Source organism: Rhodamnia argentea, chromosome 5, assembly GCF_020921035.1.
Source record: "Rhodamnia argentea isolate NSW1041297 chromosome 5, ASM2092103v1, whole genome shotgun sequence".
Classification (NCBI taxonomy): Eukaryota; Viridiplantae; Streptophyta; class Magnoliopsida; order Myrtales; family Myrtaceae; genus Rhodamnia; species Rhodamnia argentea.
The window spans coordinates 1,216,646-1,754,992 of record NC_063154.1 but is presented as its reverse complement, the minus strand read 5'-3'; the positions used below and the strand labels follow the sequence as shown (position 1 = coordinate 1,754,992).

General features: G+C 40.8%; 74 protein-coding genes, 3 long non-coding RNA genes, 2 other non-coding genes and 2 pseudogenes across 205 annotated transcripts in view; 38 read left to right on the top strand and 43 right to left on the bottom strand.

The window, feature by feature from the left end:
* LOC115743650 (uncharacterized aarF domain-containing protein kinase At5g05200, chloroplastic) overlaps positions 1-3,176 on the top strand; it is a 5,369-nt gene extending 2,193 nt beyond the window's left edge. For both annotated transcript variants that reach the window (XM_030678525.2, XM_030678523.2), the window contains exons 6-11: positions 106-261; positions 405-670; positions 779-876; positions 1,926-2,104; positions 2,397-2,513; positions 2,742-3,176. In XM_030678525.2, coding sequence (XP_030534385.1) covers positions 106-261; positions 405-670; positions 779-876; positions 1,926-2,104; positions 2,397-2,513; positions 2,742-2,921 — 996 coding nt within the window. In that variant the 3' untranslated portion in view covers positions 2,922-3,176. The remainder of the gene's footprint in view (positions 1-105; positions 262-404; positions 671-778; positions 877-1,925; positions 2,105-2,396; positions 2,514-2,741) is intronic.
* Positions 3,177-3,448: 272 nt separating this feature from the next.
* Positions 3,449-8,915, bottom strand: LOC115743824. Its single transcript, XM_048278964.1, has 6 exons — positions 7,960-8,915; positions 6,154-6,321; positions 4,453-6,072; positions 4,270-4,338; positions 4,024-4,170; positions 3,449-3,555 (listed from the first exon to the last, which is right to left on the bottom strand). The coding sequence occupies exons 2-6, from the start codon at positions 6,272-6,274 to the stop codon at positions 3,449-3,451; spliced, it is 2,064 nt and encodes a 687-aa protein (XP_048134921.1). The 5' UTR covers positions 6,275-6,321; positions 7,960-8,915.
* Positions 8,916-10,079: 1,164 nt separating this feature from the next.
* On the bottom strand, positions 10,080-14,178 carry LOC115743728 (protein NETWORKED 4B). 3 transcript variants are annotated; one of them, XM_030678653.2, is made up of 3 exons: positions 14,047-14,178; positions 12,378-12,477; positions 10,080-11,816 (listed from the first exon to the last, which is right to left on the bottom strand). In XM_030678653.2, exons 2-3 carry the CDS (start codon positions 12,469-12,471, stop codon positions 10,243-10,245), a joined length of 1,668 nt encoding a protein of 555 aa, XP_030534513.1. In that variant the 5' UTR covers positions 12,472-12,477; positions 14,047-14,178; the 3' UTR covers positions 10,080-10,242. The 3 variants fall into 3 exon arrangements, with proteins under 3 accessions (XP_030534513.1, XP_048134402.1, XP_048134403.1); XM_048278445.1 differs by having other exon boundaries at positions 12,378-12,505; positions 14,047-14,062; XM_048278446.1 differs by lacking the exon at positions 14,047-14,178 and adding an exon at positions 13,756-14,040 and having other exon boundaries at positions 12,378-12,479.
* A 4,837-nt stretch (positions 14,179-19,015) lies between these two features.
* LOC115743611 (methylesterase 17) lies at positions 19,016-21,417 on the top strand. 2 transcript variants are annotated; one of them, XM_030678462.2, is made up of 4 exons: positions 19,020-19,457; positions 19,605-19,745; positions 20,767-20,901; positions 20,985-21,417. In XM_030678462.2, exons 1-4 carry the CDS (start codon positions 19,191-19,193, stop codon positions 21,261-21,263), a joined length of 822 nt encoding a protein of 273 aa, XP_030534322.1. In that variant the 5' UTR covers positions 19,020-19,190; the 3' UTR covers positions 21,264-21,417. The 2 variants fall into 2 exon arrangements, with proteins under 2 accessions (XP_048134387.1, XP_030534322.1); XM_048278430.1 differs by lacking the exon at positions 19,605-19,745 and having other exon boundaries at positions 19,016-19,457.
* Positions 19,774-42,882, bottom strand: LOC115743614. Its single transcript, XR_007198285.1, has 3 exons — positions 42,751-42,882; positions 29,954-29,956; positions 19,774-19,793 (listed from the first exon to the last, which is right to left on the bottom strand). It is a non-coding gene; the product is annotated as an uncharacterized LOC115743614 (long non-coding RNA).
* On the top strand, positions 21,895-21,968 carry TRNAI-AAU. The gene has a single exon. It is a non-coding gene; the product is annotated as a tRNA-Ile (tRNA).
* On the bottom strand, positions 22,603-26,315 carry LOC115743610. Its single transcript, XM_030678460.2, has 3 exons — positions 25,417-26,315; positions 24,102-24,374; positions 22,603-23,229 (listed from the first exon to the last, which is right to left on the bottom strand). Exons 1-3 carry the CDS (start codon positions 26,080-26,082, stop codon positions 22,960-22,962), a joined length of 1,209 nt encoding a protein of 402 aa, XP_030534320.2. The 5' UTR covers positions 26,083-26,315; the 3' UTR covers positions 22,603-22,959.
* LOC115743612 (cytochrome b-c1 complex subunit 8) lies at positions 27,161-29,643 on the bottom strand. Its single transcript, XM_030678463.2, has 2 exons — positions 29,382-29,643; positions 27,161-27,517 (listed from the first exon to the last, which is right to left on the bottom strand). Exons 1-2 carry the CDS (start codon positions 29,549-29,551, stop codon positions 27,469-27,471), a joined length of 219 nt encoding a protein of 72 aa, XP_030534323.1. The 5' UTR covers positions 29,552-29,643; the 3' UTR covers positions 27,161-27,468.
* On the top strand, positions 31,729-36,533 carry LOC115743609 (RING finger and transmembrane domain-containing protein 2). Of its 3 annotated transcripts, none has more exons than XM_030678459.2 (10): positions 31,729-31,747; positions 31,881-31,978; positions 32,151-32,732; positions 33,508-33,584; positions 33,678-33,846; positions 34,199-34,287; positions 34,389-34,553; positions 34,698-34,775; positions 35,196-35,299; positions 35,999-36,533. In XM_030678459.2, exons 3-10 carry the CDS (start codon positions 32,180-32,182, stop codon positions 36,102-36,104), a joined length of 1,341 nt encoding a protein of 446 aa, XP_030534319.1. In that variant the 5' UTR covers positions 31,729-31,747; positions 31,881-31,978; positions 32,151-32,179; the 3' UTR covers positions 36,105-36,533. The 3 variants fall into 3 exon arrangements, with proteins under 3 accessions (XP_030534319.1, XP_030534318.1, XP_030534317.1); XM_030678458.2 differs by having other exon boundaries at positions 31,730-31,747; positions 32,101-32,732; XM_030678457.2 differs by lacking the exon at positions 31,729-31,747 and having other exon boundaries at positions 31,761-31,978.
* Positions 42,364-45,004, top strand: LOC115743613. Its single transcript, XR_007198284.1, has 2 exons — positions 42,364-44,465; positions 44,574-45,004. It is a non-coding gene; the product is annotated as an uncharacterized LOC115743613 (long non-coding RNA).
* Positions 45,005-48,470: 3,466 nt separating this feature from the next.
* Positions 48,471-51,118, bottom strand: LOC115743773 (quinone oxidoreductase-like protein 2 homolog). The gene is made up of 6 exons (XM_030678724.2): positions 50,629-51,118; positions 50,407-50,515; positions 50,179-50,270; positions 49,794-50,052; positions 48,816-48,959; positions 48,471-48,738 (listed from the first exon to the last, which is right to left on the bottom strand). The coding sequence occupies exons 1-6, from the start codon at positions 50,991-50,993 to the stop codon at positions 48,643-48,645; spliced, it is 1,065 nt and encodes a 354-aa protein (XP_030534584.2). The 5' UTR covers positions 50,994-51,118; the 3' UTR covers positions 48,471-48,642.
* A 2,145-nt stretch (positions 51,119-53,263) lies between these two features.
* LOC115743697 lies at positions 53,264-57,178 on the top strand. 2 transcript variants are annotated; one of them, XM_048278684.1, is made up of 6 exons: positions 53,264-53,748; positions 54,080-54,548; positions 54,845-55,184; positions 55,606-55,704; positions 55,837-55,957; positions 56,374-56,591. In XM_048278684.1, exons 1-6 carry the CDS (start codon positions 53,529-53,531, stop codon positions 56,376-56,378), a joined length of 1,254 nt encoding a protein of 417 aa, XP_048134641.1. In that variant the 5' UTR covers positions 53,264-53,528; the 3' UTR covers positions 56,379-56,591. The 2 variants fall into 2 exon arrangements, with proteins under 2 accessions (XP_048134641.1, XP_030534460.1); XM_030678600.2 differs by lacking the exon at positions 56,374-56,591 and adding an exon at positions 56,637-57,178 and having other exon boundaries at positions 53,266-53,748.
* LOC115743698 (protein SRC2 homolog) lies at positions 57,128-58,608 on the bottom strand. 2 transcript variants are annotated; one of them, XM_030678603.2, is made up of 3 exons: positions 58,041-58,608; positions 57,341-57,839; positions 57,128-57,253 (listed from the first exon to the last, which is right to left on the bottom strand). In XM_030678603.2, coding segments are annotated over exons 1-3 (957 nt in total). In that variant the 5' UTR covers positions 58,498-58,608; the 3' UTR covers positions 57,128-57,252. The 2 variants fall into 2 exon arrangements, with proteins under 2 accessions (XP_030534463.1, XP_030534462.1); XM_030678602.2 differs by having other exon boundaries at positions 57,253-57,839.
* A 135-nt stretch (positions 58,609-58,743) lies between these two features.
* Positions 58,744-61,725, bottom strand: LOC115743699. The gene is made up of 4 exons (XM_030678604.2): positions 61,141-61,725; positions 60,094-60,152; positions 59,699-59,755; positions 58,744-59,216 (listed from the first exon to the last, which is right to left on the bottom strand). The coding sequence occupies exons 1-4, from the start codon at positions 61,639-61,641 to the stop codon at positions 59,063-59,065; spliced, it is 771 nt and encodes a 256-aa protein (XP_030534464.1). The 5' UTR covers positions 61,642-61,725; the 3' UTR covers positions 58,744-59,062.
* Positions 61,726-63,284: 1,559 nt separating this feature from the next.
* On the top strand, positions 63,285-67,329 carry LOC115743763. Of its 4 annotated transcripts, none has more exons than XM_030678708.2 (8): positions 63,285-63,912; positions 64,671-64,818; positions 64,906-65,056; positions 65,265-65,390; positions 65,566-65,646; positions 65,783-65,975; positions 66,060-66,330; positions 66,857-67,329. In XM_030678708.2, the coding sequence occupies exons 1-8, from the start codon at positions 63,706-63,708 to the stop codon at positions 67,117-67,119; spliced, it is 1,440 nt and encodes a 479-aa protein (XP_030534568.1). In that variant the 5' UTR covers positions 63,285-63,705; the 3' UTR covers positions 67,120-67,329. The 4 variants fall into 4 exon arrangements, with proteins under 4 accessions (XP_030534568.1, XP_030534567.1, XP_048135199.1 ...); XM_030678707.2 differs by having other exon boundaries at positions 63,286-63,912; positions 66,854-67,329; XM_048279242.1 differs by lacking the exon at positions 66,857-67,329 and adding an exon at positions 66,415-66,452 and having other exon boundaries at positions 63,286-63,912.
* A 2,513-nt stretch (positions 67,330-69,842) lies between these two features.
* On the top strand, positions 69,843-75,955 carry LOC115743829. Of its 9 annotated transcripts, XM_048278516.1 has the most exons (11): positions 69,843-69,966; positions 70,198-70,335; positions 70,701-70,760; positions 70,877-70,964; positions 71,746-71,931; positions 72,037-72,148; positions 72,244-72,278; positions 72,392-72,544; positions 72,642-75,082; positions 75,349-75,411; positions 75,548-75,955. In XM_048278516.1, exons 4-11 carry the CDS (start codon positions 70,894-70,896, stop codon positions 75,613-75,615), a joined length of 3,129 nt encoding a protein of 1,042 aa, XP_048134473.1. In that variant the 5' UTR covers positions 69,843-69,966; positions 70,198-70,335; positions 70,701-70,760; positions 70,877-70,893; the 3' UTR covers positions 75,616-75,955. The 9 variants fall into 9 exon arrangements, with proteins under 9 accessions (XP_048134473.1, XP_048134475.1, XP_030534666.1 ...); XM_030678806.2 differs by lacking the exon at positions 70,198-70,335 and having other exon boundaries at positions 69,867-69,966; XM_048278515.1 differs by lacking the exons at positions 69,843-69,966; positions 70,198-70,335 and adding an exon at positions 70,372-70,390.
* A 642-nt stretch (positions 75,956-76,597) lies between these two features.
* Positions 76,598-81,453, bottom strand: LOC115743831 (histone-lysine N-methyltransferase, H3 lysine-9 specific SUVH3-like). Of its 6 annotated transcripts, none has more exons than XM_030678811.2 (4): positions 81,169-81,453; positions 78,505-80,883; positions 78,144-78,286; positions 76,598-76,983 (listed from the first exon to the last, which is right to left on the bottom strand). In XM_030678811.2, the coding sequence occupies exon 2, from the start codon at positions 80,615-80,617 to the stop codon at positions 78,563-78,565; it is 2,055 nt and encodes a 684-aa protein (XP_030534671.1). In that variant the 5' UTR covers positions 80,618-80,883; positions 81,169-81,453; the 3' UTR covers positions 76,598-76,983; positions 78,144-78,286; positions 78,505-78,562. The 6 variants fall into 6 exon arrangements, with proteins under 6 accessions (XP_030534671.1, XP_048134646.1, XP_048134649.1 ...); XM_048278689.1 differs by having other exon boundaries at positions 78,505-80,781; XM_048278692.1 differs by having other exon boundaries at positions 76,598-76,980; positions 78,505-80,781.
* A 484-nt stretch (positions 81,454-81,937) lies between these two features.
* On the bottom strand, positions 81,938-87,220 carry LOC115743751 (CO(2)-response secreted protease-like). 3 transcript variants are annotated; one of them, XM_030678683.2, is made up of 11 exons: positions 87,090-87,220; positions 86,573-86,673; positions 86,373-86,470; positions 85,956-86,108; positions 85,344-85,455; positions 84,620-85,160; positions 84,400-84,500; positions 83,649-83,891; positions 83,073-83,187; positions 82,758-82,971; positions 81,938-82,635 (listed from the first exon to the last, which is right to left on the bottom strand). In XM_030678683.2, exons 2-11 carry the CDS (start codon positions 86,656-86,658, stop codon positions 82,085-82,087), a joined length of 2,214 nt encoding a protein of 737 aa, XP_030534543.1. In that variant the 5' UTR covers positions 86,659-86,673; positions 87,090-87,220; the 3' UTR covers positions 81,938-82,084. The 3 variants fall into 3 exon arrangements, with proteins under 3 accessions (XP_030534543.1, XP_030534541.1, XP_030534542.1); XM_030678681.2 differs by lacking the exon at positions 87,090-87,220 and adding an exon at positions 86,831-87,054 and having other exon boundaries at positions 86,573-86,685; XM_030678682.2 differs by lacking the exon at positions 87,090-87,220 and adding an exon at positions 86,831-87,053.
* Positions 87,221-89,554: 2,334 nt separating this feature from the next.
* Positions 89,555-93,212, bottom strand: LOC115743756 (protein NCA1). The gene is made up of 8 exons (XM_030678693.2): positions 93,049-93,212; positions 92,469-92,795; positions 92,004-92,235; positions 91,752-91,897; positions 91,009-91,096; positions 90,749-90,895; positions 90,121-90,270; positions 89,555-90,044 (listed from the first exon to the last, which is right to left on the bottom strand). The coding sequence occupies exons 2-8, from the start codon at positions 92,744-92,746 to the stop codon at positions 89,988-89,990; spliced, it is 1,098 nt and encodes a 365-aa protein (XP_030534553.2). The 5' UTR covers positions 92,747-92,795; positions 93,049-93,212; the 3' UTR covers positions 89,555-89,987.
* Positions 90,502-116,702, bottom strand: LOC115743750 (exportin-7). Of its 5 annotated transcripts, XR_004015734.2 has the most exons (30): positions 116,280-116,700; positions 115,319-115,570; positions 115,045-115,205; positions 114,163-114,228; positions 113,690-113,807; positions 113,483-113,592; positions 113,309-113,404; positions 112,419-112,542; positions 112,236-112,303; positions 111,545-111,631; positions 111,317-111,469; positions 111,137-111,232; positions 110,908-110,967; positions 110,710-110,828; positions 110,405-110,492; positions 109,575-109,679; positions 109,390-109,494; positions 109,254-109,306; positions 109,092-109,155; positions 108,854-108,988; positions 107,943-108,055; positions 107,767-107,860; positions 107,077-107,296; positions 105,994-106,124; positions 105,483-105,629; positions 105,025-105,153; positions 104,659-104,757; positions 104,182-104,220; positions 103,132-103,462; positions 102,877-103,073 (listed from the first exon to the last, which is right to left on the bottom strand). XR_004015734.2 is itself a non-coding variant. In XM_030678679.2 (29 exons), the coding sequence occupies exons 2-29, from the start codon at positions 115,557-115,559 to the stop codon at positions 103,325-103,327; spliced, it is 3,159 nt and encodes a 1,052-aa protein (XP_030534539.1). In that variant the 5' UTR covers positions 115,560-115,570; positions 116,280-116,700; the 3' UTR covers positions 102,877-103,324. The 5 variants fall into 5 exon arrangements, 4 of the variants coding, with proteins under 4 accessions (XP_048135325.1, XP_030534539.1, XP_030534540.1 ...); XM_030678679.2 differs by having other exon boundaries at positions 102,877-103,462; XM_030678680.2 differs by having other exon boundaries at positions 102,877-103,462; positions 109,390-109,491.
* LOC115743752 (pentatricopeptide repeat-containing protein At2g19280) lies at positions 95,353-99,411 on the top strand. 5 transcript variants are annotated; one of them, XM_048279371.1, is made up of 4 exons: positions 95,353-95,498; positions 95,817-98,384; positions 98,593-98,712; positions 98,838-99,411. In XM_048279371.1, the coding sequence occupies exon 2, from the start codon at positions 96,090-96,092 to the stop codon at positions 98,283-98,285; it is 2,196 nt and encodes a 731-aa protein (XP_048135328.1). In that variant the 5' UTR covers positions 95,353-95,498; positions 95,817-96,089; the 3' UTR covers positions 98,286-98,384; positions 98,593-98,712; positions 98,838-99,411. The 5 variants fall into 5 exon arrangements, with proteins under 5 accessions (XP_048135328.1, XP_048135329.1, XP_048135330.1 ...); XM_048279372.1 differs by lacking the exon at positions 95,353-95,498 and having other exon boundaries at positions 95,617-98,384; positions 98,838-99,003; positions 99,178-99,411; XM_048279373.1 differs by lacking the exon at positions 95,353-95,498 and having other exon boundaries at positions 95,617-98,384; positions 98,838-99,084; positions 99,178-99,411.
* A 6,334-nt stretch (positions 116,703-123,036) lies between the features above and the next one.
* Positions 123,037-128,302, top strand: LOC115743755 (transcription factor MYB33-like). Of its 3 annotated transcripts, none has more exons than XM_048278443.1 (5): positions 123,037-123,059; positions 123,771-123,947; positions 124,597-125,022; positions 126,351-127,365; positions 127,661-128,302. In XM_048278443.1, exons 3-5 carry the CDS (start codon positions 124,660-124,662, stop codon positions 127,960-127,962), a joined length of 1,680 nt encoding a protein of 559 aa, XP_048134400.1. In that variant the 5' UTR covers positions 123,037-123,059; positions 123,771-123,947; positions 124,597-124,659; the 3' UTR covers positions 127,963-128,302. The 3 variants fall into 3 exon arrangements, with proteins under 3 accessions (XP_048134400.1, XP_048134401.1, XP_030534552.1); XM_048278444.1 differs by lacking the exon at positions 123,037-123,059 and adding an exon at positions 123,144-123,503 and having other exon boundaries at positions 124,601-125,022; XM_030678692.2 differs by lacking the exon at positions 123,037-123,059 and adding an exon at positions 123,146-123,503.
* An 11,212-nt stretch (positions 128,303-139,514) lies between these two features.
* Positions 139,515-148,662, bottom strand: LOC115743754 (PTI1-like tyrosine-protein kinase 1). Of its 3 annotated transcripts, XM_030678687.2 has the most exons (10): positions 146,654-148,662; positions 146,492-146,519; positions 146,377-146,458; positions 144,762-144,859; positions 143,950-144,170; positions 142,678-143,289; positions 142,369-142,517; positions 141,765-141,986; positions 141,205-141,354; positions 139,515-140,283 (listed from the first exon to the last, which is right to left on the bottom strand). In XM_030678687.2, the coding sequence occupies exons 1-10, from the start codon at positions 146,829-146,831 to the stop codon at positions 139,963-139,965; spliced, it is 2,061 nt and encodes a 686-aa protein (XP_030534547.2). In that variant the 5' UTR covers positions 146,832-148,662; the 3' UTR covers positions 139,515-139,962. The 3 variants fall into 3 exon arrangements, with proteins under 3 accessions (XP_030534547.2, XP_030534546.2, XP_048134398.1); XM_030678686.2 differs by having other exon boundaries at positions 146,377-146,519; XM_048278441.1 differs by having other exon boundaries at positions 146,492-146,771.
* Positions 148,663-148,881: 219 nt separating this feature from the next.
* On the bottom strand, positions 148,882-152,769 carry LOC115743653 (dnaJ homolog subfamily C member 2). Of its 2 annotated transcripts, none has more exons than XM_030678529.2 (2): positions 152,637-152,769; positions 148,882-151,395 (listed from the first exon to the last, which is right to left on the bottom strand). In XM_030678529.2, the coding sequence occupies exon 2, from the start codon at positions 151,289-151,291 to the stop codon at positions 149,348-149,350; it is 1,944 nt and encodes a 647-aa protein (XP_030534389.1). In that variant the 5' UTR covers positions 151,292-151,395; positions 152,637-152,769; the 3' UTR covers positions 148,882-149,347. The 2 variants fall into 2 exon arrangements, with proteins under 2 accessions (XP_030534389.1, XP_048134399.1); XM_048278442.1 differs by lacking the exon at positions 152,637-152,769 and adding an exon at positions 151,501-152,250.
* A 749-nt stretch (positions 152,770-153,518) lies between these two features.
* On the top strand, positions 153,519-157,412 carry LOC115743656. Its single transcript, XM_030678534.2, has 8 exons — positions 153,519-153,625; positions 153,706-153,822; positions 154,364-154,458; positions 155,718-155,813; positions 156,456-156,509; positions 156,575-156,640; positions 156,859-156,937; positions 157,059-157,412. The coding sequence occupies exons 1-8, from the start codon at positions 153,572-153,574 to the stop codon at positions 157,134-157,136; spliced, it is 639 nt and encodes a 212-aa protein (XP_030534394.1). The 5' UTR covers positions 153,519-153,571; the 3' UTR covers positions 157,137-157,412.
* Positions 157,413-157,474: 62 nt separating this feature from the next.
* On the bottom strand, positions 157,475-161,056 carry LOC115743654 (SAC3 family protein C). Of its 6 annotated transcripts, none has more exons than XM_048278609.1 (9): positions 160,594-161,056; positions 160,061-160,161; positions 159,701-159,922; positions 159,176-159,406; positions 158,998-159,083; positions 158,785-158,881; positions 158,390-158,482; positions 158,127-158,281; positions 157,475-157,913 (listed from the first exon to the last, which is right to left on the bottom strand). In XM_048278609.1, exons 1-9 carry the CDS (start codon positions 160,964-160,966, stop codon positions 157,904-157,906), a joined length of 1,368 nt encoding a protein of 455 aa, XP_048134566.1. In that variant the 5' UTR covers positions 160,967-161,056; the 3' UTR covers positions 157,475-157,903. The 6 variants fall into 6 exon arrangements, with proteins under 6 accessions (XP_048134566.1, XP_048134565.1, XP_048134563.1 ...); XM_048278608.1 differs by having other exon boundaries at positions 157,475-157,979; positions 158,127-158,274; XM_048278606.1 differs by having other exon boundaries at positions 158,127-158,274.
* A 3,257-nt stretch (positions 161,057-164,313) lies between these two features.
* LOC115743825 (transcription termination factor MTERF2, chloroplastic-like) lies at positions 164,314-168,449 on the top strand. Its single transcript, XM_048278610.1, has 2 exons — positions 164,314-164,364; positions 166,905-168,449. The coding sequence occupies exon 2, from the start codon at positions 167,125-167,127 to the stop codon at positions 168,013-168,015; it is 891 nt and encodes a 296-aa protein (XP_048134567.1). The 5' UTR covers positions 164,314-164,364; positions 166,905-167,124; the 3' UTR covers positions 168,016-168,449.
* Positions 164,436-165,548, top strand: LOC125315056. The gene has a single exon (XM_048278963.1). The coding sequence runs from the start codon at positions 164,436-164,438 to the stop codon at positions 165,546-165,548; it is 1,113 nt and encodes a 370-aa protein (XP_048134920.1).
* Positions 168,450-174,365: 5,916 nt separating the features above from the next.
* On the bottom strand, positions 174,366-177,310 carry LOC115743649 (nascent polypeptide-associated complex subunit alpha-like protein 1). 2 transcript variants are annotated; one of them, XM_030678521.2, is made up of 4 exons: positions 177,152-177,310; positions 175,879-175,960; positions 175,041-175,168; positions 174,366-174,950 (listed from the first exon to the last, which is right to left on the bottom strand). In XM_030678521.2, the coding sequence occupies exons 1-4, from the start codon at positions 177,209-177,211 to the stop codon at positions 174,618-174,620; spliced, it is 603 nt and encodes a 200-aa protein (XP_030534381.1). In that variant the 5' UTR covers positions 177,212-177,310; the 3' UTR covers positions 174,366-174,617. The 2 variants fall into 2 exon arrangements, with proteins under 2 accessions (XP_030534381.1, XP_030534382.1); XM_030678522.2 differs by having other exon boundaries at positions 175,041-175,162.
* Positions 177,311-177,483: 173 nt separating this feature from the next.
* On the top strand, positions 177,484-179,767 carry LOC115743648. 2 transcript variants are annotated; one of them, XM_048278628.1, is made up of 3 exons: positions 177,484-177,731; positions 178,456-178,815; positions 178,912-179,767. In XM_048278628.1, the coding sequence occupies exons 2-3, from the start codon at positions 178,462-178,464 to the stop codon at positions 179,473-179,475; spliced, it is 918 nt and encodes a 305-aa protein (XP_048134585.1). In that variant the 5' UTR covers positions 177,484-177,731; positions 178,456-178,461; the 3' UTR covers positions 179,476-179,767. The 2 variants fall into 2 exon arrangements, with proteins under 2 accessions (XP_048134585.1, XP_030534379.1); XM_030678519.2 differs by having other exon boundaries at positions 177,488-177,731; positions 178,460-178,815.
* A 372-nt stretch (positions 179,768-180,139) lies between these two features.
* Positions 180,140-183,087, bottom strand: LOC115743647 (pentatricopeptide repeat-containing protein At1g11290, chloroplastic). Its single transcript, XM_030678518.2, has one exon. The coding sequence runs from the start codon at positions 182,883-182,885 to the stop codon at positions 180,435-180,437; it is 2,451 nt and encodes an 816-aa protein (XP_030534378.1). The 5' UTR covers positions 182,886-183,087; the 3' UTR covers positions 180,140-180,434.
* A 2,502-nt stretch (positions 183,088-185,589) lies between these two features.
* On the bottom strand, positions 185,590-188,632 carry LOC115743720. The gene is made up of 2 exons (XM_030678641.2): positions 188,513-188,632; positions 185,590-187,632 (listed from the first exon to the last, which is right to left on the bottom strand). Exon 2 carries the CDS (start codon positions 187,601-187,603, stop codon positions 185,735-185,737), a length of 1,869 nt encoding a protein of 622 aa, XP_030534501.1. The 5' UTR covers positions 187,604-187,632; positions 188,513-188,632; the 3' UTR covers positions 185,590-185,734.
* Positions 188,633-189,507: 875 nt separating this feature from the next.
* LOC115743790 (putative KHG/KDPG aldolase) lies at positions 189,508-193,595 on the bottom strand. Of its 5 annotated transcripts, XM_030678757.2 has the most exons (11): positions 193,372-193,595; positions 193,227-193,281; positions 192,613-192,648; positions 192,480-192,524; positions 192,041-192,124; positions 191,807-191,872; positions 191,568-191,606; positions 191,037-191,136; positions 190,447-190,597; positions 189,993-190,097; positions 189,508-189,743 (listed from the first exon to the last, which is right to left on the bottom strand). In XM_030678757.2, exons 1-10 carry the CDS (start codon positions 193,569-193,571, stop codon positions 190,076-190,078), a joined length of 798 nt encoding a protein of 265 aa, XP_030534617.1. In that variant the 5' UTR covers positions 193,572-193,595; the 3' UTR covers positions 189,508-189,743; positions 189,993-190,075. The 5 variants fall into 5 exon arrangements, with proteins under 5 accessions (XP_030534617.1, XP_048135523.1, XP_048135524.1 ...); XM_048279566.1 differs by having other exon boundaries at positions 193,227-193,595; XM_048279567.1 differs by lacking the exon at positions 191,807-191,872 and having other exon boundaries at positions 193,227-193,595.
* A 2,206-nt stretch (positions 193,596-195,801) lies between these two features.
* On the bottom strand, positions 195,802-203,067 carry LOC115743827 (mediator of RNA polymerase II transcription subunit 15a-like). Of its 3 annotated transcripts, none has more exons than XM_048279555.1 (12): positions 202,702-203,067; positions 202,223-202,334; positions 201,776-201,896; positions 200,706-201,406; positions 200,393-200,609; positions 200,200-200,300; positions 199,607-199,681; positions 198,421-199,473; positions 197,960-198,304; positions 196,716-196,916; positions 196,545-196,633; positions 195,802-196,350 (listed from the first exon to the last, which is right to left on the bottom strand). In XM_048279555.1, exons 1-12 carry the CDS (start codon positions 202,815-202,817, stop codon positions 196,152-196,154), a joined length of 3,330 nt encoding a protein of 1,109 aa, XP_048135512.1. In that variant the 5' UTR covers positions 202,818-203,067; the 3' UTR covers positions 195,802-196,151. The 3 variants fall into 3 exon arrangements, with proteins under 3 accessions (XP_048135512.1, XP_030534662.1, XP_048135513.1); XM_030678802.2 differs by having other exon boundaries at positions 200,200-200,270; XM_048279556.1 differs by having other exon boundaries at positions 200,393-200,606.
* A 3,669-nt stretch (positions 203,068-206,736) lies between these two features.
* On the top strand, positions 206,737-211,048 carry LOC115743747 (dr1-associated corepressor). Its single transcript, XM_030678677.2, has 6 exons — positions 206,737-207,094; positions 208,825-208,897; positions 208,984-209,077; positions 209,812-209,940; positions 210,027-210,084; positions 210,186-211,048. The coding sequence occupies exons 1-6, from the start codon at positions 207,062-207,064 to the stop codon at positions 210,669-210,671; spliced, it is 873 nt and encodes a 290-aa protein (XP_030534537.2). The 5' UTR covers positions 206,737-207,061; the 3' UTR covers positions 210,672-211,048.
* A 497-nt stretch (positions 211,049-211,545) lies between these two features.
* On the bottom strand, positions 211,546-219,738 carry LOC125315055 (annotated as a pseudogene).
* A 5,025-nt stretch (positions 219,739-224,763) lies between these two features.
* Positions 224,764-227,511, bottom strand: LOC115743786 (WAT1-related protein At5g07050). The gene is made up of 7 exons (XM_030678752.2): positions 227,185-227,511; positions 227,019-227,081; positions 226,784-226,900; positions 226,411-226,660; positions 225,774-225,935; positions 225,522-225,673; positions 224,764-225,284 (listed from the first exon to the last, which is right to left on the bottom strand). The coding sequence occupies exons 1-7, from the start codon at positions 227,376-227,378 to the stop codon at positions 224,999-225,001; spliced, it is 1,224 nt and encodes a 407-aa protein (XP_030534612.1). The 5' UTR covers positions 227,379-227,511; the 3' UTR covers positions 224,764-224,998.
* Positions 227,512-243,576: 16,065 nt separating this feature from the next.
* LOC115743797 (probable carboxylesterase 15) lies at positions 243,577-244,753 on the top strand. The gene has a single exon (XM_030678764.2). The coding sequence runs from the start codon at positions 243,611-243,613 to the stop codon at positions 244,622-244,624; it is 1,014 nt and encodes a 337-aa protein (XP_030534624.1). The 5' UTR covers positions 243,577-243,610; the 3' UTR covers positions 244,625-244,753.
* Positions 244,754-249,462: 4,709 nt separating this feature from the next.
* On the top strand, positions 249,463-253,251 carry LOC115743777 (probable choline kinase 2). Of its 8 annotated transcripts, none has more exons than XM_048279338.1 (9): positions 249,463-249,611; positions 249,727-249,802; positions 250,033-250,455; positions 251,109-251,230; positions 251,436-251,628; positions 251,936-252,053; positions 252,151-252,198; positions 252,516-252,616; positions 252,850-253,251. In XM_048279338.1, exons 3-9 carry the CDS (start codon positions 250,111-250,113, stop codon positions 252,979-252,981), a joined length of 1,059 nt encoding a protein of 352 aa, XP_048135295.1. In that variant the 5' UTR covers positions 249,463-249,611; positions 249,727-249,802; positions 250,033-250,110; the 3' UTR covers positions 252,982-253,251. The 8 variants fall into 8 exon arrangements, with proteins under 8 accessions (XP_048135295.1, XP_048135294.1, XP_030534596.1 ...); XM_048279337.1 differs by having other exon boundaries at positions 249,727-249,805; XM_030678736.2 differs by lacking the exon at positions 249,727-249,802 and having other exon boundaries at positions 249,474-249,611.
* A 1,268-nt stretch (positions 253,252-254,519) lies between these two features.
* Positions 254,520-256,902, top strand: LOC115743778 (protein MAINTENANCE OF PSII UNDER HIGH LIGHT 1). Its single transcript, XM_030678740.1, has 3 exons — positions 254,520-254,873; positions 255,622-255,756; positions 256,383-256,902. The coding sequence occupies exons 1-3, from the start codon at positions 254,535-254,537 to the stop codon at positions 256,728-256,730; spliced, it is 822 nt and encodes a 273-aa protein (XP_030534600.1). The 5' UTR covers positions 254,520-254,534; the 3' UTR covers positions 256,731-256,902.
* Positions 256,903-258,265: 1,363 nt separating this feature from the next.
* Positions 258,266-266,025, top strand: LOC115743774. Of its 9 annotated transcripts, XM_048278493.1 has the most exons (15): positions 258,266-258,413; positions 258,513-258,581; positions 258,673-258,843; positions 258,950-259,735; positions 259,877-259,955; positions 260,037-260,107; positions 260,582-261,116; positions 261,240-261,623; positions 261,709-262,007; positions 262,638-262,744; positions 263,508-263,658; positions 264,388-264,540; positions 264,811-264,975; positions 265,348-265,440; positions 265,652-266,025. In XM_048278493.1, exons 1-13 carry the CDS (start codon positions 258,375-258,377, stop codon positions 264,907-264,909), a joined length of 2,943 nt encoding a protein of 980 aa, XP_048134450.1. In that variant the 5' UTR covers positions 258,266-258,374; the 3' UTR covers positions 264,910-264,975; positions 265,348-265,440; positions 265,652-266,025. The 9 variants fall into 9 exon arrangements, with proteins under 9 accessions (XP_048134450.1, XP_048134449.1, XP_048134445.1 ...); XM_048278492.1 differs by having other exon boundaries at positions 260,582-261,623; positions 264,823-264,975; XM_048278488.1 differs by having other exon boundaries at positions 260,582-261,623; positions 265,348-265,409.
* Positions 266,026-266,100: 75 nt separating this feature from the next.
* Positions 266,101-267,378, bottom strand: LOC115743779 (protein MIZU-KUSSEI 1). Its single transcript, XM_030678741.2, has one exon. It carries the CDS (start codon positions 267,209-267,211, stop codon positions 266,366-266,368), a length of 846 nt encoding a protein of 281 aa, XP_030534601.2. The 5' UTR covers positions 267,212-267,378; the 3' UTR covers positions 266,101-266,365.
* Positions 267,379-267,570: 192 nt separating this feature from the next.
* LOC115743776 (pentatricopeptide repeat-containing protein At4g28010-like) lies at positions 267,571-271,904 on the bottom strand. Of its 4 annotated transcripts, XR_007198302.1 has the most exons (5): positions 269,549-271,903; positions 269,126-269,139; positions 268,992-269,069; positions 268,118-268,550; positions 267,571-268,029 (listed from the first exon to the last, which is right to left on the bottom strand). XR_007198302.1 is itself a non-coding variant. In XM_048278496.1 (2 exons), exon 1 carries the CDS (start codon positions 271,765-271,767, stop codon positions 269,596-269,598), a length of 2,172 nt encoding a protein of 723 aa, XP_048134453.1. In that variant the 5' UTR covers positions 271,768-271,904; the 3' UTR covers positions 269,070-269,139; positions 269,576-269,595. The 4 variants fall into 4 exon arrangements, 1 of the variants encoding a protein (XP_048134453.1); XR_007198301.1 differs by having other exon boundaries at positions 267,571-268,550; positions 268,992-269,055; positions 269,112-269,139; positions 269,549-271,904; XR_007198300.1 differs by having other exon boundaries at positions 267,571-268,550.
* Positions 271,905-272,042: 138 nt separating this feature from the next.
* On the top strand, positions 272,043-274,563 carry LOC115743780 (cilia- and flagella-associated protein 20). Of its 4 annotated transcripts, none has more exons than XM_048278499.1 (6): positions 272,043-272,087; positions 272,410-272,485; positions 272,584-272,615; positions 272,739-272,980; positions 273,869-274,105; positions 274,198-274,563. In XM_048278499.1, exons 2-6 carry the CDS (start codon positions 272,433-272,435, stop codon positions 274,207-274,209), a joined length of 576 nt encoding a protein of 191 aa, XP_048134456.1. In that variant the 5' UTR covers positions 272,043-272,087; positions 272,410-272,432; the 3' UTR covers positions 274,210-274,563. The 4 variants fall into 4 exon arrangements, with proteins under 4 accessions (XP_048134456.1, XP_048134455.1, XP_048134454.1 ...); XM_048278498.1 differs by having other exon boundaries at positions 272,059-272,274; XM_048278497.1 differs by having other exon boundaries at positions 272,059-272,281.
* A 2,053-nt stretch (positions 274,564-276,616) lies between these two features.
* LOC115743775 (retinoblastoma-related protein) lies at positions 276,617-283,266 on the top strand. Of its 3 annotated transcripts, none has more exons than XM_048279080.1 (19): positions 276,617-276,845; positions 276,959-277,071; positions 277,180-277,284; positions 277,371-277,513; positions 277,621-277,717; positions 277,865-277,911; positions 278,410-278,608; positions 278,832-278,898; positions 279,056-279,235; positions 279,342-279,535; positions 279,610-280,486; positions 280,708-280,870; positions 280,977-281,049; positions 281,493-281,669; positions 281,784-281,903; positions 281,982-282,126; positions 282,215-282,327; positions 282,453-282,649; positions 282,726-283,266. In XM_048279080.1, the coding sequence occupies exons 2-19, from the start codon at positions 276,973-276,975 to the stop codon at positions 282,877-282,879; spliced, it is 3,150 nt and encodes a 1,049-aa protein (XP_048135037.1). In that variant the 5' UTR covers positions 276,617-276,845; positions 276,959-276,972; the 3' UTR covers positions 282,880-283,266. The 3 variants fall into 3 exon arrangements, with proteins under 3 accessions (XP_048135037.1, XP_030534586.1, XP_048135036.1); XM_030678726.2 differs by having other exon boundaries at positions 276,942-277,071; positions 282,534-282,649; XM_048279079.1 differs by having other exon boundaries at positions 276,942-277,071.
* A 572-nt stretch (positions 283,267-283,838) lies between these two features.
* LOC115743770 (3'-5' exoribonuclease 1-like) lies at positions 283,839-288,260 on the bottom strand. Of its 2 annotated transcripts, none has more exons than XM_048279180.1 (4): positions 287,929-288,260; positions 286,607-287,175; positions 284,566-284,741; positions 283,839-284,480 (listed from the first exon to the last, which is right to left on the bottom strand). In XM_048279180.1, the coding sequence occupies exons 1-4, from the start codon at positions 287,945-287,947 to the stop codon at positions 284,042-284,044; spliced, it is 1,203 nt and encodes a 400-aa protein (XP_048135137.1). In that variant the 5' UTR covers positions 287,948-288,260; the 3' UTR covers positions 283,839-284,041. The 2 variants fall into 2 exon arrangements, with proteins under 2 accessions (XP_048135137.1, XP_048135138.1); XM_048279181.1 differs by having other exon boundaries at positions 286,607-287,172.
* Positions 288,261-291,570: 3,310 nt separating this feature from the next.
* LOC115742223 (DNA-directed RNA polymerase I subunit 2) lies at positions 291,571-307,979 on the top strand. Its single transcript, XM_030676370.2, is given in 27 exon segments — positions 291,571-291,781; positions 292,162-292,244; positions 292,345-292,464; positions 294,182-294,258; positions 294,797-294,860; positions 295,103-295,173; positions 295,997-296,074; positions 296,163-296,208; positions 297,278-297,458; positions 297,536-297,588; positions 297,684-297,757; positions 297,852-297,969; positions 298,667-298,754; positions 299,187-299,302; positions 301,049-301,176; positions 301,296-301,375; positions 301,893-302,134; positions 302,231-302,395; positions 302,467-302,631; positions 302,761-302,835; positions 303,129-303,232; positions 303,328-303,403; positions 304,370-304,498; positions 304,591-304,731; positions 305,755-305,967; positions 306,148-306,402; positions 307,135-307,979. Coding segments are annotated over 27 exon segments (3,522 nt in total). The 5' UTR covers positions 291,571-291,615; the 3' UTR covers positions 307,549-307,979.
* A 2,163-nt stretch (positions 307,980-310,142) lies between these two features.
* Positions 310,143-314,691, top strand: LOC115742225 (probable protein arginine N-methyltransferase 3). Of its 2 annotated transcripts, XR_004015539.2 has the most exons (8): positions 310,143-310,528; positions 310,844-311,440; positions 311,660-311,757; positions 312,596-312,674; positions 312,838-313,098; positions 313,187-313,354; positions 313,867-314,424; positions 314,536-314,691. XR_004015539.2 is itself a non-coding variant. In XM_030676372.2 (7 exons), the coding sequence occupies exons 1-7, from the start codon at positions 310,223-310,225 to the stop codon at positions 314,311-314,313; spliced, it is 1,956 nt and encodes a 651-aa protein (XP_030532232.1). In that variant the 5' UTR covers positions 310,144-310,222; the 3' UTR covers positions 314,314-314,559. The 2 variants fall into 2 exon arrangements, 1 of the variants encoding a protein (XP_030532232.1); XM_030676372.2 differs by having other exon boundaries at positions 310,144-310,528; positions 313,867-314,559.
* An 846-nt stretch (positions 314,692-315,537) lies between these two features.
* On the top strand, positions 315,538-318,451 carry LOC115742226 (peptidyl-prolyl cis-trans isomerase CYP22). The gene is made up of 7 exons (XM_030676373.2): positions 315,538-315,725; positions 315,859-315,882; positions 316,687-316,774; positions 317,268-317,360; positions 317,751-317,783; positions 318,000-318,056; positions 318,179-318,451. The coding sequence occupies exons 1-7, from the start codon at positions 315,562-315,564 to the stop codon at positions 318,287-318,289; spliced, it is 570 nt and encodes a 189-aa protein (XP_030532233.1). The 5' UTR covers positions 315,538-315,561; the 3' UTR covers positions 318,290-318,451.
* Positions 318,452-319,486: 1,035 nt separating this feature from the next.
* On the top strand, positions 319,487-321,788 carry LOC115742236 (NADH dehydrogenase [ubiquinone] 1 alpha subcomplex subunit 6). The gene is made up of 2 exons (XM_030676396.2): positions 319,487-319,849; positions 321,371-321,788. Exons 1-2 carry the CDS (start codon positions 319,637-319,639, stop codon positions 321,554-321,556), a joined length of 399 nt encoding a protein of 132 aa, XP_030532256.1. The 5' UTR covers positions 319,487-319,636; the 3' UTR covers positions 321,557-321,788.
* A 1,360-nt stretch (positions 321,789-323,148) lies between these two features.
* On the bottom strand, positions 323,149-329,520 carry LOC115742234 (transcription factor TGA2). Of its 3 annotated transcripts, none has more exons than XM_030676393.2 (10): positions 329,163-329,520; positions 327,966-328,244; positions 327,481-327,680; positions 327,183-327,257; positions 327,028-327,087; positions 326,854-326,931; positions 326,699-326,750; positions 325,451-325,722; positions 324,384-324,632; positions 323,149-323,653 (listed from the first exon to the last, which is right to left on the bottom strand). In XM_030676393.2, the coding sequence occupies exons 3-10, from the start codon at positions 327,541-327,543 to the stop codon at positions 323,507-323,509; spliced, it is 996 nt and encodes a 331-aa protein (XP_030532253.1). In that variant the 5' UTR covers positions 327,544-327,680; positions 327,966-328,244; positions 329,163-329,520; the 3' UTR covers positions 323,149-323,506. The 3 variants fall into 3 exon arrangements, with proteins under 3 accessions (XP_030532253.1, XP_030532252.1, XP_048135140.1); XM_030676392.2 differs by lacking the exon at positions 329,163-329,520 and adding an exon at positions 328,944-329,067; XM_048279183.1 differs by lacking the exon at positions 327,481-327,680.
* Positions 329,521-332,945: 3,425 nt separating this feature from the next.
* LOC115742235 lies at positions 332,946-333,717 on the top strand. Its single transcript, XM_030676395.2, has one exon. The coding sequence runs from the start codon at positions 333,026-333,028 to the stop codon at positions 333,536-333,538; it is 513 nt and encodes a 170-aa protein (XP_030532255.1). The 5' UTR covers positions 332,946-333,025; the 3' UTR covers positions 333,539-333,717.
* Positions 333,718-336,539: 2,822 nt separating this feature from the next.
* Positions 336,540-350,518, top strand: LOC115742253 (E3 ubiquitin-protein ligase KEG). 2 transcript variants are annotated; one of them, XM_030676420.2, is made up of 16 exons: positions 336,540-337,437; positions 338,858-339,217; positions 339,312-339,542; positions 339,685-339,810; positions 339,891-340,227; positions 340,313-340,470; positions 341,459-341,616; positions 341,806-341,924; positions 342,065-342,199; positions 346,055-346,179; positions 346,386-346,490; positions 346,575-346,808; positions 347,578-347,911; positions 348,038-348,226; positions 348,302-348,607; positions 348,907-350,518. In XM_030676420.2, exons 1-16 carry the CDS (start codon positions 336,713-336,715, stop codon positions 350,140-350,142), a joined length of 4,878 nt encoding a protein of 1,625 aa, XP_030532280.1. In that variant the 5' UTR covers positions 336,540-336,712; the 3' UTR covers positions 350,143-350,518. The 2 variants fall into 2 exon arrangements, with proteins under 2 accessions (XP_030532280.1, XP_030532279.1); XM_030676419.2 differs by having other exon boundaries at positions 336,568-337,437; positions 341,809-341,924.
* Positions 350,519-351,624: 1,106 nt separating this feature from the next.
* LOC115742360 (nudix hydrolase 16, mitochondrial) lies at positions 351,625-356,675 on the bottom strand. 3 transcript variants are annotated; one of them, XM_030676596.2, is made up of 5 exons: positions 356,214-356,675; positions 355,348-355,449; positions 354,331-354,445; positions 352,885-352,968; positions 351,625-352,124 (listed from the first exon to the last, which is right to left on the bottom strand). In XM_030676596.2, exons 1-5 carry the CDS (start codon positions 356,282-356,284, stop codon positions 351,867-351,869), a joined length of 630 nt encoding a protein of 209 aa, XP_030532456.1. In that variant the 5' UTR covers positions 356,285-356,675; the 3' UTR covers positions 351,625-351,866. The 3 variants fall into 3 exon arrangements, with proteins under 3 accessions (XP_030532456.1, XP_030532457.1, XP_048135561.1); XM_030676597.2 differs by lacking the exon at positions 355,348-355,449 and having other exon boundaries at positions 356,214-356,635; XM_048279604.1 differs by lacking the exons at positions 355,348-355,449; positions 356,214-356,675 and adding an exon at positions 355,742-356,135.
* An 8,305-nt stretch (positions 356,676-364,980) lies between these two features.
* On the bottom strand, positions 364,981-384,914 carry LOC115742186 (thioredoxin-like protein CITRX, chloroplastic). 3 transcript variants are annotated; one of them, XR_007198306.1, is made up of 5 exons: positions 366,948-367,259; positions 366,521-366,643; positions 365,995-366,075; positions 365,772-365,868; positions 364,981-365,612 (listed from the first exon to the last, which is right to left on the bottom strand). XR_007198306.1 is itself a non-coding variant. In XM_030676323.2 (5 exons), exons 2-5 carry the CDS (start codon positions 367,185-367,187, stop codon positions 365,496-365,498), a joined length of 561 nt encoding a protein of 186 aa, XP_030532183.1. In that variant the 5' UTR covers positions 367,188-367,196; positions 384,869-384,914; the 3' UTR covers positions 364,981-365,495. The 3 variants fall into 3 exon arrangements, 2 of the variants coding, with proteins under 2 accessions (XP_030532183.1, XP_048134466.1); XM_030676323.2 differs by lacking the exon at positions 365,772-365,868 and adding an exon at positions 384,869-384,914 and having other exon boundaries at positions 366,948-367,196; XM_048278509.1 differs by lacking the exon at positions 365,772-365,868 and having other exon boundaries at positions 366,948-367,252.
* LOC115742182 (trihelix transcription factor ASIL2) lies at positions 368,478-370,141 on the bottom strand. Its single transcript, XM_030676316.2, has 2 exons — positions 369,373-370,141; positions 368,478-369,044 (listed from the first exon to the last, which is right to left on the bottom strand). The coding sequence occupies exons 1-2, from the start codon at positions 369,964-369,966 to the stop codon at positions 368,640-368,642; spliced, it is 999 nt and encodes a 332-aa protein (XP_030532176.1). The 5' UTR covers positions 369,967-370,141; the 3' UTR covers positions 368,478-368,639.
* TRNAN-GUU lies at positions 372,115-372,188 on the bottom strand. Its single transcript has one exon. It is a non-coding gene; the product is annotated as a tRNA-Asn (tRNA).
* LOC115742183 (U-box domain-containing protein 11) lies at positions 375,601-376,834 on the bottom strand. The gene has a single exon (XM_030676317.2). It carries the CDS (start codon positions 376,789-376,791, stop codon positions 375,811-375,813), a length of 981 nt encoding a protein of 326 aa, XP_030532177.1. The 5' UTR covers positions 376,792-376,834; the 3' UTR covers positions 375,601-375,810.
* LOC115742177 (aspartyl protease AED3-like) lies at positions 379,973-382,201 on the bottom strand. The gene is made up of 3 exons (XM_030676308.2): positions 381,667-382,201; positions 380,786-381,260; positions 379,973-380,591 (listed from the first exon to the last, which is right to left on the bottom strand). The coding sequence occupies exons 1-3, from the start codon at positions 382,144-382,146 to the stop codon at positions 380,233-380,235; spliced, it is 1,314 nt and encodes a 437-aa protein (XP_030532168.1). The 5' UTR covers positions 382,147-382,201; the 3' UTR covers positions 379,973-380,232.
* A 1,663-nt stretch (positions 384,915-386,577) lies between the features above and the next one.
* LOC115742179 (hydroxyproline O-arabinosyltransferase RDN2) lies at positions 386,578-391,383 on the bottom strand. 4 transcript variants are annotated; one of them, XM_048279165.1, is made up of 10 exons: positions 391,244-391,383; positions 390,655-390,743; positions 389,617-390,176; positions 388,938-389,005; positions 388,608-388,809; positions 388,291-388,388; positions 388,092-388,161; positions 387,898-387,969; positions 387,589-387,702; positions 387,256-387,345 (listed from the first exon to the last, which is right to left on the bottom strand). In XM_048279165.1, exons 3-10 carry the CDS (start codon positions 390,034-390,036, stop codon positions 387,271-387,273), a joined length of 1,119 nt encoding a protein of 372 aa, XP_048135122.1. In that variant the 5' UTR covers positions 390,037-390,176; positions 390,655-390,743; positions 391,244-391,383; the 3' UTR covers positions 387,256-387,270. The 4 variants fall into 4 exon arrangements, with proteins under 4 accessions (XP_030532171.1, XP_048135122.1, XP_048135121.1 ...); XM_048279164.1 differs by lacking the exon at positions 391,244-391,383 and adding an exon at positions 390,872-391,229; XM_048279166.1 differs by lacking the exon at positions 391,244-391,383 and adding an exon at positions 391,106-391,202.
* A 3,812-nt stretch (positions 391,384-395,195) lies between these two features.
* On the top strand, positions 395,196-401,944 carry LOC115742185 (NAD(P)H:quinone oxidoreductase-like). 3 transcript variants are annotated; one of them, XM_048279296.1, is made up of 5 exons: positions 395,196-395,357; positions 399,080-399,245; positions 399,344-399,538; positions 400,187-400,490; positions 401,429-401,944. In XM_048279296.1, exons 2-5 carry the CDS (start codon positions 399,158-399,160, stop codon positions 401,529-401,531), a joined length of 690 nt encoding a protein of 229 aa, XP_048135253.1. In that variant the 5' UTR covers positions 395,196-395,357; positions 399,080-399,157; the 3' UTR covers positions 401,532-401,944. The 3 variants fall into 3 exon arrangements, with proteins under 3 accessions (XP_048135253.1, XP_048135254.1, XP_030532181.1); XM_048279297.1 differs by having other exon boundaries at positions 399,077-399,245; XM_030676321.2 differs by lacking the exon at positions 401,429-401,944 and adding an exon at positions 400,538-400,734 and having other exon boundaries at positions 395,198-395,357; positions 400,187-400,504.
* Positions 395,465-396,200, top strand: LOC115742196 (annotated as a pseudogene).
* LOC125315122 lies at positions 396,653-401,170 on the bottom strand. The gene is made up of 3 exons (XR_007198493.1): positions 401,036-401,170; positions 397,566-397,572; positions 396,653-396,681 (listed from the first exon to the last, which is right to left on the bottom strand). It is a non-coding gene; the product is annotated as an uncharacterized LOC125315122 (long non-coding RNA).
* A 3,838-nt stretch (positions 401,945-405,782) lies between the features above and the next one.
* LOC115742173 (phosphatidylinositol 4-phosphate 5-kinase 6-like) lies at positions 405,783-411,948 on the top strand. The gene is made up of 8 exons (XM_030676300.2): positions 405,783-407,332; positions 407,880-408,047; positions 408,423-408,588; positions 408,997-409,113; positions 409,205-409,398; positions 409,771-409,916; positions 410,011-410,086; positions 410,519-411,948. Exons 1-8 carry the CDS (start codon positions 406,194-406,196, stop codon positions 410,805-410,807), a joined length of 2,295 nt encoding a protein of 764 aa, XP_030532160.1. The 5' UTR covers positions 405,783-406,193; the 3' UTR covers positions 410,808-411,948.
* A 666-nt stretch (positions 411,949-412,614) lies between these two features.
* On the bottom strand, positions 412,615-416,961 carry LOC115742180 (protein LATERAL ROOT PRIMORDIUM 1). Of its 2 annotated transcripts, none has more exons than XM_030676314.2 (3): positions 415,816-416,961; positions 415,124-415,423; positions 412,615-412,913 (listed from the first exon to the last, which is right to left on the bottom strand). In XM_030676314.2, the coding sequence occupies exons 1-3, from the start codon at positions 416,573-416,575 to the stop codon at positions 412,894-412,896; spliced, it is 1,080 nt and encodes a 359-aa protein (XP_030532174.1). In that variant the 5' UTR covers positions 416,576-416,961; the 3' UTR covers positions 412,615-412,893. The 2 variants fall into 2 exon arrangements, with proteins under 2 accessions (XP_030532174.1, XP_030532175.1); XM_030676315.2 differs by lacking the exon at positions 412,615-412,913 and adding an exon at positions 412,923-413,401.
* A 5,535-nt stretch (positions 416,962-422,496) lies between these two features.
* Positions 422,497-427,721, bottom strand: LOC115742178. 3 transcript variants are annotated; one of them, XM_030676309.2, is made up of 9 exons: positions 427,345-427,718; positions 426,376-426,660; positions 425,700-425,759; positions 425,385-425,594; positions 424,517-424,635; positions 424,223-424,320; positions 423,398-423,522; positions 422,891-423,101; positions 422,497-422,858 (listed from the first exon to the last, which is right to left on the bottom strand). In XM_030676309.2, exons 1-8 carry the CDS (start codon positions 427,579-427,581, stop codon positions 422,940-422,942), a joined length of 1,296 nt encoding a protein of 431 aa, XP_030532169.1. In that variant the 5' UTR covers positions 427,582-427,718; the 3' UTR covers positions 422,497-422,858; positions 422,891-422,939. The 3 variants fall into 3 exon arrangements, with proteins under 3 accessions (XP_030532169.1, XP_048135158.1, XP_048135159.1); XM_048279201.1 differs by having other exon boundaries at positions 422,497-423,101; positions 427,345-427,717; XM_048279202.1 differs by lacking the exons at positions 422,497-422,858; positions 422,891-423,101 and adding an exon at positions 423,770-423,839 and having other exon boundaries at positions 427,345-427,721.
* A 400-nt stretch (positions 427,722-428,121) lies between these two features.
* Positions 428,122-435,587, bottom strand: LOC115742176 (protein LONG AFTER FAR-RED 3). Of its 5 annotated transcripts, none has more exons than XM_030676303.2 (15): positions 435,419-435,587; positions 435,139-435,308; positions 434,761-434,862; positions 433,679-433,751; positions 432,991-433,097; positions 432,770-432,893; positions 431,952-432,146; positions 431,394-431,479; positions 430,703-430,810; positions 430,389-430,497; positions 430,221-430,339; positions 430,009-430,083; positions 429,585-429,716; positions 429,382-429,497; positions 428,122-428,648 (listed from the first exon to the last, which is right to left on the bottom strand). In XM_030676303.2, the coding sequence occupies exons 1-15, from the start codon at positions 435,495-435,497 to the stop codon at positions 428,474-428,476; spliced, it is 1,770 nt and encodes a 589-aa protein (XP_030532163.1). In that variant the 5' UTR covers positions 435,498-435,587; the 3' UTR covers positions 428,122-428,473. The 5 variants fall into 5 exon arrangements, with proteins under 5 accessions (XP_030532163.1, XP_030532164.1, XP_048134392.1 ...); XM_030676304.2 differs by having other exon boundaries at positions 430,221-430,319; positions 430,402-430,497; XM_048278435.1 differs by having other exon boundaries at positions 428,510-429,118.
* Positions 435,588-437,639: 2,052 nt separating this feature from the next.
* On the top strand, positions 437,640-439,939 carry LOC115742184 (two-component response regulator ORR9-like). Of its 2 annotated transcripts, none has more exons than XM_030676320.2 (5): positions 437,640-438,595; positions 438,715-438,821; positions 438,916-438,993; positions 439,405-439,471; positions 439,574-439,707. In XM_030676320.2, the coding sequence occupies exons 1-5, from the start codon at positions 438,295-438,297 to the stop codon at positions 439,654-439,656; spliced, it is 636 nt and encodes a 211-aa protein (XP_030532180.1). In that variant the 5' UTR covers positions 437,640-438,294; the 3' UTR covers positions 439,657-439,707. The 2 variants fall into 2 exon arrangements, with proteins under 2 accessions (XP_030532180.1, XP_030532179.1); XM_030676319.2 differs by having other exon boundaries at positions 437,666-438,595; positions 439,405-439,475; positions 439,574-439,939.
* A 213-nt stretch (positions 439,940-440,152) lies between these two features.
* LOC115742187 (immediate early response 3-interacting protein 1-like) lies at positions 440,153-441,930 on the bottom strand. Of its 2 annotated transcripts, XM_048278437.1 has the most exons (3): positions 441,769-441,927; positions 441,103-441,284; positions 440,153-441,004 (listed from the first exon to the last, which is right to left on the bottom strand). In XM_048278437.1, exon 3 carries the CDS (start codon positions 440,999-441,001, stop codon positions 440,768-440,770), a length of 234 nt encoding a protein of 77 aa, XP_048134394.1. In that variant the 5' UTR covers positions 441,002-441,004; positions 441,103-441,284; positions 441,769-441,927; the 3' UTR covers positions 440,153-440,767. The 2 variants fall into 2 exon arrangements, with proteins under 2 accessions (XP_048134394.1, XP_030532184.1); XM_030676324.2 differs by lacking the exon at positions 441,103-441,284 and having other exon boundaries at positions 441,769-441,930.
* Positions 441,931-442,827: 897 nt separating this feature from the next.
* Positions 442,828-450,797, bottom strand: LOC115742174 (flowering time control protein FY). Of its 2 annotated transcripts, none has more exons than XM_030676301.2 (18): positions 450,398-450,797; positions 449,791-449,882; positions 449,450-449,518; positions 449,251-449,355; positions 448,940-449,035; positions 448,766-448,848; positions 448,522-448,593; positions 448,348-448,445; positions 447,163-447,222; positions 447,023-447,083; positions 446,855-446,942; positions 446,644-446,707; positions 446,391-446,469; positions 445,423-445,512; positions 444,948-445,036; positions 444,267-444,736; positions 443,837-444,085; positions 442,828-443,163 (listed from the first exon to the last, which is right to left on the bottom strand). In XM_030676301.2, exons 1-18 carry the CDS (start codon positions 450,591-450,593, stop codon positions 443,092-443,094), a joined length of 2,133 nt encoding a protein of 710 aa, XP_030532161.1. In that variant the 5' UTR covers positions 450,594-450,797; the 3' UTR covers positions 442,828-443,091. The 2 variants fall into 2 exon arrangements, with proteins under 2 accessions (XP_030532161.1, XP_030532162.1); XM_030676302.2 differs by having other exon boundaries at positions 444,267-444,733; positions 450,398-450,796.
* Positions 450,798-451,916: 1,119 nt separating this feature from the next.
* Positions 451,917-454,633, top strand: LOC115742171 (protein SENSITIVITY TO RED LIGHT REDUCED 1). The gene is made up of 2 exons (XM_030676297.2): positions 451,917-452,251; positions 453,741-454,633. Exon 2 carries the CDS (start codon positions 453,773-453,775, stop codon positions 454,577-454,579), a length of 807 nt encoding a protein of 268 aa, XP_030532157.1. The 5' UTR covers positions 451,917-452,251; positions 453,741-453,772; the 3' UTR covers positions 454,580-454,633.
* An 808-nt stretch (positions 454,634-455,441) lies between these two features.
* LOC115742172 (uncharacterized protein At5g39865-like) lies at positions 455,442-456,573 on the top strand. Its single transcript, XM_030676299.2, has one exon. It carries the CDS (start codon positions 455,783-455,785, stop codon positions 456,566-456,568), a length of 786 nt encoding a protein of 261 aa, XP_030532159.1. The 5' UTR covers positions 455,442-455,782; the 3' UTR covers positions 456,569-456,573.
* Positions 456,574-459,189: 2,616 nt separating this feature from the next.
* Positions 459,190-462,807, top strand: LOC115742169 (uridine 5'-monophosphate synthase). The gene is made up of 7 exons (XM_030676292.2): positions 459,190-459,763; positions 459,948-460,423; positions 460,828-460,911; positions 461,204-461,286; positions 461,366-461,453; positions 461,549-461,803; positions 462,466-462,807. The coding sequence occupies exons 1-7, from the start codon at positions 459,205-459,207 to the stop codon at positions 462,592-462,594; spliced, it is 1,674 nt and encodes a 557-aa protein (XP_030532152.2). The 5' UTR covers positions 459,190-459,204; the 3' UTR covers positions 462,595-462,807.
* Positions 462,808-463,808: 1,001 nt separating this feature from the next.
* Positions 463,809-467,343, bottom strand: LOC115742170 (E3 ubiquitin-protein ligase DIS1). 2 transcript variants are annotated; one of them, XM_030676295.2, is made up of 5 exons: positions 466,984-467,343; positions 466,588-466,695; positions 465,599-465,831; positions 464,957-465,343; positions 463,809-464,346 (listed from the first exon to the last, which is right to left on the bottom strand). In XM_030676295.2, exons 3-5 carry the CDS (start codon positions 465,806-465,808, stop codon positions 464,026-464,028), a joined length of 918 nt encoding a protein of 305 aa, XP_030532155.1. In that variant the 5' UTR covers positions 465,809-465,831; positions 466,588-466,695; positions 466,984-467,343; the 3' UTR covers positions 463,809-464,025. The 2 variants fall into 2 exon arrangements, with proteins under 2 accessions (XP_030532155.1, XP_030532154.1); XM_030676294.2 differs by having other exon boundaries at positions 465,599-465,839; positions 466,984-467,341.
* Positions 467,344-470,207: 2,864 nt separating this feature from the next.
* On the top strand, positions 470,208-477,772 carry LOC115742318 (translation initiation factor eIF-2B subunit beta). 5 transcript variants are annotated; one of them, XM_030676541.2, is made up of 11 exons: positions 470,208-470,293; positions 471,845-471,924; positions 472,018-472,172; positions 472,833-473,120; positions 473,416-473,545; positions 474,561-474,668; positions 474,750-474,852; positions 474,939-475,064; positions 475,389-475,582; positions 475,950-476,068; positions 477,320-477,772. In XM_030676541.2, exons 2-10 carry the CDS (start codon positions 471,872-471,874, stop codon positions 476,056-476,058), a joined length of 1,266 nt encoding a protein of 421 aa, XP_030532401.1. In that variant the 5' UTR covers positions 470,208-470,293; positions 471,845-471,871; the 3' UTR covers positions 476,059-476,068; positions 477,320-477,772. The 5 variants fall into 5 exon arrangements, 3 of the variants coding, with proteins under 3 accessions (XP_030532401.1, XP_030532400.1, XP_048135136.1); XM_030676540.2 differs by having other exon boundaries at positions 470,213-470,297; positions 471,817-471,924; XR_004015547.2 differs by having other exon boundaries at positions 470,244-470,297; positions 471,817-471,924; positions 475,477-475,582.
* A 720-nt stretch (positions 477,773-478,492) lies between these two features.
* Positions 478,493-483,021, bottom strand: LOC115742221 (F-box protein SKIP5). The gene is made up of 5 exons (XM_030676369.2): positions 482,759-483,021; positions 480,785-480,929; positions 480,629-480,707; positions 479,839-479,897; positions 478,493-478,991 (listed from the first exon to the last, which is right to left on the bottom strand). Exons 1-5 carry the CDS (start codon positions 482,910-482,912, stop codon positions 478,640-478,642), a joined length of 789 nt encoding a protein of 262 aa, XP_030532229.1. The 5' UTR covers positions 482,913-483,021; the 3' UTR covers positions 478,493-478,639.
* A 2,675-nt stretch (positions 483,022-485,696) lies between these two features.
* Positions 485,697-491,034, bottom strand: LOC115742219 (protein LNK2-like). Of its 8 annotated transcripts, none has more exons than XM_030676364.2 (10): positions 490,677-490,873; positions 489,990-490,083; positions 489,585-489,921; positions 489,359-489,485; positions 488,664-488,952; positions 488,489-488,578; positions 487,458-488,159; positions 487,227-487,381; positions 486,094-486,471; positions 485,697-485,996 (listed from the first exon to the last, which is right to left on the bottom strand). In XM_030676364.2, the coding sequence occupies exons 2-9, from the start codon at positions 490,023-490,025 to the stop codon at positions 486,096-486,098; spliced, it is 2,112 nt and encodes a 703-aa protein (XP_030532224.1). In that variant the 5' UTR covers positions 490,026-490,083; positions 490,677-490,873; the 3' UTR covers positions 485,697-485,996; positions 486,094-486,095. The 8 variants fall into 8 exon arrangements, 7 of the variants coding, with proteins under 7 accessions (XP_030532224.1, XP_048134557.1, XP_048134555.1 ...); XM_048278600.1 differs by having other exon boundaries at positions 489,359-489,482; XM_048278598.1 differs by lacking the exon at positions 489,990-490,083 and adding an exon at positions 490,883-491,034 and having other exon boundaries at positions 489,359-489,921; positions 490,677-490,783.
* Positions 491,035-495,366: 4,332 nt separating this feature from the next.
* LOC115742218 (CSC1-like protein At3g54510) lies at positions 495,367-503,108 on the top strand. 12 transcript variants are annotated; one of them, XR_007198487.1, is made up of 11 exons: positions 495,367-495,744; positions 495,830-495,970; positions 496,433-496,496; positions 496,684-496,896; positions 497,510-497,704; positions 498,711-499,009; positions 499,778-500,057; positions 500,500-500,778; positions 501,649-501,882; positions 502,735-502,928; positions 503,021-503,108. XR_007198487.1 is itself a non-coding variant. In XM_030676363.2 (11 exons), exons 1-10 carry the CDS (start codon positions 495,461-495,463, stop codon positions 502,926-502,928), a joined length of 2,157 nt encoding a protein of 718 aa, XP_030532223.1. In that variant the 5' UTR covers positions 495,367-495,460; the 3' UTR covers positions 503,021-503,108. The 12 variants fall into 12 exon arrangements, 10 of the variants coding, with proteins under 10 accessions (XP_030532223.1, XP_048135239.1, XP_048135241.1 ...); XR_007198488.1 differs by having other exon boundaries at positions 502,994-503,027; XM_030676363.2 differs by having other exon boundaries at positions 502,761-502,928.
* A 261-nt stretch (positions 503,109-503,369) lies between these two features.
* On the bottom strand, positions 503,370-506,829 carry LOC115742255 (annexin D3). The gene is made up of 6 exons (XM_030676424.2): positions 506,442-506,829; positions 505,794-505,939; positions 505,355-505,582; positions 504,588-504,800; positions 504,400-504,489; positions 503,370-503,879 (listed from the first exon to the last, which is right to left on the bottom strand). Exons 1-6 carry the CDS (start codon positions 506,725-506,727, stop codon positions 503,676-503,678), a joined length of 1,167 nt encoding a protein of 388 aa, XP_030532284.1. The 5' UTR covers positions 506,728-506,829; the 3' UTR covers positions 503,370-503,675.
* A 6,006-nt stretch (positions 506,830-512,835) lies between these two features.
* Positions 512,836-514,954, top strand: LOC115742256 (annexin D4). Of its 2 annotated transcripts, none has more exons than XM_030676426.2 (6): positions 512,836-512,983; positions 513,145-513,317; positions 513,736-513,954; positions 514,039-514,257; positions 514,374-514,445; positions 514,526-514,954. In XM_030676426.2, exons 1-6 carry the CDS (start codon positions 512,938-512,940, stop codon positions 514,733-514,735), a joined length of 939 nt encoding a protein of 312 aa, XP_030532286.1. In that variant the 5' UTR covers positions 512,836-512,937; the 3' UTR covers positions 514,736-514,954. The 2 variants fall into 2 exon arrangements, with proteins under 2 accessions (XP_030532286.1, XP_048135228.1); XM_048279271.1 differs by having other exon boundaries at positions 512,874-512,992; positions 513,052-513,317.
* A 7,445-nt stretch (positions 514,955-522,399) lies between these two features.
* Positions 522,400-526,554, top strand: LOC115742254 (U-box domain-containing protein 44-like). Of its 4 annotated transcripts, none has more exons than XM_030676423.2 (4): positions 522,400-522,719; positions 523,040-523,795; positions 523,901-524,201; positions 524,743-526,554. In XM_030676423.2, exons 2-4 carry the CDS (start codon positions 523,046-523,048, stop codon positions 526,203-526,205), a joined length of 2,514 nt encoding a protein of 837 aa, XP_030532283.1. In that variant the 5' UTR covers positions 522,400-522,719; positions 523,040-523,045; the 3' UTR covers positions 526,206-526,554. The 4 variants fall into 4 exon arrangements, with proteins under 4 accessions (XP_030532283.1, XP_048134853.1, XP_048134852.1 ...); XM_048278896.1 differs by having other exon boundaries at positions 522,400-523,795; positions 524,743-526,234; positions 526,265-526,554; XM_048278895.1 differs by having other exon boundaries at positions 522,400-523,795; positions 524,743-526,248; positions 526,279-526,554.
* Positions 526,555-538,347: the final 11,793 nt, after the last annotated feature.

Sequence of the window (538,347 nt, the reverse complement as noted above, 5' to 3'; positions counted from 1 at the left end):
GGACTACTCTCTCTTAATTTTCAACATTTGACCATTGCACAAAATTTGCATCATATGACTAATCATAGGTGTGGTTAGAAATGATACAATGGTTGTTACACGTAGGTTCACAGTGCAAAGCTCAAAGGCTCTAGGGAGGATGTAGTTATAAAGGTTTTGAAACCGGGAATAGAGGATGTACTGGTGGCTGACATGAACTTCGTGTATGTTGTGGCACGCATACTGGAGTTTCTAAATCCGGAACTCAGCCGTACATCTCTGGTATTACCTAGACTTACTTTTGAGATTTTGGAACTTAGGACTTCAATATTGCCTATGATATAAACTTGCTAAACAGTGGCTGATTTTTGTTCTCAGATATTCTGCTGCATTTTTGGCCTGATTACTGTATCTTCATTCAGTAGGTGGGTGTTGTAAAAGACATTCGTGAATCAATGCTAGAAGAAGTAGACTTCTATAAGGAGGCTGCAAATATTGAAAGCTTCAGGAGATATTTGGAAGTAATGGGGCTCACTAGACAGGCTACAGCACCGAAAGTTTACGAATATTGCAGCAGCAAACGGGTTTTGACAATGGAGAGGCTCTATGGTGTTCCTCTTACCGATCTTGATTCCATCAGTTCCCTTGTTCCTAGTCCTGAAAACAGTCTTATAACTGCGCTTAATGTGTGGTGCGACTATTGTCTGAAAACTCATGTGTACCTGTTGTTACATCTTTTTTTGATGCACGAAATACTGTGTGATGTTTGATTTGGTATTTCTGTTGCAATATTTTGTAGGTTTGGGAGTCTGCTTGCCTGTGAGACCTTCCATGCAGATGTGCATGCGGGCAATCTTTGGTTGTTGCGGGACGGTCGTATTGGATTTCTTGATTTTGGTACGCATCTTCTTGTTTGTTTCTGCTGACATTTTATCTTCAATCCTTTGGCAACAAAGTCTGTGAGTACACATTTCTGTGAGTCGGTAGTTTATCTGTCATGCGCACCACGTAATGAAACTCCAGCGACTTTTGGTCTGGCAGTCTAGTTGATAATGCCAAGCTGTTAGATGGAAGAACATCATCTAGTTTTTCTGAGTTGCCACCTAGTGTTCCACTTTTTAAACATAGTCCTCTTTTGCTTCACTGTTCTTGATTAATCCCTCATACTTTCCCAAATGAGGATGTTGACCTGCTGAGATAGCAGTGTTGTCGCCTTGCTTTTTGCATGTCTACCAGCTAAACATTATGTACATGATTCATCAGGTGCATTTGATACGAGAGCAGTTTTGCATCAATGCTAGCAACTTAGATTGTGAAAAGTCCTGTTTGCAGGACATTTCCTGGGAAGTATGATGTCAGAAGCAAAAATTTCGTGCAACACCATAGTAATGTTGCCCATTGCCATGAGTTGAAATGACTCTTCCAGGTTTCCCCATTATTCGTTAAAGGACGAAGTAAAGTATATAAGTAAAGAATGAATTTGAGTATGTAAACAGTGCCTGCCTGTTTGACTAAATCTAAGCTTCTTATTCTTTTGCGTATGTTCTTTTCTCAGATGTGTCCCTGAAGCACACCACAGAGTATAAGCTGGATTTTAGTCTGGGACATTGACATTTGACTTTTTATTTGCCATGTCGGTGTAAATTATCCTAATAGCTTGCGATCATGATTTCAAATAAGACAGCTAACTTTTCCAGTTATTTTATTGTTCTCCATTAGAACAACGTGAAGCCAAGTAATGTATACTTGGGTAGATATCATGGACATATATGGTTTTGTCATGTGTACTGTTGTGAAAAAGGTTAATGGCTGTCTCTGTAACTCTTATATAAGGCAGAGGTTGACTGTGAGAGAACTATCCTGGTGCCTGCCTGTCTGTGTAACTTCAACTGGGCGATGCCCGGTCATGTAATTGTTATGTTATCTAAGTCCTATTAAATTGGCAGGAATTGTTGGACGCATATCTCCAAAGACATGGGCAGCTATGGAAGTGTTTCTAACATCAATAGCTACTGAAGAATATGAGTCAATGGCATCTGCTTTGATGGAAATGGGAGCCACAAACAAAGACATTGACTCACAGGCATTCGCCAAGGACTTGGAAAAGATATTTTCATCAATTCAGGCAAGAGATTCAACTTCATAGATTTGCTCCAGTTTACTTATAAATTTCAGAAACAGAGAACTATTGTTTCTTTGGACCATCTCAAATATGAAAAACAAAGAAGGTTCTCTCATCACATTTCTAGCATTGAAATTTAAAGTCGGTAGTCCGCTGTAATAGAATGTGGTTTACTGTCAAAAGCGATATCAGATTGTTGCTGTCATCTGCACAAGAAAGTTACAGTCGCTTGTGTCATCAGACCACCTTTTCTAGTTCTTTTTGAAGACAAACTTATTCAGTTTATACGTTGCAGGATTTAGATACAGAACTCATAATCGCAACAGCTCGGGAAAGATCAACAAATGCCACTGCTGTCTCAGCAAATCTGGTTGTTGATGAGAGGCAGATGAATGCACTCTTTCTTGATGTGGTAATGGTTTCATTTCAAGTGTCATTGAAAAAAAAAAAGCATTATAAATAGGTGTGGACATCATCATAATTGGCCGCAATTCGTTATTGGGATGTGCTGCTAAATCTTAAATGTTAAATGGGAACAGGTTAATGGTATTTAACAAGTATACTTTGAGACCTATTTTGGATCTTATTTGATGGCACTCGAACAAAGCAACTGAACTGACAAATAATTTCTGCGTCACAGGTGCGGGTTAGTGAATCATACGGGCTAAGATTTCCTCGGGAATTTGCACTGCTCATGAAGCAGCTTCTTTATTTTGACCGTTATACGCGTTTGTTGGCACCTGACCTCAACATGCTGCAAGACCAGAGGATCTCCATCGTCTCCAATCGCAGAAGCAACTACAGAGACCGTTTTAATTAATTCTGGGTGTAGCTGCATGACATGAGAAAGCTTTTGTTTTCGTATTTCGTCCTTACTATATTCAGTATAAAGCAGTAAACCGGATTTTTCACTTCTTGCTCGAAGCAATACTCCGAAAAGCTAGACTTCTGTGCTGTTCTGTCTCCAGCTGTGCTCCTCATGTATATTACTCTTCTTTTTTGGGGCTGGATCTGGGGGTAAAACATTCTCTGTTACTTTGTAGTACTTGCTTAATGATATGTCTTCATTTGGTAAGTATGAATGGCTGGACGTGGTTATTTTCCATGATGGGAAGCCAGTTGCCTGATCTGCAACTGAGTTTTTAGCATTCCTTGGCTCATCCTACCGGGTACGGATTGTATGTATGCTTTTAATTTCTCTTCTGTTGGATCAAGGGCATGATCAATCGATCAAATCGTTTATTTATGATCTTGAGAATGCACCACTGGAGTGGTGTAGCTGTGATCAGACAGAACCCTCTTGATGCATGCATGAGATCGAGAAAGCTAGTATCCTCCCAGATTCATTCATATGCCAGCATAAGAATCCTTTTCAACTAGCACGGAAAATACAGGGGCTTGAGCCAAAGAAAGTATTCTCAGAAGAGAAAATCCATCAACTCCGGGCCAGTACTCTGAAAGAAATACAAAGAATAGAGAAGACGAAGCCCTCTCACTGGTGCATAATTCAAATGCGTCGTCGTGAACATAAAATTCGTGTTTCTATCGCTTCTTTGAATCACACGAGACTACTAAATACATCAGCATCTGCACTCCTGAGAAGAGGAATGCTTCAACCTTCAAGAATGAAGTCCTGCTAGTAACTTGAATATGGAGAAGTACCTGTTGAACGCCGTGTTACAGACCAATATGATGCACGACGTCCAATAAATTTGCAATATTGACGGACCCCAATCTCATAACCAGAAGGACAAAGAGCATGTAGTGACCTCAGCTAGTCAGCTGGCATCTCTCACATTCTCATATAAACCCCACTTGAGGAGATGACATAACAGGTGACAAACACTCCGTACTTTCTAAAAAGTCATAAATGCCTGCCAAGAAACTGCATTTTGAGAAACTGCATTTAGCTTAGGATTTACTCAGGGTGGAAGGGCTCGCCCTGCTGGCTGACGGCCTTGATCCTGTCATCAGCTGACTAACTGAAGAGTAGCCCATTAGCTGATGAAGTGCTGAACTGGTTTTGCCAGGAACTTCCTCGGTCTCTGAGGGCATTGCACACATACTCTCTGCAGAAGTTTCAAAAGAAGAAACATGAGAACAAACCTTTCCGTAGTGCCCTTTAACTCGTGAGAGGACACACGACTGTGCCGATGAAGCAGGATTACCTTCTCGATCCATTGCATGTGGTGTATACCGAATTAGGTGTGTTCCTTTCTGGATCGAGAACTCCAACACCGTCGAGCAAGAACCACACCTTAGCCGATGACATCTTCTTCTTGAAAGGACAAAATCCGCAGGTACCAGCAGCAGTACCGAGCAATGGTAACAAAGTATAAACGGGGCCCCACCTGCGATAGGCCGGAAGTGTCTCTTGGAAGATTGACGCTCCTTTCTTGAATGCTTAAACTTGATTTCGCGATCACACATGGGGACTGCGTACTGCCTGGAGCTCAATGGAGAGGAGGCATATTGACTACACATGCTGCGGCTTGAGCGAACTCTATAGAGTCCTTTATCACGATTGGCGAGTGGAGGCAAGTGTACAGAGTAATGCCTGTCATGCGGGGAGAGACCGGTATAGGAGTAGTCAGATTTTCTACTGTTTTCCATGGTTTTCGATGAGAAATGTTTCCCCAAATAACTATACTGCTGGGACACTCTTTCATTTCTCATTCCATGGAGATTGTATGTTCTCTTTAGTTGATCCTCCAGTTCAAGAACCTTCCTCAACAGTTCCATCTCATCCTGAGAAGGGAACTCAGGCTTCTCTGGTACATGACAGCTTGAGCTGCGAACCAGATATTTGTGCACCTTGCTCAGGGGAGCCCCATAGTCATAAGTACGGTGATCCCTCAGAAAGTTTGGTGCTCTGCTGGGCTCTAATCCCTCTGATTTTGTTCTAGTTCGGCACAGAGCAGGAAGACCATGTCTTGCAGGTCTCATTGTTTCACCTCGATCCTGCCTGCTAATTCGAATTGGGTCAGTCCCTCCATCTGAATTATGGTAAAATGACTTAGAACTCCTTAGGGGATGCTTCGTCCTAGAATTAGGATACGTCTTGTGATTCTCCAGGAACTTCTGCGTAGCTTCCCGTTCTTCAGAAATGACAAAATTCGCTGCTTTCCTTAGGGGATGCTTCGTTCTAAAATCAGGGTCCGTCTTGTGATTCTCCAGGAACTTCTGCCTAGCGACCTGTTCTTCAGAAACGGCAAAATTCGCTTCTTTCTTTAGGGGACACTTCATTCTAAAATCAGGGTCTGTCTTGTGATTCTCCAGGAACTTTTTCCTAGTGACCTGTTCTTCAGAAATGGCAAAATTTGCTTCTTTTGTACAATGAGCATACCCACTAATGCATTGATTCTCAACATGAGTAGGAGATTGGTAAACATGATCATTCAATCCTATGGCTGATGTGGAGATAGGTACTTCTCCAGGTTCACCTCTCAGCATCGAGCTTGGGTGACCATATTTTCCACTTGCAGAGATTGGAGTATCCCTCAGATTTACGATGTCATGTGAAATGCTCTTATCAGGTTGCTCTGGCAGTTCATCAGATATTGAGCTCTCTCCACTTACGTTTAAATTTGGCCCTGGAGTCTCGACAAGCAAAGTCTGTCCAATATCAAGAGAAGCAAGCTCAATCGAAGACCGAACATCCCTTGATCCTCCATGTCCTTCTTCATTGCACTCACCAGATACATCTTGCCTGCTTCGGTCATTTTTAGGTCCGTTGGATGAGAACGACTCCCGAGGCTGGTCAGGTTCAGCATTGCTATTGTCAGACATGCAACGGTTGTCCACATTGCTCTGATCAGGCATACGGAGAGTCGAGCAAGGAAGAACTGTTCCATGTCCTGATTCTTTTGAACCGTTTTCCACTGAAGTCGATACAGGTTTATTCTTCTGAGCATCAGCTGCTTCGAGGAGTTCCGATACTGCACTCCCAGCTTCATTTCTGCGACTTTTTGCTGCTTGCATGGAAAAACAATTAGGTTTAAATGCTAAACCAAATTATCAAACACAGTCACCAAAGTGATCAGGTAATTTACCTCGAAGGACAGCGCTGCATCCACCACATTGGTACACAGAAATATCTAGCGGCTCTGGAAGAAGCTGCCGACATTTTGGGCACTTGACTAGCCGAACTTTACGAGTCATTCCAGTGGTCATGTTTCTCCCAACAAACTGGCTAGATTAACCCAAAAATTGATATTTTCCTAGCACGACGGAAAGCAAAAGAAGAGAAAAGTGAGATTCTACTAGGATTGGCATCATGGTGTTAACCCTTAACTAGACAACAGATGAGCGTGGCCATTAAAGAGCGAGTTGAAATTGTATGGCACAAAAAACAAGATGTTCCCATCACTAGAACAAGAAAACGAAAGTCCATCAAATTTATGGATTCATGATGTGCAGAGCCATTCCTAGATATGCATACGAGCTGTGGGGGTGATAACAGTTAAGCTGATATATGGTGCCCTTGTGATTAGGAAGGATCAAGACAATCGAGACAATGTCATTGTTAGAAACAATTCCACTCTCACACCATGGCAAAAGTCCGTCTAGCTCACAGTTTGCTTCTTCTGAAAACTACTGCTAATATTTTTCTGGAACCAAACAAGAACCCATGAAAATGCCAGAATTAATTTACAGAAGACATCATGTTAGAGGATTATTCTCATCTAGGATTGAACTCCAATCTGTATCATTCCTATTGCCATTGTCACCAGTCTATCAAAAACTTGATATGAATCTGGTGTGGCATGTCACAGAACACATTGACAATACCGTTGCACTGTTAGCAGTTATGCTTGCATGGGTTGAATCACTCCACAGCGGGCTTGGAATAATAGAATCCTTACCCCTTCTGCACAGTCATCTCGCTCTGCAATTACATTATGCATTTCCCAACAACAAATTTGGATATTGCAACGTGCCAAAATGACCACATTATGGCCAATGATTCAGTTATTTTTCCTTCTCTCCCCTAAAATCCAACATTTGTAAGAGTACCTGCTAGAATTGATAAAGGATGCCAACAAAAAGGCCCAGGAAAATAAGAACAGAACAGAGATGACTTGAAACAGACGTTCTACAATTGCAATTTGCAGCCTCTAATATGATGCTAACTGCATAAAGAGAGATATGTGACCAAAAAATTGGCTATTACTGACAATTCAAGCCACAGCAGTTTCAAAGCAGAGAAGAAATTTTCTAAAAATCTGCTTATTAAACAGGAAAATCAAGGCAGACAAATCAAACTCTCAAGCCAACACAAATACAATGAAATGGATACATTTCAATCCATTACCTTGGGACCTCATTTTGAAACAAACACTCGGGGAAAAGAGGAAAATAGAAGAAACGGCCACTCCAGACAGTTGTTCAGTTTTCAAAGCAACCGAATCGACAGAAAGTCACTGCGTGCATAGAACTGACATTATGAAAAGCAAGGATCATCTACAAATTATGACCGAACATTTATCGGGATTGAAGAGAACAACAGCAAAATGAAGTACTTTACAAAAAAAAAAAAAAAAAAAAAACAGCAAAATGAAGAAGAAAATGTCATGTCAACCCGTGATTCCGAGACAAATACAAAATGAGATCGAGTTAATGCACAAATCTAGATGGAGCTAGAAGACCCAACCGGCTTGGATGGAACACCACAAACTCCGCAAGACAAGAAGTGCATGAGACAGAACTATTGTTCTACCGCACGTAGAAATGGCCCAAGGAAAATTCTGTTGATACCCGAATTCGAAAAGAAACATATAACCTTCTATTTTTCATGTCCACTTCATGCATCTTTATCTTTAATTTTCTTTTTTGTTGGGGGGTGAAGAACGACTAACCTTGGGAAGATGATAAAGGAAGTATCTTCTTTCTTTGCTTGAGAAGTTTATGACTTTGCTCGGTGTTCATTATGACATTCTCCCCTCCTCTTCTTTTGCAGATGCTTCGTCCTCGTTCTTGCTTTCAAGGGAATAAAGAGTGCCGAGCCTCCGTAGTTTTCGAGCTTTTTCAGTCAGGAAAGCTCTCTCTCTCTCTCTAGAAGGAGGATGTAAACTGGAGTGAGGCGAGGCCTGACGGGTTGTCTGTCAGGGGCAGTAAAGCGAGCAACCCGACTATTTAAAGCCAAACTGGGGTGACGACCGACGGGTCACTGCTTACCTTTGACTGGTCTCTCACTGTTCATCTTCCTCTTGAACGGTTTTCTTGCAGACAAATCACCAGTCCATTAACGGCTTGATTAACTGCCTTGACGTATTAAGCTGCAAACCCACGACAGGATTCTCGTGAACTCGTGTCCTTTCTTATAAATCTCAAAGCTTGTGGATCTCGCATCTCGTCGCTCTATTTTCATGAATCCTACATTTGTTGACTGGTTCTTGATGACGTAACACTTGCGTTACCGTGAAGGGCCGGTAGTGGACTAACGGGTGAAAAGAAATTTATAAGTTAATGTGCAGGAATCCACATCATATGTATGTCATTGAGCATAAAAGATGAAACTTTTGTTGGAAAAAACATCTTAGTATGGAAGAGGAATTTGCAGTTAGCCATTCACTTGCATCTCTGTATGTCTTTGAGCAAAAAGATAACGGTCCACAAAACATAACATGGGCTTATGTTAGAAAATAAGTGAATTATTCTGTAGGTTATGTGTCAAGTGCTGAAGAATCGAATTGCCCCCACACCGAGGAAACATGTACAGGTCAAATGATGCTCGAGGAGATTTCACCAACCCCAACTGGACCAACTCAAATCTGAAATCAAGAAAAGGCATACAAGGACTTTATTCAAACAAATGTTCTTGAGTCCAGACACCAATTGACTCTCTACCCACCTGAGATTCCCTTTCTCAAACCAGCTTAATTTATTCATAATTCAGAGGAAGACATCTAACAAGACCTAGTCAATCTTGAAACTTCCCACTGAGACCAACTGCCGCGGGATTTACGGATAGCTTCCAGTGAAGTTTCTTCGAAGCGAGACTGTGTGAAGAGCAAGACTTTGACTTTGCTCCTTTCTGGAGCGACTAAACAAGGTTTCACACAAGCTATCGAGTGCTTCAGACCATCACCTTTTGAAGTCAAACTCACCAAATTATGTCCAGAACAGTTTTACTCGGTCCACTCTTCATCAAGACAACTTATGAGTTATGAGTAACCCAATTTTTATTAAATTTTTCTAAACTATCTTTTGTATTGATTGGACATGAGTAAGTCCCCCTCCACACGCATTCTAGTGTTTCTTTCCTTTGATGCTCAAAGCAATGAAAGCCGACACGATCTTATTTTATTCCGTCCTGAGCTCAAGAACTTTGACCCTGGCTCCTTGCCGTGTAGAGGACTCTCAAAGTGAAGGCTCAGGATTCATATTGTCAAAAACTGAGTCCATGTTTCTGCGTGTTAGATCGGATAGAGAACATTTGTACTTAAAAGAAGTCATAGTCTGGTTTTGGATTGAACGTCTTTAGAAGGTGAAATGGGGCAACGGTGCGATGAAATCACAGAAGGGAAACGAAGGACGCCAAGCCCCAAGATGGACTCGGATGGACAGGGCACTCAAAACCATATCATCTTGAGGAAATGAGAGACAATCATACAAATTGCATATTGATGCCAGGTTGTCCTCCAATGTTCAAAAAAAAAAAAACAAATACAGTAGATAGTGTATGATTCACGTCTTCCTATGTACTCAATGCCCTGGAGGGACACTAACATTGGACAGCATTAGCATGGGCTCATGTGATACTTCTGTAATGATGACTCATGACCAGATCCTCCGCATGTTGCGTTTCCTCAATGCTCAGCTTAACCAGGATTTTATTTTTCGACCTGAAAAAAAAACCTACCTAGGATTTTGAGGTCTCTCGAAATAATGCTGCAAATTTCATTAGCTGCCCCAACTTTGGCAGCCCAACTACTAAAAAAAAAACCAGCCCATGAATGGCCTACTGGACTTCATATGATAAAAATCAAAGCTTTAGCACTTTTCCACAGAGAAAGACGACTTCAAGTTCAAACTACGGATTGTCACCAAAAGAATACAACATACACAGATCATACCAGGGACCTTGTAATTTCACGGGAAACTAAAATGATATTAAGGCATATGCGAAGCAAATCAACTTATGAGGCTTGGACCGCACGTCGTTTGTGTCCAAGAAAAGCTTGACGAAGTTCCTGATATCCGCTCCTGTAATGCTCCAATGAAAAGCAAAGCTGCCGTATGGCCTCCCTTTTCTTCTCAGCTCCATCCGATATCACTACTTTCTGACTATTCACCTCATTCTCTAGCTGCTCCATTCTCGATTGCAATTCCCCCACAAGCTTCTGTGCCCGCGCAGAACCCAAGATCAGTTCCTTTTGTTCCTTTTGCAAATTGCACATGTGCTTCTCCATTTGCTGCATCTGATCATTCTTAGCGGTTGCCTCAGCGTACAAGTTTTGAATCTGAGCAACCAACCCATCTCTCTCTGCCACCAGCATGTCATATTTCAGTTTGAGTCCGTCAAGGTCTATGTTCAACTCTTCCACTCGGCTATCTTTACTAGCAAGTGATTCCTTCAAGTGACGGATATCGACTTGCATATCATTCTTTTCAGTATCATGCACTTCTTTCATTGCATTCATTTCATTTTCACGAAGCCTCAAATTCTCTTCCAACAATTTGCCCCTACATTCCCACTCCTTTAATCCTGCCTCAAATCTTTGTTGGCTTTCTTTGCAAGTAGCTATTTGTAACAGCAATTGTTCTTTCTCAGTGAACAACTTTTGGTGCGACTCAGATAGTGCAGCTCTTAAATCCATGATCACAAGATCACGATCAGAAACATCAGATTTGTACCCAGAAACCAATTCCTGCAGTTCCAACACCTGCCTTCTCTCAGAGTCATACTCAGCCGTTAGCAATGCCGTATCTTCATTTGATTTCTGAATCTTTCCTTGAGCTACTTCAAGCTCTTTCATCAACATTTCAGCCTTTTGGCTGGAGTCTGAAATACGATTTTGAAGTTCAGCAATCCAGTTCTCCAGTTGCAAAGCTCGAACATTTAAATCTTCAATGCTGGCATCTCTGGCTCTGATCTCGTCGTGGGCAGCTTGAAGCTTAACCTGCAAATGACCAGCAACTGTTTGGCCCTTCTCCAGGGCACTATTCAATCTGGCTATTTCATTTTCTGATTGCTGGAGCTTTTGGTTCAAAAGACTTAGCTCTTCCTCATAACGGATGTTTCTAGCAACCAGTTCCTTGTAGCTTGCGTGTGCTTTTATTTTCCTTACAATATCCGTACTGAGCTCACCGTTCTCCTGTTGCTGTCCGATGCCATTCATCTGTGTAACCTTGCTGCAGTAGGTACTCTCAGAGCAGTTGATAGATTCTGATTCAGAGTCCGAGGAAAACGAAGATGACTCGTAATGTTCCTTTGAGATGTCAATGCTGCCATCACCAGAGCTAAAAGATGCACCTGTACCAGGAGTCAATTGGGGAGAGCCCTGTCCCAATCCGGATCTCAGAGGTTCTGGATTATGCCTCTCCGACTCCAACTGATCACAGTGTTTGGCTAATGCATGATACACTTTGTAAATTTCCTCAACTAGAGCAATCAGCTGGGGCCTTTTTGGATCATATATATCAACCCCATTAGCCGAACCACTGCCTTCATCTATGAGTTTCATAATTTCTTTGAAATTGTGGTTCATATCTGTGGGCCACAAAATTTGTCCATACTGTCACGATGCATGATCCAGCCAACAAAATTGTGCAAGCATGTATTTTTCAAATATTGACATTTCCACCAAGTTTTGGCAAAGATGGACTTCACAAATCAAATAAGAGTCGCTCGCAGTCTTATATCTTTTCGGATTTAATTAGTACGAGGATTTTAAAGTTTTTTTATTTTATTTTAAGTAGGATGTTATGCTTCCCTATTGCAATATGTTCCTCATTTATTTTGCTAGTATTTGCTTCGGGATTGTGCAATGCAATTTTTCTCTTAGGTGTGCTGCTTAGGATGCTATGCATGTGAAGCCTAAAGATTTGATCCTCGTGGTGCTACATCAATGCAATTGACTTTCAATAATCAAAAGAAAGAAAAAAAAATTACCAGTTTGGAGAAAGTGAACTGTGAAGGGAGATACATCTCTATTAATAAAGGTTGCTGAGTTAAACATAAATCTTTTCTCTAATGGGAAAAGAAGGTATATGATAATTAAGGATCTACAGTGAATAGTAAACAAGGAGCTACTTGATCTTGGACGCTTACACTGAAGATTTTCTGAAAGCCATGGGGACTTCAAAGAACTAAAGTGTGTATCCAACCAACTTGATTGCAGCTTATCTGAGCCTGTTCTCTCCATATCAACCTGGTGACATCAAATAGTATAATGATGCCTATGACAACATGAGCAATACTTCAAGAACATGAAATCTCAAGGTTTCTCCCTTAATGGATTTACCTTTACTATCAGGAAATATTGAAAGAAAAATCATGATGTAAGATAGATCATTTTAAAAGGAACAACACCTAGCCATCCTTGATATCTATAGACGAATAATACGAAAATATCACCAAAACAAGTAAGCTAAAGCAATAAAGCAGAAAAAAGCGATCACTCAAATTGAAGTGATTTAAAGCAAGGAGGTACTCCAGTAATCAGCTAGTGGGAACATTGTTTTTACCTTTGCCACTTTCGTAATCAGAAACTAACAATAATTGTGCAGATGATGAACGCCATTTCATAGGTTTTAAATTTGGTGGTTTATAGCTTCTGTAATGTGGCATTCACAGATTTAATCAGCTGTTATCTGACATGGTTTAGGTATATGTCACTAGTTCATCACTTAATTAACTAATGCAAAAAGCATAGATCTTGCTGCAGATGCATGCTAGCAGTCATCAAGAACAGCTAACATATAGACACCATATTTTAGTGTTAAAAAAAGCAAATAAGAAATCCAAAAAGGGATAGCTGAGTAATATTTCCACCGCTATTTTTGTCCTTCATATCACCATACTTTTTGATGCCACAAAAGTAAACTTTTCATACTAGGAAAAACTTACAAACACTGGAAACTGCAAGAACTGTGAAAAGGTTAGAACCACCAATTACCATCTAAATTGGTAATGCGGTACTTGAAATATTGTGGGGAACAGGCCAATGGCAATTAATTTTAGAAATTTCCAATGAAATCATTCACACAATACGACCATTTTACATACATTCAATGCCCTTCTTGATGAAGATTATGGGCTTTTGTTGGGACTATTGCGGCGAAGGTTGGCTAAACAACTCCTTTTCCTTTATGACAAAAGCAACCTCTATATGAGTCATGCTTGAGCTGGCAAATTAGAGGTAGGCATTCCACATGCACAACATGCCCACAGAAAACTTAGGAAGAGTCAAACTATGGCTAAAACAGACAACAGATCCATCTCCACCCAACCCCCGCGTTTTTTATGCAAGACATTCATGTAAAAGAAAATAAGTAGTACACTACGGTTAGCAGTAACCTTCAAGTATGTCAACTTCTCTATCTCCCAAAGTGGTTCTGTTTTACCCAAAGTAAGGACACCCAGCTCAATTATCCTGTCCAGACAAAGGCAAAGGGCAAAGCACGCGCGCACAAAGAAACGCTCCCCTACACACAGCATTTCACTCGGCCAACTTCTCCGTATCGCGCGCGCAGTACAAAGACGCGCATTCTAGTACCGAATGAAGGGCATAGACAACCGTCATCAATGATCTCAATTTTTTTTTGGAAAAAGAGAACGCACAGCCTGCCGCAGAACGAGATCCCGAAGGCGAGTTGAGGCAAAGAGGCCATGATTCGAGCAGGCAACAAATGCAGCGCCTAGCGTTATAGATCTACGAGGCAAAAGCTGCAAACAGGAGCACAAGCGGCGTTTTTTAGGAGAGCCCGAGTTCACTTACCTTCTGAGAACTCGAATTGAAGGCGGAATTGAACTGATGGAACACGCAGAGAGAGAGAGAGGAACCAGACAGAGAGAGAGTATGTGGAGACAAAGAGAAAGAGGCGTGCGAGGGAAAGACGCCCGAATTTGGGCGGGACCTTCTTGTTAGCCCGCCTTTTTGGGTCCGAATTATTTTTCCCCCATTTCCCCAAAATACCCCTCCACCATCTTTTCCCTCTTAAATTCCAAATTTTGAATTCCCAGATATATTTGACCCAAGAAAAATATCCAGCTACTAGTCTTGAGTCAAGACTCTTGATTAGCTGACACGTGTATTCATCCAACAATATTTCTTTTTGAAATTTGGGAAGACGGTGGTAGAATCTCAACCGCAAGTGTTACGAATGATAAAAAATATATATCAACTGTGGCGAGATCCACCTTTGATCTTATGTCCAGCATTCCACCATGATACTGCCACGTTGTCCCGCTAGAGAGATCATTTTCTTTTTTGAGTTGTACGATCTCCGAATCAAAAGATACTATGGCTTTATAACAATGCAATAATCACTCGAATGCCATATCAACCGCCTTTGCCCTTCCGTTTGCTAAAATCACATAGAGGGCAAGACGCATCAATGGCAATTTTTGCATTAATGACATTTTTTACGCATTCAAAACTTTATCCAAATGAATTCGTAGTAATGTCATGACCCTGTTTATTCAATTACTTATTCATAACGTTGTGTCCTTTGATCTTGCGGCCTCCGATCGGCTCGATAATTTAACTCCGTCAAAAACTTAGGGACGCAAAAAATAACTCTTTCGGGAGTGTCGATCTTCGCGTGCTTATTAACTTCCTTCAACACGTTCCGAAATCCCCCTTCATTTCCTCGGAATCCATAAGACAAGAAAAATCAAGTCGAGCAAACACGACCCTATCCCAATCGGGCCAGGCTATATAAGAAAACACAGTGATCTTTTCAATGCACTAATCTCTCTTTCAGAACGCGAATCGATGCAGTAGAAATTAAAAGTTTTCCTATGCAGTGCCCTCAATCAATCTTTCGAGGGCTATTGTCAACAATAACCGGTTTGAATTTCGTCCAATGTTAGGATCTGACACCAGTACTGCCCCGTGACTCCCGGCTTCCAAATCAACTCGAGCTCGTTAAGGTGATGCGTAGGATCACTTAGTCATGTCTAGAAACACTAGGCTCCTTTTCGACCCCACCAATCCACAGAAAGTCCTAGAGACAGACAACCTCACATCACGAATTAGCCAATCCAAACATTTAACGGCCCACCAAATTCAATAATTTTAAAGGCTCGTGATGCACGAATCTTATGCCTTTTGTGGCAAGTGGAACTTCAATTTCCAATAGCAATCCCGCTAACGTTTGGACGCACAAGAGAGTCTGTAACTTGCAAGGATAAGATGACCCCCAAAAAATTGTCCAGAATGCGTTTGTTCTTGGCTTAGCTTCAATCAGAGAAAAAAAAACAGGTCGAGAATTACTCCTCGGATGACAGAATTTGTCTTTAATTTTACGAAGGGGAAAAACCCGTATTTGCTGAGGTGACCTGGAGTGTGTTTGTTTCTCCAAAAACTTCACGGTTAAAAAATATATATTTTAGAGTAAAATGGTTAGTTTTCATTTGTTTGATGATCTAAGGTTCGATTTGCTTCGTAGAGAAATGAACAATTTGGAAAAAAAGAGTTTCTTAAATAAATAAATTAAAAGAAATTAGTTTTATCGTACGTGAAAATATTTAGACGTAATTTGTTGCCGACAATGAAATATTTCCATCGACTAAATACTTTGAGAAATACGATCAATTGATTTTAGGGTGATATCTCCTAAGGTGTTTTAGAGTGCAATTGTTTTGATAAAAATTTCACAATAAAAGAAAATATATCCCGTGAAAATTACATTTAGAAAAACGGTTAGTTTTCATTTGTTTGGTGATTTAGGCTCCGTCTCTTTCGCAAAAAATGAACAATTTAAAAAATGGTTTCCTAAAATCGATCGCTTGTATCACTTAAGAAATTAATTTTATCGTCCATGAAATCGCTTAGACATAAATTGTGGTCGATAATGAAAACTTTTTCATTGACTTGTTATTTTGAGTGATATGAACGATTAAATTTTTGTGGAAATATTTTTCAGATTGTTCATTTTTTTGCAAAACAAATAAAGCCTTTGGCAAAAGTCATTTTCTTCTTGCTAGAAGGGGAATTCATTTTTTCCAAATTTAAGCTTGTTGTTTTTCGGTCAATGCAAAATATTTTTTCATAGATCGATCAGTTATCTACCGTCTAAAAACCAAAAAAGTCGTAAAATAATTTTTCGAAAATAGTTTCTCCTCAGTCAATGCAAAACATTTTTTTTTAGATCGATCAGTTATCTATCGTCCAAATATCGAAAAATCGTAAAATAATTTTTAGAAAATAGTTCCCCGTAGAACGAGATTGGGAAATGGAAGCATTCCATCATCCGTCGGGCAATGTTGACCGTGGGCCGGCGGCGGCGGTACACCACTTCTTAAGCTAGCGCGGCACTCAATGTTCGATTTCGCGACGTTGGGCTCTATCGGTGGATTCTAATTGGTTCGGAAATCTCCAAAGTCAAAGTCAACGCCACCGCACATGAAACCTCACTGGACAGTCCAAGCCCTCTGTTCAAATTTGGCTCGCTTATTTAACTCCCTTCCAATCAAAGTCTGTCCACGATAGTCAAATGGAAATATTTCTGACTCGTCCCCCCTGCCAAATTGCATTCGCAGGAGTCGAAAATCTCAATCTCTATCGGCAGCCAGCCCAATCATTACGAATAAAGCTTGCATCCTTTGAATTTGCTGTGAATTATGAGATAGGGACGGTTGAATTTTTTAGGCGGGAGGTCAGAATGGAATTGGTCTAGTCAATCACTCGATCGACCTAGGTGCCTTTTATCAGATTGTAACTACGTGTCGCGAATCCATCTTCTCGTTTTGAGAAGGACACCGGGAGTGCTAGGACTCTTGTTGATCCGAAACTTCAAATTTTCATTCCTCTGCATTAATTGGTAATCCACCGTGAAAGTTCCTTCTACGCCACATTATTGCCAACTCTGTAATGGGACGAGTCGGATCTAATTATTTGATTTTCAAGTAGGGTTGCAAGAGCACTTAATTGACAAGATTACGTCTCTGTAATAGGACGGTTTGTAAGAATACTCGATTGAAAAAGTTATGTCAGTTGATGGACTTGATCGATAAATTAAAAATTGAACGGTTTAATCCGCATAAAAATGCGTCAAAACGGACCTTTAGGCGGTATACTCTACAAACTTGTTTCGAGAAAAACGAAAAAATTCAGTATGGTAAAGAGAAGTGATAGAGACGAAAATTAATATATATATTGTGAAGGGTGCCAGCTGAATCCAATTGGAATGAAACCAAAGTAAATTGTCAAGTGCTAGGCTGGCCGTGGTCCTGGTCATGCTTTTTACAGACAATGACGTCATCAGAGCCAGCTGTCTGACTTTTCACCGCTTTTTCGTACATACGATGCGATACGATGAAAGACATGCCAAAAGCCAAAACAGAATGACTGTTTCCTTGCAACCCACGTGGAGCTTTTGCCCTTTTAATTTCTCCTTCTTTTTTTCTCGCGATTTTCGATTTTTTCATTTAAACCCGAATTGCGAATGCAGTAATAATTAGTTCATTGATCACGATGGAGCACCCAATTATGGGTCAAGAAATTTTCTCAAACTTGTATACATTTTTTACCAAAATAATTACTCATACCGTTATTTCATTTCCGATTCATTCATGTTACCTTTGAATTTATGCTACTGAATATAGTATCTCTATCGAATTATTCTTGTTTAACGACGGATCGTTATTAGTGACTATGAATTACGATGAACTTATTAAAACACGGAGCTCCAAAAGAATTACTTAATTTATTAGAATTACTGATAAAAAATTTGTCAACCTCACTGATGATATTGGCAAGAAAAAAGGATCTCATTCTTCTCTGGTCAAAAGGTTTTAATAAAAACATAAACAAGAGATTATTTACGCAATGGACTAATTATCTATTTAAAATAGAATGGCATGGATAGAGCTTCAGCCTGCAATTCCAAACGTAGAAACAAACAGAAAGAGTAAAAAAAAAGGAAAAATTAAAATTTGCAACCCCCGACAAACTCTTTATTGAATTAATACATCTTAACTTACGAAGAAAAATACAAACAACTTGCTGCTGGATTTGAGGACAGATCTCCATTTCTTAATAGGGATTTTGAGAAATCGATAGTGTAACAATATAACAATACAATCTCAACCGTAAGTATTATGGATAGCAAAAAAATATTTAGTGAACATGGCGGGATCCACCTCTAATCTTATGTATATCATTTTATCGTACTTCATACTGGCATGATTGTAGGAACATTTCCGATATATATCCCGTGTAAGGTATGTACGATACTTTATTAAATTTTTTTCTTTTTTGCTAGACACAAGTTGACATGATTAATCTATTTCGATTTTTGCCGGATATTATTAAATTAAGGAAAATAGGAAGTTACAATATTCACCGATATCTAGAAAGGTCACGCATTTTAAAAAGTTAATTTTTGAATTTTTAAGACACGTCTAATATGACTTTTTGTTTGGGCCTGTCATTTAGTAAGACTCGAGAAGGGTTCAGCTGTCATCTAATGAGACTAAACAAGGAAAGCTATGTTTAAACTTCTTCGGTTTCGACCCCTAAAAAAGGGAAAAAGAAAACCTCCTTCGGTTTATGATTAATCTAGTGGTGCGCGCGCGCACGTGAAGTTCCGTGGACCCGATGCGTCTTTCCGCCACGTGTGGCTTTGACTTTCGAAGTCGACTAATCATGCGTCCATCATAAGGAGTGCCCCTTCTAGAAAAATGGTTTTATCTGTGCTGACCCTTCATGGATACACTATGGCTGGCACTTTGGCTCATGACTGGATAAAGGAAAAGTCGTGGATGGAGGTCATGACATGCTCGTTGCCTCATTGGAGAGTCACGACACCAATATGACTCCACTCCAGCTACGCATGTGAATTAAAAGAGCTTGCAGAGGCCGGCCATTCTCTGTCAAGAAGAGAGAGAGAGAGAGAGAGAGAGAGGGGATTGTGAATGGGGGAGGAAGTGAGGATGGCGGAGACAGCAGCAGCAACAGCATCAGAAAAGCCAGCCCACTTTGTGCTGGTGCACGGGATTGGAGGGGGAGCGTGGTGCTGGTACAAGATAAGGTCCCTCATGGAGAGCTCCGGCTACGCCGTCTCTTGCCTCGACCTCACCAGCGCCGGCGTCGACCCCACCGACCCCAACACCGTCCTCACCTTCGACGAGTACAACAAGCCGTTGCTGGACTTCCTGTCGACCTTACCGGAAGATGAACAGGTTCTTATCCTATACTACTCGGTGTAGTCCATATATGATCATGTGCGGGTTATCACAAGAAACCAATTCTTGGTGGGTATTGGTGGGTGAGAGTTGATCTTTGGCTGATAATCTAAGACGTGAATTTCGGACATTGGTGGGTGACAGGTGATCTTGGTGGGTCACAGTGCAGGAGGGCTGAGTGTAACTCAGGCTTCAGGCAAATTCCCAGGAAAAATCAGGGCTGCTGTTTATGTGGCCGCCACAATGCTCAAGAATGGTGTCCGCACAGATCAAGACGTTAAAGATGTAAACTTTCTCTTCTCAATCATTCATCCTCTCTCTCTCTCTCTCTCTCTCCATGGTTGCTTTATAACCTGCAAGTTTATGTGTTATGCCAATCTACAGTTGATGCTGGGTGAAATTTAGACACAGTGGAGCGAGTACATAGACCTTCAAAGCAGCAAATTTTAAGTGTTATGCCAATGAATTTTCCCTTGTCTTCAGTGATCTGTTTTCCCGAGGCTGTCCTCTTGTTAGGTCCCTAGATCAGATCATCCACTGTGCAGCACAATTCCATGAAGGTTGGAGATTGAAGATTGTCATGACTGGTCAAGCTCTTTTTATTTACCCAATAACGTGATTTTCTGTTCACCAAAGTTACCATGCTTTCCTGAGCTCACAATGAAGATGCCTTGGAACAGTGGAAGCTGATTTGCAGGACCCAGCAAAAAATGAAACAAAATCCAACAAAAGCATTCAGATTTTGATCCTGGGTTTCTTATAAGTTATAGCTGTCTTCCATTCTTCTAATGAATTAACTAAAAAGTTTCCTTTTTTAATTTTGCCGGAAAATCTGCACTAGAAACGCGCGACTTGGCTCCTCTCGTCAGAGTCAAGTCAGCATCAATGATCAGTCATCAACTGTTGAAGATAACAATGAAGGAAAACCAAAATCCACCAGAACTTCCAGTAGCCGAAGAAACTCAGTGCCCCTTTCAATCTCCAACCAGACAAAGATGCATCATATGATATGTCTGGTCTCTCCTCAATTATAACTACCCCCGTGTTTTGTCTCCTTCCCCATTCTCTCTCTCATCCACTAACCAAACACCATTGTCTTTTCCCTCTTCTCCTTTTCTTTTGTCCTTTTTTTGGGTGGGTGAAAATTGCATTGTCCATCTTCTTGTCAAATGTGTAGTGGAACTGGCGCGATAAGGATAAGGAGTTAGTTCCCAAGCACTGTTTTCCGTTCTGAGTGGACATTAATGGAAGTTCAATGTGGCGGTTGAAAGTTGAATTGATTAAGGGTGATGTCAACCCTTGACAGGGAGTGCCAGATCTATCAGGATTTGGGGACGTGCACGATCTGACATTTGGGCTCGGACCCGATAAACCCCCAACAAGTACAACAATGAAGCAGGAATTTCAGCGCAGTATCATCTATCAGATGAGCCCTCTCGAGGTAACCGACTCCTCTGTCATGTTTCGACTAACCGCAATGATTGGTACATCGAATCGACTCGATCTTTACTGCGACTGTTGCAGGACTCGACGCTGGCCGCGATGCTGTTGAAGCCGGGACCGGTCACGGCGCTGATGACGGCGAAGTTCCCCGAGGAGGAGGCGGAGGGAGTGGAGAGAGTGAGGCGTGTGTACATAAAGACGGCGCAGGACCGCGTGGTGAAGCCGGAGCAGCAGGACTCGATGATCGCGAGGTGGCCGCCCGGTGAGGTGTTCACGTTGGATAGCGACCACAGCCCGTTCTTCTCCGTCCCGTTCTTGCTCTTTGGATTGCTCGTCAAGGTGGCCGCTTCTTGTGGATGAACGAATGAATAATATTTGGTTTCTTGATTTTGGCTGGACCATGTCTGCGTCCTCGTGTTATTTCGTAGCGATTTGTTCTGCAATTACTGTTCTTGAATAACAAGAAGTACATGTAATAATGAAAGATCTGGAATCTCTAATGTGGGTTTAATTATGCTTCAACCCTTTTACTTTAAACAAATATAGGGATCCGCATAATTATCCAAAAAGTTATAAACTTTCTAAATTTTTATCACTTCAGTCTTAAACTTTTTAATTATATCCATGTAGTCCTAAACCTTTTGTAGATTTGCCAATTCAATCCAAAAACTTTCGATCGTGTCAATTTTTTTTGGTCGAATTTAATTGTATCAATTTAGTCATAAATATTTTAATGATTTTTCGATTTAATCCTAAGACTTTTGATAATTTGTCAATATTGTCCTTTCGATTAAATTGATTTAGGATTAAATTGATACGATTGAAAGGTTTATGATTAAATTGACAATTTTCAAAAAGTTTATGACTTTTTGAACAATTGGGGTCCGTGTATGCTGCTACTTCAGTCGAACTGGCTCGCGAAAGTTTTAATTTTTGGAATAGAAGTGACGGAATTTATATCTTAAATTGTTCTGCTTAGTAGACATCAACTGGCCTATTAGCTCAGTTGGTTAGAGCGTCGTGCTAATAACGCGAAGGTCGCAGGTTCGAGACCTGCATGGGCCATTGTTCTCTAATTTTTTTTGTTTCTTTTTGGCCTTTCTTTTATATGTATAGTATAGATCACTTGACTTTGGTCATCCAGGTCTCTTGTTTCACTTAGCTCACTTTCGTTCAATTCATCATTTATCACTTGGCTCGCTTTCGTTCCATTCATAATTTATCATTCATGGGATGATTTATGAGTTTTTAATCAATCTCCGGGGTTGGCGGCTCCTCTGTGGTAATTGTCGATTTCACCTACTTCTTTTCGATTTCCAAAAGATTACGGTCGTGCTCTTGAGCCCCTCCACGATCTCCTAATACGAAAATGACGGCCTCCTCTGTGGTAATTCACGACTTTTGGCCTACTTTCTTTTCGATTTACCATTTCGATTTCCAAACGATTACAGCGGCTTCAACCCCGGATAAATCCTAACAAGAGATGACTTCGCAACCAGAGATATAGCGTCCCGACTCATGTGAATCTGTAGTCCAATTGGTTCGAAGCATTCATCTAAGATTGCAGTTGTGTCCACTTCAAGCTAAACTAAAGTATCGCCAGGTTTACTGTGAAAAACAGAGTGATTCCATAAATGAAGTGCTTCTTCCGGGAAATCCTGCATGCTGGGAGCATGCCGAGGTGCCAAAGGGAGGTGCAAATAGCAAAAGAAATTTCACTGACCAGGTTAATCATAGCTGAAAACCTGACTGTTGAACATCACGACGAAAGTTCGAAATTTGAGTTTCAGAAAATTTCAGTTTCGAGAAACAGTATCTCATTTCTCCCTATCCATGTCAGTCGAACCAATGTTACCTTACAAGAGAAGCGAGAATGCCGAAGCGATAAGATGATTATTTCCCACGGATAGCTTCACCGCTCAAAAGAAATGAAAGAACTCATCCAAGAACACATGAAAGGGCGACTACACTGCCTCAGGCCTCCGGTGCAATACAATGCTTCAGGCCTCCCGTGCGGTCCCACTGTATATGTCAACGAGAAAGTGTTTATGAACACTCACTCTTGGCCAGCCTTCTCAAGCTTTTCGATTTCTTCGCGATGCTTCTTCTCTGCCTCCTGGAGTTCTCTTTCAGCATCCTCCTCTTCCTCAATTTCATCAAGATGATCAAATTCCTTGGTTGCCGCCATTGCTTTTAGAACTGGATCTCTCAGTTCAGATATCAAACCACCACCAACCTTGTATTCTTCTTCATCACCAATTACAAATAACCGCTGATCGGGTCCTGATGACATCGGAACATCGACGGCCAACAACTTAACATCATACTGCAAATAAGCATGAGGCATACGTCAGTTAGCATGACTTGACTGCTATTTTATTTCCTCACAAATCTTAAGGAGATAAAGAATCTCAATTACTCATACTAAAATAATCATTTTTTTTTTTTTTGGTAAGGATACTAAAATAATCATTTATCTTCACACAAAATGGAAAAATGGAAATTAGACTGCTTCTCAGCAACAGAGACATTTTCTGCTCCAGATGAAAACGGAAAAAATAAAGACATGGAAGTTGTTAGTCTATTCCTCGATGCATACAAGTTTTTAACTATCCAGAACCCCTTAAATGAGAGTGACTGGAAACTTGATCTCCTAGCCTAGTCAGATCCCACAATGTCTCAAATGGCTCCACCCTACTGAGAAGCTGGGAACCGAAAGTGCTGAGAGCAACACAGTTGCACAAATTTGACTACCACATTTCTTTTGTCGGTCGGACAATTTGCATACTTCATTGACAAGCCATGCATCACGATCGAAACTTGAATTGGGCAAGCATGGTAGCATCAGGCCCCCTTTCTTCTCTAGTACATTACTGTGTAATTTTAGTTATGAAAGCTCATTTTCCTTGAGCAACAGGATTCATCCTTGCCTCATGAATAAAGAAAAATAAAACAAAAGAGTAAGCGAAAGAGGTTTTCAAAACAGAGACTTGGTAATAATCACTCTTTGACAGGGCAAATAACATAAGCTTTCGAGAAAAACTCCGACAAAAACAAGCTTTCTACGTGAAGCAGACAGGTCTAATTAACAGCAAGATGATGTCAAATGCCGACAAATAACAGGAATGGAAAGTAAACTCAAGCTAACATTTGAATCTATGCTCAACCAATTGGAGGCCAGAGGATATAATGGCAAACCTGGCCCTTTTTCTTTTTCACTTCAACGCTGACTAGGCCCTTTCTTTCAGAACCTCGTATGGGGAATAAGAGAAAACACCTCTTGCCTCTGAGCCTGGGTTTGAACTTTTTGAATGTAACACCGCTACCAGACATCACATAAGCTCTTAAATCTGATCCAGTGAGAGGGGCCCCCATTACCTCAAGAATTCCAGCATGTGTATTCAGCTTCCTCATGGCCATTCTATATATTCTATCTGGATTAATTGTCAATCTTGACCGCAAATAGAGGCCCTTAAAGACAAAAGTCAAAAGTCATAATCAGCAAAACGGGACAAGATTAACTGCAGTGGCATAATCTGCCAAAATTTCGTGATTGCAGGAAGGAGGGGTTTTCTCATTTAGACTTTGACAAAACCCATGATGCAAGATCAAAGAACGCTTGGAATATATCCTATTCTAGGCAACCAAGACAGACATTAATTACTTTAAGGTTTTATGACCTGGGAGTGATTGGTGATGATATTTTCGATTGATCATAATCGTAAAAGGAGATAGCACACACTGTCTATGGAATAATGGGGCCCAGAACTACATAGTTATTAGCTTGTTACAAGTCCATCAATATCCCAAACTAGGTTTGCTGATGATACTATGTTCTGTTCAAACGACAGTTGCCTGCTTCACACAACAAATTCAGATAATCACAACTTGGCAAGCCTGCCTAGCCTACATCTTTAGCTGCATAACTGGAAGAAGTTCATTAGGCCAATAGTGCTACTCATAGCCTCAAGATTATGTCTAGAACCCATAAAAAACTGTACAAAGAAGTCGCCTTGGAGAATTGAGAACTTGACAGTATTCCACTTACGGCCACTTCCCATTTACTTACCTAAAAGCCTGACCAGCGGCAGAACATGCATTGTAGCAGAATGCCACATTGCAAATGAAGCTGCTCACTTAAAAAGAGATTTGTCCAAAGAGAATCGACAAACTGCGGCAGATCATAGTCATCAGGAAATCCAAGGCCTTTGCCTTGCTTAAAACAATTGTAGGTTGGACAATCAATCTTATGCTCCAATACCAATTGGGAAATGGTAAGCATTTAATGGTGACATACCCATCCAAATGCATTCCTCCTAACCGTAGAGTCTCGCTCTTATCATGGCCTTTACAGACGGACAACAGACTAAAATCAAGAGTGCTGCAGTCACCGAGACTTAAATGCTGAGCACAGGCATTCAATCATTCCCAGTACAATTTTACACCTTTCTAGCCAATAGGAATGACTGTATTACACAGACAAATGAACAAAGTAGGAAATTCACGAACTCACAGCAAAGGCGACAATAGCGGAGGAAAGGGCGAGGAACCCATACTTTGCCAACCCCTCAGAGATCCCAACGAAAGCATTAGCAATCCCAAACATGATCCTCCACAACAAGGCGCACACTAACACAGCTACAGCACCCACGAGGAACAAATAATTGCTCCTCAAAAACGACTCTACTTGCAACCCAAGGGCCTCCCGGTATTTACTAAACGTAGAAAGAACCGACATTGCTGGCTTCTCGAAAACCTTCTTCGCAAAACCCCCATTCCCCGAGCTTTTGAATGAGAAATGCCTGACCCCATAACAATTCAATCTCAACTGACCGAGTTCAGCCGGCGAGGAACTCTTGGACAAAGCTTGGCCCGTCCTATGATAAACGTGAGCTGCCCTTGAAGGAGCGACTATCTCAGACGCGGCGAAATTACCAAATGCTCTAGATTGGCACGAATTTTGCGCGTAGCAGGAGGCTGAGCTCGACGAATTGGAGAAAGGAATCGAGCGAGTGAGAGAAGAAGAGGAAGAGAAGCGGGCGAAAGGATCAAAGGTTGAAGTAGCGAAGTGGGAGGAGGAATGAGCGTTGCTGGGGCACGATTTCGGTAGGTGAAGTTGATGGTGGCGGCGATGCAATCTCAGAAAGCCTTGGATTAATCGCGAGGAGGGTTGTGACATCGTAGTAGGATCGTACGAATCGGAGCCCGAACGCTTCGATACAGAATTGAAGGACGCGAATTTTGCCAGGAACTTGCAGGATCGAGAAAAAGGTAGCGATGCAGAGGGAAGAGCTCCCACAGGGCAGCTAGAACGTAGGCGATGGTTTAGATGCAGGACGGTGCAGTCAGCGGTTGAAGATGATGATGGCCATTCTTTGATGTCGTCTTCTCCGATTCAATTTACACCTAGGGCCTGAAGAGGCCCAAGTTTGAATTCTGAAGCCTCAAAAATGAGCTACCGCTCTCTGTACTGTTCTTCGTCTGCCCAAAGCAAGCATCTTTCCATCTCGAGAGAGAGAGAAGAATTCATCTTCTTAGTTAGATAAGACCGGGGTTAACCGTATCCGGAGTCAGCCCAGACTTAACCAAACTTGAGATCTATCGGTCCAAATCGATTTTCAATTTTTGAAATTGAAATTTAAAACCTCACCCTACATGCTCTAAAACCTAAAATTTAGGTTGTAAAAAATTTTAAGATTTTCTCAAGTTCTACATGTATTCTTAATTAAATGATCGCAGTGAATTATCATCATATATATATATATATATATATATATATATATATATATATATATCCTATTCTCGGGCTCTCCGGCTCCCATTCTACCTTGAAACCACACTCAACCCTACGTAAGACATGATGTGTTAAAAAGTTCAAAATGTGTGCGCCCAAGCGACAGAGAGAAGCTCATTAACCATGAAATGAGGAGTCCGATTCCTCAAACTAGTGCGCGCCTTGATCTCGTGCGATCTGTTTACATGGAAAGATCGGTACCCCGCCAGAAGTCAATCGACAAATATGACGAAGAAATGAGACCACAAATAGGTCGGAAATCAGCAGACTCCAAAGTTGCATTTATGGTGTGAAAGCTCGAATCCCATGGCTCCTCGAATGGTTAATCCAAGTTACATGGACGGTTGAATTAGAACTGCCACAAGGGCACGGCAACCGCAAATTCCCTAGTTCAAACATGACGGGAAACTGAGAACAGATAGCCTTATAAGTGAACATGAGTGAAAACAAAATTGGAGAACTAAATCCAGAAACAACTGTACCCAAAATATATTCGTTCCAGCTATTTTGACTCCTTCAAGCAATCGTCCAGGTTTGACAAAAGAAATGAAAACTACAGCATCAGTGGAGTCATCTCAAAAGGATTGAAATCCAGTCCAGGTTTTCTCCAGAAATTTTCCATCTCTTGCACTCAGGAGACAACGAGAAAATTATTCAGAATAGCTCCAAAAAAGAAAACTTGAAACGTTATTTCAAAATCCCCAGCTCCAATTTTGCATCTCAAGAAGACAATCCTGAAGTCCTCTCAACCACGAGCTCCACGAATGTATGTCAATACCTATGTTCCAATTTCTCCTTTTCCTGGTAGTTTTGGACATAGCTGCATCAATTGTCAAAAAATTGGAGAAGACAAGTGAGAACAAATGAACATTACTATCCACCGACTGAAAAATGCCGTGATAAAACTGACAGAACACCCATGCAAGCTTAAAAGAAAAATGAGGATAGTACCACAGCAATACAGATAGCATGAGCAATAAAACTAACAGAGGACCCATTGCTGGAAGAAAACACATTTGCACACAAACATATGAGACAAAAGACACATATTCCCAATGTCTACAAGCATCTCAAACAGACCTGCCTACTTATATTGAGAATTGGGAGATGCATATGAGACGAGATGTTGCCAATTCTTTCTTGTAACTCCAAAGTTCATCATCCATACATGAGTAAGGAAAAGCCCATTGACCTTCGGACTAATCAATTAGTCATGCTAGTGGCTATTTTTCAAACTTAAGCTACAAAAACCCATGAAGCCAAATTTCTTATCAAGCGTCGACATGGATAAAGGCCTGAAATTTTGGAGGACTATCGATGCTTGGAAACAACTATATTCCCCCCAAAACACCAGTCAGCATAAGAGAATAAGCTCGAGTTTGCAACACGGGGGAGAGCAACAATTAATCACATGAATCCTCAAACCTTGTGATCATTTGGGTTCTACATCTAAGTTGCGGAGCTCTCACATCATTGATCCATTACTTCCATCAGTTGCTCACAGTCAAAATGGAGTTTACACACTAATCAGGTATAAAGAGCTTAGGCAGTCAGCACTACTCGTCAACTGAAAAAGCTCAGGGCCAACCATTAAAGTCCCTCTTCATTTTGTTTAAGTCTGCAAATTTTCTCGATTTCCTCTGTAGTGAATTGACGTCAGTTGACACAACTGCACCAGAAAATTCATGAGCTTTCATCACGTGCTTCTCAAAGATATTGCATTTGTAACTACCACCAAACTCAACGAGCACGTCAACTTCTGAATCCCCTCTCATCGACGTCTAATCTGAGAGAGAAAAATTTCATGTCCTCCACGTGTTGTAGATAGCTGAAACTTTGGCATCACAGCAATCACCCAACACCAGCGCTGGCCCCTCCTATATTTTCCAGTAATTGCGATACTCATCTTTCAAAAGTAACACAATCCTTGACTGTTCAAAAAGCATTCACTTTCAATCTTCACAGACTAAAAAAGCTTTCAATCTCTCAAATAACTTTGACTATTAGTCCAAGCAAAATCTTGCATAAGCCCCAGTGTTAACAGAATCGAGAATGAGGTTTTCATTCTGTGCATGCCAGATCATGAATTAGTAACCACATCCAATCTCCAAAAAAATTCCAATTGTTTCGAACTTTCTATTTTTGGAATGAAATATTTATGGAATCCCCATGAATAGGATCAAACCTTATTCCATGGTATTCACATGAGATTGCTCTTTGTTATTCTCAACTAAGCCCCCGAGAGGGCTTAGTTGACCCATGACTTATGTCTCATCTTTCGTTTCTTTTTTATTTGTTTCGAGAAAGATATTTGCAGCTCTCGAGGCAAGGAGCCATGACATATATGTTTGAAATTGAAAAAGTACTGTCTCGTTGAAAGGTTCTATACATACACATCTGTCCTTTCTCATCACATTTCTTTAGACAAGACTCCGTTTTTTCCTCCAACAATTTTACCCTAAAACGAGATCAAACAAAACATCATCACGGACTCAACCACACAATCTATCCCGCAAGCACGCAAGAACCAAACCAACCCTCAGAACACACCATCGCCACAAGAGTAGGCTCGCGTCGCCCCATCGAGAACAAATGGTGAATCGCAAATCCTAATAACACTACTTGAATCCAACTTCATTCTCAATTAAACATATACGCATACACGAAAGGGGGAGAGAAGGTACGCGTAGGTGCCGACGAGAGGGGTGAGGAGGAGAGTGGCGCTGATCCAGTTCTCGGAGATCTTGTGGTGGATCTTGTTGGGCAGATCCTTCCACAGCCCCGTCATTATCTTCTGCTGGAACGGCGACAGCGCGTACACCACCGCCTTCATCCTCACCGGCTGTTTCCCCATTTCTCCTTCTCTTCTCTTCTTCTCCTCTCTCACGATCACTCTTTATCTCCGTCTCTCTTTGCCCTAATTTCACAGTCTCTCTGGAACCATGTAGATTGTGGCGATAGCCAAAGTCCCAGTGGTCAACAACTAGCACCAACGACTTCTCGTTTAAGGGGCGCCAAATACGACTTCGTTTCGTCCGCAAATGGAGGTGGTAATTGGGCCGAACCCGGCATGGCCCAATGAACACCGCGTTTAGGCGTTCATCTCGGCCCAAAACCAAGCCCAGTCAACCGATTGGCCTGCCCATAATTTTGCTTAAGGCCTTAATCCAAATCCCCCCACCTGTGTATTTCTTTTTAAATATCTCGAAAACGCGGATATTTCGATAATCACTGAAAAAGGAAAACCACGCTTTACAGCCTGGTTGGAAAGGATGGTCTTGTTCTGAAACTATTCTTGAGTTTAGGGCACTCTGAGCCTCCTCTTATGATGGCAAAGTTATCAAAAAAGCTGTAAACCTATCGTGCCTGTGTCAATTCAGCCTTCAACTTTTTAATTTTACTAATTGAGTCATAAACCTTTTGATAATTTGCTAATATAGCCTTCTATAGGTCAATTTTGGCAAACAATTGTTGAAGCGCATGCCAACAGTCCCGCCTATGTGGCACGACCGGCGCTAACATGATAATTTTTAAAAAATATGATTTTTTCTATTAAAAAAATATGATTTTTTATGTAAAAAAATTAATATTCTTTTTATATTTTTTTTACCAAGTTCGGCAAGGGTCGATGCTCACTAGCCATTGGGGAGGGCCGCTTAGAAGGGAAAAAGAAGAAGAAAAGGTAAGGGAAAAAAACAAAAATGAAAAATATATACAAAATCACAAAAGAAATTCAAAAATATCCGTATCGGCATTGATCGTGTTAAGTAGGATAATCGGTGTCCAGGTAAACCGGTCAAAATGATTATTTTGATAAATTGTCGAAAGATTTATAACCGAATTGATACTCGTACAATAAATTTAGTATTTTTTTTTTTTTTTGAAGATCTCTCTCACGACCTATCTCTAAAAAGATTATACAAGGTTGGTAGGTAATCATGCATTTCTACCTCAATCTCACCGTGATTCCGAGTGAAGTCTCATCATTTCCACCCACGTGATTGGCAAATAGAGATGGGGAGACATGGAGCCACGTCAACCTCCCAACAATCATGTGACGCGGACGGTGGGAATGGCAGACGTGCGTGCAGCTTCCGTTGCACTCCAAAGTCAACACGAGAGGAGTGTGGATAAAGCCTGCCCAGGCTTAAGCTTAAGCTCTTCTGCCCACTCGCACTTTTATTAATTAACTGCACAGAATCCAATTTCCCTTTGAAATTATTACTAGCGGAGATAGGTATGTATTGATAATTCTCGCATGTCATGCGACGCGACGCCAATTACTCCAACGACATGAAAAAAGTGGGTCATTGTATCATTTTCCGTGCAATTTGAGGTAAAAATCATATATTTCAATGAACCCGGCATACTTCACGCTCTTCCGATCAAAAATCGGGATGAATCAAAGAAAAATATCGAATTGGTGGTTACTTCTTTACATTGAAGGAGGAAATTGGAGGTTTTTTTTTTTTTTTTTGGGCGTGGACATTGATTGGCGAACGCAATTACTATGATTGAAGTCGTCTGTGGATCATTATCGAGTCAGCACTTAGCACATCCTTGGTAAGTAAGCATTTGAGATCACATGCTTTGTTTAATGTCTTTGTCAGATGAGATGACACATGAGAACTCATTATTCTAATTCTGTCTCAAAAAGAGGACCACAAAGAAGATCAATTATAAATTTTTTCAATTGTTTTAAATTGATTTTTTAATAATTGATCAATTGTAATTTCGACCCAAAAAAAAGAAGAAGATCAATTATAATATGCCGAATAACAAAATTCGCGATTTCTTTAGAAAGAAATCAATCAACCACCTCGTGATTTTCCACAATTAAATTCGTTAATTACTTTCCGACCAAAAAAAAATTCGTTAATTACTTGATAAATCCACGTGTGCACTTCATGGGTTTTGACTTTCCATTTACCCAATGCAAAGACAGAGAAACGGACAACTCGGGAGGATGCAAAAGAACTGATTAGGCGCTAGTTGTCTCGATTAAGCGAAATCTTGGGGCATCATTCGTTATAATGGCCAAGTTCTCTTGGTGGGATTTATTTCTTTGATCTTACTTCTCCCGAAAGTTCCCCCTTTTTCGACATTTCCCTGTCAAGATTCATTCTTGAGGGCCTTGATTTAACGTCTCGTTATTAAAAAAAGTTCCCTTTCACACATCTCAGTTCTCTGTTCCGCGAGAGACGGACAAATTTGCGATCTTTGGGATCAGGGTTTTGCGTTTCCTGAGTTCATCCATCTTCTTTCTTCTTCCGCATTCAATGTAAGTTCATGGGTTTTCATTGTTGCTCTGAATGTTTCTCCCCTTGTTTTAAGCTGTGCAATGTGATTGCTTTGCTGATACCAATCCCATTTTCTTGAATTCTCGCTTTATCGTCCTTCAAGTTCAAGCCTGCAGAGAGTCTTGCCCCCATTTGAAATTTTTCATATTTCAGAAGAAGGGTTGTTGCAAATTGGCAAAAGGATGGAAACCCCTAGTGATTCTGATGTGTACGGTGATACTTCATCCACTACTAGTGGCAACGGCAACCCTGCTGCAAGGTTTGGCGTGCAGTTCCCGTCTCTCAGCTTATTTCAGTCGCCATTATCAGTTATACTGGAGTACTCGGGTATCATCCCTTCCACACCCACTGCGCCCGAGTCGGAGAGTCCGGTTCTCGGCGCGAGTGCCGGTCACATTCTGGCGGAATCACCTTATCCTGATGTCAGAAATGGTAGCGGTGGCGAGGAGGTATCGATTCGGATTATCGGCTCTAGTGAGGCGGGGAGTGGAGTTAATAGGGAGAACAGTGGAGGGCAAATTGGGTGTGACGACCCGATGGACATTGCTGCGGAGAGTGATGATTTATTGTTGGAGGCTGCTTCTACTTCTTCAGTGAATGTCATGGATTCAGCTGATAGTTCTAGGGATTCTAGTTACCAGAGATATGATTTGCAGCGCGTTGGGAGATGGATTGAGCAGATACTCCCATTCTCATTGCTCTTGTTGGTTGTGTTCATTCGTCAGCATTTGCAAGGTACTCAAATCAGATATTTCTTCAGAATATCTCCTTTGTTTTTTATGACAGTGTTGCTCATGTTATTGCTGTTTGACGGCGATAGGTTCAGGGGATTTGACCATAAAGTGATGCAACCATTTGTAGTAATCGTTGGATATTTCATTCTTCAAATACAAGCACAAGGAGAAGATTTATGGGTTACAATACTAGAACCGTTTGTGATTTTTGTTATGTTAGTAATGCATGACGTCCCTGGCATTGTGTCTAGATTGTCTAGTCACTTTTCAATGAGGGCCGTCATGTTATGAGAAGGACAGACCTAATGCTAAGGGGCTAGATCAGGTCTTTTTCTTTGTTTTTCTTTTTTTTTTTTAGGGGGGATGTGTGGTGGTGTTGGGGCGAGGGGCGGCGTTGTGGTGTTTCATTAATTGAAATCTGTTTGGTTCGGGTAGAGAACGGTGCCTCATTTGATATGGCAGAAACACTCCAACCACTTATTGGAAGTACTTCATTCATGCCGTGAGTGATCAACATTTGGCTGGCTACTTGGGGTGCCTGGAAATAAATTACTCTCTTTTGGCAGAGTGTGAATGTCTAGATTGCTAGAATTAGGGTTGACTTATCGTGATGGAGGTTGCAGCTAAAGCTAAGAACTCCTTCGTTTATATGGCTAGGCCACTCTGTTAATCTTTCTTGTGATAAGATATCGAATATATGACTATGAGTTTCTGTCATATATGATATTAGTTGGATCCTTGCCATTTTTCAATGGATGTTTATGGATTACATGCAGGCTTCTTTGTGACAATATGGATTGCAGCTGTCATGTTTAAGTCGAATGATATTCTTCGGAAGCAGACTGCCCTAAAGGTACTTTATCGTTCTGCAGCATCTACACCTAGTTCAAGTGCATTTTCTCAAGACAATTATGTGGAAGCACTTAACAAATGATTGTTTCTGCAGGGAGAGAGGAAAAATTATGTTCTCGTGAGCATTTCTGTTATTTTTATAGTCTATGTGGTTGGTGTTTACTGGTGGTATCGAAATGATGGTGTGTTATATCCATTGCTCATGCTTCCTCCAAAGGCAATACCACCCTTCTGGCAAGCTATCTTCATGATCCTCCTCAATGGTAAGTATACGTATATTTAGACCTTAATTAAATGCTTGTTGATTGCTTAAACCTCCACATTAGCATCATATTATCCGATGGTAAATTTGCGGTGATTTGGTTTTGGTCCTGAAATTGCACCATCTTTTGTATCCTCCCAATTTTGGCCAACTTCTTTTTCGGTTTGGCTGAGGTCTTTCCATTCCTGTGATATAAGGACCTGGCTCGAGTCTCACATATCAGTCTTTGTTATAATACTTAACATCTGCCATTACACTGCAGTCTTTCCTACTAATGTCAAATGCTAGAAACACTTTATCTGGATCTCTACCTTTGAGGTATTGGTAATATGACTGGCTTATGATGCTTGCAGATATAATGGTGAGGCAGGCAGCTATGTCTGTCAAGTCTTTGCTGCTTGTTTATTACAAGAATAGCAGGGGTCATAATTTTCGTCGTCAGGTGATACACCTTTTTCCTCATTCGAGTATTCCTTTATAATGTAGCATCACAAGTGGCTTTGTCTTGTGTATCCCTCTCATCGATGATGGATATTTTTCAAGGGTCAAATGCTGACGCTGGTTGAATATACAATGCTGCTGTACCGAGCATTGTTGCCAGCTCCTATTTGGTATCGATTTTTCTTGAACAAAGATTATGGGAGCCTATTTTCATCTTTGACAACTGGTTTGTACTTGACATTCAAGCTAACATCTGTTGTTGAGAAGGTCTGGAATTCTATTCACTTATCTATATTCTCGCATGCCTGCTCGTTTCTATTTTCCAATGGTTCTAGAAATTCTCCCTTATTTTTTTCTAGCTTCAACAAGTTCTTGTCAGCTTCTTGCCAACTATATTCAGTTGCTGTTCAGGTCCGGTCATTCTCTGCCGCGGTTAAGGCATTATCACACAAGGAAGTGCATTATGGATCTCATGCCACAAAAGAGCAGGTGTGGGATTAATTGAAATCTACCATGTCCATGTTAATAAGCTGAAGAAGAGATTAAATAGAGCGCTTGAGTAGCATCAATGCAGTGGAGCTCTGTCGAATTTTGTGGTTGTTAACTATTGGAAAGGCAATAGTGTTCTGGATACATTTGTCATTTCACATTGTAGAAAGATGATCTTGTTGGTACAGGACATCGGTGAATGTCCCCCAAATTTCCGTTCACTTAGAAATTTTGATCTATTTGGCATGGAAAAGGAGCTTAATAAGGTCTTTGTTCCACTTTGCTTCATAAAAAATCATCGGATTTTAGCTAGATTTCTCAGTCTGCCTCCCTTTATATATAATCATCTAAGTAAATGATGTATATCTTTCTTTGTGAAGTTATCTGATGAAGTTGAAATGGTCATTCCTATTACTGCAGGTCAATGCTGCTGGAGACCTGTGTGCTATATGTCAGGAGAAGATGCACGCTCCAATATTGTTGCAGTGTAAACACATCTTTTGTGAGGAATGTGTTTCGGAATGGTCAGTAGATTGCTTCACTTTTCTAACTCATGCTGTCAATATTTTATATCATAATTGATCTGGCAGTTTGCTTGATGTGGGTTCAGTAGGGTTTCTCCTTCATTGGTAATTTTGTGAGAACTGGCTGATAAGTGATGAGCTAGATATTAGTGTAAATGGCGGAGTGACTACACAGTTCTTTTTTCCGCTTTTAGCATGTGCGATTGGTGAAAACGCCAATATTTATCATTTGCTTGGGCATAAATCCGTTACTTTGTCTACCCTTGTCTTACTATTTCCCAAACACATTTTCCTTTCCAGTAACTTGTTACTTTTAGCAGAAGTTTCTCTAGAAAGGAAAAAGAGCTAAAGGAAGAAATCTTGCCGGATCTGGCTCCCATTTAAGAAAATTTTGAAGTTCCAATCTTGTGCTTAACTGTTGTTTCTGGGATGCTTCTCCTGTAAACCCCACTCATAATACCTGGGAAAGGATAAATTGGGGGCATGCTGTATACATACTGTTACTTTGCACGCTTTTTCACCACGTTACACTCGTTGAGTACATGCGGTAGTTCTAAGAACTCTTTCGGTTGATGCTTAAACTTTTGTTGCCAGGCCATCTTTTCCCGAGCTCCCACAGCTGATTGTGAATCACTATCCTTTTGTTGCTTGTGCTATCTACTTTCCCTCTTTAACAAGGTTGGAATCGATTCTTTGCAGGTTTGAGAGAGAAAGGACTTGCCCTCTATGCAGGGCTCTGGTTAGACCGGCAGATTTGCAGTCATTTGGGGATGGATCAACGAGTCTATTCTTCCAGTTATTTTGAAATGATTCTTCGAGACAGCGGTTCTGCATTGAGCTCATGCCATTTGTACACAGAGTAAATATGCCTTCCCCAAAAAATCTCATCATTTGCCCTAGAAGAGTAAGCCATCTGGAAGTTAGTAGCTAGGCATCACACCACTTTATGAGTCGTATCGAGTTTAACTTTTCTAGGGAACTTCTCGATTACTGGGAACACTTGGAATCAGAATGAATGTCCTTCCTGTAGAGATCTGTAGTTGAGAAATTCAAGAGTATATTTATCTTGCCTTGCTAAGCGTGTTGTATTTCCAGATGCCTTATTTAGTGGGGCTTAAGTTGGGAGAGTTCTTTGATGAATTCATTATCCGGGCTATGAAGAAACAATATGTAACCTAATTGGCCCTCTTATTCATTGATGGTTCGAGATGTAAAGTAAACTAGCCCTGTTGTTCATCTTCCACGTTCACCCTTCCTTTGCCGACTCCTTTTTTATTCTATTTTATAATGATTTGAAAAACATGCTCCTAAATGCATCTAGGCAGAATGATCAAAGGAATCGGCTTATTAACGAGTCCAAGTAACTTTTTTGAATGGACAAATGTATCAAAGCAAACATGCAATAGATGCGCAAACGATAACAAGCATCTCAGTCCAATCTGGGAGTCTTTTCTTCATCTCCATCTTCCTCCTCCTCCTGTCTTTATCTGTTTTCAACAAGTTTTAAGAATTTGACAACGTCATTGGCCTAAAAGATAGAGAAAGAATCTGTACAGACACGGTTGGGTCAGCTTCAGAAAACTATCTTGGGCAGAGACAAGGCCTCTGTTTGTTTTTTGCCCTCACTCACTGAACTAGGTGATCCAGCAAGAGTCTTTCACGTGCTTCATACCAGAAAAACGAGAGAACCCATCAAAGGGGTTGCAAGAAAGTTGAGGGTTTTCACTTTTTATTCTGATGAGATTTGTATATCTTGTGGGTGTGTTTGAAAGGGATAATTGCAGTGTAGTGATAAAGCGAAACATATGGGGGTGTTTGGTGAAAATTCAGCGACGGAAAAGCCAGAAGGGACCACATATCACGACCCCATCTGATATGCTCTTGTGGTCCATCCATCTTGCATAGTGGTTGCTCTCTCTCTCTCTCTCCCCCGGCCGTCCACGGTGGTGGTGGAGGTGGAAGGCGCAGGCAGTGGTCAAACGTGGGTTTTCAAGTGCCCATTTAAAACGGAAAGTGGCTCTGGCTGGGTTCTGTGAACCAGTAAAAATTTCTGCGTACTTCACACTAAGCTCGACAGTGGAAGCCAGGACTCTTTCTCTGGTGTTCTTGTTTTGGTCCCTGGCTATATAGTTTTGCGTGCTGTGAGTTGACTTTGTGATGTTGACATGCTCGTCTGGAGAGCACAAGATCGCAATTCATACTCAAAATCTTATACGTTGGAGCTTGGATTCTCAAACTTTCATCTAAATTATCTGATGGTCACGCATCCATAGTATGGATTTCGAGATGCATCGAGTCGAGTTCGGAGCGGTCCCAGCTCCCGACCATCTTAAATGGATCATTCACATATCCTAGAGCTCAATCTTGTGCATAAAAGCCCACTAGAAGGAGGACTTTTTTCAGCTCCCATACAATCATGAGAAAGATTGAAGCGGGTAGTTTGCCGACCACCTACTACTACTCTTGTTTTGGGACTAACGCAAGTCGTAGTTTACTGACTATGGTGTTGGCTTCTGTCGCTGGTTGTCACTTTTGTCATGGATTAACCCTATTTTTTTCCTCGTTCGTACAAGGTAGGTAAAATGCATCCAATCTTCGACCCGTTTGGTGAAATTTACAGGACACTTGTGTACTTTTTTTTTAATGAGAGATGCAGTGTAGATGGGAAGTACGCTGGTTGCTGGCACAGCTAGTAAAACCATTTCGTGTCAAGGCAACGTTCATATTTTCCATTGATAGAAATATCGAATATCGATCCTATCAACAATGCAATAAAGTAATGAAAATTCGCACAACGCAAGAATTTACGTGGTTCGGCGACGGAGATGTTCCGCCTACCTACGTCCACGAGGAGATGAGATCTGTTTCACTAATAACGTAGAAAAGTACGCAGACGCTCTTTCTCACACCCTCTCTATCTTAGAGACCTGTTTCGCCCTAAATATATATAGCGAAACCCTACATGGCACAAATTACAAAATTGCCCACATAGCCTAAAATATTTAATTTTCTCATAGAAATCCTTCTATAATCGAACATAAAACGCCTCCGGCGGCTCGGGCGCGCTGCCCCCGCGACCCCCCCGGACTCCCGCCCGCTCACCGAGGAGCGGAACCCCCGTGTTGTCCGGTTGCGGGGAGCCTTTCGGAATCGCCTCATAATCTCTTAGATAACGTAATACAAGACATTAACCTCAACAAGAAAAGCAAGAGGATTTCGCTCTTTGGTAAGCGGGCGTGCGTCTGGAGGAGCCATCCCGATGGGGTCTGAAGAGGCATGCCACCCCGCCCCCTCCCCACCCCCCTCCCCGCCGCGGAAGCCAGATTGCTTTATAGTTTAAATTCATATTTTATCGCTAATTTAGGTTTGGATTCATAATTGAGTGATGTAACAAAAAGGTACGATGTGCTAACTATAGTAAAATTATTTGCTGGATGTAGCTTTAGTTTAAGAATGAACGAGAATAAACTCTGTATCTCGATTTTCTCTTTCTGACTTTTATGTTCTATTCCGTTGTGGCTGTGCCTCGAATCATAATGTCTCGAAAATGGGTCCAATCCAACATAGGGTCCTATGAAGGTGTCATGTGGTTGGATTCGACAGGGTGTCGGGGACTCACATGGACAGGGTATCTATCCACCTCCAAGACCAAGGTACCATTGCTGCAATACATGAGTGGTGGCCACACCCACATGCATTCATGGAGGCCCTCTTTGTTCTTTGGGATGTAGATTTGTCATTTAAGAATATGTTAGTCTTACGCTATTTGAATGTGAATATTGAGTGCAAAACGATAAAATTATTTGGACTCTTACATGAACTATTCAAAAAATAAAATAAAATTGAACAATGAATAAAATCGGATAAGTCTTACGCGATGAACCCTCGGTTGCCGTTGTGCTCAAAGAGCGATTTCAATACTTTCGAGCTTATGTTCACTAACAAAATGATTGCGAGCTCCCACGATTTCGAAGGTTAGTTTATGATGCTAAAATGTCGAGAAATAGCAAGAATAATGAAAATTGTGATTGGCTCTTTCCGTGGATGTGCATGTAAATAAATATTTTTGGAGAAGCAGGACAAAGGGTAGCTCCACTTGTCCTTCTCATACAAGTGCTTTGAAACTTCTCTTTTCCTTTTTAAATGGACATTATCTGATCCACACATATTGATACTATGCTTATAATTAGCGGACACTGTAGGATAAGGTTGTAAGATAGAACATACATGAAAATGTCCCCTACTCCCTTTTTTATGAACAGACGTGTCAAGCTAATTCACCAATAGCTCTTCTATATATGGATGACATTGATTTTGTCTTCTGTTAAGAAGGCTTAGACGTGAAGTCTTAGACTTTTCACACTTTTGGCCAATTCAGTCATAAACTTTTTAATTTTGTTAATTGAGTTCTAAATATTTTCACGTTTTGCCAATTGAGTCCATCCGATGAATTTTGACCCGAAAATCACTAATGTGGACATTGGTCGTCCTACGTGACACGATTGATACTAACGTAGACTATTTTTATCAATATTTCAATGATTTTTTGTTCTTTTTTTTTGTTTTTACCTTGAAATGGCGGGCGAGGCCAGCCTCAGCCAAATTTGGGCCAACCTGCCTCCCCCGTGGCCAGCAAGGTCTTGACAACCCTTGCCCAGTGGCCAGCAAGGCCCCAGCAACCCTCGCCAGCCACAGTAAAAAAAACATAGAAACGAATAGAAAATAAAAAAAAAGATTACTAAAACATTATAAAAAATTATCCATAGCGTCGATCGTACCACGTAGGACGGCCGGCATTTACGTCACCGATTTCCGGCAAAAATTGGCTTGATGGATCAATTGACCAGAGTACAAAAGGTTCAAGAATTTTTGAACGATTTTCTCTGTTGTTGGATATAAGAATGGACCGACATTGATAATATTAAAAAGAAATGGAGATATGAATGTTAATGCCGGCACCGATGGAATGATGAGAAGCTTTATACAAGGTTACTGTTGGCTGACATAATACTGAGCTAATCATGATTTAAGCCGTTCTCTTTTCAAGAATCTTCACTAGGAGCTTTATAATATATTATTGATGTGGCAATTATCTAATGTTTAAGCATTTCACAACCACGCAAATGTTTATACTTTTACAATTTTTTGCAAGTTCCATCTTGTCATGAATGAAATTTAAATTTTCTAATGCTGATGTATGTTCGTGGGTTAATATCACGAAAAATCCCAAACTAGTAAATATGTAACAAATTTATCTCAAACTATTTTTTTTATAAGATAGATTGAGCATTTGAAAAATTAAATTTACCCCAAACTATCTTTTTGGATGCTATTTTGAACTCCATCCTAGGATCTAAAGATTAACTAGTTCATTTTTTTTTTTGTCAAAAAACTAGTTCATATTTCATATGCAGTAAATATGAAGAAATCCACCGACCATAATACAAAATTACACGACAACATGTCCATCATTGACGAGGTTATTGTACAATAATTATACTTAAATTATTAAGTGACCTGCGAATGACGAATTTAATGATAAGAATACCTGTAAAGATTTTATGGACTTTTGTTTCAACGGCAGAGAAATTCATCATCCGTCTTAAGGAGTTATTTCCACGTGTAGGATCGAAATAGCGCTAGATGTATTTCTCTTCCAATAACTCGATTTATTCTACCAATACGTAATTCTTCCTTTCAAGATAGCACGTGCAAAACACACTTGCTGTGGGTAGCAAAAGAAAAATACTCTGCTTCGTCGAAATTTGTCTCGCGAGGAATATCTTTCACCGAAAGTTGTTCTTTGACTTTTAATTAAGAAAGACAAGGTCCCAGAGCCAATTCTAGACAGGAAGCATTACAGGTAAACGAACAACAATCAATTCGATTAGAACATGAGAAAGCACAAATGCAAATTGTGCTAGAATTTAATCGGCGACATGATTTGGTGATAAAAGATCGATAAAGTAACCAGACATTAACAAACTCAGCCCGAGAACATGATAATACTATCTCGGAATTTAATCAATGGCACGATACTCGGGATAGAGGTGTATGCCGAGATTTAATTGACGACGCGAATCTGAAAATTACAACTACGAAAGATAAAGTATGATGCATGAAAGTAAGGATAAAGTAAATCTCACTTGATTTATATTGGGAGTATTCGAAAAGTACGATGTGGCTATTTAAAGCGCACAATTGACAGTTATCGATGAAGGTTGCAAATGAAAGTTACAAAAAGTTACAAACGGTTACATCGATAGTTACTTCGACTCCACTACGTTGATGGTTTCTTTGACTCCACTACGTTGACGGTTTCTTGGCTTCACTTTGTTGACGGTTGAATATGAGATTTTCAACTCCACTTTTTGTCGATTCCTTCAAGTTATGGATTTGTCACGTCGTGGACAATTTTATTTATACATGACCAATTTCTACTCTTATCGGCTAAGTCTATCACATGTTGATAATAACAAAAAATCGATCAATTTTTGGTGTAAAAAGACACTAACATTATAATGATTTTTTTGGTAAGGCTCCGCTTGCTTTGCGTAAAATGAATAATTTGAAATTTAGTTTCCTGAAATCAAGCAGCGCGAACGGGACGCACTTTGGAAGAATCGATCTTCACTCGTATCGATTGAAGTAATTAGTTAATGAAAAATATTATCACTACCGAATACACTTCATATCAATAATTTCCATACACAACGAATATATTTTTTTCGTTCATACATTTTTGTAAATAATATAAGTGATTATTTTGAGAAAGATCTTTTTTTTAATTATTCGTTTGTCGTGAAATAAATGGAGCTTAGGTTTTGAATGAGCTTTCACTTATTTAAATTGGCCACTTGCATCACTATAGTCTACCTCTCACTAACTTAGGGTTTTTCCATGTTAAATATTTAAAGCAATATAAGTATCGAAGCTGAAAGAAAAGCATGCGATGGTCAAAGCCAAAGTGAACCCCACATCTCATTCATTCCGCTTCTGCGTAAAACCTCTCTATCTTTTTTATTTATTTATAAATTTGTTTTCTTCTTCCGATCTCTCTCATCATCTCTCTATTTCTTGAACCCAGTACGAAAGGGGAGAGCAAGAACCCTCATGTCCTCACGTTTCTCTTCTTGCATCAGCCCCTTCTTCTCCGAAATCTCCTGAAGAAAGCAACAAAACCCTCTCTCTCTCTCTCTCTCTCTCTCTCTCTCTCTCTCTCTCATGTCCATATACATAAACAGAACTGTGTTAGATTGTGAAGATCTTGAGTCACTTTCCTGTCTCTGACTCTCATGATGACAATGACCTCTCTCTTCTTTTTCGCATAATACCATACTTCCCTTGGTTTTAGTCATTGCTTTGATCATTTATTGTCTACTCTTGTTTAGTTTTTTCCCTGCGTACTTCCGTTTTTTCTTCCATCTTTTTGTTGTTTTTCGTTTGCTCACTCAAGTAGCTATGCGTGATGGGTTTGTGCTTATGGACATGAATACCAAGAACAAAAATCTCTCCCTATGAAAAATTGCTGGAAAAGATCATATTTAGACATGGTGAGTGTAGGGTTTTCTTTTTATTTCATGCTTTCTTCTGCTTCAGAAAGTTATTCAGCTACTGTATCTCTTGGGTAATTAGTGAACTGCCAATTCAAGTGATTATATTGGATTTTTGTTCCAATTAGTAGCTGCAGATCCTTGTTCACGCGATTAATGTTTTCAGTGTTATCTGCTGCTGTTTCATGTGGTGGTTGTGGGACGTGGTGGGACTTATTGTCCCGTCTTCCTTCTTCAAGGAGAGGAAAAGATTAGCTTCTTGAGATTGAAAGATTTAACTGTAGGAAAATCCGAATGCTCCACTGTGCAGTGCAAATATACGCACATATAGATACGAGATTGTACCTGCGGTTAGCTCATGATCTTAGGGTCAGTTGGTCTTTACTGTGAAAACTTTTTTTTGTTCCTTTTCCAAGACTACTTCTTTGATCCGTTCTTTATATAATAATTTCTTATGAATGAGATCTTTATCTGAATCATTCTTGAATGATAATTTCTTTCTGTCTCCTCAAGATTTTACACAGTTACCATTAATCATCGGTTTGAGTTCAGTTTATCTCAACAGTTGGGTGTATTAGCAGGAGGGTTCTTTCGTGAAGGTAGGATTTTTCCTATCTGTTTGTCTTCGGAAATCTTTCCCCCTTTCGGTCCAGTAAGAAAAAATGTTAAATGTTGTCTTGCGCCAAATGATGAATCCAATGGAATATTCCTAGGTCTTGAATCGGGAGTTCCAAGTACGTGGTGGGTTTTCATTTTCTTGGATATATTGTCATTGAAGGGTTCGTAGAGATTCTTGAGTATGATTGATGGGGAGACTCTTTTTGCTGATCACGAGCATTCATTGTTAGTCAGATTGTGCAGTGTGTCCTTACCCTCTTGCCTTGAACACTGACTCTCTGTTTGATGCTTCTCCATGTTACCTGATGGTGCTAATGCATGCGCGGATGTGGATATATTTTACTCGGAGTGAAACTTGTGCTTGCTATATAGATGCACATACGTTTGCAGGCTTGGGACAAAAGCGAAACACAGGCAAAATCTGAGTGATGTTGGCTTCAAAGAGATGGTGTGAGAGAGAGAGCTTTCTTCAGTCCACTCATGGATGGAACAAAGGGGGTTGAAATAGCTGCCGACTCATTCATTCAATCACTCAGTAGAGAAAATGGGGCAAATTAGTTTGTGCTTTTACTGGTGACTGTGTGAATGATGCGGGAGATACTTTGCACCCCTCTTTTTCTGTGCTTGGACTGAAGGGAGCTCCTTCTCTCTCTTCTCTCTGCTATTGTGTGTGTGAGTAGGTGTGGCCAAATTGAGAAGCCTAGTGCCGTCTCTGTTACCATTGTTGGAAGTTTCTTTCCTTGAGAATCGATGTAGTTGTTGCATGCAATGTGGACTCAGAATGTCAGGTTAGAAACTTTTGAAAGTGATGACCGGTCCACGAGGACGGAGGACCGGTACGCAAGGACGGAGGGAATGGACCGTAGCTATAGGCAATGGCCGGTGGAGGCAGCTGATGGCCAATATCAAGTGACCTGTGGAGATGGGGATGGCTTGCCCTTTAGATGATGCCTTCAGGCTTCAATCATTTCAGCTTGCCTTTTCTCAATGTACAGGTGCACTGTAGCCTTTGTTACGTCAGTTACCTCTTTACTCATCTTCCGATATGTGAGAGCTGTCATGTGTTTGTTTCAATGTTTTGTCCTTCTCTGCAACACTTCTAGATTGGGTCGGCCTCAAAATGCACGCTGAAGCAAAGGAGGGAAAAGAACTGGCGAGCCAATGTGCCCCGTGGGAGTTCCCGTGCTTTTGATGACTAAGAGCCAGAAGGACAAAATTGCACAAAGAAGCTCTTCTTTCCGATGTTTCCTTCGCAAAGTTTGTTGCTAAAACATTGCTTTTAAGCATCAACTCTTGGCGAGTAAACGGATTAATCTGTCTTCGTCGTGAATTTGCACGAAGTGATTACCTCCTGTGATTACTGACTATGAGAACTGAGGAGTCTCAGATGTAGCTTCCTATCATTTCATGTGGGTTATTTTCTGCTTGGGAAAGAATGGTATTACTGGGACACCATGACCCTCTTTTTATCTTTTCTTGGCGAAGCAAAGAAACTGGAAAGGATTACTAAACCAAACGTTGAACTTTCCAACCTCCTCCTGTTTGTCATTTGCAAAATGGATCAACACTGTATCCATGGTGTAACTTGGAGCTAAGCTAACTTAATGCACAGCCTGCTGTATCACCCTTCTTTTTCCTGTCGTTTGCTACCATTAAAGCCTACTTGATGTTGGAACTTGGAGCTATCTAAGCTAAAGCCTAAATGCGGCACTCCCACTAATTAATCTGTCTTCCTTCTTTTGATGGCTACCAGATTGGCGGAAACTCCTCAGCCTCAGATCCCTTCTTCACTTCACAGAACCCCCTCCTTTCCCACCTCGGAAAGAGGAAGAAATCCATCTTTTTATTGCCTTTAGACAGTGACGAGGTCCACCCAGCCAAGCTGGGGTCTCTCGACGCTCTTCTTTCAAAAGGGTATTTGTTTAAATTGTTCCCCCTGTCGAAAAAAGAACGGTCTGATTCTGTTCAGACATTGCTCGAACAGCCTTCAAAAAAAAAAAAAAAACTTTAAAAAGGACCAGTTGCTCCAGTTGGTTGTACGAAGTACAGATAAAGCTCATTGCTTTTGAGGCTTTTAGACCTCAGCATCGCTTGTGTGCATCGAGATATGAAGTACACACGAGCCCATTTTTATAATCGTAGCACAGCATCTGAAGCTGTGCCTCTTAGGGGTCTCTGGTCCTTCTGCTAAGGTCCAAAATGGGGAAGGAGGATGTGTTTCCATGACTTTGTAATACTGTTCAATTGGTTTTTATAACTTAAAAAAATCAAATTTTTTTTTTCTGTTTGCTATTGATTTTTTCTGGGACAGGTGAGACTAATGAGGTGCTCCTTGTTATTTTTCAGACTAATTAACTTTTGGGGTCATGTGATATTGCCAAATATGGTGAGGGGACCTCCTCATTCTATGTTCCTGTTTTGGATATACATTAGGACAGTAATAATTTGGAACAGGCTGTAACTAATTTTTCCCTTTTACTTATGCTTTTTTTTTTTTTTTGGATTTTGTAAACAATTATAGCAGTAGATCAGAACAAGTTGAGTGGGTTGATCTTTGAAGGGGCATACATTGGTTTATAAGAAAATTGTATGTGTCTTGATTACTCATGGTGCACATTTTAGGAGGACTAAGCATTATCCAATATTTGATGCAAAATTGTTTAGAGGTGCGGTTCATTTTTATGGATAGAATTTCAAGGGTCGTTTTCTTCTGAGCTTAGATGATGATTTCGCGTTCGAATGTGGTCTCCTAATGTATGATTGAAAAGCACTATGTGTTTAATTTATGGTCAAATTATCCGTTGTCGCTTAGTTTTATCTAACAATAAGTCTTTCATAATTCGTGCAATTTTATTGGGAAAATTCCATATATTATTGTTTCGGAGAAGGAACTGGCCGAAGGGCATTTTCGTCTTTTACTTTTTAATTTTTAATTTTTTTTGCTTTCCTTTTCTTTTTTCTTTTCATTTTCTTTTTATTATTTATTTTTCCTTTTCCTCTCCCCTCCCCCAGCCATTGCCAGCCTCATACAAGGGCCGCCTGTCCAGCAATGGCTCGAGGAGGGAAGAGAGAAAAAATAAAAGAAAAGGAAAGGAAAAAAAATAGAAAAAAAACAAAAAAGGTAATCGATGAGAATGCCCTTAGCCAGGGCTTTTTTTGAAAGAAAAATCAACATAAATTGTCCCTAAACTTTGGCTCAATATGCAGTGTGGGCCTTGAGTTTTTAATTTAACCAATATGATTATTGAACTTTAGTCAAATGTGCAATGTGTTCCCCGAACTTTCAATTTGTTCAATGTAGTCCTTAAAATTTTGAAACATATTCAACTTAATCCATGAACTATAAGAAAATATCCAACGATGTCCCCGAATTTGAATTAATAGAATGAATACATTGAACATCTTTCTATAGTTCAAGAAATAAGTTGAACATGCTCAAAAAGTTCAGGGACCATATTAGTCGAATTAAGAGTTCACATATCGCATTGCACATTGTGTCAAAGTTTGAAGATCATTTATGTCATTATTCCTCTTTGAAATAATGAAGGTACTTCATGCTCTTATTTGAAATGAAGTCTACTTCGGGCTCTTAGTTGAAACCCGAATTTTCCCTTGAAGGATTAGAGTGTAATTTCGTGTTTGGCCTCTTGGATTAGAGTGTACCTAAAACTTAGTATTTCTTCGGTGGATTCCTCGAGTGATGAATTATAGGCCGTGTATCTTGGGCTGGATTTCTAGAGCGATATAAGTCTATCCTGCATTTTTGCTTCTCAATCTCCGATCACTCCGGTATCGCTTATGGTCTCAACATTGCTATTGTTGCATCCTTTTCTTCTTTTAGTTGGGGTGAGTACCCTCAGAAATGTTGGAACTTACGAACATGCGAAACGACTTTGAGTTTTGGATTTAGTTGGTCGGACCGTTTTCATGTTGTTGTGTCGAGCTATCGGAATGATGTATTCGTGCATTCTTTTCAAGATGAAATCTCTGCATCAATCCTTACATAAGGCGATAAAAAGGTTTATTTTCTCTTTTTTTTTTTATAAGTGTATTGGAAGTCCCAAAATTTGTCTCGGAAGTGCAATTGAACTCTAAAACTTATAACTTAAAAACTTGATTGCCCTTTTTAAAAGTTTTAGAACTCAATTAAACTTTCATAGCAAGTTTTAGAACTTAAATTTACTTTGTGAAATTTCTAGATTCAATTGCGCTTTCATAATAAATTTTAGGACTTCAATGCGTTCATCCCTATTTTTCTATGATCGATTATGTTCTCATAAATTGTTGTCTTTTTTCACATAGAATGAGACTTTGAATTGAAGTCCTCCATACGTTTTTCAAAATATTAGTTAAAAAGGAAATAATTTGGAGTCTCGGGGCGTATTACTCAGTCCTATTGGTGGACATAGCATCCACCCCACATCCGCTGGACAATTGGTCCACTCGGGGTCGACACTTTTCGAAGTGCGAATATCTATTTCGATACGACTCGATTCTTCGATTGAAATAATGGTAAACAATTTTATTAGTGAGAACAAGGGGGATACCGTGCTCTGTTAGTAACTCGAAAACCTGGGATGGTAAGGCAAATCACGTGCGACTTGAATTCTTGATCGACCATTGTCAAACCGATACACATTTGGTATCCATGGCTTCTCGAGACGACGTAAGCGAGCCTAACTTTCACCTTGTTCGGTTTTCTCCATTGGACCGTGCCGAATGAATGCCTAAAGCATGCAGTTCGACCATGTTTGAACCTCGTCGTAAGCCTTTTGGGCCGGGAAAAAAATGCCCATGATTAGCCCAAATTTGGGTTTGATCTCCACTTAAACATCTATGTTGATTGCTACTTTGGTGTCCTTTTGCCTTTGGACGGATTGACTAAGACAGAACATGATGATAATCCCCTCAAAACGCGTCGAAGCTCCGGCAAGTTTTAAAGCGAATCGTTATCGTGTTATGAGGGTGACATTCAGGATATCTAATGAACAGAGGGATAGTGAGCTTTGACACAGTAATTCTCCTTGGTATGAAATTCGGTTAGGTGAATTACAGGAGCCAAACATGGGACAAATATAGAGTACAGACGCAGACACTAGTCTTATCTTGAAGAGCTGTATAAGTATTATTCTGAAGTACTATTCTTCATCCCTGCATTACCTCAGTGTCATGTCAAATTTTAGATCTGGTTCTCCCTGGACCATCACAAATGACCATCACCTTCCCGATCACTTTCCGGTCTTTGATAGCAGCGAACGCGAGGTTGGCCTGTCAAACACGAAGAGATTTCATTGAAGTTCCCTACAGTGATAACAATGATGATGAGAGTCTGGGGTTCTCCTAACCTCTGACAGGGCGAAAGCATGAGAAATCTGGACGGTGATCAAGCCTTTTGCCAGCCAGGAGAGTAACTCCCTAAGGGAATCTTCGAGAATGCGGGGTCGATGGATTCTATAGCTGCCCCAATACAGTCCATGCACCGTCCAGTTCTGGATCAAAGCAGACGAGTTAAATTAAACCAGAAGGAAATATACTGAAAAGAAGCACACCGTGATTTGATTTGGAAGGGAAAATACAGGGGAAGGCTAAACTACTATTGCTTAATGGGTTATTGAAAATATCCACATCAGCTTCTTGAATGATTGCCCAGTTTCTTCTCAAACTGGTCTTCAAATCGAAATTCACCAGTTTCCTCAATGGACATGTATTGGCTCATTTGCTTGGTGAGCTAATATTTGCGCTCTCTCATTTCACTGTTTACAAGAAAGCAAGACAATCTAACATAAAGGAATCTCTTTTCCCGCATCCCGGCCATTGTAGCACGTGTGTCGCCCAGGGCACAAGGGGCAATCTAACATAAAAGAATCGCTTTTCCTGCCTCTCACAGACACCACATAGTATCGTGAGCAACAGTCTAGGACAAATCAGCACTGTACCCGAGTCCTTCTTAAAGATAACATCCCTATGAAAAAGAAAAGCTATTGCCACACCACATATAATTGTTCCAAGCCATCTCCATCACAACATAACTCAATCACCAGAGCACTTTATTCCTTCAATTCTGATTATCTAAGATAGGGAGCCTCGTTTCAGTTGAAAATCAATCATGTCCACGAGTAACTGAATTCAGGCCATGAGTGAGACATAAACTATTAACAATTTTTCAGCAAGCCATTTAGTCAATACTTCCAAACCCACATGTCTCCTCACCTCTCGCTCGAAGTTTCCAGTGAAAAGTTAAGACAACCATCTTGAGTAAATAGAGAAATGAGAAGAAAACAAGATAGTCTGACTGCAAAGACGAAATGTTCCAACTGGGGTACCTTCACAAGAGCAATATTAGCCGGTATCAACGGGATCTCACCACTAGCAAATCCTATTACCAAAATTTGCGCTCCCCAGTTGAGAAGCTTCATGGATTCTTTTGTAAGCTTGCCTCCAACTGGATCATACAATACATCAACTCCTTTAAGCTTCTTTGCCTTGAGGAACTCCTTGACACTTGAAATGACATTCTCATTGCTCAAGTCTACTACATGATCGACACCCATGGACTTCAAAAAACGCACCTTTTCAGCTCCCCTACAAGTTTCACAGGTGCAGTGGATGCCACTTTCATTACTTTCCAGGATAGCAGCAAATTTGCTTCGATCGACGAATACCAATCTACAAGGAGGCAAGAGCATATATTTTGAAAATGGTCAATACCTGGCAACGGCAATAACAACGGCTCCACAAACCTTTCCGATTTGCACCGCTGCAGTTCCAACACCCCCAGCTGCGCCGAGAACAAGCAAGACCTACATTTTGATCATTCACAACCGGCATTAACTAAACGGGACACATGTAGCCGAAATCACCTGAAGCGAAAGATGCGGAACTAAATCCAATGAGTACCAAAAAGTACTTGAAGATAATCAGCCATAGAATATATACCTGACCGGACGTCAACTGAGCTCTGTGAACAAGAGCAACATGTGAAGTTCCAAATGCAACGGGAATGGCACCAGCTGCCACAAGATCGCATCCTTCTGGAACACGAAACCTTCAACAGACAAATCACGCCTTTATCACTCAAAACAACGAAAAATTCCAGGCCAAAGCAACCCCACAAAACGTAACCAGCAAAAATAACAAGATAGTGAGAAAAATCCGCACAATTCCGACTCCTCGGCAACAATGAACTGAGCGAACGACCCAAGAGCAACAACGGAACAAACTTTATCACCGACTCTGAAATTGGAAACCCTAGAGCCGATCGCTTCGACAACGCCCGAGTAGTCGGAGCCGGGAATGAAAGGGAGAGGGGGCTTTTCCTGGTATGTTCCGAGTATCTGCAAATAATTGGCGTAGTTCAAGCTCGTTGCTTTTACTCTCACGAGAACTGAACTGGGTGTTTTCAATTCTGGGATCGGGTGTTTTGGGTCCAGGACAATTGGGGGGGAGCCATCATCGTTTTCGATCGAAGATGGTACCGGCGAGAGAGTAGGATCGCCCAGTTTCTTGCATACCAAAGCATCCATAGCCGGCTTGAGCGACGGAAAATAATCAGATTGTTCACACTACACTCTTGGTCGGGACTGTACGGACGGGCACTGATTTACAAGAGAGAACTGAGAGAGAGAGAGAGAGAGAGAGAGAGAGAGAAGAAGCAACGGCAGATGATAGAGGAATTTCAATAGCCTTCGAATGTGGAATCTGTCAAAGCTCTAGTTCGTCTTCTGAATACGAAAGGCCAAGTGGGTTTAAAGAGAGAGAGAGAGAGAGAGAGAGAATTTTAGATAAGAGTCTGGACGTTATTTCAAGTAAGGACATCAAACATTACTTTTATTTTAAATAAAAACTTGACCGAAAGTATTTTTTTTCATTTTCTTCTTTTGGGCCTCGCCCTACCTAGGCGAGGGTCGGCATGGCGGCCCTCGTCGCCATAGCCCTTGCCGGCCAGAGGAGGTCGACCCTCACCAAATCTAGGTGAGGGTCACCTCGCACTACCCTCGCTGGCCGAAATAAAGAAAATAAAAGAAAAAAGAAAAAAATGTCGTAAATGTCATTGGTCGAAATAAAGATGGCGCTTCAAATTTTTATTTGAAATAAGATCTATTTTAGGTCTTTATTTAAAAAAATGAGAACACTTCAAATCTTTGCTTAAAATTTCCTCCAAAATCAGGAACTTTTCGTAAAGAGTTTATAAGTAGCACCTTGAAAAGGTTGACTAAGTTACATTGTCTTTTCTTAACTTTTTTTTTTAGAAAATGAAATTCACTGTTCCCAAAGGTGAGTTTTACTTTTTCTTTTATAAGTTTTATTTTGTGATTTAACTTTAGTGCGAAATACTTTAGATATTTGTATGTTGGGATTTTAAAATATATATTTTATTTTTAAATTTCAAGGGGAGAATTAGAAATAAAAGTGATATATGGCAATGCTCACGTTATCATCCAGAGGAATGAATAGGTGATTTCACATAATTTAAGAAATCAATGCGGAAATTAAACAAAAAAGTACGAAACTTAGTTTAGACGATGATCGCTAATAAGATGCTTTCAGAATCAGCATAGTGCACAATTCAATCTATCACAAAATAATAACAAGAAGTTTAAGGGTTAGAGAATTTGCATAGAGAGTTTATGGCGATTCGATTTTATTCAAGTTTACATCAACTTATTCACGATGGCAGCCAATCGACCGGATTCCGATTACAACAGTTGTGACGACACTTGAGTTAATAGACTTCCCGTATAGCACTCTCTCACTAAATGAACCTTTAAGTATTACAATGTTAAATTAAAAGAATATGAAGGATGTGAAGCTCTTTTGGTCTTAAAATTTAATACTCTACTCTCTTATTGTACGTTCTTCAACCTTGAGGTTTTCTTTTATACTTATCAATCTCTAACTACTCGTTGTAAGATTTCTAGATAATCAATCCTCAAACTTCCCGTTTGAGCAATATTGTATATAAAAGATTTCGTAGTCGTTGAAGTTTAACTAAAGGAAAGAATCTCTCGTCAAATCAAATCGCCCATATAATTATGATCTTGGATTTTCATAAATAGACTTTTTCATTAGACGAGTCATCATCGTCTCGCTTAATCCAAATCCTTGATTGATCTTCATGATCGAAAATTTCCAAGAACGAATTCCGCTTGATTTGCTAGTCGTGGTAACGATGTAATATGCAAATTAAATTATTTTGAATATATTTCTTGATAATCTGGTTATTGCACACGAAATACTCTCTCGGAGCTTGAACTACGTAACAACATCCGAGCTTCACGGAGCGTCCGAGTCCTTCAAAACACCATCCGAGTATTTTTCGTCAGATTGTACACTTGAATGTACATTAGGACAATATGAAAAACAAGTATCTCATTGCATTAAAAAATATAAATTATTTTGTCAATTTCAAAATCAATTATGGGTTTTTCTCAACAATATATAAAAATTTTCTGTTTCTCCAAAAAGCCATTTCCTTATCTAAACTTGTAAAAAATTAGCACCTATGGCGACACTTCTATTATATAAATCAATTTTTTATGAGACGTAAATTTTTTCACTTATGAAGAGATTTTTTTTTTACCTTTAGAGCAAAAAAATATTGCAGAAGTAACAAAATAAAATTACATAATCAAATAAATTTTTGCTTTAGAAGTGTTGCAATGGGTGCCCTTCTCACTCAATTAAGAGAATTATCATACGAATTTTAGTGTAGATGGTTATTGGTTACCTCGTCCATTTTTCTACAACTCTCTCTCTCTCTCTCTCGTTGGGCAACTCTTGGCGACGAACAGCACAAATATTACAGTCACTCTTATCTTCTTTATTTTTCACCCAGTAGAAAGTAAGGACATCCGTTTAGCAGACGTTGCTGGTTCAAGCTGAAGCGTGGCGGAGAGTTTCACACGATTCAATGTTATCTTCCGAACAGAGGGAACAAGGCATCTGTAAAGGTCAAGAATTTCCCATTCTTTGGCCAATCAAGGTCAAGAATTGCTCGGCCTAATAGGTATCCGTCTTCCACTCAAAATACTACGTCTTTGCAGCTCCTGCATCATCATATGGCTCAAAGAACACTAGCCCATGTGAGTGGGAAGGTGTTTCGGGGTCAAAGTTTCAATCTTTTACGAGGTGATGGTTCTTCGACAATCAAGGGTGAGAACAAGATCAGCAAAAGGTTCCTTTCGTGGCAACATGCGAAATCACACTCAAGTTCGCATCTTAAGCTTGTAGCTCTTGCTTCTACTTCTTCAGTGAGTGGCTCAGGTGCAGAATACTCAGGTAATCCATCCGCAGTCTCTGTGCTTTTGAGTCGATTTTGTATTTTCTTGGGTGGATTTGGGTAAATCAGTGTCCTTTGGTTTCCTGTTCTGTGTTGTAACCATAATTAGTTGGTAATATAGCACAAGGCACACCATTGAATGTTCGTTGGAGTGTCCATGAGTTTCAGAATAACAAATTTGAACAGCAAGCTTCGGTTTCTTTTTTTATTACGTTGTTGTAGATTCAACAGGAACAGTGAATGAAGCATGGAAATTGATTGGTTTATTTTAGTGGTCGCCCAGATGAGTGGCAAGCTATGAGAGTGACTCTTTACGACATGATAATGCAGAGGGATTGTTGGATGTGAGGAAGAAGGAAAAGAAGAAGACAGTTGCTGGCGTAGATCAAGATGAGCTGTTGGACCCGGCACTCCTTGCGGATCCCGACAGTCGTTTTTGCGAGTTTAAAGGGGTCCACATACACCACAAGGTTTATGATGTGGCATCGCAAGCAGGTGACTCTTTGGAAACGGCAAGTCATGCACAACTGCCTCATATTCCTATGATTTTGTTGCATGGGTTTGGAGCTTCTGTCTTCTCCTGGAATAGGGTTATGAAGCGTTTGGCTGGGTTAACTGGTTCCAGAATTGTCGCTTTCGATAGACCGGCTTTTGGATTGACATCGAGGGTTAAATCTGTTGAGCTTTCATCTACAAGAAAGGACGAGAATCCTCTAAATCCGTACTCCATGGCATTTTCAGTCCTAGCCACTTTGTATTTCATTAACTTCATCGCATCAGATAGAGCAATTTTGGTGGGGTAGGTAATGTGTTTCTCTTTATACTTGTACATCATTTGTTGCCTAGCCACCTCTCTTTTGAATTGCATGTGGCCATTGAACTGGCCAATTTCCAGGAATTAGAGAAAAGGAAAGGTGCTTGGTTATGAGCACGGCTCTCAACTAGGTTTTCAAAATATATAGTTTCCCCCTCCCTGGAAATAGCCCACACAACCATGGCAGCCAAAGATTGCCAGAGAATTTTCCTCTATTTTGTTGAGTCTTTTGCTAAGTGTTGGTATTAGACAGCTAACTTTAGAAGTAAATTGTTATTCAGGCATTCCGCTGGTTCCCTTGTCGCAGTCAATACATACTTTGAGGCTCCAGAACGTGTTGCTGCGCTAATTCTTGTAGCACCTGCTATTCTTGCACCATATTTTTCACGTAGAGGCGACAAAGGTAGTGATCTAGGAAGAGAGAACAAGAATGAAGATAAATCATCCAGTTTGGATGCTGCAGGAAACCCATTCTTGAGAATCTTCAGGTTCTTGTCACAGACCATTAATTACATCTCGAAGGGGCTGGTGCAAATGGTGAAGGGGATGGGAGGCATGCTTTCCACTCTATATAAGAAGCTGCTGTCGACTTTCCTGCGCTCTGCTTTTGCTATTATGCTGGTAAAATTTCTTTCTAGACTCGCTTCGGATAAGTAAATCTTTTCAGAGTTTTAATTTCATATTGTTTCGTGTTATTCATTTTGTTGTATTCTGTGGCACAAATTTCGGCAGTAATGGCTTGTTGCATTTTCTCTATTTTCCATGGAGATGTTACCTCGTGTTTTTCTTGTAGCTTGGCAAAGATTAATAGTAATACCTATTTAAGCGACTGGGTCATGGGCTCAACAGCGACTTGGGTTATTGCCCTGCTCATTTCTTCTAACATTGGGTGTGGAATGTGGTGTGAATCTTCTGATTTAAATATGTTAAAAACTCATTGCTGGACAGTAAGTGGTAACCACACTATGGTAGATAGTATAAATGGATCCCTAGCTGTAGAATTTCTGCTATACTAATGTTGATGTCTTTTCGTGGTTTTCAGGTAAGGATGGTAATTGATAAATTTGGTGTAGCTGCCATTAGAAATGCATGGCATGATCCAAACAAAATCAACGAACATGTCCTGCATGGATATACAAAGGTACTCGGTCATGTCATGATAAATCTGTTCTTCTTTATATTGTGTTGGAGGGCAAGGGGACTAAGAGTGCTTTGTCCAACTAACTTCTTCCGCTTTAAGAGACTGCATCTTAATGATAAAACCACATTTCAGCCATTAAGGAGTAAGTATTGGGACGGAGCTCTCCTGGAGTACACCACTGCAATGCTTTTGGATGCCGACTCTGAATCAAAACCCCCACTTGCAGAAAGACTGCATGAAATCTCTTGTCCAGGTAACAACGCAAACCTTATATTTTATGTGTATTCTTGAGAGAATACTTTTTAATAAGGCCACTTGGCCAGAAATAGGGAGGAGATAGGACTGGGAGGTGAGGACACCTTAGGGAGACCAACTGGTCACAATTGGTGCCTACTCTAGTAGTGGATTGGCCATGCCATGTTCCGGACATCAATTATCTCGAGGGGAACCAAAGTTTCAGTAAAGATAAACTAGATTGTTCGCTAGTCACGCCAAATGTAATCGGAGCGAAAATCATCACCTTCTAAACCTTCTCATTGGCTCTACAAGTCGGGGACTGATAAAAATCTTCTTTTCCATCACAGCCAAGGCCATCCATACTCCCTTTCTACTGTTATATCTAATTCTTCAAAAGGTTTTGTTTTCCGCCGATACTTCCATCTCCACAGGGTTAAACTGCACAAACATTGAATCTTCATTCTAAATAAGCTACTTTGCACATTTGAAAAAGAATGACCAATCCCACTGTTGTAGTCATGTCATCTCCTTTATTGCCAAACTAAGGCAGGAAAATTGCTGGTCTAGATTTTCGGTATTGAAGAAGAGAAAGAAATTGAAAAGAAAGAACTTCTACTAGGGTGTCTATTACCAAGTAGCCTAGGAATGATAGATTCATGGACTCGATTCTAATGTCTTTGCCTCTTCTGATGCAGTTTTAATTGTCACGGGTGACAATGACCGGCTTGTTCCATCCTGGAATGCCGAGAGACTTTCACACGTCATACCAGGATCATGTCTTGAAGTAATTAAGCAATGTGGACACCTACCCCATGAGGAAAAGGTAGAAGAGTTTGTTTCTGCTGTCGAGAAGTTTCTGCAAAGGGCTTTCGGGGATTTGGAGGAGCAACAGATTCTGCAAGCTGTATCTTAGTACTCTTATAGTTGCAGAAAACCATTCGTCCTCCTGCTTCAAGCGGATATCATGGATCAACTGAGAAAGAGTTGGACTTCTAAACGCTGAAGGAGTTTTGTGTTACCGCCTAAGTCGCTTTCACATTCTAGAATCCAGATGATGGCCAATTATTTTGGAATATTTAGGTCAGTGAAACGAGAAAATTATTTGTTGCTATTGCAGAACTTGACATGCATTATTTTTACAATTTTTGGGAGCTTAGTACTATGTGTCAATCTGTAAAATACCTGTCGCAAAATCTTGTAAATGACATTGCTATGCTGTACGATGAGCTGTGCTTGAGGTCTTTCTTGTACAATCTCTGCTCGAGTGTCCGACAGGGTTTGACGCAATTAAACTTACGCAAGACTGGCAAATCATTGAATGGTCTAGCTATGCAGATTCATCCATACAGTTGGAACAAGAAAAATTACAATTTCAATGCCATGAGGTGATCATTTTATGTAGTGAAAAATATGCTGTTTCATCAGAAAGGGGGGATCCATTGACACAGTAAGACTAGCATCCTGTAAGCCTCTAGGAACATCAAATCCTGACATGAAGTCTTCACCAAAAATGGCAGCACCAGCTGCGAGTGCTCCTGCGCCTAATCCCATTCCAAACCCCTGTCCTCTGCCTTGTCCACCTTCTGCTCCGGATGGAGACATGTTCATATGAGACCCTGGCAGATTTTCTGTCCTCGGAAGAAAGGTGGGTATGAAACCAACATTTGAAGGTGGCGGTGGAGTTGTTCTAATTGGATAATTACTCGGTCCAGCTACGGATGGGTTGTGATAGTTACCCTCTATTGGCGTTGAATGATTTTCTGGGGCGTTTGTCTGCGGATGATTTTCTCGACTTTGTCGAACTATGGGCAGTCGCGTTGGGAAGGCTTGAGCCAACGTATCTTCATGTGTCACGGTTATGTGATTCCCACGATCCATGAGCATGAGTCCTCCATTGCCTACAAAATCACACTGATGAAGTAACATAACTTGGTTGATTCCCACCAGAAGAAATTGAATTTAAATGAAAAGGGGCAAATCAGTAGCAAATGAGGAGGAATATATTCTTTACAAGACTCAGAGCTTGTTCGGATAGAATGATCAGAAATAAGAAAAAACTTATTTTGGCCATATTTTCAATGAAAAACCATGTGAAGAACCTGTGTGATTATGAGACTCTGCCCCTTCTTCTGATATGCGAACAGAAATATCGACAAACCCCTGTGGTTTGCTGGAATTTCCCTTTCTTAGCTGATAACTCCCCATTTCTTCAATTGTTGTTGCCCTGGTAACATCAGAATTCTTTGCATGCTTTGCCAGAAACTCTCTGAGGACAATAGTAGCTGTTCCCTGGAGCCTTTCTCGGAGGAAAATAGGCTCTCTGCTGTAAACTTCTACATGGAGTGCCAGGTCCTGGAATTCCGAGTTAGAGACGTTGACCAATGTGGCGAACTTTGTCTTCCAAATGGGGTTCGCATTCCCAGAAGGGTCAATTTTGGTGCAATACTTGTTCTTCGGATCGATCCAACCGACGGCAAACCATTGGAGCTTCAAGAGCGATGGTCGTTTGAGTCCCCGAGCAGAAACTAATCCTATTTCGATCCAGATCTTCCCCATGCTAAGTTTGGGAAGGAATTCGAGGTGGTGAGAGTGATATTACCTTGTCTTGTGGGAGGTTTTCGGAATAAAGTTGATATGGAGATAGGAAAGGCAAAGGGTGCTTTGCATCGGATGCAAGAATACTTAGCTTTAGAATATCAGGGAATTCTTACACGTAAACAACATTATGAGGGGAGATCTTTCAGATGCTGCCTCTGCAATTTTTAAGTCTTAACCCGAAGCATAGCTTGTAAGTAAAGGCTCTTTTGATCAGCCAGAAAAACAATACTAAAAGCATCCTTAAAAAAGGAAATGTAATAAATACATTGTCCCTATTAACTTGAGTTGATTTTATAAACAGAACAAAAGGACCATAGCCCGGATGCATCGGTTTTTACACAATCTCTGCATCTAGAATTCAACTATGTACATGCAACTCCTTCACTGCGCAACAGCTTAACTGAAACAAACATCCATTATGACTTAGGCAATAGAATCTCACTTCTGCTTTAAAAGAGTTGACAAAAAACTCCAAAAGTCGCCAGCAGCGGTGAGTTTGTTAGTTCAATGAGTTGGTAGATGTTCAGGAAGCAGTGCGATCTTTAGGTGTTGGGACCAGCAAAAGGTTATGACCAGCGCGCTTGACCACTCCATGGCCATCGGATACAGTTCTCGTATACATCATTGTCGTGGAGCCCAAAATGTCATCTCCAAATCCACATGCTTCAAAAAGTGGCCTTGAACAAAAGTATATGTCAGATATAAAAAAAAGTACATGAGAAAATTTGACTGGCTGCCTTGTCATGTACAAGTACAAGTATATGCACATAGAGAATGCTGAGTGCAACACTTCTCTTTCAGCTAAAAAAATGAGCAAACCAATTGAATTCGGAATGAAGTGGAAACCCCAGTACTTAACTCACAAATAGTCTTTCTATTATATATATGCACAGAAGAGAGATATTAATGGGATCTTTAAATGTCTCGCTGACTAGTGATATTACGCGTCATGTGCAAGTTATTAGATCATAATTTAAGCAAGCATTACAGAGAGGAAACCTAACACAAGTCATGCAAGTTGCTCAAATAATTGGGGACATAAGCAAGGAAGGAACCCAGCAGTCAGCACCATCCCAAAAGATTCAGAAAACTTTCCTGTCAGTTTCTGGTAAAATCAATTGCATAATTTACACATAAGTTTCAGGGACAGCAGTTTTACCTCTCGTTTTCTGAACAAAGAGCTGCTATGTCATATATGTCTCTACTTGTGAGGATCCTGCATTAACAAGGGTTCGATGAAAATACCAGAAATCCTTACTGAGAGAACGGAGAAGGTGTTCATGTACTTGATAAAGGTGCCCGTAGACGTATTTCTAACCAAGGGAAAGTTTAGATTGTTTGTTTTATTAAGGGACAAATCCGTAAATATTTCTAATTATAATCCCCGATAATGAGAGGAGTAATTACTGTAACAGATTAGGAAGAAAGATGCCAACCGAATCAATCAAGGAAGTTGCAGAATTAAAGTTAACTGAGAATTGCCAGAGTGGGTGTGTAAAGGGATTCACTAACCATCTTACTCTGTAACGATCAGAACTTAATCAACTAACAGACCTTACAATTCTTTTGACAATCATCTGGCCAATTCCCATTCCTCGAAGCGAAGGAATAACCTGGGAGGCACTGAGGCACGATTACATTACTATATGCATATAAACAATAAATAGTCATTCCAAACAAACTAAAAGCAATATTTATTATGTGAATATCCAGCAAGATAGACTCAAAGGGTACAAAACACAGCCAACATATAAGTACAACATCCTAAATAGCCCTAGTAGCTCCACAATCTTCTTGCTTCCATTAACCAGTTTTTACAACAAAGTTACTTTTACATCAAACTGAATCATTGCCTTCGCAAAAGTTTTTGACTAGGCAATTCCCCAACAGCCCGGGCTGACTGTAAGCACTGCACCCAGCATGAGTGATATAGGCAAGTGACTCTGATACCAATTGGATGTGGTCGGAGGGCCAAAAGATAGCAAAAAGAACAGAAAACGAGGTATGAATTGAGGCTGTCAAAGATAATATATTGTAGGGCTTATAGAAGCCAACCATGTTTATATAATCAACAAAAACTAATGACGAAGGTACCTCAAGGCCTATTTATACTTGGGATGCATTTGTACCACAATATCAACTCTTGACCTAAAATAATAACTTCTGATCTCAGCCACCGGAGCTCGTTTAGAAAGTTAAATGACTACCACATGACCACTTATTAATCCTAATAGCCTAAGTAAAGACTAAAACTAGAGCTAGGATTATGATCCTGCATCATTCTCTCCAGTTGGAAACAGTCAAACTCAAATGTGAATACTTCTTCATCTCTTTTCCAAAAACCATTTAGCTTCCATACTTGATTTACCCAATCGTTTCAATGTCATCTTTCCTAGTTAGCATCATTTCTCCGACTGGAGTAAATTCGAGGAAAGATGGAGTTGGATTCGAACAGTGTGACAAAATTACGACTTCCATAACCACGCAAAGATATTAAAACATTAAGCTTCGTATACATTCTTCCAGAGAAATATTAAAAAGCTTGACATGCATATCTCGCACGAAAAACAACAGCAGAAGACCAGAGGATTCACATAATACCATGAGGTCGTAGATGGACGCAGTCAACCCCAAATCCGAAACAGCCCGGCCAAATCCCACCAACCGGCCATCCGAGGGATGGACTCTCGGCAACATCTTATTCACCAAACCTCCAATCCCCACCACAGCGCTCTGCTCCACGTCCGACGTCAAGTCCTCGTCCCTGCAAAAGACGGACACGACAACGGAGCTGTGAGCAAGCGCGACGCGAAGCTTGCGGAGCCCGACGACGTCGTCCTCTCGGCCTTGCCGGTCGGGACCCAAGTTGGGGAACCGGTGGCACGAGAGGTTGCAGGCGGCGTAGAGGTCTCTGAGGGCGCTGGGGTCGACGTGGCCGGGCCTCGTGGAGATGTAAATCGGGACCGACGACGGGCCTGTTGATGGCGGCAGCTGCAGTTTGTGCGGATTGCGGGTGTTGGGTCTCTTCGCCCACCTCAATTCCATGGTTTTGGAGAAGATGGGGTGATGGTTCATCTGCTTCGAAGAGGCCACGGACGCCATTTTTGCCGGTGCGAACCTCCTCCTTTTCTCTCCGTCGCATTTACACAGGGAATGTGTTCGCCATCATTCGCTGTCACTCTTCATGGGATTGTGTCGGCTTTCTGGGTTAATCGTGTCCAAGCAATCGCGGCGCTCTGCAATGGCACTGGGGAATTTTTTTTGGAAAAACCGATAAAATCAAATGCTGGAAAAATGAAAATGTTAATCACGTTCAATTATATCCGTGTCTCTGCCATGAACATTAAGATTTAAAAAGTATTACTATTCTTTAAGACAAAATAAAATAAATGGTCAACTTTGATCCAACGTGTAACGTAACTTCTGAACTTTTTAATTTAATCAATATGGTCCATTGACTTTTAGAATATATTCAACTTTGTTCAGGAACTTGAATTAATGAAAGAATTATATTGAACATCTTCCTATAATTCAAGGATTAAGTTGAATATGTTTCAAAAGTTCAAGGACAATATCAATTAAATTAAAAGTTCAGGAACCACATTACACATTGGGTAAAAGTTAATGGACTAAATTGATCAAATTAAAAGTTCAGGAATTACGTTGCATATAAGATCAAAGTTCAAGGACTATTTGTGTCGTTATCTCATTCTTCGATTACAGTTAATCTAGTAATTTGCACGAATTCCCCATGACATTTATTGGCAAAATTATGATGGTGAAATTATCTTACGGAGTTCTTGTGTAATATATTAACGAAGGAGACCTGAATATAAATTTTTTAATGTAAGATGTTTAAGATCTAGTTGACAATTATCTCTATTATGCATGTTATTATTATTTTGTCTGTTTTTGTGGAGTCATAATTCGTAACACGTAACAAAAGAGTTTCGTAATATTTTTTTTCATAGTAAAAACTCGAAGTCTCGAAATCACTCATACTCCTGGCTTTTTGTATAAAACAATTTTGTCCATTACAATCTAGCATACTCCCCATGTAATAATACCTTAATACAAAAGGCATGACAAATCGTGTGCATTTGTTTCATGGCATTATGTGATTAGGTCGATCTATAAGGCTATGTATGGAAGAGAGGAAAAAAAATGCTTTGATTTTTTAAATATTTCCTCTTCCCACTCTCGCAAAATTTTAAAAGATTGCAAAATTTCATCTCGAAAATTTCCGTTCCCCTCATTTTTCTCTCGTTTTCTAAAAAAAAAAAAAAGAACATCAAGTGTCGTGTTGACAATTTTTCGTGCATATTAGTGTGAAAAATTCATATGTCACGACATTGGAAATAACGTCGTGTGCTACACATATCAGTAAAGTATTTTGTTGAAATTAAAAAGGAGGATGTTAAACTTCTTCGACAAGTTCTATCGTCGATTCATTCATTAAACGATCAGATTAAATTTAGAAAACTGATGTTATTGATTCACGTAAACTATTGGATTTGCAGTGTGAATTTTATTGATTGACCCCCCCCCAAGGAAAAAAAACCACAAACAACCAAAAAAAAAAAAAAAAGGACATACACCACAAGAATAAAGTGGAGTACATCATTGGATTTTGTCGGTATTTGTGTTTTCGAAGAAATCGTTTTTGTCTTGGGCTGGACTCTGGGCTTCGGTTGGAGGCTGCGAAAAAAAGCCTGAAGCTTCCCGTTCTCCATCGGAGTCCGGCGTCCTCCTTCCCTTTCCTCGAGTTGGCAAATTTTGAAACCAGATCGGAAACGAGACGAGACGAACATCCCACTCTCTATTGCAGAGAGAGAGAGAGAGAGAGAGCCACAACCCACGGAGTGAATTTTTCTCCCCTCTCGACTCGCTCGCGCACAGCGGAGGTGGGTCGAACTCGAACTCACTCCCCTGTTGGAAACCGTATTCTTCATCCCCATCCGGCGGGGCTTGGTCGGTTCGTTGGTTGGGGGTGAGGGCGGAATAGCGTTGAGTGGAGCGCGGAAGCTGTGGCGAGCGCGTGATGAAAATTGAGAAGAGGGGAAGAGCGGAATAGATGGTCGTGTCGATCTCTGTAGTTTAGAAGTGTAAGCTTTTGCGCTTGTGCGCTTGTGCGTGAGAGAGAGAGAGAGAGAGAGAGAGAGAAATATGGAGGGGAAGCGAATATCTGCAAGTCCGAGGCCCTGCAGTGGAAGAAGAGTGCTGGCTTCGAAGAAGAGGCCGAGATGGTGGTGCGGCGGGGATGGGTTCGTGAACAGCGTCAAGAAGCTTCAGAGACGCGAAATCAGTTCTAAGCGTGACCGCGCTTTCTCGATGACCGACGCCCAGGAGCGGTTCAGAAACATTCGGTTGCAGGTGTAGTGCCAAGGGCTCTTGTTATCTTCGGTATTTTTTTTTTTTTACTTGCTAGGTCTTTATTGAGTGGGGTGGGAGCCTGTCTGGATGAAGATTTGGAGACGCTGTTCGTGCTTGTTTTTCTTTTAAGGTGGACTGCGAGTTCCGTAGCATTTAGGCTTGATCCATTAAGTTAACTTGTGGGATTGTGTGGACATCAATCAGAAATTTGGTTTCTGGGCAAGAGTGATTGTCAACAATTTTACAACTTGTATGGGAGGGCATTGAAGTTGTTATGATGAATGCCTAAAATTTTAAAACGTGGATGGTGCGGAATGAATCACTAACCACGATTCCTTTGATCTTTAGTCGAGAAAAGGCAATGTTTAGGGAGATATAGATGTTATCTGTGCAAAATATTCGTTTTTTTTTTGTTTATGTGGGATTGACACTTGGATGGGTGCTTTTGCCTCATTCAGGCTTTTTCACGTAATGCTTATATTGTTCCCCTGATCATTGATATAATAAGGAGATGAAAATTTAGTTTCTGAATAAAAATTATGCCAAAAGTTTGAAAATATATCTGCTGGCATTACTTGAGTTGCATATGCAGAGTCAGACAGGAGAGCTGCCTCTCTTGTTTAAATCTAGGATGGGATTTCAACTCAAAGATGACAAATGTTTCGTCTTTTGAGATTGATGAAAGCCTTTCTATGTGGATGTTTTGCATATGCTGATTGTGGTTTTCTGATTTGAATGATCGTGGGACTTATTCACAGGAGGAATATGATACCCATGACCCAAAGGGTCATTGTTCCATGGTCTTGACGTTTCTGAGAAAGAGGTCAAAGATTATTGAGATTGTAGCAGCACGCGATGTTATATTTGCCCTTGCTCAATCTGGTGTTTGTGCAGCTTTTAGTCGAGGTAGTAATCATGGTTTTCTTGCTTTCTTTACCAAAACCATGGATGTTCTACCAGTTTTGTGATTTATGACTCTTTATTGGAATGCAGAGACAAATCAAAGGATCTGCTTTTTAAATGTCAGTCATGGTGAAGTTATTCGAAGTTTGTTCTATAACAAGAACAACGACTCACTTATCACAGTTTCAGTTTATGCATCTGACAACTTCAGTTCCCTAAAATGCAGAAGCACGAGGATTGAGTAAGTCAATTTCTCCATCGCCAAATTTTTATACAACACCACCTTCTCTTGTAGAGTGAAAAAAACTTATAGAACCACATAAAAGCCATAATGAAGGAGTCACAAGGCTAGAAAGGAACACCATTCTCAATTCTGGAAAAGGACATCTTGTGCAGTATCTTCTTCTCCCACAACTGCGTTGTCATCAATTCTGATTGTTGATGTCTAGGTACATAAGGAGGGGAAAACCCGATGCTGGCTTTGCGCTTTTTGAATCTGAATCGCTGAAATGGCCTGGTTTTGTGGAGTTCGATGATGTGAATGGGAAAGTACTTACGTACTCTGCCCAAGACAGGTAAAAAACAAGATCAGGTCCATAATTGGAGTTATTTGCGCTCTGGAAATTTGGTTATTCATTTCTCTTTGTTCATCTTGTTTATGACTTATGCTTGCATGTAGTGGAGGGAGAACTTACCGAGAATTCAGTAATTTTGTTTCATCTTTTTATGACCTCCTCTTCTCTCCTGCAGTATATACAAGGTATTTGACCTAAAGAATTACACGATGTTGTACTCCATATCTGATAAAAATGTTAAAGAAATCAAGATAAGGTACTTTATTTTTTGCTGCATCATGTTTCGTCACATTTTTATCCTCATTGAAACTGTTACTTAAGAACTTCTCCCTTATCTTGTTGCCTCTTATGATCACACACTTATGTTGTTTTTTTTTTTTAATTTCTAATAGCCCGGGAATCATGTTGTTGATATTTACAAAAGCTAGCAGTCATGTTCCTCTTAAGATTCTTTCCATAGAGGATGGTACTGTTCTCAAGTCATTCAATCATCTCCTTCATCGAAGTAAGAAGGTTGATTTTATTGAACAATTCAATGAGAAGCTTCTAGTCAAGCAAGAAAACGAGAATCTCCAGATTCTCGATGTAAGTATCCCTCTTGATATTCTGTTGAGGCATGTCTTGATATGGACCGATGAAGTCCAGCTGCTGATTGCTATAATGTTGCAGGTTCGCAACTTTGAGCTAACAGAAGTTAGCAGATCTGAATTCATGACACCGTCAGCATTTATTTTCCTCTATGAAAATCAGTTATTCCTGACTTTTAGAAATCGAACTGTTGCTGTGTGGAACTTCCGTGGAGAGCTTGTAACATCATTTGAAGATCACCTCTTGTGGCATCCAGATTGCAATACCAACAACATATACATCACTAGTGATCAGGACCTTATCATTTCTTACTGCAAGGCTGACTCTGTTGATCCCTTATCCGAAGGAAATGGTAACTCCCATTACTTTGCTTTCTTTGGGTTCATTAGTTTACATGGGAGTCATTACCTTTTTCCACCATTTCGTGTGCCAGCAGCCTGGTACGGATGTTGGCCCTGACGTAAGTAGTCATTTCTGTCTTTCCAATACCGAGAACTCTGTCACCCTACTAGCCCTTAAAAGAAGTGATTAAAACAAAGCTATCGAAAGAATGGGAAGTTTCATCTGATGGAGTTCTTGTGCATGGTATGTCGGTACTAACTTTTTTAATTGTTGGAGGATGTGGATTGAACCCATCAGAGGCAGAATAGTCTTTTTTCTATATATAGGTGCACTTGCCTCTTGAATTTGACATAAGCAGGCTGCATCATCTAATTCTTTGCTCTTTCATAGGAGGTCAAAGGATAGCTGGACTGTATTTTTTTTTCTTTCTCGCTGAATCATATTCAGATGTGTATTCTCTGGCTATATTTTTTGGTTGGAGCATGTTCTCGCAGATATTAGTGTCCCGTTACAGTTATTACTGGTTTTTGCAGCAGGATCCATCAATGTAAGTAACATATTGACAGGGAAATGCCTTGCTAAAGTGAAAGCAAGCAACAGTGTCCCTGTCGAGGATGAATGTAGTTGTAGCAGTGAATGTAGTGGTGATTGCCGTTCCAAGAAGCGTGCCCGTGCCTCCACAATTAGGAGTACAGTTGCAGAAGCCTTGGAAGACATCACTGCACTCTTCTATGATGAAGAGCGAAACGAAATTTATACAGGCAATAGGCATGGCCTTGTACATGTATGGTCTAACTGATTGTTCTCGATTTTTTAGATTTCATTTCATTGTAATTCTCCCGGATGTGAGTAATGATCTGGGAGAAGCCTTCGCACGATTACCCTTTTAAGTGTGTTATTAGTTCTTGTACCTGTCAAGTTTGAGCTTCTTAAGGCTGTATTTTAGAGTGCTGATGTAGTAGTGACTGGTACCTCTTCTCTAATTTCCCTTGTTTCAGAATTTGTCTTCCTTCTCTCTCCTGGTTGTTACTTTTTGTCCTACTCGTTGGATTCATGGTTGTCTTTGTTCGTATGGAAACGGTGCAAAGCTGCTTCTTCCTGCGGGATGACTTCGAAGCTGCTAATAGCTTTGAAATGATGCCATCGCTTTAAAACTTAGACGATACTTACAGATGAAATTGGCAGGAAACGAATTAACAATGAATTTTCCACAGGCTTGCTAATTCTAGTTAAATTTATGGGGCCCTGTTCAATCAAACTGAGACTGCTTTCTTGGTTCACATGGTGGGTCATGTGAAGAAGCTTTTACATAATCGTATCTTTTATCTTTTCCTGGATCAGCTTCAAGTGGCTTGAAGCTGCTAATATTATATTGGCCCATTGAAGTGTTCTGGCTTGAGGGAAGAGTTGTTATGCTAGGGGGGGTGTGGGAGAATGTTTGGTCGGCAAATCTGAAGGAATATGGATCGCCAAACTTTTGTTTGTTCTTTCACAGTTGGCGTGTGAGAGGTGGAAGAAGAAAGCGATTCCTCGGCAGTTCACATGCATTACAAGGCTCGCAAAAATGTGATGATGGAGCCATCACAGGTATGATGCTTTACGGTTTTCCAACATCTCTCTCTCTCTCTCTCTGCTTGCCAGTTTGCATTTGGGACCAAAGCTGACATAAATGCCTTTGAGCATTTGCCCTACCCTCGTCTTTTTCATACTTTTCACGTGTAGTGGGAATTTGGTGGGGGAGAACTATTAACAATTTTTTTTAAAAATTTATTATAAATGTGCGTTAAACCTTTTTTTTTTTTTTTGTCAATTCAGCGCTACACTTTTTACATTTGTGCTAATCCACTCGATCCGATCAAATTTGGTCGGCCGAGGTGACGTGGACTTTTTAAATAATATTTAAATAATTTATTTCCTTTTTTCTTATCTTTTCTTTAGTTTTTTTTTTTTTGGATTTAAGGCCTGCAAAGGCCGGGACTTCCTCGCCCGGATCAAGCGAGGGTTGCGACAGCCTTGCCCAGTGCTGGCAATGGCATTGCAGCCCTCGCTTGGTTTGGGCGAGCAAGAGCTTTGCAGTCCACACCAGGCGAGGGCCGCAACACCTTATGGCAAAATGTTCGCGAGTAAATTGACACAATTGTAATAGATATATAACTTTTTCGATATTTTTCCCGATTTTGGAGGCCTTTCAATCTAATGACCCAAGTATTGATGTCTAACCGTGAAGTACTCATCCACTCCAAATTCCCATTTGAAGTGGTAATCCAAACTTTTGCAGGTCTCTTCATTGGGCAGATTGAACGACACCATGTAAAAGCTTCCAGCCAAGAAAGAAGCAGAGAAATTTTTCTGGGGACTTACCTTTCCTTCTTCTCTCTTTTCATAGGCCTTTTGCAAGCCAGGCCCAGAAGAAATTAATGGGTGGGTTTTCAGAGGAGAAATCTGACACAAGGGGGTTCGTGTCTTGATGCGACCCAGATACGAACACGACAGGAGCCAAGTCAAATGAAAGGTGTGTGGGGTCTTGCAATAATTAACCTTTGTTGTAAGGCTAGCTACGAGTTAAAGTTTCATCATATTTTTGCGCGTCTATGTTCTTTTTGGGGCTAATTTTCTTGGGGGGCTCCGCTAAGTTTACCCCGGGAATTATAATTATCTCTCGTATCAATCTCTTGGTGCATTTTCAATGGGTAAAAAACATCCACACTTGTCTTTACAAAAATACGTGGCATGCGATGTATCGATAATGCCGAGAAACATGATCGAATTTTATATCCGAACAGCTTTTGAAAGGCGAGGCGAGCAAGAAGGGTCCATGATTAAGGAGGAAAAATTTAACTTCCTCTAAAGTACTTACGAAAAAGACGGATTAACTCACTAATTTTGTAAGTTATGTGGGGACATACTTCCCACAAATCAGTGGCAACAGCCCAAGATTCCCTTAATGGAGATTTATATTGTCAGTCAATCAAATTATCATAATCAACAATAGATTAGTCATAATATTCAATTCGCTTCCCTCTAAAAGTTTAAGAATTTGAATCCTATGGTTGTAGAGGTGGATCTCTCAAACAAAACAATTTATTTTTAAAGAAGCTGGACACAACGGTAATTTCACATTAAGCCCCTCTCAACAAGGGAAATGGATCCCCTAACATTGGGGATCCATGTTAGGTGTAACATAATTTTCCATGTAACATAATTTCCCATTGCAATATAATTAATGACTAATCGGAAAAAGATGAAATTTACGATAAAAAAAAAAGGGAAAAAAAAATCTAATGAAAAAGACGAGAGGACCACATGTGGACAAGCGCATTTTGGGACATCGCTTCAAAGAGGATCGCGTGTAGCGCACGCGCCAATTAGACGTGTGGCCGTGTCCCTTTCCTAATTCTCTCGTACAAGAACCGACCCAAAAAAAAAAAAAAGGGAAAAAAGTTCTCCTACAAAGAATCATGGTAAGTTGGGAACGCAATCATCGCGCTATTGTCCGCGCTTTATATTTTCGTTTTCCATTTTTTTTATAAAAAAAATCCGAGTGTATTTAGCTTCTTGCTTCTCTGGAGCTTACTCTGCTTTCTTTCTTGTCTTAGCCTTGCCCACTCTCTCAGATTTGCTCGGCGTTATTATTAAATCCATTCAGGTACAGTGCAATCTCGTCCTCGCACGAATCCCATCATCCTATTTTTCTGTCTTTGGGTTAAAGGTTGAAGTTTGAATTTTTTTCTTTTTTCTCCCCTTCCTCTTTGTATTTTGCATTGTGGGTCTTTGAGTGAGCTTTGCCAGACCCTGCATTTTGGGGTTCTTGGTTATGTGCTCAAGGTGGGGGGCACTGGCATTTCTTTGCAAAAGCTTGCGATTGCATCTTTGTTAGATTTGAAGTCCTCTTGACGTGTTGGGTCGCTGTAGTTGTTTATCACGAGTGGTGTCGGTGCCGGTCGCTTTTCCTTCTTGCTCTGCTAGATCTGAACTAAACCCAGTTCATCCCAGTTGCGATTGAGACAAATCAGTTGTGAGTATATGGTTACAGTGCCTGAAATGAGTGCATCTGTTTGCGAGCTCCAGTGGAATTGAGCTTGCTGCAATGAATTTTGCTTGGGGTTGATTTAGTTTCTCCCTTGGTTGTTTTTGATTTTTTTCTTTTCTAAATTGGATTTGTGGGCTGCAAAGTTGTCCCTCAAGGACAAGTACGTGTCAATGTTTGGAGGGTATAACGTGTAAGTAGCGGCACCAAACATGGATTTATATAATAGAAGGTCTGGCAGATTTTGCATTCATCAGTATGCTGCTATTGCTTGATTGTCGCATACTTGACACTAGGCCTTGCTTTTCTCATTCGATTTGACACTTGAAGTTTCTGGTTCATCTCAACTGCACGTGGTTGACTGAATTCCAAACAAATTACCCTTTTGGAACCACTGGGCTTTATCATTCCAGGTTTTGGGCTTTCCATGGTCTCTCCATGCTTGCAGTTCTTTTAGTTATATCATACACGACAATGTTGGATGTATCCGTACAGTTTTCTTCTCCTTGACATTATTCCTTCCTTTCAGGTGCCTAAGTTTCTGAGATGGGGGGTGATATAGACTCAGATGCCATTTTGGAATATGCTTCATTTCAGATTTCATCCGGGCAGGAGAGGTTAGTCTGGGTTCTTTTTGCAAGATTTACAGTGGGGAGGTTTGGCAGAGAGTTGCCCATCCTAGTGACAATGTAGAAGTAAAAAGAGTTCCCCATGCGTGTGACTGTTTTTTGCAATAAATTAGTTATTCATATGCTAGAATGAATCAGTTCAGTCCTTGATGACGCCGGCGTCATGAACTTGAGTGTCCTTTGCTAATATTTGGCCTGCTCTTTATCAGTGACAAAATAAGAAACTGGCCTTGTTTCATCTGTTAACACCGACCATCCTGGATATCTTACGGAGAATTTTCATCTCAAAAAGTTTTTAACTAAGGAATTAATTACCTCAACTGCCAGCTTTCGAGGTTATATTTTTCTGACCTTTATATCGATAAAATCAAAGTGGGTGTGGCTAATTGGGATGCTTATTGCTGTTCTTATGTTTTTTAATAAGTAGTCTGCTACTGCCTTCTTCTGGTTAAGAACTTGGCTAATTGCTGGTATATTGCTGAATCTCTTTTCACATAAAGGTTAACAGAAATCTATTGCTAGCTTTATTGATCGCTGCCTCTAAATGTTTGGATTTCTCTTCATTCAAATCTAAGAGCGAATCTCCTGCAGCCAGAAGTTCTATAATCCTGTTTTTTGCTTCTTTTTTTGCTCACTCTCTTGCCTTCCATCTTGCTGGTGTTGCTATTAGTCGATATGTTGGCATCTGAATTCTCTTTTTTTGGGTGCTTGTTGAGAACTTTCTTGTTACTGTATGTACTCGCCTGAAAAAGTTTTGGGGATTTCCCAGGTTTGAAGCATACGGTTGTATTCATAACAAGGTGGAAAAGTTGGCAACTGGAGGTTTGGATCAATTACTTCCCTACATACCTGCTCTGAGAGACTTGTACACGGAAGGCTCCAACTGTAACTTTAAAATACAGCTTCCAGACAACCTTTCTGGGTCAAGTTGGTTCACAAAATCTACTTTGAACAAGTACACATCTTTTGATTACTTTGATTTTTTTGGTATTAATCTTGGTTGAGACAAGGTGTCAATTTCCTAGAATCTTAACATACAAAAGTTTGATTTCTGTCCCAGTTTTCTGCATATTGTTGGTTCACGAAGTCTTGCGACCATAACCAAACCGATAAGAGATGAGATGTCTCAACTGGAGGAAGCTAGAAAGTTTCAAGTTTCTTTGTTCCCCCAAGTAAATATTACGTGTCTCCAGTGTCCTACAATTTTTCTTTTCCTAAACTAAGTTATGCTTCAAACGAGTAGTTAACAAGTTTTTCCTCCTAACAGCCTGGAATAGACGCTGAATCAGCAGATGCTTCGAGGTTGACTCTTGTTCGTTGGTGTAATTTGGTTTCAATGTCATTTTGCTGCACATACCTTAAGGCCTGTGCCTACGACTATTGTACCTTGCTCATTTTTGTTGTGTTGAAATCAGGAATGAACTGTTGCGAGCTATGGATCTGAGGCTCATGGTGTTGAGAGGGGAGTTAGCTGCAGCGTTTGGTCAAGTTGCAGGTGACACCTACTCTGTTGAAGAGATGAACAATATAGCAGATTTCTCTCAACTTCTTGGAGCAGCAGAATTGGAGTAAGTTAGCCATGCAATTCAAGGGCCTTTTATCTTCCCAGGTTCTCCTTTCTCTGAATTATTTCTTGATAGTAAATTAAGTGGAAACTCATTGCAGGAATGCCTTGCATAGGATTCTAGAAACAAGCAAAAACAGCCAGTTTGTTGATTCCGAGGACAATTCCTCAATCAAACGTGATTCAAAGGATGTGGAATTTGCTAGGAAGGAGAGGAGTAATTTGATATCAAAGGCAGTAAACACAGAAGTGCCTGTACAGTACAATGTTTCACCGGCGAAAGTTGCACAGGTTGAGCGAGAGAGCTCAACAGGAAGTGAGGATTCTTCGGACTCTAATGATGAAGATCAAACATCTGCAGAAAGAAGTCGAAGTATGTTAAGATCTGCATCACGTAGAAGGTCAGCATCTCCAATGCGCAGGGTTCAAATAGGGAGAGGTGGGTCCCGTAGGGCTGCTGCCCTAACAATCAAGAGCCTCAATTATTTTCCAGCTAGAGAGAGGACCGTTGCTAATGACATTGATGAAGAGGGATCTGAGCAACCTAATAAAAAACCAGAAAATGATCTACGAATGAGTGTTCAGGATCGAATCAATCTTTTTGAAAGTAAGCAAAGGGATCAGGCTGTGGAGATTGAGAAAAGGAGGTCATTAGTTAACATATCTATAGGTGCAAATAAATCTGTTTTGAGGCGATGGAGTGCTGGTGTGGGAGGCTCTTCCTCGTTCCAACACGAGTCAGAGATTAATCCGGATATTACTCCAGTATGTTCAGGCGATACCGTGGAAGAGGTTACGAAGGATTCAGCAGAAGTGACTGTGGAAGTGAATGTAATGTCTGAAAGTCAACCTGTTGTTGAGACCGATGAAGATGTAAGATTGGAAAAATGGGAAAGTGGGGGCTCTCCTCCGGTAGATAATATCTCAGACAGTAGAGCAGTCCAAGGAGAAGAAAATAATGATAGGTCAATATCCTCGGCTGAATGGAATCGGCAGAAAGAAGAGGAGTTGAACCAGATGATGCTAAAAATGATGAAAAGTAAGAATGCTTCTAATAAAGCCGAACTCAGTGGAAGTCAAGAACTTCCTGTTGAGCAGCGAGGAGGGTTCTATGATCAGTATAGACAGAAGAGGGATGAGAGGCTTCGAGGAGAGAATGCTGGAAAACGAGAGGAAAAACAAGCACAATTTAGAGCCATGCAACGAACTCTAAATGAGAGGAAAGCTGAAATGGCCACTGCAAATACAAATGATAGCAGCAAAAAGACTTCCTCAAAGAAGCCCCAGAAGCCACTCAATACGGCATCTCAACCTGCAAAAGTTAAGAAAGAAACCCCAAATCCTTCCGTAACCAAGAAGACTTCCCCGAAAACATCTCTTGTACCTAGGACGCGTAAATCATGGCCATCAACTCCAACAATGAGAACCACGGGAACATCACCAGCTAAGACTTCTGGTCCCCTATCTTCTACAGGCGCTGCACCAACTCGTCGAAAACCTCAGCCAGCGGGTCCTACGCCATCGCTCTCTCGCCCAAAACCCAAGTCAGAAAAACCCTCTACACAACAAAAGAATGTCAGAGAAGCCCAATCAAATAAGCAGAGGATCATGAAGAGTGTGGATGATAAGAAGCTGCAACCAGTGACTAAAGTGACCAGAACTGGGAAAAGTAAAGCTGTGACCGCTTCTTTAGATGGCTCTGGTGCAGTTTCAGCTAAGCCTAGCTTTTATAACAAGGTAACCAAGAAAAGCAGTGTGGTGCCCTTGGAATCAAAGCCTCTCCGAAAGAGCTCTGGAATTGGTCATGGTGTTTCTCCTTTGGCAAAGAAAAAACCCGCTGAGCTCGAGAAAGCAGTGACTGGTTGTGGAAATTCGAGCGAAGAACAAAAGAATGAGCAAATTGGTGTCGTTTCTGACCTGATGAGTCAGCATGAAGTGGTAGATGGCGCATCAGTGGTTGTAGCTGATGCTACTGTGGAGCCAGAAACACAGGAAAGTAGCACTCAGGAGTGTGATGAAGCTGAGAAAAAGGATCAAGTTGTTCACGAGGGTGGATATGGTTCAAAAAACATTACAGAACCTTTAGATGTCCGAACTGAAGAAGAATCGACCATCTCTCCCATGGCGTGGGTAGAAATTGAAGAGCATCAGGATCCCCCAAGTCTATGTGATGACCCTGTCTCTGAAGTACTATCTCATGCCAGTAATTTACCAATTGGATCATCAAGTCCACGTGTACGCCATTCTTTATCACAGATGCTGCAAGAAGAAAGTAGTGAACCTGACATTTGCGAGTGGGGTAATGCCGAAAATCCTCCTTCAATGATATACCAGAAAGATGCTCCTAAAGGATTGAAGAGACTATTGAAATTTGCTCGAAAGAACAAGGGCGATGGAAACACATCTGGTTGGTCTAGCCCATCCATGTATTCTGAGGGAGAGGATGATATGGATGACCCCAAAGTTTCTAGCAAGAGGAGCACTGAAAATCTACTGAAGGCACTTCATGCAAAGAATCTTGTTGCTAATGAACAACTCTCTGGTGAATTGCCTCTTGACTTTATGACTTTGCTTCTTTTCTGCCAGTTGTTCGATTTAATTTCTTCTGGTCCTTTCTTCATCATACTTAACATTCTTGTAATGGCTTTAGTCATCTGTGTTGAGCTGGGACTTGTAGACCACGATATCCCTGCTTCTATTCTCTCTAAAACTTCTTTTTGATTGCTGACATCATTTTATCAGAAAAATTACTGCATAGCGGGTTATCACGATCTCGTAGTCCTCATTTCTGGAATTCTTTTGACACAGCTCATTTGGGTGGTCATAAGTTTCATGACAGTCACGTTTCAGCTGGAGCTTCTACAACGAAAGGTGGGTCATTGTGCTTGGCGAGTTTCTCGATATCTTTGTTGCAAATCTTTTTATTGATATTACCCTATCTGCTTCTCCTGAAGTCGGGAATTGGTGTGGTGTAGACCCTAATTAATTGCGCGCTTCTCTTTTTCAGCATCGAGGTCATTCTTCTCTCTTTCAGCATTTAGAGGCAGCAAACCAAGCGAGACCAAGTTCCGATAACCCCCGAGGACAGCTGAACCTCGGCTCCTTACACAGCTGCATCCTCTTTCAACCCCTAGGCACACAGGATAGGTCTAGAGTTGTATAATCCATCCGATCTCTCGGTTTTTATTTGCTTCCGGCTCTCGTTTTCAATAGGTTTGAGCCCTCCCCTCCTCACATGCATCTGGGCGGGTGGGTTTTGTCGGTGAAGGTTTGTGTAAATTCAACCAGAAAAGAAAAAAGAATGGTTACAATTATCAACAACTAAGCCTTACAATGTCAGACCATCCATTCATTCTAAAAACTGTTGAATCATCATGATAGTGTATCTTATTCAAATTCTGAGATTCTCTTCCAATGTTGTTGATGCTTCATCTACTTTGCAAGTTCTGATGGAGTGCTTGTATCTTACATGGACTCTCCTCTTTCATCTGTATCATAAACGTGCAGCAAAAACTAAAAACTAAGAGATGGCGTGGAACTCTCTCTCTCTCTCTCTCTCTCTCTCTTGGCAAGGAGGACCAGTCTCATAATCTGTCCCAGGCTGGCCAATCGGATTTTCTAAAAAGTAACTCAGATTAAGGGTGTTTGTTTCGCGTAAACTTTATGATAAAAGAAAATATTTTTCACGTTATTTTCAAAGAAAATTATTAATTTTCAGTTATTGAGTAATATGTTAAAAAGGCGCGTATTTAGATCTCATCTGAAATAATGTGTATCGAAGAAAATTATTCTCTATTTAGAAACGGATTTTTTTTTTTAATTTCAACTGTGGCGATTTTCTTTGACAAGTCAATAATTTTTCTTTGGGACTGTTATCCTTACCTATCAGAGGCGGTAGTTGTCTTAATTTGATGAAAGATATCTGAAATCACATCGTATTGGTCCTCCAAGGTCAAAATTCAATGTTTTTTTGGTCCCTTATGTGATGTTTTCATGCTGAATAGTCAGTGCCAATCTTTTGGTAGTAAAACTTAAATCAACCGTAAAACCCGGCAAGAACCGGAAAATTTTCACCCCCTTCATCTATTTCATTCCAAGTTCAAATACTAGGAATCTGTAATTCATACCAAACGTCAACCAGCTCCAGGAGCCTTTGTCGAACGCAAAATTTCGGAGGCGGATGCTACAAGGGGAACCAAGCTTAGTTGTACAAAAGGCCATTAATAGGACATACACAATACCTAAGTCAATACCCTTTACCCGCAAATTCGAAAAGCAAAAGGATACTTCCAAAAGGATTCCATCAAGTCCAGTCGAAGACGAGGTTATATCAGCAGCGGATGCTACAAAATGACGCCTGATCGGCGTACCATCTGTCGCTTCCAAAAGGTGCTATGCAGAGCAACCAAGTTCCCAACGGGAGTTCTTTACTCAAAATTGCTGCTACAAACATGAAAAGAAAAGTCAATATGAAGAGCTCAACAACGTGAGCAATTAAGACAGAATACCCAGAGGAGAAAAACACAGCGAGAGCAAAGTAACAATCTGATTCCCAGATTTTCTTTCGTTTTTGAAGAATGACGGTAAACCAGGTTCTTGGAAAATTGCTTAGTAGTAGGAGGACCATACCACAACCAGGATGAAGCACTTTCGGATAAATCGATACCACAAGAAGATTTTTCAGAACCTCTACAATAACTATGTTCAAGAAGCAGCATCTTTCTGTCGTGTGTTCGAACTAGCTTACTTCCTGTCCCATAAGACAGAAAATTACAGCTAATGTTTTGAAGGAAAATCCAATTACACAAATGTTCACTCCTATGCAAATACGTCCAAGCAGAGACATGTACACTATTGAAGATGCATGTAAAAGGATCATCTTGACTAAGAAAGGTCCAAATGAGTGATTTGCACACCAAACAGATTGAAAGATGCACCAAAACGAATGCATGTAGACATCTTGTATCATGCATCAACGAGAGTTGGACAGAATCCAACATTAACAAGAAGCTGAAGCATGCACACTACTACACGAGACATAAATTATAGGCATATCGATATAATCTTACAAAATCCACTTGCCAATAAACAATCTGTGATCTGCCTTTAAAGGTTTAAAATTGATAAAAGAGGAAAATACAAGAATTTCCTCAAAGACTCTAATTAAATTCCACACTAATAAAGAAGAGGACTATACTCATCACACAAAACATCTAGAATAAAAGATCTAAATTCAAAACACACAAGTGCAGAGGGAGGGAGGGAGGGAGGGAGAGAAACGAAACTCATTATTTTTTCTAAGCGACAAAATTTTTCGAGGAAAAGATGATTACTCAAGTACACAGGAAGTCCAACAACAAAAACGTACAAAGCCAGAAAACATAAAAGAGAAGCGAAAAAATGAAAATTGAGAAAACCTATCGAGGGAAAAGGGGAGTACATTATCCAAATATACAGAAAGCACAGCCCAGAAAATGCAGGACAAAGCCCGAAAACACCAAAGAGAAGCTAAAAAATCTAAACCACGTTCCAGTGCAATGAAAATGAAACTTCAAATCCTCCATCCTTTTATTCAGCAAAATTTTATCCCAAACCTGATTAACCTTTGCGACAGGAGACCGAAGTGTACATCTCCTTAAGAACAAGAGACCGAACATCATTCATCACTTTTGCTTGTCTAAGCAGCAGTCCAAAAACAATTTGGTGGGATGGCTGTTAGAACATGTATGTTGAAGATTAGTTTTGGCTGCTATAAAGGAAAATGAAACATCTCATGTTTATTAGTACTGTCTCCGACAAGCCACACAAATAGCATATTGAGAGGGTTTTTGATGTGTAAGCCACAAGATCCTTAACAAATGGGTATCTTATTGAACACTACATGCCATGAACAGAGACAATAAAGTAGTATTTGCATCGTCACAAAAAGCTTGGTGTCAGTCACAGTGTGAAAAGAATACCAACCTTATAGCTTAGACCATCCATCGCAACATCATGCTCATCCGCTTTCCAGTATAGAGAACTATAACACAAAATAACCACGGCATTTTGATGTTTCACAGAGGCATTTCTTTTTCCTCAAATTTAAGCCATTATCACCTTCTTGAGGCAGAATTCCATAATCATAAGTCAACTCCGTCATCGGAGGAATATGTCTAACTGCAAAAAAGGCAATGTGAAGGAAAGACTCATTGTTTTCTTCATAAATAACTGGTTGCCAAAAGACATTTGGGTTGCAACTATGATTCATGAAACGAGCCACATTTCCAGAGTCCTTGGCAGTCATAATTACTGGAGAAGGAATATCAGCATCCTCTGAAGCGCCATTTGTAGCCTCTTCTCCTAGCAATTCAGGTTCATAATTCCACTTGAATGGTTCGCCGCTACGGCTTGAGTCAAAGATATATTCATCATTATCACCTTCCTGCAGCTTTTTCTTTAGTCTGTCTTTGTCGATGACTTCACCAGCATATTCGCATATAAAAGCACCAGCTCGAATAGGATCATATGAACGTAGGCCCCAACCCCTATCCTTCGTCTTGAACACCTCCAGACGTACTTTCAAACCACTCTGCGAGACTCGAATTTTGCAGTTAGGCCCGCATGGACAGGAAGGGCCACATTCATACACAAGCTGCTTTCGGCTCACCAGAACCCCAATGCTAGTATAGGGAAGATCGCCACTATTTTTCCTGATGCATGCACAGTTAAGATCACCAGGAGCGCATCCCTTACGACAGCTGCATCCATAAGAGGACTGCACTATTGCAAATGTTTTGGAGTACTTTGGAGTAGAACAATAAGTAAAGTAAGCAGGTCCTTTTTCATCGTCAATATCATTAACAAGCGAAACAGCAATTGTCTCAGCCCCAGAAGTCAAGTCCGGAAGTATAAGTCCAGGACGGGACGAGACATTTTCCTTCCACTTTTCAATTGATTTCCAAATAGCAAAGGCTTCGGGCTGCCCCGGTGCCCTCACAAGCTTGTATTTAAAAGTATTTGCACCAGATTTTCCTTTCTCCATCCACGATTCTTGTATAACATAAAGGCCATCATACACATAGATCTTTGCGTTCGGATTGACTACATCTCTGATACCCCGAGTAACTCTGACCTCATTGGCTCGACGCATGCTTCTTTCCAAAGCAAGATTACCCCTTTCAAGTTTCTGGTCACCAACAGGCTTATCTCGGGTCATGGCGCCACCTTGGCCACTGTAGATCAAAACATCCTTGTCTTCTGCATCATCATCGTAATATCCAGATGACACGATGCTTACAGCTAGTGGTTCTTCATCCAAAGAACCTTTGCCACCTATCCAGTCAATTCCTCCCATAGACTGAGAATGCAGACCCACCATACACAACTCCATCCGAAAAAAGAAAATGTCCCCAATTTCAACCCCAGGGACAACCCCAATTCTCTTCCTTAAGTTTGTCCTAAATCCTTTGGTCATCATAATATTGGCAGCCCTCAAGTCCGACCTCCTTGCTAATCCACTAGGAACTTCCTTGGCATCCTCCAACTGGCTAAGCCTCCTACGAAGCCCGTCAAATGTGATTAGTACACAATCAACCACGTCCCTGCTCCCATCATCTCGTTGCACTTGACTGATCGGAACAACATAATTTGAGGAGATAGCCAGATTAAGTTGAAATTTGCCCCTCTTTTCCTTCTTCTGGGAAGAAGTAGACCCACGTGTCCGATAAGAACCGCGCTTTTTACTATTGGAAGGCCCAGCTTCTTTCCCCTCTACATCTCCCGATTGATCTACATCTCCATTTGCCATCTCAGGGGTTCTAAAAGAACGAATCGGCGCCGGAGCAGCCGGAGGAGTCCACATTGGGGGTTCCTCTGGCTGGTTTACTTCAGGTATCTCAGACGGTGGTGGCATGCTAAAAGGGTAAACTGGGGAAAAACCCGGAGGAAAAGGACCACTGGGAGATGGACACAAAAAGGGTGGCGCTTCATTGGCATTCGGGAAGATGGGTTTTAGACTTCGCAGAGGCTTGACATCCAAAACCCTTGACTTATCGAAATCTGGCGGAAAAGCATTGAAACCTGAACCTCCTTGCATTTACAAACTCTGGGGAGGTTAATACTGCACAGAAAGCTGATGTATTACCACCACAACAACAACACAACGCCTGAAAGTTTATTCGGAACAAGCAGTTTCCCTCACAACAACTCCCGGAATCCACCTCGATGACCTTTATACATGATATGGTACATTCTCCTTCCCTGAAACTCAATAATACAGCAGCTTACGGGAGAATCTTGCAAATCTGACAAACCCAACCTTCTTAACCAGGGCAAAGTCGCAGAGTCACCCAGAAACCATTACTGACAAAAATTAACAAACAAAAGAAGCTTAAAATATTTCGTTCACACGAATTCTTAACGGCGTGAAAAGACATGCAGCACAAGCTCAATCCCAAGTATCGAATCAAGCAGCGATTTTCAAAGGAAATGAGGGTTCTAAAATCCCACCGCTTCAAACTTCAAAGCCAGAAAGAATTTCTAGACCTACACCCAAAAAGACCTCATTTTTCTCTCGCTGGACTTCAGAATTACGCATTTCAAGGGGGGAAAGAAGAGAGATGAGAGCGATAAAGATAAAAACTCTACCTTTCTGGCCGGTTGACTCCATGCTAGGGCTTCGAAGGCTAGAACAGCCAAGGACCGATGGTCCAAACCAGTAAGACCTCCTGAACCCAGTTATCTCCCCGGCGAGCGACTTCAGAAAAATTCAAACCCTGGTGTCATTTTCCCCGTGGGACTGTCTCTGGGTTTTAGTTCTTGCTTGCCTCAACAAGGTCACGGAGCCGCTTTTATAGCTGCCATCTATCCACATCCCCTGTATCTCTCTCTCTCTCCCCATTTTTCGTTTTGTTTGTCCAAAAAGTGTGACTTTTTTAGGACATCACAAAACGGTCTTATTTTCCCTCATCTCTTTCGGCAATATATTTCGTCGAAATTCACATTTTTTTTACCTGAAGGTCGCATTTGTTTCTCTGTCTTACGTATTGGAATCCCATTGTCATAAAGGAGAATCCATCCTTAAATTCTTCTCAATATATGGCGCTTCAAAAATAGTCAAATGGTTTCGACCAAAAAAAGTCAAATGACCATTCTTGATTTACGTCTTAATTGCTCACTTTGATGGGTACTGATCTGTGAATTGACCCACTGCAATTACTCTCCTCCAGCCGGTATTAGAAAAAGGTTTGATCTTTCGCATCCGGGTAATCGTTAGTGGCAATTGATTAATGCCCATATGTGTTGAAGTCTTAAAAATCATAGCTTTATGGCATTGATTAGCATTGATTAGTGATATCTAATCATTCAGCAGAGATATCACAAATGGGATTGTGGCCTGTGGAGTCCTCATCATGAATAATAGTGAATATCAGATTTTCTAATCCATTTCTAAGGAACGTTAGGGTATACAAAGGGCGATAACTTTTACTGGTTAATTTTCTAGATGAACAAAAAAAAAAAAAATCCGTCATCATCAAGAGAACCACTCCAAATGTCCACGACATCACTTGACATTGACGGCGAAAACTGTACGGACGGAGTGTCTGCCGTCGGACCAAGTTAAGGACCCGAAATTGTAGCCACCAGGAGCTTCCTTCCCATCAAACGAGACATTGTAAGAGACCCTCCTCGCATTTTGCCTGAAATCAATCTTACTTGGGTTGACTTTCACTGTTAGTCCCATGGGACTGTCCACACTGGCAACGTATGTTGAATTCACAGGCCCGACATTTGTGACTGTTCTTGCGACCACTCTTGCCGATCCGTGCCTGTTGAGATTGCTTATGGAGATGGATGGATAGTTGACATCGGATATGAGCTCGCCGACTGAGTTTTCGGGGCAGCGGAATTTGAAGCTGGCCATAGAGCTAACGTTCTTTTGTGAGTAGCCAATGTAGCAGAGGAACATGAGGTAGTCTTTTGTGGTGGTCTCGAATACTAATCCCGGGTGAAGAGCTCGGTAAGGACTAATTTCTCCGGCTCCGGTTTCATGCGGGCTCGCGAGGCTTCTTGAACTGTTCTTCAGTGGCTTACCCTCGTTGTTGACAAAGGTCGCTGAAGACATCAAGCAATGGCAACACGTCAATGACAATTGCTAAACGAATTGCATCCCGTGTAGGATGAATCGTGATGTATTTCGACTACGAGGATCTTCGGACTATTTATCCATGGCATACCTGTTGTCATGAGTGCTGATTTGATCATTGAAGAACTCCATCCCCTGTGAACTGACTTGATTATCGCAGCCGCTCCTGTGACGTGAGGACATGCCATTGAAGTACCGGATTTTATGCTAAATTTAGAAGGCTTCTTGCCAAATGGAACACTCCCAGGATCATTCTTCGGAATGTCTGCGGCTAAAATGGCTACTCCCGGTGCCATTATGTCAGGCTGCAAATGCGATGGGTTGAAAGAAAATGTCATGCAAACATCAGGAATGTGTGTGAATACCGGCATACATATCTGATGTGCATATCAGAAAAAGAAAAAACCTTAAGGATGTTTTCTGTTAAGTCTCCAGGACCTCTTGATGAGAAACTTGCGACAGTTGGTGCTGGTCTTTGGTCAGAAACTGTGGTTGTCTCAAGAATGTTTGCAGTAGGATATCTGTAGTAAAGGAGCAAAAGTGGAGGACCAGAGTTCCTGTGTAAGTTATAGCATACTTGGTCTAGCATGGGACAAAAACAACCAACTGATGAACTCTTCCATCAATTGCTGAGAAAAAAAGAAGGGGAACTCTTCAATCAATCGGAATCATTCGATCATCGCTAAGGATGGATTACCAGTACAGTGGAAAATAAGGATGAGCGACTGCATAATGTCAAACACCTAGAACAGGAACATGAATTAAACTAAAGAATCATTTCGCTAATTCAATCATGAAATGGCGCAGACAGACAGAACAGCATCCCATGACAGAATGAGTGAAAACTTCATCAGATGAATAAATTCCTGCTATGGACAATGACAATTAGATCATCTGGACTATTGCAGAGATAGTTGGAACAATTTTTTTTTTTTGCCTTATATGCAGCATATATTGCAAGGACATCGTAAGATATGCTCACTTGGCAGAACTGATGTACTTTAGAATCTTGTAACCAGCAACATGGTCAACCTGTGTGAATGGAAAAACACCTGAATCGAAAGGAACTCCATTTTGATTCTCGCTAATCAGAATCATCCCTTTGGCTTTGGCATCTTCCACAACTAGCGTTTTTATTCTTGTAGACCCCATGGGATCGGTGTCAATGCAAATGACAATTTTTCCAGCAACTTTGGTTCGATCTATTGATCCTGGTAAGCAGTTCCTGCTCAATAATAAAAATGAAATGACATTATCCCTGGAAAACACCCACGTGAAGTTATGCATTTCATAAAAGTGCCATCTTGGTTTTTTCTTTGGTACTGCAAATTATGAAATATTTCTGAACCTCTACCCCAGATAACTGAACAAGCAATGCCATTATGTATGCGAAGTAATCAGTAATACATAAACATCATGGACTCTTCTTTGGTCTTGGTTGATTCAACATAATGCTATCTTTACTTTGTGTTGAGGTGCTAGACAATAGGTACGATATTTGGCACTCAGTATATTTAAAATAGATGCTTGCTTAAAGAACAAAATACTGCCATAAGACTGGAGGGAGCTTACCAACAAGAAAAGTGAAAAAAAGGGGAATTTTCTAGCTTGTATAAAGCTGAAGAGAAATATGTCTGTAAGGAAGATCTTCATTAAAACCTTTGGAGTGAACTCTTACATAAGCTGCCATCACATATCTACATGCTAAAGTTCGAAGGATGAGGTATCACTACCTTGCTTCATCTGCAGGTGTAAAATTAGCTGCAGCATTCTTAGCAGACACAAGTGGATACTTCTTTGAGCGAGTGAGGTTCGAAAGATTGATAGCGGATCCCTGCAAGACAGATTTTCAGAAAATGGCTAACCTGCGCCGTAACTACGAGCTCAAAAGTTCAAAAAAGAAACTCCCACATCGGTTAAAAAAAGGCGAGAGATTTTGGTCAAGAAAGTTACCTTAAATGTTCTCCCATTGCCAAGAACCACTGCAGATTGAAGATCCCTATCAATGCTAGAAGCTGCAGCGGTGAAAATCCAAGGAGCTGTATTCACAACAGTGTAAGAGTCAGGCCCATCATTCCCACCAGAGCAAACCACCAAAACTCCCATCTGTTCCGCATGAAATGCACCGATAGCAATAGGATCATGCAGATAATCAGCCTGAAATATTGAGCTCGACCCAATTGAAATAGAGATGATATCGACTCCATCTTTAATTGCATCATCCATGGCCTTGAGGATGACCGAGCCAGAGCAACCCTCTTCGGTGCAGGCCTTGTAGCTCGCAATCCTGGTGGATGGCAAACCGCCCCTCGCCGTTCCTTTGGCTAAGCCATAATAACTTGCATTGGCCACTAGCGAACCACCTGCTGTGGAGGCTGTGTGTGTTCCGTGGCCAACCGAGTCCCTTGGTGACCCGGAGGCTTTAGTTGATTCGGCACCAGTGCCATTAGAGATGCTTGATTGGATGCCATAGTATCTTGCACCTATTAGCTTTCTGCACTTGTGCTCACAATGACAAACTTCGATCGATCAAAACAAACCCAAATGCAGCAACGACAGAACAATTGTGGGTTTGAAGGCTTTGTGGAATTTAATAGTCCTATCTCACTGCTAAACTTAAACTTTTCTTTTGGTGTATTCCTTGTGAAAGAAAGTTAGGACAAGGATGATTAATTACCTGTTGCAATTGGATTTCTTGAAATCTGATGCTTCCATGCAAGTTCCCTTCCATCTTTGAGGGACTTCATCAACCCCCTCATCGCTGAAACTCGGAGACTCCGGCCATATTCCTGCAGCAACATATGACATGTCGGGCTCATTTCAACAGCATCTATACGGAGGCATGGGAATGGAAGATAAGGTTTGGCAACATGACAGTCATCCGACCAATTGTCAGCTTGTAAATGGATAGAATAGTCTCTATGGCGGGCTGTCATGGTATGAATGAGACTACAAATTTTCCCTTCTATGAGTCAATCTATCTTATGTGACCAGCCTCTGGTTTTCTTCTGAAAACATGATAGGAACTGTCCATGTGTTCTCCAAGAAGCCCTGGGTATTATCTGTCATTGGACATTCATTGTAGAAAGTGAACTCAGAGATGAGCTATCTCTATACGAACGTTAAAATTCTCCAAGGCATTACACGCATTGCATTGATTGATCCCTAAACTAAAGTCTCATCCAAATTTTAGTGCCTCAAAGGTTTTACTATTTATGCTCTGCTACCAAAGCAAATAATGGAATCCATGACATTATTCAGCATAGGATATTTAAGATAGATTAATTACCTGTGTCAATAATTCCAATTATGACATCATTGGATGGATGATGATATTGGCTTCTTGCTTGTTCACTTGACCCCACTTCCAAGAAATCCCAAGAACGTGTGGTATGAAGTTGAAGCACAGGATCAGGAAACACTGACAGCACCTTGTCGTGGCCTACTTTTACAGAGTCCAAAAGTTCCATTAGAAATGAGCATGTTAGGTGATGATTTCTGTCTAAAAATGATGTAATTGAATAGCCATTAAGTGCGTGTGAAAGTTGATGATCATCCCATAACCACCCATGATCGACTATGATATGCTCATAGAAATGGCACCACAGTCCACAGACACTCCACACCTAGCATCTGTAGACAAAATGTTATGTGCTAGATGGTAACAGCAGTATGACCAAGTATTCATGAACCTAACACTCATTACCAGATAATCTAGATGCTTCACTCTCGGTGAGCATGGCTGAGAACCCTCTAAATGCATGGAAATAATGGTGGAGTAGAGACATTTGCTGGCTCTCTTGCCTGACCAAATCAAAGAGAAAAGGGGATAAATTAGACAACAATAAGAAAGAATATCAAATGAGGAATAATTAGTTGAGACGAAGATGGTCAAAATATAGAAACCTTGAGCTGATGGAGGATAGAAGTTGCAGATGAGATAATTCTGCAGCTTCAACATCTTCTCTGTCTCCGTTTGATGAACTTCCCATGTACACAACATAAGGCTTCAAGTTCACAAAAAAAAAAAAAACAATAAGAAGTCGGAATTTTCATTTTTGTATGCAACAAGGAAGAGTTAGTTCCAGCAAAAAGGATTCAATTTTGGACAAGTTCTTTTAATTATACAGAACATATTGTATACATGTAAGCACTTGCACTCACTTGTGGAATTGGGTTTGAGGATGTGGCGGAAGAGATGAAGAGCCAGGGAAGAGAAAGGAAAATGAAGGATTCAAGAAGAAGAAGGAGAGAGGCCATTGATGAGAGAGATCAAAGGATGCATTCACAAGCAGAGCAAGTGATGATGAAGGCAAAAGCTCCATGAGAGACTATGCATTTAAATACACTTGCATTGGATCATGGGCAATAACATAATCAGATAAAAAAGAATATATGGTTGAGTGTGAACTAAGTTGCCCACCTGAAGAAAGTAGAACCATGACACTGAACATGAGAAGGAAGTGGAAAAAGCACACAACTTGGGTAATTAAATTCCACCATTGGTTCTTCTTCTCAGAGACTCTCTGTTTCTCAAACTCTCTGTTCTGATCCAAAGTGCAAGAATTGGAAGAACATGTGTTATGACTTTGGTCTTTTTTGACTGATTTTGTCACATTAAGATCTCTCTCTCTCTCTCTCTCTCTCCTCCTGCGCTGGCAAGCAATTATCTTGGTGTGACCCACCAAGCAATAATTTTTTGTTTGGGCATGCCAAACGGTTGTGTCTGTCGGTTGATGCTCTTCATTAAGGCGTAACAAACACTTAATTCTAACACATGATTATCAGAACCTGGAGGAAAACAGTGGCAGGCAAATTGTCTCTCTTTTGGGAAAAAAAGAAGAGATGAAGTCTCACCCTCCTAAGAACATACTGCATGACTCAACTCAATAGTACGCGAACTTAAACAACCGTTTTAAGAGAAATTACATATGATGCATGCGCTGAAAAGTCACTGTAGATAGCTTACTGTTCCTAAACCGTGATCCACTATAGTTCTACTTCTACCCAGTAGCAATTTATAACTTTGAAATTTCAAAGGTACATAAACACAACTATAATAGGAAAAATTATCCAAAAAGTCCTAAACTTATTGCATTTTACTGATTGAGACATAAACTTTTCATGTTTGCAAAATTGAGTCCATCCGACAAATTTTGACCAGAAATTGGTGAAATGTGTAAAAGGTTTGGATAGAATATAGCACATTACATGTTCGATATGTTAAAAATGAATAAAGTACAAAAGTTGCACGGATCCATTATTAATAAGCCTTTCTAGAAATAAATATGCTTTTACAGTGTTGTTCTGTCTGTGTAAGAATGCAATATCATGCCGGACTAGGCAAGAGAGTAGCAAAGCGAAAACTAGTTTGCTTTTTGTTTTGGCATGTGTTCTCTCTCTCTCTCTCTCTCTCTCTCTCTCTCCGACAGGCAGAATGGACAAAAATCAAGAGCATCCCCTTCTCCTTCGGTCTTAATCTTGAGACTTCCATATTAGGATTGTACTTGTGTTTTCCCTCAGGAGTAATTGCAGCTGTGGAAGATAAGCCATGAGAAGTGGTGTGTCATGGCTTCAACCTTTCGCTTTGGCTCGAGCTTGGGTGAAAGAAAATTGGGAGTTTCGACAAATAATTTTCCAGGATCTCTCTCAAACTTTTAAGAGAAACATTGACTAATAGTATTTTACCCATAGATGTATTTAAACATGCGGACGCAACTAAAAGAAGTGGAAAAGCTATGCAACACGAAAGTGTAGTTGCGACGAGCCCCGAAAGGAAGTCGAAAAGAGATGCTATTTGAAGTGGTGCATCGTTCATGGCACAAACAAAGGGATACACATTTCTTGCGGTGTAAGCAATGGGCATGCCCTAGTGCTTCTTTTTGGAAAAGACGAGGGAGATAAGATGACGGGAAGCTTCACTAGGCAAAAGGTGCAAAATTCTCTCCTTTTCTTCTTTAGCCTAACCCCATATGACAAACACAGAGAACATTGTCTTCTCCTTCACGTTCTTGATTTCCCTACTTATACAATTTGGATGCTTTTCCTTTCCTTTTCTCTTTCATCTCCTGCCTTGGGTCGTTTTCCATCTTCTCTCGTCTACTGTGGAGTACACACCACACAGTAGCTTTGTTATCAGTTTGGTGTTTTCTCCTTTCTTGAGCTCGTGATACCGACTTATCGGTGCATTTTAAGCTTCATTTCCATTTGTGCAAGTCGAGCAATGACACTACACCTTCTTAGACTTCATTTGCTTTACCACCCAGAACTTTGGGTTGATGGTTTAGCTCACTCCCATTTGTCACATCAGTTGTACTTTTAAGTCCTAAAATGGGGATAAGAGAGTGAAACTCACTTCAGATCCTTTTACCCACAATGCCCCCAAATTAAAGATTGCTTTTTCTTGGCCATCAGATTGAATGTTGCTGGAACTTGGTTCCCATCATGACGACTCTTCATAAGCTGTCGCGATGTTGTTCCCCTGACCAGTGCGTTTTACTTCCTCGCCTCCTTTTTCACCGAGACAGATTCGATCTAGAAAGCAGATGGACAGTGCAATTAAAGACAAGCTACCGAGAATAAGGCTGAATTACAAGATTGATTTACTGAGTTACGTAGAGGAGTCTAGAATGATATATAAACAAGCGGGTTAAGCACCCATTAAGAATCTGCCCCATCGCTTTAACGAAACGAGTTTATAGACTAATTTTAGTACCTCCAGCGTCGTTCAAACCAAAGAAGCCACTTACAAGAGTCATTTAAGACATTGCTTCCTTTACGTAGAACCAAATTCTATCTAAAAGTACCCGCATTTTCAGCTTCACTGAGATTTCTACAACGTCCTCTTGCCTTCAGATTAGAATATCGGAAAAGGAAAGGCTCGCGATAGAGAAGAACAGAACTCTACATTCAACTTGTCGACGTCACTTGACATCTACTTTAAAGCTTCAGGTGCAAAAACCCCAGGAGCCACTTATTGACTGAAGAGAGAGGCTACAAGAGCATTACATATTGGGACTTCAAGGCAGAAAGCTACTAAACCATGAGAACGGACTGATACAAGAACAAGAGGGAAACAGATTAGCCACCACAGCTTCATTCAGCGGTCACTCGCACATTGCAAAGCATGTCAATGCATTTCTGCCTCTGACAATACCCATCACTTAATCCTGCAGGACTATCTTCTTTGGTTACATCAGAGATGCACTTCCAACTCTTGCAGTTTCTCATGAAACTGATTTTATTATTCGATACGGAAGGCCAGGAATATACAGTAGCAGAGGAAGGTAGACAAACGTCTGAAACCTGGCCTGAGCGAGTTTTATTTAGGTTCTTTCTCCGCCAGCTGGTTTTGCAGAAACTCCAGCACCGATTGCCGCTGTTTAGGGTGCTAAAATTGTCAAAAAGAGCTTCAGTAGCAAAAATAGAAACCAAGCCAAGAAAGTTCATCTTACACGCTGTTCGAGACCAATATCTTCAGATTTCAGTGCCAATGATTCCAACAGCTTTATGCCTTCTTGAAATCCTTGAATGGCAATATCTTCATTTCCAAGGCTCCTGTCAACATCCGCCACTTTCGCCAGAGAAACAGCCACATCTAGAATCTGTTGACAGACGGATAAATGTAAACATAAAGGTCCCGGTACTGACAGTCAATTAACCTCATTGGTTCATGCAGTGAACCCATTGCAATTGTAAAGTCAGTTTATCTGACCAAGTTTGCTATAACTACGGCTAGGTCCAAGTTTATCTGACCAAGTTTCCTATTTAAATAGCAGTGCAACTACAACTAACTTGCAACACCAAGAATACTTGCTGACCACGTCTTTGTGAGACCGTCAAGCGTGATTTTTATTACGTTCTGTTTTCTAACTTATGTCTGTCATTTTAAGTCCATCCTAGGAGAGATCATATGGATAGCAAACAAATAAATATTCACAACAAGTGATGATAGATTCATTGCATCAAATAGAAGATATCCTAGAACTTCATGATGAAGGCATTGCTGCAAATAGAAGATCTACTAGAAGTTCATGATGAAGGATAAGAACTGCACGCACACAAGCAGCAAAAAGAGCGAACCTGCGAAGGAACATCTGGACTATGCTTTGCAGCATCTCGACGAACATTCAAGGATCGCTCATAATAAGATCTTGCAGCTTGCAGGTCTCCATCATAATACTTAAGATCGCCAATTTTATTAAGGGAAACAGAAAGTGTATGTGTAATCTGCATGGAAGCAAGGTTGACGCAGAGAGAGAGAGAGAGAGAGAGAGAGAGAGAGAGAGAGTGTGTTATTGAATATAAAGTCGGCGCAGATCAACTAAACACAATGCAATTACCTCCACATCATCTGCTGGCAATTTTTGTAAAAACCCGACACTTTCCTCAAAATAAGTGACTGCAGAAGCAGCATCTCCTATTGCTCGACTGCAACAGACATGTGACATTGACAATCAATTTCTATCATCTAATATGTCTCAATGATTGACGTATTTCAATTTCCTAACGCAAAAGGAAAATGCAAAGAAACTTTAATCAACTCCACATTTCATAAGATTTTATATCTTTGACAGCAAGGCATCAATATCGATTAAAAAGCAGCCAGTAACTACAAATTTAGGAGCCATAGCCCCAGTCTCAAGTCTCAACCACCTTACAACTGAACACTAACTCTAGCATAAAATGCAACAAAGATCTACAACCAAAACCCTAACTAATTAATGTACCAAAAAAATTATCTCAATTGACCTATCATTTGTACATAAGAACTCCATCCATAATGAGAGAAGCCTTTTCCAGGTTACACACAGGAATGAGTTTACTGCCTGCTAAAAGCAGGCTTTTCTAAAAGTCTTTCTTTTAGGTTAAGCTATCAATACATCAGATTTTGCAATTTCTACGAGAAGTTCAATTGCTAACAATCCATTATGACACTTAATGTTTAAACATGGGAGCAAACTAGAAAAGTCCAATTGCTAACTCTCCATCATGATACTAGTTGAAACATGGGACAAACTAGATATATGATTGTTTGGAGAGAGAGAGAGAGAGAGAGAGAGAGAGAGAGAGAGAGAGAGAGAACCAGCAGTCCCCAAGCATGCCGAGGACAGCACCCAGCTGAGAACACAATTCTGATGTGCTGCCCATTTTTGCTACCTGATCTCTAATATCCTCAGCACAAAGAGTGAGTCTTGACTTAGCACTTGCCACATTTTGAGCACGAAATGCCTACACATGTGGGAGAATAACTTAAGAGCATAGATTGTCAAACAGAAGATGTGATACCACAAAGCATAAGGTCCCAATGATTAGAAATCCGATTCTATAAACCCACCCGCATGGCTTGTTGAACCAAGAAATCACCTCTTTCCAAAGATACGTCCTCATATATCACCGTCTTCTTCTCGCTAAGTTCCTCTCTATCGGCATTCTCAACGTGGGACCTCTTAATTCTACCATGCCCTTCGATAAAACGGTCAACCGTGCTCTGCAGATTCGAGTTGGCTTCAGTGCTCTCAATATCAGCTCCACAGAGTGGGCAGTCCGTAAATCGCAATATACATGCCCTAGATTCAACAACCAAGTAAAATGATCGTAAGGTCCACAAAGCCTATAGAGAATAATTCAGACAAGCACCACTGGATAAATAACAGATATGCATTCGACTGAGCTAACCCAACCCAATCTCCCCACGTCACCCAAGCAATGACTCGTATGGACACTTCCTTGGGAAGATTACTAGAGGCACAATTAACATCATTGTAATAACACGAACAGAATGACATTCATAGCTCCTCACTTGCAGAAGACATGAGAGCAGGGCACGCATTTGGTGCAATCGAACAGAAGGGCTTGACAAAGCATGCAACTGAGAGGGCCAAGCTTGAACGTCTGCGAGTCGTATCCGAGGGGGCACTTGGGAGAGACGCTCCCGGGATCCGTCTGCGACTGCGAGTCGTAGCCGAAGGGGCACTTGGGAGGGATGCTCGCGGAATCCGCGCCAGGCTCCTTCTGGTGCTTCCTGGACGACGCGTCCTCGGGACGCGAAGCTTTCACAAACGGGCAGACCGGCGTCATCTGAAGGCTTCCGCTCTAAGGTCGTACCTCAACAAATAGCAACACGAACCTGCAACTCCCCGCGAGAGACGAAACAATCCATCAGCGACCATCGATTCCTCGCCGTACCGACGATCAATAAAACAAAGCGGATCCCGAAATTGATCGGCAATTCCGATTCCGGGACCGGTGGCCTTAACCAAAGATCAATAGAATCTACGGATGCAACAATTTCAGCGGATATTCCATCATTCCCAACGCAACCCTCAACCAAAACAAGTGTCGCGAGAGAGAGAGAGAGAGACAGAGAGAGAGAGAGAGACCTGGGAAACTTCCGGCGGCGTTTCTGCTGCTGCGGCTGCTGCTTCTTCTTCTTCTTCCTCTATGTCAAATTTCGCTGCATCCGGCGAGATCGTCACGGGAATATGAATGGCAGAAAGCTCAGTTGTCCCCAGTCACCACCACTTGCCTGATTCCCCACTTTGATTTTGTATTATCGGGTTTCTATTTTCTATTTTCTTTATTTATTTGACTTCGTATTAGGAGATTAATACTAATTACGTACCTAATAATATTCGCTGAACGGTATAATTTTGGATCTTAGAAAGTATTAAAAAATAATTTTTATGTTGTGGGATTTTGCATTCCGTTTTGTTTTTTATATGATTCGGAAGGTTTCGAGTATTCTTTAATTTGAAAATAAACAATGGATATGCTTTTAAATTTTGTGATCTGGGACACGAGAGCGACAAGGGGACAATGATTTACAATTGGATGTCGAAAGATTAAATTCCTTTGTGCTTTAAAAAAATATGACTATAAAGCCTCCAGACATCTTTTGTCCTATAATAGATAAAATACATCATATTTTGATTTTGGTATATATCTAGTTAAGATAAATGGGATTAGCTCGGATAAAAATATCTTAAGAGAGAATGAGATAGATCCATATTGAATTTCTTAAAGGAGCAGACACAAGAAGAATCGAGTTTTTTCACAATCACGGCATCTCTTCGCGTCGGGCCACCTCTCCATCTCTTCGGGCCGTTTCTTCGACGGTGGCGGCCTTTAAGTGTGACCGCCTTTTCGCCATGCATAGTCGCTTCTCCGGCAGTGGCAACTGTTAAGTGTGACCGCTTTTTTGACGACGTTAGGGTGGGGTCTTTGGCAACAAAGCTAGATATATCCACGATCTTGTTCTTTAATCGATAGTTTGGCATGATAAGAGACCATGTCCCTAATTCTTTAATCACTTGAACCTTTTCAGCATTCGAAAAGGGTCTTGATATGTTATGAAGAATTCAAGGTTGATCATTAACTTTCAAGATAGCTCGCTTGAAAAACATATATAATTGCATCTTCAACTTGTAAATGGAATAAGCAAGACTGACTGGTCATTCTCAAAGGATTCCATCCAAATCAAAACCCTAGTTCTATTGGGTCTCCTTGATCTCTGCTCAATAATAATTCACTCATCAGAATTTATTGCTTTCGCTTAATAATTTCTACAGCGTTATGATATTTTAGCAAAATAGAGTCGATCTCAACTACACCTTGCCTCTATTTATCCGACTTTATATTCGAAATTCACCAAACAAGAAATAGAACATGACAAAATCTTTGAATTATTTATTATATTCTATACAATTTTATCTTGATTAGAAATTCGGACCACGAAACGCAGCCCAATATAAGATAATGTTGACTTTGATTACTAGGGGTGTGCAACCGGACCGGGTTTACCCGGAACCCGGATTGGCCCACCCAAAAAATAGGGTCGGGAATCGGTTCTTGCTCAAACCGGTCAGGGTTTCGGTTCCAATTTTTGGGAACCGGTTAAAACCGGTCCGGTTCCCGGTTCTAGGTGAAGACCCACTCGGACCGGTTTTAGAACCGGTTTTTAGTTACTTAAAAAAAAAAAAAAAAAAACCTAATGTAGTGTCCAAATAACTATGATTTTGGTTTTATGCTCGTGGTGTTTGAGTTTTTCTGGTGCTGGTTCATGCGCGCTTAATGTGGTGTCTTTTAACATGTTATTTGGATCATGCAATTTTAGTTCTTTTTTAATGGGTACAACGAAAATTGAAGTGTGATAGAAAGACTTGCACTATGTTAATTCAATGTTTTGGAGGATCATTGTTGCTTTTGGTGGATTGCAACTTTTATTTTTTATATCGGGGTTTGTTGCTTTTGGTGGATCATATTATTATTTATTATTATTTTTTGGATTATTGCTTTTGATTTATTATAATTTTTGTGGCTCATTTCATCAATGTTCATATTATTTTGACGAAAAAAAAAGGAAAACAGGTTCTCGGGTAGACCCCGAAACCGGACTGAAAAATAGGGTCGGTTCCAAAACAGGTTCCAAGATAAATAGGGTCGGTTCTCGGGCCCAAAAACTGGGAACCGGTTATAACAGGGTTGGTTTTAGGGTCTAGGTCTAGACCCGGCCCACCCGGCCCATGCTCACCCCTATTGATTACTGTAAATTTACTGCTCGCAAACGGTCGAAATAAAATTAGGCCCGGCTTGTTTGGCCTTTAGCCCGGCCCAAGATCGACCCGTTTTGGAAACTCGGAGCGCCTCCATGTTTTTTGTACACCTGAAGGAGAACCGAAAAGCCGTTAATTCTCTCTCTCTGTCTCTCTCTAGCTCTTCGACATTCTCCTGCTGTCGAAATTTCTGAGTCTGATCTTGATTTTGAACTGAGTTTAAGACTCTTAAAGCCCTAGCAGTTGCACCGGCTGCGCTCCGGCGTGTTGCACAGGTGGTAAGAGTTCAATCTCGGTGCCTTTTTTTTTTTTTTATAATAATTTTTGTTTGCCCTTTCGTTTTTGTTCATTCGTTGCGAGTATTTCAATCTATGTGCTCTTTGTGCTTCCGTTTTCCGCTCGTTTCGGCACATCTGCGATGCGATAGGGGACGAGGAGTTGGAGGTGGAAACTTGTTATGTACAATGATGAAATATTTTTCTTTTTTCTTTTTTTTTTGTGGAAAAGACTATTACGTTGTCGCAGTATTGGCACTAATATTCGGATAAGCATAAGTCGGAAGGGCTTAGTAACTTTTTTTCTTTTGCTTTGTGTAGGATTTCGCGGTAGTCCTTAATTCATGAAGTTGGCAGATCAAGCGGTTTGTTTGTGGCCATAATGGAGATAAAGGGTTTGTGGATCCTAAATCAAGTAGTTTGGAGGTGTGCTTACTGGGGTTTTCAGTTGACTAGGAATATATATATGGGTAAATTCCCATGCTTTTGGATTAGTACTTTGAGCTTCAAACGTGGCCGGTTATGTGAGAATTAAGTGACATGGAAATTGCAATGTTTGGAGCCATGTTACATCTATAGGTAGAATGAGAAGATATGGTAGCAGTTTCCTGTGAAGTCGGCGATGGCTTTCTCGTACAAGTTCATGTCCCTAGTAATGTTCTATTGGTTATGAGGGCTTCTTTTTCTCTCGTTTATCACTGCTCTGCCAAACTCAAGCTGATATTGGTGAGTAATAAGATTTCTAGACCTTTTTCATCTGGGAATTCAGCAGCTGTGTGCTTTAGTATGCTCGATGATGAAACCTCCAATTCTTACGATGGAGAAGTTCTACCAAAAAGAGGGTGCATTTCAGCTGTCAGTATTGATGATATGGTGTCTCATCATGGTGATCGTTGCTCTTCTGAGGAGATTCCCTTGTTTTTGGAAAATCAGAAGTCAGAGGAAGTTGAGATGGAAAGCATGAAACCGTTAGACACAAACTGCCAATGGATTCAAGGTTGTGAGAAGTTGTACTGGGCTAAATCGAATCAGATTAATATGTTCCGGGGCTTGGACAAGCTCTTTGATGAGAATTCAGAAGCTGCTATTGCTCTAGGATTAAAAAATGGGATCCAAGCTACTTGTAAAGTGATACATATTCTTGCCTCAAGGAATATGAATCATTTAGTGGTTCGTCTTATCTTGTATCTTGTACGGACATATCATTGTCACAAGGACTCCTCCACTCTGTTGCTAGATACTTTTCTTGATACCTGTAAGGAAAGAAGAGTACTAAAAACTGTACATAGTATGTTCGTTGATTCTTACATTAAGGAAGACATGCTAAATATTGCCCTTGAAGCATCGTTTAAAGGAAGACTGCTTAAAATTTTTCCTTCAGCTGCCGTCTGTAATTCTTTATTGCAGGCACTATTGCGATCCAACCAATCAGACCTGGCTTGGGAATTTTTGGAGGAAATGCAAAGTCAAGGAATAGGTATGAATGCCTCTGTTATCAGTTTGTTTATCAAGGACTACTGTATCAAGGGTGACATAAGAAGTGCTTGGAAGTTGGTCACAGAGATGAAAAATTGTGGGATCAAAGCTGATGTGGTTGCATATTCTATCATAGTTCACCATCTCTGCAGGATGTCCTGGTTAAAGGAAGCAACATGTTTATTGTTTAAGCTATTGGGGATGGGTTTCTTCCTGGATTCTGTTGTAATTAATTCAGTCATTGATGGCTATTGTAAGGTGGGAAATCTAGGAAAAGCAATTTGTATTTTAAGCATGTGCGGCCTTCCCCTTGACAATTTCTTGTATAATAGTTTTCTCACAAAGTTATGCAGAGATCATGACTTGTCGATTGCTTCAAAATATTTTCTCGAGATGCCTGAGGTAGGCTTACGTCCAGATTGTTATAATTATACTACCATGATCCAAGGCTATTGTAAAGCTGGAGATACAAAGAGAGCTTTACAGTACTTCGGGAAAATGTTGAAAAGTGGTAATAGACCATCCACAACTACATATGCGGTGCTCATTGATGGGAGTTGCCAAATAGAGGACATGGAAATGGCAGAGCACATGTTTCAAATAATGATAAAAGATGGTTTACTGCCTGATGTTGTCGTTTGCAACACTTTAATGCATGCCTATGGGAAGCAAGGCCGCTTGCATAAGGTTTTTAAGCTTTTGGGCTTGATGACAACTGTTAATATTTCTCCTGATATCATCACATACAATACTATCATTCACAGCCTAATGAGGAATGGGTTGATGACTGAGGCGAGAGATATTTTAGATGAACTTGTCCAAAGGGGCTTCTCTCCGGATGTTGTGACATTCACTAGTGTGATAGATGGGTTCTCAAAAAGGGGGCATTTTGTGGAAGCTTTTCTCATGTGGTCCTCCATGAGCAAAGTAGCTGTGCAGCCTGACATTATAACCTGCAGTGCTCTTCTCAGTGGTTATTGTAGGGCACGTAGAATGGAAGAAGCAAATGCACTATTCCGTAGGATGCTTGATGCTGGACTGAGACCTGACGTGATTCTGTACAATACTCTCATTCATGGATTTTGTAAGATTGGATGCATGGAAGATGCATGCTACTTGGTCGATCTGATGGTGCAGGGTGATATTTATCCAAACAATGTTACACGCAGGGCACTTGTCCTTGGCTTTGAAAAGATGAAGTTCAGAAATCCTGCAGAAACTGCAGACTTTAAGCTGCAAGAAATACTAGTGAAAAATGGCATTCACATAGGTGTCGATGCGTACTTATCTATGGCACATCGACCGGACAGGTGAGGCACTGTAATTGCTTGGGAGATGCCCTGGCATGTGTCTGACTACTTAACTTCTAATTGTGCACGCTGTAGTTGCTTTGGAGATGCCCCTGCATATTGTGTATGATCTCTTTAACTTTAATTGTACCATTTAAATATTCGTCATATGTTTACCTTCTGAAAGAATATGATATTAAAAATTTTTGGCTTGTGGGTCATATGTTTACCTTCTGAAAGAAAAAGATATTGAATTTTCGGTTTGTTGGTTACTTGGTCCATGTGGCCGTATTGGAGTTACTAAGTATACAAGTGTTATTTTCTTACATCAGATGTGTGTACTGGAAGATCTGACCACTCAAGATGGTCCATCGTCTAACTTTATGGGGATCAGTGAGCTTGGAGATGGGCATCTCTCAAAATCAGTGAAGGGAGTCACTTGCACTTACAAGGTAAATGAGTAGAAAGTTTTTCAGAGAATAAAGTTCACAACGCGTGATAAAGGGGCCTTTCAACAAAAGGCTAGTAAAACTTCTAATTGCTTTCAACCGATGACATTATTGGATAAACATATCAGCGATGCAGGTTGCTACCTTCAGGAGATTGAGCTGCCACAACTCTGAACTATGGCGGACAGATGTGTTTTCTTGTCTTAATGCTATACGGCCATCGGTGGGATATAGAAGAAGTCCACTAGTCGTCCGCAGCCATCTGCATTATGCCAAATTTGCACGGAAACTAAGGTAAGAGCATTCTTCTGGAAGCTTGGTTATACGGGCTAGCTTTGCTGGGTCATCAATGATATGCACTTACAGCCAGATGAGGTGGTCCCTAGTTCACCGATGACGAAGGATCAATTTCAACAACATAAAGAGGGTCAATGTTCTTTTCTGAGTCACCTTTTCCATGACTTGCAGGCCCCTTATGCGAGTTTTCGTGGGTGATCAAATTTGAGGTGATGGCCGTAATCCTTTGGAACCTTCCGTCTGCATGCTTTAATAGCAGCTTCTTCTCGAACAGCGTATTTTAACTCTAAACCAAGACCAACAGCGGCAATTTTGGGGAAATGATGGATTCAGAAGTTGTTAGGAGTGGCTTCCAGTTGCGCGGATCCTGCTTGGCCTGTTAGTTATCAGCTCCTTTCTGGGCTGAGTTACCGCATAAGCAAGGAATTCTTATGCTACGAAAGATTGATTTAGGTGGAAGGTAGGGAACCCGCCGTTGGAAATATTGATTCCGGTTCCGATTCATTCCGGTTCCTTTTTTAATTTTAATTTTTGAAATAATAAATAATAAAATGAACATAATAAATTATAAAATATAATCAAATTGTACATTGTAATAAAATGTGAGGAAAAAAAAAAAAGAGGAGGAATGAGCTTGAACTTAATGAATTATCATTAAGCGCTTACATATCTTTTTGGGTAGAAGAATCAAAGTTCATGTAGTTTTTTTACCTTTGATAACCCCAACTTACCTCATCGTCAATCGTCGCTACCCGTTGTGGTACCCGTGGCGGTGGTATATCCAATATCATCGCTAAAAAATTCGTGTTCTCGATCCAGCTCTTGGTGTCGAAATTTCGCTCTCGTCCAATTGTCGACACAAGTTTGAGCTTCCACGGACTCCGAACTTAATCTTGAACGACGAGAGTCCAAAACTAATCCTCCAACGCTAAATGTTTGTTCAACCGCAACCATTGAAGAAGAGGTTGCTAATATCCGACGAGCGATGAGGGCGAGAACCTGGTAATCGATTTGGTGACTCTGCCACTACTTTAGGATTTTGAAATCTATACTATGTTCTGCATCACGAAACTCAAATTGAGTGGTTAAATATTTTTCTAATTCAGAAATACTACATGTTGCCTATTTTTGTTTTTTTTTGCATACTCTTGAGCATATTATACCCTCTACTAAGTGAATTACCACCTTCACTACGTGAGGCAGTGGATTGTAAAGATCCGGAATCACTTAAATCATATCTACTACAAAATTCTCCATATAATACTACTATAGATTCTTTAACATCTCCTAGTATATTTGAAATATCTATTGAATCTTCCAACTATAAACAATCATGATAATACACATTCAAATAATCTAGTAAACCATCTAATTTCATACGTGGATAAAAAACAATATCAACTAAATAGACAAGAGGAATTTACAAATAATAATGCAATCATTTTTCTCGCATTACTAAAATAGTTCGAGTTAATTCAGTATCATTTTCATATTCACTAAAAACACTACCAATATTAACGCACTCTATTAAAAATAAATGCATAGTAGGATAATAAATACCAGATAAAGTCTTAGTAACATCATTAAAAATTAGCAAAAAATTTAAAAAAATTTTGTAAACGTCCCAATGTTGCGGAAGTAAAGTAATTTCGGGAATATTTTGTGAAATAAACATATATAATAAATCTTTATAATCAAAATTTTGCCGAAACAACTCGTACGTAGAATTCCAACGAGTCGGAATATCTTTTGGAAATCTTCTTGCCCTTCTCATATGTTGTTTACAAAATTTTTCCCATGATTTCATAAAATGGGGACGACTCCATAAAAATTTAATTGCACCATTTATTGGGGCGAGAGAAGTGTTAAGAGTTCGCAAACCATCTTGTACACATAAATTTAAAACATGGCAAGCACATCTAATGTGAAAAAATTGTCCGCCAAAAGTAGGTTTGCAAATATTTCTAATTCGGGAATAGAAGCGGTATTTGCGGCGGCATTATCAAAACCAATTGAAAATACTTTATTTATCAAATTTTATTCTTCTAAAACTTGCCTAATTATTCTATAAATATTATGAGCTGAATGTCTTTAATTAAAAACTCGGAATGCAATAAGTCTTTTTTGAATGGTCCAATCATCACCTATCCAATGACACGTGACACCCATATAAGAATGAATTTGTCAAGAATCACTCCAAATATCGCTACCTATATGCACACGTTCATTGAATTCCGCAAAAAATTTTGCTAAAGATTTTTTTCCTTTTTTATAAAGATGAAAAAGTTCGCGTTTAAGAGTGTTTTTTGGAATAATTGGTGCTTGCAGAACCAACGCAAGATTTATCAAATATTTCATATTAAAATTTTCACCAGTATTAAACGGAGCATGATCAAGGGCAACATATTCAGCTAATGTTTGTTTATAAAGTGCATCAGTGTAACGGAATATAGGATGAGGATTAGAAGTGGCGTACCCGGAAACTTGTTGCGTATTGTTGATCTCCGCTTATGTTGGATGTTTTTTCGTTAGATGCCAACGGAATGTTCCGTAGCCGTCTCCTTTCGTAAATTTATATGTTTGCGAACAATATTTACATTTTATATTATACTTATTTTTGTCTTCATCACGTACCTTGTCGAAGTGTAGCCACAAGTCGGATGTATTATCTCGGCCCTTCCGTTCCGGCTCATTTGCCGTTGACGTTTCTTTAACATCGGTGGGAGGATGAAGATTTTCTTGTGTTGGGATGTGCTCGACGTTCGGAATCGGGACATAGTTGATATTATCATCGTTGTCTTCCCAACATGCATACTCACGATGATCATATTCGGGAATGGGATACCTCGGAATCTCCCATAGTCATCTTGCCCTTGTCGGCATTTCCGCTTCTACTTGCCATTTTTGAGATAATTGATCGGAAATCTGATTGAGAGAATTGAGTTGGGATTGAAAGAATTGAGCGAATTGAGAGGATTTAAGAGAATTTGATAGAATTGTTGAGAGGATTTGTGAGAAAAATAAAAGGGAGATGATAGGTATTTATAGGCAAAAATACCTCGGCTCAATTATTTGATAGAATTTTTTTTTTTTAAGGCAACGGCCAATTTGGCCGTTGTGGCTTTTGGGGGGGGAGAGGGCCCGCAGGGGGGCCCGGCCGTGAGGCAAAGAGCCCAACGGCTCTTTGCCCCACTGACAACTTCTTTTTAAAAAAAAATACAGGTCGGAACCGTGGGCCAGGTCAACGGGCCGATTTCGGGCCCACGGTTCCAAATGGCCATCTCTAGTGGAAGGACTGACGACTTAATTTTTCCTTTTCAGCTACGATGAGCGACTTCTTGATATGGTTTGCACATTCTTTTTGTAATTAGCGACGACTACAATAATTACATTTTCGTGCCATTATTAAAAAAAATTAGCAAATTCCCCATCTATTTACTTCATTTCGACCATCATGGATGACCATGAGATCGTTTTCGTTGATACTTGTCGTCTCCATGGGTGATGGCAACGTTTCCTAGATTCCATGAGCTAGATCCAGCATCTCCTGCAAAAATAGCTAATCATCTCCCACCGACTGGCAAAAAATTTCCTCTCATTGCTTAACTGATTGGAGAGTTACGCACTTGCACACGCGGAATTCGTCCAGTCGCATCAGGGATTTCATTCTACCCAGAATACCTGCCTGACTTTTTACTAGCTCATGCGGAAGGCACCGAATTGCCGGTTTCTGGTATTTCGCCTCCTAAAATATGAAGGCAGAGGAAGATCTCTGTGCCATGGTGTGACGATCGGCATTCATCAAAATCCTGGAATGAGACTGAGCATATGGGGTTAACTACGGCCAGATGGACAGAGCAAAAAAACCAATTGAAGTAATACTACCACCTTTTTCCCCCTTTCCTTCCTTCTTCCCCCTTCTTTTATACACAAGTACAAAGAATATTCAGGTTATTTTACAAAAACCCTTAAAAATCTATGAATCACAGGTGGACAAAATTTACACCTTCAATTCTAAAAGAATACATCTCCCAAGGGAATCCTAAGCAGCTATACCAAACCCACCACTTAAGAAGATCATATAGAAGAAAAAGTCATCCTGAAACCCAGCAAGCATCCATCTACAAACGAAAGGACCACAAACTACTGTACAGAGAAACCCACAATCCATCCATACAGAATCTCTCCCCTTTTTGCCAAGTTTTTGCAATATCCGATGCTTTGTGTCTGCCAACAGGGTCAAAGGACCACACCCAAAAAATCCATGTGCACGGCCAAAAGAGCACCGTTGGATCCATCGTCACAAGAACATGCCACATTACTTGACCCGAAATTCGTGCCTGAAAACAGTTAGGTTCTGAGTGAACTTATCCCTGTTCTTCGAATCTAGGCTTCGAGTGACATCCGCCATCAGTTTGTCAAAACATAGCGAAAGCCTTTGATGCTGATCCACCGGCTGTTCACATCACACAAACACGTAACTATCAGAAAACATGAAACAGGATTTCAAAGCTCATCAATTGAAACCGACAAGCACATGCAGAGATGGGACTTTCATTGGCTGCAAATCTGACAGACCTTCAGCAATTCTTCATCTACTACTAAATAAACTACTTTATGAAGATTTCTCAAGTGTTTTATGTTTACATGAATGCTTGTGAAACCTAGGTGCAACATTTTATGCCAGAAATCAGGTATGCTTACAGAAGAATCACTCCTTTAGATACAAAACAATTGGCACAATGGAAACCATCAACTATTTGTATTCGCAAACCAAACGCCATTTGTTGCAAAATGGGATCATTGCCATAAACACAAATCAATCAAAAGGGGCTTTGTAGTTATAAAAACCAAATTAGTCCTTTTCATTTGTGCTTTCAATTCAACTAAATGTTGTCTCCATTACCCAGCATCCCTCCGACAACTATTGCTCCAATATTCCATAATTTCTCATAATGCAGGCAACAAAGGATACTCCCAACCTACCAATCCAATCATATTCCTAATTGCCAGTTATCCTGGTTTACTACTTTAGGCTAATGATGAGCAGACATTAACCCAAGGTACAGTCTGATTGTAGACACTTGTCCGTTTTCCTTGAAAATAACTAAACTTTGACCTTCCTACTTGCATACAGAGATATCTAGCATATAATATAACAAAATTTTAACTTACTTGTGATGCCAAAATCTGAGCCTTCAAATCCGAGAATATCTGCAAAGACGTGAAAAGTCTCAGCTAAACATCAGTGCCACGAACATATCCAACTTGCATAAGCGAATTCCAAACGGAAATGACAATACTTATCTAACATGAGAAAAAGATAAGAACCCATGTCATCTAACTCTAAATACAAGTAAAAATGGAGCTCTACTTATACTCCATGACTTGCCAGTACCCCTTCCGACAAAAAATTGCAGGAAATGACAATGATTGACTTAAATACTTGAACCCACAGAGGGAAATATGGGATGCTCGAAAATGATACAAAATGCGTTACGCAATGGCATGGACTTGATATGCAATTATCATGCAGGTGTAATACATTACACTACAAACATTACATTACCAAGGAAAACATTCATCATTAATAAACAAGTTTAGAAAAGAAAAGCAACTGTAAACCAGTAGGCAAAGCTAATAAAATCTGACCTGCTCACTGATGAGGATCAAGCTGAGCATTGGTCTGCTAAGACTCCATTGGTTTCCACAATCCTCGAATAAAACGATCTCAAACAGAGTCTTTAATATCTATAAAGGAGAACATAAAAGTCTGAGTGCACATTTCAATTTGAGCTCATGAATAAACAAGAAATAGATCTTCCCTAAACTAAATGTCAAACAAAAGACAAATTTACGCATGTCATAGCCCTTGAATTTTAATTGCAGGAAATAAGTCCTAATTTTTCTTTTTATATCATTGTCATTCTTATTTCGCAGAAGTCATTACCAAGAAGCTACCGCACTGGGGATACTTAGCAAAATCAATATATAGAAAAAAGTGGATAGCTTTCTTACTTCTGGAAACAAGGTTGGGCAATCTGCAATACGTCGAGCAAGATTTATTGCAGCAGGTGAATTGGGTGCCTCACCCATCGTGATGTTGTTGAAGTAGAATGCCGCCAAATTATCAACAGCAGATGCACACTGAAATGGAAAAACAAAATTAACGTGTTACCTGTACAATACAGAAAAAGTGGTGGCACTTAACCCGAAATAAGACAGGCATCAAATAACTTTTTCTGGTAATACAAAAGCTTATGTCGGACCTTCTTCATGAAAGCTCCATAATACTACTCTCTGGGATATATATGTCCACAATGGCGGTAATTATATATCATGTTCTGAGATATTCCTTATCCAACAGGCCAAGACAACTCACAGTTCCAGAGCTATTTTTATGCATTCTCACTTTTTGATTTAACACCTTGATATATACCCCCTTAAAATGAAGAGAGGATCAACCAATTACGCACCTGAGATGAGATATTTGTATCCAACCCTTTAAGACCCGATTCAAGTGAACCAACAATATGCATGAAGGTACTTGTGTCGAGATTCAGAATAATAACTATGTGGCTGCTGAATAGAACCTCTAGGAATGCAAAGTAGGCTCTTGTTAACTGCAAATGAGAAAAAGACATGAGTTATTTGTGTGGTGGCATGGCCCGTCAAACAAGCCAAAAAGAATAATGAATACAATTGACCACTAATGATTCAATGCAAACTACTTCTTCATTAGAAATGTCTTCAATTCTGCACCATAAACATAACAACATGATGCTCTTTCTTTTTCCGGATAAATACTCTAAAATTACAGAAACATATTCCTATAAACGGCATTACTACAATCATCCCAGACCAGAAATAAAAGGTATCTCAATATGGTGGTTTGGGCAGAATTTGATCGCACATAGAAAGATATGGTGATTGAATAGCTATTGTTAGCAAAGCTGTCCATATCAGAGGAACCCATGTCTCACATACCTTCCTATATGCTAAGATATCAGCCAGAGGAATTGAAAGTGTCATCTTCAAGGCTATATCAAGTGCATCTGAGAGTGCCCTATCACCATAAAGCTCGAACACACCAAAGTTGACGTAATTGCCGGCTAGAGCTGCAATCAACATGCATATGTTTACAGGCGATTATAACATGTTGAGGAAGTGACTGACAAGTAATCAATCATCCTGAATATTGGCGATAGATAAGAGGATCCTACATCAAATTGCAGAATAGCAAAGTAATATGGATGTGACAGCAAAGAAAGGAGGGAGTTAAACCATTTCAACACTCACACTCAGGTAAGCAAAAGCTGCACCCACAAGAAAGGTGCTAACATAGCGACTTTATAGGCAGTGAACAAGCAACAAGTAAATTGCAACATCGACTCAAACAGATTTTTCCCATTGCCCAGATGGTGACTCCAGTAAAGTTGTCAGCATTAAACAAGTGAAAGAAACAATGTTTGCTTAATGGTAGTATATATTTTTGGAAATTAAGTACGCATTAAAACAACGAACTTTATTGAAAATATCAAAGCACTCTGCTGTGAGAAAAATTCAGACGTGCTACATAAAAATATTTGTTGTTTCTTTTTTCCTTAATGTGCTAGGCACAATCAGCTGCTTGGTAGAACAGAAACCTGACGTTGGCCCAAAAGTCTACTACTCAACTCACTGAAGTGAGTGGGAGTATTCAACAAAGGTAGAATTTTTGTCACCACTTCTGTTCATTATACCTAGCTGCCAGCAAAATATGGAGGACAAGGGCCCTCTCAGAAGGCTAAAAGTGGATAGAGTCAAGACCATTCCATTGTGGCTAACAACCTATCCTCTCCCGCTATACATACTCTTCTAATTCTTCCATTATTAGGTTATATCGGTGCTGCAAATTCAAAGAAAACATGTGCTGAACTAAATGGGCCATTTGAAACTATCCATTCAAAGAGAAACAAACAAGAACATGCTTATAATCAATGGAAAAAGGTAAAAAATTCACAATAGCACCTAATCAAGCATGCATCTCGTTAGAATCACCGATATAAGCTGCTTCTTTAGTGCTCTTACCTCTAGACAGAATAGTGAAAGAAATCCAAATCCCCTTGTATTTGAAAGCGTATATATCAGCAGCATTTGGGAGAGACAATATTCTTGACCCATAGGCTACAATCAATTTACTGACTTCACGGAAAAGAAGTATTCCGTTGGGTGAAGATGAATCAAACGTAAGACGCTGGGCTTTGTTCAACACAAACTCAGCCATGAATTTCAACATTGGGGTAGTAACCTGCATTTTTCAACAATAACATGACTATCACTTGCAAAATATTCAAGGCAAGAACCTATGAGTATCAGCCAGAGCATACAAAAATAAGACAAATGATTAACCAAACAATAATCAGGACAAACAAATATTTTCTTCAAAAACTAATGACCAGCGGACTGCATCCAGAAAGGACAAATTTACAGGCCAACAGGCATTCAAATGGTGGTTGAAGTTTGGGGGGTTGAGGCATAGGTTACCAGTCTGGTATTCACATCCTAGCAAGAGCAATAAGAATAAAAACACGACCACAGGCAAACTGACATAAGGAAAAATTCAAGGACAAAATATTTGAAGTGCATATAATCATTTAAAGGAACATTTCAGAAACTAACAAACATAAGTGCATGCTTCAAGTGCTCAACTGGAAAAGAGCGCGTGTATGCATGTATCCAGTTCTCTGCATGAAACAAAATTAACCACCTAAAACATACCTCTGGCGTATCAGACCAAAGAGAGATGCCTTTCAAAAGAAGGGGCATATGAGCTGGATATAGCCAATCGAAAAGAAGCCCATAAGTTCTCCGACTGCAAGACCAAGTACATTCATTATCACAGCTTATACTTTAACACTGTCAAGCACGTTCAAACATAATATCAAATCACATGCCTATTTGTAGCCATTGCAATTCCTCTCAGATCCCTCATTAACCCAATCAATGCATACTTTACAGCATCTGTACGAAACATCGAGTCAGGTGTTGATTCCAAGCTTATGAAAACCTGAAACACAAAAAAAACAAATTGGTATGAAAATCAGATCGAAACGCTACACCCATATGGCATGGGGACTTTGACTAGAGGCATATAAGGTGTGCTGTTATTACCGAGTGAAACCATCAAATGAAAGAGTGCCTACCATATCAATCTTTAGCACTTATTTAACATTTAATAGAAAGGGTCAAATTAACAAGTGCCCCGAGTCTGGCCAAAAAGAAAGCCAGTGCCCTTGGGGCACACATCTAGTATGCTTGATTTGATATAATTCCATTTTCAAATCAGTGACTGCACGTAACAGTATATCGAGCAAACAAAATAGGGATCCGCCTCAAATCCAATCGATTTCTCCATTGTTCCGGAGAGTTGTAAGGGAAGTAAAACTGAGACTGCATTCGCTTTCCTCTCAGATTAAACTGAGAGCCCGATCCCCATTGGAGGACAAAGGAAAGGCCATTAAGGATTATGACATTCCACCCCCTCCACCTAAAATCAAGTTGCAGTATGGGAACGCTCATACCATGAGGGGGGAAAAAAAACAAAGCTGAAGCACCAAGTAATGTCGACCAAGTGTATTGCTAACTGTAAAATTTCCTTAATTTGAACCTTAACAAATGCCCATGGGCACTCATTGACAAAATCCTATCAAAATGCGTTGACACAAGCATTTCACATTAACGGGAGCAAATGCATCCCAAATGAAGGGGGAAAAAACCACGAGAATGGAAAGGAATTGTTAAATTATTGATTAGTAAGACCCTTCAAATGTTACCAAATGAATCACCATAGAAGCAAAAGGCTTACTTGCAATAGGGGCTCCATCGATGATTTAAATTTCAAGGGGCTATCCTCCAGGAAAATTAGCCAGCCAATAATATAATAGAACGTCGTCCTACTGCGCGAGCATCTGTATTCCTCCAAAAATGGGAAGTGTTCCCTCTGCATTCATAAGCATGGGGCAAAAAAAGCAGATTAAAATTTGCAAATCACCTGCAAGGGTAGGGAAAATAAAGAAGCAGGAAATTTATAAAACTAGAATTACCGTGTGATTTGCAATTATGAATTTAACAGAGTCCAACTTCAAAAGGAGCTTTCCAGTCATGTAGCTACAAAAATTTAAAGGCAATAAAAAATATGTTAAAATTGTAAAGGACACAAAAACAACCATACTGCTCGAGTTGAAGAGACTTATCGAATGACTCACCCCGAAGCCAGCTCCAAAAACAAACTTAAGGTGTGATCAATGACTTCTTCGCTCTAAAATGGAAATAGAAATAAAGAATCAACAGAGAAACAATAACCATAAATATCGCAAAAGAACAAGATGAAATAAACTTTACCTCAGTGTAGCATTTAAGATTTGTAGCGATCTTGCTCATAATCACATTCAAAAGTAACAAATGATCATGAATTCCAAGAAGCTCAGACAACCGGGCGTATAACTGCTGCAACAGAACAACAAGAAATTGTAAGGCTATGAATGAGAATAGACAAAGAAATCTCATGAACATATCAGCATAATTACTTTTGAAGAATGCATAGCCTGATCACCAACATAAGACTTTCTGAAGTGCTGAAAGAAGGTAAGTAATGCTCGATCGAGCCTTTGCTTGCTCATTTGACCATATCTCTGTGACAAGGAAGGACAAAGGTATTATTAATGCAAATAGAGACCTGCAGAACTGCTCATCAACTAACAAGCAATATCTACAAACGGAGGGATAGAAACAGAAGGAATGGAATCTCTTTGCAATTCAATCTCGACCAACTAGCAATAGCCACTTAAATGCTCAAAAAAAGTCCCAAACGCTTCACTTAAGACATTCATCGAAAGTAGGAAAATTTGTTGTTAAACAAAACAACCTTATATGCAAAAAAATATACCCAGAAGAGGAAAATAAAAGGCTACAACTCAGTAACCCAAAGGGGAAAACTGATCAGATAAGAGGAGCATAAGGACTAGGACCATTTTTCGCCATGACGCCCCTCCATATACCTGAAGAGCCTTAAGAATCTAGCTTATTTATGTGAGGGAAATGGGAAGGATGCAAAGCCACAACAAATCTCACAAGGGTATCTTGACCATTCAACTTCATAAACCAAAACACACAGTTAAGTGTCCCGTCCTCCTCTAAAAGTTCATAAATAATCACCTTAACGACAGTTTGAAGCCACTAAAAGTGAGCAAAAACCGTGAAAAAAAAAAAATCTCATATCAAACTTCAAAACAATATACCAAGAATTTCCCTGAAACTGAAATTGTCCACAATATATACTTATCCATAGCCAAATGAACCCTCAATGTCTCATTTCAGAATAAAATTCTTAATTTGAAATGTATAATAGACAAATTACCTGACTGTGCGACCCAGTGTCGGTCACATTGATTAACTGCAGAACACGAGCAGAAAGTTCTGCATCAAGCACTTCTTGCGACTCCATACTGCACCAAAATGATGTCAAAAGTTAATTATAGCAACATTCAACATCTATATGCGCCTCACTTTCATGAATGGAGCGGTCCTCATATGGTGCCCCCAAATAAAACATTCATGGGTCCATTCATTAAGAGCGACACGGAGATTAACTAATCAGAGAGAAGAACCATCAATGCATTGGGTTTAAGAAGTCTACAAATGAAAAAAGAATAGAAATGTTACCTACAACCAATGCATTGCTTTATTTTGACTATAGCGGCAATTATATGGACAATCCAAGCCAGTTTAGCTTCAAGAATGGACAGATCACTACTGTCACCTGCTGATAATCGTGCTCTCTCCTACAGAGAAAAAATTGATTGCATATTGGACCCATTTCAACGAATTCAGGAAAAATATGCCAACACAATAGAGATATACTGTGTATGTTTGCAGAATAGGCTCCATCGTTTGTATTATGTACAAACTACTGCTCTCATACTGCAACACAAGATAAAAGAGAGATTCCATAAGACAATATCTAGGCAATTCAACCAAAATCCACTATATAATAGGTTGGCTCTTTTGAATTTTCAAAACAAAAAACAACCAGTAACAGTATAATCGAAAACAAATAGAAATAAATAAACAATGAGACAGATATCAGAACCTGAAATCTACAGAGATAAGGGAAGCAGTCAAGCTGATCCTGAAGAAGTTCAACATTGTCCAACGGATTCTCTGAGGGATCATCTGGAAATCCAGCCTGTGCAGCGCATTTAGAAGTCATTAAATAATACCTTTTGATAAGCAACAAAAGCAACACATAGTCACCGCAACAATAAGCAACCTGTATGGAATCAAACCGTGAAGTAATAAAACCTTCAGTGATCTTAGGTACAAACTCATCCAGCAAGCATGGTGCATCACCCTTCAAGTAGGGTACAGATGTCACCAATCTTGACCACAATCCCAGAAGGTAGTATACACTGCTGCTAGCCCACTGATGAAAAGGCAATTATTAGTATGCGGACAATAGGGATCCTAATGTGAAAAATGGAACAAGGCATCAGCAAACCTGCCAAGATTGCAAGGACTTCAAAGTGAACTCCGCTACCAACCGTATCCAGTCACCATAGCCTTCCACATTGACAAGTTCTGACAACTACATTAGATTTTCAAGAACTCAAATGAACACGACCGGTTGTTCCACATGCGTAACAGTATCACAAGTTAAAATTAGATAATGGGGAGGAAAAAAAACACGAGCACTTCAAATATACACGAGAACATAGGAAAAGGGTGCCTGCACATGAAATAACAAAAAAAAAAAATCGTATAATTCGCACTATTCAAGAAAACTGACCTTATTATCAGGGTAGATTCACAATTGTATGAAATAATTAATGAATTACAATAAAGGAAAACAAACAGCATGAAGCCACAGTTGTTTTGGGTTCTGTTTTTCTGGTTGGGACCCTTCATATTCCAGTCACCTTGAGTCCAGTTAGCATTATCTGGGTTTGACTTAGCTTTTTCAAGTTCCAGTCAATTAAGTTTCAAAAGGTTGATTCACTGTTCAATAAATGGATATGGAAAAAGGATCAAAGAAAAAGCAACAAAAATACAAGCAAATACGTCAATGCTAAGAGCATAAATCCATACGCCAATCAAGTCTAGACACGTTCATAACACATGCTCATACTCAAACTTGAAATGGTGAAGTACGGATAGCACCACAGTAAAGCAGCAGCCAACATGTACAATACCTGATAATTTACTCTAAAGCGCCCGAGAAGTCGACAAAACTCATGGTAATTGTCATGATCAGCAAGACCTAACACCAGATCGACAAAATTTCTCCATAGTAGTTAGCGATGTCCATTGTAATAAACTTCATCATGCACATGCAATATTTAGACAAATTATCGACCCAAGAAAGCAAATCCTACCTTGTCCTGTTTGCAAAATTTCTTTAGTTCCAGTCATCAGATGCGCCAAGAACTTGGAACGAGCAGCATCATTAGTAAACAGAGAACGTCTTACCGAAGCTAAGCGCACCAAGCATTCAAGTGCCTGCAGAACATAAGCAGAAACTTCTGATCAATTAGAAGTTTTCAGCAAGCTCATTGATAGAAGCACAATACTACATAGATATGGAAGAAATCAACCATCGAGATGATTCACTTCCTAAAAATGCAACCAAAATGACAGGGCGCTTTCATCATGCCAGTTATGGAGAAAACGCAGATAAATAATCCGATATGCTGGCAAAACACAACCACACACCCTGACGCAGCATAAAGTCATTATCCGCGACCCCTTCTTACTTCCACCTACCAATTACTATTCAACTCAACACAAATTCAACAGATAAAATCTACTTAAGGAGTAAAATACGATAGATACTCTACCCTCGAAAATATGCAACAAAAAAGTTTAAGTTCAAGCAAACCATCACAAAGACTGTATTCCTAGTTGTTAAATCTGAAAGAGTGGTAAAATACTACTGTCGATAACTGTCCGTATGCAAAATTTTGGTGAAATATTGACTTAACCTGAGTATCTATTGTCAAGCCAAATATGGTGATTAATCGACCGATTAATAAATTAATTAAAGAGAACACTCCAAAAAAGATCTTTACCGGTCTTAGTGCACTTATCGGAACACAATACTTCCCAAGACAGAGAGTGTGATGGGACAATCAATGCACTTATGGCTAACAGCTAACTTAATCTACATCTACAAATGCTAACAAAAATGAAGCAACTAAATTTCAAGCTACAAGGCAAGATAGCAGTGACACGGCAAGCAATACGAACAATGAATTGAAAACCATACCTCTTTTGAAAGAGGAGCATTTCCAATAGCATAATACTCAAAAAAGATCTGGAGCGTAGAAGGATCCTCCAAAACCATCCTCCAAGATGATGGAATCTATAGTCATAATATTATGTTAAGACTATTCAACACGAGTATTTGATTATAAAAAAAAATAAAATTACAAAGCCATACCTGAACCGTACCAAACTCTTCTGAACTTTCATCAATAGAGGTCCCCACAAAATCAAATGACAAACACTTAAGAGTGAGCGAGAGTGCTAGCTCTTGTAGACGACTCGCCGCTGCACGTACAGCATTGAATCAAACAGATTATGAAGCAGGATACAACACTAAAAGGTCCAAAAAGTATTTTTCTAATTAATTCCTATGTCCGCTTACCATCATTTTTCAGTTGATGCAGAGATGTCAACGATATCTGGAATATCTGGGAAAGTGATTGATCCCTAAAGGAGCAAGCAACCCTTCTGTGGTGCGTTGATGGCAGGCCTACATTAGACTGCACAACCACGAAATGAAGAAATCTCTAAGAAATTCAAAAGAAACAAAAGGAACCATCACTATATTTCCTACAAGAGAAGTTACGAGGGCAATCTCAAAAAGATTTCATCACTTTTCTCCTCTTCACAAAGAACCTTACGGCCAAACCAACAATATTTCATATCTCGCTGAGAAAAATCAGTGAAGGTACTCAACACTTGTACTTCTGTTGACTCCTCCTTTAGATAAACTTAATATCAGGTGCTTATGAAATTGACCACTGTCAAATTGTCACAGAATAAGAAATAATTCTTGCACCAAATATTAAGACAGTGTTCAAGAAAAATAGAGAGAAGGCAGGAAAACATCCCAACCTGGTTCATTTCTGAAACAAGTTGATTCAATATCTTCAAACCAATTGCATAATGATCAGATGTTGCCTGTTGACAAATAGAATATCAGAAAGGAATACCATCACGACAAAATATACTTAGCAGTTATAATAACAAGAAAGTGGAGCCAGCTCCATCCAATCCCGAGGACTATGTCTAGAGCAAGACCCGTCAAAGCGAAAATCGCACCTATCTCGCTGGTGTTTCTGTAAGAAAGTGCGCACGTTACAAATGGGATTGTGTTTTAGAAAAGTTCTTACATATCTCATTCAATGTGGATATCAACTCTCACTAGTAGATAAAAACAGTGGAACAACCCTCCTTTATAATCAAAGGTAACGATTTGAATAGATGAATCTTATAATAAATGAGTCTACCATCAATTACAAGGCCAGTCCTAAAGAATGATTCGCAATTAAAAGAAATTAAGTATATTTTTTCCCTAATTAAAAGAACGAGCAGAACATGTCTTTATCTGCAATTAGGTGATTCCTCCACTATATAGTCACAAACACCAGTTTGCAATATCTTTACCAAAAAAAAAAAAACACCAGTTTGCAATAGGGCAGTATCAATAATTACTAGGGATCGAAAGGTCGCAGGACCATAAGCAGAGGAATCACAAAATAATCGCGATATTTAGGTGACATGACATTTACCCAAGTTAGACATCCACGTCACAGCTGTCATTATCCTTCCTTCGCAAATAGATTAGTTCAAGGACACTAATCCAACATAGAGACACAAGGTTTATTACCCGTAGAATGCAACAATAAATGTGCATGTACAACTGGCAGCAAAGTATAAAATGTGCATTTGTACATGAATAACAACTGAGAGTGCTCGGTGAATAGTAATATCGACCTGGCTCAAAAAGTTAGTTGCTTCTTTCACCACATCTCGAAATCTGTCATCGTCAAACCACCCAAACTTCGTTATACGGCACAAGAGTTGAATCAATGATGCCGTCACAAAAGGCTGTAGTTTTGGACCTCTGGTTGCGAGATAATTAATTAGGTAGTTTCCTATAAAGAAAACCAACAGATTTAGTTAAGGAGACAAATACAAAAAAGGAAGGGAAAAAAAAAAGAATGCAGACATAACAACCAAAATAGACTGTTGGAGTCTAGAAGATTACGAATATCAAGACGCAGCTGTAGAGCAAGAGTATGCTCGGTGACTTGCTTTAATAAGCTCGAACTAGCGAGCATCAACGCGTAGGGAGTCAACGCATTGTCGAGGATATACTGGCACTGTGAGATGTAATCTGTGTTAACCGAAAAGCATTTCAGAGTGTTCTCGGCATGCGCCCGTTCAGCTGAGTCCTGCGAATTGTACAACCTCTCACACAGCGCCTCTAGTTGCGCCAAGCTCTCCATGATAACTAAATCTGATTCCAAAAAACAAATGCCAAATTATTAGAAGACAGCCAATGTCAACGATAAGCGGGGGACCGAAATCCACGCGCAAGTAACGCGCTTGAAAGTAACAGAATTCCAGCAAACACTACCCCAATTAGTTCTCTTTCAAAAGTGGAAAAAGAAAAAAAGGCGAAACCATTTTGCTTCTTGAGTTGGCTTGTTGTCCCTGCCAAAACTAGGACACCATTTCCACGTTAGAGTACCATTCGGGAGTTTAGAGTTTTAAGCTTTGTTAACTTGAATGAGGAGAAAACTCTCCGGGGAACATTGTCACTGAAAACCATTTTTAATCACTAATGTCAATATTTGGTCCAAACGAACTTAATTAAACCACATAAATGGATCGATCAGCCACCAGCATACTACTTCCGACGTTTGCCAAAAGATTGCTCAAACCCGCACTTCACGAAACCAACACCGCAGTGATCATCGGCCAACAAACCGCAGATTGTAGGTGCTTTGTCTAAAATCGCGAGGCTTACTTCCGAGACTGACAACGCGATGGATCACGCACAGTATCGGTGGCAATGCGCATCGCAAGAAGGACAAAACTCCGGAGAATGCGATTCAGAGAGCCCGACTTACGCACTCAAGCCCCGTCCAAATCACGCCACACCGAAGTTACGACAGACGGCACAGAATCAAGCCAAATCCCAAAGAGGCTCAGGAAAACAATACCGCTATCGGCGATTGATTTATCAGTAGTCCGGGATCATTTTCCTCCTCTGATACGGAACGCCGGGGCGGATCTGAGATCCAGAGACTCGCGCCACTGTCGATTGAGAACGAGCGCGGTCGAACCTTTCTCCTCGCTTTCTTGCTCGCCTCGATCGAAATGGAGAAACTGAACACACAACGTGAAAGTCTCGCAGCGAGCGACGGGGAGAGAGGGAGGGAGACAGAGAGTGGACGGTCGGAGTTTCTCTTGGCTTCTTACAATAGAGAGCGAGAGAAGGGGGAGAGGGAGCGCTTTTATGCGATGGTAATTTGTGGTGTGATCAAGCGTACGGGTAGAATTTGTCTGAGTCGCGTCGTGACCGTCCGATGGGGGGGTCCGCGAGGGAATCTAGGGCACGCGTTAGCGTTGGTTTTAGAGAATCTATTGTTTGTCACGCTCACGTCTCCCTTTTGTTGCGTGCCATTGTTTCGCGGCTATATTAACTGATCGCTCTTGTTTAATCAGTCCCGGGTCCAAAACATCGGACGGTCCAAATTGCTTTGGCCCATTCGGATCGTTTGGTCGCTCGAAGGCAGCAGTATTTCCGTACATGCTCGCTATTTATTTTCGCAAATTTTCGAGACTTTTTTTAGGAAAAATGACACAAATAATCTCTCAACATTTACCTAATGTGCATTATAATCTCTAAACTTTTAATTTGTTTAATGTGGTCCATGAACTATAGTCTAATATGCAGATATGATCCTTGAACTTTTAAATTGTGTAATGTGGCCCTAGACTTTCAATATGTTCAATTAATCACGGAACTATAATAATATGTTCAATCTTCTCCTTAATTTATATTTGATAAAGGAAAATATTGAACGTTACTAGGTTGAAGATGCACCAAAAGTCCGAAGACCGTATTGAACAAATTAAAATTTCAAGGACCACATTGCACATTATGCTAAAGTTTTAGTATCATATTCAACGAATTAAAAGTTTCGAAATCACATTACATATCAAGCCAAATTTAATGGATCATTCATGTCATTATTCATTGCTTTTAATATTTTCAGCCTACGTTACGTGTAAGTCGCATTTTTGTGAACGTTAGATAATGTGAAATGACTCATTGAAGGTCAACCGATTATGTGGGAAGTACCTAATAATTTCTCGGTAAATATGGAATTTCAAAGATATAGCCAATAGTTTTTTACCATGGTAAATTGATTAATGACCGTCGATAGATAGATTAATATATAGATACATGGATAGATAGATAGAGATACGCACGTACCTTTAGTTTTGAAAATCGAGTCTCACGTAGGTGGTTTTAGTTAGATTTAAAAACAATTACTTCGACCAAAAAAAAAAACAATTACAGTTTTCGAAAAATAAAATGCAGTTTGATAGGTAAGAGTGGAAATGCCGTTTCGAAGACAATAATAAGATAGGTTTACTGTCTAGCTTGTGATTTTTTTTGCTAAAAATAAATGATTTGAAAAATATTTTCCTAAAAAAATTCTTTATATTTGCTTACAAAAAATGAATGAACCAAAATATTTCCATTGTTAATAAAAATGATTAAACGTAAATTGTTATTGATGATGACAATATTCTTATCGATTAATCATTTTAAGTGAGACAAGAGATTGGTTTTGGGAAAATATTTTTTGAGTCATATATTTTTTATAAAACAAAAGAAGAAATCTTACATGTTCGGTAATTTCAAATTATTTGAGGAACAATGGTCGCACATCAAGGCAAAGCTTGATTCTTTTGTCTCACTTTCAAACTCGTAAAACTATCCTAGAGGTCCTATATATCATATGGGTGTGGTAATCTAGAAAAAAAAATCTTATCTACATTGGAACTCAAAATAATATTTTTTTAATTCGATCATGCCCCTATTGGCTTGTTTGTTAGGCTTTGTGTTTGTTTCGTGAAAAAAAAATGATTTGAAAATATTTTCTGAAAATAATGGCTGGTATCGTTTGAAAAAATTAAGCAAAGATTTGTTTTTACATTATGACCAATTTATATTTAAATTTTTTTGTGAACGATGAAAAAACTTTTGTTTTTATTCGACTCCGTTGATTTCGCATCTAAGAAAATGTTTTCTGAATTTTCCGACATTCAATCCACAAAAAATAAAACGAGTCAAAGAAGACATTTTTCACTCATAAAAAACACCTTCAAAAGTGATTTGAAAATAGTTTTATCTTTTTTTAGAAGAAGAAAATATTTTCCCTCATCTTTCCTTCCTCCACTCCTTCACATTCTTTTTAGTTTTAGTTATTATTATTTATTATTATTTTTTAAATCAATTTTTTATCATTTATCTTTTTTTAATTCTTTTATTTTATTCTCCCTTCTTCTTCGGCCAGTCACAAGCGAGTGAGGCTCAAGAAGAAGAAGGGAAAATAAAATGTAAAAAGGAAAAATAAATAAAAATAAAATTTATTAAAAACAGTGCATGGAAAAAAATCAAATATGATTTTCCATATTGAACAACGAAAAATATTTTCCTGGTCATTTTCAAATTTTGGCCGAACATCGGAAAATATTGACATTTTATTGAAAAATGACTTCCTGAAAAATATTTTTAAGAAACATCCAATTTTTTCGCGAAATGAATATAGCCTTTCTTTTTTTAAGCAATAAAAGTAATCATTCAAAAAAGTATTTTTTAAATTATTTATTTTTCGCGAAATAAATTGATCTAACATGCTTTAAGCAAGGAACGGCACCATAATGATTATCAGATATTTTCTTAAGACAATTTTGAATGAATTATCGCGCTTGTAAAATTTCACCTTTTAATTAAAATCTCACGAGACTCACTTGTCTTTTTCTTTTTCAATTCGAAAGACCTCACTTGTAATTTTTAGAAATGAAAACATAAAAAAAGTCCACTTGGCATAGAATTTTCCAGTTTTAGCGAAAAATTTTCATTAAAAGATATTTTTAATCTCACGAGACTCACTTGTCTTTTTCTTTTTCAATTCGAAAGACCTCACTTGTAATTTTTCGAAATGAAAACATAAAAAAAGTCCACTTGGCATAGAATTTTCCAGTTTTAGCAGAAAATTTTCATTAAAAGATATTTTACGGAAAACGCTATGTGCGCCAAAGTTAGAGGTGAGCATGGTTCCAGGGTAGAACCGAGAACCTGGAATTGGAACCCGTAGGATCCTGTCTGGTTCCAGGTTCCAAGGTATGCGGGATAGGTTCCAGGTTCCAAAAATTGAAGAACCTGTCATAACGGGTAGGTTCCGGGTTCCACTACCTAGAACCTGGAACCTAGATTTTGAAATAAATTTATCATTTTTCTTTGTATATATTTTTGTACGATCCTATAATGTTCTATGGCATCCGATGAACTGGAGCCAAACAAATTTTTAGGTTTCAAGTTCCAAAAAATGATAAGCGTGCTCCAATGGATTGGTTTCGGGTTCTTAATATAACATGTACGGAATCTAAAATTACTCACCTCTACTTTCTCTTAGATGTCACATCATTCACTCTCATTTTGCTTAACTAAAAATGAAAAAAGAAAATAAAATAAAAGAAATTGATAGGTTATCGGGTACCCTGGAACCGACCCTATAACCTGTGATGGGGTAGGTTCCGGGTTCCAAAAAATGAGGAACCTATTCTGACTAGTAGGTTTCGGGTTCCAAGTGGAACCCGCAATGAACCCGGAATTGCTTACCCCTAGTCAAAGCCGGCCAATTTTACCAACTTAGCACGCAAGATCGTAGACCATTTCGGTTTACGGTGATTAGCGATCACGTTCGCGCTAGCATTGCAAATGCGAAGAGGACCAAGAAACGGCGGGCAACGGAGTCGTCGAAGCACGATGCCTTGACCGCGGAGGACCTCGCCGGGCGCCTCGGCCGGAGCTTCCCCAAGTACCGGCGGATCAAGCGGTGGCGGTCCGCAAAGCCCTAGAGTCGTCCGCGAGAAGAGGAAACGATCACGAAAGAGAGCAACGATTGGAACCGCGGTCCGAGGACGAACGGAGCGATGACAAACCGAGCAAGAGATTCGGGTCCAAGAGGAAGAGGTCGGGGGAGGAGGCGACTGTGGGACAATTGGGGCCGTCCATTGGCGCAACCGACGATGGAGGGACGCGATTGATTGCGGAAAGGGGAGCCGGAGTTTTGACTCGATGGAGCCGATGCTCCGAGCGAGCGAGCGAGCTGCGGCGACCCTAAACGTCACGAACTGGAGCAAAGACGAACGAGATTATAATCGAGCGGAGAGAGGCCCAAAAGAGTTGATGATGCCGGCGGCTGTTGAGTTTCGCTCCTGATTGGGCCCATATCCAGTTGGGCCCCGAACTTGTCGAGTCCGCGTAGCTAATGAAGGGCCCAATCGAACCTCGAGCTGCGTGTGTGGTTTCTTTCCTCATTTCGTGCCTCCGAGCTCCACATTCGATTTTCGATTCGTCTCTTTTCTCGAAGAAAGAACAAAGCCCCTCGGACCAAAACAAAAAAAAAAAACAAATCAATACGTCATGTCGACAAATAATTCCTCCCAATAAAAAAAAAGAATAAATAAATAAAAAAGCAGAAAAAAAAGACGGCAGGACACGTAAGCCTTTTCGTCTCGTCTCCGAAGTCGCTGACATCATGTGCCCGCAATCGGGCCCTTCTTTTTTTTCCCACTAGAGAATTAGGGGAAAAGAAAATGAGAATGATACGTATGGGCTTTCAATTCTCGTCACGCGAGAAACCTTCCCTCCAAACTTCGCTTCGTCTTTTTTTGTCTTTTTGTCACGATTTTCACGCACGCGTTCTCCAAATCATCTCTTTCTGGTGTGAACGCCCGGCGACCACCAAAAACTTTCCCGTCCCTTTCCTTTCCCCCCCTTTTCTCGCTCTGCGAGGTTGGGCAGCCTCCTTTTTCTGGCCGCAAGGTCGTCACTTTCCGGGCAAAATAACATGATAATATACAAAGAGTGGCGTCAGCAATATTTCAGGTCAATTACAATTGTGGGGGGAGGTGGTGATCTGTGCTTATCCGGCGTTCGGCTGTCAACTTGCTCGAAAAGGTCAAAAAGAACGGGGAGGGGGAGAAGATTTCCCCGAAACTCTCTTTGATCAGCCAGCCAATCTGGAGATTTGCCTTTATTGATACGAAACTAGAACATGCTTTTTTAGCAAATGGAGAGTTTTGGTCAGCTCGCTGCGCATCGTGCGAAGGGAATCCCCTTCCCCTAGAAATCCCCAATTCTGAGGGTTCTCATCACTTGCATGACCCATCACCCACACCCCTCCTCGGCAAAGTTTCCGCTGTCTTCTCTTCAATGTTCAATCTTCGTGCCTATCGAATTGTCCGAAACAGAGGCATTCGTGAAGCGGGATCTAAGGCTGGGATCCAAATTGATGAGTATAGCGCCCCCCTTCCCAGATGAGGAAACAAAATGGGGGACGAAGCGAGTTCGGAAAGACGGAGAATTTGATGAAAAGGAACAGAAAATTTTTTGCCAAGAAGGGGTAATGATTTGCAGGGATAAGCGGATGACCTCACGCGCTCTGCTCAAGTTGAGGAAAGAGGGATTATTCGCAATGTCTTTTGTCTGACCTGAAGAAAAGACACAGAGATGGTCCTAAGGCTTACATGGTTTTTGGTGGCTTTTGCTAAAATTGGGATGGTTTGATGAATTCGTGTTTTAGGGCATGAGCCCACAAGAAAGCAGCTCTTGAATTTGTCCAATGGTGATGTTGGGTAGGGACCACGGCCACTTCTAGTGATGTGTTTGACAATTAATTTTGTCGTGTAAATTAGAAATTTGGCGCATTTCAAATGAGGTCTCGTGAGTGTCTAATTGTCACGATTAATGATCAAATCCAACAAAGCGTCCCCGGAATAATTTATGAGTAGCCATGTTCCTAGAAACGGGAAAAAAATATTTATTTTGACCGAGCAAGATCCGTATGTGAAAATATTATCGTTTCGAAGAAATCCTTATAGAGCTTTATTTTTTAAAACAATGAAGGTGGCCCGTTTGGCTTGACTTTCATTTTGAGCGAATTTCAATTTTCAATCATCGATCTTAAGGAAAGATCTAGATAATTTAAAAACCCCAAAAAAAATTATGGAAAATACGGAAATCTAAAAATAAAAATGGAAAAAATGAGATAAATGCCATGATAAAAAAAAAAAAAAAAAAGCACCTCGTTCATTCCATCAAAGGCCCAAAAGCAAAGTGCCCCGCCCAAAGAAGCCCAAAATCCGGGAAATCAGGAAATATCCTCTCTCTCTCTCTCTCTCTCTCCATGTGCAGGGAGATGATCCCGCGTGCCCAATCATCATCCCGGCCGCATGCACGTTAGCCCCGGACTCACGCGCCACGCGGCGCGTGTAACCGCGCGCCCCGCTCGCAAAATCGCAGAAGTACGCACGCCCCTCGCCCCCGGACTTTTGTATGATCTCCTTGACTTTTGGTCAAAGCGATTTTCGATTTTCACTTTTCATTTTTCCAATCATTACTATTTCCCTCTTGAATTTGACTGCCCTTAGCCATTCGAATGCGAGAGAGAGAGAGCGAGGGGGGTGTTCAAGCTCATGCCTCTTTTAAAGGTCCACGAAAATGGAGGAAATCATTCTCCCTCCTTCTCTCTCTCTCTCTCTCTCTCTCTCTCTTCTGTGAAGAGCATCTGCATCGGTCGATCATGGCGTCTCTGAGGTGAAGAATCTTGGAGAGCAAAGGGGACGAAGGCGACGGATGAAGAAGTAAGCTCTGAGTCTCCTCTTCCTGTCCAGTGTGTCCATGGCGATGATGTATGGTAATGGTCTTTTTTTTTTTTTCGTGAACACGAAGCTCGATTGGGGAAGGAGGAAGAGAAAAAGAAGAAGAAGAAGAAGAAAAGAGAACAGAAAAAAAAAAGGAGAATTTAAATAAAAAAAAAGGAAAAAGAAAAATAAAAAAGCTGTTGCCTTCTCCGCTTTTGTCTCCCCTGAATTTTCTCTGGTTTTGCCATTTCTCCACTCAATCGATTTCGTTCCTCCGCCCGCCTCTTTCTCCTTCCTCTCTTTCCCTGAAAAATCTTCCCTCTCTCTCTCTCTCTCTCTCTCTCTCTCTAGAAAGCAAAAGTCGCTTTCTCTCTCTCTCTCCCCCTCTCCCTGTAGCTCTCATATGTGAATTTTTGTGTGTGCGTGTGCGTGTTTGGATCGCGATGTTCTGTACTTCCTAGGGGAGGGTCCGCGGCGTCCTGGGCTCCCATATCGAGGTCAGACTTAGGGTTTCTTTTCTTTTATTTTTTTGGGTTCTCTGCTCTCGTGTTCTTTCCATTCTTGTTTTGAGGTGCGGGGGGTTTTCTGCATTTTCGGATCTGCGGACTGCATTGCTGTGATTGTGTTGTCGCGATGAAGAAGCCTCTCTTCGCCGTTTTCCCGTGAGAGTTGATGATTCGGAACAAGTTTCAGCAGCGGAGCTTCTGTGTTTTTTTCTTTTTTTTTTTCTGTTGATTTGATGATTTTCTCTTTTTGGGTTTCAGGTGTTCCGTGCATAGCTATTCTTGGGCGACTTAGCTCGATTCGAGACCTTGAGCCCGGAAATTGCCAATTGGCGGTGGATTGATTGGTCAGAGAAAGCAGTTTCCCTTTTGCCGATTCGGAAATCTTGCATCTGCTCTGTCGTGGCCAGATTCAGGCGTGCAATACCTTCGCGTTAGGTTGGCGTGCATCTCTCTTTTTGCGGCTTTGGATCTGATTTGTAGAAGATGGTTAAAGTTTGCTAGAATTGTCGTCCCTTCAGATTGTTTAGTCTTGCTAAGAAAGACCCTGTCGTATCTAGTAATGTCTTGATTGAAGTTTGTGCAGTTTTAGCGTGTAATAATTGTTGGGAATTCTCTGCAGTAGATGGCCTTGTGATTCTAAGGTTGGTGAGCGAAATGAATTCTGCTTTAGTGTATCTCAAAGCACTGGACGGTGTTTATTTACTTCCATGCTTTTTTCCTTTGGATGATACTTTGTTGAACATAGAGATTATTAATTCCTCATGACCCCAATCTTCTTGTTGGACTTCAGTCTCAGAAGATGACTTGTCTTATAATTAATGTTTTAATTAGCATTTTATGAAAGGTTGCTTCTACTTTTTCTTTAATAATTGTTTTCTCTGTTAGATGTTTGACGCTTTGTCTTTAGGGCCTTTCTCCAATTTTGATTGACGTCTCTTCTCTTTGTGGGCTTTTATCTTGTTTCGCCAAGGGGGAACTCTTAAAATATCGTCATCAATTTGAATGGTGTTCTTGGAGGATTGAAATTCTCCCTAGCTACCCTGTTGTATTTAACATGCTCTGTTACAAATTCGTTTTCTGGCAGTCGGATTGTCACTGCCCTGTTGCACTTCTGGAAAGGATAGCTGTGCAAATACAGTTGAAAGATATGAGCCACGCAACATTTGAGAGTGATGATGGGGTACTCTCCCAGGATCAGATTGGCTCCCCTTTGATGGATAAAGGTAAGAGTGGAGGAAGTGCAGATGGCGGATCAGTTCTGAAGAAAGGTCCATGGACGTCTGCCGAAGATGCTATTTTGGTGGACTATGTCAAGAAGCATGGGGAGGGAAATTGGAATGCTGTTCAAAAGTTCTCAGGGCTTTCTCGTTGCGGCAAGAGTTGCCGGTTGCGATGGGCAAATCACTTGCGGCCAAACTTGAAGAAAGGAGCATTTTCTGCGGAGGAAGAAAGACTCATTGTGGAACTCCATGCAAAAATGGGAAACAAATGGGCTCGCATGGCTGCACATGTAATTGCTTGACTTCCTTATCTACATATTGAAGGAGGAGCTTTCTCTTGTTTGCTTCCTGCACAGTTTACCTGGGGAAATTAAAATATAAGGATTTTCTATCATATCTGCATTGCATGAGATATGTGATATATTGTTAGCGGATTAGATTGCATTTGACGTATGTCTCTTTTGTCTAATATTCCTTTGGTTTAGATGAGAAGTATCCCATGTAGCTTCTTGCATGGTTGAAATTGCCAGTGTTGGCATGCAATGAATTTGAAAGCCTTTTTTGAATATACATATGTTTAATATGGCAGATCACTGGAGAGTAATAATTTGCTTCCAGTCTGAAAAAGTTTATATTGAATCTCTGAAGTCGGTCGGTTTTCTATTATGTTTAACGTCCCTTTTATATGTTTTACTTAAGGTTTCTGAAAACTATGAAACAGTCATTTTGGAACTCTACTCCTTGATGTGAAGATATTGCAGTCCCCGAAAAAACTAGTTTACCCCTAAACAGACTATCATAGTCCCATGAGTTTCAACACAGTTAATTGGCAACCATCAGTGCTCTAATACTTCATTTATCGAGACGGTGTGGTGTCAGATGAGTATATATTGGTTGGTTGCTCTTTGTAATAATTGTCTGTGGTGAGCTTCAGGTTGCAAGACCTCTGGACCTTTCAGTTATACATGGAGTCAATTTAGCATTTGTAATTCACTAATATAAGTACCGGTAGTGATGCTTTGCTGAATCTGTTTTTTTGAACTAAAAAATAATAGCCAGCTCTCCTGTTACTTTCTGCTGCAAATTACCGGTGGCATTCTTGCACTATGAGCAGCATTATTGTATGTCTATCCATGCCGGGATGCAATTTGCCCCCAGTCATATCTCTTTCTTTTTTGTTTGGCTGGATGAGTGCGTTATAAAATAAGAAGAATTCACAAAAGAAATGTGAATTACCTTAACTCCTTATGCATGCTTTAGAAAAACAAAAAGGCGATGCGGAGGGCACCTTTATCAGTACACTGGACAGCAAAAGAGCGCCTTTTGATGACAATTACTCTACTGGCCTACAGCCTTGTGTGGACCTAGGGTACATTAAGGATTTGCAACACTTGTCTTTTTCTTCTTTTTTTTCTTGTTCCTTTCATGACTTGAAATGTGAAAGTGATCATTTTGATTGTGCATGACTGCACGTTGCCTTCAATTCCTTTTCCTTCTTGCACTTGTTAGTGTCAGTTCCTGTTCTTTCACCAATATTGTCCTACTATACATCTTTCTATGTGGATAGTTCAAGATACTGACGTTTTTCATTTTTTCCATTGCTCTTGGCATCTCTTAGCTGCCTGGCCGTACAGATAACGAGATAAAGAACTATTGGAACACGCGAATCAAGAGACGTCAACGTGCTGGCTTACCACTTTATCCTTCTGAGTTGTGCGTGCAAGCGCTGCAGGATGGTCAACAAGGTCAGACATTTTGCAGAATGACCAACGGGAATAAAGGCCATCATGACATCTTGCAGAGCGGTGGCTATGAGATTCCGGATGTTGTTTTTGACAGTTTAAAGGTCAACCACGGTGTCTTACCTTATGTTCCTGAAATTTCCGACATTTCTGCGACCAGCTTGCTGATGAAAGGTCTTGCTTCTTCTCAATATGGTGGTTTAGTGCCGCCAACAATGCCTCGTCACAAACGTCTTCGTCAATCAGCATCCTTTTACCCTGGCTATGCTGGTATTTTCAAAGATGCGTTCCCCTCGATGCATCAATTTGAGGATGATTCCCGTGAGAAACTTTCTCGATCTATTGTCCATCCTTTTCAGATGGATCATGATCCAGATAAGAACCCACTGTCCTTTGGTGTGGTTCAAGGTAGCCATTCCTTTTCAAATGGCAATTCCTCTACTTCTGAGCCCTCTTATGAGGCTTTGAAGTTGGAGCTCCCTTCACTCCAATATTCTGAAACTGATTTGGGTAGCTGGGACACTTCTTCGTCCCCTCCTACTTTACTTGAATCAGTGGACAATTTTATCCTGTCTCCGGCTAGAACTGGAAAGGCTGATTCAGAGTGTCTCTCTCCTCGTAATAGTGGGCTGCTGGATGCTTTAGTTTACGAGTCAAAGACTATGAGCAGTGCCAAAAATAATTCACCTGAAAAAAGTTCAAATTCATCTGCTTTGACGCCTGGTGATATAAGCAGTTCCACCTTGGATATTTGCAAGTCTGAATGGGAAGAGTATGGTGACCCCATCTCTCCACTGGGCCATTCTGCAAGTTCAGTTTTCAACAGTTGCACTCCTATGAGCACTAGTGGAAGCTCACTGGATGAACAACCGCATCCTGATACCTTAACTGGTGAGAATATCTTCAAATGGTTTTTTTGTTTTCCTGGTTGCAAATATTTTTGTTCTTTTAGGAATCTGATTCAATGGATGTAGCAATCTAGTTGATCTTCATTACTTAAAACATCCTTGAGTTTAATGGCTCCTGATTAAAGCAGGCTGCAAATATCTTCAATTCCTTTTTCTTTCTTTGCGCTTTTCTGTGCCTTCTACCTTTTTTCTCTAGTCTCCCAAATTTTCCTTTTTTAAGGCCGGATACATATGGATTCCGCGTTAAGCATTTAACAATTGTTTTGGTTGTTCTGCAGCATTCAATATGCCGGAACCTTTGAACCAGTTTCAGTCTCCTGATAGCAAGCATGAAATCCCTGCCCGTTGCGACGTGATGCGGCCTGATGCTTTGCTTGCTTCAGATTGGTTTGGACTTGGTTCTGGATCTCTGAAGGATCAATCTGCCATTTCTGATTCCATGGTGTCGCTTCTCGGAGATGATCTTTGCAACGACTACAAACAAAGCATCGGAACTTGTACTTCAGATCAAGGATGGAGGCTTAATTCGTGTGCCTGGAACAACATGCCTTCTGCGTGTCAAATGCCTGAACTTCCGTAGAATTTGCTAGGCCGAAATTCCCCGAGGTCTGAACCGACTTCTGTTCTTGTCGATAATTTGTCTAGTCAATCCTAGTCGCACACAGAACACACGAAGGCCACCATGAGACCAAATTGGAATCCGGCTGTGGTTTTCTTAGTTCTCTTGCTCTTTAAGACATCTGGTATTTGGAATTTGCCCTGTGTGAAACTTTGAACTACAGAGGCACTTAGGTATGTGTTGACCTTGTCCCTCTATAATTGTTTGAATAACCGAATATCCTTGTATTGGATGCCTTTTTTTTTTGGGGGTCGGACTGCATTGGATGCTTGACGCAGTCTAAGATAGTTCGCATTATTTTCCTTCAGGTTTTCTGATCCTATAATTATTTGGTATTTCCCCATTTTTTTAAAAGGAAAAATCTTTTAAAGTGTCTTGCAATCTGCTGTGATATATCCTGCTTTTTATCCATCATTTTTTCAAAACCTCCGATTAGGATATAGTATTCTCACATTGAACACGAGTTAAAAGTAAACGCTAAAGAATTGGGTTAATAGTATTATGAAAAATTTCAAATTGATACACGTCATAAATTTATTTCAAAATAATTATTTTATCGCAAAAATTTTTAAATCGGGTGATAAATTTATTTTTTGTTAGTTTTTGTTAAATTAAATTAATATCATGAAAAATTTTAAATTGATACACCTATGATAAATGGAGAACAAAAATTACAAATTATTATACCCGTTAGCTACAATCTGTCATCAAATTTAATAATTTGACGATAAAATTTAACGAAAAGTAGCGAAAGGTAAATTTGCTGTAGATTCATCAATTTAGGATTTTTGATGGTAAAAAATTAATTTGGGATGAATTTATCATTTATGTATTAATTTGGGATTTTCATAATATTAACCCTAAAAGAGATTAGGCAAAAAAAGGAAGACGGCCACAAAGGAATAAAAACAACAATCCATGTCCTTTTCCAATCTAATCACCATTTAGGATGACAAAATTAATCGACTCCTCTTTTTCGTTTTTGGTGAAATAATAGGGAAATTGTCAAAAAAAATTTAAAATTATTATACTTTTATCAATTCAACCCTAAACTTTGCAGTCTATTTGATCAATTTTGGCCACCTGGCGTTGCTAGAATTTTTTTTAATAATATTTAATATTTTTTCAATCATTTATTTTTTTTTGTTCTTCTTCCTTAGGCCATGGCTTCCTCACGCCATGGTTGGAGCAGAGGATCGATGAGCCACTGGCATCGGTGCCTAGCCATGGCCTGAGGAAGGAGGAGACCAAAAAAATAAAAATCAAAAATCAAAAAAATATTATTAAAAATTGCTTCTACAGCTTCACGTCGGCGTCGGCCACCCAAAGTTGGCATGATGGAATAAATTGGCACAAATACAAAAGGTTTGTGACTGAATTGGCTCAAAAGAAAAGTTCAGGACCGAATTAGCATAAATGCAATACGTTAGGAATGAATTAACAAAATTAAAAGGTTCAAGACGGGATTGGTAAAAGTGTAATAAATTTAGGACTTTTTTAACCATTTTTCTTTAAATAATGTCAGCCCCTTTTCCGAAATTAGGAATTTCATATTTTCACGCGAAATGCCCTGAGTTCCTTTGCCTACTTCCCGTGAGCTCTGTTCGAGCGAGCAATCTTCCCAAGTTCTTCGTCGTCGTCGAGGTCGGAGAGAGAGAGATTTCGGGGGAATACATCGTCATCTTCGATTTTCTCTTTTGCCTATGACTGTTGTCAATCTTCTCCTCGGTTTGAACTAGACTAGCATGAAAGTGGTCGAGAAATTTCCGAGGAGAACACAGTGCTATTTGATTGAAGTCAATGGGAAGCATTTTTTGGGTCAAAGACATCGATGTGTTTTGGCCTTCGCAAGATTAGTTTGTAACAATTATTGTGGCCCGCATGATGTTATTAACAATAGTTTAATAATTATGTACATGCAATAAAGTTAAATATATTGGTTACGAAAAGATACCTTGAAAATGTGTGATTCTGAAGTGTTTTGATGAAAGACACCTCTTGGATAACGTTTCTTTTTAAAAGGAAGTCTAGTTTTCTCTCTAACCCTAACGAACGGACTTAACGACATTAATGATATAACAACGTATGGTTGTTTCTCTCCATCAGAAATAACTTGAAAGAATAGAGCGTTAAGGGAGAGAAATCAAGTCTTCATCATCTTTGTCTTCTGCACCGATCGTTTTTGAAGAATCACTATGGATAAAGGCACATATTTATCATTATTGATTGTGAAAATCAAGAAGATCGAAGATCCATCAATGATTGAATCTCCGTGTATAGATTTTACTACTTAATGCTTATAGTTTGTCTCGGAGCATGGTTTAGGATTTCATGATTTTCTGATAATATTCGTATATGAAGTTTCTGTGCGTATGAATTAAGGCTCGATGAATTTTCTTGTCTTTCATGAAATTTCGGGGATTTTATGAATGAATTGAAATTCGGATCAATTCTGGCCTTGAAAGAAAAGCATTTATTCTTGCCAAATTACCACCACCTATCACCAGAGGCGGATTAAGTGGGGAAAGTTTCGGTGATTAAGGTTTATGTCCGATTGATTTTTTGCTTGATCCCAATAAAAATTTTGGCCATTTTCTCCTATTCAAGGACCTGTGTGGTCGTGTGGATGAGATTACCAAAATCTATATTTTAATTTGGCCTAACCTAGGTTTTCGGAGGGGATAAAGGGACGAAAGTCATGGCGGAATTTGGCAAAAGAGCGGGCTGTTCATGCGACGAGGATTATTGCGTGAAGAAGAAGACGCGCGTGGGACCCACGTGCCTCGTAGGCACGTGGACACATGCGCCTTACTCTGACCAAAATGAACAGGCGTAGGGGTGTGCAATCGGACCGGATTTACCCAAAACTAGGATTGGATCACCCGAAAAATAGGGTCGGAAATCGGTTCTCGCTCAAACCGGTTCCAATTTTTTGGAACCAGTTGAAATCAGTCCGGTTCCCGGTTCTAGGTAAAGACCCACCAAGACCGATTTTAGCTACTGTTTAAAAAAAAAACTATCTCGCTTCTTTTGTCAACCTTGTAAGTTTTAAAGTGGGCTTCGAGTCTTTTGACTTACAAGACAAAAAGAAGATATTATTAGCGGATTTTGGTGGTAGTGCGAAAGGAAGAATTGCACTTATTAATTCAGCGTTTTGTAGAATCATTATTTCTTTTGGTAGATTGTAATTTCTATTATTATATTTTGGATTGTTGCTTTTGGGGGATAATGAGCTTTATTATTCACATTTTACTTTGGATCATTTCATCGATATACTTATTATTTTGATGGAAAAAATGAAATCAGAAAAAGAAACAAAAAGAAAACAGTCTCTTGGGTAGACCCCGAAACTGGATCGAAAAATAAGGTCGGTTCCAAAACAAGTTCTAGGATAAACAGGGTCGATTCTCGATTCCAAAAATTGGGAACCATTTATAATATGGTCGGTTTCGGGGTCTAGGTCTAGGCCTAGGCCTATCCACCAGGCCCATGCTCACTCTTAAATAGGCATGTGTGGAAGGAATTTTTTTATGATATTTACCATTATTTAATTTTGGCCATGCCCATGAATTTACAGTTTTGCCCCTCACCGCTCAAATTAGAGCTTTGCCCCTATTTTGTCCTTTGCGACAAAAATCACTATTTAGCCCTTGACTCATAAATTTACCATTTTGCCTTTGAATCCTGAATTTACCGTTTTGCCCTTGCGCACATGAATTTAATACATCTTGGGAAATTAATTATTTGTTAGTCACCAAAGTGGCCGAACCTTAAGTTTCTTGAATTTTTAAAATTTATAGTATTTTATTCAATTATCCATGATTATTTGATGTTATGATTGAAATTGATACGGTAAATATCATTATTGGTATCATGGATTTATTGAAGTTCATTCATTATAAGGACTTCGAGATAATTCATGAATGTAATGGTGAGTAATTCATATGTCTTACTAGATTTAGTTGTATATCCAAAAATAGCAAATAAATTTTAATGAGATATGTTCGTAAATGTCAAATAAAAGTTATTAACATCATTATGGTTTAATAGAAGTTGATATATCATAGGATTTTCAAATGAAAACTATGATATACATGTAATGTTTAATTTAAATCTGATTGTGATATTCTCAAAGCATTAAAGTATGGGCATTTCCTTACATGCTTGCAGTTTCTGTACCTGTTTCTCTTCATTCGCACGCTTCGTCTGTTCCATTATTTAATGGAATGAATTTCTCTGATTGGAGTGAGCAAGTCCAATTTCACTTAGATGTCCTGGATCTTAATTTGGCACTTCAAGTTGAGAAATAAGCTGCTATTACCGATGAAAGTAGCGATGATGAAATGTCTTTTCATAAAACTTGGGAAAGATCGAACAAACTAAGCTTAATGTTCATGCGAATGATAGTAGCGAACAATTTAAAGACCACTCTTCCCAAAGTCGACGGTGCGAAGGAATTTATGAAGTTTATGGAAGAACGCTCTCAAACAAATGATAAGTCACTCGTTGGTATATCAATGAGTACTTTGACCACCATGAAATATGATGGTTCACGTACCATGCATGAACATGTACTTGAGATGATAAATCTCGCAGCAAAGTTAAAGAATTTGGGAATGAATGTGGATGAATACTTTTTAGTTCAGTTTATATTGAATTCCTTACCTTGTGAACAATATGGGCCATTTCGGATGAATTACAACATTATAAAAAATAAGTGGAATGTAAATGAATTAGCCAAGATGCTTATTCAAGAGGAAACATGGATAAAGAACCAAAAGGTTCATTCCGTTCATCTTTTAAGTCATCAAGAACCCGAAAAGAGTTCCAAGTGAAAATGTGGGAAAGGTAGAAAGAACAAGAATAAGGGATTACATATCTTGAATGACTCTTTTAAGGCTTCTCAAATCCATAAGAAGTAACACAATCTTATTAAGTGTCACTTTTATAATAAAAGTGGACACTTGAAGAATGATTGTTTAAAACGTAAAGTTTGGTTCGAAAATAAAGGTAAGCTTTATGCTTTAGTATGTTTGTGCTTTAGTATGTTTTGAATCAAACTTTACTGAAGCTCCTCATAATACTTGGTAGATTGATTCAGGTGCTACCATCCATATTTCCAATACGACGCATGGATTCCTTACGATCCAAGTCTTAAAGCCAAATGAGAACTATGTTTACACGGGAAATAGAAACAAAGCTCTATTTAAAGGCATTGACACTTATCATTTAGCCTTAGATACTAAACATTATTTGGATTTGTTTTGAACCCTTTATGTACCTATATTCTCCCGCAATTTAATTTATTTGCTAAAATTTGATGTAACGAGGTTTTTTTTTAAAGTTTGGTTGTGGATCTTTCAGTTTGTTTAAGAATGAGAATCTTATTAGAACTGGAACTTTATGTGATGGTCTCTACAAGTTTAAATTTGATAATGCATTTGTTAAGACCATAATGACTTTGTATCATAATGTCGGTACTAAATGCAGTTTAATTGTTGAGAATTCTACTTCCTTGTGACATAAACGTTTGGGTCACATATCCAAAGAAAGGATGCAATGATTAGTGAATAATGAAATTATTTCAAATTTGAATTTTACTGATCTTGGAATGCGTATTGATTGTATTAATAGTAAGCAAACAAAACACACTAAGAAAGACGCCACAAGAAGCACATAGTTTTTTGAAATTATACACACCGATATATGTAATTATTTTGACGTTTCATCTTTTGGTGGAGAAAGTTATCTTATCATCTTTATTGATGATTTTTCACATTACGGTTATGTTTATCTATTGCATGGTAAATCTCAATCAGTAAATGCACGTGAGGTGTATATTAAAAAAATTGAGAGACAATTAGATAAAAATGTGAAAATAGTAAAATCAGATAAAGGTGGTGAATACTGTGGAAAGTATGATGAATCAAGACAATGTTCGAGTCCATTTGCTAAATTCCTTAAAAGACATGGTATTTGTGCTCCAATACACAATGCCAGATACACCACAACAAAATGGCGTAGCAGAAAGGCATAATTGTGCTCTAATGAAAATGGTTAGGAGTATGGTGGGTTATTCATCTTTACCCTTATCTATGTGGATGTATACATTAAAGACTTCTATGTACTTATTGAACATGGATCATAGTAAGGCAGTTCCAAATACTCCATTTGCACTGTGGACGGGTAGGAAACCTAGTTTACAACATTTACATATCCGAGATTGTCCAACAGAAGTACTTATTTACAATTCACATGAAAATAAATTGAATTTTAGAATGACCAATGGTTATTTCACTGATTATGTAGAAAAATCCAAGGGATATAGATTTTACTGTTATAATCATAGTACGAGAATTGTAGAATATGTAAATGCTAGGTTCATTGAGAATAGCAACGTTAGTGGAAGTAAAAGAATGTGTGATGCTTGCATTCAAGAAGTTAGGGTGGAGGTTCCATTACCCAAAACTTCTAAAGTTGTTCATGATATTATTGTTCAACTAAACAATAATCAAGAACAACAAATAAATGATTAATCACTCCATAATGAACACGTCAACAATGAACCCACAGTAGTTGAGCTACCAAAAATAACATTAAGAAGATCTCAAAGGGACAAGAAGTCAGTTATTTCTGATAACTATGTGATTTATGTACAAGAGTCAGAAATTAACTTAGGAATTGGTAACGATCTAGGTTCATTTTCACAGGGCATGAAATGTAGCGATTTTAAAAAGTGATTTATGTCGCGACCTTAAAATCAGGTTTCTAGGCTAATGGATTATTAGGTCAATTATTCAACTAACCTAACTCGGACTCTCCCAAGTCCATACCAAATCGCAACTTAACATGCAAATATTTGAATTGGAGTCGCCACTAATCGTTTTTTGGTAGGTCGATTAGAAACCTAAGTAAATTAGCGGGAGAACTAAATTACTTCTACGAACCGTAGATTCTAAGTCCGGGGACTTGATTACGCTAGATTACTCTAACGCCCTTTCGGTACCATTTTATTTCATGAAAAATTTTTATCGTGCAACATTAATTGATTTTAACCTAAGTCACTAACAAAGGTTATCATGCGATTGCACAATCAATTAATTGAACATTCATAAGTCAAGGTAACTGCAGAATGCATACGCCAAGACAAATTGTTCTCACTTTTAAATTTTTTTCTTTTTAATGTGATAAAAAGTAACCTATATGCAATGCATGAATTTAACCTAGGATGCAAATGAATTAAATGGAAGGAAATCCTAAGCATGCATATGAAATTAATTTAACTACATGACTAACCTGGATGACATGCAATAAAATGTAACTAATGTACAAATGATGTTACGGTCTAATTAAAATGACTGCATGACTTACGAATTAATTGAAGACCTAAACATGCAAATTCTATATGATCTAAACCTAGCATGCAAATGACATGGCAAGCTTGTTTTATTTTTCTGTATTTTCGGATTAATGAACAACCCTAAATAAAAATATGCCTAAAGATAATTATCTTACATATTTTAAGGTTCGGGTTTGCCTAATCCCTAACATATTAAAGATAAATTATTTTAGACATGAAAATCAATGCAAATATGCATGTTCTATCCTAGAATGCAAATCTAAATTAACTTGTTCTAAAATTAGATTAACGTGCAAATATCTACATGATTTTAATGCAATTTTTATCTAAAATGCAATGCAATATCTTTTAGAATTTTAAATATCACGCAAGAGCATATTCATTCTAAAGATATTATGCCAATCAAATCAATTAAGAAAGTGGATATCTCAACCGATTTTTGAAAACATTCGCAAATATCTGAATCCAATCTTTAATCCGTAATCTTACGGTTAACGATTGAATTCAAATCCTTGCGCGTGGCAAGTTGCGGATTAGGAAATTTTCCTAATCGATCACATTTTGAAAGATATGCACGAGAATATTCCACATGATAGTCACAACATTCACAGAGATATATTCGGAATTCAAATAATTTAAATAAAGTAACAGATTTCACCAATATTCCAAGTATAAGATTTGTTACCTAATTTGATGAATGCGATTGCCAAATTTGAACAAATTCTCGATGAATCAAGGATCGCCTCGGAACCAGCGAACTCACGATGGTCGACGTCGGTTCACGATCTGTGATGGTGCTTGCGGGCTGACCGTGATCAGGATCGGCTTCAAAGTGTGGCACTATGAAGAAATAAAACGTAGCGAAGGACCTTATGAAACACTGAAGAAAGCTGCAGAATATTGACCAAAAGCAAACGTGAATGTATTTTGCTTTTTTTTTTTTCGTGTGCAAATCCTGCAGCAATAAAACAAGTCTCCACTGATGGCTCCTTGGTTTTTGTCTCCTTGTTGTAATTGTGGTCCTTCACAGTTCGCACGCACGCCCTCACCAGAATCGTTGGTCAAACCTGCTGAAAATTGAATGATCACCTGAGATGCTTCTCCTCAGGGGCGACCGTGACTTGACTGAAGAAGATTGGTGCAATCACAGAGACAGATGGTAATAGCTTGCGGTTCTGTTCCGCAAAACTGAAGCACCAGTGACAGCACGAGCAGGGGCGACGTCAGGGCTACAACAGGCGGTGTCCGGGGCGGGGACTGGTCGCCGGAGGGAGGCCACTAACGGTGGCTGTAACGGGGAGTCAAGGATGGATCCCCGAAGCCTCTCCTTTGCTTTTCTCACGTTCTCTCTCTCAATCTCACATGTGGCTCCCCCGAACCAAGCCCCTCTCTCTGCACAATAACACCCTCTCCTCCCACTTCTGTAAAGCGTTCCTTTATAGGCTAGAGAACCTAACAAACCAAATCACCTTTTTCCGATTTTTTTGCCTTGATCAATTATCTCATTCGAATGTTTATATCCTCTGAAGATTCTGGACAACCACCTCTAACAATCATTTCAAATTTCAGTTGTGGGTTTGAGCCGATTTTCATCGCCAAGAGCTTAGAACCATCATTTTAAATTTATCCGCCACCGGTTCGATCGAAACGTGATGCCTAAAATAAACCATTTTATATGAAGAATGATTTAAATATTTTTCTAAGGACTAAGGGTAGTCCTTAATTTTTATGCAAAAATTCATGACTAAAAAGAATAACCAAAATTTAGGTGTCAACAATTTAATGCCATGAAAGAAGAGTTAAAATATGTGGATCAAAATCGAGTCCGGGATATTGTTGAATTGTTTAAAGAATGTGAAAAGGTCGGGTGTAAATGAGTCTTTACGACCAAACGCGACTCAAAAGGTGATATTGAACAGTATAAAGCTAGATTTATTGCTAAAGATTTTCCTCAAAGAGAAGGCATTGATTATAATAAGACTTTTTCATCTGTTTCTAAGAAAGACTCATTTAGAATCATTTTGATTTTGGTGGCTCATTACGATTTAGAGTTTCACCAAATGGATGTAAAAACTACATTTCTTAAAGGTAATTTAGAGGAAGATGTTTATATGGATCAACCCGAAAGCTTTTTAGTTAAAGAAAAGGAACGCATGGTATGTAAATTAAAGAAGTTAATATATAGACTTAAACATGTTTCCCAATAATGGTATCTCAAGATCAATGATATCAGAACCTCTTTTGGGTTTAAGGAAAACACCATTGATCGGTGTATACATATGAAGATTAGTGGGAGCAAGTTTAACTTTCTATTTCTGCATGTTGATGACATTTTGCTTGTTGCTAATGATCTTGGTTTGTTATATAAAACCAAGAAATTTCTCCCCAAGAATTTTGAAATGAAAGATATAAGTGAGGTAACGTATGTGATAGAGATAAAAACATTCCGTAATAGATTACAAGGATTGTTAGGGTTATCTTAGAAAGCCTATATTAATAAAATTCTAGAGAGATTCAATATGGATAAATATTTAGCAGGAATAGTTCCCATTCGTAAAGGGGACAAATTTAGCCTTATGCAATGTCCGAAAAGTGAATTGGAACGAGAACAAATGAAAAGTATTTCTTATGCATATGTTATTAGGAGCTTAATGTATGATCAAACTTACACCATACTAGACATCAGCTTTACCATCGGAATGTTGGGTAGGTATTAAAGTAATCTAGAATTGGATTACTGGAAAGCTGCAAAGAGAGTTCTCAGATACTTGTAAGGAACAAAAGATTACATGCTTACTTATAAATATCCAATCATCTTGAGGTGATTGGATGTTCGGATTCAGACTTAGCCGGATGCGCCGATACAAGGAAATCGACGTTTTGTTATTTGTTCCTTTTGGCTGGAGGTGCAATTTCATGAAAAAGTGCAAAGTCGTTAGTCATTACTGCACCACTATGGAGGCCGAGTTCGTGGCATGCTTTGAGGCCACTATTTATGGATTATGGCTACGGAACTTTATTTCAGAGCTTATGATTGTCGACAGTATTGCGGGTTACTGAAAATTTACTGTAATAATTTTGCAGCAGTTTCCTTCTCTAAAAACGATAAGTATTCTAAGGGTGCTAAGCATATAGAAATCAAATACTTGTCCGTCAAAGAAGAAGTTCAGAAATAGAGAGTATCAATTGAGCATATTAGTATCAATCTTATAATTGCGGATTCATTAACAAAAGGATTGCCGCCCAAAATATTTGATGAACATGTTGAAATGATGGACATTATTAGACGTCGCTAATGATATTGTATTATGACTCTATTTATTTTATGTATTTGATATTCTTAGCTCATTTATGTGCGTTTCTGATATATCCTATTTTCTACTTAGTATACATGATGGAAGTAGATGAATGTTTCATAGGATAGTCTCTAACATAGACATTATAGTTGGACCATTGCCATATTTCTTATTTATACATCATGATTAGTAGAAAGCTACAGTTGTAGTATATAGAAGGAACTGTGTCGATTAATGACATACAATCGCTATGACTCGCATTAGTCCTCTTTACTTTATTGTGATTATTTTGTGATAGCTAATTATAAGAAAATTTTTAGCATGTTATTATTGTGCATATTATAGTCTTTATTAAACTATGAAAGGAAAGCTCATATGGGCCAAGTGGGAGAATGCGTGGCCCACATGATGTTATTAATAATGGTTTAATAATTATTTACATGCAATAAAGTTAAATATATTGGTTACGAAAAAATATCCTGAAAATGTGTAATTCTGAAGTGCTTTGATAGAATGCACCTCTTGTATAATGTTTCTTTTTAAAAGAAAGTCGGGTCCTATCTCCAACCCTAACGAGCAGATGTAACGACGTTAATAACATAATAATGTATGGTTGTTTCTCTCCATCAGAAACAACATGAAAGGACAAAGGGTTAAGGGAGAGAAATCAAGTCTTCATCGTCTTTGTCTTCTGCATCGATCGTTCTTGAAGAATCCGCTATGGACAAAGGTTTTTTTTTTTGGTGAAGCGCTATAGACAAAGGTTCGTCTTCATTGATCGTGAAAATCATGAAGATAATCCGTTAATGATTGAATCTCTGCATATAGATTTTACTGTTTAATGCTTACACAGTTCGATCTTTCTCCTTCCGTTCGATCTTTAGTTCTCACTGGCCTATATGCTACATTCGCCGTTCAAGATCCCAAAATGCGCGGGCAAGATAAAACCCCGAATGAGCCGAGTGGCGGAAGCTTTACGTTGATGAAGAACGACAACAAGAAGCACGGAGCTTTAAGGTTTTACATCCTCTGAAGGGGGTGTGAATTCTTCTTCAGATCGGACCTGAAATGCATCTTTTTTTCTTCCCTCATCCCTAAGGAACGAAGCACACATTCCCGTCTGCTTACTGTGTGGGTCTATCACCTTTGGAGGTGCAATGAATGATGCTGCAAATGATGCTTTTTGTTCCACTCTAGTGAAATTTTCCTCCGAAGATTGTCCTCGGGAAAAAGGAACACAGTTTGGTCAAAGGTTACGGGTGGGCATCAAGCCAGATGAAGGGATCCAACATCCTATAGTGATGACTAATGATTAGAAGATTCTGCATTGGTGTCCCCAAATATTTCTCCGCTCGTTGTGCTGGTCGTTTCGCCACTAGCTGCGCTCTGTGCACCACTTGAGGAAGTTCCAGAAGATGTGGGTTTCATGGAACGTGATGGTGGGAGCCTTCCACTCGCATAACCCATGCCATGTGCCGGTGCTTTGTCCCCATTGAAGCTTCTATCGTCGGATGGAGATTCAGTGGAGTCTGGCATGCTACTGACTGAATCTGATTGTGCTGGGGAGAAGTCTCTGATGCAGCCAACTGACTTGCCTTCCATTATGTAAGTCAATGCATCAACTACCTGCATTTGTTTTGGCGGAAGACTGATGAATCCCTCCTATGTGACTTATGATGGCAAGATATTCTTAATAAATCAGCAAGAAGCAGATTCTTGATCAAGCCTTAGTGTTTAAACGTCCCCCGATCAACTTCGCCTACTTCTTGAAAATCTGCATAATCTAGTCTTATGCCCCTTTCATTTCTCTTTGCATTTTCAGGAACATACAGATTCGCTCAAGTCCAACATTAACTACTTAAGTTACATGTGGCTACGATAAACCTTGTAAGCAAGCGGTGTGGGATAATGTTAACGCCCCTCTCATGTTCAAACTCGAATGAAACAAATGAAAAATGGATTTGGAGTCAATTAATGGGGAATAAGATGACCAAGAATTTAAAGTTAAATTGGGATATGCAATGGGTCATGAAGAGTTCAAAATTAGCTCCGATTATATATTAACATGTCGGACCCGAATTTTTAAACTGATAATTGAAGTGAAGCTACATGTATCTCAAGCCATGATAATCCCGTAAGTAAGAGATGCAGGATTAATTTAATAGAAACTAATTATGAGGAAGGAGTTGTTCTGCTATTAAGTTAGAACGAAAGAATTTTACCTAAGACACTGCACATTCCATGGAAATCCAGACCAGATAATCTAGGACGAAGAAACCGAGTATAGGACAAAACTGCTATGAGATTTTTAGAGTGCCAACTGGTTGTGTCGTGGGGTTCATACATTTGGATCCACGTCTTAGCTTTGTCAGTACGTTTTCTTTTAGCTTAGGAGATGTCTGACAGAGAACTACAGATGGCTAGGATTGTGAAAGTGCAATACCATCTGCATCCAATTTTAAAGGTCCAGATAGCATGCAAATTGTATGTGTTTTGAATTTTACTGTTGCTAATCTTGCAAGATATTAGTGAAATTGAAAGACTGACCGCATCCATGGTCATCCTCTTTTGAGGATCCTTGCTGAGACATTTTTCTGCTACTCGAACCATCCAAAACAGTTGGTAGACGTCATGGGACTCCCCAATCCTGCCATCAATAAGATCTGGATAGTTTCGTTCTTTTAATAGCGGTCGTGCCTGCAAAATGTGATAAACTGTCAGTAGAGGAACCTTGTATGCAGAAGAAAGGATTAAGTTGCACAAACAGGGGAAAAAAAATGGAGAGCAAGTTAGACTGCGTTAAGTCTGATCTTTTCAGTAATGTGCCATTGTTTGCAGTCCAAAACAAATGAACTGAAAACAGGAAGTAAACTTTTGTTCTTTTATGAAAACAAATCACCCTCTAGCAGCTCCGTACCTTTATGCTTGATAGGGGGCCTTCTTTCTTGATGTTTTATCAAAAAATTACATCAAAGGGATATTTTTAAAGAAAGTGTTTCTGGACTGCCTTACCTGGGGAACTTAATCACCCTACATTTGCTGACAGATATTGAAGTACATGTAGCCAACAGAAAATTATATATTGAAGCGCATAATGAAGCCAATACCCATCCTACAAGACTTTTTCCTTCAAGAGATTTATCTGTGGTCTTCCGTCCTGTTATCAGCTGCAACAGAATGACCCCAAAGGAGTACACGTCCGTCTTGGTGGAAACTTTCCCACATTCTGCATATTCGGGGGCTAAGTATCCTAGACTTCCAACAACTCTTGTCTCAGAGCTGTATTCCGAGTCTTCATGTCGAGTTTTTGCAAGACCAAAATCTCCTAGCTAATACACGTAGAAGTCATTAGTCAAACTTCAGTTTGGCAGAATAGTTCTGTACCAGGTTAATAGATTGAGTTGAGTGTTGTATTAGTCTAGCCAGATTTGTTATGGCGCTTTTCATGAAAGTTTTAGTCAGATGCTAAACTTGTAAAGAACATTTTTACTGACAAAAAATAGGTTCTACCCGTCCTAGATAAAGGATGTTTTTATGTCCATTTCCTATTATAAGATTTCCAACTTATTTGTTACAGTATCATCATATTTTTTGGAACTAATTTCTTACTTTTGAAGAGTTTGAGGACAACTTGGAAAACAACTTAATAACGGTTTACTAAGACATGTGAGATGAATATTTGAAGGTCCGAGGATTTCCTGTAGTATTTACCAGTGATACAAAATCATGCGTCACTAGGATGTTGTTTGGTCTCATATCTCTGTGGATGATGTTCTTCTCATGAAGATATTGCAAACCTTTTGCGGCTCCCAAGGCTATTCTCACCCTTTTGTCCCAAGTAAGGATTCTGCGAGAGTGTACTGCACCATGAAAACATATCTTCGTTATTAGTTTTATCTGCGTATCATATTCAGGAAAAACCCCGTTCAACTCTTCGTGTGAGGAAAATTATTACGCTTTGGAAATAGAATAGTGCAACAATCAGAAAAATCAGGCGCCTTCAACACGTTAGATACTTACTGGACAGATGCTGATCCAGAGAACCATTGCAGACATACTCATATACAAGCAATCGTTGATTCCCTTCTGAACATGATCCTAACAGCATGACCAAATTTTCGTGCCTGGCTGTACTGAGTATGTTAACTTCAGATTTGAATTCCTTCTCCCCTTGAAAACTGGCACTTTTATGTTGCTTAACAGCAATTTTCAGCCCATTCAGCTTTCCTCTATAGACAGAACCAAAGCCACCTTCCGAGAGGAAGTTCTTTGGAGAGAATCCTTCTGTGGCAGCTTGGAGCTCTGCATAAGTGAAGTCTCTCTTCCATCCGACTTTTGGACGTCTATTCTTGCAAAATGAGCATATGGGGTTTTTAAACTGCTCATCTTGTTGACGATCTTCCATGCGATCACTGTTCTTGTTGCTGGGATGTATCTGTGAATCTTCCAGACTGAATCCACTACCTGGATTTGTCTTATCTTCCTCTTGCACGTCTGCAGCAAGTAAAGGGGATTGCTCTCCGGCAGTTTCATGTTCTGTGTTTGTGGTAGTCTCCTCGTCGCGGAAGTACAGTGGGGAGCCCTGGTCCTCAGTAAAACTAGAAGTCGAGGCTTCAGTGTTGCCCAGTCTAACTGTAGGAATGATAAGCTGCTCACTTGATGAAGATTTAGGGATCTCAAATGTTCTGGGAGGATGCCATGGGGGTTCTGCCCCAGCACCATCGCCTTCTGTTTTGTAATTTTTCTGCAGACTGACAGAACCTGAGACATCACGGAATAGATTTAGGCGCAGTCTTCATTTCAGAATAATTTTTGATAGTGTTGCTTGAACATTATTTCATAGATATGACGCTATGATTCCCCCCCGTATACAAGCATATTGAGCTTGCCTATATCTGATTCTTATGGGGGAGAAGTCTTGATTATAGGATATGTCTCCAACACTACAGTAATGTCTTTCTACTTTCTTCTTTCAGCCACCAATCAGATGTTGCATTCTAAATCCTTGAACTTGGAAGACTGCTGACTATTTATTCATCAACTCATCGCACAATGTTGACTTTGTCTTTCATGTCTGTAGAATCAATCCATGCAACTGTCTAAGACAGTTCTAGAAGAGAAGGTGAGAAAATTCCTATTGGACCGCAGTTCCTCACTTTGGTGCAAAGGTAACCATTGGAGCTGATCGAAGCTTGTATGAGGCTCAGATTGAATCTTCAAAGAAGTGCATGTGTTGTTGACAGGAATTCAAAGGTGTTCGCACAAGATACAAGAGGGCAATATATTACTTACTCCTGGGAGAAAATTCATCCTCTGTGCCGCTGGGTAGCATTTCATAATATGTGACATGACCTGGAGAGCTTCTACTCTCACCAGTGCTTTTACTGGTGGACATTTTACTGTTTACACTGGCTTTTTGCCCTTTCAACTTTTCAATGCGGTTATTGCTTGTTACCCTTGCTATTCCACATGAAAGATTTTCCATGAGGTACTTCTTATCCTTCTTCAAGTGCCTGCATCAAGGAAGTGACAAAATATATAGCAGTCTAAACTTTTCTTTTTGGGCTGTTGTGTTTTTGACGCTCAAATTTTCCCCTGACTGGTATAAAACAGGAACAAAAATCACTTGTTTGCATTATGGACTTTAAAATGCATATAGACCAAACCGTCACTTGACTGGCATGCTTTGCTTTTACTCCATAGAAATAGAGGTCTTCCGTTACTCGAGTAAAAATCCCTAGACAAATAGTCATTCATCTTGCTCTTCATGGATGCTTTCTAAGATGAAGGTAATACGCAAAACCTGTGCAGCAATTTAGTAATTTTATGGCCTGTGAATTAGATATGAGATTTTGACCCAAAAAAAAAAAAAAGTAGATATGAGAGATTTAGTAATTTTATGGCCTGTGAATTAGATATGAGATTTTGACCAAAAAAAAAAATAGCAGATATGAGAGAGAGAGAGAGAGTACTGTCTGTTTATTGGACTTTTTCCACTTTCTATTGCGTTCTCATCTTAATTCTGGGGGCAACATATGTAGAAAGAGTTCATTATACAGAGTACTTGCGGAAGGTTTCAAGATAACATGATAGTGTAGCTGAACCTGTCAAGTATCACCCATGTTGCCTTAAAACTCTTGGCAGCCTTTACAGCAACAACTTTAGTCGAAGCTCCAGCTTTCACATCTATTAGGAAGTCGATCTGAGATTTCATAAAGAAAAGTTTGTTTTGTTACCCTATAGTTCAAAAGGATAAAGTGTTGCCGTCAATTTTCCTAAGTACTTTACCGTAGCAGCTAAGTAAGTTAGTTCATTGTTATGCTACAAAAGAAGAATTCACATGCATATAGAAGTACTCGTGAATATCATTGTGCAACTAATCTAGCAACATGCTATTTCCTTCATGTCATCAGCCAGATATCGATGGTCATGTCTCCTAAGATATATGTACCATTTACAGAAAACTGAACAGAGCTGCTTCTGGTTATGTGCGCAGTCAAATTTTCAGATTAGTTCAAATGTGAGAATGAGAGGCAAGTTAGTTAAATTTGTTTCCTCAGTTCCTTCTGAGAGAAAAAAGAATGGAGTTCATCTTTGCATTAGCTAGCAAATATGTTGAGGTTGTTTTTGGGGTCTCTCACAGATTGACATATATTCTGTACGCAGGTAGTGCAGCAAAGAAAATTCCGCAGGATATCGAAATGACACGTGTAATTCATTCTGAGACTGTTTGTGTAGAGTTATCTTACCCTTGTGGTGATTATGACACAAACCATTTACACAGCATATTCAATACTATTTAGGACCTTCTTAAAGCTTATTTATCAAGTGACTAGTATAATCTGAATACAAGTTTATAATAGCCAAGTAGCTTGTGGATGCGTCTAAACTAAATTTGTTGTACTTATAGTATATGATTGAGAAGCTACAGGAATGGTAAGCTTACTGCTACATTATGTAAGGGTCGCTAATTGGCATGTAAAAACTAGATCATTTTATTACCCAATCCAGCAATGCAACTTCTGTTTTCTGCAGGTTTTTTGTGATAGCATTCTCAGAAAGCTTTGGTTTAGCTCACTAGAACTTCTTCATTACGGAGATTGTGTCGCATCCATTTGATATTTTTAAACTATCAAGCCACATATGTACCAATTAATAACAATAAATTGCGAAAATAATTAATTAATGAATTATTGTATGGTGAAAATTGATGTTTTTAAACAAATGCCTCCTGGACACTGCTCTGGTCATTAGGTTAGCAGCTTTTAGTGCACTTCCTAATTTCAGGGAACATTGGTTGCATCTTAACAGCATAGTTGGAATGAAAAGTAATCTAAACTGTCGGCATGATCATCTTAATCTCAAAGCTGAGATGTGCTACTTCCCAGCTAGAAGTGCATGAACTACTTGTTTGCTGGATAGAAGAGTAAGTGCATGAACTACTTGTTTGTTGGATAGAAGAGTAACTCCTATGAAAGGAATCTATCTTCATACGACAGATAAAGGTTGAAAAATGAAGGGAAAGCCTTATGTGAGAATATCAGAATGGTAAAGGCGCATCGTAGTCGTGGAAGCACAGTTATCATCATAGCATCATTCTCTAGTGCTTATCTCTTTCTGATCCTCCACACTAGAGTTTTTGTGGGGTTAAGTGTGCTGGCCATGGAAAAAGATCTTAAAAGAAGCAGCATGTGTAAAGCCTGACTTTTGGTATATTACCTCTGCATTCTTGTACTCTTGATATAGCTTCTCAAGTTCCTTATTATTCATGTACTCTTCCTTCTTTCGTGCAACTTCTTCCCTTACGGTCTTATGATTTGCTCCAAATATGGACCTTGAATCCACTTTGCTCTTGTAGCCCACTAGATATACGAAGAGGAGAGCGGCAAGAGATTGAAGAAGTCAGCAAACAAAAACTGGTCAAGTGGTGAATTATGCTGTCATTCCTCTTCTGTGCACGCGTTTCCTGAGTGAGAACAAAAGTATGAAATCTTACGCAGTTTTCCAGCCTTTGATAACGTACTAGGATTAATAACCTGGTGGAGAACTCCAAGAAGCATGAGCGTATCTCCAGGCTGAAGTGGTAAGCCTGGAAGGGCCCATTTGATTGCACTCAGGCTGACATCTTTCGAGGCATCCACGATCACCACCACCCTTTGAACTTCAAAGGACATATTTTTTGTGTGTTGCTGCTTTCACAGAGCTAGAAGTGACTATTGCAAACAAAAAAGAACACAAACAGGTAGAAAGCTCAAAATCAATAGTAATCCAACTAGTTGTTTTGAAAAACTGCTTGAAAAGTTCCCGTGAGATGGCTTTTCAGACATTTGTGATGATCCTTTAGCAGAAATTTTGAAAACAGTCGCATTTGAATTTTTGCATAGTTGGCTCAAACATTTGTTGCATGAGACTAGAATCATCAAGAAGATGGGCAACAGAAGACTGAAATTGATATATTGACAAGGATCTCAGAAGCAGGTTCCTTGTCGATCTTGTGTGGATCTTGATTACAGAAGTTTGAAAGCAGTCGAGACATAGGATGGTGGTGATTCTGAAGAAGGATCTCTAGGGATGGCCTGAGTGCATATTCGGATATTCTAGGTGTGGCCCTGGGGGTTTCTTCACGTTATAAGACAGAACATAAGTACAGCTTCCTTATGTTGATAATTCCTAGGATTGAATGAGTATCTTAATTGAATTTTTCTTTTAAACAGATCGGTGGCCTCGTCACAGGTAAATGAATTGTTTGATAACTACAAAGCTGAAAACTTTTTTCCTCGTGGGCAACCCAACCATATGCTATTGCTCGATTGCTTGCCGGAAGGGTGGATGATCGTGATAAAGCAAATGTCGAGCTGTGTTGCGGTTTGATGGGTCAGCATTTTTTGTCCTCATCATATGATTTATACGAGGACGGGTTCCTTATGAAGATGTTTATCAATGAATAAGTTTAGTCTGTTTGAGAATCAATTCTAAAACCCCGTTTAGATACATCCTTCCTTGGAGATTGATTCACACAAGGACCACAAAATGGCTTCCTCTTCGCTGTCGGAGGATGCCAGGACAAGATATTTCAAGAAGTGAGTTGTTTTCAATGGTTTGAAACTGTGAAGTGGCATCCTGAAATACTTTTGAGCGTTTTCTTTCCTCTGCATATTAAAGGGACAGGCACCAACAAATGCCAAAAGGTTGCATCCCCTGGCACATCCTTCAAGAAACACGGCCGCTCGACATTGCAACCCGTTACCTCTGACACAAAAAGACATCGATGAATATTCACTGTAACCCTCACTGAGCAGGAATTTTCATTAGGCTTGGTCTGTCTACAGTGTTTCCACATAGAGGGGCAGATTGGACTTTCACTTGGTGGGTACGTGTACAGGACAACCAGTCGTTGAATCAGCAAAGACATTGCGACTTTAGATACATCGCCCGAATTGGTAATCTCTATGCTTGACACTTCCAATTCAATACTAGGAACCTGTTTTGCGAGAAATATTTATTCGTGGGGATCGCCATCGCATGGATACCCATTAAGGATCCTGACAAATTCGTGCCTGGCTGGAAAGAAATGCTGCTGATGAGACTCCTTACAAGAACGGATTAGCTTATGAAGGACAGAGGGGTCGTCGTTTCATTTAATTGCACGAGCAATTCTTTCTTTGTCTTAACTATTTGTTTAGTAGCAGTTATGGATCACAGATTCGAAGAGCCACATCTGATGCGCCATTACGAAGGGCCCGACCCAGAGCAGACAATATGGCTTACTCGTTCTTGGATTCCTCTTATTCAATGCTGTTTACGTTTGGTTAGGAGAAGCGACTAATAGTCATATCTAGCTCCTCCTTTCCACAGAAAGAATTCAGGTTCAACCGGCGAACGCTGCTACAGTCCGATTCACTCAACTGAATGTCAAAAACCATGGAAAAAAAAGACAGTAATTTGACATTCAGGAAGAATTGAACGCATCATAGTTCTCTAAACTTCATCAGAAAAATGCGACATTGAGCCCAGGCACCAGAGATTGCTGGCCCCAAGCTATGTGAGGTTCACATCAATGCTCAAGCCCAACCCCCCGGAAAATGCCCGCAGAGAAAGTATTGGTCAAATAACTCCACTTCCACAGAGAGATTAGCGGCGAGCTCTTGCTCCAACAAAAAAGAAATGCAGCATCTCTATTCCAGGCGACATCACATTGACCGGAACATCCCAATAGAATCGGCGTTTCGCAGAAGTAAAATGGAAATGGTTAACTACAAAATGACGGTACAAAAATTTATCGGACGAGCAAAAGAAGAAGCCAGCATCGCTATAAACTCAAAAGGCATCTGCATCTGCTTCAAAACCTCGCAGTAGACCGAATAATTCCATAATGCTCATAGCCTGCCAACTGACTTCACCTGGAGTCCCTTATCAGAGTGTATGCTAATAATTGACTGACGGAAGTACATAATTATCAAGAAGCTTCTATAAACTAGGGCCATAGAAAACTTCCATGCACAGAGCCCCTCTGTACTGATATTGCCTATAAGGTATGTCAAAAATGATTCCTCAGGAAAAAATGCTCTTCTCGCGTGGGACAAGGATTTCAGAAATAATTCCCGCCATGAGAAGAGAAGAATATGACCTCACAGGGCACATCCAGAGATGGACAATCCACTTCTATAACTCCGGAAGGGGATGCGGCACATTATACCGTGCTTTTCTTGCTTCTGAAGTTCTCCTTCAGCAATGCAAATTTTTTCTTGCATTGGTTCACAGTCTTCCCAGGAACTGCAGCTGCAACTCGCTCCCACCTCTGATTGGTTTCCTTAGGGAAAGTCTTTAGTGCCTGTACTAGTGCCCTTTCTTGAACAGCAGACCAAACATCTTGTTCCGAACCTGAAGCATTGCCGTTTTCAGAGACAAAATCATCGGGATTCTGGTTATTCACAAGGTTTCTCGAAGATGCTTCTCCATTGTCCATCTTGACAGTAGGGCTTTCAGTTGTGTGGGTAACTGTTACTCCTACTTCTTCTCTAGTTGTAAGTGGAGATACAATTGACTGCGCTGGTTTCCTTTTCTCAAGAAATGAATCAAAAGCTTTGGAAGCATCCGGCTTTTGGAGAAGCACCGTTTTCGTTGCCTTCAGAATTTCTTCCACTGATCTTCCAGTACCTATGTACTCTGATATGACCTCCCACCTATGAGATGTTCCTTTGGGATACTTTTGCATTCCTTTCTTCAAGAGCTCGATCTCTTCTTTTCCCCAAGGTTTCTCCTTTTTCTCAAAGTTGCTTAATGAGACGCTGCCATTCACCTCCATAGAACTATTCCGTTGCTCATTCTTCTTATCGCCTTGTTTTTTATCCTCCAAGTCAGGATTGCCCCCTTGCGCATTTCTGAGAACTTCTGCACGTTCTAAGCCTTCTCTGCCTTCCATCTGATCACATAAGCTCCTCAGCGCCTCAATATCAAGGGACATACAAAGTGTTTCCACATCATCTTCAGAAAGACCAAGCAAATGCTGGGATATGATAGGAGCCGAAATTGTACGAAGGCGTGTCCTCTCTTTGCGTAAAAGCTTCTTTTCTCTCTCTTTCACCTTCTTCTGCTGTAACACAGCTTCAGCAGCCCGCTTTTCATCCTCCTCTTTCCGGCGTTTCTCTTCTTCAGCAACTCTGGCAGCTTCTTCCTCCTGCAACTTCTTTGCCATATACTTGGCCTCTTTTTTCCTCTGCCTCTCTGCTCTCTGCTCCTCCTTTCTCCTCAGTATCCTTGGATCTCTCTTGTAGGCATTATCAACAAGAGTACGTACCCGTGCATATTCTTCCTTTCGAGCTTTTTCTGAGAGCTTTGCATTCTGCCTCTCCATCCACCTCCTATGGTCACGAGATTCTGCTTGCTCAAGATCGAACTCGTCAGCATGGGGAAACTCTCTCCAGCTTCTAAAAGAGTACCAAAAGTCATAGAAATTGTCCACCTCCTTAATTGGTGTATTATCATCACCTAATGATGGGACTTGCCGGTTAACTGACCATCGACCATTCCTCATGAAAGCAGGAGAAAATACCTTAAAGAAGTCCTGCGGAGCACAATCAGTAGGTATTTCATCATCAAACTCATCTGTAGAATCATAGATTCTCCTCTTCACAGGATCAATCAAAACCTCATACGCTTCTTGGATGGCCTTGAAGTGGCTTTCAATTTCATCCTTCTTAGCTTGTTTTCCAGCTTCAGTTTCCTCAGCTAGAAGCAGTGCGGCCTGTTTGTCAGGGTGATACTTCAGTGCCGTCTCTCTGTAACTTTTCTTAATTTGATCTTCTGTTGCAAGATACCTCAGATGGCTCAAACCCAACAAAGCATAATGATCTTGCTGCTTGCTCCCCGAACCAGCTTTCTTTTTACCTTTGCTGCTATATGAATCAAATGATGGCATGCTCGTCTGCTCTTTATCCCCGACAACTGTCTGATCAGAAGCATCCACATCTTCCTCCTCACAACCGAGGAGCTTCATAGCAGCAGCATGGAAGGCGTGTCCAGCAGGTTCAAATTTTAAAGCCTTCACAGGAAGGCAATTTGAAGCCACAAAAATTGGCTGTCCGCCAATAATCTCGTCTGAGTAGGAAATGAGCCTGCTTGTTTGAATCGCCATTTGGCTGGATATGAGATGGCAAAAACCGTGGACAGAAGTTGTGAGGATTGATATCCCCAAGCAGATCTGTTCAGGTTTATGCTCTAGTCCTCCAACAATTCAAACTGCATTTGCAATCAAAAACTACATCAATATTGTTCAAATAGAAGCATCAAATAATAAAGAATTAAACCAAGATTCTAAATCGAGGATAGGCTAAGCCAACACACCCATGAAATGCAAACATTATTTCTTTCTGATTGATGAACAAAATCATTAACAAGGAGCAACGGGGTATGGCCCCATACAAAGAATGGCTTCAGGTAGAAGCCACACATACACAAAATTATGCAGCAAGGATTTTATTTAACAGTTAGACCAAAATAGATGTATAAAATTGATCTTCCTGCTATACCAAAAGTGAAAAGCACACAACCAACAAGCTTTAAAGGGATCCCAAGAGAATGTAGAAAAGCAAAATCATCGTAAGCCCTTCAAATATTAATCGGAATTAATCTCAGAAACTAGGTCAAAATAGCAATCTAACCATTACGTCCAGAAGAGGGGACAGGATTATTATTTCGCTAATCACAAAGTGGAATAAAGGTTACCACTCTTTAGTTCTGAATAATGAAAAAAAATTAAAAAATCAACACTTCACTGGAGTTTAGCAATTGTGAATTGCAGTAATTGTGGTAGGCCAGCTGGCCGATACCTAATTGTATTGCTTCCACTCTGCGCAATTACTCAGTGAATCTAGAAGCACGTCTACAAGTTCGTGCAAACTTGCAAGCGTAACGCCTAATGACATGCGATCTTAGACACTCACAATTAAGAAGTTGAAAGGGTGAAATTGCTGGAAAGACCGGTAGAACAAAGAAACAAAAGTTAGAGAGCTGAAGAAATCCGCAGAGCCCACATCCCTCACTCGACACATGCACACGGCACTCGATATAGGCCACGCCGCGAGGCAGACCACCCCCTCCAGAGGAAAATTAACATTCAAATTCACCAAAAGCAACCATCAGGAGAATCCCCAAAGAGCAGCCAAAACGGAAAATAACAAAAGGGCACTACGCAGATTCCTGGAATGGCACAGCCACTGAACTTACTTCAGCCCCAACTCTTAACAATCACTGCGCACAACACGACTTAGCAAAAAGCAAACCCACCGCCATACGAATCCGCCTTATCACACCCAAAGCCTTCCCCTAAACGACGATGGCAGCTACTTCAATAACAGGCGAAACCGTACACGACAAAGGAAGCAAATACGAACCGAACACTAAGCCAAGAAGAGATACATCCAGACAAACCCACCACAAAAGCAAACCATGCATCGAATTCAGCTAGCGTAGCGGCGTACCTTCCAGCTAGGGTTTCTACAAGCTCATAGAGGGAAAAAGAGAGAGAGAGAAAGAGAGGGGGGGGAGAAGGAAAGGAAGCGAAGCGAGGGACGCATGCGATTCGAAGGATCAAATTGCAATTTTCGTTTAGGATTTGGCCCAACCCGTTCTCAAAACCCAATAACTGTGGATCCGGGTAAATCATACTGTTGACCCGCTTTTTTTTTTCCTTCTTTTCTAATTTTAAATAATCATTTTGATATTGATTAACGTGCCTAAAATAGGTTGGACTTATTTCAATTTCATGGAATTCCCCATATAGCCAAAAATAAAAATACTTACTAAAATTTTTTCAATTTGTGTCTATTTCGACCTATGAAATTTATCGTGTATGTAATAAACCGTCCAAGATCTCATTTTGTCCCAATTTGACTAGGATTGATATGTAAGGTTTGTATATACGCGATGTGAAGTATTCCTTTCACTAATTTCACCATGTCCAGTGCAATAAATTGAACAATTTATCACATGTGAGTTAGAAAAAAAAAAACATAATTACACGAGGAAAACAAGCCACTTATTAGACCATGCATCTTTCTACAGAGATAATACGTACCAAAAAATAAGTCGATCATTTGAATTTTTTTTTTTAAAATGATCATTCGCATCGCTTTAAAAAATAAATGAAAGAATAATATTTTCACCGTTAACAAAAATATCACAACAAAAATATTTAAATATATGATTGATTAATTATGTCAAACGAAATGATCGATTAATTTTAAATAAATATTCTAGAAATATTTTTTTTTTCCGAAGGAGTCTTAATTGTGTCTAATATAATCTTTATGCGTTACGGAAAAAATAATAAATGACTGAATCTCCTTTGGATTTACATATTTACATATCTGTCCACTCTTCCATAGTTTACGAATCTCTCTCTCTCTCTCCTCAAATGCTTCTCCTGCACAGAACCTCCTTCCTCTGCCTCGGCCTTCCCAAACCTCAGGTACTTCTTTCTCTATTGCCGGAATATCCTCATCGGTGATCGTAAATCGTGGTTCGTAACTCGATGTCGATGTCGATTAGTTCATCTTCGCAAGCGCTCCAAGGGATTCCGCAAGCGTTCGCTCGGATAAGGCGAAGGTTCTCCCCTTCGGTCGGTGCCGGTACCGACGGCTCTGCTCAGTTAACGGCGACGGCAATGTGAGTCCTGCTTTTGCTAGTAATGTTTTTCGATCTCGCGGAATGAGCACGAGTCGTGACTGACGTTGTGGTTCGCCGATGATGACACGATGATTGGCGAGGATTGGTTGGCCGTCTTTGAGGTCAATTTCGGTTAGGACATCCGTGGCACTAGGAGGATTGTGTTTTTGTAGTCTGCAGTCTGCACAGTCTTTTCATTGACCGGAAGTCAAGTCCTGTGCGGAGGACAGGCAGAAATGCTGGAACATCTGTTGCGGTCGCACGTGATTATGGCATGGAAAGGTGAGAGAACAAGCATTGATGGACGAGCAGATGAAAGATGCGCAGGATGAAGGAGACTGCTGAATTTTCTCGTTGAGGCATTGGTTTGAGTGATAGAGAACAATTTTCGAGTAGGAAAGCTGCACCTGACTATCATAGTTGTGATTATCGAAATATTGTTTGTTGTTAACCGATGAGATGTAATCTATTAGCTTTTATCGAAATATTTCTTTGGGAAATATGAGTCTATCATGTTCTCAGATACTCTTCTTCATTTCAGGCTTACAGTCCATCAGAGGCAGAAAGTAGCTGCCCCAATGAAGAAGGCATTGACCACAGTGGAAGACGCGAGGGCGGACCCCTGGCGTCGAATGAGTAATTACTGCCTCACTTATGATTTCGGAAATACGAGTCTATCATGTAGATCTGCTCTATGATAAACAAAATACGAGTCTATCTGAAACTGGCTATGTAAGAGCTACTACTTAACTGTTCAATTCAAGGAGGAACAGGAACCAAAGGATCACGACCTTTCAATGTTTGTTTATACTGGTGGGCGCTAGTTGTCAAAATTGCACTCGGGTTTAATAAAGACAATGCATTAGTTGTTCATTTCAACTGAACAGGATGAAACTTCCTCTCATCCTCGGGATTCCCTATACGGTAGTTCAATTGATTACTTTTAGTGATTTCATCTCATTAGTCGATGCTGCTGGACAGAACGACTCGTCTCATGTGATGTGGGAATAATACTAGCTCTTTCTTGGTTCGCGTGACATTGTTTTATTTTAGTATCGAAGATGTTGGACCACTTCAGATACGACAGAACAAATCGATATTGATATGGAACACAAGGTCCAATGAGTTTCTTTGCACTGCTTTATATGGATTTGCTCTTCTAAGGATGAGAATAAGTTTGGGAGTTTCTCTTAATGCACCTGGCTTTCAGATGCTATGGCTATCTTATTCCGCCAATGGGTGGGTCTGGGAGAGAGAGCAGAGCGTGGTTGACATGACGGACGGTATTGTGAAGTGAATAAATTATATTTTCCTTAATGGGACGGGATTTTCTCAACATGTCGTTGATGGCTTGCATGAGAATCTTATTGCAATGACAGTACTAGTGCTATTGTTATCTTTATCTAGTTTCAACGCACTCCTGTAAACACAAAAGCATATTATGATGACATCATACGAGTTCTAGATCGTTTGAGCCTTGATGTGTAAAAAGTGGATTCTGCTGGATTTCAGAAAGTCTGGATGGTCTGGATCCTTTTATTTAAGGTTTTTAAAATAGGATTGCATTTTTCTTGCTCGAGAAACGCTGGTGACAATGGCCAAACAAATAAGAAAAGAAAAGAAATGCCGGTAATGATCTTTCAGGGTTAATTAAACACTACTCTTTTGAACACTACTCCTTAAGCTTTATGTTTCGTTCTTCAAGCCTCTCAACAAGTCATGCTTACAGTTTGGTCTCTTTGTTGTTCTAGCCTTCACTAATTTCACCTTCCCAAAATGTTGATTTTCTTGGAAATCATCTCTATTCTTTAGCATGTGTAGTTTTACCTTTTCTTTCGAAATGTTCCTAGCATTTTCTTGAGTGCATAGTTTAATCTTCTTTCTTTTTTGGGTAGGACACTGAAGAAATTGAAGAGATATGGAATAGCTGGGATATTGTCCTATGGGTTGTTGAACACTGCTTACTACCTTTCAACATTTCTTCTGGTCTGGTGAGTGATGGACTTACATGTGGCATAATTGCTTGTCTTTTAGTCAGCACTGGAATCAGCACGTCTTGATATTAAATCCTTAAACATGAGGATTTTCCTTTAGGGGAGTGTAATTGCAGACATATAGTTAGTGGTGTAAAGTAAGTTAGTTTGTTTGAGCATCTAGCTTTTAATTTCCTGCATATGCATTGATAGATGAAACATAAAAGATGCGGGTTCACTCTACTTTGAAGGAGTATTTTACTTCACCAATGTCCGTTGATTTTTACTTTCATATATGAGAACTGTTAGCATCTTTACAAGCAACAACTTTTATCTGGATTTAATTCAATTGGAAACACCACTTAAATATACTAATTGAGAAGAAAAAGGCAAATAATATGTAAAGGTTGTTGAATGTCAGTACGGATGCAAAGATCTGTGTTCACAATATGGGTGCTGGTGCATGGTATGACACCTAATCACCTACTGTAATGACTTCTGCTAGTTCGTTGAACCTATCTTGCTGTGCATCTTTCCTCGGCGGAGAATAAGATTTAAATTAATATTTATTATGCATTCGTGACAACATTGAGACGATCCAATTTTCTTATGATCTAAATACATGATAGATATCATATGCTAATCTAAACAGTTCTACAGGTTTTACTTTGCACCGGCACCAGGAAGAATGGGCTACCTTGCTGCGGTTGAAAGGTATGCATCCTTTTGGTCATTTGGTGAGGATTAATATGGGATGTCACCATGTAAGGAACTTGCAGATTCATCAAGGTAATGGCCATGGTTTGGGCTGGAAGCCAAGTCACAAAGCTTATAAGAGCCGGAGGGTAAGCTGCTAGATTAGTATATTCTTTTATCTAACTAATCCTTATATGCTGGCAAGGTATACTAGACCTCAGCAAGACAAATCAACTTTGCGAATGATGATTCCCTGGGATTGTTTCTAAGCTTAATGATTATATGAGCGGTCTGTCTGTTGGCATTGTCCATTCTCATTCACTCCTGCAAGATATTAGTGAACATTGTTCAGTTGCTTCTCGTGCAGGGCCCTCGCTCTTGCGCCTTTTGTAGACAGAGGATTGTCCTGGTTTACTACAACATACAAATTTGAATCTCAGGAGAAGGTAGCTGAAACTTGAGTTCTCTGAACTCTGGCCATTTGTTTTCACAATTCTCCCGGTTCAACCGAAGTTTACTTCATTCATTCAGAGTTATGCACATGTTTGTCTTCAAAATTGTTTACAGGCATTCTTGGCAATCGTGGGTTTTTGCTTTGGCCTGGCCGTCTTGCTGTTTTTGGCTGTGACACTGATCTCAGCGTGATAATGCATTCTTTTTGTTGGGGACATGGTCGGTTTGTGGTCGAAGTTTCTTGTGATGGGGGAAGCGTTGCCAATCTCATGTTTGTACTGCAACTATATCCCAAGATGGTCCATAGTTCAAATGCAGCTTTAAGATAGAGCCCTCCCAAAGACCATGCAATTCATCGATTTGGATTGGATGCAGCCGGACTGATGCTTGTGTCCTGATGAAATTGAGAAGCGTAATTGGCTTCTTTTGCAAATGTTAAAGCTCAGAATTGTGCCACCAGCTCTTTCATTTTTCCGTTGACATCATAAGCCAACTGATGATGCATAGACACTTTCTGTTAATTCCCACGGTAACCAAGACAAGGAAGACTAATCCGTTATTAGCACAGTACGGAGATACATAAAGTCGAACTCTTGGGGCAGTCATGTACTTCACAAACGTACAGCTGACAGATGTGACACAAACATATCGAAGATTCAGATCAAACCATTTTTCTAAAGTGCCTATAGTTACAGCAACAATTTGAAAGGTAGGTAGCTTCTTGCTTTATTCTAGTAGACTCGGAGATGAACTGAGGATTGTCAGTCAGCCAAAAGGGTACCCTGGAGTACACCCTAGAGCTGAATCAATTTTAAGAGCTCTTTGGGATGGCAAGCGATGAGAACAGGTGAGATGGATACTGACTTTTGCCTCTCAGGCTGGATCTTTGTCACCTGAAGGCTGAAGATATCAAATGGTCATAGAAGATCCCACGCTTTTGAATTTGTCTTGCCAGCAATTTAGAGAGTCCTGAAAGAGCGAGTTCGCCCTAGATGAATGATCAATGTTCAGACTTTCTCTTCAGCTTCTCTCCCCCTAAAATAAGATAGACCCCAACGTGATGATCAGCAACAGAATTTAGACTCTATCAAAACTACGACACATTAACTTGCTGATAAAATCTCCCTAGAGAGAAGAAACGAACCTAAAAATTTGTCAAATTCCAAGATTTAATAAATTCACCTGCAAATATTTTCGAAACCTGAAAAGCCATACTTCCCATGTCCTGCCTTTGGATGATTGAAGGCCGGCTGTTTGGTGGGTAAAACCTTATTTCCCTGCTCGTCCAAGGAGGTCTCAAGGCCACATGCGATGCAGAATGACTCCACCTCTGATTCCTAGGGAAGTAAAAATTCTTCAATAAATTCATGGCGGAGAAAAAATCAGATAAAACAGACTCAGGGAGAGTTCATTAGTTAGTCAATCTATAAACAAGGAGGTCATACCTCCATCATCAGGAGATTAGACAGATGCGCTATGGGGTATGGATGAAGCTTGTAGCCACCATTATTAATGAGTAAAACAGCCAGAGCTCGAACCTTTCATAGTAAGCAAATTCATTACCAAAAAAAACGTTCAAAGGGGTTCAGTGACAAAATACTAGAAATAAATTTACACAACAGATCATAATCCAAACACAATTCATTCACTACTAAAGACAACTGCTTTGCAAAACAGGTCAATTCGAAAAATTCTGATGGTGAGCAAGAAAAGATGATGCCCATGACCTCTCCCTACGTTAAACAAGGGAATGAAGGACTCATATGGTAGGCCGGTTTTAGTTTATATGACTTCAATACCCAAAAAAGAGGCCATAAGAGAAACAGTATAGTTGAACCACCTTATCTATATAAGGTTCGAGGGCACAATACTGTAGATAGGAGGCCTCAGCTGCTATGGTACTAAAGAAGCACTTATAATTGTCCGTCCTGAAGTATCTGCCAAGTGGAAATTATTTCTGCAAGCTCAGCTTATGCTATTTACACAAAAAAACATCATGCAAAGCAGTGTTCAACAAATAATGAGGTTCCAAGATAGATAGGAAATAAAATACCTCAAAATTCTTCTGGCAAAAGTCATTTCTTTAGACTTGATAACAGGTGTAGGCACACGACGGAACCACAGAGAAAGTCTCTCACCCTGTCAGTGAAGGAGGAAGTGGCTCTTACTCATCCAGGGCCCAAAAATATGAAGAATTAACAGTATAAGACAAAATCAACTTATATTCAAACCTCTGGAAGGCTTTCGGAATTTAGACAAAGCAGCACATAAAGTGAGCGATACTCTGGTTCGTTCTTGTGCATAGAGTTATGATCTCGATTCAGATCATAAAGATTGTATAAAGATGTCAACACCTTTGCTAGCTGCTCCATATTGAGGTGATGCAATGAAGAGATATTGAAACTGTTGGGTCCACTGCTACTGAGTCTAAGCTTGTGGTGAGAAATGACATGAAAATTAACCTGCAAGAACATAAAGACAGACAGACAGACAGGGAACCATGTCATTCTAAAGTAAAACCCAGAAAGCTTTAGATTGTCAATTGCAAGAGGAATCATATCGCCGCATCATCTTTCCATTCGATTAGATACCAGCATCTTGACTGTGCCTAGTAAAATTCTTATGTGTTTAAAAGTTTAGTTTTGTTCAACTTTCATGTTCTCCAAGTAAATGCTTGAAACATGAGTCAATCGGATGGTTTACAGCCCCAGGAAGAATCAGGGAAATGTGCAGAAGTCTCACCAAGAGGGCCGTACCATTTTCTCATACATATGAATCGCTCTCTTGTCAAGAATATCCTGCATGCTCAGGTCTTGTCTTATGGAACGTGTTCTGTCAAATATGAAGTCATGAACTGTTTCAAAAGGCTCTGGTGTAGAATTCATCAAGTTCATAAGGTAGTCTAGAGTGCTTCCCAGCACTGAGAGAGGTCGAATATCCGATAACTGCACATGCCTCGTGGATATTGTTCTGCAAAACTAGAGACATTGAAGCAAGGCAATTTCACCATTTAAGTCACATAAGTTCTATGTCTGGGGAAATTTCCGGAACAGTTCTTTAGTATTTTTCAAAGAAGTTACAACCTTCGCTGGAAGTAAAAGCGAAGCAAAGTTTACCTTTTTGACAGCAAGTTCGGGAGATGTTTTAGCCGGATTACCATGCAACCTCTCAAACACAGCTAAATCGCGTAACCGTTCACGCTGGGCCATCTCCCCCACTGCAATATGTGACAAAGATATCGCAGGAAATACAACACAATGCTGAATAGCTATACACCTAACATAGGAATCTGAACCCCAGACAAGGGTAAGGCATTCACACAGCTATCCTCAGCTCCCCTGCACTTGTGCAAGAGATTTCATGACTGGGACCATTTAAAAGGCACCTCAAAACTCCACTTGAGTAACTTGAATTGGACTAAACACGCCATGCCGTTGAAAACTGCGACCAAACGTTTTTCGCCGACCAAGTCATTTGGCCTAAATGTAGTAGCAGAAGGCAGCAATCTTCCGATCCTAAATATCGTATCTCATCTGACGACTTTGATGCTAAGGGACCACAGCACTGATTTAGCCCGACCCATCATGCAATTCCTAAAGAGAGTGCGACACAGCAATAAAAGATCACCAAAAGCAGAGAGTTTTACAACTACCAGGGCACATGTAAGGGCAAGTCCCAACCGCGGACGCGAATTCACGAGAGTCTCGCGCATTCTCTCCATCTTGATGATGCTGGTGCTGTTCTTGCTGCTCCCGAATGCCCATTGAGCTTCTAGTGCCGGCCGCAGAGGCACGCTCATCGATCGATCTCGCGAGACTTCGAGGCTCGTCCCAGGTCGTCGCGTCTCCGGAATCGAGGCCCGAATCTTCCCGATGACGCGCTCGAGCATCGCCACTAGCCCTGTTAGGAGGTCGATAGCGCGACTTGCGGTTGGATGAGTGGCTTGAAGAAGACGAAGAAGAAGAAGACAATGGGTTGCGACGAGGGTTTTGCTGCTGCTGGTTCTTCTGCCTTCTCTCCATGGTCTACGAGAGAATTTCTCCCTCGATCGGGGATTGAATTGAAACATCAACCAACAAGAAAGGGGGGCTTCCACAAAAACAAGTCCACTTCGGACATTGCACTTCCTCATTTTTCAAATCAAGATGCTTCATTTCTAAATTTGATTAATTGGAGCTTATATATTCATCATCGTCGGAGCCAGCAAGAACATGACATGAATTCCCCCGCCCTTTTTTAATATTTTTTTTTTACTTATAACGAGCACCTGAGTAATGTATGAGCCTAGAATTTGAGAAAGCAAGAGCATGTAACAACAATTGGAGAAATGAAATTTCTCGATTCAAATACCACATTTGATCTTTTCGCGTTAAAACTCTTTTCATTCCTGACGATAACGTAACCCCCAATAAATCAGATTGAAAAAAAAATGCAAATTCAAGAATTTGATTAAACGAATAAAAAATTTTGAGGCTTAATAGATGAAAATGTGCAAATTTAGGGATAAAAAAAATGGAATTCTACTTAAATTATCTTCTCAAAAAAGCATCGATTCTCGGACAATTTAATATCTATTTAATTGTTATCAATAGGCATACATATCAATTAACATGATAAGTACAACTAACATGCACGACAAATGATGGCAACATTCATACTTACGAGGTCGAGTATTCTTGATGTGCAAGGTGTCTTCTTTCTCGATCTCTATCATCACCGATGCCGATTTTCTTGCAGAATTCAATCTCTCTCTCTCTCTCTCTCACACGCACACAAAAAACTTTGAAGAGGACTTGGTTTAAGGTTTTTTTCACTCTATTGCAACGATTGGACTCCATCCTCTATCGATGTAGCTGTCGTGACAACGATGTTGGCCTTGAGAAATTCATCTTAAGGATGAAGGGGATCATGCTCGTCATTATCAACTTGCTTAGATCAAGATCGCCTTCGATCTAGTTGGTCCTTGAGAACGACGACCCCGCTTTCTCAAGCGAGCCTTCATGAGCACAATCCATGTGATGATCTACTTTCACAAACTCAAGTTTGGTTGCAAACATGCAAACATAGAGACTCCCAATCTTTTCTTTCTTCTCTACTAAGATGCAGATAATGTAACCTATAAATCATCTTTCAAATTTCTCCTTCTCCATAGACAAAAATCCTATTTTTGTCCCATACCAAACAAAATGGGAAAAGAAGGTTAGTTGAATTTTACGTAGAGCAATGATTTCACAAATTGAACGAGTGTGATTGTACTCGATCTCCGGTCCAAAGATCTATATAAGTATTTCTCTAAATTGAGAATAGAATTTAAGGTTTTATTTATTTTGAGAAAAATAAATTATAAAAAAATATTTTTATTGTTTACGAAAATATATAGATATAAATTATTATAGATAATAAAATATTTTTATTAATTAATTATTTCAAGCTATTGGTAATTTTTTTAAAAATATTTTAAAGTGATCTGAAGCTCCGACAGTTGCCCACCCACAGGAAGGAAAAAGCTCGGCGACATGGAAAATCAGAGGAATCGGATCATCACCTTCATCTTCTTCCCCGTAATGCGATTCCCAGTAACTTGAATCCTGAAGCTAACCCATTTGAATCTGGAATTTTGATTCCCACAATGTTCAGCTTTTTCAATGGAAACCTCTACTCCGTCTTCCCCAAACGCCTTTCCGTAACACGGTCTACACTTCTCAAAGCTCCATATTCGTCGCCGTCGTCGTCTTCGTCGTCATTGCTTGATCGCCTCGTGGAATCGCTTGGTCTTCCCTTAGAATCCGCTGTTTCGATCTGTAAGAAGCTCAAAGTCGACAGAACGGTCCCAGACGACATTGAAAGCGCCGGTTCCGTGCTTGGGTTCTTGAAATCCTGTGGCTACGACGGAGCACGGCTCGCGAAATTGGTCACGAAACGGCCGTCGCTTCTCCTATCGAATGTGGAGCCGACTCTGACGCCGCAGATGCAGTTCCTCCGCGAGAGTGGAGTATCGGATTCAGTCTTGCTCAGCGCGATGGATGTGAACCCCGCAGTCTTCAACAAAAAGCGTGGATTCGTTCTTGAAACCGCAGATTGATTTCCCCAAGAAGTATCTCGGGGAGCTCGGATGCGTTCGATACCGCCATCAGGCGCAATGTGCGGCTCTCGACTGCTAATCACAGGCGTAATCTGGGACCGAACATCAAGCTCTTGATGAGCCAAGGGGGTAAGCATCGACGAAATCTCGCTGTTGATGATTCGGCAACCGAGAGCTCTGATGCACAAGGTCGATACTCGATAGGACAGCTTCCGTTGTCGAATCTGTGAAAAAGGTCAGGGTTGGAGCCTGTGTCGATGAAGTTTGTAAAACGCTGCGAGAGTGATGTTGTCGATGAAGGAGTCGACGTGGCATAACAAGGTGGAATTTTTTAAGAGCTTTGGGCTGGTGTCTAGATGATATCGTGTCTATGTTCAGACGATATCCCCGTTTCTTGACTGCTTCGGAGAGCACTTATACAAACTCGAAGCTTACTACTGACATAGGATAAATCTTACGTGACATATAACGGGAATTTGCTGACGCGTGTATAGATGTATTGACTTGGTTTGAACATCGATCCATCCCTTTTTAATTTCAAAGGCGTACTCTAAAATGGGTTAAAATTTTTGTTTTTTTTTTGGTTCCAAAAAATAATTCAAATTGGAAAGCTATCAAATGTTATATGTTGTGGCAAGTAATAACATGGGTCTATAAAGAAGTAAAGTTTGTGAATGCTATGTTTACTTCTGTTAAAGTGAAAATATATCAAAAAATCCAAAACTATATTCACCTTGACAAATTTGTCCCGTAACTTTTTTTTAATTTTTTTGTGACATAAATCATTTCATAAGTCGATTGCAACACATTTGCCCTAAACTTTTTTGTTCTGACATGAACAAATTCAAACTCGTACCTTGCGTCAAATTCATCCTCTGTCGAGATTTCAATAGATGATTTTTCACCCAAAACGACATCGTTTTTTTATTTCTCTCAAGTCATGTGAGCGTCGAGTTAACACGGTTCGCCTTTTGTCGTCCATATATAGGTAGATTTCGAAGGGTGCTCATGATGAAACCTAGACGGACGGTACACGTGCCGGGTACAAAATATTGGAAATTCTTTGATGTCATAAGAAAGTATAGAATAAATTTGCTGTTATAATTTGAAATGTTTGGTGGATTTTGCCCTTTTTAAAAAGAAAGGACGAGGAGAGAGAGAGAGAGAGCGCGCGCGCGCTTCAACGGATACGCATTGGCGAAACGGAAACCCTAAAACACAGAATCCCAATCTGCCTTTTCCACAAAGCAGAAGAGCCGGCGGCCATGAAACATCAGATGTCCGAATCGCATTAGCAGAGGAACAATCACTTCTCAGTTCTCACGGTCGCGGACTGAGGTAAGTTCGACCTCCATTTCGCACGAACCCTTGAGCGATTTTCGCGCATCGCACCGGCTTCTGCCCCCGAAATGTTCAAAGTTTCCGCTAAAAATCTCTTCTTGCTCTCCCTAAAGCGCTTCCTGGGAACATCGGCCGCGTTGTCTTGTTCGTCGTCGTCGTCGCTGCCGCTGATTGATTGTCTTGTGAAGTCGCTTGGTCTTCCTTTGGAATCCGCCCTTTCCGTCTCCCAGAAACTCGGTGCCCGCCGAAACGGCGTCGAAAGAGCCGATTCCGTGATCAAGTTCCTGCGTTCCTGCGGATTCGGCAAAGCGCAGATAGTGAAATTGGTCATTAACGGGCCGTCGCTCCTCCTGTCGAATGTGGAATCGAATCTCAAGCCAAAATTAGAGTATTTCCGTGATGAGATCGGAGTGTCGGATTCGGTCTTGCTCGGCGCAATTGCTGGGAACAGTAGGTTTTTTGGTAGAAGCTTGGATTCGTACTATAAGCCACAGATTGATTTCCTTAAGAAGTATCTGACGACCTCCAATGCGTTGGATATTGCGATTAAGCGCTGTTCCTGGCTTTTAACTGTAGACCGCAAGTATTTATTGGAACCTAATATCGATCTCCTGATGAAGGAGGGAGTGAGATTTGATGATGTAGGGATTCTGATGCTGTATCAACCTAGGACATTAGTGACAAAGGTTGAGAAGATGGCTTCTGCTGTTAAAGCCGTCAAGCGTCTCGGGATGGAACCATCCTCGGCGAAATTCATACACTGTCTCAGGGTGATGTTGTCGATGAATGAGTCGACTTGGCATAAGAAGGTCGACAATTTCAAGAGTTTGGGTTGGTCGCAAGAGGAGTGCTGGTCCATGTTTGTGCGTCGCCCGTCCTGTTTGGCTCTTTCCGAAGAGAAGATTAGGAGGACAGTTGATTTTTATTTGAACACCGCATCGATAGCTCGGGAGGTTATCTTCGGTAAGCCTTTGCTTCTTCAGTTTTCAGTCGACAAAAGGCTTCGTCCAAGGCATGGTGTGATTACAGTTCTGCGGTCCAAGGGCCTCCTTAAAAAGCAAAATTCCATTGTAAAGCCGTTCCAACTATCTGAGAAGATGTTCTTGGAGAAATACGTGATGAAGCACCTGGAACGAGTTCCGCATCTGATGGAGATGTACAGGGCCTCCACCGCCGCATGAAAGAGTCATCTGGTCTAGAAAATCAAGGACTTCAATTTATCGCCTCCACAGGAGCTGATTGTCGAGGTGGAAGTCCTGTCTAGTTTGATCGGAAGCTTGGTGGAATGTTTGCATCAAAGCAGGAGGAGATCTGCGATTTTACTCACGGCGTCTATTGGGCGATTCCCCCCGCCTGTTAGAATCGCCATAATTTGACGCATTCAGATAATGGTGTAACCCCTTGGAAACATTGTTATTGCAGGTAAGAACAGGGTTTCTAGAAGGCGGTATGATTAATTGCTCTGCTCTCCGCTGTTGATGAATTGCTCTGCATCTGAACCTGCTAAAAGCATCATTCTCTGGACGCTCTTGTCATGCAGGTAATGCTTGTGAATGAGAATCATGGCAGTCTCCGGACGATGTCCTGTCTTGAGGACAGGATGTAAGAGCTCCATTTACTTTGGTTAGATTCAAGGAGAAACTCTGTCGTTATGACGTTTCTTGCAAAGCAGCGGCTCGCCCTAAGGGGAATCCCATCGCGTTTGGTGCATCGCTGGGTATCGTGCATGATTTACGTTCAACAATGGCCATCATTCTCTGCAGTCACAAATGCACAATCCACCAAGACCTTCACTGTCACCGTCCACAGTCGAAGAAGAAGTCGATCGCATGTCCGTTCTTTCTTTTCAAAGTTCAATTAGCCATCCCCGATAATGCTCAGGGCCGCTGCGCCCTCCTCCGCCATGACTCGCCTCATATATAATTAATAGCCAAGATACTCGTTTCCGACTTTCCTATGCTACTTACTTTTCCTGCATGCGATTTCGACCATCCAATCTTAGGTATTGTACGAGTCGGTCTGGGATCGGAGGTTCTTTGGCATCAAGGCTCTGCTTGTGGAGGAGTTTAGCAAAACGGGAAAAAGAAGATTTAGTTTTCTCTCCGATTTTTTCACAACTCAATGAAATCAGTGATAAAGTTTGGCAAAAAAACACATGAAATAGTGACAAATTATATATATATAGAGCTAGTGAAATCGACACACAATTTTTGACCTTAAAAGAAAAAATCAGAACAAATTTTTCGAAATTCGAAAAGAGCAACGGCTATTGACATGACGAAAAATTCACGTTTTTGGCGAAACCCTAGAACAGAACCCGACCTCCTCCTCCTTCCAGAGAGAAAGCAGAAGAGACTCGAAAAGCAGGGGAGGAGGCGGCAATCCCTTCTCACGGCCGCCGACTGAGGTGATTTCAAGTTTCCATCCTCTCGAAACCGAGAACCCTTTTCGCATTGTACCCATCACCGTGCTTCGATCCCTTCTGAGATTCCACAGATGTTCAGAGTTTCAGCTAAAAATCTCTTCTTGTTCGCCCAAAAGCGCTTTCTTGAAACGTCGGCCGCGCTCCTTAAACCTCCGAAATCGCCGTCGCCGTCTTCCTCATCGTCAGTGGTTGATTGTCTCGTGAAATCGCTTGATCTCCCTTTGGCGTCCGCTGTTTCAATCTCTCGGGAGCTCGGTGCCCGCCAGAATGTCGTCGAAAAGGCCGATTCCGTGCTTAGGTTATTGCGTTCCTGCGGATTCGGCAAAGCGCAGATGGCTAAATTGGTCACTAATGGACCGTGGCTCCTGCTGTCGAATGTGGAATCGAATCTCAAGCCCAAATTGGAGTATTTCCGTGGAATCGGATTATCGGAATCAGTCTTGTTCACTGCAATAGCTGGGAACAGTAAGTTCTTTAGTAGAAGCTTGAATTCGTACTATAAACCGCAGATTGATTTCCTCAAGCAGTTTCTGATGACCTCCAATGCGTTGGATATTGCGATTAAGCGCTGTTCCTGGCTTTTAACTGTTGACCGCAAGTATTCTCTGGAACCTAATATCGATCTCTTGATAAGGGAGGGAGTGAGAGTTGATGATGTAGGGGTTCTGATGCTGTATCAACCTAGGACATTAGTGATGAAGGTTGAGAAGATGGCTTCTGTTGTTAAAGCTGTCAAAGGTCTTGGAATGGAACCGTCCTCTGCGAAATTCATACACGGTGTCAGGGTGATGTCGTCCATGAATGAGTTGACTTGGCATAAGAAGGTCGAGAATTTCAAGAGTTTGGGTTGGTCTCAAGAGGATTTCTTGTCCATGTTTGTGCGTTGCCCACACTGTTTGGCTCTTTCTGAAAAGAAGATTAGGAGGGCAGTGGATTTTTATGTGAACACAGCATCTGTAGCCCGAGAGGTTATAGTCAGTCAGCCTCTACTTCTTCAGTTTTCAGTTGACAAAAGGCTTCTGCCAAGGCATAGTGTGATTACAGTTCTGTCGTCCAAGGGCCTTCTTAAAAAGGGCAAACCTGTAACGCCGTTTAGACTACCTGAGAAGTTGTTCGTGAAGAGATACATCTTGAAGCATGTGGAACGAGTTCCGCATCTGATGGAGATATACAGGGGCTCTGCCACTCCACAAAAGTGCTCCATAGAAAATCAGGGGTCTTAAATTGATCGCCTCCCATGAGTTCAGGGTCGTGTTTGGCAATCCTGTCTATCTGATTGGAAGCCTGATTGAATGTTCAAATCACAGCGGGAGGGGACTTGAGACTTCTGATATACTTGCAGCATCTATTGGGTGATTCTCCTGCCTGTTGATTCATCATAATTTGGCGCAATCAGATATTGAAACGCTATGCAAACATTAGTTTGCACGTAAGAACAGAGTTTCGAGAAAGGCGGTACGATTAACTGCTCTCTGCTGTTAAATTGCGCACTGAATCTGAATCTGCTGACGTCATGCTCTGGACACTCTTGTCATGCCGGCATGTTTGATGTTTGATGAGACTTATAGCAGCCTCGGGACGATGTCCTGTCTAAGGACTAGATGTAAGAACTCCAATTATTTCGGTTGGTTCAACGAAAAACTGTCATTATGAGGTATCTTTTGCAATGCAGTCTCTCGCCCTTGAAAGGGGAATCCCTTTGCGTTCAGCTCATTGTTCTTTTTGGGAATTCATGCTTTTTGGCAACAAAGCCAACATTCTCTGCAGTCACAAATTCACAATTCCTAAAACCTTTAAGCTGCGTTGGGTCGTCCAAATAAAAGTCAGGTAGGATATAGTTATCCTATCCTGTGTTAGGTAGCTATAGAGGATAGGATAAAGTCTGATATAGAAGGGATATAGATAGGATAAAAAATTCCTAGGGAGAGGGGTGGGATAGATCGGGATAGGATTTCTCTTGTTCAACTATTTTTAAGAAAGCCCTACATTCTCCTTTTCCTTCTCCATCATTCACACGCACGACTCTCTCACATCGTAGTCGAAATGTCTTCTTCTCCGTAGCTCTAATCGGACGAATTCAAGTTCCATATCCGGCGAGGAGCCATAGGCGATTTTGCTTCCTCGCAAAGTTGCGTCTCTCTCTCCCTCTTTCTCTCTCCTCTCGTTTCTTTTTTGCTTGCGAATTCTTGTCTATGTTGGAGTCTTGTTGTTCGGTTCTTGGTGAATCGAAACATGCCATCGTTTTTCTTGTGGTTGCCCAGTCAATTGAGAAATCAGTGTGTCTCGTCTCATCTCGTCTCGTCTGTCTTATTACTTTGCGTACAAACACATCTTACAATTACTTGCTGTTATTAAGCTTCATATATCTAGCTATTTTTATACCAAAAAATTTCTATAACGATTGAGATCACTTCATACAAGAAGAAAATTTCTACAACAATTGAGATCACTTCGTACAAGATCAATGCTAGCCAGAAAGAATTAGTCTGAGCAAACAATCTACTTCCTTTTGGCCATAGAGTAAACAATCTACTTAGCTTGAGGCAGATCTTGAATTTGGAATCTAGGATAGTCTTAGAGAGAGACGGGTGGAGTTTGTTTAATTACATTTGAGGATCTGACATTTAATTAATAATCTATTGGTAGTTCCTGATGGGGCCTTCTTATGGTTAGAGAGTTGATGATTTATGCACTCATGATTTCTGTGGTACATTGCAGTTCATCCATGTTAAGTTATTGATGATCTACTACTTCTAGAAAAGTAAGGAATTGTAGGAATGTCAGGTTTGCTAAAATAAAAGGGTTGCTTTATGATGACCCGAGGTCCATGATTAAGTCAAGATAACTGCACCTTTACAAATAGGATGACTGGAATGTTCTACTCTGCTTAGCTTTAATGTGCGAACTTCATGCATTGAGTTGCTCTTTTACTGTTAAAACCTGCAATGTTGGTTTAATGTAATCGAAGTCGTTGTTATTTTTTCATCTTTTGAATGATGAACCAAGGGGTACCCACCCCTGTGCTAAAATTGCAACACTTATACGTAAAACAGATTGCATTTAATATTCCAACGGACTAGAAGTATAAAATTGGTCTTCCTGCTATACCAAAAGAGAAAGATGTGTGAAATAGCATTTTAAAGTTGCTTCAATGATTGTTAGCTACCTAAACATGTGGTGCTGCAGGCTCTCTCTTGGCTTTTGGTTCTTGATTCACCCTTAAATGTTTATGCTCTCAATGTGTCTCTATTGTATTTGCCCTTTCTATTTGGTATGGCGAAATTCTTTTGATATATAGCTTGTAGAAATTTGATTTAAATTTGTTCGATTCGTGTTCATGCCTACTGTCCATGTCCATTCGTTATTCAAACAACAATCACCAAAGCTTGTTTTTGTTTAGGAATGGAAAGTAGAGATTTTAGTCAAACTCAATGGAAGGGGAACAAAGAGAGACCGACGTGTATGGATGGTTGATGAAGAAAATGCGCTTCTAGATGGTCTTGAAGAACTAGTTGCGCGAGGAGTGAAAGATGATAACGGCTTCAAAGAGTGGTTACATGATTCTGTTAGAGAAATGGTTTGAAGAAATGCTCCCTAATTCTGGCATCAATAATCTTCACATAGAGTCGAACAATTTCTTGTGAACTTCTTGTGGTTTGAGAACATTCATCTATTTCTTCGATTCAAGGAGAAGATAGGAAGATATTTGTGGAACTACTACTTCAAGAGATGATGGATGGGAAAGACTGATGATTTGTTTTCTAAATGGGTAACTTAGTGTGAAGTTTGGAGCTTGGTTTATAGTTTGTGTGGTATTAAGTGAGTTAGGCAGGGTTGGAGCAATGAGTCACAGTACACTTGTGCGAGTTGGAAAGGGAAAGTTGTACCTAATTTTGTCTATAAGTAATTGCTATGTTGCCTTTGTTGTTTTATGAAAATGACAACGTTGAACAAATGTTCTTTTTGCTATATCTCGGAATCATATATGTTATGAATGTGCTATTTTTTGTGAAGTTTAGAGCATTTTTTTATAGTTGTTGTGGTGTTTAAAGAATTAAGTAGGGTTGCTATTTCTTGGAATAATAATGTCAATATTTTTCGTGGACGGTACGTAGGGGCATATATGTTATTTATATGGATATCCAATTTCTACCAAACAATGGATGTGATAGGATATAAAGATATCTCACTTTAAATTCGTAGTCCACCAAACAGTAATTATAATATGACAAAATTTCCGGATTTCTTATCCTATCCTATTCAGTCTTATTCTAACTAAAAATCTGGGCAACCAAACGCAGCCAGTATCACCGGTAGAAGAAGAAATTCATCCCTTCCTTTTCAAAATCTAATTGGCCACCAAAGATAATGCGAGAAGCCTTCCAATATGGACGATACTCAAGGCTTCCCCAATGACTCACTGTATATCGAATAGCCAAGATACTCGGTTCCAACTTCCCTAGGATACTAATATATGCCATGTCAACAATCGCATCTCTCCTGGTATGTAGATATCGAGCTTGTTGCACGGACTAGGATTGGAGGTTATTTGGCCTCCATAATGTCTGCTGGGGAGATTAGCAAAACGGGAAAAAGAAGAAATGTCTAACCAAAAGAGCGAGTAGCAACCGAAGCATGACCAGGACTGGGAAATGCTCTTGGTCAAAGTGAGTCTGATTGCAGTTGCACAGACACCATTGCACCTGTTGATCAAAACATCCAGGTATTAGATTGTAACAACAGATGGTGGAAATCTAAATGAATTTCTCGATGTACTGCATCAGAAATTGAAACACGAAAGAACCCGATTGTGAAGATTAAACTCTGCCCAGTTTCTTGCTTGCAGCTTTGTTTAGGCAAAAAATAAGGGTATGTGCCCCAAATTCAGTTGCTTGGTGATGAACAAACAAACAGAGAGTTTCGGTGACATGTGCTTCTCGTTTCCATAAAATCTCAATGAGATGCAAATAACACTGAGCAATACTGTATCTTTAGTTTTTGGTCAAGGCGGGTTGCAAGCCCACTGATATAGTCAATGCGTTCTCATGCAAATGCTTCTATTTTTATGTCACCTGCTTAAATTGCATGGTCGATCTATCTATATCAATTAGCTGTTCATCTGAATGTTACAACGAGGTATAAAGAGAACTTTAGAACGGAGTCGCATTGATTTCTCGCAGATCAATGAATTTGAGTTTTCTCAAGCTCGGAGCAAAGTTTATAAGAAAGGACAATAGTGTAATGTGATTCCAATGGCAAGGCACTACTCAAATCACCATCTTATGAATGATAGGAGCAATCAAATTCAAGTTTTTTGGGCATCATAAATTCATGTTTTTGGCAAACCCAAGAACAGAATTCTGACTCGGAAAGCAGAGGAGGCAATCACGTCTCATGGTCTCCGGCTAAGGTAAATTCAATTCCCATCTGCTTGAATCCCAGAACCCTTTTCACATTGCACCAGTCACCGTCCTCCGATCCATTCTGATCCTGCAAATGTTCTGAGTTTCAGCTAAAAATCTCTTCTTGTTTGCCCAAAAGTGCTTTCTCAAAACATCGGCCACGCTCCTTAAACCTCTGAAATCGCCGTCGCCGTCGCCGTCTTCCTCATTGTCATTGGTTGATTGTCTAGTGAAATCACTTGATCTTCCTTTGGAGTCTGCTGTTTCTATTTCTCAGAAATTCGGTGCCTGCCAAAATGCTGTTGAAAAGGCCAATTCCGTGCTGACTTTGGAGTATTTCCATGAAATTGGATTTATCGAAATCAGTCTTGCTCAGTGCAATAGATGGGAACAGTAAGTTCTTTCTCAGAAGCTAGCCGCAGATTGATTTCCTCAAGAAGTATCTGTGGACCTCCAATGCGTTGGATATTACAATTTAGCGCTGTGCCTGGCTTTTAACTGTTGTTAGCAAAGTATCTTTCGGAACCTTATGGATCTCTTGATAAGGGAGGGAATGAGATTTGATGTAGTGGTTCTGATGCTGTATCAGCCTAGGACATTAGTGATGAAGGCTGAGAAGATGGCTTCTACTGTTGAATCCATCAAAGGTCTTGGAATGGAACCATCCTCTGCAAGTTTTATACAAGATGTCGGTGAGGTTGTCGATGAATGAGTCAACTTGGAACAAGAAGGTAGAGAATTTCCGTAGTTTGGGTTGGTCTCAAGAGGATTTCTTGTCCATGTTTGTGCGTCGCCCACGCTGTTTGGCTCTTTCTGAAAGAAGATTAGGACGACAGTGGATTTTTATCTGAACACACAGCATCTGTAGCCCTAGAGATTATAGTCAGCCAGCCTCTACTTCTTCAGTTTTCTGTTGACAGAATGCTGCGGCCAAGGCATGGTGCGATTACATTTTTGTGAAGACATGCAGGGCCTCTGCCCCTGCAGAAAAGAGTATTCAATAGAGGATCAGGGTCCTTAACTTGATCTTTTCTACAGGAGCTGATTTTCGTGCTCCTGTCTATTTGATCGGATGTTCGCATCAAAGCCGGAGGCAACTCAAAGCTCCCCATGCAATTGTATCCGAATTTTTGCCATAGAGATTGAATTGGAAGACGCATGGATCTGTCGTAAGCCGTGGGCCAGACTTTGAGGACAGTTTTCAGCATCCATCACCTCCATCTCGCTCCTATGGTGGGTGCTAAGCTAGATTTAGCAAAACATGTCATGCTATGAAATCTAGTTGAATGGGCAAGTGAGGATTGATGTGTCCATCATGTGATTCTGCATCAGGAATCTTCAAGGGCGAAGTTGCAAAGGTTGAAGGTTACATATTAACTCTGGATGTGCAAAAAATCTGTGCCCAATTACGGCCTGCGGATTGTTTAGCAAAAGATATGGGATGTGCGCCGGTTCAGTTGTTTAGTCAGGGAAGCAACAAATTTTCGGTGTCCTGCAGTCCGCGCCGGTTCGAACCATTTCCCTAGACAAGTTTTAGGAAGATTTCTCAGCGTATCTAACATTTCTCATCAGTCAGAACATGATGTCTGATTGCAATCTCATTTGGAAGACAAATAGGATGTCATTAATTATGAAGCTTTTGACGCCTTTGAGATCTGAGATAGGTGGCATATCAATCAATTAATCAATTATTCGTGTTAGTTACTAGGAGTATAATAGTAGTTAGAATTAAGTCGCACAAAACTGAATACCTTTTCTTCATCGCGATTTCTCCTCAGGTCAGTTCGCTTGATTTTCTCAAATTATGTGACAAATTAGAGCCTGGAGTCGAGTTGATAAACAATGAGATGAACATGGCGCTCCTCGAACTCAATATGCAGTTAATGCCAAGAACCGATCGAATGGAAGAACATGGGCTGGAACCGGGGAGATCGATGTTTTGGCACGATACTCAGGTCTTGGCTTCAGCCTCTTCAATGCAGAGTATTTGATTGTGAGAGCTCAGAATGTAGTTTTGTTTGAAATTGTGCGAACTGCGAACTAGAAATGGAAGTATGTAATTAGAAACCCCGAGCTTCTTATGCATAGAAGGGCTTCATCCAACATGATAATGATAATTCTCTGGTTTCTCAAGCTGAGTTCTTGGAAAAGCAAATCATGAAAGACATGTCTAACCAAAAGAAATAGAAGAATGACCGAAGCAAGACCCGAACAAGCAATTTTTTTAGGTCGAAGTGAGTCGATTAAATTAACAAACACCATTAACCTTTTGATCAAAACATCCACATATAAGATTGTTACAACAGATGGAGGAACTTTATATGATTGGTTGAGAAAAAGGATGGCTTGAGAGACAAGATCTGAAAACCCATGAAGGAACGGAGAGGCTACTAAATCCAACTTGACCAAACAAAACTTAATTCTCAGTTGGTGAGCTCCATGATGGCGGTAACGATATCTCCATCCGCAGCTTTGAGTGCCTTTACGGCCCTCGACCTCGAGACTCCTGCCTGCGTCATCACTAACTCGATGTCCTTGGGTTCCACATCTGTCTCATCCACTTCTTCATCATCCTGAGTCACAGCCGATGACTCGGGCTTGGAGATGACATGACTGAGATCAGGGGCCTTGAACTGCTCAGCTGCTTGAGACTGCAACTGTGAGCTCAAGTCCTCAATCTTCGCTTCCCCAAAAATGACATATGTGTCTGATGTGGGGCTTTTGAAAACATCTGGCTTGGAGATGACAAACAAGATCTAGCAACACGGGGAAGACTGTATCAGCAAGTAAAATTCTTAACAGGCAGTGAGAATAAATAGAGCTATGAAAAGGGGAAGGGTACTCACATTCTTGCTCTTTTTTACAGTGACACGACTGACGCCAGGAATGGGTTTCATTCCAAGCTTCAGCATAGCTTTTCGACTCTTTTTTTCGCTCCTGCTTTGTTTTGACCTACCAGTACCATCTCCTTGTCCTGAGGAAAATATGGCAAATTCACATTGCAGCAGGACTAAACTATCTTGAAATCTTCTGAAACCCAAGTTATAGTTATATGGTTCTGTCCTGTGCATTACTCTTAAGAGCTCTAGACTCTTAGTGCTGTGTATTATTGTAGATTCTCCTGAAGCACAAGAGACAACCAACAACTCTATGGTTGTGTCACTAAATATATTATGCGAACGACAGCAGTAACCCAACCACATTGAGCACGGCCAATATATTAGGAAAAATGACGCTAGAACACATAATAAAACTACAACCTTTACAACCTTTTTGAAAGTCTGGAGTCACCTCAGGGAAATAAAAGAAAAAAACAGCAACATCCAGAGATTCAACTCTCTGAAGACACCTGATCAGACACCTTGTAATTGCAAACACTGTATTAAACTCATAAACCAACCATGCATCTTAAATTTCTGGAAGAAAAATTAAACTATGTTTTCGGCCTGAAACCACATTGCTCAGATTCTCATATCCATAGTGAACGCCAAACATATTTACTGAAAACAATCACATCCACATCATTTACAGTTTCACAAAGTAACGAACCAATGAATTCACCAATTTCTTGCAAGAAAGAGAAGAAGATCAGTGATCAGTAAACCAAACAAAAGTTTGCAAGAAACAGAAAAAATTAAGGGAAAAGCAATCAGGCTTTGCTTAAGATTTCCGTAGTAAATGTACCCTCTATTTCATCATCATCTTTATCGTCATCCTCATCCTCATCGTCCTCATCCTCATCATCTTCAATGACAGGTTCATCAGACTTCAAGAGGAAAAAGATGCAGAGAAATCATTAGGAGAACACAAGTAGTCAGAATAAGGTAATGAACAGCTGCAGAACCATACTGGAACCAACTATTGCCTTTCTATAAAGGGTGTCATTAAAGAATGGAATAAGTCAAGATGGCCATTGCATCATTTGTCTAAGAATGAAAATGTAACTTTCCAATGGGGGCTAGAGGAGGGACATAGATAAACATTGGGTAACAGAGACACACAGGTTCCATTTCTAGACATAATTCGTTTTAAAAAAAGCATCGTTATCGTCAATTTTGATTTTCTAGTTGATCTGTACGTGATAGTATTCCTTTTAATACCATGACTGAGTGGATGAAATTGTAATCTGTCCATCGCAGAGCAGATTTCCCTCAAATTATTATTCATTATTTGTAGGGTTGACTTGTAATTTTGGATCTGCACATTCAAATCATACTGCGGCAATAAAATCTTCACCATGGACATATGCATTTACAACTTCCAGCAAGCAGATTAGAGCTCATAAAATCAGACTAGGTAAACTTCTGATCTTTAATATTATTGAGTCCAGTGAATGGAAGTCTCCATGACCACATTCCTCTGGATAAGAAACGTCCAGATGACCATACTGCAACTATTGCGTTCATTCCACAATTATCCCTTAACCCTTACCAGAAAATACAACTAATCAGACAATTTCAAGATTTTCACCAGCTGTGACTAATTCGACTGACACATGACGACGATTAAGTTAGAGAAGCCCAAAATATACACAATCATGATGATGTCCACAAACCTTCGTGCAAATTAGGCATTTCCAGAAACTGCCCGTCAGTGGATCAGATGCATTCCAGGTAATCACTTTTATTCACGGGAAAAAAAGCAAACACGAATAAAATTCAGCAGCAATAACACGTAAAGATTCAAGTTTGGCGTCCAAAGGAGCTCCAGTTCCCATTAAAAAAGTTGAAGCTTGAACAATACAATCCCTATAGAAAACAGATAATTTAGGGTAAAGTTGAACCCGTTGCTCAAGCGGCGAGACCAATGAGATGGCTCCAATCCAACTAATCTAATAAAGGAACCATGACAACTCGCACGCATACCCAACCAGACCCCACCGGACAAGGTAACCAAACCTGGATCGTATGAAGTATGTGAAGCAGCTCGAGATAATAAACAGTTAAGAGGAACTCACGTCGATCTTTTGCTGCTCCAGATGAGCTGCAAGAAGCTCCTCCTGTGTCTGAGCAGTCATGATTTCAGCCGAGCGAGAGATAAAGAGAGAGTACTCGTAAAAACCCTAAAACCTCGACGAAGGCGAAGGCGAAGGCGAAGGAACAAGCCTTTTAAGCAGCAGACAGCATGCGCCGATCATGGGCCCTCCATTGGGCCTGGGTATGCTGTTGGAAGGAGCCCATCCACGAAACTGGGCCCATTAAGTCAGCAGCTACGTGGCAACTCCTGATAGGGCGTCATGGGAGATCCAGTGACCGTCAGTTCAGGTTAGCAGTCTTTCTTTCTTTTTCTCTCCCTCTTCGCTTTTGGTCTTCCCTTCGAGAAAGTGTGCGGCGAGAAAATTTCTCGTTTCATTTTCCCGAGAAAAACCGGAAACCCTAATTCACACCCGCAATGAACTTTCACGACTTCCCCCTTCGACGTCCGTCCTGACGCTGTCGCTTTGTTTCGTCGAGATCCGACGCATTCTTCAACGGCAACCCGACCGGCGGTTGATTTCTGCCGGCATTGAATCTGACATTTGATAGTGATCTTCACAGGCATTGACCTCTTTCTGTTGTCCCTTTTCTTACTCGTATTGAACATTCGTATCTTTTACTTCTATTTTTGTGATTAATCGCTTTTGCAGCGATACGAAGTTGAGGTCGATTGGGATTTTGCTTCGGTATTTGTGTTTTGTATCTTGTGCATTGATCCAATGTTTTGAAATGGTCAATGCCAATTTCTAGTTTCTTGCTCATTGGAGGTTGAGATAGTGCATTTGGGTCTCTTGATGAATGGATTAAGATCACTTTGTCAGTAGCTACTGCTGAAAGAATCTATTTCACTGAGCTAATGTGTTATGATCCCGAAAGTGCATCCAGTTAACTGTCTTTGCCGTTATTTGAATGTTCTCAGCTTAATTTGCCTGGTGCGGAGATGCTTTTTGTAGAGGTACTGGAAATTATTATGCACGATAAGTGCAATGATACTGAATTGTTTTCTGATTATATTCATCAAGCTTCTTATGTTTTCGCTTCAGTTGTTCGACGCCTCATTGCTTGTCATTCATCATTGTCTCTCTTAAATAGCCCGGTATCTTCAAAGCCATGCTGAACAGCAGAGCATGAACCTTCTGCTATATGTTGAGTTATGTGATGAAATGATGGTACTAGTCTATGAATCGCTATAAGGATGTTGTGTTTGGCATGTTTTTTCTTTTAATTACTGCTGCTTCACCTAGGAAAAGATCGTCGAAGTTCTAATCCTGGTCCTTCGGTGTCAGCAGGTATGGACCAATATGACTTGCACGCTCAGAGAAGGGAAATGAAGCACAAGGGAAGAAATGTTGTATGGTCCATTGCAATGGACAAATGTCTGATTGAAGCTCTTGCTGTTCAGGCAAGAAATGGGAATAAAATCGACAAGTGCTTCAATGAGAACGCCTATACTGCTGCTTGCGTTGCTGTGAACTCTCATTTTAATTTGAACTTGAATAACCAAAAAGTAATTAATCGCCTCAAGACAATTAAGAAAAGGTACAAAGTGATGAGAGACTTGCTCAGCCAAGATGGGTTCATATGGAATCCGAACACGAAGATGATTGAGTGCGATGATGATGATCTTTGGAAAAGATACATTGCAGTAAGTTGTTGTTTGATAGGCAATGAATTTTCATTTCTTCTGGTTGACTACTGTTTTTGTTTATTGGTTTATGATATACCTCAGTGAATTGACTAGGCACACCCGGATGCAAGAGTATTTCGAGGAAAGCAGATTGAGATGTATGATGAACTAAAAATTGTTTGTGGGAACTATCAAGCTCCTAGTCGTTGGGCTAAGATGAAGGAAGAAAGCTATGCGAGTGACTTGAAGAATTGTGAAGAAGATTCTCCCTCATTTCTTTCACCAAGTTCAGAAGAACCTAGTGAGACAGATGGAACAGAGTCATACACGGAATCTCCGGCATATGTGCAAGATGGTAATCCCGACCCTCCTCCTTTTGCGCAGCCTCTCAGAAAGCATCCAAAACGAGCTCGGAGCTCAGAGACAGTTGAAGAGGCATTGCTGACAGTTGCGTCAAGCATTCAGCGCTTGGCTGATGCAATGGATCGAAACAAAAATGCAATTGATGCGTCAGAACTGTTGCAGGCTGTGATGGAGATTGATGGGTTGGAAGAAGGGAAACAGATGTATGCCTTTGAGCATTTAAATGCTGATCCTATCAAAGCTCGAGCCTTCATGGCGTATAATGGTCGTATGCGAAAGATCTATTTATGTAGACAATTTTGGTGCTGGAAGTGATACCAACCATTACCCTTGCATTATTGTTCAGAGTTCATGGGACGAAAAAGCCTACTGGATTTTCTTTTTCTATGTGGCCGAAAGCCTTCTGGAACTTCATGAATCTGAATTTAGCGTGCTTGGTGGAGATTGTATAGTAATTAGGTGAACTAGTGGATGAACATGTGTAAAAATGCACGTTTTGCTTGGCCTCTGCAGCCTATTTTCTTTGTGAAGGTCGCAGTAGGTGTAGATATCCTTTTTGTGTTTCTTTTACAAGTTTGTATGAGGTTTTCTGCTCCTTTCTTCCGAATATCACATCTCTCTTTGCACTTTCTTTGCGCTGTCCAGTACATTTGTCACTTACAATGATTCAGATTTGAGTAAGCCCGTTCCTTCTTTCCTATGGCCAAACAAAATGGAATTGTTATATCCAAATTCAAAGCTCTTTGCACTTCTCATGTGTTACCCAAATTACATGGATGAGATTAATGCGCCCTTTTAGAAAGAACATAAATAGCAGAAGAAATTTTCTTGCAGTAGTTTAAACAGAGGAAATAAGAAGAAATGAGTGAATTTATGCGGCGCATGTAGAATAAAGCTAAATGTGAGGGTTTTTTTTTTTGGTCGGAAAAAGCTTGATATGAGTTTATTGAGGTACAAATGTACATATTTCGTACGAATGTGACCAAAAGGGACAAGAACACAGTATAAGTCATTAAGTGAATATGTGATCAGGGCTATATCCATTGGAGTGATTGTACAAACTACAAAATAGGGATACTGCTGTTTTCCCTTTACTCTCCAAATCTGCAATGTGTTTTTCAGACAGCATCCTGCCATCTGACCATGGAAGCTGATAAGGTCCCCTGACATTTCAGTAAAACCTAATGTATCAGCAAAAAAATTGCAAGACTTCCTCACTAACTTGCAGCGACACTTCCAAATTCCCAACTATCGACTCATCCTAAATACAAGTTTCACCAGTAATCTCCACAAGAGCATGTTCCACTCTTGAAGTGGTGAAACCGTTGCATATCACGCACGATTATTTCTCGTCCTGTCACAAGGGAAATGTATTTTGTTGCATTGTGGCAATCCCCACAGACTCTCAAGTTCTTGCGGATGTGTATCGTGGTGCCGGGGCTGGTATTTAGAAGCCCAAATGCAATAGCCAGCCTCTCACTGTGGCTGTTGAGCAGCTGCTCCTTCACATCATCCTCCACATCGTGGATAGAATGGGTGTCAGGCACATAACCAGCAGCTTTAATCTCATCAATAAGAGTTTCAAGAAATGCATAGATCCTTTTGGACTGAGGATGATCTGTGCTTCCAGAATAGAAACTATGGACCTCATTTCTCAACTCCACTAAACTACAACCAGGAGTCTTTTGAAGCCCTTCCTTCTCCATGACTTTTCTCACCTCGGCCACTTTACTCCACATTGAGGCTGTGGCATATATATTAGCAAGCAGTACATGGTATCCGCCCTCTTGTGGGTTCAATTCAAACAGCTTATTTGCTGCTTTCTCTCCCAGCTCAACATTTTTATGAATCTTGCAGGCACCCAAAATTGCCCCGAAGACGGTAATTCCAGGTTCGATAGGCATGTTTTGGATAAAATCCCAAGCTTTTTTGAGATGACCAGCTCGACCAAGAAGGTCAACCACGGAGCCATAGTGATCCATTGTAGGTTCTATGCCATAGTCTTGCTTCATGCTGTCGAAGTAACGGAGACCCTCATCGACCAAACCTGAATGGCTGCAAGCAGAAAGGATGCAAAGGAAAGTTATATCATTTGGCTTGACGGTCCCCTTCTGCATTGCTTTGAACAGTTCCACAGCAGACTGTCCAAGCCCATGTGTACCGTATCCGTCTATCATAGCATTCCAGGTTATGACATGCCGGTCTTCCATCATGTCAAAGAGCTTTCTGGCAGTATCAACAGCTCCACATTTTGCATACATGTCAACTAGAGCAGTCATCACGTAAATGTTCTTGTCCATGCAAGATCTTATGACCAGTCCATGAATCCACTTTGCTTGCCGCGTCACGGATAATTCCGCAAGAGCAGGAATTACACTCACCATTGTGAACGTATCTGGTTGTACATTTTGAGAATGCATTCGGCAAAAGTGATTCAGAGCCTCTCTCACATGCCCGTTCTGTGCGAAACCTAATATCATTGCATTCCAGGAGACAAGGGTTTTTTCCCGTAAGTTGTTAAATATTGCTGCAGCAAGATCTACTCTCTTACATTTGGAATACATGGAAATCAAAGAATTCATCACGGAAACATTAGAGTCAAGTTTCAGCCTAGTCAACAACTTGTGCACAAACATCCCTCGCTCAAGATTACCCAAATCAGCACAAGCATGGAGTGCTCCCATTACAGTTACATTTGTTGGCTCCACCCGTTCATCCAACATCTTTTCAAAAATAGCAATTGCTTCCTCAGGATTTTCATTTTCTACATAACCATCAATCATAGAATTCCAAGTAACCACAGTCCTCTTCTCAATCCTATCGAAAATTACACGAGCAATCCTCACCGACTTGCACTTAGAGTACATATCCAACAAAGCAGTCGAAACATTCACCAAACATTCAAATCCAGCTCTCACAGCATAACCGTGTATCGATTTGCCGATCCTCAGGGACCCAACATCAGCAACAGCAGGCAAAATCGTGACCAAGGTGATGGAGTCAGGCCTCTGTCCTTCCTCCTGCATGTGCAAAACCAACTCAAGCGCAGAAGCCGCCCAGCAATTCTGAGCATAACCAGAAATTATCGTATTCCAGGAGACCAAGTCCTTATGGGGCAATCTGTCAAACATCTTGTATGCTTCCCCGATCTGCCTACACTTGGCATACATATTCACTACCCCAGTCATGGCAAACACATTGGAGGCGAACCCATTAGCCACCAGCTGTCCATGAATCTCCTTCCCTCTCCTAAGGTCCGCAGTGTCCCCGCAAACTTTCAACAGGTAAGTGAAGTTATACACAATGGGCTTCGCATCATCATGCTTCATCCTACAAAAGAAAGACAATGCCTCGTCTAAAGACGAGTTCTTTGCGTACCCTTTGAGCAGGGTGTGATAGAGCACGTCGAGCTTTTCCTCGATGGGCTCGAAAACGCGAGCCGCGTCGGCCACGCTACCGTAGTTGCAGAACAAGCTGATGAGCTTGGTTTGGAAGAGGGGTTCGTTGCAGAGGCCGTTCTTGATGATAAGAGGGATGATTTGGCGGAGCTCTTTCATGGAAGTGCAGAGCTCGAGGAGGATGGCTGCTGGATGCTTGTAGACATGAGAAGGAATGTGGATTCTTTGGGACAAGGTGTGGTGGACAGGAGGTGGCGATGGCTTCTGCGAGATACGAGTGGCACTAATGTTGGCGAAGGCGACGGTGGGGGTGAGCATGGAGCTCATCTCTCTCTCTCTACATTCCTGAAATGCTCCGGAGAAACTAGAGCGGAAGAGAAACTTGTTTTAATCTGGACAATCAATGACAGCAATTGCCATTTCTTGCTTGCGTTCTTGTCATCGCGCGGGCAAAGCACAGGTAGACTCGTGGACTTAAAATCAAAACTCAGACAAAAATCTTGCTTCGTTTGACTTCTCGCATAACCACATGAAGTCATCCCATAACCACATGAAGTAATCCCAACATGTTGGTTTTACGCAGGACTATTACATCGCAACGATTCTACTTCGAAAAAGTAATTTCGATTAAAATAATTTTTTTTTATTTTTATTTTCTGGATGAGTTTTAAAAAATCAAAACGTATTTGATAACTACACAAAATATCTGTACCTAAAACAGAAACGCATTTGGTAACCGCATAAAATTTCTGTTTCAGAAACAATTTCTCTTCTCAATTTTTATCATATAAGTCAAATAATTACGTAATTGCTTTGTAAAATTTTATCATACATTTCGAATTAATTGAAGATTAATTCATATTGATTCTCTTATATAACATATTGCATATAACTTTTTTTTTTTGTGTTATTCCTTCATAGAATCATTTTAAGCTTAAAAAATGAGAGACCATGTTGAGTTAACGTGTGATTTAACTAATTATTTATCTTTTAGTTCTCACTTGTTCAAATAGATTTTAAGCTCTCATAAGTAATTTTAGTGTGGTACAATGATCCGTTGTTGAATGTAGCTACAAATAATGAATATGTCAATTACAATATAGAACTTATATAGGGATGTTAATTATATGTGTTCTTAGCCTGTTTAATCCTTACATTTAAAATGCAAAAAAAAATTATTTCTGAAAAGTGATTTTTTTTTTTTCCGGAACCGACTTTTTTTATTCTTATTTTTGCTCCAAAACTATTTCCGGGAACAAAATCAGAATCATTTATATTACCAAACACATTTCTCATCATTTTTTGTTCTAGAGAATAGAATCGGAAAATCAGAATCGTTACCATGCAGACCCTTATGAACCCATAAATAGTTTGAATTAGCCTTGATTTATAGGTGAGATGCGCTCATCTACGTGGATGATGATCAACTTTTGCACGAGACCACTTTCATTATATCAACTATTTCGCTGTAATTTGCCTCGAGGACAAAATATTTTCATCAAAATTAATTTCAATTCCTTTTATAAGAGAAGGTAGATTATGGCAACTCCGGACATAAAATATCATTTGTACACAAGGAAAATAGATAAGTCGAGATATCTGGAAATTAAGCTACTATATAAGAAATGAAAGATGATCGAAAGGTAACATGTTTTGTTTGTTTGTGCGCGAAGGCTTCAAACACACCAATGCTAGTATGTATGTTATTCACAACGTAATTGCCTATATAAGCAGCTTTTCAACAGTTTTGACCATGCTTTCAAATCTTCGAAATTTCTAGCCCCATACCTTGAAGTTGCCATGATTTCTCACCCACAGATGGTTAGTCCTTAAAATGGCGTCTTGATCCTCCACTTCTGCTCGTCAACACTTTGAATCTCGTCTGAGTCAGACTTCCGCTACCCGTCGTGCTTCATTGTCTTATCCACAAGCAATTTTAGATTCAGGTATCCCCAGACATGAATTCAACACTCATCAAAGGATTAACTTTAAGTCGGTCTCTCACTCGACTATATATCAACTCCGCTTGATCGGTATCTTTGTCGATCAGTTTTATCACGATAATTGTCAAATCAGACGCTATCAGACATTGATAGTTCATCATGGTTATCGATAAACATAAATATCGCCAAGGATTCTTATGGCTGATATGGCCACCAATAAGAGTTCGCGAGTCCACTGCCTAGTGCCTTCTCCACAGCCATTCCTCCTTTAAGTCAGGTGTCCATTAGAACCAACATCACGTCGTTTTACAGGACTTGGTTAATTTTTTTGTGCAAACACCAACATGATTGAAAATCCATCGTTAGATGAACGAGAACCCTCTGCCGTCAGATTACTCGATCATTGAATAGGCCACGACAAGTTCTCCTGATTCTTCAAAGTCAATCCATCATATGCTACGTTCATGTAGCGTCTAGCTTGGGAAGTTTTCCGATCATTGCTGGATGCAAATTCAATGCCATGAGTTGTTTAGACATGGCATTCGTGCGTATGCAAGTAGTAGATTCCTGTGGCCGCTTTGAGTTGCTCTCCTTAGTTTCAGTGAATTATCTATCTAGACATTCATATACTACGAAAAAGAATTTCCGACGAACTGTTTTCATCGATCCAGATTACAGTTAAGAGTCGCAAACCCGGACACATTATTAGGCTTGGGCACATACCATAATGCAAACAAAATGCACGTATCTGTATCTGCAGTTCTATCTTTGTGCAACTAAAATGAATTGACCTTCGATTAGTTAGTTAAGATATCTATGTCTTGTTTTTCGTATTTTCCCATATAATGGAGGGGTCTAGCCTCGAGTCTATCTTATAAACTGAGTTTCACTCATCTAAAGCATTGGATCCATGGAAAATCACAGTTAACTCACTCAATTCTGACTATTCACACAGCAAATACTCAATACTCATCACACAGCTGGTCCAATTGATCAACATGTATCAACAGCCCTTCCCAACCTCATAGGCTACCGACCATGATCATCGCCACTACCATCAATTTACGAAGTTAATGGATGCAAAGAGGAAATAAATACTAAGGCCAGATATCACTAGAGGCAATTTTAATAGGGAAACCAGAAACAAACACACACCAACTCGTCCATCCAACCCACCACCAGGGCTTTTGTTCCACTATTCTATTTTTCTTCTCCCATATCCTAGACCAAGACCTAGGGAGATGGAGAGGTTACAAATTGCCTGGGCAAGCTAAAGATGTCTTTTCCTGCAAAGGGAGAGGTCCACTCACATGAACCACCTGGTGAAGCGTCTGTAGCGTGGACTCTGTTGGCAGCTCCAAGCATCATCGTGGAATTGTTCCTCAACATTGATGAGAGGTGTAGCCACACTCCACTCGACTTGGACTGCGCCAAATTGGCGTCCAGGGTCCAATCTATTCTGGTATAATCGAACTCAGGCATTGCACCGCTGATATTCCAATCCACCTGAGAGGATGAGCCCAATGTTCCTGTTGACCTCCAAGTAGAAAATAGTCCAAGAGACGATGAAGGAATTGTGTGTGAAGCTGCAGAGGTGCCCATTTTGTTCCAAGAAGATACAGGATTAGATGGAACAGCATTAGGAGGAGATCTGCCCATTGTGTTGCATGAGCCACCAAACTCAGCCATCGTGTCCAATGCACCAAGCATTGATGGACTCTCCTTGTATACGGGTTGATGGTAGAATTGTTCCAACCCTTGATTTTCTAGGCCAAGGCTTCCCAATCTCTGAGCATGGAGCAACTTCATGTTTGACCTTAGGATCTCAGCACGAGAAACATCACTTGGATGGTAACCAGTTGATACTGAAGGTGAGGAACCTACGCTCGAGACAACAGATGACCTGGGTATCATGGACTGGGGACGCTGCATCACTATTACAGGTTCCCTATATGCTGCGTTTTGAATTAGTTTCTCTGCAGCAACACCATGATGAACATCAGACTTCATTACTGTAGGCGAAACCTGTGTCCGCATTGCGATACTTGATGAAGGTGAAAAGCTTAATCCTGAAGGAGGCCATCTCTTCTCCGCTAGTGATGTTTGCTGGTTTGTCTTTGAAGATTGCAACTTGGAAGTGCCAAGCTCTAAGTCAGTTGGTGTGATGGGAACTGCCTTAGTATAGTTCAAATCTCGTTCATTCCTTCCCTGCAACGTCGTCGTAGTAGCTATATGCTTCTCCCGCGGTCTGACTAGGGTTTGTGGGGAAGGTATAACTTCGGATGTTGTTGGTGTAACTTGTGAATCCTGTTTCTGTGCCCTCAAAGACTCTTCTGCCTTCACCAGATCACCTTCACAAGCAACCACTGCCCTTTCTACCTCCTGCTTAGAGCACTTGTATTTCACCTCCAGTTCTGTAATCCGAGCAATCTCTTCACTTATGTCAATCTTCAAGTTACCTCTGCCACTGTCATTACCCTTGTCAAGAGCTTCCTCTTCATTCCTATCAAATAGCCAGGATATTGAATCCTCCAGCCTGCCTTCGTTCATCATAAGAGCTAAGGTTGCCCGCTCTGAAGAGAATCCCATGCTCACAAGTTGCTGAGAAAGTGCTTCCAATTTTCTTGACATTAAGTAGCCACTGCAACGCTCATGCAATTCTTGTGCTCTCCTCTCTCTCTGCCTCTGGTGTTTCTTTTCATTCTTCAAGCGAATCTTCTCTCGCCTATCGTTGTCAGGACCAGGTGCCATTTCCCGCTGAGGAGTGGAACCTGACTTATCTTTGAGGTCTTCTGACTCACCAGACCAGCTACCATTGTTAGAGATTGAATCATACTCTGAAACGGTTCCATGCGGACTGCTTGAGTGCTCATCTGTGTCATCTATATTTTGAAATCGGCCATTACTCTGTGAAGGCGGTGGAGAATCAAATGGTGAGGTCTCCAGCAAATGGAATGTGCCAGAGACTGGATTGTAAGCACTCGCAGAACTGCCATTCCCTCCATTTGAAGACCCAGAAGTCTTAGATGCAACCTTTTGTTCATTTCCAGCCCTTGAAGAGGACTTATTCTTGGACTTCGACTTGGACTTTGCCGGAGACATATTTGCAGATACACAATACGCTGTTCCTCCTGCAAAAATACACAGCAGCAACTTTATTTAGTGCTACAATCCTCAAAAAGAAAGGCATGAAAGAAATAAGAAGATACATACGAAAGCATACCAACAAAGACTAGAAGACGATTGTGAAAAAAAAAGGGTGTTTAGCAGGAGAAAAGCTTTCGCATACGTCATACTTATAAAAGAAACAACGACAAAACCAATGATTAGGCACTAGAAAGTCCTGTAAATGGGGATGCCCCCAACTCTGCATGTGCAACGATACATGAATGGTATAGGTAAGACATCTCCGAAACAACAGAGCAACCGTTCATGCTTGATAATACAATTATATACGAGAATGAATCACCCAGAGAAAATGAACTTCAATGAATTCATCCAAACAGCGAAGTTTCTCAATGCCAGAAAAAAAAAAGAAAAAATCGTTGCAAGCTGCTCTATCATCAAGCTGCTTCTACAACACCCTTTAAACCATTCCAACCATCAAACCAGAAAACTCCAGAAACAACATCAAGAAAATAAAATCACAGACAAACGAGCAAAACCCAGTAAAACTATCCACCGAAAGAGACAAACTCCTAAACCGAATCAAATCGAGGCAATCCACCCTACAAACGCATGCACGAAGGCATGTCCATGCGCATATCAACAAAGAACACAACCGAGACATCCCAAACACCATAGATCAGAACCCGGCGCGCACAGATACAGGAAAACCAGTCCCACCGCAATGCGATCCCGCAGAACTCGTCCTCCTCATTTCCTCCATCAAGAGCGGAATTCGACAAAAAGCAAGGAATCCCAATCGCGCTCGAACAACGATCCGGCGACGAAATCAAAAGAGAGAGCGATGAGAATCAAACAGACGCGATCGGGAGATCAGACGCTGACCTGAAAACGGAAAGATCGATGGACGATTGGGGGCAAGCGTTGGCTGTCGCTGTCGCTGTCGCGCTCTCTCTCTCTCTCTCTCTCTCTCTCTCTGTCTCTCGTGGGGCTATGCTTGAGCTTATGCTCTGGCGTATTTTATTGTTCTTCTCCTCGCTGTGGGTTTTTCGATTTTCGGTGCTAATTTTGTCTGACGCTGAATTTTTTTTTTTCCCATTTTCGTCTTAATTTTTTTTATTTTACTATTTTTCTCGTGTGTCTTTAATTAAGGCCGTGTTAATTAATTAATTAAAAAGCGGGATTACGCCATTTTTTTTTTCTTTTGGTCAGAGGATTACGCCATTAGCCTTGCGGACATGAGGTCATAATTAGGTTGGATTTAATTGTGAGGTTTAGGAATCCACCCATTTTGGGTTTGTTGGTATGTTCTACGATTTGCCTAAATTTAGGATCTGGGCCTCGACAGAGAGCCGATTTTTTTTCTTTTAAGGTTTTGTGCCGATAATGACGGGGATTTGAGCGGATCCAGGGGTCGTAAAGACATGCCTTTTCTTTTTTCTTTTTTTGTGGTCGAACGTTAGGACGTGTCGGCACCCCGAGATTCACCGACTTTGAGACTTAATTATGATTTATTAGACTTGGGCCGAGCCTTAGGCTCGTCAATGGGCCCGTTTTAAGAATGTTCGGACGGGCCTTGTTCGAGCCCATGCTTTGGGTCGACCGGACCACCGGAAGTGGGTAGCGTAAGTTGACAGATCGAGCACCCGACAACACGAAGTCGAATTCGATAAATTACACCATCAGTTTCGGATTTCCCTGTTACGTACATGAGTAATCAATTTCGTTTATATCCGTTATAGAGTAACACAAGGAATTATCTGGAAATGGTACACCCACAAATGCTAACTACTCAGTCAGTCGTCGATGATCGGCGATCTGGTGCCCGATTCTATCGCTACAGTATGAACCACAGACGGAATGTTTACACCTCCACAACCCAGAGCTCCAGCAATCGGAGCATCGTGTTCCACAAATGGAATTTGCCCAAGATGCGCATTTCTTAAAAACTGGCCGATTGGGAAAGCATTTGAATGCCACTTGAGTCATCCTTAGGACAACCATCGATTGATTGTAACGAGTGACTGTACAAAATTGCATCACAGTCACAAGAGATCGATCACCGAACGACCACTCTGTCCAGCAAGAAAATGCACTCCACCGACGCAAGGTGCACCTGCAAATTTAAGAATATTACTAAGCATTTCAATCTCACTAGGAAGGGAACAATCCACTCGCATGGACAGAAACCTTACACCCTAAAATAAGTAAATAGAAAAACTACTTCCAAGATAAACACCAGAAGGTCAAGGGTCAGTATGCAGCGTTTTCAGGGAAAAAAAGAAAAAAAAAGTATCAATTTCCTAAAACAATATCATGGAAATCCAAGGTTCATCTTTAGTGAAAAACAACGAGGCAGCTGTACCTGAAATTTCAGTGCCCATCAGGCATATGAACATTCCTCAAGTCCTTCATACCCCTAGAGGTGATGCATAGGCAACAAACTTCCTATTCCAAGCATCTTTTCCTCCTGTAATTATCCAATCAGTTATAAGACACCAGATGAAACAAGAGAGAGAAAAACAAACATGTCCAGGATTCGTTCATAACTCACAAGCCAGATGATCATGCTTTTATGTGCATGTAAGCAAAAATCAGTAGGTTAGGACTAAAGGAATTTGTGTGATCTGATGGAACAAAATCCTAACAAAGTCCATAAAAAACATTTCAAATGTGCAGACCCAACCACTACATTGGTACACCACACAAACTCTAGCATAATGAAAGGTTTCATCATGCAGTTCAAAGCACAATCTCCAACCACCTTCTAGTTAATCTTCCAGATGGAACCCCTAAACTTATCAACAAAAGAGACTCACCGATCGACAGCTTCCCTGCCCTGCAAGGCTGCAATGTGAGCAAATTTAGATATTTCACTGAGATTGCATTGAGCCATTGCGCTTTTAGAGAATATGGCATCTGAGAGGACAACTGCGGATGCTCCTTTAGCAATGTATTCCCCAGCTAACCCTGAACCGAGGAATTAATTATTCCATCAGTGAAAGGTGGACTACCGGAGGCTGCTCCAACGATTGAATAAAAAACTCTCGCCGGAAGCTGAGAATGTAGCTTTAAAAGATTTGGCCTATGTTGGACTGAATATTGCGACGGTAACTGCTGATCCACATAAGGTTATGCAAAAGGTTCGTTAGGGAGAGAGAGAGAGATCCCATAGATTTTAGGTGTAAACAGTTGGCATCTGTTTCTCATAATGATGGTTAGGAAAAAAATGAGAATCATTCGAGAAATGCTGCAGCTATTTAAAATTATCTCATGCATGGAAAGACAAAAGTTAAGTACACAGGACTAACAGTCATCCATGGCCTGCCTAGTAATGGCATATGATCTTCAAGCGTCTTATGGAAACCATTAACAGTTTTAACCAAAGGACGTAGTTCAAGAAACAAACCTCTTGGAATGCCTTGAGAAGCAACCATGCGAATGTGAGGAAAAGGCTTCTTAAGTGCTGATATGTAGTGAGTTCCACCTAATGTTGAAACAGGGTATACCTATAAGAAAACATAATTCGAGAAAACATAGGAATCACAAGTTGATTCCGGAAACATGTTCAGGATTTACATAAACAAAGTAGAATCGTTCGTCTGAAAATAATAATTAAAAGAAGTGCTGAAGAAAGACATGGCTCTCTGAAAGATATCAAAACCCCATAATTTTGTTTTTCCCTATCAGCAGGAATGACACAGATTAGTAAAGAACAAATATACTGAGATGCATGCAGAAGAGGCTTCCCTATTACATGATGATTGGAAAGTTTCATGACTAAGTATAAGGTACAACGGATTTCTGCCAAACGCTACTCAATCAAGGGCACAGAGAGATACTCATTTGAAGGAAATATGTAATTACTTACATAAGTAATGAAAATGGTGTCAAAGAATGATACACAAATTGGTGCGACATAGGAGGACTGCATGCCTACCTTCACAATCTTGGCACCAGCATCATATGCAGACAATATCTGCGAAAGATGTAGAATGTAACTAAAGACACTCGATGTTGATTAAAATGTTCTGAAGTTTCAGCAAAGAAATGCTATAATACTCAGACAAGAGAAATTAGGCACTGATGGTTGCAGAAACAAGCTTTATACCATATCATTCACCACATGAATGACATTAAAAGGAACGTTCTACTCGGAAAAAAAAAAAAAAACCTTACTTCTGTGGGGGTCATCACTCCAGGGATGTATAGGACTCCACAATCTTGTGAGTCAGACAAAATGTCCTTGCGACCAGAAAAAGGATCAGAGTAAACATAGGAGCAATGCTGGAAGGCAGATGTACTATATAAGTTTTCTTTCAGGGAGCAGAAACTTGAAATAGGCTTCAAAACCTTGTAGACCATCACACTGGTTAAAAAATTAAAATATGCCTCCAGTACTGTAGCAGATACCTTAACCATTGCAGGACTCATCAGGAACTTGGCTCCGGCAACTATTGCATTTTGAGCATCCTCAGCATTCAAAATGGTCCCAACCTGACCAAAATTATCAGATTTAGAACACCCAAGAAAGTATCTGATACAAAGCACCAATTTTTGCATCCATGTATAAGCAACACTCATTAATCAGGAGAGTTTTCGAGAAGACCCACACGTTGAACTAACCAACCACAAAGTCCATTGTGACAGTAAATGTCAACTAGAGAATTGTTAAAAAAAAATAGAAAAAAAATAGAGTTAGAGAAGCCCAATGAATGCAAAAGCTATGTCAACTACTCTATATCAAAAGCTATGCCTGCATGCCCAAACCAACTTTTCACATGTGATGCACGAATGTTCACACAGAACAGAAGCAAAGGCACGCAAGGTCTAGAAAAGGTAGGCGAGTTACTCCGAGGGTTGCTGTAGGGTGATCTTCGATCAGCCAACGCAAAACCTGTGCACAATGAAAGATAAAGTTTTAACTCTCCAGTAAGTCGTCCAGAAAAACTGAAACCTTGCAGAAAAATGAGAATCCAGACAACCTCAAACACACCAGGGGTGGACCTGACTACTTCCAGCTGCAAAATACAACGAAAGCACGTTAAAAACCACGAGCATAAGTCATGTGCTATGACTACAAGCAGACAATGTCTACCCTATTCTCCAATGAGCACTTCATTTTTTTATGAGTTGTCAATTTTATAGTTCAAAATTTCAAATTTGGGAGTATTCAACCCCACTCAACAATGAGCAATTCTTTGCCAATATTATGCAAAAGCTAGCTAATGGAGCAAGAGAAAACATACCCGATCCTCTCAACTATCAGTAATCACTTCAGGATAGCTCCAATTAAGAGTAATTCATTGACCGCTCTCTCTTCCTCACTCTACCCATGCATCCGTATATATCAGTCTATAAAATTTAGCAATGGCTAGTGATGTCGACTGAACCACGTCATTCACACGAGTCATGATGCAATTTAGAGAATTCAGTTCACAGTCTTAGCAGGAAACCTCAGCCTGTCAGCAACAAAAGCAAAAAGAACTCCGCACGAAAATTCCCAACAAAAGGCTTAAAAGTAAAACTAGCTAGCATATGATAGACTCTAACAACAACTTCGTTCAAGCTCATGAGAGGTCGCGGGCAGAGAACTCACAACCGTAATGCCAGCTCCAAGCGCAGCGCAGGCAGCTTCAAATGCCAGCTCCGGACTATCAATCACACATTCACACCGGCTCCGAGTAAGATTCAAAAACACATTGAGCAAAATCGTGCCGATCGAGAGAGAGAGAGAGAGAGACCTATTGGCGCGAAGGCAAGCGATGATGCCGGAGTTCTCGATGCCCGAAATGGTTTGTTGAACAGGAGATAGAGACGATCGAGCGGTGCAGGCACAAAGCCTGTGTCGTCGAGAAGGAGGGGGAAGCGTCAGCGGTGGCTGCGGCGGCGAGAGCAAAGGCGGTCTTCGCCACAAGCAGTAGCTCGCGCTAGGAAGGGCCATATCCAAATAGCCAGATTTTTCTCCTCTAAAATTTGCACGCTATACAAATATATGAAAAAATTCCAAATCTTTTTCTCAAATAAGAATTCGAGGTGAATCTTATTTTCTTTTTAAAAAATAGCCTGATATGGCATATCAATTTCAAATAAGAATGGCACCATGTAATCTTTAAAAAGCCTCATTTTAAGAGCATTTTCTTCATTTATTTTTTAAATTTTTTCCCTTTTTTCTGCTTTTGAAAATGTTTAAAATGATGAAAGTTTAGAAAGGAAAAAAAAAAACTACAAGCAAGGAACCCTTCCGTCTGTGGCCATCGTCCCATCTTGCCGATTCGATCATCATGCATTATGTCGCTATCTATCCATAGTTTTATATGCCTACCCACCTCCCCTAGCTCGTGGGGCATCGGCAATGGCCCGCAACCAGCAACCACACCGACCAATGGCAAGGGCTAGACCTTGCTATAACCGAGAGAGGGTTGTGACCCCGGTTCGGGTCCGGAGCGAAGGCCGACGACCCTCGCGTAGATTTGGAAGAGGGTCATGGCCTCTCTTGGTTCTAGAGAGGGCCGACCTCCATAGGTCGAAGGGACCGCCCTCTCACTTGTATTTTTTTCTTTTTATCTTTTTTTATCTTAAAAAAAAGAAAAAAAGAAAAGATAAAGCTAAAAAAAAAAACAACAAAAAAGTAAATGATAAAAACATCCTTAAAGTCAAGTCCTTTTTTAAGATTACATGTCACTTCAAATGATATTTACTTTTTTGAAATAATATATATTTTAGGTTTTTATTTGAGAAATTAATTGTACTTCGGACCCTTATTTAAAAAATTTTCCAAACATGCTTATACATATATTTACTTCTTAAGTTGTTTAAGATTCTATAAAAATATGTTATTTTAATCCGCGGTGTTCGTAATTTGCCCACATCCTTTATTTATTTCCTTATGGGCAAATGTAGAGTTATTTTAATTTATGATCTCACTCCATGAATTTTCTCACGACATTCTTCACGTATACACCTGAACACAAAGATAATAATCTGTATTATATATAAATAAGTGTCTTGATTTCAAGGTCGCGTCGTTAATTAGATGAATGAAAATTTTAATTCCACATAGAGTCTAAGATATTTGTTTAGAATATGGATGGAAGTGTCTTAATTTCAGAATCATAATGTTAATTAAATAAATTGAAACTCTAATGCCATGACTTTTCGTGATTTGCTAAGCTTAGACTTGCGATTGCTTGGAGATTCGGTGAGCGAGTTAGGCTGCGTATGGTAACGTTTATGTTTCTGGGAGCATATTTGGAACATAAACATTTTTTTGTGTTTCTGTTTCCGACTACCATTTTCGGGAACAAAAACGCGTTTGGCAAGTACAAAAAAAAAATACTTTTTTCATCAAAAGGAATGATCTGCAACCGTCAGACGGCCACACCGGCGACCGGCGACCGGCGATCTGTGGGCGGCGACCGGCAGCAAGCAACGGCGGCCACTTCGGTTCCTCACCAACGATGGTGCACGGTGGTGGCTTGCACGAGCTCGCCCTCGAGTTGTTTCTAAAAAGTGTTCAAAAATCCAGAAACAAGTTTTTTTTGTTTCTTTTTTTGGCTTCAAAAGTGTTTCTTTTTTCAAAAGTGGAACATTTTTCAACCATACGTGTTTCTGTTCCGAAAGTGTTCCGAGAACACTTTTGAAACAGAAACACTTTCCAACGAGTGTTATCATACAGGCCCTTAATGCCATCGACCCATGGTTAACATTCTCTAAGGAGTCAATAGATCAAAAAAAGGAAAAAAGCCACCAAAAAGCCTTAAATTGTACTGCCATGACACAATTATCCTCAACTTTTCTTTTTATGATATCAAAAACTCAAAACTATAGCCAAAATGACACATTTACCTGAATCTTTTTCTTAAACTTATACCTAAACAACACATTTATCCAAAAAAAATTCTTAAACTCGTACCTATACGACACATTTACCCTCCGTATTGATTTTTTAGCCAAAACAACATCGCCTTTATTATTGTTTGCTTTCTAACGTCCATATAGGTAGATTTTTAACGGTGCTCATTGAAATAATTTTAACAGAGGGTAAATGTGTCATACAAGTACAAATTTGACATTTTTTATGTTGCAAAAAAAGTTTAGGATCACAATGGGCATAATTTAGAGTTTTTTATGGCATTTGCCCTGAAAAAAGGATTAACACAACTACAAATAATCACTACTTTCTACTGAAGTCAACTAATCTTAACTGAGACCCGCTTCAACTTCAAGCTCCCCATCCAAAAACCAACACTTGAACAGTCACACCAAGCAAATCCCAAAAATATGCAATTCAAAAGCAAAATCTAGAGCAGAAGCACAGAAAGTACAGAGGAATTATTGATGATAGATATCAGTGCTCAACTGCTCATGCTCTTAAAAAGAAAATGGCAACATTCAAAATGCTCGGCTGATGATCAAAATCTCAACCTAAGTTGTGTAACTCAATGGTCTTGATTGAAGAAAAACTGTAATTGGTCGTGTCGATTAGAAATAACAGCGCTATTAAATAGCACTAGGCTCAAAATTAGGAGCATTGTTCCCAAGCTCCATATTTGGAGCTGAAGCTGCCGCCGCCGCTCTGCCTTGCAAAATCCAAAATGACAGCTCGAACACTCTCTTCCCAACTCAGCGCTATCCCTCTGAGCGACATGGGTTGTGCAAGCATTCTGAGAGCACGGCCGAGCCTTGATTTTGCCTTAGCTGAAAGATCTTCAGCCTCTTTACTGCAAAAGGGAAAAATTGCAAGAAGAAATTCAGACATTAAGCAAAGGTTATTGTAAGTACTAAAGAGACCAACAACCAGCAACAAAGATATACAATATCCGACTTGAACTGGCGGTTCTTAAAAATTCAAAAGAATGGGATCATTAACCACCCCTAATTATGTCCTACAAAATCTCACACGATAAACTCTCACCTGACATCAACTGGAAGCTTGTCCAGAAGTATGGGAGAGCAGTTTGGATAGTTCATAGGCAGAAGCAACCACAAAGGCTGAATCAGTGACTGCACAACAATCAGAGAGAGAAATTGGTATGAACTTCAGAAAAGCAGGTATATTCGACGAAATCCCATACAAACATCTCACCGTTTTCAAGGAGGTGGTTTGTGATCTTTGAATTGGACTTATCCCCACCCCGGTGAAAGAGCACTTAACTATAGTTCCTTCACCTACTTTAGTAAAAGAAGAAGCTGCATGAGAATCAACTTCTTCATCACTAATATCGACCACTGTGAGTATAAGTTGCTGGTTAATCTGCTTTATTTCTCCGCAGAGGTCGTAATTAGCCTGCAAAAATGCGTATCATTCTGCTCAATAGACTAGCATCATGTAATAAAAGCCAACTGGCTCAGTATGGACATAGCAACTCTTTCTAGATTATGAAAAAGATAATCACTTAAAAATCCACTGGCTAATCCCATTTACTGGAAAAGGTCCAGGTGGCTGTAGTGTTTAGAAGTGTGGTCGTCTGGGAGATGACTGCACCAGTTTACTTTTAACACTTGCTATGTTTTCTTTTTATCCAAAAAGAAAACTTGCTTCACCCATCATGAGTATTCATTTACATTTCAGCAAACCAAATACAAGAAAAGAAAGGGCACTCCGAAAGGCATAAGGCAGCAGGCAAGAAAAGTCTGAGAAGGAAAGACATGTGAAGTTAGCCCAGTACATAAGGGTCCTTTCAAACATCAGTACTGTAAAGATTATTAAACATGGACATGTCACATGGAGACTGTTGGAATAAATAAATATTAAACCACGCATTTTTGTAACAGCTTAAGCTTTTAGAGCAGTTGGCTGTGGTCCCATAAAATCTTTCATGGTATCAGAGCTTAAGCTTTTGGAATAAATAAATATTAAACCACACCTTCTTCTAACAGCTTAAGCTTTTAGAGCAGTTGGTTGTAGTTCCCTAAAATCTTTCGGAGACAACAATTAGAGAGAGACAAATGAAGGGGCAGACTAAACACCCCGGGGAATGGAGCAAGACGTTCGACTTAGAAACCCAGCGGTTCAAGTATCAAACACAAGGCCTACTGGATTTAATCTTTTATATTGAAGAGACATAAATTGGTCCTAGCAGCACTACCGGATTGACTTGAAATAAAAACTGTTGACCAGAATTTTGAGAAAACAGTATCCAGGACAACTGAAAAATTGTTCTCTGCCAAGTGCACTCAAGAAATGTAAGTTAATGTAAGAAAGATAGCCAGTAAACAGCAATACCAAATACAACAGGTTTTGTTACACACCAAAACTAGGCTTAACCTAGACAAATGACTATAATGCACCAAAAAGTTATGGCTTTTATGTCAAAGAAATATCAGAACCTCATATCTCGGCCTTTTGATACTAGATGATGCCGTTGACTCTATATCGGAAATTTCTGAACCAGTCCTTTGCGCAAAACTATCATTCATACTTCCTGGAGATGACACCAGGTTCAGAGGCATCGCCCAAACATGGCGTTTCAATTTCCTTGTGCCACTTATTTCATCTTGCAAATTGGATATTTGTGATTGCAAATGGCACTTCAATGTTGCAGCCAAGTCCTCACCAACCGCATTCCTTGAACCACTTCCTTGTCCAGTCCCAGCTAGACAATCGCCTCCTCTGGCCACTGACATAATGTCACTTACGGCAGATTGAAAAGCTTCATGTGAAACTGAGTTCACCTGAAACAAAGACAGCAGGAACAACTTACACCTACAATTTATTCAAGGGGCAAATCTCCATCGTGATATAGCGTAGTATGTAGTAAAAGCATTTGAAAGAAATCAGCCAGACCAACCGCTCTAATTAGACGCTCAACAGGCTCTTCAGTAACACTTGATTTTCCAGAAGAAGTTTTTGCCGATTTCCATGGAGCCCCATCTGGACTACTTAATTCAGCAAGCAGCGGTGAGACTGAAATTCCTGGAGTCCCAATAGAAACTGGTGGTGTTGATGCCGGTGCATCATCTGTTTGCAGCTGTCCAATATTTCCACCATTGGATAGTGATGAGAGACCTGAAATAGATTTCTTGGTCTCCGCTGGCATTGGCGAGAAGCCCAAAGGAGTAGCAGGGGATGGAACTATAAAAGGTGAGTCTGCATATTGTAAAAAAGTTCCAGTTTTTGTGGAAGCCATCAACAGCTTTTGCCTATCAATGTCTGGAGAAGGGTGCTCTGAGATTTGAATGGAAGCCGCTGGGAGAAGCTGCTGTGAAGATTTAGGCAATGAAGTTCCCGATTTCAATTGTTGATCTAAATGAGTAGACCGATATCCAGATAAACGATGTTGCTGAGAGATAGATCCTGGTCCGACACTTCTCATCTTTGAGTCATTTGGATCGCCCATTTGATGAGGCTGTGACATCTGATAAGTCTGCAAGCATGCAGGTAGCTGCTGTGAAATCTGTTGTTTCTGCATCAGCTGTGGCTGCACCTGGCATTCTTGAAATTGTTGTTTAAGTTGCTGATTTTGCAGCATCCGTCGCTCCTGATGTTGATTCAGATAATTAAACTGAAGCATGTTTGGGTTGCACTGAAAATTAACAGTGGTTTCTGACATATCTATTCCAGGTGACAGGACAGGAGGAAACTGAGCTGGGGATTGTTCAGGCGGCATGGACTGCATATGAGGTGAGGGTGGGGGGACTTGTGGTTGCTGCAGCGGAATTAGCCTCCCAGTTCTACTTACATTGATGATATTCACAATGCTCTCCTCGTATGAACTCAAATTATCCTTCATACTGGGTGAGATTTTGCTTTTGGGAACTCGCAGAAAAGAAATGACTTGAGCCACCATTTTCTTATACCTTTGATATTGCCCCGAGTTGGGTGACTGGGGAATAGAACCATTCTGGGAAGATACAAATACAACTTGTAAAGAGAAGAACTGTGCAGGCTTAACCTCGTACTTGCATGTTTTCTTAAAATGAGTACTCTAAATATGACAATGTTCGTTCCTATACTTAAGTACTGAGGACACACACCTGCTGCAGTATCATAGAAACTCTGCTGTATATTTCCTCTAATTCAGATAAATACAGCCTCTTCATGTCATTAATCTGCGATCCAGAAGAAGCTAGTCAATATAATTAAGGCAGTTTCAAAGAAACGCACACAAGAGTGCTTTCTCCTCATTTTAGTCTGTCCATCCTAAGAAGCCAAAATACTGAAAGTTCGCCATTCAGATTTGATAAGTGGTACAAGTTACATGGCCATTTTACAGTAATAAGTAGAAGAAACATTTAACAGTGTTCTATGGAATTACAACAAGAGAAAATCCAGGAAACAGCAATCTCTCTAATTAGCTCTCAACATGTGACTCATCAGATCCTATGACATCACTGAATAATCAGAAAAACCACCAGTCTTTTGGTCCTCCTGGTTTTCAAGGTGACATCTCACAAGCCCATGCATCTACTCATTTTTTCGCAATTCACAATGGTCCACCACTGCTGCTTATCATACTAGAAAATTCCTACAATCCATAACTTAGTAACACGGTGAAGACCGAAGGGCATGACTGCAGCCATCCAATTTGGTCAAATTATGCTCAACAGATTAAATCACATTGAACTACCTTTTGAAAAGATTCCTCTTGCCAATTGCCAGCACAAGCAGTATCTGTTTGAGAGATGGAATCAAGAGATTCTGCAAAATTGAAGGCAAAACTCTTCATATCTGAAATCCAAACTAGAGGATGTAGATATTCATTTACAACAGGTGCACTACAAACAAGGCTAGGATGATTCACACAATGGTAAATAACATACTCGATGTTCCTGGAAGGGGCACTTGTGATGGGAATGACTGCATTTGTTGATTTGTCATACTCTGGTGCTGCATTGATGATCTTGACGCTTGTAAATTTCTCTGCATTCCAGAATGGTAGGAACCAGATGGTAAATAATTGGGAGGCTCTTGCATACACCCCTGTTTGCTAGAGCACCCATATTGAGTCCGCACAAATTGTTGCTGCACTTGCTGCTGCTGCAATCCAGAGACATCAACGTGAGCCCTCAACTTCAGTTTATTTTCATTGGAGAGAATGTCTTTTTGCGCTACCAAAGAATGTTGCTGCCTCACCTGGTTTGGAATGTCATTCTGCAGTTGCTGCTGCATATTCATCAGGCTGCTATGCTGGTTGATGAAGTTATTTTGTGGCATATTCAATACAGTGGCCTGTTGTCCTATATTCTGCTGTTGTGGAGGCACTGGGTAGGCACTTGTATGTTGTGTTTGATGTTGGAGCCTGGCAACTGATTCTTGATGTTGCTGAAGCACTGATTGTTTTGATTGCTGAGTATAGGAAAGTTGACTTTGATGAAGGCTAGACAGAGGAGATGACTGCATAACAATTTGCTGTGTGATAGGGCATGTCTGCAGAACAGATTGCTGAGGAGGCTGAGATCGAGTGGCCGGTGACAAATTATGAAAGTTTTGCTTCATGGCCTGACGCTGCAACTGCTGGTTGTAAAGATGCTGCTGTGGATTTTGAGATTGATGCTGTTCAGGTCCACGAATCTGCCTCTGAGGATTACAAAACATGCTTGAGGAGATATCTCTTCCCTTCATACCCATCTGTGGCTTGTCTGAGAACACCCGGATGTGCTGCATGTTGGAGTTCAGTCCACCCGCACTTGGTGTGGAATTCCAGTTCGAGTTGCCAGGAGGGGGCATGGATGATAAATTGGGAGGACATTGTGTCCTATGTTGTGCTTGAGACTGATTAACTGCCGCTTGATTGGGATTTGATTGACTTTGATTTTGAATTTGGGTCCAGGCACCTACAAAGGACATGAAATTGATGAAATGACAAAAACCATGAAAGCATCCAGTACAAAATCTTGTGCAATGGTTAAAAGAAAATCAAGACATAGAAAAACATGAAATTGCGAGTAGGTAAAAATCATGCATCTTGATTTCATCACATGCTGGCGAAAGAATTTGGACTAGACTGCCTTGGTCATTATTTAGATGTCAAATACATCTGCATTGTATATTCACCTCCCTCATCCACCTCAAGGCAGAACCGACACAGAGACAGAGCATGCAGTGAAAGAGGTCTACTGAGATTAGTACTCGGCCCAAATGTATGTTCTCAATAATTCTACTCTACTTGGGTCAAATGATCGTCGACAGCCTTAAATTCGTACCTGGATCTGAAGGCATATTGCTTGTCCCACTGGTGTTGGCCAGCAATGAATTGGCTCCTTTATTTTGCTGACATCTCTCAATCTGTAGCATCTTTAGAGATACCCTCCGTACATAATCTTGCTGAAAGGAAAATGAAGGAGATGCTCAACATGACGATAGCCAAAGCCTTAAACCATGCTATAACTTTGCAAGAAAATTTCCTCATTTTCTCCCAATACCACTGATGCATAATTACTCAAATGCATGACTTACTTCAATCCAAGCAGCGGATGTATATGAAATAAAGCTGTAAATCCAGCAGCCAAGATGCAATGACCAGACTCCATAACTATAAACATGTGTCCGCCAAGAGAGCATGTTCTTGTCTTGATATTGCTTCTAAATCATGCAATCTTATGGAACCGGCACACCTGTCAACCTAGAAAAAGAAAAGACTATTCACGTACCTGACTTGAGGCGGCAGTATATAGCCTATCCTCCAACTGCATTGCGACCTTCTGTGCTTCGGGAAGACCCTCTTGCCCGCGAAGAGGAACGCACTTGATCAGGTTCTCCATGCTTCACGTTAAAACCATATATTCGTGAGAGATTGAAGCTGTTGGACATGAATCGCGAACACGAAGCAATCCACATGAAGAAAAATCTAGCAGCCTTGAGGAGGGCAGGCGAGAAATCACTAAAAAGCAATCTTTTTCCTGAAGGCAACATAGTCAGGACACCGAAAACATAGCCACCGTGCCTAGGTACATGATCTTCCCAAAATATTCACCCATCAAAATCGTCACCATGCCCGCAACTTGTTAGTTCGACCTCGATGTGCCTCTGCTTTAGACATTCTTAGTGAAGAAAACAGACGTCGGAATCCCCCTCCTCCCCCCCCGCCCCCCAAAAAAAAAAAAACAAATACGCGATAAAGAGAACTCACAAGTTGTTGACGACCCGTTTGCGGGATTCCGGCGGCCAACTCTGCCTCCACTCGCCGCCTTCGACGGCAGGAGCGCCGCCCTGCGCCTTAGCCACCGGGTTGTTATTGCTTTCCATCGATTATCCGATCCTTGTTCTCACCAATCCATTGATGGTTTCCGACGATCGGCAACAATCAGCCGAGAGAATTCAACGACACCGCCAGGACTCTTACGTAGGGCGATGGGGAGAGCAATGCGAGGTGGAGCCACGCTCTAGAGTCCTCAATTATGGATTACTTGGAGAAGAAGGAGTTGCAGGACATGGAAGCAGTTTAACGAGGTCTTCTTGGTGAATTGCGCCATCGTCACCTTATAAACTCCTAAGATTTGCTTTGGTTACGTGCTTCACAGTATTCCCGATACGCCTATTTATTTGAAGGATTCTAACCCTCTTCGAATTTGTGGATAATTGCATTAAAAGTCCTAAACTTTTTGCGAAATTGTGACCGAATCCTAAAATTTTTAAAAATTACAATCAAAATCTTAAAACTTATCAAGTTAATTCAATTAAATGCTTCTGTTTATTCCGTCCAACCAAAGAAAAATGCTGATATGTCTTGTTTTATTAATTTCTTAAGGCACGCGGTGGCAACGTGGCTTCCACCAAGCGCCACGTCAAAAAAATATTAAAAAGCTTAAAAGAAATATACACTAAACTAGATTTAAAAAATGAAGAAGCTGAAAGTAAAAAAATAAAAAATAACTACAGAAAAGAAACACAAAACTAAGGCTTGGTTGATGACTACCTTCGGTAAAGGTTGCCTGGCCTCATTGGTGGCCGGCGAGGGTCGTTGGAAGCTATTTCTTACTATAAATAGATTTTTTTTCTATTCTCTTGACGAGTTTTTAAGTAGAGAAACGTGTTTGATAATGACATAAAATTTATGTTCCCAACATAGAAATTTATTCGATAACAGCATAAAATTTCTACGATTGCCGGCAAATTATGGCCAACAGATTGGAGTGCAACAGATGGTGACTAGCGGCGATCGGTGGATCGCAGACGACAATAGGGATGCGGAAGAGAAGAAGATCCCATGCGAGAGAGAGCGAGCAATATAAAGAATTCTTATTTCTATTTCAAACATAATTGTGGACTAAAAATTATCAAATATCGTTATCAAACGAATTTATATTTCAAATATGATCATGAAAACAGAAAAATTTAAAAAAAAATAGAGAAATAAAATAATTATCACGTGCGGCCTTGACAAAATTTGCTGGTCGAGGTTTCCCAAGAGCAAGCCCCTTGTCACTTTTCATTGGTGGACCAACGTTTGTAAATGCGGCAGAAGTGGAGGTCGCTGGGTTCCAATCTCTTGGCTATAACCTATCCTTTTATAAATTGTTTTTATTTGTCTTTTAACTTGCATAGTGTTCTGGCAAAATAAACTCTTATCTTTTATTTACATTTTTCTCAAGTACATGAATAATTAATATACCTATATTTATATTTAATTAGACTATTGCATTTTGCACATGAATTAGTATTTAACAATAAATCTACCCCGAAGAAAAGTATCCGTATGCTATTATTTAGTCTTTCGAGTATCGGTGCCCTATCGACCATTCGACATATATTAATATAATAGGAAAACATCATCAGATTTCAAATTTTTGGCCCGATTTCTCGCACTCCATGCTACATAATTATTTCTTGTAATTATATCGAAATTCTTTTCATTTATCAATAACAACAAAAACACATACCTTTTTGTCTATCTTTGATTTCTTAATCTTCGGAGAGGAGGAAAATTAACAAAGATAGAGAAAGATCTTTGGGTTTATATTAAATTTTTGCATTATTCTCAAAAATATTTTAGATTTCCTATAATCTCAAAAAAGGATATCCATCCATGAAAAATAGGAAAAAAATATTATGAAGCTATTCGATATATTACAATATTTTTTTTTTTTTGGGTCCAAAATATATTACAATATTAAGCGCAACTAATTGATGGGCTTTAAAATGGTCGTGAGGCCCGTGAGAAGGTTGCGCTGTGCAAAAGCCCACAAGGAAACCTATTGGTACCCAAAAAAACGCGACAAATCGGTACTTAATTAGAAAAAATGTAGGTGGCACCGTAGAATCGGTACGTTACACTGACAATTACACGGAGCAAATAAGTCGACACTTTAAATTGTCAAAAGGATAAGAAGAACAATTACTGAAGCCAGTCTAGGAATTTAGGGATAATGTGCACAAAAGTAATTGCAATTGATGGTTATGCTTTGTACTATGCTATATATAGTCAAAGACGACTTATTGTAAAGGACCAATCAATCATCGATAAAAAAAAACTCATCTTTTGCTCTACAGTTTATCTTACTTTCCTTTACGTATTATCCCACTTTACATTTATCGTCCAATTTATCGTTTACCATTTACTTGACTTCCTATCCGGAGTCATCAGAAGAACCTGTTTAAATAATAAATCCGAAGGCTCTATGCTTTTTAATGAAAGGTCTTTCGTCAGAGACATTTCCAGTGAAGCACCGTTCCATTTTGTCCATGTATACTCAACGTAAGAGTATTTTCCTGTCTCTTCAAATAAATACATATTAAATAAAATTGACATGTGATGCACTTTCTTAATCATAAATATAATTTGTTATAGGCAATTTTGTGCAAGACTGAAGAAGCTTCGCCCAAAAAAGAGAGAAGGAAACGAAGGTTCTGTCTCTTTTGGAAAAAATGAAGCGATGGTTTGTATCGTTTAAAGTAAGACATAATTCCCTACAAATCTCATGACTTTAAAGCTAGTCCCAAATCAGTCCCTAACTATGTTTTGTCTTAGAAAAAATCCCAAACTTTAGGTCTAGTCCAGAAATTATCGTGCAATTTTATTTACCTCAAAAAAAAAATAACAAACTCTAGGTCTAGTTCCAAATCTACTATAAAATCTTTTTTTTTTTTTGTCTAAAGAGAAAAATCATCAATTTTTACTCTAATATCAAATATGCTCCTGTTAGCCTTCTGTCTTTGGAAAAAATGAATGATTTAAAAAAATATTTTCTTGAAAGTGATGGTTTGTATCGTTTAAAGTAAGGCATAATTTCCTAAAAAAATCACAACTTTAAGTCCAGTTTCAAATCTATCCCGAACTATTTTTTGTCTTGGAAAGAATCCCAATGTTTAGTTCTAATCCCAAATTTATCCTGAAATTTTATTTATTTAAAAAAATAAACTTTAGGTACAGCCCTAAATCTATCATGAATTCTTCTTCTTCTTCTTTTTGCCTAAGAGAAAAATCATCAAATTTTACTCTAATCTCAAATCTGCCCCTATTACCCCTCTGTCAAAAAATTGCCGTTAGTCGTCCCTAATTTTCATATTTTAGAACAGTTTCGTTTTGGAGAATTTCGATTTTTTTTGTGGAGTTGTTATCCTCGTAGAAATGCCACGTTGGTCAATACCTATCACCCAATTACTTTTATTATGTGAATTTTCTATCGACGTACCACCATGAGATAGATTTGATAATAGATTGAAAGTTTATAATTTTTTTTAGATAAACAAAAATAGGGACAGATTTGGGATTGTACCTAAAATTTGGGGATTCTTTTTAAACAAAAAATAGTTCGGGGCATATTTAGATTTAGAACTAAAGCTAGAGGCTTATTATGTGACGAAAAAAAAAAGGGATAGATTTAGGATTGAACATGGTTCGGTTATTCCTATTTTGAATTTTTTTAGGAAATTAGGCCTTTAAAGTAATTCATCAATTGAAAGTACTAATTAGATTTAGATATCTTTTTTATTTATTTTTACAAGCCGAAGCCGCACGATTCATTTTAATGAGCAAGATATGGTGCATGAGAATACAAGAAGACCACCAATCAGAAAACACCACGTGGACATTTCCTCGCCAACCCCCTTCCTCAGTGTCTGTCACGCTCACCGCCAGCATTTCACTGTCTCGGGCGTTCACTATATCACGGCCCGTCAGGGAATCACCAACACCTATTTTCATTTCCTCTTTTTATTTTTTCTTGTCTCCCTGATTAAATAATTTATTTAAAAAAGTCGTTTTCTTCAATTTCGTACGGACGGATATCCCGTCGAAGCACGTCTCGGCTTCGATCTTCGTTTCCGATTTCGGGGAAGTTCTTGTTCGTTTTCACTTTCGGATCTGTGTTTCGTGTTCGTTGATTCTGCGTGAAGCATGATGGTTTCGCGATTGTCGTGACGTTTTGCGTTCGAGAGCTCGATCTGCTTTCTCTCTCTAGATTTGCTCTTTTTTTCCCACCTCTGTGAAAAAGAAAGCGGCGGAGGGAGGAAAAGGGGGAGGTTTCGTTTGATGCTGCGGTTCTGACGCCATGAGGAAGAAGCTCGACACGCGATTTCCAGCTGTAAGTTCTCTTTTTCGATCTCTCTCCCATTTGATCTGGTTCATGCGAGTGAATTAGAGGATTTTGAGCTGAAATTCATAGGAAGACGTGATCTGTCTGAAAATCCGATAGGGGGGATTGAGTCTTGGGTGATGTTTTTTTTTTGTTGGTCTTTTTGTGAATATGTGGGAGCTAGGTCAAAATTAGTTGCTGGAGTTTGTTTTTTCCTAGATCGATGATCTGAAAACCATCCGCAGTTGACTTTTGTGATTTTTTTCTTTGTCTAAATTGCGGGGCTATGGCCATTTGATGTCAATTTGTCCTGAATATTGCTTTTAGGACAATTTCAGGGATAGGGTCAGGATTTTATACTTCAATTAGGAGGGTGGCTCGTTTTTTCCTGGATTCCTGGTTAGAGGTGCTGTTTTTGGCCGATCTCCTCTTTTCTTTATTTGAAGGTTTTGCCCGAGCAATTTTGAACCTCAGCTAATTTTGGGGTACTCACCACAATTCACGAAATTGTCCCTTTATAATCCATATGCTGAAATGGGGAGTTCCTAATATTGGGACATTGCATGTCCGTTAATCGCCGTGATTAGAGCTTAAAATTCAAATTCTTGAGCCCCAACATGATATACTTAATCGGATCACTTGATCTTTTATCATGGAGTTAAGCTTTCCCATCCTCCTTCAGTTGCTTTTTAATCATTGGCAGCTAGCCTTGCTAACATTGTGCCTTAAAACTCGAGAAAGAACTGGGGAGAAATCATAAAACTGGAAGGGAAATGTGAAAGGAGGAGACAACCCATTTTTTGACAGCAATAGTTGGTCATTAATCTCTGAGATCAATAATTTTCAATAGTGTGACTTTTGGGATAATCCAGAAGGAGGATGTGAAGTTGCAGAGATCCCGATTAAAGAATACTATATTTGAGATCGATTGGCAAGATTATAAGGCTCTAAGAAAGACCAGCATGCAAGTTGTCTGTTTCATTTAGTTTCCTAACAAGCGCATAGATGGCTGGAGGTGCTCAAGATTGGTGATGTGTTTGTCTACTTCTTTAAATCGCTTAACGCAGTCCTTGTTCTTTCTTTCTTTTTCTAATTTGGAGCCTTACGACTGCCGTTTCCTACTTTACTTAAGGTTAATTGACCATTAACCTTCCACGTGATTTGGTTCTTTTCGCATCTAATGTTAGCATGGTACGTCAGTGCATATGAACAGTTGTATTTCTAGTTGTCTATTTATGTGGAATATGAAAAGCAAAATGAAATAGAGAAAAGGAGTTTTTCTCAGTGAAATTATCTTTTTGAGCTCTTGATTCTTCCTGAGGAACTTGGGGCCTCAATCAGAGTTCTGAGGCTGAAATGCTTTCATGTTGTTGTAATAGTTAACTTTTATGCATACAAGCTTGGCACAAGCATTAAAAACTCTGGAGCTCTTCACCAAAATATGTGTTCATGTGTTAGAAGAGAGTGTGATCAGGTGATCAGGTCAATGTAGCTGGGAAAGAAGAGTTAAGATGTTTAAGTAACATGTGTTAATTCATTTTAAATTTGGTTTGGTGTACTCGACTTGGGGATCAGTTTCTGCCCATGTTGGAGTATTTGATGAGAAAGTATTTCTAACCTTGATATTTTGGAGGTCTTCAAGCGCAGGAACATGATGTGAAAATGATGAATTTTGCCTTTTTTTGGGTTAATATTTCCTTCTTGTGGTTTGTTTGAGTTTTTTAATTATAATGTTGCAGGCAAGGATCAAGAAGATAATGCAAGCAGATGAAGATGTAGGGAAAATTGCATTAGCAGTTCCTGTTCTAGTCTGTAAGTACAGAAGCGCACATGCTATTCACTCTGCTGTCTTTGCCAGATCTCTCTGGTGCTTACGGTTGTCCTGGATGTTGTTGCAGCAAAAGCATTAGAATTATTTTTGCAAGACCTTTGTGACCGTACATACGAAATAACTCTTCAAAGGGGAGCAAAGACTATGAATTCACTGCATTTGTAAGTCAAACTAGACTTAATATTTTCCTTGGATATTTTATGGTGCTTTTGGACACTTGTGCAAATAATTGGAAATTTTGAACTATTTCCTTTTCAGTTTCTCGACACACATCCACTCATCTCTCTCCAGAAATTCTCATCAGCTTTAACTTCATTACATTTCATTGTGGATGCTTGTCCTTGTGATGCTTTCATCCGTATGCGCACACATGGCAGTAAATCATGCATTATGTTATCAATGCTAATGAGGGCCAATGACTTTCCCTTTTATGTTGACTTTTGACCTTACAGATGGTTTACTCTCAATCTTTTTCTCTTGTCTTCTTTGCCACCGTGATCTTTAGTTCTTGTGAGACAAAGCAGCCTTTTCTATTATGAATGTTTACTGTTCTGTGCAACTCTTCTATGGATGGCTTAAGGCAATTTGGTAAACTAAAGTTGATTTATTTGAGTGATGACCATCAATCAAGCATAAGCGTCCTGAAATGCAATTATCACGTGCACTTAGAAGTGCGAATGTGAAGGACAATCAGATTGATGGTTTAGATGATCGTTGCCTCTTCTAGATAATACGCTTCATCTCTTCCCTGTTATTGGTATGGATGATCTGCTTTTGATTTCCCTCTTAAAAAGTAACCAAATCATCCTCTCTCATCATTCCCCCCGAAAAATAAAATTTCTTGTTTCTTTTAGAGCAGAGCTGGATCTGATGGAACTAATTCGATTTTCTGCAGAAAGCATTGTGTGCAAAGCTATAACGTGTTTGATTTCCTGAGGGACATCGTCAGCAGGGTTCCTGACTATGGTCATGGTCATGGTCATTCAGATGCTGTCTCTGATGATAGAACAGTGTCCAGAAGAAGGTTGGAATATCGTTTCCCTCCATTTTTCGAGCGTTCGTATAGGTTAGCTAATAATAATAGGATACTATATTGTTTTGGTAACCCAGGAAGGCCACCATCGACGATGGTAACGACACTGATGAAGAAGCCAAGAAGAGCAGGATGGTAATGCCCTTTTCTTTCACTGGGATCGCTCTACCTCTCACTTCTTGGATAATTTGGAAATGTTTTAAACGGGGGAGCTGTTTCTACTCTTTGAACTGCAGCTTGAGATGGGCCATAGCCATACTGGCAGCAGTGGCAGAGGAAGAGGCCGAGGCCGAGGAAGAGGCCGTGGGCGTGGTGGCCGAGCCACTGAGAGGGAGACTCCACACCATGAAACCGAATCATCTGAGCCGACCACATCTCTGCAGCCTCTCAACAAGAACATTGCCAATCAAGGAACAATCTTGGATCCCAGCTCTGAGCCAAAGAAAACTACTGAGGAAACTGTCACAGCCACTGAGGGTTCCAAGCTCGAGGCGCATGGTTTTGATCTGAACACTCAAGTTACTGAGAACGAGGGCACCCCAGCCAAAGTTCCAGCAGCTGGTGTTTCATCTGAGGAACCTAATGCTGATGAGGCCAAACACGAAGAATATCCAGGGTGGTCACTCTCCGAGGTGGACAAGATGGCCATTGACCCTCTTCAATTGGCAAATCTTGGTGGCCGCATTGATGAGGATGATGAAGACTACGATGAGGAGGGCTAAAACCAGGAGCCTCATGTAGACACTCGAGATGTGTCGGATAGCTGGAAGACAATGGGTAGAGTCCTGGAGGAGCAGAGGAGGTCCAAATCATCACCAGACAAGCGGTATGCATTGTGGAAGATTGTACCCTGTTTGGTGCTCCCCGGAAAGAGTTTGGTTCCCTCTCTGCATTTGGTTTCATATCGCATCTGAATTTTACCATATTGTAAGCTAACATCATCATTCTCCAAGAATGTCGTCCTTTGCCCTTAGATTTTCTCAGGGAATGTAGTCTCAGAATGTTAGAAGAGTCCGCTTCTGCTCTTTCGGTCATCCATTGTTGTAGTAAAAAATTGGTAATCTTAATTAAGCAAGAGTTAGGAAGGCTTCTCTTTGCATTTTGCCCGGTTTCTCTTTGTTTATGGATCGGACTTAGTTCATGTTCTCCGGCGAGCTTCTTGAGTCTTGGTGTGCTCTCAAGGTTCTGATCTCGTCCCATCCGGAAGGAAAAGAACAGACTGAACAGCATTGAAAGACAGATGTCTGCTTAATCAGTGAGGCGAAACAATCAGCACTTTTTTGTCCTACGGTTCCTTCTTGTGATATTCCTATTAGCGAAATAATTCACTGTCGTCCTTATTGTGAAAAAAGAGGGGGAAATTATAAAAAGTAATGAGGGAGAATGGAAGTCCTAGGACAGATATCCTTCCTAGGCACCATAATTCCATGTGATGAGGACCTTCATAGGCAAAGCCCATGCATCGTTTGAACTAACTTTTCCATTATGTCGAGCCCAAAAAACCTTAGAAATTCACCAAGCCAAAGCAAACTTATTAGATAATAAACTTACAGATTACATAATAAACCACCACAAAGGTAAAAAGAGAAGTAAAATTTACACAAATATTATATATACACACACATACACGCGCTTGTACAACTCTACAGCCAACCCTGGAGTAGGAACTGCTTCAAGAGGAGTCCTCGTGTATGGAACGAATCCCGGGTTCTCGCCCATGTCAATCTGTTCTGTCCTCACCCCGACGGCCGGAGCTCAAAAAAAGTGTAGGAGATGGCCCAACATCGACATCACTAAGATTATTCCTAATTGAGCTCCAGGGCAAACCCGTCTCCCCGCTCCGAATGGCAAAAGCCGAAAGCTGTGGCCCTTCATGTCCACATCCTCCTTCGTAAACCTCTCGGATTGGAACTCCAGCGGCCTTTCCCAAACGGTCGGCTCGCGGGATATGGCCCATTTGTTTAGGTGCACGTTCGAGCCCTTCAGAATGTCATGGCCGCTGATCTTCACATGGACATTGGCCCGGTGGGGCAGCACCAGGGGCGTCGGCGGGTGTAGCTGGAGGGCCTCTTTGGCGATGCAATGAAGATAGGGTAGGTTTTTTTTTTTTTCTTCTTCTTTTTCCAAGATAGGGTGGGTTGGGGAGGTGAGATCCCCGTCATGACGCGGGCAGGTCCAATTACGCGATCCAATTCTTCCTGGGCCTTCTATTGGGCCCTCGGGTTCCTAGTGAACGGCCATGGCCCACTCGACTGATACTGCCATGGTGTCCCATGCCGCCAGTGATCATGTCCTGTCCCAATGGACTTTCTCAAGGTCAAGATTTTTATTCATCCACTTGATATTGGGAAGATAGGTTCGTTGAACTTGAGAATTCACTCATTGGAATGGGATAAGTAATAAACAAAATGAGATTGGATACGGTTGGATGGCGCCAATGAAATCGAGTGCTCGTTACCATTTCTTATTGAATTCACCGACCAACTTGCTATCGAACATTTTTTTTGGATTCGACAATTTTTGCAAAAAAATTCAATATATTTCACTTCTTTATTATGAGAATCAATCCTACTACTTCAGATCCTACAGTTTCAACACACTTGGAAAAAAAAAAAAGGGACGTATCGCTCAAATCATTGGTCCGGTACTAGATGTGGCCTTTCTCCCGGGCAAGATGCATAATATTTATAACGTTGTAGTAGCTAAAAGTTGAGATACTCTCTGTCCAAATCGTCCAACTTCAATCCCAAACAACAATTGGTAGATGTAAGGTTTTGATCGTACCTAGAGGAGGCCAATAATGGTGTCCTCCATCAAGTCATAACTTCCTTGGAGAGTAAGGGCACACATGGCAATACTTCTATTTCAAAAATCAACTTCTGGCAAGAAGTTGATTTTTCTATTTATGTTCTAAAAGTTAATTTTTGAACAGAAAAATTCGTTTGGCAATAGTTGAAAATTTCTGTTTCTGAAACACTATTAACATAAAATTTTCTATGAAAAATTATTGTCGTCGGCTGAAAAATTTATACTTCATTTTTAAAATTTTAAAATTTCTTTAAAAAATAATTTTTACTATCAAAAAATATTATTTATATTTTACTCCGACAGTTGGTGGTAGAATGCAATGGCGGGTGACGCGGTGGTCGACAGTTGGTGGTAGAATGCGACGGCCGGTGACGCAGTGGTCAACGGTTGGCCGCGGGTGGCGATGGGCGGAGGTCGACGGTGACCGGTGGTTGGGTGTAGGATGCGGTCGGTGGGTGGCGGCGGTGGCCGATGGAGGTCTGCGGTGGGTAGTGACGAGCGATGGTCGGTGGTGGTCAAGGGCAACGGTTGGCGGTGGTCGGTAGTTGGTAGCAGGGGACAATGGGTGGCGGTGGTCGTGAGTGGCAATGATCAACAATGGGAGGCGGCGGAAGTCAACGGAAGTAGGAGTGGTTGAAAAGAGGGTAAGGGCATGATGACAAGATGGTGTAGTGAGAAGTACTCCTTGAGTTTTTTTTTTTTTTCCAAGAAATATTTCTTGAGTTGAGAAGCAATTTTTTTTTTTTTAACTTCTCAAATTGGAGGAAAAATAACTTTAGAAATGAAAATTAACTTTCGAAGTAGAAATTTCTTTCAAAAGTAACGAATTTGTGTTTCAGAAATTACATTACCAAATGGATTTCTGCTCCAGAAGTACTTATGAAACAAAAATCTACTTCCGTAAATATTACTATGCGCACTCTAAGCAACGCATCCACATAGTGCTGCTTGGCTCCACCGTTTTCAGGGTCTTTCCCATGGGTTTAACACCCACGGTTTGCCGTGGTGTCGTTCTTTGATTCCGATTAGTGAAATCTCGTAATTAATCATGATTGGTCCAACCCAAGTCAAATTATTAGGACGTTTTGCCTTTTAATAAATTCGTGATTTTTTTTCTTGACTGGGCCCGTCAAAACTTTGTCGGCCTTAGTCCAGCCCGACACTTCGGCTCTTGTGAATTGGGCCCAATCAATTTCGGCCCATTTACAGTCCGAAGTGATTCGCCTAGCTTTGATATTGGAGAACTGGGAAATGCCCGGTTAAAGCAATGTTAGGACTTAGGAGGAGGGACGATTTATGACGGTGCGAATCATCAGGATTTTAATAAGATGCACATCTTAGCATATTTCCAATTAATTGGAGCAAGTTATTCAAAAAATCCTCAACCTATTGTACGGCACGGTCAATTCAAGGAAAAATTAACAAAAAAGTCTTAAATCTATTGTAATTGTATCAATTCAAGCCTATTTTTTTTTTTATCAACTACGTCCTAAACCTTTTGCAATTGTGCTGATTCAATCAACTTTGCCAGTCGGCACTAACATGGACAACTTTTAATAATATTTTAATATTTTAATTTGTTCCTTACTTTTTTCTCATTCCTGTTTTTTTTTTCCCTTCCTATTGCTACCGTGGCCGGTGAGGCTGTTTGGGGGCTGTGAAGCGCTTGCCGTAGGAAGGAAAAAAAAGGAGGAAAAAAAATAAGGAATAAAAAGTACATTTTATTAAAATATTATTAAGAATTATCCATGTTAGCGGCGGTCGGCAAAGTGGACCGAATTGACACAATTGCAAAATGTTTAAGGCTTAGTTAGCAAAAAAAAAAATTAAGACTAAATTGACACAATTACAATAGGTTTAGGACTCTTTTTGGTAATTTTTTCATCAATTCAGTCCTCTACCTTTGATGATCTTTCAATGTAATTCTTCTAGATAATTATCCAAATAATATATTTAGGACTAAATTAATAAATTTTTAAAAAGCTTATGACTAAATTAACATAATTGAAAAGCTTATGATTAAATTGGCACAATCTAGGATTGAATTGGTTTACGACTTTTTAAAACAATTATCCCCAATTAATTACGTAGTTCTCTTAGACATATCTTTGTCAGTCCTCCGGGAATTGTTGAAGCATGAACTTGAACATCTTATGAGCTTCTGAAATGGGGAAGAATACTAAGAATTCCTTGCCTCCTGTCTTCAAAGTACTTAAATATTCATCCCCCTTCTTTATTCCCCTTTTATCAACTTAGTAGTTTTCAATCACATTGATCCCGTGGCACGACATGATTAAAAACAAAAAAAATGTCTTCTGCCAAATCGAGATTCGAAACATCACGAATGTTTGTGCAACTTGAATGTCTTGTTAGATAAAGTTTGCTTGGATTCGAAGGTAAAGGGCATTGGTATCCGATTGTACAAATTCGATTTTTGTATGACATTTTATGTTCCCATTGTGGATTTGGAAGTGAGTAAGTTCAACTTTTGTTAGTGCACGGAGCATATAAGGCATAGGGAAGATTGCTCAGGACAATTTCGAAAAATTTCAGAATTCTTTTAAAGGCAAAATATCTCTTGGGAAGGAGAAAATAATTTTGTCTAATCACGACAGTTGCAAGTCATCGTCATTCACGATCAATGATTACTAACTTGTCTTAAATTAAATTAAATAGAGAATATTCACAGATTTTTAAGTTTTAAGTTTTAAGGTTTTTATTTTATTTTATTTTATTTTATATTCTTTATGTGGGGTTGGTGCGCTTGGTCAGAGGCCATAATATGAAAGCACTATTGGATGTACACCTCAAGCTTCCAGATTAACCCGAGGCATAATCTCGATTTACTGAACATTACCAAATTAGGGCACGCATGGCAATATTTTTGCTCTAGAAATCAATTTATGCCGAAAGTTGCTTTTTCTACATTTTGAGAGAAGTAAACAAAATTTACAACTTCAAGTGGCTCAAAAACTACTTCTAGAGCAGAAAAAAAATGCTTCATAAGAAGAAAATTGAAGTTACGTAACCAAATAAATTTCTATTCCAGAAATTGCGTCACCAAATGAATTTCTGCTCCGGAAGCACTTGTCGAGCAGAACTTCTACTCCATGAATATTGTCATGCGGGCCCTTAAGTTTCGTCACTAAAGTTGGCATATTTGCAATGTTGGGTGAATCTCCAAAAGCAGAGAATCCTCTGCTAGACAATTACATAAGCAGGAGGTACAGATGTAGATGCTCTTTGGTGGGATATATGCAATGTCGTGTGAATAGAATAAATGGTATAGATGTATAGCGGAAGCGATCTTTCCTTATTTAGATCTCGTGCTACCTCGCAATCAGCTTATCCATTAAGTAAAGAATCATCTTTCTCTCTCTTTATATGGTGTAGAAAGATCGATGTTCATTAGATAACAGATCCCCTTATACATTCACGCAAGGATTATGATTCTTGAATCAATTACCGACTCATTATAGGGTAATGAAGGGAAAGTTGTCAAATCAGTCCTAAACCTATCGAACGGACGCTGGTTCAGTAATGAACTTTCCATTTTTGCCAATTCAGTTCTAATCATCTGCTCAAAATTTCAATGTAGTCCTTCCCGCCAATTCTCGTCGAAAATCGTCGACGCATCGACGTACAACAAAGGACAGCCGGCGATGATGACAGACCGCCACAAGATAGCGAAGCATCTTAGTTGTCACATACATAGGAAATCACTGGATAATCAAGAGCATCTATGCTTACTTGGTGAGTATATAAATGTCCCCAAGAGATGTGACAAGTGCTGGGGAAAAACAGAGGCAAAGTGGTGGGGAAACTAAAGACAATGTGGGGAATCGTTGTTGCAGAGTCTAGCAAGATAACACTCCTACACATATTTTATATAACATGTGGTATGATTACTAATCAAATCCGTATAGTGGTGTCCATGCAGATACGAACTTGCCTCTTCTTCAAGTGGGCTTAATATGCTGTGGGGATGATGACTTCATGAATGAGACAGGCCACTACAGAAATTGGGATTCCTACTTGGCCCAATTGGATTCACCGGAAGAGACAATTTAGTGAATTCTATGTCGAAGTTTTGCTCTAAGGAAAATAGAAAAGTCGAGTTACGAAGAGTTTGGTTATCTTTTGGATGAGGCATGGAATGGAACTAAATTTCGGTTTCGAATTGGTCGAGAAACATTGACTGATCCGAGGATGTATCGTCATATTTGGTTCGACTGATTTAGCATCGATGAATTGTCTCTAATTCGAAAACATATTGTATGCAAGGTAAATACCAAATCTACCATCCACAACAACCATTTTCGATTTTTCTCCTTTTTTCTAAGAACTTGGTTTCGAGGTTTTTCCCTTTTCCAAAAGTAAAAAAAAAAAGATACGAAATTAAAATATATTTATTTATTTTGTTGCATTTTCTGTGAGTCTAAAGTCGACAAATTGGAGTGTGAAATTCTAGGCGGCCGGTACGAATGTTAGGCCACTTAGGGATTTTCTATTGAGGGATTATTCTTCAATTTAAGGAATGAGAATACATGAGATATTCGGAGCATTCACATTCCTTTCCTAAAGTTTGGCAATCACGAATATAAGATTTTAACCTTAGTTCGATAGGTTGTACTCGGAGCAGAGATTTGATTTGTTTATCCTATTCGATGTTTGGTGGTATCATAGGTGGGGACACATTTCAATATACTTTGGATACGGTTTGGATATAGATACTCCACTCGGCGGACGATGAGTCCGAATAGGATCTCTTCGGTCTAGACAACATAAGAAGAAAAAATAAGAAAACGTTAAGGCTCCGTCTCCTTATTGCAAAGCAATTTTCAGGAAAATGTTTTTCGAATTATTCAGCTTTTGGTTCATGGAAAATAAAATGAGTTCAGGAAAATATTTTCCATCAATGGAAAAAACACCTTTAAAAGTGGGAAAAATGATTTCCTCTTTTTGAATAGAGGAAATCATTTTCTGTGGTGACCAATCTCTCTCTTCTCTCTATCTACTTGCTCCGAATTTTCTAATAATTTTTCTTTTTATCTGTCTTTTTTTTCTCCATCTGTCGTCGGGCCTCGGCGACGGCCAGCAGCCCGGTGATCGGTCACAGATGTGGTTCGGCAAGCTCTGAGCTTGCTCGTGGCCGTCGCCGACCGACGGTAATAGAGGAAGGAGGAAAAAGAAAAGGAAAGAAAAGAAACGAAATGAGAAAAATTAAAAATTAAAAAATTCGAATAAGAAACCATTAAAAGGAATGCACGGAAAAAAATCAAATCCGATTTTCCACAATAAAACGACGGAATATAATTTTCAGTTCATTTTCAAGTTTTCGCTAAACACCGAAAAATATTGTTATTTTCCTGAAAAATGACTACCTGAAAAATATTTTTCAGACATATCACATTTTTTTGCAAAACCAACAAAGCCTTAGAAGATGTAACCGAGTCCATATCATATGCATAGGCAAAGTTGTCCAAAAAGTCCTGTCTATTGCGTTGTTGTTAATTTAGTCATAAAATTTTGGAATGTATTTACTAGAAGTGTTAAAATTTATCACGAAAGTGTAATTGATTCCTAAAACTTGCAAAAAGTGCAATCTTGTCCTGAAACTTGTTTAATTAGTATAATCAAGTCCTTTTGTTAACTCCATCAAATTTGACAAGCGAAAAATGCTTAATTGACATTTTTTAATAATTTTTCTATCTTACGTAGCGATGATGTGGCTAAAACGACGTCGTTTTGATGTAACTCTAATTTTTAATATATATATATTTTATTTTATAAAAATGGGGTAAATTAAAAAAAAAAAAACCAAGATCATAACAACGGCAAGGGTTGGTTGGCGATGGTGGGAAAAGGTCGGTGGGGGTTGTTGGGCTCGGGCCACGGGTCGGCGGGCCCTCACCCAGCTCTAGCTTCGACCCCAGTCCTAAATTTCACAACCCTAGCACAATCCTCTCGATCACATTTTGGCCTCTATCATTACCAAAGTACCTAGGCTCAAAATCGGAGTTAGCAACCTTACCAGGGAAATTTCTTGTCGATCTCGCGGCTATTGAAACATAATTTTGAAAGCAGGTCGCAATAGCGGCTCAAAGGTGGTGGCCACTTGTTAAGCCACGGAGCGGAGTGTGATTTGTCACAGCTTCTTCGCTAGGTAGAGCTAGTATTTCGAGGATTGGTCGTGCGGAGAAATTGGCAAAAACACCACCGCTCGAGAGCGTGACGTCGCGGTGGTTTTGAAGAGGCAAAGAGCAAGTGGAGAGAGCTCTTGCCAGAGTTAGAGGCCACAACCCTTGCCCAAATTTGACATATTTTAACAATTTTTCTATCCTACATAGTGATGACGTGGCTAAAACGACGTTGTTTTGATGTAACTCTAATTTTTAATATATATATATTTTATTTTATTTAGAAAAATGGGGTAAATTTTAAAAAAAAAACATAACCAAGATCATAATAACGGCAAGGGTTGGCCGGCGATGGTGGGAAAAGGTCGGTGGGGGTTGTCGGGCCCAGGCCATGGGTCGGCGGGCCCTCACCCAGCTCTAGCTTCGACCCTAGTCCTAAATTTCACAACCCTAACACAATCCTCTCGATCACATTTTGGCCTCTATCATTACCAAAGTACCTAGGCTCAAAATCGGAGTCAGCGACCTTACCAGGGAAATTTCTCATCGATCTCACCGCTGTTGAAACATAATTTTGAAAGCAGGTCGCGATAGCGGCTCAAAGGTGGCGGCCACTTGTTAAGCCACGGAGCGGAGTGCGACTTGTCACGCCTTCTTCGCTAGGTAGAGCTAGTGTTTCGAGGATTGGTCGTGCGAAGAAACCGGCAAAAACACCACCACTCGAGAACGTGACGTCGTGGTGGTCTTGAAGAGGCAAAAAGCAGGTGGAGAGAGCTCTTGCCAGAGTTGGAGGCCACAACCCTCGCCCAGATTTGGACGAGGGCCTACTGGCCCTCGCCATTGATTAGAGAGGGTCGCCAAGCCATGGCCAGGGCCCAGCGACCCTCATCGACCCTTTCCCCGCCATTGCTAGCCCTTTCGGGCGGTGCTGGGATGATGGCGGCGAGGGCTAGCCCTCGTTGCTGTTCCGATTTGGGTTATGTTTTTTCATTTACCTTATTTTTCAAATCAATCTAAATAAAAGTTATATTAAGAATCAGATTTGGACGAAGGCAACGTCATTTTAATTACGTCATCGCCACATAGGAGAGAGAAAATAGTAAAAAAAATCATGTCAGCATTTTTCTTTACTTGAATTGAATGAAATTAATGGAAGGACTTGATTGCATCAATTCGATAAGTTTTAGGACTCGATTGCACATTTTGTAAGTTTTGGGACTCAATTGCACTTTTGTGATAAGTTTTAGTACTTCAAGTGAACATATCCCTAAACCTTTTAATTGTGCTAATAAAGCCTTAAATATTTTCACATTTTACTAATTGAGTCTATCCGGCTAATTGTAGCTGAAAATCTCTGACGCAGACGTTAGTCATCCTACGTGACACGATCTATGTCGATATGGAAAATTTTTAATATTTTTTTTAATATTTTTATTTTATGTTGTTATTTATTTATTTTATCATATATGGTCGTCCTAGCCCTCGCCGAGATCCAGGCAAGGGCATTGTGGCTCTCGATTCCCCCATCAGCAACAGCTTGTAAAAAATAAAAGAATAAAAATATTTTAAAAATTATCGACATCAACGCCGATCGTATCACGTGGACAGTTGATGTCCACGCCAATGATTTCCGGCCGAAATTAGCTAGATGGACTCAATTGACAAAATATGAAAAGGTTTATGATTCAATTGGCACAATTAAAAGGTATAAGAAGAAATCAACAAAAGTGCAATAGGTTTAGAACTTTTTAGACTATTTTCCCCTTCTGCACATATAGCATAACTTGTATGTATAATTGGTAGAACTCTACTGTTCTTTATCTCAAATATAATTTTTTGTTTTCTATGCTGGTAAATTTCAATAAGTATCGCTATCGGTAAGTGACGAAAACCGATTGGGAATTTAGGTAGCAAGATAGTAACTTATCAGTACTTTTATGAAAAAAGAATTTTTTTTATGTTGCCATAAAATTTCAAGATTGTTTTTTTTTTTTAGCTTTTTAAGTCAAGGGTTTTACTGTTTTGCCCTTTCATATTTCGAGTTTGAGAAAAGAAAATCGCATGCGTCATAACAACCGTATGACGCTTATTTCTGTACCATAACTTTTTCTTTTTATCATTTGAATGCTACATAAAAAAAAAATTAATCACTTAAGTGCATCATACGACTTATTCCGACGTTCATATTATTACGTGGCTTTTCTTAAAGAATGTTTGGGTTTGATGTGGCATTTGAAAAAACACATCGAACTCCGACGTGGACAAAGGACGAGATGACGTGGCACTTGGGCCTGAGACGACGCGGCTTCATATGATAAAAAGAAGATATTCGGTGGACGTGACAAAACAGAGAAAGATAAGACATTCGACGGAGGCTCCGTCATCCACCAATGTCCAAATTCTACTGGGGGTGTTGTGCGTCGAAATCCTTCGATAGGGCTTTCTTGGTTATGGGTTCTGGGCCCAAAATGACTATAGCCTAAAAGGGGTTGCTAACGCGAGAATCTTTTATCGAACTTAATCCGTTCGTTTTCCGAAAAGGAGTTCCGAGTCGATTTTGGACAGAGAGTGTCAAATGCAGTAGATGTCTTTATTAACACAAAATGCGTGTTACGTACTCTCAATAACTTCGACAACGTGCAATAGTTGAGGCGTGTAGCAAGCTTCGATACGACTACGGAATTAAATTGGCAAGGTCGGACAGAAATGGAGGACACAATGCTGGAATTCAATCAACAGCACTGGACGGGGGATTGTAAGACACAATATCGGAATTGAATCGACGGTACTGAACAAGATAGACGAAGGGTACAACACCAGAATTGAATCGACGGTGCTGAACCTAGTGAGCGGACGTCGGAACCTAATCGACGACACCTGACTCTAGATATGAAACTCGCCAGAATTGAATCGACGACGGGAATCTGGAAATCTACGGCTAGACTAGGCTAAAGGCTAAGAGCTAGTTGAAAAGATAAGTGTTTTGTGTTTGTTGTGTGTCTTTTGTGTCTTGCTACTATGAGATATTTATAGGCAGACTCTTTGGTAACCGCAGAGCGGTTTCTTCCTTTGACCCCACGCTTTATCCTTTTCCATAAGCCACGTGGATGATTCTTTCGACGGTTTCCTGGTCTTCGCGCCTTTTCTTTTTACCTCGTGGGGATTACCGCCAATCTTTTGGTAACCGCTCCGATCGTGGCTCTTCTCCGCGCGCTTTTCTTGTTCTAGAAGAAAATGGCGCCAGAATTTATCCCGACACGTGGCACCTTTTTGATCGGTACGTACCTTGCCTCGGTGTTCTTTCCTATAGTTGATTGTCGCCTCCTCACGTGCTTGTCATGAGCCTTCTTGGATTATTTTTAGGTGTCAACAGGGGGCTTGACCATTTTTTTTTATCTGGCTTCCACTGTCGTTGAGGCGACCGGAGCAAAGTCTCTCTTTTGTGCGCCACCTTCATTCACCATGGTCTGAAAACCAAGGATCGTTGCGCCATTTTCGATCACCAGATATCCATGGAACCTTCTTTCAGAATTCAATCTTGTCCAAGCTGTTCTCGTTGGACTTCCGAATTCACAATCGCGATAGTGTTTACCTTCGTCTTGACCAAATCGAGACAACTTTGAGTCGTTTCTCCGTTCTGTCTCTCTATCATAAATTTCAACACTAAATTTTTCCCCGACTCCTTGGTTGCGAGGGTAGGGTCGAAGGAAATAGAAAAAGTACACTAGAAGTGTCATAACTTGTGTACGACGTTCACTTGAGTGCCATAACTTTCAAAACGTTCAATTAAGTGTCATAATTTTCAAAAATCGTTCACTTGAGTGCTACAGTAACTTTTCCGACATGCCACGTCAGCAATCCGGCGTGCTACGGTAACTTTTCCGGCGTGCCACGTCGCCTTTTCCGGCGTCCAAGTCAACATGGCACTCAAGTGAAAGATTTTTGAAAGTTATGGCACTTAAGTGAACGTTTTGAAAGTTATGGCACTTAAGTGAACGCCATACAAAAGTTATGGTACTTCTAATATACTTTTCCCGAAGGGGGAAAAAATGACCGTTTTGCTGACTTTACTTTGTCGGCGAGCCACGTCGAACTTTTTGTATTAAATTTCAGCACTAAATTTGAAAGTTAGGACCGGACCGCTCGAATTTAAAAAAAAAAATAACCATAATGTTTATTGTTTAGGGTTTGCTTCATTCTTTTGCTGTTTTTGTGATTGCCTTCTTCTATTACTGAGAAGGGAAAAATCTCGACAGATAATCAAATCTCGTCTAAAAAGCTAAAACCAGAGTAAAGAAATAGCGATGAATCCTAAAAAAGGAAAAGATGCTCTTTGTCCCGGGTACGTGCAGAAATTTGTCATGTCATTGGTTCCTTGGAACCGACCAAGAACCGAGTAGGACCGACGGTCCGGTCCGGTTCCCCATTCTCGGGGTGGACGGTCCGGTCCCGGTTCCGAAAATGGGAACTGGGACCACCGGTTCGGTTTCCGATTCTTAAGGGGAACCGGACCGGATCGGGAACCGATCACTCCTAGTGCTAGGGACTTGGGCCGGCTAGTCTCGATGGATCCAGGCTCGACCTCGAGATAGTCCGGCATAGCTGTCGAGGACCCAGGCACGGGTGCTTTGTCTCTCGTACTCCAAGCATCGATGGCTAGTCGTATTTTGAAAAATAATTTATAATTTTTTTATAAAAAAAATCAATTTCCTGAGTTTAGCATATATTTACCGATGACTATGAAAAGACTTTATGTTGACTCATTTTTCTAGGTGATTCAAATGCCAAAAATTGAAAAAGATGTTCCTAATAGAAAATCTTCCGCAAAACAAACGAAAGCCAGCTGTCCACTCTATTTACTAAATCGATCTTAGAATTTTTCTCTCTTCGACCTCCGACGGTGGTTCCCCAATGTGCAAAGAGTGAGAAGGCGGCAATCTTCTCCGAAACAAAGAGAGATATGCGACTATATATAACAAATAACGTGAGGTTGACCATAATGCAACAGATTTAAGTGCTTGTAAATGGCTAGTGATTACTATATAACCCTAGTTCTTGTGTTGATTATAGGGGCCCCATCCTCTTTAAACATTATTATTCATGTGGGGATCTTCCAATCGAGACGATCAAATATCTCTCCTATATATGGGATCCATCCCATGGCATGAAGGCACAAAGTCCAAATAGCAACAAATTTGAATTCTATCATACCATTCTGCCATTGCTATGTTTCTTATTATCATCTCAAGTTTTAGATATACTCGAACACTTAGATTTCAAGAGACTTCGAATCTAGTAAAGAAAATAAAGATCAAACATATCCGAACCTGACAGTGAGTTATCATTTCTTCCCAAAGCATCACCTTTCATTTCTCCCTTAAAGAAAAAACCAATCAGTACTGCCAAATCTGCATCCCCTAAGAACAGGACAAGCGAAGAGTGATTCACTCATCAGCATCCACTTCGTCCCCAATGCTCAACCTAGATTTGCTAGTGGAATCCAAATGGTATCTCCCCTTACGTCACATCTCTCTCTCTCTCTACTCAATCCCTATCTCTTTTGCTGCTGAGAGAGAGAGAGAGAGAGAGAGAGAGAGAGAGAGAGAGAGAGAGATTCTTGCATTCTGCTGTTTTTAAGGGGTAATATTGATGGAGCGAATATGAAGGCATCAGATGCAAATTTTAAGATTCTATTCCGACAGCGCAGCCCAACAAAGAACTACGGTTGCACGAACATTTCTGCTGATTGAAGGTCAACCACTTAACGCATACAGATCCCTCGTTGGGAATCTGACTCAGACAGTCAGAAAACCTGACGGTGACGGGTACAAGACATGATATTCCAAAGAAACACCGAGGCCAAATTGGGGGGGAAAAGAGATTCTGGGATTCTCTCAAATCTTCATTAGTACAAGTACTCTAGGAACATCTTCAGCTTATATGTTCATCGTCACATTCCATTCCAGCATCAGAAAATTAAAGAGGAACAAAAGAGAAAAATAAGGAGAATAAAAGGAAAAAAAAAAAGTTGGGGGAAAAAGAAGAGGAGAAAATGGGGGTTGAAAGGACAAAAAAGCCCGGAACCCTCCCAAAGAAGGTCACTATTCCTTGGGCATCATTTGGGGAGCTTTCATGGGCATGGTGATAACAACAGCAGAGAGCTTGATGGCCTCGGCTTTCTGCGGCTCCACGCCGTTCATTTCGATGTCGTCTCCGAGGTCGTTTTTCGGGGCTCCGGGGACCACATGATTCCCCTTTTCTAGAACTCCCTTCACCACCTCCGGTATGATCTCCAGTTGCTTCAACCTCTCCTCCGCTTGCTTCTCCTTGTGTTTGCCCCACAGGACGGAGTAGAGCCCGATAACTATCAGAGCTGCTCCAAGCACCCTGCACCCCAATACAAAACATAAAAGAAAGATTAGTGGGTTGTGCTCATCATACTTTAATACGACGTCAATTATCAATTATTGTACTCATACAACTGCAAAGTTGTGTCCTTTACGCAACTTATAAAAGTGAGTTCGTGCGCAAATTCTTCCTTTAATACTGAATAAGTATCAGCTAATCATCTGTTATTACATAGGACAAGGTTTCCAAGCAATTAAGGATTCAACGACTAATTACCCTCCAAGGTAAATCTTCTCTGCAAGGATGAAAGAGCCCATGATGGCGACGATGATCATCATCAAGGGGCTAAAAGCGGTTGCGAAGACCGGCCCTCGTTTCTTGATCACCAGGCCTTGCACATAGTATGAAATGCTTGATGTCACAACTCCCTGAATACACAGAAACCCAAATTAAAAGTTAGTCAATTCTTTTTTTTTTCTCCTTATGCGGCACGCTCATATGCGCTTGATCTGGAGAGAGGATTATTACAGCATAGGCGGCAGCGAGGAGGTTCATGTCCCAGCCGACCTTCCAGACACCAGATCGGTGCTCCATGACGAACGTCACTGCGATCGCTTGTAGAGTTCCCACAAAGCACACCATCGACGTGAGCGAGAGCTGGTGGTTCCTGTATGTCTCCAAGGCTTTGGTCTGTCGATTAAAAATGGTTACAGAAAATTGTTATTCTTGCCGTGCGAAGCATATAGAAGAACTAACTAGTGGATAGCCAATGATCATATGAAAAAATCATTAGTTAGAACAATGACTTTCATTTTTACGTGGACTCGATGGAGAGATCATTATCACAGATTAATTCGATAGATTCAGCAAATCACATTCGAAAAGAGCAGGTAAGTTTCACGTCGAGATAGCGAATTATTCCCCACTTTCGTTATCTAAATGTCGGAGAGTGTGCATTTTCTTGGCTCATGTTTTAAAGTACCCACTTGATGATAAACTTGCCAAGTAGACTATTGTACACATAGAAGTCGTGTCCTTCCTTCGGGCGGGTCTTAGTATTTCTTGATTGTGTGATTGATATGGTCCAGAAAAGTGAGTTGCTAGGTTTGCCACGTGGTAAATGACTTGCTTTTACTTAATTATCGGAAGTAGTTCATCAACTTACTTGGAGGACGAAGAGAGAAGCCCATGCCAGAGTGGCGATGATGAGGAGGATGGAGCCGAGGAACCAGTCCTTGTCGGAGGTGCCGCCGCCGCCGCCAGAGGTGGCAGATTGCTGGGGGTGCACATGCGGCCAGACCATCTCGATGAGCGGACCCTTGTACAGCGTCATCAGCATGGCCCCTCCTACGGTCACCACCGTCCCTATGATTTTCGCTTGGCACTTCACTCTCTTCAAATCGATCTTTTCCATCCTAATCAATGCCAAATTAAAGAAGGGGAAAAAAAATGAGCTTTAATTACTCTAAGAAGCTATGTACGTACGTCTTTTGCTAAAGTTGATAAAAACATATCACTGCTTGTAATTTTCAAATTACCTGAAAATGACAGCCATCACGAACGTCATGGCGGGAAGCATATTGCTCATGGCGCACGAGAAAGTTGGAGAAGTGAGCTTCAGCCCGGCGTAGTAGAAGTTTTGATCGATCACGGGTCTATTAATTAGACATAAACCATGATTATTACATCACATTTTTTTTTAAGTGCATCATCGGACTTTACGACATTAGATGTAGAGTGTCTGGGATTATTACGACAAGAAAGGGGCCTCACCCAAGTAGTGCCAGGACGAATATTTGCATGAAAACAGGGAACGTGATCTTGGGTTGCTTCCTCCTGCAACACGCAATGTGGAAAGAAGATTTAGGCAATTCGAATAGAGAGGAGGAGGAAGAATCATCGCCACGCACGCACGTCGGCTCGAGATAACGTGTCAAACCTCTCGAAGATGAGGGCGAAGGGGGCGATGACTGCGGTGGCGAAGGCATGGCGGTAGACAACGAGCACGTAGTGGCTCATGCCGTGGTTGAGGGAGACCTTGGTGATGATGTTCATGCCGGCGTATCCGAACTGCAAGGAGATCATGGCGAAGTAGGGTTTGGAGCTCTCTAGGAACTTGTTTAGCTTGTCCATGGTGGAGCCTTTCCTTTCCTTTTCTTTCTTCCCGCCCCTCTCTTGTGAAATTACAGATACGAGAAGAAGATAGAGAGAGAGAGAAAGCAGGGAAGTGTGAAGGGGTGCAAAGAGATAGAGAGAGAGGGTGTGATCTGAGTCGCTCCCTAAGGAAGAAGGAAGGACGAGATGGGTTATTTATATAAGTTTTTGGGAGGGGAAGGTGGTGGTGCTGGGACTTGTATTGTGGAATCTGATGGAATATTTTAATTTTCTTTTTCTTTTTTTTTCTTTGTTTCTTGAAAAAAGAAAGGAGGGAAAAAAAGCGAAAGAAGAAATTCTTGTTATCCATTCGGACTCCGTTTATTTCCCGAAAAATGAACCATCCCGAAAACATTTTCTTGAAAATATCGCTTGAAATAATCAGTCAATTGAAGAATGCTTTCATCGTCGATGCCAAATTATATCGAAAAATTTTCGTGAATGATGAAAATATTTTTGTTCATTCATTTTCTCATAAGGGAGACGAGCAGTTTTTTTAGGGAAAAAAATTTTCAAATCGTTCATTTTTCGTGAGACCAATAAAGCCGGATAAAGGCTTATATTATTTTCCTTTGAGAGAGAAAGGGAGAGAGATTGAAATTGCATGGCTAAAGATAGAAGAGGGAGGTATGAGGTTAGTGGGATGCAGCTTACGCCACTCCCCATTTGCTCGGTGACTCGGATCTTCAACAACTCGAATACTCCACGCGTAGTCCACCTCTCTCTCTCCCTCTCCCTTTCCCTGTCTACACATGTGCAATTGGGATGGCTGGACCGCCACGCCACGTCAGCGAATTCCCGTGAATTTTCACCAGATGAACTACATTGGAATCTCGCTCAGAAGTCTAAGATTAAATTGGCAAAAATTAAAAAGTTTAGGACTGAATTGGTAGTTAGGACTTATAGGATAATTTTCCCCTTCGATTCTACAAGGGTCGTACAGTTCAGAACACCTACTATACTACGTGTACGACAACATATGCGTGCGTATATATGTACGCACGTTTGCATATACATGACAAATAAATTTTCCTTAATGAAGACGAGATTGTTAATTAATTAATTTACTTGGTGCTCCTTCTAGAGAGCTGACATTTCATGCAGGAAGGGATTGAAAGTTAATGTAAGAATATTCCTAACGAGTTTTCCTTTGCAAGAAAGCATCGTGCGGGTGTGACAGTGTTAGCCTTTAGACAGCAAGAATATACGGCTTCGAGAGAAAGAGTCGTTCACGTACTCAGTGCATTTCATCTTAATTAGTTTAGAATTAACACAAGTTTAATGTCACATGCACAATTAATTTCAAAAACGATTCTATTCACCACCCGCCACCCTAATGCATTTCAATCATTCCTAAGGATGAGGGGGAATTGTCCAAAAAAATCATAAACCAATTCACCAATTTAGTCATAAGCTTTTTAACTATATCAATTGAGCCTTAAATATTTTCATGTTTTACCAATTGAGTCCACCCGGTCAATTTTGGCTGGAAATCGCTAACGTGGAGGCGAGCCTTCCTACGTGGCTCTATCGACGCCGATGTGGATTATTTTTAATAATAATTCAATATCTTTTCAAATACATTTTTTTATTATTTATTTTTTCTTTTCTATGCTTTTTTTTTTTTTTACAATTGTGGCTTGCGACCACGACCCTCGCTGGCCACGGGCAAGGGCCTTTGTGCCTCGCATGTTGGCCTATGAGGGCCACGACGCACTTGCCCGGGCTGGGCGAGGGTTATGAAGCCCTCGCCTAGATTTGGGCAACGCCCTCACCTATGGCCAATGAGAGCCGCAACGCCCTTGCCCCGACCACTGGCCACAATTGCAAAATAAAAAACAAAGTCAAGAAAAGAAAAATGAAAAATGAAAAAAATATAAAATATGTAAATATTATCGAAATTTGTCCACGTCGGCATCGGTCATGCCACGTAAAACAACCGACTTCCACTTAGCGATCCGGCCGGATGAGCTTAATTGACAAAACATGAAAATGTTTAGAATTGAATTGGCAAAAAATGCAATAACTTTAGGACTTTTGGACAATTTTCTCCTCAAAAACCTTTAAAGGGTCGAAGCTCTCACAAATAATTTTAAAATTAGACGCACCGGACTCTGTTAAAGAGCTTATCATATGGGTGGTTCATGTCTAATTATAGGGCTGATTAGGGTTTGAAAGATACATGCGTGCATCGACGAAAATCGAAATCGGAACTTGTTTTACTCGTGACGGAAAGAATAAACACTCGTATTAGGTGGCTCGTGGCCTCGCGAGAGCGACGATGCCTCATTAAGTTGGTAAGCACTATCCATGTCTAATTAGATTTAGTGCTAATCTAAGTGTGTTATTGTTGACTTTGCTTATACGATTGTTAGGGTCAAATATCCCCCATGAGACTCCTTAAGTGTAATCGTTAAACGTCAACCTCAATAACCTTCTCATATCGGCACCCCTTACTCAAACGAGTCAAATAGATGTTGTTGGACTTTTTTCCTCCTCCTAATTCTTACAACGTTTTTTGTTTTTTTTTTAAAGTCTACAACTCTTACAATTCAAATTTTATCTAACATAAGATACGCAAAACCTTTCGAATTGCATAAATATTTATATCGACATGTAAAATCATGCTTATTTTTCAAAGCGATATCCATTTTCCGTATTCCGAAAAGGTAATGGATCCTAACGAGAATTTCCATTTTTGAGGATGTCAAGCGAAAAATGGGTTTGGAAAAGATTCGACAAGCAGAACTCACACGACAACATGGACAGGGTTTTGTTTTTGGTTAAGTTTGATTGACATGTTTTTTTAATTATTTTCTGAAAGTTTTAGGGTGATTTTCTCTTTTTGAATTTATAGAGAAAGGCCTTTTCCAAAAGGCGGAGACGCCAGAAACGAATGAAATCGGGCGGGGGTTGGTCCTTAATGCTAATCACACGCAACTCCAAATTAGCTCACACGAGTCGTCACGTCAAAAATGCAAAATCCCGCAGCAGAGGGAGGGTTTCCCGGTTCTTTCAATCGCTTCTAGGGGTGACCCATTTTAGATCCGATTTAGATTTCACCTGGAATCTTTATGTCGGAATCGGTTCTCCGATTTTCAGGGACCCGAGATTTATCATGTTACAAATTTCAGGATTTAAGCCAGATTTCACTTATATTTTTAATTAAACAGTTGCAGTGAATCATCGCCTATAATGACCACTATTTGCTGCTACAATTCACAGATCACAACTCATATTTAGACATGCGAAATGTATGAAACATAAACAAAAAAAAAGTCTCGGTCAAAGATATCAGCATAAATAAAAGTTCAGGCTAATGGTTCCAGACTACACATTCATCATTAGACAACATTGACTACCGTAGGATCGCGGAAAGACATCGAATAAGAAAAACATAAAAACTTGTTGTGGAATCTGAAATATGCCCGTCGTGAACCGGTTTGTCAATTTTTTTAACCCGAAACTTACCCGCATACCGTAAAACCTAAAATTAAATCGGTTCTCGATTTTGCCATGAAACCATGTTCACCCCTAATCTCTTTAATTCCAAAATTAAAACATATTACAAAAAAGAAGATAAAAAATTTACAAAAAAAAAAAAAGGAAGGAAAGAGAAAGAAATATCAGAAAAGACACTTTGCATCAGACCATGACTTCTGGCGTGTACCACTCTTGTCTTTGCAATAGTTTGGTCGAAAATGTCAATCTACCAGACACGAAATCGACCACCAACCATGCGAGGCTGGCTCGATTATGTCATGACAATCTTGTATGGAGACATTACTGTGCCAAATGTTATTGTTTTTCCAAGTGAGTATTTGCTCATTGATTGATGAGGGAAAAGCTAGACCACCACGACATTAAAAGGTGCCAAAGGTGGATAGAATTTCGCCATTTTGCGTCACAGTAAATTTCATTCCACCGCAAACTTTCGTTATCAAATTCCATACGAGCTGTGCGTGGAGATAAAAGCCCGGAGCAATTTCGAGCCGGATGGATGGTTCACTCAATCAATTCAATCCTAAACGACTTCACTGGCGAGAAAATGAAAAAGAAGAATGAGCGAGCTCAAATGATTAGCCAAGGTCAACAAGCTAACCCATCGTAAGCATGGGGTAATCTAAGACATCACTGAGCAGCAACACGAGAAAAATTTAACCTCAGTAGTACGAACTCGAGAGTTCCTTGTATCATTATAGACAAACTTTGACGGGTCGAGTTAAAGTATCACACAGCCATATAACAATTTAAATTTTCAAAACAATTGGTAGAGATTTAACAAAATCTTTCATGATATCAGAGTAGGAGGTTACGAATTCAAATTTTTCCAGCCCCTGTTTACCTCCTCTACTTATATTTAAATATTCAAATCGCGCATTCATCCAGCAGCTTAAACTTCAAAAGCGGTCGGCACAAAGAAATCCTTCGGGGTCGATCATTATTTGATAAAGTAGATTAGATAAGACTAAATAATTAGCTAGCTAGTTAGTTTTTATGAAATTTTCTTCCTGTGGTTACCAAAAAGTTTCAAAAGTGTGGGGAAAAAGAGAGAAAAACAAAAGTGATGGGACTGAAAGTAGGAAATGCGGAGAGAAGGGGGAGAGTAGAAATGACCCGCACGCTTTGTATGGCTATGTTGGAACCCCCCGGCAAAGGCGGTTCTCCACAAGGGCAATGGCAAAAGGCTGTTCTGCTTCCTTCGTGTCTCTTCTTTGTTTCTTCTTATTCTTCCGTCTTTCATTCATTTTAGGTTGGACCCTTTTCTCGTAAATCTCTCGTGTTTAGTTTGATTTTTCTCTAATTAAACGAAGCTTCTCGTAAAAAAAACTTTATTGTCTACCATGTTTCTAATTATTACTAAGAAGGGTTTTTCAGCTAATGAACTTATGCTCGGTTTTTTTTGTCACAGAACTTTTCCGCCCCGGATTTTTAGGGTAGAAGCAATTGGAGTAAAACCCCGACCTTCCGACCCTTACTTCATTGTGGAACTGCTGCAGTTTCCTTGCTAGGGTTTGTGAAAGAGACATTTCTTTCTGACAGCAACTTTGGTGCGAAACATGGAGCATGGGGACACAATGAGAGATACTAACAATTCGAGTGGTTAAATAAACTAAGTAATATCGGGCATCGTATCATCCAGCACCAACCTTCTCAATTGTCCAACCCATCTTCCACTAAGCTGATGCATTGCCCTTTGTGAAGAAACCCTAGAAATGCGCAGAGATCTATTCGAGGTGTATTTTCCATCATGTCTGGAGAACAGGTTTCTTGATTGTGTGGAATACTTGTTGGGGAGTAGTTTATACTCCCCATCGATAGAAAAACACGAAAGATGCGGAGTGCTAATTGCAGTAGAATCATCTGCTGGATGCAGCCTTAATTTAAAGGTGAGTCAAGATAAATCTTATGTCTCGATTTTCTTTTCTTATTTTTATGCTTTACTTCATTCGTGATTTGTGCGCCGAATCTTAACAATATTCAGGCCCCTACCAAGTAATATCACCTCTATTTTCCTTAATTAGGAAAAAATATAATCAGAAAATATCTGCTGAATAGTCATTTTGTGATAGAATATTCTTCTCCCAAATTAGTGGAAGTAGAACAAGATGTTGTAACGGAAACGCAGCAGGTGAATTACAAGAAATGGTCACTGAGTGGGCTTTTATCGACTCATACTTTTGCGGGTGCCCTTTGCTGATTAAGAGCAAAGATGATTGCTACATGAAACGTATGACAAATGTACCCTTCCACCCTATTTTGGTCGGGCCTGAGATTAATTATTCTTGTGAATTTTCAGGCGGGCTTTCCCGTCGCCGTGAAAAAAGAAGAATTTCGTGTGACTACCTGAAGATCAATTCGCAGGCACCGCGATGCATCGACCGTGTCTTACTCATTTGAGTTTCCTAGTCGTTAATTGTTTTGGTAGGACAACATTTTCGCACAAGCCGGTCGAACTTAAACACCCTGATGATTAGTTTGGTAATACAACATTTTAGCAAATCGGCCCTCGAATCAACGCCTCTACCATTTCTAAAAGTGTTTGATGATGAATTAGAAAACGGTCAATAATTAGAAACTTCGTAATCACGCTTTGTGTCCACCCTATCGATCTGCATGGGTTCATGCATGAAAACGTCCACTTCATTTAGGTGTGACAACAATAAAAAATAGACCGCAATCAAAGAAAAGATGCAAACGATGACAATCGAAGCGAACGAAGGGCATTCCATTAACCAATCTTTTTTCTTCCGCTTTCCCCTTTCCCTTAGGAGTGATAATTATAAAATTGCTAACCAGATTGTCGTATCCATCCATCAACTTTTAGTCTTTTGCCACTTTTCTCTAAGCCATTCTGTGAGAGCCCCCTTAAAGGAAAACCACCATTTTCTTATCAGTCAGAAAGCTTGCGCCGCGCCCTATGTAAAAGATCATCTCTTAGATAGCTAGCTAGCAAAAGGCGGTTTCATTTCTCACGTTTCCTTCATCTCCGACACTTGCCCTTCATCCTTAAAGAGCAGGAGAGGGTGTTGCGGTGTGGTTCACACTCCCCATTGACATCCATAGGAAAGCATAGGGGCTCCGCTCCCCGGCAAGCAGGCGGGTGGAGGTCTCAAGGAGGTAGCGCCTCCTGGACACCAGAGAGTTTTATAGCTTAAGCGCGTATTTTATTAGTAGTTTGAACTTGGACCGATAAATAGTTACTGCTATGTATACTATTTTCGCCGGTAAGATGGGAGGTGCTAACTATAGGAAGATCCCATGTTGGATATAACCCTGTGAACCAGGATGAACCTTATGTCTCGATTTTCTTTTTGGCTTTTATGCTCTATTTCTTTGTGGTTGTGCGCCGAATCATAACAGATTTTTTTTTTTGGGTGGGGGGGAGGGGGGGAAGAGAGAGAGAGAGAGAGAAGGAAGAAGGCAAATCTTTTGTGCTCTTTGGTGTCATTCCTTTAAGCAAAGCGAGGGCACAAAACAATTTTTTGTGCTGTGCTTTGTCTAGTATAAGAGCCCCTTTCTTGACCGGAAAGTGTCGTTCTATTATTGAATCCCTTCACGAACATCACATTCACGTTAAAAGTTTCTGGTCAAAGATTCAGTTTTTCTGCTACTCCAACATATGAATCTTTTCGTGCAATCAAGGGCTCTCCATTCCCTCGCTTTAGAGCTTTTCCTCTGTACCCTCCTTGGCCTATTAAACAACTTCACAATTGCACATTGGTCTGTGCTAGCTAGTGGAGAAGACAAACGAAATATCGCATGCAAGTATATTGGGGTTTCATATCTCTTTCAATGTGCAATAATTTTGGTTCGTACCTTGTTGTCTAATCTTCCTATTACATAACAAGTTTCATGTCAAACTGGACAAGCTAATGGTCATAAAGGCCCGGCTTTTGTCTTAAGAATAGGGGGTTAGTGGCCTAAAGCTTGATGCCATGATCTGCAAAGTGACACTTTTACTTAGATATTACACTGAATATCCAAAAAGAATGCTGCTATATATCAATTAACAAGCAAGTGTGCACGGAGGCTCTTGGCCGCATATACAATTTCCGACTAATGTATCAACTTACAGAAATTTATACAAAAGTAGGTTTATTTGTTTCTGAAAATCGGCAATGGTAGAGTCACAGGAGTGTTTGATCTATCTGCAGATATGTCTTCTCTCGAATTAGTATATGCGACTTCTCTATAACTTACAACCTTCAGATGATTCTATGTCAAGACAAAGTATACTCACCATTGCATTCACTAACAGCTAAAGTCTTCAGAATCAACAGTTGGGCACTTACCTTTTACATGATTTAGTTTTCCTTCAAACAAAGTTGGATTTGATTGTTAATTTGGGAGACCCGGATTGGTTACATTGAGACACCATAGCAGCAGCACTTCTTGTCCACTTCTCTCTTTACGGCCTTGTTTGGTTCAGCATTTGGCCAAGGGATTTTGAAAAAATGTAAGTACCTTTGGTTAAAGGCCTTTTTTCAAAATGCAAGTAGTGTTTGGTAAAGTGTATTTTAAAAACACATTTGGAAAGCAACTTTGACGTAAATGTTGTTTGATAAAAAATAAACTTTGTAAAATATCTTTTCTTTTTAAAAAAAAGGCGGTTAGCAACTGATGGCGGCGGCGGCGATCATCAACCGGCGGCCAATGGGCGATGGTAGTGGGTAGAGACGACAAGCGAATGTGACAAAATTAAAATAATAAAAAAAAGCAAATGTGACAAAGGTACTTTGGGCTAAAGGACTTTGGAGAGCATTTGTGATGTAATTGCATCTCTCCAAAGTGAGCCAAAAAATAAATCAAATACCATTTGCATTGGGGTTTGGCCAGGGACTTTAGAACTCCAATGCTCATTTGCAATGCTGAACCAAACAGGGCCTACATGTCCAAGAACCTGAAAGCTTCAAACTTTGTGGACAGGTTTAATTGACATATACATGTTACACCCATCATATCAGGAAAGCCTTAGCCTTTGCTCGACCGTTTCACTTTAGATTAGCCTTTCAGGCTTCCCTCACAGCGATCTTCAGCAGACCAAGCTTGGTAAATCCGGGATAATGTACTAAAAATCTAAGACCACATACATGGAGCCCCACCATCAACTTTAGGGTTTTCAAGTTAACGAGATAGCAAGAAAAGAAGTGATGTCACACCTAGGAGCTCTCGTCTTCGGCGATTTCTACAGATTAAATGTCATCCAAGCTTTTTCGCTGCTCGCGTAGTGGAAGCACGGTGTGCCTCAAACCAATTCCAATAAGCTAGTGATTTGACAGCTAATCGAGCGGGCGATTAATATACTCACTCACAAATGCACGAACTAAGTGTGTAAACAGTCATACATGTTAATTGATGCGTATCTAAATGACCACCACAAGTTTTAAAATGGGTAGAGAGAGAGAGAGTTTCAAACTTAGAGAAGTTGATAGTGGATCAATTTTTCAACCTTCTGGTATCCCTAATCAGGACATAACCTTCTCAATAAAGTAAGTGAAACCTTACCCTAAACCAGGCCAATAACTTGGTTGAAATTTTGACAGTCAGAAGCACCAACTCTCTCTCTCTCTCTCTCTCTCTCATATTGCTAGTTAGAAACTTTTTGAAGGACTAGAAAATGCTGGCCATTAGAATCTCCAGCTTCCATTGGGTAAAAATCCTTCGATGTCAGCAACAGCATGCTTGCTCTTCTCTTGTTCTCTGCGAGCCACAACCTTAAGATGCTACTGTACTGCACGTTTAGCCAATGAACAACAGACAAGGGAAAAAAAGCACTTCCCCATAAACTAATCCTCAATGGGATCGCGTGGTCAGCCTCATCAGGCATGATGACTAAGGGTTTTGGATTAAGACACCCATGGAAAAAAAAAGCTACTTCGTTTTCTAACCTTCACCTCAAAAGATGAACTCGCCAATAACCAGAGGTGTCTTGTAGAAAATCGCGTCACAGATGACCAACCCTTTAACCAGAAAATGAAATTTGTAAAGATGATCATCATGATGCATATGCGGCAACCAAACGTTTTTGCGCTCTCTTTTTGGTGGTCGCCACGCAAAGCCGCCTCAACATCTTCTGTTTTCTGCATTGGCCACGGATCTGTAATCATCAAGGATGAATGAATTCTATCTGGTTGACTTAGGGTACACGAAGTTTGTATGAGAGCCTTCGTTATTTTTGCGTACGAGAAAGTTGTGTCGTGTAATAAGTCGAGAGACCGAGAGGGGAGTGGACTTTTTACCCAACACCAAACGTCAAGGCTTTGTTTTTATCTTCCTCATCGTGCTCGGGCGCGGACTGTAGCAAATTACCACGCCTGATTAGATTTTTCGCTTTTTTTTTTTGTGCAGGACATGGTTATGGTGTTTGATTGAGTCAATATCTCCTTTGAAACTTATAGTCGTCCGAGTACTTGATTAATAACTTTCCCTAATAGCATTTAACTGATGATAATCCATCATGAAATGAGGCCAAGGGAACTAGCAACGGATATGGAGAAAATTAATTTTTTCTTTTTCTTCGTCTCACTCCCCTCTTCTATGTACATGTGTGTGTGATACTCACAGGGATCGAACCTCCGACCGGATACTCCTAGGCCCCACTCCTTAATTCCTTTGGTAGTAGTAGGAGTGAGTGGTTCCAGGTTCCTTGCAGATTCCACTTGAAACCCGGAACCTACCCATCGGAACAGGTTCCTCATTTTTTCTAACTTGGAACCTACCCATCATATCTTGGAACCCGAAACTTACCCCGTCACGGGTTCTAGAGTAGGTTTCAGGATACCCAAGAACTTATCAATTTCTTTTATTTTATTTTCTTTTTTCATTTTTAGTTAAGCAAAATGAGAGTGAATGCTACAACATCTAAGAAAAAGTAGAGGTGAGTGGTTTTAAGTTTCTTACAGGTTACATTTAGAACTTGAAACCAATACATTGGAACACGTTTATCATTTTTTTGAACCCGAAATCTAAAAATTTGTTTGGCTCCAAATTATACACTCATCATTGGATGCCATAGAACATTGTAGGATCGTGCAAAAACATATATCAAGAAAAATATAAAAATTTATTTCAAGATCTAGAGTTCGGGTTCCAAGTTTCGGGTTCTAGGTAGTGGAACCCGGAACCTACCTGTTAAAACAGGTTTCTCAATTTTTGGAACCCGGAACCCTGAACCTACCCCGCATACTTTGGAACTTGGAACCAGACCGGATCCTACGGGTTCCGATTCCAGGTTCTCGATTATACTCTGAAACCATACTCATCCCTAGTCAGTAGGGTGGTTGCATGAGGCATTGGAGTTACCACAATTCGATGGGCTCATTTATGCTCAATTGAATTTTTTTTTATTTTTCGTTTTGAGCATTTCAAAAGTACAGACATTTACAGACTAGGCCCATTCAGCAAATGGACTATGCGATATCTGTCATCGGGCTGAGACAAACCCATTAGGGCCCTACTTGCTAGGGTCCAAAGCACTTAATCGACAGATTTTTGTCTACTATTTGCTTGGGCTCCATCATTTGGGGTCGAGTTGGAGTTGGGACCGACGATGTACGGTTCATTTTCTTCTAAACCTCATATAAGGTTTCCTAAAATATGATGTCCCCTCCTACCAAGTTCCTAACACATGGCTTGATAGGAGGAATTAGGAGAGATTGGTAAATTTGAATGGAGGGATTTGTGTTCAAATATGCAAACTTTTTTTTACAATTGTCAAGGGGGTTGTTGCTCAAGTGGTAAGTGTGTTCATCCTCTTCGCTCAGGGCGAGACTTGAAGCTTGGGTTCGAATAACCACAATTGCGCATTCTTGGGGCCACCTCCAGTAGCACAGAGCTATGTGCTTGTGATAATGACCCGACGTATGGAGGGACAGCTACTGGAGCTACGTGCTTGTGATAATGACTCGACGTATGGAGGGACAGGAGAGCTGTCGTACCGAAAGAGATTAGTCGAGTTTTCAAAGAGTCTATAATATTGCAGGAAGGTCCCCGCTACTTCTCAATAAATTTCATGTGTTTAGGAAAGAGAGACTCGTTTCGAATGCATGACTCTTCCATGCACCGCACCGAAGCTTGTGAGCCCTATGCGAAGCAAGAGGGCCGAAAATTCCGGAAAAGTGAAATGGAGAGGACTCTTCTCATCTATCCTTTAGTTTAGATGGAAATAAAGTCAATTTTTTTTTTTTCAAACCGGTTCTCTTCTTTCCTCTCGTGATTATCTAAATCATATTTCCTTCTAATCACTCGAATCAAACATGATTATGAATGGACAAGTATCTCACGAGGTTTGTGTCCATTGAACTCTCCTTTCTCTGAAACACGACTTACCAAAAGCGGAAGATCATAGTCCTCAGACCGTGCCACGAATAATTCATGCTTACTTAGGTATCGCAAGCACAAAACACGCCGTCCACTTTTCCTTTTTGCTATTGCACTTTCTGTCGTCTAGCTTCGAGGAGCGTGGCTCGCATTTAGGTATGGCAACGCACAACACGCCCTCGACTTTTCATTTTTTTTTTTATCGCACTTTATGTCGTCCTGTTTCGAGGTGCATGACTTGCGTGTTCTGGTCTCCGGAAGCACACATTTCACCGTAAATATTTTCCTCTAAAATAACCAACTTTCATTTTCCGGATAGATCGATAAGTCGAGTCACAAGAATCTATCAAAATTGACCGAACTGATTGAATTGACACAAATAAAAAAATTAAGACTGAATTGACACAATTACGATAAATTTATGATATGTCTTGGTAATTTCAGCATCCCATGTGAGGTTTTTTTTCATACAGGACTCCCATAGCAAATCAAAAGGACTTTCTCGTGCATGTTTGTAAGCTAGCTATAAAACTATAAGGACAAAACTGGCAGTGGGCGGGTCTGAACCCCTCGATGTTGACCCTTGATCACTAATTTCCTGGCCAGATTTTTGTCCTCCGATGTCTCGCCCGTCACGTTCATTATGCCTTGGACAGAGCATGCGAATCGAACCGGAATCAAATGTGTCCCCACTTGTTCGATTTCAGTATTAAACGGTCGTTCCCATTTCGATCATGCTCGATATCTCACACGTCACATTCATCATGCCCTTGAGAAAGCACGTGAATCAAATTGGAATCAGACATGTCCCCACTCGTTCGATTCTGGGATTAAACGGTCGGTCCGATTTCGATCACGCTCGATTTAGTGAGTGGGGAGATGCTAAACATGACCTCAATGAGCGTCTTTTTCTTAATCGAGAGCATCCTCGCCGTAGCCCACAACTAAACCCATATCCTCGATAGTTAAACGTATGACGAGGATTACAGCCCGAAGGTTGCCCGAACGAAAACGACGGCTAGGTCACGTACACTCCCTCGCCACGTGGTTGGTAATAGACAATCGCCATCAATCCTGTCGGCGACACTAATTGCTTTTTGGTTTTTGGATAAGAGAAATATGAATTGCTTTGAATGTGTCAAAGAGAGCGCACTTAGAAAGGAATGAGCAGAGAAAAAGCTTCAAGGGGAAGAGCAATAATAGGACGACCGAGGCGAGATGTATCATTCGTTCTTCGCTTGGATGGGATGGAACATCGTGATGAGACACTATTACGTGCAGCGGCGACGGTCGACAGTGATGGCGGCGGTTGGCTGTGGCAGCGGCGGTGGTCAGCGGCCAGCGTTGGCGGTGGTCGGCGGCGGGTGGCGCCAGCGGCGGCAGTGGCGGCGGCGGGGGGTGGGCGGTAGCCGGCGACCGCAGCGGCTGCGGGCGACGGTCGCAGCAATGGTGGTCGGCAGAGGTGGGTGTGGTCCAAGAAGTGATTCTCAAGCCGAGAAGTTAAAATTTTTTATTTCTTGAAATTGGCCAAAAATCCTATCAGAAGTGAAAAATCTAAATTTTTACCAAACGGATTTTTACTTCGATCAAATTTTTATCAAATATATTTCTCTATTAGATGAGTTACTGGCAGAGAAATAGAATTTTTGAAGTGATTTCATGAAGGCCCTTACTGTCCATTAATGCATCAAGCAAGTCATTAATGCATCTACCAAGTCACATCGCTAGAACGGCACCAACTGAGAACAGACGTTGCAACTCCCGCGAAACGACGGGGCGTCGAAGCAGTTGAAGCCGCCTTCCACTGTTGGGCCACTTTCCTCGCACCCCTCGCCCTTTTTCCTCTTTTGACTTCCCGTTGCAAATGCTTTCTTCCTCCTCTGCTTCTCTTCCTATTATTTTATGTTCCGAACTACCGTTGGGCAGGGAACCTCGTCCTTGATCGGCAAGAGCTCCGCCGCCCTAATCCAGTGGCCGTCGTGATCAGCGAGGGTTGTCGCGACCCTCGTCAGACTTGATGAAAAACAGAGTAAAGAAAGGAAAGAAAAATTAAAAAAAATGCACACATCAGCACCGATCATCCTACGTGGCACCACCGATATTCAAGTTAGCGATTTTCAATTAAAATTAGCTTCTAGATTGATTCAATTAGCAACATTGAAAAGTTTATGATTAAATTAGCCAGAAATGCAATAGATAATTTTTCTCATGTAAAATTGACGGAGTACGTTTGCTACGCTTCTTAGTTATCGCGCGCAAATCAGTTAGAATTGTCTCGAGTTTGAGCTCGAAATGAAGATTCGAATTTCGAAGATAAATATGTCTTGATCGTGAAAGTTATCTTAAAGATAACGGATATTATCTTTTCGGTGATATCTCAAAGTTGGATATTCCGGACGTTTGAATGCATAGCAAAGAAATTTGGGGCTGATAATTATCTTTGCTATAGTGGAGTTGCCAGACAAAGAAAGGAAAAGTAATAAAAGACGAACAGGCAAAAGTCCAAATCGACTTTTGACCGAATCAAGTGGAAATCTTATCCACTATCAAGTTGGTGACTTTATTTCTCCTCTTGGCAGTATATATTCGAATTATGGGGCTGCTTGCGTGAGAGTATACTCTAGTATTGAAGTGCCTGGTTACGTGAGTGCTTGGGGACGCGTTGAAGCGTCGTTTCTGGACGAGTGCTTGGCAAAGGATTTCTTCGTGAGAATTACATCAAGAATTCAAGTATCGAAGTCGATTAATTCTTATGATTAGATTTGTATAATTTCTTTACGAGATTGGGATATTATTTTGCTAGAAATTAGAAGTTAAATACTGTGTGCGTTCTTGGATATAATTTGGGTTGAAAAATACCGAGAGTGTTTGAGTTATTCGAGTTTGGTCCGTAATATCCGTGTATCGCTTGTTCTATATTGGAATTCGTTACTACTCTCTTCGTGGACATCCGGTGTCCGATCTATTTTCTTATTCCGTCTATTTATTATTCGATTGCTTGTTTCGTGCAACAAAATCGACTAATAACTCAAGGATTCGAATCACGAGATTTCGCGGAAACTAATCGACAAAAACGGTAGATAATCGTAAGTACAGTGGCGCTTTTAACAAACCATACGCTTATTTATTTTCCCAGAAGAACTAGGAACTCCGAGGTAGAAGACTCCTCTACCCCGACTTGACTTATGACTTTCGCCGGTGTCCGTGAATTTTCTCCAGCATTGCCTCGTACTCGAAGTGAACTTCCCAATGAACGAAACCTTAAAAAATAATCGAGTGCGAACTTGTTGCGTGGGCTGTGTCTTATTCCAAAGTTGACTAGCCGGAAGACCCGGTTGGAGGAAATTGTGGTTTGATCGAGGTTGAGGACAGATTAGCAAGCAGAAGGCGATTAGACACCTACTAATCTGTCTTCTCCCCTTTGTCGAATATAATCTTGTTCGGATCGCCTTCGCATTAGGGGGCCACCAATTCAAATGATTAATACAAAAATGACTAAATTAATCCCAATCTCCCATGTCCGGATGCCTTCGTTCTGACAGCCCGCGTGAGTCAGTTCACCAAACTCGCAAAGCTTATTGTCCACTTGGTGACCCGGGGGATGCGTGATCATAATCAGTTTGGCCGACAAAGCATATTACAGGCAGGCGAAGACAATTACAGAGTCATCAGACGAACAAAAAATTGAAAAGACTTGGTAGAGACTCTCTAACACGACAAGTCTTACAACTTTAACTTTTCCAAAGCAACCACGTCAACTCTGAGAAATTTTCTCGCTTTTTGACGAGTTCATGTTCTTGGTCGAGATTTGGATCCTTATAAGAGTTCTATAAAGGGGGGCGACGTTCGAAGAAAAAACCGAGAGTCGGGAGAAGTGTAAATTTCCCAAGTATTCTACTGTATTCTCTAAAATGTTGTTCTAAATCTTTTTCCTTCGGGCCTAGTGATGTCCCAAGGACAGAACTACAAATTTAGATTTGATAAAATGAGTCAGTTCGGCAAGCTATGTTTAGAAAGCTTCTCTGAACACGAGACTCAGACAAAGATTAACGATATTTAAAGACTAATATGCAGTCTCGTTGAAGGATCGAGGGAAAGAGACCGCGTGCCGGGAAAGTATACCTGTCTCGAATCTTCCTTAGACTTCCGTTTAATTATTCAAAGTCTTCCAATTAGTGGGAGACAACTTCCAATTAAGAAATGACTGTGAAATTTCACCTTCTAATAAATTTTTTTAAATGGGAAATGGAAAAATAGAAAATGAATATGAACTTTCCCCTCACATGGCCGTTTCGAAACCGCCATTATAAATGGCCAAAGAACTGAAAGAGGAACTCACTGGGAACAGCCCACTACCTACATCACATAGTGGTTCCTAGCTAAACACTATGGTTCAACAAACGACGATCGTGGACGAGGTCCCCGGCTGGCTCCGAGTCTATGAGGACGGCTCCGTCGACCGGACGTGGACCGGGCCACCGGAGGCCAAGTTCATGGCCGAGCCCGTGCCTCCCCATGAGGAATTCATCGCCGGGGTTGCCGTCCGTGACATCGTGACTGACAAGAAGTCTGGCCGCCGGGTCCGCATCTACCTCCCGGAGGACGTCCTGGAGGCCGATTCCGCCAAGCTCCCCGTCTTCCTCCACTTCCACGGCGGCGGCTTCTGCATCAGCCAGGCCGACTGGTTCATGTACTACAACACCTACGCCAAGCTGGTCGCCTCGGCCCGGGTCATATGCGTCTCGGCCTACCTGAGGCTGGCCCCGGAGCACCGGCTGCCTGCGGCCATGGAAGACGGCTACGCGGCCCTCGAGTGGCTCAGCTCGGTGGCTAGGGGCGAATCCCACGAGCCATGGCTCGAGGAGCGTGCGGATTTTACTAGGGTTTTCCTCATTGGAGACAGTTCGGGAGGCAATGTGGTGCACGAGGTGGCTCGCAGAGCCGGGGAGGCGGAGGGCTTGGGGCCAGTGAGATTGGCCGGGGCGATCCCGATCCACCCGGGGTTTGTGCGGTCGGAGCGGAGCCGGTCCGAGCTGGAGCAACCCGAGACACCGTTCCTGAATAGGGCCATGTTGGACAAGTTCCTAAGCCTCGGGCTGCCCATGGGTTCGACCAAGGACCACCCAATTACATGCCCGATGGGGCCGGGGGCGGCGCCGATGGAGGGGCTGAGGTTGCCGCCGTTGCTGCTCTGCGTGGCGGAGAAGGACCTGGTGGTGGACACAGAGATGGAGTACTACGAGGCGATGAAGGCGGCGAACAAGGAGGTGGAGTTGCTGGTGAGCCGAGGGATGACTCATAGCTTTTATCTGAACAAGATGGCCACGGACACGGACCCCGACACGGCCGCCGAGACCGACCGGCTCATCGCAGGCATCACCGAGTTCATCAAGAAGCACTGAGTGGGAATCGAAACCCCACAAAAAAAAGAAGACGACAGGAATATGATGAAAAGACAAGGTTTTATGGGCAATGTCGCGCATTTATCTTTTTATTTTCCCCGTTCCTCCGTTTGCTGCAATTTAGAAAAATAAATAAAATTGAACTGTGTTTGCCGCGAGTGCAGTGTAAGACTTTTCCTGAAGAGCAATCAAGATCACAGACTTTAAACTAAACACCGGGGACGAATCGAAAGCCACAAACAGTTATCGACTTCTTTTGTTTGATTGCTAAGAGTGATCTAATTCGCACAATCTTGTGAGATGACCGCCAAACTGTTTTGATAGCTCTAATTTTCTGGCTTGAAATATTATAATACGGTATGGTCCAATTTATTTCGCTATTCATAGAGTTCCATCAATTAAAAAAGATGCTAGGGATAAGGACATCGCAAATGTCATAACTTTTGTACGGCGCTCACTCAAGTGTCTTAATTTTTTTTTTTCGCTCACTTGAGTACCATAACTTTAAAAAATTGACCACTTAGGGCGCGCATGGTAACACTTCTCTACGAGAAATCAACTCCTAATTAGAAGTTGATTTCTCTACTTCTTCTCAAAAGTCGAAGTTGATTTTTCTACTTCTGCTCCAGATTGACTTCTTATCAGAAAAATTGGTTTGGTAACGGTTGAAAATTTCTACTTTTGAAACATTATTAACAAAATCTTCGACGGCGACGGTCGACGGCCGATAGGCTGTCGGGGCCTGCGGCGGTGGTGGTCGGCAGCGGCAGTGGTGGTGGTGGTCCGTGGCGGCGGTGGTCCGTGGCGGCGGTGGTCGGCAGTGGTTGGAGGCGGCGGTTGTCAGAAGGTGGCAGCGGTGGTGGCAATGGCGGTGGTCGGGCGGCGAGGGGGGGTGGCCGGCGACGGCGGTTGGCGACCACGGCAGGTAGAGACAGTGGTCGGCGGCCGCGGTAGGTGGCGAAGGTGGTAGGTGGCAGTGGGTGGGCGATGGTTGGTGGCCGGTGATCGCAGCGGCCGTGGTCGGCGACCGGCGGTGGCAGCAACGGTGGTCGGCGGAGGCGGGTGTGGTCCAAGAAGTGATTCTAGAGCCGAGAGTTAAAAGTTTTTACTTCTCAAAATTGACCAAAAATCCTATCAGAAGTGAAAAATCTTACCATAAGTTAAAAATCCTGCTATAAGTCAATTTTTTTACCAAATGATTTCTACTTCGATCAGGTTTTTATCAAACGCATTTCTCCGGCGCAGAAATGGAATTTCTGAAGTGTTTTCATGAGGGCCCTTAAGTGCCATCCCTTACGTGCTCATCGGAAAAGCCGACATGGATGTCGGAAAAGTCGACGTGGCACCGGCAAAACGATTTTTTTGAATATTTTAATGTACAAGTGGAATTTTTCATAAATTTTTATTTATTTTGCAATTTTTTTTTTATTCTCGCTTGGTGTTTGTTGCTTTGGCCGGCGAGGGTTACCAACGAGCAGCGACCCTTGCCGGCCACCACCGACCAGCCTAGGGGTGAGGGCCGACTCGCCCTGGGCCGGTGAGGCCGCGACGACTTTGGGTGATGGCCGTCGAGGCTTCGGCGGCCGCAGGCCAAGGCGCGAAGGCCCTCACCATATATTTATCTCTCTCTCTAAAGCACTCACACATGCTCTCTCTAGAAAGCTCTCTCTCTCTCTTGTCGTTCCATCAATCGATTGATCCCTCCTCGGGCTCCTCTGTCCTCATCTCTCATGGATCTATCCAGCTCCTCGACTTCAACTTTGATCTCTTCGAGTCCCGAACCCAATCCCTAATCTAGCCCCATTCGGCGCTTTTCCTCCACCTGCTCGCTTCCAGCTTCTGGGAAAGTTCATATATATATATATATATATATATATATATAGAGGGGGGTGGGAGGGGGAGGAATCGGAGGGGAAATGAAAGTGCCTTGTTGCTCCGTATGCCAAACGCTCTACAACGAGTAGAGGTGGCAAAATGGGTCTAGAACCCATATTCAACCCATATTTGATGATGGTGGGTCAAAAATGGGTTAGCTTATGTGCTTTAGTGGGTCATAAATGGGTTACTTAAAAATCTAATAGGTTCTAAATGGGTTTGAAATGAGTCATAAACAGGTTAGGCATAAATGAGTTAGGTAAGACAACTAGAGAATCATAAATAATTTTTTATGAATATTTTTAAAAAAAAATATATGATTTTTTAATATTTTATTACTTTGTTATAAAATTAATTTTTTCTTTTCTTTTTTTTCCTTTCTTTTCTTTCTATTTTCCTTTTTCTCCTACCTTGGCCGCCACTGGTTGACGACGGCCACAAGCTAGCCTAGGGCAAGCTCGGCTTGCTAAGATTTGGCGAGCCTCAAGATCGGCCGAGCTCGGGAGAGCCTCGAGGCTCGGCCGATCGAGGTGAGCTCGAGCTCTCCCCGTGCGAACGAGCCTAGGTGAGCTCGGGGCTCATCGGGATCCGGCCTCGAGTTCGCTAGTCGGGATAGGGGGAGCCTAGTTTGATTAAATATCATTTTTAGCAATATCATTTTTTTATATCAAATTATAAAAAAAAAACAAGCATTGTATGATTTGGTTAAATATAGAATGTTTAAGAAATACGGGTCGGGTATGGGTCATTGAATTTGTATTGGATGAATATGGGTCAAAACGGGTTAAATGAGTCAATATGGATCGGACCATATTCGACCCGACCCAAACCCGACCCAACCCACCCATTTGACACCTCTAACAACGAGGAAGACCGAGTGCCTTTGCTCCTCCAATGCGGCCATGGGTTCCGCAAGGACCGCCTCTCCAGGATATTCGCCGCATCCCCCGACAACACTCTCCCTTGCCCCCGCTGCTGCCATGTCTCCTCCGTCGGCAACTCCGTCTCTTCCCTCCGTAAGAACTACGCCGTCCTCACCCTAATCCACTCCAATTCCACGTCGCCGGCAAACTTCGACATCGATTCCACCTACGACGAGGCTAATGCCGATGGGGAAGTGGACGGCGAGGACTAGTGGGTTGGGGAAAAAGGCCACAAAAAGAAAAAGAAAAAAATGCTAGAAAATATTACAAACTTTTAAAAAAATCCATGTGTCATTAAAAAGTAATAATAATAATAATAATAATAATAATAATAATAGTAAGCGATTTGTCGGAAGTGGCACTCAAGTGAATGATTTTCCTCCAATATGACACTTAAATGAACAAAAAAAAAATTATGACACTCAAGTGAGCGTCGTACAACTTGTGGTGCACTTACTCCAAAGATGTTCTTACGCGTGAAAAAGCAGCACTCCACTCGTGTAAATCGAGGGGGGCGTCTGTCCATTCGTCTGCTGCGGATGCTCCCACTAAGCTTGAGGAACCAACATTTTGTCGCGAGGCTCATCCCATCTCATCCCATCCTTGTCCCCCGGGATCGACCGAAAGGCAGGCAGTGGTTGAATTACGTTGTCTTCCTCGAGTCTGTCTAGGCGGATGGGACCGGGGACTGCTCCTGCTTGCTCTTTATCTTGGCCATGGCCGCTCGGAGTTGGAGACGATCAGTCATCCCCTTCCGTTCATCCATTAGAGTAGAGAAATGGAATTGGAGAGTATTCGGGTTTAACTCATCTTAACTCTCCATCATTCGCTGGCCCGACCCAAAGAAACCAATCTAGTTTCTCATATTTGTATTGCATTACATGGATAAGGATATAAATAGAATCTGAAATTTGATATAGTGTGTGACGTGATTCGCGAAATTTTAATTTATTCGATATAATTTATATATGTTATTTCAATGTACAAGACTGTCCATAAACTTTTGTTTAATGTTCAATCTAATCCCTGAATTATATGAATTTGCTCAATATTGTTAATGAACTAGAATTGCAATATTGAACATTTTCATCATAGTTTAGGAACTAAGTTAAATATGTAATAAAATTCCTAGGATTACATTGAGCAAATTTACGCTTTGGAGATGACATTGCATATTGAGTTAAAATTCATAAACTATCCTGAATAATTAAAGGAAAAATCTCAAATAAGAACCTAAAGTGCCATTGTTTTTTCAAATAAGGGCTTAAAGTATCTTTATATCTCAAACAAGAATATGAAGTGGTCGGGACAGTCTCAAGGATATTTTTGTTATTTACTTTTTGGATTTTTTTTTCTTTCTCTATTTTCTCTTTTCTTATTGTCAACTCACGGTCATCGACCGCTAGCGATATCTTGAGAGGTCCGGGCAAAGGCCACCCTAGCCTAGCCCGGATCCGGCAAGGGCCGACGTCACTTGTGATGAGGGTTGCCTTACTCAATCTGGCGAGGGCGACCCTAGTCAAGGCGTGACCATCCCTCGTCGCCCTTAGCATGACCATCCCTCGTTGCCCTCGCCTAAGGCAAGGATATTCTCTTTGCCACAAGTAAGGCTGGTCTCCTCGCTTGTGGCTAGCAAGGGCCAGCCCTCTGGGAGCATCAGCAATGACTGGTAGTAGCCCAGTGGCGTAAAGAAAAGAAAAAAATGCAAAAAAATTAAAGGATAAAAATGCCCTTTATTACTATGAATGTTAAGCCCTTATTTGAGACAATCATAGTCACTCGAAGTTTTTATTTGAAATAAAATTTACTTTAAGTTCTTATTTGAGATAATAAGGTCATTTTAAATTCGACATAATTCATGCTTTTATTTGAGATTTTTCTCGAAGTAAAAGTTTAGGAATCGCGTCGTGCCTTATCATCCCTACGTTACGACACGTTTTGGCTAAGTGTATACCCACGTGTGCGATTTTGGCTTCTCCTCTCCTCGCAATTGGAACGCCATCCTTCCTGATTCGGGCCGGGTCGGGTCGGTCCGCGTAACTTTTACTCTCCATCGTTCTCGTCCGTCGCTTGCTACGCCACCATTTCCGTCGTCTCGTGCCGATCTTCTGTTGATTTCCCAATTGCTGTCGCTTCCATTCCTGGAAGACACCTCTCTGCCTTCATCTATAATTTTGATCGTCGTTCTGGTAAGCATCTTCATTGTGCTGCCTCCAACTTTTTTTTTTTTTTTCTCTGCTCTGATTGCATGAGAGCCCTAATCGCCGTCTCTGACCTTTTCCATCTCCGTCGTCTCCGGTTGAGGTCGACTTTGGCAGCAAGCACGGCAAGCCCAAAGCCTTGAGAGGAGAGAAGTGAACCTCCAAAATCTCGATCTCAGGTGGTTGTGCACCCTCCCACCTCCTCTCTCTCGCGAATTATGGTGTCGTTCCTTTCGGAAATTTGCGCTAGGATCATTCTTGCATGTTATTGTTTCGCGCATGTTTGTCATTTGTGTCGAACTAAATGCTGGGCCAAAAGAAATGCACTTTGACGTTGTCGGATATCATGCCAATCATCTGCTTTTGACGGCCTACGTCTTACGGTGTTCGCGATATGCTTAATTTGTAGTTTCCTCGGTGATCGATTTGCGGATTGCAGTTAGCTCAATTGGTTATCTTGTGGGGAAACGATTGTCAGACTTTTCCCATGATTGCTTCTGAATATCCCATGGACAGCAAAGATCACTTACCTTTGGAAGCAAAGAGGATGTTACGGTCGTTGGCTTCCGAGTGGGATGATGTGCTCGACTCAAATGCATTACAGGTGATCCCACTTAAGGGTGCCATGACAAATCAAGTCTTCCAAATAAAGTGGCCGACCAATGGAGTGGCGCGAAAGGTCCTAGTTAGGATTTACGGTGAGGGTGTAGAAGTGTTCTTTGACAGGGACAACGAGATCCGGACTTTTGAGTTTATGTCTAAGCATGGGCAGGGGCCTCGTCTGTTGGGTAGGTTCTCTAATGGGCGAGTTGAAGAGTTCATCCATGCACGGGTAATTCTCTTCCCTATTTTGGTGGATTCTTGGGCATTCAATTTAGGAAGGGACGCATTATCATGGTCCTTAGAGACTTAAGACGATGTTGAGGTAGCTAGTTATGGGATTGAGGATTTGGAGTTTTGATGCACTGATATGGGATCTTTCATAGATGGATATAAGAAGTGCGTAAACTGTTATTGGAGAATCAACATGTCAGTTATATGTTAAGGTCAGATATTTCTGTTAGCTTTTAGATTCTTCGCTGGTGTTTCCGTAACATAATTATTGAAAATTATTTAGATTGTTACACAGATTAAGATACTTGGGGTCGTGTGCAAAACACGAAATACCTTTATTCCTCAAAGGACATGTCATGGGAAAAATTTGAGTCCCGGATTTCTCTGCTCAGGCGTCACTTTTTTTTTTAACCATCATGTTGATGAATGATTCTCGAACAGTAATAATATTCTTAAAATCATAAGAAGATCTGGTTGGTTCCATGTTATTCATTAGCGTGACAAAAGTTTTTCTTGTGTCACTAGGTTTGTAAATGGTACTCTTTGCCAAGTTGATATCAAGAGAACGTGGACAGAAAAAGCTTCTTGATCTTATTATTTGTATATAACAGCAAGAATTAAAAACTAAGCTTCTAAATCTGTGGATTACAGACACTTTCAGCTCCTGATCTGCGTGACTCTGAAATTTCTGCTCGTATAGCAGCTAAAATGAGGGAGTTCCATTCTCTGGATATGCCCGGTCCAAAGAATGCTGTTCTCTGGTATAGACTAAGGTACTCGTTTCTCTTGTTGCCTAAAAGAGGTGTTCACTTCTTTTCTTGTAACTCGTGTCTTTGGGGAAGAGGAAGTATGACTAATTTATGTGTCTCACTCATATGTGACTTCTATTTCAAGACCTAGCTAGAATAAATTCTGCCTTTGATATCAAGAATGTCAATGGAAAGAAAGTAATCATCCATGCTTTTGTTAATGTTCCAGAAAGTGGCTAAAGACGGCCAAGGATATGGCTACTTCAGGAGAAGCAGAGGCTGTAAACTTGGATGCCGTTGAGGATGAAATTCTTTTGCTGCAAAGGAAGCTGGCAGGGGAGGAACATATGGGATTTTGCCACAACGATTTACAGTATGGTAACATAATGATGGATGAAGACACTAAAGCAATAACCATTATTGTAAGATATTCGCTGCATCCTTCTTTCTATTCATTTCAATGCCGTTATGTAAGTCTGTGTTGTGAATACTGAAGTGTCAATGCAGATGGATAGGCATCACGCTAGTGCGGATTATACATAGAAAAATATCTTGTGTCTCATCTTTGTGTTTTCAATTCCACTGCAACATTGCTCGTTTTCATACAATTAAGAAAATTTCCTTAGAATAAGTTCTTCTTGTTCAATTCCCATATGGAAGCTCAACAGATAAGAAACCTCTGATAAGATCTATTGTTCCCATTTTTCTCCATCTCTCTCACCTCGTCAGGACTATGAATATTCCAGTTATAATCCCATTGCCTTCGATATTGCGAATCATTTCTGTGAGATGGCTGCTGACTATCATTCCGAGACTCCTCATATTTTGGACTATGGAAAATATCCCGGTGAGCAGTTTTTGTTTTTATGTTCTCTGCTGTTGCTTCCTTGGTCATTATCTATCTCAAGTAGAAATGCTTTCTCTAAAACTATGATGATTTACAGATTTACAGGAGCGCCGAAGATTTATACACGTATATTTGAGTCATTCAGGTACTATTCTTTAAACTTTCTCTTCACGGATTGTTGCTCTAGGCTTGTGGAAAAAGCATGTTAATTTGCATAGCACTTTCTGGTTTTCCTCCATTTGATTTTCTGTGCATATCTTGTTGACTCTTTTTAGGGCACAGTGAACTAGCTCTTCAACATTTGGTTAAACCAGTTAATTGACTTATAATCTCTTTCCGCTTGTATGGGACAAGATGCAAAGTAGGAATCTTAAGATCATCTGGAGTTAATGTTTATCATGTTTTCTATTGAACATGCTGAATTAATCTTTTAGACTTTGATGTTCGTAAAACTTTGTGCAGGTGATGTACAAAGTGATGCTGAGGTAGAGCAGCTGCTCCAAGATGTTGAGAAGTATAAGCTGGCAAGTCATCTATTTTGGGGCTTGTGGGGAATAATATCGGTAGGTACTTCAATGTTAGCCCTGATTACATCACAAACTTTGTGGCTCAGTGGTGTGAATGGCTGTGCCAGTGAGACAGAGCATGGTCCTTATTAATGCGAAAGCCCTTGTATTTGACACGTGAAAACTAGAGTTTTGACTGTTGATGGCTGCTCTTGAAGCTTACTCAATATGCATGTAGGGCTCTTCTTTCTCATTACAACTATTTCCTGGCCCTCCTCTTTGCTTTTCAGGAGCATGTGAATGAAATCGACTTTGACTATATGGGATATGCAAGGCAGAGGTTTGAACAGTATTGGTCGACTAGACCCGTTTTGTTGAGCTCACATGGAACTTCTCCCTCTGATGGTGTGAGAGACAGCTAAACGCACCCTCAAGTTCTAAAATTTGCTAATTTTGTTTGCAGTATTGTACATACAAAACCATGTAAAAGTACACTGTCCCAGGTTTCTGCACAGAAGACATCATTAGATGAGGTTTATTAGGAAAAAAAGGAAATAAAATAACATAGTTAGGTGAGGATTTTGCCTGTAATAAAAATGTCAATCTCTTGGGTAGCATTAGATTTGAACTAATAATGTAGGCATTATCTTTTGATTGTGCATTTTCGTGGTTATTGTGCAGTTTTGGTTTTAGCAGCTCTGTCTCTCTTTTTGCACTTACTTTGTGAAGAAGTCTTATTGTCAACCGTGGAGGGCATTTAATTTCCCATTTTCTTGGTTGCTTTGCTGTGGTTCGACCTCCATACATTCAGGTTTGTAACTAACATATACCTTGCTTCTCAGTTCATGGGCAAGAACAAATTCGTTTATCTCGTCACTTTGCTTTCGCTATTGAAGTAAGATAAATCCATTGAGAACTCCTTTCTGGCCATGGAGATATGGAATTTTATAGTTAGTGTTCGGTCGTTTCAGTTGCCTCTGTAAAAACAAAACGAAGCGAGGGTTTGTCTGAGCACATTCGCTCTCACATTAAATTTCAGAAGCTGATTTTGTTCAACGGCCCGACAGATGCTTGTGAAAACATATTTTATAAGCTTGCCGGGTTCAACGGTAAGTTTCCAACCATAACAAACATATCATCATTTCTTTAAAAAATGATTTGTTTGTATTTCTTATAAAAATGAATGAACGAAAAATTTCATCGATGTTTGAAAACATTTTCTATTTACAAGTTATTTTAAGAGATAAAAGTTGTTATTTCTTTAAAATATATTTTTAAAATTATTTATTATTCATGAAACAAACGAATTCTAGGCAATTTTTTTATTTCCAACAAATTTACCATTCTCTAATCTACGACAGTTTGGACCCCCCCCAAAAAAAAAAAAAAAAAAAATCTACGCCAGTCTACCAATCCAAAAACGATCCTTTTTCCTTTCGTTTTATTAAGTTTTTTAAAGAATGAGTAAAAAGTAAAACACATTTGATTAAAAAAATTAGTGGCCACTTGATTTTCAGAGAACTTGCCGGCGATGCAACGACGACTTTATTAAATTATAAATTTTCTAATAGTTTGTAGAGTACCCGATTTCTTAATCTTTCTTCCAAAACTTTTGTTTGCTTTTCTTGCGGTCGTCTTAGACTCTTACATGAGGCTTACCGATTATTATATAAGCGACTCACTAATATGTTTTACCGATTGAATTACAAAGTGATTTTGGATGAGCACCTCTCATTTACATTATTTATCAAAATTTACTATTTTTTTAATCTTATTCATCGACTTTTTCTTGTCGTTTCAACCTATGATTTGTGTTATATACCTAAGCCGGGACAATACAAATCTATGTGAACCTATGTCTGCTGGAGACATTGTGAACATGGCCTGCTAAAAATCTGTTGAATCCAGCAACGCAGATGTTGCCACGTAACCCCCGCAATATCCACTCGAACGTCGAGCGAACCACGGACACAGCATGCTGCTCTCTGTGCCTCTGGTGAAATCCAATCAGTCGAGCTTCAGAAGCGAAGCAGGAAAAATCTTGCGACCCTCGGACCTGAGCCAGCCCCACAAGAAGCTTAAGCGGGCATTTTTCCTGCGAATTTGTGGTCGGGAACGTGAAATCATGGCGTGCGCATCGCAAGCTCTGATGAACACGCTGATATCCGCGAACGGTTGCGCGTTCAACCCTTCGCCGAGGTTTTTCTCCGGCAGGTGTCAACCGCTGACGAAGCGAGAACCCAAGCCCTCAGCCGTCCGAGCTTCCTCCGATGATGCCGACTGCAATGTCGAAGAGTGTGCTCCTGATAAGGAGGCAAGTGTCCCTCGATTTCTCTGGCTCTCTGGAGTCTCGTGCTTAATTTGGAGGGAACAGAAAAGAGAAATGGAACAACTTTTGAGGTTTTACGGCATGTCTCTTGTGGGTGTTTATTTTCGTGTGTGGACATGGAATTTCTTCGTTTATGCCACGTGGGTCTTGCGTTTGGTCTTCAATTGGTTACGTAGTATGCTAATATCATTCGGTGTTCTGGGTTTGATTTAGCTCAAGAACTATGTCTCAACTTGAGATTGTGAATCGTGATGATGATGATGGGGAATGAACTTCTTGCTGTAGTCTTGTTCCTTTTGATACGGTGCACCTCCTGTGGACATTTCATGCTCAGAACACAGATTTCTTTGGTATTAGTTCCATAGCTTGATTTGTGGGCATCAGAAGCTTGTCTGCCTATGGTTATTCAAGCTGGACTCCCTAATTTCAAGCCAAAGAGATGAGACGATGTTCATGGCATGGCGTCTTTTCTTTTCTGCTTGATTGTTTTTGAATATAAGTTGCTATTTTGCGAATAAGGCAATTTCTTGTTAATGGAATAGTCATAGATGGATATAAATCCTTTTGGCTGTTTATGATTGTGTCAAGCTGAAGAATATGAATTTGCTTTAAGATACAACTTTTGATGTCTGTGGCATGTGGCTCTCGTCGTAGTTCATGTAAGAAGTTTCGACTGTTCATGGTTTTATATAGATGGAGAATGGGAATAAGTCTTCTGGATGGAAATGAACAGGTAGGGAAAGTGAGCATGGAATGGTTAGCAGGAGACAAGACCAAAGTGGCCGGCACTTTTCCTCCAAAGAAGAAAGGTTGGACCGGATATGTTGAGAAGGACACTGCTGGTCAAACCAACATATACTCAGTCGAGGTGTGAATGATTGATTGGTTTACTAATTTTGCACTTTGTCTCTCCTTTCCTTTCACCCCTTAATGTTCCTCTGGCATAGCGCAAGAATTGGAATATGCTAAGCCCAAAACCTAGTTAAACAAATCAGTCAATGGGATTTCGATCTATGATGATCTGTTCCATGCTTCTCATTTTTTCTCTCTCTCTTACCAACTTCTTGACATTTAAGTGCCATTGAGTGACATCCATCTGGTCACTGGTATTCTACTTCTCCTGTTTGAACCGTTTTTGAAATGAACGTTATGAAACAAAGTCTGTTCCATTTCTTTTGCAGAGCAAATTTAAACCTATAAGAACCAGATAAACACAACCAGCTGTGATTCCCTGAGATTATTTATCATGTCTAGTTTCTCGGACCATTAGTAAAGATGTAGGTTCTTCTCCAAATTTTGAATTATGCAAAAGATTATTAGCATCCTAAGCTAGAGCCCCGCCTATTCTCTTATCGCCACCTCCTTCAACTTCGATTCATACTTGCCTATTCTTTCTGTTTCTTTGTTTGGTAATTTTCTTTCCGTTCTGCCTTATGTCGCCTGTTTAGGTGAATAACTGAACTTCTCTCTCTCCATGTCTTTGTAATGCATCAGCCTGCAATTTACATAGCGGAAAGTGCGATAAGCTCGGGAACTGCAGGTTCATCTGCCGATGGAGCTGAAAACACGGTAGCAGTTGCTGCGGGTCTCGCTCTCATTTCCATAGCCGCCGCTTCGGCAGTACTCCTCCAGGTCAGCAAGAACGAACCCCAGGTGCCAACGGCCGTGTACTCCGGGCCAGCTCTAAGTTACTACATCGACAAATTCAGACCGCCAGAAATCATCCAAGCGTCGGTGCCAAGCCAAATCGAATCTGCGGTAGCGACACAACCAGAAATGTCTGCCCCGGAAGTTTCGCAGATTCAAGCTGCTTCTAGTGATCAGCCCGAGGCCACATCGTGAATGTGAGAATCGGAGTTTCTTGGGAGAACTCTAAGCTCTGTTTTGTTGAGGGCTCTTCTTTTATACTGTAAATGCAACTCGGTTTATTCAAAAAGGAAAGGGCAAGTAATGTTTTCTTACTGCAAGTATTCTACTGAGTAGATGTGTAGTTGAAACCAGTCGGCCGGTTCTTTTATTCACCTGCTGCATGTAAGCACCGTCGTCTTCACCCTCGAACAATGTCAGCCCACGAGAGATCTACATGATATAGACGAAATGTGAATCAGGTGCATGTGAATAATTCTCCTTCGAGATCTAAATGACTTTGATAAATTGCACTATAAGCATTGACTACCCATGTTCTCAAAAGGTATGTGCCGTTCTGTTTGCCTGCCCTTTCGTACTACTTAGTTAAAATCTTGAAGGTTTGAAAAGTTCATACACTATTCTACTTGTCACTATTGGAATATTTTGAAATGTTTTACAGGTTTCGGTAATTTTAAGCCAAAATGCGAGGTTTCCCAAATGTAGGAAAGAAATGAAGAGTCAAAAGTAGAGATAAGTTCACTGGAAGTCATAAAACTCGTGCGAAAGTGTAATTGAGTCCTAAACTTTTTAAAAAATGCAATCAAGTCTTAAAATTTGTCAAATTGACTTAGTTGAATCCTTATATTAACTCCATCCAATTAGGCGACGGAAAATGCTAACGTAGCAATTTTCAAATTAATTTCTCTCTCCTAGGTGGCTTTTTAAAATTATTTTCTTTTCTTATGTGGCATTTTTATTATTTTCTTCTACAAATTTGTTCAAAGTAGATTAAAAATTATAAAAGGCTAACAAACCCAAAATTGGAAGGAAAAGAAAAAAAAAAACGGAGAACAGCAGAGGCCCGGTGGGCGCCCCCCCACCCACCACTTCTCATAGCCGGCCCTCGGCAAGGATGGGCGGCTCGCTCGGGCCGGCGAGGCCTACCTACGTTTGCCTCACCCGGACCTGGGCTATGCCTGCTACCCTCGCCCAAGGCTAGCGACTTCTACCGGCCCCTGCAGTGATAAGGAGGAATGGCAGCGGCGGCGACAACACCCACGAGTCCCCTACCATTCTCTTTCTCTCTCTTATTTTCATTTTTTTTCTAAATAAAATTTTACCATTTTATATATTTATTTACCTAATTTAAATAAAATTTAATGCATGAAATAATAATGAAAAAGACATGTAAGAAAATAAAGCAATTTAAAAAAGCCACATATGAGAGGGAAAATAATTATGCTACATCAGCATTTTCTATCAGACGAATTGACAAGTTTTAAGATTTGATTTCACCAATTTAATTGCATTTTTTAAAAGTTTTAAAGTTGTTTGGAATGGTTATTTATACATTTGGCTCTTGCATTTTCAAATTTAGGGACCAGACTTTTTAAATTTTTATTTTTCTATACGAAATATCTGAAATTTTCATAACATATAAATCTGTCCCCGTGCATTCACATATAAATCGGGCCTCATCAAGATACGCAAGAAAGCTGAATAATTTTTCGGTTGACTTTTTAATTTGTCGCGGGGAAATCAAATTGTGGTCAATACGAATTCCTGCTTGGCGCCAAGTCTCTCTCTCTCTCTCGTTACTGCTTTTGCTTCTCTCCTCCAAACAGTCGCCGCAGCTCGATGGCAAGTCTAGGGTTTCGCCATCCTCAGTTCTCCGAGGTAGCTTGTCTCTCCTCTGATTTCGTCCTTTTCTTTGTGCAGATTCTTCCATTCGTTACGATTTGATCGGTCGATCGTTCCTTTCGATTTCGATTGCAGGATCTTGCTTGGTTACCGGATTGGCTGCAGCAAAGTCAATCGGAGTATCCCGTGGCGCAACCGTTAGAGGTCTGTTTCATGATTAGAGCAGCCCTAGTTTTTTCGTTTCCGCTAGTTCCTCGATCAATCACGAAATTAGTTGAAGCGTTCTTTTAAGCAGAGCGCGGCCCTTTCCCGAGAAAATGTCGGTGAAGACAAGCGTTTGGAATTATCGTCAAAGGACGGCGGCGGATACACCGGCTGCCGTTTGTTCTTGTCAGGGGAAGATGGGTCGCCATTCTTGTCGGGGGAAGATGGTTCGCCAACGAGCTATGCTCAGTCTCCTGGAAAAGTAAGTTCGCTCATTCTTTAACTATTTAGAAGTAAAACTTTGGTCGCAGTGAAGCCTCCAAGTATATATAAGGTTTTTCACATAATGTATGTTTTCTACCTTGCAGGTGCTTCATTTTCACCTACGTTTCTCGTACAACAGTGGCTCACAGTCACAGTGTACCAAAAGCCAAGAATCTAACGCATCTCTGGCAGGGCTTCAGTCTTCAAAAGGTGCGCAGATTCAACGAGTTGAAATTGCATCTCAACCTGTTGAGAAGGTTAGAGCAAGGGTGTATGGAGAGAACTTGAGAAGACACCTCAAAGATGCAGATGTTAATGCGGCAGTTGAGCTCTCAATTGCTGCATCCGAAGCTATGGCTATACATGAATTGGTAGAGTGTGAATCAGCTTTAAAATCTATACCTGCAGCAGCTGTTGTGGAGGTTGCTCTTCGGGTGAAGGAAGCACGCTTAAAGGGATCGGAAGAGGTGTCTGATTCTGTGATCAAGAGGACTGAAGAGGATTTAGACTTCGATGATATTGCTATGTTAGATGCTTTTGAAGATGTAGGGCTGTCTTCCATTGACTATAATGAACAAGGTATTAGTGATTTTGACATTTCTCAAGTCAAAGAAACTCCATCATCTCAAATTCCTTGTGACAACGGTTCCCCAACAGAGGAGACAAGAATTGATTTCAATAAGATGAATGCACAGAGTCATGCTCATGATGTTTTAGGTCTTGATAAACAACCAGAAAGTGAGTCTTTATTAGGATACTCCCCATATGAGTGCAGAAAAAGCACTTTTGGTGATAAAGATTGGGGTTCACCCAACTTCAATGTGGCAAGTCATGTTGACATGCTGCATCAGCCAGCTCTGAAAGAATCATTTGTTTTGACTGTGGAGAAGGTAAGGGTGTCATTTATCTCCCTCTGTTTTACTCATGCTAACTTCTGAAACCTTCAATTATCATCTTTAAAGAGAATAAAGAGATGGTTCAACCTTCTAATTGGTATCGCTAGATAACCGAAATGCTATTCCATGTGGAAGGTTGGTTCTGATATGGTGGAGAATGCATTATGTGAACGACAAGCGGAATCATTTGTCCACAATATCTCTCAGTGTCCTGGTAACATTGGCGAGCTAGTATCTCCTCTTTCCATGACCCTCTAGCCTCATCTTAAACTTACTTATGTTGCTGTACCTGCAGTGGAATATAGACAAGTATATCTAACTGAAGAAAGATTCCAGAGCCGTTGGTTAGGTGGTTGGGCCACGAAGGTATTATAAATTTTCCTGTTCACCGGGCTTTTGATAGGATATCCATGCAGTCTGTACTCTGTCACTGCTTGATCACCTCTGAAATGACCAAAGGTTGTGTCAATGTTCGTTGCCACAACAGGAATGTGGTGTTTGTGCTCCTTTGTGACCTTACTGATTTGAAGAAACATATTTTTCCTTTCTTACTAGTGCTTCTCAAACCTTTCATTCCCTGTGAAAGTAATAGCCTTATGCTATGGCCGCCTTAGCTTCCAGTCCTTCAGTAACTCTCTAGTGATGATGTCCATATTCAATCATCTACTTTGAAAGTTTTCAACAGATATTAACGTTTGTTTCTTTCCCTGGGTGATATTGTTCTGTATCTTTGTTGTTCTTATCATACTAGTTCTTGGTTCTGTAAAATTTTCCAGTCAGTTTTCTGATATGGTGCCTTTTCTCCTTTGTTTGTTGCCTTGTCCAAAAAATTTTTATAAGGACATAGAAGTTCCTGTGGAGTTGAAAGAGAAAAGCACAAGAACTAGAAGCATTGCCAAGTTTTTTGTTCACGAGACAAGCTTTCTCTCAGAATCAGCAGATACTGCGCCTGATGAAAATTCTGTTGTGCAAATTGGAATCAGTACCCAGAAAGCTCCACAGTTAAAGATGGCTTTTGAAGGTTCATGTGACGAAGTCAACGAGGGCATAACTTTCTCTCAAGAAATTGTGAGGTCTTCAAGTTTATTGTCAGCAGATCCTCTTTGTTCCTTTGTTCCTTGCAGTATTTCCACAGAAAACCATGGATTACATCAAGAACCCAGTCAGAATTGCATTGAGATTGATGGTGAGAAATTCATTGACTTGGCTTCAGAACTTGGGTCGGCAAACCCCAATGAAACCTCCGACCCAAAATCTAAGGCTGACAATCAGAATGCAGGAGTCACCTCTGAACCAAAAGAAGGTTTTCAGAAGTCAGCAAGAAGACGGCTATCCTCTTTAAAGAATTATAGTGTAATCTTATCAAGCAATGAAGCCAAGTTGGAGAATGGACATGGGCGCTGTAATTTATTGCTATTCTCGAAATGCAAGAGGGAAATCACATCCTCATACCCTGATACTAATTTCACTCAAAAATATAATTGGCGAAATTCTGTAGGACTGAAATCACCAAAATCCGGATATGATATCCCTGCTATGGTTTGTGGTGAGGAACCTGTTCCAGTCACTAAACATCCAGCTGAAAAAGTGGCATTCCATAGGAGTATTTCTGTTCAACCAGCAAAGAATGCAGCAGCATTGCAGGTTCATTTGCTGGGGAAAAGAAAGTTGCTTCTGCTATCAGATGATAAAAAATGGCGACATAACATGGATTCCCATCGACTTGCAGGGGATTGTTTGCAAAAAATACCACTAAATGCTGCTAATATTCGCCAGGACAAAAATAATCATGTATCTGGTAGAAAACGTGTAAGTTTCTCATCAGAAGTTCATTTGCAGCTTCAGGTGGATAAGAGTACACGCGGATCCTTGCACCAAAATTGTAAGACCTAGATGAGCATTTTAAGTTCTTTCTATTCACCGCTTTGATTAATCTTTGGGGCATCTAATGAGTTCATGTTTGTCAGCACCAACTGGCTCAACCACAGGATCATGGAAGAGGTTGAGATACTGCAAGTCTCAGTTAGAATGTCGACGTCAAGGTGCAAAACATCGCACTAGTTTCATGGCTGAGCAGCCACTAATTTTTCACAAGATGGAATTCTTCCTTACTGGGTTTTCAACCCGCAAAGAAAAGGAAATTGAAAGGTTGATTCAGAAACATGGAGGCGAGGTTCTCCTGGATATTCCGCCCGTGAATTTAAGGGGGAAGGGAAGTTCAATGGTTCTATCCGAGCAGCGACCTTTCGTCATATCTCCGAGAAAGGTATTTTTCTCCAAGAATTAACGTGGCTAAATCTAACTCTTTATTTTTTAGAGGGGTAACCACGTTGCAAGTGTCTGTTAGTTAGCAAAGGCTGTTGGTTAGCCATTTAATATGATTATTTGGATGCTTACGTGGATAAATTATTTTCTAAGTTTGCAAAAAGTTTTCTTGTCAAGTGTCATTTATGCGTGTATTTTGTTAATTGATTTGATTTGAGGTGTAGATTTTGAATCTACATCAATGTTTTTTTTAACATGTAAAGCCACATCTCACTTGAAGATAAGCCGAAGCATACAGGAAGTATACATTCTCTTTGTTTATTTAAGGGGCACTTAATTTACAATACAAGGATCATTATTCATTCTGCAATATTATTTTGTGACAAATTATATTTCTGTCTGCAATTCTGTTGAGAAAAACTTAATTGTGCACTAATTTTACATCAAGTAAATTCCTTCACCCAATTCTCTATTCAATTCATCCCTATCCCTCTTCGGGTTGATATGCTTGCTATATAGTCTAAAACTAGATGATGCCTTTTGATGCTGTGAATTTAAGCAGAGCTCTGGCTTGGTGGAAGTATGTCTGACATGATATTATAATACTAAAACAAATTCTTGTTTTTCCCAGTTGAAGACGGCCAAGTTCTTGTATGGATGCGCAATTCGGGCCTTTATTCTTAAAGTCGCTTGGATTACCGAATCAATCAGTGCGGGTTCTCTCGTGTTACCTGATAAGTAAGTTGCTCATTTAGCACAGTGAATGGCACTAATTCACCTGTCTTTCTCTATTCTATGTGTTAGTGGGAGAGTTAGAGCAACTGTACACATTTTCATGTGCTTGCTATCACAACAGCAATGACCAAGCATTTTCCCACCAAACTTAGTTGTCTTTGTGGATCTTTTAAGTCGTCTTCACAATATCCAAGTGCTCAATCTTTCTTCAAAACAATTCCCTTGTCTTTTTAAGGCTTTTCTACTGGAGATGAGGAGATTCTAATGCTTTATCGAAATCTCTCTCATTCGTCATAAATGATTAAGATCAGCTGCTCCTTTCAGTTTTGGAGATTACATCAATGTTACTTTTTCTTTGTAGATCGTCATCTTTGACTGATAATTTTAAGCCTTATACATCACCAAATCTGCTCCTTTCTTTTCCACGAACAATTTCAAAAACTTTGTTCAATTAAGTTATAACTTTTATGAGTGGCAACTTTTTGTATTTCTTCAACTTGTAAACTAATAAACAATTGTCTCGTGTGCTCTTGACCCCCCTCGTTTCCTTACCCAAAAAAAACAATTATCTCGTGTGCCATTACTAAATAGAATTAATCTGAATTAAGGATGCCGGAGGATAGTACAACCAAAAAGAATTCTTTGTCATCAGTTGCCCGCTCTTCCCTACCTTGTTTAGTGTGGCTTTATTTTCCAATTAGCCCATTAATCATCTTATTCGGAATGATTGAATTGGAGACATTTCTGTCAACTCTTTTTTTCACAGATATATGATCGTCTCAAATCAAGTCGATGCAATGTTTATCCCTATCGGAAAGTCATTGCCACACTCTAACAGCGGATCTATCTTTGGGCAAGTAGGGATAATGTTACATGGAAAGAAAAGTTTCTGTAACAAATTTTCTGAAGTAATCAAGGTAACGTACTTCTCTGTTTACAAGTAAATTTGATGTTAAAAGCTCAGATATCTTGGGTTGTTACATATCAAAATTTTATGTCTCTCTCATTAAATAAGAGAGAAGAAGACGTGTTTTGGCTTGCTCCTGTCTTTAAATTGGCAAAGAAAATCATTAAGAGAGATGAAATTTTCTAGGGTTTGGACAGGCCACCAGCCTTTATGTACTCGCATGCGGAAGTATACTTAGCTTCTGAAGACAGATCAACTAAGCCTATCTTTCACACCATGAGAGGTCCTGTCATGTATCCTGTGTCTTAATCAGTACTGTTAGCCAAAATGTACTAGATAAGTATGTTACAGTACAATTCTAAAGCATCAAGAAATTTCAGCCAGCTTGTGAAGTATGAATTTTAATCTACTCTACCAAGTCCCATACACCTAAAATGCTGGATCCCTTTAACCTTCCTAAGGGTTACTTATATATTAATCACTGTGAAGCTAACAAGGGCTTTCGAAGCATGCTCACGTAAAGATGGCACCTTCCTTCCACGACTCCTCTCTTTTTGTGGTACAGAATGATTAGGATGCTAGCATTGACACCTTTACAAGGGATAGTTGTGCTTTTCCTAAATTGCAGCTGACTTCATGTAGTGTTGCTGCATGAGCTTCCTTAACGCTTGGTAATACTCTGATTTTTCGTGTTCTGAATGATGAGTTGTGAGTTTGACTGTGCCCTCGTGTTGTGCAGCGAGGAGGTGGGGTGGCATACAAGACCCTCCAACAGTTGGTCCATTGTCTTCATCATGGGAAGGTATCCATGGGAATTATCGTGACAGAATACGAGAGTAGGCCATCTCGTCACTTAAGGCAGTGTGCTTTGGAGAGAAAGATACCGATATTGGTTAGCATTCTCTTTGTAATCAGCTCTTTGATTCTGGTTTCTTGTGTATATCCTTAGGGTGCTTAGAGGTTGATCATTCTCACTTCCAGTATCTAAAAAGTAAAGATAGCCTCCTCGTACGGGTGTATGGCTGCATACTGCGAGGCTGAGTATTTATTCAAAACAATACTCCATTCTGGACATCCAGTAATTACACTCTCGCAAGATCTGTATACTGGATATTTCCATTTATTTCTTTTTTCCTGTTTCGGGCTCTCACATTGACACTAGCTCTTAATGCAGACAATGAGCTGGATAATAGAGAGTTTATATGCAGGGAAGATGCTTTCTGTCTTAGAACAACACCAAAACCTAGGTTTTTGGAGGTGACAAAACTGCTTATTTAATTGAGTGGGCCAAGGAAAATGATGTTTGTCGTCTTTGGCAGACAATAAGGTAATTTAGTACGTGTAGGTCCTAATCTTTTGACACTTAAAGTTATTACATGTTCCATCTCATGCTTCTTTCAGTTGTTTACAGTGTGGTGTAAATAGAAGAGTGAGTTTTGTGTGAAGTTATAAAATGTCATGTCCTTTCATAAAATTTAGCTTCTTAAAGAAGCTAGTGGCTTCTGTGGTTGCAATATGCGACAGTTATAAATGAAATGCTCAAGCCAGAGTTGCCAGTGTGCTTTCTCTTGGGAAATAAATGTTGATATAATATTCTGGAGCTAAAGATCATTTTCTGTTGAGGGTGCAATTATTTATCTCCTATTTGTTTTTCAATACCATTTGAAGGCATCTTTATATGTTATTGGTTCATTTGCAGATGGATTGCATACCGGCACAAGACTGATCCAGACTTTACAAAGTTCCCCTCGTGCTTGCATGGTATTTCCATCCAACCCGGTGACTTTTGTTGGTAAATTACTTTTCAAACCACTCGAAGTATGAACTGGTTCAAACTTTTCCCTCTGCCAATTGCTTTGGGTTCTTGAATTCAGCTATATGTGAATCCAGCGGAGCACTGGGTACTTCGTTAATAGTGACATAGTCAGATGCGCAAAACATGGTTGCGACTGACATCGAATGAGTTGGTGTTTTGCCGCTAATTGCTCTTCGATGAAACGCAGATACTGCAGATCGTACGTGTAATCTACCAGATGGTGTGGATCACTTTCTATTGATGAGAGGCTTAGCCATTCAGTCCTAAGCATTAGCGGGGTTGGACTCCTGTTCATGTTTGAAAAAGAGGAACAATTGCAGGTCCTTTTTCACCGCGATGCTCTTCCGCTCGTTCAAGCACCTTCTGAAAAGAAACGGCTAAGGGATGTTCACTGGATCACTACTCTTTCTGATTCTGGAATAGAATAACTCGAATACTCAGCCGCTTGTAATTCTGGAAGATGACCCAAACTAACTATTCGTTTGGCTTTACATTGCTAGCAATAAGTGACACGTCTCTCATGTAAACGAGTTAGTTCTTATCCGATAATTATACAGAGAATTGAAAATAAATGGGAGGCAATTAACAATGATTGAGCAACCTACTAGTCGAGTAATGTATGTTTGTTGATAAATTTTTAGTTTCATCAAAATGGCTAGTCAGGCTTCGGAACGTAGAGACTGGCTCAAATCTTATATAAATTTCACAAGCAGACGTATCGGACTGGAAATGATAGAACAGTAAAAAACTACACGATGCTTTGCAGTTACTTCTGCCTCCCCTTTGCTCTATACAATTAATGTTGGCCATGTATCTATCACGACTTACACCAAACTGACAAAAAAAAGAAGAAGAAGAAGACTTTCCATCTATTTCAAGGTCCATAGTCTCTGGCGAGTACTTATATCCTGACAAAGAAGATGCTAAGTTCTGGTCCATTATTGCCATCCGGGTTCATCATGTAAAATGTTTCAGAATCCTTAGAACCGACCACTCGCTCAAATTGTGCTCTCATGTAGGTCAGATCGCCATCTGGGGGATCCGAGACCTCGGTCGGAAGCACCCCAGCTCCCATTGAAACCGCATGCAATGTCTGCATGACGCTTAGATCATCTTCGGATGGCTCCCTCTTCACAGCATAACCTACCTTCCGGCCGTTGCAATACATTGTCCATATTGGCTCGTGGATTAGCTTTGTCTTACCAGATGGTTGTTTTTCGCACTCTAATGCTATCCTCGTGAGACCCGTTCCCATATCCTGAAGAAGCTTCCCTGTTGGTATTGCAAGCTCGAGTACGAGGATTGGAATGCTCCTTGGGTTATCTTGGATGGCAAGATTAATCCGCGTCTTCCGGTGCCCGAAAAGGGTACCAGTCATGCGTGTCCCTCCATTGACGTGTGCCTCAGGTGCACGGCTTCCGTGAAGAGAAACTGGGATTTTACACGTGGGGTTGATGATTGGAAATGACTTGAACACCGAACGCAAGCGGCGGAAGATCTTGGAAGATTTTGAGCGGCTTTTCTTGTTTGATGGTTGCTCAAGGGATATAGGAGGTGATCTAATGGGTGATATGTGGTCAGAAAAGGGTGAGACTATTCGAGGCGCAGCAGGGACCATTCGTGGTGAGCGAGTCGGTGGTGGCGACGGCATAGATAATGGTTCGGGGGATTGTGGTTGCGGTGATTCGATAATGGGATTTCTTGTATTAGGAGACAGGGCAGACGGGCGGGCGGTTCCGATTGCCATTGTGGCTCTTGGAGGTTTGTATGAGTTGGCTGGATGGAGTATATGAAGAGCGAAGAGTGTGGGACGCACGTCTGAACTTGGGAAGACACGTTGCTTGGTTTCATGGAGGGGATGTCAGTTTGTTGTTCACCGTTGACTTGTATCCAGGACTTTAGTTGCTGACACTTTTTGGGAACCCAAAATATTGCCTATGAGAACTTATTCACTTTTATCACTTTGATTCCTTAAATCTTACTAGATGAAAAAAACAAATAACAGGTTTTAACACCCTTTTCTGTCTGCCCATGATAAAAGTGCATACTTCAGTGCATTACCAGATGCACAAGCATCCGCAATGAGGAGAAAGAGAGAGATTGGCATAGGTAGGTGAACATCCAGTGCAATGAATCTTAAAAGAGTACTTCTGGGTATATTACATCAAAGAAAGAAGCATAAAGCAATTATGAGTGATGACCGTTCAAGAGAGACAAATTCATACATGAGGAGGTGTGTCAGCCTAGCTCTACTCTCTGGTGGGCCCAACATTCTCGACGAGAAGCGCAAAGATATCCGGGAGTTTCGTTCTATACAATAAGCCTGTGACTCTATCCATGAAACACGGAAGATGAAGCAGAAGCGCAGCCGGATCCTCCTAAATCTTTTCATTCTGGGACCTGCTTGTGCACCAATCAATGTCCAAATGATTTCAGCTTTACCAGCTGCATCAATTAAGTCTCCAACCATCTCAACAAGGTCAATTTGAGAGTATACAGAAGATATCAAAGCACAGCACCTACACTTGGACGTTTGTTGTTGCCGCACATCTATGGGATATAGGACTATCCAAACATCCAACAGGTAACATCCCATAAAAACACATAACAAAGCACAACTTCCTATTATCAACATTCTAAAATCACAACATACCTGTCACAATGCTCTTGTTCAAGTTCTGCTAAAAGAACTGAAAGGCGCAGATTTCCAGAACCCTAAAGCTAGCATGCTGCCCCGTCCAGCTTAAGTCGATGAATTAGTGCGTTGGCACATAGGCATGTACATAAATGAGGATGAAGTCCATCCCAGTTGGGACTTTCTGGAGGGTGTACTAACATTAAGACATTTATCAAGAACAATCTAAAGGACCAATCTTGAAGTGTGTATGGGATTCATGACTATACAATCTGACACTTATCCAAGAAATCCGGACAAGCGTTTCAACTGTCCCGTACAGCCCCCACTGAGAATACGACCAAAGACTGGGACCTCTTCAATATGCAGGGATACTATGGCCAATTAGAATCCCTTTCCAGAAGAATTTAGCAGCGGATGCAGCAAGATGAAAGCTATTCTCAAAACAGTTCTGCAGAAGAAATTGCCCACCAATAGTTAGAAGAAAGCCAGAAGCATACAACACATGTCATTAAGATCCTCACAATGCAATATGAATGTGCACAATCTTACTAAACTCTCTTGGAATAAGAATTCCATAATTGTCAGTGGGAATCTATTTTATCTTTTAAAAGCAGACAATATTTCGACATAACAATGATTCAATGAGGTGAAAAAGAGACACCAGCCTGGGCCAACCATAGTAGATATGTTCTTCACACTAACTGATGGCATTAACTCCTATTAACTTGTGGCAAAGGTGAATGAACGAAAAGGCAAGCAACAATTCATTTTCTTTACTATAGTTATTTATATATTTTTCTATAGCACCAATTCCTATGATCATGGGAGAGTGAAGAATGTCCTAAAAACCCACATGACCTTGATCTAAATATCCCAACCAGAACCTCACCTGAGAACCTTTTTCAAACCTGCTCCATCATATCAATATTGATCAACCCATATGTGCTTTAGGCCTCCTCTTCATGAACTCCATCATATCAAGATTGATCAACCCATATGTGCTTTAGGCTTCCTCTTCATGAACAACAAAGATTCTCCTGGCCAAGTATAAAACATGTTATCAGCTCATAGAGATGTATGGAAGGTGCTCGTGTGCCCACAATGGCAGACATGCAGGCCATGTGCCATTGCCTTTTCTTTCTCAACTATTGAAAAAATAAAACTGCTCTGGTAGAAAAGAAAATAAAAAGACTTTGCATTGTATTGAAAAAAGCTTATGACAGACATGCAGGAGATGTAATGGATTTTGATAACTGACAAACATGATGCGGAACTAAATTCAAATCATTGATCTCCAATAAAATTTCAGTTAATTTGATGAGTGTCTTCAAATTCAGATTAAGAAATTCTTTATCCTTACAAAAGAGGTGAGAGACGAAAGAGGCATTCCTCTTAATTACTATAATGCATAAAAAAGCTTATAAGAACCTTTAAAAAAAAAATTACGTAGGAGAGAATATGGGAGCGACTTACAGAATGAGTGAGCCAAAGAGTTATACAATGCTTATTTGAAGATCAGGGTGAGACTTGCCAAATTTGGACAAAAGTTCTGTGCATGTCATGCCCGCACTTGATTTTGATTCGGAAAAATCTGGTAGATCAAGGATGTCAAGATCACCGGAATTCTGACATAGGCAAGAAACAATGGTAGCTATAATTTTTTTGTCAAGAACAACATCCCGATCAGACATCTGATGCAGCAAACTTATGACTCCTTTGGCGTCACCATTTGAACTAAAGCCTTTCAACAAGGAATCATACACAACACAATCAGGTGCATAGCCTACAGAGATCATCCTATCATAGATATCTTTCGCTTCATCCAACAGTCCAGCTTTTGACAACCTGTTTATCAGCGTAGAAAAGGTGAAGATATCAGGAGCCAAGCCCAGGTTAAGCATTTCTTTGAGTAAATCTTTGGCAGCTTGAAAGTCTCTTGCTTTGAAGGTTCCATTGATCATAGTATTGAATGTGACCAGATCTGGTTCACCATTTTCTATTATTTCTTTAAATAAAGCCCTCGCTTGCTCCAACTGATCCTCTTTGCACAGAAGACCCAGCAAGGTATTACAGTCAGACAAGGTAGGACCAGGCTTGCCAGCTCTCATTTTGTTGAATAGCCCCTTTGCCATGCTCACCATGCCTCCTTTGCAAAATGCATTTATCATGATGCTATAAGTGCTTGGATTTGGCACAAGTCCCAACTCAATGATTCTTTTCCAGACTTCCATAGCCTGCTTTATATTTCCTTTACTTAGATACCCACCGAGCAAAGTGTTAAGAGTAATTATATTACCAAAACCCCCCCTTGCAACCATCTTCTTATAAATGTTCTCGGCCTCAGCTACACGTCTTTCTTTGCAAAGTCCGTGCATTAACATGTTGAATGTCATGATATCCGGCTTGGCATAGTCCTTGTCTTTCACCATAAGATTGAAAAGATGCAATGCCTCATCAACCCTGCCCTTATTGCAAAGTCCCATCAGCAGCGAATTATAGGTATGCACATCGGGCTTTTCACCTTTCATTCTCATAGTTTCAAAAACTTCAAAAGCCTCTCTAATCAGACCTTCCTTGCACATTCCATAAATTACGACATTATATGTAACGGAACTAGGTTGTTGACCTTTTTTCACCATTAAATCAAACATCTCCAAAGCCTTTTTCACTTTCCCTTCTTTGAAAAGGCCATCAATCAAACTGGTATAAACAAAAACATCAGGAAAATTCCCACGTTCTGCCATAGCATCTAATACATTTATGGCTTCTTCCCACTTACCCATCTTAGAAAGACCGTGCACTAAACAACCGAAAGTGACGACATTTGGAGAAATCCCTTTTTCCAACATCTCGTAGAAAAGTTCACTTCCTCGATCAAACTTCCCCACTTGAATGAATCCATTCATAAGAGCTCCATATACAAAAACATCTGCATCCAGGCCATTCTCCCTCATATCCACCATTATCTTCAATGCCTCTTCCGGTCTACCTTCCTTGCAAAGACCATCCATCAGAGTGGCGTACGTCACCGCATTCGGGCAACAGTTCAACCTCTTCATCTCAACCAACAAAAACCGAGCTTCTTCAACTTTCTTGGCCTTGCACAGTCCATTCACAAGTGTATTATAACTGTAAGCATCCAGCTTCACACCATTCCTTTCCATTCTGCGAAACAACTCCACTGCGTCCTGGACCTCGCCTTTTTTACACAGTCCATTCAATATAACATTCATAACAAACACATTCATGTTATACCCACGCTTCAGAACCAACCCCACCACCCCGCACGCAAGCCCCAACCTACCTGCATCTACAAAAGACTCTACCACACCTCTCAGCGTCTTAAAATATGGAGAAATATTAAAATTCGCCATCTTCGCGTACACCGCCAACACTAAATCGTAGTTCTTGGACTTTACCAGGGCATCGACGAGGTAGCTGCAGGTCGAGCTGGAAGGAGGCGAACCTGAATCGATTGCGTGGTGGAGGAGCGAGGCGGCCTCCGCAAATCGGGCATTGGGACTCTCGCAGAGTGATCTCAATTGAGGTTCTATGTCGTTTTGAGGAGCAATTGGCGGCGCCGACGAGAAGAGCCTCCAACAAACGCGCCCGAGCTCAGATTGATGGTTGAGTCTGAACGGAGAAGTAGAAAGTGATGTGGTCATTGCATGAAGTATATAGTAGTTTGGTTGACGCACGGAATGAAGGTCACTGTGCTGTTGAGGGCGGAGTATTCATATAGAATTCCTGAAGGAGGTCGGAACAGATGGAAAAACCAAGTGCAGAGGAAGAAGAAGAAGAAGAGTCTTGGGCCGTGCTGATTTCTGGGCCTGAGAATTCCTCCATTGGACAGGTCCACACGAGCATTTTTCCAGTCAATTTGGGCTGAACTTCCATTGAACCTAGCCCAATAGAGCTCGCGAGCTTCACAGGTTACTTCCGCCTGCGAGTTCGTGAGATTTCTGGGCAGAGGAAGAAGAAACAGGTACGTGTGGTATACGAAGCTCAACTGCGATTAAGCTTTTGTGTTCCGGTTCCGTAGTCGGTGCTCGTAGCGAGGCAATCTCGCCCAAATCAGCTACCGTTCAACTGGATATTCCGATTTGATAGCGATCTGTACTGGCAAATCCCACGACAAAGCTTGCAATTTTCTTTGACGAAACAGTTTTCTCGTGAGAAGTCCGTCGATTCTTCGCTTCATGCGTCGTTGAGATCAGAAGACGACGCCAGCTTGAATTTCTTGCCCTAACCTCGGGAACTTGTCTTTCGGATTCTGATTGTGTCGTGTTTGTCCAATGTGTTGACAGGTTCTTGCAATTCTCACCGCGAAATGTTCAAGAACACTTTCCAATCCGGGTTCTTATCCATATTATACAGCCTCGGGTACTTTTTTTCGGCTTTGGCGTCTTGATTTCTCAGTCTTTCGTTGCATTTTTTCTTGCTCCTGTACTTAAGCTGTTCCCAATCTTTGGTTTCTGCAGGAGCAAGCCCTTACAGATTTGGGACAAAGAAGGTAAAGTGGTTTCTGCTTTGCTAAGCGGATAGTGTTCTGATGCTGCTTGTATGTTCAGTTTGTGTCTTGGCATGTCCTTTCTTGGGTAGATCATGGATGATTCTATTATGCCAATTTTTGCAGTTGTTAATGGTCATGTAAAACGACTACAAGATGAAGACATTCAGTCAAATGTCCTTGAGATTGTCGGCTCGAATATTCAATCCGCGTACATCACATGCCCTCCAGATCCAGCTGCAACACTTGGTATTAAACTGCCATTCTTGGTGGTGATTGTGAAGAATCTGAAGAAGTACTTTACCTTTGAGATTCAAGTGCTGGACGACAAGAACGTCAGGCGGCGCTTCCGTGCTTCTAATTTTCAAGTGTGTAAGTTTGCCCATATTGCTATGCTGATACTTTGGTTTGCACAAGTTGTTGATTGATTTTAGTGGCCCTATAAGTGGAATAGTTAGGCACATCAGGCGATAGGGTCATAGCAGTCCTTTGGTTTTGAGAGAGATGCCATATCTGGAATCTAAAAATTAATGGTTCTGCTGTTTGAATTGGTTCCACAATAGTTCTAATCACAATACTCGAGGAAAAGGGTCTTGCAAAAACATAATCATGTATCCTAAAACCTTAGGTTGTGTTGTTATGCACATGTGGTGAGGGATCTCTAAGTTGTCAGTAGTTTTGAGCCTCCTGTTCAGGATCGTGTATCATATGAGCTCTAGAACCCATGGTTGGCTTGATGCCTTTTGATTTCTGAAACTGAGGGATTTTGTCGATATATTATCAGTTGAGATCGGGGAAGTTGATTTGATATTCATTTATCTACTGAATCAGCTGAACAAGAAGTGGCTGACTGAGCTGTTGTGGCCTGAAGCCCATTGTCCCCACGCTAATTGGAAATTGTGAAGAAACCTGACGCTAGTCATGTATTAAAATAGATGCAGATTTTTTTTCACCTTGATGGTATTCTAGGTGCACTGTACCTTTGGTTTCTGATTGTATCCTTCTATTGATGTTGATGTACTTATCTTTCAGATGCAGTCATTGATACTCGCAGTATGTACTCATTAATTAAAACCCTACCTGATAATTTGTTGCTCGTCATTCAGTAACCCTCTTTCCTGCATTGAGCTGATAGTTATATGCACTTGAAGAATTGGCATTGTATGCAATAACCTGCTCTCCTCCATTGAGTTTTGTATCAGTTATGTGCGCTAGAGGATCGGCGCTGCATGTGACCTTTTGTTCTTGAATTGCAGGCTGTGACTCGAGTAAAGCCATATATTTGTACCATGCCATTGAAGATGGATGAAGGATGGAATCAGATCCAGTTGAATCTTGCTGATCTCACCAGAAGAGCATACGGAACCAACTATGTTGAGACATTGAGAGTGCAGGTACATGCAAACTGCCGTATAAGAAGAATCTATTTCTCGGACCGCCTTTACTCTGAAGAGGAACTTCCACCGGAATTTAAACTCTATCTTCCCATGCAGGTGAGATCGCCTTGGTCTAACATACCTGACACTTGAATGCCTTCTATTTCCCTGTTATCTCATTGGTTAATTCTTAGTACTCTTTCCTGTTGCAGAAAAGTTGAGGAACTTTGGGAGAAAAATTCCAGATCAATTACTCATGACACAGGCAGAGACCCCTCAAATCATGTCACTAGAGATATGGGTTTTAGCTTGATGGGATGTGGTCAAAAGCTTGAGCTTCTATAAGCGTATTCAATGTAGTAGTTACGGATGTCTTTTTCCCTCCTGCCAACAGTTAGGATTATGGATTTTCATTCTTATGTTTAGGCTTATTGGAGCAGTTATTTTGCACCAATATATGATGATGATATAGAGTGCTCCTACCAGACTCTCTGGCCTATGCTCTTGATATTTTCCGCAGGCATCATGCCACTTTGGTGTTAAGTTCGCATTGAGGTCTCCGATTGTTGATATAGCAAAGATCTACCGGTCTAATCATCTCTTAGACTTAAAAAAGATGCTGCTACATTGGATTTGCTTCTTGAGGACCTGAGAGATCGGTTTGCTTTGGTAATTTTCTTAGAACACTTTGTTGATTGGTTTGCTAATATTACATTAGAATGCTATGTAATGAGCTCTAAATGCATATGCTGCTCGCCGGTTGCGAGGTCCCTCGCCACTAAATTTCTTACTGCAAAACCCTGATTGGAGTGGATTCCTATCCTACCAGATAGCAAAACTCTTGGAATGAATCTGTGTGTTATTTGTCAACAGGAAATTGTACCTGATATGGAGCAGCACTGTGTCAAAGGGTTTCAACCAATTGTGGGTACTCGTACTTCATTGAGCATCTTAACAGATTCTTGTTCAGAATTGTAAAAGGTAGCTTGTACTGCCAAAAACTTTTTACTCGTTTGAATCCGATTCTGGACAGGAGTCCACTAATACGATTCAAAGTGATGTTAGGTCAAGGCCTCGCTCTTGTCTTGTCTACTTGCGCTCTTGGTTGGGAATTATACTTGGGTCGCCATAATTGCACCCCTACCAAGCTTCCCAGAGTACATTGCATAGTCAAAAGAACTGTGGAATTTACTCGAAACACAACCACCCTATTGCTGACCAATCAAACTCGAGGTGTTTGTATGACCATCATTGGCAATATCACACTCCAAACATTGAGCTTTGGCTTTTGCGCCTTAGGACCAGAAGTGGGACTGAGCATTATGGACTGACCAAATCGAGAACCGCCCGGATCAAATGGGACTTGACTTGCTTGTTTGGTCTCGGTTCCTGGTTTTATAAAATTTGAACTTGTTACGGTCCATCGGTCCTCGGTTCCAAGGGAGACCGGATCGAATAATATAATTTTGTTAAAAAAATTCTAAATGTAAACCTAAATCTAAGATGCTTATGATGATTAGTATGACTTCTAGGTTTAGCGACAAGACGATGCAATCAATGAGCGGTGGTCCGGTGAATATGTCATTAACGAGAAAAGTTTAACGACGGATCACCAAAAAAAAAAAATAATGTGACTCGTCCAATATTTGAAACGCTTGGGACTGGAACCGATTAACCCCGATCAGAAGGAGGTTCCTCGTGCGATATCCCGAATCTTACCATGCTGCGAGTAACTTGGACACAAGATTTTAGATCTCTCGATAGCCCAATGTCCTAGTCATACCACATAGTTATGTGAAGAATCCTACCAAACTGTCCATGAATTTTGAGAATTAAGCGGGAGGCTTGAAGACCCTATTGCATTCCGCCCTTGGAGGAATACAAATTATATATCCTAATCAACCAACTTTCTATCGAGGAGTGTGATTATTCATGCGCCGAACCGAGCGGTAAGGTTTTGGGCTAGATCCAGGCTATTGTGTCCACTCTGATAATAAAACCAAGAGCTTGGGACTAAACGGGCCAGGTCCGGATCTAGCCTAAAAGACCACTCTGAAGTCCTAACGACATACTCCCTCTCTCTTCTATCCGAATCATGATTTACATAGAATTGTGGTAACTACGAAAGTTAAAATGGTACATTTCTTGCTCAATATTTTATTCTCACGCGAGATATTTTTACCACATTGATTTGGATAAATTAATTCAAAATAACTCTTGCAAATATTTTTCTGCTCTCGAGCGAGTTATTTTTTTTTATTTGGTCAAATCCTGAAGCGAGTTTAGAAGAGGCGGAAACCTAGCTAAAAGCCTAAAACGGGCCACACGCCCACGGCCCGGATAACCCCGCTATTCCGGGCCCCACATCCAGGCGAGGACCCTCTTTGACAGCCCGCCGTCACGGATGGGGCGACGCCGTCTAGCTACCGTAACGGCAGATTCCCCCTCCGAAGCGAATCCAGTAACGCCGAGGATTTTGGCGGTAAAACAACCTAACCGTGACGACGCGTCCCCGCCCCATTGGCTGGCCCATGTATGTGGGCATGACACCCATGTATGGCCATGCATGCATGCATTGCCTGCTGTTTCTTTTTTCCCGCGCATAAGGACGCAAAAGAGGGGTTTTTTTCTTCTTTTTTCCTTTAAGTTTCCGCTAAAGGGAGTCAGCTGAAAAAGGAAAAAAAGGAGAGGAGATTACTCGTTTCGGAGTGAGGGAAACGCAGATAAGACGATTGAGCTTCTTCGTGAAATCTTCTATTTGCTTCGCATTTGGTGGATTGATTCGGCTGGCAGTGGCAGCTCGGCTCGATTAGGGTTTTTGGCTGGTCAGATCCGCAGACAGATCTCCCTTTTTCTAGTGAGTGCGTGCGTGCGTGTGTGGATTTTGTTCTATTGAGATTGTAGTTTTCGAGTTTGATTTGCAAAGGTAACGCCGGCCCGTGCAATCTCCTAGGGTTTGGATGAGTCCAGTCGCCTCAAACACTATGGAGGAGACGAAGCCTGATATTCCAGCTCCCGTCACTCCCTGCAACGATGGCGCTCAAACCGATTCCGCCGAAATGCGCTTTTTGGAATTTTGCAAGGTCCTCGTGCGACGGAACCCTAGTCCTTTATCTGGCTTTCTTTCGCTGCGATTAAAATTGTAGGTGTCGTCGGAATTGCTCTGTGGGCTAACTGTGATTTTGTAGCAGAGTAAATTGGGTTCGGATGAGAGAAATTGCGCAGAATCTTTGAAGCTGCTGAAAAAAACCAAACATTTGCTGCTGACGAATGCGTCCATTATTGGTAGTGGAACGGTATGCATCACCGTTTCCCAGATAACTTGAGTTTCTTTTCATTGTCCAAAGTCCCAGCTTGTGGTGATCTGTGATCTCGTTATCAGGTGGAAGAAGCAGAACGTTATTGGTTCGCTTTTGTATTGTACACTGTTAGAAGGTTAAGTGAGAGAAAAGCAGAGGATGAGCAAAAAGGATCTGACGAGAACGAGTTCACTTTGGGCCAGATATTGAGAGTTACGGAACTTAAGTATGTTATACCTGGACCATTTATTTTGGCTGGTCCAAAGAGTTTGTTATGTCATTTTCTTGGGTGGTGTACTTTTTGCCTCTCCTAATTATCTGTGGGTTTACCAGCATCATCGATTTTTTCAAAGAGCTTCCGCAATTTGTTATCAAGGCTGGGCCAATCGTAAGTGGCATATACGGTGCTAACTGGGAGAGCAGGCTAGAGGTAATGATTATCATTTATGGCATGCTTGTATGGAAAGGCTTTTTTAAGAGTTAGAGCCCTGGACAGACGATTTTTTTTTCTTGTGTCGATTTTCCCCTAGCCTCCTTGACGGACTAAGCTTCAATTTTTGATTCTTTTGTCTATCAGGCCAGAGAGATGCAGACAAACTTTGTGCATTTATGCATTTTGAGCAAGTGAGTACCTTTTACGTCACTAGTGATTGGAAAAAGGAGTATCTCTCATGTTACTAAAGACTAGTGAAGAAATAAAGCGAGGAGAGCATATTAAACTTTCCTTGCTGTTTGTTTGTCGAGAATGAAATGAAGGGAAATTGACTAAACCATGGGTAATGTTTTGTTTATAAAGTGGGATTCAAATGATATTCTAGGTAGGGGTGCAAGGAAAAGAAATTTCCCTCCATCCCCTTCTCTTCTTTTTACTTCAATCAATCAAATGCGTATCATCTGATGTAAACCCAGCGCCACTTCCTGTCCTCTTCTATTATTTAGATCGATTATAGCATTTGATTATCCAGTGTACATGTTCCATCAAAAGTTACAAGTATCGAGCGTGCAAACGCCTTAATGTAGTGGCAGTTGCATTGTGTTTCTTAAATGATGCTTCAACGCATCTGCTTTTCTATTGTGGACATGTTTTATAGACAAGTGTTTTCTTCATCTTTGTTTTGCAAGGTACTACAAACGTGTATATGGCGAATTCTTCCTTATAAAAGATGGAAATGATAATACGAAGTCCGCCGTTTCAAGCACTTCTAACCCAGTGACTATGTACCAACGTTTTGGTTGGTTGCTGTTTTTGGCGCTTCGAATACATGCCTTTAGCCGATTTAAGGACCTTGTTTCTAGCACAAATGGTTTGGTCTCTATACTGGTCAGTTACATTCCTGGACTACTTTGTTGAACTTAACAATTTTCCTAAGGTGTTTGCAGTCACTCAATAACCATGTCAAACGTGCGGTTTTCTCCTCTGAAACATGGCTATTAAAAGGACAAAAAGAACGGATATGCACTTTTGGCATGTTGTATTGGTTTTTAAGACTTATTTTTGGTACTATGAATATATAATGATCAGTTTTCAAATGATTTTTTTACAGGCTATTCTGATAATACATCTTCCTACCCGCTTCAGAAATTTCAGTATTTCTGACTCGTCACGATTAGGTGATCATCTTGCTCTTTTGATTATCAATTCTTGAAAACTCGTCCACAGTCGGGCTTTGAGAACGTTTATCCTCATATTTCTTTCAGCTGGTCCTTCTTTTCCCTGCTAACTCGAACCTGGCTTTTGTCCTGATTGATCAATTTCACTGTCATTCAGTTAAGAGAAGTGAGAAGGGGGTTGACCTAATTGGATCACTCTGTCATATTTATGACACCTCAGAAGATGAGATCAAGAGAACACTGGAAAAAACCAATAACGTGATAGCAAAAATTTTGGGGAGAACTCCGCGCCCAGCTTCAGAGTGCAAAGCGGAGAATCTGGAGAATATTGACACAGGTCAAATGATGTCTTGTATATAAATGCTGAACTCAGTGTAAATGCGCATAATAATGTAACAGCGCATGTACATTGGTTGTTGAGATTCTCTTCCTCTTAAATGCAGATGGTCTGATCTACTTTGAGGATCTCATGGAGGAAGCATCGTTGTCATCCGTTTTAAGTGCTTTAGAAAAAGATTATGAAGATGCAACTCGTAACAAGAATGAATTGGACGAGAGGGTGTTTATAAATGACGAGGACAGCTTGCTTGGATCAGGAAGCTTGTCTGGGGGCGCCATTAATCTGCCTGGTGCCAAGGTTTGCCTTTTCATGCTATCTAGTTGATTAACACTTCTAGCAATCGTGTAACCATATTGTCTATTTTCATGTAGAGGAAATATGACTCATTTGCCTCCCCTGCAAAGACTATTACAAGACCACTCTCTCCCAGCCGCTCTCCTGCATCTCACGTCAATGGTATAATTGGTGGTGGTAATTTGAGGCTCACTGCTACTCCGGTGAGCACTGCTATGACAACTGCCAAGTGGCTTCGGACTTTTGTGTCTCCACTCCCATCAAAACCTTCAATGGACCTACAGAGATTTCTAGCATCATGCGATAGGGATGTGAGCAGTGACGTGATACGTAGGGCCCTTATAATTTTGGAGGCTATCTTTCCAAACAGTGCTATCGGCGAGCGCACTGTAACTGGAGGCCTGCAAAGTGCTAATCTCATGGACAATATGTGGGCTGAGCAACGAAGGCTGGAAGCCCTTAAGCTGTACTATCGGGTTCTAGAAGCTATGTGTAGAGCAGAGGCACAAGTTTTACATTCGAATAATTTGACCTCTTTATTAACAAATGAGAGGTTTCATAGATGTATGCTTGCATGTTCCGCTGAGTTGGTTCTTGCAACGCATAAGACTGTGACGATGTTGTTTCCTGCAGTGCTAGAGCGAACTGGTATTACAGCTTTTGATCTTAGTAAGGTGATAGAGAGTTTTATTAGACATGAGGAAACTCTTCCAAGAGAATTAAGAAGGCATCTAAATACATTAGAAGAGCGACTTCTAGAGAGCATGGTGTGGGAGAGAGGTTCCTCAATGTACAATTCCTTGGTAGTGGCAAGACCGGCTTTCTCTCCAGAGATAAATCGGCTAGGCTTGTTACCAGAACCAATGCCATCTTTGGATGCCATTGCCATGCATATTAACTTTTCTTCCAGTGGGTTGCCTCAGTCACCGCTGCAAAAGCATGAGACTTCTCCTGGTAAGTCTTTCTTTTTAGGGTTCCCTTACCTTTATGAATTCTACACTTGTCTTTTAAGCATCAGTTTGAATGTGTGAACTTTCCTGATTTTATGGGTGTATCAGAATCCACCAACTGTCACCAATACAATATATGGATTCTTCGTATTTGCTTCGCTTTGAATGTTTAGATGCAATGATGTTCATGATTCGCCCAACTCAATATCACACGTTGTTGTTCAGGTCAGAACGGGGATATCAGGTCTCCCAAGAGAGTTTGTACAGACTACCGGAGCGTATTAGTTGAAAGAAACTCATTCACTTCACCAGTAAAAGATCGACTTTTAGCCTTAAGCAATATCAAGTCAAAGTTACCACCACCTCCACTTCAGTCTGCGTTTGCCAGGTACTCTCAATGTAGAATCACGGGGCTGTACATAATTAAAGCTTGGTTTTGCTCTACATTACATCTTTTCTGTTCTAAAAGTTCTCTGTGTTTCACTATATTGCAGTCCAACTCGACCACATCCAGGAGGTGGAGGGGAAACTTGTGCGGAAACCGGGATCAACATATTCTTTAGCAAGGTACTGGAAAGCGTCTAGAATGGACCCGCTTTCCAAATGGCTCCTAGAGAATCTGAAAAGTCATTGCAACTATCCTTCTACATGAAAAGGAAAACTTGTTTATAAGTGAATATAATGGATCTTGCACCCTTGTTTCTCTTTCCTTCCTTTTCCTTCTCTGCTTGGATTTATATTTTCTAGCGACACGGCATATCGGGGCTTCACTAAGAGTTTTTATGCCATGTGAGATATTAATAGAGCAACGCAACGTGACAACGTCTTTCCAATCATCCTAATTCTGAACGCAAAGACTATACTGAGGGATCTCATCTCAAGAGATTAATTTTAGTTAGTTCCATGTCTGGTTGTGTTGCAATAATAAAGATATGTCCTAGTTTGGCTTTTACAGTTACTGTCATTTATTGTGTTTTTAATTTTTTTTCCATACTTGTGGGATTGTCCAGATTACTAAGCTCGCCGCTGTCAGAATTAATGCCATGCTTGAAAGGCTACAACTCTCTCAGCAGATAAAGGAAAGCGTTTACTGCTTATTTCAGCAAATACTCAGTCAGCGAACTAATCTCTTCTTTAATCGGCATATTGATCAAATAATACTCTGCTGTTTCTACGGTGTTGCAAAGGTTTGGACTCAGGAATTTTGTCTGGTTTCCTGCGACAATTCAGAGCATTTAAATTTTCTCTTCCTTGTTACTAATTCATGCCCCTTTTTTTCTCTTTCCCTTTTTGGCCTGAAGATCTCTCAAACAAACCTGACCTTTAGGGAGATCATTCACAACTATAGGAAGCAACCCCAGTGCAAGCCCCAAGTGTTCCGCAGTGTGTTTGTTGATTGGTCATCAGCCCGGCGTAATGGGGTATGTTGAATAAATATTACTCTCTTAGGCATCAGTTTTCTAGACATTGCCTTAACGTGTTGAATATTTTGCCAACAGAAAACGGGGAATGAGCATGTGGATATTATCACTTTCTACAATGAAATATTCATTCCTTCTGTGAAGCCACTGCTCGTTGAACTTGGGCCTGCTGGAGCAAATAATAGAACAAACTGGGCTTCTGAAGTTGGCAATAAAAATGATGGTATGCTTTTGACTTACATATTACTTGTAAATCAGTCTTCACACAAGCCTTAGTCTGATTCTCTGTTGCTATAACTCTTACTAATCAGCTCAATGCCCCGGGTCACCTAAGATATCTCCTTTTCCAACACTCCCGGATATGTCCCCTAAGAAAGTATCTGCATCCCACAATGTCTACGTATCTCCACTGAGATCATCTAAGGTGCTCATCTTCTCTCTTGCAGTTTCTTTTTCTTCTTTGCCACAACTCTTCTTCTGTTTTTTTCAAAAATTTTACCATGAAATTCCTTATGTAATATACATTGCTGACATCGTTATGCATGATTTGATTTAACATTTTTACATGGACAGGTACTGCGGTTGTATTTTTTTCTTCTAATTGGTCTGCTTTGTCTTGATTGTGTGCAGATGGATGCTTCAATTTCTCATAGCTCGAAAAGCTATTATGCTTGTGTAGGAGAGAGCACCCATGCCTATCAAAGCCCTTCCAAAGATCTTGTTGCCATCAACAGCCGCCTGAATGGGTAGGTTCCGATTCCATTGTGAGCCCCGGTATATTTGTTTGGGTGGTTAACTTGCCTACTTTTCACCCTATTGCAGTACCCGAAAAGTGAGAGGCACACTTAATTTCGATGACGTTGATGCTGGCCTTGTTAGTGACTCTATGGTGGCTAACAGCCTCTACCTTCAGAATGGGAGCAGTATGTCTTCATCAACTGCTAAGTTATCTGAGAAACCAGAATCTCAAAGCTAAATGATTCCTAGTCCCATTCCCATGCATGTAAATTCCAGTTCTCTCGTTCCCCTCAACTAGCTTAATCAGGAAGTGGAAGCGTGCAGTGTGTTATATGTATAATAGCTGCCCTTTCCTCAACTTCTGTCCATGAGATTGCTGCTAGAAAGTTACTTTAGTAGTTTAGTTTAATAAAATCTCATAACCTTCACAGGGTAAAATTATAGCCTATCTTTTCTTACTCATAACAGATCAATCTATTTTCCCGTGGTACTTTTTCTTGTTAAAAATCACAGCTATTGTGTTTGATGCTTCGTGATTTAGAGTAGATGGCATATAAAACTTGGATGGGCCAATTAGGAACATGGTGCAGTTTCATCATTTAACTTTGGCACTGAATTGATTCTATCTTTGAGGAGCAATGGATTGTTTTCTGGACATTGAAGTGAACGATCCCGAGGCTGAAGAGCCTGCAGATTTACTAGCTCTGCTATGCAGGATAATTGTCATTAAATTTCGAGTACCTGGAGATCACTTGTTCATTTCTAGAATTGCTGTCAGAAAATGATCAGTTTGCCAAAGAGAATTAACTTGGACAGTTTACGGACCCCTTATAAGTTTTAGATTAGTTAGTTTAATGGTGCACATGCGATGTGTCGTATCGGGCCTTTTGAGGGTACGACAGCGATTTGAGTTCTCTAGGTAATATTGCCGGGCGTAAAAATCTCTTGTTAAAAAAGCTTTGCATTCTTTCATATTCGACGTGAAGATGTATGTGGCAGATCTTGATTTAAAAAGACTGCACAAGACAAAGGAAGTTAAGCCCTCACCTACATACGTCGCTCTAGATATCTGCCAAGCAATGTAACAGAGCAAAGAGGACCGGCAGCAAAATATTTCCAATCTCCATCATGCTAGTGACGAAATAATTAAATCAGCTGCTCGAAGAACTTTATGGATTTCATAAGTCAACAAGATGTCAGCTTTACAGATGGCAGTCTTACAATTGCAGTGTGCCAACGAACTCAATTAGATTTTCTTTCAATCAAGTTTTAAAAGAAAAAAGAAACTATCATAAAGTCATCCAACTAATTTAAATGGAAGCTCCCAATGCAGTTCCTACCTAATGTTATATGGAGCACCTAAGAAAGCTGAAGATGTCAATCAGGAAAGTTACATCCAGTCAAGTAGCGACCCATTGAAAATAACAGCATCCGCAACCTCTCGCAGCAGCCCAATTGCCACACCAAAAGAAGAAGCTCCTGCGCTTTGTACTTGGGTTCTGAACAAAGCCTACACCGCTCTTGATTCCACAGAAACAACAAGGATTATACTGCGATTGAGGTTCCCGCAGATTCTTCTTTGTGTGTGGCTGATGGGGAGGCATCGAGTGCTGCGATATCAGAGTACAGTCATTGTCATACAATGTCAGCGAGTTGGTGATGGAAAGTCTGGTTCCCCTGCGCAAAAGAACAATGAGCAAGCTAGCTGTGTTTTTTGCATCATCTAAACCACAATGAGCACGACCGTGCCAGGTCAAGCCAGCCACCTCAACTGCTTCCCTAAGATTACATCTTAGACCTCCGAAAACTTCACGGAATGGGACTTTTAGGTTAATCCATCTAGTGGAAGGAAGAGAAAGAAAAGGTCAGAGTCAAGCATCGAAGGATCTAAGTCTGCACACCTAGCTACATATCATCACCTCACCTGTTGAAATAAGAAGGCTTTCGAATTTTCTTGTACCGACACTCAGACTCCAACATCACACGGCAATCCCAGTTGGACCAGGTAACAACAGCAAAATTTGTGTTCTTTATTCCCTTCTTTTCAAGCCATTTGTCATGACTAAGAAGAGCCTCACTCAGGGTAACACCTCGATCTACCTAGAATCACGAAAGAAAACTCACGAAAGAAAACAAAATGAATTTAGAGGCCATTATAATAAACAGGAAATTGATATGAGAAAGAAGAAGCCATAATCCATAAGGATGACTGGAATGAGGGAACTCTCTGCAAACATGGGCTGTTTTGGTAAATGTGCATGGCAAGCACCGAAAGACAATTCACTCGCCACTTTGGCATGGATTTGATGAATCATCAAAACTATATGTAAGGTTCTACACTGCCCATTAAATTTTAGCTTTATCTAATTATCTAAGTATAGACGGAGTAGCTTGAAATCCTTCATCATTTTCGACCCAAAAAAAAAAAAATCCTTCATCATCCTACGTACCCTGTCTTTACACTTTTTCCAACATCTTATAGCAGAAGATATGACAGCCAGACATGCACTGGCAACTCTTGATACTTTCAGCTCCACTATCAAGTATTAATTTGATCTAAAATGCTCCCTTACAGACCAATCCATTTCATGAGACAAATAAATAAACTAAAATCTATGTGGCATCAGACAACACCCATCAACTTGCACAAGAATCCAGAACTGGCGGCATCCCCCATAACCAGCTCATACTGAATAGATCAATCTTCCTCATGAAAATGTATAAGCTCCAACACACTATGTGCCAATCATCAGAAAATACCTACCATTAGATGCTCTTCTCAGAAGTACAATTTGCAGAACATCCATGCACTAACCAACCAAGAATATAGCAGATAGAGAACTCTACGTCCTATTTCCTATTTGCAACAGCAGAAATTCTACATGCTTACGATATATTAAGACGGAGACATACAGAAGACAAAGTGGTGAATGCTCTTCTTGACTAAGTAGCAAGACTAACTCCAAGCTCTTTGAATATTGGTGCAAATAGACATGGAGAAAGGCAACACAGTTTCATCCATCATTGCAGCACTTTGTCCATCGCATCATAATCTGATACATGTTCCCCCATATAAGGCATGCATAGTAACCTTCCTCTTAATTGCTATTAGAGTTGAAAGTACGTAAAAAGACATCCACAGCCAACTGAAAATAAAAACTTCAAATGATTCTCCTACAGGAAAATTTAAAAGCTCGTAAAAAAGAAGCTACTCCTGGTGAACCATACTAATATCTACTGGGTAGAGTTAAAACACAGTCAGTCTTGACAGGTTCCAAGATCAACCAACAGAAGCCTCCCTGCTAAATTAGAACGAAAAGGTCAGGGTATCTGGAAACAGATGACACCCCTCATGGTAATACTTTTTTGCCATACAAACTGTCGCATAATCAGAATCGAAAAAATTTCTTCCATGCCAAGGAGAAGGTGAGTCAACGCAAAAACAAGATGAGAAGAGCCTGCACTGAGAGCTGAATCCTTATCTCGCACTAAGACAGTATTTAGAAGCAAAGTTAGTCAATACTAACATCAATCCTCACAACTCTCCGACATTTTGCCTCTGCTCCAATTTCACAAGTAATGCATAAGAGAAAGATGACCTTTCCTACTCCCTCTATAAGACTGATCATGGGAAGCTGCAGAAGAGTTCGAAGAACAGTCTTTCCTTTTTCACTAGGCAATCACGGGGTTATAAGATCTTCACACTCGAGAATATAAATTAAGTTTCTCTATAACCTGAGCTAACATGGTAGAAAATATGAACAATGAACAGCAGAAAATCCAGCTTTCCCAGACAAAAGGAAGAAAGAGGACAAAAATTGGAATATGGAATTGACAAAATCTGGTCTGCAGCAATGGAAGAATAACCTATGTCCTCATCTATACCATTTTAAAACCATTAACATTGTACTACGATAAGAATGGGCATAAAATAATCGGGAAAATGAAATTAGATTGACACAAACCTGAGATTGCTGGATACCAGTCAAATCTTTGCAAAAATCACTCAGATGCTGATTGCATGTTGGTCGAACATAGGTTTGGAAGCATGCTTCCAATTTACCAGTCATGCTACTCACTATAACAGACGGGAATTCAATAATCTCCTGAGGATGGGGATTCTTTTCCTTGTCACAGGTTGCCTCGAAATCTATGACCACAAAATACCGAAAGCCTTGGAACTGGTACTCAGGGAAGTAACCTTGAGCAAGCATATCTGGTGGACCACCATGAAAGCCATTCCCCTCATGGAAAGAGAAAAAGCGACCCTCAAAAGAATTCATTTGGTACGGCACCATCTGATGAGAGTTGGGATACCGCCAGCCAAAATAGTGAGGATAATTAGGTCCATTGGGATGTTCACTTCTGCTAATTGACAAAACTTTCTTTGCAACATCCCCATCGAACAGACCACTAATTCCATCCTTAAGCTTGGATACACTGGAGAGTGTGTTGCCATTGTCCTGAAGGTTGTAAAGGAATTCATTGCTAGAAAAACGTCCAGACGAGGCCACGAAATTCCTTTGAGCATCTTCTGTAAACCCAAATGAAAAGGCAAAATAAATCAGAAAATTGCACATGGTTCCTTTTTTACTTACCAACAAAACAGATCTATATGTTTGTAGTTACGAAAGAGTTGTGTCAAATGATGTTACTGTGTAGAAAGGAATTCTTGAGTGGAAGAATAGAAGGAAACCTCCTAAAGCGCAGAAAACTAGGTACCAGACTCCCTAAGATGTCTAATATAACAAAAACAAGCACATCTTGATTGGCACTGCACTTTTGTCACTGTAAGCAACACTTGCACTGCTCTTTCTTGGACCGGGTGATGATTCAAGTGTTGATGAATTTCACAATTCCAGACAAGACAGCACCAAACCAAGCAATTTCATCGCTGCCTATAAGCAAGAATGAGGTTATCGACAATACTTAAATTATCACCCAGTCCAAGAAAATCAGGCACGTTGCCCAGTAAACATCGCATTGACCTGTCCTCGATATCAAATCAACTCGTCAGAATTATTCACATCAATCCCAACTTTGTTTCCCAGCAAAGCGCTCGGTTTTAATGAATAAAACAGTTCCCCAACACAACACTGGATATCATGACTACAAGCAAAGCCAGCAATGACTTTAAATCAATCACATTCCTCCATCCCGCTAAACTTCCCCAGTTGGCACGTGAACGTCAACTCGCGCCGAACAAAAAACAATGCCGTTCGATCGCCACTCAAAGTTCTGAGAAGAAAAATTAAGGATCTTGCAGAGAGAGAGAGAGAGAGCGCACCTCTGTAATCAAAGTCCATCGCGGTCTCGTGCTTGATTGTTGTGGTCCACAACCAAATACATTAGATCTTCCTCCGAAGACTGTTCCAACCTGCTCCTGCAAATCAAACAGTCTCTGCTCAAATCGCTCTATTCTCTCTCACTCGTACGTCAATTCCACCGATGATTAACGCGCGAAAGCTTCGAACTTTAACCTGGTGCGACTGCGATTCAAGGATTGAAAAGGTGAGCGAATTAGAGAGAGAGAGTGGGTTTTATATAGATGATTACATCGTTGACACGCAGAAACGGCGACCCGCTCGCAGAGAATGAACGAGAGCAAATTTGTTTCCTTTTTGGCGCTGCTGTCGCGAGAGAGGAAAGTAGAGAGAGAAAGATTGGGGCCCACGGCAAGCAAGTGAGAGAGAGTTGTGTCTGGTTTTGTCTATTTGGGGTTTTTTTCCAATTTAATTTTTTTTAAATATTTACGAAATCATTTTTTAAAAAAAAGTATTTACGAGTTTGGACTTCGCTCGGCAGTTGGGCTGCCGAGCAGCCCGTTTGGGTCCACCCCCTGCTGCCAAGCGAGGTTTTTTCTTTAATTTATTTTTTTAAGTGTTTTAATTATTTATATTTATAATATTTAGTTTATTTCGTATTTTTTTAACATGTTTATATTTATTTTATTTATAAATTTTTTCTTGTGAAGCTTATCTTTATAACATAATTAGTAATAATTAATGTAAAAATTTATTAAGATCTATAATTAATAAATAATGTTGTAATTATGTAATTAATTTTAAAATATTTATAAAATAAAATTTGTAAGATATATGAAAAAAAATGAGATTTTCATGATATATTCATATATTTGACGATGACAAATCCAATCGGAAGGCGAAATGGTGATGTGTCAAGAATCGACGGATCGGGTCGACAACATTGGATCGGGCTCAAATTCGGTCGGTTGAAGCGAAACGGCATCCTAATCAATATTCACCGCTAATGGAATGAACAATGAATTTTTGCGATTCGAGATCGTCTAGATGGGTTTTCCTATTTTTTTAGTATTTTCGGGATTTATTAAAGAGAAATGTTTGTAATTTTGGATTTTGATATTTAAAATCCTACTAGGGCTAGGTTTTGGGTTAACACCCTATAAAATGTGTTATTATAACATTTTTGAGGACGATGATTATTATTGAATTTTGAGATTTTTCTCTTTAATAAATCTCGAAAATATTTAAAAAATAGGAAAACCCGTCTAGACGATCTCAAATCGCAAAAATCCATCGTTCACCCTCGCCAACGGAGATGAATATTATTTAGGACGCCGTTTCACTTCAATCGACCGAATTTGAGCCCGATCCAATGTCATCGACCCGATCCGCCGGTTCTTGACACATCACCATTTCGCCTTCCGAATGGATTTCTGTCTGTTCAATATATGAATATATCATGAAAATGTCATTTTTTTTATATATCTTACGAATTTTATTTTATGAATATTTTAAATTAATTACATAATTACAACATTATTTATTAATTATAGATCTTAATAAATTTTTACATTAATTATTGCTAATTATGTTATAAAGATAAGCTTCACAAGAAAAAATTTATAAATAAAATAAATATAAACATGTTAAAAAAATACGAAATAAACTAAATATTATAAATATAAAGAATTAAAACACTTAAAAAAATGAAATTTATAATTAAAAAAAAACCCCGCTCGGCGGATGGGGCGGGCGGGCCCAGCACAGCCTGCTCGGCAGCTCAACCGCCGAGCGAGGCCCAAACTCGTAAATACTTTTTTTTTAAAAATAATTTCGTAAATATTTTTTTAAAAAAAATTAATTTTGAAAAAAACCCTCTATTTGGTGGACACGTGTTCAACGTGGAGTGGCTCTCTTCGTTTGTTGTTTTCTGATTCTTTTTTGTGTAATGTGCGGCGGTCCTTGGCTGGATGTAGCCGCCGGCTCGAGATTTTTTTTTTCTCTTTTTTATTGGTGGCGATGTTGATCCTTGTTTTCCTTTTTCTTTGCATATATTTTTTTAAATTTTAATTAAGTGCTTGATAATTATTTTAAAATCTCTAAAGATTTTTTTCTTTTGTCGAAAAGATCTTTGAACATGACAAAATAGGAAATAAATCGTAAGATGTGATTCTCTGATGATTTTCCTTCCTCTTTTTGAAAAAAACGAAGGTTAGATTTCGTTACTAATAAATAAGTGAATACTTTTGAATAGCTCTGATTTGGTTCCCCTCTTCCTTTTGAGGGAATAAAGTTTAACCCATCGTATGACTTGTGTGGATCGTCTTTTGGGTTATTCTTTTTTATAAAGGAAATAGCTCTATTTCAATTTTTTATTTGAAATTTTCTCAAGTATTAATGACTTATCAAAGTGTGTAATCGTGTGGTATGATAGTGAGATAGACAACGTAAATTAAAAATGATAAGTATTTATGCATAGATTATAAGGGAAAAAATTAAGCTCGTTTAATATAAGATGGATTTAGCTTACCAAGAAAAGAGAGAATATTAAATTTTAAACATACATCAAGATTCAGTCAATCGTGACTTAAGAGGAATTTAGTTTACCTATGAGTTGCAAACTTGTTCTTCATTCAAAACTTTGCTACCAAGCTTGAGTTGCATGTGCAAAGAATTGACATTTAAAAATACCCCTCAAATGCGAGCTACAAATTTAAAAGGAATCTTTTCTTTTCTTTTTTCATGATTTATTTTCAATTGAAATATTTTGTTTCAATTATTTTTCATGATTTATTTGTATGCTAAACACAAGGTCGGCTAAGACTAAATGACGGTCTTTGAACCTGTCTAGTTCAAGATTTGGAAGAAACTTCGAGACTCTAAAGTTTATAGGCCAAATGCAAATAACGTTCAGTTTGTTTTTTTGTTCAACTTTTGGGAAATGCAATTGTATTTCCAAAGTAGCTCCAGAGGTACTTTAGAAAGCTACATTTCATAAGGCAACTGTAATTTTTTTTTCCTTTCGATTTTGCCCTCACTCAACTTTCATAATTTGAAAATCTTAAATTTGTCGGCAAAGGATACGTGGTGAAGGCTTTGCGAGCAGCCAATGAGCAGCCACTAGCATTGCTTGAAGTCGCGCGCGACCATAGGTAGTGTCGTCTAGGTTCTTGGCAAGCGACCTCGGTGGTGTCAAGCTTGGGTGCCACCCAACCTCGGGCGAGGTCGGCCGGCACCTAGATATGACTGATAGCAATTGGCCGAAGGCTATATTTGGTTGTCGGCGGTTGGTCGGTGCCAATGATTTTATTTTATTTTTTGAAAAAAAAAATAGTAAAAGTCATTTACAAAGTGTAGTTTTTACCAAATGACTTTTACGTCAAAATTGCTTTTCAATGTATTTTTAAAATACACTTTACCAAATACTATTTATATTTCAAAAATCTTTTTTAACCTAAAAATATTTATATTTTTCTAAATACATCTCTCAAAAGCCGAAACACACAGGCCCTGCAATTTAAAGTCTCTTTAGGGGTTGCAAAGGGACGACAACTTTTTCGACCCGACCCGACCCGAATTATAGTCCGAGCCCAGGAAAACGACGCCCTTTGGACATCTCCTGCAAAAACCTCCCATAAACCCTACAATACAACTCCCCAGACAGAAACACGTTCTTGCTTCTCAGCGCGACACAGAGCGAGCGAGCGAGCATGGGAGCGACGAAGCCCGATGCGGCCGAGTACGAGGCGTTGCGAGAGCTGGTCAGGCACCACATAGAGTCGTTCGACCACCTCGTGGAGCACGGTTTGGGGACTATGCTTTCTAACATCAAGCCCGTCCAAATTGTCGATCCCTTCTCCAAGAAGACGCTTAGAAATATCCTTATTATCTGTTCGAATTGCTGCCTCGCTTCGTTCGGGTAACCCTGGAGGCAGAGAAAAATCTGGAAAAGATGGCCTTTTGCCTCACCAGTTCTTACGAAATCACGATAGAAATTGAAAGTGCTCTTTTTTTGTTTTCTTCACCCATTTATTGTTGTTATTAGCTTAGAATATCGTTCTTGCTGCATGGAATTGATATCCTATTTTGACCTCTGTGGGAGCAATTCTTCGTCCCATTTTTTAAGTTTTCTGTCTCTTGTTCAAGTTTTGGAACGGTAAGGCAATCCCTTTTTCTCTCGCCTGCAATTGGTGCGCGCATCCAATTCAATTATGTTATACAAAGCATAGAAGTTTCATCCTTGACAAGTTAATCACTCTCGTTTGAGCGTCATGAGGTATATCAACCTAAAAAGGAGGGCATTTTGAGGACGAATCGCGATAATCTGTTACCGTACGAAGTAAGACTGCTGCAGTTGATTCGAGTCCCGCTTGATTTGATTTTATCCTTGTGCCAATGGTTGGGTCGACTTAGGCTTATTTGTTTCGCATCTCAAATAGTGTAGGCAAGCTAAAATTTCCTACTCAGGGAAGTTCATGGTTGACCTCTGTTTTCAATACGACAATGGACCTGCCGTACGCGAGAAATTTAATTTCGGGCATCTTCCGATAATGTTAAAGGTTAGTCTTTATTTCGTTCCCAATACCATTATTTGGTTGTTCGGTTCACTATAGTCTTTTCCTTTATGTTCACGAGCTGTTTATGCCGCATATTTCGGTCGACTTTTGCAGAGTGAATTTATTGGTTTCTTATTAGTATTTAGTAGTGGGTCTGTTTTGGGTTTTCTGTTGCGTCAGTTTGTCATCCTGGTCCTATCAAGATTCTTCTTATCCTAAGCTTCCTTCATTTTTCTTTTTCTTTTTTCACTGACTGGAGTCCTTTTTATACTCCCAACATTGTTTCAAAGCCATGAATAGTTCTCTAAAGGTAACACGATTTCAGAAGGGCTTTCCTCTGTTAATTTCTTCCTGGTGCTACTTTGCTGAAATAAGATTTCCAACACAAGAAATTAAGTGGCAATTATGCCACCTGCTGCTATAACAATGGGATTTTACTCATCCAGTAGCACTTTGTTTCCGCCACCAGACAGATTAAATCTCCCAAAGTTAAGTTTCCTTCTTTATACGATTCTGCCTTACTTAAGAGCAGTTGTTGAACCAGAGAGTCTGCTCTCTATATGAATGGAGGTTTCACAGTTAGATGATTTGAAGCTAATTCAGCAACGACAGTCTGAATTACCTTTTTTGCTTATTTGGGCTTGCACTTACTTTTCTTGCACAGTCTAGATTATTTCAATATGTGTCCTTAATATTGTGATTAAGTGATTGATATTTTTCTCCTCTCTAAATTGTGAGGCGGCTTGCATGCAATTTTTCCCTTATAGAATTCTATCTAATAAATTGGTGAACCAGCATTTCCCTAATCTTGCTTCATGCTAAGCTCCACATTGAAGTTGTGCCATAATTTCCTATTTTTCATGTCTTTTATCCTGCTTTTGTGACTTTTGACCCTCCGGTGTTGTATTAGAGGCAGGCAATGGTTCAACTTATCCGCGTTACCATGCAATGTAATCTAGGATATACCAGTGTATGGTGAACACTACTCAGTGTAATAATGACTGTACAATCTCTTTAGATATGTCTTATAGCCATTATGCCAACATGTTGTTCTTAATCTAAGTATCTCCAATGCTACCGTTCAAATTGGCACTTGTCATGTTGCTGTGTCTGTTGTATATTGGATGTTATTTTTCTTTAGCTTGTACAATCTTGCTTTTATTTTGAATCTCAGTGAGAATGCTTTGAATTATGGATAAATAGGTGTATTGTTATAAAATCCAATCCAACGGCTTAAGCTTACATGTGGGGGAAGATCACGTTAATATAAAAAGCACTTAGGATCCATTGTCAAGCGATGTGGGATAATATTTCAACATCCCCACTCACGTGCAAGCCGAATTACGAGCGGCACGTAGAATTTTGACTACGCACATTCGTGAAAGGGATAGCACGGGCTCTGATATCATATAAAGTCCAACCCATAAGTTTAAGCTTATAGGTGGAGGGAGACCACTTAAATATAAAGGGCACTTAGGACCCACTGTCAAGCGATGTGGGATAATACTTCAACATGTATACTTTCCATTCTGAAAAAGTAACAGACTATATACATGTTAAGGGAGATGAAGAAGATCGGCATCGGTAGATGGTGATTGAATTAATCTGCCTTTCTTCGAGTTGATTGAAGTGGCTTCTGATTTCGAAATGATTACGAAAGATCCATACTGCCATGGTTGCTAAGTAATGGTCAAAGATTCATTATTCAATTTTGCTGCAGTCAAAGAGGTGCCACTTGAGAGGCGCTGATCCGCAAAAGTTGGTTTCTTGCAAAGAGGAGTCTTCTGAGATGGGTGGGTAAGTTATTTTCTTTCTGTATCTTTTTAACTAATGATATGGAGCATCAATATTTGCTGTATAGGTTTGGAGCATTGCATATCCACTGGATAGATTTTATGCTATTTTCTTTTGCTTTATTGAAAATGGAGATTCATTTGTTTATGCTACTGTCTTTTGCTTTATTTAAAACAGAGATTAATTATCATTTATTGACAAGCTCTTCTTTTTCTTCCCCTTGACAAGCTCTTCTTTTGCTTTTTATTGGAAAGGCGTCTCTACACACATGCACACCTGAAGTAACTGTCGTTATTTAGTGTGATTGTAGAAGCTGCACATCTCTTTAGTTGTTTTGTATAGTGGGTGTGCCGCCATTTCTTTAATATTGTGCTTGTGATTATGCATGGTCTTCTCGAGCAGAATCATTTATATTCATCATTGAATAACTAATTTAGCACAGACTGAAATAAGAAATTCTCCTTGTCGAAAGCAGCAAGTATTGTCGAGATGCTTATGCTTAGTCATTCTATCAAATTTTGACAAATTTATTCTTTTGAAGCTATTTCATCTTGAATGGGCTAGAGAGAGTGGTTCGTCTTCTGATATTGCCAAAGCGGAACTATGTAAGCACGTTCCTTTGCCAATTGCTGTTCATCTGCACTAGCACTCCTTATTACATACTATATTTTGGTTGGGGATTGGACACAAATGGAACTCTGCAAGCTTTCATTGTTTACCTTTTTCTTTTCGTAAAGTTCGTTTTACCCATCTTTTAGCTTTCGGTCTACTTATAAACTCAAAATTTTTCATTTCCATTGACTGTTTATTTTATTGTGATAATATCTGAGTCCAATTTATATTTCAGCCGATGAGCATGGTGCGGAATTCATTTCGTGACCGACGTGAAGGATATACAGACAAAGCAGTAGTAATAAGGTTTCATTTTTGTACACCGTGCATGAAGTTGCTATTAGTCATTAAAGTAGTACATTTAGTTGTACAGAATTGCATACAAATTTTCTGCTGTTTGACTCTAAAAGCAAGGGTTTAACAATAATACGGGATGCCATGGCATGGCAATTGGTAACTATCAGTGCAATAGGCTGTTATGTTGGAGAATCGCTGTTAAATGCCTTTACAGGTTTTTAGGCAATGATTAACCATTTTGCCGAATAAGTGTTGTTTAAATCACGTATGTTCTTAGTAAATTTTATAAGCAGATTACCTGTAACTCGTGTTGGCAAGTCAAGATTCTTATTGTTTTTCCTATGGAATTGAAGATGCCATAAGTTCTGACTTCTCTAATGTTCTAGAAAGCCTAGTTCTCTTGTCCCATTGATCAAGTGTGATCTTTCATATGGCGATTAAAAATGTAACTTGGTTTGCTATATTGGCCAGCGTGCTGTAAGCAAATATATTACGACTTTATGTAGGGTCCGATTTCGTAAACCTTTTGCTTTCTCTCTCAAATATGGTGGCTATTTTAGGAATATCGCTATGATTTGGGACTATTGTGGAAAAGTGATGTTAGAGGAGGGTTGTGTGAATGACTACTTAGCACAATTTTTTGCCTGTTGAATTTATGCCCAAATTTGAGTTGAGAAAACTAAGTCTTTTGTTTAATCATTAGCAAAATTTGTGTAGTCGAAAGTGGTTTTGCGTTTGCAAATTCTGTCTTCTATTGTGATCTTGCAGCTGTCTAGGATTAATTCACCCAGGTGATTGTGGTGTTTCCAATTCTGATTTAATCCCTTTTCAGGTGTGTGAGAGAGGACCAGTCTTCTGTGACAGTTAAACTATATTACCTTCAAAATGGTAGTGCGAGAATTGGATTTTGGTAAGATATTCTGATTCTTTAACTGGTGAATTAAACCTTTGCTTTTGATATGAGATTTTAACTGGTTGCTCTAAATGACTTTTTGCAGGATTCAGTCTAGAGAGTATTTGCTTCCTGTTGGCGTTGTTTTGAAGGTGCTGTAATTGTTAACTTCCAATAAGAATGTTTTTTCCCCGTTTTATCATCTTTGTTGTTTGTGGGATGTTGCAAATGGATAGCTGATGCTTCTTTACTTCCTCGTTGGTTCATGAAATTTATCTCTTTATTGTTAGTTGCAAATGATTTATATATACAGTGGCAGTCTCATTCATATCATGTGCGATGGTGAATTGACCTGTCAAGCTTTGTCCTAGATCTTTCGTCTTGTTTATGAGTGTTGGCACCTCCTCTGGAAATTCTGCAATCCAGATGCATCTAAACAAGGAAGTGTTACTCCTTGCACGATCGTTGTGTGCATGTCTTATATGTAGGAATTCCAATGAGTGCAATTCCTCTTCACTCTGGATGTTAGAAGCTTTTCCTCCTTATCTGCTGCATGAAGAGTGAACATTTGTATGGACCTTACAACTTAGTTGATAGCCTTTCACTTTTAGATTCTTATTTAGGCGGCAGTCAGGTGCTCAGCTTCCTTCCTTCCCTTGTCTGTCTAATTTCATGGAAGGAGTTTTCATTTACTTCCTCCTGTTTACGTTATTGCCTTTCATTTAATTATAGCGAATCTTGTTCAGTGCCTAAAAAATCTGGTTGAAGTTTGATGGAAGATTTTCTTGCACGGTTCCTCCTGTGTACTTTCTCAATGCTTCCAATAACTTATAACAGATCTTATTTAGCCGCCTCAAATTCTCTTTGAATACCTGTATCTGCTATGAACTTGTGGAGTGATCACTGGTTGCCAGAAATTTCCCCCGTCATGAATCATTAGGTCTTGGATCAGAGCCATGGATGGTTTCTTCTGCCATCAAGTTTTTATTAACCCGTCTCTCTTTGCCCTTATTTGATGGTTGTGGAACAAGGGTTTGGAGACTGTAGGACAATGCTGTAGTGGAGGTCATTTTTCTGCTTTAAAGAAGATATTATGCAAATTAATACTTTTGCCTCCACTCTGGCTGGCCTGCTATATATGTTCATCTATGTCCTTTCCTCTATCTTTGCTGTACTTCTCCTCATGTTATTGCTAATTGAGATCTTGACTATTATCAACAGGCACTTATTGACACCAATGATCATGAAATTTATGCTAGTTTGACAAGTTGCTATAGTGAGAAATATGAGAGGGGGAGGGGTGTTGTGGGTACTCAACTTGTGAGTGAAAGGGCTAAGATTATAGTTGACGAACTTCGAGATCTGGCTCTTTTTACACGACACCAATGTCTGCAACATATCGGTACTCTTTAACATTTTTCACTGTTCCTTTTGCTTAAGTATCTCTTGTATGACTAACAAAGTTTTTTCCTTATATAGGAGAGCATTTCCAACCTGTTATGGAGGGTCTAGAGAATGAAAGTTACATCTCTGTAAGTTTTATCGCATGCATTGCTTTATTAAATTGTTATTCTTTTTGTGTCTTTAATGATGGAGTTCTTGCCTTCATTTCTCTCTTCCTTCACAGGTTGCAGATGCTGTTCTTTGGGACTACATTTTTGTCCACCTTAAAAACAACTATGACAAGTTCAATCTTCTCATGTTAGCTTCCTTCCAACTTACCTCGTTGTAAAGAAGTGGCAGCATGATATTCATTCTAATAGCTATCCTCTGATTGTCTGTATTCTTCATCCAGCTTTATGGTGCAGAAACTTTTTTCTCTCATCGACCAGACTTCAGTTCCAGATAACCCAGATTCTTTGCAAAATCAGGAAGTTTTACTGCCTGGTCACCTGATTACAATTTATTTGAAGGTACAAGAATTGTATCTTCTTGATATTTTTTCCTTTTTGTTACTTTAATACACATTACCGAAGGATGATTAAAACTTGGACCAGATAAATGGGAAATTACATATGTTTATGTTCTACTTAATGTTAATTTTTTATGAACGGGGATTGTGGATCATGGTTTCTGCCATAAGCGAGCTTAATACCAGTCTGGTCATTGATGCAGATCACCTTGGTCAAAACCCACTTTCAATAGGTTTTGACTATGGGTAGACCTGTGAACTCTCAGCTCAACTCTCAGCTCAGTTAAGGGTTCCGACTATCTTTGGCCCAATATGTCCCCTGCTTTCAGGGTTTGGGCCTAGTGTCACTTTACAGTGACCCTTGTCGTGTTTGCTATTTCATGAAAAAAAAAAGGTTAATCAGCTTGCTGCTAAGAGGTTTTGAAATTGCGGCCTTTTGGTCTTTAGCGTGTATGCGAAGCAAGAAACCAACAGGTGGCTGTTTTAACAAAAGTAAGGTGCTATGTAGCATTTTAGTGGTCGAATTATTGATCTGCATTTCGGCCCCCTGATCCACTTAAAATCTTGCTAAATGTAGAATTTTTTAGCCTCCACTCTGGATATATGATTGGACTGATTATAATATCTCAGTACTTAATGTGCTTTCTCAACGCAGCTGAAGCTCAATACATTTCATTGCTTGTTTGTCACTTCTCCAGGACAAACTAGAAGATTGGCTACAAAAGGCAAAAAGGCTTCTTCAAGACGAGATGAAGAACAAAGGCAAAAACTTTGATTTCTCTAGCTGTATGTTATTGTACTCTCCTTTCTCTCTCTCTCTCTCTCTCTCTCTCTCTCTCTCTCAAATTTGTGTTTCTTCCAAGGCCCTTACTGTTGTTGGAATGAACCAATTTTCCCTGGGAATATTCTCTTCAGAGCGCTATTGATTGTGTTAATTGTTGAAAAAGTTATTATTACCTTCAGTTGTTACTTTTAATCTTTTCTCAAGATGTTAGCCCCTCCCCCTGCTATTCAACTGGGTTGGAGTTATTGTTGTAATGACTGATGGAATCATGTGTTGGTTGATCTTTTCTGGCTTCAGTATCTAAGAAAGAGAGATTTTTCTGGTTCATAACTGCCGTTAACATGCTAAAGTTTGTTATGTCTGGCTTGTTTATCCTACCTCTTTGGTTTATTTTAGAGTTTTTGATGAGTGCTTTTTGACATGTGATCATGTAGTGGCACATGTTAAGAAGGTCATGGACAAAAATCCCGGAAGGCAGATTGGTTCAGCCATAGAAAATATGTTAAAAACTGGAAGGCTCGTTACACAATCAGGTCTGGATTTGCAGCAGGTGTGTATAACTTCTAGCACTACAGTGCATTCTTGTAATACAAATGATCTCACAGTTCTCGTCAGTGCCTTCTCTTTGATGATATTTCATGCAAGCAAAATACTGAGGGAGGTGAAGTGTATCTTCTTATCAAACTACGGGGTTAATTGTTGAAGCACTTTTTATGACTCGTGTCTTGGTATGGACTTGAATCAATCGGAAGCTACATGAGACTTTCAACTTCTTTCTGCTCTTTAAATGAGTGCCTTTCCTTCCATATTTTTGTGCTTCTTACTGTTGGGTGAGATGGAACAGCAGTAATTTCATGGTCTTTTTGTGTATTGTCTTCTTTTAACTAGAGTGAGAACTTATTGCATGTTCCTTGTTGTTTTTAAGGATGGGTGCTACTGCTTCTAGAGTTCTATGATGGTTCCCGTGAATACACTGGAAGCATAATAGGTTCACTATGGCTGATTAGAAATAGGAAAGCTGACTTCCGAGTTCTATCTTAACGATTAGTCACAAAGGAAAGTAAGCTTTGGCATGAAGACCCCCATTATTTGAAAATTGATCTTCCACAACCATGAGGGTACGATACCCTTCGTACTTGGGCAAGCTAGCCAGTCGGAAGCTAACTGAAGTGAAGAAAGTGTGAGAATGAAGAGCATCTAATTCAATGTGTTAAGCTGGAAAAGCATGTTTGGGGGCTACTCCAGCTTCTGCCTCTTAACCTTTTAGATATGATAAGACTTCATTCTTCTTAGGTTTCCAGAAGAGAAGTTGTCAACCTCATCATTAAAGAGAGAACATGTTTATTTTGGAAAATGTTTTTCATTTGACTCTTCATACCTGAAAGGGTCTCTTTTTGCTTAGGACATGTTACCATTTTGTAGGAGATAACACGAGCTGTCAGAAGTCTCGGTTTCTACTTGACAATGATTTTTTTCTTTTGTTTCTGCGCTTGGCAACCTACCTGAATCTTCCAGTCATTGCTAGGGGTTGCAATACCAATCAAGGAAACTGCCTTCGACTATAATCCAACATGGGCTTCTTGACTGCAAACCAAATCTAGGAATCTGTTGCACGTTGCAGTGCACGCCTTGCTTGAGTATCTCCTCCTCTGAAGAGAAACTGTGAGGATTTGCAAGACACTTGCTTAGGTTTCTTCAAATGTTGATAAGTGCTGGGGACTGGTTAGGCAAACTATTGGCTTTGATATCATTGTTAACTCAACACTTCATTGAAAACCCAAGAGAGTGCCCAAACACAACCCTGGTAACATACTTATTGAATTCGGTTTGATCTAAAGCTTAAATAATGAGTTCTAGGCCGATTAAACATATATGTTTACTCTAGTCATCTTATGTAAGTGACTATCCATCTCACACATCCAACTAACACACTCCTTTTTCCGTACTTGGGGGGATTAATTTTCTTTTCCTTTTAGTCCTTAAGAACTGTTTCTAGATGTTGACATATTTTTTAGCTTTCGTTGTATGTGCTCTCTTACTAGTCTGAGAATTTGGAGGCGATTACCTTCTGCAGAAATTTCTAGCATGGGGCAATTTGTTATTATCTTAAGGTTGTAAAATGTGAAAATAGGTAAGAAATAATATAAGGATTTGTCCTTGATCGGCATCTTGTTACTAACCTTATCACTTTATTTCCAACGTCAATTTACTTAACCTTGTCTAATATTCTTGTGATGTTTTAGCTATGTCATAGTGGAGCTTGACTAATGTTTGTATCCTGGATCTGCTTTATTAGAGGGCCGGCTATACAGTTCAAGCGGAGAGGCTAAACTTCCTGCGTTTTCTTTCACATTTTCGGGCTGTACATAGGGGTGCATCCTTTGCGGGGTTGCGGACAACGAGTGTTCGAAAGTTGTTACCTGAGTATGTGTTGTTTGGTAATCAGTTTGACCGTGTCTTAACTTTATGCTCTTCTTCCTGATTCTGACTGCTCTTGCCATGCCCTCTCCCTTTCCCCCTCTTCATCTTTTGGCATTTTGCAGATCTTGGGGTTTTCTTTGCCCTGTACACACTCCTGATGGGGAACCTTGTGGTTTGCTTAACCATATGACTTGCACCTGTAGTAAGTTAACATACCTTTTCAGATTGCTATTAAGAATTTCATTATTCCATAAATGGTTTGAATTTTATCATTTCTTATGACAAAATTTTCTGGCCTTGTGTTTTGAAAGCTGTTATAGTGTCTGGAAGACTAGCTTTCAGAACAAGTTATTAATATTCGGTTTTCTTAACAAATTGACATTAACCAGTTTTTCAAACAAGTGCCTTTAGCAACCACAGTCATCACCAGGAACGTGGTGCGGCCCCATAGTGGTCCACCTTTGACCAATTTCCAAGACGTATTGGGTTCAATTTATTAGTTCCTCCTTCCCCATCTTACTTGTAAAATCTTAAAAAGAAAAAAGAAGTTGCTGAGAGCCTACATTTCTGTTTTTTTCGCTTTTAAAACAAAAGAAGTGCTTTTGTACGCTTCCAACTAGCATATAAAGGGCCGAGTTCCATATAGTTCTGTAACTGTTTTCTTTGACTAATTTATTTTTCATATGATGGCAACAAGCATTGTATCTTCCTTTTTTCAGGGATCACATCGTTTTTTGATTCAAAAGGAGAAGTTCGAGATTTTTTCAAGATAGGAACTTCAATTCTAAATGTTCTGATTAAAGTTGGAATGACACCTTCACTCCCCAAAATCTTTCAAGCTGGCCCTCCTGAAGTTCTCTCTGTCCTACTAGATGGGCGGGTTGTGGGCTCTATTCCCTCTGCTGAAGTTGAAAAGGCTGTTTCTTATTTGCGTAGATTAAAGCTGTCAACTACTTCAGGGGTTCGTGTTTCATCAAATCTTTCTGCTTTTGTAGTTTCCAACTGCATCACTGTTCCAGTTTTTTGTTTGTCCTCATTGTTGTGCACGAAATTGCAGATTCCCGATGATCTGGAGGTAGGATATGTTCCTTTGAGCTTTGGTGGCGCCTATCCTGGTCTTTATCTATTCACAAACCCTTCAAGATTTGTGCGCCCAGTTAGAAATATATCTGCTCCTGTAGATGAAGGCCAAAACATTGAACTCATTGGTCCATTTGAGCAGGTTATTTCAGGATGAATCTTTTGTTGGATTTTCTTAGGTGGTCGTATTTAATCAGTTTATGCAATTTTTAGGTGTTTATGGAAATTAGATGCCCTGATGGTGGAGATGGGGGAAGAAGAAAGGAATTTCCTGCTACTCATGAAGAGATTCATCCAACTGGAATGCTCAGTGTGGTCGCTAACCTCACACCATGGTCAGATCATAATCAGAGCCCACGAAACATGTACCAGTGTCAGGTTTTTATTATTTCTCCACTTATTTTCAGAAGTTTCTTTAAATTCTCTCAAGACCCGAAGATGGTCAGTGGGACCCTTAAGTAAATCTTGCTCATATTCCATTGTTTCTTTTGTTGATTGTAATCTAAGATGGCAAAACAAACAATGGCTTTCTCTTCATAAGCCATTCACTTCCGTGCGGACCAAAAATTGTATCATCTTCAGGTATATATCTGATTCTTCAAATTTTTTCAATGGTTGTTTGTACTGAACTTGGTAAATGGCTCATCTGTTCAGAATTTCTGCATGCTAAGTTGTTGATTGGCATCCATGACCAACGGCCATTGCCTTTTATACTTATTGAGTGCATGAACTTGTTTGAGTCTGATCTGGAAGTCAGCACGTGCAGCTAATTTGTTGTTATAATCAATCAATAAAATTTTAGTTTGCATCTGTGGGTGCTGCTTGTGTTATTTCTCTTAGTATAGTTTCTCAACCTGTACCTTGGGACTCTGCAGACTCCTCAAACGCCCATAGTACGAACAGGTGCATATACAAAGTATTGCATAGACGAGTATCCAACTGGGACAAATGCAATTGTTGCTGTGCTGGCTTATTCAGGGTAATGCTTGGAATTAACTCTGTAAAATTCAAGGTGATAGATATATCTGCTACTTTTTTTTTCGCCCTTGAATATTAACTATGTGATACTATCAGGTATGATATGGAGGATGCTATGATTCTTAACAAGTCATCTGTAGAACGTGGAATGTTCCATGGACAAATATACCAGGTTTTTCTCTTTCTGCTTGAGCCATTTTCAGAAGAACAGGCTCCTGCGATTGCTCTTGCTGCTTCTCCCCTGTTTAGCATGTGAGCACATGTATATACCCTGTATAACAGTTGGCAAATTTTCTTTCTCCACGAGCTTTTGAGATGGAGAAAAGCTTTTCCATGTGGAGTGGGTCCATTCAACCTTTGTTATATGTGGGCAAGTTTGTTAGTTGGTTTGACCTGTGAAGGAAACACGTCTATGAAAGCTCATCAGCATGTGTGTCAAATTAAGCAAAATGTCTCAATTCATGTTAACCGTTGATGCAAAAGATCCAAAGAGTAAACTCATCTAAAACTTTACTAAATGGTTAGCTGGCCGTCAGCATCAAATGACTCAATCCCCTGAAATGCTGTACTACTCTTTCACAACATCTAAAAGATGTCAAAATCAATTCCATGGTATCTTGTAAAAAAGCAAGTCATCAGACCTTTGATAGCCATGGCCACTGAATTAGTTCCCATCACAGCAGATTTGAAAGTACACAAGAGTAATTAGATGGAAGTCATGGTAGAGTAACATGTAAGACATGGTCAAGTATAATCTAGTAACCTAAACAGTTCTTGGACACCCTTTCCATCTAAAATATCAGGTTATTGGTGCGATTGCATGTGATTACTGTGTTTGAAGTATTTTAATGTTGATGAAGCACTTGGTTATTTTGAAATACTTTAAAGTGTTTAATTTTGCTGGTGGTAGCTGGATAAGTTGCCTTATAAACGTGCCGGGTTTTGGTCTTTTTCTCTACTTCTGTATATGAGTGGTCCCATGGATTTGTTTCTTCCTTTTTTAGGATGGTCATGTTTGAGACATTGCTAAATGCATGCAATTTGTTACAATCTCTTCAACTGGATTTAAGCATTTCATATTTTTTTTTGGGACTTTATGGGCTGGTTGTTGTTTGAACTGATTGTGATTTTGCTACAGACAGAGACCATCGACTTATCTGAGCAAAGCAGCAAATCTGATCGAGCACAGAGGATTTTTAGGCGAAGTAACACTGATAAATCAGTTCACCATTGGATTGATTCCGATGGACTTCCACACATCGGTCAGGTTGACTATCTATTTCACGCTGTCGTTACTCTTTTCCTCCACCGAATTCTGTTTCTTACATAGTGATAAACTCTTTGACATTTCTCTTTTAGATGATACATCCAAACGAGCCATATTGCAGTATATATAATGAGGTCACAAATACTACCAAAAACCAACTGCACAAGGGGTCGGAATCTGTGATAGTCGATTATGTGGCTGTTGATGTGAAAAACAAGAAAAGTCTTCAAAAGGTCAGTGGACATGAACAAATTTTTTGAGTATTTTCTTCCCCGTTGATTTCCCCGGCTAAACAGATGAACTGTCATACTTTCTACTGGAGTTGATCTTTTGGAAGGCGCTGGAGGTAGTGCTAGAGATCCCATGAGGGGTGCCCAAGATATTGGAATATTTCAATTTCCTTTTCTCTCTATCCCAACCTCGTAGATCTGGGAATTCAGTCTCTATCTGGAGAGAGCCCTATCAGTGTAGATTAGCGGTTCTTATTATTGCTGCCATGTGTAGTTCTCTTGGTGTAGCAGTGTGCATAATCTTTCTACCTACCTGAAATGTGTAACCATGTCTTTTGCTTGCTGACTGACTTGAAGGAGTTATGACCATTACCGCACAAAATGTCAGCAGACACACGCCAGTTCCTGTTATACATTAGTCTGTGGCAGGTTCTGACTTAACGCGAAGTTGGTTTTAGAATTGGAGAATATGTTGTGATTGTTTTTAAACATTACAGGTCATTGTGGAGATAAAGATAGGGGACTACAAAAATTCAAATAAAGGAAAAGAGGACTTTTAATGTGATTTTGTTTGATATTCTGAAAGATGGCTGTCTGAGTACTGAGTGTGTACCTTATATTTCAATTAGAGATAGAGCGTCCAGGAGTTTTGGAACTGTTCTCTTTTGTTACGGGCTCTCATGTTTATGTTGGTATTTCGTGGATATTGAGGCCTACTTGGATTTTAAAATTTTCATTTGATATTTGGAGTCGGATTGGTTTTTTCGCAGGGTAGAGTTGCGCACGCATATGGTGTATGCCAGTGAATAGGCTTGTTGTGAAATAGCTAGTCCTTTTGAAGGTTCTTCTTTGTGCATTGACATCTTTACATTTAGCTGCATCCCCTGATAATGCTTTTGCAATGCAGCATGAATTGTGGTTGCTTGTTATCTCTGTTTCTCCCCTTTTTCCCCTTAACAAACTTTTGGATGTGAAGCGTGGGATGGTCTTTCATTTTACCTTTTCTTCTTATCCCCTTCTGAGCAGGCAAATATACGTTTTCGGCATCCAAGGAATCCTGTAATTGGTGACAAATTTAGCAGTAGGCACGGGCAGAAAGGTGTTTGCTCACAGTTGTGGCCAGATGTGGATATGCCTTTTTCAGGAATAACAGGAATGCGTCCAGACTTGATAATCAACCCCCATGCATTTCCTTCCAGGATGACAATTGCTATGCTTCTAGAGTCGATTGCTGCCAAGGTACCACTAATGGTAGAACAGCTTAGATGGACTTTATAATGAATTCAATATTTTGCCTTCATGGTTGAACTGAAGTAGTCGCTTTGTTGCTATATTTTATTGCTTAGTAGTAGGGTTAAGGTTCGAGATATGTATAAATATACCTACACAACTTAGAGAATTCAGTAATTTGTCTGGCAGGTGGGCAGCTTAGATGGTGAATTTGTCGATGCAACTCCATTTGCTAGCTCTGCTAAGAAAACTAATGGAGAAGAGAAATCTGAATCTGAAAATCTTGTTGATCAAATTGGGACCAGATTAAGGAAGAAAGGGTTCAATTACCATGGGCTGGAAGTGCTATACAGTGGTGTCTATGGAACGGAACTCACGTGTGAGATATTTATTGGGCCTGTGTATTATCAACGACTAAGGCACATGGTCTCGGACAAGTTTCAGGTAAGTATCTCTTTCTGTTCCTTCCGTGTCATGGGTGATTTCTTGACACAATTACTTTATTGAAGGACGCTGACATGGAAACCTGTAAAATTTCCCCCAAAACCTTTCTTTTCCTTTTCGTTTTTATATTTTGGAGGAGAGTCGGGTTTTCGGAGGGAAAAAAAGGGGGAGGCGGGGGGGGAGAAGTTACTCGCATAGTTGCGTTACAGAATAAATTTTTCATCCATATTGGCGTACGCACGTGAAATTAGGATTTTTTCCCAATTAAATATGTAAGGCATAACCAATTCATGTTAACCTTTTAGAACCACGGCTCTGAAGACAGCACATCTTTTGCTCACCGCCTTTTTTTCTATCTTTTTTTTTTTTTTGGGGGGTGTTAGGTGGGGGGTTGGGGATGAGAGAAGAAGTGCATCCAAATTTTTGAAAATCCTCATTGATATGTTAAGGAAAACGTCTTGTTGACCATGACATGAAATAGTGTGCATTTAGATTACCAAAAACTTTGTACTTTGGATCCATGAAATGCAACTCTTGATCCATGAATGTGCTTATTTGGAGCACAAATCTGTTTGAAAGAGTCGCTAAATCAGAATTTAAGTCCAATCATCATGTTATCATCTAGAGCTGCCATTCATATCCATGCGCAACTGTGATAGCAAGGATTACTACTAATGTTTCTTTTTTCCCCTTTTGGGGCTAAATGAAAGGATTTCTACTCTTAATTTGTAGGTTCGCTCCACTGGAACGGTAGACCAGATCACACGTCAGCCCATCAAAGGAAGAAAGCGAGGTGGAGGCATCCGATTTGGGGAGATGGAACGAGATTCCATGCTTGCACACGGGGCAGCGTATTTATTGCACGATAGGTTACACACGTGTTCTGATTACCATATTGCTGACGTATGCTCCCTTTGTGGGAGCATGCTCACTACGGAGTTTGTGCAGCCGCAAAGACGTGTGGGCAGGGAGATTGGAGGGCTCCCGCCTCTTAGGGCTCCTAAAAAGGTCACCTGTCACTCGTGCCAGACAAGCAGAGGAATGGAAACCGTCGCGATGCCTTATGTTTTCAGATATTTGGCTGCTGAGCTAGCAGCTATGAGCATCAAAATGACCTTGCATTTAAGCAATGGAGCAGGAGCCTGATTCCTGTGGCCATCCTTTCAAGGCGTCCACCCATTTTTGAACTAGGGTGAAGAGTGTGCGTCATGGGTATCATAGGAGGCTGGTGCCATGATGGTTGAGCGGGTTCCGTTCGCATCCATTTGATTCAATGGACGAAATGATCTCTCTCGTCAACAACAGGAGCACGGCGAGCCTAAATCTATCAGCACAACAGCCTCCACGGAGAACAGTCGAAAGTGGAGGCGGAATATAACTCGTTATTAATGTAAGAATGAACTTTCTAGGGTCTGCCAGTGATTTGTTGTTATCGTTGTGAAAGCTTGCCTCATAGAGAAAGACATTCGCGAGCGATCCTCTCAAGTAGCAAGTCTTCATTTTATGGTTTACTGTTCTTTGTAATTTCTGGCAGAGGAGTTGGGTTTTGCAATAGAATTTCGCAATCCAATTTAACATGTCTTATTTGTCGCCTCTCATAAATCGCGACCGACCAAAGCTTGCGTAGAACGTCAGGTGCGACTCAACCAAAAATCGAAAAGAGAAATTAGTATTTCTTTGTGAAAAATCGTTTCACAAATATTTGAACAACGGCTATGATGAAATGGGTTCACGTGTGAAAAACGCATGGAGGTCCATACGATATTGTGAAAAGATTTGACAGATTGTTAAATTTAGCCTCTAGATTATGTGGAGATGAACCATATTTGTATATTAGGCCAAAGTTGAAGAATTGATTAAGTTAAAAGTATTTGTACTGCATTGAATATTGAATCGAATTTCACCATCTGTCCGTATTATTATCCCAAATAAATGGAAAATTATTATAAGTATTAATTCAATTCTAAATCTTTTTTTATCAATTGAATCCTAAACATTTAAATTTGTGTCAATTCAGTTCATTCGATTGATTTTGGTCGAAAATTGCTAACGTGGATGCCGACCGGTGCTAATGTGGCCAATTTCTAATAATTTTTTTATTTTATTTCTTTTGTTTTTGTTTTTTGGCTAAGGGCCGGCCTAGCTCTCCCGCCTAGGGTGAGGGCCGCGATGTCCGTGCCTGCTATGGGCGTCATGACCCTCACCCAAACTCGGAGAGGGCCACAACGCCCTTGCCAAGTGCAACCCAAGGCCGAGGCGCCCTTGCTTTGGCCAACAAGAGTTGACCGGCGACCATAGTCGGCCCCTAGCCAAAAAAGAAAACAAATTTAAAAAAATTCTAAAACATTATTAAAAACTATTTACGTCAACACCGATCATGCCACGTAGGATAATTGGAGTCCACACCAGCAATTTTCAGCCAAAATTTGCACAAACAAAAAAAGTTTAGGACTCAATTAGTAAAAAATAATAATTTGAGACTGAATTGACATAGTTGTAATTGATTTAAAACTTTATTGGTAATTTCCTCCTAAATATAAAGTTAGAGTTTTAGATAAAAATAATGCAAAAATTTTATTTGCATTAAGATGACTATATAAATATCAATCACAATCCATCTAGAAGATATTCAGAATATTCTAAAGAGCATGCTATTTTCACTATCTATGCGACTAAATCCACTCCATTTTCACCAAAAAGACATAAATGTCATCATAAATTTCTTGGAAAAATTTAAAGTTATGCCCCAAATCTATTTACTTTCCCTTTTTTTTTTAAGTTTTTCTACTTATGTGTAGGATCTACTCATTGTAAATGAGAATTTCCCATATTTAGTTCTTGTTTATAGTGCGTATTTCATGTACAATAAAAGCATTATTTTCTTTCATTGTTATATTTTATTTTCTATAAAAATTAGTCTATTGAAAAGAGAAATTTTCACGGGGCTTAGTTCTTTTCTACGTTATTGAGCAAATTTATAAATAAATTATCTGGCATAATCTAGAAATAATTTAACATAGACAGTTTTTAACAGAGTCATTTATAGAAAAAAATTCACTTTTGTTGTGCATATCCCCATCAATCCCCTTCTTATTAGTTTTTTTTAACATGCTTATATATACGATGAGATGATTAGATGAAGCAATCAATAAAACCCTCTTGAAGATTTTCCAAAATCAAATCATAAATTACACTATCCATCGCGAAACTTTAAAAGATCAAATTTAATCAAAACAAAACATTGCATAGAAATAAGAATTTTTTTTCCTTAAAATGCTAGTGAAATCTCATTTTGAATCGACAAAATTGAATTTAATCCCTAAAGTGTTCACGAAACAATATCAAAATGTTTCAGTGTGTATAATGTTTTTATTGTATTTTTAAAACGTTTTACATGTTATGTGTAAAAATATCTCCCCGATATTAAGGAAAAAAACAAATTGAAAAAGACAATTTGTTCGATATAATATCCTAGACTAATCAAATTACAAAAAATAAATAGCTTTTGAGACAAGAGGCACAAAGAATTTTTCTTTTGTTCCTTAGTTTTCGCGAGATACTTTCATCCGTAATATAAAAATGATGTAAGAATATTTAAGAATTTTGTGAAAAAAAAAACCATTAATACGCTAAAAAATAAAAACAAAAAGAAGAATGACACCCTCACCTTAAATTGTAATTGAATGGATTTAGCCTGGTCTTTTAGTGGAAGTGGGGTGCATTTAAATATTCAAAACATTTATAACGGTTTTTTAGGGTTTTACGCATAGAAGAGGGTTTTAGAGTTCAGACCACTCCCTCTTCGTTCCACCGCAACGACATGGCCTCAAGCCCTGACCAAGAACCCGCGAACTTGGAGCGATATGAATCCGTGGAAGATTCGGAGGACGACGAAGAAGGAGGAGAAGAGCTCGGTGGTTGGACAACCGATGTTGAAGACGAAGACGACGACGAAGAGTCCAACTCGAGTTTTCTCTGCTTGTTCTGCGAGACTATGTACGGCTCGTGCGCTTCCCTGTTCGATCACTGCTCTTCGGCCCACCACTTCGATTTCCATGGCATAAGGAAGGCCTTGGGTCTGGACTTCTACGGCTCGGTCAAGCTTGTCAACTACGTTCGCTCTCAGGTCAGTTAAGATTAGCCCGGGAATTATCATTTGCGAGGTCGAGATATAGCGACGAATTCCCTTTTCAAGTTTCTATTGTATCATTTGAGGAAGTCGCAATTGTGTCGTTTACTTTTATTTGTATATTAGCTTTATTGAATTTGCGTGTGGTTCATGTTGCGTGTATTAGGTTGACGATTCTTGAGGGAAGCTTCAGTTTAATTTTGTTCATCTTTGGTAATTGCAAGTTTCTAGGTCCAATTACTGATTTTAGACAGCTTGGCAGATAAAATTTGAGGTCTGAGGCATTCTTCTCTCTGTTTCATTTCCTGATAGGTGGCTAAAAATCGGTGCTGGTGCTGTGGGTTGGAATGCATCTCGAATCAAGATTTACTGAATCACTCACATGAGGCAAATTCTTTGGAAGATATTAAACTTCATATAGACGACGACAAATATCTCAATCCTTTCCTTCAAGAGGATCCGCTCTTGTACAGCTTTGACGAAGATGAAGTGGGAGAAGATGACTCTTCTACGTTAGTCGACAAAGAGGAACTTTTGAAGGACTTGGGGGAACTTCTTGAGCGTTTCTCCTTGAACTTTGAGTTGTCTGTTGACAAGGCTGCATCGATTTCTGAACCTACAAAGGAAGGTGGACGTCGAGATGTTGCATCAACTTCCAACAGTAAAACAGAGATAGCTGGTTCTATGAATTCCGGTAACCCCTCGAATGGGGCAACTTTTCTGCAGAAGGAAACGGGAGGTGATCTGAATTTAAGAGCAGAAGTCGGATCTTCCAATGGGATGTATGAAGATGGGCAAGGAGGAAATTGTTTGAAAAGGCGCACTGCAAACATTGTCAGGACTGTGAATGAGAACTATTTTGGGGCTTACAGCTCATTCGGCATTCACAGGGAGATGATAAGTGACAAGGTAATATGGTTTTTCTTTCTAATCTCGGTCTGGTAAAGCTTAACAATCTGTCAAAAGAGTTGGATTTTTATTCCGGCTTATTTTTCCAGAGAAAGGTTTCATTGGGAAACAGGTGGTTTTTTTTCTTTTGTGCCATTTTTTCCCATTAAGCCAGGAAGTTTTTACTTGATTTAATGTTTCTGCTCTGAAAATTTTACTTGATGTTCCCTGCATATGCAGGTGAGAATGGACGCGTATAGCCAAGCTATCCTGAGGAATCCTTCTCTCTTGAGTGGTGCTGTCGTAATGGATGTAGGATGTGGAACTGGCATTCTAAGGTTAGTTGGCGTATCTTTTTACGAGATTCGGCTCCTTATAGATATGCATTTATCCATAAACAATTATCTTTACTATGGTGTTTGATATAAGTCAGGGACATAAATGAGCTTTCTTCTATTAGAAAAAATCATGTGTTGCTCTTTGCTGTTCATTTTTTCTGTCTGCTTAAATTATAATTCCTATTTTGGAGATGCTAGTGTTTGGTACTTCTTCTCAATCCACCACAATTCCAAAATGGAAAGGCTGTTCTCCTTGCATCCTTGTGTGGATGTCAGTACCTTCGTCAGCGATATTGTGATGGTCATACATAGAAGGCTCGGGCAGAATAGTCCATACTTGTATAGTTCATGCTGTCATTATTAGTTGTTCATCTTTTATTTTAAGCGCCAGTACGTTCAGTGTAAGATTACAGATATCTCAATATCTTTGTTGTGGTTAGATCGGCTCTCTTGGGTTATTACATTAGTCATGTTTCCTCTTGACTAATGTTTAGCAATTGGGTGCACAGCTCACTCAGTTCATTTTACATAAAAGTTTTCTCCTTCCACTGCTGTTTGCATCCGGTTTTGAGCTCTCAGGTCCCCTCTCCCAAAGCTTTTCATATCCATCTTCTAGCAAGCCATTAAGATGCCTGCGTTTAAACTATCTGTAAGCCACCTGGTGTTGCTTGCTCGAAGCCACCTGGTGTTCCTTGCTTCAATCGTATTATCTATTCATATGAGTCAATTTCAAGTGTCCTTAGTTTGAGAAATTTGGAATTTATCCCTCGCTTATGATGACCTCATATTAGTAACGTGCACCACCATGCTTACTTTCCAAATTTTTCTTCATCGTTAGCTTATTTGCTGCTCAAGCTGGGGCCTCAAAAGTGATTGCAGTTGAAGCCAGTGAGAAGATGGCTGGTGTAGCTAATCAGGTAAAGTTTCTCCTGTCAGTGGATCTCTTGTTGATTTTCGTGCCTCACAAATTAGTTTTGCGGAACACTTTTTCATCTCCCTTGTTTTTTTTTTTTTTTTGGTAAATTTTTTCATCTCCCTTGTTGAATTCTCCACGTTCTCCATACTGCTTGATCATTGCAGATTGCAAAAGACAATGGCCTCTGGCGGAGTGGGAGACCAGATGGATGTGATGATAGTTGCAAAGGGGTCGTGGAAGTTGTTCATAGCATGGTTGAAGAGCTTGATAAATCCATACAAATCCAACCTCATTCCGTGGATGTGCTAATTAGTGAGTGGATGGGATATTGCTTGCTATACGAGTCCATGTTAAACTCAGTCCTTTATGCACGGGATCGATGGCTGAAGCCAGGAGGTGCCATACTCCCTGACACTGCCACTATTGTAAGTAGTTTTTTTTTTTTTAATCTTAAATCTTTATGCTGATATTTGCTGCTACAGAGTAATGAAATTGTCTCCCGTTTCTTTCCAGTTTGCTGCAGGATTTGGGAAAGGTGCGACGAGTATTCCTTTTTGGGAAGATGTCTACGGCTTCAGTATGTCTTGCATTGGCAAGGAAATTGTCGAAGATGCTGCTCGATATCCTATAGTTGATGTTGTGAATGATGGTGATCTAGTCACTGATGCAGTTGTTCTTCAGGTTAGTGGTGGATTCCTTATGTTTGTTTATAAGGATAGGTTAACAGCAGTTTCCAGTCAATTTTAATATTACTGCATGGAGGGAAAGTGGGGTCCCTATTTTTGCTCATCCGCTTGTGTGATTTATTCGTGGTCTGTCTCACTAATTCAATGGCAATTGCTTGATAAGCATGCTGATGGAGTTAGCTGTCCACAGATTGTGTTCATGTTTCATTTAACCCCGCCCAACAAAGCTAAATAGTCTCCTTATCTCTTGAGTCGCAGCCATGCTGCTATCTGGGCTGGGATTGGATTTCTTTTAGTTGGTGTCCTCTCTCTCTCTCTTCCCCTCTTCTTCTCCCTCTCATGTCTTCTGATACTACTTCAAATGAAAATCTGGTGATGAAAAGTCTTTTAGGGTGTCTTAGTTGCTTGCATCCAAACAAAGTGTTGCAGCTGATGGACTGTTTTCTGTCTTCCCTCAACTTATGATTGATCTGTGGCTTTGCCATGGTGGTTTTTATTTTGCTTCAGGCTTTCGACCTTGTTACAATGAAGCCCGATGAAGTGGATTTTACATCAAATATCGAGATAGCACCAAAATTAGCTGGTCTAGCAGACAAAGAAGGCAAACCAACCTGGTGCTATGGAGTTGTTTTGTGGTTTGAGACTGGGTTTACCAGCAGGTTTTGCAAGGATTTCCCTGCCGTATTATCCACATCCCCATCTACCCCTAAAACTCATTGGTCACAGACAATCTTGACATTTCGTGAACCCATTGCAATGTCATCGAAGAGGCCCCGTGCTGACGGGCTTGCTCCAGTCGGTTCCGATGCCCGTCCTGCTCACAAAATTCGCTTAAGAATAAGCATAGCACGTGCTCCAGAGCATCGCAGCATCGACATATCCCTGGAGGCTGTTGGTATTGACCTGGATGGTAGGAAGAGAAGTTGGCCAGTGCAAATATTCAATCTATGTTAGCAATTGAATGTGCTGATGATGTCCATGATTCGCTAGCCGGTGTCCTCTCTTCTTGAAGCCCGGGCAGCTTAAAATTTTGTCTTTATATTATGAAACTCTAAGATTATTTTTGTTCTTATGCTAATTGGCTGAAAAGAGAGTTGTTCATTGGAAAAATGTGAACGCCTTTCTATACACGGGCATAAGAGACCTTGTCAATATGGAAATTTTAAATTTTACCAGCTTATATTGACTCGATGTTAATCATTCCGGTTAATATTGGTCGCTTAACCACAAATATGGGTTGTTAACTTATTAGTAAAACTATATATTTGTAAAATAGTGTGTGATTTTATGATTTTGTGGATATTTTCAGTAGCTTGATATTGGCAATCCTGATAAATTTTGGCGGTTATTTGTCAAATCCACGGTGAAGTAGACATTGATTAATCCAAGAGTAAGCTGGAAACTTTGCGGTGAAACTAATCGAGTGCAGAATTTTACGCGAAATCTTTCAATTTATTGGTCATATATAAGTTTGTCTCATTTAGAACATAGTCGATTAAAACTCATGATGATGTCAATAATCTCATTATAATTAAGCTAAACTTCCGGTCTGCCACCTTACATTTCTGAAAAAGGACTCGGCCGTTTAGTCCGATTGAGTGGGATCAATAAAATGAAGGGACAATAACGTAAATAGTCATCGAACTTTAGCTTAATATACAATGTGATAACTTTAACTTTATTTAATGGGGTCCTTGAATTCTAACCCAATATGTAATGCCGTTCAAGAACTTATAATCTATTTGATATGGTCTATGGACTTGTGGTACATATTCAATTTAGTTTATGTACTGTATGAAAACGTTTTATGTTGTCATTATGATAATTCAAGCTCAAAGATAACATTGAACATTTTCATATAATCTAGGCATTAAATTAAAAATGTATAAAAAATTTAAGAATTACATCGAATAAATTAAAAATATTATATATTGAGCTAAAATTCAGGATCAGCCCACGTTAGGCCTACGTTCAGAGGCCATACGTGTCATTTATCCTGAAATGAATATCCGGGCCGGCGGTTCAGTGCCCGGTTCATTACAATGGACCGCTTAACAGATCTTTCTCGAGGGTCGATTTCTGCCTGATTTGTGATTACGCCATTCGAAACAGAGAGAGAAGTGAAGTATCAGCTGAGGCAGAGCGAGGAGAACTCGAACGCACAGAGAGAGAGAGAGAGAGAGAGAGAGAGATAGCGACAGAATGGCGATGGGAGGGAACGGAGGGGGAGTGGAGTGGCACTTGCGGCCTCCGAACCCGAAGAATCCGGTCGTGTTCTTCGACATAACCATCGGCACCATCCCCGCCGGTCGAATCAAGATGGAGCTCTTCGCCGATATCGCCCCCAAAACTGCCGAAAACTTCAGGTCGCTCTCTCTCTCGCTCTCTATATTTGATGTTTCTTCTTCTTCTACTTCTTCTTCTTCTTTTTTTTTTTACTTTCCCTTTTCAAACTCTAGGTTTGGTTGATTAAACGAGTTGGTGTTGTGATTTTTCCAGGCAATTCTGCACCGGGGAGTACAGGTAATTGGACAAACTCGAACTAATTCATCACTTTCTTACGATAGAAGAAAATCATAAGCAATGGTGTAGTTTGCCGATGCCTTGTACGTAGTTCGCGTTCCATATATTGAATCGGCCTTAGAAGAGTTTCGGGTTGTCCATTTTGGTCCATTATGAGAGCCAGAGTGCGCAAGTTTTCTTTAGGCTTTAGTCTCCCGCAGTTGACAAGTCTTACTGCATGCTATGCGTGTCCTCAGTTGGCTTCCTGGATTGGGTGGTCGTTAACTTGTCCTGGGTTCTTCATTCTTCTGGCTTGCGACCCGTGACGCAAAGTGAATCAACTTCTTTTGCAAATTAGCCCCTTATTTCTGGGCACACGTTTTTTTATTAGCTCAAAGCCTTATGAATTTGGTGTCTTGGCCAGGTCTAGTGACCCGTTCCCCTAATGTATTGCTCTGGTAGGCGCCATTATCGGTTTTAGTTAGGTGGAGATGCATTGTCTTGATCATTATGGGTCAGCCGATTATCATCTGTCTCATGTGACTTTATTGTTGTACTTGCCAGACCATGTTTGTCTTATAATTTTGTATTATTTGACTGCTAGTTCAATATCGTCATTCGATGGTCATCTTTTTCAGCACTGGCTCAAGATCTTTGCGAATCATCTGTGTGTTTCTTTGGATGGCAAACTTGAAAGTGCTGTGTTTAGGGCACATGTACAGTTTGTTGGTGGTTTATTTATTTGCTGATGGAAGGATCATGTATTTGTGCAACTGGCCTTGTACTTATTGGTTATCTCCGTGTCTTGTGGTTTAAAATTGGCAGAAAAGCTGGTCTTCCTGTTGGGTATAAGGGGTGCCAATTCCATAGGGTTATCAAGGATTTCATGATTCAAGCCGGTGACTTTTTGAAGGTAGACCTGATAAGTCCTGAAAATATGTTTTAATCTTCAACCTTCGGTTTGACCGATTGAACTGCTTTGCCAAGATTTATGAGACTTGTTCCTGGATCGCCTTTTTTCCTTAGCTTCCTTTTAATATTCCCAGCTCAAGATCACTAATAAAGACCAGCAGCATGGTATGGTATTTGGGTGCATTTGTGTGTGTGGACATGCATAGGCATATTACTCTGAGCATCAAGGAGATGGCAGAAGAGAGAGTATCCTCAAATTCTTCTTTTGATATATTCCTGTAATTGCTACATGTAGAACGATGTTTAAATTTATATTAGTTATCACTTTGGAGTAGTCCCTTACTGCCATTTTGAGCTTCAGAGGATCCTTGTTATATTTGAATGTATTTCTTCTAACCTGTGATAATGAAACATAAACCTCTTTACCATTTGCAACGAGGGTGGAAATTTTCTTTCCTGTATAATCCTTTGAAAGCCAATGTGTTACTTTGCAGGGTGATGGAAGCGGATGCGTTTCCATATATGGGCACAAGTTTGATGACGAAAATTTTATCGCCAAGCACACCGGTCCTGGTTTATTATCAATGGTATATCCATGGCTTTAACAATTGTCAAGTTGTGTTATTGATTTTTTTTTTAATAAAAGATCCCATGCATTTCTATTTAGTTTTAGGTGTTTTGCCATTTTAAGCAGATTATGTGTTTGGAATTTCAATCTTGTTGGATATCCCTGAAACTTTTTCTTCTGCTGCCTAATCTGAGAAGTTCAGCTCATTAAGTTGCGAGCTAATTATCTGTTACAGCTTAACATCTAGATCTAACATTTTGAGAATTGTGGTGGTGTCTCTTTGAGTTGCAGTGATCTTCTTTCAATATGAGTCTCTTTCGTAATCCATACATTAGGTTCTCAAGTTCTGTGTCAGTAAATTCGGTAGTCCTTTGACATGGTGGTAACAGCAAATTTACTTCTTTCTCAGGCCAACAGCGGACCCAACACTAATGGATGTCAGGTAAACCTCCTCTCTCTCTCTCTCTCTCTCTCTCTCGAGTGCACATGCCAACTTGGACAACCTCTCTTGGTAGTCTATATTACTGGTCTGTGTCGTATCAATTTGCACGCGTTTTCAATGGTTATCAGGGCATTAGATAATTTACGATAGCAGCTTCAGCTTATCTTAGCTTTGTGTGCACTGGAAATCATCTTTGACATTTACGTGTTGCTGCAGTTTTTCATAACCTGTGCAAAGTGTGATTGGCTCGATAACAAGCACGTCGTCTTTGGGGTATGACCGCAAAAACCAGCCTTAGTTCTCTTTTATTTCTTTTCCTTGCCAACTTTTGAGTTATGCAAAGAGGATGCTTTTGTTGGAAGGATTCTGAATCATAAATGTCTTTGGTCATGTAGAGAGTGCTCGGCGATGGTCTTTTGGTAGTGAGGAAGATCGAGAATGTAGCTACAGGACCCAACAACAGGCCTAAACTGGCCTGCGTTATTGCTGAATGTGGGGAAATGTGAATCTCCCAGATTCAGTATGGTCCATTGTGCATTATTACCTATTTAAAAGAAGGGTCTCTTTATCGTATTCCGCACTTGCCTTTGGAGCAGAATGCTTGTTTTCCTCTGTGATATTCCTGGAATCCTGGTGGATTTAAGAATGGACTGAAGATTTCATCCTTACCTTCACCCCCCGCGGTCCTCTCTCTCTCTCTCTCTCTCTCTCTCTCTCTCTCGCTCTCTCTCCATTGAGTGACTGGTTAAGACTATAAAAGGCTAAGGAAAGAATACTACCCTTTAAAAGGCCTACAAACTTAGTTTTCCTATGGAGTTTGTAAGAAATATTAGCCGCACTAAGGAAGACATGATGCTTAAAAATAGCGAAAGATGAATGGAGAGGTAAGCAGGAGGTGACTTAAAGAATGAGACTACTCTCTCTCCTGGGTTGAATATTGGGTCGAGCCGCTGTTAGGCCGCTTTAGTGGAGAGCCACGACCAAAATACAATTGAAGTTTCCAATTTTTCGCTATACAATACTATAAGGAACGTAAACCATATTTATATTTGAAGAATTTGAAGTTTCAGATAGTGCAAAATGTGATTTACCTTTGAATATGAAAAAAAAATAGAGAGAGTAGATTTTAAGATTATGTAATTAGGTGGATAGGGATAGACCCTATATAGTACCGGCACACGACATGATGATACGTCATTCTTAAAAAAATAAAGAATTTTGACATGTTGGGACGCGTTGAATATTAAATGTATATTTTTATATATAAATGATAAATTATATCGATGGTGAGTGTTTTATTTTTCTGTTATATCACGATTTTTTTTTTTTTTTTGCTTGTTGAGTATATTAATTTTGAGGTGGCTGAGTATATGACAAGTATATATATTTTTTATATATTTACATTTTGATTTCAAATTGATTAAAAATGTTTAAAATTGATCCGTGCATGTCAAAATGGCGTGTCAAGATGCTAGATTCGTGCTAATGTATTTGGAGCGCTGACTACAAGTTAATCCTATGTCGAAGAGTATCGGTGTGGGCAAGATACGTAGATCAACAAAGAGCGCTAGTGCTTCATAGTATAGAAGATAGAACTCCCTCTATTAAAAAGTCCGATGCCGGTCGAACCCAAAACATCCGATTCAAAATGCCTAGCCATAACGCTAGTCCAAACCCGGTTCGATCCGAGGACTAAGCCAAGTCGGCAGTCGGGTAAGTGGTGGCGCCTCCATCTGTTGTCTTCTGCTGCTTGGGGAAGAAACTGAAGCTGTCAGGTTGATTAGAGCGAGCCAGATTTCGACTCAGTGAGCTCGGCGGAGAGAGGAGAAAGTTGCAGGAGAGCCTACTCAGGTATGGCTTTTACGTTGAGGAGCGTGAAGGTCCCGCCAAATTCGGCGAGCCTGGAGGAGGCGAAGCAACGTGTGTTCGATTTCTTCAGGGCGGCCTGCCGATCCATCCCCACCATCATGGACATCTACAACCTCGACGACGTCGTCAATAAATCCGATCTTCGTTCCGCCATCTCCGCCCAGATTCGCAAGAACTCTCACGTCACTAACCCTAAGGTTCTCTCTCTCTCTCTCTCTCTCTCTCTCTCTCCGATCGTGAATTCTCATCGCCCTCTCGTTGCTCGTATGTGGCTCCATTGTGTTTGCGGTCACTAGGTCGGGGTGGTGAATGGTGAATTGAAATGTCGCGTATGTGTTGTTTCGGTTAATTGGGCATAGGTTACGGCGAAGAATAGAGTTAGGGGTGTGTTCTGGAACCTGTTGAAATGGGCTTTCGTAAATTATTTTTGGTGGCGTTAGTTTCATTCCTACCTTTACCATTTGGCACTGGTGTCCAGTTGCGTTTCAACTCTCTGCCGCTAGTCCAATTGCTCATAGATCCTGTGTTTTTCAAGCACGGATGATATTGAATTTCGAGTTGCTAGTAGTTTAATAAGCTTTTGCTCATTTTTTCCTATTAAGGCATGTAGAGTCTGCCTCTCACAGGGATTTTGTCGATATATGATACCGTTCTACATGTACAAGCCCCTGTTCCAATTTCAGCCTAAATGCTGTTGCAGAATCCTGCGCCTTGCAAGTATTTCATTTATCTTAGTGATTATGGTATGGTGTTGTATAATTGGTCAGGTGTACGTATCTAATTAGCTGGTATAGTTACCTTATGCATGGATGGGTATGATATATAGCGGGCAATGGTACCTCTTCATGTGATTCTGGTCGTTCCTGATTGGATGAATGTAGAAATTAATTTTGAAGTGTCAATTAGGAGCACATATCAGATTTAATGGTGAATGTTGAAGCCATAATTTCGAATTTCCAGAAAATGGCTGTCATGAACAAGTCTTTTCAGCTGATTACTTCGGTGCCTGTTGATGTGAAGCATGTGGTGAATGGATGCTTCTTTATTGTCTAATCACTCTTAGGAATTGTATTACGAAGTGCATCCAGTCCTTTCTTGGCTTCTAATGAAGTTATAGGAAGGAGGAGAATTCTTAGTCTTCAATACTTTTAAACGAAGTATACTTGTTCACAGCATTATTTTTGTGAAAAATCTACATCAAGACAGGAAGTGACTGATGCTGTAAATTAAGGTAGCATGCAAATTAAGTGCTGCTTGCTGAGTAGACATATAGTTGGCTATTCACTAATTTGTTCATTCTGATTTTTCATCTTCGATGATGCCGTTGATGCTCACCCTTCTTATGTGTATCAAATGATTTTGGATGACGGTTGATTCATGAGGACTTAGGCTGCAAATTAGAAAACCAAAAGTATTGTCTTTTTGAGAGTAGATCAAGAATGGACTTTATTGCTCGCAGACTAACAGCGCTAGCAATAAAACCAGTAGACTGAAAAAAAAGATCAATGTCGACTTTTACCTCTTGATATAAAAGTCGATCATTTTTACCTGTTGCTTCCAATTCAGCTACAATAATTGGCTAAGAAAAATGGTGCATGTTTTGGAATAGCAATGTCAAAGCTGGATTTAAGCTTCTGGTTGAGCAGGTTGCATATGAAATACCTCATATTGCATAGTGGTGACAGAGTCGCTAGCTTTCTGATAGTAATAAGCTGCAGGTGATTGATATGCTTCTCTTCAAGGGGATGGAAGAACTCAATAACGTTACAGAGCATGCTAAGCAGAGGCACCACATCATTGGCCAGTATGTGGTGGGACGTCAAGGGCTTGTGCAGGATTCAGGCACAAAGGAGAAGGGCTTGTCAGATTTCCTGAAAAGTTTTTATAAAAGCAACTACTTCTGAGCTTTCATCATGGGTATGTCTCGCCAAAGATTGTGATTTCAGGTGCAAACTTTTCGAATAAAACTTGTACTTGCAGTTGCTCTTCTACCTTGGGGGTAATCCCTCTTTTCAGCTGAAAACTCGTTTGCCTTCATGTGTACTTTATTCTTTCAGTTCTATTCTTAGTCAGTTGCTTGAATATGGGAATCATATCAACTCCAGACATGCTGGACTACAACCGAGTAGGGCATTCTGGCATATTTATGTGTTGCAGTTTTGCTAGGAGAAGCTTGTCAATTAGAGCTCAATATTACCGATCAAAAATTGTTTTCTGAGTCTTGAATTAGGAAAATCAGGGAAATGAGGCAATTCTGCTTTAAGTCTCTGGGAACGGGACTGTCAGTGGATTTGTTTGACACGTACAAATCGATACATCGAGTAATTGTTTGAGCATTGAAGGATCTTCTTAGAGCCGTAGTCCTAGATGCTTTCTCCCGCGGTTTCTACTTTCGGATGACTTCTCATCGAACTTGCCCTTTAGTAGCCAAAACTTACGAAATAATCTTGTCTTTCTACGTCATACATAGAATGTAAAGTGAAGAGCAAATTGATTGTTGTTAATGAAAAACTCGATATTTTTGAGTGGTTGCTTAATAAATCTTCTATTTTCTTTTCTTGTAGCGCATACTCATTTTTAACAGTCGTATCCCTATTTTCTTCCTGAAAACCGTCAACATCCATCTTCAATTTTGGATGAGCATAACGCGTAAAAGCAAAAATCCTAAAGTAGAGGTTAGCTCCTCTCCAACTTCTGCGGGGGGGTTCGCTTTTTGAGTGAAATTTAATATGAAATACGATGAGAATAGTTGTGAAATTACGGGGTTAACAATTTGCTAATTACAAGTAAAAGTCATGTTCAAAAGGTTTAGAGAAAATTCCCAATATCCCCTTCGCGTTGCACCCACACGCCACTTTGTGTCCTTCAATCTGTCCTTAAAACTCTTACATAAACAAAAGTTACAAAACCCTCGTTCGCATCTTACACAGAGTGGAATAGTGGCGAGAGCATTCCAAAAGAAAAATGGCAATTTTATGTTCCGTTGATTTCGCAGAAAATAATTTTTAGAAAAATTATTTTCGAATTATTTTCGCATTTGATTCGTGAAAAATAAGATAGTATAAGAAAACATTTTTCACCCATAGAAAAAATCCCTTCAAAAGTGGAAAAAATGTTTTCCTCTTTTTGAGAAGAGAAAAATATTTTCCTTATTTTTCTTTCTTCCTCTCTTTCATATTTTCTTTTTTTATAATTACCTTTTTACTTTCTTTTCATTTTTTATTTATTTTTGAAAAATGAGAACCTGAAGTTTTTACGAGGAGCAGACTAGAAAATTAAAGAGGATATTTGGTGCTTCTCTAAAATTGCAAGGCGCCCTGGATAGGTGGCTAGGAGGAAAACAGGTCATGCTCGACACATCAGGAAAACTTGCTGCTTTATTCTATGTTCTCCGAGCCATACTGATCGGTCCAGAAGAGTGTATTCCACATATCGCGCCTTGCCGGGTACCCACAAGTCCTCATCAACAAATTTGTGATGATTAGAAACTAGTTTCGGATCAACAGAATCATTCCAAGTGCTTCCTCTAACAATCTTACCAATTCACTCCAGAAACTTCAACAGTAGTTGCACCAATTATTAGATGACTAATGAACAGGAGTGCCTACTCCATTAGCAGTATCCTCAATGATAACAATCCAATCCCAACCTATGATAGCTTAACATACCATCAACCAATCCTCTGTGATTTCGTGTCTAAGAAAGAAAAAAAAAACAATTATAACCAAAAGAAAGAAAAATAGATACTGAAGCAAAGTAGAAATCAGCCAGTTCTAGATCCGAAACTACATCAAAACTGATAGCTTCCTACAGATCACCAATGTACATGTCAGCCTGCATAGACCGTGAGCTCTTCATTCTCTTGGACGGGCAAGCCAGAGGGAACTAAGGGCCCGAAGTCGGGAGAAATAATCATGAATTGCGAGGAGCGCGCGAGCTGACTGACGAGTCGTTAATAAGCGATTCATTTGTTGTAGCGTCTGTTGTCGCAGGTTATCAGCCTGGTGGCGGCAATCGGAAAGAATTAAGTTCCGATTCAGAATAAAGCACAAAGCACAGACAAACAATAACCCGATGACAATGTTGCAGGAAATACTTGGCAGCACGAGATACTATAATCAGTTTCAGGGGCTCCCAGGATGTTACCTTAGACCTTGTCACCCGCTCATTCTAAGGATCATAATAGCCCGCAATTTAATTGAATAGTATGTATCATAAAAAGGCAAAGTTATACAACAAGTTTACGAGGTTTGTCATTACAATCAATTTTTGCATGCTTTGCTAGCAGGAAACATGAGATACGGTTAACAGTTGATTCCCTCTAGATATCTACAGCAGGATCTAATGGCTGGCTCTACTAAAAAAGTGCTCATATGTCTTATAAGCAGCCCTTATCAGATCATACTGCTATTAGAGAAAAATTCAGAAAATTCGGTTTGACATCTATTATGAGCTATATGAACATCCCCAAAATGTTTAGACATCAATTAGACAGCAAGCTACCTAGAAATGCTAGACATTGGAAATTGACATGCGGTCAAAGATGAAATGTTCTTTCCGTCGATCGATGGAAAATTAATTTTGAAAAGCCAGGAATAATATTTTCTCGAGTTTGTCACCAGAGGGAATGTTTATAGACACAGCCCTAGCACCCAAAAGAAAAACCCAATCCACGTTTGTTGAAATTCAATACTAGTATCCAAAGAGATCAGTAGATTGATGTTATACTACCTGGCGGATAAACCCATCAAGCGTCCCTAGCTTTCCCATAGCCATGGCCATTTGACCCATGTAATTTGCCACATTGCCAGATGAACCTGAAGAGCCCAGAGAACCGCTGCACAATGTCTCAGCAAGAGATTGTTGCAATGCTTCCATCCCTTGAGACAACGCATCTTCTGCCTGCTGGGACGATTGCTGCAAGTTTCCGATACCCGTCAGCTGCTGCTCTGTCAGTGGCTCCAACTGGTTCACAAGAAGCTGCGCAAACAAAGCCATCAAGATAATTATGCGGTGTTGTTGGGGTTGGGGTGGGGGTTTTGGGGGGCAAAGGTTGAACATGCAAAACAATTATGCAAGAACATGCAATTGCATTATTCATATCAACCCACATGCTGGAAGTTAACAAACTATTGTCTGACCAAGGAAACAAAAAAGTTACTGCACAAGGCAGCTTAAGTTCTAGTCTTGCTTTCACTTGAGGGAGAATAGCGTAGCGTGCATAGGTGTATAAAGCACTGAGGGTGTGATTGGCAGATGCGCTTCATTCACAACAGATAGACAATTGTCTCTTTTACCAAGTTTGCAGATGCGTGGTTATTGTATTCCAAGAGTGAGAAAGGTGAGACAAGGGCAAGTCACGTCATGTGTGAGTGGAGTAGTGAACGAATTAATATAGGGTGGTGATTTCCCACCATGGAAGTTACTCAAGACAGATTGACTATCTTTAATTTCATCTCGAGCAATATACAAGCAGAAAATTTACCACATGTGGGACCTCTTATTCCTGTCAACTTGACGACTCTCAACTATATCCTAACTATGGTTCTCCACTTAATAGTTGTATATTTGGCTGTGAGTGGTCAGAAAAGAGTTGGCATTATCAGCAAGGAACCGATTTCCCCGCAAAACAACGATATCAAAACTAATGATGTCATAATTTGATCACAAAAGGGCAATGGAATGGGCATTATGCTGGAGTGCCGTGTCTGAAAACGTCACAACTTCGAGCATTTACAAACTGAGTAACCAGAATATATTTTAGAATCACCCCAATGAGGAAAAGAAAAGGCCCTTACCTTGAGGAGCTCTGATGGACGAAAACCACCAAGCCACATAAAACATCTCTCAGCTGGTGTTTTCCACATTCCCGACAAGAGATGGAAAACATCATTCTTGGCTGCATTACTCTTCAGCCTGAAGATTTCATCATAATGTGCCATGATACCATCAACAATGATACGGAGCTCCCCATCACCTGCATGGGCAGTCACCGCTGACCTCAGCTCATTGATTTGCCGGTTTTGCTCTTCTAACCACCGCGCATATTCTACGTCAAATGTCATGGCCCCTGCAAACAATGCAGAAAAAAAAAAAAGATCACGAATTATAGATTAACTTAACTAATATAAAAGGTATACACTAACCCAAACTAAAAGCATTCCAATTTGGAACTGTTATGGAACATGCACCTGTTTTATGGCTGGAGCAATTTGACAACTCATAAGGAGGTCAATTCAAGTGACAGAGACAAAGCATGCAAATGACCAAAATGCAACATCTAGAAAAGGTTAGTACATTTTTCTCAAATTTCTGTAGAACAACTCGACCTTCTCCTCAGATCATCAGAAGAGAAGCCTTCAACATATACTCCCCACTTACCAACCAATGTTCACAAAGCTGTTCGTTACCTTTGCAACTCTTCGGCGCCCACCCACCCACCACTACTACCAACCACTTTGCATAGCAAAATCCTTGTTGCTGCAAACCTGATACCTACACAATCATCTCTTCGGCATCCACCCACCGACCACTATTACCAGCGAATAACTGATCCACTGCCCTTTCCACCAAATAGAATGGCATAAGGTCTCGTGAACTCTGACCATGACTTTTCCTTAAAATTCTCATACCATTAAATCAGTCGAACAAATCATTTGACACGGTGCATAAGCATTACATCCAACTTCTAAGTGTAATCCACCGAGGATATTTCAACTATATGTTATCCTTTTCTGTCTTACATCATCCCTTCACTGTTCCTCTGTTGCTAAATGCATACTTTTACTACTTGAAATTGTTGGAAGGACGCGACAGTCTCATATCAAGGCAAAAAAGTTGTTGGTCCTGCCATATTCACTAACGTTCATAGGAGGAATTGACCAGTATTAGGTTTTACAGGCATTAGCAACTCAGAGTAACCCAAATGTATCTGATCTGCATACTGTTCTCAATTAGCTTGCAAAGCAGAACGGTGCTTGTTAACTAGTATCCATAAGCTAGCTATGGAAAAACTGCATCTAAATGACACGTGGATAGAAGAATACCATTTCCACCGGCTGAGTGAGCTTGGTCTCCTGAGCTTGATATGAATATCCCCTAGAGGAAGAAATATTAAGTCACATTTCAAATGTACAGATGACTTTTACGGAAGTGTCTGAACTGAAGATATCTGCTAACTTGGAAAGCAAGCAAATGTTACCTGTTGTCTTGCTCGCTGGAGTTCTTGCTCTAATTGAGTTAGCTTCAAGCGGCTACTCTCCAGTTGTTGGACATATGCCTAAGAGATAGGTAAAAGAAAAGCCTTTGGTGAACAAATAGAAGAGGTGTAAACAGACAGACACATACCATGATGGATGATAATCTGCGAACATACTTTTTTCCTTAATCGGCTTTTTCTTGCCGCCTCGCGGTTTTGAGCAAGCCTGCGAAGAGTCTGCATGTCGATTTGGTCCAAGAATCAAAGACTTCATTAGCTGGCTAAAACAACAAATTAATCTCATATGCTCAAACCAAATTATGCCGTATGACCTTTTGATCGGTCTTGTCCTTTGATCTATCACTGGAATCATAGGCAACCATAGCTGTAGATTTACCCCTGTCAAACTGCACTATGGACAGTTACATGTTATATCTCCGTATATACTGGACAACACCAGGACCATCTCCAAAGCAATGAGCACTCTTCATGAGACATGTTAAATATACACAAGCATAGACTGGAAACATATAAGAACTATGTATAGTTTCTTTACAATCAGAACAGCCAATTTTTTACAATTAAACTTGTACGAAGAAGAAATGATGCAGAGAGTGAAAAGAGAGTCACCCTCTCATTCTTCTCATCTGTGTCGTCGGTTGAGATGTCGGTTCTCGGACTTGCATCAGCCATTTGGATTTTTATGATTGTTCTGAATACTCTACACTAATACTGGTCTCCACGCAAGATTTAGGGGCCAATCCTTTTTGAGCGGTATCCTCCAAGATGTCAACAGAGTCCTTGCACGCCTATTGTTAATGGATGTCTGACTGTTTACACCATAACAGCATATATTAGGAGAAATAAAGGAATCAACATGATACTTTCTTATCGCCTTTGGTTTGAATTAAGGTCTTGACACTTCAAAGGTTGCATCACACTGCAGTTATGGCAAAATTAGAGAGACAGAGACAGAGAGAGACAGAGAGAGACAGAGAGAGAGAGTATTCCAGCGCTATAGATCAGGACACAAGATATTTGGCATATAAGGGACATCTACGTGAGGAGATCAAAATATGCTCGTAAATTCACCAATACGTGAACAGCCGACTCACCAATAAGAGAAACGCAAAAATCGAGATGGATTCTAGATCACTGATTGCAGATCAAGGTCAGCATCCCACTCACTTCAGGCATTCTCATTCGCTTCACCGAACTTCGATGTTTCACAACCCCCGATTTTATGTCACTTTCTCATTGCTCGGAATAATGTAAAATTTATCAGCTCAATGTGAGGTCAGGATTCTTATTATGGAGAGGACCCAAAATTTGCCTCACAACAACTTCAAAATTGCGAGCCGATTCTTTCACTGTGGAGCTGTGCCCTTCTTTAACTGCTTCAAGCAAATGAGAATTTAATGATCAGAAGGGTGACAAATAAGGACATTTTATGAAACAAAAACCTATTGCGATTAGATACATAAAAGAACAAATAGATAATAGACTTGTCAGCACCAGAGCAGATGCCAATTTAAGCACACATCTCAAGAGAAAATTCTCCGAGAATAAACATACACACCAACCATCCATTACAACGACATAAAACAGGAACTCTTTTATAAAATTTCATGGCGCCTGATTCAAATATGTCAACAGTAACTGATAGCCGACAAACAACTAGAGCACAAGTAGTCCCCACATGTATTACATTGTTTTGATAGACATCTTTACACTTCAAACAAGTCGCGAGTGATATGTATTTCCATCACAATTGCAGAGCACTAACATGTAATTCATCGGAAATCTCTCTCTGAGACAACTCACAGCCACAACCCAAGACCCTAGGGCTTAAAAGAGTCCGGTTGGGACTTCATAGACGAGGTTAAGGAAATAGGATACAAGCTCCCACATCATGTGAATAAATGATAATCTCATCACAAAGTATTTCGAAACACATATACAGAGAAAATTGAGGCGGCTCGACAAGAAGCAGAAGCCAAATCAAAGGACGACCCATGAAAAAAACAAAGTACGCTTTGCCAGGTGCATAACTTTGAGGATCACGCCTTTGTGTAGGCAAAGATGGACCATACCTTAATCTAACACGGAGCAACTGCAGCTGAACTAAGAAGAAGATCCATGAATTGCCCAGATAGAACATAATTTCGAGTATGTAAAATCCATTTCCCAGAATCCACGAAATGATGTTAATGCTGACTCGCAAGATTTTTGAATGAGCAGAGCCGAACTGGGGACGAAGCAACGAGATTCAAGAACAGATCTCCAACTCGTGGAGTCACGAATGCTCTTACCCTCTTGCGAGAATTCGATACTTGAAAAACCCCAGAAGTCAAAATCAACCGGAAGAACAAGCAAAGTCGGATCAGAGTCCAAGTCCTTTGACTTGGCCAAGAAATTATTTATAAACTCCCTCTACAAGATGAGATTTTGAGCGAAAACCCACATGGGAAATTGATGTGAGAAGAAAGATGGAGTGATGATTTGTGTCGTATTAAGTGAGCGAGCGAAATTGGAGGAAAGGGGGGGAAAGGGGGAGTGACGCTTGGCTCAACTCTACCCAATCTCCCAGGCGTTCACTTTCTTTCGTTGTTTCTTCCTCCGCTTTTTCCAAAGACAAGCGAATTTTCTTTCCGTTTTCCTTTGTTTTTCTTGTTTACTGTTTCAGTTTAGTGCTTTGACAACTCGTGTTTGTTTTCTTGTGTGCTTATTTTAATTTCCTGTTGGCAGTGCCCGATATTCAGAGGATTCAGACAGCCTTTGCCACCTGCAAGAATCCAAAAAATGGCATCATCCACCGTTCATTTTTTTCATCTCAACCACTAAATCTTCTCTCTCTCTCTCTCTCTCTCTCCGTTTATAACTTGCTGTTGCTGCTAAGAAGCAACGACATGAATATCTCAAATTTTAAAGAAAGAAAGTACATGCACAGAAGTAGTAATTCCGACAAAATAGGAAAGAAAAGGGGCAACTTGATATTGATTTTCGTCGTTAATAACACTTACCACTTAACACGTTTTGTGTCCTTGACATGTTTTTTTTTTTTTCCATCAAATCAGAATTCAATGCTAAAGTTTAAACAATTTTTTGCATTTTCCAACCATATTCCGTATTCAACCAAAAAAAAAATTACATTCGGTAGACAACATTGAAGAAAGCTAATGTAATTGAACTTACCGTCCTTAAAAGAAAGAAAGAGAGAGAGAAGGAAACAATCATATTTTTCAATTAAAAATGTAATGGTGCGTTATCGATACCTATATAGGTCAAACTTTAATGTCGCTACGTATTTGTTAATATAAAGCGATTGTAGACAATGCATCATTTATCACAAGTGTTGGATGTGAATCGGATTTCTTTAAACTTAATCAAGATTTATAGTCCATTTTACGGAAAGAAAGATCTATACATAGATTTTCAATAACGTTAATTAGGCGAATCCTCCCTCCATAAAGTCAATTCGGACCCCTAGATCAATGGATAAGGGAGAAGGGAGAAGTTCAGAGGACGCCCCCGTTATAATAAGTCGTATTTCGTCGTAATCCCGCGAAAAGATGGGACGAGGTATGACTCAAGCCTGAATCTTTAAACGCGAGCCCAGCCACAATACTCAAGCCCAGCCACAATACCGAAGCCCAAGCCCCGAAAGTGAAGCCCAATTGCCTATTTTCGAGGCCCTTTTTCGGGCTCGAGCCCAACCGGACACGGACACATACGATACGGCGTCGTTTTACGGTAGTCGGGACCCACGTGCGACCTCGTTGTGTAGGAGTCGTGACCCACATGTCCGGCATCGTTGCCAAATTCTGCACCGCACAATCCAGCGGTCCGTAAATCCGGGACGAGAGTCCGTCCGGTCAAAAGTGCGACTTGCGTGGAAGGAACCGCTCCCCCGCCCCTCGAACGACGTCGGCACCATCGCCGTTTTGGGTCGCGAAAGCGAGATGTCGTTTTCCCCATCTACGATTTTTTTATCGAAACGAGGAGAGAGAGACACACACAAACACAAACACACGCACTTTTTGACGTCACGGGGTGGCGTGTCCTCCAAATCTGCAGCGCACTACGCCACCACGTGCCGGCCCCACCTTGAATTTTGGGGTGGGCGTTCTAGATGTACATGGGGGAGCGAGTGAGATTGTCAACAAAACCGCTGCTTGTCTTTTTTTGTCTATTTTCCTAGTCCTTGACAAAGTTTGTCTCGTTAAAGAAACTGTGGAGGCTATTTCCTTCCTTTCCTAATGTCCCCGATTGATGTCCCCATTGGCACCTAACTTCTAGATTGTTGTGTTGCTTCCTCGGCTCCTTCCGGCGAGCGCATCGGCACGATTCATTTTGGATGTGAACAAATTTCGTGAAGTGATGCGTTCGTCTTGACCTAAAAATCAACCTCAAAAGCTACTAGTCGCGACTCTTCCTTTATTTTTAAAAATCAACCATGAAACTAATTAATACGACCTTCGTGAAATTAAATATGACCGTGATTAAAACTTGTCAAGCAAACGCGTCAAATCCCGATCGTCAATTGACTTACTACCTCGATTTTGATTTCGAGCTTGATTTTTTTTTTTCGAGTGCAACTCATTGTTATTATCTATTATACACATTAGAATCATACCGCTTCATCTACTAAACATGTGTCCTCAAATTCACGGAAAAACTACATGTAAGAGATCGACTATCTTCAAATCTCCCATTCCTTATCTACAAAACTAGATTTAATTGACAAACACCCTTTTCTTGGATTGGAGCTTTACTCGAATTAAACTATAAATATGATATAACTCTCATATAGATTATCTTTTCTTTTCTCGATTAGTTTATTCTTAAGGAGATGACTCTCAATAATTTTTTTTTTCCGTTTTTCACAAGACAGTCAATTAGCGAATTTACAACGACGAATTACAAAAACCTGCGAGACAAATCCTCCGGATCAATAGACCCGAAAACATTTCACGGAATACCACGCGAGAAAATGTCATAAATCCACTTCGCTCTTTGATCATTTGACGCGACTGTGAATGACCCCTCTCGAGGTACAAAATGCTCCCATTAAGAAAAGCTTAAAAAACAAAAGAAGACATATAGTCACCATTATTAATCAACAACACGACAAGAGCAAATCCCAACCGAATTCGGATCGTCTAATATTAAGATTTTCGTGACATGCGTAATATCAGGCCGTCCAAATAAAAATAAACGTTTTGATTTGAGCCACATCATGTGTTGAAAGGGAGGGCAAAAATATGGGCGAGAATTTTTTTTGAGTTTGAAAAATTTTGAATCCCAAACGTGACTCAAATTAGACCTTTCATTTTCATTTTCAAGGTCCGATTTGAGTAAAGTCATGCATGTCATAAAAATCTCAATATTAAGCTATCTAAATCCCAACTTAAGGTCCAATCCGAACCGCACATCATCTCCTCCGCACACTGTTTCGAGGACGACGCTAATGGTTGAACTTGAAATTCGTAGCCTATCATGATAATCTCGGACACGACAGACGAAAGATTAGGCTAAAAAAAAAAAAAAAACTCTCGATATGTCCTCACATGGCTCACATTCAACGTACGAATGGGCCCCCCCTTCTTCCTCGACAGCGATGTCGAGCAGCTGTTCACATTTACGAAAATGGGATCGTGGGATGATACCTCCCACGTCCTCGTCACCAAGTAATCGACCCCGGGCAATAAGACTTTCAAAGGAAATCAAAGATGAGGACCAGCTTCCCGGTAACTTCCCCCCGCCCGCTAGTCACCGAGCCAATGTCGTCGAGCCACGTGCGCCCGGTTTCAAAGGCTGCGTTTCGGAGGTCGCGGGTGGCTGCGCACGTGCGTTATCCAGTATTGTCCGAACAACCCGAAAGCCAGTCCTAGGAGGGAGGTGAAGGTGTCACCAAACGGACCGTGCGATTCCGGGTCATTTAAGCATCTCTCCCTCTTGAAACCCATCATCAATCGATTGGACATCTCTCTCCCTCTTTTTCTCACTACTCCTTTCCCCGAAACATCCTTAATCCTCGTTTTTTCCACGGCCCAACTCTTCCCGATATCGTTATATAAGGGCGCTCCATGCCCCGCTCTTTTCTCCTTGCTCAGAGACCCCAGCGCCTCCCTCCTTTTTTCTTTTGTCGTGAGATTTCGAGGTTCGGTTTGACATGAAAATGGACGTGCTTGGTGTCCACCTCCACCACCAGAAGAAGATAGCCAGCAGCCGGAAGCCGGCCGGCGCGGCGCGGAGGAGGTCGTTGGCCGATAAAGGGATCAAGGTCGTGTACATATCCAGCCCCATGAAGGTGAAGACGAGCGCGGCCGAGTTCAGGGCCACCGTCCAAGGGCTCACCGGCCGCGACTCGGACGTTGCTCGGCTCATGGACGCCGACGGCGACAAGCCTCGGGGTGGATGCGCTGACGAGAGAGGGTTCGTGGCGGCCGGCGACTATTGCGTGGCAGGTAATAGTAGCAGCGTCGGTAACAATAACTGCGGTTTCGGGATCAGTAGTCACAATAGCTCGAGCTGCGAGTCGCCGGCCGAGTCGGACACGGTGTTCGAACAGTTCGAAGCCGGGTCCGTGCACGGCGGCGGCGAGAGAGGGATGGCGTTTCCATCCAACTATTTCCATGAGTCTGCGTTCCTGGACGTGCTCAGCTGCTTCGATACCATGGCTTGATTTTTTTTTCTTTCTTTCTTTTCTGGATGTACGTTGTAGAGTTCGATGCGGGCGGTTGCAGCTGCACAACACCGCCCCCGCCCACCCACCTCTATGTAATTACTCATGTCTGCATATGCCTGTATCGCTATTATTTGATTTTTGGGAACCTATGAATAATGCTACCGGCGCTACCTGTAGAAATATTTCCGGTTCGGTTTTCTTAACCTACTTGTATCGAATGATCAACCAAACCGATCCATACACGCGCCGCCGTAGTAACGACCAAGAACTGTAGAAGAATTTTCCGAAGATCCGATGTGGCGAACTAAAAGTCGAGTCTCTTCAAAAACATGCGCCGGAGCGAACACGATCTAAAAGTAGAAATGATTCTGCGGCTAGACATGGGTTTTGCTGATTTACTAGATATCAGATGCCGCGAATATGCCCGTTTTGATTGTGGTCGAGGTTGCTGGTAGACGGCCTAAGCCATCGCGCGCAAGTGAAGGGGAAGAAAGATCTAGGGAACATTGTCCAAAACACTTTTGTCAATTTAGTTAATTTGATCAATTATGGCCTGAGATGTTGACGTGAATCGCAGTCATTCTACATGACACCGCCGAATCGGTGTTGATGTAGATAATTTTAATATTTTTATTTTTTACTATTATTTTGTTTTCTTTCTTTATTTCTTTCTTTCTTTTTCTTATCTTTTTCTCTCCGCCGATCTCTACTAAGGGCAAAGCCCTCATTGGCCCCTAGCTGAGGTCGCCCTCGCCTGAGGCCCCGTCAACCTCCGCTGGCCATCGATGAGGCCCAGTGGAGGGAAAAAAGAAAAAAGAAAAAGGTAAATAAGGAAAATAAAAAAATTATTATAAAAATTTTATTCTCGTCGGCATAGAGGGTGTCACGTAGAATGGTTGGCATTCATGACAGTAATTTCCGATCAAAATTGATCGGATGCACTCAATTAGCAAAATACGAAAATGCTTAGGATTCAATTGATAAAATTAAAAGTTTTTAAGATTAAATTTATAAAAATACAATAGGTTTAGGACTGAACGGTCGCTTCTTGCTACATAAATCTTAAGCACTCTTTTATTTTTTTGTTAATGACATCATTGGTAAAGCGGAGCTTGGGATTTTTCTTCTTTGCATCTCATGCATCGATTAGTTCGAAGATGAGCAAAGTTGAAAGAGAGAAGAGTGCGCCTTCGAAATCGCTTAAATGTGGCCCAGCCCAATAAGAAGTGGAGCTTTGAATAGAAGCACACGGCCCACTTATAGGAGGTTTGTTATGGGACAAGCCCAGTTATTGCCAGGACGGTGAACGACGTTTGAAGCAACGTGACTTTTGTCGGAAACAATTGGGGGTCGCTAAATTCAAACGTTGTCGTTGACCACGGTAAATTAATTTAAAGTATTTTGGAAATTTGATGCCTGAAAAAAACAGAATAGTCAAGCTCCTTTGTGTCATGACCAAAAAAAAAAAAAAAATTCCTTCCCGTGATTTACCTTTTCTTTTTTTCAATTGACTTAATATACCGGTTTTTTTTTCTCTATAATTACATGTATCCTCTCTTAATATCGCTATGCATTCTTACTAAAAGATACCATGTGTTTATGAAAAACTGGAACAATAAGAATAAAGTGCTATAATGATTTGAGTGGAAATATTTCGCGAAAAAAGTCTCATTACAAAGGCATTGCGAATAAACATTTACAATTGGAATGAAACACGAAGCAAAGTGTAGAGGAACATGAAAACTAGTTCACAAAGCTCACATCCGCTGCCGATGATATTGCTTCACTCATAGGAGATATCATGTACTACTGCTAAGGATTTAAACTTTCAGAACAAAAAAATCGCATGCACGATTTTGAATCGAGATTCGATTCTTCGTAACCCTTTTCACTCGTAATGAGCTCCTTAATCTATTCGATGAAACTTGCACTTGAAATTAGTTTAAGCCGATAACTCGAATTTTTTAAATATTAAATCGAAGCAATTCACCGTTCGATTCGGCTATGATAAAGGCGCTTATAAAAGACCTAAATCCTATATAAAAGTCCAAAAATCAATCACGTAAAATTATGAGTTTCTTGCATGCATATATTCCAATGACCAATTTTGTATGCCAAAGTCGTAAATAAATGCATTAACTCCTTTTTATTCGAAGCACACGCGAAAGCGGAGAACTCTTAACTCTCCAATTTTCAAAATGAATGAATTTATTACTATTGACCGTTACGACGTAAATCCCATATAAAAGTCCAAAAATCTATCATGTAAAATTATACTCTTCTTACATGCACATATTCGAATGACCAATTTTGTATGCCAAAGTCGTAAATAAAATACATTAACTCCTTTTTAGCGAAAGAGGAAAACTCTTAACTCTCCCATTTTCAAAATGAACGAAATTCATTACTATCGACCGTTACTATATCGCGTATATTTCGTAGATACGAAACGTAAACGAAACTCAACTCTTCTCATTTCCTAACCGTTTCAGTTATTTGATTCATTTCCTAAAGAGTCCGAGTAATTTTTTCTTTTCCTGAATTTTATTTTCTCTTTCTAATTTATGCGGTGATTTTTTTGCTGGCAGCAAGCAAGCATCTTCATTGAGAAAGATACCACGCGATCGCAACTTGTGTTTTTTTTTTTTTTTTTTTTGAATTAAATCTGTGTTTTAAGGAAGCGCTGAAATCAGTCGTGCTTTACAGGTGGAGGGAGACAGGTTGGGGGGGCAGTGTGGACTCACGAACGAAAAAACAAGCAGCTTCTCTCTCTCTCTCTCTCTGCCTACCTTTGAAAGTCGAAAGAAGAAAAATGGTTCCGCAAAATCAATTATAAAAATATCCTCCGAACAAACGTCACCGGAAAAGGGGGCAAAAAAAAAAAAAAAAAAAGAAAGAAAGAAAGAAAGAAAAGGAAAACTTTCTATCTCTCTCTCTCTCTCTCTAAAACCCTCACACATTCTCTCTCTAGAGCTCTCTCTCTTCCTCTCGTCGTTCCATCGATCGATCGATCGATCGATCTATCCAGGTCCTCGACTTCAACTTCGATCGCTTCGAGTCCCGAACCCAGTCCCTAATCTAGCACCATTCGGCGCTCTTTCCCACCTGCTCGCTTCCAGCTTCTGGGAAGGTTCTAGAGAGAGAGAGAGAGAGAGGGAAATCGGAGAGGAAATGAAAGTGCCTTGTTGCTCCGTCTGCCAAACGCGGTACAACGAGGAAGACCGAGTGCCTTTGCTCCTCCAATGCGGCCACGGGTTCTGCAAGGACTGCCTCTCCAGGATGTTCGCCGCATCGCTCGACAACACTCTCCCTTGCCCCCGGTGCCGCCACGTCTCCTCCGTCGGCAACTCCATCTCTTCCCTCCGCAAGAACTACGCCGTCCTCACCCTAATCCACTCCAATTCCACTTTGCCGGCGAACTTGGACGTCGATTCCACCGACGACGAGGATGATGCCGACGGGGAAGCGGAAGGCGAGGACTCGCGGACGCGGCGCGGGGCCCTGGCCTCGAGCTCCGGCGGATGTGGGCCGGTGATCGAGTTGGGGACCCACCAGGAATTAAAATGGGCGAGGAAGATTGGGGAGGGGAGGAGGGCTGGAGTGGAGGTGTGGGAAGCGGTCATCAGCAGCGGCAGTGGGGGGCGGTGTAGGCACCGTGTGGCGGTGAAGAAGGTGGCAGTTGGGGATGATGCGGCCACGATGGATATGGAGTGGGTGCAAGGGCAGCTTGAGAATTTGAGGAGGATGTCAATGTGGTGTAGGAATGTGTGCACTTTTCACGGGGCTATTAGGAAAGAAGACGGTAGCTTATGCCTTGTCTTGGATAGGTGTCACGGGTCGGTGCAGTCAGAGATGCAGCGCAACGAGGGGAGGCTGACACTGGAGCAAATCTTAAGGTTCTATTGAGAAGCTTTTTCATATGATTTTCCTCTATGCTGTAAAAGAATTGGTACTTAAGCGAAATCGAATAAATAGTTGTACCCTTATGCTTGAGGTTCAAAGTCGGTACCTTTTTAGTGGGGTGGGTGAGATCTGGAAGATGTCTATCATCTGATGTCTGATTTGTTAGTACATTTTGATGCAATAGGTTATGGAATTTGCGTGATTGATTCTTCTTTTCCCCTTTTGCACCTTGATACCTCGATTGTTTTAGTCATGCAAAAGCGTACTACTATGCTTTCTAAACTCTCATTATAATTGGGTTCTTTGTGGGAGGAAAAGTTTAGTCATTGTGCTTCTTTACCTGGGGATTTGGGCTTCACACGGTAATTCGTCAACATGAGTTAGGGCACCGTTCTTTCTAATCATTCTGCTCGTGTTAATTGTCCTTGGGAATATAGAACATGCACTTGTGTCTGCAGACCTGCTGTGTTTATGCCTATGGATCTCAAGCTACATCAATTAGGGCTGCCTACGAATGCAAGTAATAATTTTATAATGCAGATTGAACTTACAGATTAGTTTCTGTCAACAAGTGATGTGCCAATGGGGCATTACTTGACCACACTTCCTGATTACATCTCAGTGATAAACATTCTTGTCATGTTTACCATTTCTACTTTCTGAGCTGTCCTCCTCCATTGCTGAATATTGGGTAGAGGGGGTCCTGAAAATACATATTTGGGACTGCCGGGAACTATTAAGAGGAAAAAGGGCGAGAGAGATCCCCAGTGGACAAATGAGCAGCTTGCTTTGGGGATTGCAAGGAATCAAGCTTTCACTACCTAAATTTTACTGGAATAAATTGAGTAAAGCCGAAGGATGATGAGTCCACCGTTCTGGAGAGTGTAGTTTGCAAAGATATTATCTTTTTGAGGGTGGTTTTTAATTGTTGGAATAAACTTGCTTGTGGCTCGTGGTGTAAGTTGAAAGCAGAGGTTAGCATCTCCTGTGAAACCATATGCACGAGGCACGAGAAATGAGGGGGTGAGAACATAGTGAGACTTGATTTGAAAACATATATTCTGGAGTTCTTTTGGTATCCTAGGATGTTAATTTTCTGGATAGTGACTGACTGACTGGATGAGAGGGATATTGCATCTACATTAATAGCATTCTGGAATTTAAAGAGGTAAAACACGCCATCAGGTGCCTTCTATTGTGTGCTTTTTGGTGAATTTCGGGAACTAGAGTAAGGATATAATGGTTCTTAAGTTAGATCATTGTGCTCTCTATAACGACTGAATTATCATTGAAGAATGCTGTAAGCTGCAACTTTTAGTGGTTCTTTTTTGTTCTCGGTGAAAATGCTATATCACATTCATGTTATCTGCCAATGAACCTCGTCACGACTTGGTGTGCTCTCTGCAATTGCAGATATGGTGCGGATATTGCGCGTGGCGTAGCTGAACTCCATGCAGCAGGAGTTGTTTGCATGAATTTGAAGCCGTCCAATCTTCTTTTAGATGCAAATGGCCATGCGGTAGTTTCTGATTATGGACTTGCTTCAGTCCTGAAAAAACCTGCTTGTCGAAAAGCTCGATCAGAGTGTGATTCAGCCAGAGTCCATTCTTGCATGGATTGTACAATGCTTAGCCCCCAGTATGCTGCTCCAGAGGCATGGGAGCCGGTGAAGAAGTCCCTGAAGTTCTGGGATGATGCCATTGGTATTTCTGGAGAGTCGGATGCATGGAGTTTTGGTTGCACGTTGGTGGAAATGTGCACTGGTTCTGCCCCGTACGTAGATTTCCATTGTCATTTCCTATCGCTCCCTGTACAAAGATCACTTTAAATGTTTTCTGAATTGTAGAAATTGACACTTGCTGTGCAGGTGGGCTGGTCTTAGTGCGGAGGAAATATACCGTGCTGTTGTCAAGGTTGGGAGATTGCCTCCGCAATATGCAAGTGTCGTTGGAGTTGGAATACCGAGGGATTTGTGGAAGATGATTGGTGACTGCCTTCAGTTTAAGGCATCAAAAAGACCATCTTTTAATTCAATGTTGGCTATATTCCTGCGACACTTGCAAGAAATACCACGTAGTCCTCCCGCAAGCCCTGAAAAGTAATTGTTTTGACCTTTGATTCTCGCATCTGGTCTTCTACTTCTAGCACTTAAGTGGATGTTTTTCCTGATTAATTCATACCCTCGACAACTCTGATTGGTTGGATCTGTTATGTATTTTACTCTGTATGTGCCCTTACAGTGGCTTCACCAGATCTTCCGGTTCAAGTTTGACAGAACCACTTCGTGGATCTGTTTCAGATCTAGTGCAGGATAACACTGGCCTCCTGCACAATCTGGTATCAGAGGGCAACGTGAATGGAGTTAGGTTAGTAAGATACATTCTTCTTTGGTCTCTGTCAGACAATTATGGGGACAAGTTTTGACTTTGAGTTCTGTCATCTGTAGGGATCTGCTCTCAAACGCTTCATCAGGGAGGATAAACAACTCTATATCTTCACTTCTGAAAGCACAGAATCCTGACGGCCAAACTGCGCTTCATTTGGCATGTAGGCGTGGTAGTGCAGAATTAGTTGGGGCTATTTTAGAGCATTGTGAAGCAAATGTAGATGTTTTAGATAAGGATGGGGACCCTCCTCTTGTTTTTGCTTTAGCCGCGGGATCCCCAGAATGTGTCCATGCTCTCATCAGAAGAGGTGCTAATGTTAGATCGAGGTTGAGGGATGGCTTTGGGCCATCTGTTGCTCATGTATGTGCTTACCATGGCCAACCAGATTGCATGCGTGTAAGTCATTGTTGTTGGTAAACTTTACATTCACATAGCTTTCGGGTTCTTTGAATATCTAGCTCTGATGTTTCTTGTAATACAGGAATTGCTATTAGCTGGAGCTGATCCCAATGCTGTGGATGATGAAGGTGAATCTGTTCTACACCAGGCTGTGGCAAAGAAATACACTGACTGTGCTGTGGTCATTTTGGAATGTGGGGGATCTCCATCCATGTCCATTGTGAACTCTAAAACTCTTACGTGAGTATATTGGCTTTTCATCTTTGACCGCTAGAAATGATATGTATGAAAAAGATAGCTAAACGAAAATAACAATTTGAGCTGAAAGAATCTGACTTTAGCACGTCACCTCTTCATAAAGGATAGATGAATTTGGATTAGCTTGAGTTTGTGGAGTTTCTTTTCATTTTAATTTGTGTATAGGGCAGTACTCTTTTGGTTTTTGCTCATAAAGTTTCCATTTTCCATTTTAAAAGATGTATGTCTTCTTTTCTACTTTGATCTCTCCAGATCAGGGAAATGTATGGCTTAGGTGTAAATGTCAAATCATTATCATTTGTAGTTTTGTTTGCCACAGTGACTGGGTCTGGTCCAATTATTTGGGAACTGTGGATTTGATAAATATATTGCGAACTGAATATGAGTCGGATTTAATTGCAACATTTAATCAAGAGAAGGATAAATGGGAACTCTAATTTGTGGAGAGCTCCTCCCACCCCTCAAAATCTCACGCAAATATGTGCATGCACAAACTATCTTTCGGTTATAACAGTGTGCTGGTACCTTCATGGTTCTTCCTTTAAAATGTCATATGAATCATGTATTGAATTATTTTTGTGACTTTGAACTCATGTTGGAGTAAACATGTGTTGTTTGTTTTAGAATAATTAAATATTAAACCACGCCTTCATCTAATAGCTTAAACTTTTAGAATAGTTAGTAGTGGTCCCACAAAAATCTCTCAGTTTGTAAGGATATGGAGCCTGAACTCATGTTGGAGGCATTGCATTTGTTTATGTGCTTCATCGTGTCGAAGTGTACTCAATTTGTGGTCAACAAGTACCATCTCCATTTTTTAGCTCTCTGTTATGATTTCTTTTTCCTTTTCTAGGGTATGCTATTTCAATCTGAAATCACCTAACTCCATATCTTTTGTTCAATATGTGTTCTCATTGGCCTTGGAATGATTGCAGCATAATTTGTCACTCTAAAACTGTCTATGGTGCAGACCATTGCACTTGTGTGTGGCAACACACAATGTCACTGTGGTGAGACGGTGGGTGGAAGTTGCTAGTGCTGAAGATGTTGAAAATGCGATAGATATACCCAGTCCAGTCGGTACCGCAGTATGTATGGCAGCTGCTCTAAAGAAAGACCGTGAATTTGGTATGCTAGATTATAGTGCAGCTCATTTCTTATTTAGCTTCAATGCCTACTCTGTTTGATATCTTCAGTCTTAGTATTTATTGTTCCTCTTGGAAACATAATTTGTTGCAATCTCTCTAGGATTTCTTGGTATGATTACCTTGCTTGTCACTTGTGTTGAAAGTTTCTTCTGCTGTCATTGTCCTATAGAAGGGAGGGAGCTTGTTCGAGTGTTGCTGGCTGCTGGAGCAGATCCAACTGCTCAAGATGCCCATGGGAGAACAATTCTGCATACAGCTGCTACGGCTGATGATGTTGACTTGGTCAAGGTTACATGTTTACTTGATACATGAGCTTGATTTTCGTCTGTTGCTTAATATTCTCTATATAGGGACTTTTGATGATCTTGTTGATTTGTGGCCACTTGGAGGAACTATTTTGTTACTCTTTTCCTGTAAACATGTTGCAGGCTATTCTTGATGCTGGAGTAGATGTAAACATCCGGGATATGCACAACATGATACCTCTTCAAACTGCCTTGAGTAAAGGGGCTAAATCTTGTGTCGGATTGCTATTATATGCTGGGGCGAATTGTAATTTACAGGTTTCTCTTCTCACTTCCTTATCTATTGTTGGTCCTTCCTTTGCTGGTGTCAATGCTTCCTAGCAATGACCTGCCCGTAGTGTTATACGCTTATACTAGCGTGCTTTCCTTTTCTGTTATTGGGTGAAATTCTTGGGTGGGTGTCGCAGACCCCCCCTGCTTACTGTCTCCTCTCTCTCCTGTCTGTTGATCTTTATAAATATTCATTTCTGTATCCATAAGAAGCTGTTGCCTCATTGCTGTTTCTAGCATATGTTACCCTTTGAAGGATTGATTTTGAACTTACGGATAAGATCTTGTTCCTACAAGCAATTGTCTCTGCAATCTTGTACGCTAATGTCATATCACAGATGACATTGGAAAAGTGCTCTTGTGGGTATCCACAGTATATTTGCTCAGAAGTATATATTCGTCTAGTTCTTGCAATGATTTCTTCAAGACAAATTCCTTTTCAGTATCGTATGGTGCTCATGTTTGCTTTTGCTAGAGTTCACTGGTCAAGTGGTGGTGAGACCAGTGGAATTGTTTTGATTATTTATATGTGATACTGCCTTGGTATATGCTTTGGCAGATGATATAGTGCTGATAGTTGAAACCCAAGAGTAAAGAAAATTTTGATTCTAATGTTCAAATGCCCAGGAGTAAAGAAAATTTTGATTCTAATGTCAAAATGTTAGGCTTTGTTTGCTTGCACTGACGAGGCACCCATTAGTGGTTTTTCTTTCCAATTTATCACATGCCGTAGAATAGTATTTTTTTTTTCCAAGATTGCTTTGGTGACTAACAATTTATGATACACATTCTCAAAATTTAGGCCTTTTTTGGGAATAATACATTTCAACCATTCAACCCTAAATGGCTGAGATGTATTGTCCTTTTTTAACCTTTTTCTTTCCTTTTTGAATTTTTCTATGATTTCCTCTCCATATCTGGTTGCCTCATGCCCCGCAGCTCCAAGTCTCAAGGAAAATGAGAGGACAAACGAAGAGCCAAGTTTTTGCACCAGTTGCCACGAAGCCGCCTGATGATTGCTGCCACAAGCCCTCACGGCTGTACCTCCACCGACCACCCCTTTCCTTGTTCAACTCATTTGGGCCTCTCCTCTCTCTCTCTCTCTCTCTCCCTCTCTCTCTCTCTCTCTCTCAGCGCATGGAGGTTGCAGCCTCCATTAAGCATCAATAGAGGTTGTTTACCTCCCTCAACCCTAGATCTATAGGTGCATGAGGCTGGCAACCTCCATGGCCATAGTGTTGCCGTTTCGTTTTGCTCAATTTTCGGAGTAATAGAGAGAGGACCTGTGGCCATGGAGGTTGCAACCTCTGCCAATTTGCTCTCTAATGGAGGTCAGCTGCATTCACTACCCTAGATCTGTGGTTGCACAGGGATGGCGACCTCCATAGCAGCAGTAGTGCTGACTCATTGATTCACTCAAGTTTTAGAATGATGAAATGAGACTTTTGCACCATGAACTCCGGCTATGCAAAGAGGAAAAGCAGTGTGAAGGCTGTGGCAGTGATTATTGTTGCGGCTTCGACGGTAGTGGTGGTTAGGGCAATGCATATCTGTTTTATTTATTTTTCAGACTTTCATTTTCAATCTGCTAAAATTATTCAGATTTTTTTTGTAATTTATTGCGTAGTCCCAAAGTTAGGTATTATAGAATCTTAATAATAGGTTTTGCTAAGTACTCCAATTCCACTTTGTTTGAGAAATCCTATTCCATGAATAATCCAAATTCAATTTTTGATTTCTTTCCAAAATGAAGAAACTTAGGAACTGGAAGTTCAATCCTTAAGTCTAGTTCCCCAATGGCCTGTACAAGGCCCGAAGGGTTTTTGTGTGGGTCAATCAAAGAATGAATATATGGAGTCTAAATTTGGTGACAATAAAAGTTAAGAAACATGTTGGTGAAAACCGAAGATCAAGAAGTCCCGAAGGGCGAACACTATTTATTTGTGGATTTGTTTTCAAGAGAAAATGACACAAATGGTCTTGACCTTTGGCTCAATGTGCAATGTGGTTCATGAACTTTTAATTTGTTCAATGTGGTCCTTGAACTTCGACCCAATGTGCAATGCGGTCTTTGTACTTTTAGTTTGTTCGATGTGATCTCTGAACTTTTGGTACATATTTAATTTAGTCGCTGCACTATATGAAAGTGGTCAATGAAGGACTACATAAATCATTTTCATGTAGTTTAAGGACTACATTGAACATGTTTCAAAAGTGCAAAGACTACATTGAATATTAGGTTAAAGTTCGGGGACCACATCGAATAAATTAATAGTTTAGGGACCACATTGTATATTGGGCCACAGTTCGGAGACCATTGTATCATTATTCCTATTTTCTAAAATGATGGTGAGGTTAATGGATATCTCACTCATAAAGTATAAGTAGGATGGATGAAATGGAGAAGTGCTTCTAGAGTTTTGGCTGACTTGGACTTTGGAGAAAATATTATTCATTGGCAATAAATCCGCCAATACACTATGGCATGGATTGTTGGGCGGTTAAACACAAATTTGTGCACGAATTGATGAAACAATGACGAGTATGCTTAGTTGGATGTGCTGGCACACGAGAAAAGACATAGTTGAAAATGAACTTATCCAGGGAAAAGTAGGTGCTTCTCCAAGCGAGGATAAGATAAGCTCGTTTGAGATGGTTGGACAAGTTGAATGAAGGCCTTTGGATTTTCTGGCCTAATCTGATTGGTTTGGGGGCTCGAGGTTATAGGGGCAGGAGAAGACTTTAATAATGTGAAAGGAGAAAAATAAAAATATGAAGCACTGTACAATAGCTTAGAGAAGGATCGACACCAAATCAAGTGCAATTGCAAAAGATGACTCATGTAGCCAACTCAAACTTCTGGTTTTACTTGTCGTTGTTGTTCTTGTCTTTTTATTGTATTTGGTGCAGCATCTATAAAAAAAGCCTGAAATTACAGTTTAGCTACTATTTTGACCTTCAAATCTTGATCTTATGACCTAGTTTAGTTACTGGGATCTTATCTATGCTCTTTTTTCCTGCCAACTTCCTTTTCTTAACTTTTGACAACCTCTGAGTTCTGGATCTCCATATCAGATGATGTGAGCGACTCATTCTCATTAAGTATTCGAGTAGACAGGGTTGAATGTAAACTATAGGACACTCAAAGCTAACATTACCTAAACCTGCATGTGCATGCATGATTTGATGTCTACAAGCATGTCCAGTGCAGTAGTTAGTTGGATGACCAGGCAATCAGCCTGTTCTGCTGTCCACCGGATAATTTGTTCGCATTTCCTAGAAGAGAAGTGGGAAGGGTGGTAAGTAAATGAGTGATACTTTTCATGCTTGCTATAATATACTCGGTGACCGTAGGTAAGCTACTGCTTGAAGTCCTACCACGTTCGAGCATTTCCTTTAATAGCACAGATAAAGTATTCCCTACTACAAGCATTGAGAGTGCCCATTCCTTCACAAGCTAGAATGGACATTCCCACATGACTGCGGTTCCTAATGGAATAGGTAATGAAGCAACCTTGCCACCTACTCGCCACCTACTGCCAGTAAATCACCACCTCCCCAAGTCAAACTGGTGCTTGCTGTTGCACTAGGAGCCGTTGCACCAAAATTGAAGTAAAAATGAAGGACCAAAAACTAGAAGTGCTCATTCAGGGTTCTGAAATTTCCTCCTTTGGTTCATTGACATACCTTGGATAACCACTTCTCTGCTCCTAGCAGATTGTATGAATTTCGTATTTTGAGTTTTCTGGGACACTGGCTTTTTCTCCTATTTTACTTGCTAGAGTAGGTAATTCTACTTTGCAATCTTTCTCCTTGTCTGATTTCTTTGCTTTACCTTGGCAGGATGATGATGGTGAAAATGCATTCCACATAGCTGCTGAATCTGCAAAAATGATACGAGAAAATCTTCAGTGGCTCATAATTATGCTTAGAAGCCCTGATGCTGCTGTTGAAGCGAGAAATCACAGGCAAGTGCCAATACAGACCTACTGCCTCTTTGATTTTACTGTATGTGTAAACCGATGGTCATAATTAGCTATTCATCTACCTAGATACCTTTTTCATTTCTAAGATCTTGCACTAAATTTGTGAGAAAGTTTGAACCTGATGACCTAAGGATGATACTTGTTCTCTTTATTCTTAACATAAACCTGTCCTTGCTGTTTTTTGGTAGTGGTAAGACATTGCGAGATTTCTTGGAGGCCCTTCCTCGAGAATGGATATCAGAAGATCTCATGGAGGCTCTTGCAAATAGAGGAGTTCACCTATCCCCCACAATGTGAGTAGAAAGGTTCTGCTTTTTCAAGCAATTATTATCTATTCTCGGGAACATTATTTTGATTGTTTGCTTCTATATGTTTAGGTATGAAGTGGGAGATTGGGTTAAATTCAAAAGAAGTGTTAGAAATCCTACATATGGATGGCAAGGTGCAAACCATAAGAGTGTTGGGTTTGTTCAAGGTGTTCCAGACAAAGAGAACCTCGTTGTTTCATTTTGTTCTGGAGAGGCTCATGTGTTGGCAAGTGAAGTTGTAAAAGTGATACCCCTGGACAGAGGACAGCATGTGAAACTTAAAGCAGATGTTGAAGAACCCAGGTATGAATTGAATTGTTGCTAATCTTTCACTTGACGGAGCATTCTTTGTAGACGTGGAATTTATCATGCATTGGTCACAAAATACACTCAAACTGCTTCAGGAATGTCCCTAAATACATCCAAAAAAATTTAGTAAGTCTCATTTGGTCACTCATTGGAACTTGAGCTGTTGCTCCTGTCCTGTCAAGTCAAGTTGGTTATTCTGTCTGAGGAAGTAGGAGTTGCCCACTTTTTATGCAGAATTATGGTTTGTAAAAAGAGAATAGTGATTTAATTAGGAGAGCAGGAAATTTCTCATAGAATTGGCTTGATCTGAAGAGAGAATTCGGTATGTTGCTTTGACAAATGCTATTGTAACATCAGGTAGACTTATGATTTCGCTCTGGGTAACTATGTAGTATTTGGACAAATGATGGTCTATGTAGTGTGGCATATTGCAATGCATATAACAATCGACATATTTTGGCATTGATAGCTAATTGTTGTCACTTTCAGATTCATGTTCATGAAATGTTGATGAATTGCTTAGGACAAATATGCATGTTCTTCATTGTCTTGAGCTAGTTCTGCGAAATTCATTGTTTCTGTGCTGTCTAAAGGATATAGGACCTTGCCTGATGTTTTTCTTTATTGTCAAAGGCTTGCCCAATATTTGTTAAGCATTTTGTTAAAGCATTGCCATTTAGGCATCTGGAATTGATCTTGCAGTATGTCTATCTAGGCGCAGTTACCTTAAAAACTCCCATGTTTAATCTGGTTCGATGCTCAGGTTTGGTTGGCGCGGTCAGTCAAGGGACAGCATTGGCACTGTTTTATGTGTTGATGATGATGGCATTCTGCGTGTTGGGTTTCCTGGAGCATCCAGAGGATGGAAAGCGGACCCGGCGGAGATGGAAAGGGTTGAAGAATTCAAGGTTGGGGATTGGGTTCGCATTCGTCCTGGTCTTACCACTGCTAAGCATGGATTAGGCCCTGTTACACCAGGGAGTGTCGGCATAGTTTACTGTATAAGACCAGATAGTAGTCTTTTTCTGGAATTGAGCTACCTGGAGACTCGATGGCATTGTGAGCCAGAAGAAGTCGAGCATGTTGTCCCTTTTAGGGTGAGCAAGAGCCTTCTCTTATTTATGGATGATGCCTTTTTTCTCCTTTTGTGCCTTTTTGTTGTTCTATGGTTCCATTTTCTTTGTTTACTTATGGAATGAAAAATTGTATAATGTTTTTGACAGATCGGGGACCGCGTTTGTGTGAAGCGGTCTGTTGCAGAACCCAGATATGCTTGGGGTCGTGAGACACATCACAGTGTTGGGAGGATTTGTGAAATAGAAAACGATGGTCTGCTGCTTATTGAGATACCAAACCGCAATATGCCATGGCGAGCGGATCCTTCTGACATGGAAAAGTTGGAGGATTTTAAGGTAATGATCATCACGTTGTTTTATATCCTATCCCTCACATTGTCTTTTGCAAAATTGATCTTTGCTCTTTCTTAGGTTGGTGATTGGGTTCGAGTGAAAGCTTCTGTTCCATTCCCCAAATATGGATGGGACGACATCACACGAGACAGCATTGGCATAGTGCATAACTTGGAAGAAGATGGTGATATGGGGGTCGCCTTCTGCTTCCGCAATAAGCCCTTTTGTTGCTCAGTTACAGACGTCGAAAAGATTCCTCCTTTTGAAGTGGGACAAGAGATTCGGATGAAGCCGTCTGTTACTCAGCCTCGGCTTGGATGGTCAAATGAGACCCCTGCAACTGTTGGAAAAGTTGTGAGAATCGACATGGATGGAGCTTTGAATGTGAGTATATTCCCTTCGCTAAATTGGTGCATGCTGCCGCTAGACACAACTATGTAGGAATTATTTGACTGGCTGAGGGAAAACCACATATTTACCTGTGAAAACTTGTTTTCACTAAGATTAGCAGAGGAGTTTTTATGTCAGCTGGTTAAGTTACTGTGTATGATCTTCAGTTGTGTCAATTAGCACTAGTGTCTTTGGTATTTTCTTGGTGGCGCATCTGTTTGTCACTATAGGACTTGCTTTGCTTGAGGCAACTCATATCTGGGAACATGCTATTGATCATTGACTGTTGATAGGTTAAAGTTGCCAGTCGACATAGTTTGTGGAAGGTTTCCCCTGGAGATGCAGAACAACTTGCTGGATTTGAAGTTGGTGATTGGGTACGGTCAAAACCCAGTCTTGGGACTAGACCTAGTTATGACTGGAACAGTATTGCGAAGGAAAGTCTTGCTCTTGTGCACAGCGTGCAGGAGACCGGTTACCTAGAATTAGCATGCTGTTTTCGCAAGGGGAGGTTGATGACTCACTATACAGATGTTGAAAAAGTTCCCGGCTTTAAAGTCGGCCAGCATGTTCGATTCCGGGCTGGTCTGAGTGAGCCAAGATGGGGATGGAGAGGGGCCCAGCCTGATTCACGAGGTGTTATAACTAGCGTTCATGCTGATGGAGAATTGAGGGTGGCGATTAATGGTTTGCCTGGCTTTTGGAGAGGAGACCCTGCAGATATTGAGATAGAGCGGACTTTTGAAGTGGGGGAGTGGGTGAGACTTAGAGAAAATGCAAATAGCTGGAAATCCATTGGACCTGGCAGTATAGGGGTCGTACAAGGATTAGGATATAATGGAGATGAGTGGGATGGGAGCACAATTGTCTCATTTTGTGGGGAGCAAGAAAGATGGGTGGGGTCCACTTCCCATCTGGAAAGGGTTGAAAAGCTGATGGTTGGGCAGAAGGTAAAGGTAAAACTCTCAGTAAAGCAGCCAAGATTTGGATGGTCAGGCCATGGCCATCCAAATATCGGAACTATCTCTGCAATAGACGGTGATGGGAAGCTGAGAATATATACCCCGGCAGGCTCAAAAGCTTGGGTGCTAGACCCGTCAGAGGTGGAGATTGTGGAGGAAGAAGAGCTTCGAATTGGAGACTGGGTAAAGGTGAAGGCATCAGTATCAACCCCCACCCATCAGTGGGGTGAGGTGAGTCACTCGAGCATTGGGGTAGTGCATAGAATAGATGATGGAGATTTGTGGGTTGCATTTTGCTTTATGGACAGGCTTTGGCTTTGCAAGGCTTTTGAGATGGAACGGGTAAGACCGTTTAAAATCGGTGATAAAATCCGGATCAGAGGAGGACTGATTTCTCCACGATGGGGGTGGGGAATGGAGACACATGCTAGTAAAGGCGAGATCGTGGGGGTGGATGCCAATGGCAAGTTGAGGATCAGATTTCAATGGAGAGAAGGGAGACCGTGGATTGGAGACCCTGCGGATGTCGTTTTGGATGAATGCCCAGTAAGGACTTGTGCATCATGATCTCCCATATCATTGTATCTCAAAACGCTGTTCTTGGCTGATATCTGCCATGACAAAGCCGATGCTGCTGGTGCTATACATCCTTGCACATGCAAACCGCTGATTCCATTACGTGGAGGGGGTGGGTGTGGTAATTGCGAAAAAGTACCTGATGCAAAGCGGGATGATGACAGTGTGAAATCAGAATGGGGGGATTTGTCTTCAGTTGCCCAGCCCTAGGAGATCCAGATTCAGCCTAGACAGCAGAGGTAGTGAGATAGGAAATTTGTACTTTATTGACTTTCAATTATTGAGCTGAGGTATATAATTCTGCTCATGTTTGTACAAATTGGACTGTTTTATATATCTGTGAATTATGAAATTTTGGTCTTTCAGTTAGGACTATCTTCAGATACTGTCCCATTCCCCAACTTCTTGGAGGAAATCTATGTTGTTCATCCATGCGTATACTTTTCTGAGTTTGGGCTGATCTGGGCCCATTGTAGTCCCAAACCATGGGCCGAAGGTCGAACGGTCCTCACCTCACTTTGGGCTTTTATGGGGGCTCAAAGTGGGTCCAAGTTAGGTTAGAATTGGACTTTTCTAAGTTTGGGCTGATCTAGGCCCATTTAGTCCCAAAACATGGGCTTAGGTCTAACGGTTATGGGCCTCTATTCGATCGAAAGTTGGGCCCTGACTCTGGGTCTCTGGGCCTCTGTTTGAGCAGGTCTGGCTCGTACTTGGGCCTATCTTAGGTCCACAAATGTGGGCCGAGAAGTTAGTTCGAGCCATGCTGGCAGTCAGTATGGGCTTTCCTGAGCCCAGGTTGGACAGAAATTTGGGCCCTTATTGGGCCACGTTAGCCTGAAATTTGGGCCGAAGTGTAGTTTTCCTCGGCCTCAAAAAAGGCCACAATCTGGGCTTCATTAGTATTTTCTGGGCCCACAGTGGACCAAATTTTGGGCCAGTAAGGTGGGCCTCGGTTTGGACCGAAATGGACCCATTTTAAGGGCATTGAAGCTAAGCCAGGGCCCAATCCGGGAACCGGTTTGGGTAGATCTGGGCCGGCACTTGGGGGAAGTTAGGCCAATTTAATCCAAAAGTTGTACCGAATTTGGGCTTTTCTAGGGCAGGTTTGACCTATGTTGGACCAAACTTGCAAAAGATGGGACTCTGGTTGGGTTGGCCCATTCTAACCCCAACGTCGATCTTTTGAGCCCACGGTTGGCCCTTATCTGGACCTAGATGGGCTGGGCTTTTTTACAAAGGTCTGTCATCGCAGAGATGTACATGAGAAAACGAACATGCGAAACATAACTTCCCTTTCGAACAAAAATAAAATAAAATAAAATAGGATTTCCCCTTCGGAAGTTAAAATAGTTGTAAAGAGTTGTTGATCTAACCCAGAGTCCACAAAATTAGAGTACATCGAAAAATCTACTACGCTTCTCACCGTGAAGCTTTCACCAACTGAAAGTGACGCAAGATGGGAGTGAACTGCACTTGGGTGGCCAAACGGTAAACTGCTGCAATGAACATCTAAATGGATTGGGCAAGCTGATCAATATGATATCAGAGATCAGCATGAAGAGACCTATGAGATGGATTAGACCTAACAAAGAGACCTTCTAAAGCAGCAGCCGCAGGCAACAACAAAAGATTTGCCCAAGGAATTCAAACAGATTCACCGGATTAGAAGCTGACTTTTATGCGCCTCTACTTTTGTAAATTATGAAATCAAAGATTCAATCAAAAGCTTCCTCGCTTTTCTCAGCATGCCAGTTCAGGAAGCCATGCACAAGTGCATCTCTCATCCACGGATGCCGGCAACTCTCGACAGCTTCAGGAATAGTCAGCCAGCTCCTCTGCCGGATACTCTGCTCTGGCCATGATTCAAGCTCCTCCCTCACAAACAATGCAAACATTGCTGCCTTGCATAAACCTTCAGGACAAAACTCATCTTGGTGAGTTTTACTCTTGAAGTCATAATGCCCTAAAAGATCCTGAAATAACAACAAAAAAACTTGGTTGCACATTATAAGAAAGATCAAGAATATACATATCCCCTTTTTCATCTGTGGAGAGAGAGGATTCAGAGCACAGAACAAACACATAGCAGCTGACTAGACATTCACAACGGAAGTATGTGCACATACATTTTGTAGAGAGGAGATCCACAGAACCAAAGATGCAGAGGAGCAGAGTCAAGTGCCGTGCACCTACATGCTACCACATGGCCTCAAAAAAGTATTGCTTATTAAAAGAGCATGTCCTCCGCACGCACGCACGCATGAGAGAGAGAGAGAGAGAGATGATAACTTTCATTGTCATCATGTTCATTTATATTGCGTATTCACATACACCGCAAAACTCAGCTTAAAAAGATCGAGAACGCTCTTTTTCCCCGTTCAAGACAAGAAGAATACATGCAGTAAAGGATGACAACATCCACTGTGCACAATATCATATTTACTCGTTCTAGTTTTTCCAATAACTGCCTTGCAACAGTCATTGTAATCATCGTGATAAAATAACATGGAATAAATAGCACATGCAGTGAAATTATCTCAAGCTACGCTTAGGACTCAAACTACTCTGCTCTAAAAATTCTTGACAGCGCAAAATGGAAAAAAAAAAGTTCCAACAAGTGACATAATCTTAAGATAACTCTTAGAATCACAAAGTTGATTTTCGCGAAAAATCTTATAAAAGAAACATGAACTAAAGATAAGAAAGATTGACAGACTTCATAGAATTTAATACCTTCAACTCTCCTTTCACACCAGCTTCTTCAATTGCTTCCCTCACAGCAGCTGCTTCAACAGTTTCATCGTTCTCCCAGCCTCCCTTGTAGAAATAAAATAAGCTAGTGAAAAAGAGCAAAAATCCGACACGGGAACAACTGATGGAGCTTCGCAGGATGATGAAGAAACATAGATACTTGTATAAAGCAACAACTCACAATCCAACAAACAGAGCTTCCATCAATTCACTACTAACAAGCAAATCTAATGATAATAAAAGTACATCATTTCCCAAAAGACAGTATGCATGCTCAAGCTTATGTTCTCCGTCTCCGGGCCTAAAAGCCCCAAACTACATATAACTAACTTGGAGTAACTGTTTGAATTGTAAGTGTTTATCCCAAAAAACATAAAGCAATTAAGTAATGAGCCAAAAAAAATCCCTGCAAATGTGTGGACATGCATGTAGACAAGTCCACTGTTCCCCAAACCAAGACGAAAATCAAGTGACATAACCCAGGTCCTGTCTTTCCCGGATAAACTTCTGTTCTTAATCACTAAAAGATGTTACTGTGAATCCACAACTCACGGCTTATGAAAAAAGCTCAAATAATCCAAGAATGCGATTATAGAACTCATTCTAGTGTGACATGTTTGCCGCCTAAGATGTAACTCCATTTATGGGGTGGAGGAACAATAGTTTGTATTAAGTCATTCAAAACTAGGTGTTTGCGGTTCAAAAGGCTTATCACAAATATTGGGCACGCACTCAAGACCGTAACACCAATCGTGGTACATGAAGCTATAAGTTAGAATCAACAGCACATCCATCAAATTCATCATAATAGTAGTCACATAAGTTGATAGAAATGTGCATTTCCAAAATGGATTAGGAAGTCAATAAGTGATCCGTTCAGCAAATTCCAAGATTTGTGCAACTCAAGTTCTGACATGTAAAACTGGTTATTGAGCGGAAGGAACAACTTAAGGTAACTACATACAAAAGTAGAAGTGCTTTCCCTTTCAACAAATAGCACACTTGTGTACCTCCGAGTAGTCTATACTACGCACCAACAGAAACAAGAGAAGATGAGGCTATATATCCTTTTCATTTTAGTCTTACATCGGGTGCAGAAAAAGAAATTGCAGAAGAAAAATTAAATACTCCGGCGGGATGACCATTTTCGGTTCGCTTTGAGCTTAGCCACTAATGAAGCCGAGAAGGCTTTAAGAAGTGTTTAGCCATGTCTCAAAACTTATCATGCCAAACAAATAAAACCCCTTCTTTTGAATGAGAAGATGTGGTCAGCAATAATCTCAGTTCCTCACTTGGAATATTACACAACAAAAGCATCTTCACAACCAACAACAGAACTTTTTCCATCTAACACAAGGCTCTAGATACCTATCTCAGGCCAATACACAGCACAAGTATATTCAGAAAAGCGTATAATTACCAGTATACCTTTGGAAACAAAAGACCTGGTCCACTAGTTGAATTGATCATGAGCACCTCAACAATCTTTTCATCGGAGTCACTGGTACATTCTATAGATTGTCTATACCTATAAGGAATACACACGAAGAAGAAGCCACTGAGTTAGTTATCCATTCGGATTGAAGCACCCAAAAATAGGAAAAAATCGAAGAAGAATCTCCTCAACTTTTTCATTTCTTCCTAAACAAAACACCACAGAAAAATGAAGGGCGGTCATCCTAGAATTCACGGAAATGATCTAGTGAGCTTATGACAATTTGTATGATGAACCAATAGTCTCACCAAAAAGGAGTGAAGAAAAAATCAAGAAAGAAGGATCAATAACCGCCACCTAAGAAGAAACCTCCTAAGTTCAATCCCACCGTTATTACTTGATGGAAGTTATGGAAGGTACAGAGGGAGTACAATCTTACGTTTCCAAGTAAAATTCCACAAATATGCGAATTAAAAAGAAGGAGGAAATATCATCTTTTCTCTGTTCACGCTACTTATCCACCTTCTATCCAACCTCCAACGCCAAAAGCCCCAGTGGCAAAGAGAAAGGACAAAACAGAAGTCTCATGAAGTGCCAAAAAACAACTGCCATCCACCACAGGAGAACTCATATTGAATCATGGATCATTCCTAAGAAGCACACTTAATATGAGACATTTAACAACCTTCTACAGCTTCCCCTATTCATCCAAGCCTCTTTTTTTTTCCCCCTCTTTTCAAAAGAAGAATGCCCTTTGCATCAATCATAAGGAAGGTATTTTATGCCTAGAAAGAGGTAGAAGCTGCATTCACTGTGTAAAAGAGGTAGCACTTTCCAATTCCCCAGTATATCCTTCATCTAAGGAATAGCCCTGCGACCACATTCGAAGCAGTCCACAATATGCACCAGAATTCGGTGGAAACAAAACTGACCATTGACGTCTTTTAACAGTATCACCAAACATTAAGATGGTCCATAGACTCGGGTATGTACAGACTCATGCAGCTCACCTAAGAGTGTCGACCTCAACTGGATCAACCCATGGTGGTGGACTTTTACACACTGATACCGAAGAAGGTATGATATTGGGAAACATATGTTTCATTGGACCTCTGTTACGAAGTCAAAGTACATGTTAACCTTACGTAAAGGTGGAACGGCATAATAAAGAAACCCGATACTCCAAAAACACAAAAATTCTCTAATCTACAATTTACTAAATTCGAGGATATTTTAAAATCCAAATCACGACTTCAATCAACAGCAAGCTGAACTGAGAAAGCATCAGGGATCCTCAGAAGAAATGTCAGCATCTGTGATGACTGTAACACTCATCCACTCACAAAGAACAGTCTGCCCAAAATAAATAGACATATAGATGCGCAAAGGACAGGAGAAAGAAACCCATCCCTTGAAACCACGGACACAGAAACCCACCAATATCCTTTTTCCATCTAAGAATGACTCAAAAGACGTTAGGACAAGCCTAGGTCTGGTGCAGATTAAATTAATCATCGATAAACATGAATTAACATCAGAAAGTCAAAAACAAACTTTGCAGGGCGCATCGAATCAAACGGAATTGAATCTCGACAAAGAAAAGTTCAGAAAAGGGGGGAAAAACCGAAAATGACCGTCATCAACACAATAAGGGCCCACTCGTTCCCAATGATAACGACCACGACACCAACAACATAAACTTACGCAATCAACACAAAACATAACCTAATGCAAGAGTTGTTAACGGAAAGACAATGCAAAAAACAAACATCCATCGCCATCCAACGAAACACGCAGAAGCATCATCCTCGTGCGAGATTCACGCACATCGAGGGGGGGAAAAGGAAATATGGAGAGATGCGAGATTTGATCGTACCCGGCGACAAGGCGACAACCGGCCTCGTACCGTTGTTGATGCCGACCCGTCCGCGCCACCAAATCGCACATGCTAAGGATCGAACGAACTAAGGAAGAACGAATAACGTCGTATCGAATCGACGGAATTCAGCAACGATCCCAGTTCCCCTATCTAATCGTCCTCATGCTCGCGACGAGTGGAAAGCATGTGATCCCTGCGTCTATCTCGACGGTTTCGCTCAATGCGGGACGACATTATCCAGAAGCTTCGAGTTGTCGATCCTTAGGGTTTGGGTTCGTTGTTTTACAAAATGAGAGAGAAAGCGAGAAAGCGAGAGAGAGAGAGAGAGGAGGGGGGGGGGGATGGTCGAGAGAGAGAGGAGGAGGAGAGCGCGCCTTGAGCTTGATCAGACGGTGAGGGGACACGGTCAAAGCCACGTCGGGAAGGAGGGGCCCCACCCAGCACGTGGGCCCCACTTTAGAATCAGTTTTGCGAGGGGATGATCTCGTGGATCGCAGTGTATCGTATGTTGCGTGAATCTCACCCTGTATATTCATATGGTATGCTCCTGGAAAACGTGACCGCGAACGGGGATCAACTTTTCAGTTCTCTAGTGTTTTTCGATCGCAAAAAATCTTAAACATGCTTTTCTTGTATAATGAGAGAGATTATTCCATATATGTCTGTATACATATGCCATAATTCGGGCATCATTTCAAATGCATATTTCATTTTAGCACAATAGAATTATGAAAATTTTCGAAAAGTGGTTGGGCATACCATATGCGTCACTTGGTTCACAGCTTGCAGAACGAGCTTAATCATTGGCCGCTATGGCTAGCAAAACAGACTCGAAAAGAAGATGAGTAGGCTGCTCGTAATTTAACTATTTGGTGTTTAAGAATTAATCACGATCGCTTTTGAAGAATCAAAAGCTTACGCCACGTGTATGAGTTGATCGGTGATTTTCTCGAAGGGTCCAGCAAATAGACGTCGAGAGGGTGTTCCAAGGTATATTATCGGTGGGACGTGCGGTCGATTTGAGTGTTAGTATTAAACCAATCTATTAGAGGGGAAATTGATGTGTCCAGGTCCAATCTTAGCCGTTCGTATGGTGAGCGGGTTGACATTACCAAGGATTTCGATTGGGTAGATGAATGCTGCTCCGTAAACATGGAAGCAGCAGATCAAGAGCGATGCAAGATTCACAAAAGGCACGCTTTGTCTGTGCTCGTCCTGCCTAGACACGAGCGAAATTTCGTCCAAAAAACATAAAAAAATGGGAATCCTAGGATCTAACTTCTTCTTTTTGGCTCTGTAAGCCTATATAATCCCAAAGATCGGGCTAATTTGTAATATTATCTCAAAAGTGGAATAAATCCTCTCTCTTTTGCGTGATAGAAAACAGCCTAATTCCTTTAAAATATATCAACTTTGGATCCAATCTTAATTCCGTCTCCACATCACCTTTCTATCTAGTCTCATATCCGTCAAGTGTCCAAAAATTGCCGCTGATTTCCTCGAATTATTAGCATTGTTGTTCCATACGAAAATGCGACAGCGTCTTGGGTTTTGGTAATGAACTTCTAATTAGCTCTCGTATTGATAGTTTTGATGAAATCGGTGTTGATTCTTGCACACAGGGCAGAGTTGAAAATTGAAATGAAATTCGGTTATTTATTGTTAGATTGGACCTAAAGTTTAGAATTTTGTATGAAATTAGGCCAATAAAAAAATATGCCCTTTTCTAATAATCGAAACGCCAAATGCCCAACTAATCTTTACTTAATTAGGCGCTCCTTTCATTTTCTCGACGACACACATACAACCTCACATGCATTAGAAAGCCTAATTTCAACAAAAAAAAGTACGACATTTATGTAGACAAGTCTAATTTTTTCAAACAAATTTCTAGTCTTGAATAAAATATCATCGGTATTTTGGGATCAATATGTTTTGTTGTGAATTTACACACTTTTTAGAACTCTTAATGTCGATATGATCAAATATTGTTGCTGTGACTAGATACTCTAATTTAACTCTTAGGTACAGATTTGTTTCGTGAAAAAATGAATAATTTAAAAAATATTTTCTTAAAACGATCGCTTGTGCTTTAAATAATTAGTCAATGAAAAAAATTCAATATTCAACGACAACTTATATTTTAATATTTTCGTGAGCAACGAAAATACTTTTCGTCGATTCAATCTTGTAAGCGACACAATGAATTATTCTGAGAAACATATTTTTCACAAAATGAAATGCTTTGCAAATATTTATAGACTTACAAAATTCTAACTTCCAACCCGCTTAGCTAATGAGATTCGGAGTTCTGCGCGATTCCTTCCTTCTCGGCAGAACGTCAACTGTGCTTGCACGTGCGAGGAACCGGTTTTGTTTTGCCCTGTCGCTTTTAAGTGGGCCCCGACAAAACGTGGATTGGGCCTCCATGGAAAAGATAAAAAAGAAATGTGAACGTCTTTTTCGTTCTATGGGGCCCAAATCTAGTGGGTCTACTCATATTGCGAGACAACCTAGTTTTTAAGCAACGGACAAACATGAAAGCATTCTTAAGCAGCAGGTTTCATGCCTTGACAATTATTTACAACGAAAGGAAAGGAAAAAAAAAAAAAAACATGTGATAGGTTTATGTGGGGATAGAGCTACTGATTATTTCGTATCGTGATCAAAATATAAGGTAACAAAAATGTATAGTGTCCTGTCGATTTAGTTATATTATGGTCGGATTTCTGCGAATAGATTATTCTAATGCTCTGGTCGTAATCTGCATGGGAATTTCTCACTCTTGGCATTAGATATGTTCGAAAGTCGACTGGAAGAGGTGATTGAGGAGTAAGCATGCTCGTAGTTCATACCGTTGACAATTGGCGGCATCATACATTGCATACTTAGTGAGAAACACGGCAAGCGAAAGCAAAATATGCGCACGTGAGACATATAGAAGAAAAGCTACAGTGTTAGAAATTGTTAGGCATCAAAGATCAGATGTTAATGCATCGACGGCATCTAGTTCGCGTGTACCCAAGATAGACGATGGGGTATGTACATGTAAATACGCACATTGCACGCCCACTATGGACATTAAAGAAACAAATCATTACTGACGTTTGGATGCCCCATAATCAAGGGCTATCTTATCGAGCAGAAATAGCCACGGAACATAAACCAGGTGCTCATTTGGCGACACTCGTTCTCATTCACATGCTTGCGATTTCGGTGTTAAATTGGTTATGAACGTTTGATAGTGACGTTTGTTTTGTGCAAGAGAACGCAAGCCCCCAAAAAGGTAGTTGCCAAAGTAGCTGCGGCTATCAAAGATCGATTAGCAACTCGTCTAGTAATTACAGCAATGCTAATTTTAAGCAATGCGAGGCGGTTTCTACTTTCTAGGGGTAAGGACGGCGTTTGCAATGGGTAGGTTTTCCGGAGCTCCCCCGGGTCGGCTTGATACTCTCGCGGCCACTCGAACTTGCACATCGCAAACAAAGAAACCTCCTAGGCTTGATTGATCTCAGGACGACCCTCCGATGCATGGTGCGTGGTCCGATGCATGGTGCGTGGCGGCCCGGATATGATCGTCGACCGCACGGGCCTGAAGTCCACTCTGCGGGCCACATCCCTTTTGGTTGCGCCATTCTTTCCCGATGGGAACCACATAAAAAATCTAAGTCAATTCGAGAGGATTGGAAATGAACTTCCAGGGAGTGTTTGGTTTGGCTTGGCTTTGGAAATGGGATTTGAGCAAAAATACAAATGCCTTTAGCCTAAGTGGATTTGAACAAATACAAATTGCCTTCGATAAAAAAAAATCATTTGAATTTTGAAATGCAACTTTGAGCAAAGTATTGTTTGGCCAAAAAAAAAAGTTGCAAAGGACTTTTGGATGCATATTTCTTTTTTCTTTTTTAGAAAAATCAAAACCCTTCGCTAGCTGGCAAGCCAAATATGCCCTCGCCGCCCCTCACCGGCCGTTCTCGCTCAAGAGAGTTGAACAATTGATGGTTTTAATTTTCCAAAGGGGAACAATTAGAATTTTAGCGGGGTTTTGAGAGCAAAATAGACAACTAACTAATTTTCATTAACGTGATATTCAACATTTCAAAAATGCTAAAAGCTCAATGTTGATAGGAATCAATAACGTCGAGCTTTCATCCTTTTCACCGTTGAAAATGTCCGTGCTGGGAAGAGAGCGAAAAACGTAGGAGCTTTGAACACGTGAGAAAAAGAAGAGGAAGAAACGAAATCGGATACATTGCACACCGACTTGCACATGTCCTTCGGATTCAAACTTAGCCACCGAATTGGCAAAAATGCTGCCGTACCGAACTGCTTCTCGTTCACTGAATTGGGACGCCGTCCTGTCCGTGAGGATTTCTTATTCTTCTTCTTCTTCTTCACTAGGATTCTTGGAATTAGGGAGAGACCGAGAGAGAGAGAGAGAGTCTTTGAATCTCGTTCTTCATGCCCAAATTTGCCACGGCAAATTCCATCAATCGCCATTAATGTAGCTGCTTTCTGGTCGACTAGCAAGCAAGCGTTGCGGCGTCTGCCCAAGTACATTGTAAGTTCAGACCCTCGAGAGAAGTTCTTATATTTTGACTCACCGACCAACGTGGAAAAAAAAAAAAGAATGGGAGGAGAAATCAAATGCCTTTGTACACAGTAAAGCCGCCAGGGTTTGCAATCGCATTTTACACAAGTCAATACGATGGAGTAAAACTCGGATTGGATCGAATCTATAAAAAGTCCGGATCGGGTTGCACATGGAGTTATACATTACCGCGTATTCCCCCGCATGCTTTTACGAGGGGTAAAATTAGAAAAGATATATATGTCGACGTCGAACGTCTCAACTACCACCCGAACAGATGGTCCGTTCCTCGACAGGAATTTCAGTATCGACCCCGTGCGATGAACCATATCCCATGTCGCAGCCAACTAAGTCCTTGCTCTTTCTCTGTTCCTTTGGAAAACCATCCTAAGCAAGCAAAGATCACGAGTTGTGATCAACTTGCATATATATATTCCATTTCTAAAACCTCGCTAAGTCCGGAAAAAAGGCCAGGTATGAGGTACCAAGTTGCTCTGTTTTTTTTTTTTTTTTGGGTTATTTTTTTCTACACCATATAATTTGAAAAATAATAATTCCTGTCGCCATAAACAGCTCTGTCTCATCTTTTCGTTGCCGGGACAAGGACCGGTCCTCCGTCTTGCTGGAGAACAACTTGTCGTTACACTTTCTACTCGTGAAAAGACAAATTATATATATAATATATATAAAATATATGTGTACATCAGACATCAGTACATGTATATGTGTATTTCGAGAGATAAGACAAAACGACAGTACCATAGAAATGCAGAAGCCAAAGAGAATTACATTCTCCAGTAACAATGATTAATAAATCTGTCAAAGATATTATTTTTCTTTTATAAATGAGGGAATTAATAGGTAAAAAATTATTTTGAATTTGATGTCGATGCGTTGGGGTTCCGCAACGGATCACGATCGAGAAGGGGATCATGAGCCCGATCCTGTCCGATTCGGACCATTGCACGATACCAGATTTTCTGGCAATCAACCCAGCCGATGAATCTCTCCCTCCCCCTCTGGGTCCCACGTCATTCTCTATTTAATCGGAATTTTTGCTAGTAACGTTTCCCTAAGCAACCGAATAAACAATCTTGTGATTTTCTAAAGGGCCATCCTTTTGGGTAATATGTGTAATTGTCGATGCAACCCAATTTAATAGTAAGTTGTCAGAGTGAAATGGATTTATACACGATCTCTGGTTAGCAAGATTAAGAGGGATATACTTTAAGGACATACCAAAATATGTCTTTTACATATCGAGCTGGATTTAACGTAGCATAGTCTATAAAAATATTTCCTAATGATATGTTTAGGCAATATCCCTTCAACAAGTTGTGTAAGACGCATCCTATTGCAAGGGGGTTCTCCAAAGGGTCAGTTTTTTTTTTTGTTGGAACCAAAGGATAAGTTTAACCGACAAAAATATCGCAATTCTATAAGTGCGTTTCTTTAAGTGAAAAGGAATGTAGAGAGGAGCTACCGACAATAGCAACCATGACTTTATTATCAGAGTTTCAAACTCACTATGGAAATCCGAATTGAATTATTGAACTTGGATTCTTATAGGCCATGTTTGGTGGTCGGGATAAAATTTACAATATGAATCATTGGGCTAACCACGTCCGATTATTTATCAAAATAACTGCTCGCACGCACGCGGTAACCGCATCGAACAATCCATTTTATTAACATAAGCTCATGAAAATAAAAAATTTCGAATGTTGAAGAGATGTATTAGAATTAAATATATCATGCACCAAAATCCTCTAGAATACAAAACTAAAATACGACATTACATAAATGAGCGAGTTCTCGAATTCAGGAATTCCAGGATTGGAAACCATTTTACTTTTCATGCAAAAGCGTCACGCCACCAACTATATATACCCAAGCCAAGCCCGTCCCCCTCCTCCCACCTAAAAGGCCGCCTTCTTCTCTTCCTTGCTTGCTCTGGAGCTCCTCTTCTTCTTCTTCTTGCTCTCTCTCTCTCTCTCTCCGTCATTGACAATTTAACTGGAAATTTAAATCCTGTCGCGGAAGGAGAAAGTTGGAGAGACAATTGCAGAGACGGGGCATGGTGGTCGGAGGAGCATGGTAAGGTGCGCGACGGGCTTCGGGACGGTTCTGGTGCTGGCGGTTCTCGCGGCGTTCATGGTGGTGCTGCCTCTGGTGTTGCCGCCCCTGCCTCCTCCGCCGCTGATTCTCCTCCTCTTCCCCGTCGGCATCATGGCCACCCTCATGTTCTTGGCCTTCTCCCCTGCCGCCGCCGCCGTCCACACCATCGTTTGACGAGCCAATCTTTAGGAACTCGCGGACAGCTTTGTATTCGAGAATACGTCCTTACCATTTCTACAAGCATTACGCTCAGAATCTGACTCTAGTCGAGATCCGACTCCACAATTAATGACAGAGAAGACTCCCAACTGCGATTCCATTTCACTTATTGAGACTGATTGTTTGTATCGTCTTGTACAGAACCAAAACGGCAGAATTTTTCCTTTGCTCTTCTTCCTTTTTTTGTTGTCGAATCATTCTCATTTTAGTCCCCTTTTGACTTTCCGATGAGATGAGGCCCAATGGTCCTCGCCTTCCGCCGAGAAGAGGAAGCTTGTCCCTCCCTCTCTCTCTCTCAAATCAGTGCGACAGGATCATCCAACCCATCAATCCAAACGGGAAGAAGATTGGTTTCGCAGGTTTGGCATCATTCATGCGTTGGAATCACTCCATGTTGGTTCAGAAGCAAGTGGGTTGACGGCCGCCCCCCCACACAAAGGGTCTTCAAAAGCATCTAACTTTACCAGAAAGTCGTGGGGCTGTTGGTTTGTTTACCGAACGCTGCATCGAGACCCAGTGCGTACCGTTTCAATTAGTCCCTTCGCATTGCGAAGCATGGGATTCTGGAAGAGAATATGACCCCATGGGATTCTGGATGAGATCACCGGTTGAAGTTTAGTCTCGATTTTGTTTTGTAGTTTAATCTCTGTTTACTTCGTGAAAAACATGATGCTTCTGAAAAAAGATTTTGTAAGAAGTTGTTTTTGAAAGGAAAATCATAGTCCTAAAATAAGTTGCGGGAGTGTTTGTTTCAGAAAAAAAAAAATCATGATCAATGGAAACGTATTCCAGGAAAATATTTTTACTTCTTCAGATTAGGGAATTCTTTTTCCTAATTTTAAGCATGCATATTTCCTTTGACTGTGTATAATTTTTTGTTGATCGATCGTTTTCAGCAAACTAAGTGCGTAAAAGTCCAAAAAACTAATTTAAGAAAAATTCTTATGCTCAAACAAACATACCCTGAAAATTGTTTTCCACCGTTTGGAATGGAAACTGATTTCTATTTCTACCAACAGTAATCAACTATCTTTTTGACCTATAGGCTAGATGTTCCTTCACTCTGAAGGACAATGTCAACAGATCTCTAACTCTGAAAAATAGCTACAAAGTTATCTAAAAGCACTTTGTTATCTTAGTAAAACGATCTATGTATCACCCTATGTTTAATTTGTCGCTTGTTATTGTCGTCCCTTCTCTTTCGCGTGATGTAATTACTGTCGCAAGATCACAGTGATTTGAAGTCAAGTTTCTTTGAGTACTTTACACAAACGTGTCTCGTGCGTAATATTGAGAGTATCGCACATACCATTTCGGCCATCATCATAGGACTAACACTATCGAACAAACCAGAGAAAAAGCACCCAAAAGATGAGACTCCGATTGGAGAGAGAGAGAGAGAGAGAGAGAGAGAGAGAGAGAGAGAGTAAACGAAGACGCGAACCGAGCAAACTCATTCATGTCCAAGAAACACATTTCCGAGACGATTCCTGTGCTGTCCAAGAAGCACAGCATGCTTAAAGAACGAGAACTTCTTGTACCCTGCCTACCCTATCGCCAAAGAGTAGAACCATATCTATGGACTGAAGGTACAGAGTATACCATGCATCGGACAGACTCTAAACATGGCGACATTCCAATCGAACTTACAATTTGATAAGCAAGAGAGTAATATCCAGCACCAGTGGTTCCTACATCAGCTTCATCAGGTTCTGCACTTGCCTACATGTGCCATTTCCCTGCTCAGCATACAACTGATCTCAAGCTATATGGGCATTCCACTCCCCGGTTGAATCCCCATGGCATACACAGCTGTCTAATATAAACAAGAACGAATCGAGAAACTTATCTCTACTCATTTCGAACCAGGAAAGTCATTTCAGGTGCAAAATAAGCGGATCTAGAAGTAATGTGCTCTAACAAGAGCCGTGAACAATTACTTTGGGTTCCGCAGGGGAAATAAATGAGCAAAACAGAGAGGATGCTTTATCCGGTATCTGCCGGGATGTAAAAGCAATCTTCCAATTGCATATTAGACTATCTAAACTACCTTAAAGACTGTCGCCACCCCAGTTACTATATGGATCTTAATGGCCACAAGCAAAATACAACCAGCCAATGTTCAGGGGCCATGTCTTCCATCGGGGTGAATGCCCAAAACTCCTAAGTCTACTATCTAGTTCATCAAGTATAACAACAAAAGTTGGCCAACTTGACATTGAACGGCCTACACCTGCCTTCATACTAAAAGAATATCACGGACCAAAAACGCACATCGGATGTGGAGCAGCTGGCGCAGCTCTGTCTCTAGATTGTGGAAGACATTTTATCAATTCATTTTCCCGACGCCTTCACATTTCATTGTCTAGGATATCGCGCATCATCTGAATTGGGATAAGACCTTCTGTTCGAATAGCCTCTTTGGTGGGATCTGGACTGATGAAGTACAAAGTCGGCAGGCCACGTACCTGAAACATAAGAGCTACACATGAAACTCATAAGCAGCCAATTTTTTCTTTTCCATGGAGATTAACTGGCTTCAAGTTGTCCTGAATCTTGATTCATCATAATTCAAATTCATTTCTGAAAAACATCCAGCAAAACATTTTTAACTCCTTTGACTTAACTGCAAAAAGGGGGAGAAAGGAGCAGTTCCTTAAGAGGAGGATCATGACCAAGCAAGGTTTTCAATGAAGAGCTGTTCCCACTTGTCATTCAACAACAATTGTGGACCAAGAGAAGAATACCAACATCAAGTTTCTTATGATATCAAGGGATGATGGGGATCTCAAGCCAAGAGTTTGAACGCAACAATCATGAGAAAAGGTATCGGACTATGGCAACAATTACCTGCATATCTCGGGCAAAGTCATACTCATCGTCCGTATCAACTTTCACAATTATGGCATTATTCTCATACTCCACTGCAAGCTGCAATATGGAATCAACCTAAGCATTTGGCCCCAAGAAGCACCTTATGTATATAGCATCTTGTCCACACACTTATCAAGGGGAGAAAAATGGGGGAAGACAATACAGCAACTAGAGACATCGAAAATGTTGCCTTACTAAGGGAAGATGTCAAATCTTGAGATCGGTTAGAAGCATTTATAAAAGCCAATGAACTGATATCTGATCAGACTGTCTCTCGATTCAGGTCTATAATGAATGCTTTGCTACTGTTGTAAGTGGTGTATCAACGAAAGAAACTCCTAAATCTACAGCCACGATCTCTGATCCGTATCGCTCCAGTGATGAAACAAATATATTTCCCTCGAGAAAGAACGTAAATGAGAGTAATTGATCAAAATAAAAACCCAGAGGTGACACGTGATTGAAAAATTAACCCACAACAAAACAAAAGGTTTGAGCCTACCATTTCAAGTTCTTGGGCCATCAAAATACAAGGTCCACACCATGTCGCGTAGAAATCAATGATGAGGGGCACGCTCCTTTCTCCCCTCACAAGCTCCTGCACCTCCTGAGCCGACAATTTTTTCTTCCAAACGAAAAGAAGAAGCACATCAATGTAAATGGTTGTACAGTCTGCCGAAGAACAGCTACATAATTTGCCCCAAGCCCAAGCAAAACCAACCATACAGTTTGAACGAAAAGACCAAAATATATCAGCTCACTAAAGATAGCTTTTCCTAGATTTCTTTTCCTCCATTTTCATAGGCTAACAAGGGAGAAATCCCAAGCTCCACATTCAAGGATTTCCCCTTATCCACTGGAAAAATCGAAACTACGCAGATGCATGCAAGAGAACGAAAAAGACGCAACAATCGAACATGGCAACATACCACAAGATAGTCTTCTCTTACGTGCTTCCCTCGAGGTGGTGTGCAGAGCAGCTTTCTGGGCACAGTGGATAGCGAAAAGGGTCCGTCTCCGATTCCCGGAGAAGACGAAAAAAGCGAACTTTGTCCAAATTTCTTGGCGGAATCTTGGAATCGAGGAAGACAAGGCGGTTTAGAATGGGACGATGAGACTCGACTGCTGAGAAATATCGCGATTGGAGAGTGTATTTGAAGAAGACCCATTATCTTTATCTTTGTAGAGACACAGCAGGAGCTGGGGATTTTGGTGGGGTTTTTCAGACTTTCACAGTTGTCCAATTGGCCGTGTTTGGTTGCAGTGTCTGGTCTATGCTACCCGAGGAAAAAGATTAGTCCCGTGTACTTGCAAGGTTCCCTTGATTTGTCAAAACAAGGCGTGTGCGAGTATCATTTTTGCTTTAGAAGCATTTTTGGAGCAAAAATCTGTTTAATTACGTAATTTTACTTTTATACTTTTGGAGCATTTTTTTTTGCTCCAAAAGTGATTTTGGAGCTACTCAAGAAGTAGAAAAAAAAATTGCTTTTGGTAATTACTTCTCTCAAGAACTAGAAAAATAAATTTCTCGCAAAAAGTCGATTCCTAGAGTAAAAGTGTTGTCATGTGCACGCCCACCAAGTAATTACAGCTGCTAGAATAGAATAGACCAAAAGCTGTATTTCATTCCTTTGAATCAGAAAATTTTGAAGGTTCTTTTTGGACTTTCCCTATGAAGACCCAGCATTTTATTTAATAGTATCTAATCTAAAAAATTATGTTCTCAGCAATTCTTAGGATCTGGTTTTGAGGTAATTAACAAGTCTAAAATACAGTTTCCTCAATCAAGTGCCCTGATTAAAAGCAAAGAAACGCCTTGGCACTTCAATTCCTTCAACAAGACAGAAGGCTGACAGGATGGCTTTTGCTCTATCTGAGGCAGGGATTACTGAAATTGACTCTGATGAAGCAGTGATCGATCAAAAGGTGAAGGGAGTTTGTTCATCTGCTAAAATCCATCCCCTGTACATCTCTCTTCCTGATACCCTGTTTTTACAGAATGCTTTCTTATGAACTGCATTGCAGATGGGAGAAAGACTAGGTACTTTTTAGTCCTCGTCTCGGTCTGTCAACGGTTTAGCGCGCAATCCAGAACATGCAAATTCAAGCAGATTCTCTCTGAAGGGCAGGAGAATCCAACAACAGAAGAGCAAAGATGAGAAGTGAAGAAACGGAGGCTATATGTTTCATAGCAGTTCTCGAAAAAATTCCTAGAAAATCGCAGTTCGGGAAACTTGTGTGTCTTGAGCATGCGCAGCCTAATATGTGTATCCACATTTGGCTCCCTCTGGCTAAATGCGTTATCTTGATTTTCACATAGATGCAGACAAAAGTACCAGTATGAAGTCATCTTCTTTTCTGTTTTGGCTTATGTCGCGCGCTTCTAAAAATCAGTTTACATAGGGTCTAACATACGCTGCAACATGTCGTCGAAAGAGAACATGAAGATGAGGCATAGATTTTCTTACACCGAAAGAGAGGTACGATGCTGAGATTTAGGCCCTCATCTTCCAGTCCTCCTTGCCATTTTCACGGTGTTAGTACACAAGAGTCTAGGTGATCTTTACATACATTACCATAACACAATCATAATTATCATCACAAGCTTCACATAGTCCACCTTAGTTCCTACCAATTCTTAGGGAAGAATCGATCCCTTTGTTGCTCCCGGCAAAGAGCTTCGCGATTTCCAACTGGGTACTCGCGATGATCTCGGTTCTTTTGAGATCCATCTCGCCTCGCCTCGCCTCGGCCTCGATCCTCATTTTCTCCAACTCCTTCATCGTCTCCATCCTCGATTGCTCGGATCTCATGATAGCTTCCGCCAACCACCGGATGCTCTCGGCAATCCCGTACTCTTCTCTCATTCGCCTCTTTTTGTTCTTTTCTGCCTTCCTCGCCATCTTATGTTTCTTCGACCTCGACGACTTTTGCTTATCGCTGTAAAGGGCCGGTGTGCTGCTATCTGTCTCCACTGGATTCTTGTCAGATAGTTGATCTGATAATTTGGTTCCCGCTCCATCTTCCTACATGAACATAAACGTAAAACGACAGTTCAAGAAGCAATTATCTCAGTCATATATCAAAACCAATGAGCCTGACTTGAATCAAATCTATTGGAGGCAATGCTAGAGAAAACACAATAGTCAAATCCAATGATCCCCATGATTAATATATTCAAGTCAAATCAGGATAGCACCATCCAATGGAAATTATCATTTGGTTCTATTTGTTTATTTGGCCTACTAGTATAATAAATCATGCAGAGCTAGAATGAATTCAAGTTTCCTGGGCACGACAGATAAAAATGAAAGGAACACAATTGAAAATGAAGTGGCCTCGCACTCTTCTTACCTTGGGCAACTTGTCTACTCCATTGGATCCATGAGAATTCTGGGCATTACAGGGCGGCGGCGGCGGAGGAGGACCCGAAATCGGCAGCAGCTGCGGCACGGCCGCAGCAGAGGACGGCTCTAGCAATATGAAAGGCGGTGGGTTAGAGGCCGGCGGCTGAGAAAGCGGCGGCGGGGGCAAAGGCGGCTGGGGCGGCGCGGTGCCGCGCAGGAGCATATCGAGACGCGGATACAACGGCCAGGAGGACGCGTCGGCGGCGGCGGACTCCGTCCGGTACCTCTTCTTCATGGACTCGATCTTGTTCTTGCATTGCGTCTGAGTCTTGGGCGACTTGGTGCAGCTGGCCCGGGACGAGACGAAGCGCGCCACATCCTCCCAGTCGTGACCCTTGAGCTTGGCCCTATTCCTGAGCGCCCATTTGGATTCGTAGGCCTCGAGGAGGCTCGAAACCGCTCCTTCGCTCCACTCATCCCTCTTCAGCCTATCGCCGCCGCCAGCGGTGGCTGATTGCCTAGGGGACTCTTCCAACTTGACGGTGCCGCTGTTGGGGAGGAGAGATGGGGGCGTTTCCTGGTTAGCTTCCTTGTCCGTCATCTCTCCCCATGCTAGAGCTTCCTGCCCCGAGGGTTCTTTGACCTTTTTTTTCCTCACTTAGCTGCTAACATGCTGAAGCTTTTGGACGGTAGTGGAGAACAGAGACAAGAGAGACAAGAACCACTAGCATTATTAGGGAAGTGGGGATAAAAAGGAAGAGGCTATAGCTCTGCTCTAGTGGCCAACCAAAGCAGGAGAGAGAAAGAGAGAGAGAGAGAGAACCACTAGCATTGGAGAACAGGGGGTGGGGAGGGAGAAGAAAGGAAGAAAGAAAGAAAGAAAGATTAGTGGGAGTGGGGGGCAATCAAAGGGAAAGAGGGTCACTTTTGTCAAATGAGTTAATGATGGTAACCTCTTAACCTTTTTCGTTTTTCTCCTCCTTTCTTGCTTTATGGGTGCGTTTGATTTTCTACATATTTTCCCCCGCCCCTTTTCTTTCCCAACATTTAAAAAAAAAAAAGAGGGAGAAAAATCACGTACCTACGAAATTTAAGTGAAACTCTACTATCTGAACAATCACAGCTGATTGACTGATTAAAGACTCGGTTTATCTGAAAAATCAATAAATTCGATTCCGCGAACCATCCTTAATTTTCCGAAATCTTGATTAGCCTATGAAAGATGGGCATGGATTTAGGTGTGATGTAGGACTTCCCTACTTGCGCATAGACCCATGGAGCGATTGCAGCGACGATTTTCTTTTCCTTTTTCTTTTTTCTTTTTATGGATATTTGATACTTCGTTGGCACTTTAAACCGAAAGGTTCAACAGTTGGGTTTTTCTATCCGAGTAAGAAAAAAAAAAGCGTTACTCTATTCGAACACGTTCGAATAAAAATCGTGAGAAACACATGTACCGATGATCGAACTTTACACTATTTAATCATGTTTTCTGTCTTGCATTTCTCTTTCCTTCCTCGAGGATAACAACGACAGAGGCACAGCGCGATGACAAAGGCGGAGGGGATGCGACGGGAGAAGAGAAGATTAAGATTTAGGTCAAGATGTTTTGACACAAATCCCTAAAAAAAGGAATAATCGATTCAATCATCTTAAAAGTAATAGCATGTAACGCATTTTCTTTTCAACCACGACGGACCCATATCACCCTGTTCTTTCTAAGGCATTCTCGTATTTCTTTTGTTGGGGGGAAGCCTTCCTAATTTTTTTTTTTTTTTGCCTTTCTATATTTTCTTTCGCAATCTTTATAATGCCAGTTCCTTTTGAGCATCGACGGATGTGGGAAGGTCTAAGAATGTTTGATTAATATTCAAAAGTATGGTCCTCCGCCCACTAAGCTCGTACGGCAATCGATAGACATTGGATTTTCTGGTGCGGCCTTTAGAGAGAATGCGCGAATGAGATGATTCGATTCGGAGTTGAAATTTTAAACGAGAAGAAGAAAGGATTAAGCACGCAGGTTAGTAGAATAGCAACTGAATAAACTTTGATGGCGGTGAGTTGGAGTAGTTTTGGCAGTTAGCGTTGATATGAAGCGAGGGATGAAGTGACGTGGTGGTGGTGGTGGTGGTGGCGGTGGTGGAGGTGGAGGTGGTGGTGGTGGGCCAGTCACGTGGGCGTGTCGCCCACTCTGTCCGTCCATGGCACCACCACCATCCGCCAATGCGCTGCCGTCACTCTCTCTCTCTTTCTCCTGCTGCCTTTTTCCACATCCCACCCTTTTCTTCCTCTCGTTTTTTTTTTTTTGGCTCTTTCTCTCTCTAAAGCTTTGCTTTTTTGATTGCCTTTTTTGGCGCTTTTTGAATGCTTTCCCCGTTTGCCCTTTTGGTGGATTCGTCGCCACTAAGGGTTAACGGGACGTTTTTGGGAGGGGGAGCGGCGGCCCTCTCCCCTCGGCAACATCTCGAACCGGGATTGGTCGCTTTCATCGGCCAATGGGAAAGCGCCATCTCAGCTTCGCATTCTTCCAGGTGACCTTGCTTACGTTCTTCGTCAAACAAATTTGTCATTTCCCTCTCCTTGGGCCCTCCTCCCAAACAAAAAAAAAAAGAAAAAAGAAAAAGAAAAAGAAAATAACGTCAAGTCTCATTTCCAACAAGAAAAACACACGGGTTCAGTTGGAATTTGGACATTTTTGAGGTAGCTTGCCTACGTTAAGAGAAAAAAAAAAACCCAAAAACATAAGGAACGCTAGAAGGAGGGCTTGAACCTCCGACCTTGTGGTTAACAGCCACACGCTCTAGCCAACTGAGCTATTCCAGCTTTTTCTGTTCCAATTTCCTTACCGTTAAATTTATAATTTAACTATAAAGTACCAAAAAAACACCCTTGAAACGCTTAGGAATTATTCATTACTAACACTAGTATGCTTCTCGGTTTTAGTTTTTCCAAAAATAGAAAGCCAAAGAAAGAAAGGGGAATTATCTCTTTCCGCTACTAACTGCAAAGACACTCGATAGTAGCTGCTTGTTTTATAGGCTTTATCACATTCGGTCGGAAGGGAAGAACATGAGCGATGCTACCTGCGACTGAACGTGATTGTTAAGAGCTGCATTAGCACAAAAATATGAGGTAAGTGCAACCGTCCATTTCCCAGACCAAAAAACGAGACGGAGAATCGAATGGAGCGAGTCGGAAATGAGGATGTTCGGCATTGGTATGGTAAAAAGCGAGAGCGAGAGGCACTTGAAAAAGTCATTGAAAGGTGGTTGGAAAAACAAAAGGGCAAGAGTGTTGGTGGGGGGCGCTGTCGATGCTGCTACATCGTCAATAATGCAAAGAAACACGAGGAGAACTAGCAAGGCAATAATGGGCATCCCCCCTTCGTGGGGTCTCTCTCTCGTTGCCAGAATGATTTGACCGGTCCCGCCAACCATTTTCAAGCTGTTTATAACAAGCCGAGGCACTGTAATTGTATACTGCTGTAGGTCGTCTCCCCCTGTAATGTTCAGCAAGATAACAGGGGTTCGTTTCCACGAATCCGTCTCACATACGACTCGGAAGAGTAAAGAAAAAGACGATCAGTGGAGGTCGCTCATCGGTGCACGCAGGCCGCTTTCCTTTTGAAGGTTTCAAATTCCCGAGCCAGAACATAATAATCAAAGTCAAACAACGTGGCTAGTTAAAAAGACAACTTGAGATCAAACGGCCAATGGGTGGTGGCCAATCTGCTGAATCTGGTGCGACTGTTCCACTTGGACCAAGTTGATGGATTTGGCTCCAGCTCTCTTTTTCTGCTCTGTGCCCACGTCGGTAAAGCCGAGAAGAAGTCGTAGAGAGAGACAATCACCCCTGACTCAGCGTGCACGGTTCGGTCGATTTACTTCTTAAATAGCCGCAGGTGGAAGAATTGATAGGTAGATTGATATCGTAATCATCCCCCTACCCTTTGTCGACTCATGCCACCCCGAACAGCCCGGTTGACAGGATGTCACAACTCATCACAACAGTTGTTTTTCATTTTCGGAAGTAAAGTTAAACGTAGCAGAACCAAATATATGGGCAAATAAGTTGTGCACGCAGATAAGACGGGTCCGTTTGCACCCTGAAATACCAATAAAAGTTCGATTTTCAGAAGACAATCTCCAAGCATTATGTTATAGAAACTTTCCTCTCATATTAACAGCTGAGAGGGTTGAATAATCTCTTAAACAGGCCACTGATCTTCTCGCAACACACGCTTCAGTAACCTGAACACAACTCCCTGGGTTCGCAAAGTGGTGTTCAGCAGAGGAAGACCCTACGAAACAATAAGAACCGGCCAGGCTTGTAAGCTGATGCCCGGACAAGCACTACAGAGAAGTAAGAGCATCGTCACTTGGAAAAAGAACCGAAACAGAGGACCCATTGGTGACATTCTACTTTCGGTAGACATGAACCAAAACCAACGCAAACGATTCAGATGCTGTCCCTAGTCAGTACCTGCAAATACCTCATTGTCCTTTGCTTATTATCACCATGAAAAGAAAAAAGACTAAAAATTTTTAACTATTTCCACTACTAGCCTTATTGATTACTCATCTTAAACATCGCCCACCACTTGAAGAAACGAACAGTATTTTGACTCTAGAAAATCCTATTTTGTCGAGAATAAAGTTAGTGACCATGCCATCTGAACCACAAATGCAGAGAATATATCAGAAAAGCATCTGGTTTGTCGAAGGGATCATGAGAGACCCATAAAGTATGCCAAAATGATGCTAACCTTGACCACTGCAATGAGAAGGAGGACGAAACTAACCCGAACACATCGACAGTATACCTCTAGGCTTCCCGACTGATGAATACCTTTTCTCATGCAACATGTCATGCATGAAGACCGAAATTCTCTTTTGAGTAGCTTCAGAGCAATTAAGCAAGATAAGCTGCCAAACTTTAGAGCTTGTGACATCCATATATATGAGAAGAATGTACCTCTGCCAAGTGATCAATAAGCTTCCCATGATGAACCTCTAGCCATGCTGCATGTTCCAAAGTCAATCTTTGAGCAATTTATCATACCGATATACTGCGCCGCCCTCCATGAAACAAAGAAATCGCATCCACAGTCTTCTCTAACTGCGAAGGAAGTAAAACTCACTCACACATAGTTCTAACAATCGGTTTGCCGAACCGAATCTGTGACACATTATACATGGTACCAACCAGAAATTGCGAGGGAGAGGAGGGTTGGGGGTAGGATTGCCTTACCATTTTCATCACATTGACTTATGCCGACTGGATGATCCTCCGATTAGAATTATAATCAGAAATGTGAAAGACGGAGTTAACTGTGCAAATTTTTCTGGGTTGTGGGTACTCGAAGTAGCAACTGGCCATGGCAAGGATGGAGTGGCCTCAGCAAATGGATCAATCTGGAGCCTCAGGCTCCATATTCACTTATGATATGGAAATGAATACTAGAAAGGACATGCAAGGCCCGTGCCCCAAAGCAAGCACAATCCTGCTCAATCAACTTATACAGCGCAATTTACCATAGAGAAACAGAAATTGCGCATAATCATCTTGAAGACATTCTCATGTCTTTGATATACCCACCATATCTATCGTTCAACAGTGCAGTAAATTAATTCATTCATCAAACAATATTAAGAATTTGACTTTCGTGGTATGAAGATAAGCTTCGAAGATGATACTGCATTACCATTTATGAGTTTGAATTGGGAAAGATATTAGGAAGTCAAAGTCAGAATAGTGCAAGTTCATGATTGAATAAACGGATTAAAACATCACATCCATAAAAAAAAAAAAAAACAAAACAAGCTTTTCAGCACTCAAGTAGATTCGACAAGACTTAAATATTGAACCCAACGCTAGACCCGCCAGCACACATGAATACATGAATGTAATTTCTTCATGCTGCATAAAAACCTGTTGTCACATTAGCAGGGGCTAGTCTTCCGGCTTCTTGCTGTTGAAACTTCCCCTAATCCGCTCGATCATCGCTGCCTCACACAAATCAAATTAATGCCTTCGAGTGGCATGTGGTCGGTCACTACAAGTACTAGACAATCACCAAGCTTCTCAGCATTCCAATCGGAACATCGAGGTTCTTTTGCAAAACTTTTGAATGAATTTCATTCATTGAAAGATATATGACTACATAGTATCTAATCCATCCAAACATAGAAAGCTCCGCAGCCAGAGGTGGATTCAAGATCAGAGCAAAGCAAACTGGCTAAAAACTACTGTATGAATTTCATATATCCAATATTAGAACTATTTACAGAATGAGCCAGAGTATCCAGGCGAACAAAATTTGATAACGACACCGCTCAAGAGCCTCTAATTATCATCGAACTCCACGGGCTGTACATTTTTTCTTCCATATGGCAAACACAAAAGGGACATGGCATCACGGTTCAATTGCATAAGAATCCAAAGATCACGAAGAATGATGCAGTAGATAGTCAAACCGCGAATGTCTAAACAAATTCTCATTGCTTCCATCGCTGCTGCTGCTGAGACCTCGAGTATCGAGCAAGTTCAACAGCGCCATGGCCTTGTTCTTCCCTTTGGGGCTCCCGTTCTCCACCACGTTGTTAATCCCATCAAACACGCCCAAACCCATCCTCCTCACATCCTCCACCACCCCCTCTCCTCCGCACCTAGCCAAATTCAACAAAGCCGATACCGAATTCTCCTTTATTCTGATGCTGGAGCCCGTCGCGGCGTCCAACAAATCCACCAAAACCCCGACTCCCGACACCTTCCGGAAGGCCTCTTCGCTCTCTTCGCACCCCGCGATCTGCGCCACGACGGCCGTCGCGTCCTCCACCAATCCGACCCTCCCGTCCTTCAGGATCAGTCCGAACAGCGCAGCCACGATGCCGAACTGGATCATGGTGGATCTGTTGAGCGCGTAGAGGGAGGCCCCGAAGAGCGCCTTCAAAGCGTCTTTGACGGACCTGGGGGGCGAGTTGGGGCACTTGACGATGTCGATGAGGGCGTAGATGATGTCGCGCTTAGCGCCGATGATGGGGCGGTAGGAGTCGACGATGAGGAGGCTGTGGAGGGTGGCGGCGGCGGACTGGACGGCGGCGTCGGGGGTGGAGGAGGAGGGGCCGTGGTGGCGGAGGACGTGGGAGAGGGCGTCGAGGAGGCCGCGGGTGGACATCAGGGCCTCCTTGGAGTTGATGGAGAGATTGAGGAGGGTGACGGCGGCGTTCTCCTGCGCATCGGGAGAGGAAGAGTAGAGGGTCTCGGACAGGTAGGGGATGGCACCGGCGTCGGCGATGAGGGAGCGAGCGTCGGGGTCGTGCTTGGTGATGAGGCGGAGCTCGCAGAGAGCTTCGGTGCGCGTGAGCTCGGAGACGGAGCTGAGCTTCGTCACCAGGGACTTGGCCGTCCGGCGCTTGACCTCCATGTGCTGCGTCTTGCCTCTCTCTCTGTGTCTCTGTCTCTATCTCTCCCCCCGAGAGGTGGCGAGTGGCAAGGAGGTGGGGAAGCGAGAGATCTACGGGACAAGATGAAGACGAAGAAGGAGAGGAAGAGTAGAAGTGTGTGAAAGGGGGCAGAGAAGAGGAATCATGGAAAAGGTCAAAGGGATAATCACCTAACTATTTTGCTTTTGCTTATTGCAGTTGGAACTTGGAAGTCGACATTTTTATTTTTTTTCGAGCATTTCTTTTGTCGTTGCCTTTGTTTCTGTTTCGGATTGGATAAGGAAAGAAACGTGGGACTGTGGGAACGAGGTGGGTGGTGGGGTCCAGGGGAAGCCGCCGCTTTCTTTATTTTTTCACTTTGTTCCGTGATCACGGAGGTTTTGACTTTTCAAGCACGTGCCGCGCGGGCTAATCACAGTTGATTAGTCTTTTCGCTTTAGGTTTCGAGGGGTCGACAAGCGTGCGCATTACAACACATCCAACAGTGAATTTCTGCACCAAAAATACTTTTAAAGTAAAAATTTATTTAATAATGTAATTTCTAAAATAAAAATCTATTTGAAAAAAAAAATTACTTTCGAAGTGAATTTTCACTTTTAAAATTATTTTTTCTTCAGTTTGATAAGTTAAAAAAATAACTTATCCAACTCAAAAGGTACTTATCGCGTCACACTCTTTTCATTACGCCCTTACCCTCTTTTTGATCATATCTACCTCCGTCGATCTCTGTCGCCTCCGACCATTGCCGGCCGTTGCCCATCGTTGACCTCCACCGACAGCCGCTCACGACCACCGCCTGTCACCGCCCACCGTAGACCTCCGCCGGCCGCCGGCCACCGTCACTCGTCGACCGCCCTCGGCAGCCGCCCACCTTTGACCTTCACCGACCGCCACCTATCGCCACTCACAATCACTATCGATCTCCACCAACCGCCGCCGACCACCGCCGACCTTCGCCAACCGCGATCGCCGCCAACGACCTCCGACCATCGACCATCGCGCAGGTCGTTGCCGCCGGAGTAAAAAATAAATAACAATTTTTTTTATTTTTTAAAAGTAAATAATATTTATAAATAATAAAAATTATTCTTTAAAGAAATTTAAAACGTTCAAAAAATGAAGTAGAAATTTTTTGGTCGCCGACAATCATTTTTCGTAGAAGATTTTGTGTTAATAATGTGTGAGAAGTAGAAATTTCAACCGTTATCAAACAAATTTCTCCGATCAGAAATAACTTCTGAAGCGGAAGTAGAAAAATCAATTGTTGCTTCTGAAAAGAAGAAGAAGTAAAAAAATCAATTTCCGACGAGAAATAAATTTCTAAAGCAGAAGTGTTACCATGCGTGTCCTAAGCATCCGCATGATCAGGACTACCCCATTTGCATTTGCATACACACGTGAAGGAGAGACGAGGAAGTCATTTCATTTGTTCCTTCTTCTTCCTTTTTCTCGATAACTATTGATCCCAACGTCCATTCATCTAGAAACGAAGAAAAGGAGAATAATGTTCTAAATGTGCTTGGGAGATTAATGGACAAAAATTGATTGGCCGATAAGTGATGTGGCACGCTTCCGTAAGATGTCCACAATGACCCGCTCAACCGTATGCTCGTTTACAATTCACCGTATCGTTTGCATCATGTTTGATCGTTAGTTAAGTCAACTGAAATCCGTTAGAAAAATAAATAGAGGGGGGACTCGGTATAGATGTTTGGTCGCGTATTTTAGTCAATGACTAGGGACTGCTCGGAAAGTTGGCCTAATTCCCTAGTGACTTAATTTTATGTACGGTCTCGATTCTATCCCGTACTTTTTTTTGGCTTAAAAGAAATCACCGGCTTTAACTCTAATCCGAACTCTGCCCCGAACTTTTTTTGTTTGGTCTGAAAAAATAAAATTACCAACTTTCAATCTGGTATCAAATCTGCCCCAATTAATCCTGTGTCGGTCCAAATATTGGCATTAGTTGTTTAATGTGGCATTTTCATGTCGAGAACAAATCCACGCTAGTAAAGTGACGTGAAAAATTATCTCTAAATCGAAACCGTTGTTTGATATGAAAATCTAAAGGAAATCAGGGGATGGCTAACAACAAGAATTGGTATTGGACCTAGAGTGAGAGACTTTTTTAGTGGATCAGGAGGATTAATTTTTCGAATTTCTCATTAGTAACTATTGATCAACTATGAAGCACGTACACTTTTCGGGGGACTTTATGTCGTGTCGAATATTCTTCAACATGCGACCAACACGTGGTTAATAAGTGTCGGGCATTCGATACATGATCGGCGCTCCGAATATGCCAACGACAAGCAATTCTTATATGCCATTACGACACGCACGAGGTCAATTTTAAATGTTTTCTATAAATTATGAATCAAAATGTAAATTTGTATATATATATAGACACACACACACACTTAAGTCATATACTTAGACATCCAAAATTACTATATGTACTTAGCAAAAAAAAAAAAAAACCTAATCATAAATCCCTAACAATAGTAGAAGAAGAAGAGAAAGATAAGGCAGAAACTCCCTATTGATATAAAAATATATATTTAATGTATAACTTTTTCTAATGTGTCAAAATTCTTTATTTTTTGAAAAATAACATATTGACATCTCGTGTCCTATTGCGTATCGATATCGATGCTACTTAGCTGATCAATAGCAATTGGATGATGATCAAGTGGGTGTTCAGAAACAGCATGAGTCGGATCGACCACGTGGCATCAGTTATTGAACGTGTACGTATGGTTGTTGGGAGGTCCTTCTTTGTTTCGACAGGGAAACTTGACCACTGACGAAGGGTGGCTTTGCATGGACCTAGTCCGCCCTCATTACCAATGGGCTGAATTATGGGATTTTAGCACCACTGGATTCAATATGCCAAAGTCAGAACCGATCAGTTCGGTCCGGTACCCAGGTCGGATCGAACCGTTCCACACCCCTAATCGCATTGATAGACTATGTACATTTTGGTACTCTAATTTAGTACCAATTACAGGAGCTTAGTACCACTGGACCTGATACGCCAAAGCCAGAACCCATCGGTCCGGTCGATACCCCGGTGCACACCCCTAGTTGCACTGATGGGCTCTGTGCTTTTGGTACCCTAATTTGGCTGACCCCAAGTATCGGTCTAAACTCAAAAAATCATTTTAAAACCCCAAAGGGAACGTACTAATCTTTCTCAATTTCCCGCAGACTGCTCTTTACCGTAAAACACATAACCCAAGTGGTCCAGAAAGATGAAAATTGGGAGCATCCTTAACGAAACCGAAACAAACGAAAATGTCACGACACGAGACTCAAGGTTAACTCCATAAATTAGCCCCCTTCCGCTCAAACAAATAATCATAACCCCGCCGACACATCGAAGCGCGCATCCCTCCCGCTCCGTTCGGTACAAGATTTGATCAGGTACACAGCTCGCGGGCCACTCCGAGCCTCGAGTTCGGCACGTCGTAGAGCACCCTGTGGTTCTGCTGCTGCATGTTGGCGATCACGTTGAGCACGGAGTTGAAGTCCCCGGGTGACGCGGCCAAGGCCAAGCACGTGATGCTGCCGGCGGTGCTGTGGATGAGCAGGTTGTCGGCGGGGAGCGTCAAGTTCATGCCCGAGAACATGAAGGTCATGGTCGGCGCGACGATGGGCACGGAGTAGCAGGTGTCGAAGCCACCGAGGGAGGTCACGGTCAGGTTCCTGCCGACTCGCCTCCGGAACTCGTTCCTCACGGCGACGTAGGCCGGCTCCACTAGCCGAGTGAAGACGGTACCTAGGAGGCAAAAACAGAACATTGAAAAGACAGTTAGGCGAATCACATCAGAACAGAAAATCGGATGCAGTTGGTGCTGTCCGCAGGAGAAGACTGAGACATTGGAAACATTACCCGTCCGATCACTTGCATCACAACTGAATACAACAAAATGAACAAACTAGTGAATCCGAAAAGCGAGACGATGCACGTACCGGAATCGAATATGGTCCCTCCGCCGGTGGTGGGATTGAATGCGAGCGCGCCGGGCGGAATGTCCACGATCTTCCGGCCCACCCGGATCGCGACCAGGTTGGCGTAATAGAGGGAGGGCCGCCTCGGGTTCCTGAGCAGAGGGGTGAACTTGATGCGCAGGGGCTGGGCAGTCGGGCCGAGCCTCAGCGACCCGGAGAAGCCGGGGGACTTGAAGCTGGGCAAGCAGTAGGAGAAGGTGGACTTGTAGAGGTCCTGGGTCTGCGACAGCAGCGACAACGGGCCTCGGCCCAGGCCCAACAGGCCCTGCGGCGGCACCGAGCTGCCCGTGGCCTTCTGGATGCAGCCGAAGGTGTAGTTGGGGATCGGGTCGGAGGCGAGGGTGAAAGTGTCCCGCGAGAGGTTGGCGGCGAGCGTGGAGCTCCCGTACGTCATGTTGAAAAGGCACGCGCCGCCTCCGCAGGTAGGGTTCGACACCTGAAGATGCGCACATAATTGACCGTGAGCTCTTCTGTCCGAAGTGAATGCAGTGCAATTATATGAAGCCCCCCGCGTATCGATGTGGATTGTGGACAGAGCCAGAGGAAAAGATTAAAGAGAGCCTAGATTATCGCGCCAGTCACGGGAGGTCACCATACACTTGTCCAAGGAACCGGATTCCCTTGGCAATGTTAGGGGTGACATGATCGATCTAGGCAATATTAGGGGTGACATGATCGTTAACAATCTTGTCCAAGAAAGCAAGAATGACGGTCCAGGGGAGGTAACTTCCCTTCGTATTTGGTTCTCCATCCTGGCATTTCTGATTTTGTCCGGCTCAGAACACGAATTCTACTGCGATGAAAAGTTACTATTTCCTTGTGGGTACGTGTGAGAGATGTACCTGAGAGCACTGAGGAGACTTGCAAGCGACGTTCCTGTAGGTGGTGGACTTGGCGGAATCGAAAGCCGCGGACGACGGACAGCCGACGCAGCCGGAGCAGGGGACCCAGGCGGCGTCATTGCTGGTGTCCATGGCCATGAGCAGGGTCTGAGGGGGAGTCCCGATCTTGGCCCTCAGAATGTAAGTGGGGCTCTGGACGATCTGCCTCCCGGACGCCACCGGCACCACCGACTTGCCAGCCACGAGGCTGGACAGGAACTGGAGCCTGGCCTGGTCCTCGTGCTGCATCTGGAGGATGGACTCTTCCCAGGAGAGGGATGGAGAGGAGGGCCTGAATGGAGAGCAGGGGCTGTATATGTGCAGCACCTCCAGGGTCGACTCCTGGTCTCGGTCGCTGCATTTTGGGTTTTGGGCAAGTGAGGAGGTGGAGAGCAGGAGGAGGAGGAGGAGGATGGAGAGAAAGAGTTGCAGGGTTTCCATGGCTGGTTTTAGGTTTTGGTGGGTTAAGAGTGGGAAAAGAGAGTGTTGTTGGCTGATATATATGCAAGAGAAATACTGGTGAATGTGAATATGCGTCGAGCAGATTATTAAGTTGTCATTTTGAATTTCCTTTTTGCTTTTTTTTTGTGGGATTGGTCCTCTCTCACATACTGTCCTTTGTCATTCTCAGTCTAGGGAAAATGACAATTGTCGATTCTTTTGTAATTTGTTTATTTGGGAGCTGTTTTGTCTTTTTATGTAACGTGCGTATGAGGGTGGTGGTGGTGGTGGTGGAACATGATGAGGATGAGATTTATACCCTCTTCTTTATGGCTGAATTATTAGCTGATACTCTGTCTTTAACTGATTAATATGTCTCAGGAGCGACACCACCGCATGTTACCAAAAAATTCTCGTCTGCTGCTCGAAATGTGAAACGTAGATGAGGCCAAATCGCAGCAGCGGTATGAAGCATCACCGTCCTGTATGCGGTCGAGTCTCGATAACGGGTGGAGGTGATCCCAGCCAAAACTCTAGAACGAGAGAGGAGAGCGAGAACCATTGTTCATCGTAACAGCATACAAAGTAAAAAGGACATCGTGTTTTCCAGTTATATTCAGATTGAGAAAGGGACAATGTGCAGATTCCTTCCTTTCTCGCTATATACCGTCAACATGGTCATACAGGGACGAACGGTTTCTATGCCCCGGAATGAACTAAACATGGATTGGATACATGTATGTGAAACTCACATGTCCACTCCTCAATAATAAATATCATCATACCCGTCGCGCGGTTCAAAACGCATGGGAACGTACTTAAAAAAATTTGCATTAGACAACCAAAAGTTCATATGCGCAGTAACCCTTCAAGTCATTCCAATGATTACATTCCAACAGTATTAAATCATCAAGACATTTCAAGGACATAGGTGCCAATCTTTCATGTGGGATGAGAGAGAAGCTGCCAATCTTTCCGGGAGGCATCTCTATGCGAGCAGCACCCGTTACTGTCTGCTCTCTTATGTTTGTTGCTGTGGGTGGATTCTCCAAGTCCAAGCGAGATGTTGATCTCATTTCATTATATTAATGAATTGCTTCCTGGCACTGTCGTTATGCCTAAAGTGGGGGGGAAAAGCAGATTCACTTTTCAGCAAACTGCTGTTCAACTTTAGGCTTTTCAAAGCTCAGTGGTGAGCTGTGAATAGTACTGCGAAGAGAAGAGGGTGGTGGGTTAGCTTTGTCTCGTAGCCATGGACATCACGTCTGGGACTGGGGTCATCATGTGAATGCACTGTTTGTTGACCCCCAGACTGACCTTTCTCCATCGATTCCTATATTTAGCTACAAGGCAAGGATGCCTCCACAGTCCACAACAAGGAGCGAGGGCGAAAATTTTCCAGTAAATCCAAATCAAAGAGCAACCTGATCGGGCATCCAATGTAAAAACCAGGTCCAACTTCAAATATACATGGGATAATGACACGAATGACCTAAGAATTTTAGCCCAACGTGTAATGTGATCCTTGTACTTTAGCCTAAAGTTCAATGTGGTTTCCGAACATTAATTTGTTCGATGTGGCCCCTGGACTTATGGTGCGTGTTCATTATAGTCCATAAACTATGTGAAAAAGTTCAATGTAGTCATTCCATCGGTCTAAGATGAGACATGACATTGAACATTTTCATATAGTTCATGGACTAAATTAAACATGTAACAAAAGTTCGGAGATCATATTGAACAAATTAAAAATTTAGGCGTCATATTGTACATTGAGCCAAAATTCGGGGACTACCTGTGCCATTTTCCCAACATAAATCTGGACTTTCTGTTTGTCGCCAATTTTCTGGTAGCCTTACACCCAAAAAAACAAAAAAAAAAGACAAAATTTTCTGGTAGCGTGCTCAATGTTAGAAATCGCGTAGATCAAACCGCCAAAGGGAAAAGGGATTATCGAAGGATTTGCATCTGGAGCTGCGTGTCTGACTTGCTCAAACCCCTCCGGTACCGTACAGAGAATCTAAGTTTGTATGATACTCGGCGGCACTTCTACCATATGTACCGAGGACCTCGAAGCTAATCTTCCTCTAGATTTATCATAACTCTTGGAGGGAATAACTAGAAGCTAATCAATTAAGTTAAAAGGGTGGTCCAATAAAGAGCAAGGGAAGCAAAGGGAATACTAGGAAACGGCTGCACATGCGGGAATGATGCAGCGCAGTACACTACAGGCTTGTAAACCTGGCCTGGGGTTCTGTGGAGTTGTTCGTTCGTATGACTATTGATTCTCAGTCTCACCACCGGAAGAGCTTCGCATTGGAGCGGTGTCACGGGCGATGATCTTTCACTTTTTACTTGCCTTTTTTTTTTTCTTTTCCTGTGGCCGACACACCACGCCTGCCCCTTGTCAATCGCTCGGAACGGGATGGTCAATCATCTTCCTCATGTCCATGTTGAACCCATGGACTGCTGCTATATCTTAGCATCTCTGTTTTTTTTTTTTTTTTTTATAATCGAGATTTCTCACGTGCAATGATTCCTTCTCTTTCTTTCCAAAGAGAGAGAGAGCTTTTGCATATCTTGCTTAGGAACTTCATAGATTAGGTGTTAGAGAGGAGTTGCTGTTAGTAATAGTTCACACATCATTGGTTGTTAATCAAGGGGGCATTTGGTTAGGACGTATATAACGGGAAAAAAGATGAAGCGACGGAGTGGACGCCACTCGTCATTGGGAGAGAGAGAGAGAGAGAGAGAGAGAGAGAGAGAGAGTTCGGCATATCCTTTGGAGCAAAAGAAAGGAAGGAAGGAAGGAAGGAAGGAGGGAAGGGGGACCACAACCCATGAACATGAACCTTAGTGGATGTTTTTCGTTTCCTTTCCTTCCTTTCCCAAGTGGTCGGACCCAACAAGGATTTCCCACCATTCTGTGATGTGCCGCAATTCATCGCAAACGGTGCGCTCCAACTCCAAGCACCCCACCAACCCGTCGGTGGCTCCCCGTTTAGTTTAAGCACTACGACTTACGAGAAGAGCTTGAAATGGCCAATTTTCCATAAAGCGGCGTCGGCAGCGGGTCATCCCATTCCAACCCGTGACCTTGTGGAGAGAGAGAGAGGTCCTTGACGAGTCGTCGTCATCATGGAGGCGAGAAGGGGCACTTTGGGATCACGGGCGAGTACAAAAGGCTCGAGAGTGCCTTTACTACTACTGGCTCGTTCGCTCGTGAACCGAGCACTGCGAGGTGACTTTTTTACCCTCCCTTTGTTTAAGTCGCTTCCTTTCCTTTCAAGTGTTGTGTGAGGGAACTTCCTAGATCTCATCGAGTACCCGCAGGATACGCCCCACAATTTTTACTGGGTCCTCAGACACTTTACCTTTTTACAGATCGTGTGTGGTTAACATTGGAGCCTTCGATTCGACCTGATGTCGAAGAAACTCCCCCAGCAATTGAATGAACCAAGAGTGACCCCTAGTTTTTTTTTGGCTCATCAGCGTGTCGGACAGTCAACATCCAAGATAACACCCAGCCTCCCATTATATGTCCTGGTTCTGAGTCTTCTGACCAGAAAAGGAGATGACATAACTCTTGAACGGGGCGACTCTCGTTTCAATTATTGAGCAAGACACGTCCACCCTGATTATTAGAGACACTCTTTTGCGATATCGGATTGGTTGGGACAACTTCTTACACGCACTTGGTTGACAAGCACTCTCTAATACAATTAGTTAAAAGTAGCCAAACTCTACGAGACACAACACTTGCTGTAATGGGGAGCGCTTGGCCTTTTATATCTAGAGGAATATCCTGCACATTTCTAGGGAAATATATTCCCAGATATTTCTGCGATCTTCTTAAACTAACTTTAATATCTAAGAATTCTTGAGAGGAGAGGAGAGGAGGAGGTGCAATTGCTGCTCCCAATGAGCCCTCAATCATTCATATTGTTACCAACGACTGTGTTAAACGTAAGTCATTTGGCTATAATAGGCGGTAAATATTGGCCGCCGCACCGATTTCATGATCATTTTTATCAACCAATCATGTATGGATATCACCCCTGCATTATATGGATTGCATTCGATTGGTTTCTAATTTGCCAAGATTGTGCGGAATGACGAGTATGCTCAACCCTGGAGGAAAGGACGCCTTCATATTGAATTCCTGAACGTATGATGCATCCAATTCATCGCATGAACTCTAACCGATTTATTTGGTGAATGGAGAACGATTAACAAGATGCATAATCTCTAGGAATGACCGAGAAAAGGGGGTTGACCTTTTTAGTTTGCGATTCTTAAATCCAGAATGCAACAAAGTTAAAACGTGATAAATTAGATGGTGTGAGGAAACGAAATCGATTCATTTCGTACTTTTGTTGGTGCAAGATGCCTTCAGAGGCCAGTATACCGAAACACGAGGAGTTGGCCGTCTTCAGAGAGCGAACGTCTGTGTATACTAAGAAGATTTGCAAAACTCGGTCAACTAAATGTTGTGATCGCCTTGTATTGTGTATTTAAACAAGTCCATACATAATGGACAAGCTCTGCTCTGGACTATGCAATTCTTTTTGGGGAAGGAGGGTTAGTTAACAGTCACTGTGTGTAAAATCCTTTCCAGACGCTTCAATTAGGATCAAAATGTCCAAGTGTTACCAAAAGGAGTGTTAAGGACTTAAGCTCGCATCAGAACCTAACTCAGTACTTAAGATGTATCCCAATTTGGAATATTAGCCGTAGCTTCGTTCACCATCTTGACAAGAGTGACCTGCAAAACCAGCAACGAAGAGCATCTGAATGAAGGAATTAACAATCAATGTTTTCGAGATTGCCACACATTTTGCCTCAAGATTGGAAAAACTACCCATGCACAATCTATCCACTCTAAGCAATTAAAATGCTTCCTTAAAGGTTTCCCTGGAAACGAAACCGTACTAATAAGCTATTCTTCAAAGCCCATAGGTGCAAAATTCATTTTAGATGCCATCTAGCAGATATGATCTTAAAGAACTGCGATACACAATTGTTACCTCCCAAAAGTTCCGTGATTATCCAAGATGGAGGATGATCATACCGCTTCAGGAAGGCCAGGATCGTGGAAATGGCCTAAAATTTTATGGAACTGTGCTAATAATGCAGTAGTACTGTGCACATCACTTTTTTTTTTTCGTTAGTAAATATTGGCTGGAGCATCTCGAATTCCTTGAGAACAGTACATGATTTCATCAGCTCAAGGTACACATGCCTCTATGGGGATGGTAGTTAAAGAACATTTTACAAGATCTATAACATCAAATTGTGGACATAGACATTGCACGCAAACAAGGCATACACGGGCAATGTGTGACATGAGACGTATTCATTTGAGGTGTAATGCAAAGAAACATCTCCTAGAAACCAATTACGACATTATCCAGGACTCCGAGGACGTATCTTAGGACATACCACACTTTCAGGAACTCCAGGTGGAGGCATAGAGAGGTTTCTTGGTGGAGGTCCTCGAAGATGTGATCTCTTATCAAATCGCCACTCGCCTATCTTCCCATACGTTAGCTCACCCTATAATTCTTGAAATGTCAGATACATATAGTGGTTTTCATTTTTCAGTTCAAATAAAAAATGTGCACATTCCAGTATCCTAAAGCAGAGAAAGTTAATAAAGAACCGACAGCGTCACCTAATTACATACATTATAATCAATAATTGGAACAGCATATACTTATATTCTACCGAAGTAGGTAGAAAAGGCGGTACCTTTAAGTTGTAGTCACACCCATAAGTGTAATGGATGATGAACTTCTTTTCAGTTTCCAGATCCCATGGAGGCTGAAAACAAAGAAAGAAGATCTTCACACAAGAAAACTCATAGGGTGCAGCATATAGTCAATATGGGAACCACAGAGCAAGAGATCAGCAGGCAAGCATAAAAGTAGAGCAGCAGCACAGACCTGCAACATGAAGTCTTTACGTAGAATGTGCTGCACGCCATGCAAAGCTGATGCCACCGCGTAAGCATACCTTAGCTCAAAGCAAAAGGCAGAATCATCAGCACATTGCAATGAAGTTGATGATTGATCACACAGACTTTAAATACAAGTGACATTCAATGTATGTGCACGCGCTCAAGCATTCACTTTCGCTGCTCACATTTCTAGCACCCATCCAAATACTTTATCAGTTTCAGGATCCTGCTTCATTTTTAGAGAGACATTCATCCATGTGGGAGCGATCTTCCCCAGTAAATCCTGACAAGAAAGACAGGTAAACTGGTGAGTAGAAGTGTAGGGAAAAAAAAAAAAAACTGTTAGGTCAAGGAAAACTGCAATGATGCAAGATAATCACCCAATCTTCAAGTGTACTAATTTTTTGGCAAATCAAGCACAACAATTGCGACTTTCAAATGTCTAAGCATGAATTTACTTTGATCCAAGTCTCACAAGTAAAGCAACGACAAGAACTCTTACTTTCCTAATAATAACAGGTGAATTTCCAATTGGATCAATATTTGTCACAGGTCCATGCTCCTCAGGATAAAACTTCCTCACAATTTTCTCATTTTGCTCCGGCTTGATGTAGAAGAAGGGGAAGGCAGCAGGAAATCTTTCATGAGCCAGATTAGGTAAGGGTCTAACAAATATATGGTCAGGCTCTGCCATAAGTATATATCTGCAGTCGAGAAGGGAAAAAAGGGAAATATCTTTAAAATGTAAAACATACTTCATTTCATGCCCACGGAAACTTTCTGGCAGAAACATTCTGGCACAAGGAAGGAAAAAAAATCCATGGAAACTCACTCTTCCTCAATTGTCGCCTTCTCCAGCCATTGCACAAAAGCCCATGGTCTGTTTAAGACGACGTATCCCTGATTATGGTGCACAAAAATGGCATCAGACAATCTCAAAGTAATAATGTATAACCACAGCTACTCATCCCAGTATATTTCTGAAAGATTGCTTATTGTGTTCGAACGCGTGCGACTCTGAAGAAAATAAGTTCAATACATGCTACAAAACTAGAATGAGAATCAAGCAAAATTCTTCCAACTGTACATATCACATATTACTGCTGCAATAAGGAAATTTCTGTACTGATCATTTGAGAAACCCCACATCAGAAAGCTACTGCAAACGTCCACTACACCCTGGTCTGTTAGCAACTTACTTAGAAAACCAAAGAAATACTCGCATCTGACTCCTTGAGGGGGTAGATTTCAGGTACGTTATATCTCCTTATTGTGTGTTCAGACAGCTATGAAGAACGTATAGCTAACTCATTTATTTCAGAATGCTCACAATACCAAGAGAAAGCACACCATAGCTAGCACAAAAGTTCTATAAGTATTGTGGGCACATACACCAAAAGACAAAGCCAACAAACCAGAGTTTTTTAGTATCTCGCAGGTGATACAATTGAAAAACTAGCAGTATCAGACAAGCATGAGCTATTGGACAATTGACAGAGAAAATGACTTACCTTATCCAGGCCTGCTGGAAGAGGATCCACCACCATCGTAGGAATCTCGCCCATCAAGTTATCGGGACTTCCAGAATGCAAAATCCGAGTAAATCCTCCCATCTCTGAACCTGGTAAGTCCTTTTTCTGCTTATACCAGTAATACATAATGCGACACTGCCATTTGCTGTAAGGAGCGTCTGTTGCTGTAAGGGCGACGTGGAAAGGCGACTTTGCATGTTTTGGTTTCTTCACATTCTCAGGCATCTCAACAATTGGATCTGATACTAGCACACCATTTGTATTAGCGCCCACCAAATTTTTAATTGCTCTGTTGTGCCGTATCATAGTTAGGATGTTGTATGTAGCAAAGGAAAACAGTAGAGCCAAAAGAAAGAGTAAGACTGGGGATGCCCTTCCCATGGCTTTCCTTCCGAACATAACTCCAGATGACAAAACAGAAGACGATCACGCCGTTGTCAATGTCCGGAGTGCCTTCCTATTTGAAGTGGATTAACAAGCTTCCAATACTCCTAGTGAATTTCTCCAACTTTCCAGGTCAATTCATGATGAGCGCGTTCCTATGCGGTAGCCAGTAACCAAAATCAGAGTTGCAAATTCAGTTTTATTCACAGAAGACACGATAGAGGGAGCATAACTATGACTGCAATATACATTGATAAACTTCAAATGCCAAAGAAAGGACTGAATTGCTAAATATACTTCTGCCGAGTATTTAAATTGTTTTAACTGTTTATCGCAAAATACAACTCAAGGCCAAAAGAATACAGCCATACGGAGCCACGATCACAGCTTGCCGGCACCTCAAGTAACACGATTGAAAAAAGGGAAAAAATGCAGGCCAAGGAAGTCCTATCTGTATAGCCAAAGCCAGACCAACAGATCCCAATGAGAAAAAACAAAAAACGCAGCAGCAAGTCACAATCATCGTAATCGCATTCATCATGATTGTTATTGCCATTAGATACCAGGTTGAAAGTACGACATACAGTGAGGACAGAAAACAGAGAAAAACCGCGGGAGGAAGACAAACTTAACCGAGTAATGAAGTAGTCAGACAGAGTTCTCACTCCTCGGCGACTCACCTCGATTTCGATTCACCAGAAGAAGCACGCTGAGGCGGCGATCTGCAGACATAAACCAAGATATCTTAGGGATCTTCCGGACACAGTCAGGCATAGCGCAGTGCCCGAAGGAAGTCAACGTAAATAGAAAAAGTCGCCGCTAACTATAACGCACCATACCCGAAACAAACCCATTCACATTGCCTTAAAAGAAAAACTCGGTCGAAAATCCAATCAAGCACGGAAATTCTCAGACAAGAGACAGTCAGAGTCCACAGAAGCGGAGTGTCGTAAACGTAATTAACGTGAAAAACCTCCGGAAACGAAAACTCACCGGAGAAACTGAAGAACCTCAATCCCGGCAGATGAAATTCTAAATTCAATTCGGAGGAGGAGAGAGAGCGAACGGAAGGGGCCGAATATACTGACGGTCAATGACGAACCGCAGCGCGAAAAGCATTGCTAGGAGTGCGAGTCAATCAAGGAATAAAGCAAAGGGCAAAGGAAAGGAAACGCGCCATAATCGATCGGGAAGATTCAGAAAGTGCGAACAGAGAACTCACGAGATCGACGTGGCCACAACACAGAAGAGAGAGAGAGAGAGAGAGAGAGAGGATATCGTGTCTCGGATCACGGAAATAGGAGGTCGGTGGAGAGAGATGAAGACATACTCTGGGCCTTGTCGTTTTCCGCTTGCTCACTTCCTTCGCAGTTGCGCACGGCTTCATCGTTCCTTCGCGCGTTTGGACGTCCACGTCGGCTGCCACGTCATCGTGGCGCCCGGGCTTGTCTTTTCCCCCCTTTTTTTAATCCGCGATTTGGGGGGGAAGAAAGGATAAGACGGGAAAAAGAGAAAGAGGGTCTGTCCTATTGAGCTTCTCGATGAACGTGAAATTCTCGAGAGTCGATCGTGGACGTGGGACGGGAGAAACTCTGGCATTCAACCAAAGTTCGCGAATCCAAATTTAATTTATAATCGCTCGTCGTGCCAGCGATCGAAGGTCGTACCAATTCGATTCATATAAATCCGGATTTAGGCGAGCCCAATCAGCTAAAGAAAAGAATCACCTACCGAATCTATCAATAAAGTCACCCACGTAGCGAACATCAAAGTTAGGTATTGCAATTAATGGTGAGGAAGTTAATGTGAAGGAGACTTTAATTAATACACGGATCTAGTTAAAGCGCTTCTTTATAGAGTGACCGGGGACTATAATAGCTTGCGCTGAGTTTGGCCATTGTCGTCAAATTTAGGACCCAACTTGCATGATGGTAGCATCAATGTCCCTTTGAGGCTTTCCCTCATCTATACGATTTGGGGCCACTAATCGCATTTGGTCAAATCCTCCACGAACGAAAGATAAGGTCATAATTATCACTGTGCTGACCCACAAGGATTTTGTTGGAAAAGGAACTTTAGGGCACTTGTGAAACACCCAAACAAAGAAAATCTACTATTCCCAATGCTCGGCCTCTCTCTTATCACGTGTAATCGGTGCATTGAAAATCAAAGTGCTTCTCTATTGAGCATGGTTGACGAGTGCTCCGATGCACTCATTAATAAGATTCATTGTGAAGCATGTTTGATAAAATGCCTTGGGTCCATTCATCAATCAATGTGGCCGGTTTTTGCTAATTTGACTTGTCAAATCCGCAATAGGTCTTTACTACTACTGTTAGGTAAAATTCACTGGCATGCTAATTCATTGACCTTCCTTTAAATCAAGAGAGAAACAATTTTGAAAAAGAAGCAGTGAAATAATTTCACAGGGCTTGAGACGACATAAAGAAAGCGATGGGTAGAGTCAACGCGTCAACTGGCGCCCTCACGTGCAAACACGACACGTACGCGAGCAAGAGCACCAAAGGATGAGCCGAAGCCTGCTTTCATGTCTTCGGCCCTAATTCCACGTTCGTGGGACCGAGCCTGACGCAGGACGGGACCAGTGTGGAGAGATGGATTGAACATGAATGCATTCAATCGGGCAAAAACCGAGTAGAAAGAGTTGCAAATCACAGACGCTCGACATGGCATTAGGATCATTGATAGATCCAGCTAAAAGTTGCCATGGCTCGCTTCTCCATCTAAAATTATGAGGCATTGTCAATTCGTTGAACCTATTCTTGTAATTATCAACGCCAGCCATACTTGAGACATCTCTCGATTAACTCACTCGAGGTGTTGTCCGCTTTGATATGTGACTTACTATGCCTCATGGTTTTGTTCTTTGACGTGCAAGCAGACTCTTTCCCAGGAGATCTTCCATCATGATAGTGCTATAACCTTATCACGCTTAATTTTGGAATTTCAAAACGAAGTTCATCGTTATTAATCCCAAGCACCTTCTCCCCACGTTCGGCGAGCAATTTGGTTTATTCGTGCCTCCTTCGTTATTTTAGAAGCCTGCTAGGAGCCGCTCCTTATTTGAGCATTCTTACCCCGGCGACAACTCATCACCCTTGTTGAATCGAGCTATTACGGGCTCACCAGCTTTCACGTGGTTCGGGGTCCCGCTCCGATATCATATTATGACATTCTTGGAATAACTCGCTCAAAATATTATCCATTTTAACCCTTCTCCTACCGAGCCTCGCGATTTTACTAGGTACTTTCTTAGTAAGTTACCTATCTTGATAATGCTCTAACCTTAGCACACTTAATTTTGATAGTGCTCTAGCCTTAACTCGCTTAAACTTGATAGTGCTCTAACTCGTCCCCTATCAAGCTCACGGTTTTTGATAGGTACTTTCTCAAGCATGTTCTCCCTTGTTTAGCGTGCGACTCGGTTAATTCATGCCATTTTCGTCATCCTAGAAACTTGCCAAGAGCCGCCCTTTGTCCTAGCCCTTGGACCTTGACAACTACTCTCTGCCATCGATGGACTTGACTATTACAAAGGGTGATCGGTTCCCAAAATGGTCCGGTCCAACTTGAACGGGGAACCGGACCATGAGGACTGTTTTCCTATTTCTGGAACCGGGAACTAGACTACCTAATCCTGGAACCGGTTTTATTCCCGGGTGATGTAATCATTGGACTAGGAGCATTTTCTATGAATACCTCAAGATGAGCATATTCCAATTTTCAAAGGCCATTTCAAGAAAAAAAGTAAAAACATAACAACATCAAGAAGCTTCATTCAAAATCACTTCTTTTTCCCATTGATCAACAGTAAATAAACAAAATGGAAGGTACCCACTTAAAAATTACTCACATCACTTAAAAAGAATAATTAATTGAGTACCTCGCTGGACTAGTTATCTTGAGCATTGGATATTACCTTACCTTGATGAGAGGCGACTCAATCAGTCGCCTAGGCGAGAGAGGGAAAGAGAGATTAGTCGATTAGGGTTTGTGATTGCGCAACTCTGAAATAGACGTGAGAATTGAGAGGGAAATAAAAGCGAACATTAAGAGGCGAAGCACCGTACGAGAGCTGGGCGGTCCGATTCCCTCCTAAAACTGGGAAGCGTAACAAAAATCACTGGTTCCACTTTTATTACACTAGGAACCAGGAACCGGACCATCACTTCCGGGAATCGAACCGAACCGAACTAGTCGGGCCGGGGGTTCCCGGTTTGGTCAATCCGTGTTGTTCGCCCTAGTTGTTACAATATTATTATTGGAAAATTCTAAATAAGGATTTAAAGTGGCCTTGTTTTCTTAAATAAGGATCCCAAGAGAATATTGTTTCAAATAAGGGCATAAAATGCTCTTATTATTTCAAAGAAGGGCATGGCTAAGGGTATTTTCATTATTTAAATTTTTTGATTTTTTTCCTTTTTTCCTTTTTTCTTTTTTGCCGGTGGCCGATCTCAAACGATGGCTAGGTGGCCTCTTTGGCCCTCACTGCAGCTATCAATGGCGGCTTCGCCTGTGGCCGGCCATTGCCTAAGACCGGCTATCGACGAAAAGGAAGAAAGAAAAAAGTAAAAAAGAAACAAAAGAAGAAAAAAAAGAAACAAAAGGAAAAAAATCAAAAAATATAAATGACGAAAATACCTTTCATCGGGCCATTTTTTGAAATGATGAATGCACTTTAAACTCTTATTTGAGGAAAGATACATTTTAGATTTTTATTTGTAAAAATGAGTGCACTTCCTTGTTTGGAATTTCTAATAGGGCGGAGATTCTCCGACAAACAACAAGGATCAATTTCACTCATACAGGAATCTTAGATAGAGATGTGTCATAGACTGGAGGTTCCGTAAGCCAACCGATCAACGACGTAACCAGGATTAACCACATGACTTGGAGTGTTTCTAGGATTTTCTTAAGTCCTCTAAGATAGTCTTAGGGATGTACGATATGGTAAATGTATCGTATTCTAGAATATTTAAAGTGATTGCTAGGAAGAGAAGTATATTCTCAAGAATTAATATACCTTGTAATGTGAATACCAGAAAGAGAAATATTTTCTCATTCCTTAGGTGCAATCTCTACCATTAAATTTAGAGTTTGATTAACGATATCCATCGACAGGCTTATTGCATAAATAGAGGACTTTCTCAATCCTTTGCATAAGAAATACAAATCATTTTCTTTCAAAACTTTTTCTCTAAACACATTCTCTGGTCACTGTAATTGACCCCGTGACAGATGGAGGCAACCATCAAAGTTGGAGCTCTCTGCGGTCCTCCTCGGAAAGCTTCCTACGACAGAGGCCTTGTTCGTTCCGGAGAAATCTCTGTCGCTATGCGTCTCTTGAGCTGGGAGAATCGTGCAGGGTAGTGAGGTGATTTGATTTGATTTTTCATTTGCTGGTTTCGGTTTGATTGAAGCAATGGAGATATGCAAAGAGTCGATCACTGGTATGCAAATCGAGTACGTGGAGGTGTTGACTCTCCCCATGATCAACCCCGACCTCGAACAAGGCGGCAAATTCCCGGCTGTGGTCGAAGAGTTCCGTCGCAAGATTTCGGGAGCCGATAGCTTTCTCTTTGCCTCTTCCCGAGTACAATTACTCCATTGCTCGGAAATCACTTTGCCCTTACTATGCTGGCCTTCGATGGGGCTGACGTTTTTAAAAAAAAAGGGCGACCAAACTATGTGTGAATTTTACAGCAGAGCATTTTACCCAAAAAACCGCACGAAATGAAAAAGAACGATCAAAGTTACGAAGGGTATAAAACATATTATCATTCGCAGAAAAACTTGATGCGTGATGCGTCGTAATTTTTTTTGAGAAAGTTACTATTGATGTACCAGCGTCTCTCAAGAATGAAATAGATTGGGCATCTAGACCGCCGAATGTTTGGGCCGATAAAGCTGCTGCTGTGGCAAGTGTTGGAGGAAATTTTGGTAGCGGAAGAGCGCAATATCATCTCCAGCGGACAGGGGTGTCCGTCGATCTTCATTTCATTAACAAGCCCGAGCTTTTCGTACATGCATTTCAACCTCCTGCAAAGTTTGATGCCGATGGAAACTTGATCGGTGCAGAGGTCAAGGAGAAGCTAAAGCAGGTTCTGCTTCCACTGCAGAAATTCACATTGCCGACTCCGGGGCCACTGCTGACATGAGATCTCAAATTCCAGCTCTTTGATAATTATGGTGTGGTACATTATTTGTTTGTTCTCTAGTGACTTCAATTTGATAGTGAATGCAAAATTGTTGGAATTTAGTTTCAAGCTTGTATTGTTGGCTAACAGCATAAGCAAGCGATCAATGGTTTGATAGTCTGCTTTATTCCCTTGGTTTCTCAAGACTCAAATCGACATTACGCTTTCTGAGAGCAATTAGATCCAAATCAAACCAACACAAAGTTGGAGACTCCTTTGAATTGTCTTTTCTGCACTTTGCTGGTCAGCTCCTCCGCCAGAGGAGTCTTCTTAGCACCTTAAATCTGATACAACTTGCGCTTTTGATTAACTTGTTAGCTGATTATTTCTATGTCCAGATCACACTCTCTCTGAAACTGCAAGTACATATTAGGAACTCATGCTTGTATCTACCTGCGTGCAAAACGAGTTGGCATGATTGTCTCCCTATAGAGATTCATGCCTAGTGGTTGTTGAATCTCGTCGATTCTGCCGCATGTTCGCATTGAGCGATATGCATTCTCTCGGAGTTTATACCGATAAATGTATGTCGATAATCCTAGTATGTCTTCTCCTCCTTTTGTATAATTTTCAGCTTCTTACCCCCTTCAAACAAATCAACAAGACAAAATACGATGCCTTTTGCCATTACTTTCTTCCCAAGACCACGATTCCGTACCAAACCTACGTGTATTTGCACGTGACTCGTCATCTGGTCCTCAATCGACAAACCCTTTTAACGCCGTCCGTTCGCGAATTGGAAATTTTCATAGCCCGGCTACTTGTCCTCTTCGGTTCTGTTTATTTCATCTTTTAATGACGTTAAGTTGTGGTAAGACTGATGTAATAAGCTATTAGCATGATGTCCAAAACTAATCGTGAATGTTGAATACGTCTCCCTCGTTCAAATTCTTATTTAAAGCCAGTCTTATTATCAAGCTTAAACCCTCCTATTAACCAGTTTGACGAACCTAACTAGCACTGGTGCATGATACTTTTCAATCACTCTGTCAAATGTCACTGATGGAAAGGATATAACGAATATTTTGATCCCAACACACATCGAGATATTATCATTGTGACTTGTCCCTTACCGAGCCTCATGGTTTTCGCCAAATACTTTCTCAATAAGTCTCCCGTTTTGATAGTAATCTAACCTTAGCACTCTTAATTTTGGAATTTCAAAGGAAAACTTGCCTTATGTTAAAAGGCGCCTCCGTATATATCTATATAAAGCACGCTTTCCCCATGTCTAGTGTGCGGTTCGATAAATTCATGCCATTTTCGTTATCCTAGAAGCCTATCAAGAGTCGCTCTTTGTCCGAGTCCTTGGGCCCCGGCAACTACTCTTCGCCTTCGTTGGACTTGACTATTATAAGGGAGGATCGGTTCTCAAACCAGTTTGATCGCACCATGAACGGGGAACCGGACCGGGAGAACTGGTTTTCTGTTTCTGAAATCGGGAACTGGACTATATGGTCTTGGAACCGGTTGGGTTCTTGGGAGGTCTAATCATTTGACTGGACGCATTATCAATAATTACATCAAGACGAGCATATTCCAATTTTCAAAAGCCATTTCAGAACGAAAAAGTAAAAACATAACAACATCAAGAAGCTTCATTCAAAATCACCTGTTTTTCCCGTCCACCAACTGTAAATACACAAAATGGAAGGTTCCAGTTCCCCACTTAAAAATATCACTTAAAAAGATTAATTACCTCATTGGACTAGTTGTCTTGAGCATTGGATATTACCTTACCCTGATGAGAGCCCGCAAATTAGTCAGTCACTCAGGCGAGAGAGGGCGAGAGCGATTAGCTGATTAGGGTTTGTGATTGTGCAAGTCTGAAAGAAGCGTGAGAGTTGAGAGGGAAAGAAGAGCGAGTGTTAAGAGGCAAAGGCACCGCGTGAGAGCATTAGGAGGGATAGACGAAAGAGGAGTAAGCATGAGTATTATGCAAGTCGATTGCCTGTAAAGTGTAAACATTTAGGATTTATACTCTATCCTTTAATTTTTTGTAAAGAGATAAAAATAATAAAATTATAATCGGTCTAGTCAGGGCGGTTCGATTCCCTCCTAGAACCGGGAACCAAACCAAAAATTAATCACCGATTCCACTTTTATTGAATCGGGGAACCAAGACCGACACTCCCCGAGAATCGGACCGACCGGCCAGGCCGGGCCGGGCGATTCCCGTTTCGATCGATCCATGTTGCTCATCCTAGATGTTACAATACTATTATGCAAAAATTTCAAATAAGAGACTGAAATGAATATTGTTTCAAATAAGGCTTAAAGTGCTTTTATGTTTCGAAGAAGAACCGGACCAATGATGTTTTAGTTATTTAGAGTTTCTGATTTTTTACTTTTTTTCCTTTTTTTTTTTCTTTTCCTTTTCTCCGGTGGCCTCAAGCGATGGCCGGCCATCGAATAGGGCTAGACGACCTCATTGACCCTCGCTGTGGTCATTGAGGGTCACCTTGCCTGTGGCCGCCCGACCCTCGTCGATGGTTGGCCATCGCCCGAAATTGACCATTGGCAAAAAGGAAGAAAGAAAAAGGAAAAAAAAAATGAAAAAAATTAGAAAACATAAATGACAAAATAACATTAGACCCTTTTTTGAAATGATGAATAGAGAAAATTTCAACTAAAGATCCGAAATATGCTCAAATTTTTCAAATAAGGACACGAAGATTCCTATAACAGAGGCCCCTGATCCAAATTTCCTCTATTGAATGCACTTAAAACTCGTAGGACCCATGTCAGATTTTTATTTGTAAAAATGAGCGCACTTCCTTGTTGGAATATTCCCTGCTATTATTGAAGATTTCCGAATTTGATCCGTTCCGTCTTCTAATAGAGCGGAGATTCTCCAACAAACTGCAAGGGATCAATTTCACTCGGACAGGAATTTTAGAGGGGAGACAGAGCAAGAGATGGAAGCAACTAAATCTGCCATCAAAGTTGCAGCCCTCTGCGGTTCTCTTCGGAAAGCTTCCTATAACGGAGGCCTCGTCCGTTCAGGTGAAAATCTCTGTCTCTGTGCGTCTCTCGCGCTCTGAGAATCTTGTAGTGTAGTGAGGTGATTTGGTCCCTCGTTTGCTGTTTCGGTTCGATTGAAGCAATGGAGATATGCAAGGAGTCGATCCCTGGTATGCAAATCGAGTACGTGGAAGTGTCGCCTCTCCCCATGATCAACACCGACCTCGAAGAAGAAGGCGGCAAATTCCCGGCTGTGGTCGAAGAGTTCCGTCGCAAGATTTCGAGAGCCGATAGCTTTCTCTTTGCCTCTCCCGAGTACAACTACTCCATTGCTCGTAAATCTCTTTGCCCTTTTCTCTCCTTTTGTTTTGCTTTTGCCTATTGAAATCGGGTTTTGTTGTGATGGTGGTATCTGATATGGCACTTGAGAATCGAGCACTTGAACTAGTTCTTGATTCAGGAAGTTGAAGACTTGTTATTATGCTGGCCTTCGATGGGGCTGAAGTGAAAAAAAAAAGAAAATTGCCTTCAATTGAGGAGACCAAACTATATGTGAATTTTGTAGCCGAGAATTTTGCCGAACACCTGGTGAGTGATGGCTGTGCGGTGACAGACCGCACTCACTCCTTTAGATCAGCCAGTTTTAACAAGATTAAGAAGTCTTTCCTTACCAGCTTCGGGATGTTACAGCTACTTAAAACCATGAATGAGCATGGAGTCCAGTAGATATGATTTAGGCTCATGACTATTGAACAATTGGGAAGCTGCATTTTTCTTGATCAATCTCAGTTCTTGCAACTGGACTGCAGCAGCTATAAATCAGCTGACTAGACGTACATTCCTTGTGTTTTTTGCTGAGTTGAAAACAAAGGCACGAAATGAAAAAGAACAATCAAAGTTATGAGGGCATAAGACATATCATCATTAGCAGAAAAACTGAGTCATGCGTCCTATTTCTTGAGAAAGTTCTATTGCTGTGCCAGCGCCTCTCAAGAATGCGATAGATTGGGCATCTAGGCCACCGAATGTTTGGGCCGATAAAGCTGCTGCTATAGTAAGTGCTGGAGGAAATTTTGGCGGCGGAAGAGCGCAATATCATCTCCGGCAGACAGGGGTGTACGTCGATCTTCATTTCATTAACAAGCCCGAGCTTTTCGTATATGCATTTCAACCTCCTGCAAAGTTTGATGCCGATGGAAACTTGATCGATGCAGAGGTCAAGGAGAGGCTAAAGCAGGTTCTGCTTTCACTGCAGAAATTCACATTGCAACTCCGGGGTCAGTGCTGACATGAGATCTCAGATTCTAGCTCTTTTGTTTTTTTTGGGTAAAGAGATTCTAGCTCTTTGATAATTCAATTATTGCGTAAATCTGTTTGTTATCTAGTGACTTCAATTTGATAGTGAATGCAAAATTGTGAAATTCAGTTTAAAGCTTGTGTTGTTGGCTAGCAGCCTGAGCAAACGGTCAATGCGTTCATGTTATTATTATGTAAATGATGTTATGCTTGAGAGTTTCAATAGCGTGCTTTATTCTCTTGGTTTCTCAAGACTTGAGTGACATTACGCTTTCCAAGAGCAATTAGATCCAAATCAAATTAACACAAAGTTGGAGACTCCTTTGAATTGTCTTTTCTGCACTTTGCTGGTCAGCTGCTCCGCCGGAGGAGCCTTCTTACCACCATAAATCTGATATAGCTTGCACTTTTGATTAACTTGTTAGTCAGCCTGAATTTGATTATTCCAGAGTTGAGATCACACACTCTAAAGCTTTTAGCAACTGATGCTTGTCTCCATCTGCGTGCAAAACAAGTTGGCATAAATGTCTGCCCACCAGTTGAATCTTGTCGTTACTGCTGCATTTTCACGTTGAGCAATATGCGTTCTCTCAGAGTTTATACCTACAAATCTATAGCGATAATCAACGTGTTTCTTCTCCTCCTCCTGTATAATTTTCAGCTTCTTACCCCTTCAAACAAATCAACAAAACAAACTTCCATGCTCTTTGCCATTCCTTACTTCCTAAATGTGTGTGCGCGATCGTGCGACTCATCATCTGGTCCTCAATCAACAAACCCTTTTAACTCCGTCTCTTCACGAATTGGAAATTATCAGAGACCGGCTACTTGTCCTCTTCAATTTTATTAATTTGCTAGGGTTCCCTTTATTTGTTCCTGCTCTGTTGTGTGCTTGGCACATACTCACGTACTGGATTCAGATGAATGATTCGAAGTCGACGACCCAATGACGTGCTGCATTGTTTAGGAAAAAGAACAGGGAAAACCCTTGACTGGACTTGGTCCAAGTCCACTAAAACCAAGGTGTGCTAACGACTGCTAAACATCACCATCTCCATAACAGTGATTGGGCGGCGAGAAGTACCCAGAATATTTTCTGTTCCCCACTTCGCTCGCTCATGTTCTTTCTTTGGGTGGAATTAGGGAACAAGGTATGCTGGAGCTTAGTCATGCAGATAGAGAGCTAAACACAAAAAGAAAAAAACAGAAAGAACGGGAGTGAGGGTTGCTTTAACTTTATTATGGTCTTTACTGTTTTCTATCTTAGTTCCATTTTATGTTGGAACAAGATTTAGGAACACTAGAGAAACTATGGGCTCTGTCTGTACATGTAAAGACGAGATGCGATGGATTACCTTAAGTCAGCTACTATATTATTCTGTTGGTAGCTAGACGACCATTGCGGCAATGACCAATCGCGCCTTTTCCGGCTAGCAGGCTCCATTTTATGTACTTTTTCTTGGTGGGAGGTGTTTCAATATGGTTCTCTCTTTAGCATCTTTTAAAAATTTAATGATAGCGAAGCTATTGACAAGTGGTCATGGGCGAGGGAGAAGGAATAAATCTGGTGGCAGAGGAGTATAGCAGCATCAAAACATCTCTGGATGATCGTAGTGTGTGAAGCACCATTTTCACGTTTTCAACTTAAGCCCAGAACAGTGCAAAGGAAGATCGGATCGATAGGAAGCTGGAACACGAAATGAAGACGATTCAACTCGGTGGTCATTTCGAAACATACCGAAAGACCAAGATCGAATTCCACCAAGCGAATGAAAGAAATTGACGGGTGAGGCAAAGGCTAAAGCCGAGAAGAAATTCGATGAAAGAGGCGAGAAATGCTAAAGTGAATCAGGGTTGGACCTGCAGCTCTGCAAAAGAACCCAAATTTAAAAAAAAAAAACAAAAACAAAAACAGGTTCTTTTCGCAAGCAATTAATGAGTGTACCTAAATGGAGAACATGGCGGGTTGACAAGATCAAGAACCAACATTGCTTAGCTGCTTTTGAACACCATTCATCATTACTCTCTATTGGGTACGGATCGTCAGCTTCATAAATGAGTGAAAGAGGGTGGCTACGGCCTCCTCCGCCGCCTACTGCAGTGTCCGATCTGAACACGAAAGAGGTGTTGATGGTGGTGCTGTGGTGGTGGAGGGTGGGATCTGGAAATGTAATGATGAAATGAAGAGAGAGAGAGAGAGAGGGAGAGAGAGAGAGATTCATGGATTTGGGTACTGACGAAAGCCGAACTGGGAATCCAAAAGGCGAATGGGGTTTGCCATATTCGGTCCTACTTCTCAGTAACCTTTTTTTTGTGCAGCCTCAGAAAAGACGCTTCCTTTCACCCCGCCGACCGCTCAAATTGTGTGCTCTTTTCTGTCCCTCAAATTTAATGCTTCGCCAAAACGATGTCTTTTTCTTAGGTTTTTTCTTGCATACTCAAATTGAAACTTTGCCATGGATAAAACTAGGGGGAGCCGACCAGGGCCGGCGACCTTTTCTCGATGATTGTTTATGTTAGGTTTAAAGAAACAAATACCAGAAATGGATATTTGAGATGCAAAGATTGCTCTGATATCATATTAGAAAGTCCAACTCAAAAGTTTAAACTAATAAGTGAAATGAGGCCACGTGAATATAAAAAACATATAAAACTCGTTGTCAAGTAATGTGAGATAATAACTTCAACTCCCATCTTACGTGCAAGCCGAATTCGAGTGGCACGTGAAATTTGACTAATAGAGGATGGACACACAATCGCGGATAACACCGACTTTGATACCATGTTAGATTTAGAGAAATAGATAATAAAATGGATATCGAAAGATTGAGAGAGAGAGATTGCTTCGATACCATGTTAGGGTTGGACTTTCTAACCGCTTCTATCCAGTACGGAATGTTTGATTTCGGCCGTGATTATTCCACATCGTTATCGAATCAACGTGCGGTCGAGCTTGTCGCTGCAGCCCTCCAATATGTTAGGCCTTGATATCTAATGTTTTTTTTTTTTTTTGTCTTCACTTCTAACTTGCAAAATAAAGCACATGAAGAAGTTGGCCACCCATGTGCATGGAGATCTAACGTGGAAGGTGAAGGTACTCGAGCAACTCCCAACAATGCATAATATCGCCGTGCAAATTACCATTTAGTATTCCAGATACCATCACATCAATGATCAAAGAGAGAAAAAAAAAAACCGATGAAGTCGACGACATGATAAGATCATGATTGACCACAATTGCATGTTTTTCGCGAAATAGATGTCCCGAGGCGTTTCGTGGGGATGGTAATCGAAACTCGAAAACCAAAATGAGTCGAGATATATGCAAAATTCCTATATCTATACATCATTTGGTGAATACCCACCTGCATAGTTGACACAATCATGGCGGAAAAGCTAAGTCAAATCCGATTTCTATTTCAATTCATAATTTTTTTTTTATTTTAACCAGACCTAGGGAAAAAAGTAACATTTTTGCAAGGTAACAACTTTTTATTTGGTGGTGCACGAAAACACCGTTGTTTCGAGTCTTTTAGTTATCCTTCCAATAATCACTTTCCGTTTAAAGCTCGCTTTGTAGCTACAAGCTTAAACTTCAAGATTTTCAAGATTAGCCATGCTTAATCGATGCTTTGCGAAATGAACTTATCCTCATAAAATATTTTGAATGGATATCTTTCGAGCGGTTATCAATAAAACTCATTTGCATTTAGATGAAGCACTTTTTAATGGTTAGTCAAATATGATTTTTTACCTCAATCTTCAGAATATGAGGCACGTTAACGGGCGGACTTAGATAAATTTTGAACCTACCTAATTAAAAGGTTCATTTATCAAATTATTAAAATCATGTGTTATGAGAAAAAATTGGGGCACTGAAAGAATTACAAACACTTCTATAATTAATTATTCCAAAATGAGTGCTTTCTTAGCCTTTTGTTAGCAAAATGCTTGTTTAGAATGTTGTGCCCGGTAATAATCATGTATTAATGAGTGGGGCTTGCGCCGAAGGGGACAAGTGTCGCAACGACATCGAGCCAATGCACGCTTTTCGTGTGGGTCCCAAGATAGTTACGGATTTGGTTTGACCTTGTCCGATTGTGTAGGCATCTCTCAGGTTCAGGGCGGCACGACGAGGCGCTAAAGCCGCATCCAGCAATTTATTAATTAAGGATCCCAATCAAAATAAACCAAATTAAACACACTACTTAATTCTCGACCAACAAAAAAAAAAAAAAATCCACTACTTAATTAATTTAGGGATATTAACTTATCAGGACTCTCAAGGATGGACGTTTGAAAATTTGCATAAGTGGCCACCATCTATCTTTATTGCCGTAATTGCCTCGCTTCTGTCCTAAAAAAATTCTTGTTCAGCCGATTTTAATTCAACTTGCCCCTCGAGATTAATTTATTAATCAATGTCCCATCAAATAACCAAAATTAAAAACACGACTTAATTCTCGACCAAAAACAAAAAAAACACACTACTTAATTAATTTAAGGATCTTCGCTCAACAGGACTTTCGGGGAGAGATGTTTGAGAATTTGCATGAACGGCCACCATCTATCTTTATTATCATAATTGCCTCATTTCCGTCCTAATTTTTTTTTCATTCAACAGCTTTTAATTCGACCCGCCTCTCGAGATTAAATGACGTTGTGATTTTTATTACTGTTATTGTATATTATAATTCCTTTAGAATTCATAATTCATCCATGTCCTCGTTATTTCACCAATTTAGTCGCCGAGATCGAGAGTTATTCAGGGCGCTTTTTCTTTTCGTTCAATAACTCGAATAATTGGATTTTTTTTCGATTCAATAAATTCTCCCATCAAACATAAATTTTCTCGACGAGCAGGGCTTACATCTGTACGACCGTGAGCTCGACTGGTGTGGATCATCCGGAGAAATCAAGGGCCATGATTAGGAACGTGACGAATCATAAGAACATGACTGGGGGGAGTCTGAGACATCAAATCACAAAACAATGTTTTTTTAAGATATTGGAGAAAGAGTTTTTTTTTTTTTTTTAAAATGTGAGAGAAAGTTATGGCGACGAGACACTGAGAATGGAGAGGACAACATCTCCACCACCACGTCTCTCTCCTCCTTCCAAATGGTTGGCCTGTAAGTGGTCATTACGAGCCAAATCCGGAATCAAAAACAACAGACAACGCTGTTTGAATCTCTCTTGTCCCAAACGCAACCTTCCCAAAAAAAAAAAAAAAAGAGAGAGAGAAAGAAGGCGAAGAAAAAGAAAAAGAAAAAGAAAACAAATTTCTCGGAAAAACAAAGGAAAAAGCCGGTCATACAGAGTTGGTGGCAATGGTACAATCCGAACTTTTGCTTTGCCGTCATCAATCCGACATTTTTCATCGTTTTGTTGTTCAAATCTTACAGCTTCGTCTCGGGAGAGCAATAAAACAGACATCTTGTTTCGTCTTTCCTCTTTTCTTTCCCTGCCCGCGACGTCGATCCTGTTCAAGATTGCCGTCCCCTGCTCCGAGCTTGTTCCTGAAATGGTTTCTCGGTCTTGAATGGAAAGCACCCACAGGGAGAGAGAGAGAGAGAGAGAGAGAGAGAAGAGAGAGCTTGATTTTCATCTGGGTACAGATGCGTGGAGGCGACGAGGAAGAAAGAATGTAAACGGAGAGGGCCTTTTCTCTCTCTCGGTGTATTGACGAGAGAAATGAGCAAAGAAAATGTTGGCATTGTCAAGGCCTGGGAATTAACGGTACGCAAATCGCAAACTGCTGCCGCTACCAAAAGAAGGGCAAACAGCATTTTTGCCGTGATGTCGGTGGCGCACGTCGACGAGGAGGAGGAGGAGGAGGAGGAGGACGGCTGCAATGCCAGCCCCGGCGAGGTCTACCATGCCGAGAAGCTCCTCTCCAACGGCGACTTCTACACTGGCCAGTGGGCTGATAACCTCCCCCACGTTCACGGGAAGTACCTATGGACTGATGGGTGTATGTATGTTGGTGAGTGGCACAAAGGCAAGACCAACGGGAAAGGGAAATTTTGCTGGCCTAGTGGAGCCACTTATGAGGGTGAATTCAAGAACGGGTATATGGAGGGTAAAGGGACTTACACAGGTGCCTCAGGGGATACTTATAGAGGTTATTGGACCACGAACTTGAAACATGGACAGGGGACTAAGAGTTATGCCAATGGGGATTATTACGAAGGCGAATGGCAACGCGGGTTGCAGGATGGTCATGGGAGGTACCGATGGATGAATGGTAACCACTATGTTGGACAATGGAAAAATGGGGTGATCAATGGAAATGGCACGATGCTTTGGACTAACGGAAACCGATATGATGGGTTATGGGAAGACGGTTTGCCTAAAGGAAATGGGACTCTTAGATGGGCAGATGGGAGTTCCTACGTGGGTGTCTGGAGCACAGACCCGAAGGAGCAGAGTGGAACATTCTATCGATCCGGCTCAATGGCGGGTAATGTCGATTTCGACCCACAAAAGGTTTTTGCAGTGGATTTAAACGACTGTAGAGTATCAACTGGTGAAAAGGTGCTGGTTTTGCCTTCACAGAAGATGCTAAGCTGTCCTCCTGTTGTTGAGGGGGTTTTCAAGCCCTCAAAGGTCTGTGATTATAGCTGGGATTCTCATGGTGATAGAAACGGAGACGCGACACCTAGGAATATGGTCGAAGGGCTAGGAAGTATTCAGCTTGATGATTTGGATATGAGAACAGCACGCACAAGGCAACGGGCTTCAAGAATACAGCCAGTCAAGAGACAAGGGGAGACAATAACGAAGGGGCACAAGAACTATGAGCTAATGCTCAATCTGCAACTAGGAATCAGGTATTGGCGATTGCAGATTCCCTTTTTTAAGGCTGAAACGATTTTTGCTTTGTGTGGTCTGTTCTGTGTTTATCATGAAATGCATAGTTGATCCGGATCAAGCTAGGAGTTTTCACCTTGGTATATGTAGCTGTATTAACCTCTTGAACTTTTGTCTTCCTTACGTTAACAGACTCAGCATCAAATATGCTTAATATTTTTCAAATTGAGGTCATGGTTCAGTTTTGTAGATCAATCTGATGCTCCCTTTTTCTGGACAGATGGACTAGATTCTAACTCTTCCTCGTAAATCTAGTCCTACCAATATAGTTTCTGTTGTTGCTTTCATCTCTAATTTCTCTAGAAATTTGTAAGAGTACCAGCCCAACAAACCAAAGAGTGCGCTTCCATGATGGATTTTTTGTTTGAAGAAAATGGACGAAACTAATGGAAAAGGAAATGAACAAATGATTAGATTGGCAACAGGAAGTAGTATATTCTAGGAAGATCGATGCAGTTATATTAACTGATGTGTAATCTTGTCGATAACGCTATTCGAAACCTGCAGGCACTCTGTTGGGCGGCCCGCTCCAGCAACCTCTTTGGATCTGAAGGCTTCAGCTTTTGATCCTAAAGAGAAGGTGTGGACAAGATTTCCCCCTGAAGGATCTAAGCATACTCCTCCTCACCAATCTTGTGAATTCAAGTGGAAGGATTACTGCCCAGTGGTTTTCAGGTCACACCTCTAAACCTTTTCACTGTTGAAATAATAAATTCCTATTAGCTAAATTTTGTGATATGCGTGCCAATCAGTGCTATGGTACACTAAAATTTTGAGAGAATTTCATATGACATGCACTCTGATTTCAGTACATACTTCTTTGCGATGTTGACAATGCCTAGGTGTACTCTTGCGATTTGAGAGAAATGTCTTCTGATTTTCAGATGCATGGACAACAATTTCATGAACAAGTGGCTAGATGTATTGCCATCCATTCTGAGTTCTCGAGTACATAAAACATTACCAAAGTATATTCAGTGCCACCGACTATAAGACCAGTTTAGTTCCAGGTCAACTGCACTGATACGTCATCCTGCATTATCCCTACAGGACTCTCAGAAAGTTGTTCAAGGTGGACGCAGCAGATTACATGATTTCTATATGTGGAAATGACGCTCTTCGTGAACTTTCATCCCCAGGAAAAAGTGGAAGTTTCTTTTACTTAACCAATGATGACCGCTATATGATTAAGACAGTGAAGAAAGCAGAAGGGAAGGTCAGTTTCTGAGCTTGCACAAAAATATGAAATAAATAATCTGTACTCTGTTTGGTTTATTGGAAAAAACAAAGCTTTATCCAAAGTTCATGAAATGATGTTGAATTTGATGTTGAATTTAGATGCCTTCCAAAATTTTTGGTGTCATGGATGGCAGCTCCTGTAGAAAAATAGCAAAAACTTCTAAGACTAAATTAAAGGGCATTTAAATCAAATTGAGACAGTGTCCAATTTGGATTATTTCCATAAGCGAGAGACTTCCTTGGCTTAATTACTTCTTTTTTGCATGAATTGTTATCATTGAAATCAACTCTGCTCTTCTAGGAAGTATCTTTTTCTTATTGGACAGACTTATTTTAAGTATCTGGAACGTGCCTTAATAATACCGTGCCTCTTGATGTGATCCAGATGCTCTTGAGGATGCTACCTGCTTACTATAATCACTTTAGGGCATACGAGAATACTCTAGTTACCAAATTTTTTGGCCTACATTGTGTCAAATTGACAGGGGCTACCCAAAAGAAGGTAATGTGAGGTACTAAGAACCAGACAAAACCTGATGTTTTAATAAGCTTCACTGAATTTTGATACATCTAATGCACAATCCTTAATTCAGGTAAGATTTGTCATCATGGGAAATCTGTTCTGTTCGGAGAACACTATACACAGGCGCTTCGACTTAAAAGGTTCTTCACATGGTCGTATCACTGAGAAACCAGCGGCAGACATTGATGCAACCACCACCCTAAAAGACCTGGACCTCAACTTTATTTTTAGATTGCAGAAGTTTTGGTTCCAAGAGCTTTGCAGGTGAAATTGCTTTTTGGAACAGTTCTCCTTCATTTTTCGCAATCTCTCTCTCTCTCTCTCTCTCTCTCTCTCTCTCTCTCGATCGATAAATCCTTATACAGAAGATCTGCAGTACTCAGCTTTTTGTCATTCACTTTCTAAATTCATAGATTCAGGTTTAAAAATGCTGTTTATCCTGTAAAGATCTCTCTAGAAAGTGATATTATGCACAAAAATAGCTTCTTTGATGCTATTGAGTGAAGTGCTACCCGTGCAATCTGAATAATCAACTTCCATCTGTATATATGTTTGTTAATGCATTCATAATTTCATATATGATGTTTGAATATGCTTCCACCTTCTATATTTGATACAAAGTGTTCATTTATGCAGACAAGTGGACAGGGATTGTGACTTCCTTGAACAGGAGAGGATAATGGACTATAGTCTTCTGATTGGTCTTCACTTCCGGGATATATCTTATAGCAAAGACTTGCTTGTGGGGGGAGCTCGTCCTTCCAGGGCTCAAACTCCTAGAGGTTGTCTTTTCTTTCTCATTGCTACTATCATTAAGCAGTTGAGTGTATGTCCATGCCTCTTGGTGGAATTAAATTACTATGAATGCTTCTTCAGGGACTGGGGACACTGACAGTGGCATGGGACGATTTTCAAATGTAGAGGTGGACAGAAATCTCTTGGATCCTACCAGGTAAATGAAAAACGTTGGGGAAATTCTGAAATTGCAGAAGACGTATAGCATCAAAGGGAGTCTAAGACTATTTACCAGTTGCTTTGTTAATATATAATCTATTCTCATAGTCAATGTCTAGATTAGGGAAGATGGTTGCAAGCTCAATCCCTCTTTTCTACTAAGATAAGAGTCACCTGCACTATAAAGAAACGTATTTCGCTGCCTCCACTCTTTATTGATGATAGTAGGTTAGATTCACTTTTTTTAATGAGCTTTGGTAGATATAACTGAAGCTGTTATCCACAGAGGGATTCGCTCTCCCTGCATTATAGCGAATCACCCAAAGTAAATCTCCATCCTTGATTTCATTATTCATTTTACTTGAATGAAATACTGGGTATTCTCAGTTGTTTGCTATAGATTGATCTTATTCTTTGTTCTACTAATCAGGTGGGCTTCCATTAAATTGGGAGTAAACATGCCTGCTCGGGCCGAATTAACAGTGAGGAGGACTGATTGTGAATCTCAGCTGATTGGAGTTCCGACAGGAGAACTGTATGATGTTATCGTCTACTTCGGCATAATAGACATATTGCAAGATTATGATATCACCAAGAAGATTGAGCACGCGTACAAATCGTTCCAATATGATCCGACTTCGATATCGGCCGTTGATCCAAAGCAGTACTCTAGACGCTTCCGGGATTTCATATTCAGAATTTTTGTCGAAGATACCTGAAGGTTCAGATTGACAAGTGTTTTCATCAATCACACACGGTGTACATCCATGTACAGCCCATTTTTGTTCGGGAAGGTGATTCTCATCTGCATCATCAGATCACGGCCCCCAGTTGTTTGAGCTGGAATTGCGAGCAAGACATTCTGACTCTGTGGGAACATGTGTCTCGTAATCAGCTTGCGATTTTTTAGCAGCGGCTCATTAAGTAAACAGTTCCATAGGCACAGGATTCATGTTGAAGCAAAAATGTTGACTGGTGCCATGAAGAGAAGTTGCCCCCCAAGCCTATTTCAAATGTAAATGCACTAACCAACAGGCAATTGATTATGGGAAGTTCGCCATGTTTTTTGTACCGAAAAATTTCCCAGGAGATGAGGGGGTCTCGAAATTCAGGATGAGTTATGATGTACAATAGACTAATGAGAAGGAAAGTACTACAAATGGTACTCAGATTCGTGCTGAATGATCTTAGGCTCGCTTCGGTGTTATTTATTGTAGACTTGGACTGAGGAAAAAAAAATTACTGACAGCCAATGTTGAAGCTTCTAAGTCTGCTTTTGAGCTCCAAATTGTCGTATATACCAGTTTTGGGGAGAACATCAAGTAGCTGGAAGGTGCTGTTTTTGTGCATTCAGGTGCTAAATCTGATCTTCTATGACCCAAACAAGGATATGTAGCAGAACTGGAGAAACCCAAAATAATATTTATATGGACTCAGAGTCTCCATTCCTTTTCTTTGTTTTTACTCTTATTTTCTACCTGCTATTGTTTGGAAGCATGAATGAGAGGTAACGCATTGGTAAAAAATCAAGCTTCAAGATCTGATGGAGGAAAACACGTGCAGAATATAGCTGGGCGAGTTTAATGTGAGGAGCTGTAAGAAGTCACGTGATCTTACCTAAAGTTTGCAAATTCTTCCAACTTCCACAAAGGGTCTTCGTATAATCTTCCGTGGACAAATAGATTGATGAACTGTTTAGTACTTCTTCCTTGTTTGTTATCCGATTTCGCAACGGAATCAAAAGCAGGTTACTTGACTTTTATTCTTTTCTGGTTCCAATTCTTTCTTGGAGCAGCTGCGATTCTCTTCCATTGAGAAAGACTCCATGCACCGGACTATTTTGCCTAGGTTCTTGCCTAATTGCTGGATGATGTTACCACGTTGGAATATTTTATGTCCAAATCCTCTAACCTTCCCTTCATCCCCTATATCCTAGGTAGTTGACCTTCACTTGTTTTTTACTTCTGTTTTTTTTTTTTAATTTTGGGTTGGGGAGTTGGGGAACTATCATAAAGGAAAAGGATGGGAAAATAAAGTAAACAGAAGACATGTTTACTCTTTGGCATTGTGGAGGGCACAGAGCAAGCAGTGGCGACCATGTTGATGTCATGAAGAAGTTGCAGCAGTGGTGACCACTTTTATTGTAGTTTATGTGTGAGTTTTGAGGTGGTCTACACACAGAACAACATAACATCATGATTATGTCTTCATGAGAAGGTGAAGAAGCCCAGAGGGACAATCAGTACCATACAGTTCAAAGGCTATGGCTCTGCTTGATCCCAATGGGGAGCAACCCGCTCGTACATCTTCGCCAATCAAAAATGAATCCGTCTTTTTTCTTCCCTACTCTTAACAGGCTTGCTGAGAACAACCATGAAGTTGCTGCAAACCTCTATTTCATTCCAGTGAAACTTCAGTGATTGAGGATCAGCCACAACCACAAACAATACTGCTCATGTGTCTGACAAAACTCCTTAATGGCACAAAGTCATCAAATCACAGAGGGATCAGGGCGAGGAGTTGGAATTGGACCCGCTCAATTTATTTCCAGAACTAGAATATTTTATATAGCTGGAAAAAGTCGCCGATTGAGTTGATTCATACCATATAGCGAAAATAAAGTTCCGAACATACTACAGAAGATAATCTCGTACCATTTACAAAGGTAAAATCTAAAAGTAGTGCCTTCCATCCTGCGATGCGTGTTCCATTACTGTGCTTCACATGCAGGTGATGACCGTAGCATTCCTATACAGTGAATATGTCCCGGTTCTGCTCTTCTTGGCCCTGTTTTTAATGCTAATCCTATTGTTCATCGCCAGGAACTGCCAAATGAAAGAATTATTTCAACTTAGTATGAATGGAGAGAGAACACCCAAAATAAAGTAGAAGAAAATACAAGATGAACTAACAGTGAATCGGGATAGCACGAGTGTTAATGGGAATTATATGCAAAGAACTGTAAAAGCTTATCCTCACAGGAAATAGCACCTTCCTGAGGAAAAAAAAATAAAAAATAAAAAAACTGAGTCAATGGATCACGCTTCGAAGTTTAGTGGTTAGAGAATCATAAGAATCCTTCTTCAAGCATTAGCTGGAGGCCCCCTTCTAGTTTGTCAACGGCGAAGAAGGGCAAGTGAAAGGTTACACTGTCTTCTGGCCATGCATTACTCCAGTCTCCAAATATAAATGGATTAGGAATGCACGCTATGTTCTTTCAGTTGATTTGACCAGAAAGAATCTTATTATAGCTGCCCTTGATCATGTAACACTTAAGATGGTCCTCGTGGTGAATGTCACATCATAAAGTATCCTAAGTGGCCGGAGAGCAATTAAAAATTACAGTGGCCACATGAACACCTTGATATAAGACACCTGTGGCCGAATTATCCCCCAAAAAGAAAAGTGGAGTGAGCTTCGACTAGTGACAGTATTTAGACATATTCAGCATTGACTGATTATTCTCAAAACTTGGAAAGACATAGCGACGAATAACTAATCATGACGAATTCCTCTCAATAGCTGGCTTCTACAGGATATGTTAAACATGGAGTCTCAGGTACTGTAGGTCGAAAAATGGAAAAAGCAGTTCCTAAGGATTGCCTAATACCAAAGGAAAAAGCAGTCCATGGAAGTCAAAACTACAGTGTATACTCTTCTGATTCTTTGAACCATTAGAGATACACGTAACAGGCTTGTCCACGACCAATGAAATACAAACAAAATGGAGCTCATCTATGAATTCTCTGCATGTATTATAGAAGCTTAGGTAAAGGGATAATCATATAAAGGACTGTATGGCAGGTTTAACGTGGATTTAATTGTGGAAGAGCAGTTGTGTAAAAGAAATCAATCAAGGCTAGGTACTTACAAGGACATTACTTTTTCTGAAATTTGGAAAGAACTCTGTAATTTGAGAAGGAAGTGGTTAGTCTAAAATTGCATGAAACCAGATATTACTCTCCATCTGCAATTACCCGAGGGCAAGGAGGATCTTCTTAACCCCGTTTGACAGGATACATAGATTTCTTATAAATTTTTCCTCTCTTGACGAGGGATCTTTACATGTGCCATAACCATCCAAATTCTCGAATGATCTTGAAAGGCCATGTGGCACTATTATCCATGTGTAAGGGTAATCATCAGTAGGCAGTTCCACGGAAAAAGGAAACACCAGCAATTTCCTTATTCGCTTTCATCCAAAAAATAACAAAAAATTGACCAACAAACGGCAAATGGAATCACAGGACACAGCGTGGCACTATACTTTCAAAGTAAGCCTTTACTGATTATGGCATTTCACGTGACATCTTGAAGGATGAATACTATATGGTTCAGGCAGGGATTTCATATGTGAACAATCGATATATCATGTCTGTATACAGTGTGTAATGGAGAAGTGACTGAACTACCGAAGAAAGTGCATACAAAATCAGATTGGCATGGCAAAACCTAATGGAAGAGACGAGAACAAAGTTTTAAAAATTTTATGGTAAATTAGCATTTAGCAGTGACAGCGAGAACAAGGACAAGTGCATGAGTCTAATCACGAGCAACTTGCACATAACAGATGCACAAATTTATTCAGAAATGGATTATTGGAGTGCTCTGTCTGCTCATACATCCTGCCCCTTAGAGACTGATAGTGACATCCGCTACCTCATTCATGAATCTTTAGAACTTCTTTGCTTTCTGTTGATTTTCCATTATATAACTTCCACCAAAATATAATTACAGAAGAAATAGATGAATTAAGTATCAAATAATGCGCATTATGATATGGGAAAACAAGGTTCCTCCAAAAATATGATGAAGTATGAATTTCGAATTTTCAAGGGCGGAATGGTGCACTAGTTCCACAACCCCTCCTACATCCATATTATGCTAAAGCGTAATTGAGGCAACGTGCTAATGCATATGATGTCATGTAATTACAGCCTGAATCATCAAATTAAATTCATGAATTGGCTTGCACTGACATTAACTAAAGAAGAATGTAGAACACATAGTTGATTAGTCCTACGAGAGGTTATACCTTCAAGCAATCTGCGACAACCAGATGCTGCATAAGCATTTGGCGGGTCGACGATTGGAGAAGAATCCCCGATCCTTGTGCCAGCGGCTCCTCCGAATCGACGTTCTGAAATACATGGAAACGCATTCTTCTCATCGATCCCCTGATCATAGAGGAAGCCCCTGAATACATGCCCGCTGATGCTAACAGATGCTTGATAGGCGAATTCAGCTGCATTGTCACTAATTGCAGTGACTCTAATGCACCTGAAAACTGCGGGAGCACGGACTTGGCCCGGTAAGGACTGCTTGAAGCTAGCATCTGGAATCCAAGAAATCACTACATCGGTCTTAGAATAAAGATCCAATAAGCAGATCAGTTGATCAATCAAGAGGAGGATAAATTCCTTTAAATACCCGCGTTAAAGAAATCACTAGAAGACAATATAAATAATAAGAATCCGAGCTTTCCATCACCAATTACCACCCCGTGGATCAATCTTCCTTTCTATTTTCAGTTGAAGATTCACACTTCTAACACATGAGACTTAAGATCTTCTGAACTACTTAGCTTCAGCCAATTTTAAAACGTCATTTAAAGCTGCCCAGATGGCGCCTTCTCTCGGTGGCCCCCTAATACTCCATCTGAAGAGAGAGAGAGAGAGAGAGAGAGAGAGAGAGAGAGAGAGAGAGGGAGGGAGGGAGGGGGAGGACCTTGATGATGACAAGAACTAGTATCAAAGCTCCTAGGAGTGGTAGCATTCGAGGTTGAAGAAGCATTAGTTCCACCGTGATTTGATGACCCATCAACTAGTTTTGGTCTCTTCACTCCAGAAGACGACCCCGAAGAACCGCCGCCACCACTGCCACCTCCTGCTCCTCCCTCACCACCGCCGACAAAGCCAATCCCCACCGGGGCCATCTGCCGCTCCCGCCTCCTCGCTGCCGGCACCCACGTGCTCCTTACGTGGGTGGAGCAATCATACCCTCTACTCTTGCAACAGGTCCTGCACCTCCTATAACTACACTCCTTCTTGGCTCTATTCCCACAGTCCCTACACACCCTCAAATTGCTATTGCTCAGCCCACCAATCTCCTCCAGCTTCTCGCCTCTGTTGCTCTCGTCTTCACCGACACCCAACACGTCTTTCTTGGAAAAGCTGGACTGATCATCGCATCTCCTCCAGAAATTCGCGGTGTTGCTGGCCTCCCCGTTATTGTTGGCGTTCCCGCAGTCTTCGACGACATTGTAGGGCGTCGCGGTGAGAACCGGGAATATGCTGACGCCGACGCCTAAGGCGGTCGACGAGGGCAAGTGGAAGCTCGGGGGGTGGTGGTGGTCGGAGATGGGGGGCGGTTGCTGGGGTTGCTGGGGGTGCAAGGAGGACTGCGGGGCAATGAAAACGACGTCTCGGAGGCCAAGCATGTTGATGTGGTCGGCCGAGGTGTAGTTGAAGTGGTGAGTGGTGGCCATGCACAGAGAGAGAGAGAGAGAGAGAGAGAGAGATTTCTTCTGGAAGAGGAAGAGTGAAGATGGAGAGTGATGAGAATCTCTCGAGGTTATATGTGACAAAGTAATAATAATTGCATGCGCTGCTAAATAAGACCAAGGAGAGAGAGAGAGAGAGATATTATTGTCGTTGTTGCTTGCTGGGACGACAAGTTTCCATCTTTGAAATGGTTTTGATCTTTTTGTTCGTCTTTGGGAAGAGAGAGAGAGAGAGAGAGAGGAAGAAGGAAAACGAACGCCCAGAAACTGCAGAAGGTGTTGCAGGAAATGGGAAAGTGAGGAATGATGATCAAAACCAGCTTTCCCCACTTCCTCCTCTATCTATTCTCAACGCCTTGGCCCCAGAAACCAAAAACCCCACCAATCCTCCATTTTTACCCGGCATAAAGATACCTTGCCAATATTGGTGCACAACGTTTACTTACGTTGATATTAATATTTTTTTTTAAATCACTTAGGTATTAAATCGAAAAAAAATAATTACTTTAGGGCCAACGGCGATAAATTCCGACGATCTTATCGGAGTTGACACTTAAATAATATTTTTTTTAAAAATTGACACTTAAGTGATCCAAAAAACGATCATTTTAGTGCCAACGATAAGAAATTCCTACGATCTCATCGGAGTTGGCACTTAAATAATCATTGTAAAAAAATAATATTTAAGTGATAAAAAAAATATTAATATTAAAGTGAACGTTGTACTTAAGTATTGACACTTATGTATCCTTTTGTCATTTTTATCCGTTTCCCATGAAAATGCTGCAGATTTTCCAAAATTTAAATAATCAAGTTTTTTATTTTGTACTACTATATGTTTTTGGGAAAATTTCAAAAAAGGGCTCCAAATGCCCTCATTTTTTCAAATAATAGCCTAAAATAAACATTGTTTCAAATAAGGGCTTGAAATGCCCTAATTGTGTCAAATGAAGGCTTGAAGTGCCATGATTATGTCAAAGAATGCCATGATGTGCATGTTATTTTAACTAAGGGCCTAAAGTTACTATATTAATCTCAAAAAAGGGCTGAGTTATTTTAGGTAGCGACATTTTGGTCATTTACTATTTTATTTTACTTTTTCCTTTTTCTATTTTTCAAGAAATTTTGAAAAAAAGAGAAGAAGAAAAGAAGAACACATGCGAGAGGTTTTGACCTCTCCCATGTGGCCGCCGCCCCACTACAGGCCATGGCCGTTGGGGTTGCCGGCGTCTCGACGAGGGCCGACGATCCCACCGACCAACGACGAGGGCCTACTAGCCCTCGCCCAAGTCCGGCTGGGACTAGATCGGGGTGTGTCGGCGCCCTTCGCCTACCCCCATCGAGGCACCGATGACCCCGACGGCCAAAGTCGTTGCCCCACCCCCCCCCCCCAACCGATGGTGGAGCGGAGGCTATAGATAGGAGGTTAAAACCTCCCACCTACTTTTTTTTTAAGTTAATAAAAAATTAGATTAAATTTGTATTTTTACGTAAATATCCCGAATCGGTTGAAAAATTTGGCCGATCGGCAAGGGTAGACCCTTATTTGAAATAACTATAACCACTTCATGCCCTTTTATGAGATAATGATCGCACTTCAAGTCCTTATTTTAAACAAAATTCATTTCAAGTCTTTATTTAAGAAAATGAGGATACTTGAGACCTTATTTTTGAAAATTTCCCTATGTTCTTTGTTCTTAAGAAAAAGGAAAAAAATTTTAACGAGGTATTTGAGTTCTAATCTTCGGCTTACTTTTCTTAATTTGTGGGAGCAAACGAGTCATAAATAATTTTCCGCATAAAAATCAATATAACACGACTATTTTTGCAAATCTTTTTTTTTTTATAGCTCCGCTAAAAATGCTAAAAATGAAAAAGGGCGGTGTTCCCTAGGTCTTGATAGTGCTTTGCCAAGTTGTAACCCATTTTAATGAGCAAAGCTTATCTTGCTCATGTTACCAATTGAATTTGGCTTGGACATTAATTACATTTAGACATATATTACACGTGTTCGTAAAATATATCCTTGCCGTTTGATTGCTTACGAAGAATTTGAATTCGCCTTATTTTTTACTGTATCGACGAAAGGTCATTCACCCCAAGAATTTTAGCTTAGGTCTTTATCCCAGCATCCTCTCATGTACATTCTATCTAGCAGACCATGATTGATCTAACCTCTTATATCCAATCATCCTCGGAACTTCTTCATACAAAGAATTTCGTGGGAAATGGAGACTAAGCATAAAAAATAATTTCTTTTCTTTGTCAAATATGTCCAAATAAATTGCAAGGCAAAGCAAATCATGGGGGCAAAATTTAAGAGAGAGAGAGAGAGACAGAGAGAGAGACAGAGAGAGAGTAGCGGTTAACTTATGGAGGGAGGATGAGAAAGTGAGTGCGACGGCGACAGGCGGCCGATAAGGTGGAGAAGAATTGGAGGATGGTGTAGGCAAATAGGCATACAGGCATAGCCCCTCCCTCACCACAGGCAAAACTGCCAGTGACACTAAATTGAATTGAATTGAATTCCTAATGGAGTCACACACTCTCTCTCTCTCTCTCTACACTTCAAACTAGACTGGTAAAGAGGAGAGAGAGAGAGAGAGAGAGAGGTGGGTTTTCGGAAGGGACCAGCCTTTTGCTTGCTGACTAGGGTGTCTAGGAACCAAGTCTAGACAATAGACTACTAGGTTGGGACTAGGTAGTCTTCTAGGCCCCAACTACATGGGTCCCACTAGCCACCCTACTTCTCATAGCTCAATTCTTAGCCCCCTATTGCCTTCCCCTCCCCTCCCTAGTTGGCTTGGCTGTATTCCACGATTTGACACAGGCGTTTTATAAAAAAAGGCCAAAAAAAAAAAAGAGGAGGAGGAGGAGGGAATCCCATCTCTTCAATGAGAAAAAAAAGGAAAAGGGGTGGATGATCAGATCACTACTTGTCATTATTGGCTTTTGCTAAATTGGCGGTGAAGGTTTTGGCTTGGGTTGGGTCGGGAGTGTTTTTTTTATGTGGGGGATGATTAATTGAATGGCTCGGTTCAAAGAATTGGCTTCCAAGCCACTCCACTCCACCGCTCCATCTTTTGCTGCTGCTGCTGCTGGCGTTTCTCTTCCTCCAAAGCAAAGCCCCGAGAGCTTTTGCTTCCCTCCACCTTTGTTCATTAAGGTGAAGGAGGGGGTTGAGGGAAACAGCGCCGCTCTCTGCTCTACTGACCTGCACAACTTTGGGACTGACAGTGGTGGAGATGGAGATCATGGAAAGTTCATTGTGCATATGTTACTTTGAATTATCCAAAACTCAGATGGTAGATATACAAGAAGACGGAAAGTTCCCGGGGACTGAAATTAGAAGGAACCGGAAAAATGTGGGTCGGTGAAAAGTTTCTCTCTTTTTCTGTCTTTGTCTTCAACCTTCTCACGGATCGTTGGGGGAGAGCGCTGTTTAATTTGGACCAGGGGTGTGTGTTTGTAGCAGACACAATTATGGTTTCTTCAAGAAAATAGTGCGCAACAAACATCATCAGAACTTATCTTTTGAAACATATTTAAGGTGAAAATTTGGGGGACAGACCAAATTCTAAGAACCCCATCCCACTTGCATTAAAAAATGGCTTATTCTATGCGTTGAAGTTTCTTTCGTATCAATTAACTTAATTTTTTTGGATTAAACTTTCTAACACGGCACACGAATTCTGTCCATTCTTCTACGATTTTCAGTTTTATTTTTTCATGATGATGATGAATGTATATGAAAAAGGCGCCCAGCAAAATCAAAAGGTCCAAGAATCTTTTCAACCCTTTTTCTGCAATTCGTGGAGCAAGAACGGCAAAAGAGTTGGCTTCTCAAGATCTCTTCTTTCACGCCCTTGTTTGGGTAAAAATCGTAGTGCAGATCTACATCACGTCGCTTGCCTATAACTGCAGCATCTACGAACAGTGACCTCCGAGGGCATAGGGCTTAGGGCGTGCGCGCGTCGCTCACCAGTTGGCCAAGGGTCAATTTCTCGACACCTTGATCCGAACAAAACTTCAACATCACGAGCAGTTTAGCGGCAACCTAAACTTGGTTCAGCTCGTATAACACCCACACACACACACACACACACTTTTGCTAGTGGAGACGGAGAAAACAAACAGAATTTTTTTGTAATCATCACCCTAAAATATGTTAATGCCATAGCCAAGCCAGCAATAGCCGATCAAGAAGGCTGAAGCAGGGACCATCTGTTATCGTTTCGGTCTGATCCATCTAGAAATCTGTAATTGGATCGGTAGGTCTAATCCGATTCTCGAATGGCCTAATAGAACAGATGAATTATTAGTAAAGATAAGCAATACGGACTTTGATTTGAAAATACTAAATAAAATTACGTTTACATTTGATAAATTAAAAAATAAATGATGAATTCTTATATTTACATTCAAAAAATAAAAAATAATGGGTGTAGGGAACCGGACCGAAAATTGATTCCAATTTTATAGACCGAGAACTGAACCAGTACTCTCAGAGCCGGTTTCGACTTGATCCGAACGGTTTGCAGTTCGTTTGGTCCGTCTTGATCACCTGTGGTCTAAAGTTGCTGATAAAAAAAGGTCGCCTTAGCACATGTCTACCATCCTAGGTTGAAGCTGACGTGCAGGTGGGCTTGAGACAGTAAATCGAGACCCCTCGTATGTATGCACACAATCTCATCACATGAAATCTATCATCCCATTTACGACATGCAATCGGTATTATCGACTTCTTAATTCACAGTGTCAGCAAACAATCTGGTCTCAAAAGAGAATGAGCAACGGCCGTCACTTAACTTAGGCATTTGTATGAGGTTTCCCATCTCGTGAACGCCTCTTAGAGTGAGCACGACCCCGCATGATGTTTTACTTGTTTGTAGGACAGTTCCAATGCCCTACGACTTCTCTTCTATAATGAAATGATAGTATAAGCTAAATGCGTAGGGTGGTTCATGACACGTGCTTGAGATGTAGACGGCGTTGAGGCATCATGATTGTTTTCTGGCGGACAAATTACCAGACAGCTGCACATTGCTTGACGAGGCCCCGAAAGGAACAGAAGGATCCAAAACCTTGGCTAATAATGATCTCCGGCTAGAAAATGAGCGACCTTCCTTTTGTAGCCCGGACCTCAGTCTCCTAAAAAATTAGAGGTAAAATGAACTCATCCCAAAATTTTCTCTCACCTTGGTTTTGTTTTCCTTTCGTCTAGAATTCAACGGATCTACCATGTTTGGAGTTAGATATAACAGGATAGGACCGTAAACTGTATACGTATCATCTCATAACATGTCCCCCGCTTGCGCTTGGATAGGTCTAGCCAAGCTTTTGTGCTATATTGACTGCCATTTAACATAAACAAAGACGCAGTAATCCGGAAAGCAGCAATGGCGTTAGCAAATTGGGTCGAGTCGTTTCAGTGAAGCAGTTGGGGTTGGTAATGCAGTACCAGAAGTGAGAGTGGAGGTGCATGGATGAAGTGGAGGAAAGGCATCGAACGACGGCGGTAACGGAGATAGAAATGTCAAACGTGATCTTGTTGGAGATATATACTGGTGGGAGGTGGGGGACGCAGATTGCCTAGCGATGGACTGACCTGTGGAAGGGGCAGATTGGCAAGCGACAATGGAGATGGAAGTGTTGAATTCTGCGTGGACTGCAGTCATGGCGTGTTTAGTTAAGAGACGTGACCGGTGTGGAAATGGTAGGAACTATGGTGGTGGAAATTAGAGAGCTTGGCGAGGTGGCGGCCACCGGCGGTAATGTGTTCATGTTGGCTTATAAGTAGTGAGAGTAGAGAAGGTGGAGATCACACAAGCAGCGGTGTTGGCGATAGGGAAAGAACTGAGATGGACATCTCGAACTCAGAAGTCCCACACATCATGTCAGGTGCTCGAAAATGCATTTCGCAGACACAGGAAAAAATCTCAAGCATCATGCCAGAATAAAGTACAACTTGGTAGAAAACTGAAGGTGCAGTTATGTGATCGCCAACGTGAGATTACTTGGAATATACAGAATGACTTACTAAAATTTACAAGAGTTGCCAACGACGTGAACCACACGGAATGCACAGCAAGGCAAATCAAAAGGAAGCTTTTTGAGCTTTTCCACCAGGGTGAACAATTCTTTTCGGACCTGAATTTCGTGCAATTCACTTGACCTTTGCTCCTCTTCCCCAAAGACTACAATCGCCCATGGTCCTTCTAATCCTTGTGGTTGCATGTTCAACTCTAGTCAGTTGTTCCTGGGGGTTCATTCTAGTCTTATCATTCACAAACCTAAATGGTGACAGAAGCATCTCAAGTTGTTACTGTCCCCTACTATAGATGAGCCTTCACCATGGTTCTGAATTGTTACTGAGAAAATTCCTAGCATGTGTCGGACTTCCCCAGCCGTCCTCCATCAATATGAGATTGAGGCGTACCATGAGTTTCTCTTCAGCATCATCCTCCATGATGCTGGAAGGATCACTTGGTATATCTTTTAAAGAGGAAATCTGTAGCAACAGAGGTAGCGATAACTAAATAAGAAGACAAATAACTTACCAGAAAAGTTGAATCGTCTCTTTCGAAATTGAGCATATTTGCCTCCAAATCCATGCAGGAGCTATCTCTTGCCTCCTACATGGAGATTTTTCATACTTCCACCAGCCACTCGCGTGTAGTCCTAATCTAGGTATGTGCAATTTTCAACTTCACACAGCCAATCACAAGTACAACCCCCCATGTGTAAGGAAGTAGCTAGACAGCTCTTGCTCAGTTTAGAGGCAAATACTTGTATATAAAAATTTACCTTTGTCTCCTTGTACAACTTGAGATATTCCAGAGACTGCTCATATAGACCACAGTGATAGAGAAGAACGCTGTAGTCTCTTAGTTCCTTCGGATCAAACTCGAGAAGGATAAGACGCTCACATGCTGGAACAATGAAAATGCCAGTTAAATTGCCTTCTACTAGAGATCAGAAAGCTAAATAAAATGACATTCAAGAACATTCAACAATGGCATCCCAAAATCCTTGGTTCCCCGATTAAGTACAGATGATACAAACTAGTAAGAGGCAGACAGAGAACACACGAAGTATTTGACTTAAAGCAAATCCACTGCCGAACACGAAGAACTTCATTGGCATCCACTCAAATTATGGAAATCTACCCAAATAAACCAGCGGTTAAGTTGATATGCATATAGAGAAGTCTGATAACTTGTCTTTTGCCAACATAGGCCATTGCCTCCCCAAAATCAACCAAGGACCTTACAAAGAAGAAAAACTATTTAAGACACGGATCATGTTCCTCCAGAGTCCAGCCTATGACATTCATTCCAGAACGTATGGCCTTTCAGGAAGACATGCCCAACGCCACAGGAACATGTCGTGTGTATCATAAGGATCCACATTATTTCCACACTTCCATTGGCAATTTCCAGCAGTACCGATTAAAAAACCAATAGACAAGAAGAAATCACCTTTTATGCATGGGCAATTAAAGCAGCAGAAATAGTGTCTATGACTCAAGAATTTGAGGTCTAAATATGGCAGGTTCAACAGTAAACACTTTATTGCTATTATTTTTTGGCCAATGAGGGTAGGAACTCTTTCAAGATGCACATTACGCACCAGCTAATGCACGCCTCATATCCCCAAGACGAACACTAGTCCAAACTCCACGATCCAATCTGTATTGAGCAGCCTTGGTAGATGCAAGCTGAAAGCCACTGTAACATGCCCAAAATAGACCTAAATGACTACAACCAACTTAAATTGCAGTTTTATAGTTGCAATCTAAACAAAATAAAACATCAACTGCATAGGGCAAACTCAATTATCTCCACTAAGATCGAATCTATCAATTTAATTAGCAGCATGTGCAACCCTATAAAATGTAATACCCATAGAAGCATACTCGACTACCTTTCTTCACTAGCGTTGGATCTGTCGGAACAATTAGCAGCTTGTGCAGCCCTTAGGAATAGACTCTCGTTACGGTTATGTTGAAATGGCCAGAAAGCACCCTTTAAATCTCTCAAAATCTGCATAAGTTATCAGGCAGAAAGCTCCATAAATAACCCCCTGTAGTTGCAAAGGAATATCCTAATATAAGACACTAGTTATCAATAGAATCAATCCCATAAATACTATGCCACAAGCCAGACCATGAAGAACCATATCGAGAAGGGTGCATCCCGAAATTTTAATACGCCATCAAAGTGCTATGAACACAAGAATCAAGTGAATATCAATAGGGATTTTGAAACTGACACTGACAAAATTCCTTCCAGTCATTTTTGTTGTTTTATATGTTCATATTGGCTTTTCTCCCTTCTCTTTCTTTGTGTTAACTTTAGAGACCATAGACCTCATGCCATGGGAAATATAATTCAGCTTTCATCCCCACATAAATTGTCAAAATCAAATAGGAGCATCTGCAGTCCAAGTAATGAAGGGCATGTTTGTTTGCATATAAACAAAATAAAAAAAAGTACTGTTTGCTTTCCCAACAGAGTTAAAACATTATTCGAATCTCAGAACATTATCATAAAATTTATATGTGAATCTATGTGTCAACACTTTAGTGTGGTGAAAGTTTCAAGAGTTTTGGATTTGAAAAAAGTCAAGTCCCGTGAGCGCAGGTTTAAATTAAGAAAAAAGAAAAAGTAAAAATAGTGCTTGAATGACAGATGACCTTTTGCCGTCGTAATTAGAATCAGCATAATCTTTTATCGAACTTTTCCTGACATCATTTAGATAAGCCAAATAAGGAGAATATGAGAGAAATGACCTCCACAAGTAGGGCTTGCGAAGTCATTATGTGTGATTGATCAGAATCTTTGCTTTTCTGTTTATCATAGCCTCTTGGAAGACCTTCAAGATCATGTGGAAAGAATATCTCCACATCAAAATTCAGAAGACCCCAAAGTCTCAGCATTTTCAAGCTTTCTGAATAGATAAGGGAAAGCATTGCAGCTGACCCTGAGCGGTGCGTCAAAACCTACTCAGAACACAAGATATGATGAATTATTAGAAGAAAGGCCCAGTTCTGATTCTACTCATTCTCTTCACAAAATGGGCATAAGCTCAAAAACAAAGTATTTACCGAATGGAGATACAGAGATCGAAAATCTAGCAAACTCCTGGCATTGCTTCTGCGAAATCCCTGATCAAGATGGTATCATGGTTAGGCAACCCAAAATTTTATTAAGAAAAATAAAAGATCTAAAACATAGCAAAAATCATAGAAGCGAAGAAAGTGGAGCATTAGATTTTATCAAAAAATGCCAACACAAGGAGAATCATTTATTTCGAGAGAACGCTATATTTAGTAGGCAATGCAGAAAAATCGATAAACCTTTCTTTCAGCTAGCAAATTATATATAAAGAAAAAACTAGCTAGTGGAAAGAATAAAACCATCTTAGAGTATCAGGGTGAAGATCTGTGAAACATTAAGTATTCTGGAAATAAACTTTTCTGTGAATGTTTCCATCGATAGACAGAAATAGGGAGATAGTCAGGACTGTGCGTACTACCACGATAGATGATAATTGAGGACCAAATCCTCGCATCAGAATTAATTGCAACCAAAAAGTGTGTTCATTTTCTAATCATCTAAAATCTATGGAATCATATTCCAATGACAATTCTTCGTTTGATCAAGCAAATGTAGAACCATCTTCCGATAGAGGCATATCAACAATCGAAAACAAAAAAAACAGGCACAAAACTAGAAAAAGCATAGCTCAACGTAAGTAAAACAAAGTTTGCACTCAGATACCTTCCTCGCATATAAATACTTATCTAAACTGTCCAAAAAAGTCTCTGGTGATGACTTGAACCGAGAATTGTAGTGGGAGCAGTATCCCATCGAGAGGTCATCCAGTCTTTGAATAAATGCCTCCACAGGGAGAGGTACTGAAGAGTGAGAAACAAGGGAATCATCCTCCGCTGCTATATAGAGAGCAGTTTTCCCCAAATCAACACCTCTGTTAATGCTAATGCTGGTTTCTCTCTCTATATCAGACAAGTTTCCAATCTGCGAGCGGAAATCCTTCCTTGCCTCCTACAGGACATCAATTAAGCACCAATTACAGTACTGAATATGCATCGGCATCAAGTTTGCCGGGGAAACATGCACACACGACATCAATTACTATATTGTATAAGCAGATCTCTAAAAGGAGTAAGGAGCCGACATTCCTATATTAGAATAGATCCACATTTCAAACTGAACTGACTTAAGTCACCAAACAAGAACCTGCCTTACCAATTAGTGGGATTCAATTAAAGCACTTCTCAAGAGTTTCATCTGACTTTCCAACAATAAGCACAATAATAGATTCAGTTTTCTGTATAGGAAATTTAAGGGAAACTGATAACAAACAGTATCCAAAAACAGTCCCGACAAAACAAGAACAGAAACCAAAAACATCCAGCAATCGTCAAGGAGAAACCAATGAAACGCCGGAGACCAAAACCTGGACAAACAATACTATAGTACCTGATTGGCCTAGCCATGCATTGCACGTGTCTCATATGACATATCGGTCTCAATTATCAAAAACGAGAAAACAAAAACAAAAAGGACATCTCAAATTCAAACAACGAAGCAACATAGCACGACATGAGCATCATAACGAAATTGAAATCGCACAATCCTGGTCAAGCAAACTTACATCCGACCAACGCATAGAGTCGTGAGATTTTCTCATACACGAACTACGCTCACAAGTCAATAATTACTCACTCTGGCAAGAGTAGCGTCGACGCCCGACGAGTCCAAAGCGTCGTGCAACACGAACTTGAGGTCGCTGGCCACAAACCGAGAACAGCAGATCACATGATGACGACGGCAAGACCGGGGAGGCGACGATCGCGGGAATTTCGCGGAGGGATGATGAGGCGCCCTGAATTTGACGCATTGAGAGGGAGGAGAAGGAGAAGGAGAAGGGGTAGCGGCGGCTGTTGCCATGGAGTTCATCATTTTCACAGTCGCATCGAGAGAGATCGAGTTGAATAGGACGGCGCCGCGGGCAGGAAAGCTATCTCTACGGGGAACGGAGAAATATCGATTGGGCGAGAGTGGATGTCGTTGGAGGAACACGGAGCGAGTACATATTTCGGCTTCGGGTTAGATTTTTCTTTTCGTTTTTTTTTTTTGTGTATAAAAGTACAGATTATAATATTTCCCAAATCCTCGAACTTAATTTAAATCATGATGCATTCTTCATTATAAAATGAGTCGCTTATGTCATAATTTCAGCTTGATGAGAATTAATTTGCGGATCAGACTCGCACGGCATGAGCGAGTTTCTGATAATGAAGCTCGAACTAGCGATAATGTTAAGAATTTTTAAGAAACTAGTGACATGTTTTGGACATGGGCGCAAAAATTTGGAACAAAACTAAAAACTTGTGATTTTGTCGGAGGAAAAAAAAAGTCGGGACAGAATTGAAATTCGACCTAAATTTTGTCCACTAGCTTTTCGTGGGTTTGTGCATCAGAGTTCAATAAAGAGTATCGGTGACAACCACATGGATATCTCCCATCTATCATCTCATCCTGTCAAGGTATTTGGCCAGACAATCAAAGATAAATACATGGATCCATGTCAACACTGACATCTACTAAGGTGACAGGTATGATGCAGAGCACATACTAAACATAGAAACGTAGAAAAACCCACAGATCACTACGACTTCGAGCGGATTTATTGCAGATAAGTTTGTTAGCGCCTTCTTCTACGTCGAAAAGCTTAGTTAAGAGCTTCTAAGCACACTTCTGGCGACCTTCTCCTACACTGTAGTCTGTGCTCGTACAGAGTGCCGTTTCTTCTACCTTTGTTTCTCCATATGAGCTGTTGTAGTTTAGACACTCACGGGAATGATCTGACACCGCCCACGTATGTTGCAACGACTGATGCGGATCCTCCTGCTGCAAGCTGATCCCATGAGTCGGTGGATAAGATGACAAAGTCTGCCAGCTTTCCAGGAGCTAAAGAGCCCAAGTCATTGTCCAGGAAGCATGCCTGGGCAGCTGAAATGGTGTATCTGCAGAGGCAAGATTTATGATCAACAAGCTGACAAGGGCTTACAATCCAATGCAGTAACAGGGCAGAGTGACGTGTGGAACAACTATCCATGTGCAGTCGCTCATGCACATCACAGAGAGAGATGGCCAATCCCTTGGTAAATAGAAAAGTTGCATTAACAGCTTTCAGATTCATTATAAACGACTCTTGGATTAGCAGGACCCGATCAGTGAAAAAAACATAAAAGAATCCCCTTTGCACCCCGAAAAGTAGAGGAATGCAGGGAGTTATGGCACAAGAAAGGTGCCAACTGATAAAAATTGGTAGGGTCAAGAGAGAGAAATGTTCCCAGAACAAGTAAATAGCAGCTAATGCTTCCTAGGCAGCCCAGCCCCTCCATCAAATCCGAGCTAAATCATCCTCCATTTTTGCCATTGTTGATTAGTCTTTTTCCACCACAGCAATGGCCCTTAACCCGACAGCAAACTCCCCATATGGACTCTTGATTAACATGACTTTGCCGGACAGAACTAAATGAATGTTCTGACATATACAGTCCCAATAGGATGATTTTGAAAATCAGCAATCTGGCCAACCCCTGGAATTCTCCTCGTTAGGCTAGCAGTCCAGCAAAACATGCTAACAATGATACTCATTTGCGATTAACTGCTAAATCGATTATCATAATGTGTACGTGAATAGCAGCAAGCAGCAAGCTTGACAAGCCATCAAAAAAGGAAAATTCAGCTTACGCATTTAGGGCTTCTTTCAATGTAAGGCATTCTGTTCGACCCCAAGGATCTTCCCAACCAGGTGGTATTCTTTTAATTGCCGTCCTGATGCTATGTAAAGGATCAATATCTACAACCTGAAATCAGAGCATCCCAAATGCATCAAAGTAGAATATCCTGCTCTTAAGCAACACAAACATAGCAGTTGGTAACATTATTCTTACAGGCCAGTCAGAACCAAAAGCCAAGCTTCCGTTGCTGCCTAAAAGTGATTGAAATAAGTAAGATCCAAGGTCAGCCCTTTCCTTTCCAAGCTTCTTTGATGCAGAATCAGCATCATCAAGTAAGTGGTCTGGCTGTAAAAAGTAAGCATTAATCTGTGCAGTGACAATTTCATACGTTTAACCAGATCAAAAGGCAAAAGGGCGATCCGACCATCAGTTGCATCCAGCTGAAAGCATCACATGTAAAATGCTTTACTACAAAGTGCTTTAGATTGAAATAGAGGTACATGAAAAGAAATCAGGAAGTTGCAGAAGATATAATTCAGAAATGGCCCCTCCCTAGAGATCACCACAAACCTCTGCTTGTAAGCATCTCTTAAACAAGGTTTAAAGTGGGAAACTCAAAAGGTGATAGTTTATGTACCTGCACAGAGGCAATGATCCCGTGCTGACTAAATCGAGCTGCTGCTCCCATTGCCAAATGTTGTGCATGCTCAATCTGCAAAATGCCCAAATTATTCATGAAAAAAATGGCAGTACAAAGTCATCGACTAAAGTCAAACAGAACCCTCCACAATCTGTGAAAAAGCCCAATGAGACAGTACAGCTAATTCTGTTCTTTAGCCAAAACATCACCCTGAATCTGCGATCTCTCACTCCGTTTATAGAAGTGACTGACTGATACACATCCAAAACTAAATCATTTGCTTTATCTCCAATAGCATGAATAGCAACCTGAAAACAACAAAACAAAGCTTTCAATTGTCAAAGATTAGAGAAGTATATGAGTTTCAAGTAGCTTACGCTGAGCAATTACTTGAAGCCCAGATTTATCTGATGCAACAGTCATGTTGAGAAGCCTCTCATGTTCTATCAGTTGCAAACCACGATTATGAGGCTCATTTACATAAGGCTGGGAAAACAAAGCACGCATGAACAACAACAATAACCAGGTTACATGAATAGAAAATTTATGTTCTTGTCATACATTATACAATAGATTGTCACTACCAGGTAATGGAAGAGAGAAGACTAAAACATCCTACAACTATTCCGCTAAACAAGGGTACATGCTCAGACATATTACATAGAATATTACGCGAATGATTGTCTCTAACCTCATGAAAAAGTGCACTACTAGAACCCAAAGATCCATCAGCAAAAGCCTTAACGCCACCCAAGTATATCCATTGGCTCAAGACTCGACCAAATTTGTTAATTTGATCCTAAGAGACAGAATCACAGTTTTATATTAAGTGAAAGGGAAGGAAAGCAAAAAAGCAGACCATAAATTTTACTGACATCCATGTCCAGAAACATGTGACCTCGACACTTGCTTCGATAAAAGAACAAGAAAACAATTGACACAATTTCTATCACAAATAATTTGTGTAAAAGATAATTACGGTGCCCAAGAGACTGTATATTGATGGAGAAACTTACAGATGACGCCAACTGTTATAACAAGTATCAACTGAAAATGCAGGATCTTATAGGAGATTTTGTCACTTCTTTTTTAGCAAAATTTCTCCTAACTGATGCCCAGATACAACATCTTGATTTTTTTGCATGTTTCATAGAGAGAATGAAAGAAATGGAAGATTTACAGACCATGAAGAAAATGTGATCAAACAAACTCCAAACTGTCTACCTAAGTAAGTAAAATGTCATTATTCACCTACACAATAGCTCGTCATGATTTATTAGAAAAAATGAATAGAGGTAACATCCACTTGACTGAGAGCATTAGGCAGCACAAACATATTATAAGCATGCATATTTCATATTGTAGCTCCTATGACAACGTACAAGCAAAAGCTGCCATGTCTCCATGGGAAAAAATAAGCAAACTCTCATTATCATCCTCCCTGAAGAGTCGGCCCACTGATAAACATCTGCAAGAGACAGCAGGAAGTCATAATACTGATGACTAACACATGATGTTTCAAAGCGCATCATCTTTTTGCCAACATTTACAGATACCTTATTGATGTCTTAATGAGGGGTGCCTTCCCTCTTACAAATACCAGGTTCAAGAGCATTATTGCGATAAAAAGTTGAATCTACATGATATACAAAGAGAATAACTTCTTTTTTCTATACTAACTTCTTCTTTCTATACTATCATATAAGACTGGTTGAGATGAAAGCAATTCAAGTACAAACTTTCAACAGGCAGAATCGATAAGGAAACAAACCATGTACACATTAGGAGACATGAACATTCTCTTAGGGAGAAAGAAGCAGTTAAGTCGAATCTGCTGAGATTTTCAAAGTAGAAGACACCATTATAAAATTCACACAGTTCATGACAAGATCATATTCAATTCATGATTAGTGCCTACGACAAGTATTATTCACTGAAACCTGAAAAATCCTGCCAAGAGAACTCCACTGGAGCACCAGGATAGTATCTTCCAAAATCAACAACTGTGGTCACACCCTTTGTCAAAACATATTTGCTAGCTCTGACAAGAGCCTCTCTCCTTTCATTCAAAGAAACTTCCGGTATGGATCCGAGAAACAGCTTCATTGCAGAATCAATCAGTAACCCAGTAAGTTCTGCATAACAATACAACAACAGATGCAGAATTGCCCGCATTAACTTTGGATGAAAGTTACATATACAGCACATTTGGCAACAATGGGAAAGTCTTGATAAAGAAAACTAGAATCAAGTAAAACATGACATAAAATACTTCAAAGGAGGATCAGTATGTTAGTTCCCCAAAACAATTTCCAGTGTCTGCTATGGATTTCCCAGGTAACCAGCAAGAATCAGTAAGCCAGCAAGTTCTGATACATTTGCTAGTATAAGGGAACATTGTTGCAGTTTCAACTAACATCTATTTTGCATCAAAATGATTGATATCCTGCCAACGGACAATGCCGATTCCCAAATACAGTAGTAGTTGAGGTACTTCTCAAAGAAACCACAGCTCTGTAGGGAGAATATTAATAGAGGTATCATGCACAGAAGCACCCACTCGCCATCCTAGTACCCATGACCAGGAATTTACTGGGAATTACAACCCATACACGATTGAGGCATCACCGATTAAATTAGCTACTCAACTCGATAGCTTCTCTTAACTTGCGACAATTATGCCCATGTGCCAAAAATCATGTTCTAATCTGATTTGATTCATTGAATCTTAGGAACACTTGGACAGTATCAATATTACCTCCATCAGCAGTTCTAGCTATAGTTCCCCCTTTTGGATCTTTCGACAGCTTAGAAACACCTGCCACCTCCAGTGCCACAGAGTTAGCCAAGCCCATGTGACCATCCATCCTTGTGACCCAGACCTGTAACAATGTACACAAAAGGACCAATGAGATATCAATCTGGTATTTATAAACAAATTACAAGAGCATGTTAATCACACAAAGTACAGCTCCTTACAGGATTTGCAGGTGTAACTTCATCAATCCAGGAGGCTACAGGCAATTCTCCTCCCCATAGGTCATTATTCCATCCACCACCCAATATCCAAGAACCAGATTTGGAATCTGCAATGATTACCATGAAAGAAGCCTTCCAGCATGTTAAAAATCACATGATCGAACACCAGGTATTCGATTTCCAAAAATCAAATTGAAATAGAACTGCCGAACTATTTAGCCAATGACAAACGTTTTCACTACATCTGCAGCATCTATTTTCACACTTCAGGATGCCTTCACTTTTCTACAAGATCAAAGACAGAAATATGACTAGGAGTCTATTCCTGACGTGAACATTCACAATCAAAAGATTAGATGCCGCTGTGACCTTATTGAGGGATGACATCACAATCTAGTGCTAGGAAGTTGACAAATTAGTAGCTTGTCAAAGTCGCAGAAGAAAAGGAAATGAAAAAGTTTATACGTGAATCACAAAATTAAGCTGTAGGAAAAGGTATGTAGGAGAATGGATGGCTGAGAATGACCTTAGGAATCTTTCCTGGTATATCAAGAATAAACACACAGTGAGATCTTCAACGGGAAATCAACCGGCTATTTCCGAAAAATGCACAAAAAATGTGACTACAGGCTACAAGGTATATGTACTAGTTCAATATTAGTTAGATGAAAATCAGGATCAGATTTACTTCTTGCAGCTTCTTCAATCGTCCTCACAAACTCTTCTTTACGGTTAACAGCACGGAGTTCCACCCGGCCCATCTGTTTTCCATCAACATCAACAAGTATTTACATGAAAATATGGAAGGATCAGATGGAAAAACCAAATAGACAACGCAAAAGAAGAATTATTCTTTGTAAGTTTTACCAGAAAGACAAACCACTGGGCAAAGTTAAGGTACATAATGCAAATGGTCATAGTTTGTCTAAAAGCTCCCATGTTGTGCCCTTGTTGGGGAGGGGTTAGACAAAAGTTTCACAGGCAGAAGCTGACATATTATATGCGGCCACTTAAGTGAAGAATGATGCTGTTCATCTTAATAATAGCAAATAAATAATCCACGCTCAACCTACTGCATTCATAAAATTTACCAGAAAGGAAGGACAGATTTTGCTAAATTCGAATTTCTCTCTAAGTTGGGACACGATGCATTTTTTCTGTTTAAATGGGGCCTATAGCAGGAATTGGGCTCCCCACTGATCAGGGATTGATTGCAGGTTAAATATTGCGTTGTTCTATGCATTTTGGCCTGTTAACCATTGCTAAGGTCCATAAAAGTTTTTCTGACACAATGTGGAATCCATTCTACCTACCACGGAATGAGCTTGATCCTGTTCATGGGCTAAACAAGTCTCAAGAAAACATTGCCCACTTAATTCTTCTTAAGGAATGTCGGACAAACCCCTTTTTTGGCGGGATAAGGAAGAAGGCTATTGCATAGAAGAACAAAGTACCCTTGACAGCTTTAGCTGTCACCAGAGAAGTGTAAACAGAACTGCGCTGAAATACACTAAGCCAGAATCTATGGACCACATATAATGTAAATATAACATCTGCTAAATCCCAAAAGAAAAACAATAGATATATCATCCAATTGTACTTGGCCCAAACTCAAGCTAACTTGATATGCCTGTCTTTTTCTCCTTTTGCTCTTTTCCCTATCTGCTGATGGGAGAATGCAAAGGACGAGCAAGTGCAATTCAGGAGCGCAGCAGCATATTCGAATTTATAGTACAAACAATATGTTTTAAGGTGGGATGGTTTGTAGACCTGCAGTCCTCCGAAAATCATGTGCACATGGGAGTCGATGAACCCGGAGACCACAACTTTTCCTCCAAGATCCAATTGTTTGGTACCAGAGTGTACCAACTCCTGCATTCACACAGTCCGTGTATGTAAAGAAGGCATCTATCTGAGCTTACGAAACTATGATAAAGTAAGAATTACAAGCAGCCCCTGAGTTTGTCATAACACAACCAACTTTAAGACGCTCTCTCTGTATACTAGGAACATACTCCGAGAGATCCCTAACCATTCCGTTTTAGCCCATACTTAAAGCATTGAGACACCAGCCAATTCAAGCCATTTCTCCAAAAAGAAGGGGAAAACAAAAACTAAAAAACGCCACAGAAAACGAAGAGGGAGAACCTTGAGAGACGAGTAGCTTCCGACTCGGAGGACCCGACCACTGCGAATGGCCATGGAGTCGGCGAACAGCAGGGACGCATCGCTCGTGTATATCGTGCCGTTCCACACGATCAGGTCCGCGACCGGAGACGACCGGGTGAAGGGAAGCAACGACCGTATGCTCGACCAGTCTTTAACAATCAAACAAAATTCCAGCGAGCGCAATCAAAACGAGTAGAACTCGCACGTTCTCGCTGCAACGAAGGATAAGAACTCGCGAAACGAGCGGCGGGAGACTTACAGTAGGCGTCGAGGAGACGGAGCGAGAGGATCGAGAGGAGGAGGGCGGCGGAGGCGGAGATGACGATGGAGAGATTCATGCGTTCGGTTTCAGCTGAGCTCTCGCTGCGTGCTCTCCCTCTCGCTCTTTATCTCCCTCCAAAACCAACGGTCACGACCACGGGCAGAGAGAATCATCGGCGGTGAAGATTCTCAGGCCAGGAAGAGAACATGAGGTTGGTCAAATGGGCCGAATCAAAACCAGAAAGTTGAACGATCCGGACAGGCCCATAAGAGAGAGGACTTTCGTGAGGGCCCACAATTTCCGACACGAATTAACACGTCTTCGTACTATACCATATGACAAGCCAGAAAATTCTACGAGCGTTGGAAGAACTGAATTCCTCACAGCATATTCAACGCGTCCTCGTACGATTCCGCACATTGGAAGATCTGAATTCCTTAAGCAATAACGTGGCTATTAGGGGTGTCAAAAAAGCCCGCGTGGATCTGAGCCGGCCCGAAAATTTACCTTAATTTTCGAGCCTTTCGGGCCGGCTTGGTACTGTTAGGATCGGGCCGGCTCGGTTCCGACTTTTTTTTTTCACCCACAGTTTCTTTTTAATTTATCTTATTTTCATTTTTATTTTTTATATTCTTTCATTCTATGGACATGTCAAATGATTTTGATTAAAAAAAAAAAAAGGAAACTGACCCGACCCGGCCCGAAGAAGCTTCGAGTCGGATCGGGATTGGCACTTGTTCGCTTCGAGCCAGCTCGGGCCGAGCCGAGACCCGGCCCTTTGACACCTCTAGTGGCTATGCTTGTAACTAGATTCCCGGTTGAGAAATACTAGGCTCTGTTTGTTTTCGTGAAAAATAAACAAGTTAAAAAATATTTTCTTAAAAATGAATTTTTATCTCTCTTACAAAAATAAATGAATGAAAAATATTTTCATCATCCACATAAATAGTTTAGACGTAAGTTGTTGATGATGATAGAGACATTTTTCACTGACTATTTATTTCAAGCGATATAAGCAAAGGAAAATGTTTTTCAAATCATTCGTCTTCGCCAAACAAATGAATCATGATGAGTTTGTTAGCAATAAAGAATATCTCCTGAATTATTTTTCTAGATTTTCACCCGCTTGGTTTGTTGAAAATGATCACTCAACGAAAAACCATTTGCAGTCAAAGAAAAGAATGCATGCTTAAAGTAAAGAAATTTAATTTCATAACTTGAAAAGGAGAAAACCTTTTCCTAGATAAGTATTTCTTGAAAAGTATTTTCCTTTAATCATAAATTTTTTTTTTTCTAAATAAACATGCGCGAGCACGTTTGTTTCGTGAAAAACGAATATTTTACAAAAATATTTTCATAAAATTAATCACTCGTATCCCTTGTAAAAATATATTAATAGAATATACTTTCACCATTCGGAAAAATATTTGGGCACAAATTACTGTCGATAGTGAAAATATATTTTATCGGCTCTCAAACAATTTAAGTGATTATTTTTATAAAAATATTCATTCACTTTTCGGAAAATAAACGGGGTAATATGCACTTAACCTATGGACCCTACATCACCTTAAGTTAAGAGTGAGAGGTTGGTCAACCAAAAATTTACGATAAAGCTAGTCAAATTAAAGTTATGAGAGTGGGAAAAGGTGCGGAATTACTTTTGGCGACCTCCAGTGAAGGCCCACGGCGGCCATCTCATCGTGGAGAACTAGTTTTACTTTTGCCAAGTTTAAAGAGACTTTTAATTCAGTAAAGAACTGCACGCAATCAACATGAAAGAAGGAGATCCTCAACAAATTAGACTTTTAATTTTTCTGATTTTTCGTTCATTTTTTATCTGCGAGATTTTTCATTTGGATCTAGGGAAATTCCATAATTTTCGTGCGAAAAAAATCCCATTCCGCATCATCGAGAGGGCCTACGAGAATTATCTGCAATTAGAAAAAGTTAACATCCGCACATTAGGTGTTTTGACTGTATGCGTCGGCATGTATCATTTCTTTTATTCTTTTTTTAGAATTGAAGGATTTTTTTATTGGGCGAGTTCAAAGAAAGATTTTTTGGCGTACCGTGCTCTGTTTTTTTTTTTTTTCATTTTAAGGGATATAATTTATCGTGGACGATAATTCAATCAAAATATAATTATCCCAAAGTCCAATAAATTAAAAAAAGGTATGCTATGCTTGCTTCTTGATATCTTTAGTTTTGGTCAGAAAAAGAGGACCCCGCTAGAGGAACGTGGTGGAACATTACAGGGAAAGATCATGGATGATTCTTGCCTTCAAAGCTCTGAAATTTTCAAAGTTTTCTTTGACAAGTCTCCCTGGGTGTCTGCTTCACGCGGTCAATTGCAGAGATCTTCTCTTTGATCTGTGTATCTCGGAGTGGAGGGACCAAGGGAAGATTTTAACTTGATCCAGAACGCCTCATCTGAATACAATATTAGCAAGTCAAGCACGACTTGACTTGTGGAAAAGGTGGCACGTCTGATCGGATCTGCTCATGTATCACGCTCGCAAAGTGCACCGTGAGTGGTTAAACGAGGAAAGATTTGATCTTGAATTCGAAGCACCAGGATAAGACTCTGTACAGCGATCGGCTCTGTTTCCCGCATCAACAGTCTTGGGTGGACAATCGTGAATGCGAGAGGAGGCCCTTTTGAACTGTAGCTTTAGCTCTGGTCCAAAGGCCATTGGACGCACCTGAAGAGTTGCCCTCATGCATAAAATACAATCGAGAAGGTCGGTAGAATATGATGATTGCCTCGGCACGCAAAAGTCGTAAATAGAATAGTGGAACAGAGCACCTTCTTTGCTTGTTCTCGAATTCAAAAATCAACACCCCCCCAAAGAAGATCCTGCGGATTCTGGATGAAATCTGTCGGATCTTGCTTTCCAAACTGTCAAAGATTTATCCTCCCCCACCAGGGGATTCTTATACCTCTCTCCCACTCCGAAATGGGTTCCCATTTGAAAATTGACCCACCACCCTGTTCTCTTCCTTCATCCTTTTTCTCCTCCTCCTTGTCATTCCTCGCTGCTGTTGCTCCTGATCGAACGCCAGTCGAAATGGGTGTCACCGCGGAGTCGCAGTTTCACGTCTTGGCTGTTGATGACAGTCTTATTGACAGAAAGCTGATTGAGAGGCTCCTCAAAACCTCTTCTTATCAAGGTAGCCGTCTTTGATGGGTCCGTTCGATTGAATGAATGAGCTTTGGGTCTGATATTGTTCAATCTTTCTTAATTTGTTTGGTTCTTATGCATTTTGTTCATGTTCTTGGTGGGTGACAGTGACCGCAGTTGATTCTGGCAGTAAGGCTCTGGAGTTTCTAGGCCTGAATGCGGAGCAGGCCAGAAATTCACACACCACCTCTGTCTCTCCAAACTATCATAATCAGGTACGCTTCAGCAAGATTGTTGTCTTGTATTTGGTTGTACTTTTTGTCCCGGCTGTATTAGAATTCAAATGGTTTTGCCCTTGTTCATATGCAGGAGATACAAGTGAATTTGATCATCACAGACTATTTCATGCCAGAAATGACAGGCTATGATCTCTTGAGAAAGATCAAGGTAATATGGGTTTTTTTTTTTTTTTTTTCCGGTCTGGGTTACGCTTCTTATGATTTAAATGTTCCATTGTTGATTGGCCACGCAAAAGTCTAGTGGCTGTGCTCAAGTTGTGCTAGATCCAATTCAAATCTCTCACCTAGTTTGGCAATACTTAATGCAGTATTACCCTAACTCCCAGCAATTAATGTGTACTTGCCTCTATCTCGAAATTCAAAACTTTTTAAAGTTATCGGCCATAGTTTTTCTAAGGACACAAGAATTTGAGAACATGCGATGATTTTCTTTTCTTTTTTTTTTTTTTTTTTGGTCGAAAGCATGCAAGGATTTTCTTCAGGAGTGGAACTTGTAGCTAATTATTTAAATTAACTTCTTAATAGTTATGGCCCTTACAAAAATCTATTCAATGAGCAGGAATCGAAAAGTTACAAAGACGTACCAGTTGTGATTATGTCGTCTGAGAATGTTCCCTCAAGAATCAGCCAGTAAGGGGAAAATATTTGCTTTTCCTTTAATACTTCAAAGTTCAATTATGTTCCATGACCATGGAATTTGACATGACTTGATGGCAATGCCTGATCAGATGCTTGGAAGATGGGGCTGAAGAGTTCTTTCTCAAACCAGTTCAACTATCAGATGTCAACAAGCTTCGACCCCATTTGTTGAGAGGGAGATCTAAAGAACAGCATCCCAACAGCGAAAAGAGGAAGGACAGGGAAGAGATCTTATCACCTGAGAGGACAAGAACAAGATATGATGTCCCTGAAGTGTTTTAGCTGAGAACTAGATACAGCTAATGCGGGGTTCTTGTGGTGAACACTCGCAGAGAAAAGAACTTCAGGGTAGCTCGTTGAGATGTGGTCTATGTAGATACTCTTTGTCTTGTCTCTCTCAACTATAGATCATACAAACTTAATGGAGACAAAGAATTCTGGTTAGAGAGGATTCTCTCTAAACAAAACTTTTAGGGCATTATCTCTCTCTCTCTCTCTCTCTCTCTCTCAATTGGGCATTTGAATCTCCTGATGCACCCAAGACCATTTTTTTTTTTTAAGAATATAGAAAAACTCGAATGACTGTCCATATGCTGTCATTTTACTCTTTGTCCCAATTAAGATGTTTCTGGGACAATGGTAGTTTGAAGTAATCTGAGGCTCTTCACTACACAAACTGAAGCTGATTCTACATTAACTATTAGAATCGCATCGAGGAAGACTCGGAGGAATCCTGAGGAATTCATCACCAAAATTAAACAACATCCTCCCACATTAACGTGGTTTGTATGAATGGTGATCCTTAAGACATGTTAGTGAAAGGATGGACTCTAAAGGTACCTAATAATTTTTCAAAGTAATCCATGCTCTTTGAAGCTCCGATAAGACAAACGTATTACTTGTTCTGAATACCAGTATTTCTCTACTCTGGACAAGAAGGGAGAATGCTCTCTCTTGAAGCCATAAATTGAGCATCATCTTCAATACATGATTAAAGAATGTCATCAACAGATGTTGAGTAGTTATTGAGCATGTCATCAACATGGACGGAAACTGGACGATAATTAGTTTCAGAGTTGATAAGTGACACATTTCAAATTTACGCCACCTGCTCCTCTCACGAGTCACGACCTACATTATTGACTAACAAAACTTAGTTTACTCGACACAACCTATGTACTGCAAGATTGATTCTATGATCCATATTTCCAAAAATGACGGACAAGGCATTGAGGATACGACCTCTGGACATCTATGCAAAGATCTACGCTTGGTGGGGAAATTCAGCCCGAGACCAGCTTTACCACTATGCTGACAACGTTTAAGATGGTAAGCGGAACCCTTAAGTATTGGGTTGCATTGATAAGACCAATAACCTGCCCTTTCAGTGACTTGACCTTGCCTCCTGGAAATTCTTGGAAACTCCACCCCCGTGGAGTGAGGAAACGGTCCTCGTTCAATATTGCCAGCGCATTTGCAAAGAGCAAAAGGCCTTCAAGCAACGTCCACAAACCCATTCCCTGCATCAGGAGATTTTATGAATCAGTTGCTGAAATTGTAGGCTTGCATCAACAAGAAAAATGCATGATAATCAAGGCAACTGGTTCCAAAAGCCAACCTTCCAGCATTTGCTTAACACTGTGATGTCCCACTTTCCAGTTAAATAAGTAGCAGCTAATTAAAGCGAGGGGAGGGTAACAAAACCACAGCAGATACTATTACACGGTTCCATCCATTGCCACTTTGGGAAGAAGGCTTTTCGTCCAAGATGGTCATCAAATTACTGTTCTTTGCATATGCCTCTTGTTGAAAAACAAACACAGCATCACATAATGGAATGTTACAGATATCGCTTTAGGAATGTTCAAGTGCAAATGCAGGATTTATCGGAGTTTTACAAAATGTTTCCTTTTTCCTGGACGAGTTTTGCAAGATGTCGTCAAAGCGAGGGCTTAACGATGTCTTGTCCATTTTGGTTCTATGACAGCACATTTCTCTTCTTGATTCTCCAGACAAGAGTACAACATAGTTCTATCAAGATCAGACGGAGAGATGGTACATCAAACAAGATCAGAATAAGAACGCGATGGGCCAACCAGTTTCATCAACAGATACCACAAAGTCAAGACATCGCATGCAAAAGCACTGAGCTGCCACCTAAATTGATCAGCTGTAAGAACAAAGCACAGTTCCAGGATTTCCTGTTCATAACCAAAAAGAATGTGAAAATGGCTATAGCCATCCGATTTGCGTTGTGATTGAAATGAAAAGGGAGGAGACTCACCCCAATTCTTGAGACCGAAACGCGCGAAGCAAGCAACAATTGGAAGGTCGAAGAAAACGAAACAGAGCAAGCTCTTTCAACAAAGCAAGATCAGTTTTGATCCGGCGACAAGACAACTGCTTTGAGTCCGGTTGTTAGAAACGGGACAATTTCATCCATTTTTTTAAGGCTGTGCCAATCGACCCCCGATATTTCAACTTCTTCAATATCCACCCCGACATTTTGGAATCTGTTTCAATTTGCCCCTGCTTTTGAGTCCGATCAAATTCTAGGCAAAACTTCAATTGCATGCCCTCACATGACTTTCATGGTGCCAGCTACGAAGGGCACGGATTTGCAGGAAATTCAGGGGAGCTTACATTTTGCCCCTATGATTTTACGATTATTGTAGAATATCCCGATACAAAAGAATTTGTCCAGGTGACTTTATCATGAATTTGACGATCAAGACGGCTCCTTTGTTTCGGGGTGGAATTTGGAATTTCTTTCGATGAACCAAGAATTTTTCAATAAGGTGTCCAAGCAAATCCGAAAAAATAGCAGTCCTCTTTATTCAGTTTAGGCAGCTAAAACGCCTTCCCAGATCACAAGGAGAGGTTCACCGTGGGTGGGGAAGCCAAGAGATTCCATAAAAACCATGCATCATGCCATACGATGAATATGAACCTGCTTCTGAAACAGTCCATATTACTTTACAAGCCATACTGTGGGCACTCCACCTCACTCTCATCAAAGGGTAGGATTCGAACTCCCACCCCCCTCTTTCTAAATGGGAAGAGTGGTCATTGAAACAATTCTCCGATACAACGCGAAATTGTTAGAAAAAAGAAGTACAACCTAAAATTTATTACAAACGGATCTTAATTTGGACTTCTTTTTTAATACCACGACCGACTGGTATGGCCCATTTTTTAATACAAACTACACAGCTTAAAGGGATACCATGCGCAAACAAAACTAGAATACGGCATTAAAATGCATTATACACCAAATTAGTCGTCCTCCCCTTCCATTCACATCCACATCTTCAAACAAAATTATCGTCAACAGCCATGAAGATTCAAGAAATTCTTTTCCTTGGACTATTAAGTGCACTTCAATAAAACATCTTCAGAATCTTAGCCCCTTGCCAACAGATCATGAAACTAAGAACCAAGAAGACACAAATAGTGTTTTTGGATGCATTGCCACATAAAAGAGCTCGATACATGTTTTACAGAAAGGAAGAAAGAAAAATAAAATAGAGACCAGAACTACAACAGTAGGAGACAAAAAATTATAATGAAGCCCCTTCAGAATGCGACGAACTTTGACACAAGGAAGTCATTGAGGTGCTTGACCATGTGGTGGAGGACCGGGTGGTGGCGGGGGAGGCATACCAGATTGATTTCCAGGCTGCAAAGAAGATACAGGTCAGCTTCTGCCAATTCAGAATTACCATGCTTCTTACCAAGGCGATCGCCATTTAGAAAAATGACCAAATGCATCAAAGTCGCAGTGGAAAATAATACTACTGATAATAGAATGAGATGATTATCTAGTCACCCAGCAAAATGTTAACAGGATAGGAGTGCAAATACAAGCTTATAAAAGGTAGTGCTTAGAAAGAGAAAAGTTCAAAAAGTTCTCACAGCAGCAGCGATGACAAAAACGAAGCATTTTGTGTCATTAGCCTTCTGTCTTGTATGAAATCTTACTACTCAAAACTCCTAAAGTACTTCAATTAACAGTCAGTAATAGGTATTCACTAGATTTTCTGAAGCAAGATTTTCCAGCATCTGTCACCATGATTAACAATATAAACAAGAACCTTGAACTGCCTCTAAGCTAGCTTCTATCACGATGCCCTCTGGTCCTTTCACCACTACATGGAAGTATCTAAGGTCATGGCAACTGCATCCTCAAGTTACCAACCAAAAGGCCTCTCTTACAATGAACATTAGATTCGGCCAATAACCGAAAATTCTGAAAGGCTTCCCAGTTATAATTCAAAAACCACAGAAGATAGTTCAACAATTTAATGGCGAAAAACGAGACCTTTTTCTCATAGCATTTTAGACTGTCATACCTGAAAAGGATTGAAACCTGGCATCATAGGCATTTGCCCACCTTGTGGACGGTTAAACGGACCACCTGTCGGATACATTTGGGCCCCACCTCCACCCGTTTGTCCTTGCATATTTGGCAAATTACCAGGAAAACCACCAACTGGAGGTCCACCACTTGAGGGCAACGATCCCGAGTGCATTGGGTTCATGCCCATAAAATGGCCTTGTGGCATGGGAGGAACCATCTGATTCATTGTACCTTGCATGCCCTTCAATAAAAAAATAAGCAACACTCGGTGTTTAATGCTTCTGGGAGAAAACAATTTAACCGACAATATAACTCTGGCACAATTAGATCAAGAAAATATCCTTTTTCCAATATATGCATTTGCAGTAAATGTTAGGTAGTTCCTGAAGATTTGAAAAAGGCGCAGGCATTGAAGAAGGTACCTGTGAAGGCATATTAAGTGGAGGCATCTGGGGCGGAGGTCGAGGTAGATGAGGATGAGGGAGCAAAGGTAAATGCGATGGAGGTTGTAACTGTGCCATATTTGGAGGTGGCATAGGCAAGGCAGCCATTTGCTGTGGGAATGGCTGATGTTGTTGCTGTTGCTGGATTTGCTGCGGATTTTGTGGATAAGGTTGCTGCTGATGAGCAGCAAGAAGGGAGGGATGTGGACCAGGTGGTAGAGGAGGAGCTCCTACAGGCATTGAACCTGGAAGAGGCTGCTTCTGCTCTCCCTGAGAAGAAAAATCTAAAGATGGAATTGACAGCGGCATGGCAACTCCAACACCTGGAATGGTCCCATCATTTCGAGACAAGCCTGCACCAAATGGTCCTGGAGTTGTTGGGGTTTCAGGTACAGGGAAATTGCCAGGCATGCGGCCAGCAAGAGCAGGGTTTTGTTCACCATAACCTGCTACAAATTGATCAATGCTTAGTTTCGAGGGAATATCTAACATCGGATGCATAAAATCCTTCAGTATGTGATGAAGCATACATGCTAACTCATGCCTAAAAGAATTGCATTTTCTCATCTCTATATGATAAAAGCAGTAAGTCTACTGTAAACCAGGAAGTGTTCAACTAAGTTTAGTACAGTGGGTCCACAAAACAGACCAGAACCTAACCTTGGTTGGGTCCCATGTTAAATTTATCACGTGGAGTATCACCTGGCCTATTTCTGCACCAAAACTTGGTCGTATGATCATTGCTACCACTGCAGTAAGAACAAAACACGTTTAGTAGTTGAGAGCATCAGTCAGTTACAATTAGACACTACTGAAGAAATCATAAAAAATACAGGTGATTGCAGACAATATAGCACAAGATAGCAGATCACCCAGTTACACCTTTTCTAGCAAATGAAAGGGACTTAGGGTTTGTTTACCACAACTTAGAATTAGTAGTTTTAGCTTTCCCGTCCCTTAAAAAAATTACTGCTTTTCGTTTTTTTAAAAAGACAAAATGCCCATGTCTACGTGTTCTAAAAGATTTGTGGTTTTCAATATCACACAAAGTACAGATGCTAAAATCACAGGGAAAAGCAAAAGGCCAGAAGTATAAACCACCCAAAGCGCACCCATAAAAATAACTCAGATTTACCTGCAGAGCAAATAGCCAATAGGATGCCATGCAAGGTCCCATACACTGTTATCATGCGCGTTGGGTATTTCAATCTGAGGAGTTTCATGCCTGATAAATTGTTTCGGACAGTTAGAAGACACTAAAGACGGCCAAAAACTTAAAGTACAAAAGAAAATAAAATCAATAATAATTGTTGGAATAAGCCAAGGAACAGAGCTGACTAATTAACCAATATGTCCACGCAGTCCACAGAAGAGTGGCATGAAAGTGAATTTACACGCAATTTAAGAGTGACCCGAGGTCAAGTCCCACTAAATTTCTCATTTTAACTTGCTCCAACTACCAACTTCAGTCTGTCCAACAAAACTGTATCTTTTCCTCTTCCTGTTCAAGGTGAGTTTACTTTAGAGGAGGACATGGTAAGTTCCGTTTTTACCTTGCTTCTAGAAAGCAACTTTAGTCCATCTGCAAGTATCGTGTTCTTTCTCATTCAAGGTAATTGTACTTTTACAGATGAGGTCTTAAATTGTTCAAAGACCTTATGTTTTATGTACATGTAGAACATCTATTTGAAGTCCGGGAGTTTCATGCCTGACTGGAAGAACGACTCATACATCTACTAGACATACATTCTACAGAGGAAATAATTCCTCAGATGGCATAAACATGACATTCCATATTTTCACACCTCACTAGGAAAGGGCAAGTCCATCATTAGTTGTTTACTAGACAGAACCTAAGGGCCTCTAGGAAGGGGCAAGTCCATCACTAGATGTTAAGTCTTGTAAAGAATGTTATCAAAAGCTACTGTTCAACCAATCACCTTTTCCACTTCAACTTTGTCTACGAAGTTATGTTAATATAATAGTAATGTAGGTATACTAAGACTAGCTTACACAATTAGTCTGCAAAGCGAAGTAACAAGCTGTGAAAGAACATTTGACAAGGTGGGCCAAATGGTATTTAAATATCTACTAGATGTTTACCCAACAAGCCAATGGAAGATGGATCCATCGAAGCTCCCGCTGACAAAGTACTCCTCATGGAATGGATGCCAAGCCAATGCTATAAAAATTTGAAAAGTAAGTGTTTCAATATGGATAACAAATGTATCGATGTGGTAGAATGAGACATCAACTTTAGTCCAACATACTGAGAAACTAGAGTGGATCTTACTCAACTAGCTCTAACTAATACTTGTAACTATAGCAAGCAACAAAACATTTGGTCATTACTCACCAGTGACATCCTTCCGATGACCGCGGAAGGATTCAAGCTCCTTCATAGCCCTGATGTCATAGAGCTGCAGTCACAAAATAATATGCTTAGTCTACAATCGAAGGAGGGCAAAGCAAAAAATATATCAAAAACCATGGAAGGACAAAGCTTGATGACAATCAAGTATCAAGGCCAAGCCTTCCATTTAATGACTGCCAAATTGAGAAAGTACCTTGATGATTTGATCCTTAGCCGCAGTTAACACCCAGTTTCCATTTTGATTCCACTTGACACAAAGCACGGTATTCTTGTGGCCATGACTTCAACAGACACGCATTACATCTCAGAAAGTATGATGATAAACTAACCCTTCAAAAGTTCAAAGAAACAGAGCACTTACAATGAACAAAGCTCCCTTCCTGATTTAGCATCCCATAGTTTTACAAGATTGTCCTTACCACCTAATATTCGGCAAAAAAAGTGATGATGGTGCCCGAGAAACTTAAATCTTAGGGAAAAGATTATGCAAACTTTGTAAACCTGAAACTAACAACGATTTGGTAGGGTGCCAATCAACGCTCTTCACATCCCAACCATGACCTGCCTGAGTTCAACCCACACATAAAAAGAAGTCTTGGTTTATTGTCAGCAAAGCTGGCATAACACATATACACAAAGACCACTTGTATTTCACAGTAAAGGACTCAAAAGATAAGTTTTCCTGCCATATAATCTATATAAAATGTAACTGCCAGTACCAGGGGAAAAAAGGAAACTTATACATCTGGTCATTCCAGGTGAAAACAGGGAGGAATAGGTCACATGCGTGAAAGCTAGTATATAGGGAACTATTATCCTAAGTTCACATGAAAAATTCAAAAGCTCCATGGTTATTTGACTTAATTGTCTCAAAGTTTGAAAAAACAAGACATCAACTACAGTCTGTAGATTCACCCAAGGATGCATGACCCCCATCACAAAACTAACAACCAACAATTGTCTTAGAGCCATGGCCTCCTTGGTGGAGGAGCCTCCGAAATAAGAACACCAATAAATGGGCACACCAGTTTAGTTGATTTCCAAGGGGAGTTGTACCATTACCAGAAAGTTATTCGATTGATACCGGCTCATAATTGGAATGCACTCCTTTAAACTCATTCTTTCAAAAGACTGATTGTTTTCAAATTAACTCCTTTTACTGTATACACAGCTCTCGGAACTAAATGGCTTGGATGCGCAAAAGTTTTTAAGATATTATGTTCTACAAAACCTATGTCATCTTGCGCTACAGTTGCAAGAAATTAAAAGATGCTAAGCCATTCAACTCTCCTCTTTGAACTCAAAACTAGTCAAACACTAAACAAACTATCAATCTCCATTAAAATGATGTTAAACATAACAAGACGGTTGAAAAATGGAACAAGTACATGAATATAAGCAGTAAGCTTTGTACAGCAGGAAGAAACTCCCAAAAGAATTCTACGGTGACAATTAAAGTGAATTACTATGTTTTTCTTTGCATGTCCAAAGGAACTCCAGAAATTTAGAACATTTATAACCAACAAAAGGTGCAGATAATTCATGCAACTTCACCAAAGCTCAAACTAAAAAACACACCATGCAAATTCCTATGACTAATGTAAAATGAAAAGGCAAGGGAGATAGCTCCATACTGACTATGGAGCAAAAGTAACACAATTTTGCAATAGAGTGTGGTCACATTACCAGATAGCGAACGCTCTTCTTGGCATCGAGCGAAGTCCCAGACTTTAACAGTAGTATCATCAGAGCAGGAACAGAACTTCAAGTCTGTCCTACAGAAGCTGTTGCAAAAGTTCAATCATGACATGCTCCATATATTTAGGGTGCAGGCATAAACAACGCATTCATAAGGCTGACCTTAAGTCTCGAACTGATTCTTTATGAGCAGATTTATTAGCCTTCACATTGTTCATGTTGTTCTGCCAATACCTGAGAGATATTCCCACCAAACACAATTACATAAGTCAATGATAATACTGAGATCAACACATTTGTGCATCCATGAGTTTTGTGTGTGTGTGTGTGGGGGGGGGTGGGAGGGGCAGTATAATTTATATGTGAAAATTTGTCCTCCAAAAAAGGGAACTATTGAATGATGTACTTTATAGCTCCTCCATCATCACCGGAAACCATCCAATTGTCATTGTGGCTCCACACCATTGACCTAATTGCTTGATCATGTGCCTAGAAATCAGACAATGCACCAAAGCCGATTAACTAAACATTCCTCCTGGTTCCTCAAAAACAAGGAATAAAGACCTGGCCACAATAATACCTGAAGAATCATTTCGAAATTGAAGGACTGTCCATTCCAAAGAGTGAATTCGCCGCTATGAGAACCTGTAATGAGACGCCGCCCCGTAGGAGTCCACTTAGAAAGACAAAGAAAAGGTCAGCAAACAATTAGATGAAAGTTGTGGGCCTACCACAGCATGGAAAAGAACTTAAATGACAAGTACTGGTCAAGTTTAGCAGGAAAACCAGAATTTATATGCTAGGTCCAAAAGATGTATAAACTCAAGAAGCAGGTTGTTTCTCTCCTTCAAAAAGAAATATCTTCCCACTCTAAAAGATGATTTCTCTCACCAAAACTCGGTTGATTGAACAACGGTTCTTGTTTACGGACGTATGCACAAACTTTGCAGCAAAGCTTGTAGAAGGATTATCCGAATATGCAACAGCTGGTAACATCTGCATGAAGGATAGGTAGATAATAAAAGATCCTCAAAAATTATCAATTCAACATATAATGGGGAAAGATAAAAAATGCACAGATAATGCCCACATCAATGGCTGCAGCTGGTGTAGGCTGCAACACCGTCCTGTCTCTAGAATCCCTCTGCCACATACGAATCTGCAAAACACAGTTACAAGCTTCACAACCAAACTCAAACAGACTTGCACAGCATCTCAACTGACTAACAGCTTCAGAAAATTAAAAGCATCTAAAGGGAGGTAAGTAATATTTATACAACCAATTCAGAGAAAACAAAATTATTAGATAGAAAAAGCCAAAAATTAAAAGGCATGCAGCTTTTTGTGAAAACCAGAGAGTACCAATGGCACAAGGAGATGTCGAACCACCTGCATTTAGTAGGAGTATGCACAAGGTGGTAAGAAAGATACCTGCATATACCGAACAACAGTGCTAGTGTAGTCAACTGCCCTCCTTTGTGTAAGCTTTCTCATTCTTTTCGCAGCAAAATTATCATTATGAGCTGCATATAAAGACAGAAAGACGAAACTGAAAGGAGATTCTCCTATCATTCTCCTGAGCATACAACATTATTCATAACAGTATGAGAACCCAATAGATCATTCCAGCACTAACTAATATTAGCCTAGTCATTTCTTCCCAAAATTCGTCATTCATGGTATTGCACTTGCATACAATGCATAGCTCCAAAAGATCAGTGATCAATATCTCAGTCTATTTCTTATAATAATGCAGAAGAACTTCTAAATTGTCCATGCCAGTATGAAGAAGAGGCGAGGCAACATTTTTTGCAACGGGCCAACACTTCCAAAGTTTCAGACACACACAGGCACATGCTACTAGCCAGGTAAAACAGAAGCTTCTGATAATTCCGACTTATAAGCAAGAATGCCAATAGCTTAATAGCCAAATCCAATAAGATGCGAACAGACTATACCCTTCGCCAATCCCTAGGGCAATACATTTCTCGATGACACATCCAATGCCACAAATGTACATATGATGCAGACACTGTACCGTCATATGGATGAGCTTGATGCGGAGGAGGCGGGCCAGGCTGGTGGTGTTGATAATCCGGAGGGGCGAGGTTAGTGGAGGAAGCGGAGGGCTGCCTCATCATCATCGGAGGCGGTGGCGGCGGTGGGCCACGGTGGAACTCGCCACCTGGGTGCTGCTGCTGCTGCTGCTGCTGCTGAGGATCGCCGTACATCATGCTTACGGATGCGCGGCGACTGCAATCTCCCGCGAATGGAGAGAGGGAGGGTGGTTCCCGCGGAGTGTGGCTCGCTCAGGTGGACCGGAGACCAGGGAATGGGGGGACCTTCAAAACCCTAGCTCACTTCTGTTCTTCGACGCAGAGGAGAAGAAGAAGAGCGGGAAAGGAAAAAGGAGACTGCATAAGAATTGAGCCCATCAGGCTTCTCTTTTCTGGCCCGGGAAGGGAGCTTCCCCGTTTTATTGGGATTTTCTCTTCCTTTTTTTTTTCTACCGAAATTGGGATTTTATTTTTCTTTTCTTTCGACCTAAATTTGGATTTTGTTTTATTTCATTATTTTTCACTATCCAAATTGTAACTGCAAAAGCGAGGCTCGTCTCGCTTTTTCTTTTTTTTTTACGTTCCAAAACTACCCTTATGTTGGATAAACGCTAATTCCCCCCACTTCATTCCATATTTATCTTGGTTAGAAGGGAGACAAGACATTTCGCACGTAACCATAATACATAGCGAAAAAATTTCTCGATATTCAATTTTTTTTGCGAAAAAATAAATAATTTAAAAATATTTTTCTAAGAAATGATAGCTTCCATTGCTTAAAATAATTAGCCAATAAAAAATATTTTTATTATTAACAAACGTCTAAACATTCTTGTGGGATATGAAAATATTTTTTTCATTTATTTTTATAAACGATACAAGCAATCATTTCGGGAAAATATTTGTCAAGTCATTCATTTTCTCCGAAACAAGCAAAGTCTAATATCACGCACTTTGGACAAGTTTGTTGGTGCGGTCAACGCATGCCAATGTTGACAAAAAAAAAATTCGTGCCAAAACACTAATGAAGTCTCTACTACGAAAGAAGATTTCCAAATGGAATTTGACTTTTTTTATTCGCCACAAATAAAGATTCATTATATTTCTTTCGTAAGTTTTAATGGTAAAATGATATCCGATGCGGTTTTCTTACACTACAGCTAATCTATCTTTTCGAACAGTCCTAAGAAAAACACTCCCTCAAATCGTACTAAATTATCTTGTCATTTAAGTTCGTAACGATTATTCTTTCTCTCGAGTCAAAAGAGTCTCATACGTGATGAACCTTTTTTTTAGCTTTTGTTTTTTTGGTCGGGACCTTTTTTTTTTAGCCGAAAATAAATAAAATTTTTTAACAAGACTTAATTATGCTGTCCTCCCAAAAAACCAATTATTTAACTTAGAAAAATAATATGACAAAAAAAAAAACTTCGAAAAATAAAAAGTTCCAATCATTCAATTTTCAAAGAAGGAAAAACGATTTGGCTCTTTCCCCTCTTATCAGATCTTGAAGGCGCAATCCCCAGCGTTGGAGAAGCTTTGCCGGCGGCATCCCCCGACCCTGGACGAAGAGACGCCGAGTCAGGGAGAGAGAGAAGAGAGGGAGCGCCCGAAAGAGAAGGGGGTCTTAGGGTTTCTCCATCTTCTCAGATTCTCTGTCCCTCTTCTTCCAAGCTCGCCGTAGTTCCAAAGCGGGATCGCGCGGCAGCGAAAGTTGATCGCTTCGGTGCGAGGAAGAGGACTCGATTCCAGAACGAACCCCGAGTTTGAGCTCGATAGCATTTTCGATCCCACGGGTCCGGATCAAAACGCTCTCTCCTTCTCCTGAATCGAAGGTAAGTGCAAAGTATTCACCAATGCAACTCTTAACCTCTTTTTGGCCGAGTTCTCGTCTCGGCGAGTGAGTCTTTTGGTCCTGATTTTAGCGCCAGTGCCAGTGTATCAGTTTTGTGTTTGCTATTTGATTGGTTCTTCTATGCATCGCATCTTTTGCGTCGGGGTTATTCGTAAAGAGTCAATTTGGCTCTGCCTCAGCTATCGGGACCGTTTCCACAACTCCTAGTGAAAAAACGATAACTCTCTCAATTGGCAAGCGACTGCACTGAACTCTAATCATCAGGTTGGATCTGGCGATAACATTTTCAGCTTGAGCTATCTGTTTACGTCTTGTATGTTGAAAGATGACTTTCAGTTCGATTCAAGTTAGAGGCAAATTTGTTATAGCGAATAAGAAGAAGAGGTTGGAGCATATGTGGCTATAGCTGAGGATGAGCGAACTGCTCATAGTTTTCAAGTTTTCGGTTCCTTTATCCAACTTGCAATTCTCGTATAGGATAAAAGGGCAACCGATTTAGATGCAATTTGGAGCAAACTAGCCATTCCCTTTCTTCTCGTTTAGGGAGTCCTCCATCTCTCTTGAGTGCTTTGACTTTTCATTCGTGTTGATCACTATGTATCATGTCAACTGCAGTGAAGTGTAGATAAGCAGTAAATTTTGTTTGTTGCCATGAAATTGAAAGACTTAGCTGTGGAGGACATGTATGCCATTCTCACTGTCTTACATCCCGTCCCGTTTGTGGAAACTGAAACTACTTCTCGACTGATGCTAAAGAAAATGCTTCTTTGAAAGAATGAGCGTACATGGAGTCGTTTGTACGTGTGAGCTGATGGGAAGAGTATTATTCATCTTCTCAATTCAATTCTTACTTGGACACCACAAGCTTCCTTGATTATTAGACACAGTTGTTGCATAAAATATAGAATGATTCATAATAAAGCAGTATCTGCTTTGCACTTTCCATCCTCAAAATCGAAGTATAAAGGATAGATTCCTTGTTGGGTCGTCAACACAACATTGATGCCTTTGTCTGTTGAACAAGAAATAAAGTGCTTTAAGCAGATCCCATCTGTGATGTTCAGGAATGAATGATGAGGACCTGCCTGCGCTTGCCTATGTTCCTGGTGATTTTGTTGGATGACTTCTAACTGCATTTTGAAGGATTAGAGTCCTGCAGACAGATAGTTTTGCTTGTGCATGTGCCATATTGTCTGACAAGTCATTTGTAACGATGGCTAATGATGACTTACCTAAGTTTTACACTCAACCTTGCTGTTATTGTCTATGTCATCTTTAAGGCACCTAACAAAATGTGAGATAAGAAAACAGAAGTACACGGTACGTATATGGCGGAATCACTGCACTTCTTTGTTGGATTTTTGTGTTGCTTCCCCCACATGCCATGTATGTGTTGTCTTGCTTCCTCTGTTTACAACCCCTCGTGGTCATTTTATGGATCACCCTCTCAACTTTCCATACTTGAGCAGGATCAAAGTCAGGATAGAAAATCTTGCATGAGATGGCTGCTTCTGCGAAAACTCTTACCCTTGAAAATTGTTCCTTGAACGGAGAATGGACTGTTGTTGGACGACGGCGAGGTAAACAAAGAAGACATGTCCCGAGGATCAAACTGCCGGAAGTAAGAGAAGCATGGACTCCAGCAGATGTCAGCATTGATACTGAAAGAGTCTCAAAATTGCTGCAGAAGCTGGAGATATGTATGAATAGGATGGAGACCTCTCAGTTCTACCGGTGTTTTGTGGAACAAATTGAAAATTCAGAAACTTTTAATTGCTTTCGCTGGGTTTTGGGCTCTGAATCGGAGATGCAGGTGGTTGTTTATGGTATCGGCAGCATCGACTCATATGAAACCCCACGGTTGCAGCTGAGCCTCTTATTATTGATGAAGAGAAAGTTCAGTTGGATGGGAGGCATAGAAGTTTTTGATCCCATACTTTCTGGAACAGAATCTCGAGTGTTACAAGCTCTCGGTTGCTCTGTCCTCTCAGTTAACGAGCAAGGTCGTCGCTGTGCTCTAAAGCCCACGCTTTTTTACATGCCTCATTGCGAGGCTGAGTTGTACGACAATCTTCTGCATGCCAACCAGGAGGCAGCCACCCTGAAGAATTTAGTACTGTTTGGAAATAGCTTCGAAACGTATGAGGAACACGCATCTGCAATTAAAAATTCGTCTATAGTTCATTCTGCGGGGCATATATTGGCTCTTAAGAAATTTACACGTGAGTACAAAATCCAGATTGTGTCTGATGATTCTTTTAAAGCCTTCCATGATTCAAGTTGGCATTTTTTTCACCAGCGTGCGTGACGCATAGCTGCTATTTGTGTAACCCCCATCAATTATTGTTGGTCAGCATTGTGACAAACTATGTGCTGGTAGATATAGAATGGCTTTGGCGTTAAGTTATTGTGGGAATTCATGTGCGTGTGTGGAAGGACTTAAACGAATCATCGCAAACAATGCAATGCGACTCTCAATTATGAGATAAGTTGTCATTTATCTTATCCCCAAGTCTCATTTAACATTGGCATTTTGAATGAACTAGTCTTAACTTCTTCTTTTTCCTGTGGCCAAAATTTCCGTGCTGACAACAGAATTCAATTATGCAAAATTAGCTGATCCAGTCGTGCAAATTGAAAGTTCAAGGCGCTCATAAAGCAACAAAATTGAAGACTGCCCTATAAGTATCGCATCCCATTCTAGATATAATCTATAGTTTGATATCCCTATTTATGTCGACGATCACCGTTATCAAGGGAGTTCGAGCCAACTCGCAATGTGCCACGTAAAGGATCTCTCTCGAATCATGCGCATCCGCATCCGTCTTCGGCGCTGCCGACTATATTACCAAAATTCCGAGCTCTCCTTGCGCGAGAATTGGCTATCATCTTAAAAGCATTTATTTCTAGAATGGAAATCGGGGTCGGCTACGTCCTTGAAACTTTTAGTTGCACGGTTGGCCAACGTGGGCTATAGGATGAACTGGTTTCCTTCCTTTGTCCGTTAGGGCTTTGAGGCTCCGTTTGTAACCAAAAAGGAAAGAAAGAGGGCGGGCCAATGGGGGGACGAGTCAATCACGCTCTCTCGGACATCATCGAATTCAAGACAAGCCATTTTTTTTTGTGTCTAATAAAAAAAAAAAAAAAGGTTCCGGGTCGTCCTTTCCGACTAGGCGGTGCGTCCAGTCATCAGCCCCCACCTCCCAAATTTCGACGAAATTCCCGTAAATCCTTAATAATAATCTTCATCTTCATCTTCATCTTCATCTTCTTGCCTTTGTCCCTACGCCTCCCAAAGCAGCTCCTCTCCACAACTTTTCTCCTCCTTCCTCCGCCATTTTACTTCGATCGCACGTCAGCCCCGCGAGGTGGAACCGTCAAAGCCCCCACCGTCCAGAGGCTCCCTGTTTTTCTCGATCGCCATCGTCATCGTCATCGTCATCGTGCATCGTGGTCTCGATTTTTGCCAAAACTGCTCGGTCCTTTTCCCCCCGCTTTCTGCGATCTCCCGATGGCGAATTACGATGCGAAATTCGATTTCTCCGCCAAGCGGAGATCGTCTCTCTTCAACCGGTCCTTCACCATGCACGCGGAGCCCCCCGCGGAGAAGCCCTACAGCAATAAGCCCTCTTTCGAGCGGGCTGGTTCGGTCAAGAGTATCTACAATTCGATCGATTCCATCAAAGGTAAGGTCCGAAGGCTCTGCAATTTGTTTGAATCCCCCAAGTCCCCGTCTAGGGGCGTTGATGAGACCCAAACCGTGGCCCATGCCCCTTCTAAGCTGAAACCCACGAAGGCGGTCGATTCTGGGTATAATCACAGCTGTCCGTTTAGGTTGCCGGGCACGGAGGATAGGATTGTGGTGTATTTCACCAGTTTACGTGGGGTTCGGAGGACGTTCGAGGATTGTTATGCGGTGAGGATGATATTGAGGGGATTCAGGGTTTGGGTCGACGAGAGGGATGTATCGATGGACTCGGCATATAGGAAGGAGCTGCAGAGTGTGTTGGGGGAGAAAAATGTTGGCTTGCCGCAGGTTTTCGTTGGTGGCCATTATGTGGGTGGGGTCGACGTGATCAAGCAGCTTTATGAAGTTGGTGAATTGGCAAAAACTCTCGAGCGTTTTCCGAAACGGGTGCCTGGGTTTGTGTGCGATTGTTGCGGGGATGCAAGGTTTGTTCCCTGCACGAATTGCAGCGGAAGTAGGAAGGTGTTCGATGAAGATGAAGGGGTATTGAAGAGGTGTTTGGAGTGCAATGAGAATGGGTTGATTCGTTGCCCTGATTGCTGTTCTTGAAGAGTCAAAAAAAAGTTTCCGCACTGTTTTCTGCATATATTCGATGCTTGTTTGCTGATTTCTCCATTGAGACTGGCTGCTGTTGAGTCGGTCAAAATGTGGATATGTCTTTGGGTTTGGGAAGTGAATCCACATAGGGTTCATGTTGGGTTTTATTTGTTAATTATTATTAGTTGGGATTGATGTTCATCATCTCTCTGAACAGGGTCAAGGGGGATTGTACTTACAACCTATATAGTGAAGACAACAACTGTCTTCTTCATCAGAATGTAAATATGTAGTCCATACCACGGACAAGGATGCAAGTATTGCCACGGATGGATTGTAGAGAAAAGAGGTTTATTGATCCTCAAGTTCTCAATGATTGATTACTGGGAAGGGCCAATTCCTGGTACCCTTGTTTCTTTTGAAAGCTCATGCTTTAAGGTCTTGATTTACAGTGGTTTCTACTTTCCTGCACTGCTTTACATTTATTTGGACAATTGAATTGTATGAAGAGGTGTCATGGGATGCAGTAGTTGTTTTCATGAGAATTTAACAGGAAAATGGGACGCAAGTCTGTTGCAATTAGTTGGATTGTAACACAAGGTGCTGCTTAACTTTTTAGATCATGAGTGACCCGATATTTTCTGTTGATTTTCTCTGGTAGGACTTGTGGAGATAATACGTAAGCATTTCTGTTGAAAATCAGAACCAAATATGGCTTTCTTTTACCTATGCTTCCCCATATCATTTCATAATTCTTCATGTTTCTGATTCTGGTGGATGGTTGCTCTTGTTGAAAACCCTCTTTCTGAAGAGTAGATAAATAGTTGCTCTTAATGAAAGCCCTCTTTTGGACCCCAACTGATCCACTTGAACTGAAAGGTTGAAAGCTAATATCAACCTTCTTCAAATCAAATCCTGTTGGCACTATATTGATACATGTTTTGGGATATCATCACCTACAGAAATAGATTTGCATGTAATGCACAATTCACTTTCTTGAACATTTTATTGAGCAGTGATATGTCAATGTTTTTTTATGCCGCGAGGTTTTCTTTAAGAACTTGTGAGTTCATGTGATGTTTGATGAAATCTTGTTAGAGAAGGATTCTTTTCCATTTGATCCGAGTACTTATTGTGAATTGTTCTTCTAGATGAGGACCCTTATAGTGTACTCCTCATGAAGAAACTGTTGATTGAGATGAGAGCTTGATATCCACTATGGAGGTTTTGGCCCTTCGTAATAGGGCTGTACAACCGGACCGGTTCTATCCGAGAAGCAGTCTGGTTTTCGAGTCCGAGTGAAGAACCACCCGGGAATTAGATTGAATTTAGAACCGGTTTCATAAAGCCTAAAAACCCTAGTTTTTCTCTATCTCTCTCTTTCTCCGTTCTCTCCAACCTCATCACATCTCTCTCTCTCTCTCTCTCTCTCTCTCTCGGCTCACCCTCGCTCGTTCTTGACTTGCCTTTGTTCACTCGCTCTTGTTCATCTTTTATTTTGAACCCTTTTGTTATTATAAAAAAAAAAAAAAAAGGTCGCTGGGACACAATCAGACACACCCCAACACGTAGTCAACACCCGTCAAAAATTATGACACGTGGTCAACAAATAAGACACGCTTGGACTCGCGAGTCCAAAAATCAACTCATGCAAATTTCATACATCAAAACCCAAATTTGCACTAGCCCCATAAGCCTTTCGCATGGCCCACGTCAAGCCCGTCCAACCCAGTAGCTTTTACCGTCAACTGAGCCGCCAATTTATAGGGAGCTGTCCCTCTTTTTCTCTACTTATTGGCCCATGTGGAACTTTTGTGCTCGTCATGATCCAAATAACAGCCCCAATCTCGTTTTTTGCCTTGGACGTCTTTTGCAAGAAATACGCGGGCAAATCCAAGACGTCTATTAGTGTAAATTCATTTGAGGATTTTTTTAAATTATTTATTTATTTGTAAAATCATAAAAATGATAATTTATTTCATATATATAATGTAAATTTAATATATAACGTATCCTAAAGTATCGGAATTCTTTATTTTTTGATAAATCACGTGTCGTATCATGTCCCGTATCATGTCAGTGCAACATAGATGTTGTGATAACCAATACCTTTGCAAATTATATACCGAAAACATATGCTAACCGGTAGCTGTTCTGTTAGTAATAATGCAGACATCATCGTTTCACGTATTTGTCTTTTGTAATTCTTATCGTTCCTCTCGATGTCTTTGATGAGATCTGACCGAGGAAGTACATGACAAAGGCCATCCTCTTCTATTTGCTAGACATGCTTGTGTAAGCATCTCCGCGCAAACTGTTCAAACTTTGCATTCTGCTGCTGATCTCATGCTGAAAGTTCGGCTTTGCTGCGTGGGCCCATCATGACGTTACCGCCTTACCGGGCTTATGCGAAAAATTCGCATTTCGCCACAGAGATAATGTACTGAAAATAGTTTTCGAAGATGATGTACAGCGAACACTGAATGATGTATCAAAGATCACGTCGCACGTGCGAAAGCAGATGCCGTCCGATGAAACATAGGAATTCAGACGGGTGGGTTTAGGCAAAATCAGCAAAACCCTAGGCCGACCCAGGAAAAGAAAGAAAGAAAGAAAGAAAAAAACATGAATGGGTGTCCAGATACCAGATGTTCACTTCACTCTTCCCAACGCCACTCCATCTCTCTCCTCCACGCACACTCCCCAAGCCCCGCTCTCTCTCCTCCCTTCTCTTCCCCACCGCCGCCACCACTACAAAAGCGCTCCCACTTCACCACCAGGACACCCTCGCAGTCGCCGTCCCAGAGCAACGCGACAGACCCTCCTGTCCGAACCCTACGTCGACTCGGGCTCCTGCCAACTCGTCCTCCTCTTCGCCGCCTCCCCCGCCCCCGCCCCCGTCGATGGAGTCGCTGATCCTCCGGCTCCACGAGATCTCCGCCGTCAAGTTCGGCAACTTCAAGCTCAAGTCCGGCATCTCGTCCCCCATCTACATCGACCTCCGCCTCATCGTCTCTTACCCCGATCTCCTCCGCGACATCTCCCAGGCGCTCATCTCCTCCGTCGCCTCTACCGCCTTCGACATTGTGTGCGGCGTTCCGTACACTGCGCTGCCGATAGCGACGTGCGTCTCCGTCTATAATAACATTCCGATGGTCATGCGGCGCAAGGAAATCAAGGACTACGGTACTTCCAAAGCGATTGAAGGTACTGCATAGCTTGTATGCACATAAAGAACGTGGATTTTAAATTTTCCTATTAAAGGATGATAATCATCGATTTAACTGGCGATCCAATGCGATCAATCGAGGTTGTCGTTGTCGTGCCTGGCTGTTTGGTAAGCTTGGATTTTGCATCGTATTATGTTGATGCGTCATTCTGTGTTGATTAGGTGAATTCAAGAATGATCAAGTGTGCTTGATCATCGAGGATTTGGTGACGAGCGGCGCATCAGTACTGGAAACGGCTGCGCCTCTGCGTGCTGTGGGGTTGAAGGTAACCGACGCGGTGGTGTTGATCGATAGAGAGCAAGGAGGGCGAGAGAATCTGGAGGAGAATGGGATCCAGCTGCACGCGATGGTAAAACTGACTGAAATGGTGAGGATTTTGAAGGAGAAGGGGAAGCTTGGGGATGATATGGAGGCCACTGTGCTGAAGTTTCTTGAGGAGAACAGGAGGGTGGCTGTGCCTGTGCCTGTGAAGGAAGTGAAGGAGAAACCTAGGTTTTTGGGGTATGGGGAGAGGGCAAAGTTGTCAAAGAACGCCACTGGGAAGAGGTTATTTGAGGTGATGGTGGAAAAGGAAACTAATTTATGTGTCGCCGCTGATGTGGGGACTGCTGCTGAGTTGCTTGATATTGCTGAGAAGGTCGGAGTTTGATACTCTTTTCTTCTTTCTTGATATTTGCAGATTAGTTCAATGAGACGTGCAGAGATATATTTTTCTACAAGTAAACCTGCATAAAGATATATAAACTAAGGTTTGATTTTGAGTTGCAAGCACTCTTTTTCTGCTAACACTGTCGAATAGTGGACGTGTTACATTGAATTCACATAAACTGCCTTTTGCATTTGCTATCCTATGACATGATTTTAAAAACTTACATTATCTCTGAACAGGATTTATTGTCATTGTTCAGCAGTATCATTTGATGGACTGGCATTGCCCTTTGTAATTCCTTTTCTAATGTCTGATGACACATTCCATTCGGTGAAGATGCCTTAGATTAAGTAGTCCCCATGTTGACATTTTTTGTCTGAACTTTTTTTCAGGTTGGACCAGAAATATGTTTATTGAAAACCCATGTAGATATATTGCCTGATTTCACCCCGGATTTTGGTTCCAGACTGCGTGTGGTATGTGCCAATACCATACTCTGCTATTTTGATGCCACTGCGGATACTTCTTTTCTCTTTCTCTGACATAGGTTTAATGTTTTCTTTGGTTTGTCTATCATATATAACACAAGTAATGTGAAAAAAAATAGTTTCTCTTTGATGAAAACTTTTAAGAGCCATGCGCTTAGAAAATTCTTTAAGAACATCGTGCATATGCAGATCTGTTAGTTTTATAAATCTCAAGTTCCTGCTGTTTTAAAACCATAGATGGCTGTGAATTTCTTGCTGATGGTACTGAATGGCGTGACAGATTGCGGAGAAGTACAACTTTTTGATATTTGAGGATCGCAAGTTTGCTGATATTGGGAATACAGTGACAATGCAGTATGAAGGGTATGACTCACTCTACAGTAGTTGTTTCCTCTCCGTCTATATTCTCTATAGACTGAACTCTAGAATGTTGCGCTTGCAGCGGTATATTCCGAATTGCAGATTGGGCTGATATAACTAATGCTCACATTATCTCTGGTCCTGGAATTGTTGACGGACTGAAACTAAAGGTTTGTTCTGTGAAAGGACTACTTCCAGTAAACCTTACGAAACAGATCTTCTTTTTTTCCATATTGATCATTATGATGATCCTTGAAAAATGCAGGGTTTGCCTCGAGGTAGAGGCCTATTGCTTCTTGCTGAAATGAGCTCAGCTGGTAACCTAGCCACAGGGGATTACACTGCAACGGCAGTAAAAATTGCAGAGGAGCATTCTGATTTTGTTATCGGGTTCATCTCAGTTAATCCAGCATCTTGGCCAGGGGCACCAGTGAATCCAGCATTTATTCAGGCTACCCCTGGTGTTCAATTGGTAACTGGTGGTGACAATCTTGGCCAACAGTACAACACTCCACATTCTGTAAGTCAATTTATTGACTTCAAATGTTGCAATCAATTTGCTACTTTCAGTGGCCATTGAATTTTCAGCTTCATCGATGTGGATGGGTTGTATGTTAGTATTACTAGAAAGGCGTGCACAATTTTCTCAAAATGATTCTCTTTGGGTGCTGAACTGGCATTTGTCTCTTTGCTTGCTAACACAAAGAGGACGAAGATACTTATTCCCTAATAAAATTAGGAGATGGGAGTTAGTTTGGGACCTTCTATAAAGCATCTCCCTATAATGTCTCCAGTATTGGACATACCTTGTCACCTATTTTGTTGGTAGAGAATTGTTTGATAGTAAGAATAGCTGGCCATGACGGCAAATACTATTTCAAGAGTCCCATGGAATGTGTTATTTAAGGGCCATTTCATATGATCAGATGCCAATGAATTGCAAAAGTACTGTATTGAGTCTTGTCTGACTTAGGCTTGAAAAAATTAGTACGAGAATGTCTCACTTTAACTTGGCAATTTTCTGTTTATGCTATTTTAACTTGGAACCCAGATGGCTGAACATCTTGGAGTTGGTTGCTTGCTTGCAGACAAAGTTCGAGCATATCAAACTTTTTGAGCTGCATATTATGTATCCTTTTGTTGGCTGAAACTGACTTCATGCTATTGAAAATGTACTTCCAGGTGATCCGTGACAGAGGCAGTGATATCATAATAGTTGGGCGCGGAATCATAAAGGCTCTGAATCCCGCAGAGGCAGCTCGGGAATACCGCCTTCAAGGATGGAATGCATATGTGGGCAGGTGTTCATGAAGACTGGAAGGGGGTTCTCAAAAGGTTGAGCCAAGTTATGTTCCCTGTGGAAGTCTATACCTTCTGGTGCTATAAGTTGGCGGATTCTTAAGCGTATGCAGCTGATTTATCATGCGCTCTTTCATTGAGCTATCTTGCGTCTGTTTTATCAGATGTTCTTGCGTGTTCTAAGTTCCCTGATCATCTAACTGGGGAGCCCCTTGGGCTGCTATCAACACCGTTTCAAGTCGAAAATGAAATTACAGAGAATAGTATCCAATTCTTAAAAGGATTTTGCGAACCCGAAAGAAAGACGTCCAACATGAACAGACGAGGTTGGATTGTCGACGCATTTCCGGGATAGTATCTGTATGTTGCCGGATCTCAATCTTGTGTCTTATGAAGAAATGGCATAATGTCCTTTCTCTGTCATTTGGACATTTTACAAAGCTCGAGTCCCAAGAATACACTCATAGTTACGCCCCCGTCAATTATTTTCGAAACCATACAAATTTTAAAGGGAGGATTTCTTATTCAGAAAAAGGAAGCAAATTAAGCTACATTAAATACAGAACTTTGGAATTAGATTAGAACTAACTGAAATAAGACTTAAAATAAGCCATGCAATAGGAATCGGACAAATCGCAGTAGTGATTTTTCTAATTTTTAAAAATAGCTATTGCTGAAGCAAATGGCAGAGTTTAAAACTAAAGACTTGCTTTCGAGAAAATGACAAGTTATGGACAAATAAATGCTAACTTTTCATAAATGGTGGTAAATTTGATATTGCAATGGTAATATCTTGCTAGTGACCATACTTTTTCAAATATTCTCTTTGAAACTTAGGAGATGATATAGGGTTCATCGAAGTACTTAGGAGAAGATACAGGGTTCATCGAAATATACTAACATGAGATTATCAACATATCTCAAAGGTCAAATTTCTCTCTTTTCCCCCCCTCCTAAGCAAAAGAATTCAAGTTTGACAACTATAAGATTGATGACAGATCTACTTGAAGGTAGCATTTTAGAACATCTCCAGATATCCTTCACAGATTGCTTAATTCCTAAGAAATCCGAAATCAATCCCTTAGACAAGTCAGATAGACAGAACTAGAAAAATTCGCGTAGTGCATGAAAAAGATTCTTTTGGCCGCCATACGAGAAAGGCCGGCCCCAACAGGCCGCAGCAAACATGGTACGAGGAAGTGGTGGACATGGCAAAAGAAGAGAAGGAAGACAACACAACACGTTCTCATGCTGCTTGGAATATACGACATTTGCTGTCTCCCCATTCATGTATTTAATGCATGGTCAAGCAAAGAGACATTGCCCCCTAAATGTTCCAAAAAATACATGCCCAAGAAGACGTGCTGATCGCTACACGAACAAACTAATCTGACTTTTAAGAGCAGGATAATGAAAAAAGCATCAGATCCAAATACCCAGCCATCACTGTTCTTTCCAGATCCTACCAGTCACCCTAAGCTTCAACTCCTTCCGGTCACCACCAGAGAAGAAGAGAGCCATGTTGCGTTGGATGATGAGACCGTCGAAACTATCGCGGACTTTGCGGTGGCTGTCCCTTATGCTCCGAGGCACACCTTGCCAGATCATCTTTCTCCCATTCCCACCAACCTCAAGACTGTAACTGTAGTTTTTCGCCTCGTTGTCATCACCCATGAACCGCAGGAATGCTATGTAGACTGGAGCCATTCCAAGCTGAAAGGCCTCGAAGTGCAGGCAGAAATACTGACCAAAGCAACTAAAAACCTGGAGATCCACCAAAACTTGATTACTATGTGCCCCCTTTGAAAAACTTACGACAAGCGCAGCTTGCAAGCATAGTCTCATGGGAACCCAGAGACTTGGACCAGCTAGTTTGATGTGTCATACGGCATATTAATCACCATCATTAAATAACTGATTCACCGACACGAGTAATCTCAAAAGAAAACCTTGCTCAAAATTAGGAGGAAGCTCCACTGGTGACTCAATTAGATCCTTCTTAAAGCCTTAATGCCCCATTTAAGCTCCCCAACTTTACAAACTTAAATCAGCTAATATGTCTACCTGGGCTTTCATGATTCGGCCATTACAGAAAACTAAAAGACAAAACCACGTCTAAATCTAGAAGGAAGAAAGAACAGAGTGAAAATAAGCAGCACTGATAAAAAATGAAATGATCTGATGCTTGAGATATATCAATTTAACAACTCAGACCTTTATTTCATAGAACTTATCGAGAAAATATCAGCTTTAATCCAAATTTCACACAATTTAGCATTAGTGGGTATTCAAACTAAAACAATCCCAATGAACAGAGAGCCCAACATATGCCTTGGATAGCTGAAACAATTAATGAAAGAGGAAAAAAAAATACCGTTAGCATCCACGTGGCATTCTCAACCTCATGTGGATTTGATTTGACATATCGGTGGTTAAAGGTACTGCCGTTATGCATGTCAACTTTGTGATCATCTTTGAGATGGGCTACCAGACAAGGAATGTCACCGATGACTGTGCATTCTGATCCGGCATAGGGGCAACTATAGGGTCTACAGGCACATTGTGATTCATGCTTCAGCTTGCTGTAGTAAGGGTATATGCCTACACACCCAAAACTCTGATATTTACATGGAAGTTCAAGAGAGGCAGCCACCTTCTCCAACGCAAGGCATCTGATGTTCCCGAGTTCGTGCCTGCAGGTAGGACATCTGTTGTGCACCCTTGGCTTGCAACCAGAACACAGAGTGTGGCCATTCGAACACTGATGCAGAGAGAATCCCAAATATCAACTTTTGCATCTTTATTACCAAATAACATAGGGATGTAAATATCTCCTGTGCAGGTGTCTAATGTTGAGAAGTTGCAGTGATGTGTAATAAATAGGCAACTTCGACCAAAAGATGTTATAAAAAACAAACAAGTCCCATGATGTCCGTGCGCTTTAAAGGAAAAATCAATAAATCAAAATAAAGGAAAATTGGAAAAAAGGGTTAAATGCAAGATTAGACATCCAAACCTGATGGATAGGAGGGTACATTGCATTTAAGCACACAGGGCACTCTAGTAGCTCTCGGACACTGCTAGAGACAGTTACATTAGGTTTAAGAGCATTTTGCGTTGGATCATTCACACTTTCACCAATGTCCAACATGTCTTCGCTTTGAGGAGGATCAATAACCTCAGGTTTGTTTCGGATCTCATCGAAGAATGAATTTGCAGAAGCCATTTTGCTCAAAGAGATTTCCTAGCCTATGTAGCTACAGACACAAAAGAGAAAAACACATGTCATTATTAAATACAAAATAAACAAGACTCTGGAAACAAAGACAACTTAAACAAGTGATATCTGGTATGATAAATGTGACCGCATGAGCGTTGGTCATCGCCAATGCAATGAGAATACCGCGCACTCTTTCCTCAAGAAAGAAAGAAGAGACAGAAAAAGGGCACCTTAAAAACCAGATGTCCGTGCATGTATCCTAACCGGAATAGGACAAACAATAGGATCTGAGGATTTTAACCGCTCGATTTTTCAATTTCAAAAGAGGTATTAAACAAAATAAACTCTCAATGGCATCATCAAAGGACAGGTAGAAGAAAACAACCCTTCTTCAATCGAAAGTCCAACCACTTAAAATTGTCTTTGTGAAATCCAGTTTTGTTTATTCCAAACTCAAACCAGCTTCGTAAAGCTACAACTGGAATGTAATTTTCCCCATAATGCTAACACTTAAAAGTTGAACGCACAGTGAGACAACCCTTTGTTTTTTTTTTTTTTTAATCTTTTCTCTTTTTTGCTTTTCGGCCATCGCCCCTTTTTACTATTGACGATGCAAATAAATCTCACAGAGGCATCACAGTATCCGCAGCATCCAACTTCTCTCCAAGTACCATGAAAAGCGAGTTCAATAACAGACTGTCAAAAAATTCTCAAATCACTCATCCTGTACACTACGGCATTGCATACTACACACGATACTTGCATAAGGAAAGAACGTGCATTACCTGATTGTAAAAGCAGTTTGCTTTCAGCTCGAGAAAATTCCAACCCTGATTTCCCAGAGCTTACAAAGGGTTCCCCCACTCTTGCCCTCGGCAAAATCTACACAACGACTAAAACGTTTAACAAAAAAAACTAGGTCAGCCAGTAGTTAAGATATATTGGGCAATCGCTGATCATGACAGATCAAGCCTTCGATCCCCAGAAGGAAGAGATTGAAAAAATTTGCGGACCCCAACCAAAAGTAGATCTATAACGTTCCCAAAACATTGACCCAAAAAGATCGAAACTTTTGGCTCTTACAAGGCCGAGGAACACGTGAATCGAGATAAAAAAATCAAACTTCGGGGCAGTTGCCATGCAAAGGATGAAGCGCGGATAGAACAGAGATGGAAACTTACCAGGAACTGCAGGAGATCAGGAGGGTCGATGCGAGACCCAACTCTGACGAAGTGGGCCGAAGGAAAAACCAACCAAATCAAATCCAGAGGAAGAGAGAGAGAGAGAGAGAGAGAGAGGCCGTCTGGGTTGGATAGCAGTAGACAGGAAGATGGATAGATACAATAAATGAACGGAAAAAAGAATAATATAAAGCGAGAAGACGCGAAGTGCGCGTATAATTTCAAATTAAAGCCGCTCGAGACACAGGCAGATGAAGAGAGGAGGGAGAGAGAGACGGAGGAGAGAGAGGGGAGCGTGTCGTCTGGCCTGGGGCGAGGAGAGAGAAATTCCTCGAGAAAATACAAAAAGGGGAATAGTGAAACGTGTAGGCCCCACTCCCCAGGCTCTTTTGTTTCTCTCTCTCTCTCTCTGACCGTCTTTCGTTTCGACTCTCGATTTTCAAAAATCTCTCTGCGTTCCCCCTGTTTCGTCTCCCGTCTGCTTGACACACCCCACACGCACGTCGATAGGTGGACATCAGTCCTGCGATTCGCCCAGCCCCTCGTTAGCGCTCGCGAGAAGCTTTCCCGGTTTCCGCTTGTGTTGGAAATATTACAGATGAAAGCAACTTTCCTGTCTTTTAACTGCTCATTTCTCTCGAAAACATGCTCGGTTTGCGAAACTAAAAAGTTTTGGAAAAAAAAATTTGAAATTTTGAAAAGGCGGTTGATTTTGTTGTTCTCGAATTTAAGAAATATGGCCAAAAAGATCGAAACAATGCCTTATTTTTTTTTTGGTAAGTTAAGTATGTATAACTTTTCAAAGCACTAGGTAACAAGAGTAGCCGAACACAAAAACCTTGACCCAATTAGGACACAAGAATTTGTCCTAGAGGGGTCAAATGTTATGCGGCGCAAAAGACATGTGAGAGCAAGAAGGGGAAGATCCCCGGAGGCCATACAAGCGGCCTAACCATGTGGTGCTAACAAGAAGACCGCTAACCGGCGAAAGCACCGTCGAAGAGTCTACAAACTATACGGCGAAAACAAGCACCAAAAAGGAGTAAATACGCTAAACGACCTAAGGACGAGCCTCAAAGATGGCGGGGGAGAGACCCCAACTACTTTGTAACCGACGATTCCAAGGGGTATCGTTGACTGTTCCAAGAGAAATGGCTTTGTCCTTGACCACCTTAATGAGGTGTTTAATCATTTCCGGTACAAAAAGGGCCTTGCTCCGAAATAAGATGTCATTCCGCTTGGTCCATATAAGGTGACAAAGCGCACCATGGGAGAATCCGGCAAGTCGGTGAGAGAAAGACCGGCCACCTATGTACGTCATGGCCCAACGGATGTGTTCTTGCCAAGGACGGTTCCTCCATGTTAACCGACATTTGGTTGCCCAAAACAAGGCCAAGCTACACAGAACCGAGCACCCAAAGAATAGATGATCCACGGAATCCGGTCTCCTTTGGCGTAAGGCACAAGTCCCATCGGTGATCCCGCGGTTTTGGATTAGTAAAGTCTGGGTAGGTATGCGGTTGAGAGTGACTAACCACATGAGAAAGGCGTGACGCGGAGTAATGCCTTATTTTCGTCCTTCTTCCTTCTATTTTTTTTTTTCGCTTAATGATTACGGGCTCGTTTCGTTCGGCTTTGAAAATCAACTTTGAGCAAATGCAAATGTATTTAGCCTCGGTGGCTTTGCGAATATGAACACGGTGTTTGGTAAAATATACTTTGAGATACAACTTGGGGTTAAACAGTGTTTTGTTATAAAAAAAAATTGCAAAAGCCTTTGGCTTTATATTTCTTTTTCTTTTTTTTGAAAAAGGTAAGGACCCTTTGCTTGGCGAAGGGCTTCGACCTCCGGGGTCGCACGACCCCGAGCGACAAGGTCCGAGGTTGCGCGACCCCGCACAGCCTTTGCCGGCCCCACCGAAGAAGAAGAAGAAGATGAATAGCAACTAGAGTTTCGCTTTTGAAATAGGGATAAAATTGAATTTTCAGTAACATTTTGAGGGAAAAATAGATAACAAACTACTTTTCCGAAAAATACTCGGATCTCTACCAGTATTGGGCTTTCAGCCTTCTTGATCTGACATTGGCCCAATGTTTATTGAAAAGACTTGCCCAACACGCTGACATTTTTTCAATGGGCTTTAAAGGCCCAAAGCACATTAAAAAAGCTGAACCAAACGCATCCATATATATATTCAAGCAAGTACACTTCGACTCTAACGGTGGAAGGAAAGAAAAGTTTGCTATAGCTGATACTACGCTTGCTACTTAGATTGATTTTGAGTCACTTCTTTGCAATGGGAAAGAGAGCCTTGTCTGCTAACTGGAGAATTAATTTTTCTGTGAATGATAATTGAGGAGGGGCATAGCGGCTGTTTTGTAATATTGCTTAGGCGAATCTCGTACAGGTTCGGATCTGGGATTGTCTTTGGGTGTGTGTTGGTAAATTTGTGGGCTTAGTTAATAGGTGTGGGTTGGGCTTGTTGGGTCTTGGGTCGGGTCTTGTTTAGGTTAAATTGGTTCCTGGGCTTGTACAGTGATGTGGCCTACCTTTCTTTCTTGTTATTGTGCTCAATGACAAATTAGTTTATAATAAAACGCGAAAAAGCCACTAAAAATATTAAATTATAGTTACCGCCGCACATTTACTTTTTCTTAATGACGCCAAAAATATTAAATTTATACATGTGCGACACATTTACCTTTCGTCAAGCTTCCGTCATTGATCACCATAAAAATAAAAATCTGCTTATATGGACAGAAGAAGGCAAACGGTACTGGCATGACGCCCACGTGACTTAAATGAAGCAAAACCAATGTTGTTCCAGTTAGGAAATCATTTGATGAAATCTCGACGGAGTCATGTGAACAGGTTTGGGGTTTTTAACGTCGCAAAGAAAAATAAGTTTAGTATAAATGCGTTGCCATGTGCATAATTTGAGATTTTTTATGTAAAAAAAAAATCATTATTATCAATTTAATGTTCATAATCACCCGCCGCCCTAAGAAAATTTATGATAATGTTGTTAATTATTCATGTTTATAATTCGGAAAGAGAAAAAGAGAAGATGGCATCGGGCCTGAACCAAGCCCATGACAATCCCACCCGGATCAGCTCCACGTTGAGAAAGCCCAAAAGCGAAGAAGAAAACGCAAGAGAGGGCGTCGAAGCTAGAGCCGAAAAAAGAAAAAAATTAAAAAAAGAAGAAGAAGAATATTGGAACAGCAACTGACAAGGCTCGTAATTTGTCCAAGAAAATCGTCGCGCTTCGGATTGGCGTGGCAATTCGTCGATCCGCCTCGTGAATTTGTAAGTGATTGTTGGATGTGTTTTGTTGTCCGAGCAGCTTCTGTTCTTGAGATTCCCAATTGCTCGTTGCTACTCTTCTTCTTCTTCTTCTTTTCCTGTCCAATTAAGAAGCGTGTTTGCTTTCGGCAGAATGCGATAAAGTGTTTGAGTTTGTTTTGTTCAGTTTTTTTTTTTCGCCAGTGTGAATTTTGTCTTTGCGATAGGTAGATTTTTCTTCTTACGCGGACACGCTGTTTGGAAATTTTTTTCCGTGTCGGACACGTGTCGGACTCGGACACGTGTCCGACACGCTGGGACACGGCCGGACTCTTCTCGCACACGCGGTCAACGCGTGTCCGAGTCCGGACTCCCGGTCAACTCCACGGACGGACACGCGAGGGACGACGTTAAAATAAACAAAACACCCAATTTTGACCTAATTTCAACTCACCCCTCTCAGTCGCCAGTCTCACCTCTCCCTCTCCCTGTCGCTCTCGCTCTCGCGATTGTCGAGTGTCGACTAGCCTCCATCTCGTGACTCGCGACCGTCGCCGGCTCCCGTCGCCGGCTCCCGTCGCCGGCTTTTGCTTGCGCCGGCCTCTCCCTCTCTCTCTCGCGACTGTTGACTAGCCTCAGCTCGTGCCTCAGCTCGCCGCCTCGATCACACCTCAGCTCGCTCCTTCAGCTCGCGCCTCAGCTCGCGCCTCTGCTCGCGCCTCAGCCCGCGCCTCTGCTCTTGCCACGCCGCCTCAAGGTATCACTCCTCTGCTCCCCCTCCTCTGCTCACGCCTCTGCTCGAGACAGGGGTTTTGGATCTCCTCTGTTGCGCCGCTGCGCAAGACGGGGGTTTTGGATCTCCCCTTCCTCTGCTCACGCCTCTGTTCACCTGCCTTTCATCTTGGCCTGCGAATGGCGTACGCCCATCTCGCTCCCCCATTTAATTTTACTGTTCTATGCTTTTTTGATTCCACCGTTTCTGAAATTGCAATGAAGGCATTCTGGAGATGGAGAAACTTTCCCCAGAAAGACCCACAAGTACCAATTCTTCATCGCCTTCGTTGTAGATTTTAGATGATTGATACTGGTGCAAGTTTTGTACTAATTATTAGCTATTGATTTGCTCCAGATCTACTAATTCCAAAATATACATTGTTCAAAATAGTAGTTGATTATCGGCTCTTGAAATAATTACTGTGAACTTTTCTTTTTGTTTTGGTGTTGAGTCCTGTCAGCATTGTTAAGGGCAAAGGGCGCTCAGCGCTCATGAGGAAGTCTGGCACATAGTCAGATCACTTGATAATATGACATACAACTCTTAGCGTTTTTCCTTATTGTATGTTCAACTGGTGTCTTTGTCTTCTGTGCATATCTCTGGCTATGTTTTTTGTTGAAATTATAAAAACAATGATTTATCGTGTATATATAAAAATATACATATAATATAAAACGTGTCCTAGCGTGTCGGAATTTTCTACTTTTTGAGAATTCATGTGTCGGCGTGTCGTGTCGTGTCGCGTATCGTGTCCCGTGTCCGTGTAACATAGCTCCAGACTGATCTTTGTTAGCACTTAGGTCACAAGTGGTGGCAGATCGGCAGTCATGCCAGACGTGCAAGCCCTCGTGAATGAGTTCCTTTTCAAGCTTAAAAAACGGTGAGATCCTGTCAAGCTCCAGTTTTTAGTTGCAAAGTTCTTTTAGCATGCTTGAAGGTGAGAAAATAAATTCATGTCTCTATGCGGTGGCAGCAAGATTGAGGGCTCACAAGCAACGGCAAGGCAAACAGCAGTACTCCTTCGATCAGTTATTTCTCAGCAGCGAATTCCATATACCCACCAGGCAGCTGCTTTGATTGATGCTGTGAAAGCAGTAGGAGAGCGACTGGTTTTAGCAAATCCAGTCGGTATGCCACTTTTACTGTTTCACTTTTGGTCGCTGCTAGCTTAAAATCTCCAAAGTATCTGTCATTGCTTGATATGAGCTTGCAGTTTGAAATTGGAATATATCCCAATGCTTTGTTTTTTATTATCATATATTTCCGGTGTTGACAGTAACAAAATTTTCTTCTACTTTGAATAGCCACTGTTGACGTGTCCTTGTTTCTCAATTGCTTCTTCTTGGTGTTGAATAAAGGCTAGAGATGATACCGCGACTTTCATTACTGGAACAGGCATTCATATTGCACTATATTCTGTTGTTCACATTGGCAAAGAGAATAAGCAGCACCATGCACAAGCTACATCTACCCAACGGAAAACTTACCTTCTTAAAAGTAGGAATCGTGGATAATCGTGTTGTCAATGATATTATGAGATAATGGCCGTCCACAACCTCTTCTTGTTAAATTTTTTGTATTGTTTGATTTCTTTATAGATTTTGTAATAATGCTATCCTAGGAAAGAATGATTAGTTTTGATTTTTTGAAGTCATGCTCTTCTAATAGCGTGTTGCAAGTTATCTTTTAAGCTTTTGGAAAGAACTATCATGATGATTTAAGCATCTCTTTATGGATATCGTGAATTTTTTCCTATATGCATTGACAAGGTTGTACTTATGAATGCAGAGCTTGCTGTCGGTAATATCATCAGACGTGTTTTACATATTATTAGGGAGGAGGATCTTTCTCTCACTTCAGTTGCAATGGCTGGGTTGGATTTATCAGCTGTAAGTGACGACGAAGATGAAACAGATCAAGATGATCATCCTGTGTTGTCTGCCGCTGCAGTAGCTGCTGCTTCACGAAACACTTTGCGTCCACCTTCCTTGCAAACCCTTCTCGAGGATCTGCCTGACTCGGCAGCTGTTCCTCATTCTTCTTCATCAGGGGGTGATTCTGAAGGAAAAAGCAAATGTGAGCTTCTTTTAATCTTTGAATGGTCTATTGGTTGGTGAATGCTAGCAATGCGAAAGACAGCTGGTGTTGTGATAAAGCATAGAGCCCTATACAATGAATAGCAAGTTGCCATTGATGACACGTGGAGATTTCTTTTCTGTTTGCAAAATCACTTGCCAACACGAATAATTAGTTTTGCTGTATTTTGTTGAGAATTTGTAAGCAGAAGTACGTAGGAAATAGCAGTTTCTTGTGTAGATACTAGATTTTATTGACTCGCTAGTTTGCGCTAAGAAATTCTTTTCCATCACAGCTGCTGACAAGAGTTCAAGAAGCCGGAAGCTGAAGCATGATGTTATTGAAGCAGTGAATGAACTTATCGAAGATATTGACACTTGCCATGAACAGATCGCTGAGCAAGCAGTGGAGCATATTCATCAAAAGTACTTCTTTCACCTTGTTGACATTTGCTTGTTCCCCTGTTATTAGTTTGCTTCTTGGATTAATGGTCATTTGCATCAGTTTTGCCCTTAATTGTGTTAGGGAACTTGAGATGGGTGTCTTTTCCATTATTTTTTGGAGTTTATGCGTTGTAATATTGGTTTGGTTTATTCATTTTTTTTTCACACCTTTTCATCTAATAAACTCCTCGACAATATGAGTAACCAACCTCACATTAAATAAGAAAAACAATGTGATGTTTTTGTTGTTTTCTCCATCCATAAATCTTCTGACTTTGTCTTATAATCGGCAGTTTCCATGATAACCTTCGTGGCATGAGGTTGTTGCTTCCATATGCCAAGTTTTGGCATATTTTGGTTTGATGTGCAAATAGGGAAATTATGTGCTTGTATACTTTCAATTTGGAAATGTGTCGGTACTTCTTTTTTTTTTTAATGAGTAAAAGCTGCTAATATGTGCTCTTTTTTGGTATCAGAGGTCAAGCACCATTTGCTAGCAAATTCAGGCATAGTTGAGCATGTATCATATGTCCTTATCTTAACGTAGCCTATGGGTTTCTTTTAGATGAATCCATTTGGTTTTTCTCACTAATGGCATGGATTCTCCGCTACCTTGTTGGGCAGGGTCACATGTCCATGTGATTGATTATTATATTAGGAAATTCTTAACCTATATCTGGTCTGATGGAGCCATCACCCTCAAACCAACGGTGCTGTGTTGGGACACTGGTTAGGACACAAAAAGATGCATCCATATGAATTTGGGCTTGTTTTTCTTGAGTGGTTAGCATGATCTGTCTTGCTTTGAAATTTCGATGAGTTGCATTAATGCTTATTTGATTGTTCTTCCAATTGATAAATTGATACTTCATGACGATACTGGTACGCAACATTCTTTATTGCTTAATTTGTTTCGAGCGATGTCTGAGATGGCTTTCCAGTTCTGCTGATTTATGTGCTGATTATATTATTATATAATACTGTTGTGTGTTTGTAGTGAGGTAATATTAACTTTAGGAAGCTCAAGAACAGTACTAGAATTTTTTTGCGCAGCAAAGGAGAAAAAAAGATCATTCCGTGTATTTGTTGCTGAGGGAGCTCCAAGGTGAGTTGATCATGATTCTTCAGTCAGTTTAGTACGTTTTCATCTCTTCCTGAGCTGTTCTAATCATGCGGTCCTGATCAGGTATCAGGGACATCTACTTGCAAAAGAGTTGGTTGCAAGAGGTTTACAAACCACGCTCATTACTGATTCTGCTGTCTTTGCCATGATTTCACGTGTGAATATGGTACATGTCTTTCTTAGCAATTATTTTTTTTCACTTCAGCATCTGATTTACTGCATTGACTGTTTGAGCTAAATTTATGCCAAAAGGTAATTGTTGGAGCTCATGCTGTAATGGCTAATGGTGGAGTTATTGCACCTGTGGGGTTGAATATGGTTGCTCTTGCTGCTCAAAGGCATGCTGTTCCTTTTGTTGTACTCGCAGGCAGCCATAAGGTAAACTGGGGGAATGACAATGTATATGGTTCTTGCATTAGCTAGTAAGCAACGACAAGCATTTGAATAAGCAATATATATGCAGTATATTGTGTTGTTACAGAGGTTGCACAATAGACAAATGAATTATGGAGCTGGGGGTGAAAATGAATTGACATGTTTTTGTTATTTAGGCCAATCATATGCATTTTAGACTTGGCTTAAGTTGACGACATAGTGTGGGTTGGTTCTCTTGACTGCATGTTTAGTGTATAACTGGAAATGTTTGATGACCTTTGATGAGCCTGCTGGTGCTATACTGATCACACAGATTTTGGATTGCAGTTGTGCCCCTTGTATCCTCACAATCCTGAGGTCTTACTTAATGAGCTGAGATCACCTTCTGAACTTCTTGATTTTGGAGAATTCTCAGATTGCATGGACTTTGGAAGTGGAACAGGCTCTCCACTTCTTCATGTTGTCAACCCAACATTTGATTATGTACCACCAAAACTGGTCAGCTTGTTTATCACAGACACGTGAGTACCTTTAATATGCCTATCTCCCCAGAATTGCTTCTTATAAGTAGATGCTAATTTAAAAATGAGTTAAAGCATTAATTGGAAGGTCCTGGCAAATAGCAACAACTTTAGTTGATAATACATAGCCTTCGAACATGTTCTCGTCTCTTTGACAGATTTGCAATTAACTTGGAACCTTTGAGATTTCATATAATCTTTTAGAACAGTTATAGCGATTTTCAATTTCTGACATTGCATAATCTGGATTATTTCTATCTACATTTTACCAGGTCAGGCCATTGTGTCACATTGCTCAATTGTGTACTCAATTACTTCTAGTGGTATCATGTTTTGAGTTTCTCTTTTTTCTTTCTATTGTTTCCAGAGGAGGACACAATCCATCTTATGTGTACCGGCTAATAGCAGATTATTATTCGACTGATGACTTGGTGTTGCAGAGGAAGCCTGCTTCGGTCAATTCAGTTCAGACCTGAGCATTGCCAAGTAAGGAGTGTTACAATTCTTTAGTGTGATCTTTTCATTTTGTATTGCTTGAGATTTTTGGAAGGTCACTCAGCGCTGATGACCGAGGCTAATACATAGATATCATAGTGTTGATTTAGACGGTGAGTTATTAGGGGTAACCTTCCATCAGCTTCTATGTTGAGCAGCCACTGATGTAATCTTTTTCATTGCTCAAATACATGTATATACAGGTTTGACTGCATGTATAGGATCCTATGGTAAGAGAAAAAGAACACAGGAAACATTCATATCTCGTTCACTTGCTTTTTAGCTAGAAAGAAAGACGTTTGAGACGTGATGTTCCCAAGAAGGGGAGAAAGCCTTCATGGACTGTTAGACTCCTCTGTGATTGATCTGTTCTTGTGTCTCTCATAAATGAATAAAATTAATTAGTTCTCCAGTAGCTTGCTATGCCGAAAGTGACTGCCTCTTTAGTTGTGGTCTTAATTCTTGAGTTTAGATGCTGGTGTTTGAGGATGGACCCGCAAAGACAACAAAAATCTTAGCTTTGATAAATTTAGAATCTTGCCATCTTTTTCCTTTGAAATATACTTTCATGGAATAGAAATCAGCATATAATTTTTCTTCATAAATTTATTTCAGCTATTATCTGATTGTCTTCGACCCTAATAAAGGCAGTTGCAATATTGCGCAAAAGCCTCTCCATGAAGAAATGGATATGGGAAAAACCATCAGCCTTTAAAGCTCACGTATTATAATCTTTAGGTGACGAATTCATGTTCCTTCCGTTGACCTATGCCCAATTTGGGGGATCAGTGTGACAATTTCTTTCGAGTGTCTCCTTTTCTAATGTCAGGGTTTCTGTTTGTCCAATCCTCTTGTATGTGAATTTGTGGTTTGATCTTTCTGCCCCTAAATAAGCGGTTGATGGGCAAAATTTCCACTGCGGATGGCCCTGAAGTGCCCGAAAAGGAGAAGTCTTCTTTCTATTTTTCCAAATAATTCTTCATTGGGAGGGGCTGTGGTCCCATCCCACTGCCATATATGCATTGAGAGTGACAACCCAATGTAGAGGTGTAGAGAAATTGTATTGATGTTCATACCTAGTCATATTCAACTGTGAGCTTCTTTGTGTGTGTTGATTTCATTGATGGAACAATTTACTTGCAAAATCCTAATTGTCCTTCGGAATGCTTTCCTTTGATATATATCATGTCGCTCCTAGTGGACCACTTATTTTGCATTTGCTCATCTTTGAAATTCATCCAGGAAGATCCTGCATAGGTGGGGGGACATGGAGAATATGAAGAGTTCAGTGCGGTGTATACCTTCTCTTCGGGTCGCCAAAGACTTCGGGAATTCAAGAAAGAAAGGGAAAAGAGGTGTTCCGAAGAAAGAGTAAATGGTGTAATGAATTAAAACCTCGAGGAAGGTGTATCTCAATTTTGTGATCGTTATTGGTTGACAACTGAAATCTTTATTGAGATAATTATGGGAAGAATAATCAAAGTTAGTGCTTTCTTTTTACTTTTTTTATTCACTGCTTTCTTTACATGGTAGGGAACTGAGAGTTGTAATTTGGAAGAGAATAAGCCAAATAGCTGAGAGTTTGCTTGTCAAGAAACGTGTCGTCTCATCTTGCATATAGTGATGGTGCTGTATTCATAGCTTATAGGGATTTCTAGCAAAACGTTATCATGCCCGAGGTCTGTTTCTTTAATCCATGTACGAGGGTTGCATGGATTTTCTATTTTTGGCCCAAGCTTTGCATGGATGCCAAAATACTGTAAACTTGGATTAAGTTGCTGTTTTTGTGTAACTGAATGTTTGAAATCGAACCACCTTGGCAGCTCACGAACAGCAGTTGGATGCTCCTCGTTTTTCTCAAAATGACACGACGACTGGTCAATCTCATGGTCGAGAAACCAAAAAACCTGAAATATCTTGAACCTTTAGGGTTTGCCTAGGGTTTTTTACCGTTTTCTAGAATATTTTTAGAAGCGGGCGATACAGTAATTGTCTTATGTTCTAAAACTTTCTAGATAGATGGAAAGATGCTGAGCTATTAAATTGAATATAGGTCAACGATTATAATTCGATGCCTTCTATTAAATGAAAAAGTGTCTTTCTTTTCATTTGATTAACTACAAAAAGAAATACAATGAGCATTTTTTCGAAAGTCTCTCTCTAGAACTCTCTACACGATCTAAATGGTAAAGAAAAAGCTTAGCTTCTACCCTCAACTGTCGACCTCAACTTTCGAGATATTTACAAGTTACAGAATGACCATTCCATCTTGACATGTAATGATCATAGATCTTGTTTACTGAAACACTGAAAGCACTGATGTGTTCATCTTGTCCGATAGGGGTTGAACAATTCCACAGACTCGGTGCTACCTGTTACTCTGACAAAAAATGAAATTGACGCAGATCGAGTTCGAATGATTCATTTTATAAGTCAGACCATGAAATTTGCTCTAGTGTGAATCACCTTCGTGTTTGCAAACGTTCACTGTGCGGTTCATTCACAAACAAATCCACAGTTGGTACTAGAATATACTACAGACAACAACACAAAGATATCGAGTCAAGATGGACACTCGACGTCGAACCAGAAGAATAGAGAAGTACGAGCACACATAACCCGAACACGCTGCAATGCTAGGTCCCCACTTGTCAATACTGCTTTGGCACCGCCTTCAATTCGTGTCTGAGAGACAGAAACACCATCGCCATGATAACCAATAGGAGAGGAAACGACCTTGCTGCCTGTAGCCGTGCTCACAATCGGGCACGAGAGGTAGTCCAAAGGGTCCGTCTCGCACTGGAGAACACAACCGTCTATAATCAGCCTTCCGCTCCTATGAAGGAGACAGCATCCAAGCTCAGCTTTCACAGTTAGATTCGACAGTTTGCACGAAGAAAGGAACTCCAGAGCACTGCTCAAACAAAAGAAAACATGTCCAGCCACATTTTAGGCACATGTGCATCCCATGAGAAAATTTCGTGAGTCACTGTCAATGGCTGCTTCCGCAGCTAGGCAATATAAGGGTATATGCTAGAGAAAACCTCCATTGTTATTTAATTGAGGGTGAATACTGAAATTACATGTGTTAAAGGAATTTTGTAGCACCTTGCATCCAAGAAACAAAGGATATAAATAATTTGTCTGCTATTTTTTGCAAAAGAAAATGTACCATAAGTATTTGGCATACTGCAATACATTTCTAAAAAATCAAAATAAAATAGAGCATAGCATGCGGATTACCACGCGAAAAACCACTTCGAAAAAGAACACTGAACACCACCTCACTCGCTGCCCACACGACTGGGTCTCGTAGCTCAGTTTGGACCAGATTAAAAAACACTGTTTACTAATATCTATTCAGGCACATTTTACCTTAATTAGTTGATGAGTATTTAAATTGAGTAACTTCTGTCATTAGGCTCCCAAGATAGACTGACAATTCTGAAACAGTCACTAAGAACAAAAAGATCAATATTCTTGCAACTGCAGTATGATTTAAGGTAAATTCAAGACAAGTGAAGTTACTGAAAATTATTTGGGGAAGGTTACACGGACAATCACTTCACGGCATCTTAAAGTTGACAAAAAATTTCATTAATTGACAAAACGAGGGAATCGATTTGCTAAGCAATAACCACTGCAAGAAGGAATGCAGCATCTCTCAGAGACCATCTGTAAGAAGAACTACCGACATTCACACTTTACTCCATCTGAAAAACGTGCTTTCGCAGAGAGGGGAAGGCAAAGTTTTTGTAAACCTGTCTGAACCTCGCGAACAGAGAAGCATTGTCTCGTCTGGAAGTTCACCTCCACCAATCTGAGAAAAGGAGGTAGACAGGAGAATAAGGTAAGCATAAAAAGTAGTTAGGGGATGAAAGCTACGGTTAACTTAACAAGCATGCACTTATCAACAAATGTCAACTACCATAACTTGCAAGCAATATAAGCAAATTAGAGTTTTCCTTAGAAGTACTTATCCGAAAGATCCTGACATCAATGTTGCAAGTTTCACTTATTTTCAACATTTACGCATTCCAAGACCAACAAATCCCGATAATGCTGTCGCTGTATATTCCTGTTAACTTTTTATACATTTACATTGTAAATGGACATCAGTGAGACCCACTTAATCAACATACACAAGAAAAATCTAAATGCCATTTGACCGCAAAACAGTAATCCTACCCTAACATAGGTCGAAAGCACAACTAAGAACTAGCCGACTAAGTAATGAAACAATCATCAAGTGGCTTCTCTTAGTCTGCCTACCGTCTATCGAACAACTTTTTTCCCTCAATTATTACTTACCTTTTTTCTCAAAAAAGGCTAGTTCTGCTTGATATACTAGTCAGAGACTCAAAGCCCCTAGGACATGCTCTAGCAACAGAATAATGGGAATAACTGAGAGATCATGCTAGAAAACGATAGAATTATCCAACAATCACATTTTCTTCATCAGTAAAAGATAATCACAAAATAAATTGTCCATCAATGGTACAGGCTCTTAAAACAACAGCAATTTTGAGTTAAAGCAAGTTGTGCAAGTACCAGGCAAAGTGGTTTCTTTATCTGAATATTAGAGGCAACATGACTTCCACCTGCTGCAATCAGAATGGTATCTCCAGGTCTATGAGTGTAGAATCGCGTCAGGTTCCCATAGCTCATTAAGAGATCCAATTAACTACACAGAGGATGTTTACGGACCTTGCAGCAGAGACAGCCGACTCAATATTAGGGAAAGCTCCTGGATCTGATGAATCTTTTACAGACCGGTCTACTCGTAGCCACAGCCGAGGGTGACACGCCAAGTAACACCATCTGTGGCAAACGAGGGCTGTGTTATAACGATCTGCAAACTCAACAGCAATTTGTGACAGACAACGCAACAAAATAATATCATGCATGCATCAGTGGAGTATTTCTTCTTGGACAACAGGGTGGAGTTACAGATGTTAGCCTTTATAAGTATTTAAGTCATGTATGTTAAAACATCATATAAAATACTAGATATTTACACAAGCAAACAATATCAGATAATATGGAGAAAGATGCTTCACCAAAGTATCAAACTATTACTGAGTGCTAACAGGTCTGTGGCACTCCAACGAAACAAAGAAGGAGAAGAGGCATTCAAGCTACAAAATTAAGAAAAAGATCCTACACACCCCAAATGAGAAATTAAATCAGGATCAACAAACCCGATTAGCAAGTTTTTCTGGGACTACGTCATCCTCTCCTTCTCATCCCTTAGACGGTCTTGATGAATAAACTGTACTCTATAAATGAGGAGGGGAGAGGAGACCATAGCATGTTTAGTTTGCATTCTGATAGGCCAATTCATCACAAGTTCATATTAATATATTAGCATACACTGATCGTCCAACCACATCTTATAACGGAATGAAGATGTGCTAAGCCCACATTTTAGGGGCATGTGCATCCCATGAGAAAATTTCATGTGTCGCTGTCAATAGCTGCTTCGGCAGTTAGGCAATATACGGGTATGTGCTAGAGAAAATCGCCATTGTTATTTAATTAAGGAGAGTGAATACTGAAATTACATTTCTCATGTGTTAAAGGAATTTTGTAGCACCTTGCATCCAAGAAACAAAGGATGTAAATAATTTGTCTGCTATTTTTCTTAAAAGAAAATGTACCATAAGTATTTGGCATACTGCAATACATTTCTAAAAAATCATAATAAAATAGAGCACAGCATGCGGATTACTATGCAGAAAACCACTTCGAAAAAGAACACTGAACACCACCTCACTCGCTGCCCACATTCATACAATGCCTTGTTCTTCACACAACTGGGTCTCGTAGCCCAGTTTGCACCCGATTAAAAAATGCAGTTTACTAACATCTATTTGAGCGCATTTTACCTTAATTAGTTGATGAGTATTTAAATTGAGTAACTTCTGGTCATTAGGCTCCCCAGAAAGACCGACCCTTTGAAAAAGCAATATTGCTTGAGAAATTGGTTAAAAAAAAAGGGTTTTCAACTGAGTGTAGAGTCTGCAGCCATAACTACCTACTCGTAATTGATATGGCTAAAGTGGTGACAAGTAGATATTTATGTTAACAACAGAGAACACATCTTCTTTTCTTTTCTTTCCTTTTAACTTGTAAAGAGAAGTACATCCTGCGAAACAAATTGGGGACGACGCCTAGGAGTACCAGGACTCCTAGAATCCTAATTTAGACCCATACCTTGAAACAGCCAAAAGTAGAAGAAAGTGCTAGGTAAATCTCCAATAGGATGGGAAATTCACTAAACTAACGTATGAAAATACTCAATTGTCACCGGTCGCCTAAACCATGGGAACACCTCATTACCCCTTTAATTCCAAGCATCATTCTCGTGAAGCTCGTCATTTCAGGGAAAAGTCGAACAGCTTGCCCTGAATTGTCCTGCTCCCCGAAGTTCTAATCAGTCAAAACTTTCGATTGACCACCCAGACAACATGGCTTTATGGAAAGACCCAAACTTTCGACGTCAGCACATAACAACACACGTATTATCAAACATTACATGATGACAGGAGTTCCAACACATTTTTCTAGTGAAAACCAAGAATCCGAAGAGAGAGAAGGAGGTTGCCTAAATGCGAAAAGAAAATCGACATCATAAATTAGGGCAAAGAGAAGTCGAAAGGGGGTGGAATAAGAGAGTACCTGGAATAGGAGACAGGAAGCTGAAGATGTGCATGAGACACCCATCATCAAGATTGTTAATCGGAGCGAAAGAAGGAGCTCCGGATCTCGATTTCTTCCTTTGATTGCTTTCGAAGCATGGCCTCATCGCCGGCTTTTGCTCTTCTTCTTCCATGAGCAAAAAGCCACGAGCATTAGCTCCGATGGCGAGTGACGACTTCAAAGTTCACACAACGCTATCTCCCAGCGATTTTGGACCGCACGCGATGGACCAACCGACGCGCAAAACCTTGAGGGAAAATTTTAATTAAAGACCCGAAACGTAGATACGAGGTGGATTTTGTTTTAAATAAGATTCGAAGTGCTCAAATTATTTCAAAATAAATCTGATCGAAGAGCATTTACTTCCTTTATTATTTTGATTTTTTTTTCTTTTTGTATTTTTTTCTTCTTCTTCTTTTTCTCCCCTCCCTTTTCGGGCAATCACCGAAGGTCGATGAGAGCCACCTTACCCTTGCCGGCGTCGGGCGAGGGCAAGGGCGAGGGTAGCCCTCGCCTAGCCAGCCTTCCTCGGCCGACACCGACAATGGCCTGGGAAGGTGAGGGGAGGGGAGAAAAAAGAAAAGACAAAAAAAAAAATGAAAAGAAATGGCAAAAGAAAAAAAAACTTTAAAAAAATGGTAAATGGCGAAAATGCTCTTCGATTATGTCATTCTCTCAAACAATTTAAGCACCTCGGGATCTTATTTGAAAAAAAGAAGACACTTTAGGTCTTTAATCGAAATTTTTCTTTGAATTGACGAGGAATGCAAAAATGGTTTGAATCCGAATTTGTATTTGGGTTGTGGGTTCTCTCATATGAAAGAGTGGGCTGGTGGACATGCTGTAAACGTATGTATTTCTCAAAATTGAGCCTATATTTTTGTCGGTCTAAAGCCTTTGGTTATGTTTGATAAACCGAATTATATCTTATTTGGTGTATGAGAAAAAATTCCAAAAAAAGTCTGAAGTGTCATCTTTTTTTAAATAAGGGTTTGAAGTTGACTTTGTTTTAAAGAAGAGTCTAAAATTGTTTAAAAAAGGAGCCTCACTGAAGGGTATTTTCGTCCTTTACTTTTTTACTTTTTTTTTTTTACCTTTCCTTTTCTGTTTTTTCCTTTTCCCTCCCCTCCCAGGCCATCGCCGGCCTCAGGCGAAGAAGCTTGCGGTGGTGTCCGGTGCTCACAGCGGTCGACTCAAGGTGGCCGGTGCTCACGGCCCCAACAATCCCTGGCCCGAATCTCGACCACATACATAGGTACCCTGCGCCTTTGGCTGTTCTTGTGCCCACGACTGAAATGACAAAAAGTGTAGCCAAATCCCACACCAACTCCACCTTCTGCATTACCACCACCACCCAGTAATCCTTGGAGCACTGTCTGACCGAAGTTCTGTCCTCCACCGAAAATGTGTGGTGGCAGAAGCCATTGGATCTGTTTTGTAACGCTGCATTGTGCTGAGTTTGATCTGGGTAATAAGGTCGAGCTTGTGGAAGTTGAAGAGGAGGCTGGTAATTCTGAGCCTGAGGGGGATTGAGCGGGCAATGCGGAGTAACTTTGCATCAGGGGATATCGAAGCAGAAACTGGAGGAAATGGCTTCTTTATGGCGCAAGATAAGTGAGCATCGAATTCACAGTAGTGGCAACGGTGGAGCCACTGGTCAGAGCCAAGTTCCCGCAGATATCGCAGGAGAAACTCCGATTGGGGTAAGGAGGGGAGAAAGTGAAGTGGAGGAGGTATGGTGCGAAGGATGAGTTCCAGTCAACGGCATGGATAACGCAGGCGATATGGAGATGGAGGTTGCACGAAGCAGCGCAGCGGTAAGAGAAGCATACGAAAAAAGGAAAGGCAAAAAGAGAAACAGAAAAAGAAAAAAATTCAAAAATTAAAGAACGAAAATGCCATTCGGCTAGACCCTTTTTTGAAATAATTTGAACACTTTAGAACCTTATTTAAGAAAATGATGACACTTCAAGCCCTTTTTTGAAATTTTTCCGGTGTATGATGAAATGCGAAAACTAAATTTTTCCGGATATATAGCACAATAAGAAAATCCCACCAGATATGTAAATTCTCCTATTTCATGTATGACGGAATGCCAAATCGAAATTTGTCTGACCATAGCACGATAAGAAAATCCCACCTAGGAGGTGAGACATATCGAGATGAAAAAAAAAAACCAATTTTTTTGACTTGTACCCTTCGGATAATCTAGAATGATACAAGATATTATAAGTTCGATTGTATAATCAGAAAAAAATAAATAAATAAAACTTGACTTGTAGTGAAAACATGTTGGTTAGCGTCGATCAACGGGGTTATTCACCTCGTGTTATGTCATATTCGAATTTTGTCCGTGTGATTTGCAGTTTGCCTCGTACTATTCTGTCTTGTCCAAGTGCAAGAAAAGGAAGGGTTGGACCTGATATCAAAAGTGTAAACGACTTTCGAGTTTCAAGAACTCTTCGCAAGCCCATGCCAAAACTTCAAAAGAGCGCCTCCACGGCATTGAGGAGGTGAGGTGCATCTAACCATTTATTTGTCCTAGAACGATTCTTCTCGCTCCTAAATCTCTACAAAGGTACCATCAAGAATGCTAAGTATCACAAACATTTTATCCTTCTCGTTGGAACTGACTTGAACAGCAGGTAACCTTCGTAGTCAGTACTCACATTCAGGAGGAAGCAAGATGATAGGCGACACTTTAAATAGGATCAAGGGAAGCCAAAAGGAGAAGCTCTGCAGAACTCCAGAGCATTAATCAAAACTAACTAGTACATGCCTACATCCATGCAGATGAAGCATGTTCCGACTAATGTACGGTTTTCTGAATGACTGGACATACGACAGTACAGTAGATTATTCATATCAGAACACTCTTCTGGAAATGCATCTTAAGAATCAGGTCAAGAAGGCAAGGTGACTAAAAATAAGTTTCCCGATCGAGGGTTGATAATTACATGGAGGTGGCCTGCTATTTGCTGCAACTTTTGCAATATAAGAACTTTTGGCAAATACCATCACTAACAATTGTCTTCTAAAGTTTTTTCATTCACAATAGATCAGGTCCAGTCATAATGGCTTAACTATCACATAGAACTAAGTTCCACATGGTAGGCATTATCAAGATGATGCTAATGAAGTTGCTCCAATTTGGAACTTGTCACCTTAAACAAATGATTCTGACTCCGCAAATAGCACTCAATGAAGCTTCAGCTGGCTGAACAAAAGAAAATCTCTGAATTAGCAGCAAACCTATCATGCCTGTGTAGTGGAAGAATCTAAATATCATGGATGAGACTAGAGGAATAAATTACCATCATGAATTTAACTGCTCTTGCGATGATTCAAGATCTCCAGCTCCACCCTCCGTTGGCACATAGGCATTTTCGGACATGTCCATGCAAGGGCTATTTTTGAATTGATCAATCTGATGGGTATCTGTCATCTGGTCTGTACTTCCTGATCCTTGAAGAGAGGTCTGCAACTCGGTTTTTGAGATCTTGGACAGTCCCTCGTTCTGCACATTTGCCACCTCTTGTGCTTTGTGTTTGTTAGGGAGCTTCGGAGAAATCGATGATTCGGGTGTTGCAGGAAGTTTAGCAGAAAGCCCTAAAGGCCCATGAAAGAGCAAATTGGCAACCACTCGGTCTATTGGATTGGTGTCTGTTTCAACATCAGCTGGCTTAACCTCCCTGTAACAACAAGCAATATAAAATGGACAGTGAACTTATCTTTGGTGCCAGAGATTCAACTTGAAGAAAGTTATACCAGTGAACAAGTTTCTACTTCAATTGAAGACGGTTTGTCAAGTTTCAAGCTCCTACACCTGAAACTTTGTTTTGCCAATTTTTTGGCACGAGTATAGATGAAATCAAGAAAAGAGTTTATCCTAAAACACATTGTTTTCCTAGTTATTGCACCTGATCTTTTGCATTTTTTGTCTTCTCAATTTTCCCCTCCATCCTATCTCATCATCGGGTAATTTACGTCACCCAAGGGCTTTATCATCAAGCTGACAGATAACAAGGATGGGAGCAAAACTAAAACAATTATTGCAACACTTCAGGACATGAACATTAAAGCCAGGGCATCGAGGACTGTATAACTGCAATAGAAAAAGAAAAGCATCCATCTTGCAGTAATTAAGTTCCTTAAAATAGGAATCAGTTTGCTTCTTTGGTTGATCTAAAAATTTCATCAAGGACAGGACCTAAAATGTCACTCTACTCTTGAAAAACAGAAGTAGAATATCGTCCTCACACCAACAAGGCCATCTTCAAACCTGATCAACCTAAAAAGGGTTCATCTATTGTCAGTCAATTTGCATATTGTTCCACTAGATCACGGTTGAAATTAGATGCTGCCGCTCATACCAGATGAATTATCCTATATCAAGTCACCTTGGCAACGTAATTATGGCAGACCACCCGTAAGTATGTTAACCAACCTGTTAAGAGCCTCTGCTTCCTCCTTTGCCAAGACTTCATGCTCTTGTGGATGCACAACAGTGCCAATCACATTACCAGTGTGTTGCCTTTTCACGGCACTTTTGGCCAGGCGATACAAGCTATCCCGTATACAGATTCTCGTCCTGTCGTCCAACTGCAGTACTCCACTTTATCATTCTAGAGAAATTGGAACCCACTTGGAAAAGAGGCAACTCAAAAAATAACCATACCTTTGCAATCACATCCTGAAGCCGATTAAGCACCACATCCTCAATTGAACGGCCATCAACAGCTGCAGAGACGAAGGTAGAACTATCCTGCTCTATAGAAGAACTTATGTCAGTTGAAGGAAGACTGCTCAGATCATCAACTTCCAAATGAGCCCCCTTGCTATGCTGATTCGGACTTTCCAGAGTAAGCATTTGAGCATCAGATGGACTGGAGACTTGGTCGCCAAACTGCTGTAGCTGTTTCTTTATAGCAAGCATTGCTTGCATTTGCTGGCGCCGCCTCAGCTTTTCAATTTTCTCTTGGGGCGTCATCGTAGGAGGTTTTCCTGGGGAATCGAGCCTCTTTCCTGTAGAGTCGACATAAGCAGCAGACACCTCGTACCCTGGAAACACGGTCTGACACATGACCTCCCCGGACTGGAAGCTCGTTGGTGAAATTATTGCTGGAAATGATTCTGCATAGTTCCTGAATGCAGCAGATTGCGCATATGGATCAGAGATCTGCTGGTAATGGGTAGGCTCATTTCCTCTAGTCCCACTTAGTTGATAGATAGATGATGGAAAGGGCGATAACTGGTGGCTGTACTGTCCCCCCAAATCCACATGCGAATACCGGGACCCATAAATATCTTGTGATAATTTCCCTTCAGCTTTCTCTCGGGACTTCTTCTGGCTTTTATAGGGTGTTTTTTGCCTGTAAACCTGCATAACGTAGCGAGAACCTGAAGAGACCGAAAACATCTCAATGGAGGGGACTGTGAAACTCAATCGACATAAACATGTACAAGTAGCGGTCTTGGCAGTCAAATTAGATGGTTATTCAGTGGAAGATGAAGAATGTCAACCTGTCAGGACAACTGGAACTTAGAAAATTTAAATGCACAATCTACATGAAGCAACCAACAGAAAATACTTTTGGCTTTCTATCTTTAATCTCGCATGAATATATTAAAATTTGCAAAGCAGATTGAACTACTGATATTGGCAGGATAGACAAGGCAATTTCAATATTTTCCATGAAAAGAGTATACCTTATCAGCACGTTCATTCAGGGTAAAAGTACTATCAACAAAAAGATGAGAGTTTTCTGCATGGGTCTTTCCTACCATGGCCATATTCTTCTACAGAGAAAAAAGGAAAAGCATTACTTAGAAGGAGAAAACAGTCAAATTCAGATTCCACATTCAGTGATCTGATTTACAGTACCTGATCCTTCACCACCGGTTCAACAATCACATTTCTTTGCTGAAAACTAATGGATGCGGGCTCATTCATTTTGTCATAACCAAGGTTGAAAGACTGCTCATCTTGATGCTCATATTCTGTTTTCACTTGCAGGATCTCTGATGAGCTCGTCAATGCTCCAGAAATCAAACCAGGACAATCCGCAGAAACGGAAAATGATTTTACTGGACTGCTTGTTGCATCTTTAGAAGAAGACCATATCTCATCAGCGTTATCAAGATTTACTTCGCCAAATATTGGATCATCATTGCTGCAAAATCATCACTTGTGAGGACATTCAGTCAGATGGATACCCAAGAAATACGAACTAAGAATCTCAGAAGAAAAGGAGAGTGTGAGCTGAGTAGAAAGTAGGTATTTTCAGAGTCAATAAAGCTCACCATGTTGCTTGATAAAGTAATTATTTTTGCTACCTATTCTACAAGGCGCCTTCTCGTTCAACAGAAAATAGGCAGGACTACAACAAAACGCCTTAGCAGTAGAATAATAGGAGTAGTTGTTTCTTGTCAATCATCCACAATTGAGAAGAGTTTTCTAGGTGTGAAGACATATGCCAACCCCAATAAGCATGACTACAAAGTAGCGAACTACCCAAATGACACAAGAGACATAGTTGGTATGCTACACTCTGCAGGCAAATGAGTCTCAAGCATTACCTAAATATTCGATCAAGATCATCAAAGCTGCTGATATTCTCCCATCCATAGTCAGCAAAATCAGTATGCTCTTTACCTTGGGTGTTTTCAAATATATCAGTATCTGCATCATGTTGAGCCGTCTCCGCTGGAGAAATTGATGTTTGGCGATAAGTATTAGAAATATCCCTAGTCAACTCAACATGTGCTGTGTGCTTCGTGTCACAAAAAATAGCATTTTCACCACCTTTAGATGAATTGTATTCGTTAATTTCTGTCACATTATCGGGCACTCCAGCGCCAACAGATCCTTGCTCATCTTTAGCAGCTTCCGATGGAGACAGATACGGCCACGAGTCCAAGCTTGATACAAAAATCCCTCCATTTTTGTTGTTTCTGTTGAAGCATTCCAGCTTCATGCCACGGAGATCGAGTTTTGAAAGGAGCGCCTTCTGTTCACTAGGCCTAAGGGTCGCGATGTCTTCATTTTGTACTTGCTTGGGCTGATCATCTTCCTTTCCAGCTGGATAAGGGACTATATGTTCGCCATTTTCCCCAGCCTCACCCCATATGATATTAGTGAGCTGAAACAGCAAATTGTCAAATTTTGAGATGAACCACGGTACAAAAAACTAAGGAAACCATAAGTCACAATATTTCCAATTGCAATAAATGCCGCAAATTCCATTCGTTATTGGTACACGAGTGAGGAAGGGAGTGGCGGGATGGCATTTACAAAGCACAACCCGCAAACCAGCTGAGAACCAGTGAGAATCATGCCATTTTAAGCTAAGTTATTCTGCTCACAAGTACATCGACTGGTCCACCACCCTACGTGATGTATAAAAACAAAAGGCAAGACAAGAAATTAAATTCACATGACACGGTCTTGCTCTTCAATCAAGCGGGTCACTCATAATTCTTGCCGAAATGCTTTGGCCCCAAACTTTTTATCAGACAATTACCCACACACGTCGTATTTTTCCATTTATCATTCCGAAAGAATTGGTCCTGCTGCTTCTTCGATCATTATAGCTCCACTACAAAAGACTTTAGAGGCAGAAAAAGATTTAAAAACTGACAGAATCGCCCTTCCGTATATTCTATCTTAGATTTTCTACAATAGCTTGGTGTTTAACGTTCTCGAATCCGAACGTGATGCATTTCTCCTACTCAATGAGCAAAACTCTGAGGACAATGATATCTTCATTCAACAGGCTCTACAAGGAATTCCAGCAAACCAAGAACAACCAAAGCCCAAACCTTCAATTTCAAGAACTCAAGCACAAAAGGTGAAGCAATAAAGAGGTTGACACTCCGAACAAAAAACGAACTTTACCTCTTCGTCGTTCCAATCAAACATATCTGGTGAAACAACACCAAATCACTACATGAAAATCCAGTCGAGGGACACCCTTGTAAATAACTCCAAACATGGCCAATTTCCTAACAGATCACCAAAACAATCACAAAGGCCATTAATTCTTCAACCCCAGGAAATAACAGGCCACAAAGACACGCAGAGAGAGAGAGAGATAGACTGACTTTTAGAGAGAGAGAAACAGGACATAGGTACAAGACGAAGCCTTCTCCACATAGCACACAGTTGTTTCCCCAAGGGAGAGAGACTCGTGTGGGAGTGGGAGGGCCTAGAGTCCACGTGACGTCACGTGCGACTAGTGATGGTGATTGTAATTTCTCGAGTGAGGGCTGGGTGGTTCTGGGTCGCCGACACGTGTGAGGGGGCGAATCTGAACTTGTGGCCAGGAAAGGTGGATCTAGTTCTCCGACGCCATTGGTGGAGACGGGGATTTGGCGTTTCATTTAGGCTGCATTTAGGTTTCATTTGGGGAGTGAGTGGGCCGTGTGACGAGTCGAGCTGGTGGTTCGCTTGGTTTGGGACGTCGCTTTCAATTTGGTGACGGCGAAAACCAGATAAAACCCCCTTTTTCCTTCATTGGTCTTATCAACGGATTACACATTGACATTTTGTGGTAAATTAAGGTACGGATAACAATATGTTTGATAAGGTAATTTCTGAAATAAAAATTCATTTGATCACTTAATTTTATTTTTATATTTCTGAAGTAATTTTTTGCTTCAAAAGTTATTTTCGACCTACTTTCAGAAATAAAATAAAAAAAGTTATTTAAAAGAAATAAAAATCTCTCGACATCAATTTCTCTTTTACTTTGACCTCTTTTAATTCTCAGCATCTCTTTATCTCTCTCTTTGCTGCGAATCACTCTTTATACTCACTCCCAACCATACTCCCGTTGTTGTTGCCAATCGCCGAACATCTCCGCCACCGCTACCCGCCACTGTCGGGTCGCTATCTCCGATTGTCGAAGTACAAAATAAATAATTTTTTATTTTAAAAAGTAAATAATATTTTTTTAATAATAATAAAAATTCTCTAAAAAAATTCAAAAATTACAATAATATCAATTGCGATAGTTTTTTAGCAATATTATTTTTCTTAACAAATTATAAGACATATTCTATGATTTGGTTAAATATAAAAGTATTTGAGTAATACGAGTCAAGTATGGGTCGTTAAATTTTTACAGTATGAAAATGGGTCAAAACGAGTTAAATGAGTCAATATAGGTTTGACCATATTCAACTTGACCCAAACTTGACTTGACCCACCCGTTTAACACCTCTAGGCACAAGCGAGGAAATACCGGAACTACTTGTACTTTTAGCGTGAATATGTGGGCTCGACCATTCATTAACATAATTTTCTCCATAAAATTGGTCCCCATTCACATAAATAATTAAATGACAAATTATAAGTAAATTCGTTAGTATTTTTATTTTAATTTTCTCGAATAACATGCATTTTATGTTATAATCAATACTTTTTTGTAGAAAATTTTGTGTTAATAATGTTTTAGAAGTATAAAATTTCAAGCGTTACCAAATAAATTTTTGTTCCAGGAGTAGAAATTTTGTCCTGTTATCAAACGCTTTTTTTATTAGAAATTAACTTTTATAGCATAAGTTTAAAAAAAATCCAATTTTGCTGAGAAGCAAAAATAAAAAAAAGCAGAAGTGTTACCATGCGCACCCGCAGCAAATTCACTAATGCCCAGTGGAGACAAATCTATTGATCTGTCGAAAACAAAATCACCTTTTGTCACCTTTTTTACTTTTCAAGATTAACCTCGATAAATATAATTGTCATTTGCTGAATAACCGTTGGCTTTTTTTCAATGCTGATATGATCGGTCATTTGATCAGATTTGGCTTATTTATTTGCAAGTTCCGATACGATGATAAACTATATTGGTGCAATACAAGCATTTAACCTATACTATTTATACATGACGATTCTCGTGAGATCATTAAATAAACAAATAAATTACAATATTACCTCAAAAGTTGGCATGTATCAGCACATTTGAATACATCGAAGCTCTCGCTTCATCCGGAAAATGGGTATATTAGGGAGTAATGCTAAAGAGACGAACACTGGGCGTCCATACTATCGCTTTTTCCACTGTGCAATATATAAGTTAGTAATTAAAAGGCTCATCCGGTTCAATATTCTCAAAAAACTTTTAGCCTCCAAACGCCTTTTGATAAAAGTTGAGATATTTGGATTGCGTTTCGTTCAGCTTTTTCTAGAGGTTTTGGAAGAAATGCAAAAGGGTTTAGCCTAAAAGGGCTTTGGGGAAATACAAAGACTGTTTGATAAATTATACTTTGAGAAATAACTTTTACAGAAAAATGGTTTAGTAAAAACACATTTGAAAAGTCCATTTGGGTGATTAGTTTAAATTTTTTAATTTGTTCAAAATTGAAGAAATAATATCTGCAACTTTTTTTAATTTATGTTGTGACAACAAAGTTAAAGATAGGTATTAACAAAGTTATAAAAAAAATATTTCAGTATTTCGAAAATGCTGAAAATTCAAAGTTGATGAACTAGGCCGCCGTTCAGCCGAAAGCCCCTTTTTTAGGAAAGAACCAAACGCAACCTTGGTTCAACATTCCCAATGACTTTATGAGTTAAAGTTAGCATCTCTAAAGAACCCGGTTCAGCCCAATGGACCAAACAAAAGAAGACGACCTAGTTTATGAAGCAATTTAAACAATACAAAGACTATTTGACCCCCCCCCAACCAAAAAAAAAAAAAAACGAAGTCTGTTAACTATGCAAGCCTCAACCTGCATTGGCATTTCACTTTTTTGGAATGCTGCTTTCCATATTATAATGATTTTTTCTTCCAACTTTGCCGTCACTAATGTTTTTATATTCTAGTTTTGCCCTCGAAATCACTGTTCATGTTCTCTCTCCTTGAATTAAACGTCCTGGATGTGAATTTCGTTATCCGTCTAGCGCCTCGCCGATGGTCGCTGAGGGACTGAGTTCGCACGTTGGGTCAATGATTATGGGCCTGGATCGCCGGGGTTCTAGGTTTTGTGTGGGTCTAGGTCACTAAGGTTGCACGACCCTCGACATCGCCTCACCTGGGACACCCAAGGTCGCGATCTCAGCGATGTCTCGCTTGGACGCTTCGGTTCAATTAGCAATGGATTTGCTTTGGCCAAATTTGCTTCAGTGATGTGATATCTCTATTCTCCGGTAGTCATATCCTCTCTTTTTTCAATTTTTATTTTATTTTCTTCAAAGCTACTTTGCTATATATATATATATATATATATATATATACGTATAAATAATTGCTTAACAAAATGAATTTATTTTGAATAAATGGACCTTGAGTTAAGATTTTTTTCTAGGGGAAATGACTTTGCATTTTCTTCTAAAAGACATCTTTTCATGTGATTTTGTGTGCATGCATATTTTCAAATCCACACGTTGTACAAAACTTTGCCAGTGATGACTTCTTACAAATTTTCAAGTACAAGGATCATTTTGGAAAAATGGAAGTCCAGAGGATACTTTGAAAGTTGGCTATCGATACGAGTTGCTAATTACGTTTTTTTTATTTCCGTTGACTCCATTGACCGTCGCTAACTACGGAAAATACTAGCAGATGCAGAGCCCATCGAAAAAGTCAATAAGTTCGGGGACCTCATTGAAGCAAAAAAATGTTCGGACCATCACAATGGGAGAACGTATCGAATTCAAGACCCAACCGGCAATTCTAAAACTTTTGGGTAGAAAATAAAAAAGGAGAGCGGTGAAAAAGTTTGTGGGATATGTGAACTGAAAATTCTAAAATTTGTTATAAAAGTGCAATTGAGCCCTAAAACTTATAAAAAAAAGTGCAATTAAGTTCTAAAACTTGTCATATTGGTGCAATCTAGTTCTTCCGTTAACTCTTTCAATGAAAAAGGTTGACGTAGTGGCTAAAATGATGTTATTTCGACCCAAATTTTATTTTTTAATCAAAACCTCAATTGAATAAAACAAAAAAAAATGTACTTTTATAAAATACAAAAAAGAAAAAAAAAGAGGCAAGGGCAAGGGCGGCGGGCGCTTTCCAGTTCCACCGGCCCTTTCCGGCGACGGCGGCGGCAAGGTCGGCAACGCTTGCCTCTTTTTTTTGTGTTTTTTTTTAACCTTTTCTATTTTTTAGTTGTATTTAATTAAGATTTTGATTTAGAAAATAAAAACTTTGGGCTAGAACGACGCTATTTTAGCCTTATGTTTTATGTTTTACCCACATCAACCCAATGTAGGAGACGGGAATATTAAAAGAAAGCTATATCTGTACTTTCGGTTAGTCTAAATGGACGAAATTAATAAAAGGATTCGATTATATCAATTTGATAAGTCGTAGAATTTGATTGTACTTTTTGTAAATTTTAGAACTCAATTATACTTTCATAACAAGGTTTAAGGTTTTCAATTTACTTATCCCAAAAAGCTTTGCCAATATTCATTAGAATCCGTCGGATCAGATATCTAACAGCTGAGTCAGGCAACGGCTCTGATGGGACCTTGAATTCTGAAGTCGTCCGCAGCGGATCAAGTAAGAAGCGCTGACAGTTGCAGAAGCATAACGTTCCCTCGCGTCCACCATGCAAAGGTGGCACCTGTACATTACACGACGCGCACTCTCTCTCTCTCTCTCTCTCTCTCTCTCCATCTTCAACGTCTGTTTTCTCTCTCTACACTCGTCGTGCTCTTCTCTCTCTGTGGCCATGAATCCGCAGAGCCTCCTCGCATCGGCCTCCATCAACATCGGCTTGGCCTTGGTGGTCCTCTCGCTCTTCTCCGTCTTCAAGAAGCAGCCTTCCAACGCTCCCGTCTACTACGCGCGACGCCTCGCGAAGCGCCACCACATCCCCTTCGACCCCCCACTCACGCTCCGCCGCTTCCTCCCTTCCGTCTCGTGGATCCCGCGGGCCTTCCGCGTCACGGAGGACGAGATCGTCCAGTCCAGCGGCCTCGACGCCCTCATCATCATCCGGCTCTTCAAGTTCGGGTTCGATTAGTTCCGCAGTACAGTTTGCGCATAGGCACTTGTTGCGCCTTTTAATGGACTTTGTTATGCAATAATCTGGTTGCAGAATCAAATTCTTTCTGCCTTGCACCCTCATTGGATTAGTGATCCTTCTGCCAGTGAACTATAATGGCCAGGATGGACCGCCTGTGGATTACCTGTCTATGGACTCTCTTGCGATATCTAATATCAGAAAAGGCTCGGACAGGTGAGGGTGAGACTATCTACTTCACTTTCACAGTGTTGTGTTCATGTAATTAAGAGAACTGAGTGATGCCATGTTCTGAGTAGATGGGAACATGATGGGCTTATTGCAACTGACATGTCAATTGAACAAATCAAACATTCGACACGCCATTAAACACTTATACCGTCACGCATAAGCAGATGCTGGATCCTATGGTAACATGTGAGGTCTTTGGTGGTAAGAGTTAATAGAACTGCAACTAATGTGCCGCTCTGTCGCTCATGGGAGGATATATCAATCGTAACTTCAGATCATCATCCGATTGATGATTGCCTGTTATGCGTCATCTTTGTGCATTCCTTTTTGTCTGATGTTCGATCAATGCATGATAGCTTTTAGCTAAATAAATGACAAATGAATTGATGAACCGGGGTTGGCTGATACTCTGAAGGTGCTTATTCGTTTTTACCTCGTCATTTCCAGGCTTTGGGTGCATTTCACTTGCTTGTGGTTGATGTCTTTCTATGGGCTATACCTTCTTTACAAGGTGGGTCTGTGGTTGCAAATCTGGAGCACGACTGAAGTCCTCTCTAGATGAACTCAAGGCACCTTGCTGTTCATCCAGCTCACTTAACTGAAAGTTTAGTCCTTTGATTGATGGAACGACCTTTCCACAGTGCTTTTTAACATCAATTCAAAAATGTTGCAGTGATGGCTGACCATTTTCCCTTCAGGAATATAAGGAGATCTTGGGTAAAAGGATCCACCAACTTCAGATTATTAGACATCGGCCAGACCAATTTACTGTCTTAGTTCGAGGAATTCCTCTTTGTACTGGTCACAAGGCTCGTGGTTGTTCTGTTGACCACTTTTTCTCCAAGCATCATCCTTACAGTTATCATTCTTACCAAATGATGTTCAATGGAAGCTATCTCGAGGATCTTTTGGTAAGACAAAACTGTACAAGGTCACTCTTTTTTATGCCATTCTTTTGGATTTTGCATTTTTGCCTCTAAAAAGGAACTCCACAAGTTTACTTCCTATTTGATTTGAGAATGGTAGATTGCATTCTCCTTTCTTGGCATCACTTATTGAAAATACCACATTTCACATTGACGAGAGACATCTCTAATTGAAGCATCATAGTTGGTGGCATTTTCAAGTCTACATAAGATTTTGTCTTTGGTTGCTTATTAGCTGTCTTGGGGGGTCAAACTCTGCATTAAATGAAAGACATGGAGCAATTAGAATTCCTCTCTCTCTCTCTCTCTCTCTCTCTCTCTCTCTCTCTCTCTCTCTCTCAATCATTGTGATGGCTGCTCATGAAACCTTCACTAGAGTTGAAAAATGATTGTATTTGGAAGTGTCCTGGTCTTTTTTCATACCATTTGACAATTAGATCATGGTTCTCCATCCTTCTTTTATTTTGCTAAATATCTTTCTGGTCACAGAGTGCCTTTCTTTGCTTAGTATACTTCTTCGAGTACCTTTTCTGCTTTATGAGTGATGCATTTCATTTCTGGCTTATTTCCTTCAACAATCTAGAAGTATGTCGTGCAGGACCAGGCAAAATCTACTGCAAGGAAGATAGAGGATCTTAGAAAGAGATCCAGTGTGGAGAAACATAACAGAGAGTTCCTACTCTTGTGCACTAATGGAGAAGATTCTGCCAAAATAACCTTGCTAGAGGAGAAGCTTCAGGAACTTTCTCATAGGATCCATCAGTTACAGTGTGAAGATATGCTTCAAGATAAGGTTCTTTACTTTCTCTCAACAATTACATCTACTGACACTCATTTTGTTCTCTATACACTGTTTGTAATATGTTGATAACTGGGTGAATTCTACGTATTTCTATCTTTGAATGCAAGTTAATGTTATCACAAATTATGCATAGATCTGTATCCTTGACTTCTCTCTTTCGCTAGAAATATAAAATTGTAACTAGATAATTTTTTTCTTTTTTTCTAGTAACAGAAAAAAATAAGAAAAGACCCCGATGCCGTCGCTCAACTGATAAAAGTTACTCCAGGGATAATACCAAATCCAATTCTCTCTCGATATGTTCCTAAAAAAATCCGATTAGCTCAATTCGTATAATTAGAAGCCTTTGCACAATTTGCTAACCCATGCTAGATCCAGTTGCATTTTATTCGAATTGATAGTCCAAATGAATTTGACTTTCCTTTTTTTGTTGCAAAATGTTCTTTCTCTGCCACTGCATTATTGTCCTAGTACTCGCATAACATGACTAGAATTCTGACAACAGTTAAAGCATTGTCCACATGTTAAAGATTCAAGTGCTGCAAAATTTTGGTGGCAATGAATTAAGAAAAGTTTCGGGTAATGCATCAAAACTATGATTTAGTAATTTCAGATAGTCAGGGGATTGACTATAATGTGCCAGACTTGAAGAATTTGGACATTGTTCTCCATTTAAAAGAATTTTGTTCCCCAATCCCATCTCTTGGCCATGAGATGGGAGAGAAGAAAAATTTAATGGTATTTGTTACCTTGGCATGCCCTTCTTTAGGTAAAATTGATTTTGATCAAGAGTTAGCTGAGAGAATTTTTAACTTCATTTGAAACCAAAAAAGGAGTCCAACGAATACGGATAGCTAGAAAGCATACGTGTGGTTTGTTATGTGCCTCTTATGCTTGTCTTGATTGAAAATAGTTCATCAGGCGAAAGTCTTCATACTATATTTGCAGCTCCTTGGAGACCAAAATATCCAGTTTTCTGAGTTTTCCAATCTTGCAGGAGTTGCCCGTTGCTTTTGTTATATTCAAATCCCGATGGGGTGCTGCCCTAGCTGCACAATCTCAGCAACATTCACATCCCCTCTTATGGACCACTGAAGTGGCTCCAGAACCAAGAGATGTATCATGGAAGAATCTGGCAATTCCAAATAGAGTTTTGCCGCTTTACAAAATTGGAGTCATTCTTGCAGCGACACTCCTTACTATTTTTTTTGCTGTTCCAGTGACTGCTGTTCAAGGAATAGCCAGATTTGAGAAGCTTAAGAAGTGGTTTCCTCCAGCCATGGCTGTGCAATTGATGTGAGGTTCTTGTCCCCATCAAGTTCTTACGATATTTGAGTTTGTTAGGCACTTGAATAGTTTCACTAAGGTGATTATTGTGCAAGAAGATCTTAAAGAGAGCAGTGTGCACTTTGTTATTAGTGGTAAAGCTAACGGCATTGTGGTTTGCTAAATCTTTAACCATCATGATGCTGGGAATTGGCTTCTTATTGAATATTTCCACGTGCGCAAGCCGAAATTGCAACAAACACAGTTATGGACTATGGATGCTGCCAGTATACAGCAGCAGCAGCTTATGTACAAAATAAAGCATCAGGAGACAACTATCTTTCATTCCAAATTGATGATTTCACTAGTTTTCTCTTCCTATTCCTTTGGTAATGTTTTGGTCAGATGGTTAGGGTTTGTATAGTACTGCAACATGTTAACCCGGAAGAGGGACTACACCTGGCCTGCTTACTTGCAACAGGTTAGGAAGTCCACCATCTACCCAGTTGTGAACAGGCCGCCTCCAGGTCTCTGAGCGTTCTGTGGCATGCTAGATAGGATCTAAATAACACGCACTTCTAAACTCAAGATATAAATTGAGTTCAAACAGCCATGTTAATGAAGTATACGACTGCCAATTCTCGTGAATGTACGGATTAGGCATGGTCTTTTGCAATATCCTTAAGACCAGTACATAGAGTTGCTTGACATTCTTATTGTGCTTTGCTCGTCAAATGTACAGCTTCTCTCTGTGACATATACTTGGTTGTCCTTTCTGATGCGCTGATTGGTTTGCAGACCAGGTTTGAGTTCCATCGTGACGGGGTATCTGCCAAGTGTCATCCTCAATGGATTTATATACGTCATTCCCTTTGCAATGCTTGGGATGGCTAAACTAGCAGGTTATGTATCAAAGAGCAAGGAAGAGTTGAAAGCTTGTGACATGGTGTTCTACTTTCTAGTGGGAAATGTTTTCTTTCTGAGTTTGGTGTCTGGATCTTTGCTCGATGAAATAGGAGAATCAGTTACTCATCCAAAGAACTTCCCAAGTCATCTTGCTAGGGCTGTTTCCGCTCAAGTAAGGATATCTCAGTTCACTTATGCCCCCGTTTTTTTCATGTGCCTGAAGTCATCTTCTTACTGGCTAAAACCTGTTAAATAACGAGGGAAACACTAAAAAACAAAAAAACTTTAAGGCAAGCTGCACTATTTCCCGTGGGCGCATGGATATCCACTCAGTCACGATGCACAATTTTTACAGTGATAATTTGCACAATGCGTTGAAATTTAATGTGAAGAAGTATTAAAAAACTGTAGAAGTCAACCTGGTCAAAGGAACCTCCAAAGTAATGTTATCATGCGAAAGATATCTGGGATTAGAGTTACGCTTCATTTTCTCTGATTTACTAGTTGATTTGCCTAATCTGCATGGGTGTAGGTACCTTCATTTGTTTTATCAGCATTACCTGGCATCTGTTCTATCCATGATGCATACGCTAAATCTTTTTCTTCTCTTTCAGGGAGATTTTTTCATTACATACATATTGACAGATGGGCTGTCGGGTTTCTCGTTGGAGATTCTTCAGCCTGGATTACTTCTGTGGGATTTAATCAAGTCACTCACCTATAGACGTGGGAAGGAGAAAAAACCATACCTTTATTCTCTACCTTATTTTAGAGTTATCCCTGTGGTCTCATTGGCGATGTTAATTGGAATGGTGTATGCGCTAGTTGCACCGTTGCTACTGCCATTTCTCATTTGCTACTTCTGCTTGGGATATGTCGTGTATATAAACCAGGTTAGTTTTCTAAGCATCCTCGTGTCCAAAGGTTCATTATGGATAAATTTTTTCTCCATCTACCCACTCACTCATACACATGCACACTCATTCTACATGCTTATTCAAGCTCGGGGATTCCTTAGTTGCAGCAATAAGAAAGTTCCATGTATGGTGAGTAATATTGTGAAGAGACTGAACTATGCCGAGGGGGGCTTCATGTATATGTGGATAGTTTTCTCAAAGAGGTTGTTCTTCCGAATGTCTCTGTCAAAATTTATGCTCAAATTAGCTAGGCCTTCTGCATACAGAGTGGGTAGAATAAGAATCGATTTGCAGAGCTTTTGCTTGCTTTTACTTATGACCAGATAGAAAATCAAAGTTGGAACTGTAAGTGTTTGAAAAGATTCATATGCTGTCCAAACTATAGTTTGTTCATAATTGGAGAGTGGGTATACAATATTGCAAACTTATGCTTTCATACATGTGCATGATAGGATAAAAAGGCAAGTATGTGCACTTCCTTCTTTCCGTGCTATTTTGGGCCATCCATGTTATAGGTCCTCAAAAGGAATGGTTACTTTTGCACTGAGAGATTTTGTTGGTCTGGCTTATCAGTAGAGTGGGATAAGCTATCCTAAAATTGGAAAATGAAACAACAATTAGTTCCAGCAGTATTATTTGCGTATGAGAAGAGTATTTGATTTGTTTTCATTTCATGCTTCTTGCATATTTTGATCATTAGCGTTTGCTTATCCTTTTGCTTGGTGTAATTGATATATAGTCAAACTTTTGTGATTCCGTTTGGCTTGATTTGTTGGTGTAAAGAATTGTAGATACGAGAGACAAAACTCTCGTTGCATAAAAAACTTATGTTTCACTGCTTTGCAGATTGCAGATGTGTACGAAGTTACATATGAGACGTGTGGAAAGTATTGGCCATACATTCATCACTACATTCTCGTCGCAATAATTCTCATGCAAGTCACGATGATAGGCCTTTTCGGACTAAAGTCAAAGCCAGCTGCTTCTATATGCACAGTTCCACTTCTGCTGTTCTCTTTGTTGTTCAATGGGTATTGCAAGCTTCGTTTCTATCCTACATTCCGCAACTACTCCATACAGGTGTTCATGCAGCTTCGCTGTTACTATTTTACTTGTTATCCTCGTCATCCTTATGTTCTGAACATGAATTTTCTAGATGTTTGTGTTAGCTTCACAAATTGGCTTTACCCCGTTGTTTGCAGCCTCTTTAGGCACTGGAGATTACCTATGTTTACTTGGTCCTTTAGTCCTATCTTATTTGTCTGCTACAGTTTGACTGGAAACGCTTTCAGATTCTGGATGTTTGTCAAAGTAGGAACTTGGACAGAAAATGAAGGACAATATTTCACTAACGAGTAGATCTGGCTTACATGATCACAGGAGTAAATTGGCGCAGTAGTCTGGAATCCTTTTTACATGTCACTTTTCGTTATCCGTGTTCTCTATTCAACCTATCAGAGAAGACGAACAAACAGCCTGTTTGAGTTCTGTATCTTCTACAGGATATGTGCAAATACTTCTGCACGAACATATGCATACTGTCATAGTTTTAGCTTGCCAACTATTTTGTTGACTTTCGACCAAAAAAAAAAAAAACTATTTTGTTGACTATGGCTCCTGTTTATGGGTATTAGCTAGTTTGTCATTACGTTCAAGTTTCACTCATCTTCCTGGCATATTGGGTTATTGCCTGACTAGTTTTCTCGTATTGGTTGCTTCAACGCCCTAATTAGGACTCTTTCAATTCGCCCGTTGATGCTTGAGCTAAAACAGCAGAAAGAAAACTCACGTGTACCTTCAGCTTTCCATGCATAATCTGTGCACCATATTGACATGTATTTGCAGTGACATGGCTCTCTTTTCTGATTTATGCACACTACGGTTGTCCTTTTGAGTTATTTACAAGTGGGGTTCCCCACCCACACCTTACAAGGATTAATCTGCCGTTGCATGGACAGGATGCTACTGAAAATGATGAATTTGATAAGAAGAGCAACCAGTTGGGACTTTGTTCCGAGATTGCAAAAGATTCGTATTGTCCGCCATTTTTACGGCCCATGAACCTTGCACCATCAGAGTCAAGCTCGACGGAGCCGCTAGTGTCTACTTCAGAGTCTCCAGCTTGAGTATTTTCACTCTGCCTTTTGAACATGGCAACGTTGTTTGGATCAAGATGACTTCTGTAAAGCAGATTTCCTTCACGGAACTCTGCTTGCAGGCTGCACTATCATGTTCCACTTATTATTCTCGATATAACTGATTGCTGGGGAGTCAATTGGCAGGAAAACGAGGCACGTAAACCATTTATTTTGCTTCGTGTTGCAATTCCGTGCACTTGACCTACACCCTGTTGGATAATATCTTACATGCCTATTCAAATTTTTTAGTGTCATAATGGGAAATTAACTCTTGGAAGGGGCCAGAGCGACCGGTGAAGACAGTCCTTCCCCTTGATATTTCTCTGACTTTCTGAAATATTTTGCATGCTGGATATGCCCAGAGGTGGAGGAGAGATTATTAGGATTTTCTCCATTTGAAAATTACGGAATGTCTTTTGCCAGATCTGGTTTCTTGCAAATTTTCTACGTTTAGTTTGACACAGACGGATCAAGATGTAGATGCATTAGAAACCTGTTGTCTGGTGATGCCATGGTCAAACAGATATTCTGATGACGACATGAGAACTTGATAAGACAAATCTCCTTCAGAAAGAAAAATGAAAAAGACGAGAATGGCACAACGAATTAAGGAGTTATGCACAAACAATTGCTTCAAGCACTCTGCAGCAGGAGGTGCGTAAATACATGAGCAAGTTTTCATATCAAAACAAGCAAACTTTGACAAGCCAGCAAATAAGAGGCGAAGAATGGAACTTATAATTTTGCTCCAAGCAATGTCAACAAGAAGTCTTTGTAATCTCCCGACGTATCCCCGATGACGGCGTTGTCTAGGCTGCTTTGGTACATGTTATTGTATTCGCCCCTGACCTTCATCATGTCATTTTCAGCTCGGGTTATGATGGCTCTGGTGAGCGAATCTTCATCCGTTCCGAGCCCTAGTGTGGAATTCCTGACCACCTGGTGATATTTAAGGATCAAAGGAAAATACTTTTCGAGCAAATCTGGAGCCATTAGGCAAAGACACGCAAAGCTTCTTCCTAGAAATTCTAGCAAACATGTTTACCAATTCAGATTCTTTATATCGCATTCCACGGGCCAGACACCTTAAAAAGCCACAGCAGGTGTTCATGTAGAAGGTAGAGAAGAAATCATACTTCTATCATAGCGGAATCAGTTGGCCGAGAGGGCCAAGACAAGATGGTTTGGGACGTAACAAGAACTCAGGGTGAAGTGGCTTACTGACTTCCAAGAGTTCAATTTAACAGAAAAACGAACCGATATTCAACACTCATGGGTACGTAAACTGACCCAAAACCAATGGATGATGATGCCTTTTAATGATCATTATACATTTCACACAATCATTTCTCTAAGTCTTAATCAGTTTATGTCTAATTTAAATGACTGCCATATCAGTAAGTGGTAGGAAAAAACCATACCGACACATGATGATTGGCATTGGAATACTATAACTGACCTCTGCGAAGTGTCTCTCAGGGCAATCTAAGCAACGTATTACAACTCCTAACAAAGATTCCAGATCACCCTTCCCGCAGTTCTTGATATCCTGGGTGATGCAAGACATCCCGATGAACTCCTCAAAAAAAAAAAGAAAAGGAAGGAAATAAAGGGTAATGCAATAAGTGAGACATGCAAATACTAGACCTGGTCAATAGGACTACCATAGTTCTGCTTGTAGCAATGGAAAGTTGCTCGGAGCTGAAAAATGTTCCTAGTCCCAAGAACCCACAAAACAGAATCTTGATCCAATTGCTTCCTTTCAATTGCTTCACGCAGCAGTGCTGCTTCTGAATTAGCAACATCCATATCTACCACTTCCTTATCATATCTAAAGGAGCTCACCAATCCTACAAGGATCTGCAGATACAGAGACAATGCAAATTACGAGGAACGTTAGAAATTGGAGTTGCTAGATGAAGGTAAACAGATACTAAGTCATATTAAAATGTAGAGTGTTGTCAATGCGAAAAAACTTCTAACTCTTTCGATATCCTTCAGTATGTATTGGACACACCCGAGGTAAGCCTTAGTAGAATTAAAGTTTAACTCAAACATCAGCCGAAGACCATGGACATGCATCAGGAATTTGATATGTAATAAATTAAATCTTCTAGACCAGAATGCCGGAATTGTTTTGGGACCGGATAACTGCTTCTAAGGCCTGTAATCAAGTGAAAAACATCTAGCAACTGAATAGCAATTGACCTTATACCCCTCAGTCGTACTTGATGGCAATTTCAAAACAGCATGCCAAGCTGCTGCAGGTTTATACTTTTTGCAGAAAATGGCCAATAAGTGCAAATTTCTTCTGGCAAAGAGATTGAAAAAAGTTCTTTTCAACTGCCAAACCTTCGTAAAGATATTTAGCACCATCCTAGAGAAATGGTGTCACTACTTCTCTAAACATTTACCTTCCGGAACGGAAGAGATATCGCTGACAAGATGTCTTCCTCGAGTGACCAATGATAGAGGGAACAGTAGGCCTGCCTTACGGCAATCAGATGGTGGGGAGATGTCGCACATGCGATCTCAACAATCGGAAGCAAGTGGTTTATGCCTTTCCTTCTAGTCTGCAAGGCCTCCTTTGCCAATCTGGCATCCCTCTCCGGAGGATCATATGTCCAGGAGATCACTGCTTTCTGAAAGAAACCAACCAGTTACAACAGTCATTTTGCCATATGGACAATATCACTTCCTATATAAATATGCTAGGGTTTAGTTCCCTTTTATTCTACTGCAGTAACAACCCAGCATCTATATCTAAGTGAAGGCAAGAGTCATGAAGCCAGATTCGCTTGAGCATATCAAGTTTATATGGAAAGGACACTGCAAGGAACATGATTAACGTACTCTGAAATCCCCAGACAGTTCAGAATTAAGACTGTCGATAAGCGATTTGTTATAAAGCTGCTGATAAGTCTCCATGATTAACCTCCTCTGACTTGCATTCCTGTGCCCTAATACCCATATGACTGCCTTCTCATCCGTTCCCCAGCCTACATCCATCAGCCAGTATCAAATGTAAATGCGTAAACTAGGCAAAGAAGAAGTGTTTATCTCGAAACTATCACCAAATCAGTATAGGAATGCAAGTCAAAGGAGGAAAAGTGCTAATCAGTGAACACTGGGGCCGGCACAAAACGTAAAATGGATGCAAATGAGAGAGACGTATCAAAACATTCAACAAGTCCGTCACTGTACTAAGAAAACTAATTTGGCTTATAATCATTCCCTTTCAGGACAGAGTAAATTGCTGCAACCGGTAGGACGTGGTTGAGAGATTAGCACGCTCCAGACGGAAATACTTGTCCGGTTATTTTCTATCACTACTTGAAGTTAAACTCACAAATCAACAATCAAAGATGCACAACCACCTGAATCTCAGCCGCAAAATGAAAAGCAAATCAGGAACAACGGAGCGGAAGAAAAGCGAGAAAACGCGGAACGCGCACATACACATCGACGGCCAAAAACATCGTCAGCGATCGAGAGAGAAACCTTCGAAAGCCTTCCGGAGCCTCTCGCAATCGTCGGACGGGGAAGGGACGACGTCCGGCACCCTGAGCGTGGCCATTCCCGTCGCCGGCGGGAAACTCCCCGGGGAACTCCTCGGGAAACAAGGGAGGAGGCAAGAGCAACGGCTTTTGATCGAAGGCTTCAGTTTCAGCTTCGCTAGGGAGGCATTGATGCTCCTTCTTCTCCTTCGTCGTCTTCTCCTCGCGCTATCTTGCCTCAGTGTTTCAGTTTCGGTTTCGTCTTCTTCGCGAGCTGTTTCGTTCTTCATAGGTCTAACCGTCGCTGGAATAAAGGAGCTCCTCCTCCTCCTCTGGCTCTGAGCTGTTCTCTCTCTCTCTCTCTCTCTCTCTCTCTCCGATTTTTTCCATTTACTTCAATTCACTCACCTAAATGGGCCAAAGTTTAATCGATGCCTTTTCGTCACGAGGGTCGCAATTACTTGATATTTGCGCTTTCATCCCCAGGGGACTTTTTTGCAACGATCACCCTTCTTTTTGTATTTATCCTTTCCAATTTCGCACCTTTTTATTTTCATACCCCATCCGGAATTTTGACGTCACGCAGCTCCATCCTCAAGCAAATCGGATAAGACAGATATGTTAGCCGACCCAACTCATAATTCTCTTTTGGCATGTATTGATGTCGTTCTGTTGATGAAATCATGTACGAAAGTCGGTGATAAAGCAATCGGCGGTAGAATTCACTATTGCTAATGCAAATAAAATCCCGCATGCATATCGTATGCATTCCATGGATCACGATGTTAGCGTTAGATAAATGAGGGCAAGGGAAAATTGTTGAAATTATCAAAAAAAAATCCTAAACCTTTCACATTTTTGCTAATTCAACCCTAATTTTTCTAAGTTTACTAATTCAGTCCTAAACATTTTCATTTTGTGTAGATTCACTCCTACTCGCCCGAATTCATTGATGTGGAAGCCAGCGAGAATTTTTAGTAACTTTTTTTAAAAAACTCGATTTTTTTTTTTTTTTTTTTTTTGGGTTTGCTGACTTTAAGACTAGCGACCTCCGCTAGATTAGGGTCGATCGCCCCTAGACAATGACCAACAGGCGTCGCCGGCACTCGGACGAGAGCTAACAAGGGCCGCCGACCCCCGCGAGTCCTTGCACGAGGGCTGCAAACTCCTCGAGGCTAAAGGCAAGAGGTTACGACCCTCACCCTCGCAGGCCATGGCGAGGGTGTCACGAGCCTCGCTCGCCCTCGCCGTGGCCAGATCCGGGTTGCTAGGGGTAGCCATGGCCATATTTGGCCACGGCGAGGGCGAGGGTCCCGACCCCTCGTCTTCGGCCACGAGGGATTCGTGGCCCTTGCCCGAGGACCCACGGGGGTCGCCGGCCCTCACCAGCTCTTGCCTAGGGGCCGGTGACCCCCGTTGCTCTTGGCCCAGGGGCCGACGGGGGTCATCGGCCTTGAAGCCAGCAAGGTAAAACAAAAAAAAAAGCAACAAAAAAATAGATTTTTTCAAATAGAAATTATTAAATATTATCTACGTTAGTGCCAACGGTGTTACGTAGGATGATTATCGTCTATGTCAGCGAATAGGACTAAATCGGCACAAAGTGAAAAGGTTTAGCATTAAATCGATAAACTTAAAAGGTTTAGGACTGAATTGGTAAAAATATAAAAGGTTTAGAACTTTTTTGACAATTTTTCCATGTGGGCATCTATTCGAGATAATGTAGCTGTGGTCCATTAGAGAAGATAATATAAGCCATAGGTCGGACATGGCGACGGAAGACCTATAATCAGGATCGATGGCAATGTGTCGATTCGCGCTTCGTCTCAGATTCATTAGACGTAATATATCTCAGCCAACTAAGTTATAGAGAAGGCGGTCGTCCGAGAGATCCAGCTCATGGCATGGGTCGCTGCTGATGCTCGTTCGAATTTAGGAGAGGATCCGGTGCGACGATGATCATCAAAAGCTTCATTCTTTCTGAGCTGTATGTGAATGGATACACCCTACACACGACAAAACAAAAGCTGAGAACGACGGTACATACGTAGAGATCTACGGGAGAGGACGGCATTGTAGTCAGGGAAGTTCCGCGATGGATCCGGATCGCCTAACATTGGGATTTTCGTAACATGCATAACATTACTTAAATCAGGCCGTCTAAATGAAAATGGACGGCCTGATTTGAGTCACGTTTCGGATTCAAAATTTTTTTAACCTCAAAAAAATTCTCACCCACATTTTTTTTCCTCTCTTTCAACACATGACGTGGCTCAAATCAAGCCGTCCATTTTTATTTGGACGGCCTGATTTGAGTAATGTTACGCTTGTCATGAAAATTCTAATGTTATGCTATCTGGATTCCCGTCGATTGACTGTTTCTTCGTCAATTTGGTTTGCCAATTGAATGCACTACAAATTTAGGTAGCATTAATGAATTGAAACCCAGAAGATCCACGTCCATGTACGAGAGTGAATCAAATCCTAAGAAAGAACCAAGAACCGTCCACGCCTACGTTCATTCATCTCCTTCCCCATCTCGGGGCATCAATTTGGTTTGCCAATTGAATGCACTACAAATTTAGGTAGCATCAATGAATCGAAACCCCGAAGATCCACGTCCACGTACGAGAGTGAATCAAATCCTGAGAAAGAACCAAGAACCGTCCACGCCTGCGTTCATTCATCTCCTTCCCCATCTCGGGGCATCAATTTGGTTTGCCAATTGAATGCACTACAAATTTAGGTAGCATCAATGAATCGAAACCCCGAAGATCCACGTCCACGTACGAGAGTGAATCAAATCCTGAGAAAGAACCAAGAACCGTCCACGCCTGCGTTCATTCATCTCCTTCCCCATCTCGGGGCATCAATTTGGTTTGCCAATTGAATGCACTACAAATTTAGGTAGCATCAATGAATCGAAACCCCGAAGATCCACGTCCACATACGAGAGTGAATCAAATCCTGAGAAAGAACCAAGAACCGTCCACGCCTGCGTTCATTCATCTCCTTCCCCATCTCGGGGCATCAATTTGGTTTGCCAATTGAATGCACTACAAATTTAGGTAGCATCAATGAATTGAAACCCCGAAGATCCACGTCCACATACGAGAGTGAATCAAATCCTGAGAAAGAACCAAGAACCGTCCGCGCCTGCGTTCATTCATCTCCTTCCCCATCTCGGGGCATCAATTTGGTTTGCCAATTGAATGCACTACAAATTTAGGTAGCATCAATGAATCGAAACCCCGAAGATCCACGTCCACGTACGAGAGTGAATCAAATCCCGAGAAAGAACCAAGAACCGTCCACGCCTGCGTTCATTCATCTCCTTCCCCATCTCGGGGCATCAATTTGGTTTGCCAATTGAATGCACTACAAATTTAGGTAGCATCAATGAATTGAAACCCCGAAGATCCACGTCCACATACGAGAGTGAATCAAATCCTAAGAGAGAACTAAGAACCGTCCGCGCCTGCATTCATTCATCTCCTTCCCCATCTCGGGGCATGCGGTCCCACGCATGTGAAATCTTCCATTAAATTACTCAAATGCTTGCTTTCTTCAATTATTATGATTATCGGGAGCGCGCAATAGAAATTCGATTAAGGAGATCATCAAGAGCGAGCTTAGTTAGAGTGAAAATCGCTAAGAGAAAGCTCAAGTCCGAACATGTCAACATATCCGGTTGAACTCAACTTCACTCAAAAGTTTTCTCTAATGTGGGACTTTCCTAACGTAACACGCATATGCGTCATAACAATCTCCTACTCACGTGAGAGCTCAATATTAGATTTGCTTCCCCCTCAATCAAGGTATCACCAAGCACTAAAGCGGATTAGGTGTCCGCCAATCTATCATCAACTATGATATCATTTGTGGGGAAATGGAAGCTTGATACCTTCACTTAAGGATATCGCCTAGAAAAAATTTCGGAACCCGTTAATATATCTAGTTGGATCTATATCTACTTAAAATTTAAGTCAATGAGTTGCGAATCAGTTTTGATATATTAATTAGTCAATAGTATATTAATTTTCCGATCTCATAGTTCTAGCACGACATGCATGTGCATCCTGACATCATGATGGGCAGATGGGCAAATATGATAACTGGGCATATGCATTGCATGCGTGTAAAGATCCGCTCTGATTTTGTTGTTGGTCGGTCGGGGGTCGATCAGCAATGACTAGTCACCACATGGCCGGCCATGTTTCTGCAGATTATCGCCAGATGGGTGGGCGCTTGAAGTGTCCCCACTTTTGGTTTCCTTTTCTTTAAGTCATCAAAACGACGCCGCACGGACACGTATGCCCCATGATCACCATGATCCGGAAATTCAAGCTTCACGTCCCATTCTATCTTTAAACCCTCATATTTTGATTAAATCAAATCGGATTTGATCGTGATTTCATCACTTGGACACCGATGCTAACCTGTTCTTCTTCTGCTCCTTTCACATTTTTGGCTTTTGGCTAATTTCCCCGTATGGACAGGATCATCAGACATCAATTGCTAGGCCCCAGTACATTCATCACACATTAAAGGGTCAACCGCGTGTGGATCACGCTTGTGAGTCGACAAGATAGGTCGTCTAGATGCATCTTCACACGTTTTTCCCAACCAGGTGTCCCGCCCGCCCATAGTTTAAGAGACTTCGTAGAATTGGTTCATTGGCTAGCAATTGAATCGTATCTTTTTCTTTGGATATACTTCAGACACAGCTCATAGCAATCAACCTCATCTGCAGAGAAACGCATTATTCAGACACAGCTCGTAGCAATCAGCCTCATCTGCAAAGAAACACATTCCATTCAATATCCATCATAGTACAGTATTTTTCTTTTGCAAATGCAAGAACATAAGGTACTTTTATCGAATAGTAGGGCATCACAAGTGGTAATGTGCTTGGGGATTGCTACCGAAGTCTGTTTAGTTTTACACTTTTCAATTTCGTCAACTATAGTCATGAATCTTTTCAATATAGTCATTCCGGCTAAAAATTATTGACGTGGCGTTCAATTATTACTGACCATCCTACGAGGCATGCTGATGTGGAAAATTTGTCGCCAACGATTTTTTATGGTAATTGGCTGGAAGGACTAAGTTGGAATTCCCTGCAAAAGTTTAGGGCTATATTGAAGAAATTGAAAATTTTAAGACTGGATTAACATCCGTAAGTAGATTTAGGACTAAATTGGTGCATTAAATTTTGATATTGCTAGTTGGTCTCCATGTTCACCAAAATCGAATAGCCTTAGCCTATCCGGAGGCTCGATCCACCAATTCATACATGCAATTTATCATTACATTTGTTAGAGATATTGTACTCCGTTTTTAAACTCGACCACAAACTTCAACTACCTGCTATTAAACTAGAGACTTGTACAACATTAATCCTAGACGAGTCCCGGCTATTCTGGAAAGTTAGGTCCATATTTGAGCCATCGTCCTATTTTGTAGATGTCACATTTATCTCATAAGAATAAAAATACGAGAGATGTGGTGCCCAAACCATTTCTCTAGTGTCTCAGCTATTATTGCACAAGAAAGAAGTGTGGGGACAAGGCACGGTTGTACAGAAGATATGTTCATACATATCATTTAATTTGCATGTTACTTGTTCACGAGAAAGACAAGAAAAATCTGACATCATATATTGCCCCCCTCTTGATGATGTGCCTCAAAATGCAGGCCACCGTCCATCAGGATCAAAAAATAATCCTAAAATTATTAGGCATGAATTGCGATTCTGTCATTTCTTTAAAGTATGAATAAAAAGAAAGATTGGGTCGAATGATGTCTGTTGACAGACACTAAGGTTTCATTTGTTTAACCGAATAGGAATGATTTGAAAAATATTTCTTCAAAACAATCGGTTGAATTGGCTACATAAATAAACGAAGGAAGAAACTTTCATAGCCCAAACCAATAATTAAACGTAAACTCCCATCGGTAATCAAATGTATTAACTAATTACTTTAAGTGGTTATTTTTATAAAAATATTTACCAGATCATTCATCTTTCTGGAAAATAAACTAAGGCTAAATGACTGGAAACGCCGTTTCAGGTGTGCATACACAATACTTAAAAAAGATGAGGGGGGCAAACTGCAAAATTCGCCAACTTAGGGTGGGGGCTGAACTGAAATTTCACTGAAGTACAAGGGCGTCCTCGCAACCCAATCCATGAGTCCCATTTAATCTCTAGCCTTTTTCTGCTAAAGCTAACTCTTACTCATAACATAACAACTCAACAAATTTGCAACTCCCCCTCATTTAATAACCTCTTACTAATAGGCACCGTCGGTTTCATCTTTTCCTAACGGTTAAGATTAAAATCCTAAAATTGGAAATAATCCCTCGTCGGCTTGCCTACCCTGCGCAATGACGACAATGACCCTGTGGGACCATTTTAAATACAGCAGCGAGCCAGAACGAAGATAAACGTCATTGCACGATCCGACCCGGCGCGAGGAAGCGAGGAGACGAATACGATGGCTCAGTCTGATGAACTCGAAGCTCTCACCAAAGCCTTCTCAGGTCTCATCTGTTCCCGCTTTCGTGATTCTCAACAAAATGGTCGAAGGATCAATCGCTGAAGCGATCGCATCCGCTCGATTGAATCGTCTACTGGTGACTGTGGATGAGGATTCTGATTCGAAGTTGTTCTGTCATCGTTTCGATGTTCTTCCGTTTTGCAGGACATGGAGTTGATGAGAGGACACTGATCACGGTGTTGGGGAAGTCGCACCCTGAGAAGAGGAAATCCTTCAGGAAGGCCACCCCGCACTTCTTCAAAGAGGATGAGAGAAGCTTCGAGAGGTGGGACGATCACAGGATCAAGCTCCTCAAGCAGGAGTTCATGCGATTCAAGGTATTCGGGTTCTTCGCGATTCGGCATATGCTGTCACTTGTCCGCGGCATATCTTGTATGCATTTGCTGCGTTTTGACTGTGCGACGTCCTAGAATCCTACTTCTATTTCTGCTGAAATCGTCACTGGCCTCAACTGCGATGAGATTCGATTGTTCGAATAATTGAATGTTTGTAAAGGATGACCTTGATAGACGGAAACTCGATAAAAGAACCTCGATGTTGTTGTTGTTTCGGAGAGATGGCAGTCCATTGAGAATGCCGAGGATGGGAAAGAACACAATAGTGGCAAATTCAGAATTTGACATGTGCCGTGGCAAATTTATGCCCGAATATAGATACAAGAAAAGGTATATGCATGATATGCTCTTGCCATGAATTGCTGTTGATTTATCTGATCTTTGCTTCGATGAATCACAGAATGCTGTGGTCCTCTGGGCCATGCATCCTTGGGAAAGAGATGCGCGTCTCATGAAGGAATCCTTGACAGAAGGTCCAGATTCTTATAACGTCCTCATAGAGGTCGCCTGCACGAGATCGTCGGAGGAACTACTGGGGGCAAGAAGGGCTTACCACTCCCTCTTTGATCACTCGATCGAGGAAGAGGTTGCTTCCCACGTCCATGACCCCGAACGCAAGGTGAGTAAATGCTCAGACCTGTGAAAATTGGAACATGTTATCAGCATCTAGCTGAATCGGAGCTGTTTCTGATTAAAAAAGCAGCTATTAGTGGCGCTAGTCAGTGCATATCGGTATGAAGGGTCAAATCTTAAGGAAGACATAGCGAAATCCGAGGCAAAGATTCTTTTGAATGCCATCAAGAGCTCTGAAAAGAAGACCCAGGATGAAGAAGTCATAAGGATACTAGCGACGAGAAGCAAGCCCCATCTTAAGGCAGTCTATAAAGATTACCAGGAGATCAGTGGCAGTACCCTTGATGAAGTAAGAAATTCGAATCTTAGCAAAGGAAATCGTTGCTAATTAATCAGTACTTTTGAAAGGGTTATTTGTTTGATAAATGTACGGAATTTCACGCCCTGCTCTTCTCTCTGTTTCAGGATCTTAAATGTGACTTGAGACTACAAGAGACGGTGCAATGCCTATGCACTCCTGAAAGATATTTTAGCCAGGTCATTGTTCGCCTGAGGCAATTGCCACTGCAGATATGTGCACATATGCATCGAATTGAACCTCCTGCTTTTGATTTCAGGTTTTGGACTTGGCATTAAGAACTGATTCAGACAAAAGCACAAAGAAGGCATTGACTAGAGTAATCGTGACCCGAGCTGATGTTGATGTGAAGGAGATCGACGAAGAGTTCAACAAGTTGTACGGAGTCCCCTTGTCCAAAAAGATTGAAGATACAGCTAATGGGAACTACAAGGATTTCTTGCTCACGTTGATAGCTAAAGGAGACTGATCCTGATAAAAGAATCAGCTGGATTGATTGAGAATGGCTCAACTTTGAGTCCTGAACATGTTGATGTGGTGGGGATGTTTCCTGAATTAGCTCGTTCCCTTCCTGTGCACATCATTTTGAAGCTTCCTTGTGCTTGTATCCGTCTTTTGTAAACTGATAAAGAGCCTAATAAAAAGTGTCCGGAGCCGAAAACCCTTTTGAGTTGGTTTTAAGTTTTCACTGGAAAGTGTGAATTGGTTTGGACGACAACATCTGCAAAAGACTTGTTGTCCTGCAACTGCAACTTTTGTCCCTAATACACATGCAGAGTTGCAAGTTGCATCCTAGGTGTCCAAATTCCACAAGTACACTTGGAGTTTCCGTGTCCTGCAAGCTTAAATCATCCGACCTCGGCCCAAGACAAAAGGAAGAAGAAAGTTAACCATCAGCTACCTTTCCTGGTAGGGGAAAAAGAGAAAGAGAGAGCCACTTCCTAAGCAACCCTGGAGAGTCAATGGCAACGTCAGCTTGAGATTAGCGAAGATAAGTTGGAGGGCCGTTCAATTGTCTCTCAACTTGTTGATTAGACTCGTTCAATTGGATTCGATATCATCTTTGACTAAAGCCGGACGAGCAATTGGCCGCACACTTTCCTTAATATTCTTGGAATAGCGAGAAGCATATGATGAGTTTAAGAATGAGTTTGTTTCACAAAAATTTGCACTGTAAAGAAAAATATTTTTAATGGAATTTATTTTAATTAATTTTCATTTGTATGGTAATATAGGAAAAGTGAATTCCTTCTTACCCGTTTTTTCCCGACGTAAGATTGTTATTTTCTGTTCATGAAAAACGATTTCCGTAAATTTTTCATCCTTTTTTATTTTTTTTTTCCCAAAAGTAGCTGTACTCTAAACTTTCTTTTCTTCAAGCCTCCTCCTTCCGAATCCACAACCTTTTAGTTTGTCGGCGGGCGGGCAGACCGGGCAGATCGAATGGTATCGGCTGGTCAAGAGTTTCTTTTGCTTAGGACATTGTAAAGGCAAAAACATTCATTAATTCTTGAGAAAGATGTGTACTGGGGGGTGGTGCTTCAACTTTAGCTTTGACAGCGATAGGTAGAAATTACATGTGATTTTTCATAAACTTGAATACGTCCATTTCCCAATTGGATCTTCTTCCTCTTAATTCTCTTTCTCATCGCACTCGTCAATTTTTCCCGTAGCTCCAGTAATCATCACCATACACCATCCACCACAACAACAACCAGCCACTCTTCCTTCAATTGCGAGTTTCTCTCTCACCAACACCAACACCACCACCACCACCACCACCACCATCACCATGAAAGCTCAGCCTCAGCCGTAATTCCCCCCTGTTTTTGACTTCCATTACTGTCGGTCGCGCTGGAGGTGCAAGCTCACGCCATGGTGCATCGACGTCTCTCTCATGGCCAGCACTGGGATCATTCGTCGTACGGCGGTTGCTCTGTTTTAGCTCGTTGATTGCGATCGACAATCTACCTCGTTATTCGTAAAAGAGTGTCACAGTGCTCTGTTTCTAGTTTGACACGCATCAACGGGGGCATTGGATCATTTGATTAAGTCGTCACAAATCGAAATTTCTAATCTTCTTTAATTAGCCTTTGTGATTCAAAAGATGAGACGGCTGGCAAAATTACCAACCATCTTCTCCAGGGAAAAGCAACACGAGAAGGAGGAGAATGTGAGATCTTTTGCGAAAATGAGGACCGCCTTTATATTAGGATTACTATCACGGAAAATCTCAAACTCGTACACTTGTGATAAATTTATCTCAAACTATTTTTTTAATCACAAAAAATCCCATACTGATATATTTGTGACAAATTTACCCCAAACTGATACACACGTGATAAATTTATCTTCCATTAATTTTCGTTAAATTTTACTATTAAATTGTTGAATTAGATTAGACGTAGTAGTTTTAGGTTTTTTATCCTCTGTTTCTCACAAGTTTATCAATTTGAGATTTTTCGTGATGTTAACTCAATTTAACGGAGGGTAAATTTATCACGTGTATACTGGTTTGGGGTATTTATTGATAAAAAAATTAGTATATGGTAAATTTACCATATATATACCACTTTAGGACTTTTGGCGGTCAAAAAATAGTTTGGAGTAAATTTGTCACATGTATACCAATTTGAAATTTTTTGTAATTAAAAAAATAATTTGAGATAAATTTATCACAAATATACCAATTTATGATTTTTCATGATATTAATCCTTTATATTGTGAAACCGATAAAAGAGCGGCAGAAATGACGCCAATCCTCTTGGTCAACATGGTAAGAAAAAGGCCGCAATAAATTGGTGACAGAACTTGTACCACCCTAGTAACAAGTGGCCGCAATAAATTGGTGAGAGAGCTTGTACCACCACTTCTTCGACCCCTTTCGATTGTTATTTGTGTTAGGATTAGATGCATAATTAAAATCCAGTAAAGAGTAAAAAAAAAAAAAGAAAGATCGATTTATTATGATTCATCTTTAAACAAACGTTATATCTAACAATAGAGAATTTCATCATAATTAACAGATCGTAACTATTGTTACATCACTCAATTATAAGTAAAGAAGAGTATATATAGTAACAACTATTCATAGGCCCAAGCCCAAATTTTCAATAAAAAAATATGAACTAAAACTGTAAAAATCATTTAGTGTTCAGAGGGCGCTACCCCTTGAAATACCGGTTGGGGCGGCTCCCCTGGACTCTCGTGCTTTTCTTTGGATGGGGAGTATAAACCACATTCTCATGAAAAATATGAGCCAAAATTATATAAAAAAAAACCATTTAGTATTTAGAGGGCGCAATCCCTTGAAATACCCGTCGTGGCGACTCTCTCGGATGCTCGTACTTTTCTGTAGATGGGGAGTATAAACCACGTTTCAATAAAAAAATATAAGTTAAAACCGTAAAAATCCTTTAGTGTTCAAAGGGCACCGCTATCCCTTAAATTACCAGTCGGAGCTGCTTCCCAAGACTCCGGTGCTTTTCTATAGATAAAAAGTATGAACCACATCCTAATAATTCGTATTTTGGAAAAATATTTTGCGCTCTCAAAACGTCGATTACACGTCACATAAGAAATTATTCATATGCATTTGACATCTTATAATGTGCCCTTCTTTTCAACTACTTAATGAACTTGTTATGTGTAATCCGTGACATTCTAAATATTAAGGCGTTTTCTAGATTATCTATGAAGAGACCCTCAACATTAAAAAAGGCGATGGACTATTATTATGACCTTTTTCTACATGAGTCCTTTTTTTTTTTTTTTGTCAGAAATATGCGTGATTACCTTTTCTTTTTCTTTTTTTGGGTCAGACCGCACGTGCCATGAGTACTTAGAAAGCAATTAAAGCAAAAGAACAGCATTATTGATTCGTCAAATGTCCGCGCACGTGTTTACTGACTAATTTGCAGTCCTGCCACTCTATCTACTCTACTTTTGCTACCTTTGTCTTCAGTCAACAAAAGCCACACAAATAATTCATGAAATTTGGCTCAATGCTCAATATCATTCGTGAAATGATTCATAAATTTTTTATACATATTTAATTTAGTTCTTAAACATTTGATACATATTCCATCTAGTCCCTGAATTATAATAAATGTTCAATGTTGTCCCATCCATTAATTTAAGTTGAGAAACAATTTTGAATATCTTCATACAATTCATAGATTATATTGGACATGAATAAAAAATTCAAGAGTCATATTGAACAAATTAAAAGTTTAAAACTGATATTACATATTAAGTCAAATTTCATTATTTATTTGTGTAATTATTTTATTCGTCAAATGTCCGTGCACGTGTTTGGCAACTAATTTGCACTTTGCCATTGTGTCCACCCTCCTTTTAATACCTTTTTGTCGTCGGTCAACAAAAGGATTCGATCTTGTCCCTCCTCCCATTTTGTCGCAAAGGCGTGAACTGCACAAACAGACCATTTTCTCTTTGGCGTCTATCCTCGTGTGAACATCCCAAAGGAGGAAAATTCAGACGCTTTTGGTTCGTTGGAACAGTGATGGCGGATGGGCTTGTGATGTTGCGAAGAATGTAATGTTCTTTGTTTTGTTTTTTTGGTCAAGAAACAATGTAATGTTAAACTGCATGGTTTCGATTCAATGGCTGGCCCCAAGTTCGAATGCGACGGACCTCGTGCTCGAATTCACGTGTTTGGAAAGACCATCGAGATTTTTGCGATTCTGGAAATGAGATCTCCCGCCTTCCATTATGGTTTTATGTGACTTGAGTAATGTCAAAAGAAAATGCTCTTCATGACTCCTTTAGTATGAACAAAACCCGATAGCTTGCCATTGGTTAGACGAAAGTGTAATGGCCCAACAGATTTCAGTCTCGGAATTAGCTCATACGGCGCCCGACAAACCAAGCCAAGCCAAGCCAAGCTAGCCTTCCTCATATAGTTGTTCCATAGAACACTTAAACGAATAGCTTTTTCATATGGGATCATACCACGCCTAGTTTAATTCGGGCATCCATTACATCAAGTAAGACGAGTAGAATACTTTAAGTACCATAACCGACTTCGGCTTGCCATAGCATCATTAGGAGAGCGACATTAGCTCTTGACCGATTTGTACACGGGAGGCTAACCCCGCCTTCAAAGCTCCTAATAATATATTCTATTTAAACTAGAACTTCTAGTACAAACTATCCTAACACCACTTCGGGGACCCAGTTGTCTCTTCTCCTCTACAACGCTTACTCACCATGATGATACCACAAGTTTCACCCACGAGGGGACATGAGTACGGGAGAACTTGCCCACCTGGGACACGGAACAACCGGCCTGCTCATTGCGGACTGTTCTGTTGCTTCCCCGCTCCAAACGCTCGCCTAATAAAATAACTCCATTTCACTGGTAGTTTCCCCCGATCAAAGCTGTTCGCGAATCTCCAATCACTTGTACTCCCTTGACAAGTGTGGCATCTCTCGCCAACCGCACACCCTTAGCAACGCCTCCTTCCATCTACTAGGTTTCTCCTGATCTCAGCAAACCAATGGAGGTTTCTTCCCTTGTTGAAAATGTGGTAGCGGACCTATCTTGAGATTCGCCAAATTGATCCAGGAACGTTTCCAATTCAGTGAGTAATTCGGTTCCTTCCTATGCCCCATTGACATGCTAGAAGCCAGATGAGAGCCGCACTTTGTCCGAGCCCCTCTTAACTCCGGTGATGACTCTCCACCCTCAAAGGACCGGGAAGACCGCAGGTTTTCCCCGAATCAACCATCAATTGGAGCAATCCTGCTCTAATACCATTTATTACGGCTAGGGGTGAGCATGGATCGGGTGGGTAGGGTCTAGACCTAGACCCCGAAACCGACTTTGTTATAACTAATTTTCAATTTTTGGAACCAATAACCAATCTTATTTGTCCTAGAACTTGTTCTGGAACCGATATGTTTTTCAATCCGGTTCCAAGGTCTACCCGAGAACCTGTTTTTCTTTTGTTTATTTTTTTTATTTCATTTTTCGCATCAAAATAATACGAGTATTGATGAAATGATCCTAATTAAAAGTTGAATAATAAAACTTATTATCCGCCAAAAGCAACAACCCTTGATATGAGAAATAAAAATGACAATCCATCGAAAGTAACAATTTAAAATATAATAATAGAAGTTATAATTAACCAAAAGCAATAATGATCATACAAAATGCTGAATTAACAAGTGCAATTCTTCCTATCGCACTACCACCAAAATCCACTAATAATCTCTCCTTTTATCTTGTAAGTCAAAAGACTTGAAGTTCACTTCGAAACTCACAAGGTTGGCAAGGTTGGCAAAAGAAGCAAGACATGATTTTTTTTTTTTAAACAGTAGCTAAAACCGATTATAAAATCGGTCTAGGTGGGTCTTCACCTAGAACCGAGAACTAGGCTGATTTCAACCCGTTCCCAAAAATTGGAACCGGCTCCCGGACCGGTTTGAGCAGGAACCGATTCCCGACCCCATTTTTTTGGGTGGTCTAATCCAGGTTCCGGGTAAACCACGCGTAGTTGCACACTCCTAATCACGATCGATAGATCTCGGTCGCGGAATTAGCCCGTGCGGCACTTGACAAGCCAAGCCAAGCCAGCCATAATCATATAGTTGTTCCATAGAGCACTTAGGTGTATAGCTTTCCCGTATTGAATTATACCATACCCAACTTAACTCGGACATCCATTACATCGAGTAAGACGACTAGAATACTTTAGGCACCACAACCGATTTCGGCCCGTCATGGCCTCATCAAGAAAGCGGCATCGGCTCCCGATCGGTTTGTACACGTGAGGCCAACCCCGCCTTCGTAGTTCCTAAAGGTATATTCTATTTAACCTAGAACTTCTAGTACAAACCGTCCCGACACCACTCCTAGGGATCCAGTTGTCTCTTCCCCTATATAATGCTTACTCACTATGATAATACCACAAGCTCTACCCATAAGGGGACGCGAGTACGGGAGAACTTGCCTACTTGGGACACGAAACAAACGGCCCATGTTAAAAGGTTGCCATAAGTTAATGCCAATATAAACACACAGAAGAAAGAAAATAAGAATATCACGAAAGGAATGCATCATCTATTCAGAAAGTGCTAAGGATTACTATTCACAAAATTGATTTATCAAGTGATGTGTTATATTATTATTATAATTAAATATGAGCCATTTAATAAATATCTATTGCTTTTGTGCCCTTATCTTTCCTTAATTTTTCGTCTCGAGTGAATTACCTCTGGCAACGCTGAGTCATCTTTTTATGTGGACCCCAATTTGCGTTTCTTGCAAGTAAACTCCAAATATACATCCCTCGAAACAATTACAATCACATAACCCGACTATAAATTAAAGTTAATTTCTTAATAACTTTCATGATTGGGATAATAACACTTATGGTATCTGAACTTTAGTCAATATGCAATGTGGCCATAAACTTTTTATTTGACCAATTGATCCATGCACTTTATCTCAATTGCAATGTGTCCCTAAATTTTTAATTTGATAAATATAGCCCATGAACTTTTGAAATATGTTGAACTTAGTTTTTGAACTATAGGAAAATGTTCAATGTAGTATTTCTATTAATTCAAGTTTCGAGACGATATTAAATATTTTTTTTAAAATTCATGGACACAATTAAACATGTTTCAACAGTGCGAGGATCGCATTGAACAAATTGAAAGTTCGGAGACCACATTACATATTGAGCTAAAATTTATTAATTTGAGGACTATTTGTGTCATTTTTTCCTTTATTATTTATCATCATTAAATATGGTGATTAATTATGTGCGCGATCCCCATGTTTAGTTTTTAAAAAGCTCTGCCTTAGCAGGTAATTGACTTTTTCAACCAAAGAGAAACCATGAATTACCCAGCAATTTGTCGAGAGCTGTTCGTCATTACTCGGAAAATTAAAGAAAGACTAAACTTTGTTTAGTTGACCCCGGTGATTACCGTTACACGAAACATCATATAAATATTAAATAGTAATAAAGTTGAGTTAGTTAATTGGGAAAGGAATTTAAAGAAAAGAAGAAGATTCGAAAGAGAAAAGGGAAAAGGGCGAAAAGCCACGTCACGCACGGAGGGCGAAGATGCAAAGCAAGGCAAAAGCCCGAGAGAGAAGATAGAGAGAGAATAGAGAGAGAAGAAGAAGTTTGACTCGGTTCCGTTGGATTGCGACCTTCGACTGGAAGCAAAGGGTTATTAACAATGGCGGGCGACGCACGGATTGATTTCTTTAGTCGCGAATCAGAGACGACTGACGTTGACTCCGGATATCCGACTCCCTGCAAAACGCCAACCGCAAGCCTCCAACCCTCCACGTCCTTCGCAGCCATCGCCGTCGCTGACGATCGGCCTCGAGCGCGTCGTTTCGTGTTGCGAAGACGAACCGGTCGTGCCGATTTCTCACACCCGCTCGATCGAAGGAAGATGACAGGCGACTGGTAGCTGATGAATTGGTCTTGAGGTTCGTTATCGTCCGGGCGTGAGTGTGTGCTTTGTCTCGGTCGTCTTCGTGTTTACTCGTACCTTTGCCGTCTGGGACGGAGTGATAATGAGGGAGTTACACCGTTTGCTTCGCTGCTGTTGCTCGGTCTTTTGAATTTTCTCCGTCTTCATTCCTCGTGGTTCCGTTGAATTCTCCTATTTATTTATGCTTTCCTTCAGCTTCTCCAAATGAGCCTACCCTCTGAATCCCTTGTTAGCTTCTTTCTTGGCTGATTCTCTCTCTCTCTCTCTCTCTCTCTCTCTCTCTAGAGATACATGGACAAGAGAGATAGCAGCTTCGGTGAGCTTGTATCAAAGCTTGAGGCCTCTATTCGGGATGTGGCTTCGATGGCCAAGGGCTCTGAAACCGAGAGTGAGAATCTGTTGGAATTCGGAGTTCTGGCGGAGAAGTTCGTGCCCATTCTCGATGATTTGAGCGATAATGATAAGGCCAAAGGCTCATCTCCTATGCGAAAAGCGGTCGAGTCGCTCGACAAGGAGTTTGGGCGGGCTAAGGCTTTGATTAGAAGCCCCAACGCAAGAGAAGCTGTGAAACAGATTGAGGATTTGACTCATGATCTCGGTCGATCTTTGGGACTTGTGCTCTTTGCCAGACTCGATATCTCGACAGAAATCAAACAGAAAATCAGCGCTTTGCACAGAGAGTTGATGAACACCAATTTCACCACCAGTCAAATTACCAGTTCAAGCACCAGCAGTGAAATGGGATTTTATAGCGAATCAGAGGTGGAGGAGGAGGAGGACAATATTGTAGAAGAGGAGAGAATTAATCTCGATATCAACGACTTGGTTTTGCAACTGAAGTATGGCGACGATGATCAGCTCAAATGCGCCCTTCTAGGGTTGCAACATGTAGTTAATGGAAAGGTGGTGAATCAAGAATGGATTAGTGAACATTCTATTGTTCCCATCCTAATTAACAGATTGAGTGTGGGCAAGCAGAATAGCCGGCTGACTGTCATGCGGATATTGAGAACCCTCGCTTCACAGGATGCCATAAACAAGGTACTTTTGTGCGTGTCGATTACAATTTAGGTCCGCCAAATACAATCTTCGTGTAGTCTTTGAGATTCTTTCGTCTATAGTTGATAACAATACCTTGTTTTACAGGAGAAAATGGCAGATGATGGTTCTTTATCAGTGCTAGTAAAGTCTTTGGCACGGGATGTGGAAGAGAGACGGGAAGCGGTGGGGTTGTTGCTTAGTCTCTCGGATCTTAACGCAGTCAGGAGGCGAATTGGCAGACTACAAGGCTGTATTGTTATGTTGGTGGCTGTGCTTAACAGCGAAGATTCGATTGCCTCAAATGATGCGTGCAAATTATTAAATGCTTTGTCTAGCAATACACAGAATGCACTTCATATGGCTGAAGCTGGATATTTCAAGCCACTCGTGCAGTACCTGAAAGAAGGTATTGTCTCCATCAAGTTTCTTTTCCACATATTTTGAGTGGTTGCAAAATTTCGAATGATTGCAGTAGCAGCCATGTCTGTCACGGCATATCATGTGTTGGTTTCACAAGTCACTGTGCTTGCACCTTCGTGTGGATTAAAAGGCGAGTTCTATGGATTAGTGTCTAATCGCCAGTTATAAGCTATGTTTAGCGTGCTACACCTAATAGTGCCTAGCTGGCCCCGACCTCCCTTCACTTAATCAATGTGCAATTGGATTGCTGAGGGTAGATATACCCAGTTAAATTGATGATGGAAGACATTCGATATCTGAAATGCATTTATCCCTTTGATCCTGATATCACAGTTTCTAGAATATGCCTCGTCAAAAAGTAAATCAGAGCTTTGGAACTATGAAGAGAGTGATCGCAACATACGATTGTTAGCTCGTGTTGTGCGTGCATATGTATTTTAAGGCTGACAACTCTCAAACTCTGTCAAAGATCTAACGGGATTTCAGAGCCGTATGTGATGTCATGTATTGACAAAATGTCTTTGCAGGTTCTGACATGAGCAAAATTCTTATGGCTTCTGCTCTTTCGCGGATGGAGCTGACCGATCAAAGTAAAGCTTCTCTTGGGGAAGATGGGGCAATAAATCCCCTTGTCAAAATGTTCAGTGCAGGGAAGCTTGAAGCTAAGCTGTCTGCATTGGGTGCACTGCATGACCTATCCAGCTCGACAGAGAATATCCAGCGTTTAGTCAGCTCTGGTATTGTAGGCTATCTACTTCAGCTACTTTTCTCTGTGACATCGGTTCTGATGACTCTCCGGGAGCCTGCATCAGCTATTCTTGCTCGAATTGCTCATTCAGAATCAGCTTTGGTCAATCCAGAAGTGGCTCAACAGATGCTCTCACTTTTGAATCTGTCAAGCCCAACAATCCAGTGTCACCTCTTACAAGCTCTCAACTCCATAGCAGCCCATCCTAGTGCATCCAAAGTTAAAAGGAAAATGAGGGAGAAGGGTGCATTTCAACTTCTCCTTCCCTTTCTCACTGAAAGTAACCCTAAAATAAGAACCGACGCATTGAAATTACTTTACACTCTTTCTAAAGATTCACCAGAAGAGTTGGGAGAGCAGCTGGGAGAATCCCACTTATTCACTCTGGTCAGCATTACAGCGACCTCCATAAGTATGATTGAAAAAGCTGCAGCAGTTGGCATACTGAGCAATATCCCTATTGCTGATAAGAAAGCGACGGATGCGATGAAGACGGCAAATTTACTGCCCATTTTGTTGTCAGCAAAGAGTTCTAGTTCTGCGACTTCAACGTCCACAGATCAGGCCGAGCTCTGGTTGGAAGAGAGCGTTGCAGGTGTACTGATTCGATTTACTATCCCATCTGACAAGAAAATGCAACATTTTTCTGCAGAACATGGGGTTATTCTTTCCCTTGTGAAGTTGCTATCCAGCGGTTCACCACTTGCAAGAGCCAGAGCTGCAAATGCGCTGGCTCAATTATCACAAAACTCATTCTCCCTTGCAAAATCTAAAAGATCGAGGTGGTTATGTGTGTCCCCTTCCTCTGATGCACTTTGTGAAGTCCACGAAAGCTTCTGCAAAGTCAAATGCACATTTTGCATTGTCAAAGCAGGCGCCGTTGCTCCACTGATTCATGCGCTAGAAGGCAAGGAGAGAGAAGCTGATGAAGCTGTTCTAGATGCGCTCGGAACTCTCATCCAGGATGACAATTGCGAGAACGGGAGCAATTACTTGGCTAAAATATCGGGTGTCGCAGCCCTGATAAAAGTTCTGGAATCAGGAAATGTGAAGGCTCAAGAGAAAGCATTAACAATGCTAGAGAAGATCTTCAGCATTGATGAGCACAGACTAAAGTATGGAGCATCTGCTCAGATGGTGCTCATTGATTTGGCCCAGACTGCGAATTCCAGATTGAAATCGACTGCGGCGAGAATACTGGCACAGCTTGAACTCTTGCAAATCCAGTCTAGCTACTTCTGAGAGGGACGCATTTCGAGTGTATTTTCATCATTTGTTAGCTCCTTTTTCAGGATAGTATTGCTTGTTAGCTTCACCTGGTTATAATTGGTCTCAGCTGGTAAGTTACTTAAGTGGAAGAAGCATGGAAACTCCTCGCTGTATAAATTATACAGTACTCAAACGAAAAATTACTATTTTTGTCAAAATAATATGGGGTACTGTAAATTTTGACAGGGATAAAGTACATATGTAATGTTAATATAGCTCACTTTGTGTTTCATAAAAAAGTGAAAGTGTTTGTAGTTTTGAAGCACCTCAAGTATGATAGAATGTATTGGCAACTCGTCATTTTCGATTTCTATTGTTTGAGATGGGAGTGTTAATAGCTTGTGAATTGACAATGTTTTGGTTTTCGATAAAAAATTATGTTTAAATATTATTGTGGATGATAAGAATATTTTTCGCTTGTCTATTTATTATAATTATACAAGTGATATTTTTTAGAAAATATATATCTTTTAAATTATTTATTTTTCGTGTCACCAAGAAGATTTTTTTATTGTTTTTTTTTTTTATCGAAGGCATGTTTTATTAGAAACAAACATTAAGTCAAGTTACAAGAGAAATAGGCCTCCGGGCAAAGGAGGACCTTAAGTACAGGGGTGGGTACAAGAGCCAGTTGCAAAGTAAAACGCCGTGCCTCTGGGCCTAGCCCAGCCAGTGTGCGGCCTGGTTTGCAGTGCATGGGCATTGGCCAAATGTAACCCGATCCAATAGCAGAATACATTCCTACAGAATAGGAGAAGACGTACACTCTGTCGGAAGAGAGAGGGCGTCATCGATGGAGCAAGGCAATCGTTGAAGATGTCGAATAGCAGCAACCACATTACTACTATTAGATTCGACAACAACTGGATCACGAAGTCGGCGATTAACGCATAGACGAAGGGCCTCGCGGCAAGCAATAGCCTCAATTTGTTCGGGATCTGAAGCAGCAACTGTTAGGGCAAATCCATCCAAACAACGTCCTTGTGAATAACAATTTAAAATGAAACTATGCTTCGGCGAGAATCATGTTCCAAAAAAGAAATTTCATGTCATTCTTTTCGAAATTAGAAAATGGCCCCACACAATTATTGAAATTTAATTTTGGTCATTCAGAAAAATTCTATATTTGTTTGGTCGCAAAAAAAAAAAAAAATCAAAATCAGTACTTCTCAATAAAACTGAGTCCCAACATCAACGAAATTCATGATCAGTTCAGCTGATTTATGCTGTCAATCCTATGGTGCATTTGATGTTGATGGCATAATGTGCTTTGTTGTATCTTCTTCCTTGTGCCAATATGCCTAGTGGTGAGCAAGATGGACCACCCGAACCAGACGGGATCGGCCAGTTCGGTCCGATTCGTAAAAGCACCGGTACGGTTCTCGATTCTATAAAATTGAAACATGTGACTTTCGGTCCGGTCCCAAATTCCATGAGGGAGCCGGACCGCCATGACTGAACCAATTATTTTTTATTTTGTTTTTCAAATGTGACGGTTATTATTATTATTATTATTATTATTATTATTATAAACATAATGTTGACAATTTGCTCACTAGCTCGTTCAATTTAATAGGGAAAACTTCAACGAAGAATTTTCTTTTTCCTTTTTTATTTTATTTTATTTTATTTTAGGGTTAATACCATGAAAAACCCTAAACTGGTACACCTATGACAAATTTACCCCAAACTATTTTTTTGACCACGAAAAACCCAAAACTGGTACATATGTGACAAATTTACTCCAAACTATTTTTTTTACCACCAAAAACTATAAACCGGTAAATTTGTGACAAATTTACCCTAAATTAATTATTTTGACCACGAAATACCATAAACCGGTACACATGTGACAAATTCACCCCTCGTTAAATCGTCACTTTGTTTTGGCTTTTGGTCCGCTACGGTATGGGAGGACACAACCCTTGGTGCTCCACCCATCCGTGCGCTATGGATGGTGTCATCGTACAAGAAGAGACTACTGAAGGAAGGAGGTTCACGATTTGACATAAATAGGTAAGCCTTAGGGGCAGCCAATGGCGAAGATCCCGACCATGGAGACCATGGGGATAACCCGGTAACAATGATACGGAAAACAAGTTTTCGATCTTACAAAGAAAGGCGATGGCTCGAAGACCTCGTCTCTAATGCTTTTGCCTTCCACGAGACCGTACATGTCGGATCCCAAGATCGCCTATCTCAAATTGATAAACCCGTAACAAATAGAGGGTTAAAACCCCATATTGGTATACCCGTCAACTATCACATGTCACTAAATCAACAATTTGATAGTTAAATTTAATGAAAATTAATAGAGAGTAAATTTGTCACATGTGTACCAGTTTAGGGTAAATTTGTCACGGGTGTACCAGTTTAGGGTTTTTTGTGGTCAAAAAAATAATTTAGGGTAAATTTGTCACAAGTGTACCAGTTTGGGGTTTTCCATGGTATTAACCCTTTATTTTATATCTGATTGGGTTTTGTCGGGGTGTGAAATGAACGGGAATGGGGGAAGTCTGCAGTTTGATGTTTGAAGGTGGGGGTGACCTGGAATTTCAACTCGGCAAAGTTCTCATGCCATTTACTTCCGTGCCTAACGATCTATTGAGGGGGTTAAGCAACGAAGAAATGGCGAGGGAACAGAGAGGGTGAGCTGCCACAAAACGTAAAGAGAAGAAAAATGAAAACCCCAACTAATAATTCACCAGTTTCATTGATTCAGCCTGGTCTGGTCCCAAGACCATTCGATCCAATTTCCGATCCTAGAAATTGTTAACCAGTCCTTTCGATTCAGTTTCGGGTTCCTAGGTGGGATCGGATCGAGAACCGATCACCCTTAAATATACCCCACGACTGGTGCAATTTCTGTGGTAAAAAGTTCAAAACCTCCAATGTGGCAACACGACTAGGCATTGGATTTGACGATGATTACCATAGAAAATGCATTATCTCTTTATCCCCCGAGGGTCTCGAACAAGAAAGGAGTATATATGGCCACAAGATCATTATTCTGTTTTCAATGGAAAGCCCTCGGTAGCAAAAGCAAAGGAGGATTGATGGCATGAATCGGCTGAATTGGCTATAAAATGCCGATTATTATCTTCATTAATTCATACTGATTGAACGTAATTGATATTGTAATATCCAGTTGCTCTACATAATTATCATGTAAATATGCTCAGGTAATCTTCATTGTTAAATCTAACTATACACAAACTTTAGAATTTGAGAGTTCGATGGTAAATTTTCTGACGAAGTTGGGGAAGGTAAAAGGAGAAAGAATGGTTTTTGATGGTGTCCCCAGGAGAGATGTCTATGAATTCAATGATGGGCGAGTATGTGCAGGCAAGATAGTCTAATGATGTTTTTGTTTTATTCCTCAAGATGTGTAAATATGGCCTTAGGTCTACTCCTGTGACAATAGCAAGCAAGCATAATTCAAGCCTGCGAGGGAGTTGGGAATTTATGTCTAGGGAAATCGGTTCACGGGTTCGTAATGTGCTTAGAGATAGGGGTGAGTAAGTCGGACCGACCGAGCCGGAACAGCCCGGACCGGTGATCCGGTTTCCGATTTTAAAGGGCGACACTCCAGTTTCCAATCCTTAAAATTGAAACCGGTGTCCGGGCCATTCGATTTCTGGTTCCCGAGGTATAGGACCCGACCGGACCGATCGATTTTAATATTTCTTTTTAAATTTCTTAGACGTAACTTTAAAGTTTCCTTTCTTTCTTTCATATGTGATGGGGATTATGCAAACCATGCATGTTGGACATGTATTAGCAAATACATGGAAGTGATTCTCACTTTAGCAGATTTCGTTATCTTCTTTTTTTTTTTTTGGGTAAGGTAAGTGTGTACAGATTTCGTTATCTTTTCTATAGGAAAAGTACACTAAAAGTGTCATAACTTTTGTACGGCGTTCACTTGAGTGCCATAACTTTTAAAATGTTCACTTAAGTGCTATAACTTTCAAAAATCGTTCACTCGAGTGCCATGTTGATGTGGACGCCGGAAAATCCGACGTGACGATCAGAAAGGCGACGTGGCCAGCCGAAAAGCTGACGTGGCACGCCGGAAAAATTGCTATAGTACTCAAGTGAACGATTTTGCTCCGACGTGACACTCAAGTGAATGATTTTTGAAAGTTATGGCACTCAAATGAATGTAGTATACAAGTTATGACACTTATAATGTACTTATTCCCTTTTCTCTCCATCAAGATATTGTGTCAGTTGCACAAAACTAGTACATTAAGATCGTACGGCAACTAGCACAATCATGACCTTCCAATTAGTCCTGTGAAACCTCTAATAATAGCAGAGTGACTTCTTTTTATGGTGCTCAAATGCCACAAGTACATCTAGCACCGAGACCATCATTCGGCTTTTCCGTCGTTGTTATGCTTTTATATATGATTATCTCGATTCTTTATTGTGTTGTTTTGAGATATCATGAGATATTGGATAGTTTACCGGTTCCATTGGACGGTCCGAAAACCGGACCGGGTGGGGAACCGCTCGCTCACCCCTGCTTGGAATTGGAGATAGGTGAAATGTTTTGGCTCTCACATCGTTGATCGATATGCATGCTGAGTTAGGTGATGCTGTGAATTCTCGTCAAAAGTATGACAATGAGACATCATATTACAATCATATAGGCTCTGAACAATTCCGCGCCAGAAATAAAGTGGCTAAAATAGAAATCTGATTCAAATTGGACAAGGTACAGATTTAAGGGAAAAGGGCCTGACATTCGTGGTGTCACCGTCCCTCACTTCTCCACAGCCTCTTACGACGGCTTCATCAGCCTCCTCAACGGTGAAAAACAACGGAGATTCGTCGAACCACGTACCCGCCGCCGGTCAAAGCCCCGGAGCAGCAAAATCTGAGAGCGAAGGCAGAGATCCAAAATTTGAATTCACGAGAGAGGGAGAGAGAAGGGGTTCGCTGGAGAGAGAGAGAGAAGAGAGGCCATGGCTGGACTTGGTGCGGAAGTTGGTGATGATCTGGGGGATCTCGGCGACGCCCCCGACCCACCAGGCTCTCCAGCCCGAACCCAAACGGCACCTCGTCCTTTGGCGTTGCACAGGCAGTCCTTGAAATACTTCTGAACCCACCTCACCCATGCCTTCTTCTTCTTCCTCGCGCAGTACGGGAGAGACGACGACGACCACAAAAACGACGAGAACAGAATTGATCCCACCGATCGGAAAGGAACCCTTTAATATAAATGCAAGAGCAGTTCACCGTCATTTATGAGGATCTTAAAGAAGGATATCACAGGCAAACACGAAATAATACTAGTGCTTCTAAATTTGCTTGGAACATCATCTGTAAGTCAAAGTTCAATGCCGGGATCCATCTCGACTGTCCCATTACAAGGGGGGACCAAAAAAAAAAAAAAAGGCAAGAAGAAAAAGGGCTTTTTTCCAAAGTAGGAGAAAAAACAAAAGTAATTATCAAATCAGGTAAAAAAAAAAAAAATTTACCAGGCCAGGTGCCGTTCGGCGATCTTACTACCGAGCGGCACCTGGCTCGGCAATCTTAAGGTTGGGTGGGGCTCGGGAGACCCGCTCGGCACTTGTATTGCCGAGCTGAGTGGTTGCTCGGCAGTTTAACCGCCAAGTGACCATCTCCTTTTTTTTTTTTATAATTTTTTTATTGTTGAGAGTGCCGAGCAACAATCTTTTTTTTTTTTTTTGGGTAAATTTTTTTATTTTCTTTTAATAATTTTTTAATGGGTTAATACCACGGAAAACCCCAAACTGGTACACTTGTGACAAATTTACCCCAAACTATTTTTTTGACCACAAAAAATTTCAAACTGGTACACCTATGACAAATTTACCCTCCGTTAATTTTTGTTAAATTTAACTCACAAATTGCTGATTTGATGACACGTGACGGTGGACGGGTATACCAATATGGGGTTTTGACCCTCTGTTTGTCACGGGTTTATCAATTTGGGATTTTTCGTGATATTAAATCAATTTAACGGGGGGTAAATTTGTCACGTGTGTACTAGTTTGGGGTATTTCGTGGTCAAAAGAATCGGTTTAGGGTAAATTTATCACAAATATACCAGTTTAGGATTTTTGGTGGTCAAAAAATAGTTTGGGATAAATTTGTCACAAGTGTACCAGGTTGGGATTTTTCGTGGTCAAAAAAATAATTTAGGGTAAATTTGTCACATGTGTACCAGTTGATGGTTTTTCATGGTATTAACCATTTTTTAATTTCTTTTTCTTGTTTTCTTTTAATCTTTTTTTTTATTCAATTTGTTTTCATTTAATTATTTTTTTAATTTCTTTTTCTCGTCGCTTCACGGTCCCGTCATCTTGCTCGCTCGTGCACCACGATGACGCGCCTCGACTCAGCGGCCCCGTCGCCTCGCTCGTTCGCTCGCTCGTCCTTCTTTTTCTTGTTTTCTTTTAATCATTTTTTATTATTCAATTTGCTTTCATTTAATCATTTTTTTACTTTCTTTTTCTCATCGCTCCGTCCGCGGCCCCATCGCCTCGCTAGTTCGTTCGCTCGATGACGTGCCTCAACTCCGTGGCCCTGTCGCCTCGCTTGTTCGTGGTGCACGAGCGAGCGAGGCGATTGGGCCGCGGAGTCGAGGCGTGTCTTCGAGCGAACGAACAAGCGAGGCGACGGGGATGCGGAGCGACAAGAAAAAGAAATTAAAAAAATGATTAAATGAAAACAAATTGAATAATAAAAAAATGATTAAAAGAAAACAAGAAAAAGAAGAACAAGCAAGCAAATGAATGAGCAAAGCGTCGGGGCCCCGGAGTCGAGGTGCGTCATTGTGACGCACGAGCGAGCGAGCGAACGAGCGAGGCGACAGGGCTGGCGAGTCGAGGTGCGTCATCGTGGTGCACGAGCGAACGAGACGACGGGGCTGCAGATGGAGTGACAAGAAAGAGAAATTAAAAAAATGATTAAATGAAAACAAATTAAATAATAAAAAAAGATTAAAAAAACAAGAAAAAGAAATTAAAAAATGATTAAAATAAAATAATAAAAAATTTACAAAAAAAAAAAAGGATTGTTGCTCGGCACTCAAAGTGCGGAGCAACAACAAAAAAATTTAAAAAAAAAAGTTTTGGTTGCTCAACAGTTTAATTGCCACTTAGCTCGGCAATTTAAGTGCCGAGCGGGGCATTTAAGTGCCGAGCGGGCCTCCCGAGCCCCGCTCGGCTGTATCACTGCCGAGCCAGGTGCCGCTCGGTAGTAAGACTGCCGAGTGGCAACTGGTCTGATAAATATATTTTTTTTAAACCTGATTTGGTAACTACTTTTATTTTTACTCTGCTTTGGAAAAAGCCCGAAGAAAAACTGATCTGCCTGGCCACTGAACTCATAAAACCAAGCCTTCACCTGATTAATTTAGTTAAACCAAACAAAACTCGATCCGATGCCAAAGTGAACCCCTTCTTCACGAATTTGCTACAGCTCAAACTCGGTGTCGTGATTTCTGTTCAGATCCGCGACCAGATGAATCGATTCGACAAACCAAAATTCCACCCATCCGTGAGCGCATTTCTTAGCTTCTTCTCAATCTTCACCTAAGACGAAACAGAGAGAGAAGTGGCGGACGATGTTCTCGGTTAATGCAGGGAGCTCCGCTTCAGAACAACGGTCGGCAGGATGCCGGTTTTCCTCCTCTCTTCCTCCTTGTGGATTTCCCCCCGGAAAACAGCTCCAGTCTGTCTATGTTGGTCCTCTCGCCCATCTTCTTCCCTTGGAACAGTACCGACTCTACGTGCTTCTCCGCTACCTGTCTCCTCGGCGCTTTCCACTCTGTCTCTGGTCTTCTTATGCTTGGCAAGGCCTTGCCTTGTTCCGGCCGCACCGTTCGCCTGCAGCAACATGCGTCCCCGGAAAGTCAGACGCCGAACAATTATGGAAACACGAAATCGGAGAAGAGAGATGCAAAGTAAAAATAAGAGAGCGAGAGAGGTTGAGGTATATTTATATTTGCGTCCGACGAGCCCAGATTAGAGTTTTCCCTCTTTGCAATCCAAAAGCTGAAGCTTTGCTCATTGAGGGTTTTGCCAGTGTGGTAATTTTTTTTTTCTGTCGAAAAGTGTGGTAATTTGAACAATGCTAAACTGTGGCACAGTGAAATAGGAAAGAGTAATTTCGAGCTATGCAAAGAGATTATTTGAAATATATTTATCTAGGCATGTTGATTAGTAAAATTTAAATATATTTGTTATCAAACTCTTTTCAACATTTTGGGATGAATGAATCGAACGATTCCAGAGACATAGATAATGCACGGTCGCAACACAAATAGTCGGGAATGTGCAGACCACTTTAAATAAATACTGAGGTCTCCCTCCCCCACCCTATGTTACACAGACACTTTTCGGAGGCCTCCGTGTCGTGTCGAACACTCTCCGACACTTTACGACACTCTTCGACATATGACAAACACACGGTCAGCACTTCAGATACACCAGCACCATGAGAGTCCAGCATCTTGACACACTATTTTGACACGCACGAGATTAATTTTAAGCATTCTCAATAAATTAGGGGTCAACATGTAAATCTATAAAAAAAAAAAATATTTACTTAAGTTATATATCCAGCCACTCCAAAACTAATATACCAAACCAGCCCAAAAAACCTAATCGTGAATATCTAATAGAAGAAAAAAAAACTCACCGCCGATATTTTTATATATAAATGATAATTTATCATGCGTATATAAAAATATATACATTTAATATATAACGTGTCCCAACGTGTCGAAATTTTCTATTTTTTTGAAAAATTACGTGTTGATGTGTCGTGTCGGTGCAATATAGCCCCCACCCCACCAAAAGCATTGAGAATCCCTTGTTTCAGATGAATGTGTGCACTCATTAAGGGCCTAGAGTGGCTTTCTGCTTCCAGAAACGTGATATTGGAAAATTTTGAAGCATTTTGAGCTTTGGTGTATTTGTAAGCTCTGAATTCTATGGTGGTTTTCCTTAAAGAAGTTCACGGAAATTGGTAGATAATTGCCCAGATGAAAACTTGTTAGTATTTTAGATACTGCCTTGCATTTGATGCATCTTGAGAAGCGCGACCTCCATAAGAATCAGTTCAGCTTGCCGGAGGGAGTCTTCCTGCTACCTGAATTTGGTTTTTAACTTAAGCATGTATAACCATGGGAAGATTTGATAGATAGCACTAATCGTTTCTTAAAAGGCATATGTTGCAGGGGTTTTCATCTGATGTTTAGGATAGCCAATTGAATGGCTCCAATTGCAGAACCCGGAAGCTCACAAGGCTGTGTGAAAAAAATTATAGGTTGGTTTGTCCTAGGCTTTGATGGTCCTGGAACAGCAATTTACATACGCTTTCTGTACTCTGCTCCACCCTTTTGTTTTGACCTCTTCTGACTTGTCATTTTAATGTTTCTTCACGGTTCAGATGGTGTTCTAGTTCCGGGAGGTTTTGGTGACACAGAGTGCAAGGGAAGATTCTTGCTGCAAAATATGCCCGAGAAAACAGAGTCTCTTACCTTGGCGTTTGTCTGGGAATGCAGATTGCTGTTGTTGAATTTGCACGACCTATTCTTGGTTTGCAGGATGCTAATAGTACTGAATTTGATCCTAATAACATGAATCCCCGTGTGATATTCATGCCTGAGGTTGTACAATTGTGCTATTCGGATGAAATTTAAACTTTCGATGTAACTTCCTTTTAAACGGGGGGGACTCTTGTTCATCATTATTGTATGTCTGTATTGAGGTGGTTTGTCGGGAGTTGTCTGAGTAATACCCTTGGCACTGATACTTAACCATCTAGTTGCCTTCTCGAGCAAAAGATGTAGCTTGCAATATCCTATGGTGCTGCTTTTGATACCTATTGCCACACCCAGAAGATGCTTGTTATTGAGGGTTCTCCATGCCCTCGGTAGCTTGCAGTCTTGCGCAATGCAAACATCCACCGAGGGAACAGTTATCGATCTTCAAGAAACTGGTTTTTATGAACATCTTATTGGCCTAGACATATTGCTTCCGGAACTTGACAGGGAAATTCAGGAAGCGGGAGGGAACATGCAAGCACCCAGTATGGTGGAAAGGGACATAAATGCAAACTCGTTTGAATGTAAAAGATACCGATCAAGGTCAAGGGCAGAAGTAATTTTTGAAACAAATAGCCAGGTTATTGTCTTTATTAAGAATAAAAAGAGGTGAATGTAGGTTTCAGACTAGATTCTTAATATATGCGTACACTCTTATATGGCCGAGAGCTATGTACATCACCATCTCCATGGCGTATGATAAGAAAGAATAACAGATCTGTAATTGAATTTGAACAAAATAAAATGTTCTCTATAACCCACCAGAAAACGGCATTCTCGACAGTTAGCCAATGACATAAACTAATTCTGTGAATAGCCATGACTCAACACCTAGAATTCCCATGCTTTAGCAATCAATAAATGTGAATATCTTCTATGCTAATCCTTGATCACGTAGCTTCCCTCCGCTTTCGGTACTTGTGCTTTCTCCATCTGCTCTGGGTTGCACTACAGAGTTCTTTTCAGAGATACAGTGGTTCTTTCAGGATTCAGGACTTTCTCCAATAGCGGTTCTGCAGTAGATTTCAAATTTTGTGGATGGAGATTCGTGCTGTATGTAGTAGCCACTCCTACAAGTGAGCAAAATGCCGGCGTGAGTCCCCAATCAAATCTTCACACTGAAATGTAGACATCAGTTGCAAGGTCTCCCTGAGTTTTTGATAAGGTGGCTGCATCAATTCCATTAGATGAATTTGGCATAAAAAAGAAAGAGGTAGAAAACATGCAAAGCTAAATACAAGGACGTATTCAAACACGTGTGACAGATTTCGACTGCATAATCTAATTGGGGCGAATCAACAACTATGATTTAGGAACAAGATTGCAGAGGCAAGACAAACTTTGGTTGTTTGTCATTCACTTGTAATGCAGTTGGATAATCTATCAAGTCCTTTCAGCTCTCAGTGATCTGTATCTTTCCCCAAGGTCTCGTCACATCTTTGTAGGTCCTCTACTACTCTTCTTAATCTAAGTATCAATCCCAAGAGTGGACCATCATGAGGCCTTCCTTCCACATGATCTAACTCATTTTGCACAAGCTTCTATCGCCATATCTTCGATCAGCGCAACGCAACGTGTACTGTTTCATCGGATAGATTTGTTCCTAGTTCTGTCTTTCCTCAATTACCAGCACATCCAACAAACCTACTGAGCTCCTTCAAGCTCATTTGTGCACGTTTCTTGTTTTCTAGGGAAAACATTATGAGGCCTCAATCAAGCACTAGTTGTGTCCAGCATGGATCATGTATGATTCTGTTACAAAAGAATACATACAAGATTCGTGCACGAATGAGCTGCTCGCTTGTGTGTTTTTGGTCGAGGGAACAGTTTTCTTCGAGTGAAGAGTTTTGGTTGAAGGAGAGAGGCTGAACTTGGAGAGAGCAGAGTAAGTCGTGAACTCGAAGAGAGAGCCGAGGTGGCAGCAGAGGGGACTTCGGGACGGTGGAGGCGGAGGCTGGCTGCGTGGTTTTGGTCGAGGGACTGGTGGCTGGCGAGGCAGTCAAGCGGAGATCTGGTCGATCGAGAGAGAGAGTGAAGTTGGGGAGAGAGAGAGCAGTGGACCTCGTGAACATGAACTTGGAGACAGTTTGCTTCGTTGAAAATTCTGACCATTGGCCCTGATCTGCCACGTGTCGATCTGTGAATGGTTCAATGCAGTATCTACCTGGAAAACCTTAGGAGGCTCCGGCTCCGGCTCCGGCTCCAAATTGGCATTGGGCTCACTTTAAAGGGGGTGGGTTCTTCATGTAAGCTACAATCACAATTCATCAGAAAGTACTTGGCTGGAAGACATCCGGATTGATGTCCGTCGCGTTCATATTGAACTCGAGCCCGGACTTGAAAGCCGAAGCATCCGTTATATCCGCTTTGATAAATAGCTGCGATAGCAAAAAGGTTCGGCTCAAGCTAGTGAAATGGTGCAAACCCTATTCACATCGAAGGATTCCTCTATATTTTGTGAGGGTCCTTCTTGAAATTTATAGTTGAGTTTAAAAACCGGCTACATATTGGTTTCTTCATTGAAAC

What these genes read in the sequence shown, in the direction of transcription:
- LOC115743824 (XM_048278964.1), bottom strand. Translation starts at nt 6,274, where the DNA reads ATGACCACTGGAATGACTCGTAAAGTTCGGCTAGTCAAGTGCCCAAAA. An exon ending in ACATGCAATGGATCGAGAAG is followed by an intron (nt 4,171 to 4,269) that starts GTAATCCTGCTT and finishes AAACTTCTGCAG; the next exon opens with AGAGTATGTGTGCAATGCCC. An exon ending in GGCGAGCCCTTCCACCCTGA is followed by an intron (nt 3,556 to 4,023) that starts GTAAATCCTAAG and finishes TATTTCTTTCAG; the next exon opens with AGTACTGGCCCGGAGTTGAT.
- LOC115743728 (XM_030678653.2), bottom strand. Translation starts at nt 12,471, where the DNA reads ATGGAGAGAACAGGCTCAGATAAGCTGCAATCAAGTTGGTTGGATACA. An exon ending in GCTTTCAGAAAATCTTCAGT is followed by an intron (nt 11,817 to 12,377) that starts GTAAGCGTCCAA and finishes TGTGGCCCACAG; the next exon opens with ATATGAACCACAATTTCAAA.
- LOC115743611 (XM_030678462.2), top strand. Translation starts at nt 19,191, where the DNA reads ATGGGGGAGGAAGTGAGGATGGCGGAGACAGCAGCAGCAACAGCATCA. An exon ending in CAGATCAAGACGTTAAAGAT is followed by an intron (nt 19,746 to 20,766) that starts GTAAACTTTCTC and finishes AACCCTTGACAG; the next exon opens with GGAGTGCCAGATCTATCAGG. An exon ending in ATCAGATGAGCCCTCTCGAG is followed by an intron (nt 20,902 to 20,984) that starts GTAACCGACTCC and finishes CGACTGTTGCAG; the next exon opens with GACTCGACGCTGGCCGCGAT.
- LOC115743610 (XM_030678460.2), bottom strand. Translation starts at nt 26,082, where the DNA reads ATGTCACAACCCTCCTCGCGATTAATCCAAGGCTTTCTGAGATTGCAT. An exon ending in CCGCTATTGTCGCCTTTGCT is followed by an intron (nt 24,375 to 25,416) that starts GTGAGTTCGTGA and finishes TTTGTCTTTAAG; the next exon opens with GGCCTCTATTTGCGGTCAAG. An exon ending in TGAAAAAGAAAAAGGGCCAG is followed by an intron (nt 23,230 to 24,101) that starts GTTTGCCATTAT and finishes GCTTATTTGCAG; the next exon opens with TATGATGTTAAGTTGTTGGC.
- LOC115743612 (XM_030678463.2), bottom strand. Translation starts at nt 29,551, where the DNA reads ATGGGGAAACAGCCGGTGAGGATGAAGGCGGTGGTGTACGCGCTGTCG. An exon ending in CCTCTCGTCGGCACCTACGC is followed by an intron (nt 27,518 to 29,381) that starts GTACCTTCTCTC and finishes CAATTGATGCAG; the next exon opens with CTATGTCCAAAACTACCAGG.
- LOC115743609 (XM_030678459.2), top strand. Translation starts at nt 32,180, where the DNA reads ATGGAAACCCCTAGTGATTCTGATGTGTACGGTGATACTTCATCCACT. An exon ending in GGAAGCAGACTGCCCTAAAG is followed by an intron (nt 33,585 to 33,677) that starts GTACTTTATCGT and finishes TTGTTTCTGCAG; the next exon opens with GGAGAGAGGAAAAATTATGT. An exon ending in CTTCATGATCCTCCTCAATG is followed by an intron (nt 33,847 to 34,198) that starts GTAAGTATACGT and finishes TGATGCTTGCAG; the next exon opens with ATATAATGGTGAGGCAGGCA.
- LOC115743773 (XM_030678724.2), bottom strand. Translation starts at nt 50,993, where the DNA reads ATGGATGCTTTGGTATGCAAGAAACTGGGCGATCCTACTCTCTCGCCG. An exon ending in GTTGCCGAGGAGTCGGAATT is followed by an intron (nt 50,516 to 50,628) that starts GTGCGGATTTTT and finishes TGTCTGTTGAAG; the next exon opens with GTTTCGTGTTCCAGAAGGAT. An exon ending in ATGCTTTCGCCCTGTCAGAG is followed by an intron (nt 48,739 to 48,815) that starts GTTAGGAGAACC and finishes CGTGTTTGACAG; the next exon opens with GCCAACCTCGCGTTCGCTGC.
- LOC115743697 (XM_030678600.2), top strand. Translation starts at nt 53,529, where the DNA reads ATGGCTCAAAGAACACTAGCCCATGTGAGTGGGAAGGTGTTTCGGGGT. An exon ending in CTCAGGTGCAGAATACTCAG is followed by an intron (nt 53,749 to 54,079) that starts GTAATCCATCCG and finishes ATGATAATGCAG; the next exon opens with AGGGATTGTTGGATGTGAGG. An exon ending in GCATGAAATCTCTTGTCCAG is followed by an intron (nt 55,958 to 56,636) that starts GTAACAACGCAA and finishes CTTCTGATGCAG; the next exon opens with TTTTAATTGTCACGGGTGAC.
- LOC115743698 (XM_030678602.2), bottom strand. Translation starts at nt 58,497, where the DNA reads ATGGGGAAGATCTGGATCGAAATAGGATTAGTTTCTGCTCGGGGACTC. An exon ending in AGAGTCTCATAATCACACAG is followed by an intron (nt 57,840 to 58,040) that starts GTTCTTCACATG and finishes GTGATTTTGTAG; the next exon opens with GCAATGGAGGACTCATGCTC.
- LOC115743699 (XM_030678604.2), bottom strand. Translation starts at nt 61,641, where the DNA reads ATGGCGTCCGTGGCCTCTTCGAAGCAGATGAACCATCACCCCATCTTC. An exon ending in ATTGTCAAAAGAATTGTAAG is followed by an intron (nt 59,756 to 60,093) that starts GTCTGTTAGTTG and finishes TTGTTAATGCAG; the next exon opens with GATCCTCACAAGTAGAGACA. An exon ending in CTTTGTTCAGAAAACGAGAG is followed by an intron (nt 59,217 to 59,698) that starts GTAAAACTGCTG and finishes CTTTTGTTCAAG; the next exon opens with GCCACTTTTTGAAGCATGTG.
- LOC115743763 (XM_030678707.2), top strand. Translation starts at nt 63,706, where the DNA reads ATGGAGGGGAAGCGAATATCTGCAAGTCCGAGGCCCTGCAGTGGAAGA. An exon ending in ACGTACTCTGCCCAAGACAG is followed by an intron (nt 65,391 to 65,565) that starts GTAAAAAACAAG and finishes TCTCTCCTGCAG; the next exon opens with TATATACAAGGTATTTGACC. An exon ending in TCCCTTATCCGAAGGAAATG is followed by an intron (nt 66,331 to 66,853) that starts GTAACTCCCATT and finishes TGGTTTTTGCAG; the next exon opens with CAGGATCCATCAATGTAAGT.
- LOC115743829 (XM_048278516.1), top strand. Translation starts at nt 70,894, where the DNA reads ATGGGGGGTGATATAGACTCAGATGCCATTTTGGAATATGCTTCATTT. An exon ending in ACAAAATCTACTTTGAACAA is followed by an intron (nt 71,932 to 72,036) that starts GTACACATCTTT and finishes TTTCTGTCCCAG; the next exon opens with TTTTCTGCATATTGTTGGTT. An exon ending in AAGTTTCTTTGTTCCCCCAA is followed by an intron (nt 72,149 to 72,243) that starts GTAAATATTACG and finishes TCCTCCTAACAG; the next exon opens with CCTGGAATAGACGCTGAATC.
- LOC115743831 (XM_030678811.2), bottom strand. Translation starts at nt 80,617, where the DNA reads ATGCAAGGAGGTTCAGGTTTCAATGCTTTTCCGCCAGATTTCGATAAG.
- LOC115743751 (XM_030678681.2), bottom strand. Translation starts at nt 86,926, where the DNA reads ATGGCCTCTCTCCTTCTTCTTCTTGAATCCTTCATTTTCCTTTCTCTT. An exon ending in TGAAGCATCTAGATTATCTG is followed by an intron (nt 86,109 to 86,372) that starts GTAATGAGTGTT and finishes CTGTAAAAGTAG; the next exon opens with GCCACGACAAGGTGCTGTCA. An exon ending in AATTGGAATTATTGACACAG is followed by an intron (nt 85,456 to 85,955) that starts GTAATTAATCTA and finishes ATGTTGCTGCAG; the next exon opens with GAATATGGCCGGAGTCTCCG.
- LOC115743756 (XM_030678693.2), bottom strand. Translation starts at nt 92,746, where the DNA reads ATGACGCCGGTCTGCCCGTTTGTGAAAGCTTCGCGTCCCGAGGACGCG. An exon ending in TGGTTCAACAAGCCATGCGG is followed by an intron (nt 91,898 to 92,003) that starts GTGGGTTTATAG and finishes CCACATGTGTAG; the next exon opens with GCATTTCGTGCTCAAAATGT. An exon ending in TGCCAGCAGATGATGTGGAG is followed by an intron (nt 90,896 to 91,008) that starts GTAATTGCATTG and finishes GCTTCCATGCAG; the next exon opens with ATTACACATACACTTTCTGT.
- LOC115743752 (XM_048279371.1), top strand. Translation starts at nt 96,090, where the DNA reads ATGGTAGCAGTTTCCTGTGAAGTCGGCGATGGCTTTCTCGTACAAGTT.
- LOC115743750 (XM_030678679.2), bottom strand. Translation starts at nt 115,559, where the DNA reads ATGGAGAGCTTGGCGCAACTAGAGGCGCTGTGTGAGAGGTTGTACAAT. An exon ending in CTATTCTGCAAACATACACA is followed by an intron (nt 110,829 to 110,907) that starts GTATATCTCTAT and finishes TTTTCTCTGTAG; the next exon opens with GAGAGAGCACGATTATCAGC. An exon ending in CTCAGATTTTGGCATCACAA is followed by an intron (nt 103,463 to 104,181) that starts GTAAGTTAAAAT and finishes TGATGTGAACAG; the next exon opens with CCGGTGGATCAGCATCAAAG.
- LOC115743755 (XM_048278443.1), top strand. Translation starts at nt 124,660, where the DNA reads ATGAGCCACGCAACATTTGAGAGTGATGATGGGGTACTCTCCCAGGAT. An exon ending in GGGCTCGCATGGCTGCACAT is followed by an intron (nt 125,023 to 126,350) that starts GTAATTGCTTGA and finishes GGCATCTCTTAG; the next exon opens with CTGCCTGGCCGTACAGATAA. An exon ending in GCATCCTGATACCTTAACTG is followed by an intron (nt 127,366 to 127,660) that starts GTGAGAATATCT and finishes GTTGTTCTGCAG; the next exon opens with CATTCAATATGCCGGAACCT.
- LOC115743754 (XM_030678686.2), bottom strand. Translation starts at nt 146,831, where the DNA reads ATGTCCTTTGAAGTTCAAAGGGTGGTGGTGATCGTGGATGCCTCGAAA. An exon ending in ATCAAAGGCTGGAAAACTGC is followed by an intron (nt 146,520 to 146,653) that starts GTAAGATTTCAT and finishes TCGTATATCTAG; the next exon opens with TGGGCTACAAGAGCAAAGTG. An exon ending in ACATGGGTGATACTTGACAG is followed by an intron (nt 144,171 to 144,761) that starts GTTCAGCTACAC and finishes TCCTTGATGCAG; the next exon opens with GCACTTGAAGAAGGATAAGA.
- LOC115743653 (XM_030678529.2), bottom strand. Translation starts at nt 151,291, where the DNA reads ATGGCGATTCAAACAAGCAGGCTCATTTCCTACTCAGACGAGATTATT.
- LOC115743656 (XM_030678534.2), top strand. Translation starts at nt 153,572, where the DNA reads ATGCTTCTCCTGCACAGAACCTCCTTCCTCTGCCTCGGCCTTCCCAAA. An exon ending in TCAACATTTCTTCTGGTCTG is followed by an intron (nt 155,814 to 156,455) that starts GTGAGTGATGGA and finishes ACAGTTCTACAG; the next exon opens with GTTTTACTTTGCACCGGCAC. An exon ending in TACCTTGCTGCGGTTGAAAG is followed by an intron (nt 156,510 to 156,574) that starts GTATGCATCCTT and finishes AGGAACTTGCAG; the next exon opens with ATTCATCAAGGTAATGGCCA.
- LOC115743654 (XM_048278606.1), bottom strand. Translation starts at nt 160,966, where the DNA reads ATGGAGAGAAGGCAGAAGAACCAGCAGCAGCAAAACCCTCGTCGCAAC. An exon ending in TTCATATGTATGAGAAAATG is followed by an intron (nt 159,407 to 159,700) that starts GTACGGCCCTCT and finishes ATGTTCTTGCAG; the next exon opens with GTTAATTTTCATGTCATTTC. An exon ending in ATTCCGAAAGCCTTCCAGAG is followed by an intron (nt 159,084 to 159,175) that starts GTTTGAATATAA and finishes CTTCACTGACAG; the next exon opens with GGTGAGAGACTTTCTCTGTG.
- LOC125315056 (XM_048278963.1), top strand. Translation starts at nt 164,436, where the DNA reads ATGTTCAAAGTTTCCGCTAAAAATCTCTTCTTGCTCTCCCTAAAGCGC.
- LOC115743825 (XM_048278610.1), top strand. Translation starts at nt 167,125, where the DNA reads ATGGCTAAATTGGTCACTAATGGACCGTGGCTCCTGCTGTCGAATGTG.
- LOC115743649 (XM_030678521.2), bottom strand. Translation starts at nt 177,211, where the DNA reads ATGACTGCTCAGACACAGGAGGAGCTTCTTGCAGCTCATCTGGAGCAG. An exon ending in TGGAGCAGCAAAAGATCGAC is followed by an intron (nt 175,961 to 177,151) that starts GTGAGTTCCTCT and finishes TTCCTCTTGAAG; the next exon opens with TCTGATGAACCTGTCATTGA. An exon ending in AGATGATGATGAAATAGAGG is followed by an intron (nt 175,169 to 175,878) that starts GTACATTTACTA and finishes TATTTTCCTCAG; the next exon opens with GACAAGGAGATGGTACTGGT.
- LOC115743648 (XM_048278628.1), top strand. Translation starts at nt 178,462, where the DNA reads ATGGACCAATATGACTTGCACGCTCAGAGAAGGGAAATGAAGCACAAG. An exon ending in TTTGGAAAAGATACATTGCA is followed by an intron (nt 178,816 to 178,911) that starts GTAAGTTGTTGT and finishes TGAATTGACTAG; the next exon opens with GCACACCCGGATGCAAGAGT.
- LOC115743647 (XM_030678518.2), bottom strand. Translation starts at nt 182,885, where the DNA reads ATGAGCTCCATGCTCACCCCCACCGTCGCCTTCGCCAACATTAGTGCC.
- LOC115743720 (XM_030678641.2), bottom strand. Translation starts at nt 187,603, where the DNA reads ATGTCTCCGGCAAAGTCCAAGTCGAAGTCCAAGAATAAGTCCTCTTCA.
- LOC115743790 (XM_048279566.1), bottom strand. Translation starts at nt 193,571, where the DNA reads ATGGCCCTTCCTAGCGCGAGCTACTGCTTGTGGCGAAGACCGCCTTTG. An exon ending in TTCTCAAGGCATTCCAAGAG is followed by an intron (nt 190,598 to 191,036) that starts GTTTGTTTCTTG and finishes TCCTCGGTTCAG; the next exon opens with GGTTAGCTGGGGAATACATT. An exon ending in GGCAGGGAAGCTGTCGATCG is followed by an intron (nt 190,098 to 190,446) that starts GTGAGTCTCTTT and finishes GGATAATTACAG; the next exon opens with GAGGAAAAGATGCTTGGAAT.
- LOC115743827 (XM_048279555.1), bottom strand. Translation starts at nt 202,817, where the DNA reads ATGGAAAGCAATAACAACCCGGTGGCTAAGGCGCAGGGCGGCGCTCCT. An exon ending in AAACGGGTCGTCAACAACTT is followed by an intron (nt 202,335 to 202,701) that starts GTGAGTTCTCTT and finishes TTTAACGTGAAG; the next exon opens with CATGGAGAACCTGATCAAGT. An exon ending in AAGCTTCCAGTTGATGTCAG is followed by an intron (nt 196,351 to 196,544) that starts GTGAGAGTTTAT and finishes TCCCTTTTGCAG; the next exon opens with TAAAGAGGCTGAAGATCTTT.
- LOC115743747 (XM_030678677.2), top strand. Translation starts at nt 207,062, where the DNA reads ATGAGGAAGAAGCTCGACACGCGATTTCCAGCT. An exon ending in AGCAGTTCCTGTTCTAGTCT is followed by an intron (nt 208,898 to 208,983) that starts GTAAGTACAGAA and finishes ATGTTGTTGCAG; the next exon opens with CAAAAGCATTAGAATTATTT. An exon ending in ACTATGAATTCACTGCATTT is followed by an intron (nt 209,078 to 209,811) that starts GTAAGTCAAACT and finishes GATTTTCTGCAG; the next exon opens with AAAGCATTGTGTGCAAAGCT.
- LOC115743786 (XM_030678752.2), bottom strand. Translation starts at nt 227,378, where the DNA reads ATGGACAAGCTAAACAAGTTCCTAGAGAGCTCCAAACCCTACTTCGCC. An exon ending in TTCGTCCTGGCACTACTTGG is followed by an intron (nt 226,901 to 227,018) that starts GTGAGGCCCCTT and finishes TCTAATTAATAG; the next exon opens with ACCCGTGATCGATCAAAACT. An exon ending in GAGAAGATTTACCTTGGAGG is followed by an intron (nt 225,285 to 225,521) that starts GTAATTAGTCGT and finishes ATTGGGGTGCAG; the next exon opens with GGTGCTTGGAGCAGCTCTGA.
- LOC115743797 (XM_030678764.2), top strand. Translation starts at nt 243,611, where the DNA reads ATGGTTCAACAAACGACGATCGTGGACGAGGTCCCCGGCTGGCTCCGA.
- LOC115743777 (XM_048279338.1), top strand. Translation starts at nt 250,111, where the DNA reads ATGATTGCTTCTGAATATCCCATGGACAGCAAAGATCACTTACCTTTG. An exon ending in GTTCTCTGGTATAGACTAAG is followed by an intron (nt 251,231 to 251,435) that starts GTACTCGTTTCT and finishes TTAATGTTCCAG; the next exon opens with AAAGTGGCTAAAGACGGCCA. An exon ending in GGACTATGGAAAATATCCCG is followed by an intron (nt 252,054 to 252,150) that starts GTGAGCAGTTTT and finishes GATGATTTACAG; the next exon opens with ATTTACAGGAGCGCCGAAGA.
- LOC115743778 (XM_030678740.1), top strand. Translation starts at nt 254,535, where the DNA reads ATGCTGCTCTCTGTGCCTCTGGTGAAATCCAATCAGTCGAGCTTCAGA. An exon ending in AGTGTGCTCCTGATAAGGAG is followed by an intron (nt 254,874 to 255,621) that starts GCAAGTGTCCCT and finishes GGAAATGAACAG; the next exon opens with GTAGGGAAAGTGAGCATGGA. An exon ending in CCAACATATACTCAGTCGAG is followed by an intron (nt 255,757 to 256,382) that starts GTGTGAATGATT and finishes GTAATGCATCAG; the next exon opens with CCTGCAATTTACATAGCGGA.
- LOC115743774 (XM_048278488.1), top strand. Translation starts at nt 258,375, where the DNA reads ATGGCAAGTCTAGGGTTTCGCCATCCTCAGTTCTCCGAG. An exon ending in CGGATCCTTGCACCAAAATT is followed by an intron (nt 261,624 to 261,708) that starts GTAAGACCTAGA and finishes CATGTTTGTCAG; the next exon opens with CACCAACTGGCTCAACCACA. An exon ending in TCGTCATATCTCCGAGAAAG is followed by an intron (nt 262,008 to 262,637) that starts GTATTTTTCTCC and finishes TGTTTTTCCCAG; the next exon opens with TTGAAGACGGCCAAGTTCTT.
- LOC115743779 (XM_030678741.2), bottom strand. Translation starts at nt 267,211, where the DNA reads ATGGCAATCGGAACCGCCCGCCCGTCTGCCCTGTCTCCTAATACAAGA.
- LOC115743776 (XM_048278496.1), bottom strand. Translation starts at nt 271,767, where the DNA reads ATGACCACATCACTTTCTACTTCTCCGTTCAGACTCAACCATCAATCT.
- LOC115743780 (XM_048278499.1), top strand. Translation starts at nt 272,433, where the DNA reads ATGTTCAAGAACACTTTCCAATCCGGGTTCTTATCCATATTATACAGC. An exon ending in TCCATATTATACAGCCTCGG is followed by an intron (nt 272,486 to 272,583) that starts GTACTTTTTTTC and finishes TGGTTTCTGCAG; the next exon opens with GAGCAAGCCCTTACAGATTT. An exon ending in TCCGTGCTTCTAATTTTCAA is followed by an intron (nt 272,981 to 273,868) that starts GTGTGTAAGTTT and finishes CTTGAATTGCAG; the next exon opens with GCTGTGACTCGAGTAAAGCC.
- LOC115743775 (XM_048279079.1), top strand. Translation starts at nt 276,949, where the DNA reads ATGAGTCCAGTCGCCTCAAACACTATGGAGGAGACGAAGCCTGATATT. An exon ending in CATCAGCCCGGCGTAATGGG is followed by an intron (nt 281,904 to 281,981) that starts GTATGTTGAATA and finishes TTTTGCCAACAG; the next exon opens with AAAACGGGGAATGAGCATGT. An exon ending in CTCCACTGAGATCATCTAAG is followed by an intron (nt 282,328 to 282,452) that starts GTGCTCATCTTC and finishes TATGCATGATTT; the next exon opens with GATTTAACATTTTTACATGG.
- LOC115743770 (XM_048279180.1), bottom strand. An exon ending in CTGGTATCCAGCAATCTCAG is followed by an intron (nt 284,742 to 286,606) that starts GTTTGTGTCAAT and finishes TCGTGATTCTAG; the next exon opens with GTAGATCGAGGTGTTACCCT. An exon ending in AAGCCTTCTTATTTCAACAG is followed by an intron (nt 284,481 to 284,565) that starts GTGAGGTGATGA and finishes TCCTTCCACTAG; the next exon opens with ATGGATTAACCTAAAAGTCC.
- LOC115742225 (XM_030676372.2), top strand. Translation starts at nt 310,223, where the DNA reads ATGGCCTCAAGCCCTGACCAAGAACCCGCGAACTTGGAGCGATATGAA. An exon ending in TCAACTACGTTCGCTCTCAG is followed by an intron (nt 310,529 to 310,843) that starts GTCAGTTAAGAT and finishes ATTTCCTGATAG; the next exon opens with GTGGCTAAAAATCGGTGCTG. An exon ending in GGGAGATGATAAGTGACAAG is followed by an intron (nt 311,441 to 311,659) that starts GTAATATGGTTT and finishes CTGCATATGCAG; the next exon opens with GTGAGAATGGACGCGTATAG.
- LOC115742226 (XM_030676373.2), top strand. Translation starts at nt 315,562, where the DNA reads ATGGCGATGGGAGGGAACGGAGGGGGAGTGGAGTGGCACTTGCGGCCT. An exon ending in GTCCTGGTTTATTATCAATG is followed by an intron (nt 317,361 to 317,750) that starts GTATATCCATGG and finishes CTTCTTTCTCAG; the next exon opens with GCCAACAGCGGACCCAACAC. An exon ending in ACAAGCACGTCGTCTTTGGG is followed by an intron (nt 318,057 to 318,178) that starts GTATGACCGCAA and finishes TTGGTCATGTAG; the next exon opens with AGAGTGCTCGGCGATGGTCT.
- LOC115742236 (XM_030676396.2), top strand. Translation starts at nt 319,637, where the DNA reads ATGGCTTTTACGTTGAGGAGCGTGAAGGTCCCGCCAAATTCGGCGAGC. An exon ending in CTCACGTCACTAACCCTAAG is followed by an intron (nt 319,850 to 321,370) that starts GTTCTCTCTCTC and finishes AATAAGCTGCAG; the next exon opens with GTGATTGATATGCTTCTCTT.
- LOC115742234 (XM_030676393.2), bottom strand. Translation starts at nt 327,543, where the DNA reads ATGGCTGATGCAAGTCCGAGAACCGACATCTCAACCGACGACACAGAT. An exon ending in CAGATGAGAAGAATGAGAGG is followed by an intron (nt 327,258 to 327,480) that starts GTGACTCTCTTT and finishes TCCATAGTGCAG; the next exon opens with TTTGACAGGGGTAAATCTAC. An exon ending in AGGACAAGACCGATCAAAAG is followed by an intron (nt 327,088 to 327,182) that starts GTCATACGGCAT and finishes ATCGACATGCAG; the next exon opens with ACTCTTCGCAGGCTTGCTCA.
- LOC115742235 (XM_030676395.2), top strand. Translation starts at nt 333,026, where the DNA reads ATGAAAATGGACGTGCTTGGTGTCCACCTCCACCACCAGAAGAAGATA.
- LOC115742253 (XM_030676420.2), top strand. Translation starts at nt 336,713, where the DNA reads ATGAAAGTGCCTTGTTGCTCCGTCTGCCAAACGCGGTACAACGAGGAA. An exon ending in AGCATGTTGTCCCTTTTAGG is followed by an intron (nt 347,912 to 348,037) that starts GTGAGCAAGAGC and finishes TGTTTTTGACAG; the next exon opens with ATCGGGGACCGCGTTTGTGT. An exon ending in AAAAGTTGGAGGATTTTAAG is followed by an intron (nt 348,227 to 348,301) that starts GTAATGATCATC and finishes GCTCTTTCTTAG; the next exon opens with GTTGGTGATTGGGTTCGAGT.
- LOC115742360 (XM_030676596.2), bottom strand. Translation starts at nt 356,284, where the DNA reads ATGTGCGATTTGGTGGCGCGGACGGGTCGGCATCAACAACGGTACGAG. An exon ending in CAGGTCTTTTGTTTCCAAAG is followed by an intron (nt 352,969 to 354,330) that starts GTATACTGGTAA and finishes TATTTCTACAAG; the next exon opens with GGAGGCTGGGAGAACGATGA. An exon ending in GTGTGAAAGGAGAGTTGAAG is followed by an intron (nt 352,125 to 352,884) that starts GTATTAAATTCT and finishes TTGTTATTTCAG; the next exon opens with GATCTTTTAGGGCATTATGA.
- LOC115742186 (XM_030676323.2), bottom strand. Translation starts at nt 367,187, where the DNA reads ATGGGTCTTCTTCAAATACACTCTCCAATCGCGATATTTCTCAGCAGT. An exon ending in TAAGAGAAGACTATCTTGTG is followed by an intron (nt 366,644 to 366,947) that starts GTATGTTGCCAT and finishes TTCGTTTGGAAG; the next exon opens with AAAAAATTGTCGGCTCAGGA. An exon ending in ACTTTGCCCGAGATATGCAG is followed by an intron (nt 365,613 to 365,994) that starts GTAATTGTTGCC and finishes CTTATGTTTCAG; the next exon opens with GTACGTGGCCTGCCGACTTT.
- LOC115742182 (XM_030676316.2), bottom strand. Translation starts at nt 369,966, where the DNA reads ATGACGGACAAGGAAGCTAACCAGGAAACGCCCCCATCTCTCCTCCCC. An exon ending in GAGTAGACAAGTTGCCCAAG is followed by an intron (nt 369,045 to 369,372) that starts GTAAGAAGAGTG and finishes ATGTTCATGTAG; the next exon opens with GAAGATGGAGCGGGAACCAA.
- LOC115742183 (XM_030676317.2), bottom strand. Translation starts at nt 376,791, where the DNA reads ATGGAGGTCAAGCGCCGGACGGCCAAGTCCCTGGTGACGAAGCTCAGC.
- LOC115742177 (XM_030676308.2), bottom strand. Translation starts at nt 382,146, where the DNA reads ATGGAAACCCTGCAACTCTTTCTCTCCATCCTCCTCCTCCTCCTCCTG. An exon ending in AGTCTCCTCAGTGCTCTCAG is followed by an intron (nt 381,261 to 381,666) that starts GTACATCTCTCA and finishes GCGCATCTTCAG; the next exon opens with GTGTCGAACCCTACCTGCGG. An exon ending in AGGGACCATATTCGATTCCG is followed by an intron (nt 380,592 to 380,785) that starts GTACGTGCATCG and finishes TTTGCCTCCTAG; the next exon opens with GTACCGTCTTCACTCGGCTA.
- LOC115742179 (XM_048279165.1), bottom strand. Translation starts at nt 390,036, where the DNA reads ATGTTCGGAAGGAAAGCCATGGGAAGGGCATCCCCAGTCTTACTCTTT. An exon ending in AAGGCGACAATTGAGGAAGA is followed by an intron (nt 388,810 to 388,937) that starts GTGAGTTTCCAT and finishes TCTCGACTGCAG; the next exon opens with ATATATACTTATGGCAGAGC. An exon ending in GTAAAGACTTCATGTTGCAG is followed by an intron (nt 387,970 to 388,091) that starts GTCTGTGCTGCT and finishes CTTTGTTTTCAG; the next exon opens with CCTCCATGGGATCTGGAAAC.
- LOC115742185 (XM_048279296.1), top strand. Translation starts at nt 399,158, where the DNA reads ATGGAAGCAACTAAATCTGCCATCAAAGTTGCAGCCCTCTGCGGTTCT. An exon ending in CGGAGGCCTCGTCCGTTCAG is followed by an intron (nt 399,246 to 399,343) that starts GTGAAAATCTCT and finishes GTTCGATTGAAG; the next exon opens with CAATGGAGATATGCAAGGAG. An exon ending in GTACAACTACTCCATTGCTC is followed by an intron (nt 399,539 to 400,186) that starts GTAAATCTCTTT and finishes TTGCTGTGCCAG; the next exon opens with CGCCTCTCAAGAATGCGATA.
- LOC115742173 (XM_030676300.2), top strand. Translation starts at nt 406,194, where the DNA reads ATGAGCAAAGAAAATGTTGGCATTGTCAAGGCCTGGGAATTAACGGTA. An exon ending in TACTGCCCAGTGGTTTTCAG is followed by an intron (nt 408,048 to 408,422) that starts GTCACACCTCTA and finishes TTATCCCTACAG; the next exon opens with GACTCTCAGAAAGTTGTTCA. An exon ending in AATCTCTTGGATCCTACCAG is followed by an intron (nt 410,087 to 410,518) that starts GTAAATGAAAAA and finishes TCTACTAATCAG; the next exon opens with GTGGGCTTCCATTAAATTGG.
- LOC115742180 (XM_030676314.2), bottom strand. Translation starts at nt 416,575, where the DNA reads ATGGCCACCACTCACCACTTCAACTACACCTCGGCCGACCACATCAAC. An exon ending in TAGTTCTTGTCATCATCAAG is followed by an intron (nt 415,424 to 415,815) that starts GTCCTCCCCCTC and finishes CTTGGATTCCAG; the next exon opens with ATGCTAGCTTCAAGCAGTCC. An exon ending in TTGTCGCAGATTGCTTGAAG is followed by an intron (nt 412,914 to 415,123) that starts GTATAACCTCTC and finishes TTCATTTGGCAG; the next exon opens with TTCCTGGCGATGAACAATAG.
- LOC115742178 (XM_030676309.2), bottom strand. Translation starts at nt 427,581, where the DNA reads ATGATGAACTCCATGGCAACAGCCGCCGCTACCCCTTCTCCTTCTCCT. An exon ending in CGCAAGCCCTACTTGTGGAG is followed by an intron (nt 424,636 to 425,384) that starts GTCATTTCTCTC and finishes TAACTTATGCAG; the next exon opens with ATTTTGAGAGATTTAAAGGG. An exon ending in TATGAGGCGTGCATTAGCTG is followed by an intron (nt 423,523 to 424,222) that starts GTGCGTAATGTG and finishes TCATTGTTCCAG; the next exon opens with CATGTGAGCGTCTTATCCTT.
- LOC115742176 (XM_030676303.2), bottom strand. Translation starts at nt 435,497, where the DNA reads ATGAATCTCTCCATCGTCATCTCCGCCTCCGCCGCCCTCCTCCTCTCG. An exon ending in AAGTTACACCTGCAAATCCT is followed by an intron (nt 432,894 to 432,990) that starts GTAAGGAGCTGT and finishes ACATTGTTACAG; the next exon opens with GTCTGGGTCACAAGGATGGA. An exon ending in CTTTTGGTTCTGACTGGCCT is followed by an intron (nt 429,498 to 429,584) that starts GTAAGAATAATG and finishes CTCTGATTTCAG; the next exon opens with GTTGTAGATATTGATCCTTT.
- LOC115742184 (XM_030676319.2), top strand. Translation starts at nt 438,295, where the DNA reads ATGAAATCTGTCGGATCTTGCTTTCCAAACTGTCAAAGATTTATCCTC. An exon ending in CAAAACCTCTTCTTATCAAG is followed by an intron (nt 438,596 to 438,714) that starts GTAGCCGTCTTT and finishes GGTGGGTGACAG; the next exon opens with TGACCGCAGTTGATTCTGGC. An exon ending in CTCCAAACTATCATAATCAG is followed by an intron (nt 438,822 to 438,915) that starts GTACGCTTCAGC and finishes GTTCATATGCAG; the next exon opens with GAGATACAAGTGAATTTGAT.
- LOC115742187 (XM_030676324.2), bottom strand. Translation starts at nt 441,001, where the DNA reads ATGGGTTTGTGGACGTTGCTTGAAGGCCTTTTGCTCTTTGCAAATGCG.
- LOC115742174 (XM_030676301.2), bottom strand. Translation starts at nt 450,593, where the DNA reads ATGATGTACGGCGATCCTCAGCAGCAGCAGCAGCAGCAGCAGCACCCA. An exon ending in GATGATGGAGGAGCTATAAA is followed by an intron (nt 448,594 to 448,765) that starts GTACATCATTCA and finishes AATATCTCTCAG; the next exon opens with GTATTGGCAGAACAACATGA. An exon ending in TAACATGGGACCCAACCAAG is followed by an intron (nt 444,737 to 444,947) that starts GTTAGGTTCTGG and finishes ATCAATTTGTAG; the next exon opens with CAGGTTATGGTGAACAAAAC.
- LOC115742171 (XM_030676297.2), top strand. Translation starts at nt 453,773, where the DNA reads ATGGCTGCTTCTGCGAAAACTCTTACCCTTGAAAATTGTTCCTTGAAC.
- LOC115742172 (XM_030676299.2), top strand. Translation starts at nt 455,783, where the DNA reads ATGGCGAATTACGATGCGAAATTCGATTTCTCCGCCAAGCGGAGATCG.
- LOC115742169 (XM_030676292.2), top strand. Translation starts at nt 459,205, where the DNA reads ATGTTCACTTCACTCTTCCCAACGCCACTCCATCTCTCTCCTCCACGC. An exon ending in GTGACAATGCAGTATGAAGG is followed by an intron (nt 461,287 to 461,365) that starts GTATGACTCACT and finishes TTGCGCTTGCAG; the next exon opens with CGGTATATTCCGAATTGCAG. An exon ending in AGTACAACACTCCACATTCT is followed by an intron (nt 461,804 to 462,465) that starts GTAAGTCAATTT and finishes ATGTACTTCCAG; the next exon opens with GTGATCCGTGACAGAGGCAG.
- LOC115742170 (XM_030676295.2), bottom strand. Translation starts at nt 465,808, where the DNA reads ATGGCTTCTGCAAATTCATTCTTCGATGAGATCCGAAACAAACCTGAG. An exon ending in TGTACCCTCCTATCCATCAG is followed by an intron (nt 465,344 to 465,598) that starts GTTTGGATGTCT and finishes TCTCTGCATCAG; the next exon opens with TGTTCGAATGGCCACACTCT. An exon ending in ATGCCACGTGGATGCTAACG is followed by an intron (nt 464,347 to 464,956) that starts GTATTTTTTTTT and finishes GTGGATCTCCAG; the next exon opens with GTTTTTAGTTGCTTTGGTCA.
- LOC115742318 (XM_030676541.2), top strand. Translation starts at nt 471,872, where the DNA reads ATGCCAGACGTGCAAGCCCTCGTGAATGAGTTCCTTTTCAAGCTTAAA. An exon ending in GGTTTTAGCAAATCCAGTCG is followed by an intron (nt 472,173 to 472,832) that starts GTATGCCACTTT and finishes TTATGAATGCAG; the next exon opens with AGCTTGCTGTCGGTAATATC. An exon ending in GTTGCTGAGGGAGCTCCAAG is followed by an intron (nt 474,669 to 474,749) that starts GTGAGTTGATCA and finishes GGTCCTGATCAG; the next exon opens with GTATCAGGGACATCTACTTG.
- LOC115742221 (XM_030676369.2), bottom strand. Translation starts at nt 482,912, where the DNA reads ATGGAAGAAGAAGAGCAAAAGCCGGCGATGAGGCCATGCTTCGAAAGC. An exon ending in CTTCCTGTCTCCTATTCCAG is followed by an intron (nt 480,930 to 482,758) that starts GTACTCTCTTAT and finishes TTGAGTTTGCAG; the next exon opens with ATCGTTATAACACAGCCCTC. An exon ending in TCGGCTGTCTCTGCTGCAAG is followed by an intron (nt 480,708 to 480,784) that starts GTCCGTAAACAT and finishes CTACACTCATAG; the next exon opens with ACCTGGAGATACCATTCTGA.
- LOC115742219 (XM_048278596.1), bottom strand. Translation starts at nt 490,025, where the DNA reads ATGGAATTTGCGGCATTTATTGCAATTGGAAATATT. An exon ending in TGAATGAACGTGCTGATAAG is followed by an intron (nt 488,160 to 488,488) that starts GTATACTCTTTT and finishes TACGTTATGCAG; the next exon opens with GTTTACAGGCAAAAAACACC. An exon ending in TTCAGGATGTGATTGCAAAG is followed by an intron (nt 487,382 to 487,457) that starts GTATGGTTATTT and finishes GGAGTACTGCAG; the next exon opens with TTGGACGACAGGACGAGAAT.
- LOC115742218 (XM_048279278.1), top strand. Translation starts at nt 495,461, where the DNA reads ATGAATCCGCAGAGCCTCCTCGCATCGGCCTCCATCAACATCGGCTTG. An exon ending in GGCTATACCTTCTTTACAAG is followed by an intron (nt 496,497 to 496,683) that starts GTGGGTCTGTGG and finishes TTTTCCCTTCAG; the next exon opens with GAATATAAGGAGATCTTGGG. An exon ending in GCCATGGCTGTGCAATTGAT is followed by an intron (nt 499,010 to 499,777) that starts GTGAGGTTCTTG and finishes ATTGGTTTGCAG; the next exon opens with ACCAGGTTTGAGTTCCATCG.
- LOC115742255 (XM_030676424.2), bottom strand. Translation starts at nt 506,727, where the DNA reads ATGAAGAACGAAACAGCTCGCGAAGAAGACGAAACCGAAACTGAAACA. An exon ending in AACTGTCTGGGGATTTCAGA is followed by an intron (nt 505,583 to 505,793) that starts GTACGTTAATCA and finishes GGTTTCTTTCAG; the next exon opens with AAAGCAGTGATCTCCTGGAC. An exon ending in TATCTCTTCCGTTCCGGAAG is followed by an intron (nt 504,801 to 505,354) that starts GTAAATGTTTAG and finishes CTGTATCTGCAG; the next exon opens with ATCCTTGTAGGATTGGTGAG.
- LOC115742256 (XM_048279271.1), top strand. Translation starts at nt 513,087, where the DNA reads ATGAGGATTCTGATTCGAAGTTGTTCTGTCATCGTTTCGATGTTCTTC. An exon ending in AGGAGTTCATGCGATTCAAG is followed by an intron (nt 513,318 to 513,735) that starts GTATTCGGGTTC and finishes GATGAATCACAG; the next exon opens with AATGCTGTGGTCCTCTGGGC. An exon ending in GTGGCAGTACCCTTGATGAA is followed by an intron (nt 514,258 to 514,373) that starts GTAAGAAATTCG and finishes TCTCTGTTTCAG; the next exon opens with GATCTTAAATGTGACTTGAG.
- LOC115742254 (XM_030676423.2), top strand. Translation starts at nt 523,046, where the DNA reads ATGGACAAGAGAGATAGCAGCTTCGGTGAGCTTGTATCAAAGCTTGAG. An exon ending in CACAGGATGCCATAAACAAG is followed by an intron (nt 523,796 to 523,900) that starts GTACTTTTGTGC and finishes CTTGTTTTACAG; the next exon opens with GAGAAAATGGCAGATGATGG. An exon ending in CGTGCAGTACCTGAAAGAAG is followed by an intron (nt 524,202 to 524,742) that starts GTATTGTCTCCA and finishes ATGTCTTTGCAG; the next exon opens with GTTCTGACATGAGCAAAATT.